General features: G+C 37.8%; 1 protein-coding gene and 1 non-coding gene across 3 annotated transcripts; both read right to left on the bottom strand.

Annotated features, from left to right (window-relative positions):
- Window positions 1-136,543: 136,543 nt before the first annotated feature.
- On the bottom strand, window positions 136,544-377,647 carry IQCJ (IQ motif containing J). 2 transcript variants are annotated; one of them, XM_047728966.1, is made up of 5 exons: window positions 377,504-377,647; window positions 194,307-194,371; window positions 187,812-187,892; window positions 175,503-175,638; window positions 136,544-136,633 (listed from the first exon to the last, which is right to left on the bottom strand). In XM_047728966.1, the coding sequence occupies exons 1-5, from the start codon at window positions 377,510-377,512 to the stop codon at window positions 136,631-136,633; spliced, it is 294 nt and encodes a 97-aa protein (XP_047584922.1). In that variant the 5' UTR covers window positions 377,513-377,647; the 3' UTR covers window positions 136,544-136,630. The 2 variants fall into 2 exon arrangements, with proteins under 2 accessions (XP_047584922.1, XP_047584913.1); XM_047728957.1 differs by lacking the exon at window positions 377,504-377,647 and adding an exon at window positions 206,687-206,721.
- On the bottom strand, window positions 167,342-167,488 carry LOC125089380 (U4 spliceosomal RNA). The gene has a single exon (XR_007123930.1). It is a non-coding gene; the product is annotated as a U4 spliceosomal RNA (small nuclear RNA).
- Window positions 377,648-576,716: the final 199,069 nt, after the last annotated feature.

Here is a 576,716-nt window from a genome sequence, read left to right as displayed (position 1 = left end):
GGCGCTCAGCCTCCCTGTACCCCGCCCCATCAATGCATTTCTGTAGCTACTTTAATGGACCCCACTGACCATCAGCTTCTGCTATGGAAGCATGCTATCTGCTCTGCTCTGTCTAGAGAGTGCTACTAGGAGCAATCTGGAGCCCCTTTCTCCCTTCAATCAAGTCATTTCAGACAGTCACCATGGCACAGGTTCTTTCCCACACACTGAGTGGCAGCTGGGCTGGTGGAAGCCATGGTGAAGGTAAAATAGCTTGTTCCTGTCCTGGTTCTGTCATTCAATTAGTTGGCCCAGGCAAGTCACTTCATCTAAGTCCTCCATCTAGAAGAATGTTACTAAGAAGATAAAATGAAATAGGAAATGTGAAAAGTCTTCTTATTCTGTCCCATCACCACCCAGCTCTCTGCACTGCAGCCATCAGCACACTCTATCCTATGAGCTAATGCACCACGCTGGCCTCCATCCTCCTGGTCTGTGCAGATGCTCTTCCCTCTGTGTGGCACACCCTTGCTTCCTCACCATCTCCTTAACTTCTGCTTGTTTTATTCTTACTCCCTTGAGAAGGCTTACTTGCCCCTCACGTGTGGCTTAAATGCTGTGCTCTGAACATCCTTAGCATCTCCCACACCTCTCGTCATAAGCTTCATCACAGGATATGAAAATTTCCTGTCCCGAATGGACTGTCAATTCATTATGGAAGTCTCCCTAACACTGATGGATTCCCAGCATCTGGCACCTGGTTGGTACTCAATAAAAAATATTGTGGAGTGTATAAATATTGAATCTCTACTAGAAGCAAGTCCTTGCAACAGGAAGTTTGGGGGTATAAAAAATTAACTGAGCCTTCAGGGAGAGAGCTCATGGTATGGTGGGTTGATTAGACTTATATGTATAAATTATAATACAAAATAAAATGTAAGAATTATTGGATTAAAGATAAGCATATAAAGTGCTATTGTGTTAAGCTGGCTTCCCAGACTTATTAGAGTTAGTTTTCTATTGGATGTTATTTCATTTTATTATAATTTCTGGTGCTGTAAGTTATTTTATATGTACTTTAACTTCTATTGATATTTTCAGCAACTTACCATGATGTGTTAAGATTACAGAAACTCTAATCCCACAGCAGGTAGGAATTGATTCTGGCTTCAAATGTGAGGTATACTATAGGAGAAGAATTTTGGCAAAGCAATTTCTGGTTAGCATTCTTGTTGAAGACTCCTTACGTTATTTCTTTATGACAGTTTTAATCTTTAGTAGAGAACTTCATGCTTCCTAAACATGATTTTAAAACAAAGAAAGTGACAATTTCATTCTTTTCATTGCCTGAATTTGGGCTCTTATTATGTTTTCCCCAGATTATTGCTATGTTTCTCTTTTTTCTCTCCTCTACCCATTGTCTTCTATGACCCTTCACTTAAGAGTTCCAAAACACAAATCTGAACAGTCAGTCCTTTCTTTAACTACTTGGAATGAATGGCTAGTGGCTAAAGGATCAAGTTTGAACTTTTAGTTCAGCATAGAAGGCCTTTCATTTTTTGCCAACTTATCTTTCCTTCCCTCTTTTCCACTTTGTATCATAATTATTCCCTTTTACAATTCTCTACCTATCTAGACTGAGTTCCTCAAAGGTAGAACCCTGTGTTATTCCTCATTTTACCTGTGATGCCTGGCACCTAATGGTTAGTCAGTAAATGTTAGATGAATTACTTTTATGCAACTCCTCAGGAAAGTTTCTCTAAATTCACAATGATTATTGGTGGCTACACTGAAAATGCCATGTGTCTTAATTAAATGTTGAAAAGTACAATTGGTGTTACTTGGCCAAAAGAAGCTAATTTGGTAAAATTCTCAACTTTTTATTTATTCATTTTTGGGGGAGAGCCATCCACTTACAGCCACTCACATGACTAAACAATCTGAACATCACATGGAAGTGCTGAGTTGTGGCTGAGCCAGTAGGACTGAGTCCAGGAGATCCCTTCAAGGCTTTCACAGTCACATTCCTGATGCAACGAAAGTGGTCACTGAAATCTTAGGATATTGCCAGAAGGATATGTACATGTACTAGAAAAATAACATCTGTAAAAGTTGAAGCCATGTGTCCTTCTATGGTTTGAAAGTCTTTATTATTATTCATCATGTATAGTAAAATCGATGAAAGGAAAACAAAAACTATTGTATGGATGCAAACTGGGGACAGGCCATAGTTTTATACTGCCTCCTCTATCTGGGACTTGGCCAAGGAAAAGAGAGCAAGCAAATAAAAAGTCTATGAGCTGTCAAAAAAGACATGTCACCATGCCTCCCAAATGAAGGGAGGGAGGTACTTCCACATAGCACTCAGCCTAGGGAGCCATCTGTGTGTAGGGGATACTTATTCACCTGTCCCCAAATTTTGATAAATGTCAGGAAGAAACACTTTACCTCCAATATCCCTCTGTGTTTCCCTGGAGCAACGGAACAGTCTATTCCTCAAGAAAGAAGAGTATGGGGGATCACTTCCAGTGTCTTCCCAGGGTATAAGTCACAACTTATCTGATTAGTGACTTTGGAGAAGGAGCCAGCCACACCCCCACTTAGCCCCTTTCAGACTGTCTTTCCTTATAGTCAGTCTTCCCTCTTCCACCTATAAGCCTGCAGAGGACAGTCTGCCCCTGTGTAGGGGAGCCTGTGGTTATCCAAATGCACCTGTACCTGGGCAAGTCATTCTGTCTAACTAAGAGGTAAATATTAGGCCATGTGGTCACACATTTAAGGTGCATGCACCTACTCAGACATTCTCAGTAATAAAACTGATTTTGATCATTTTGTGTCTGCCCTTTAGAGCTCAGTTGGTTAAAAATTTGGGAGGAAAATAGCGGATGTCACTTATTGTCCTTCATCCCACCCCTACTCCCAACACTACAATCACCTATTAGTCCCATCTATATGTAAACACCTTGACATACCCATTCTTCACACACCCTCAACACGCACACACACACACACAAACACACACACACACTCTCACACACACACACACACACTCTCACACACACAATAACATTATAAACCTATAGTCTATATCTCATCTATTTCCCCTCTCCCCAGAAGTAACCAGTATCACTGGGTTGATGTATCTCCAAGTCATGGAAGTTTGAGACCAGGTTAGTGGTTGGCTAGATTTCTTTATCCCTTTTGTAATTGCATGTTAACACCATTATTAACTTTATTTTCTTAAATTCACATCTACTGACTTTCTACAAACTGAAAATTTTCTTTACCAAGTTTGTTAGTGCAAATGACTCATGGAAGGGACAGTGACTTAACTTAGAGGTAATAATGGACTGCTGAAGTTTGAAAAGAAGGAGTTATCAGAAGACCTGAGTCAAAACTTGCTGTGTGACAATGAACAGATCAGACTCATTCAGTTTGATTTATAAAATGAGAAGCCCTTTGGTCATCATACTGTCTTATAGGATTTGTGTGAGAACCAAATAATCATGTGTATGGATTCCTTAAAAAAGTTTTTTTATTCATTTAGACAAGGAGAGAGAGAGAGAGAGAGAGAGAGAAAGAGTGAGCACCCACATGAATGGAGGGGGGTTGCAGAGGGAGAAGGAGAGAGGAAATCTTAGGCAGGCTCTATGCTCAGCACAGAGCTGGACCCGGGGCTTGATCTAACAACTCTAGTATCAGGACCTGAGCCGAAACCAAGAGTCGAACACCTAACCGACTGAGCCACCCAGATGCCCCTGAAATACTTTAAAAAACATAAAGTGACACAATGGTATGTCTAGTTTTTCAAATGAATTAATATATCAACTAGGAAAAAAAGAAAGCAGGTAGTATACTACTTGGGTTATAGATATGAACATTACATTTCAGAATTGCTGTATGTGAAATTGGATAAATAGCATAATTCTAGTAAAAAAAATGAAAAGTATTACTTCACTATACCATACTGTTTACTAGTGAAAGCTTCAGAAGTATACAGCATTTGTATATACTGTGAGTATACCACATAAGTAACTAATACATAAATGAAGTCCACAGTCTTCTGCTGTATCTCTGAGGCTGACATTGTTAACCTTATTATTTTAGTCAAGTGGGAATTAAGAAAGTTTCCACTGTGCTATTTATCAGCAACAAAATATGAATGTACTTTTTGGGAAAATGATAAGGTTTGAGCTGGCAGGGGTTCTAAAGTATGTGAATCTGTCCTAAATTAGTGAAGCTACAGAATTCCTTTAGTTTTCAAACTTTAAAATCATGCAACTATTTGTCATCCTATCTAGTTAGCTAGCTAGCTAGCTAGCTATCTTTAAAGATTTATTTATTTTAGAGAGAGAGAGAGCGAGTGAATGTGGTGGGGGTAGAGGTAGAGGAAAAGTGAAAATGAAAATCACAAGCTGACTCCCCACTCAGTGGGGAGCCCCACATAAGGCTCGCTTCATTTCATGACCCAGAGATCATGACCTGAGCTGAAATCAAGAGTCAGATGCTCAACTGACTGAGCCACCCAGGCGCCCCTACCATCCTTTTTAATAGATGAGGAAATAAAAGTCCCAATTGGGGGTCAGTAAGCTGTGAGAAGTCACAGCAATAGAACACAGCCCAAATCAGATGTCCTAGTCCATGAGTTTCTGATTTGAAAAATGAACAAACAACACAGCTTTCCCCCCAAAGTACAAAAAGTTACTTTGGGGGCACATGGGTGGCTCCGTCAGTTAAGCACGAATCCCACGTTGGGCTCCCTGCTACTTGGGGGTCTACTTCTCCCACTCTTCTCTCTCCCTCTGTCCTCCCTTCTCATGGGCGCTTTCTCTCAAATAAATAAATAAAATCTTTAAAACAAAACAAAACAAAAAGTTACTTGTCCTGGCCCCAGATTACTGAGATTTTCCAGGAAAATACTGAATTTATAGAATCTGTTTTTCTGAAAAATTCCAAACACTACAATAGATAACTACTTGTATACGTATATCTCTATCAGGAGCATCACTAGTAATTAACTGATTAAAACAAACATTAGAAAAATAAAGTTCTAATTTGTATTTAGAACCTGGGATAGCCTGGTTCCAAGTACCCAGCTTGGAATCTGTAAATTAAAATTCAACATATAAGTATATGATAGAATTATGAAAACTGTGATTTAAGGGAATCTAAATAGCATTTTGCTTTTTAGGTAAATATTCTACTGCTAAAAAGATACCAAGTGTTTTCAACATATTAGCCAACCCTGGAGTCAATAACACTTTTGGTCTTTTTTGTTTAGGGCATGAAATAATAACATTTATTTTCAAGATAACAACACTTTGATACAGTCAGTAAGCTAACTACTTAAGAAATGTCAACAATATGGATCTTATCTTAATACAAATGGGCACTGGAGAGAACAGTTTGACGTGCCCTGGCACATATCTGAGGTCCTTGAGTATTCTGGGGTGGGGGGAAAGGGTGGAGGATGGAAAAGTGTTTTTCCCTGGAACAAAAAACACGTTCTGAGAGTAACATTTTATGTATATCCTTTGATACTTGGAAATCAGAGCTTCCAAATTTAAGGGCTGTTGCTATGATGGAAATAGCCTCAGACTAGAAGCTTCAAGAGTTCAGAGTCTCTTATGGTTTGTTTCCCTGTTTTTACCTTACTTTATTTTTCTTCCCTTCCACTATGTTCATCTGTTTTGTTTCTTAAATTCCACATATGAGGAAATCATATGGTATTTGTCTTTCTCTGACTTATTTTGCTTAACCTAATACACTCTCATTCCATCCACATCACTGCAAACTTGTCCAGCCACTCTGGAAAATGGTATGAAGATTCCTCAAAGAGTTAAAAATAGAATTACCCTATGACCCAGTAATTGCACTACTAGGTATTTATCTAAAGGATATGAAAATAGTGATCCAAAGGGGCACATACACCCCAATATTTATAGCAGCAATGTTCATGATAGCCAAAATATGGAAAGGACCCAGATGTCCACTGACTGATGAATGGATAAAGAAGATGTCGTATATACATATAATGGAATATTACTCAGCCATTAAAAAGAATGAAATCTTGCCATTTGCAAATACATTTGAATTTTAACTTACATATGGATCCCTAATGATTTCTTAATGACTTAAAAAATATCCCAATATGATAGGGTTTTTGAAAGGAAAAGTAATTGTGAATGCAGAAGAAAGCCTGCCATACCCTAAATAATGGACTTAAGAGCAGTAGAAATTGCCAGATTCCTCAGAGTAGATCACAAAATTTTAAAAGCTGGCAGAATAGATGTGCCTGATTTATGCATTGTGATGGTCTATCATCAGCACTGAACATCTCTGTGGAAAACTTTCAAATTGCTTTGAAGATAAGCTTATTGATTATATGGTGTGAATAATTTAGGAGAGGAAACAAGAACTCCAACTTTAATCCTAGAGGAAATGCAGAGAGAACTGAGATACTTTTTCAGATACCTAGAAATTAAATGGTCAATTACAATGCTGTCAACAGGGTGGGGCTGAAATCAGGGCCCGAATTAGATAAGCCAAATGTCCCTCCTGAGTCACAGAAGCTGCCCGAAGTAACAGGACTCAGATGAAACTTCACCCTAGGAGAGTGGATAAAGAAGACTCCGACCTCAATTGTAAGAGTGTATAATTGTATGATAATTTGCAATGTTGATTAATCAAAAATATTTGGTAAACATATAATTTGCTGTGACTTTTCCACCCAAACAAATCTGTGAAGTTGTTCCTTGTAATCAAAGACATCTGAAAAGCAAAGAAATATGACATATATTTGCACCACAATTTATTTGGTCATAGTTTCCAACTGTTACTATCACAAAGAGAAATGCTGTGAGCACCAACTGATTATTTCCTTAGGCAAAGTGTGACTTGGTCTTGAGGAAAGGCTATTTTGGAAATATGTAGGTGGGAACAGAGCATTCATTGTCCCTTTTCCCCAAGGTTAAAAATGGACACTCCTGAATTTCTGCATAAAGAATCTGCCACATTGCAGACTCTTCTACCCAGCTCTGCGGGTTATTGCTTTAGGAAGGAGAAACCAGAGACCAATTCTACTTCCTTTTCTCTGACATTTATAGAGGTAAAATGATTAGATTATTTTAGTTAATCTTTCTAACCTTTTCTTTCTTTTGCAAACTGAAGCAATTTTCTCTCATAGTATAAGGAATTATTGGTTATTCTTCGTTTGCATCTTTTTCATATTCATGGATAGAATTGCTGCCCTTTGAATAAGACAATTATTCCCTAAAAGACAGAAATGAGTTTACTTCCCCATGGTTCTGAAGTAATCATATAAACAAAATTTTAGAATGCAAGTGAGAATAGCAAAATAGGAAGAACTGTTGGCAAAGTTAATTGGCTCATCTTCTTATGAAGATCTAATTTGGGATGTCAATTGAATTTTTGGAAATCATTGCTTATTTCCTTTGAGAATTATTTATTACTCTCTGTAATTTGAATGTATAATACATAGTTTGTTCACTTCTGTATTATAGCTTGATTGAGAAAAACTATTTCTATCAGGGAGAGATAAAAAAATATTTTTGAACCAGTTTTCTACATTTCCAGTACTGGTTTAGAGAAAATATACAGATGTAAAATGAGCACATAATGAATTGTTAAATTTATCATGGTTTCATTATTTCCTGACATTGGAGGGACAGTAGTGACATAGTGGGAAGAGTACTTCAAGCATGTGAGCTTTGTTCTGGGTTTTGCCGCTTGCTAGTTGTCACCCTGGTAAACTCAACTAATCTTTCCAGTCCTCAATTTTAAACACATGAAACAATGTAAATGATAACAGTGTTTTCTTCTTCCTTCCTTCTTTTTCTGTTCTCTCCCTCCTCCCTTCCTTCCACGCACCCCACCCTTTTATTGGTCTTTGTCTTCCTCTTCATCTTTTAGGGTACAGTACACTGCCTTCAAAATTAGACATGGTTTGCTTCTTAATTCTGCTACGTGATCACAGGGGCAGTTTGTCTAACCCCACTGGGCCTCAGTTTCCTCTGCTGTAACATGGTAATAATATGTACTTGCAGAGTGAGAGAGTCTATGTAAGCAGCTAGTATGACAGGCACATATTGGGCCCTCAATACAGAATAACTGTGGGTGTCAAGGACATGTGATACAACATTTACAAAAGCCCTTTCTCCATATAAAGAGTTGTATAAACTTGGAATGTGGAAGTTTTCCAGTTATCTTATAGACAAAAACCTCAAGGTTAATTCCCTTCACTCCTCTCTATGACACCCAAACCTTCCTCCTGTGGAGCTGGCAGTATAAATTTTAGAGTTCGTTTCCTCCCCATACACAACCTTCTATAACCACAAGTCTGGCAGACCTAAATAGAACATCAGTTAATTCTTACATTGATTATTTCCACAATGTTTATATATTTTTGTGTATGCACTTATATATTTATCTTAGCACTGATGAATTTAGGTACATAATAAATGTTGGTTGGATAAATGACTAAATGAAGCTGAATGAAATGGGTATGCATGTGTGTGTGTGTGAATGTGTGTGTGCTCATGTATGTGTGCTGCTTGGTAACATATGTAACTATAAGAACTCATTTAATACCTCTTACTTCTGTTTTATCTTCCTGATATTTCTCTCTTGCACATTAACTTGTGGTACTCATAAATGCTAGTTATTTTTTGAAACTAAAAATTGTGCATGCTATTCTATTTTTAAATTTGAGGAAGGTATAATCCAAGATGTTTTTAAAAATTACCCAACAAATATTTGAAAGCATTCTCATTGTAAAAGAATCAAATTATTAAAAAATTATCCCAACAAAATGCTGAAGACCCTCTTCATACTCAATCCTCTCACCCACACTGTGCTCCCCAGAAGTAGCTAGAATTGACAATCTGGTAACATCCTTCCAGTCTCCCTTCTCCAAAATTATACATATAAAATACAAATATATAGATTTTTCATATAAAGGAGATCATACCATATGCATCGTTCTACTATCACCGTGTTCATCAACATGTCTTGGTATTCTTTCTACTACCTCTGTACACACTGACCATCTTTTTTTTAAGATTTTATTTATTTACTTATTTATTTATTTATCTGAGAGAAAGAGAGAGAAAGTACACAAGGAAGCAGGGGGAGGAGATGAGGGGGGAAGGAGAGAGAGAGGGAAAAAGAGTCTCAGGCAGACTTTATGCTGAGCGCAGGGCCCCACAAGGGCCGTGATCCCACGACCCTGAGACCCTGACCTGAGCTGAAACCAGATTCAGATGTCCAACTGACTGAGCCACCCAGGTGCCCTATTGACTGTCTTTTTAAATGGTTATAGAATAATTGGAAATGTAGTTGTCTTGTAGTTTATTTGACCACTTTTCTTGGAATAGCATTTAGATTTTTCCCTACATTTTGCCTATCATAAGCCATACTGCAATACTGAAATTTACTATTGTACATATGTGCAAGCATTTCAATAGGACCATCCTTAGGCATGGATGCTGGTCAAAGAGCATACATGCTTAGAGTATCGATACATGACACCACAATGATTTCCCCAAAGCTTAGCCAATTATTTATACTCTCACCAACAATTTTAATGATCCCAGAGTAAGGCATTTCCACTGTGAAGAGGAAGATAGTTAATTATCTCCTCATTATAAATTATGACCAGATAAATTTAGTGATTGTATATATATGTGCGTAAGTGATGTGGTATGTTAGCACAGGACATTGGCCCCTTTATATCAGACTAATATTAAAAGTCTCCCTACAAAAATAAACATTTCTGAATCAGTGGTTACATCTAGTAGGACCACAAATTCACAGAGACAGCAGGAATGGACATGGGCAAACACTTACTATTCATCAAGATATGAATATCAGCACCTCATTCTTAAACAAGATTTTAAAGGAATATACTCTAAAAGTATTGCGTGATTAAAATAAAGGATGGAAAGGACTTTTATATTGTTTAATCAAAATGTAAATTTAATGAGTATTATGGCTTTCATTCTATCACTGCATACAGAGGAGCAAGAGCAATTAAAACATTACATTAGCTCAACACTTATGAATTTGGGCAATAAGCCTGTACTAAAAAAAGACCCTAGAGGAACATGTAAGCTTAGAATTATCTTTTTATTCAACATGTGCTCTGTTATCTTGGGAACTCCAGAATCAGTGGCAAAACTCTCACAGCTAGGATAACTACTTTAATAAGACCTGCTTTATTTAAAAATAAATCCAGAGCAGATGCCAGAACTGGACCTAGTGACAAATACTTATCTTCTCATGGTGGTTTTTTCCCCCCTGTGGTATTGCACAGTTGGTTCCCAATCTCCATTTTGATGGTACCACAGGGTAGCATAGTTCTTGCTAAATGCAGGCAAATAGAATGTCTATTTTCTATGGGGCTGCTCTGGACTTTTTCTGTGCCCTTTCCACAGATATCTAGATTTCCCTAATGGCTGTCAGTGCTTATCCCTAGAGAGCCATCTCCCTTGTCAATTCTGCCTTTCTCAGATGCTCCCCTCCTTCATTCCCACATCCCATCCTCTCCCTTAACTTGAGCCAACATTCACTGATGCCTCCTCTGTGCCCAGCTGGGCATGGGGTGGACCAGGCCTGGGATATAGGAAGAAAATCCAATTCTCACTCCCAGGAAAATTTTAACTTAGTGGAATTTTCTAGAGTTAATTTGATGAACTTATCTAAGATCAAGTGTTAGGAAAGATAAAGTCTAATCAATAAGTCACATGCTAGATAGCATTCATAATTTAATAGGGACCATATGAGGCTAAATAATTAAAAAACTTTAGCCACTGGGTCAAGTTCAGTGGGTCACCGTTTTTATTTTCTCTTGTGTGGAGGTCTACTTTCCAACCAAGAAGGTGGCTCTACCTCTTTGAGATCCCCTCTAGCAACAAGAGACACTTTTCTTATGTGGGCTTACATCACACAGACCTGCTACATATATTAACATTTATTTTTTGCATTTACAGTGCCAATCTCAGTTTTATATACTTGATTTATCATCCCTCCTCAGATAGAGAATTCATAGCAATACCTATGGCCTGTGTGAGTAAGGTCATGCTTATCTGAATCGGATTTATATTGCAGTCAAGTGTTCCCCTTTGCACACAGAAGAAAGAAGCTCTGACCATGAAATGCAGGGCTACTGCTGGTTGCCCTGCACGTGCTCGGCCTGGCGGGATTTCTATGAACTGCAAAAGAGAGCCCAGAGGTGTCCAGGACAGTATGGAGAATGTCCTCAAATTAACTTGGGAAGACAGACCTCCAGCCACGGACCATGGGCATGGAGGTGCTGACAGAAGTGTGTCAGTCTGGACACTTGAGGCAGTTGCAAACCTCAGAAAACCAAAATGATCAAAACAAACCAAACCAAACCGAACCAAAACAATCACCAGATATATGAATTCTTTGATCAGATGCACATTTGCATATTCCCATATCTTGTGAGTAAAATGATAAAACTAATAGTACCTTATTCCACGTTTGTAACAATGCTACACTATACACTTAAAAATTTGTTAAGAGGGTATATCTCATGTTATCTGTTCTTTTTTTTTTTTTAAGATTTTATTTATTTATTTGAGAGAGAAAGAGAGAGAGCACAAGCTAAGGGAGCAGCAGGCAGAGGGAGAAGGAGAAGCAGGCTCTCCACTGAGGAGGGAGCTCAATGCTGGGCTCCATCCCAGGACCCCAGGATCATGACCTGAGTAGAAGGCAGACACTTAACCGACTGAGCCACCCAGATGCCCCTCATGTTATCTGTTTTCTGTTCTTAACACATACACACACACACACACACACACACACACACACACAGAGAGAGAGAAGACAGTCTGAACCTTATAATTACAAGAACTCTCAGTGCAAAGTCATCTTCTGAAGCAACCTGAACAGACCTCTGCTCTGCTGGAGGTGCCTCCAGCTCATTCTCACGGGCACACCCATCAGGAGTCCACTCACTGTGGCAGACGGTGTTAGCCAAACAATATCTACTCTCTCCTCTTCCTTACAACCAGAATCCCAGTTTCATCTGGGGCAATTATACGTCCACTTAAACATTCCTCCAGACTCCCTTGCAGCTAGGGGGTGGCTCTGTGACCCAGCTCTGGCCTATGAAATATGAACAGAAGTTGCCACCCTATCCACTTTCTTCCTTCCTGGAATGTGTTTGCACAGTGGCCACGAAGACAAAAGCTACATACTGAGGAAGAAACAGCAGGTACACGGAGCAGCTCATGTCACTGACAGTGCTGCTGGGTGGCAGAACCTGCTCTGGATGGTTCTCTCCATGTCCTCTGTGGGACATCAAAACATCTTCCCCTGTTTAGTCTGGATTTCTGCTATTTGCTGCAGAAAGCAGATGACTGACTGGGCCAATTTCCCCAGGCAATGCCTTCTTTTGGCATTGTGTTTCTGGGACTTCAAAAGTAATCAGAACTTAAGTTCCAAAGTGGATGGTGCACATACCTAGCATTCCTGGGAAGCAGGAACTGTTAAAGGTTTCTTCAGACTGCTTATGGGTGTTGAGGGAAAGTATTTACTGACCCATCTTCCGGAAGAGCAAAAATAGTAATGAGGTTGGCAGCTCCTATCTGCATAGTGCTACATAGATTATACAATATTTCGCAAAACAATGTTCCTGCCATTTATCAAGTCCCTACTATGTATGAGGAACTTTGGAGAAATTAATTCTAAATTCACATGGTAACTCAGCAGTGGAGGGGTTTGGTACCTGTTTTACAAATAAGGAGACAGAGTAACTTGCTCAAGATCACAGAGCTAGTAAATGAAGGGCTGGGACTCAAGTCCTCCACTGGATGCCAAAACCCATGCTCTCTCAAGAATGTTTCCCATAAGTATATTACTTAATCTTCCCTCACAGCCAGTCCATTAGGATATTTCCCATGTTATATAGGAGAAAGTAAGTACTCAGAAATGATTAGTTACAGGCCTCAAATCTCACAACCAATAATTTTTAGGTTCCAAGAGCACAGCATTTTTTACTCCACCAAAATGTAGCCCTTCAGAGATTTCTGGAAAGTTCCCCCCACCCCCCAACTAAAATGTAGTAAGTGTTTACTAGGTGCCTGGTCCCTTTTACAGACGAGGAGACTGGTGCTCAGAGATGAGGTGATTATTCAGTCACCCAGAGGGGTAAGGGGGTGACTGGGAATCTGAACCCAGGGGCTTGGCTCCTCAGCGTGTCTCATTAGTGTCTCACCACCTCTCTGCCTCTCTGACACTATAATGCCATTCTGAGATAAGGGGCAAGTGGAGGAGGACTGCTGTCCAGGAATTGTGAGGGAGCAGGCAAGAAAGGATTTCCTGTAATTTCCTTGGAACCAAAGTCTGATTTTGAAATCTCTGCTTCTGTTTGGCTCGGAGGGAAGGCTGGGGCATGTTCCTCAAGGTCAAATATATAAGATACTGAAGACAGGGTTGTGAAATTACCATCTATGTCTTGGATGTAAAATGTCCATTTACTCTTTAAAAACAGAAAGGGAGAAGAAAACCCAACACATTGAAAAACTAACCATTATCATCCTTAATAACCCAGCTTGGAAATTAATGAGCTGTAGGAATCGAAAGAGTCATTTTGCTTTGGCTCAGGCAGAAAACACTGATGGAATTCTGTGCCGATGCATTGTAGAGCTTTGTAATTATTCCCCTAAATGGTCAATAGTTTTAATTCCTATATAATACGTGATTTTAATCAGCCTAGACAACTGTTCATGCAGGATTTTTTTTTTTTTAACAGAAGCTGCAACATGAGCGATACTTAAGTAATTCCTCTCATTTGATTTTTCAAAGAGAATAAAATGCTGTATTTAAGCAAACAAAAAAGTTTTCTTTGGGTTATATCAACAAAATATAGATGCGGTCCTTTCATACCATGCAATGACACTGAATTCTGATTGTGATTTAGAAAAACTTCTTGGCATCAACTGGCCATTGTCATTTTATACCACTGAGATTTTTGTCTGAATTTGGAAGACCCCAGCTACCATGAAAATTGAACTCTGGCCGTCATTACCTCTACCGCAGTAGGTTTAACTACATGGATTGCTTCTTTAACTTAATTTTCACTTTTCAGCCGATTTTAAATGATGTCATACTGATACAGCCTAAGGGTAAAAATGAGAACATACTTTTAATAAAAATCATAGCAAAATTTTAATTTGTATTAAACGTTTGATAAACGAGGCAAGTTGTTAGTTGAATGATGTGGTTTACCAGCTAACATATAACATGTAGGAATCATAATTGTCAACTAATCAGAACATAATATAAATCCCCGTGATTACGCTTATAATGTGATCAGTCATTGATTCGGTCCTTTTCCTACTCCCATTTTTAAAGAAAGGAGAAAGTGATGCCTCTTTGGAACTGTCTTAGTTCACAGTATGGTGTGTAGGTATAGTAGAAGTTTGACTCTTTTTGTTTCATTTTGTGGGCTTTTGAGGAACATTACAGGCCAGATGAAAATACTGTTTTTTTAATGTACTGCACAATAAAGTGGCCCCACATTTGGACTTTTTGACTCCAATTACCTCATAATGGTGTTCTGTTTTTTTTGCTTAGTAATAACAATAGTTATTATTTGTTGATCAATTGTAATGTGTCAGAACATTATAAACATTTATATAAAAAAGTACTTATACATATATAACATACATATATGTTTATATAATTATTTATGCTTATGTTTGTGCACTTATTTACATACATAAATCTATATACAGCCATGCATAGGCAGACATCAAGACTCATTTATATGGGAGGCAAGTATATATATTTGAAAAACTATCAATTTTATCACAAATTTTATTTCCAATTAATTCCAAATACCAGTGTATCTCTGCTTAGTAGAAACAGAGTGCAAGTTTAAAAAAATATATTTCATAACCTTTCTGGAAAACATTAGGTTGTTCTCACTTCTCCCACCACTTTCTGTGGATTAAACTGAATTATATTTGGACCCCATAAATAAAGGAGATCATTATGTCAAGCAATCCTTTGTCTTTCAGTTAGAAATCACAAAAACAGCATCTTTGATAGAGAAGGGGAAATGACAAGAACAATTTGGTACTTCATAAAAGTGACTCCTAAATTTGAATTAGTTTAGGAAAAAAAATCCCCCCAAACAGCTGTTTGGTTAATGGCTAGTGAAAAACTGTGGGAGCTATGTCAGCGATCCCCAATTGCAGCTACACTAATTGCTTGGGAGGCTGCTTTGAAGACAGATCCAATATATTGGCCAAATTTTATGGGAAGTTACAAATGATAGGAGTCCTCACCTGTTCCTTCTTCAAACACCATAAGGCAGTCCAGATAATGGAGGCTCCCTTCCCCTCTCTCCCTTTCTGTTACCCCACGGCCCGTGATCCACTGCCTGGGCATTTGCTCATTTGCCATGGAACAAAAATGTACTATTATTCACAATCAGGCACAACCAGAAGTGTGACTGCTTGCCCCTTCTCCACTGTCACTTAGCCTGCTCTGAGGTGGGGACTGAAGGGTAGAAGAGGCTGTTTGATCTTCATGTTGATCCATTCATGAATCACTCTCCTGTCTTAAATTCTCTTGCATTTCAGAGGTAGGAGATAGAGTGGGCATTTGGCTCTTTATGTATCTTTCTTTAATCCATAGCAGCAAAAACATACATATACTAGAAAAACAAATTCAAAATAAAACAATTTCTATTACCAGTTATGAAATATGTATTTATGTAAACTAGAAATAAGAAATACTTCTGCCATAATTTTCACACTGCTTTACATTTAGTACCTGCAGGTCAGTGTACTCAGTAGGATGATTAAATTCATGGGCCACATTCAGCTGAGTCTCTCTTGGTTCCTACTACATCTCACGGAATTATTCAAGGCTTCAGCAGCTTGTTGTTAGAAGATTCCCATGCAAGACATACTCAGAATTTAACTTTAAACTCTTTACAGTTGAGGATGGACTTTTTCTCTTTTAAAAAGGTATTCATGTCTTCTTGAAGGAAGGTCATGCCCCTAATATAGTTAGGTGCATTCTTTCATCGAAGTGAGCAAGACAGAGACAATGACTTCATGAAGAATTACAAGTAGGACAGGTGTATATGTGTGTAAGATTGACATTAGTGCTGAACTCCCTTGCCTCCAACATTCGTTTCTCAAAAAATGTTTTTGTAATGTCATTAAGATGAAATATAATTTATGTAAAGACTCATGCACAATGCCTGACAAGAGTAGGAACCCAATAAATACCAGTTTCCTAATTTTTTTTGGATCCCTCCCGCATGCCCCATCCAAGCATACACCTATGTGTACACACGTATACACACACACACACACACCAGGCTAAAAATTTAGCCCTAGCTCATTCAAGGCATGCTGGTTGTCAGTTAGTGCTTTTATAAGTCAGCTTCCCCAACCTCCAACTTATTTTGTCTCACTCTGACTGATTTTCTGAAATTCCCTCAAGGGACTAATGGGGAGGACACCTTGTGCTTTCCTAATAGGCTATTAGGTTAAAAGTAGGGAGAAAAGGCATTATCTTCTTCTGTGATACAAAATAAACAAGTAATGTTAAGTGTAGTAATTACTGTTTTCTCAAATCACAGCATGCAGCCAAATGCTTATAAAAGGCACAGGCATAAATTACATGGTTCTTTCCTCCCAGATTGACCTGCTGCAAAATCAAAACAAAGGAGGTCACCCAGTCCCACCAAACTGTAGCTACTCCTACCTCTCAGAGCTCAATTGCAGAAAAATGGGTTAGTGATAGGGTTGCCAGATTTGGCAAATAAAAATACAAAATGCCAGGTTAATGTTGAATTTCAGATAAACAACAATTTCTTAGACTAAGTACATCCCATACAATACTTGAGACAAACTTAGAAAAAATTTTTTGTTATTTATCTGAAATTTACATTTAATGGGAATGCTAACATTAATTATTGAATATGCAAGAATTAGATTATTAGGTTTATTCTTAGTGATCTTTTTAGAGCTCTGGTCTGTTTCACCTAAAAACAATAAAAAATAATTTATACGCAGATAGCTCTCACACCTAGGGTACCTAAGAATCATCTGCAGGGTTTTTCAAAACCATAGTTTTTTGGCTCCCCAACTCCAGGATTTCTGATGCAGCAGGTCTAGGGTAGAACCTGAGAATTTGCATTTCTAGTAAGATCCCAGATGATGCTGATGCTGCTGGTCATAATAGACATGGAGATGAGCTTTGTTTATCCAGCTCAACATGAGCCAATCTTACACCATGAAAGAGCCTGGTTTAGCCAAAGAGGAAGATGGAAAAAAGGAAGAGGGCAATGTTTGACGTGGATCTTGTTAAATTAGAGGAGGTGGTACTCGGTATTTTATACAGAAACAAGTTTAAATTTTCCAAAGCCATTATCCATCTAACCCCTTCTCAACAGGCCATGATTTATATTGAAGTCAGCCTAAAAGCAATAAGAAAATTCTCTCACCATGATTTGGTAAGGAAGGAACATGTAAAAAAATTAATGAGTACTCTTAACACCAAATACTACTAATGGCATCTTCTGAGGCAGGTGCAGTCTCTAGAAATTTGCAACAATAGTAGGTCAAAACAAAATTTATACATACAAATACTTACACTATACCAAACAGGGAATTTGTTCCATCCTTAATTCTTTCAGGATGGAGCATTTTTTATTCCCAACCTCAAAGAAAAATGGATTTTGCCATGATCCACCTAAGCAGCTACAAGTGGGACAGGTGGCTGAGTGTGCCATGTTCAAGGATACTAGTTACTGGAAGACACAAGCTTAGCCAATGGGGTCTATTGTTCTCTACGTTCAGAAAAGTAAGTAGGCTTCAGAGTCCACATGGTCTACGTGGGAATTCTGGGGTCTTGGCTAGTTATTAGCTGAGTGATCTTGAAAAATTCTCACACATCTCTGAGCCCAATAAGTTTCCCCAGTTCCAAAGCATGAATAGAAATAACATTTTTTTTTTTTAATACAACACGGTTGTGAGGTTTTAAGAGATGGTGTAGGGAAAGGAGCCCTGCAGAAAGCCTGAAACATTACAGATGCTTAATGAACTTTTGTTTCTATAGACCACAAAACCCAATTTTTCAGGGGCACTTGGAGTATATATCATAGATGCTTGTGAACCTTTTTATCTCCTACACACATATCCTCATAGTTGCTGAGTCTTCTCCTCCTTAACTGGTTCTCTGACCAAAAATACACACCTTTTTTTGCAGGCATTTGTTTTAAACAACAGAAAATGGCAAGTTATTTCAAGCAATCTTTAATGTATAGAGAAGCTAACTTTTAAATTATATTAATCATTTTTTGTCTGTCATCTTTTGCTCTATAGATCCTGTCAGCTGCCAAATCAGGATGACTGGAGTCTAGTCTTCCTTCTCTAACTAATCAGACTTTTGCCGAGAGCCAACTGACTAACTTCCTTGGGCCTCAGATTTCTCATCTGTGAAATGTGGGGGGAGTGTTGACCTAACATTCAGCAAAATCCTTCTTTTAAGATATGGCTAGTAAATCTGGCTTTTAAGATATGGCTTGTAAATATCCAGTGTTAAAATGTAATTTAATGAAATAAAAACAAACTATTCAGCTAGTTATCTACTATTATGAAAAATAAATGATTTGATTATTTAAAAGCTAAGCAACTTGTTTAACTGTATACAGATTCAATCTGACTATATGAAGGAAAGAAAAGGGGCAGCCTTCTTGGAATACTGCAAAATTTATGACATAAAGGCTATTCCACATTCTGAATATGGGATCCTGCTGTCTTAGCCTTCTTGTACATGCTCTACAACTATGCCAAATGGCACCTGGGAAAGTCAGCATTCCCAGAGGCAGATCTTAAATTTTGAATTTTATTTTTATCAAACATGTGAGGGGGCTGGTATTAGAAAACTAAAATATAAGAAAATTTAGAAAATAGAGAAAAATATAAAAGGAAAATAATCATTAATAATCCCTCTCTCTAGAGATAATCATTGTTAAAACTCTGACATTAAATTCTAATCAGTCTTCTCAATTTTTTTCTGTTAGCATAGTTTTGCTTTATTTTTGGTGGTATAGTCTATGCATCATAGTACATATAATAGCTTAAATAAAAATTAAAACCACTGGATCTGCTTTTGTAAAACCTTACTATACCCAGCTATTTAGAACCTGTGTCAACCAAAGGCAGCCATTCCCTCCCCAACCACAAATGAAAAGCCTTCTATAAGGGGATCTTCAGTTGAGGAATTTAAGACCTTATAGAAAAATATAGGGCTGGAGGATGGAGATTAAAGGCATTATAAATATTGACGACAATAAGCTCTACCCAGTACCTCAGGATCCTACCAATGGATGCTATATATTGTAAATTAATGCTAGTAGTACAGTACAGCCAGTTTGATTTATCATCCCTTGAATGCCTTGAAACATCTTGGATTCTCCTTGGAGTCTCATTAAAAAGACTGTAAAGTGATTTTGAATTGTCACAAATGGGCTGCCCACTGAGAGGTATAGTTGTTCTCCAACAGGCCCTTCAACCCAAGATGCTTTGATTTTTTCCAGCTCTGAGCTGTTCACTTCTAGAGGCTTCTATGTCCTATCCAGGCCCCAAATGGAAGCATTGAAGCACAGCCCCTCAGTCTCTGGCTTATACAGCTCAGCATCTGTCCTCCTGCAGACATAGAAGTGTAGATCCCTGCACTTCTGTAAACAAGTAAACAAGTAGTTTATTGTTCACAGCTTCCTTTATTTCTCCTAAGACTTCACTATAAAAGTTACAACTACTGCCATAACTTTGACCTTACTTCCTGTTTCTGTTCCCAGAGCTCTCAAATTCTTCTTTTCCAGGGTGCCTAGGTGACATAGTTGGTTAAGTGTCTGACTCTTCGTTTCAACTTAGGTCGTGATCTTAGGGTCATAGGATCAAGCCCCCTATTGGGCTCTGTGCTCAGCATGGAGTCTGCTTGAGATTCTCTCTCCCTCTCCTTTTGCTCCTCCTGCTCATCCTCTCTCTTTGTCAAGTAAATAAATAAATCTTTTAAAAAATTTCTTCTTTTCCTAATTACCTCCAACTGGAGTGACTCCAAGATAATGGAACAACATTTTTGAAGTTGCCAAAAGGAAATGCAGAAGTGAGACCACATTTATGAAAAATTTAAGAATAAGAAACTTAAAGGTGGATAGTGGGTTTGAGGGTTAAGTTCTATATTTGTCAGCATGAAGCTTTTAAAAGAAAGTAAAACCAGGGCACCTGAGTGGCTCAGTCGATCAAGGTCTGACTCTTGGTCTTAGCTCAGGTCATGATCTCAGGGTCCTGGGATGAAGCCCACTTTCAGGCTCCATGCGTCTGCTTGAGGATTTCTCTCCCTCTTTCTCTTCCTTTGCCCCTCCCCCCTAAAATGAATTAATAAATCTTTAAAAAAAAGAAAATAAAGTTAAACCGGTAAGGAAATAAGCCCATATTAATGCTTATTTTTATTGAGATGCAACTTAAATACTATAGAATTCTCTCTTTTAATGTATAAAATTCAGCAGTGTTTAATATAGTCACAGCATTGTGCGATCATTATTAATTCCAGAATATTTTCTTCACTTCCTCCACAAAATCCTGTACCCATTACCAATCATGCCCCATTCTTCTCTTTCCCCAGCTCCTAATAACCATTAATCCATTTACTAACTGCATGGATTTATGAACTGTGCATATTTCTATAAATGGAATCATACAATATGCAGCCTTCTGCACCTGATTTCTTTCAGTTAGCATAATGCTTTCAAGTTTCACATGTTATAGCAGTACTTCGTTTTCTGTTTTATGACTGAATAATTTCATTGTATTATACACCATATTTTATTTATCCATTTATCCATTGATGAGCATCTGGGTTGTTGCTGCATTTATAAAATGCTGCCATGAACAGTGTACAAGATTTTGTATGGGTGTATGTTTTCTATTCTGTTAGGTATATACTTAGGGATGAAATTGTTGGGTCATATGGTAGCTCTATGTTTAACTTTTCAAGGAACTGCCAAATTGTTTTCCAAAGAAGTTGTATCATTTTATATCCCATCAGCAATGTGTGAGGATTTCAATTTTTCTACATCCTTATCAACACTTGGTATTGTCCATCCTTTTTACTGTAGTCATCCTAGTGGGTATGAAATGGTATCTCGTTGTGGTCAAAGCTTAATCTTAAAAGTAAAAGTCAAAAGACATCCTAGGATGGGTATAGGACACATTCAATTTGATAATCTGTACTGGAGGTCTCTGATTAGTGTCCTCTGGGAGCTAGATTTGGCCAGTGGATGGGTTTTGTTTGATCATTAGCTGGGGCCTAAATTCTCCACTCCTTCACATGCCTTAGAGCTTTCGCCCACCTTAGCTAACATGTGTCTAGATTCACCCCTTCATGTTACCTGCCAGGCTCACAATTGTGGGCAGGAGTTTGGGACCTCATCTATACTTCCTGTATTTGGATGTCTTTATTCCATTACTGTTAAAACACTGTATCTGGATATAGCTTAGAAAATTTTTGAAATACTGAGTTTCGGAGATTAAGCTCTCTGAAATGGAAAACTTAAGTTAACCTACATACTTAATTTAGGATATACTATAGAATCATGTAGCATGTTTTGGCACATTATTTTGGGGATTGTAAAAGCCCACTGTCCAAAGACCACTGGGTACATACCTCGCAGTCACAGTCCACTTTCCCTAATTGTGTTGCTTTCAGAAATCTTGAGGTTTGCTAAAAGATTCATGGTCTGATAGATTCTATAAAATGGTCCAAAACAAGTCAAAGCTGAAATTACATTTTTTTAAAGATTATTTTATTTATTTATTTGACAGAGAGAGATTACAAGTAGACAGAGAGGCAGGCAGAGAGAAAGAGAGAGAGGGAAGCAGGCTCCCCGCTGAGCAGAGAGCCCGACGCGGGACTCGATTCCAGGACCCTGAGATCATGACCTGAGCCGAAGGCAGCGGCTTAACCCACTGAGCTACCCAGGCGCCCTGAAATTACATTTATAAAACCAAATCACTGAGGCATTAGGGATCCTTTAAAACTGGGGTTTTGGTTTTATATCCATAACAACAGGACTCTAGGACATCAAATAGATAGTGAGGACTAAAGATTACAAAAAAAAAAAAAAATGCTTCAAAGAAGATCAATACACTTACTAAGAGATAAGAAATAGCCTGTTTCAGAGTGAATCTGCATCCATCAGAAACAAGACACTTTTTATTTAGACACATTTTTGACCTGTATTTTGAAATAAGAGGCTATCCATACTGAAGACTGAAAGAAAACGGGGGTGGAAAAAAAGGGAGGGAATCAAATTATTCACAAAGAAGATAATCTTTTCACAATATGTTTTTGTAATCTACTTAGCACTTGAAATATTAGCCATACTAGTTTCTTCTTGATTTCAGTCAATATCTACTTGAAATTCAGTCTGTGGATACATCAAAAATAAAATGTCTACAAATTCTCTGTCCATTCAATTTTTAGATTTAGATTTCTTAATGAACTTTTAGATTTTAGACTTTTTTTTGTTTTTATCTTCATATTTAGAATTTTGTAGTCACATTTCATATAGTGTAGATCTCAGGGCATTAGAAACCTCTTTTTCTCAAATAGGTTTTTAGCAGCAGATACACTGCAACAATTGTGTAGGTTGTAACAAAATCTGCTATTAAGAATTAATAGGATTTCCCAAAGGACTTATTTTCCTGTCAAACCTAATCCTCATGATCAACAACTATAGCTCCAAGTAATTCTTTATGATTTCTTTTATTCACATTTTTTCTAAGCTTATTCTTACATACCCTCTAGGGTAAGTTTTATTACAAGAATTGCTGGCTTTTCTGCCAAAAAGAAACATGCTTTATATTTAGATGACAAAGTAAGAGAGTCAATGTTGTTTTTGTTCCTACTGCTATTTTTAAAAATATGGGCAATTTTTATAATTCTGATTTTTCCCCCAATTGCCACCTAAAGCATTAACAGCACATTGTCTCATCTTTTTCAATAACTGGCAATAAATTACACAACTTTTGTCAATAATGTTCTGGTGAACTTTAGTAAGTAATTTAGCCTATAGCTATATGTACAACTAATAAAACTGTTCCAAATGGACCTGGGGCAATATGTCTTTTATTGAGTTGAGAAAACAGAACCATATTCTATTTCCAGTATTTTTTCCATTTTTCTATATGATAAAAATAATGACCATGTACTGGGACTCATAATTCAAATTTCTTGCTACCTATTGTATAGATAGTTAAGCCCAGGCAAATCAGACAGGACCAAAGATTTGATTCAAGTGCATCTAAACCCACTATGTAATTCCACAGAATATACTTGGTTCTTCCCTGGAGTCTAACTGACTTCAAGGTATGGCCAGTCAAGAAACAGGATAGCCATTCTGTTCCCTCACACTCCATATGCTCATGAAGAGCACACACTGGCTTCCTAGCTGGTCAGTTTCTCTCAACCTTGTAGCCGGAGGGTAATTTCCTTTGGCTTTGTTTGGTGGTTGTGATTCCTTTATACTCTCTCATACCTTCCACCCCTTCTCATAAGGCCCTTAAATACCTTCTACCCAAACATTTATAAAAAGCATGTTTCATTAAGAATATTACAGAAAGATTGGAAAGGAGAAGTCATGGGTAGTATTATCACAAAGACAGCCAAACACAATTACATCCACTTGTGTGTTTCAGGGAGTATGGCACACTGAAGCAATACAGGATAACTGCTAACAGATTGTCTGAGTTTAAATACTGGCAACTGCACTTCAGAGTTTTGTGACTTTGGGAAAGTTACTTAACTTCTCTGTAGCACAAATTCTGAACTGACAAAAGGAAAGTCATGGACTTGTAAGGATTCAATGAGATAATGCCCAAAAAGATTTTAGAATACTGCCTGTGAGCTGTATAAGCATTTGCTGTGATCCCTACAGCAGTATTTGCTGTCTTTTTTTCTCTAGTAGATAATATGCACACAAGGTTGTGTTATGCTTGTTTCATTTAAGATCATAACAATTACTTCCCATGCTGTTTTATAGTTTGCATAATTAAAATTGTAATGACTGCATACTATTCTATCTAATACAAGGGTTAACATTTAAATTGATTTCCCTTTCTCATTATTATAAATAATGCTATAATAGATATATATTTTTTAAAGATTTTATTTATTTATCTGACAGAGAGAAATCACAAGTAGGCAGAGAGGCAGGCAGAGAGAGAGGAGGAAGCAGGCTCCCTGCTGAGCAGAGAGCCCGACGCGGGGCTCGATCCCAGGACCCTGAGACCATGACCTGAGCCGAAGGCAGCAGCTTAACCCACTGAGCCACCCAGGCGCCCCTATAATAGATATTTTTATGCAAATATTGTCTTCCTTTACTTAAAATGTTAATAAAGGCAAAAATGGCTAGAAGAGGGAATGTTTCTATATTTCTGAAGTGTCTTTCAGAATGGCATGTACAAATTTTTACCATCAAGGGCAATGAAATACCTCATGAAATTACTATATACATAACAAAATAGGATGCTCTGATCAAAATTATATGCATTTTTATATTTACCATATTAAAATATTTCCATAAATTTAGTTTGATGGTTATATTTAATTTTGTGGCTGATGTGATTAAGTATTTTGTCCAATTATCTACTGCACAGTTTAATACTTTCTTATTCATTACCTTGTACTGTAGGACAGCAAACATATGACCCTTTTTCTTATTTTCTGGGAATGAATACTTACTAGTTTTCTTTTTAATATTTTACTTATATGAGAATGTCTGTTCTAGACAGTTGGCTCTATTTTTGTCATTTATTTATAATATTTCTAAATTCAGAGTCTTGGCAAATGATTTTATTTTTTAAGATTTCATATTGATTATGCAAAAATCCATGTAAAACTCATTTTACATTACATGAGGTATAAATCTAAATTGAAAAGTATTCACCAGTTCATAGTCTACAATAATTTACTGAAAACTCTTGTCTCCATTAGTTTGCTGAGAACTTTTTAACATGTATTTAATTATCATGTAGAACGAAGTTGTGTTTGTATCTTCTCTACTAGTGATCTATCCTCCTGCAAATGAACCATTGCCTTAATTCTTTTGTTTTTCAATACATTTTGCTATCTTATAGGACTGGAAGCAAACAACTCCTTTTCAGGAGGGACTTTTTAAGGTTCATCTCTTTTTCTTTTAAGCATGTGTTTGTGTTTTGTTTTATTATTTATTTAGGTACACCTCACAGTGAAGTTCACCCTTTCTCTCTCTCTCTCTCTCTCTCTCTATATATATATATATATATATATATAGTACTATACAGTTGGACAAACTTAAATAGTTCTATAACCACCACCAGCCCAGAAAATTCTCTTGTGCCCTTTTGTAACTAGTTTCCTCTCCCTCCCTCAGGCAACCACTGGTTTGACATCTGAAACATACTCCAACAGGACAGAATTATCAAAACTAGTTTACTATGATAGAAATAAGAATTAAATTTAAAAAGTGACTTAGATTCTGACAAATAATCCAAATTTAGCAAAATCAACTAGTACAACAGGCCATGAAACCACATACTTTATAATAAACAGTCATACTTGGAAACACTGAGGTCACAGTAATGGGAAGCTTTTTGCATAAATATGACAAGACTTAACTGATGACTAAAAAAGTGAGTTATTCAGTACAGTGTGAGGAGAAATGAGAAGAGAGAACTGCATAAAGTGGATTAAATTATTACCAGCTCACAAGTTCTCTATGGAAGAGACTTAAAATGATCAGTTTGGCTCAACATTCCACAATAACTCATCAAAATGTCAGATAATTCTGCTAGAAAGACAACTGATTAAATTGTGTGCTCAGGTATTTTAATGAAAAAGTTTGGTTAGTTTAATTGGCAAGACTTCCTTTAACAAAACCAGTTTGATCATTTTTTCCTTTCCATATTTTTTTCTATTGTTAAGAGTTCACCTTATACAGAAGCACACATAACTACTTCTAATTGTGTATTCCCATTTTTAAAAATGTTAGTTTCAAACATTAATTTTAAAAGGGCAGCTGTTTTATTTATTATGAATGTTAATATTGGGGTTAGTTCTTCTTTAAAAGAAGTCTTTTAAAATGAAAATGTGGAGATTTTATGTGTCATTTCTGGCTTTAAATACCAAAGTTTTAAATATGCATATATTGCTTAATTCCTTTCCCACTTCTAAGAATTTTTCTTAATGGGATAATCATATAAGTGGGCCAAAAATGAATGTAAAAGGATGGTAACTGTTGCATTGTGGTACTTTTTAAGAGAAAAACTGGAAACAACTAAAATGTCCACAAAAGAGTTTATTAAATTGTTTTAATATTTATACAATCAAATGTGATAAGCTCATTTAGATATAATAAAGTTGCTTTTTAGATGGAAAGATATTTATGGCATATTAAAAATTTTTAATGTAAAGTATAATCTTATTTAGATCATATTAGATAAGCGTGTGTATGTGTGTGTGTGTGTGTGTGTGTGCATATGCATGCACATAATGAGAGAGGCAAACGGAAAGACAAAGAGATACAGAAAACTTTTGAAGTTTAACAGAGGGTTCTATGTTAACTAAAAAATGAGACTTTGGGTGATTTTCATTTGTCTTATTTTATTTTGTTTACTTATTACTTAAAGTTATTTTTCAGTTGAAATAAATAAAATAAAACAGGTAGAAGTGGTACCGACAAAGGAGACCAAGAAAAAATGGTTGAAAATGATTTTAAAACCTGGAGGAAATATTAACATGATAATTAATCAAGGAGAGAAAACTAAGGAGGATGTGTTCAGGGCCATGGCTGGGTAGATGACTGCTATTTTATTTGCAGCTGTAATGTTCATTACCTCTACTTTTATCTACCAACTAACAAAACCCTAGTCCTCTCTCAAACTCTAATTCAAATCCTACCCCTCCCTTGAAGAGCTGACTTATGATGCAACCCACTTGTAAAAGCTCTCTTTTCTGAAATGAAGACAAAAAAATGCTTCATTCCAAATCCAGTAATCGTGTACCTCCCTGAATCACCTCCATAAGAGTATTTTCATCTGTCACTTAAGTAATATATCATTAAAACAGCTTTTACTTTGGGAGGGCTCTCTTTTTGCTAGGTACCTTTTCAGGGCTTTATAGAGTTTTAATTTTTATTATGATCCTATGAGGCTGATTTTCTTGCCTCACTTTTATGGATTAGGAAACTAAGTCTCAGAAAATCTTTTTGGAGGTCACAGTGTCAGAGTTGGAATCCAAACTCATTAAGATTTCAGATCTCATGTTCTTAATGGCTGCAAAATATTGTATTTGCATGTATGTTCTGTTTTCCCCAATTAGATTATAATCTTGAAGGTATATCTCTATGTTGTTCATAGTCCCTAACCAAGTAACATTCAAAAAAAAAATTTTTTTTTACTTATTATGGTACAATTGTTTTTGAGAGGAAAACACTTATTTTCTAAAAAGTAAATTGTATAGAACAATGCATAATATGGAAATGCATGAGGGAAAATAATTAGCTCAATTATTTATTAGTGTCATACTTAAACTTTTGTGAAAGTTAATTATTTATTTTATTTAAGTCAGTAATGCCTGCTCATTGATCCATTTAAATAACTTGAGCTTTTCATAAATGAATTTTCTTCATCTTCTATTTCACAATGGGGACTTGAGCCAAGCCCAACTTTATGCCAACATCTACCATCAGATCTTGCTAAGCCTACAGTGATTACCCTTTACAGCATTAAACATAAAACAAAGATGCCTTAGAAGTAGCCTGAGAATTTTATTTCTCCTGTGGCATTGGATTATATTTAATCATTTATTATAACATAAAATCTTATTAAAGAGTACAGAAATATTTATTACAACTCAAAGGAAACATTGACCTTGGGTGGGCCTTAGCCAGTATTTATTCTCTTATTCTCCCTGGTAAATAAATTTCAGTATTTACTTGGCAGAAATCAAGATCTATTTACTGTAAGTCTAGGACATCTCACTTAATACTACATCATGTGGTCATACAGTATCCATTGACCAAAACTGTTAAAATGCTTTTTACCTCCAAAATCCTAATTATGGTTCAAAATTAATTCTCTCTTTCATACACACACACACACACACACACACACTCTCTCTCTCTCTCTCTCTCTTTCTCAAACACATCAAGCTGGTTGTTAAGAGAAAGGACAGTAAAATGTACATTTAATTATTTCTTTATTACACATTTTTTTTTTGTCCAGACTTCATTTTGATCTCTGGCCAAAAAAACAGGAATGTTTCTTTCCGGAGCAGGAGCACAATACTCAGCTTCCTGAGAGTGAGCAAAACTTTACACTGAGGCGAATCATCGTCTTGACAATACTCCTCTCCTTGTTTTTGGAGGGAGGAAGGCAGAATCCTTGGGCTGAGTCCTCTAGTTCCTGGGAGGGTGAGGGAGGGTGGCTGCCTTCATGCAAGGAGAGAGGCTGTAGTATCTTGCTTTAGGAAGCATTCTTTCTTTCTTTCTTTCTTTTTTTTTTTTTAAGATTTCATTTATTTATTTGACAGGCAGAGATCACAAGTAGACAGAGAGGCAGGCAGAGAGAGAGGGAAGCAGGCTCCCCGCCGGGCAGAGAGCCCAAGCAGAGAACCTGATGCGGGACTTGATCCCAGAACCCTGGGATCATGACCCAGGCTGAAGGCAGAGGCTTTAACCCACTGAGTCACCCGGGCGCCCTAGGAAGCATTCTTTCTGACATGAGTAAGAGATCCAGACTCTTACATCACCCATAGAAAACTATACTTCCAGCAAACATCCTGCAGTTCTTATACCACAGTTTCCATATGTATATTCTAGTATTAAATGCTTAAGGGAAAAAAGTAACACCATGGAGAAGTTTAGCTGTGCCCTATTCTCATGGACGAGCATGCAGCAAAGCAAACAGATGAGTTTGGATAAATGAAAATCAATACACCCGAAAGACTTCTTTCATTCAATTGATTCAAGCTCAATGGGTAATAGCACAGCAGAATATGAAATGGTGTTAACGTACCGCTGCCATAAATTCCATTTACAGGAAATACAGTAACTAAAGTGGATAAAAGTGTGAGGGGATTTAATGAACCATAATGAACTCTTTACCACGGACTTTTATAAATGTCTTTAATATGGTCTTATCACCATACCATTTGAACTTTCAATGAGGCAAGATAACCCTTTACAGCATATATATTATTTTTCAAAATCTAAGAGGTCAGAATGACAAAACATTATTCTTGTCTTCAGAGTTAAGAAACATGGAATGTAGCGCTGGAAGAATCTTATTTATAGAGAAGAAACGCAAGTCACCAGGGGCATCATTTATTGCTCAGGATCACAAAGCAACTTGGCGGTCAAGCATTCACCAGAACTCAGGCAATTCACAGCCCAGTTTGCGTTTCCTCTACAAGTCAATTTGGAGATGATGGAATGACATGTGTGCAGACAGTTCGCAATGCCTAGGAGGGTTGTGAAAGGGAAACAAAGCCGCGAGAGTCCAGACAGCTGGTTCCTAGATCAGATTCTCTCACTACAGCTAAAACTTTTTGAAATTCTGATATAGGAAAAGGAAAGGACCTATATATTTTTTTCAACTAGCAAGTCCATTTCTGGGAATACAAACTTGCAAAACAGTCTCACATGTATACAGACATAAATTTAGATGACGATGCTCATTTTGGCATTGTTTACAGTAGTAAAATTTATAAACAACATAAGTGACCATCCATGTTAAATGATAGCATATCCATACAATAAATTACAATAAAGATGTTGACAATGCATTTTTAGGTATGAACAGCCAGGTATATTAGTAAAGTAAGACATAGAATGATACTATTTATATAAGAAATAATAACTTTAATATGTGTTTCTGATATATCTCTCTTTTCTGATCTTCCCACCACATCATACTTCTGGATATGGGGTCAAGGGAAAGTTCTGGAGAGCAGAACAATTGAGTGTGACCTTGTAAGACTGGGAAAACATATTTTAGTGGCTGTACTCTTTTGGTAAAAATGGACACTTCATTATTATGTAACATAATACCTATGAATATGGTTTTTAGAAGTAGAAAGCCTGAAATTTGAATTCTATCTCTATTTCTTACTAGTGGTTTGACCCTGGGAATAAATCTTCAATCCCTAGCCCTCTTCCCTAGCCTTCAATCCCTAGTTTACTCCTCTATGAGGGTGATGATAACCATCCTTAAAGTTTGGTTGTAAAGACCAAATAAATTATTATTATTATTATTATTATCATTATCAGCATCATTTTGAGAGAAAAAGAGAGCCCGTGCATGTGTGTGTGTGTGTGTGTGTGTGGGAGGGGGGGATAGGCAGAGAGAAAGAGAGAGAGAGACTCTTAAGCAGGCTCCACACACTGAGATCTTGACCTGAGCCAAAATCAAGAGTCAGAGTTTTTAAACAACTGAGCCACCCAGGCGCCCCAGGAACAAATTATTAAATGCAAAACACCAAACATAGTAGTATTTGGCAAATAGCCCTCAATAAATGGTCACTTCTATAATTGTGGTTATATTTATAAAAATTCAAATTAAATAAAAAAGTACCAAGAACAAAGTAAAAATCAACTAAATTCAACCAACTAGAGTTTACCTCTGTTATTTGATTATGTGTTTCCAGAAAGATCCACAAATATACATGCTTTAAAAAAAAGTATTTATAAAGTATTATATAACCTACTCCTTTTTTAAAAAAAATTCTATTTATTTATTTGAGAGAGAGAGAGAGAGAGCATGAGAGGGCAGAAGGTCAGAGGGAGAAGCAGACGCCCCATGGAGCTGGCAGCCCAATGCGGGACTCAATCCCAGGACTCCAGGATCATGACCTGAGCAGAAGGTAGTCGTTCAACCAAGTGAGCCACCCAGGTGCCCTAACCTACTCTTTTGATTGACAATATTCTGTAGACTTTCCCTGTGTCCACATAATAAGCAGTATCTATATCATTTTAACATTTGTAACTGTAGTTCATTGGATACCTGCATTTCCATAATTTATTTAATCAATCTCTTATTGGTAGACATTTATGTTGGCTTTAAGTTTCCCTATTATAGACTCGATTACAACGAACACTCTTGTGCAAACATTTTCTTATATGTATGCTAGTGTCTGAAGGAGGGGAATTTTAATTAATGGAAATTAATTAAGTTAATGACAGTATTCCTGTCCTGTCAGAGAGAATGATATGAACTAGAGTTGAGGGGAAGAAAAGTTCCCAAGGGAACAATGAAAAGTTTAGTTTCAGTTCAAATGTTGGCCTCTCTTTCATAGGCCATGGGATGTCACTGAAGCTTTTTTGAACAAAGCACTAACATGATCAGAACTAGGTTTTAGAGCAGTTAAACTGGATGCTGTGGGGAAGTTGGGTGCAAGGAGGTAGAGAGGAAAAGAAATGACAGCCATTAGGAGGCTACTGCCACAGAACAAGGGTGAGTTAATAAGGGCTCAGCAAGGGTGATGGTGGTAGAAATGGAGGGACAGGTACCAGAGACCCTGAAGATGCATAAGTGACAGGAGGGCTTTCTTTGCAACATACTGGGGTCTTCCACAGCAGGGAAAGTGCTGAGGCAGGCTGGGGTAAGCTTCTAAGTGCAGTTTCTGTGTCTGCATCAGCACAGGGGCCAAGGGAGAGGCCTAGTAGGCTGTTCTCCAGACTGTGGTACCTCTGATGGTAAAATCTCAGGTGGTTTTCTTATTGTTCTTTATGTTTATCTGAAATTGAAAATTTGTATCGTAAAGATGTATATATTTGGAAAGTAGTTATATATGCTTATTCTATAAAAATCTGAACAATAGGGATATACATAAAGTGAAAAATAAAGAGATTCCCCTCACCCCCATTTCTTACCAGACATTTTTAAGATCATAACTGTTAAGAGTTTGGAACTTCTGGGCACTTTTCCTATATATTTTCATATATGTGAAAATACACATATATTGTTTTTATAAATACAAATCATTCTAAATATTCAGTGCTTGCCATTTTGTTTTTTCCGATCTCTTCTTTTCAGTGGTACAATGTGTACCATAGTGTGGGCCTGGGTGAGTGGGAGGATAGCAGCATTCTCAACAGATGTAAGGCAGTAGACAAAAGAGGTAATACTGGAGGGAAAGAGCAGTTAGTGGTAGATATTATAAGTTGGAAGCCCAAACTGCTATAATGGCAGTTCAAAATGAAGGTATGAAGTTAGAAAAAGAGATAGAGTTAGTTTTAGGAGATAGATATACACAGAGATAGTTGAAGGCAAAGAAGGAATTCAAGTTGTGAAGGGAAGCCTGATAGCCAAGACTCAAGTAGTATTTGTGGAGCTTCATAATGTGCTCAGCAGTGTGCTGACCTTTGACCCCAGGGAACAATGCCTTTTAGTCAGAAGGCTTGACCTGGAACTTTCTGCTGTTCCCAAATGCTATATATACCTCAAGTTCCATGAACTTTTTGAAATAGGTCAAGTGGCAAAATGTCCATAGAATTCGTATTATTTATCCAGAGTCCCTTTATGCTCCATAGAATAATGTCCTAAGACTTACTTTTTCCACAAGTATTTCAGAGGAACAATACAAATTTTCTCTCTAGTACAAAATTCTGTGCATAAAAGGTCCTTCCCAATTAGCTTCAACCAACCTTTCCAATCATATCTCCAGCCACTTTGCCCCATAAACGTTGCCCATAATTCTCCAAACATATAGTGACCAAACATTCCAGTTTGTCCAGGACTAAGGGTATCCTGGGATATGAGATTTCTATTTAAAATAAGATACAGTCCCAGGACAAACTACCTATTTCCCTAGGACGAAAGGGGTTCTCAGGATGTGTGACTTTCAGGGCTAAAAGCTGGAAGTTCCCAGCAAACTGGGACAAGTTGATCACCGTACCAAATACAAGAGGCCCTTTTGTGTCTTCTGTGCCCTCCCATATGCTATTTCCTTTGTCTGGATTGTCCTTTGAGTCCTTCGGTCAGATTAATCTCTATTAATTTTCCAAGACCCATCCCAATTGCCTGTGGGGTTACTTTTGCTCAGCTTCCCAAGGTAGACTTATTCGATTCCTTTCTTTGGATCTTTGTTGGTGATCTCCATAGTTGTGTGCCTCACCAACATGATTTGATGTTGATTTCCTTTGAGTACTTTACCTTCTGTGGTTTGGGTGGATGTGACCTCACCCATCTTCAAGGGTAGGTTCTGATTGGCTTAAGCCAATCCATGGATCACATTCCTCAAGCATGGCAACTGTTCAGGCAAAAGCATAGGAAAGAGTGAGAATCCTAAAATTTGTGGTGAGCTACCAAACATTTCCTTTTGTGGCACCTGGATGATATAGTTAAAAGCTCTGAAGTCTAGAATAGCTGATGGTATTTTTGTAGCCCCAAGGGTGGTGTCAGGAATTAATGGGAGCCACCACTAAGCTTCGGATGGTATCTTGTATTAGTTTGCTAGGGTTGCCATAGCAAAGTACCACAGCCTGGGTGGTTTAAGCAACAGAAATTTACTTTATTACAATTTGGAGGCCAGAAGTATGAGTTCAAGATGTCAGTAGGGTTGTTTCTTCTGGAGCCTCTCTCTTTGGTTTGTGGCTGGATGTCTTTCCTCTGTGTCTTCACAGGGTTTTCCTTCTATATATATATATATGTCTTAATCTCTTTTTTTTTTTTAAAGATTTTATTTATTTGTCAGAGAGAGAGGAGAGCGAGCGAGCACAGGCAGACAGAATGGCAGGCAGAGGCAGAGGGAGAAGCAGGCTCCCCGCCAAGCAAGGAGCCCGATGTGGGACTCCATCCCAGGATGCTGGGATCATGACCTGAGCCGAAGGCAGCTGCTTAACCAACTGAGCCACCCAGGCGTCCCGTCTTAATCTCTTTTTATAAGATACCAGTGAGACTGGATTAGGACTCACCCATATGACCTCATTTTAACTTAATCTCCTCATTAAAGCCCCTATCTCCAAGCACAGTCACATTGTAGGTCCTAACAAAAATGTTAGGTCATCAACATGTGAATTTTGAAACACAACTCAGCCCATAACATACTCATATTATAGAAGGCAGAGCAGAAAGATAAAGAAAAACCAGGACCTTTGTCTTACTTTTGAACGGTCTTGGATCAGAAATACCTGTTTTAGTTATGAAGTTAATAAATTAACTTTGCTGTTTGGGATACATTGAGTTTTAGTTTTACTTTGTGTCACTTGCATTGAAATATGACTATTTAATACAGCCTCATCACATTTTTTTGGTTATATAGCACTTTTCACATAAAACTATAATACTTTGTTCAGACATCAAGCTACTGCACTTGGTTGTTCTTCATGCAAGGACTCTGTTATTCATATCTCTTATCTCCAGGCCCTTAGGCAGACTCTGTGATGTTTTTCAAATGAATAAACACTGATTATCATTGTGATGGAGAAGCCTGGAAGAGTAAGACTAAGAAGCGCTCCTCTCAACTTTCATTTTATTCATTTTATTAACTTTTTGATTAAGATTTTCTGGGCCATAACCTTAAAATGGCTATAATTAAATCACTGAACTTTGATGCCGGAATTATAAAACCACCACTGGGTTCTGGAGACAAAGTACCTGGGATGGCAGCAATCAGGAGCATGGGAACTTCTAAAGTGGTAGAATAATGGGCAGGAAGAGCAAACATGATTGAGTACTATGTTTATAGAAATAGCAAATATGCCTTCCCTATATTTTGCATAATAAAAAAGGGAGAGAAAAGAAACTTACAATTATCTTTTTGAATTGTCAAATATGTATGTATGTAATTTCAGATGCCAAAGTTTAGAACAATGGTGAATAATATGCTCACAGAAATAGCATAAAGGTATTCAGTAAAAATGCAGAAGTACACCTGAAGATGTATGTTAAAGTGCATTTTTTAAAAAGGTCTTTTTTTTTTTTTTTTTTAATCAGAACACAATCTCAGGGAAGTGCTGCACTTCCCAGGGAAAATGTAGCTCCCCCATGATTATGTTTTTTTCATTCCAAAGCCAGATAAAAAATAATTTTACTCTTCTCTTTCCCACCTCCCTATCTCATATGGAATAGAGATTAATTCCTGAATGGCATTTCACCATCATTTATTGTGTTAAAATGTCATGAACTGTTCTTCAGTGTACAAGTTCTCTGAGCAATTACCTTCATGTGCTTTTCCACTGAAGTAAGTTCAGCTTTAATCCACGAAACTCTTTTACTACCTTTTACAAGGAGCTATTTCAACATCCCAAACCATTAACTTTAAAAAAAAAAAAAAGTCAGCTCATCTGTTATGAGGTTGAACTAAACGTATGACTTTTAAAAATCACTGATGCTGAGTCCAGTTACTCCTTTTTCCTTTGTTTTCAGGAGCCAGAGAAGGCCACTCTTGTGCCGTGAAAACCTTCTGATATCCAGTATGCCTCATGAGATTGCTCTTCTGGGCTATAGTCTTTTTGGCTACACGTGGGAGTGTACTTGGGGGCCAGAGGGAGGCCTGGGGAAAAGGTAGACCTTTTTTCAGGAGAGAGATGCATGTGGGGCAGATCTGGCCATCTGTTCCTGAGAAAGAACCACCACTGGTGAAGAAAGGAGAGGTGTCACTGGATCAATGCCACAGAATCATACAGATGGATACAGTTGCATAAAAATAACTCGTGATGATTTCATACTATTCTTTCTTTTAAGTTCTGGATGATTTCCTCAGAATTCTGCATTACTTTGAAAACATATACATGATAAAGTGCTTTAAATTCCCTACATCGAAGACATCTTCAAAAGTTTTATTAATTGCTAAGCCAATTTTTAGGTTTAATATATTTTTGCTAGCATTTTTTAAAAATATTTTTTCCGGGGCGCCTGGGTGGCTCAGTGGGTTAAGCTGCTGCCTTCGGCTCAGGTCATGCATGATCTCAGGGTCCTGGGATCGAGCCCCGCATTGGGCTCTCTGCTCAGCAGGGAGCCTGCTTCCTCCTCTCTCTCTGCCTGCCTCTCTGCCTGCTTGTGATCTCTCTCTGTCAAATAAATAAATAAAATCTTTAAAAAAATATTTTTTCCTTCGATATTTCATATTTTTTAATGATAAAATTTTGCTGAATCAACATTTGATATCTATATTTTAAATCAGATATTAATAAAAGTTAACATTTTCTTTACAGCCTCTTCCCTTCCTTTTATCAAAGGATCTCCCATTAAGATTTTCTTTTCCTTATTCAATCAACTTATACTTGCTCACTAGAAAAATTCTCCCAAAGCACAGCACCAACTTTGCAAGTTTCCTACCTCCAAAATGATATACATATTTAAAAAATGTAAATAACACAAACATAATAGAAAACAACAATTACTAAAAATGTGAAAGACAGATATTCACCATATTTCTACACCAGGATATCACTTCAAACATTTAACATGCATCATTAGCACAATTCATAAATACATTTTAATTTGTTTATAATGATCTTCAATTAGATAACCTATTATTCTTGGCAATCTCCTACATTTTAAAATCATCATTCCCTAATGAGAAAGTGGAGCTAATTAAAGGCATGGTTGTCAGTACCATGTCCAAAATTTCTCATCATCTCTTATTCTAAAAATATCAACTATATGTGTATATATCATATATATATTTATACAAAGGAAATAGTTGCATCTATAAGCTATTTAATTTATGGCAAAAATTCTTATTTTAAAAACAAACCCAAATCATAATTTGATTGAGGGTTTTATTTTGCTACTTAAATTCAGATTGATGAATATATACTGTGTGAAGACAATATCATTTTACTTTTAACAACCCTTCTGGTATTACTGTGCACTTCTGTGAAACCTTTTATTAAAAATCATGATCTTTAAAACTTTCTACTCACTTCTATGAGTATACACACTTATTCAAAATGGCTACAAGTGACTGTCTCACTCTTCGATACTTCGATACTACTGAGGCCAGGTCTGGATGACCAGCAGGTTTGGAATAGAAAAATTCCCATCAACATTTTAATGAATTATTTTATGAAGTGCAAGTCTGTTACCTATTAAACTCTAATCTCATACTGAATCCTATTAATGACTTCCTTAAAATTTCAAATTCTCTTCTGTGCCCTCTTCCCCACCCCCTGCCATGATCTAGACAGTTTATACAGGCATAGCCATATTGATTCAATTACCTATTACATGTGAAATGTTTATATAAATATAATATGTGAAAGCATTTCCACTTTCTTGCAAAAGGACCTTCTCAGTGTGAATATTTGAGTAGAGAAATTGTGTATGCTGCTCACTGAGAAGACTGTTTAGTAACAAATATAGAATGGGTTGGATAAGCAAGGAACTGAATGAAGGGCAACTCAACATTTCTGTTGAAATGATCCAGGTGAGTATTTGCCATGTGCTGGGTCCTCTGATGCTTTACATAAATTGACTAAATGTTCTTAACCACCCTATAGGTAATTCCCATTTTACAGATGAGAAAACAGAGGCAAAGGGAGGTTAAGTAACTTGCCCACAGACACACAGATGGTAAGTGGCAGAGTCAAATTTCAACTCAGATGGTCAGGCACCAGAGTCTGCACTGAAGAAATGTCCTGTTTTCACAAACACGTGGTTTATTTTTCTACATTAGAGCTTTTGTATTAATTAATGTATAAACATATCACTTTGTGAAAAATGATCACAGTCTTCACAGGCTGGAGAGAATGTGGCTTAGATTTCTTATAAGATCATTTTTCCACAGAGGAGACTTTTCTGGGACATAAGGCATTTAGTTGGTTATGAATTTGGGTTCATCTTTCCAATTCAAAGTATGAAAGCTCTTGGTATCCACACAAATGAAAAGATCAATTTATCTGATTTTCTCTAAAATGAAGTCCATTATTCTATCTTACCATTCTCTCAGTGTAGAGAAAAGGCACAGAAATACTTTTACTCTTTATGTTAAACAATTTATGTAAGTCCCACAATATTCATCCAAATTAAATAAAGAAACAAACCATACGGCAACATCATTCAAATCCTGCCACAAGCCAATCCAACAAGCTCTACTGAAGGGAAGATGAGGGAGCAGCGGAGGGAATGTGATCTCTCATCCCGAAACCATCTGATAAGAGTGAAAAATTCCATTAAGTTGTTTTATTAGGTCAAGTCTATATCTGAGTGGTCTTTTCAGAGACACTTAGTTCAGTTAGCTGAGCTGCTCAGGTGGCTAGATGCCCTTCAGTGCAAGTACAACCTGGGCATATAGACAAGACAGAAATGGTCATTAATAACGATACTTCTGCCTCATCAATTCAACTGAAGCCCCAGGCATCTGCCCTACTTCTGCCCCTTTTACTACCCAGGAACCCAGGAAACTACATACCAAGTTCGGCAACTAAGGCTTCCCAAACCTGCTTCTTAGGGCTGTTCTGCCAACTCTGGTCTCCTGGCCTCTCAACTCTGCCTACCATTCTTTGCCATATACTGTGTATGATAGTAAAATAGAGTCTAAATAGGAAATAAGAAACTTGGTAATAATAATTATTATTATTCTTGCGTCATCTTGACAAGTCACATGATCTTACTGAACTTGGTTTTGACACCTAAGAAATTATCTCCAAACCACAGGGCATTCATAAAGTATCTTTCTTTTTCTCTTAAAATAGCTTGAGTTGTTTCTACCTATTATGTGACCCTTGCTTGACTTGTATACTTTTCTAAGACATAGCTACAACAGTGCCTAAAAATGTTTTATAATCTGTCAAATACAATGCCAGGTATTATTTTTATTACTTTGTCTGTTTTCCTGTTTATCCAACTCCTCCAGGGAGATGGGTCTCCTGGTGGCTCACTTTTGGCCTGATACTCACCTATATGGAAATAGTTTATATCTACTGCAATCAGAGTGAGTCTTTATACCAATACACTACCTCTAGGTGAAAAATGAACCGAAGACCACTAACTGTACTCTCCCAGCAATCACAGAGCAAAGATCTTAGAAATACTCAGTAATTCCTCTCTAGCTAACTGAAAAAAAAAAAAAACCCCAAAAACCCCTAGATTCATTTTCTCTTCTGATATAACTGGCAAGCATCAGACTCTTATCTGCTAGGCTCCCACTTTTTTCTTTTAAAGATTTATTTACTTATTTATTTAAAGAGGGGTGGGCAGACAGAGAGAATCTCAAGCAGACTCCTTGTTGAATGCAAAGCCTGACACAGGGCTTGATCTCATGACCCTGAGATCATGCTGAGCCCAAACCAAGAGTTAGATGCTTAACCTACTGAGGTGTGTGCCCCACTTTTAATAAGGTGTCTTGATCTACAGTCTCAAAATGAAGAGTTTAAAAAGTATTTGCATCAGTCAGAAATTTTCTAAAAAACAATCTACTTTGAGAGTTTTCTGGTAGTTCTTGACTTGCCTTTAAATACTTCACATTATACACAAGGTATTTCCAGCCCCATTGGTGGAGTATGAGAGAAGACTTGAACCCTACTATTAACTCTGCCTCCAACTTGGACAAGCCATTGTCCTCTCTGGGTCCCAGTTTCCTTACATGTAAAATGAAAAGGTTGGCCTTTGATATTCTTGCCACCTTCATTTCTGATTCTTTATCAAAGTCTTTGGACATGAGAAGATCAAGTCTTCTTGGGCTCAGAGTGAGTCCAAACTTGTAGATATGCACAAATAAGAATAAGCTAAAAGCTGATTTTGGGGGTCCATAAAAATCCTGATCTTGCTCATTGTAAGGAACACTGTGTCTATTATCTTTAACTATCAGGGTCTTACCCTCTTATACAACCCAGGATGTGATAAAAACAATGCCTAAGCTAGAGCCCCAGATTTAGTCTTGCCACTACCATCCCTTTCTTTGGTGAGTTCTGCTACCTAAGACCTGCTCCGGACTATGGAACCATTTTGAGTCAGTCTCATTAGAACTTAGGACTGGGACTGTGAGCATTGAACACGTTTCTCACCTTTGTTGTAGATTTTGGCCACCGCACCCAATGCAGATGAAATGTACGTTGTCACCAAACCTCACTCCCATCTCAGTTTACAGTTTGGCTGGGAACAACCCCCTGTTCAGTGTTCTCAACCTTGGCTACATATAAGAATCACATGGATAGCTTTGAAAAATCCTAACACTCAAGCTATACTCCAGATCCATTATATCAAAATCTTTGAAGGGGGGGCCCAGGCATTCTTATTTTTTCAAGTTTCCCACATGGTTCCAATATGCAGCCATTGTTAAGAATCGCTGCCCGCTATGAACCTTCTAAGCATGAAGTGAGGTGAAAACAGCTGGGAATTTAGAAAGTCTAAGCAACAGAGAATTAAAGGCTCAGGGCAAAGAGGTTTTGAACTGTCAAGACTTGACAATATTGTGGCCTGTCTGGAGATCAAGATCAGGACCATGGCCTGAGTGGCTTGGTTTTGTAGCAGGATTCCTGAAATGAAAGGGAGGGTTGAGTGGAGCACTCCAGAGTAAGGGCAAGTGCTGTATCAGCCTCATTGGTCCCAGGGGACTAGGACCAATGAGGCAAGCAAGGCTTGAAGGATGACCAGAAGGCTTGAATGCTTAAAGGTCAGAGCATGTGACAAGCTACATCCAGGGAGATAGTCTGAGGAGCAAGGATCAGATACTCAGTCAAGGAGTCTAGGTTAGGAATGTAGGTTTGAAGCCTCTGTTTGGGCATAACAATGAATATTTATGGGATGATTTAAGTTTGTTAATTTCTTCCATATCCCTTTTTCTTATTTGATTATTATAGTGTATCTCTAAGATAGATAGGACTGGCATAATTCCAATACCCACTTTGTAGGTGAAGAAAATGAGGTTCAAAAGGGTCTAATGGCTTCTTTGAGGTCACACAGTTAAGAAGCAGAAGGAATAATAGTCTAGGTGACAAAGTAAGTGTTCTGCCTCACTAAGGAAAGTTTCTTGTTTGGGACAAAAACCATCTGCCAGTGGTGATGGTGCTGGCGCAGACATTCACTGATATTTAGGCAGCACCTTACAGTGTAAAGACCACACTCATGCAGCTTATCTCATTGGGAATGCACAGCAATCATGTGGTGTTGTCATGACATTGTACAGATGAGAAGACAGAGGCTCAGAAACAAGATGTTACTTATTCAGGGTCACACCACTGGTTGAAAGGAAGAGCCCTGAATCCAGTTCCAGGTGAGCACTCCCCTTTTGGTCCCATACTTGCCTCCACTTATGGCTGCCCTGGGTTCTGCAAGTAGAACTGGTTAGAAGTCCCTAGCTGAAATGAGCAAAAACATAAAGAGATAGCAGCTACTGACAGGGGGTTCTACAATGATAGGACTCAGGTTTTTTTTTAAATTTTATTTTTTATAAACATATAATATATTTTTATCCCCAGGGGTACAGGTCTGTGAATCGCCAGGTTTACACACTTCGCAGCACTCACCATAGCACATACCCTCCCCAATGTCCATAACCCCACCCTCCCTCTCCCAACCCCCCTCCCCACATCAACCCTCAGTTTGTTTTGTGAGATTAAGAGTCACTTATGGTTTGGATAGGACTCAGTTTTGACTTATGTCCACAATTCGATTCAGAGGCCAGCTCCATGTAGCAAGGTTTATGAAGTTAAATAAAAAAAAGTTTGGTTTTCTAAGAATTCTGAGCCAACTTAACTTCTGTCATCTAATGTTTTACTAACTTTCTTTCTGCATTTTTGTATTCTCTTTTGCTTTGATGGTAGAGAAAATCTGTTATAAGAGATGTTTCAAGGTTTTTTGGGGGGCACTTTATTGTTATCACTGAATGAAGTTAGGTAGCTATGTGAAATAATTGCACACAACAAGACCATTTAGCCCATGTGATTCACTTTCTTGAGCACTTCTTTGTGTAATCATCCTCATAGTAAGATTATGAAAGCTGATTTCCTTTTCAGGAAGGGGAAAAAGAAGTAAGTTTGGGGGTCAAAATCTAACCATTTTTTAAAAACAACTACCATAAATCCCACCCATTCCTTCAGCCTTCTCTGATCTCTGTCTTTTGACAGGCTCCAGTCAAACCCTCTTCTCAGCTCTCATAGCCCTTTATTCATGTACTCCTTGTAGTATGTTCTGCTTTACATCATGGGTCTCTATGTGCCTCTTATTCTCCCTTCTAGATTCTAAGCTCCCTAAAGGCAGACAGTCTTACTTATCTTTTCATCTTCCATGGTACCAGACAGATTATTCAGTCAATAAACATGTGTTGACTAAGTGCTTGAACAGTTGTGGATAGATTCATATGTCAACCAAAAATTCTTGGAAGTGAATTTTAAAGAAAATATTGATTTAGTCTTTTCAGATGCATACAACAGAAGTTGTATAATCTAATTTACAATGAAGGTCAGTTAAAGCATAGTTCATGCTTTTTCTAATTGTCTGGTTAAACCTAAAATGACAAAATAAATTTCATTATCAAATCTCCAGAGTGGAAAAGTATATTCTTAAAGAGGATACAGATGAATGGCTATGATTCTCATGTGGTTTATCCACCCCTCTCCCTGTTATTTTGACCATAGTCGCTTTATCCAATACTCTCTTGCCCATTAATATAATCAGATAAGTGTCATCAGGATTAAGAGGGAAATGTAAACAGTAACTTACAAATGACCACTCCCATAGACCATAATATTTATTCTCCAGATAGAGACTTCTGTTCCCAATTGTATGTAAGTATCAAAATCCCAGCTTATTTTAATGAATTATATGTATTATTATATAATGAGTTCATAGAATAATACAAAATCTCATAGCCACAATAAGAGTACTAATTGTGCAAAGTCAGGTATTTTGTACATCTTTAATGTAATGATTTTGTTCTAGTAGATGTTCTAAAATTTTGTTATGGGGTTATCTTGGGGAGGGCATCAGATTGAAGGGGAGAAAGCCAGTTGGCTTGAAGCTGCACTTGCAAAGCAAGCATCATGCTTCTGCTTTGATTATATATAAAATATGTTTGAGGAGCTTCTGGGACAAAGGCTGAAGGAGACTATAAAAAGACCTTTTACCACCATAGAAATCCAAAGCTCAAGCTCTGTAGCAGATATGTATCGGAACATGCTCTTTGTTCCAAAACTGAGTTGAATTTCAAAAGCCTTAGTTACCCTGAGTAATATCAGCAATACTAGTTATGAGTGGTGTTATTGCTTGTTGGAACTGTGTATTTAGAAGCATATAACTAAAGTTTTCTACCAACATAAGTGATTCCAAAGGCAACCTGGATTTAGAGACACTTTGTTGATGCTTAGATGTGGGCAATAGAATTCACTGATGAAATGCTGCTCATTTCATATGCCTCATAGAGTTACTTAATTGTAAGTTTATGGTATGAATCCCTTCCTGTGATTTACTGTCAATCAAAACCATGGTCATGTAGAACATGACTGAATGTCAGACAATATTTTAGCATAGGGAGGGTGAAAACACTTTTAAATTAAGTAGACCAATTCACTACACTTAAAACCTTAAAATTTCTTTATTAAAAATGAGTCTCCTCTTGCCAATAAGAAATATATTAAAAGCTTACTATTAAGAGACTTTGATCCCTTCAGGTTACTAAACATATACTCTTCCCTCTCTTTTCTTCTTTCTCCTCCCCTCCTTTTCTCTTCTCTTCTCTTCTCTTTCCTTCTTCCTCCCTCCCTCCCTTCCTCTCTTCCCTTCTTCCATCTCACTTAATTCACCATCTCTATGTCATAGATGACTCTATTCCGTAGCTTATTTTACAGGCTGGGAAACTGAAGTTCATCAAACATGATTCCCTGCAAAGAAAGTTCTCCTGGCTTCCTGGACACCCTTTAAACCAGTGTATTTTATGGTAAATCTTAAAATTATACAGCACATAATAGGCTCATCAGACATATATGTCTACATTAACCCTGTCCTCAGTTCCCTTGTGATTGATAAATGAGAGGAATAAGCAGAAGAATAATGTTAAAAGGCTTTTAGTTTGCCAAACCCTAATATAGCCATGAACTTACTTGATCCACATAATAACATCATCAGGTGGTCAAAGAAGAGATGATTACCTTCACTGGGAGCTGAGCAAACTGAGATTCAGAGGCTAAGTTACTCATCAGTCAGCAATGGAGCTAAGAATCAGTTTCCCAATTCCCTAAATAACTCTATTTCCCTGTCTACCCCTGCCTGGATCCCTAAACTCCTGGCTGCACAGGACATAATGAGACTCTGATTATCCTAGGGGAGGGTAACCTCATAGCCCCAAGACCCTAGTAATGCAGAATCAATACATATGTGAAAATGAGTGCAAAAGAAAATGGTTTAGGGCTTACAGTAGGGGGTGTCAAGAAACTGCAGATTTATACAATAAATACTATCTCCCCTCATTCATAAGCTAATGTATTTTTGCAAATATGTGCATGGCATACTTGTTATAACAGTCTTATTAAGACTTGGGAACAGGGTGGGAGAAAAATCAATATAGAATTAATGCTCATGACTTACTACATTGAGAAAGATTCTGAGGGCTCACCTAGGCTCAGTAAAAAATTGTGATTTGATTTGTTTGATAATGTCTGCTAATCATGTGGCATAGCAATAGGTAACCCAGAAAATAGTCTACAATGGTGGCTAGAAACCAGGTCTGGCTGACAGAATCTGGCCTGGAGAGATGTTTTGTTTGGAGTGCCCAGGGTTTCAATATTTTTTTTAATTTAAAGACCTGTATACTCTCCAGAACTCCCACAGTCTCCACCACTCCCTACTTTTTACCTTGACCACCTCAAACTTTTACTGACTCCCAAAGGCATTTTGGTTTATGATCTTGCTCTATATACCAGATTACTTGGTCTGGCAATGAAATCTTTCCGCAGCTTGAATCCTGCTACTTTCACAGCCTTGTTTTCCATTAATGCCTATAACATAACCCTCTTCTCTGGCTTGACTTCGTCACTGTCCAGTTTATTCATACAGAAGTCAGGCTCCTATTCCCTACTAAATAATATCTGAGTCATTCTTTAAAGCCAAGTTAAGCCCTCTGTCTGTGTACCCTTCTTCACCAATTCAGCTCAGACTGATCATTCCCACTTCTAAACAACTACAATATTCATTATCACAAACTTCATCCTTGTTCTTAATCCATACTCTCTGGCAGTATTACTTAACCTGCATAATTTATATGTGCATTATATACAAAGTATTATATACAGAGAATTTGACTTTACATATAGACTGTAAGATATTTCTAGAAATTTCAACTTCTCTGTCTTCCTCATAACTGACATTTATAGTATATGTTTAAAAAATGGTTGTAGAATGACCAGGTGGTGGGTATTAGAGAGGGCACGGATTGCATGGAGCACTGGGTGTGGTGCAAAAGCAATGCATACTGTTATGCTGAAAATTTTTAAAAAATGGTTGTAGAATGAATGATTAGATAAACAAAGGAGTAAGTATGTGGAATAACATATTGTGCTTTAGATGGGGTAAAGGGAAGAACTATATAGTATACTATTTCTCATAAGTTTTAGTCTTATGGTTCCAGTTAAGAATATATAGAGATATATATCCCTTTTTCTATAAGAACTACACCCAAAGTAAAGAGATACAGCTGACCTTTGACCAAAGTGAGTTTTAACTATGGAGGTCCACTTATGCCTTTTTTTTTTTTCCAATAAATACTACGGCACCATACATGTATTGTCTCTTCCTTATAGTTTTCTTAATAACATTTTATTTTCTCTCACTTATTTTATTGTAAGAATACAGTATATAACACATACAACACACAAAATATGTGTCAATTGTTTATGTTAGTAGTAAGGCTTCCAGTCAACAGTAGGCGATCAGTAAAGTTTTGGGGGAGTCAAAAGTTATACATGTATTTTTAACTATGCAGAAGTCAGCACCCCTAATCTGCATTGCTTAAGTGCAACTATACAAACTGTAATGTCCTAGGAATTTCCTTTATATAGACTATAGGTCAACCAAAGAGATATTCTCATCTCATCCAGAATTCTTTGGAACTTTGCTGTGAAGGACTTTTAAGATCTGCTCTTTAGGGCACCTAGTAATAAAATATCTACGATTTCTCATTTACTAAGCTTCTACCTAGGGTCAAAAATTTTAATAAATTGTATCATTCAGTCCTCACAATTACTCTGTAAGGCAGCTCTTATTATCTCTATTTTACAGATGAGCAAACTGAAACCAAGGTGAATAACCTAGTAAGATCAGAGAGTATTAAGTCTCTTTCTGCTTCCAGACTTAAAGGGGTCCAATGCATATTAATGAATGTTGGCCTAAGAGTCTAGATTCTTTCTTCTTTCTTTCTTCTATCCTTATATTAAAGAGAGTTTTTTCCCTAGTCCCAGAATACCTTATTATTTAGTTTCTTGCCTTCTTTGCCACATGCATAAGCAGTGTGGCAAATGGCCTTAACACCTATTTGCATGCACAGAAAATCCCTTAGCCATGGAGAACCACAGACAACTGGTGTCACCGCTCATGCTCTTAACATAGCCAATGTCAGATGTGATGCTCTCCTCTGTAAAACCTCGAAAAGGTTCTACATTGTCTTAAGATGATTAACAACCTTCTTTGATTTCTTGGTAAACTTCTAAATATTAAAATTGGGAAAGGGGCAGGTGCCTAACTGAAAGTATTGAGTGGATTACATCTACTGTCACTGACCTATTTACTTGCTTGCCTTTTGAATTTGAGGTGGTGTTTGAGGTCTCTCTATTGCCCTGTCTATGCTTGTTTATATACACACAAGGCAGCATGTTGCAATAAACATTGTTTTGTTTTCCTGTTCTACCTCTCTCTACTTGTCCTTTGTAAATTGTACCCTGCCCTACACTATGACACATGATCCATTAGCTGACTTAAAACATATCATCATAACAGTATGTATAGAGTGCTGGGTTTGTTTGAGTGTGTGTGTGTGTGTCTGCTGCAGCAAAAATAAAGTTCTCATTTTAATAAAACAAGTGGTAGCATAACTTTAAGGGCTGCTGGTGTCCCCATGTGCCTGACACACTATTTGCAAGGGCAAAGGTCAACAAACCTGAACTTGGTGTTTAAGATTCTTCACGATTTGGACCCAATAACTTTGTAATCTGGCTTCAACTGCTCACCTTCCTTCCCCAGTGTCAGGTTAGATTGACTTAAACCTTGATCTTTCCTTCCCATCCTCTGTATCTGTGATTCTGTGATTCTGTTTCTTTTCTTTCAAAGTGCTTATTTGTTATGTTAATGAGGTGACTTTGTAACATACCTTTTGGTTACCAGGAGAATCACCCCCCCAATTCTTTTTTGTTGTTGTTAAGATTTTATTTATTTATTCAAGAGAGACACAGAGAGATAGAGACAGAGGGAGAGGGAGAAGCAGGTTTCCTGATGAGCAGGGAGCCCGATGAGGGGCTCCATGTAGGGCTCTATCCAAGGACCCTGAGATCATGACCTGAGCTGAAGGCAGACACTTAACTACCTGAGCTACCCAGGTGAAATATAGCTATTCCATGGAATGTCTGCCCTCCTCATCTCCGCTTGTAAAAGCCAAGTGCTGCCTTCTCTAAGAAGGCATTCTTGAGTCTCTCTCCTCCCACCTCTCATTCTGTACCTGACTTGTTAGGTCTCTCAGCACTTTGTCTCTTGTATTAGATCTACTCGTAAATACATACTAACTCCTTTATTAAATTGTAAGTGGTTTAAAGTATGATCCATGGCTGAATAGCTACTCTGAGTGCCTCACTCAGAGAAGAAGTCAATCTACCTCATTTAACATAACGGCAAGTTCTTTAAGGACACTTACTGCTGTGAGTTATGCTCTGTTTTTTCTACACAGCAGTTAATTTTTCCCAGTTCATTTTGCATCACCTGCTGTTTGTGCCCTGCCCATATCCTCTGGGCCTACTCTAGAAGTTGCTTGTACAGAAGCAGACCGTTCTTATGCACACAAATGGCTTCTTGGGAGCATGCTTGCTCTGCACTGGAGTGGGGGCAGGCGGGAAGTACTAAAGATTTAGTGACCTTCAACAAGTGAGAAGTTGATGAATAAATGTCCCAGCTTCCTCTGCCCTCAGCCAGACAATTCTGAAGTGTGTCCCACATAGTCGTGTGAGAGTCCTTAGTGGGACTGAGCTTGCCTTGTCGATAGCTGTACTGCTTACAAATGGATCCTTTTTGTCTTTGTTCCTCTTCTACTCTCACTTCACTGGTGCTTCCTAAATAAAACTACTTGCTCTGAAATTCTTATCTCAGGGTCTGTAAGTGGGGGACCCAAACTAAGACAATTTCTACCATCTCCCTACTGTCCTCTGGTACTCAGATCTAGGATTAGAATATGGAACACAGTAAGCCTAACTGACTGACACAGAACTGGCCTCATTATTTTTGGCAGATCCTACAAAGAACTTGTCCAGAGAATACAAGAGATGTGGCAGGGCTGGTAGAGGAAGCTCACTGAAAACACGAGAGCTGGCTGGGTCTGTGACCAGAATGACCTCACCTTGAAACTGCTGTTTTCAGTATTTCGAAAAGTGATTGGCTATACTGAATGACTTGAAAAAAAATCACCTATTACCATTTGGATAGTAAAATAAAACCAGTTATCATATACTTAGGAGTTCTCAAATGTGCTTGCTTAATAACACTAAGAATTACAGAACCAGAATCTCAGCTCAAAATCAAATACCTGATCAGAAAGATTAATGTTCTCCACAGTAATGACATTTTTACCATTACAAAAAGAGCAATTTACGTTTCCAACTTCCTCTTCTTCCTATCCTAGCCTGTCAGAGAAAATTGCAGTCTCACACATGAAATATTTTCAAACTAGAGGTGGCAGGTTTATGGAAAATTACTCTGAATGTATTTGGGCTCAGACCAACTCTCCTAGCTCTATATTATTCATGATAAGCATGACTTCCAAGCCTTGGCTTTGTCAGATTTTCCTATTAATTGTTAATGTAACAGCTCAGTCTCCCTGGAGTGTGTGTTATTTTCTCATTTATAAAATCATAAGCCTTGGGATAATCCCTCATTAGACCAATAATATTCTCATCAAATGAATGTAACACTGCCCAAGTGAGGGATGTTCTAGGTAAGCATGGCAGTGGAGTGCTATTCCTCTTATTCTGGGAATCTGCCTCCTCACCTCCAGTCTGCACACCTACTCTGAAGGCAGTTGTTCTCACCTGGACCAAAGCAGCAGCCTCTTAGCCAGACCACTGGCCATCCTCTGAACTTTCTCAACAACACCCACCATGTTTCAGGGAGCACCCACTTCTTAGATGTAACCACGTGATTGCACTGCTCTGAAACCACGTGTAGTACCTACGGAGGAATTTGTTTTAATCTACCCTGTAACCATTCTCCTTCCCAGCAGATCTCTATTCTTTCTTTCTGGACAGTTACTCTTACCTTTGTGTGAAAAGCTGAAAGGGCCTCTGGATGTTCTTCCCACAGCCCTTTTCCTCAGGCCTAGGGAGGACAAGGGAACTAAGCTCACCAGCTGGGCTTTATCCTTTCAGATTCTGAATCATTGATGTGTACTGGAGGACAGAAACATGGTTGGAGCTCTCAAATCCTGACCAGATTACTCCTGCTACGATACTACTACTGGTATTTCTCTTTCCTGGCTCTGTGGAGCTGCCATTCTGCAAACAGTTCTGGTCAGTCCAGAAGGCTGCTTCCCCAGCCTCCCTGTAAGCTTTGTAAGCTCCTAGTGTGCTCCCCATGAGTTTACTTTAGCTAAACATAGAGTCTGTTTCTCTTGCTTGCAAGCAAGGAACACTGGCTGATGTAGTTCACCATTGCTTCAGGATAAATACTTTTAATCTCAGCTCTCGCCAGTTTTCCCATTGTCACACTACACTTTGGCCACACCAGCCTAATCACCACTCCCTGGACAGGACATAACACATAGCCACATAATTGTTAATGCAATTTCTTACTGGACTATCCTTCTCCTCTTTGAGAATTTTCTCCTACCATTCAAGGCCAACATCAAAGGTCTTTCTCTGTGAGGCTCTCAGGTAGCTCTCCCTGATCCCTGCCAGGCAGACTTGATCTTTCCCTGGCCCAGAGCCCTGCAGTTTATTATTCCACATAGCACTTACCCCACTCTTTATCAGACTGATATACTGGTGTGTACGAGAGTCCCAAAGGCAGAGTCTGTCACTTAGTATTTTTAATCTTCATCACCACACATAAGTTCTATCAGGTGGAGACATGTCATATGGTGGTTTAGCATACAGGCTTAGAGTCTCACATACCTGGGCTCAAATCCCAGCTCTTTCTCCAATGATTTGATTTCGTGTAAGTTATTTGAGCTTTCTACACTGACTCACTTATACAATGGAGATAGCTGTGCCCACTTTACAGGATTGTTGTGAAGGTAAATTAAAAGCTGGAGACAGGAGTCATCACCACTCAGTACTCAAAAAATGTTTGTTAAAAGAATAAATGAACAGGTTCAAGCTTTCCCTACCATTCTGATGAGAACAAATAATTCACAAATGAAACATGCAAGTTATTTATGGGTAACAGGAAGCACAAAGACCACAGGATTATAAACATGCACACATGTATGCACATGTGTGCCCACTGTTTCATGGCCTCTCTTTTGGTCAGAGTCTAGCAAAACAAACTAATGGGAAAGACTGGTTTTCAGTGACCACTCCACATGATCTCATATGTAACAAAAAAGCTAGAAAAGCCTACCCTACACCCATGGTGATTATGGTTCTCTGCATCCAGACATACAAAGATAATTCCCCTATTTCTTGAGAAAATAGCTGATGCACTTTGAAGTATGATACCTGGGAATAGGGTTGTGATTTAAGAAACAAAGATATATTATTTTCTCCACCAAAGTGGACTTCAATTACTAGCAAAGGAGCCATTGAGTTGAGTGAGGATGTTAACCTGTTCCAAACCATCTCTGCTGAGTCAACCAAGTGGGAAACAGGGACGATAGGAAAGGTTGGGTTGATCTGAGCATATGTCTATTTCTATAATAAGATTAAAACTTCTGATTTATTAAATGGTGTAGATGTACACAGTATGGTCATAGCTTACCTGTTTTGGGACAATGTGAGCACTCAAATAATAGCAAATTAGGATTAAAGATATGGTTGATGATGAATTAAGGGTAAGGAGATTCTTAAGATATTTGGGAAAAGGAAGTAAAAAACGAGTGAATTCCAGTTCTAATTTTACCAAAAGGGTCATGGAAAAATGCATAGTAAAATCACATCTTAATTTGTTGTCTTTTTTTTTTAGCCTCTAAGTTATAAATTTTGGAGTCTGCAGAAATACACTCTTATATTGGACAGAAGACAAAGAGGTACAGCCACATCATTTAGCAAAAATTTTGAGTGGCTACTCAGAAATCACTACAGAAGATGGAGTGGTACTCTGCAACCCTGCCTTAATTCTGAGTCCTATGGGGGCCACAAGGTGGAGGGAGAGAGACCTGGACTGAGAACCAGGTGACCTAGGCCCCAAACTACTATTCACCAGGAGGTTCCTGTGGGGGCTTGAACAATTCAGGCCAAGGCTGGGTCTCAATCCTCCTTCTAGAAAATGAGGCGGTTTGGAGTATTATCAGAGTTTCTCAACTGGGTTCTTATAGCCCTAGACTTCCAAAAAAAAAAAAAAAAAAAGAGTCCTTAGGAAAAGACAAGGATGAGCTCTGGGCTTCATCCCAGCTCCCTCTTCCCCCATCTCAACATAACAGCTCTGCATCTATATGTTTTGTAAATGGGCTTCCATGTGTGAAAGAAAAGATTATAGCTAAGTATTTAAGAAAATTCTGGCCTAGACAATTATGAATGAGAATAATCACTTACATAATGCTTACTACGGGCCCGGCTCTTTTCTAAGTATTTTATATACATCAAATAATTTCATCTTCACAACTTCTATGGAATAATATTATTATCTCCATTTTATAGCTGGAAAAACTGAGCTATTGAGCAATGTGCCCACGTTCATAAAACTTGTAGGTGGTAGAGCTGGGATATGAACCAAAACAATCTGGTTACCTGATTGGCATTCTCTCTCTCTCTCTTTTTTTAAAGTTTATTTATTTACTTATTTGAAAGAGAGAGAGAGCGAGCGAGCACACAAGCAGTGATTAAAGGGAGAAGCAGGCTCCCCACTAATCAGGGAGTGCAATGTGGGACTAGATCCCAGGACCCTGGGATCATTACCTGAGCTGAAGGCAGACTTTTAACCAACTGAGCCACCCAGGCACCCCATGATTGGCATTCTTAATGACTGTGCTATATTACTATTCACTAGCATCTTTCTCAAAAATTCCATGATTCCAATATCAAAACTTGGTTTCATCTTTAAATATAAACCTTGTCACATTGGAGCTTTCTTTGAGCAAGAATTCAGGCTTATTGCCCTTTAGTTAAAGGTGGGCAAGTAAATGATTGTGGATCCCCTTTGTAGGAAGTATACTTTTGAAAAACAATGGGGATTAATTTTCCTTCTTCACTCTTTCCTTCCTTGCTTTCACATTTACTGACAATCTGCCATAGGCTAGAACCAAATTAAGCAGTGGAGATGAGGGAACTGAAGTCACAGTTCCTGACTCTAAGGACCTCAGAGTCTACAGTGAAATGAAAATTTTTAATTCACAGAATAAGTCCTGAAGCAGCCACAGGCCAGGATGACACATCAATAAAGAAGACAGGAGAGAATCCTAGGAAGTATCTTTACATATTTGAGGGTCAGCACAGGAGGGTTTAGCCAGATCAACAAAGCAGAAAAGGGCAAAGCTGGCTAAAGGTAGAACAGAAAGGTGTGCAGATGAGAGATAAGACATTTCTTAGGGCCTTTGAAATAGCTGGTGTGATTAGAAGCTATCAGCTATCTGGAATATCAACGAAGATGACTCAAGAGAAGAGCCAGGACATGGTAAGGGAAGACCTCATATGCTAAGGAGCTTGGATTTTTGTCTATAAGAAAATAGGGGTCTCATTAATTTCAGTATGGACTTAGCAGAGGGCTAAGAAGCCAGGAGTAGAAAGGATGAGCAGTAGTTCTATTACCAATCTGTCAACAGTAATTGGGTACCTATAATTCAAGGTAAGAATTGTTAGGAGTTGGTCATGCTCACTAGGGCTCATTTTACATAGTAACTCCTTAGAACTGCCAGGAGGATAGATACAGGACTCTAGAGATGGATGGCCCCTTGAAAGACAGACTCATGGAACATGTCATATGCACTGACTAGGAAGAAAACTGACATCCAGTTTGAGAAACTTCATTCCATTGTACCTGGCACATAAGCCCTTACTGCTCACATAATAAGTGTGACACTTCCCCTTTTAGAATTTAATTCCCTTTGCAAATACCTTTCAAGTTATCTTGAGTCTCGATCATTCTTTATCTTTTATAATCTGGTCAAAATTTAAAGTCCAATAAAATAACTAGAGTGTTCATGAGTTTTTTCCCAAAATTAATTACATTAGCCATTAATATTTGGAAATAGAAAGAGAGCACAGCCAAGAAAATGTACAAATATCCTCTAGTCCTGGTGAAAAAGGAAGGGAAAGGAACTATTATTGACTATTACTGATCACTTAATATGGAGGCAGATTCTCTGTTAGAGTCTCACTAGAGATTATTTCCCTTAACCCTCAGGGCAAGCTGGTGAGGCAAGTATTCTTTTATTTTACAGTTGAAAAAACTGTGCTGCAAAGAAGTAAGTATCAATCTAAAAATAGGTACTAAAAATCCAAGCCCAGTTCTGCTTGACTGCAAAGCCTACATTAAAACTCTGTATACACAACTTATCTTAAAAGATTGGAAATTGTTAAAGAAATTATGTGCAAGGATGTGCATGGGTGTGTAGAAAATTCCACATGCTTACTTGGATACCAACACTGATTAAATCACTTATAATATTTCAGGGTTTCTTTAGGTGACCACACCTATAGAGCATTTTTAGCAGCTTTCTGTTCTCTATCATTTTCCAGCTGAAGCTTTCAGGTTGGGCTGTCAGATTCCATCAGTTAAGACACATGCTTAGAAGGTTCTTATCATGCAAACAGGACTAATCTGCTCTTCTTCTATTTGGCCTGGCTCAGTGTATCTCCTGCTGGGCGATATGATTCAATAAGCTCGGTTAGTAAAGAAATCGAGTTAGATTTCAGAAAATAATTATACTCCTACCTCTCCTCAAATACCTCCAAGGATCTGAGCCTGGTATAAGAGAACTTCATACCTGCTCAGTGTGAGGAGCAGCACATACTTTGTCTGGGGAGAAGACATCAAGGAAAGTGTGGCATTTCTATGAGCATAAATGAACATGAACACAGTCTTATTAGCATGTTTCAAATATTTAGTAAAATTAAGACTACATTTACATGCATACTGTCTGAACTAATATACCTTCTGTTATGAATGAACCTTGAAATTGTGAGGTGCCTAAGGCAAAGGTCTTCTCCTGCCTTTCTCAGTTTGTGTTTAATCATACTGAAGTTCCTCAGAAGTCCAAGAGGACACAAAAAAACAAGAGCTCATGTGCTAGCACATGTAGTCAGAAAACTGGCCACTATGATTACAATGAGCTCAAAGTTCTCCAGAAAAGCCAGCACTTGTCACTGTAGGTAGAGAACAAATATTCGGGTTTGTCTTGAGTGTTCTGCTGGTTTGGTATGGTTGTTTTCATAGCAGAGTTGTGTAAAGATATCTATTCATCAATAAAGATATCCATTCATCAGTGAACATTTAGGTTATTTCCATATTTTGGCTAACATAAATAGTGCTGCAATGAACATGGGGGTGCAGATACCTTTTTAAGATCCCGATTTCAATTCCAGAAGTGGTATTGCTGGATCACATGGTTGTTCTATTTTCTTTTTTTCTTTTGAGTAAACTTCATAGTTTTTTCCATAGTGGCTTAACCACTTTGCAGTCTCCCAAACAGTGTACAAAGATTCCTTTTCTCCATGACTTTGCCAACACTTTTTAAAAAAATAATAGCCATCCTAATAGGTATGAGGTGATGGCTTACAGGTTCTTTTGTTTTCATTTTTTAAAAATTTTGTTTAAAATCAGTTAATTAACATATAGTGTATTATTAGTTTCAGAAGTAGAGTTTAGTGACTTATTAGTTGCAGTGCTGATGCTCACTACATCATGTGCCCTCCTTAATGCCCATCTCCCAGTTACCCCATCCCTTCACCCCCTTTTCTACACAACTCTCAGTTTGTTTCCTATAGTTAAGATTCTCATGGTTTGTCTCCCTCTCTGATTTTGTCTTATGATATCTCATAGTTTTGATTTGCATTTTCCTGCTAATTAATGATGTTGAACATTTTTTCGTATACCTATTCATACCATTTGTATGTTTTCTTTGGAGAAATGTTTGTTTAAGTTCTTTGTTTAGTTTTTAATAAGGTTATTTGTTATTTGTTTTGTTTTGCTATTGAGTTGTAGGAGTTCCATCATCAGATGAATAAAGATACATACAAAGGAGTATTATTTATCCTCAAAAAAGAAGAAAACCTTGCCATTTGAGATAACATGGATGAACTTGGAGAACATGAGTAAGTGAAATAAGCCAACCACAGAAGGACAGATACTGCATGATTCCACTTATATGAGGTATCTAAAATAGTCACACTTGTAGAAACAGAGAGCATATTGGTGGTTGCCAGGGGCTAGGGGGAAATGAGGAGTTATTATTCAATGGATATAAAGTTTAGTTATGCTAGATGAGTAAGTTTTAGAGATCTGGTGTACAATATAGCACCTGCAGTCACCAATATTGTACTGAACACTTCAAAATTTGTTCAAAGGGTAGGTCTCATATTAAGTGTTCTTTTTTTTTTAAATTCATTTATTATTGATTTATTTGAGAGAGAGTGAGAGCAAGACAGAGAGCACAAGCAGGGGGTGGAGGGGAAAGGGAGAGGAGGAAGCAGACTCCCCAGTGAACAAGGAGCGTGATGCAGGGCTAGATCCCAGGATCCTGGGATTATGACCTGAGCCAAAGGCAGACGCTTAACTGACTGAGCTACCCAGGTGCCCCATATCAAGTGTTCTTATCACAGGGAGAAAAATAAAAGAGACATAAAGATAACTTTGGGAAGTGCTGGGTTTGTGCATTATCTTGTTTGTGGTAGTGGTATCATGGGTGTCAAACTGTACATATTAAATATGTGCAGTTCTGGTTATATCAATTATATCTCAATAAAGCCATTTTTTTTCTTCACAAAGAAGTCATAATAGCAATAGCTTACAAAGACATTCTAGCTCAAATCCTTCTTGAAAAAGCAGACTATAAATAAACAAAATGCAAATCATACTGAATATCTTATTAAACCCTCAAAACAACCTTGCTGGCTGTAATTATCTTTATTTAAATGATAAGAACTCTAAAGTTTGGAGAAGACATGTGACTTGCCAAAATCCAAGGTTAAGATTAGCACTTAGACCTTTTGACTCCAAATATTCCATTCTAATGTAGCAAAGTACACATAATGCCTGGCATATAGTAATTACACATAGAGGTATAACTGGTTGTGATCAGTCCTTTAAGTCTACGGTTATGGATTTACTGCTTTTAGAAAAGCAAACCTGGATGAACCCTTAAGGACCATCTACACTATCCCTTCATTTTACAGGTGAAGAGACAGGATGTTGTTAGGGTACAGAGTATCAAACAAGGCCTATCTCACTTTCTTCTCAAGGTTCAGGGAAAAGAGAAGAGCAGGGCTAATCAGAGAGCAGTAGACACTGTTGATTGACCACTGAAAAGTCATTCCCAAGCTCCCTCCTCTTCTTCTGTCATTTTTCCTCACAAAAGCTGCACAAACCTGAACCTTAATTCCCTAGCTTCCCTTGAAAGTAGGGATGCCATATGAGTCCATCTTGGACAATGATATTTAAGAGAAGATATGCTGGAGTGGTCTGGGGAAAGATACTCTCTCTGTGTGAAAAGGACAAAATAATGGAACTCCATTATACCTGCGTTTGAAGATAATGGTGTGAGGACACAATGCCTGGACCTTTGGCAGCCATCTTGCTACCTTGAGGGAAAGGCCAAGAGAAATACACTAACGTATCATCCAGACCTCATGAAACTAATGGATCATCCTCAAAACCACTGCCTTCAGACTTTTTGTTACTTGAACAATATGTACCCTTAAGTTTTAAGCCACTATTAACTGTGTTTCTTAATATCCATAGTCTAATGCTTGGTAATCAATGTGGAGCAGAAATCAGCAAACATTAAGTTCTCTCTTCCTTTCCTCCCTTATCAATTGTATTGGAGGGATCCAGGATTCTGGAAATAGCTCCACTAGATCATGAACTTCATTATAGCAAGGATGGTGTCTATCTTGGTCACTGCTGTATTCCTATACCCAGCAGAGTGCCTGGTACATAATAGTGCTTAGTAATAATTGCTAATTTTTAATTCATTCATTAATCTCTCCACAAATATTCATTGTGCACTCATCTTATACATGAGACACTAAGATAGATGCTGATGATAAAGAGATAAATAAGACAAACACTCTACCTTCAATATGTTGGTAGTTCAAGTAGGGGAGGCAGATTGGACATGCAATTATGATGCAATGTAAGAAGTGTGTTATAACTGTCATGGGAGCATGGGAAGTAGAGTAACTAATGCTATAATGAGAGGCAGGGTGAGGATGGAGTCACCTCTCCTCATAGATCCTGCTCTTAATTTTCAGTCTTGGTTTCAGTTTAGATAGTGAATATTTATTCAACACCTACTTTATACATGACAGCATTCTTGGCAATAATTAATAACCATTACAAAAAGAGCTAACCTTTATGGTGCTTATAATGCATCAGTCTCTGTTTTTTGTGGCTTACATATATTTATTTATTTCTTCCCCACAACAACATGATGAGATAGGCACTATTGTTTTTCCCATTTTACAGATGGGGAAACCGAAACAGAGAGAAATGAAACTAGTTTACACAGAGAGTAAGTGGCAGAGCCAGAACTCAATCCAGACCGTCTGGCTCCAGAGAGCAGGTATTAGCCAGTACTTGGAAGACATGTTCACTCTTCTGTAAATATTTCCAATCATTTGAGAAAAATGGAAATGGATGCTTTTATCACTGCCCTGGTTCCTGCATTTGATTTGGACACATATTTTGCTGGATTTTAAGTCTAGCCAAGAACATAGCACCAGCATGTTCTTTCCTCCTCAAGCAGTCACCCCTTTCTTACAGAGCATACAAATAACAAACCATGACTACATAAATTTCCATCCTTATTTTAAATGTGATGAACAAAGGATCAAGTCTGAGGCTGGGCTGAGAAAGTCTCTGTCCATGGAAAATGAGTTTAAAGACACTTTCCACTACGGACATTTTTTTCCTTACAAAATTCTCAAAATGTGAAGTCTAATTACTTGGCTGTGCCAGATATGCTTTTTCAGCTTCTGCTAGACTTAGCTCAACACTAACTGTGCTTACCCTTGCATACAAAATGAATCTCATTAATTCCTTCTTCCTTCTTTCCAAGCTCACAGAAGGAAAATGGAAACAAAACTAGTGGCAAATTCTCCTCTTTAAATGTGTCTGTTTTAGAAACCTCCCTTCAAATCTGGCTCTTTCCACTCATAAAAGGGCTGCCCTACAGTGACCGGCTAGACAAGTGAGGTAGGAATTTACAGAAATTCTGTGACTAATATGGTTGTTTCTCCTGTGACAAATCTCAAGAAAGAACACTCACTAAGGAGATCTGCAAATTAACAAAGTTACAAATAGAGCCAGGGATGCATCCACTTCCTTCCCTGTCCTCCATTGCATGATCAATATCAGCACTGTATTCTCTTAGATGCCACAGCAGATATAATTTGTTGATAGTATGCTCAGAAAGACATAGACTTTCTTAGGTATATATAGCAGAATAACATGACATGGTATATATATGTATATATACTTCATTATTTCACACCTAATGAATTTCAGATCATTTAATGATATCGACCATCTTCAATGTGAGATTCGCCAAACTTTTTACTTGTAACCAATTCAAGATCTAACTGCCAGTGATAGTTTAAAAAGATGTCCATAAATTCTTTGATACTTTTCTTTTCCAAACATAGAGCCCAATTCCCATCTCCTTAAGTTTAGAGACTCTTTAAGGACTCACTTCTAATGAACAGAACGTGGTAGACATGAAGGTGCGTGACTTGGAAGTCTAAAGGACTAAAAGATTTGTGACTCCCTCTTTTTTCTCTCTTGCTCTCCCTCTCTCTCTCTCTCCTGGATCATCTGCTAAGGAGAAGCCAGCTGCCATATTGTGGTGGGCACTCAACCAGCCTTCTTAAGAAGTACATGTGGAGTTCCTAAGTCGCCTGTCAACAACCAGCATTAAGTTACCAGGTGTGTGAGTGAGCTGTCTGGAGTGGGGTCCTCTAGACCTAGGCAAGCCTTCAGTCCCAGCCAACACATTGACTACTCTAACATCCAGACCCTGTGTCAGAACCACTCATCCAAGCACTCTTAGGTTCCTGATCCACAGAAACTATGTAAGATAGCAAATGCTTATTGTTTTAAGCTACTACCTTTTAGAATAATTTGCTACTCAAAAACAGATAATTAACATACCGACAGAATAGGAAGATAGATGACCTACAAAAGAATAACATCAGACTGACAGACTTCTCATCAGCAATAGTAATGCCTGAAGATAATAATGTCTTGAAATGCTAAAGGAAAAGTCACTGCTTTTACCTACGTCTTTTCAATGTTAACTCCTTCACCTACTTTTGAGTCCCATCTTTTCTGCCTCCTCCTGGTTTTTGATACTGTCATTTGTATTTCAATTTATCTTCCTCTGACTTCCTGCCTACAGATAAATATCTCTTTTATCCTAAAACGACAAAACAACTACCAACAGATTAAACTCTTTATTTGGTCTGGTTTCCCTTTAATTCTTTTGTCCATTTCCCTCACCTTCTCTTCCTCTTTCTCCTCATCTATCTCTACTCCCTCACAGCCCACTCCCTTTTGAACTCTACCACACTACTCTCCCAAGCATCACCAAAGACTTCCTAATTGTCAAATGCAAACCCAATGACCTCTCGGACTTTATTGTCCATGACCTTAGGAGGCACCAAAATTAGAAAACTGTAGCTTGGTCCTGGGGCCTTCTGCCCCTGCACATGCTATGCTCACAGTTCAGCCAGACTGGCTCTACCCATTCACTGGTCTACCCATTCTGGTCCTCTCATATCTCCTTTAGTGGTTCTCCTTTCTGGTGCTCTTTTGTTTTGTTTTGCCCTCCACTATTCCTCAAACTCATTAAAAGCCTCTCCATAGGAGACACTCAACGTATACTTCAAGTTAGTCTCAAGAGTCCTGGCCCTAAAGTAGATTTTTCTCTTTAGGACTTTGGCTTCAACTCCTACTTATCATTCTAGCTTGGAGTTCTCTCTTCATTTCTTGAATCTCAAGATACGCTTTGCTTGCCTGGAGCATTGTTCTGTATTTCTGTTAAATGTATTATTATTTGGGGTCATTTCTGTGTATTATAGTGGGACAGGGACAGGGACCCTCCTGAGTAGCTTCATTGCAGAGTTCTACTCTATTGCAAAAGATAATACCCTTAATGTCTTATAATCTAGACATATGTCTACTTGATTTATCCCAGCCACTCTATAGAAATTCCCTGAGGGCAGTGCTCTATTTTATCCTTTTTTGGTAGTTTTTGATCTGGGGCTTTCACCCTAGCAGTGCTCAGATGGATAGAAAAAAAAAAAATCAAATATTAAGCATCTTAATTTCTCTTTTGAACCAACTTATCAAGCCTAATAACTGTTTATTCCCCCCCCCCTTTTTCCTATTCAATACTCTAAGGAGCCTACAGTGCCCTCAATAAGCACAAAAAAGTCCTGGGAAACCAGAACAAGCTGCGTGCATAGAACCAGAGCAGAATGTAGCCTCAGGAAGAATTCTTTTTTGTCTGGTATAATCACTAGTTATGATGACTTTCCTGGCTTCTGGTTTTACAAATGTAGGTTGTATCTAAAATTAAAGTAGATTACTCCATTTTTATAAATCATAAATATGAAATGACAGAAAATTTCTACAGGCTTAGGCTTTCTTCCATTAAAAGGAAGGGAAAAATGAAGGTGGGGGGAACCAGAGAGGGAAACAAACTGAGGGTTTCAGAGGGGAGGAGGTGGAGGGATGTGTTAGCCTGGTGATGGGTATTAAGAAGGGCATGTGTTATAATGAGCACGGGGTGTTATACATAAACAATGAATCATGAAACACTACATCATAAACTAATGATGAACTGTATGGTGACTAACATAACATAATAAAATTTTTTAAAATGATAATTTAAACTGAACTTCAATAGCAGTTAATATTTGGATATAGACAATTAGAACTTACATGTAGTATTATTATTTTAAAAAATCATAACCAAATGCTCATTTCTAATCACACACACATGAAGGAACAGATATCACTTTGTTTTCTCCATATTTACAAGTTTCAGTGTCATTTCACCCATGCTCTTTTTTCTAACCAATTTCAAAATTTTCCTCTTTGAATTGGGAAACAAACAAACAAAGCCAGTGTAACCACCTTAACAGCCTGCCTTGGTCCCATGTTAGAAAACATTTAGTAATTTTTCCTTCTTAGGGTTCTTATAAGCTTTCCCAGGAGCAATCGCATCATTGATATTCATGAGCAACCACTGTGACAGTTTAGTAAACAAACCTGATGATAAATCCATCTTTCCTGTCATATGTGACAAAAAAACCTTCAGAGGCTTTATTTATGCAATTTAGATCTCCAGGCTTAAAGTATGTGGTAATTTTATTTCACAAAGGCCCCAGGCAGCAAAGTATTTATTTTACACTCCTGGACCTCATCAAGGGACTGGCATAACCTGTTCTTGTGTTTATCTTTTTGCAAATGGGCAGCATAATATGGAGATGCCACCTGCTTCGTGGTGGGGAGGGAGGGTGGGAGAACAGGAGGAGAAAGGTGGAGGATTAATTAGTTAATATCTATGAAGTACTTTGCAGATGGAGAGTGATATGCAACTGCGAATTTTAATTATGGTTCCCTGCCCTCCTTGGCAGATACAAATAGGATAATTTCTTAGAATGAGAAGCAATGGTCTAACTTATCACTCAGATGCTTTGATTTTGGGGAGTAAAGTTCTTTGTGGGTTTTTGTGGTGATAGGAATATTTATGCCTCACTCCATTCCTCTGAGGGGGAGAGGCGGGGAGAAAAGGAAAGTTGTTAAGGACATGTAATTGCAATCCTCATGACCCCACCCGGAAGTGGAGGTTCCTGTGGAAGCGGCTTTGTAGTCCTTTTATGAAATCATCAAGAGTTTAAGACTACCACTAGATTCTCTCACCATCATATGCTTTTTTCTCGATGATGCAAATGTATGTTTTCCTTTTCAGAGCATACAGAGTTCACTTAAAGAAAAGCATTAGAACCTGAAATTCCATTTCTAGGTATATAACTAACAAATGTCTAAACATTTCCGCAGTAAGTCCATGCACTAGAATGTTCACGGCAGCATTATTTGCAATAGCCTTACACTGGAAACTGTCCAAATTCCCACCAAAAGCTGTGGTATATTCACTCAATGGACTACTATACAGCAATGAGAATGAATGATCTATAACTAAATCCAATGAAAACATATATATCACCAACATAAAAAAATGAAAGACACCAACACAAAAGAATACATACTGTATGATTCTAGTGATTTTAAAGAACAACAAAAAAGAGAGAACAAAAATGCAGGATGAAATGCATGTTGTTACTAGTCAAGATAGTGATTAACCTTGAGGGATGATGACTAGTGATTTGATGAGATCACAAGAGGATACTTCTGAGCTTCTGACAGTGTTCTATTTCTGAACTTGGGTGTTAACACAGATGTGTTCAGGTTGTGAAAATTTATTGAGCTATAAGCTTATGTAAGCTTAAGCCCCTTTTAGATAACAATTCTCAATGCAATATTTTAAAAGAAGAGTACTAACTTATCTACTAATATTAAGCTAGTTGGATTCCAAGGTGTAAGATGTTCCTTATTTCTGGCCTATACCTTCTTAGCATAACAAAGCATTTGCTAGGTGTGTCTGGAAAAACTGATAAAAATTGGGAGGCTTTCTTTCTATTTTTTTGTAAAATTAGTAAGAATTTTCCCAAAAAAAACCTAAGTCAGAGGATAAGTAAGTAACATGTTCCTACTCTTTCCATTCCCTAGCTAGCAATTCAACAATGAAATTCAGCAAGGCAGCTTACATTTCTACTTGGCATATTACTATTTACACATGCTAAATTGAGATCCATACCAGATAAAATATCTATGGAATGTCTTCCCTTATGGAGAAGATGCTGAAAATGACCCTAGGGTTTAATCTCAGCAACTGAGTAACATATAATGCAACTTTCATCTAAATATATGGCATTATCTCTCAAAAGACAACTGGTATTGGAAAATTTTACCTTCATTTAACTTACTTTCCATCACAAGCCTCTCTCTGAAGTGTCATAGTGCTGATAAAATTGCACCATGGTTTACTAGTGCCCTTGAAGAGCTTGACAGAAACATGCAGTGGACTCATGGTGACTTTAGTTACTGGTAGTGGGCAGTGGTAAGTTAAGAATTCCTTGTAAGAGCTGAATCTACTAAATGAACTGGTATATCTAATTTGGTTATCTTGCAGGTATGTACAATCTCAATCCCAAACTCCAGTGGTTAAAAGCAATATACAGAGTCAATTTTTGTAACTGAGAGATAGAAGAGTATGTTCATGTCCTTTTCTATTGCTTCTTCTAAATCAAAAAGTCCTGACCTGGTATCAATAGACACTTCCAATGACACATTGTTATGCATGTGTCACATCTCAACCAATATTTTAAAAATAATTTAACTTTAATGGTTCTTCTTCTTTTTTTTTTAAGTATAAAAGTCATAGATTCATAGAATAAAGAAATAAGCCACAGAATCAGATGAGGAACTGATCCCAGGAGTGTGTGATAGAATGTAATGCCCCAGGATGTGTTGCTGATATCACTCATCCAGGTAATAGTTCTTCAGATAGTTAATGCTCTCAGACTTCAGGCATAGCTCTAGACCACCATGAAATGGTAACAAACAGAGCAGACTAAAATTTGTGCCCTCTTGAAGCATACATTCCATCAGGTAAGACATACAATGAACAATAAATTTAGCAAACAAGTAAATAGCATGTTAGAAGGTGATAAATTCTATAAGAGAAAAAAAAATCAAGGACAGACGTCTAAAATGTAGGGTAACTGTGGGAAGGGGACAGGTTGCAATATTCAATAGATTGGTCCAGATCTCAGGCCTCACTGAAAAGGTGAGGCTCGTCCTTGATGGACATTGGGGGACCTTAATGAGGTAAGACTCTTAGATTGATGGGTTCCCTTGTTCAGCATCAGGCAGGCTTGTCTAAAGAAATGGGCTGGATCTACATAAACAAATAATTGCTTGTACTTTAAAAGTTGTATACCATATGGCCAAGACAATGTGGCCTTGTATGATCTTCAAAGCAGGTGTTAGCAATTGCCCACCACAGCCACAGAAATGTCTCTGTAAAGCTTCTCAGTAACCAAATGAATAACTTATTCCTAGGGTTATCAAATTGAACAAAGTACATTTAAAGGACATCTGCCAAAAATAATGATCTCCATTTTTGAGTGGCTGATAATTATGCCATTGTTTCCAGTAATAGATTGCAGGACAAACTGTCTTCTGAGACCTCTTCTAGTTCTGAATAATCAGATCAAATCATCCATGAAGAAGAAATATCCCTCCTATTCTCAATGGCCTAAATGGCAATCATCCACAAGCATTCACATCATTAATTTATGAATTAAAATAGGGAGGGACCATGCAACTTTAAGGTCAGAATCTATCTTGTACCTAACTCTTTCACCTTTCTTTGCCACACTACTTCTTTATCCAGAACCTAATTGCCATTAATATTTTTCCATACCTTTTCATGTTTTTACACTACTCCTTTGTTCCAGCTATCCTCATGCCAGAAAGATTCCCCCTTCTTCCCAAGTCCTATCCTCATTTTTAAAGCATCATGATGATTTTCCTTTTTGTGAGGCGGTCTGAATCCTCACCCTTCCAGCCACTTTTTTTTTTTCTTCCTGAAGCATTTATATAGTATCTGCACTATTTCTTGGGATCAGCCACTCTTATACAGTTAATTAAATAAATGTTGTTTCCCTATTTCCCTAGTGATATTGTAAAACCCTTAGGCTTTTGCATTTCTCAGTCTTAGCTCTGATTCCTTTACCTGTTAGGTGCTTAATAAATGTTGGGTATAACTGATGGTAATGAAAATGTAGTAGAAATGATCAGTTTTCAGCTGATGAGTGGGAATCCTAATCGTTCTTCAAATGGCCCTTAAATGGTCGATGAACTGAGCCATTGAGAGGTTCTAGTTGTCCATTCATGTCATCAAGTTCCCCATGCACAGACAATGACAATTACACTGTGACCGCAGCCTGACTGACAGCATTTAAAAATATCATTGATATTAAGTCACAGAACATTTTCAGAGATATGAAAATGTGGAGAATATGTTCCTTAAATTATATAAAAAGCTTTAGGAGAAAAGAGTGAGGGAAAGTAACAACCATTCATTTATGGTCATGAAATTCACACAAATAAAATTACTAAGTACCACTATTAAGTGTCTACTGGGAGCCAGGTCCCACGCTAGGTGTTTCAACACACAGTACCTCTAATCCTCAGACCAGCCCTGCAACTCAGGTTCCATGTTTCCAATTTACAACAGAGAATAAAAGTACAGGGAGATAAACTGATACACTCAAGATCACTCAGCCACTAAGAGACATGTTGAGCCTTTCTACTCAGGTTTGTAGTATTCTCTCCACTTCCATAGTCTTCCTCAAGTCCATGGTACAAATTGCTCCCATCGTTACCTCATGTTTTTGTTTGTTCCCAGGCAGCAATACATATGAGGAGAGAACTAGATTTCACAAAACGTTGAATATATATTTCATCATCTTCTTGAAGAAGTTTCCTTGGTGAAGAAACTAAGGCCCAAAGATTTATTTATTTTTTTAAACTATTTTATTTATTTATTTGAGATAGAGCAACAGCAAGAGAGTAAGTGAGAGAAAGAATGAGCAGAGTATGGGGCGTGAGGAGAGGCAGAGGGAGAAGCAGGTTCTCCCCTGAGGAGGGAATCCAACGCGGGGCTTGATCCCAGAACCCCAGGATCATGACCTGAGCCAAAGGCAGACGTTTAACCAACTGAGCCAGGTAGGCATCTCAGAGGCCCACAGATTTATATAACATGCTCAAATACACAGAGTACATAAAGGAGAAAACCCTAACACAAACTGAATTTGGGTGAACTCTAAAACCCTTGTTCTCTCCATTACCTAATACCAAAGAGATGTGACTCTTATGAAGAGAGATTCAATGTTGGTGGCCATTGAGCCCTACCATCAACTTCCCCTAACTCTTCATGCTACCATTACATCTTAGAACTAAAGCCTTCTTAGGCTTCTGGCCCTTCATGGAAATTTTCCAGGTCAGACATGCTGAGCAAATGACATCTGACCTTGAGGACATAATTTCTTGCATTTATTTATTTACTTACTTACTTACTTATTTTCTTGCATTTAAAAATGATAAAAAAAAGAAAGAGAGAAAGAAAAGCTCTATACATCAAAACATAAATAACGATGGCAATAGTCAATATTTTGTATAATTTGAAGGCAAAACATTACAAGCCAGAGTTAATAAAATTTAGAAGTTAATAAATATCATATTCTTATAATATTCTTTCAAAAAGATGTATTACTCTAGAAGAGGCTGAAAGACATTCTCATCTTTAAAATAAAATCAAGAACTGGCAGAGATACATTAGAAACAAGGTTTTATGACAATCATCAGCAAAATTTAAAGTGCACTTGTCCTTTAGCCCAGTAATTCTACCTCTAGGAGTTTACTCTTTGGATCGAGGTATCAAGTATGCAAAATATCTGTCTGCATATGTTCTGTGTAGTGTTGTTTGACTAGTGGAAACCTGGAGCAATAAAAATGCCTATCTATAGAATGAATTGAATAAATTAGAGTAGTTATATACTATGGAATATTTTTCAGTAGTTAAAACAAAGGAGGTAAGTCCTTATGTTTCACTGTGGAAAGAGCTACAAGACATATAGATCAGTTACCTACCACCATAATAACATTCCTTAACTAATTATCACCAAATTCAGTGGCCATATAACAAGTTCATACCTAAGTGTCAGGTGGAGAGAGAAGAGATAGTCAGAAGACTTTATTGATTATGGCTGGGCCTACTTATATATCTAGTGGTTGCCAGGCTGTTGGCTGGTCTAAGCTAGGTTAGGATAGGGAGTCTAGGAAAACTCGACTCTCTCCATGCGTTTTTCATTGGCCAGTAGCCAAAGCAAATAACACAGATGAGTCTAGTGTCAGGAGATGGGGCAGGTAAACTACCCATGGCAGGAGGGCACAGTTACAGGAAGGAGTGAAGAACTGGGGCCATCACTGCAATCTACCACACTATATTACTTGAATTATTTCCACTGATTTATCCCATTACTATCCAACCATCTATCAACCTAAACATTAACATAGACAGATATATATTTATCTGTCTATAGAACATTTTTAGAAGGATGTCAAGAAAATTTATATTAGTGACTAACTTTGGGGGATATAGGCTCATGGAGGTGGGTGGGATAGATTTTTAAATCCCATTTTCCATCCTCCAAGAATATATAATTTATAAGCTTATCATAAAAAAATAATTTTCAAAATTTTTAAAATGTATATTTTACTGAGGTATCTAAGTTTGTGAGATTCAGAGCAACTCTTCACAACTGGATGACTTTGAACCCCAAATTCTTTCTGTCAAACCAGTCTCCCAAGATTTGAATGGTCCTCCAGATCCTTCTGCTATTGACTTGGGCCCCAGCTTGGAAAGAGCTACTCTGCTGGAGGGATAGCTCATTAGTGAGCACGATAAATGACCTCCAGATTTGTCTTGAACAAATCCTGCCAAATGAAGTGGACTAAAGGGATTGAAATATGACACATGTAATAGCCAGTGCTGGGGAAGCTCTTTTGGCCTGAAATCCAATATCCAACCTCTGTTCATTTTCAGCCACATCATAAATTGAAGTTGGCTAGAATCATCATGGAATTTATATTTCTTAGATATGACTGTGTCTGGCTGCATCTTTCTGTCAGAAACCCATAACAGTCCTATGCAAAACTAAAGACTGCTTTCCCTAGAGGAAGCAATAGCACTAATCATAAGTGAATAGATCATTTTGTCTGATGAAACCTCAGGTGTGTTATTAGTATTCTGTGATTGCTATATAATTTAAAGCCTTGCTCAGGAGCCCCATGTAGCCACACCATATGCATTTGTTGGATGCCAAGAAGTTGTACAATTAATAGCTTCTTATTTTCAGTGGACTCTTCTACAATAAACATATTAAATCAAGATTTTAAATGTGGAAATTGATCCAAATATAAAATTTATTCAGGTATGTTGATGAATTATCAACTGTTTGGGGACCAGAAATTGACACAAGTCCAATTAATGAATAAATAATACTTATGGATTTTCTTCTAGTAGAGTAAAACAATTCAAGAAGTTATAGGTAACAAAGTGAAACTTTGGTTACTCATTTATTCAACAAGCATTTAAAAGGTTGCTATGTGTTAGACACTGTTGTAGGCTCTAGGGATACCAGAATAGAAATAAAAAATTGCCTGCTTCACAGAGCTAACATTTTCCTGGGTAAAAAAAAATAATAACTAAATAAATAGATAACTGAAATAATTTCAGATAGTGATAATGCTTTGAATAAAATTAGTCACGATAAGAGGAGGGACAGTAATGGGTGGATTCAGGGACATGATCTGGAATGGGGTGGTCAGAGGAAGTCTTCCTGGAGAAATCACATTTGCTCTGAGACCCAAATAAATAATGAGAAACATATTGGCCATATGAAGATTTTGGGAAAGAGAGAATAGTTGATGCAAAGGTACTGGGTTAGAGAACTTGGGGGTCCAAAAATAGTAAATGAGGGATTCCATGGTAGGAAACAAGGCCAGAGAGAGAGGAAAGGCTGCATTACATGAAATCTAAAAGGCCATCAGTTTGACTGTTTGCCACTGGAATGGTTTTAGCCTGTTATAACCCTATGAGTATCTTGCACTAATGAGAATATACCTGAAAAGCAAAGCAAAAAAAAGTAGGCCCTTGTTATATGCATTGAAAATATCACTGTTGTTCTTTCTTTTTAGTAACTTTATAATTGAAGTGTGTTTTCTTATATTAATAATAAAGAAATTTATTTGGTACTTACTATGTGTGAGGTACTGTGATAGGGGTTTTTATATATTTTAATTTCAATATTTAATTTGCATACTTTCATTTACTCCTCAAAAATATCCTCCAGTGTGGGGAGCCTGGGCGGCTCAGTGGGTTAAAGCCTCTGCCTTCGGCTCAGGTCATGATCCCAGGGTCCTGGAATCGAGTCCCACATCGGGCTCTCTGCTCAGTGGGGAGCCTGCATCCTCCTCTCTCTGCCTACCTCTCTGCCTACTGTGATCTCTCTCTCTGTCAAATAAGTAAATAAAATCTTTTAAAAAAATTAAAAAAAAAATATCCTCCAGTGTACTATTTACAGAAACTCAGAGTTGGGAGTAACTCATCCAAAGTTATGATGCTTTTAAATGCCCAAACTGGTATTCAAATTTAGTCTCTGAATCAATAGACTCTGTTCATTTTTCTTTGCAATGCTCATTCCAAATCAAGTGTTCCTCATTCATTTAGCCTAGAACTTTGTCTGATCTAAAACAAATCAATCCTCGGGGCGCCTGGGTGCTCAGTGGGTTAAGCCTCTGCCTTCGGCTCAGGTCATGGTCTCAGAGTCCTGGGATCGAGCCCCACATCAGGCTCTCTGCTCAGCAGGGAGCCTGCTTCCCTTCCTCTCTCTCTCTGCCTGCCTCTCTGCTTACTTGTGATCTCTGTCTGTCAAATAAATAAATAAAATCTTAAAAAAAAATAAAAATAAAACAAATCAATCCTCATTCATATGACTTAACTGAATTCTACAGATGTAGGTATGACAATTCAAGGAGAACAGGTAGCAATATCTGACCATCTACATGTACTGGGCACTGTGCTATGCATTTATTTATATCTTCACAGCTGGGTGGCATACAGGTGGGAGGGCTGGGAAATACCCAACTGACACTGAAATCATAATGCATAGAGAGCTGGTAGCAGCTTGTGGCCTGAACCCAATTGGTCAGTTAACTGCTAATATGAAAACAACAATGTTCTCCATAGGATTTAAACAACAGAGTCTCAAACATAATGTCCAAAATATCTAGAACATAACCCAAAATTACTCAACACACACACACACACACACACACAAACCCCCAAAATTGTAATTCACATAGAAGACAATCAGTAGATGTCAATGACAACATAACACAGATGCCAAAATTATCTGACAAAGACTTTGAAGAAATTCTCTTTAATTAGGAGCACTTCTTTGTTATTTTTAATATGATAATACTATGCGGCTAAATGTGAAGAAACAAAAGTTAAAATTCTGAATATATAATTATTTTTGGAGTCTTTAAGCTGTATTAAACATGTGTGGAGAGCCCAGAAAGGTAAGCATGTGGAAAGGGTAGGATTCTAGACTCAAATGGCATCTCAACTCTGGTCCCTTCTTAGCTACTTAATCATGAATGGTTTACTGGCCCTTTCTCATCCCTAGTGTTCTCATCTTAAAATTCAAAGTAATAATGCTTACCAGATAGACGCCTTGTGAGCATTAGAGGTCAGATATGTAAGTCACTTCATAGTGCGGACATGTAGAAGGGGAACATTAATGTTCATTTTCTCTCTCCCTTCCTTACATTAGCTTGCTACATTAGCTTGCTAATTGCTGCCGTCCTGACCTTGACATGGTGACATGTTCTTCCTGGAAAAGGGTCGCCATCTTTGAAGCTTATTTCTCCATTTCAGATTCAAAAATAATAAGAAGGAAAATAAAATTTCTCCCTTAACTATGGCGTGATGCCACCAAATGGTTTCTCTGGGGTACTAGTTTACATAAGTCCCACAAAATACAGAGTAAGACTTTTCTGGGGTAGCTGGTAGTGGAAAGGTCTGTTGCATGTTGGGTGTATTACCATACCTCCTGATTAGCACCTCAGTTGATTTATGTGTTTGACCTTTTCATTTGCATTCAGCATATGGAAAAACATCAAATGTGTTGCTTTGAGATGGATTCAGATTTTTAATATTAAAAATGGAAAAGTTAAATAAAGAGAGGCATTGCCCTTCACACCAACCTGATGAAAATGACAACAGGGTCACAGGATTTTAGAGCTAGAAGAGGCCTGGGGAAGTATCCAGGTCAGTGCCCTCATTTTGCACTTGAGGGAACTGAGGAGAGGGAATATAATTTTCATGACTTAGCAATAATTGTTTATATAAATACCTTTTTTTAAGGGCCATTTTCCATAAAAGCACTTAGATACACTCAAGAATGAGGTCAGGGAATGTGTCCTGTTCACCACTATATCCCCAGCTCCTACAAGACTTTCTGGGACACTTCATGGGCTCTCAAAAAATATTTGTTGAAGGAATATAGTAATCTTAAGCTGCCAGAGATAAGTATGCTTTTGTGATGGTTTAAAAGTATATCTGTGTAGAAAATTTTAGAAAGTTCCTTTTTAGTTCATAAAAATAATTAATTCCCATAAAAAGATCAATGTCTGAAAGGAGTACACATAACTAACATTGAGGACACTCTAGCTTAGCCTTGCAGCCTTATTTTTCTCTGTCTCTCCCACTTTTCCACCAACCCTGATCTCTATGCCTCTACCTTTCTTGCCTCTGGTGCTGCTCTGACATCCTAGTCAGTCCAGCCTGGACCCATCCAGATGCTGCAGCTGTGCCTGTCTCCTGTTTAGCAGAACTGCTTTACTGCTGGACCAGGGGTGTTGGGAGCTGGCTTTGTAACTAGGTCCCAGCTTTTCATCGAAATACTTTCTTGCCTCTATGAAATTTTGTAGTTCAACCTTGCTCCACAAAGTCCCGAAGCACTATTTTGGACCCATAGAATTGATTGATCCCCTTCAAACCAGGAAAATAGACTTTCTCTAAGTGCACTAGAGGTCTGTTAACACACACACACACACACACATATATATATATGGGATAATGGTTACCCTGCAGGTGTTTGTGGTATACCATTTAAGCATGTACTCTCAATTGCAGTTACAAGCTGGTATTTGAATTCTTGCTATATATGTATCATGTCAGAATGTAGAGTGGAAATATATTTAATAGGCTGAGCATATATCTCTGTTTCCCTGGGACAGTCCTGGTAAATGCTCAACAAAAAAGACTGTACCCTTTTACTGTTAAATGTATTTTAGTCTGAGTGATAACTCTTCTGTTAAGAGATGTAGTCTGATCTCTAATAGGATATTAGCTGATAGGACATTAAACTTAGAATAAAGTCATGGATTGGTTAGTGGTTAAGAGCATGGACTTTGGGTTCAAAATCTGACTGTGTCGTGCACTAGTTAAATGATTTTAAAAGAAGTTGCATATCCTTTCTATACTTCAGTTTCTCAGCTATAATCAGGGGATTGGTAACAATAACTACCTTATTGGTTTGAGAGTTAAATAAGATAATATATTCAAAGCATTTAACACAATTCCAGGCCTATAATTATTCCATAATAATAATAATAATAGTAATATATTGATAGTTATATTAAGTGATAAGTGGTTTCATTTCTTGCCCTGATTTTCCTCTTCTCTTTCATTTCAACTCTGGGCTTTGCTCTATGACTACACTGCATTTTCCTTAAAATAAAATGTTCACGGTCTTGGTCTTCACGCCTCATGAATGGTGTCTGGTTCAATAATTGGAGCTTTACAAAGTGACTTTTAGGTCTAATGAACACAGGGCTTAATTCTAATTTCTGTCACAAGGTAAAATGAGAGCATATGATCTGTGTGACCCAGTGCCAAGCCACAAGGGTCCAAATAATGACCTGAGAACTGGATCAGGTTATTATTTGGACCCTTGTGGCTTGGCATTGGCCATGTAGGTGACAGGTCTAAACAGACATGGATAAATGACAGGAGACTTCATAGACTTAAGTTTAATAAGGAATTAAGGGCTTCTTATTAGCAGTTTTTAAAGGCTATTTTGTTTCTTAGAGGGAAGGAGGAAGAGTAGAAGGAGAGGGAGACAGAGGTCTTGGGCTCCATGCCCAGTACAGAGCCCAGCATGGGGCTCGATCTCACAGTCCTAAGACCATAACCTGAGCCAAAACCAACAGTCAGATGCTTAACCAACTGAGCCACCCAGGTGCCCAGGGATCACAATTTTAAATAGTGTGGTCTTAGTAAGGTCTCACTGAGAAGGAAAAATATGAGCAAAGCCTTAAAGGAGTTGGACATGCAGATTTGGGGAAAACATTTCAGGCAGAGAGAATAGCCACTGCAAAGATCTTTAGGCTAAAGTGTGCCTAAGTGCTGGGGCCACAAAGGTGAAGCCAGGGTGGTTGGAGTGGAATAGAGGGTAAGGGTAGGGGCTGGGGTATAAGGTTAGGGTGGGAACAAGTTCTCTGAGCTGTGCTGTAGCCTGATCATATTGTCCTCGATTGTTTGAATAACCCTTTACATGTCAAAATTGTAGACGGTGGATCTAACCATTTATAAGACATTTCCACCAGAATGCCCTAAAATACTCAAATTCAACATAAACCAAACCTCAAAGTATTACTCTGTGCACCGACACCTTCTCTAGTCAACCAAACCAGAAACTTGGGAGTCATCTTTGAATCTCTGGAACCCCCACTCCTCTTTTCACCAAATTAAATTATCAAGTCCTGGCTATCCTCTGCAAAATACCTCCCAAATCCTTTCATGTCTCTGCATATCTACTACCTCTGAGCTTGGATCACAAACACAGACCACCAGGGTCATTGCTGCTGCCTTTTAATTGTTCTCTCTGCATCTAGTCTTGCATCCACGCTACAACTCTGCTGCCACAATTACTCTCCTAAAGTTATTTTTTCAAAAGATCCAATTAGACGAGTCATTCTTCAACTTGAAACTCCTCTGTGACTAACCTACCAGAACCTTCATCCCAGCTCGCAAAGCCTTTGCTAACGTTGCAATCATAGAACACCTTGAGAACTGTTCTGGTAAGGACAATTGTCTTAAATTTCAGACATGTTTACCTGTCTTTATTAGGGTAGTACTTCAGACACTGATTGATCACATCGCCATAATCCTGCTTTGTTGAGGGCTCAGAAATGGCACTGCCTGCTCTGAACTGAAAGAGGTAACAGCTTATGATTAGCAGCCAAGGAGAAATATACTAGCTCTGAGGTGCTTCCAAAAGTATGGATACTTAAACAAACAAAACAAAACAATGAGAGGTCTTTTGACATCTCTCTTTTCCTCAAGAAGAGGAAAAGCCAAAAGCCCTAGCCAGGTTACCAGACTTGGTTTAACTTTTCCTAGTATTATAAGACTACACCTGAAAGGCAAGCTGGCACAATGAGGAAACTATGGCATTTAGAGTTTGAAGGACTGGATTTTCCATCTGGCTGTCAGGCCATCAACTTATGTGGCTGTGGACAACCACTTCAAAATTCTAGGCCTCAGTTACTCCATCTGTAAAATGTAGAATTTGGCTTTAATGGTGCAAAAAGTCCAGCTATGTTATTCTATAAATCCATGATTGTGGGGCAAATAAAAAAGGGATAGCAAAAGACAATTTATCTTTGTTTTCCCACTGATGGAATAGCATAATGGATGATGTTTTCTATGCGCTCATTTGTTTAATAAATATTTATCATGTATCTACTAGGAGCAAGATCAGAGGCTAGAACCTTTACCTAAGAACTGGACTTAAACAAAAGTGTACCAAGTAGCAGAAGTTGCTTTTCTACAGGTACACGTTGTATAGCTTAATTGCTTTCAGACAAATGCTCCACTGGGCTTAGATATCTAAAGGGTTTCCTTAGAGAATATATCATATTTTAAAACTGTAAATGTCCCCAGTATTATGTATTAAAGCCCTGCAATAAAGAAAAAGAGGCTCTGACCTGCCACCTTGAAATCTAACATTTGGACGAAAAAATTTTAATTCATGAATTCATCAGGATTGCTATCAAAATGATTGAAAGCAGCAAAAAAATTCTAGGAGAACTGGACCTTTAAGAACTGATTTTTTGTTGGCAGAGGAAACATGTCCACTATAATAGGACAATTTAAATGCATAACTGTTAAAACAAACTCTTTAAACTATTCCCTGCATGTCCCAACATTCATCATATTGACTAGCAAGACATCAATTTTTCATAAAATACTGTATAACCGAAAAGGAGACATTTAAAAGGGAGAAAAAATTGAATTCGCTGTTTCAGCTCAGGCTCTGATGATTTTGGCATTTTGTAAGATGATTAACTGATTGTATGGGGGGAAGAAGCAAGTGGTACTTCACAGAGCTATACAGATTGAATTCTCTCTTCTGTTTTACATTTTTTTCTTCCTTAACCACCTTGATTTTTTCCCTTCCCTTAGGCACTGCATATGTCACAAGAAGAATGAGTTGGCTTCACGACAAAGTCTATGCTATTGTGCCTTCACATCTGCCTCAACAAATACCAGTGTTGGCAGCCCACATGTGGCAAAACGGATTGGAACAGGACACAGCTCTATTTTGCTGAAAGTACCCACGATGCCTTTTACTTTGGCAAAGAGGAAAAAAAGGTTAGGGGTAAACATAGTTTTTTTTTTTTTTTTTTAATCTTTCAAGGACCATTCCTAATATTTTATCAAGGAAGCTAGTGGTTTTTTGTTTGTTTGTTTGTTTGTTGTTGTTGTTGTTGTTTAATGACTTCACTCCAATGCCTCAATTTTTTGGTGTCTAAAATCTCCTTCTCCTTTAGCATAAATTTCACATAAAGTCCCTTTTAAAGGGTCTTGGGGTGAGAGAATACAGAAACTCAAGTAAATGTTCTCTGGCTTACCTGGTTTTTGGGCACAACAGATAAGCCTCATCCTTATCTCAATACAGAGTTAAACAGTATCAACAAATAAACCTTATTCTTGCCCACAGCATAGTAATATTTATTTTGATTTTGAATAAAAACAGATGGTTAAGGCCACAGCAAAGACCACGAAATAAAGAACTTCTTGTCTCATAAAAAAGCAACTACGTCAATAGTATGCTGATGTATAATTTTCAGAAAGGTATAATCCTGACTCTCATGAAATATAAAATGACCACACATCAAAGGCTGTTTCCAACTCATAAATTAATAAGGGAATCCAGAACATGTAAAGGCCAAGTGAGAGCTTAAAGAACAAACATATATATAGGCAATCAGAAATGGTGAAATGAATGTGTTAATAGATGCAAAACTGGTTAATATTCCTTGAGGCTGTAAGATGTAATGTTTGAGGCTATCTTTTTCTATGGGGTAGAAATCAATTACATTTCTATGGGGCATAGTTCATTTGCATTCCTATGGACAAGAATTATTTCGATTAATGTTCATTATCTACAACTTAACTTCTTTCTTTTCAGAATTACAAAAACAGTCTAGTCAATAGAAATATAAGGTTCACACATAGAAGCATATAATCCATGGAGAATCCACTAGACATCTACACTCCATTAAAGACATCTACACTCCATTAAAGAATACCTAAGTAATCTCTTCTGTCCATTTCCTGCTCTTGAGCACTTTTTCCAAACAATTTTTTGAGCGGGGGAGTAGAGGGAGAGGGTGAAAGAGAATCCCATCCTAAGCAGGATCCATGCCTGGCGCAGAGCCCACCGAGGGGCTGGATCTCACAACCCTGAGATCATGACTTGAGCTGAAATCAAGAGTCGGATGCTTAACTGACTCAGTCATGCCGGCACCTCAACCAAACAATTTAAGGTAACAAAGCCATCACATTTCACTGCGTCACTCTTGGTTTGGTGGAGTAATACAACATTTATATCGTTCCAACTTCTTTTCTTGTGAGAAACATTTTACTGATTATCCGTATGCATGTATTTTAACACACATTTGCTAGTATTTATACAGAAGAGTTTCCCATTAGTACAATAACTAAGTAAAAATGTATGACCATTTTTTTAAGAAGTAACCAAAGAGCCAAACTGCCTTCCAAAGTACTTTGTTAATTTTATTCCTAATAAAAAGTATGTGGGGCGTGACCACATCCTCAAATTCTGCTAACATTTAACATATTTATTTAAAATTTTCACTCTGAAAGGAAAACAATGAGATATTTGACCTGAGTGTGTGTATATATAAAATATATGTGTGTATACACACACACACACACACACATATACATATATATGTACATAGTTATACGTATTTGTGTGTGTGTGTGTGTGTGTGTGTGTGTGTGTGTGTGTAAAATGTTCCTTCTTGGGTCCAGGATTTTATGATTTCCTAAAATGGCTATTTCCCAACTGAAGTATATAAAAATATTTTTCTAATTCTTTTATAAATTCTTATATATTTAGACTTGTAGTCCATCTGGAATTTTTTTCATATATGGTATGAGGAAAGGATGTAAACTTACATGTTTGTCTTCAGATGGATAAACGAATTATATCAAGATAATTTATCAAATAGTATATCTGGATTTTCAAATTTTCTTTTTCATTCCAGTATAGTTAACATACACTATTATATTAATTTCAGGTGAACAACATAGTGATTCAACAATTCTACGCATTATTCAGGACTCTACATAAATCTACCTTTGAAGTCTATATTATATAACAACACTGATCCACTGCTTATTTTTTGAAACTATACAACACGATTTTAATTACTGTAGCTTTATAGGAATTCTATTATTTGGAAAGGCAAATCCCCCTTAGTGTTCCTCTTTTTCACAATTTACTTAGTTCTGCCTTCACATATAACCTTCCCACTGAATTTTAAAATCACCTTGTCCAGTTCCACAAAAAGCCTACAGGGATTCTGAGTGTGTTTACATTGATTTTATAAATATACTTGGAAAAAATGGAAAATTTTAAGTTATTGAGTCTTTTATCCAGAAACCCAACCACTTAATTTATTTGGGTATTATTTTATGTCTTTTAGTAAAGTCTTGTGGTCCTATCACTTAGGTTTTATGAACTTCTTGTTAAGTTTACTCCTTGGCATTTCTAGTTTCTGACCCTTTTATGAATGAAATCTTTTACCCTTACATTTTATAATTATTATTGCTGGTATATATAAAAGTAATTTACGTTTTTAAATGTTTACCTCGTTGGTTTTCTAATTCTTCAAGTTTTTCAACTGATTCTCTTAAATATTCCAGGTAAAGGATCATCACACTTTTTTTTTTGAATTGTTATGTTAGTCACCATAGAGTACATCATTAGTTTTTGATGTAGTGCTCCATGATTCATTGTTTGTGTATAGCACCCAGTGCTCCATGCAATACATGCTCTCCTTAATACCCACTACCTGGCTAACCCATCCCCCCATTCCCCTTCCTCTAAAACCCACAGTTTGTTTCCTGGAGTTCATAGTCTCTCATAGTTCGTCTCCCCCTCCGATTTCCCCTGCTTCATTTTTCCCTTCCTTCTCCTAATATCCTCCATGCTATTCCTTATGTTCCACAAGGAACATAAGGAATAGCATGGAGGACCATCACACTTATAAATACTGATAGTTTGGTCTCCTTCTTTCAAATAACTATACCATATTTCTTTTGCTTTCTTATTCCATTGACTGGGATTCTCAAAACATCACTGAGTGATGGAAGTAATGCAGACATTCTTATCAGGTTCTTTAATGTTTTGCCATCTTATGTATTTTTTATGTGTTTTTATGTATTAAATAAAGTATTAAAATATTTTAATATATTTTGCCATTAATGCAGTTATTTCTTATATTATTTTAATATTATTACTATTATTTATTATTATATAATATATAATAGTATATACTATTATTTATTATTATATAATATATAATAGTATATACTATTATATATTATTTTAATATTATTATGATTATTATTAGTAATATTATTACTATTATTACTATTACTATTATTACTATTATTTTAATAGCTCTGCTTTTTTAGGAATGGATCTATTGGGGAAAAGCAGCAACTATTGGGATAATTGACTTTCTTGTCCACTCCTTTTAAAAGCTATATTCATGGTGCACCTGGGTGGCTCAGTTGGTTAAGCATCTGCCCTGTGCTCAGGCCATGATCTCAGGATCCTGGGATAGAGCCTCACATAGTTGGGGCTCCCTGCTGAGCAGGAAGTCTGCTTCTCCCTCTGCCTCTGCTATGCCCCCTGCTTGTGCTCTCTTTCTCTTGCTCAAATAAATAAATAAAATATTTTAAAAAATAAAATAAAATCTATATTCATATAACTTGGTATTATTTAGAGTAAGCACTGCTTACTCTAATTGTTGGTGAATTGCAGAGATCAGGAAACTATACATCAGAAAATTCCAAGTAAATAATTAACACTTTAGAGATTCTGAAGGATATTCCACAGACTCATTATTTTAGATTCGTTCTTCTTGGTTACTCTTTGAAACAGATTACCAGAATTCTCTATATCTCAATTATCTGTCTTCTCAATAAAATTGATTTTACAAAATTATAAATTAATTCCTTGGCATGTTCATCAAAGAGTGATATAAGAAATGCCGTAAGTAAAACAGCACATTTTTTTGGTAAAAGGTCCAAAATCCAAACCAGTTAGGACTGATGTGAGTAGAAGCTTTTCTGTCTTAATGAAGTGGTGTGATCTTTTATTAGGCAAAGAGAGCTATTTAAAACACTCATTTTTTGGCCTTCACTGCCAGGTGGCTTAGATCTAAGTTATGATATTATTAAGTATATTCACTTATATCTAGTTCTTCCCTATTTTTGATACACAAAAGAGTATAATTCCTTATTCCTTTGGAGGTAGGTGTGGCTGTATAACTTATTCTGTCCCCCTAAGAAGAGGTGACTAGAAGTTATATGAGTTACTTTTAGGCTAAAGCATTTAATTGCTAGAGGTCAACTCTCCAGCCCTCTTTCTTCAGCTGTATTAACCAAGAGTCTAGAAGATGGTAGATCCTGTTATCCTGGATCTAAAACTGATCAGTTAGAGGAGAAGGCAACTCTCAAACCATACTGGATGCATAACATGAATAAGAAATAAATTTGTAATATATTTGATCATGGAAACTTTGAGATTATTTGTTATTTCAGCATAATCTAGCATATTTTATATGATATCTAGATTATATTAAGTTGTTTAAAATATCATTTTAAAAAGTATATTTCTACCTCTATCCTCTGGTATTTAGTTTTCATCCTTTTTTTAAGTGTTTAATTACTTGGGCCTTTGAAAGTAATCTGCTCCTCATTTTTGTTATATTTTTAGTCTCTTTTGGAGGTAGAGTATAAGAAATATAAGCACAAATTTATGAATATTGGATCAACTTGGTCAAAGTGATTGCTCAACTACATAAAATGAAAGGATAAAAGCAAATCTGACTATAGGAACTATACATAAAGTCTATACTAGGGTTTGTCATGGCTCTTCGCTTTTATATTTTATAACTAGTTAGCTACAGAGAGTGGCCCTCTTATTGTTGTTTTTATTGATAATCTTTCAGGATAGATCTGTCACTAAATTTTTTGTTGAATCTCTTTACCTTTTGTATGCTTCTATGACTATGTCTTTGTTAAGGAGTATCTATAACATCTGCTGATACTGATACTGGTCCTTTCATGTTGCTGTTGCTTTGAAGAGCAGCTGCTACCACCAGCAATGAAAGGTATAACTGGTGGAAAACATAAAGGTCACTGTCTCTTGAACATCATTTAATCCCCAGAGAGCATGTGACCCTCCTTGCGCAGACCCAGGCCAGTCCTCAACATCCTAGAAAGAGCCAAAGTTTTATTATATCCCTCGAATGGCCATTTGTTTCAGAGACTAGGCAATGATGCCAAAGCCACCTCAGTCCAAAATGCTAGCCAAATGTCAACTTTGTCTACTATGAAATTATCTACTAACATAAACATAATGTTTATGAAATCTCTGCCAAATGTTAAAAGATAAGGTAGAACCATTATTTTTCTTTCCCTATACTGGTACCACACCTTTATTTATTCAACATTATGCAAATATTTATTGAATACCTACAATGTGCCAAGCCCTTTCCTCGTCCCATGAGGTAGGTCCATGAGTGAAACAAAGGTCACCACTACTCTTTGGCTGGCCTGCATTCCAGTGGCATAATCAGACAGTGGGCATAAGAAGCTGATAAGTGCTATATAAAAAAGTAGTAGAACAGGGTAAAGAGACAGATTGCAATATTAAATAATATGGAAGGTTAGCCTCACTGAGAAGGTGACATCCAAGCAAAAACTTGAAAGAAGTGAGGTAAGTGGCTAGGCAAATATTTGGGGAAACCTCCCAGGCAGATGAAGCAACCTGTATAATGTCCTGAGGGTAGAGTACGCCTGGGAACTAAGTAAAACAGCAAGGGATCCAGGAGGTTGATGTGGGGAGGAAGGAGTACAGTAGAAAAAGAGGTCAGAGAAGCAAGGAGAGGAAGAAGGTCCTGCAGGGTGTATAGGCTCTTGCCCTGAGAGAGATGGGCAGCCAGTGGAGGGTTAGAGCAGAGGAGGGACTTGCTGACTGAGGTTTTAAAAGGATCATTCTGGCTGTTGTATTGAGCACAGACCATGAGGATAAGGGTGAGGCAGGGAGACCAGTTAGGAAGTTATTACAGAAATCCAGGCAAGAAATGATGGTATCTCAGTCCAGGGTGTAGCTGCAGTGATGGAAGAAGTGTTCATGTTCTCAATGTGTCTGTAAGGTGAGACATCAGGGTTTCTGGATGGATTAGGTTTAGGATATAAGAAAAAGGAATCAAGGATGACTCCAATTTTTTTGGCCTAAACTAAATATGGTCAGGAAGAAAGTCAGAAAGTCAGGAAGAAAGCAAACCTATAGTAAATAAGGTTCAATTCAGATTTTTTAAAAGAAAATCTTTATATTCACTAGAAAGTTGGTCTTGTGAAATGAAAGCCAGTGATACCTGCATCAGGGTTACAAACAGAACCTTTAGGTTCAAGGGTCAGCTCTCTTAACCTCATAAATATGCTGGGTCTACCTTGTTCTGAGTTTGCTTGAAATTTTTCTGCTCGTATTTTTTTTTTTTAAGATTTTATTTATTTGACAGAGAGAGACAACCAGAAAGGGAACACAAGCAGTGGGAGTGGGAGAGGGAGAAGTAGGCTTCCTGCAGAGCATGGAGCCCGACATGGGGCTCCATCCCAGAACCCTGGGATCATGACTCTAACTGAAGGCAGATGCTTAATGACTGAGCCACCTAGGTTCCCCCTGTTCATATCTTTTAACCCATTCCTTGTGTAACTGTGAAAATAAACTGTCCTAAATGATTCACCTTACTCAAAAGCTCTCATAAACAAACCACAGTAAATTAGGCATCTTCCTGTAAAAGTAGTTCATGAGGTAGTTAAATTTTGCCCACATGAAAGTGACACTTATTTGGCACATTTATGGCATTTAACAGAGACTAAAATAGCAACCACTCCTTAAGCTCTATTATGAACTGTGGTAAGACTGTAATTATCCCATATATGACACATCTTTTACTAGACTGTGGTCCACTTTCTAAGAAAAAGATGCAACAGGATATGGTGAAAATTGCTTAGGTTTTGAATCAGCCCAGACTGTACTTGAATCCTAGCTTTGATAATTACTAGCTATGTAGCATTGAAAAATTTGCTAAACTTCTCTGAGCCTCACTCACTTTCCTTATCTATAACTTTGGAACAACAATTTCTGTCTTGCTTGGATGTTGTGAGGATTTAAAATAATACATGTAAACCCTGGAGCCTGAAAAGTGCTAAGCAAATAGAGATATTATCATAACATATGATACACATGTATTAATGACTACTATTATATATTGGCATATAAATTACTATATTTTAATAATGGTATTAATATATTAATTATTAATTAGGCCAAAGTATGAAAATATAATAATAGTAATAATATGACAATGACACCTAAGGCAGATTCAATGCATAATTAATTCTATATATTTTATTAGAAGAAATAAGAAAGTTGTATCAGACCATGTCATGTCTAGAGTTTGTTGGTCTATATAACACTAGTTGTTTGGATAAAAGAGAGATACACAATTGAAAATGTGTCACCTTAAACACAGCAACAACTGATAACAAACAAGGTGACCAAAAGTCCATTTCCTGATGTGATGTCGTGACTGCAAGAGCTGAAAGAGAGAAAAATTGCTCTACCCAAGGGCCACCTGCAAATAGGATTTGTGCTGTCACCCACTCCCTAGGATTTGAGGACTGCCTATCTCTTAGAGTCAAAGTGTTATTCAATGGCAAGACGTGGCAGATATTTCCAGAAACCTCTGACCCTCAAGGAAACTTGACTTAGCATTTCAAACTAGATACGTTTCTGCCATTTTTTCCCTCTAACATTGATTGGTTAGCTTGGAATTGGGTTCAAATTTTAAGTTATATCCATACCCAAAACATCAAACTAGGGTTCAGAAATGCAAAATTTCATTTGTGATTTCTTGCTAGAAAGCAAAAGGATGATATCTGGGGACTTCAAAGGGGCCACAGCATTCTTTCTCTTATTATTGGTATCATTAGCATTCTTGATTTTTTATGCAGCTTTCTTGGAAGAGATAAGGAAAAATCAGACCACTTTGTGGCACACACTGTGGATGAGTGAACAAATGAAGTCTTGATTTACTGAGCACCTCTTACTGAATCAACAACCATGCACAACACTGTCATAGACATTGTCTCACTGGTCTGAATAAGATAGATGTTAAAACTTGCATTTTACATATGAAGAAACTGAGAATGGGAGAGATTGGGTTACAAGCCAAAGTTCACACACCTGATATGTGGTACAGCCAGGACTAAAACACAGTCTCTTCTGCTTTCCCAGGGAAAACTCTCTCTCCCATTTCTTCTCACATTTCATTACTTCTTCCCATCTTTTCCCCATGAGATCAGGTGGCTTTTCTGTCATCTGGGATCAACACTACCACTATGGCAGCCACTCTCTGAGTTACAGGATTTTAATGTAACCCTCAGCGAAGGGTTGAGGAAGAAACCTTTGGAAGTTCCCAGCATGCACAGTGGTTTGTGTCGACTAATAGGGGACTATCAATGCATTATTTTGAAGCTGACTTGAATCTTCCAAATCAAATGAAAGCCCTAAATATCCACTGGGGGAATTAAAACTAGTTATTTCCAGTAATTACAAATTATATCACTCCATTTTATGCATAGATAGTTAAAAAACTACTACAGGCTATAAAATTATTGGCTAATGAAAAGAACATCCTAAGGTTTTGATTTATTGTCCCTGCTATCAGAGACGACCACAGCCACTGTTAGAAATGTATAAACAATCTCAATGAAGTTTTAATGTGTTTTTATCATGAGCTTCCATCGCCTGCTGCCTGTGAGACGAAGCTTTGTGCCTCTGTGCATTGTGTAATTAAAATCCTTTCACTCAAAAGAGAAGTAAAGACAGTTATCAACTAATTTATGAAAGAAACAGGAAGAATCTTACATTACCAGTAAGAGCAGTGGTAGGAATTTTTATTTAGGTGTGAATATTATTAATTGCCACTGAGACTTTGGAGGCAGACTTCTCAGATACAAAGCCTTCAAAAGAGGCTGTGTCTAGGTGATAATAGCAGATGATGGTGAACAGATTCAGCTTCCAGAGTTGTTTTCAATAACCTGCTTTCCTGCCTGAGAGAGCTCAGAGGCTTCCTGAGAATGCTGTACCCAGAATACAAAGAGTACAGTGTAAACCTGACATAAAGACTAGAATGCCCTCACAAGCCCCATGACATGACACCATCAGGGCAACCACACAACAGAAAAAGACACAAATTTACTACTGCGTTCTCCTTTGAGAGTGAGTCTGTCGGTAAGATTAGATGTGATCAGAGATGAGATTAACATCTCCCAAATATTCTGAGTTAAAAGCAAACAAACAATAGAAACAATCAGACTATGAGTCAATGATCTCTTTGATATTATACCTCCTGAAAATCAACACCATCACCACCCCAGGAAGAATTATTCTTTTTGCCCAAATAACTCTTTTGCCACCGTATTGTGGCTGGAACTGATGGGCTAATGGTGGCGAAGCTCAGCAAACCCCAGCAGTGCAGAGTGAATCACTGATGACACACAAATACTGAGATTAACCTTAAACATTATTTGGGCTTCTCCCCTAACCATTACAAATTAGGAAACAACAATGCAGACATGAGGGGCTGCTGAAGGCAGTTTTTTTTCTGCCAGAAGTCACCAAAGAAAATACTTATGCTTTTGAAGAGTTTTCATTGTTAGGGATGGATCCCGTTTTCAAAGGGAGAATGCCACAGTCACTGATTCTGCCTTTTTAAGCTCTTAATCATTCCTAAAATTTATCCCTATTCTCTGGCTCCATGTTTCACTCCACCTGACAGAACCTGGCAGCAAAGTGACCAAAGGCAGTACACAATTGAGAGGAACAAAAGATGCAGTACATATTCATTGTCCTTGAGATTAAATGGCACGATTACTCCTATTATTCCTCTCTTACACTGTCTTTGTGGTTCATACATCCCTTCCTTTGGTTTATAAATTCTAAATCCTAAGATTTCTCCTAGTATACTGACTTGTTAATAATATACTTTTTAAAAAGTGTTTAAATGCCACAGGCTAATGAAAGGCTAAAAACACAAAATTAATGTTGCATTATATAGTTCCAGATGAAAAAATAAAAATCCTCCAATATAAATGACTCATTATCCTTGCAAGAGGTATTAGCCTTCAATTACTTAAAAATCAGTCACTTCTTCCAGTTACTTGGCATCTCAAAAGACTACCAAAAAATAGATGACTGAGACAGCAGCTGACAGTCCAAGACAGAACAAAGCAATAATTTGTGGCCTATTCTTCCTACTTAACTTGATTTCCCCAGTGCTTATGGGATATAGGGCTGTAGACTATAACAAATCACCTGGGCGGGGGGAGGGGGAGATAATCCTGTGAATTCCAGAGTGTGACCATGAAGAAAGCACTTGGGAAAAAATACTTCAGCCATGTTGTTCTTTAGGAAACGAGGACCAGGATCGGATACTGGGCTTTTTGGAGACAGGCTAAAATTGTCCAGCTAGTCTTGATTGGAAATCAGGAAAATTAACTGGAGTGTATAGAAAATGGGTTATTTGTATCAACAGGAGTTCTTGGTTTTCAGAAATATTCATTCTACGTTCCACAATCCAGCCAAATAATTAGTTAACGCACCTCTAACTTCGAGCAATCAAGGCTACTTTTTGGTTCAAAAGAATTAAGGAACTGAAAAAGAATAAAGTAAAAACTGAGGAGTACTGCCATCTTTTAAAATTCAATGAATGGATAAAGAAGATGTGGTCCATATATACAATGGAATATTACATCTCCATCAGAAATGATGAATACCTAACTTTTGTATCAGCATGGATGGGACTAAAGGAGATTATGCTGAGTGAAATAAGTCAAGCAGAGAGAGTCAATTATCATATGGTTTCACTTACTTGTGGAACATAAGGAATAACATGGAGGACTTTAAGAGAAGAAAAGGAAAGTGAAGGGGGGAAAATCAGAGGGGGAGATGAACCATGAGAGACTGTGAACTCGAAAATAAACTGAGGATTTTAGAGGGGATGGGGGATGGGTGAGCCTGGTGGTGGGTATTAAGGAGGGCATGTATTGCATGGAGCACTGGGTGTTATACATAAACAATGAATCTTGGGACACTATATCAAAAACTAATGATGTATTATATGGTGGCTAACATAACACAATAAAAAAAAAGAAAAATCAACTTTGGTATAACAATGGAGTAGTTAGCATGTGAAGAGAAAGTCCAAGTTCTTAGATACCACATCTGAAAATTATAATATTAAGGGTCAAAAACAGCCTTTTCAATGGAAGCCAATGCATTATCAAATTCTTAAAGAGTGTGTTCTTCTCAGTGAGCATTTTTAATATGGAGTCTACAGTTGGGGCTATTGATGTAGAGACCGAGGGTATCCAGGTCCATCAACTGTGGTACACAGGCCCAGAGGTGGAACAAGACTAGAATCATGACATGTTCATCTGCAAAGAACAGGCACGGAGGAGAAGAAGGTCAAGCCAAGAATATGAAACGCAGCATTTAGACAAGACGAAAGACAGTGGCAGGTGCCCATTCAAAAGATGCTGAGGTTCAAGGATGTGCTTTTTCAAAGTTTTGTTACTAGATCTGGAATCCAAGGTCAGAACATATATGAAGTGATATTTAGTTAAGTAATATGCTAAATTAGGGGTCCTTAAAGTGTTCCTTACTTAGGAAACACTTGGCTGTGGGATGAGGGGTAGTGTTGAAGCTTTTGTTGGGGAACTAGCTGGTCACAGCTACTGGCAGAACAGGACTCTTCTAGCAGGAGCCAAGCAATGGTTATGCCAGGATGATCAGTTCCTGGTACAGAACTGACCATGAAACATGATTCCTTTACAAAGCCCTTCATGCTAAAATCATTTGTCTCTTTTTCATGAAAATTGCATAAAGCAATAATATAATATAATATAATATAAAAGTTGCAGTCTCCTACACAGTGGAATATTGCTTGCTTTTTGCATAAATAACTAGTGAATTACAACTGACCGAAGTAGCCTCTGTGTGAGTAACACATAAATCCTCTAGAAAACTATTTTCTGTTACTTAAGAGGGGTTTTGACTTTTCAGCACCTTTTTAAGCATTATCTATATTTTATACAATGCAACAATACTGTGGGCACTTCTCTTTTGTTTGACAGGCCATAAGTTAGTTGATTCATGGATCAAATGTGAAGGAACAATCAATATCATTCCTAGACTTCACATTAGGTTGTCTTGGAGAAGGTTCATTTGGTGTTTATAAATGCTTTTTCAACATTTGTCGAGGATGACACATTTTCAAACATGAGATCAGGTCCAAAATTTCCTTCACTCTTTCCTTAATGCCTGACTTTCAAAGCCCTTCATTAGTGGCCTGTGACTACCTCTCTAGTTTTGTCCCACAAACCCACTCTACTTTTAAATATACCGAACTATTAATAGTTTCTCAAACATACGCTATTTCAAACAGCTATGCTTTCACACATGCTGCATTCTCTACCTGGAATGTTCTGCCCTGACTAAAGGTTATCTCCTGTTCATCCTTGAGGATTCATCCAACACATCTTCTCTTGTTGCAGACTCCTCCTTCCTGGGCTCAACTGGGCATCTTGCATAGATGCTGCCAAAGCAGTCCATGTTTATGACTGTCATCTGCCATTATTTATTTATTTATTGGTTTGCCTAAAATGTGAGCTCTTTGTGGGCACTCATTCTCATTAATTTTAACAAAAATCTTTGTAACTCAGTATATCTAAAATATTATTTTCTCAACATGTTACCAACATAAATAAACTATGACTGAAACGTCTATATTCTTTTTTTTTTTTTTCATAGTAAGTCTTCACTCCAGTGGTTATTTTATACATGGGATACACAACAGTTGAGCCAGTCACAATTAAAGTGTTCAATATGTGGCTAGTGGTCACCATGTTGAACTATATGGTTCTATTTCATTGCTCTTATTGCAGTGTCTAGAACCCAAAAGGTATTTAATAAATGTTGCTGACAAATGAGTCTCAAGCACAAGCAGCATTAAGTATTGTATCTTTAATGCCATAAAGTTGAAATTTCCATGTAAGGTCATTATGATAGACAATTTTGGAATTAAATCTTTCTATAATCTCTGGATTTTTAATGATCCCTTAATGCACAGATTGATTTAGTTAGTCATGTCTCATCATAAGTAACAGCATGACTAATAATCTTACTGTACTTCAGTCTGCTCCTTCGTGAGGTATGGAGTTACTTAGGAAGAGAATGCTTTTCCTACAGCCAATATACTTTTTAGGGGTCACAGATTCTCACAGGGCTCAGAGATATGCCTCTTTTTACCCTAACTTGCTCAATTTTTTTCAATTACCTTCTGTCAAATCACTCACTTGGCCATCACTCTGTTCACCTCTCCTACCCTTTCTGCTTCTTTATGTTTGCTTTGTTCCCCAGCTCCTCTAACATCAAAGAGCTGGAGGCAAGAGTACAAACCTGGAGCCCTGCCTATACCATATGTCTAAATACTTAAATTTGTAAATTAAGTCAACAATCTGTTAAATAAAATATGTTCATTTCTTCCCTATTGACAAACGTATTGAGAATACCAAAATTCTCATAATCAAATCATAATCAAAATTCTCAAAATCAAATACCAAAAATGATTCATGCAAAGCTATATTTTGTTCTTGGGCCAGTGATACTTAGAAAAGTAATAAAATAAAAGTCTCCTTCATTCATCATTATTTATTTAAAATATAAATAAGTTGTTTATCTTAGAGATATACTATGTTATTATAATCAAGATGTCTTGATTTTATTTTTTCTATTGACAGAATGACCAAAAGCTGGAGCCAGGAAAATAGTAAATATTTTTAGCATTGTGGCCCTTAGGAGTTTATCTTCACTACTCAACTCTGCTGTTGTAATGTGAAAGCAGACATAAGCAACATGTAAACAAATGAATGTGTCTCTTTTCCAATAAACCTTTATTTGTGAACATTAAAATCAGAATTTCATGCAGTTTTATATGCCACTAATATTACTTTTTAAAATTTTGTCTATTTAAAATGTAAAAAAAGTTCTTAAAAAGCAGACTGTACAACAACAGGGACAGATTTGGTCTGCAGGGCCTAACCTGCTGACCACTGATCTAAATGACTGAAAGAAAAATGCAATTGATTTCAAAGTATACAAAGTCTGAGTATATTATAAAAAAATAAGTTAAAGTAAACATAAAAATACAAAAATAATTTCTCATTTTCTAAAAAGTCTTTTACCAAAATATTAAAAATTATTTACTAAAATAAAAAGACAATATACACATTTCAATCAATACCTATAAAAATTTAAAGTCAAACTTCCTTAAATATTTCAGAAATTCTCAAATTTTTATTTCACACTGCATAATTCTTAGCTCTTTTTTAATGCCAGTGTCAAGCATGGTCCGTTTTCACTTTTAATTTGAAATTGAAGGTCTTTATTTCAAGCCCCTTCTGTTCGCTTCCCGGTTCTAATTAACAATTTGTACACTTGAGAAATATAGCATGGCTTATTTTAAGACTAACTTTTTTCAGAGTGTCCTACTTAATTTGTAGTCAGCCTGAAAAATCAGAGATAACAGTATTTAATTACTGAAAAACAGGTTTAAAAAATGCTTAGGCATGCTCAACACTTCATATATTCTTTGACATATATTCTTTGACCAATATGAGTATCTCAATTTTGATTATTCCAGTAAAATTCAAAAGTGCATGTCTGTCTTTTGCCATAACGTATCATGGAATATTCTGTGATGCCAATGGGAAAAAGAAAAATCAACACACGTGAATAATGATAATTCATAGACTTTTTTATTGCACTAGTTTGCAAAGCACTTCCGTATACACTGTTTCCTTTCATTTTTAAAATTCCTGATATAGGGAATGCCCTTAAACTTGACCTTTTTCTCCTCTTAGTACTCTTGTCTTCATCCAACTGATAGAATGCCACACATCTCAGGCTAAAGATTCCCTCCTCTATGAACCTGTCTCAGTTTGTACAAGAGTTTGATGCTTCAACCTCCATATGACCAATACTTCTTGTATCTTATTAAACTTACCCAGCTTTTTGGCAAGAGTTGACTCACAACTGCATAATGTGACTTCCCTAAGGATTAGGATTGCAATTTTATTCACCTTTGGATTTCAGCAGCCAGCATGATGTATGGCAAGTTACATATGCTCAGGCAATCCATGATCGATCCATTTATTCATCCAACAAATATTTGTGAAATGAACTAAAAGTTCCAACTATTATTCTAGGTGCTGGAGATGCAACAGTGCACAAAAAAACAGACAAAAATCTCTGCTCCTGTGAAGCTTTCATTTTATGAGAAGAGTCAGACAATAAAAAAGATAAACCAGGAAAACTTATGGTGTGTTTGGTGATTACTAAGTGTCGTGGAGAGAAACGAAGCAGGGAAGAGTACGGGGAGTGTTGAGACAGGACTGCCTCATTAAGAATGGACATTTAAGTGAAAATTTAAGAAAGGAAGGAAGAAAACCACTTTGATAACTGAGGGAAAGCAGGAGGGAGTATGCTTTTCCTACTGGAGGTAGGTGTGCCTGGGATAGACTGAGCAAAGAAGAATCAGTAAGGAAGCCATATCTATAGCCTCAAAGACTACTACAAACACTGCAGTCTTTACTTTGACTAAAATCCAAACTTTTAGTTATAAAATAAATTAGTCATGGGGATGAAAGGTACAGCATAGGGAATATAGTTAATAATACTGTAATAATTTGTGTGATGACAGATGGTAACAACATTGATTATGGTAAGCACTGTGTTATATATATAATTATTGAATTACTATGTTGTATACCTGAAACTAAACATAATATTCTATGCCAGCTATACTTCAATTAAAATTTTTTTAATTAAAAAATCCATTTGGAGGATTTAGAGCAGAGTACTGACATACTCAATTTTGGTTTTATCAAGATCATCTTCATTAGAAGTATGTACATGTGGAGCAACTGATTAGAGAAAACATTTGCCTAAAGTCATACAGTTAGAATTTGGAAAATATAGGACCAGAACTCAAGCTTCTTAGTCCAAGTGATTCTTTTTCCAGCACTGTTCACTGAGAAAGAGTTCCCAGGAGTGTGACTATTGTTGAAAAGAATGATTTTGTTTTCCTTTCAATTGCTCATTGATTATGTCTAGGGGTTGCTGATTACTTGCAAAAAAAAAAAAGGAAAGAAAAAGAAATCAATCAATCCTGATATTTTAACTGGATAACCTCAACTTTCTAAATACGTTGCATATTTAAAATGTGCATACATTTGTCATTGTCCAGGCAATACAACTGGATGTTAGAATGAATTGTTCATTTTTTATTTGGCTGGCCATGGGTTATTTATGCACCCAACTGGTCTCTTCAGTTTTATTTATATTCATGACAAGTAACACTTGGGGTTAATTATTTATGAATTTGAATTATATAGCTCTATGGCAAAATTTTCTTTAAAAAATCCCATGTATTTGTACATAAATAATAGCAAACAAATTTATTTTATTCTCCCCACTCTCCAATATTTGAATCCTTAGCTACTGATGATTAACCTGATGTTTAGGTTATATAGACATAATATTGATCACTTATCTCCCTAAAATACTATCTCTATTCTTGAAATGAGAAATAATATCCACTTGAAAGCTGATAAGTGATAAGCATGAGCTATTATTATTATTACAATATTATTAATTGTCATTATTAAAATAAAATTTCTGAACAGCATATTTATATTATCATTTCACTGACAAAAAATTATCGGAGATAATGGTAAAATAAATTATTGAGGTAAATGAAAGTGATGCCAGACTAGGAGAAGAAGAGTAGCAAATATTTAATAGGTTTTCATTGAATAAAATGAACTAAAAAATAAAAATTAATTGCCATTCATATCATTAGGTTTTTTAATATCATTAGGTTTTTAAAATTTTCACCTTTATTAAGGTATAATTGACATATAAAATTATAAGGTATTTAAAATGTACATCACGGTGATTTGATATATGTATGCATTATGAAAGGATTTCTCCCATCTAGTTAATTAACACATCCATCACCTCACATATTTATCTTTTTTGTGCATGTGTGAGAACATTTAAGTTCTCACACAGCAAACTTCAACTATGTGATACAGTATTATCAGCTATAATCACCAAGTTTTATGTTAGATACTCAGACCTTCCTCTTATAGCTAAAAATTTGTACCCATTAACAACCTCTTCCTAATTTTCCCTAACCCCAGCCCCTAGGAACCACTTTAACTCTCTGTTGCTGAATTTTACTTGACTTTGTTTTGGGGAGTTTTTCTTGTTGTTGTTTCTTTGTTTGTTAGCTTCCACATATGAATGATACCATGCAGTATTTGTCTTTGTCTGGCTAATTTCACCTAACATAACGTCCTCAAGCTCAATCCATGTTGTCACAAATGGCAGGATTTCCTTATTTCTTATGACTAAACATTACTTCATTCTATACATATGTATATGTATGTGTGTGTGTGTATAACATATATAATATATATAACGTATATTATATATATATATAACATATATATAACATCTTTTTAAAATCCATTCATCTGCTGATGGACACTTGGATTGTTTCTATATATAGAATATATCCTAGCTATTGTGAATAATGCTGCAATGAACACAGGAGTATAGATGTCTCTTTGAGATCCTGTTTTCATTTCATTTGGATATACACCCAGAAGTGGTTTTGCTGGATCATTTGGTAGTTCTTTTTTAATTTTTTGAGAAACCTCGATACTGTTTTCCATAATGGCTGCACCAATGTATATTCCCACTAACAGTCCACAAGAATTCTCTTTTCTCCTCACTAACACTTGTTATTTCTTGCCTTTTTGATAATAGCCACTCAAACAGGTGTGAGGTGATACTTCATTGTGCATTTCCTTGATGATTAGTGATGTTTTGTATCCTTTTATGTACCTCTTAGCCATCTGTAGTCTCCTTTGGAAAATTTTCTATTCAGATCTTCTGTTCATTTTTTAATTGGATCGTTTGGGTTTGGTGGAGTTTTTTGTTTCTTTGCTTTGGTTCTTCTTTTTGGTACTGAGTTATAAGTTCTTTATATATTTTAGATATTAAACCCTTATCAGATAGATGATTCACAAATACTTTCTCCCATTTAGTAGTTTTCTTTTCATTTTATTAATGGCTTCCTATGCAGTAGCTTTTTTATTTAATATAGTCCTATTTGTTTATTTTTCCTTTTGTGTCATTGCTTTTGGTGTTAAATCCAAAAAAATCATTGCCAAGAGCAATGTCAAGGAGCTTATCCCCCATGTTTTCTTCTAGGAGTTTTATGGTTTCAGGTCTTATGTTCAAATTTTGAATCCATTTTGAGTTGATTTTTATTTATGGTGTAAAATAGGGGTCCAGTTTTCCTAGCACCATTTATTGAACAGACTCTCCTTCCCCTGTTGTCTATTCTTGGTTCCTTTGTTGTACATAATTGACCATATCTGCATGAATTCATTTCTGGATTCTCTATGTTCCATTAGTCTATATGTCTATTTTTATGCCAACATAACACTGTTTTGATTATTTTAGCTTTTTTTTTTTTGTTATGTTATGTTAGTTGCCATACAATACATCATTAGTTTTTGATGTAGTGTTCTATGATTCACTGTTGACGTATGACACCCAGTGGTCCATGCAATACGCAACCTCCTTAATACCCATCACCAGGCTAACCCATCCCCCCACCCACTCTTAAACCCTCAGTTTGCTTCCCGGAGTCCATAGTCTCTCATTGTTCATCTCCCCCTCTGATTTCCATCCCCCTTCATTTCTCCCTTCCTTCTCCTAATGTACTCCATGCTATTCCTTATGCCACTGGAATTTTGATAGAGATTGCACTGAAGCTGTACATTGCTTTGAGTAATACAAACATTTTAAAATATAAATTCTCCCAATCCAGAAGCATGGAGTATCTTTCCACTTACACATGTCTTCTTCAATCTCATTCATCAATATTGTGTAGCTTTCAGTATAAAGTTCTTTTACCTCTTCAGTTAAATTTATTCCTAAACATTTTATTCTTTTGATGTAATTGTAAGTGGGACTGTTTTCTTAATTTATCTCTCTTTTTTAAAATTATTATTATTTTTTAAATATTTTATTTATTTATTTGACACAGAGAGATCACAAGTAGGCAGAGAGGCAGGCAGAGGGGAGAGAGGGAAGCAGGCTCTCCACCGAGCAGAGAGCCCCATGCAAGGACCCTGAGACCATGACCCAAGCAAAAGGCAGAGGCCTAACCCACTGAGCTACCCAGGTGCCCCTTAATTTCTCTTTTCTGATAGTTCATTATTAGTTTGTAGAAATGCAATAGATTTTGTACATTAATTTAGTGTTTTCACAAAATTTACTGAATTTATTTATTAGTTCTACTTGTTTTTTGGTGAAGTCTTTAGAAGTTTCTATATATAACATCATGTCATTTGCAAATAGAAACAGTTTTACTCTTCTTTTCCAATTTGGATGATTTGTATCTCTTTTATATTGCCTAACTGTTCTTGCTAAGACTTCCAATACTATGTTGAACAAAAGTGGTGAGAGTATCTTAGTCTTTTTTCTGATTTTTTCACCATTGAGCTTTTCACCACTGAATATGATGTTAGCTGTCAACCTGTCATATATGGCCTTTATTATGTTGAGGTACATATCTTCTATATACATTTTTTGAGTTTTTATCATAGTGCATGTTGAGTTTTGTTAAATGTTTTTCCTGCATCTATTACTGAGATACTCATATAATGTTTATCCTTCATTTTGTTAATGTGGTATGTCACATTGATTGTTTTTCAGATGTTAAACATCCTTGGCATCCCTGAAATAAATCCCACTTAATCATGGTATATGACCCTCTTCATGTACTGCCGAATTTTGTTTGCTAATATTTTGCTGACAATTGCTGCATTGATGTTCATCAGGGATAATGACTTGTAACTTTTTCTTATAGTGTCCTTGTCCAATTTTGGCATCAGGGTAATATTGGCCTTATAAAATGAGTTTGGAAGTATTCCCTCCTCTTATTTTTTGGAAGAGTTTGAGAAGGATTGGCATAAATTCTTCTTAAATGTTTGGTAGAATTCCCCAGTGAGCCATCAGTCCTGGACTTACATTCATTGGGAGGTTTTGATTACTGATTAAATCTCCTTATTACTAATTGGTCTGTTCAGATTTTCTATTCTTCATGACTCAGTCTTGGTAGGTTGTATGTTTGTAGGAATTTATCCATTGCTTCTAAATTGTCCCATTTGTTGGTATATAACTGTTCATAGTAGATATCATTAATTTTTGAAGACCGGAAAAGGGGCCCCTACTTTTTCAGATACTAATATAAAATCCCAGAGAGGAGAAGCCCCCCAGTGGGTCAGCATCAGGGCATGACCTAGACCCTGATTCTGTAGTCATCTTCCATTCCTTGTCCAAAGGAATCAGGCACTCAATCAAAAGAGTAGGATGTAATCAGCTACAGAATGGTATTACTATTATTGACTTATATATATCAAGCTCAGAGGTTACAAAGTGCAGTCACATACATTATTTCATTTATTGATGTATCAATTTGGTTATACTAATAACTTACTGATTATTATAATTAGTAATTTGTATCTAGACATAGTTAGATACATAAATTAGGCTTAACTACTTGCTGACTCTCCAGACCCATCTTTCATAGGCCCCTCTGGAGTTAATGTTAAGGATCATTTAATAAGAGCTAAGCTACAGTGTCTCCCTGCCCACATCTACCAGCATGCCCACCAACCCAGGAATTATTGGAGGTATGACTTGCGTGGGTCAACAACATTTCAAAAGATATGTTTTGCTGTTAGTGTTAGGGACAAAGGTTGCCGAATTGTTATTTCATCAGGTAATGAAATTTTTTAAAGTATATATTTTTAGAATCACCATTTTACTCTGTGGTTATCACTGAATCAATGACTTGTTCAAAGTTAGCCAGTATGGCACTCTTTAGGACTTAAGCTTTGGTCTTCTGACTCTTAAGCCAGTGCTAAGAAGTAAAGTTTAATTCTTAAAACAAACAAAAGACAAACAAGATACTTAGGGCTGGTAACCAAAAATCACCATGTTTAGACATCAGAATGAGAGAATAAATGTGGTAGAAGGAAAAGCAAGGAGGTGGGTTTTAACAGGTGAATGAGAAATGTTTAGTCAAGAAATAACAGAGAGACAATGTCCTTATGGTAGCCTGAAACCAGCTGGGAAAGAATCTTAGGTAAGTCAATAATTGGGAGTCTGAGAAAAATTGGAAAGGATATAACCAACTTAAGGGGGTATTTGATGAAAATCATTGTATCCAGTGTAATAAGAAGTGGAAAGGCTTGACCAAAGCAGTTAGAAGGATTCAAGATAGTGAAAAAGAAAAGGTGCTGGAGGTGGTGATTAGAAAGACTCCTGCTTAGATCAGGAGTTAAATAAGAATCAGAAAATTGGAATGAAAATAGAGATAGCTGAAAAATGTAGTGAAGGCAGTAACATGCTCTTTTATGAGCAAGTTAACGTGGACATTCAAAGCACCAATGAACGTTCACTAATTCAGGGCTACTAAGGCATAGATTTTTCAGTGCCATTAATTTGGCAATTCATCATATGCTGTCTTGTGATTTTCCTTATATTGTTGTTTGAACAGTTATTATCTCTTCTGTTATTTAACTTTTTATCTCATTATTCTTTATCTCTTCAGGATGTTCTGGGGTGAGGGCAGTACAGGTGAAACAAGCTGGTGGAAGCAAAGACAAATTCTGTGTGAGAGACAAAAAATCTGGTTTGTGAACAAATTTTATGTGGAATATCCGAGGTAGCCTGTACATCCCAACTCTCTATGGATTATACAAACGGAGTGTCTAGGACATAGGTATTATCTGACTAACAGTGAAGAGATACTAAAGTGAACGAAGAAAAGTTATAAGCTACTACATATGGGCCGTAAGGTTTCACAGGAGATTAAAATTTCTGACAGAGAGTAGGAATGACCAATACAAAGAGTATTCAAAGGAGGCTATAGAAACCTCCCTGGAAGATTTTAAAGAGATAAGGTTGAGATCATTTAGGCATGGTAGAGAAGGATTTTCAAATGACAGAGTGGACCAGTGCTTGTCTCTACTAAATTTTTACATGTATCCAGTGAAATCAGAAAAATAAAACAAAGTCAGTATAACAGATAAATATATGGATTCATAAATGACACAGTACAGATATAGTTGCTAGATATTCTTTTCTGAGAAGGACTGTTTGTTCTGTATTCCAAGATTTTATCCTTTTTAGTTTTGGGGGGTGGTTAAAATATTTTTTAGTTAAATCATGCTGATAGTGGAAATTGGTATTTTTAACATGTTATTACATGTTAAAGAAAAATTAGCATCCTTATGATGTAAACTGTTTTTTCCCTCTCAAAAAATGTCTTTTTAGGGGCGCCTGGGTGGCTCAGTGGTTTAAGCCTCTGCGTTCGGCTCCGGTCATGATCCCAGGGTCCTTGGATCGAGCCCCGCATCCGGCTCTCTGCTCAGCAGGGAGCCTGCTTCCTCCTCTCTCTCTGCCTGCCTCTCTGCCTACTTTTGATTTCTCTCTGTCAAATAAATAAATAAAATCTTAAAAAAAAAAAGTCTTTTTAAATGTTGCTGTCTCATGAGCTACAGGCGGGCAACCCCCCGATTAGAGGGCATGGTGGAAGATGTGCAGTGAGGGGAGGACTATGCAGCTCAGCTTTTACCAGATGATTCTTAACTTTAAAGCCAGTGGGGTCTGTGAGAGATAAGTCTGGGGAGGCAGCAAATGGTTCAGTCAAATAGGTATGTCTAGAATTATTAGTAATATTAATAGGTAATCATTATTGAATGTTTATGATACTATTGAGGTAGATATTATCATTAACTCATTTTTTTACAGGTGTGGAACTAATTGCCAGGGAGATAAAGTTACTTGCCCAAAGGCACAAACTGGGAAGTGTTGACAGCAGCCTTTGAACCCAGGTTCACCTGAATTCCAAGTTCTTACTCACCATGCTATTTCAACTTTCATTAATGTTTAAGTAGTTGCTAAAAACTCTGAATACAGAAAATACTGTCAACAGGACCAATATGAAAGGATGAATTAAAAACAAGCGAGGGGTCCTTAGCAGAAGATATGAACAGACACTTCTCCAATGAAGACATACAAATGGCTAACAGACACCTGAAAAAACGTTCATCATCACTAGCCATCAGGGAAATTCAAATTAAAACCACATTGAGATACCACCTTACACCAGTTAGAATGGCCAAAATTAACAAAAGGAAACAACGTGTGTTGGAGAGGATGTGGAGAAAGGGGAACCCTCTTACACTGTTGGTGGGAATGCAAGTTTGTGCAGCCACTTTGGAGAACAGTGTGGAGATTCCTTAAGAAATTAAAAATAGAGATTCCCTATGACCCTGCACTACTGGGTATTTACCCCAAAGATACAGATGTAGTGAAAAGAAGAGCCATCTGTACCCCAATGTTTATAGCAGCAATGGCCATGGTCGCCAAACTGTGGAAAGAACCAAGATGCCCTTCAATGGACGAATAGATAAGGAAGATGTGGTCCATATACACTATGGAATATTATGCCTCCATCAGAAAGGATGAATACCCAACTCTTGTAGCAACATGGACGGGACTGGAAGAGATTATGCTGAGTGAAATTAGTCGAGCAGAGAGAGTCAATATCATATGGTTTCACTTATTTGTGGAGCATAATAAATAGCATGGAGGACAAGGGGAGATGTAGAGGAGAAGGGAGTTGAGGGAAATTGGAAGGGGAGATGAACCATGAGAGACTATGGACTCTGAAAAACAATCTGAGGGTTTTGAAGGGTGGGGGGTGGGAGGTTGGGGAGCCAGGTGGTGGGTATTAAGGACGGCACGTATTGCACAGAGCACTGGGTGTGGTGCAAAAACAATGAATTCTGTTACGCTGAAAAGAAATTTTTAAAAAATATATATAAAAAAAAGAGGGGTCCTTAGCCAAATGTAGTGGTGATAGCAAGACACAATGATAATTCACTCTGTCTGATGTGAGAAGTAGCTAAGCACAGCAGCTATTACTTTTGGCCAACCTGAGGTCACTAGAGACAAGGAAAATGAGCTATTTATGGAGTTGTTTGGATGGAAGACATACTGGAAAGAAGGTAGAGCTACTGATTCAACTAAACATCATCACTGAATTCCAGTGGATGACTCTAGATCATAGTAACCAGATAAATCAATTGAAGCAGTACAAAGAAAAGACATTAAAGCAAAGAGACCCATGCTCAGACTTAAGAGTATCACAGAGTATATCCCTGATCAATTCAACAAGTGTTTTAAGTGTTTATCATAAGTCAGATACTGTTCTAGACGCCAAAGAACAATGGTGAACAGCCAGACAAACTCCCTGTCCTTCTGAACCTTACACTCTAGTGTGAGGAAGGAACAATAAACAATAAATATATAATATGAGAAAGTGATCAAGACAAAGGGATAGGGAGAAACCGAGTGGATGCTATTTTAGACACTTAGTGGTGAAATCATACACATCATACACACCAGCCCTCAACTCCCACTCTCAAGAAATTTAGTACATCTCAACATACCACGCCATAACAGAGCAACATCAGGTAATATCTTGTGACAAACAGTTTCTGTTACAGAATATTCTAAAAGTGGAATATCTGTCTACAGAACAATATCAATACAGACAGACCAATATGATTATACTTCATATCAGAAGACAGTCCTGTTAAGTCTGCCATCTCTTGGGCACCTGCCCCAATCCTTCACCCTTTGGGGTGTGGAGACAGTAATGAATTCAGCACGATACAGGCATTGCTCCGCAGCATCACTGTCAGGCTCAATTCTTGCTATGAGACTAAATACCAAATTTAAGAGCTAGTGGAGGGGATGCCTTAACTCTAAGCCTCTTAGGTGCTTTGTTTTGCACTGAGATGGTTTTGAAACATTATCAACAAACCAAGACTATCCAAGGAAATGTGTGGACCCCCTCCCCTAATCCTATGCACACATATGCATTAACTAGAAAAGTATCTGATGACTATGAATTTGATAAACACTCAATCTCAATTCTATCTCACCCTAGGGGGGAAAGGGCCACATAAATCCCTGTAGGATATTGAGATTAATTAGTCAAATGGAGGATTTATGATGAACTCTGAACTCATGAGTCACTTCCACATTGCTCTGCCTAAGTCTTTGTACTGGTGGCATCCTTTATTTCCACTGCACAAATTGCAGAGGTGACATTCAATTTCTTTCCATGCCAAACCACAAAGTACTTTTAAATCTCCTATAGTAGAGTGGAGAAATACAGTCTCTCAGAAAGCCACACAGAGGATATTATAAACATTCACTGCTACAGGTTCATTTTTAGAAATGTTCATGGAGCACCTACTATGTGTTAGACTCAAAGTCTTAAAGACACAGACTTTTCCTTTGCAGTGCAAGGAATAGAAACCAAGATTCCTTTCTCTTTGAGTCTGGATTTTATTGCCATTGATCACTTATATGTTGTTCTAATTCCTATCCTGTTAGTTCTAAGAAAGCCATTTCTTTAAGGCCACAGAGTCTTTCATAACAAATCAGAAAGTATTTTTACTTGGTATCTAGTATGTACTCAACTTCTGAAAGTAATGTTCTCTTGTATTATATTTTATTAGTCTTTTAGAAGGCTGCATCAAACTCCAAATCCCTGTTTCTCAGCTTTGCTAATATGCAGTTCTTATCTTGAGCTTAATGGAAAGTAGGGTGATGATAGCAAGATATGCTGTAAACAGAAAACAGTACAAAGTGTTCTTCCCTTGGAAAGTTCCCAGATTTTGTATTAAACTATTACTGGAGCCAGGAACATGCAAAATAGGTATGCAGCACTGTGAGAAAAATTAAGAGTACATTTGGCTATTTTAGAATTAGCTTGTCCAAAGAAATTCATAGTTTTCATTACACAAAAGTTGAAGAGCTTCTATTTTCCTACTTGGCTTCAGGTATAGTCTGTTTTCCTTCTTTATTCTTCCCCAGGCATATAGTAAAAATAGAACTCATTATCAGTATCAAAAACTATAGTTTTATTTTTCTGACAGAATATGACCTTCCACAAAACAATGTCAATTTGCAATCCCAAACATCACCCTCGACATGAATTGGGATTGCCTGGCCAAACATTAGAGTTTATGGAACAGAGATTCCAGGTCATAATCCTGTTTCTATAAAAAATAGCTGTTTGGGTAGTGATTGGGCTAGTGGGTGTTTTATTAGGGGTCTCACAGAAATCCAGATAATTAAGCATGATAATTTTATCTACCAAAACCTGCCAGATGGCTATTTGCACAGATGTGAATCTGTCTGGTAGGGAGGGGCAAACTCTGCAGTATTTATTCAATATTTTATTATGGACAACTTTTGAGGGCCCATCATCCTTTGGGTTTATTACTATCACATCACTAGCTTTCAAACCAATGCAGCAGCTGTTGTGATCATTTATCATCTTTCTATCCATATTTCACCTTGCTCTTTATGAATGAGGAAATTTTGCCTACTATCTAAATACAAGGTCCTTGATTTTTTACTTTCTTATATACCACATAAAAATACTATTTATTCGAGTGATTTACTTACCTATTAGGCCATTTTTCTTCTTTGATCTTTTTATTCTACTCCTTTGGATTTAATTCTACTGTGGCTATTTATTTTCCTTGTGAACCTTCAGTCAGACAGATCTTAGTTATCACCAACTATATACACTTAAGAAGAGTAAGCATGAGTTTATTTTCAAAAGAGCTATATTTGGGAATTCTGGACATAGGAAACTGAGGTGGAGGAGAGTGAAACAGGGTAAGTAATGGGTGTTACAGAGGCTCCTTGAACACTGCTTTTGTTTGTGCAATTTTCCCCAGAAAAACCCACTCACCCTGGTTGCAGGAGAATGTGGGCAAAGGATTGGTCTGCTTTCTATTTGTAGTGGTGGCTACAACATTTCTGTATTTGTTAAAACTCATAGAACTATATGCCAGAAAAAGCGAATACCACTGCATGTAAATTTTTTTTTAAAGATTTTATTTATTTATTTGACAGAGAGAGAGATCACAAGTAGGCAGAGAGACAGGCAGTAGGGGGGAGCAGGCTCCCCGCCGAGCAGAGAGCCCGATGCGGGACTCGATCCCAGGACCCCGAGATCACGACCCCAGCCGAAGGCAGAGGCTCAAACCACTGAGCCACCCAGGCACCCCCACTGCATGTAAATTTTTTAAATGACATTCCCCATTTACAAGATACTGCTGATGCTCTGCTAAAATCTAAGCTGTAAGTCTACACACCCATAAATTTAAGAGAAAGTGGAAGCTTAATGGTCCCTGGGCTCCTTATGATGTTTGCACTGAGCATCTTTAGACAACCAGAGAGGGCTCCTCTGGGTCCAGATATTTACATTTGTCCAGTCATGCACTATTTGGCAGTGAAAAGTTCTGGATATGTGTTTGCTCTAAGGTGTCATTTATTAAAGCTTCCGTGGCCTGTCACTCCCACACTTGCGCTGTCAGCTAACAAACTAGAGACCTACACAAAAGTCACACCTATGGATCTTTGTTTTCACAACAGGCCTGCTGATCTAATAACTGTGTGAGACTAGATCTGCTTTTCCTTTTCAAGGCTTTACCTACTTATGAATTACGTGACTCATTCTTCTACAGAAGACCATTTTCTTGGAGTAGCATTTAGTCCTTGGATTACTGGTTTAAAGAATGAGCTTCTTTCTGATTTTTACTATCTCTATCCCACCATCACCTTGCATTTTTGTTTTACTCTAATCCCCAGTTCATAGGATGCATTATTTACATTCATGTAAACTCCTCTTTGGAAATTTTAAAGTTATGATATTAATTATTTTGATAATACCTTATCTTTAATATGTATCTTACAGTTTACCATATATTTTTACCTGTGTGGCATCTTTTAATTTTTATTGTAATCAATTAAGTTCACAGGCAGGAAGTATCATTTCTAGTTCAAAAATTAAGACAGAGACTCAAAGTGGTTAAATAACATTCTCAAGGTCACATAGCCTATCAGAGGCAGGACAGGGACTAGATTCCTGTTATGTGTGAGGGATCACTTAATTCTCATTTCTCTTACAAAAAAAAGGAATTATCATACCATTTGATGCCACTCTGAAAACTTTCAGCATATAATAATGTTCTTTCTAAACTTGTCCTTTAAAATATTGATAAATACTAAATTATATAGACAATTGACTCAAATATCCTATGAAATTCCATGTGCAATTCAACTTACAACACTGTGCTTGCATTATGTCCACTGCCAAGGGACACTCTCGTAAGTACACCTTAGTATCTCCTAGTCACCTATATATCACCTATTTTCTAAGTTGCCTTGTAGAATTTTTACAGATTGCATAATTTTAAGTCAACATGACATACCAACTATGGTTCCCTCCAGTTTTTAGGTGCCTGTTCCTGGCACATGTCTTTGACACACTGTAAAGTATTAGCTTGGGAAGTTTAAAAACCAAGCCAAGTTCTCACTGAAACAGTTTCATCAATAACAGAGTGACTCCTTTTGGAAAGTGTGGACTGTATTAGAGCCTTGGATGTCCCACTGGCCCCTTGGAGACCCTGCCATGCAGAAGGCAATCCTGTCACAGGCAGGTCTTCTAATAGGTAGGGCTGTGGTACTGCTCTTCAGGCCCATGTTCCAAATTCAAGCCACAACTGCTACTTGCCATTTCCTAATTATACTGCATTTTAGCCTTTGCACAGACTGTTCCCTCTGCCTGGATTACTTTTCTCTCACTTGTGCTAGGGACTTGCCAGACACTGTCATTTACTTTTATGGGGGTCTGCAGAGGTGGAAAGTACTACACCAGGTGCTATGTATAGTGACAGTGGACTACACAGGCATGTCCAACAAAAATTTCTAAACTGACTGCCCTTACCCCTCTTAACTCTCTCTCCCTGGGCCCTGTGTTTGCTGCCATGACAGCCATTTTTTGGATCCTGCTTTTGTACTAAATCAAGTCCCTTCTAACCCTGTTGTTTGGCTGTTATTCAGGCATGGACATTTCCCAGATACTAACTCTAATCCTTCAAAGTTGGGTTCAAATACCACCTCTCCCACCCTCCCACCCTAGCAAAAACCCCCTTTTGTATATCCCCCAGAGGGGAGCAGAATCAGTCGTTCTACCCTGTGTCCTGTGACCATCTGCACATGAGCCCTCATGGCACTCTTACCTCAGTCCTTAGTTCATTGTAGCTTGTAACCCTGCTGGAAGGTGAGGTTCTGAGGGTAGGAGCTATGTTGTTATTTGTCGGTGTTTTCACTACATATCCAGGACAGTATCTGCTGCTTAGTAAATTCTCAATAAATGTTTCTTACTTCAGTAAATAAATAAATATAATTTTATTGCTTCTTAAGAGGGTTTTATGCATATTGATATAATAGAGAGACAAACTGAAAACTAAAAACAAAAAACTCCAATGAAGTAAGAATGCTGACTCCAAAAACAGGATGAATGAAACAGTTTCATTCCAGAAAATTCTCTATCAGAATTCATTCCTAACCTTTGGCTAGATATTTGAGCCAACCTAGTCTACACAGTAATTTTCCTTTGAAACAATCTGGTTCAAAGGGCAATAGTTCCTGTCCTCTCATTGATAAAACCCACCAGAGTCTATCTTGATTGGTTATCCAGTTAGTTGTGTGTTTGTGTGTGTGTCAGTGTACGTGTGTGTGTGTGTGCATGCAGATATTGTGCCAAACTCATTATTTGAAAAATATACATTTCCCAAGAATTTCAATTATTATTGGCAATCTTGATACATGTAAGAAAAGAGAGCTTTATCCTCAGTCTATCCTATGTTTTTACATGTGAACATCCGATATTATCTTGGCAGGTTCTGTGGGGTCTCTCTCTTGGCATGTATTTTCTTAGCTTTATTTTAATAACGTAAAGCACCATTGCTAGACAGTGAAACATTAAAAATGCAAGTGATATTAATTATAGGAAAGCTGTCTCTCCATCCTGAAACAAGTGTCTCTCTTTCTCTCTCTTTTAAAAGCTCATTCAACAAATATGTGTTAAGGTGTTTTATCTTAAACTTGATCTAACCCAATTCGAATAAGGAGAAGGCAGTGAAATTATGGGAAAGAAACACATAAAACTAGGTTGGTTGTCCAGATTTATTTTCCTTTAGATATTCAGTTTGCTTTAAAAGAATTGAATTCGTTTGCCATTTTCTCTTTGGGAAGCATTGTGAGAAGTATAATTTAGAATTGCTCTTTTTTTTTTTTTTTGCATGATCTCTGCAAGACATAAAGGGTGATCACAATGCATGTTTCTACTATAATGAGGGCTCTGTTCTGTTTGCCTCTATGTGAATTGCTCCTTTAGATAGAAAGTTAAAAACTGTGAGTCAAAATGCTCCCAGGGCCTAAACTACTCCTAGGGAATAAATTGTGCATATTTGGATACTTAACTCTTTCAGACCCTAAGACACATTTTCTTTTAAAATTGCTAATCATTCAAGAAACTTGATTCTATTGTCAAAGTTGTCTAATTAGCTAATGAGGGGAAGGTAAGTTCATGATCTCTTCAGTCTAATTTTTTCCATATTAAAATGCCTAATTCAAACTCTAGCAAATCAAAAATTTTGTCTGGTTTCTCTGTCTACTACTCTCAAAATAGAAATAGCAACAGGGACTTGCTAATTAGCAACCACTACCCTCCAAAACAAAACAAAGAATCCCCACGGAAGCCTGAACATTGACCAACCAGTCTGATGGAATTAACTAAGGTTTCATTATAAAGGAGAAGGCAGGGTCGTCTGGGTGTCTCAGTCATTAAGAGTCTGCCTTTGGCTCAGGTCATGGTCCCAGGGTCCTGAGATCGAGCTCTGCATCAGGCTCCCTGCCCCGCCAGGAAGCCTGCTTCTCCCTCTCCCCCTCCCCCTGCTTGTGTTCCCTGTCTTGCTGTGTCTCTCTCTATGAAATAAATAAATAAAATCTTAAGAAAAGAGAGAGAGAGAGAGAGAGAAGGCAGACTGGCATGGCCAAGAAGAACACATGTTTCATGAGTATGTTGAGGTTCTTTCATTGCCTACAAAAATGTATTCCAGGGGTAGTATAGGACTAAACAATAAAGTACTCAACTCTAAAAGGAATTTGTTTGAAGAACAGACTGGCCTTCAAAGAATTCTGAATTAAACTACTCTCAGTTTCTAAAATAAGCAGTGAGAAAAAATGACTCGTGAAGCAGTAGTAAAAAGAGTAGTACTATCACAAGGTTTGTAATCTCCCTAAAGAAATTATAATTTAAATTGTCCAGGTCAAATTTATCCTCATCAGGAAAAATATAGTAAGGTGGGAAATGGCAGAGATTTGATGACACGGGAGGCTGGGGGAAAGGGTGTTGGTGGGTAGGTTGGAGGGTTGCACAGAAGAGGAGCCAGGAATTATTAAGAGTATGGGATGGAGAAATTATTTCTCCAAGAAACTACATATAATTTTGAATAGAGGATAAATACTGAGTACCAGAAGCACAATAGATGTTTATCAAGTTTCTATTTCATGCATCTGAGGAAATTGATTTTCAGATTTCTGAGCACACAGCTATCTGATCTTATACAACATCACTTTCTTGTGCACTAATGACTAAGACAGATGTCCCCAGCCCTGGCTGTTTTGATCTAGTCATTTCCTTGTTTTTGATCTGACACAGTAATGGTTTTGGGGGGTTCAATGCAAGGGAGACACTATATTGGAATGAGTGTCATTGATTTATGCCCTCTGACAGACTTCCAGGGAGTAAATTATGAGGTCCCTTTTCATCCTTTTCGAGGACTTGTTCAGTTTCTTTAAACACTTCCCCAGTAAATTCAGGGAGGTGTATGTGTGGGCTTGTATGCCTGTGTGTATGTATAAAAGCATCTAATCCATACTGTCTAGTCTGGATTCTTTCAATGTCTGCAGGGCAGGACAATTCCAGAGAGCTGATGGTGTGACCCAAAGCCTCCCTTAACCTGTAAGCTGGGCAAAATTGTAGCAGATTTAGTGAATTTGGCAAAGGTTTTATCAATAAACAGAGACAAAACCACAATCAGTCCTTAGGAAGCAATGGACTCAGTCTTGCCAATCTGTTTACAGTTAGCATGTTATCAGGACAGAAAAGGCAAGAAGTTCTTCCAATAGAATCCATTTCTTTCTGTGGTTCCTTTCTTTAAATATTGTCCTGAAGAATCAACAGTCTTTTTTTCCTGACTAACATAGTTCTAGTACTAGATGTGAAATAAATGCTGCAAGTTCATTTCTTATAAATAGGTATCGAGTTTAGCATGCATAAAGTTTTAAAATTCTAACCTTATAGTTCTTTTAGTATAGTTTTCCCCTTTTCTCCCACCAGACTTGAAAGCAAGGGTCACCCCGGCCTCAATATTATTTCTTCAATTTAATTTTAAATCATTATTATTTTCACATGTGCTCTTTCCTCAGGAGAACAATACTTTACATTCTTCAAACTTTTAAGAGAAAGAATGTTATAGAAGTCTAGTTAATAATATTTAAAGCATGAAATGGAGTTTTCTTCTTTTCTGAAATAGCCAGAGAAATTCCAGAAGCATTTTTCTGAAAGACAATATGCACTGCCTCTTTTCATAATATTCAGGGGAAAACTCCTACGAATTAATGCAGTGATAAGTACTGCAGATATAGCCTCTAGATATATAGTAGCATGATGTTTCTAATTAGATGCAAGATTCTGAAACACAAAATTATATTAAGAGCCAAAATTAGAATAACTTGTATTAAAGGTTATACTAACTGTAACATCAACCCATTGCCATTGTGTATTTTCAGTAACAGCTGACTAAATATTTTTTTAGAAAGTAATGAAATTATGGAGTGAGTCTAGTTGAAATAACAGATTTGTTTTTAGTGTTGTAAGTCAGTGAGTAGCAGAGTTTTTCATTCAATTTTGCTGTTGTTTAGAAGTTTGTGGGAAATGAAAACAAATAAAAATTTAAAATAACTTTAGTGCTAACAGTTCTCATAAAATGCAATTCACTCGAAAATGAAACAATTCGTAACTTTTAAATTCATTGTTAAACTAGTAAAAGTTATCCTAAATTAAATCAATGAGTATCCAACAAATATTTATTGAATACCTGCTTTGTGTACAGCAGAGTAGAAGGTGAGACTTAATGGAATTGATGTTGCATTTCTTCTGAATAAAAATTTACTTCAGATTCCCCATTTGGTTTTAGTTTACTAGACAGAAGATAAATAAAATAAATTCTGGATGGAGAAGCTATTCTCATTTACTACAAAGATTGCCTTGATGAAATAAATGCTAAAAGATCTGTACTTAAGATCTCTCCCTCTTTAACTTTGTATCAGTAAATTAAAATCTGTATATGCTCAGCTCTGTAGAGCTGTAAGTGCAGGAAGGTCTCAGGAACTGTTCACAGGGTTGGTTGGTTGGTTGGTTGGTTTGACAAGTATTTTCCCCATTTTGTCAACTCTGAATACCACTATCAAACTAATTATGAGCTATCATTTAATGATTACCTACTACATGTGGATGTCTGGGTGGCTGAGTCCATTAAGCAGCTGCCTTCGGCTCAGGCCATGATTCCAGGGTCCAAGGATTGAGTCCCACACGGGTCTCCCTGCTTAGTGGAGGCCCCACTTCTCCTTCTCCCTCTGCCTGCTGCTCCCCCTACTGTGTGCACTCTCTCTCTCTCTCTCTGTCAAATAAATAAATAAAATCTTAAAAATGATTACCTACTACATGGCTATCATTGTGCTACGCACATCCCATTACCTAGCAACCCTACTCCTAGGATTTACTTGATAGAAATTCATGTGTATGTGCAGCAAAAGACATATTACAGCAGCACTTTTTGTGACTACCCAAATACTATTGACAGTAGAATAGAGAAATCATACTAAGGTCACACTATACATAAAATTCGTAGGAGTTGTGCTTTATATGCTATTACTACTTAATAATCTTCAAAACTTTGCAAGTACTATCAATCTGTTTTAAATAAGCAAGTGGAAGTTCTGAAAGCTAAACTGATTTGTCTAAAAGTATTCACCTAGTAAGTATTGCATCCAAAAACAAACTCCTCAGGGACGCCTGGGTGGCTCAGTTGGTTAAGCAGCTGCCTTCAGCTCGGGTCATGATCCCGGTATCCTGGGATCGAGTCCCACATCGGGCTCCTTGCTTGGCAGGGAGCCTGCTTCTCCCTCTGCCTCTGCCTGCCACTCTGTCTGCCTGTGCTCACTCTCTCTCCTCTCTCTCTGACAAATAAATAAATAAAATCTTAAAAAAAAAACCACACCAAACTCCTCAGATTAATAGCTGCCATTCATTAAGCACTTTGTGCTTAACACATATATAATCACATTTAATATCATCTCATTTTAATCTCATAATAGCTCTACAAAGTTAGGAAATTGAAACTCAGAGAAACAAGAAAGTGGGAAAGTTAATATTAAAACCCAGCTCCTTCAATCTCAAAGCTCACAATCATTCTGCAATGACACAATATCTCATATAGTTTAAGCTACTTTTGTTTTTCTTTAAATAAATTTATGAATCTAACGATGAAAATATTTTATGTGTAAAATCAGAGATTGTATAGTAAAAAAAAAATTGATTGTGTTCTATTTATCCTAAAATGTAAAATTAGGTCTATTAAACTTGATAGTCTGTTTTGATTTTTTCACTTCACTTTTAATTTAAAATGGTGATATGAAAAAAAACCTAGAGAAAATTAGTATTTTTCTTATGATGAACTTAATATCTTAAATGTTTATTTTCAAAATAAGACTACCTAATGTTTTTATCTGAATTTCTTGGAAAAAGTTGATGAATATTTTCAAGGTTATTTTCATTTTATTTTTAAAAAAATCCATACACTGATTAAGAGAAAGTACCTTATACAAAGATATAAAAAATGTTAAAATACAGTGATAAAGAAGGGCCCCTGGGTGGCTCAGTTGGTTAAGTGTCTGCCCTCCATTCAAGTCATGATCCCCAGGTTCTGGGATAGAGCCCCACAATGGGCTCCAGGCTCAGTGGGGAGTCTGCTTCTCCTTCTCCCTCTGCTGCCCCACCTGCTCATGTGTACACACTTTCTCTCTCAAATAAATAAATAAACAATCTTTTAAAATAAATAAATAAATCACACATAATTGTATATGATAGTAAAGACATGTAGGTAAAAACTCAATGTTATTAAGAGCAAGAATATTTTAAATAGTACTACCTCACATTTTCTCAACCTTTATCCATGCCAGGCACTGGAGTGAGCACTTGACATACATCATCTCCCTTCATTTGTAGAGCAACCCCACTAACTGGCATTACTGTTACTACTTTTTTCGAGATGAGCAGAACGACTTTAGAGAACTTACCCAAGGTCACAAAATCAATAAAAAGCAGAGCCAAATTGATACCCAGTTCTGTCTGTCTGCAATGAGGGACTCCTGGCCATCTCTTAATGTAGAACAATACTTGCAGAGTTAGATTATTAAAGTACATATAAAACTCCCTATCTCTATCTTCACTTACACTTGAAAATATGAACATCTCTACAATATGGGTGAAAACACTGGTGAAAAATAAATGAGCTTCTGGAAATTTGGTTAGCACATCAATCATTGCCAATCCTGAAAAACACAGCACTGAGGATGAGTGTTATCTTTGCAGTAAAAAAGATGGCATTCATTTAAATAAAATAGAAGGTCCTTGCTCTATAATATCCCAATTCCACGACAGTCACCTGTCATTAACTCAGCACGTAACTCTTTCATTCAGGCTGAATAATGTTCTGGAAAAGGCAGCCAGACTACTTAAACATTCATACCTATATTGGGTAGGAATTCATTTTTTCAACCACTGAGCACTCATTCCTTATGGACAAAAAGAGCAAGATATGAATGAAATATGTATTGAGGAAGGAACTATTTCCCCAGGACAGTTCAAAATAGGTGGAAAGCACCATAGTAATTTCCTTGCAATTGCATAGTTCCTTTGCTTATTAAATTTTGAAGAGGTTATCAATTTGGAATATAACCTAAAGAGTTTATGTTTCATAATTTTACTTTATTGCTGAAATATTTATGCAAATATTCAGTGTAGGAAGATGCTGCCAGATGGAAATGCAATAGTTGTGGAATTCTTCCTGGCATTTCCGACAGAATATATAATACCGAATCGCTTTATGCTAATGTTTTGCAATGGAATACATATTTTATAGCTACTTTGAAATGCAAATTTAAAAGATCTGAACACTTTAGAAATCATGCCAATGCAAAGTAAACTAATATAAAAAGTAGGAGTTAGATAGATAAATTACAGCAGTGTCATATCAACTGCATTTTGGTAAAAGTAATGAGCCATGTCTTTACAGCCTTTGTGTAAATACACTTTAATATTTAGAAGTAAAACAGTGTTTTGGCAAGATTAATGTTAACTAACCTCAGGATATATGTGACACCTGTCAAATAGCTGACTTCTAATCTAAAAGGTACACTTAAATATACTTAACTTACCTACTCCTCCTTCTCACACTATTTTCATCATTGATAAATTCTGTGATGTGGGGTATGTGGTATCTTTGCTACATCCAAAATTCAATGGAAAATTTAAGGTGTTGGTCACAAATGAATTTGAGTAAAAAGAGGATTAAATTTTTATTATTATTGAAAGTCTTTGTCTCAAATTTGTTAAGTTTCTATTACTTGTCAGTCAATTTTATCTCACTATGTTATAACACCTTGCAAGAATCAATGCAGTATCTTAACCCTGTTGTTTCTTAAAATTGCAGTCAGATGCTCAGTGTTAAATACCAAAACATTCTTTAAAAGACACTAGAAAGAACAACCTTCTCATTGACTCTATTAAACAATTTCCTCTTTTCAAATTGGGATATATTTCATCACAGAATTTTAAATAAAATGACATCTTGTTTTGAAAGTTATGGTTGTTTTTGACAATGCATTCAATTTATATTCTCATTTTTAGAGCTATTTTGAATATGACTCAGGAACTGAACCTAGGCAAGAAAAAGGGAACTGTGAGTGTCTCATGAATGATTAAAATTATAAATGGTTAAAATAACTATTTAGGTTCATTTAAGATCCCAAAATACCTGGACCATTTTCTCTTTTGCTTCATTCCTCCTTAGTCTCACAGAGGATATTAAAAAACAAACACTATCAATGCCATGGGACTTTTTTTGCACAGTAGAATATTCAAATCCAAGAAAAGCAATTTTTGTTGAATTCACTATTAATAAATTATATTATGCTATTTGACCATTACAAATTGTCTTAAATGTCATTATTCCAATCATTCCTTACAATTATTATAGGAGGTAGGTATTATTATTTGTTTTCAGTGGGAAATAGACACCTAGAGATTAATTGGCTTACCCAAGTCACATCCAGGGAATGCTACTGCTGGTTTCTTCTGATACTTAAAATTTGATAATTTAGGCTTAACTTAAGTACATGCTGCAATTGCGAATTAGAATGCCTCAGTGTTAGTTTCATTCTGCCACTCTAACTGGGGAGAAATTCTTTTTTTTTTAATTTTTTTTATTAATTTTATTTTTTATAAACATATATTTTTATCCCCAGGGGTACAGCTCTGTGAATCACCAGGTTTACACACTTCACAGCACTCATCATAGCACATACCCTCCCCAGTGTCCATAATCCCACCCCCCTCCCAACCCCCCTCCCCCATCAACCCTCAGTTTGTTTTGTGAGATTAAGAGTCACTTATGGTTTGTCTCCCTCCAAATTCCATCTTGTTTCATTTACTCTTCTCCTACCCCCTTAACCCCCCATGTTGCATCTCCTATCCCTCATATCAGGGAGATCATATGATAGTTGTCTTTCTCCGATTGACTTATTTCGCTAAGCACGATACCCTCTAGTTCCATCCACGTCGTCGCAAATGGCAAGATTTCATTTCTTTTGATGGCTGCATAGTATTCCATTGTGTATATATACCACATCTTCTTTATCCATTCGTCTGTTGATGGACATCTAGGTTCTTTCCATAGTTTGGCTATTGTAGACATTGCTGCTATAAACATTCGGGTGCACGTGCCCCTTTGGATCACTACGTTTGTATCTTTAGGGTAAATACCCAGCAGTGCAATTGCTGAAATTCTTTGGAACAACTACTATCCTGTGGTCTACCTTGCTTTCTCTCAGTATAGTCTAAACAGGTAGAACTATACTTACTATGATCTAGTACAGTTTACTAAACACAGTACTATCATATGGTAATGTATATACGTACTACAGTAAGTAAATGTGGAACATGTGACATATTTGTATGTGTGGAGGACAGAGCTTGTAAGGAATTCAGATTTGGTCATGAAGCCAATGAGGTATAAGTCTTTGGAAAAAAGTAAGGGAGAACAGTATTATTTCTCCATCCTCCTTTACCTGAAGCCCTGTGAGGGGGAAACCCTGGCAACAGTATTTCTTAGCTCTGAGGCCTGGCACTCAAATGTGAGCCTGCATTTGCAAACTTAAATCTGATATTGCAGGGGTTGTATTTATTAACAAAAGCACTAGTACATGCATTGAAGTTTTACACAAAAATCTTACTCATGCCATTAGAATTTCCAGGTGAATATCTGTATGACACATTCACTAATGTCAATGACTATGCCCCTATACACCTAGTTACCTGACTTAGAAAGGGGTGCTGTGGGTGGTTATTTTTTATAATAAAATTGCTATTCTCTACAATGCACAAACCCAAGCTAATCAAAAATGAATCATGTAGCTCCCAACACATTTGAGGTAAATTAGGAATCACCATCTGGCAGAGAGCTTCTCTTCTTAAAATTGCTCTCTCCTTTTTTAATTAAAATGTGTTTTAATTAAAAATAGACATGTCAAGAAGCACTGTATATCAATTACATGACTGACAATATGCTTTCATTTTTTTTCTAAAACATATGAACCAGAAATGGGATGTCATCATTTCTCTCAAGAGAAACTATAAAATATAAGAGAGAGAGTTAGAGAGAGAGGGAGAGAGAGTTGCGACTAGAAGCCATTTCAGCTTTATCAAAATCCAATCAAATCTTTCCTTGAATGTTTTTTGCTTAAAGAAAACAATGAAATGTTGTTTATCCCTCATTTTTAATGCCACTAATAGTATTTTTCATTCTCTCTGAATCAGTGGTTTCAGGAAATTTCTCAAACGTTCTTAGCCAGCTTCCTCTTAAGTAACCTGGAATATTCTAAGACCGATCCTCACTGCCCAGGCCCTCCTTTATCCTTTTTCTGTCCATGCTCCTTTTCTGATTCGCTCAAAGAAATAGCAGACTTCTTTTGTGTAGCCAGAGGTACAAAGGGTGGGGGTGATGGATGAGGGTCTAGAAGGAAGCAAAAGGAAGACAGAACAAGAAACCACAGCAAGGATCAAATGTACCCCCTCCCCCCCACACACAGTGTAAAACTAAAAGAGAGTGAGTGAGAGAGAGAAAGGACAGAGACAGAGACAAAGAGAGAATGCTGTCAAATAAACTGGACCTTCAATCCTTAAGACTGGCATTTGAACCATTTGAACCATTGTCTTAGGCAGTCCTAGGTAATTCCTTCAGGATATCCAGCTCTAAACACGTAAAGGTAAAATATTAATGATCATAATGAGACATACTTAGCAATAGTCAAATGATTTTTAGTTTGGATTAGTTTTCTCAACTGCTACAATTATTTAGTATCACTGTAATTTTCTCTCTTTAAAATATCTGTTTCCAGTATTTGGCTTTGTCTTTTAATTTGTTTTTATTATTTTTCCTTACTTTATATCACTGCAATTTAATATTTTTCTTAAATAGACTTGCTTATTTTAGAATAGTTTATATTTGCAAAAAAATTATAAAAATAGTATGGAGTTCCCATATCTCACACCCAGTTTTCCTTACTATTAACATCTTACACTAGTATGGTATATTTGTCACATTAATAAATGAACATGGATACGTTATTATTAGCTACAATTTATATTTTATTCATATTTTCTTAGTTTTTACCTAATATACTTTTTTTCTGCCTCAGTATCTTATCCAGGATGCCACATTACAGCTAGCTGTCATTTCTCTTTAAGTTCCTTTTGGCTGTTGTGACAGTTTTTCAGACCTTCCTTATTTTTGATGATCTTGAGAGTTTTGAGAGGTACTGGTCAAGTATTTTGTTAAATGTCCCTCTACTGGAATGTTACTGATATTTATCTGTGGTTGTGTCTTTTGGGAGGAATAACACAGACATAAAATGCTACTTCAGCACATCATATCGAGAGTACATAATATCAATAAGACTTACTACTCTTGAGGTTAGTCTTGACCACCTGGTTGAGGTACTGCTTGCCAGGTTTCTCCACTGTAAAGTTACTGCTCTCTCTGTCCCCCCATCTTTTTCATAGTTTTCCCTTTATTGGAGAATGGCATTAGAAACCAAGACGAAACTCTCTCTCTATATATGTATATATATATGTGTGTGTGTTTAGATAACCCACCTTGCTTTAAAATAATTTTGAAGCACTGAGGCATCTGTGTGGCTTAATCAGTTAAGCAACTGCCTTTGGGTCAGGTCATGACTCCAGGGTCTTGGGATCAAGTCCCACATTAGGCTCCCTGATCTGTGGGAAGCCTGCTTCTCCTGCTCCCTCTGCCCCCCTCCCCCACTTGTGCTCTCTCTCTTGCTCTTTTGTTCTCTCAAATAAATAAATAAAATCTTGGGGTGCCTGGGTGGCTCAGTGGGTTAGGCCTCTGTCTTCAACTCAGGTCATGATCTCAGGGTCCTGGGATCAAGCCCCACATCAGCTCTCTGCTCAGCAGGGAGCCTGCTTCCCCCTCTCTCTCTGCCTGCTGCTCTGCCTACTTTTGATCTCTGTCTGTCAAATAAATAAATAAAATCTTAAAAAAATAAAATAAATAAATAACTAAATAAAATCTTTAAAAAATGAAATAATGTTAAAGGCTTATTAGAGTTATTTTCCAAATAGCAGCAGATCTTTTATTTAAAAATTAAAGAATTGATAAAAAAACATTTAAATTTTATCCATAAAAAATAATCTCCACTTGGTAATTTATTATATACTTCAATTTCCATTCTACATAGGACCTGTGATATATACACACCTTCACAGCACAAATTTGGCATGTGCAATGTTGATAATAACAAGGAAAGCATTCTATCCATAGCATTCCACAAATAGTATCTGATAGACTGAAATTGTTGTAGAAATATCTTCTTGAAATGGATTGTGGTCGCTGGGGTGGGGAAGGAGATGTGGTCAGAGACAGGGGCAAAAAACAGACTAACACACAGAGAAGTACATGGAGAAAATAAATCCCCATTGCAGTTAGCTGGGAAAACAAGAGGGGCTGAATTTCATGAGTTCTTGCAACCAATGGGGCTTAAGGTCTGGAGTTCTAAAGGTCAGCAGGCTTGGCTCAGGGAGAGCCCAGAAACATTGAGCCTACTCTTGGAGAGAAGGCAGGCAAGTGGCCCATGAACATACAGTGTAGAAACAGTGACCTGAAGAGCACCTGGGGCTCATGAGGGGGAGGTTATTTGCTCATCTCAGACCATGTCCCAGTTTAAAGGCAGCATTCACAGAGAAACCCCTCCTGGAAAAATGGGAATGGCAGGGGCCATTTCCCTCCCCAATCCCTTAGGATAAACACAGAGCCACCTGCAAGACTAGTACAGTGCTGACATTTACTACCTAACTTGCTTACACCAAGCCCTTCCCCCCACCCTCCTGTGGGACCACCCTTCCCAGTGAAGCTTGCCTTAGTCTCAGAACAGGGGGCCCTTCTCCCAGAAGACTGGACAAAATCCCTGCCCACAGCATGTTTTCCAATCTGAGAGTTGTGCAGGACCTGAGTTCTGGCAGCAGTGGTGACAGGTCTCATTTGATAAGCAGACCAGAGCATACCCAGTTAAAATTCGCTACTTTCAGGCCAGGAATCAAACACTGTCCACAACAGGCAATAAGAGTCTCTGCAGACAACTACCCTGAAGGATAAAGCAGCCAGGTCACAACAGCAGAGCATACACAGCACACTTTGGAGGGTCTCCAGGAAATGCCAGTCCCTGGAAAGCAGGGGACCCTACACTGCAGGACACTATAGACCTCTTCTCCATAAGGCCATTACCCTCAAGAACAGAAGTGGCTGACTTTTCTAACACCCAGAAACATGCACAAAGACTTAGAAAAAAAAATGAGAAGACTGAAGAATTTGTCCCAAATGAAAGAATAGGACAATGTCATGGCCAGAGATCTAAGTGAAATAGATAGAAGTAACATGCCTGATGGAGGATTTAAAGCACTGATCATAAGGATACTCAGTGGACTTGAGAAAAGAGTGGAGGAGATCAGTGAGATCCTTAACAGAGAGATAAGGAATAACTTGGCAGAAATAAAGGGCTCAATAAATGAAATGAGAAACATGCTTGATAGAATGAACAACATGCTGGAAGAAGCAGAGGAATGAATTAATGACCTAGAAGACAAAGTAATGGAGAGTAATCAACTGGAACAAGAGAGAAAAAAGAATTATGCAAAACAAGAATAGATTTAGGAAACTCAGTGACTCTCAAATGTAATAACATTCTCACTATAGAGTCACAGAAGAAAAAGAGAGGTAAAAGGGGGCAGAAAATTTATTTGAAGAGATAATATCTGAAAACTTCCCTAATCTGGGGAAGAAAACAGATATCCAAATCCAAAAGGAACAGAGAACCCCAACAAAATCAACAAAAGCAGATCCACACCAAGACATATAATAATTAAAATGGCAAAATACAGTGATAAAGAGGGGTGCCTGGGTGGCTCAGTTGGTTAAACATCTGTCTTCAACTAAGGTCATGATCCCAGGGTCCTGGGACAGAGCCCCACATTGGGCCCCCAGCTCAGTGGGGAGCCTACCTCACCCTTTCTTTCTACTGCTCCGCCTGCTTGTGCTTGCTCTCTTTCTCTTTCCCTCACATAAATTAAAATCATAAAAAAATACAGTGCTAATGAAAAAAATTTAAAACAGCAAGACAAAAGAAGACAGTTAAATACAAGAGAAATCCCATAAGTTTACCAGAGGATTTCTCAGTAGAAACTTTTCAAGGCAGAGGCAGGCGCATGATATATTCAAAGTGCTGGGTGAGAAAAATCTGCAGCTAAGAATGCTCAGTCCAGCAAGGCTATAATTCAGAATAGAAGGAGAGATAAAGAGTTTCCCATATAAACAAAAACTAAAGGAATTCATGACCACTAAACCAGCCCTGCAAGAGACATTAAAGGGGACTCTGAGTAGAAAGGAAAGACGAAAGGTGACAGTATGCAGGTAGGAAACACAAAAGCAGCAAAAATAAATATTTTTGTAAAATATCAGGCAAGTAACTCACAAAATTAAAGGATATAAAATATGACACCATATACCTTAAATGTGGGAAAGAGAGGGATAAAGAATGGGTTCAAATTTACATAACCAACAACTTAATATAGACTACAATATGCAGAAGGTGTTATATACAAACCTAATGGTAACCACAGATCAAAAACCACTAAAATATGCAAAGACTAAAGAGACAGACATCCAAATACATCATTAAAAAGAACTAGCAAGTCATGAAATAGAAAAAAACAAGAAAGGATCAGAGAAAATCTTCAGGAACAACCACAAAACAGGTAACAAAATGGCAATAAATACACATCTATCAATTCTTACTCTGAATGTAAATGGACTAAACACTCCAATGAAAAGTCATAGGGTGACAGGATGGATGGTAAAAAAAAGAACCCATCTATCTGCTGCTTATAAGAGACTCATTTTACCTTAAAGAAACTTGAAAATTGCAAATGAGGGGGATGGAGAAATATTTATCATGCAAATGTATGGTAAAAGAAAGCCCAAACAGAAGTATTTATACAAACAAAATAGACATTAAAACAAGGAATGTAACAAGAGACAAAGAAGGACACTACATTATAATAAAGGGGACGATCCAACAAAAAGAATCTAACAATTGTAGATATTTATGGACCCAAATGGGAGCACTCAAATACATAAAACAGTTAATAACGAACATAAAGGAACTAATCAATAATACAAAAATAGTGGACTTTATCTCCCAGTTACATCAATGGACAGATCATCTAAACAAAAAAATCAATAAGGAAACAATGACTTTGAATGACACACTGGAACAGACTGATTTAACAGATCTATTCAGTGATCCTGGGTTGCTTAGTTGGTTAAGTCTCTGCCTTCCGCTCAGGTCTTGATCCCAGAGTCTTGCGATTGAGTCCCTACATTGGGCTCTCTGCTCAGCTAGAAAGGAGTCTGCTTCTCCCTCTGCCTGCCATTCTGCCTGCTTGTCCTTTCTCTCTCATGCTCTCACTCTCAAAGAAATAAATGAATTATTTTTAAAAACCAGATATATTCAGAACATTTCATCCTGAAACATCAGAATACACATTCTTTTCAAGTGCACATAGAACATTCTCCAGAATGTATCACATATTAGCCCACAAAACAAGTCTCAACAAATTCAAAATGACCCAAGTCATACCATGCATCTTTTTGGAGCACAACATTATTTTTTTTTTAATTTTTTTAATTTTTTCAGCATAACAGTATTCATTATTTTTGCACCACACCCAGTGCTCCATGCAATCCGTGCCCTCTACAATACCCACCACCTGGTGCCCCCAACCTCCCACCCCCGACCCCTTCAAAATTCTCAGATCGTTTTTCAGAGTCCATAGTCTCTCATGGTTCACCTCCCCTTCCAATTTCCCTCAACTCCCTTCTCCTCTCCATCTCCCCTTGTCCTCCATGCTATTTGTTATTGGAGCACAACATTATGAAAGTAGAAGTTAAAAAGTGGAAAGACCACAAATACACAGAAACTAAATAATCTGCTACTAAACAATGAATGGGTCACCAAGAAATCAAAGAAGAAATAAAAAATCTCATGGAAACAAATGAAAATACAATGGTTCAAAACCCTTGGGACACAGCAAAAGTGGTTTTAAAAGGGAAGTTTATAGCAACACAGACCTATCCTAAGAAGCAAGAAAAATCTCAAATGAACAATCTAAACTTACACATAAAAGAGCTAGCAAAAGAACAAACAAAACTTAAAGTCAGCAGAAGGAAGGAAATAATAAATGATATGGAAACTAAAAAAACAATAGAAGATACTGATGAAACCAGGAACTGATTCTTTGAAAAAAAAAAAAATCAACAAAATCAATAAACCTTTAGACAAACTTACTAAAAAAAAAAAAAAAGAGGAAGGACTCAAATAAATAAAATCACAAATAGGAGGGGAGAAATGCAACAACACAGAAATACAGTGAGAGAGTATTACGAAAAACTACATACCACAAATTGAAGAACATAGAAAAAATGGAGAAATTCCTAGAAATGCAACCTACCAGAACTGGTTGAAATTAAACATTTGAACAGACCAATTACTAGCAAAGAAATTGAATCAATAATCAAAAAACTCCCAAAAAACAAAAGTCCAGGACCAAATGGCTTCACAGGCAAATTCTACCAAACAAAGAAGAGTTAATATCTATTCTTCTCAAGTTATTCTAAAAAAATAGAAAAGGAGGGGAAACTTCTAAATTTATGCTATGATGCCAGCATTACTTCAATATCAAAACGAGATAAATATACCACAAAAAAGAGGTCTATAGGCCAATATGTCTGACGAACATATATGCAAAGAAAAACCTCAACAAAATACTAACAAACAGAATCCAACAATACATTAAAAAAATCATTCGCCATGTTAAGTAGGATTTATTCCTGGGATGCAAGTGTGGTTTAATATTTATAAATCAATCAAGCATGATACATCATATCAATAAGATAAAGGATAAGAACCATATGATCATTTCAATAGATGCAGAAAAAGCATTTGACAAGATATAACAACGATTCATGATAAAAATCTATAACAAAGTAGGTTTAGAAGGAACATAAAGTTCCTAGATGAAATATCATAAAGTCCATATATTAAAAAAAAAAAAACCAACAACAAACACAGCTAGTTTTCATCCTTAATGGGGAAAATCTGAGAACTTCTTCCCTAAGGTAAGGAACAAGACAAGAATGTCCATTCTCACCACTTCTTTCATCATAGTACTGGAAGTCCTAGCCACAGCAATCAGACAAGAAAAAGAAATGAAAGGAATCCAAGTCCATAAGAAAGAAGGAAAATTTTCACTATTTGCAGATGACATGATACTACTTATAGAAAACCCAAAAGATCCCACCAAAAAACTTCTAGAACTGATAAACAAATTCAGTAAAGTTGCAGGATACAAAATCAAGGTACGGAAATCTACTGTATTTTTATACACCAATAATGAAGTTGCAGAAAGAGAAATCAAGGAATTGAATCCATTTATACATTTTGTACCAAATATAATATGATACGTAAGAATAAACCTAACCAAAGAGGTGAAAGACCTATACTCTGAGAATTATAAAATTCTGATGGAAGAAAATGAAGATGATACAAAGAAATAAAAGACATTCCACAGTCATGGATTGGAAGAATAAATATTGGAAGAATAAATAATTCCAAAAAATTGGAAAAAATAAATTGCTAAAATGTATATACTACCCAAAACAAACTACACATTTAATGCAATTCCTATCAAATAGCAACACCATTTTTCACAGAACTAGAACAATTCTAAAATTTGTATGGAAACACAAAAGACCCTGAGTGACCAAAGCAATCTTGAAAAAGAAAAGAGCAAAGCTAGAGGTATCACAATTCCAGAATTCGAGTTAAATCAGGAAGTTGTAGTAATCAAAAGAGTATGGTACTGGCATAAAAAGAGACACATAGATCAATAGAACAGAATAGAAAACCCAGAAATGAATGTACAACTAACTATATGCTCAATTAATCTTCCACAAAGCAGGAAAGAATATACAATGGAAAAAAGATAGTCTCTTCAGTGAATGGCATTGGGAAAACTGGACAGCAACATATAAAAGAATGAGACTGGACCACTTTCTTACACCATACACAAAAATAAATTCAAAATGGATTAAAAACATAAATATGAGACCCGAAACCATAAAAATCCTAGAAGAGAATAGAGGCAGTAACTTCTTGACATCAGCCATAGCAAATTTTTTCTAGATAGGTCCTCTAAAGCAAGGGAAACAAAAGTAAAAATAAACTATTGGGACTCCATCAAATAAAAAGCTTCTGGACAGCAAAGGAAACAATCAAGAAAACTAAAATGTAATCTACAGAATGGGAGAAGAAATTTTCAAATGACACACCCAATAAAGGGTTAGTATCCAAAATATATAAGGAACTTGTACAATTCAACAGCCAAAATTCAAATAATCCAATAAAAATGAACACAAGACAAGAACAGACAGTTCTCCAAAGAAGACATATGGATGGCAAACAGACACATGAAAAGATGCTCAACACCACTCATCACTAGGGAAATGCTAATAAAATCCACACTGAGATATCACCTTGTACCTGTTAGAATGGTTAAAATAAAAACCATAAGAAACAACAATTGTTTGCAAAGATTTAGAGAAAAGGGGACCCTCATGCACTGTTGGTGGGAATGTAAACTGGTGCAACTACTTCAGTGTAAGTGGAGAACAGTATAGAAGTTCCTCAAAAACCTAAAAATAGCAATATCGTATAACCCAGTAATTCCGTTACTAGATATTTACCCAAAGAAAATGAAAACACTAATTCAAAAAGATATATGCCTCCATATGTTTATTCTAGCATTATTTACAATTGCCAAAATATGGAAGCAACCCATGTGTCCATCCACAGAATCTAAGAAACAAAATCAATGAATTAAAAAAAGAGAGACAAGTCAAAACCAGACTTAACTATAGAGAAAAAACTGGTAGTTGCCAGAAGGGAGGTGGGCAGTGGGATGGGTGAAATAGGTGAAAAGGATTAAGAGTACTGAGCAATGTATAGAATTGTTGAATCATTGTATTGTACCTGAAACTAATATAATACTCTATATTAATTAAACTTGAACTTAAATAATTAATTAATTTTTTTAAAAAAAGACAGGACAGGATTTGCCGGCACTGGTCCTGGGGCAAGGCTGAAGGCCTAGCAGGTACCACATCAAACCCAATATACAGTTGTCTCTTTTAGATCCATGATCTTTACAGATTATCTTCACTTGCCTCTCCCCTGGACTATTGCAAAAACCGGTGAAACAGTCTCACCCACAACTTCTTCATACACTTCAGATGACCTGGAAGGCCAAATTAGAATGGGAAGATATTATCAAGCAATATTTCCACATGGAATATTTCAAGCTGATTCTTGAATGATATAATCTCTTACGGCTTTACAAGTTTAGGAGGTATGTAATACTGGATTTTTTCCTCCACAGAACATGATCTTCAGCAGTGTATTTGAGTAAGCTAGTGAGTGCATGTTTCAAAACTGGTAGGTATGTTTTTAATATTTGCTTTCTTTTATATTGATTATCTTTTCTGGTTCACTAGAAGGATGTCATTCATTCTAGGAATTCAGAATTAAGCATTTGGGTCATAAGCCCTGCCTATCACAACTCAAAACCTGTTAATTACTTTTTAAATTTCAACGTTTACTTGAGAAATCCCATGAATATTAGTACTTTCTGTACTTTCCAATTAAATATGATATAATTTTCTTACAGACAGAGTAGAAGGAAAAAGGATCCTATCACATGTTGATGATATCAGACTAGTATAAAAACTCAACTTAAAGGCTGAATTCAGATCAATACCTTTGAAGCAGGTATTATAAGGTCCATAAGTACAAGACTAATTTTAGTATCTTTTTTGAATCACTCCTATCTGCTGTGTTCTTTCAGGATTGAATTGTGAGTATTTGATAAATCAAAAATTTAATTTCAGTCTCTTGGGAAAAGTCAATTGGGAGTGTGTGTGTGTGTGTGTGTGTGTGTGTGTGTGTGTGTGTGTGTGTTCGTGCGTGTGTGTGTGTTAAAGAGAGGGTAACTGCTAATAGTTGAGCACTAACTAAAATCAGCATTGTAGAAGAACAAGTTTTCATTTGGTAATTGTCTTTTTGATAATAATATTAATGATAATTACAGCAAACATGCATCAATATTTATATAGTCCATGTACTATATTAATGTCTTACATTCATTTTCTCATTTAATTTTTCTCATAAATTCTCATACAATATTTGAATCTTCCAAGTGTTATATTTTGCACCAGAGGGCCAACCGACCCAGAGTTTAAATGGATGTAAAAAAATCATATATCTACAATTTTGGATTTATAGATAATTTAACGCCTTCTCTAAATAAGTAAGTTTGTATTTTAAGTTCCACAATATAAAGGCAAAAACAAAAAGAAAAAAATCCTCATGTAAGGCTGACCTGAATTTATCTTGGAAAATTATTTCCTTATAATTTCCAAGGTACATGCTTTATTTCAAAAGTAATGTTCTTTCAGTACCATCTCCTCTTTTGTTGCTTATTTATTTCTAAATCCAATGAGCACTCTGAATTTCCAGCATACTGAAACTGATGCTGACTGTCAAGCATGGACTGTGGTGTATAAGTAGCTCTTGCAAGATACTAGGATCCACAAACAGTGCAGTAAAAACCCAGAAACATATCCATTTAACTGCTTTGTAATTGATGGATAATCATTTCACTTCCACAATCAGTGATGTATGAAAATTTACTGCTTATATTTCCAAATCTCCTCACCCTGCCCACCCCCTAGGCCCTCACATATATCCTCTTGACTGTCAAACTGACTGATGCTTATTTAAATTCCACAAGCTCAGAGGCATCACAATTTAACCATGGATATTCATTTCCATGATCTAGCCCCCATACATAAAATAAAAGTTCCACTACAAAGTCACAGGCTACTCTCAGTGAACTCTATACCAAACCTTGCAGGATTGTATTCCTGGTAGCTGAATATTTCATTTCTAGAAGAAGCCAACTGTGAATACATTAATTTCCAGAAAAAAAATCTTTAAATTCATAGTTTTGTAAATTCATAGTTTTTTAAATTCTCAAATTGTGAAACAGAGAAAATGTTTAGTGTTTTGCAATGGTAAATATTAGGATGATTTAATGGAAAGAATATGGGCAGATTTGAGTTCAAATCCTGATTTGATAATTTTTTAGCTCTGTGATCTTGAGCAAGGTGTTTACTCTACCTGAGCTCAAAATCTTTATCTGTAAAGCAAAGATAATAATACAATCTCATAGGACCCCTTTGAGGAGAAAAGAAGATAATTTTGGCAAAATAATTAATTCAACAACTATTTATCGAGCATCTATTATGAGTAGGTACTGTGTTAGGTACTAGAGATTGAGACTAATAGAGAAACTCTGCTTTTGGGGCACTTAGAGCTGAGTTGAGGAGATGGACAAATAAGTAGTCAATAACACTAGTGTTAAGGGATGTGAGCAAGTACAGCCACTGCCAGGTGAGGAGTCAGGATAAGGCACCCACAGGAGGGGATACCTCACAGATGAACCAGGATTGGGCAGATTCTATGCAAAAGTCCTAAAACTGAAGCAGCTCAGGGTGGCCTGGGTGCATGGCGAGGTAGAAAAGTGATGTGGGATGAAAATGGCAATACCATGAACAGCCTCACAAGGGAATTTAAACCTCACCCTGGACATCCTTAATGATTTTAAGCAGAGAAAAGACATGGTCAGATGTATGTTTTGGAACTCCTCCTGGCTTACTGGTTCTTGAACTTTCATATCTGGAAGGAGAAAGGCTGGTAGAGGGTATGACCAGTAGAGAGACTGGTTAGAAAAGCAAAACGGGAAAATAATGAAGGTCTAAAATAATGTAACCAGTTTTGAGGGGGGTGGGGGAAAAGGACAGTTAGGATCTACTGAGGTAAAGTTGGTAAGATTCAGGCCCTGAAAAGGAAATGGTGGGATGGGTCTCTGTCTGGATCAAGGAGTAAACTGTAGCACATTCCTTAGGGTATGGAGAAAAAACAAGTTTGGGGAACCAAGTATGGATGCCAAGAGCTTGATGGATCTCTATGACATTTCCATGGAAAATGGCAGCCCCAGACACTGTGGTACACTGACCATAACCTCTTGGGCATGAACTTGTGACTTTTTACCTAAGTTTCCTCTCTTCCATGCGCATGGATATCCAAACCAACATGATGAAGAGTTAGTCTCTGAAGCTGTCTTCTGGCCATGACAAAGGCAGTTGAGGGATACATACCCCACCATGTCCCCTCCTCCCTCTGGGGGAGGATAAATCTAAGATGCCTTCTATACTATCTCCCAGAGTGCCCCATCAGGACTGAAGTCCAGTTGCACACAAGTTGTATTCTGCTTCATGATAAATCCTTGATTCCTATATCATTTTCTCATTCCTCTGTGGAGCTTTCTGGGATATCCTCCCAAATTAACTACTTTCATTCAAACTCCTCTCAGGGTCTGTTTATAATGAGAAATCCCATCCAAGTCATGCCTTGTGGGCACTGGGGCGTATGGATCTGTATAAAGAAAGAGATGTCTGAGTAGAAGATATAAATTTAGAAATGATCAGCATAAATAAAATTGTTCAAGCCAGAGGAAGAAATGAATTCATCTTGAGGAATGGAGGAGAGGTGAGATATTGGGACATAAGAGAAAAAAATTTAAAAACTCAAGCACAGTGTGTGAAACCAGAATTAATACATACCAGTTCATTTCCAAATAGTGATCTGTGGCAGAGAAGTTCTTAAACAAAGTTGCTGGAAATACTGGACTAATTATTTTATAGTTATGTAATCAATTTAATTTATAGTTCTTCTGCTGTACCTGGAAAATTAGGTATTTATTGGCTCTTTATGAGTTGTAACATTTTATGACTTGTCAGGGCATTGACTGATATGGTACACTGAAAAATAATCATGTAAGATTACCCTAAAATACGTATCAGTATCTGTCATTTTGACAGTGGAATTGCAATACTATAAATCTACAAAGATTAAAATTTTTAAGTGGACTGTTCTAAGTTGAGTATTTATTAAAATACCTCAACACACTGAAAGAAGAAACAGAAACAAATTACTAATTTGACTTGAAGAAAATTTAGGTCTGGGATTTTAGGTCCATATGTTTATGGACCTAGTTATCTGCCATTCTTACCACATTTCTCATGACAATTTCTAGACTAGTATGCAATCTTATGGGATACCATCTCTCCAATTACATATATAAACAATGACTAGAAATAGAAAAAGGCATTCTTGATAAATGCATGCTTTAGTAACAGTCTACCCCCACAATCAGGAGAAAAATATATAAAATTGAGGTCATCTTTCAACAATCTTAAAGAAAACATGGTGAACTGGTTTTATCTCTCCATCTCCCACAATAGTCCTGCTATGGGCCAGTGACTCCTGTCTGTTTACCTGCTAGTATTCATTTCAACTCCCCAAGGTTTTTGAAAGATTTTATGCATTAATGACACATTCTGAAAATTAATTTTCCAATGTATTGTTAATCAGTGGTAAACAAATCTAGTCAATCAGTCGAGACCTTTCAATCAATAGGACATATAACCACAGTCATCACCTCTGACTTGAGAGAACTCTAGCCAAAGGGTTTTTGAAAAAATTATTAAGGGTCCTTGTGCCCTCAATTTTTCTTCCACTGGTATGTGGGAATTGAGGGTCTTCAAATGGGAAACACTGCTATAGATTTACAACCAGGACTAAGGTCTAATGTATCGTCTAAATGCAATTTTCAGCAGTTAAGAGAAAACAGGAAATGTTGGAAAGAAAAAAACTGGAAGCGAGATGATGGCCATAGAAAGAAGTAGGGTTTGTCATAAAATTGGAATAGAGACGGTTTTTATATAAATAAATATGAAATCCAACTGACTCCACAGACCGTGTTCTGCATCACTTGTACTCCTCACACAGAATGCATCATGTCCTTCCTTCATACAACCTTCCAGTAAGGGCCCCCAGGAGAGTCTCTAGGGAAGTTTAGTAGGTGTTTTGCTTAAGACTTCATCTCTTTCTACCTCATAATTGTACCAAGGACCACCTTAATTTTCTTTCTTTTTGTCAACATGATCTTCTTGGCCCCATCAAGTTTCTGCTTTTAAGCTTGCCCAATCCCTCACTGAAAACTAATCCCCAACAAACACCCCCTCCCCCACACAGGTTATCTGATGCTAGAACCACCATGTAGCTTAGAATATCACCTTGGGTAGGAGAGATTGTGCTTGAGGGGTGGGTAATACCATAGTTACTTGTGTTCTTGTCCTACTCATCTGTACATTCCCACTCTCATTCAACATTAAGGGACATTAGTTAATTAAGATATCAATGTATCTCTGGAGGCCCAAATGGACATCAGTTGTTTTGTTTCCTTTGCAACAATAGGCCAAAAAAAGGATTTAAGATTTGTTAGACACGTATTATGTACCACGGACTATACTGACTGCTTTACCTGCATTATATTATTTCAGCCTCTTATTTCAGAGGTGGAAATAAGGCTCATTTTATAAATGAGGAAACTGAGACTCAGAAAATTAAATGACCTGGCCAAAGACACAGTGAAATGTGCAGCATTTAAAACACTGATGCTTTGACAACAAACTCTAAACTTTTCCCATTCCAATTCATATAAATCTGACCATATAATTCACTCTCCTGTTCAAAACCCTTCACTGTCTTTTCATTGCCCAAGAGACAAAGTCCCCAACCCATGGTGTAGTGACCAAATGCTCCCAGTCTGGACCCACCTACCTCCCTGAGCTCCATTCTGGCTGCACTCTTCAACCATACTAAACCATAAGCATTTTTCTGAACAGTCCACACTGCTTCACACTTCCTTCCTTCCTTCTATCTTCCTTTCTTTCTTTCTTTTTATGATTTTATTTATTTATTTGACAGAGAAAGAGAGAACACAAACAGGGGGAGTGGGATACAGAGAAGCAGGTTTCCCGCTGAGCAGGGAGCCAGATGTGGGGACCCTGGAATCACGACCTGCCTGAAGGCAGACACTTAATGACTGAGCCACCCAAGCGTCCCTGATTCACACTTTCTTGATTTGCTTATCTGCTTCCGCTTATAATGCTCTCCTCTACCTTTGACCACCTGGGAAAACCCACTCACCTTTATGACTTAGGTCATTTCTGTATCCACTCTGAAGTCTTTTCTGAAGAGCTGCTTTTCCTTCATCCTCTAATTTGGCCACCATCCTTTTTAAGCCTCCTTACCCTAGCCTCAACCCCCGCAAGAGTATGTTGACATACTTCTATCATAGCCCCATCACTTGAAATATGACTTGTGTAACTGAGGAACTGAATTTTTAATTAGTTAGATATTTAAGTAATTTAAATTCAAATAGGCACATGTGACTAATGGCTATCATACTGGATAATGCAGCTTTAGAGCTTATGAAGGTTCTAGGAAGTAGTAGGTTACCAGTAACTATTTGCTGAACTGTACAGCTATTCATTTTAGGTCACCCAAGGTTTCCACCTAACGAAGCCCAAGAGCCTTTGTTATATTTTCTAATTTTCTGGGCCATCCTTCACATTTCCCATACACTTTCCAGACCTAGCTGGAGGAGCACCCCTCTCTCTCTTGGAACTCTTTCTGACCACTGATTTGCTTCCCTTGCTGTTTTTTTTCTGCCTCTCATTTCTACAGAGGCTATAAAATAGGATTGTATTTCCACCAGAGTATCATTCCACAATGTGTAACCATAAAACACAGAAGCAGAGTTATTAAAGGCTCAAGGGAAAATGTGTATGAACAAAATATCAGCCTGATTCATTATGAACAGTTATTATAAACAGTGGGCTTGCTAACAAATGACAGGAAAACTAATTTGCATTTGCAACGAAATTACACCACACACATCTACCATGTTCCCATTCCCTCTCCTCTCCCCCACCCCAGTATTACTAGGACTCTTTAAAGAAGTACTGACAACTTAGAAAGCTTTATGGTCTGTGACTCATATTCATGAGGGCTTGACTTGAAATTTTTGCTAATAATCTCAATTTGCCTAGGTTTCCAGGTGGATAGATAGTCCACTAGATTCCCAAGAAGAGTACCTGAGCCTGCAATTTCAGCATGCTTACAACATTCTGGGCACTATGTTAAAAATTTCACCCTCCCTCAAGAACTTCTGAATTGGTATTAATATTTCCATTGAACCAGTGAAGAAGAGGAGGGTGAGAAAGGTCACTAATTCCCCTATGGTCATGAATGGCTAAGTTGGGAATATAGTTTGAGTTGCCCAACTCTGAAGCCCACGCACTCAAAACTACCTAAGTGTCTGTTGATGGATGAATGAATAAAAAACTATGGGGAATAGTGAAGATATATATATAGATAGATAGATATAGATAGATATCTATATCTATCTATCTATATATATATCCATATCTCTTCTATATACATAATGAAATGTTTTTCAGCCATAAAAAGGAAGAAAATCCTGACATTTGTAACAATATGGATAAAACTTGAAGTCATTATGCTAAGTGAGATAAGTCAGACAGAAAAAACCAAATAATATATGCTCTCACATGTATGTGGAGTCTAAAAGAGTGAAACTCATAAAAATAGTGTGTAATTTGGTGGTCGTCTACATGAAGGATGGGAAAAATAGGGATATGTTGGTCAAAGGGTAAAAACTCTGAATTATAAGATGAATAAGTCCTGGAGATCTAATGTGTACCATGGTGATGATAGTTAATGAAACTGTATTATATACTTAAAATTTGCTAAGAGAGTGTATCTCTTGTCCTGTCCTGAATCTAGGTTGAATTTTCAAGGTGTTAATTTCAAGTTCCAGAGACCTACTCTCTTATCAATACCCTCCTTGGCCTGGGAGCACTTAAAAATACGTTAATACCATGGACATGAATAGACAACTTACAGAGGAAGAAAAACATGATTTAACACATGAAAAAAAAATTCTCAACCTCATACAAATTAAGCTACAGTGAGACGCTATTTTTTTTAACCTATCAAACTGGCAAAGATGAAGAGTTTGGTAATGCACCCTGTCATATCCCCATAAGGCTATAAAGACTATAAATTCATGGAAACTTATATAAAGCAATCTGACAAAATATATATAAATTAAAAGGCATATATCTTTGATTTGGAAATTCCACTTTCAGGAGTTTATCATACAGATGCATTTGCATATGTATTAAGAGACTGAATATGCAAATAAACAATGGTTGCTCCGTATATAAAACTAGAATTCTGACCCACAACCTTAAGTGACTGCCCAGGAAACCAACTCCTTATCTGCAATAAATAGCCCAGGAAGCGAGCCTGCTATGTGTCAGACTTGAAAGAAGCTGGACTAGCTATTTCTAGTAATAACCTAGGAAGCTAACCAATAGCTTCTAAAATAATCAGTTCAAAATGTCTAGGATTTTATTAATAACTAATAGGTTCCCTAATTTTGGTTTCTACTTCCAACTTAAGACCAATCAGAAAAAGACAAACATGGTCCCCTAACCAATTACATAGGATGCCCTAGTTAATGCACCTCCAGCTTCCCCATGCCAACAGTCTCCAATCAGGGTACACCTGCAGCTTTCCCTTTTTTCTACCGGAAAGCTTTCCCACTCTTCTGTCTGCCTTTGAGTCTCTGCCAAAATGCAAGTGAAAATGGCTGCTCCTTAGCCATAGCAAGACTGAATAAATAGCCTTTGCTTTTCTCATTTGGTTGGTCTTTACTTCAACAGCATGCAAACATGTATGTAAAAGGATATTTATTCTAGCGTTGCTTTATGTAGCGAACACTGATGATAACTCGAATGTTCATCTATAAGAGAATGGCAAAACAAATTATGGTTCATCAATAGATAGAATACCGTACAAATATTAATGAGAGAGTTCAAGGTGGATATGTATGTGTGTGCAAGGACCAATCACTAAAAAAATCATAATTAAGGAAAAAGCTAGCATTGGAACCACATCTGTGATATTCTATGGTGTATAATCATTCCATGATGGCCTCTGCACATTTTTGAAAATGACAGGAATTAAAGAGTACTCTTTAAACAAAAAATGTACTTCACAAAGAGGAATGACCAAGATTACACTATTTCTAAAGAAAAACCAGGACTTACCATCATACGTCCAAAATAAATGGCCCCTGAGTACAAAATTCCAAGAGACTTGGCCTGCATCAGATTGATGGTCAGAGGTGAACTACTAGAACCAGGTTGCCAAGCAAACCCATGTCTCATTACCTGTGCCACAGGGGGATGCTATTACAGCGTCAACCGAGCAAACCTGTGACATGTTAAAACACTTAACTGGCCAACATTAAGTATTGCCTGACAGATTCAAATGAAGAGTAAACCATGATTATAAAAGGAGGAGGCAATGCATTTATCATTAATTACATTTGAAAACTAGAAACCAACACATGGACGGATGCTTTAAAAAAAAAAAAAGTAATAGATTTCAAAGCAAAATGAAAATGAGGCATTAATGTCAGAGAAGATACCTGCCTAAACAAGCGGATTTTACACATTAACATCACTGCCTAAGAAGTTGTCCCTACTGACACCTTAATAAAACCTTAACATATTCACTGGACAAATTGTCTGGCCCAGTTCTCAGACAAAATCCATCGGCATACAAGCACACCCTAAATAGATATGGAAATCTGCAAAGATATTCATAACAGGCATTTAGGTTACCTACAGGCAGGTAAGTTATTTTCAGGGGTTTTGAGGCGGTTTATCTATCTTATGGTTATCTCTCTCCACTCAAAACCAACAATTAAGGCTTTTCATGCTCCAAGTTTTGGAGCACTGATGAACTTAACCACTGCTTACAAGTCCAAATTTCAGCATGTAGAGAAAAATGAAACATTTTCTCCAAAGAAGTTTCCATATCACCACTGCTCATATTCAAATGTGAATCAAAGAGATCCTTCCATCAAGGCACCTGTTCTCCAGGGTGTATGGGAAATGATTTGAGCCTCAGGGAGCCCTCATGAGCCACAACTGGTCTTTGGGTTTTGTGTGGATGACAACCAATATTTGGATAAAAAAAGAATATAAATAATATTCTTGAGGAGAAAATAAATAACCATAGAATGTCATAGATGGAGGGAAAATATAGAAGCCATCTAACTCTATTACTCACTTTATAGTGACTCCAAAAAGAGTAAATGATTTGATGAAAGTTCTTCTTTGCATCATGCCTTTTTATGTCTCTCCTATTGGTACGTTTCATTTCTCACATGTTATAAGCTGAAGCCTTTTCTTTTATCTTACTACTCTACTTTACAAAACAACTCTATCCTTAGAAGTGGACTAGAGCTTATTCATTGGACAAAGTACATTTAAGCTTAACATAATTCCTTTTTCATCACTTTACTTCCAAGTACATTATAAAGACCTTTAGTTTACATGAATATTAATTGTTTTTAGTAGTTTCTCAAAAATTTGCATCCAGGCTATGATTTATAATAAAGAAATTGACGTAGAATGAATATGAATATAAACATTAATATGTATATAAAGATAATTTGTCACAATGTGATACTACTACCCATACACTGAATCAAAATGCCTAAATAAAAGCCTAATAATACCAAGTGTTGGGGGGCGCCTGGGTGGCTCAGCGGGTTAAAGCCTCTGCCTTCAGCTCAGGTCATGATCCCAGGGTCCTGGAATCGAGTCCCACATCGGGCTCTCTGCTCAGCGGGGAGCCTGCTTCCTCCTCTCTCTCTGCCTTCCTCTCTGCCTACTTGTGATCTCTGTCTGTCAAATAAATAAATAAAATCTTTTAAAAAAATACCAAGTGTTGGCAAGGATATGGAGCAACTATAACTCTCACAATCTTTATTTATTATTATGTTCAATTAGCCAACACATAGTAAGTCATTGGTTTTTGATGTAGTGTTCAATGATTCATTAATTGCATATAACACCCAGTGCTCATCAAAACATGTGCCCTCCTTAATACCCATTTCTGGTTACCCCATCTGTCTCCACTCTAAAACCAACAACTAAGGCTTCTCATGCTCCAACTTTTGGAGCACTGATGAACTTTACTACCTCCCTCCCCTCTAAAACCCTCAGTTTGTTTCCTGGAGTTGAGTCTCTCATGGTTTGTCTCCCTCTCTGATTTCTTCCCATTCAGTTTTCCCTCCCTTCCCCTATGGTCCTCTGTACTATTTCCTATGTTCTACATATGAATGAGACCATACGATAATTTTCTTTCTCTGTTTGACTTATTCCACTTAGCATAGTCCCCTCCAGTTCCATCCATGTTGATGGAAACATCCTTTCTGATGGCTGAGTAATAGTCCATTGTATATAAGAACCACATCTTCTTTATCCATTTGTCTGTTGAAGGACATCTCAGCTCCTTCCATAGTTTGGCTATTATACACATTGCTGCTGAACATGGGGATGCATGTACCCCCTCTTTTCACTACATCTGTATCTTTGGGGTAAACACCTAGTAGTGCAATTGCTGAGTCATAGGGTAGTTCTATTTTTAACATCTTTTGGAGCCTCCATACTGTTTTCCAGAGTGGCGGTATCAGCTTGCATTCCCACCACCAGTGTAAAGGGTTCCCCATCAAAATGCCATTGACATTTTTCACAGAGCTGGAACAAACAATCCTAAAATTTGCATGGAACCAGAAAAGACCCAGAATTACCAGGGGAATGTTGAAAAAGAAAACCAAAGCTGGGGGCATCACAATGCCTGACTTCAAGCTATATTACAAAGCTGTGATCATCAAGACTGCATGGTATTGGCATAAAAACAGACACATAAATCAATGGAACAGAATAGAGACCCCAGAAATGGACCCTCAACTCCATGGTCAACTAATCTTTGACAAATAAGGGAAGAATATCCAAAGGAAAACAGTATCTTTGATAAATGGTGCTGGGAAAATTGGAGAGGCATATGCAGAAGAATGAAACTGGACCATTCTCTTATACAATCTCAAAAAATTTTGGTGAGAGGCTAAATTGATACAGTCTTTTAAAAAAATATTTGGTTGTATCTATTTTTAAAGCTGAACATGCACATAGTTGATTACTGAGCAATTTCATTCTTAGAAATACACTGAAAAGAAATATGGACATATTCACCAAAAGACATGTATTAAAACATTTATAGCATCACTGTTCCTAAAACTAAGAACTGGTAACAATTTGAATAACAAGTAGAATGGATAGAGAGATGGTAGTATATTTTCATAAAAATCATATTTCACTTAAGTGGTGATAACAGTTATAAAACATCGGATCCAAGTAACTGAAAAACCAAGGATCAAATTGGGCTTAAACATTAAGGAAATTTATTATTGAACATAACTAGAACTCCATAGATAAGCTTGATTCCATAGGTAGTTAGAATAGCAGCTGAAAAATGCCAGTAAACAACTGGTTCTTTCCAGGTTCTTTTTGTTCTGCTGTCCTCAGTGTTGCCTTCCTTTTCTTACTAGAGACAAGATGGTGGTCAATCATGTTGTCAAGTCTCAGACAATACACCCAAAAACAGTTACATCCAGAGGTAAAAGAAGGTGAACTACCTTTTACTTACTTCTTGGATAAGAAGAACAGAAGTTTTCCTTAGGAGGACCATAGTACAGTTTCCCTCAAATTTCATTGGCCAAAAGTGTGTTGCATCCTATTTCAAAACCAATTACTGGCAGGGTAAATGAACTGATAGAATTTGACTAAGACTGATCTTCTTCAATGGACTGGATATTGGAGTACTGACTAACATGACAACTAATTAACAGTAACAGTTAATTTTAAGAGTATTTATTTAGGACTGCCTAGGTGGCTCAGTTGGTTAATTGTCTGTCTTTGGCTCAGGTCACAATCCCAGCGTCCTGAGATCAAGTCCTGAGTCAGGTTCTCTGCTCCATGGGGAGTCTATTTCTTCCTCTCCCTTGGCTTCTCTTCCCAGTTCCTTCTCTAAGTAAATAAATAAATATCTTTTTAAAAAAGAGTATTTATTTAAACCTCAAATACTGGATTTTTTAGTTTTTGCTGAGAGGTGGAAACAACAACACTCTCAAACTTACAACAAAAATGCTGAATAAACAGCATATTCACAAATTCTTTTACCTATCAGAGTGCTGAGGGTGCAGGGCAACCAACTACCTAGAATCTAGGGGAAAGCGGGTGTCTGTAGTGAGACATGAGACACAAACAGTGACCAAAGTATCTCCCCCAAAATATTTATTAATGAGAACATCAGTACCTTTATAGTAGAGAAACCTGACAGGTATCACCTACCCAAGTGATAAAAGAAAACATCACTAATGATAAGTCAGTTCGATACCATATGGCTCCCTATACGACACAATAAAGCAGTCACTTTACTTCTATGGCATTCTTCCCTAAATTCCATAACCTTAATTTAACCCTGAGAAAAACCCATGCAAATCAAAATTTCTGACTATTCTACTAAATACCCAAAAATATTCTTTGCAAAAGTTAAGGTGATGGAAGACATGGAAATAATGAGTAATCAACATAGATTAGAGGAGACTGAGACATGACAATAAAAGGCAACATAGGGTCCTGGATCAGATACCTATACAGAAAACGACATTAGTGGAAAAAATGATAAGATCTACATAAAGTCTAGGGTTTGGTTAACAGTATTATACAAAGTTAATTTCTCACTTTTGAAAATTGTACCATGGTTATGTTAGGTGTTAACATTAGGAGAAATTGGGTGGAGGGTATATAGGAATTCTCTATACCATGATTGCAATTCTTCTGTAAGTCTAAAATTATTTTGAAATAAAACATTTTTAAACTGTTTATTTGCTATTCCTTAATTTTTATTTCAGAATTCAAAGCCTTCAAAAAATATTGTCAGACTTTCACTTATTTTCCCAGTTCTCTACACTGGTAATGTTTGTGCCAACAAAATGAAGTGATATCTTTATGGTTCCTAGGCACTAAAGATAAAAACAAACAAATGTAAAGTGCCCAGTTTAGGGAGGCATAGAAAGATATAAGCCAGTTAACAATAATTTGAATGTCAAGAAACTAATAATTTTGCTTTTATACTATTTCCTTCTCTCCTATGTATCTTGGTTAAGAAGTGATTTTCTCAACTCCTTTAATGCTTATAAATCTTCCATAAGCCTTATAATCACTGATAAAGAAGCTTTTTCTCTTATTAACTCCATTATATACTTTAAAGAATAAGGACTGTAGAGGGTCTAACTTAGTAGCTGCATAGTTTCTAATCTGAACTACAAGAAAACAAACAGATTTAATATATTCTTAATATGATACAAATACTTGGGTAGTTTCTCAAGAGGAATAACAGTGAAAAAGAAAGAAGATGACATTTGTGATTGAAGTTAAAGAATAATGCAATGTTCTATAAAAGCAAAGGTAAGAAAAATGCCTTCTAGTTGATTATTATCTTTCCCTACAGAAAATGTTAACCATGATGTTTATCCCTATTCCACCATGGTCTACTGAATGTATGGAGAAGTGTGGTGGGGAGATGATAATTTGCCTTTCTAGTTCATGGGTCAGCAGGTTATAAGGAGCCATATCAGAAACTGATAAAGAGAACTGGGCACCTCCCAGAGATCACAGAATTTGAACTCCATGCAGAAACCATATGAGATTTCCTTAATCTGTGTAAAAGAGAAAGAGTGAAATGAGTACTTGGTAACCGGAATGGAGGAGAGGGATAGAGAATGCAGTGTGTTCACCAAACCCCATTTTCACTTCCTCCTAGTGGTCAGCCAGACCACATTCCCTAGTCTCTCGTGAAGCTAGGTGGGGTCATACGATTGAGTTTTGGCCATGGAATATAGGAGAAAGTGAGGTATATCATTTTTAGAATTGGCACACGACAAATGTTCAGTCCAACACACTCTCTTTCTTCTCCCATCTCTTGGCTGAGTGTTTTTATCCAAGGCTATCTTGCTTGTCCCAAGTTCAAGAGAAGGGTGCCTCTGTCTGCCTTTGATGCTGAACATGCCCATCAGTCACCATTGCCTCATCAATCTATACTGAAAAATAATGTGAGTGAAAAACATTTATTGTCTTATGCCACTAAGATTTTGGATTTATTACAGTGGTTAGCCTACCCTGACTAATATAGGATTCCTTATGATTTAATAAATAATGATATGAGAGATTATCAACTTTGAACCTGCTAAGTGATGTATATTCTGTCTAGATAGATCAAAGTTAGGCAGGCATTCCTGAATGGTTTTTACTACCCCTTCCTTCTAATTCCTTCTTTTTCCTATTATCTTATCTTGCCTAGTCTATGGTTTTATTGTACTGAGCATTGGGATAACTGGGGTGACTATATGCCCTAGCATTCCTGGGATAGGGCTAGTTTATGTCTATGCCTCAGTATGATGATTAATATTAACCCTCTCATGCTTGAAAGTTTAGGTGATAAATTATACAGGCACTCTAATGATAAAGCCACCTTATCTTCTTCTTGGGAATGAAAGAGACAAAATAAAAGAGTAAATAAAATAGATTTATCATGGAAAGCATTACATTTATGAGTATTTGCAGTTGCATTCCCCCTATTATTTTTAAGATAGCCAAAAATATGATGCTTTGTCTCCAGTGTATCGTACAACAACATCTCTTTACAAGTTTATCAATCATAATGATTAGATAAAGATTAAGTGGGAAGCCTCTAGGATATAATGCTGAAATTATTTCAGTGATTTAAACCAAACTATTTTGGTGTCTGTTACATGATATTATAACTTGTTGTGTAATAAATCCATTTATTACATACTAATAATTATAAGACTGTGGCCATAATAATTTGGATAAAGAGAATCTACATATAAACTTAGGATTCTCAGAAGAAATATAACAAGAAGAGAGATCTGGATCACATTCATACCTGGGTAGTTGAAATTTAAGTTTGCATTAAAGGCCATGTTTAAAAATTAATTCCATGTGAATTTTTTCCATTAAAAAGAATTTCAAACTGATAAAGGTATTGTTCATTGGCAATCTGGGGGTAATTCTTGATTTTCTGGATCATTAACTGCAAACAGACATTTCTTCACACTCCTTAGAGACAGTTTTAAGAAATGACTCAAGTTTAGACCATTTTCCACAACAGGTTTAAAGAAGGAACAACAAAATGGAAGCCCTAATGACTATGATTAAGTTAGGGTTAATTAGAAATTAAAATTAAAAATAGTTTCTTTTTAAGCAAATACAATGAAGTAACTTCTCTCTCAGAAAGGGAGCGTATGAAATGAGCTATAGTGAATGTGATCTTACAAAATCATAAAAACTATCACGTGAATGAAAAGGATTATGAACAGGCAAGTAGAAGATTCACCTTTGCTATACTTTCCACAATAATCCAAACCCTGGCCATTCTGAAGATAGATTATGTCTCTATTTTAATTCTGGCATGCAAATCTTATCAATTTTATTCAGGTTGCCACCTGAACCTACATTACTGAAATCTCCTTCACCTCAACTCTAATTTATTGTAAAAAATGTCATTAACCTTTCATGAGAATTAATCACAAAAGATGTTGAAATTTTTGTGTTATAGCCTGTACCTGCAAGCCTATTTGAAACGTGCTCTACTACATTGAGTTTCTGTCTGAAATATCTGATTTAAGCCCTTGATATAGTGGAGCTGGTACCCCATTCATTGTGTTATCATTTTATACAGTCTGTCCATAAAAACCCCAAGAGAAGAATGCACTGTCTGTCCATGAAAAATAACCCACTGTCTGTGGCTTATGGAAACAACGATAGAATTTTAAATACCTTGGAAAAACCAGGCATAGCCATTTACAGGATTTTGCCAGCACTCTTCTGGTTGAATGGCAATATTCAAATATAATGAACAAAGGAACACAATTAAATATGCACCCTAATGAGGAATGGAGAAGTGAGACTTTTGTCATTTTTCAAAAAGAAAAGCTCCCAAAATTTAAAATAATGAAGGAACATGGCTGCTCGAGAGAAGTAAGGGATGCATTATTAGACACAGCAGTAAATGTCAAATATAATATACTACAGCAATATTCTTCAGTTTGACTATGGCTCCTTTATTTCTTATTCCCATGTATCTCCTGCTGTTAACTGTTCATCTCCCATCAATTTTATTCTCATCAGTAGTTGCCCTGGTCAGGCAGAGAAACTGTCTTTAATTAAATGCCCCCACTAATAAGAATAAGCTAAGCAGACTTGGGCATGCCTAAAGTGCCACTCTCACATTTGAGCAGGTGGTGACAAGTCTTGCACTTACATTGAACACTCGGCTTTATTTCTGTTTAACTTGAAGATATGAAAACTAATCTTTTTAAAAATTTCTCTGAATCTTTTGGTCCTAAAATATGAAAGTAATTTATGCCAAGATAATTATTATTGATTTTTGTTACATGGAACACTATCATAATGACTTCGGATATATTATGCACCTAACAATTTTGCTTTGAGTATAACTGTAACCCAGATACTGTACTGTATATCTGGCAAGGTGTTTGACTAAATACAGTTTATTAAAACTAAAGTTTAGGTGTTGAAACATTCCGAGTTGTTTGTAGGTTGAGGGATAACGCACGCACATTTAATTCATCTTTACCAATTTCAACCTGATAAGAGGAAGATGAACAAGGAGGAAGAGAAGAGTAGTGTGTGATCTGATAACCTGGAAGGTTACACGATATCTTCCACACAGGATCAGGAATCCAAAGGACCAGGCTACAGCATTATCATTATCAGATGAGCATGACTCTATGTATATCTTTGTAGCATGAAAATGAGTCTAATTCTACATCTGGTGGAAATTGGGCAAGCAAGGGAATGGTAGTAGAGTCTCAGCAACCCATGAGGAGCCAGGAATGTTAGAAGCATCGGTCCTGTCTGTGAAGTCCCTGAGAGGAGTCTTAGAGCACGGATTGAGCCAATTCACTTGTTTGGACTGAAGGTGGTTGTCTAAACTGGAGATAGACGTAATTTGTAGGATATTGTAAAAGTGATTGTATTTTTCCATTGGTTGTTCTTTATTGCATATATGTTATAAAATTTAAAAATTGATTCACAATCCCCATATACATATCCAAAAGCATCAGTTGTTTTCCCTTGCCCATATTTCCTGCCAGTCCTTGCCGTATGTATGGGTAATAGATCAGTGTGCCAGGTGATGTCCTGGGCACTGTCCATATTTGCTCATTCAATCCTCACAATGACTCTGAGAATTATCCCCATTGCATATGGGTGACTGAGACTTAGGAAAGTTAAGCAACTTGCCCTACATTGTGTGGCAGATTGAAAGATCCTAGAATTGAGTTCTGGTGGGTCCAAAGCTAAAACCTCTACTTTTAGTCATTCTGTAGGATGGCCTGCTCTATTATGTGATCAAATCACAGGTGGACTTTGTATACGGCTTTATTTTTCCACTTTATGTTAAATGAATTTATCTTCTTTATTGGCTGCACAAAATTCATTTGAAGAAATGTATCATACTTTAACTGTTTCACTATTCATGGATTTTTAAAAAGATTTTATTTATTTATTTGACAGAGAGCGAGAGCACGCACAAGCAGAGAGAGGAGTGACAGGAGAGGGAGAAGCAGGCTCCCCGCTGAACAGAGAGCCAGATGTGGGACTCAGTCCCAGGACCGTGGAATCATGACCTGAGCTGAAGGCAGACACTTAACCAACTGAGTCACCCAGACACCCCTATTCTTGGATATTTATGTTTGTCTTAATTTTCTGCTTATACAGCGAGCACTGCAATGATCATTTCCTTGCCTAATGCTTTTTTTTTTTTTCCTTCCTCCTTTTGAATTGGTTCCTAAAGATAAATTCCCAGGGCTGGTGTTATTTGGCCAAGGGATATAAACATAAAATATTTAATTATTTTAAATACATCTACATACATTACAGACATTTTAGAAAACTTTTAATGAAGGGCTAAGAAATATTATATTCTTTCAATATTCCTTATGAGTTTTTGCTACATGCTGGGTACTGAGCTAAACATTAGAGATACAAAAACACCAGAAAATCAGATTCCTGTCTTCCTGGTACTTAAATCTACTGAGGTAGGAAATTACATATTTATTTTAAGTATATATTTTCTTCATAAGTTATATGATGACAAAATTTAAACCAGATCATTCTAAGTCATTAGAAATAAAAAAAAGCTCAAATAGTCACATATTTGTGTATTTTTTTCATAAAGAAAGACAGCATTTTTAGATGTCTTATATAATACCAGCCCCCATACTTAAATGGCATGTTCTTGGGCAATTTACTTAATCTTTCAGTTTCTACATGGAAATAATGTGTTGTAGGATTACTGAGATTATAACTCTGAGCCCTTAGAATGGTATGCAACACTTAGCAGGCTAAGTAATTAGTAACTGTTAGCTAATTCAGTAATGTGCTAGAACCTGCTCAGATATGCTTATGGTTGCTATATTTTTAGGAATTTTTTAAGATAATTATTAAACACAGACATTATTAAATACTTCTTATGGTGGAAGTATTTATGTCACAGACATTGGCAAACTACTAATCAACAACTTTTATCCAGAGAGCAGTAGTTAAGTGTTTGCCATCATACCACTGACTATTATTATTCATGTATGTATTACCCTTCCTCTGGAAGTAGTTGCTGCAGATGGTGATTAATACCCACACGTTTAGTGGGTAAAGAAACAAGCAGTCAGTGAGGGTTCTTTCTGTAATGCTTTAGATAATGTGTGTTCTATATTGGTTAAGAAGCTACTGATTGCATATTCAATGTGTAGATATGTTTTAAATAATTCCTGCACAGACAACTGACCAATAAACTATGCTGAAGTGGAATTTAAACAACTCATTTGTTTTTGATTAACAAATATGTTTGTGAAGGAAAAGCGAAGGGAACATGGAGTGGGCTAATGGAGGTAGCATTCATGGTTTTGTCACAGACCAAGCCAGTTTACTAATTTAAAACATTCGTTAACCTTTAAAAAGAGAATAAAAAAATCCAAATGGCAAAAAAAAAAAAAAAAAAAAAAAAAAAAAAAAAAAACATTCGTTAACCTAAGTCTTGGCTTTCTTATTTAAAAAAAAAAAGATAATAACACTTAACTCATAAAATTGTTATGAGAATTAGTTGAGATAATATGTTCTCCAGTGACCAACATACAGTAGGCACCTAATACAAATCTATCTTTCTTTCATGCTTAAAAAACAAACTGAAAGGGAGAAGGGTAGGGGGATGGGGTAACTGGCTGATGGGCATTAAAGAGAGCATGTGATATGATGGGCACTGGGTATTATATTGAACTAATGCATCAGTGAACATTATATAAAAAACCAATATTGTACTATACCTTGGTTATAAATTATATATAATTTATACTTAAATTATATATATATAAAACTTTATATATAAATTATATATATGTATGCATATATATATATATATATATATATATATATATATATATATACGCACACACACATATGTCCATATTGCAAGAAGGAGCCAGTAAAGATGAAAGAGAACTTATTATTGATGGGATATGATCTCAGAGGACTCTGAAATGGATAGTATCAGTGGAAGATGGAAGGATTAGCTTTGGACAGGAAGAGGAACAATCCTTTCTCTCAGAAAGAAAAGAGGAGTTAAATAAAAATGAATTTGCAGGTGTGGGATGGGAAGGTCAAGAAGTTCACATCTGAAAGCCTCTGTCTTCTCTGTACTGTTAAAGAAAAGTTGTTCAAGAGCTAGAAGCTGAGGGAGAGAGAAACCTGGAATGGCCCTGAAAGAGGCCCCAAGAACACAGTTTGGTGCAAGACCACATTTGTAAAGAGACCATCTTCGACCCAACCCTGGTGGGGCTTTGCACCAGATGTGGGAGTGGAGGAGACACCCAAATGGACTGATTCAAGAATCAGAATCAGCAGGGCAGGGTTGGTAGAAAGATGAGGCAGGAGAGGAGGATGCTGTAAGAGAGGATGAAGCTGGCTCAAAGTCTTGAAGAAAGGGGATGTGTCAAGGAACCAGAGACCTCAACAGAACTCAAAGAGCAACAGTCATGGAGGGATAGGAATAGGGAAGAGACATGGTAGGGCTGGGATAGGAAATGGGCTGTTTGCAGAAACTGTGAGGCAGAGGCAGGGATTTCTGAGCTTAACTCTTCTGGCTAGTAACAAGGGTTTGTGTGCAGCCCAGTGTTATTCAGAGCCAAGTCCTCTTTTAAAGGTTAGCTTATATTATTATGTCTTAGAAAGCTTACAATATGTCATATCTTAAAATGTAAAGCTATAAATAAGAATGAACCTATAGATAAGATATAAGACTAATTTTGGGGGGGCGGTAAGTCAGGCTCTTTCTGAAAGAATAACAAAGAAGGAAACAAATCTAAAAGTTTAAAGGAATTAAAAATGCCAGTGAAATAAGTAAATAGTTCTCAATTTTTTAATTTATTTTTATTTTTATTTTTATTTTTTGCTTTTTAAAGAAAACAACATGCACTTGGATATGTTACTTTTACTATGTGTATGCTTCAGTAAAAAATAAATCTTGTTTCTTCATAGCCTCATGGCAGCTAAAGAAAGACAACATAAAAAACCCCATATAAGAGCTAGTAAGACCATGGGAAAAAAATTTAAACAGAAGATGTCATTCTAGCTTCATTTATGAAAGGAAAACACTGGAAACTTGAATATCAACAAAGCATAGTGGTTAAGGGAACTGTGGAATATACCTCTGATAGAATATTATCTGGTTGTTAAAATGATGGTTATAAAGAACTATAGAACAACATGGGAAATAGTTATGATAATAAATTAAGTAAAATCAAGTGCAGGATTCAGATATATAGGTACACCACAATTCTGAGTGTTTAAGAAACAAACGTAAGACAAAGACCTAAAATTATACTGGGTTTTAATTTCTTTTTTTTCTGTTTCCCAGAATTTTATATGACTACGTAAAATTTAAAAATTACTGGGGTACCTGAGTGACTCAGTCAGTTAAGTTCAGGTCACGATATCAGGGTCTTGGGATGGAGCCCCATGTCTGGCTCCCTGCTCTGTGGGGAGTCTGCTTCTCCTCTATTTCTTTCTTTCCCTTCTTGTTCATGCTCACTCTCTCTCTTTCAAATAAATAAATAAAATCTTTAAAAAATATTAATATTCTATTTCAACTCCTTCTTACTCCTCAGAAATTCTCTTGGACATCTCCAGACTTCCTTAAACAGCCCAAGAAAGGGCTTACAAATCTTCACTCCCTGCTTCCAGCTTCAATCCCACCTCCTCACCTAATAGGTGACATTGCTTTTGACCAGAGACTAAATCTCTCATGGAAAGTCACTTTCTTTCTGTTTTCCTCTCTCTTTGCCTTTGCATTTAATTATCTGCAATATCAGACAAAGGGCCCCATCCTCTTTCCCAGGCTAATTCCTTCATGTCTCTGGAGAGAGAATGCTTGGCCTGTTCTTCACTCCAGACAGTGACTTGTGATTTCCTTTTTTTTTTTTTTAATGATGTTTTCGTCTCTTCTTCCTCTCTTTTTAAAAAAATTTTATTTTATTTCTTTTCAGCGTAACAGTATTCATTGTTTTTGCACCACACCCAGTGCTCCATGCAATACATGCCCTCCCCAATACCCACCACCTGGTTCCCCCAACCTCCCGTCCCTTGCCCCTTCAAAACCCTCAGGTTGTTTTTCAGTGTCCATAGTCTCTCATGGTTCACCTCCCCTTCCAATTTCCCTCAACTCCCTTCTCCTCTCCATCTCCCCATGTCCTCCATGTTATTTGTTATGCTCCACAAATAAGTGAGACCATATGATAATTGACTCTCTCTGCTTGACTTATTTCACTCAGCATAATCTCTCCCAGTCCTGTCCATGTTGCTACAAAAGTTGGGTATTCATCCTCTCTGATGGAGGCATAATACTCCATAGTATATATGGAATATTATGTATTATATGTATGTATGTATGGAGTATTATGTATTATATGTATATATGTAATATAGTGTATATTCCTTATCCATTCGTCCATTGAAGGGCATCTTGGTTCTTTCCACAGTTTGGCAATCGTGGCCATTGCTGCTATAAACATTGGGGTACAGATGGCCCTTCTTTTCAAGAAGATATTTGCAAATGACAGTATAGACAGAAGGCTGATATCCAGGATCTATAAAGAACTTTTCAAACTCAACACACACAAAACAGATAATCATATCAAAAAATGGGCAGAAGATATGAACAGACACTTCGTCCTAACTCTCTTAATCCTGCTCACTTTTTATTTAGAGTCAAAGTGTAGTCATCCACTCTTTTGGTGATGCTTTCCCCAGTGCTCCTGCCTCTATCAATCCCTCCCCTTGTAGGAATTTTCCATACAGGACTTAATGATAGAATGTGTTCTAAAACCAAACACCTGGATTTAAATTTTGGCTCCTCCACTAACTAGGTTATTTACCCTAGCCATGTCTCAGTTTATTGATCTTTAAAATGGGGATGATAGAATTTACCTTACATGCCCTCAATAAATGTAAGTTTTTATTATTTGTGTTCCTTGACTATTTGGCTGTTCAGTTTTTTTTTTTTTTTTCCTAGCCACATGAACATTTTTTGGAGGCTATTTTAGTCTTATTTTGTTTCCTCCATGTACAGTCATCAAATTTTCTGTGTTTGCCCAGGACTTGGGGGTTTCCCAAGACATGAGATTTTTGGTGCTAAAACTGGGAAAAATTCCAGGTAAATTGGGATGGTTGGTCACTCTGCCTTGATGCCTAAGATGATGTTTTACATGTTGTAGGTGCTTAAGGATTTCTTGTTGGATGTATTTATATGTAAAATACAAGAAAAATGATGATGAGCACACACAAATATTTTCTGTTAAACATAAATCTAAAAATCTGTATTCACAGTGGGACAATTTCTAAAATGGTGAGGTTTCTTTTCCTATGTTTATATGACACCTGATATATTTAAACAAATCCTTTTTTGGACAGATAATGTGTTCTGATATTATAGGCAGCTCTTCCCTTTTTATTTTACAATATTATTAGTCTTCTGTAATGATTTGTATCATCCTTTGGGGAGAAATAAACTTTTAAAACTCTTGTTCAAATTCTAAGTCTGTATCAATTGCCAGATTTCTGTTCACTCTTAAAAATGACTAGATTATAATTAATTGTTTCTGTGGTTTAAGTTATTTCTGCAGGTACCTTTCTAATTGCCTGGAGTTGAGGATTCCTGATCTCAGAAAAATTCTAGCCAATAGAACTTCAGTTGAAGCAACTTGTCACCTTGACATCACAAGCTTAACTCTCCTCACTACCCCTAGCAACCAATATGCAAGCATAGCAACGGCAGCTGGTGCACCGGAACAGCATTGTTTAAAATAAACACTTTCCCAGTTGGCATTTGCAAGTGATCTTTTTCTTTCCATCATTTAAAATATAAGTGTGAACATATCATAAGATAAAGTAAAACAAATGAAAATGAAAACTACTTGGAAAGGTAGGTAGGAGAACAAAAATCATAGGAAAATCTAACTGCCGAGAGGGATTTATGCTTTGACCTTTACCACCATTGGAAATTCCATTATCAGATATATCGGAGGGTTTTTTCATAGGGGTTCCCAAAATTTAGAATTCAAGGACCTCCTGAAAAAATTCTATTGTTCAAGCATCTGGAAAGTGCCTACCATGTACTAGGAGACACAGGTATGCAGAGATGGAAGAAAGAAAAAATCAGAAGATATTTACATAAATAACTATAAAATATAAGGTATATAGATAGGGCAGATTACACATTAATGGTTCAGAACATGGTATCTCAAGCCAAACTGACTAGGTTTGAACTATGGCCTAGCCATTTAGTAGTGGGAGACTTCATAAGTCACTTATCCTCTCTATGTTGCATTTCCTTATCAGTGAAATAAGGGGTAACAGTAGCACCTACTTCTGAAGGTAGATGGGAGGCTTAAGTGAGTTAATTTACATAAAATGCTTAGAATAGGGCTTGACACATAGCAAGTGCTATAAATGTGTGTGCTTTTAATTTTAAGATTGAATGTGACAGGTGACAAGACAGTTTCAGAAGACATGCAGTGGACATTTAAGAAAGAGCTTATCTCAGGACAGCAGGGCAAACTTTAAGGAGGAGGTGAACTGGATTTTAAGTAGGTGATAAGGACAATAAGAGAAGTATAAGCAAAGTACAAAAGTGACTGAGCAGAGGCAGAGATGAAGCTTTATAACTTGAGGAGGAAGAGGGCAGAGAGGGTGCAAGGGGACAGCAAGCTGGCATCATCTGACCAGATTTCTCCTCACTGGCTCTCTCAGACTATGCACAACTCTGTGAGACCTGAAGGTGAGAACATGCCATTACAGCCAGTGCTAAAGCTCTGAATTTGCATGTAACTCCATGCGTTTGGAAAACGTTAAGAGCTCAGTTTTGGCCAAAGGAAAATTGCATGGAGTTGAGTTGAGGGTTGGGTGAAGGGGTACAAGAGAAGAGCAGAAGAAGCTGAAGAAGGCCAGGGAGGCCAGGAAAGGGCGGGAAATCCACCAACGTCACACTAAGAAACTGGGCTTCATTAGGTAGACTGGCATTTCTCAAAGTATGTGTCTCCTCAGAGTCTTCACCTTATAATCTACTATAGTGGGTTAAAAATGCAGATTTCAGAATGGCCAAAATTAGCAAGATGTGGGATGTGGAGAAAGGGGAACCCTCTTACACTGTTGGTGGGAATGCAAGTTGGTGCAGCCACTTTGGAGAACAGTGTGGAGATTCCTCAAGAAATTAAAAATAGAGCTTCCCTATGACCTTGTAATTGCACTACTGGGTATTTACCCCAAAGATACAGATGTAGTGAAAAGAAGGGCCATCTGTACCCCAATGTTTATAGCAGCAATGGCCACGGTCGCCAAACTGTGGAAAGAACCAAGATGCCCTTCAACGGACGAATGGATAAGGAAGATGTGGTCCATATACACTATGGAGTATTATGCCTCCATCAGAAAGGATGAATATCCAACTTTTGTAGCAACATGGACGGGACTGGAAGAGATTATGCTGAGTGAAATAAGTCAAGCAGAGAGAGTCAATTATCATATGGTTTCACTTATTTGTGGAGCATAATAAATAGCATGGAGGACAAGGGGAGATGTAGAGGAGAAGGGAGTTGAGGGAAATTGGAAGGGGAGGTGAACCATGAGAGACTATGGACTCTGAAAAACAATCTGAGGGTTTTGAAGGGGCGGGGGGTGAGAGGTTGGGGGAACCAGGTGGTAGGTATTGGAGAGGGCACGGATTGCATGGAGCACTGGGTATGGTGCAAAAACAATGAATGCTGTTACGCTGAAAATAAATTAAAAACATTTTTAAAAAATGCATATTTCTTAGGAGAGGAGGTTATTAAGTGAAATGGTTGTAGAAAAATGAGGCAGCAAGTTGGCTTAAAGAAGGAGAAAATAGTCCCATAGTCATCTTCTGAAGTTCCTGCTTCTAACCCTCAGCTTCCCAAGATCTTCCTTCACTGTAAGGTACAAGAAGATTGGGTAGCTAGATCAATTATACTTCTCCTATCCTCCCTCATGGGTTTGTAACTATCACCTGAACTCCTGAACGTATGTTTAAACCTTCTTTGAGGTTGAACATATGAGAGCTCACTCCCCTAAAAGGGTAACCAAGGCCCCATCAGAGAAGAAACTATACTCTGGTAATTTGTGTGCATCAGAAACATTGTGCTATATCAGGAGTGGCCTGCAGACAATCAGGGATCACAGTGAGGATCTCTCACCTTATGGTGGGCTCCACTTAGATCGCCAGAAAGGGGTGACACTACACAGATCATACCATGCTATATGAAAATAATGCAATGGCAACAGCAATGCTAACAAAGATATCAAGGATATCAGCTGCAGAGCCAGGCAAGTGAAAAATACACATTTCTCTTAAGCTCTAGTAATCAATCTAAAGAACCTCCCTCTTTGGTGTAGTAAATGCCTATGGGAGGCTGTCACTGTAGTTTGATGGGTGTCTCTTCAAACTTTACTCTTTTGCCTTCATTTTTTGTTGTATTCAAAGAACTATCTGTATCCTTTTCTTAGTTTGAGATAACAGAGGCTGGGTCTGTTGTGAATTCTATTACTCAAAGCAGCACCTGTACAAGCTCCCTATTCATGTTTCTGTGGGTAAAAAGAAAAACAGTCCCATTGAAGCTCAGACTATCAGAGATAAAGGAGATCTGAAGGACCAAAACATAAGGGATATGTCTTCCTTTGGAAATAACTGGACAGTTCAGAGAGCAAAGTACACACAAAGTACACAAAGTACACACACTTGCGCATATGTGTGCACACACACACGTAAGCAGCCAAATAAATCTTGTTTGTAAAACCAATGAAGAATTCACTAAACTGTGCACTTTATAATTGATGATTTAATGCTGCCTCTGTTAGAAGGCTTGAAAATTTTCTGATTTGTAAATATTTTAGAATTTGTATCATGGAAAAGTAAATCCAGAACTTTCAAAAAAAGTTAAGTGGTAAGGACATTCATGCACTGAAAGTATGGGGGAAAAAAGGGAGAGAGAAGAGAGAAACTTTAGACCTCACAATGCCTGCCATGTTCCATTTACTGTCCTGAAGTCTTTTTATATGCATCACTTTATTTAGTTCTTAAAACAATCCCATAAAGGCAATAAAAGTTATTCCAAATAGTAGTTTCTTTTCCAAAAACTCTATAAACCAATATTTCTGATATCTAGTACCTGGAAACAGTATGAAGGTAATGATAATCATAAAAATAATTATGTCTACAAGCTGTTTGATTTCATTTAATTTTTTACTCACAGAAATGTTATGACAATGAAGGACAGAAACTGTGACCTCTGCCTTTCTAAATACAATAAATACAGCTCAGATAAGATAAGTGACTTTACCAATGAGGCCTAGTTGAATATAAATCCCAATTATTGAGATTTCCAGGCCCACATTCTTTTTCTCAAAGTCAATTCTCAGTAGAAACTGATGTTGAAGAAATCAGCACCACCCAAGCTGGGTGTAGGGTAATCCCCCACACTCTCCTTACCTTCTCTTCCAAAAGCTACCCTCTCTTCCAAAAGCTACCGTCTCAAAGACGTGTCTTCCTATCCCCTCCCCACACTACTTGGAAGGTATTACAGGCAGATCAAAAGCCTCTGCCCCCATCTTAGCACACAAATATAAATACTCATGATATAAAACAATACAGTGGTCTATTAAACAGAAAGATATATACACTTACTAAAATAGGTGTTTAAGATTAATTAAGTGAAAAAAAGCAAGTTACAAGATATGTGTCATCCTTTTAGGATTTAAGGCTACAACTTTTTATAGAGACATACATATACACTACATGTATATACACATATAGTAATGGAGCACATTCCAGACAAAAGCTAACAGCTTTTTTAAAGCAGTTCCTTTCAGGAGTTTGGGGAAGGCACCACTGGGTAATCATAGGGGCTATGCCATGGTGTTTGAGCACTCAACCTTTAGAGCCACACCATGTGGTTTTGAATCCTAGCTCATATAATAGCCATGTGACCTCAGGCAAGTTACTCTGTACCTCAGTGTCTTCATTTGTAACATGAAGATGATAATAGGGCTGATACTAGGGCTAAATGATGTAATAACATATAAAGCACTTAGTGTCTGGTACATAAAAAAAGCTTTCAATAAATGTGAGGTTTTTATAAGGAGAATATATTACTTATATATCTTTTTAAAAACTTAAGCAGAGGAAAATAAAGATGATCTGGCAGCAGTTAAAAAAAAAAAAAACTTAAGCAGAATTTGAGATAATGAGAAGATAGGTGATTTAGTTTCCTAAGACGTCCACAACAAAAGTACTGCAGGGTTAGTGGCTTAAACAAAAGAAATTTATTGTCTCCCCATTCTGGAGGCTGAAAATCTGAGGTCAAAGTGTCAGGAGGATGGGTTCTTTCTGGGGCTGTGATGGAGGATCTATTCCATGTCTCTCTCCCAGTTTCTGGTGCTTTGCTGGCAACCCATAGCATTCCTTTGGCTTGTAAATGCACCCTGATCTCTCCCTTCATCTTCACCTGGAGTTCTCCCTGTTGTGTTTGCCTCTGAGTCCAAATCCTTTTTATAAGGACATCAGTCATGTTGGATTAGGCCTGTCCTAATAAACTCATCTGAACTGGATCCTCCACAAAGACCTGATTTCCAAATAATTTCACATTCACAGGTACTGGGGGTTAGAACTTCAACATCTTTTGAGGGGACACAATTCAACCTGTAACAATGGGAGAAGACCAAATTAGAGGGCATTGCAGTAGTCCAGGTTTTTCCTTGAGTACTGGCCAAGTAGATTTTTTTAAATGAAAAGAAATAGTAAGACTTGGTGATTGGAAGTAATGTAGAAAAGCAGAGATACTGGAGTTTCTGGCTAAAGCATCTGGCAGATGCTGGTGGTGGCATTTACTGAAATGAAATGAGGGCTAGACAAACTGAGGGTAAATATTAAAAAGTCTCCAAAATTAGCTTTAACAAAATGCCCATTTAGCTTCATTCTAGAGAAGATGTGGAATAAGCCTACCAGGTTTATTTTAAAACATTGAAGCCTGATTTTTATATTTTATTTCCTATGCTTTTATTCTCCTTCATTGCTTCTGGTGCTTGCTTTTCAGTGTTATGGGTCTTTTACAATCACTTCCATGTTGTTCTCCATGGAGATTTCTGCAATCCCTTGCTTTGAGTATCATGTGTTCAAGTAGTTTCAGGTGCAGACCTGGTTCACAGAATTAGGACTGATCCACTTTGCAAGCAATGGTGGAGTGCCCATTCCTTTCATTGTTCTATCTCCACTTAATTTAAAGGGCCCTTAATAAATGCTCCCAGCATTTACAGCTCCCAACTAGAGTTGTAAAGTAAAGCTAAGCTACTGGAGTAGAAATGGGGAGAAATCTTGGCAATTAAAGTTTGTTTACTCTCTAGGGGCGCCTGGGTGGCTCAGTGGGTTAAAGCCACTGCCTTCGGCTCAGGTCATAATCCCAGGGTCCTGGGATCGAGCCCCGCATCGGGCTCTCTGCTCGGCAGGGAGCCTGCTTCCTCCTCTCTCTCTCTGCCTGCCTCTCTGCCTACTTGTGATCTCTGTCTGTCAAATAAAATAAATAAAATCTTAAAAAAAAAAGTTTGTTTACTCTCTAAAGGGTAGACAGTTTACTCTCTAAAGGGTAGACAGTACTGAAGATGATATTTTTTATGAGGCAACTCTTAGTTATTTTGAAATAAATATGAAATTGAATGAAAAGAATAATCTGAGGACAGCTGTAAACTTCCTTATTAGACACTCCTTTTAAAAAGCCCAACCTTGATTCTATATGAAGACTTCACAATGTTTTGATGGTGGACAGTTCAGTAGCAGAAAAAAATAACTCTAAATACTTTTTGGCAGGATTTGAGTAATTTTTCAACTTTCTGCAACATATGCAGACAATAACCAGATAAAATTATGAATTATGGTATGCCACTTGAGAGTATTGTTGAAAGAAAAAAATGTCATCTCAAATCTCAGCCAAAAGGTAGACTTACAAATAAGTACTTATAGGTTCTCAAGTTACAATTTTCGAAGTTGTTTCATGATACAAAGGAGGATATTTTAACAGCATCTCATTAGCATTTCCAGTTTATAAGAGCTCACTGAAAATCCCAAACTGAATTGATAGTACCAGTACTTGTCCCTTACTGTTTATTGATGCAGAGATGGAACTACATAGACATTCTGCTAGTAGTAAATAAAACTAATCCACATTTATCAAATGCTGTTAAAACAAATGTTTGTGGGTTTAGGAAGCATGCTGCTTGCCTAGTACATGAAGCCATCACAGTGTACTTCCCAAATATCTTAATGACCAACTAATCCAACCTCCTTATTGTATAAATGTGGAAACTGAGTCCAAGAGTGGATAAATAACTTGTCCACATTGTTCAGCACCACGGGATCTATTCCAGATGGATGATCACAATGCTCCAAAGACATGGCATCTGCAGAGTACTGTCTTTGTAGTTAGGATGAACCCAAGATCACTGCCTTGTAGCTTCTGACCTTATATCTAATTCTAATCTTTGTGCCCCTTAGTTCTTGGAAGTCGTTTCTCCCTCCATACCTCCTTTTCTCTGTTGTCTTGGATATCAAATTAACTGCTGAGCTTTTTTGAAAGCCTATTATTCTCAGGATATCATTCAGACAATTTGACTCAATATTATTGAATGGAAAATAATAATTTCTCTATCTCTATTACTCTGTGGGAGGGAGGGAGGTGAGAGGGAAATAGAACCTTCTTTCAGATGATTATTTTCTTTAGAGGAAAATTGAAGTAACACAGGGAGACTTTTTGGGGTACCGAGAACAGTCCCTGCCCCCCTCCCCAGCCCCAGGTCCTATCTCAGGAAAGATATTATTTATTATTGGAAATTGAGGGTTGGGACAATGAAACATAACTGTGCAACCCAGTATGAAAAGCAAACATTGATAATCCCTGAAGTTTCTACCCTTATCACATTTAACCATCATTTTATTTCATGTTTTTCCCCTATCATTGACATGTATGAGGACAATATTAATTATATATTAAGGAAGATATATTAACAAAGATTTTGTAGTGGGTGCTTTTTGAAGACTGGATGAGAACTGGAGGGGAACTCAACATCGGAGATTATGGTTATGGTGATGATTTGGTGACATATGATGGTGGTTTAGGCCAATGTGTTGGCAGTGTTAATGAAGAAAAGTTATATACTTAAGAGACACTTTTCTATTGTTTTTTAAAAAAATTAACTTATAATGTATTTTATGTTTCAGGGGTACAGGTCTGTGATTCAACATTTTTAGACAATTCACAGCACTCACCATAGCACATACCCTCCCCAATGTCTATCATCCAGCCACCCCATCCCTCCCATTCCCTTCCCCTCCAACAACCCTCAGTTTGTTTCTTGACATTAAGAGTCTCTTATGGTTTGTCTCCCTCTCTGGTTTCCTCTTGCTTCATTTTTCCCTCCCTTCCCCTATGCTCCTCGGTCTTGTTTCTCAAATTCCTCATATCAGTGAGATCATATGATAATTGTCTTTCTCTGATTGACTTATTTTGCTTAGCACAATACCCTCTAGTTCCATCCATGTTATTGCAAATGGCAAGATTTCAGGGGTTTTGATGACTGCATAGTATTCCATTGTATATATATACCACATCTTCTTTATCCATTCATCTGTTGATGGACATCTGGGTTCTTTCCATAGTTTGGCTATTGTGGACATTGCTGCTATAAATATTTGGGTGCACATGCCCCTTCAGATCAATACATTTGCATCTTTAGGGTAAATACCCAGTAGTAAAACACATGCTATTTTCAATCTACAGAGTCGTGATATTGGCATAACACTTCCAGAAGTATGATGTAATATATCGAGATCCTTAGAAAATCTTTTTTTTTAAGATTTTATTTATTTATTTGACAGAGAGAGATCACAAGTAGGCAGAGAGGCAGGCAGAGAGAGTGAGAGGGAAGCAGGCTCCCCGCTGAGCAGGGAGCCTGATGCGGAGCTCAATCCAAGGACCCTGAGATCGTGACCTGAGCCAAAGGCAGCGGCTTAACCCACTGAGCCACCCAGGCGCCCTGATCTTTAGAAAATCTTATAACAATTTCTATTCTACTTATAGTAATCTCTTGTAAGAAAACAGAAATGTAAAAATACATAAACACCCCCAATACTGATGCTGTTGATATCAACAGTGGCATGGTTCAATGAATTATAGCTCATATGTCTATATGATTTAATATTATACAAACATTCACCAGACTTTGAGGAATATTTCTTAAGGTCTACATATATATAAAATTTCTACTATATATGTATAACTCCAAGGAATTCACCAAAATATTAATAATGGTAGTTTCTATCTATTGGCTTAAGGGTGAGATATATTTTTTAAACTATCTAATTTTCTAAAATGAGCATAGATACACATTATAATTAGAAACAAATAAGCATTGTTATAAAATAAGCCAGAGAATTTTATAATGTAATTAAAAACATTGTAATTGAAAATATGAAAAACAAAAAAAGGTAACCTGCCATTATTGGTAGATTTCACTTAAGTAGAAGCCTCATTTCCTAAGTTTTAGATAAACTAGTTGTCACTGTTTTATTTTTTATTTATTTTTTAAGATTTTATTTATTTATTTGAGAGAGAGAGAGAAAGAGAGAGAGAGCACAAGGAAGGGGAGGGACAGAGGGAGAGGAGAAAGAGAATCCCTGTTGAGTGGGAACCCAAGGCATTGCTCTATTCCTGGACCTTGAGATAATGACCTGAGCCAAAGCCAAATGCTTAACTGACTGAGGCACCCAGGTGCCCCTGTACTTTGTTTTTTTTTTTTTTTAATTTTTTAAAAGATTTTATTTATTTATTTGACATAGAGAGAGAGAGATCACAAGTAGGCAGAGGCAGGCAGAGAGAGAGGGGGAAGCAGGCTCCCTGCTGAGCAGAGAGCATGATGTGGGACTTGATCCCAGGACACTGGGATCATGACCTGAGCCAAAGGCAGAGGTTTTAACCCAGTGAGCCACCCAGGTGCCCCTGTGCTTTGTTTTAAAGTCAAAGTAGCACCCTTCTTCCTACAAAGCTCAGATTTGTTGGTCTTTATAAAGATGCAAAACATATTTACAGGAGAGTAAGCAGGTTTGAAGCTGGACGTTTCAGCTTTTGTCACTGAACAATTTCTATTAACCTCTTTTACTTGAATATATAAATGGCATATTATTATCTTTAAAATATATATAAAAATGTCTTTTAGGTACATATATTTGAAAATGATTCTGGTCCAAAAAAGGGAAACCATTTAGAACCTTTCTGTATAATTATTATCACATGGCTTAAATTTCAGTGACATAAATAAATGCTAACTTGGATTCCAACAAGTTTTCCTGCCTTCCCCTTCCTTCCAAAATCATTAATAGAAGTTTCAAAACTACATACTTCTCCTCCCTATCTTCTAATTAGTCTACTTGGTTTAATTGGCAGAAGTGACACTTGCACCATGAATAGCTCTCTTTCAAAGAAGACTATTATGGGCATGATTTTTGAAGGTCTATAAAAGGTTCTGTGGCCTTCCGTAGGGCCCATCTGACCATTCAAATGGAGGCCAGCCAGCCACAAACAGTCTGTGTGTCAGACAGGGAGCTTCCTTAACACATGCATATATCCCATCCCTTTTCTACTGGCACAAGTCAGAGGTGCTGTTCCAAGTGTGAAATGTGGGTATGAGCAGCAATTTACAGAGTGTGCGCTGCTTTTTTTGTGTCTGTTGGTGGGACACTGGAAAATGGGTCTGGCACAGTTCATCCCTCACAAATGCTTAATGCCAGCCCTGGGGACAGAAATATCACAAGCCCAGAAAAACACAGCTTTTAGCTGCTTGGTACTGAAAATTTCAGGCAAGATTCCAAAAGCCCTCAAAGCTAATGTCGAATTGACAAAGTGCCAAAAACCTCTCTAGCATTAAGTTTCCACTCTTTATTTTCTCCCTTCAGGTGAACAGCTTGTGAAAATACTAATGTGATAATGCCACCCTGTGTTCCAAATATCTCAAAGCACCATCTTGTTAAGCCTCTTGGTGTCCCTTTGAGACTAATGGGAATTGAGCCTACTCATTCATTTTACAGATGAGAAAATCCCAGAGGAGGCAGGTCAAATATCTGGGTCCTGGCCATGAAGACTTATCACATATGTCCCAGGTCTGAATTTTGTTTTCAAAACAATGCCAGAGTATTGTAGGAAAGAACCTGAAAAGTTCAACTAACATCAAAAAGGGCTAGAGCAAGTTTCACGAAGAATACTAGGTGGGTTGAGGTAATAAACTTGTGAAAGTGATCAAAACACATCCCAGGAGGAATAACAATAAGGCACAGTCTAGGCGTGAAGCCAATTAGTAGCAGTAAGAATTGGTGAAGGCCATCAGTAGATCTAATGTAGCACTAGGGGCATCTTAAAACAGCAGGCATTGTAGATTTCTGTCCTTTATTTTTAGTACATCTGAGCACCCATCTCATAATTATAGAATCCACTGTTATGGAACTTACAGTGAGAAACAGGATTCTAACCTTCATGCGCCACCACCCCCGACCCCAACCTGCCGCACCAACTACAAAAGTAACTTTCCTTCCCTGAATCCTAGCAATCTGGCTTTGAATACATGATCTAAACCAGTCAAGGGGATGGCGCTATTAGGGCTCTGAAACTGGAGGAAATGTCCCAGAGAAGCAAGGGATGTTTTAGAGCTCCTATGACCACTGTATCCACATCCCATGAAGCTAATAGCACTTGAACAATGTCTTCCTGTAGGTGTGCCTTTGAAGTTCTGGTCAACCACATTCCCTTGGTGCCCCCTTCTCTACTGAGCATGATTCTCTAGCTTTCCTGTCAATCCAGTGAGATAGCTGATAATAAAATAATTTTTTCTAATAAATAAAATTTTATTATTCTAATAAATTAATTTTTAGCTGTAATTAACTAGGGTCAGGTTCGTAATTTGTAACCTGGAAGACTGAAGTAGGCAGTGGCCAAGGATGTAGAGAAGTTAACATCAAGCAAATCCAGCAGCATATGTCAAGCTTGTAGCAGCAGGAACTCTAGGTTTGGAGGAAGAATTCCTTCCAGGTGGAGGAAGTACAGGTGTGGTAGAAAGTACCACAGACTAAAATCCATTCTCTTGTTTTATTTTTATGTACCCTATAGGACTATGTTTTCCAGTCTTCCTTGCAGTTAAGTATGTCATCTGACTGAGTTCAGTAAAAAGAATGTGAGTTGAGTGATGTGTGTCTCAATCAAATCTGGCCCACTGAAACCTTCCACATGTGCTGCTCCATTTCCTTTTCCCTTTCTGGTTTGCTGGAATGTAGACGATTTTAGGGTGGCCTTGGAAGCCACTTGTTAAAGATGGCAGAGCCCCCAACATCTTGCATTTGCTAAATGACTCTATGAAGAAGGACTGCCCCACTGACCTACCCACCAGTCCAATATTGATACCTAACCAAGAAAGAAACTTCAGCTGTGTTTGAACTATTGTACTTTTGGAGATTGAACTATTGTACTTCTGGAGATTTATTTGTTATAAAATAGCCTAAATATACTACATATGGTAAAAATTTAATTGGTCAAGAAAAACGTTCAAATTCAGAGCAGGGCCAAAAGAAAGGCTGTTATTTTTATTTAACTATGAAATGAGAGGTAAATATTGAGTCTTTGAATTGGTGAAATTTCCCTCAATTAGTAAAAGAACAGATGACAGTTGAGATAGAAACTCTAACAGTAGATATGGCTATACAGGTTGAAAGGATGCATGCAAAAAAAAACTCATTAGAGATTTGACAATCCTGAACAGAATCGTAGAATTTATTAGAGATCAATAAACTTAAAATCTACCAGAGATAATGACAAGATAAATTCTAATTCTGATTCTACTTTTCCCCCTTTCACCTTGTTTTCCCTTCACAAATAGCTTCAAATGATGCATTTTACCCTCCCTCCTGGGTGATTTTTTTTTCCCCATCCTCTATCTTAATTAATTTCTCAATTTCTCCCTGTCTTACTTCCTCTCAAGTGAGTAGTTCCAAGGGGCTCAGTCAAATTTGGGTAATCATATTAGTTCTGAGATCATGCAATGCCTTGAGCATGTACCCCAAAAATGTTGGTTGAATGAAGAAATTATTCTCATTCTCATTTTTAGGGAGACAACATTGCACTAATGTCGACTCTCCATGTTCAAGTTGAAAGAGATCTTGGAGATCAGTTAGTCCAACTGCTAGACAAATAGACAGACACATACACACATACATTATAGAGTCTATCCAGTCTGTGCATGCATATTTCTGATGATGAGAAGCTCACTTCTTTATAAAAAAAAGCCTATATCACTGAAGCACAGCTCCAAAGCTTAAAAAGTTGTACTTATTTTAAATTTTAAAATTTTTTCATAAAACTTCCACTGATTACTTAGCATTGGGGTTCCTTGGAGACCACATTCCCCAGTAGAAATTCCCTTGCCTGGTAATCAAAAAACCTACTTTCTAGTTTCCACTTCAGCTGACTTACTATCTGACCTTTGACAAGTTGTTTCTCCTCTCCTGTGAATGAAATTTCCTCAACTATGAAATGAGAGGTAGGAAAAAAATATATTTAAGGTCATTGATTAAAAATAACAGAAACCCATTACATACCACTAGAGACTTATCTCCAGGCTAACTCTGATTAATTAGTTAATACTATTTTGATTAGTCTACTTAACCAGCAAAAATGAACCAGTTTGTATTATTATTTCATCCACAGTTTTTTAATCTTCTCAAAGATATCAGAAAAAATACTTCAATGTCATATTGAAGTCCAGATATAATGCCTTTATTAATATTTCTAGTAATTCCAATAAAACTTAAAATGGATAAATTTGTATGACTTCCTCTAAGGCACTGAAGTTTGAAATTCTTTTCTAACTACCCTCAAATTGTTGGGCTGAGTCTATCTTTGAACTGTTACTAAAACATATAGATAATATATCATGGATTGTCAACAGACCGGCTTAATATGCCAAAACTCTGACCTGCCCAGGACAGGTCCATCAGTTCCAATGCACCCACCATGAAACCCTAGGTGGAGAAATGTTTCTTTCCTGCCATTGTGCTGCACAGGGGTCAGAGATCAAGAACCAAAAGAGCATCTTGGAAAAATATGCTATTGATATCACTGCAGAATGTCGAATTCAAAATGGGTTTTCTATCAAGATGGGTCTTATTAATGATGTCAGGCACAGTGCAATGTAGTGTGTCAAGTGCAGAAGTGCCAATGAGATGGTGTCAAAGATCCAAGTAAGATGAAAATTAGGAGCACAAAACAAATTAGGCAAGATGTAAATGACCTCAGTTCATCTCAGTAACTGGCTACCTGGTTATGTGTTTGTGTTTTATATGCTCCAGCTTGAGTTTACTTATGGGAGGGAGCCAGATTCGTTTAGAGGTACTGAGATTTAAAAGACTAGTTAAAATGAGAAATGCATGGTATTCAGACTTATTCTCTTTAGAGGATATTTCTGTTCTTTCAGCTACTTGGACATTTTCCTTAGAAAGTCTCTAAGCCCTTTTCAGTTCTCTGAAATGGTTCCAGTTACTCCATATTTTCTAGTAATATTTAATATAAATTTCACATCAGTTAGGTCATATCTACCTAGGCCCAACACGTACTAAAAAGAATGTGTCTTGTGAGTAAAACTGGGAGAGGAAGGAACATTTAATGGTAAAATGTGACAACTAAAAACAAAAATGACTTGGTAGAAATCTCTGTGCAGAAGCCTCAATGCAGGGTGATATTCTAGAAAGCTGAAGAACTGCCCTTGGGCACCTGATTTCACCCAATCCATAACACTAGAACCTTACTGAAACCCAGAATCCATTTGGAACCAAACAGGGTCCTACTTCATTAAAATAATCTCAAGACTTCCTGTTTCCATCTAAGAAACTACCCTTTGGGATTTTCCTACAACATGTTCCACTTTTAGGCTCTTCCCTAATGAGACTGGTCCTGTTGGGACACTAGTTATAAGAGCTGCTTTCGATAGGAAGCTGTGATGGAGACTGTTGCAACAGAAATGAGTCTGTGAGTATCTGGGATGTAAAAACAATTTCCAAAAGCAACTTAACCTTTTTAGTGCCCAAAATGGGTTGAAAATAGCTGTAAGAATCTCACCTGTCAATCAGCTCCCTCTATATTCAGCCACCCTGCAAAGCATCCCAACTTGGGTGGTTTTCAACTAAGTAAATATGCCCTTAAATCCTTTGTAGTCAAAGGTTATCAAGCTTTTGCAAGGATGGGTGGACCATGAAAAAGAGATTCATGAGCATATTTTCACATTGGCAAGAAAAGCAAAATGTCACTCACCAAATTTAAGATTGTTCACACACATCTGCTACCACCAGAATGTTATAAACAGAAGAAAAAGAAGAAGAGGAGGAGGAGGAGGAGAAGGAAGAAAGGAAGGAAGGAGAAGGAAGAAATGTGAATGGTTCATAGTCTTGATAGCTCCACGTATATTTCTATTGTTCAGATGACTTATGCTATTTCAAAAATGATTGAAAGGCTATAAAAGCAGAAGCCAAACATGTTTGTAGTTTGTCATATAGGAATAATTTTTTGTTAAATAAATACACAGGCAGCCATATCTCAACTACAAAATGTATGTGCTAGAGAGCTGTTATTATAAATACATCACTAAAATGTGTGTAAAAAAGAAATATAAAATGTTACACTTCCCACAATCTCATAAGTGAATCACATCCTTGAGAGAGAGATACAGAGACAAAGATTGCCAGAGAATAAATGTCTGAATCGGGTAGATTTCTCCACATTTCAGGACATAAAGCAGATGCATTTTGTGACATGAGCCTCAAATACTCAAAATTAGGATGTTACAGTATAATCAACCAGAATGATTTGTCCAAAATCGACTACCAGCAGAAAATTAATGCAGTTTATCATAAAGAAACAAAGTTTTAAAGTCACAGAAGTGCACACAACAGTTATTTCCATAGTGTACGAAAGGCACTACTACACATCTGTAACAATCAAAGCAGGATTATAAAATTTGGGAAAATGAAACTAAAAGAACTAGAGTCATAACTCTACCTTTCACTCCTTTTAAAAACGATTTCTTTTATATATTGACACCAATTAAAGAAATCACCAGTGGATTTATTAAGCCAAGCAGTTAGAAATGTATGAAAAGACCTCCTTCATATAAAATTAAGTCTTATCCTCCAAAATCTTGCACTTCATACACTGTCAAAATGTAAATGTAATTTATCTAAAAATCAAATGCCAAATTACTTTGAGTTAAGGACTTAAGGAGTTAAGAGTTAAGGAGCAACACCAAATTCACTTAGAAATTATTTATAACAAAAAGAATTAGTTGCATTTGAATTAGGGGTTTAGCTAAGTAAATTACATTTACTACTGGTTTTTACATATGAGAAGAACTATTGAGGAAAATAAACTCCATATTGCAATAATATAAAAAGATCGCTTTATTAGACTTTAAAATAAACAGCTCATTGTAAAAAAAAAAAAAAAAAAGTTCCAAACCTCACTTAACTGACCTGAGAAGAGATAATTATTTGTTATAGTACTTTTTTATAACACTATGTTCTCTGAAACAAATTTGAATAGTTAATCAAAATATCAATTGGGGTCATTCTCAGCAGCAATTTGAAGTTTCTTTTCTTCCCTGGTTAAGTGGTATCATATCATAGAACTACACCTTTAACAATCTTAAGGAGGGTATTAAAAGACATTTTTTAATAAACCATTTCTTTAACTTCTGGCTTGAACAGTTAAATTGGACTATTTTGAAACTAATAAAATATTTTCAATGATGCCTAAAGGTATGTCTTAGTGGCCTATTATTAGTCATTTTATGAAAGGATTTGTCCTTTCCACTTAGTATAGGTTTTTACTGTATATATTTTATATCACTAAATTTAAAATTTTGATAAGTTATCCGATATCCCCAATGTGTCCCAACATTAGAATACTTAGACATGTGCTCTTTTTGGTAACCGAAAGTATAACTTGGAATTAAAAAATTTAAAACTGTCCTTCTAAACACAAATCAGAAACTACTTTTCAAAAATAGTTTTTACAAATGACTAACAAATCACATAGTTGGAATTTTTAAATTGTGTACATAAAAATGCTATTTCCAAAGCATTTGTTTTGTTCAACTGCCATGCAATCAATTTATGGCGAATTAAAACAAAAACTTAGATTCTAAAACTTCAAAGCACCAAATATTCACATATCAACTGTTGGAATGAGAAAGTAATTTTTCAAATTAATATATTAACACTTCCTAAAATAGTATCTTTAAGTGATTAATACTGAATTTGAAATGCAATGAAAGCCATCACTTTTTACAGCTAAATTTAGCATAGCTCAGTTAGACATCAGAGTTTCCTTTCTATGTATGCAAAAATATGATACACGTAAAAAACATAACAGACATTTGGAAAACTTACACTTTCAGATTGCTTGCTCTGGTCACAGTCCCAGGCCTTCGTCCCACACTGCCCAGATCTCTCCATGGTGCTGAAGAGCTACCCTTGCCCATTTGAGAAGAAAGTTATTTATTGAATCTGTAAGGAGTTGCCTGTGTTAGCAAGTAAAGTTATCTGAAGAATTTCTGTAACACATACTACAAAGGAGACGCTTTGCCCTTCAGTTATCGACCACGATGTTCAGGCGGCTCAAAGAAGATTTTGGAGCAGAAATCTTCAAGTATTGACAAAAAAGGGAGAGAGTTCCGTGGGAAATGAAGTTTGCTGATTTTCTTCAGTGTTCTTCAGATTGAAAATAAACACACACAGACACATACACATACACACAGAATACAAGACTATCCAGAGAACTGATGATTCCATAAAAGTTCTTGATCTTAATGCAGAAAACGAGCTCCCACTAGTCCAAAGCATCCAATTCACTTCATCTTATCATTGCATCTACTTTCTATTGAAAAAAAAAAAAAACAGTAAAATGAAATAAAGCTCAGAATTCAACAAGGCACTGCACACACTATGTAAACAGGTTTGCCTTACTGTAGCATTAGCCTCTGTCTGCTGAAGATTATCACAGCAGAAATCAGGCTCTTGCGGCTTTCACAGATTATCTCTTTCTGAAGCTGAAACGTATAAAGAGCCACATGACACCCAATGATGTCATCTCTAAAGCAGGTCACAGTTGCTGCGGTATGTAGATGAAGTCCTTCTAGTGAAGTGTTTGGCATAGTGATTTTCTTGGAAATCTACTTGCATTAAATAGCATGGTCTTCTATCAATATACTTAACCCTATCAAAATACTGCCATGAAGAGAAAATCAATTTATTCCTCATATGTGAAGCAGCTTGTCTGTTTAAGTTAAAATCAGCTTCTGGCGCTGCTTTGGAAATGAATAATTGTAATTAACTCAGAGTGAATATAGTGAAGGAATTGTTATGAGAACTAGAGGAATTGTAGAGACATATAATCCACTCCTAAAAAATCTTTCAGAATTTTTAGCAAGTTAAAAAAAAATTATTCTTTTTAAAATCAATCCACGAAAAATTGCAAAATAAAAATTAAGGCAACCATCTTCAACTTCTAACAACATTTTATGCAATGACATTTCTTTTTTAAGATTTTATTTATTTATTTGAGAGAGAGAGCAGGGTGAGTGAGAGAGAACACGAACACGAGGCAGGGGAGGGGGAGGGAGAAGCAGGTTCTCCACTGAGCAGGGAGCCTGATGGGGCTCAATCTCAGGACCCCAGGATCATGACCTGAGCCAAAGGCAGATGTCTAACAAACTGAGCCACCCAGGTGCCCCTATGCAATGAAATTTTTTTAAACGTTTCAAAGACATAGAAAAATCTTACTGAAAGGATCTGAGTGTGTTTTCAAATGTTGGTAAGAAATTTTAACTTATTACTTTTAGATTTTTTCAGCTCTGAATAAAGTAACAATTAAAATTTTAACTATAATTTTAACTATAATTGGTGATAGTAAACATAGATACTACTTTAAAGAATGTGTAATAATGAGAAATGCCCATTTCTATTCTGTGTAATGTATTTCTTTTCTCTTTCTGAACTATGTAGTCACACATCACACAAGAGGATTTTCAGTCATAGTTGACATTCCTGTCAGCTAATAGTTAAATAATCTAATCCCCTTTCATGCCAACTAAATAATCTTCACAACCAAAGTGAAGAATAACTTAAAACTAATCAGAGTTTATTGAATGTATCCCCCTTTAATAAAAACCAAACTGAATCAAACAACAGAAATCTTTCTTGAGGAACATAGAATATACTGTCACATTTTTGAGAAAGAACCATAAGTTCGAAGAAGAGAAAATGGAATTTGCAAACACAGTGCCACTGGGAAAATTCCAATAAACAATAGTGACTGTTTTGGTATCAAATCAGGAATATTTTGCTTCAGCACTTCCCCAATGTATATCTTTGCCATGCTAAAACTTTGAAATAAAAATTGGGAGAAATATATTGATCACCTGTGTGTTCTGTTCATGTAAGTTTACTAAATAAAAGTTATTACTTTTTTGTAATTCCTATAACATAGTAACTTTTATACTTTAATGATGATGAGGATTACATTTTTTAAAAATTTTCAATTAGCAATAATCGCGCCTCGGATAAACCTCATTGGCTACAATACTGCCACTGCGCAAAGCTACATTTTTAAAAAATTTTAAATAATACAGAATCTCAGGCCTCTTCTCAGATATTCTGATGTAATAGATCTGCTGTGGTTCTGAAATTTCTATATACTTTTTAAAGTTCCCAAAGGAATTTTTATTTGAAAAACGTTGCAATAATTAATATAGTACAGTATATACAATCTTATAAAAATCAAAACAGGTAAAAAAATCGATATTTATCATAATAAAAGGCCATGCTACATGAAGCGTCCAATGTTGGGGGCTCCCTTCTCGTGTCCTCAGGCCCTAAATACTCCCACACTTCAATCCTCTCCATGAAGGTGGAATAAGTGACCCTGATTGGAGGATTAGGTAAAGGGACTGGGAGCCCAGTATCATTCTCTCTCCATCTTTCTATGGGATCCACCTCCCTGCACAAGCTCTATGGGTGAGGCTGGCAGCTTTCAGTGCTCCCCACGACTGGTAGCTTTGCCTACAAAAGTCAATAGTAGGAAGCTCAGTGTTGTCACAAGTCAGTTATACCCTCAAATCCAGCTTTGACAGTAAATAAAGATGAGATTTTGATATAATTCTTCCTAAATCTCTTGCCTTTCAAAATAAGTTCCTAAATCAAGATGGGGAAAAGGAGTTATTTATTGGCTTCCTAAAACTACATCTCTGATACTGTTACATTGTTAACTAGGCTTGTCCTTTTTATTTAAACTCTACCAGCCAGTTACTGTAACAAGTTTTACATGTGAAGTAAGTTAATTATATTTGTATTTGCATAATATAGTTCTATATAAAAATCCTATAAAAAGGAATGTAAAAATTTCATTGGAAGTTTCAAAATGCATTCTTCAACTCCTATTAATTTTATTATTGAGTCACTGAGAAATTCCAGCTCTTTGAATTTTTATTCAACAAGTACTAATTCTAGAACACCATTTCCTGAAGTGTTCCATGGGTTAATAGTCTAAAAAGACTCTTATTGGGTTTCATGGTCAAAGAAGTTTGGAAAACATGAAAAACAGTACCTCCCCCCCCCCCACACACAAATTCAAAATATGTGTTAGGTTAGGAAGGCTCTAAGAGGTCCTGGTATAAATAATTTGGCTTATTTTACCCTTTCCACAATTAACATCCATCAATATCCAATGAAACTAATATTCTAGATACCATATTATGAGAAATTCTGCTCTAGGAGATATTTTAGCAGTCGGATTTTTATTAAAAATAATACCTAAAACCTTCTATACAATTAATCAATAAAATGTTATGATCTCCTATAAGTTACCAGTGCATCTGTGAGAAGAATTGCCAACCAGGACCAGGGAATTATGTAAATTTTGCAAGAGCAAAGGTTGAGTGTATTTGGGTGATTGTATTGCCAGTGCTTGGCAAGGGGCCAGCACACAGTAGGCACTCAGATATTTGTTGAATGAGTGAACAGACAATGCAGACCCAATCTAGGGATGTGAATAACTAACCCCCTCTCTATTGATGTCTTATTTACAAAAAAAAAAAAAAAAAAAAAGAAAGAAAGAAAGAAAGAAAAGAAAAGAAAGTCCAAAAGAGCCTTAGGCCAGTGAGCTTCCAGAATGAAAGGAATACAATAGCAGATCTTCCTCTAGTGTTACCACATCCACTCCTTGGATCCTAAAGCATCATTCTTACACACCTAGTGAGTGAATTACTGATTTGTAATACTGAAAATGAATTTTATAACAGAGGGTGCACTCTTGGTCTTAACAAGGGGATTTGACACTATAGCTCACCAAAGCTGCAGAATAAGGACGGGATCTACCTGAGGACAAAGACTGAGACAGGACTTGAGATAAAGTGGAAAGCAAACAAGTTCCTTCTCAACTCTCTTTATCAAAAGTGAGGTGCTTGATGCTTAGGTTTTTGCAACTATACTGAAACATCAATAACTTTGAGATTGCTAAGGAGGCTTGATTATATTATTATGGATGAGTGAATCTGTTATCAAACAATGAATTGTAAATTTTGCATACCATTCTTAACCCCAAGAATGATCGGTATTAGCAGTTCTCAAAAAAAAGTGTAATCCCCAAATTGAAACAATATACTAATTTTTAAACCTGTTGAGAAAAAGGTCTTCAAATCCTTAAGTTAAAAGGACAATTTGAGAAAATGAATCTGTAATATAAACCAATATTTAAAGATACAAAAAGGAGTGTTTTGGCATAAAGATAACAAATATTTTTATATATAAACATATTAATTCAAACTGTCATATAAGGTTATATATTATATAATGTAATTTCTAAAACTTTGGGAAAAATTTGTTCTCTAAGACCCTAGTTTGAAGAAAAGAGAATTCTATCTACTTTTATATAAACCCCAAGAAGTTTTCTCTTTTTACATATGATTACTATAGTCTCTGAACCAAAGTTTGGGGTTAGACTGACAATTTGTGCTATTTGTGGGTATGAGAGGCTGGATGAAACACAGAGTTTGGGTAACAACCATTAAAACTCCTGGGACCTAAGTTTATAACAATAGCTGGGCATAATATGTAACTTGTCCCTGACCTGGAAAATCTAGGTTATTAAATTATTAAGTAGCACAAGGCTTATTCTCTACAATTTCACAGCTTTCAAGACTATACTGGAAGAAGTCCCAGGAAATCTTTTAGGGTCTGAGTTCCCCCCCTACCTCGCCCCCAAAAAACAAGTGTGACTTTATAAGGAGCCTTTATCCTTTTAGTCCCCAAATTTTTCCTGATGTATTTAAAGCCAGAAGTTGTAAATTTCAAAATGGCCAATAAAACTTGAGGGTAATAAAGCAGTCTGAGTGCGGGTGTACATGCCATGTTTGGCAGACAGAAGCAGTACTGGCTTTTGGTAGCATACTTGGGAAGGTGTGGTGGATCACCTGGCTGCCTGTTGCTAACTATCCAGCAACTCTTGCTAAATGCGAGGGCAACCCAAGCAGCCCCAACCATATGAGGTCTCCATGGGCTTCTCTCCAGGACAACCAAAGTAATGGGGTCTTTAGCTGGCCCAGACCACTGATCTTTGAACCTGCTCAGAACTGTAATTTTTCCTGACCAGGAGTGAAGTAAGACCTTGTGGCTGGAGTTGTGCAGCTGCTGGAAGAGTACTATGGCATTGACCTGCCTGTGAGACGAAGCCACATAACTCTGTTCACCCCAACATGCTGCAGATCCCCCCATTTTTTCCCCCAAATCTGAAGGGAGCAGAGTGATCTAGGCTTGCTTTTACTATGTATATGGGTGTGGTCTCTCACAAGAGGCCTACTCACTGAAAAGCAAAAATACTTTCACCTGCTTTTACTTTTGGACCGTGAAAATTAGTCTTTACAAGAAGCAACACTAAAACAAATTCTTGATGTATTACTTTGTATTGTACAGTTCCAGTCTCAGAACATAATACATATTCTGGATATATATATTCTAAGATACAATTTGGTTCTCGTGGATTCATCAATCTGAAGCAGGCAGTGTGCACCTTAATAGGAACAGAGTTAAAAATTCCACTTTTGCTCTTCACAAGATTTGCAGTATTTTGAACACATGGAGTGTTTTCAAAAGCAGATACAGAATCCACTAATATTTATTGAGAGCCTTCAGGGTCTCACACTCTGTGCTACGTTTTACATATGTAGTGCTATTTAATCTTCACAGTGATATCAATCCATCTCTAAATGGGTGTTACTTCCAGTTTGCAGACAAAGAATGGTCTCTTAGGTGGTACACTTTAGACTCACAAAAATTGTGGCAGAGCTTCTATTAAGTCCTGTCCTGTTACTAAGCCAGGGCTTTGTTCCATGAACCACAGAGCCCCCTACAGTTCACACCATAATAATATGGGAACCCATGGGAATAAGTAGGTGTGGCTAGGAAGATACATCCAATTAGAGACAAATGGAATTGAAAAAGTCGCCAAACAATCCAAAGATTCTTCTGAAATCTGAGGGCTATCCTATTGATTTGTGAAAAGGTTACCAAGTCATTTAGAAAGTACCATTTCATAGTTTCTGTCCATGATCTTCTATTAGACAAATTATAGATTTTTCAGAGCTGGGAACTAAAAGTATAAGTACTTGGTCATATGAAATTGATTAATAACAAATACACAAATCACTTTCCACTATTGTCCTCTATGCAATAACTAATATTTTTATGATAAAAAAAGTTCTTTTTTTCTCACTTTGATACCCACAAGCTCCATTACACAATAACTTGCTATTCAAAATTGTTATCTCTAAAATAAATTTTTCTGTTATCTCATGATACATTGTGGTATAAGGACATTTAACATGCAAATTACTAACATAATTTCATATATATCTTCCCTCCTGTTGCTCTTTAATTTGGCACTGAGCAGCTGAGGTTTGAGGTTTAATCAAAGAGCATTGAATGAGGCAATTTATAAAATCAAATGAGGATTCTTTTTTCAATTATTTCATTCACTGTTTATACCTACAAAATTGTAGAATAGTCTTAGAAATGCATTGATGCACAGATTATTTCTTCCTCTGCTTGACCATGTCTAAATGCAGGCTTATTTTCAAGTGGTACAATATAGTAGAATAGTGAAGCATGACGGCTACAGCCCAATGAGTAACTCAAGGCAAGTTAGTTATCTATTTAGGTCTCATTTTCAACAACTGTAAACTGGAGATACACCTCCTTCATATGGTCAGTGAGGGGATTAAGTGAAATAATCCATGGAAAGCATTAGCAAGGTGCCTGTCACATCACAAGTGCTCAGCTCTTATTAAGATGATGACTTGGAGAGCTCATATTGAAACATTACTGTTCTTATATTTTTTAGAGCAGAAATACTCTCAGAACTATATTAACCATTATGCTTAGCCAAAAGAGAGCAAAAGCATGCAAGAGCATCATTCTCAACTTGGCACAGGGACTCACCCAGCTCAGGTTGCTGGCTTCCCATACAGCACATGCCTGGGGCAGACAGCTCCTATAGGCAGTAACTGCAGTTCCTATAGACATGGGGCAGGCAGAGCAGCTGGAAAGGCCCACGGGTTAGAGAAGGGCAGACTGGCCTCCAATCGAGGCTGTGTTAGAGGACAGTAGAAGGTTAGTAGTAGGGACAAGACAGGCAGCTGATCAAATTCAAGAAGACAGACAATAGTCTAGGCAACAACAGTGACAGATCAAGCCCAGAGAAAGAGGGCTGTGTTCAGCAAGCTGGAGATAAATGGTAGGAGTTAGGGTCCCAGAGAATCCCCCAGGGAGATACCTCATTGAGAACATTTGACCTGGACTGCAGGCTTTTACTCCTGAAGTTCCAAATGGACTCATTTTATTAGAGAAAACTCATCTCTTTATGACAGTCAAGGTGGGCCAGGGGTCATCATTATCCTCTCCATGACTTGAGGTCTATCAGTCAGAGAGTAGTAAGACCAAGTCTTCCTATTTGGAACTCCCTGAAAGTATGTATGAACCTGTGGTGTGGTAGGCTGATCAAAGTAGAGCAGAGTCACTTTCCTTTCATGGGGCTGTGACCACCAAAAGATGTAAGAATGAATCTTCTGAAAGAGGTCCCAAACAAAGTGATGATCATGAGAAATAAAACAACTTTAACTAGACATACCAGCTCCAAACAAAGAACCTTAAAGTTTTTAAAAATTGTGAAATGGGGGCACCTGGGTGGCTCAGTGGGTTAAGCCTCTGCCTTCGGCTCGGGTCATGGTCTCAGGGTCCTGGGATCGAGCCCCGAGTCGGGCTCTCTGCTCAGCGGGGAGCCTGCTTCCCTTCCTCTCTCTCTGCCTACTTGTGATCTCTGTCAAATAAATAAAATCTTTAAAAAAAAAATTGTGAAATGGATATTTTACCTGCCTGACAAACTAGAGACTTGGGGATGTTCCAGCCACTTATATTTTCATATTTTATTTTGCATATTTAGTGTCATGTTACTGCCGTCATCCATGCCAAAGTTGTTGTTATAATTAATAATCTCTACTAGAATTCTGGGCAGGGTCTGTTTGTTTTCTGAAGCTAATTCCAATAATGTTTTCTGAAAATGATTTGATTCTCACTGTTTATAAGCAATCGGGAGTGAGCCAGACTTCAGCACAATGAAGAGAGTTATCCTGGTCCCATGAGCTCAGAGATCAGGTATGATGATACAGTGGTGGAGCAGGGTGCCACTCCCAATTCATCCTGAGACACACAGAAGAAACCAGCCTGCTGAGGACATTGGAGGGAGGAAATCTGCTCTACTAAGAAACATCAGGGGACCTAGAGGCCAGGCTAAATTAAATAAGGTAGAACTGTTAGCAAAGCTGTACAAAAGATATTGCACATCACATTTATATGATGACCCATGGGGGAAGAACATGCATTGATGCACAAAGATACTTAAGGTGCTGGAATCTAAGTGGTATAGCAGGGTATATATAAAACAAATGTAGATTATCCCAGAATTTCAATAAAGTCAAAAGTTAATCACCCTAAAGCAACACTAAAGCCATCACATATCACTGGACCCAGCAATGGTTGATACTGTCAGGAACTGGGGCTTTGAGAAAATCGGAAGGCCATAAATCCAAACCTTTAACACACAGGCAGAATGATTTCTGATACTCAGTTTCCATCATTCAAATAAAATATTCAGTCATTTAATTCCTATTAAATTAATTCTATTGTCATTCACAGCAAAGGCACCCTAAACACTTAATTTTCACGTTATTTTTGACTTGCAAATCACGAGATAATTCATACTTACCTGCAACATTTTCCAATATGGCTCCTCAACGCCCTCTAGCGATCGTAAGACCAGTTCAAGTAAGTCATCCCCCCCTCAAAATTGTTTTAAAAAGGCACCAAGTCACTAAGTGTTCAATTTCTGCTGTCCGCTAAAAATAGATCTTCTGCCACTGTTATCTGTACTCAAGTTACTGCTCTTTAGAATCCATAACAGACAAAACCACTTATTAAGGAACATGAAATTCAATCATCTGAAAACATGTCAAAGCAACCTTTGCTTGATCTCATTGTGAATACATTATTTTGGCCATTGGGGAGCCTTTTAACCATGAATAAACATGATTACAAAGTAGTCAAGAAACATTAAAAAAAATACACTTGTATAGTTACTTCATTTCTCTTCCTAACTTCTTTCTATGTATTCCAGTGACTATTATACATGATTGCAAAGGCCATATTCACAACAATCTGTATTACAGTTGCCTGATCATTTATTTCCTACCACATTTGGTATGTTTGTTTGCTTGTTGTTGTTGTTTTTAAATAAAGACTTTCAACAGATGTTCCCATTCATTAACTGTGTACCAGGGTTCTTAAACAAGTGGCCTCTGGGATCATTGATCTGCAGGTATGGTCTAGTCACATTTTAAATTTTCTTACCAGTTGCCAACATTTAAACATCTGAATTTCTGGCATCCCTTAGGAGAAGAAATCACATTTGGCAGTGTCTGTCTATCCAACATCCCTGCTTAGCAACACATCCAGGATCTAAGCAGGACTCCCCCATTAGGTAAGGCCTGTGTTTTCCAGTAGCCAGTCACAGCTTAGCCCACATCAGCCACAAGGATTTCTTACCTGGCCTCTGCAGGCATCTGAGTTTCAACTCCTGAGTTTGTGACCCGTTTGAATTCTTCCTATAAAAGTTCTCTTTATAATCCTTATAACCAAACTAATCTCCTATCGTATTAGCACAACAAAACTCTACCAGAGGCACAGACTAAAGGGAACACACTATTATAAAGAAGAGGAAAAAGATATTCTTAGTGATAGACAAATGCAAACACACAAATGAGTAGTCTAGGTTGAGGTCAAGTGCAATCGATTCCCTCAAACTTGATGAAGTACACATTGTGCTTATGAATTAAGTCTTCATTCTCAGATGACAAACCCTCACCATGGATTCGAATATAGCAAGTGAGCAATGGTGATAGACTTAACAACAAGCTACCTGTTCACATCTCAACATTTCCTTCTTGGAACCAAAGACCTGGTGATCAAATGATTGGCCAGTCAGGCCATAAAGAGATAACATGGCACTCACAGGTGTGCTGCTGTCCGAGAAGGTGTTCATGCTGACAGAGCTGCTCAGCTTCTCTGAGGACACAGAGGGCGGGGATGGGCTCCTCTTCTCCAGAGGGTCCTGCCGCTGCAGGTACTCACGCCAGGCTCGCTGAATGCTGGAAAAACAAAACAAAATGGCATGTGCTCTGTCACTACTTGGTCACAGACTCAGAAAAGCACAAGAAGTCTGAAGAAATTGGCTTTGGAAACAGAAAATGTAACACACGGAATGTGACACAGGAAATCAGAAGACCTGTACTGTTTCTCTCTTTTACTGATTTGACAATCATGGACTAAGTTAAATCAGTCTACAAGAGTCATCTTAGTCAGAAAAAGTCATCAAAGTGAAACTAGTTTGCACATGTAAATATACTTTGATTTATGGGACACAAAACCTTTCAATTTTTCATTCTATGTTTCAAATGAGAATAATAAATAGGCTAGCATATCCCTTATTCGTGCACTAATATAGCCTTGTTGAGAGACTCTGAGACAAGGTCAGCCCTAGGCTCTGGCAGTGACTGCAGTGGAGCTCTAGAGGATGCCATTTGCACTGACCTCGAGGCGAAGAGAATCCCATGATGCTATGGCCCTGCTCTGGGGACAAGATAGTCAAGAGCCCTGTGGTCATGGATTTTTACATACTGTGGAAGGAAACAGGTAATATATGATAAGTAAATAAAGGAATGGACAGAGAAGACAGAATATCTTGAAGTATTATGAACTATCCAAAAAGCTGAAACAACACATGATTAGGTGGCTAGTGGAGATTTTACCCAAGGAAGATTTTTATTTCCTGTGATTATTATCAAAACAAAGTCTTCTGCTTCCTATAATAGAAAGCTCTTCTTTGTGAAAGAGAAGTAATTTTTTTTTCCACCTGAACTGGTTTCTAGTCTTTGAAATTAACATCTAGTTTTTCACAGGTGATCAGTGAATACAGTTCTCTTCTGGGAATTAACCAAACATGAAGACCAATTTTCAAGATTCAGCCTTTTAAAATAGTTTTAAATAGTTGCAGTAATTCCACTACTCTTTCTTCTAGACTCCTGGAAGTATCTGATCTTCTAAATTCTTCCCAAACACAATCAAGGCAATCAAAGTTGTCTCTGTATAAACAAACTGATTTATTTTTACTTGGCTGAATGGTTCAAAGAGCATCAATTCTCAATGGTCAGAGGTCAGAAAGGGCACCAAAAAACTACCATGTTACTAAATTTATATTTGTCCCTAATTTATTAAGGCTCTGAATTATAATGCTCAAGGTAAAGTCCAGAAGCCACAGTTAAATAATACCTTTGGATCAGGGGCCAATTTCCCCTGAAGCTATGAAACATAAGTTTCAGGGGCCCTTACAAGCCAGGATTTTCTTCTAAGACCCTAAGAGGGGCTCTCCATTGTATGTATACAACTGCAAAAGTAGATAACTTCTAGGATTTTTTTTAAGAGCGCTCCAAATTATATATACACTTCAGACCCTATTAAGGCAGGATATGGTCCTGCTTTGGATTATATGTGGTTACTGTTTAATTATACAATGCTTGCTCAAAATACATCCTTATTTATTTACTTTTCTTTGGCTTAGGTACTTTAAACAGAATCTCAAGGAAGGTTCTGTAAGAGTTTGGTAGTCCTGTTGCTTCTTCAGGGACCCATTTTATTAGGGAGTAGCAAAGTTTTGGAAACTGTTAATAATTTCTACATCATCTAACGTGCTTAGGGTCTCCCAAAGTCCTGATAACAAGTTCAGCCACTGGAGGGCACCTAATGTTTGTAAACCTGCCCATTAAGGGCTTAAAAAAAAAGTGGCATCGTAAAGGCTATTTTAAAAATATAAAACATTAACAAGGCATGGGACACCCATACATTTGGTGGTATTGAGGTGTTCTCTCTTTCTTGCTTATCGTCTTGATTATTCAGAAAATATGGAAAGAAAAAGTAGTAGCCAGTTGAGTTTTCATTTTAGTTTATTGAACACCAGGGGGCAGTGTGATGCCTTTAAAGAACCAAATAATGCTGGGCAAAACCAAAGTGAGATGGGCAAAGGTGAATTTGCACTTAAAGCATCCCCTTCCCCCTCTTAGTTCTGTGGTGCCTGGAAAGTGACATTAGCAGTTTTCCTTAAGCTAGAGACCAAGAAGACAGCATTCCTTTCTTCAGGTGGGTGGATATCCTCTTTTAGTTGACAGAGAAATGTGACAAAATTAAATACCTTTAAAATGTGTATTAAAATCACCTATAAGCCTCCTCACCTCTTTAATACAAAAGCTATTTTTAATTTTTGAATATTTACCTTACTATCCCTATCCACATATATGGAAACAATTTTACTTATTTGAAAGCGTATCATACTATATTTTATTCTTTTTTAACTCAGAAGTTAAAAATGAGAGGTCAGGCACATCACTATTATCTAAATTGCTACATTGGATATTTTTCAAATGGTAGATCATGCTATTATTACTCTCTGAATCATAGAGAACTATTTACATCACACACTGTTTACTCCCATTCGGCCGCTTTGTAGATTAAATTGTTCTGTTATTAGCTCTCTGAGTACAAACCCCAAATGCTATTTTACTGAAAGAGGGAATTAAAACAAAATGTAGAAGCACCTCATCCCTCAATCATGGAGAATCACTTTTCAGCCTTCTTATCCCAGCTGTACCACTATTCCTACTCACAAGTCTCCTTCAAGGCTGCAGAGTAAACCCTGAACACCAACTACCTTGACATTTTTATTTCTAAAACTAAGTCTTGCTATCAATACAATTCTTTAAAGGCTGGTTGCAGTAAAGGAGAACATCTTGTGTGTTCCTATATTTTGAATTATAAATATAGAGGCTTATTTCAAAGTACATGAGAAATATATTTTTCAATAATTTTTTTGCTTGTCCAACTCCTGTTTGTCTTCTATCATAGAGCTAGTGTCAGAGCCTGCCTGTGCCATCTCTCTGTATGTTCCTGTCCATCTCACAGTGCCAGTGGCTCCCTCCTGTGCTCATGGCCCTTGATGACTTACAGTTTGTGCAGTCCTGGTTGTCACTGGCTGTCCTTACATAGAAGATGCCCTTGCCTAGAAGACAGAGCTCTGTGAGCTGGGATGCTTAGAGAAGGTTTGAGGGAGTCCTGGTGCTTTAATTAGCCTCGAAGGGTAGAAGGGATTTAGACTAGTAAGAAGGATGAGGAAAGCCTAAGGGCAAAGCCTTGGAAATGAGGGTACCACGCAGAAGGTAGGAGGTTTCCAGAGGAAAGTAGTGGGGCATGAGGCTGTGAAGACAGAAGAAGGATCCCAGATGTCTCTGAGGGTGAGCCGGGGGGTAGATTGGGCAGTACCTGCCCCTTGGGAGGGGGAACCCCATCCTGGCACAGTTGATTATTGCCAGATCTTGCTACTTATCAAGAACAGTCAGAAATCTGAGTTCTTATATGAAAGTTACTATTTCCTAAATCTTACCAAATAATTTTTATGACTTCAAAATACATTATTACCCAAGTAGGCTAAATTTGGGGATGGGAAAAAAAAGGAAACCATCAAAGAGGACAGAAGTCTGAGCATATTAGGAGATAACATCTAATTACATATAACTCTTTTTATGTGTATTCTCCCATTCAATCCTTATCACAAGTGGAATGTGAGAGGGTGCTATTACCATCATAATGGTAGTTTTTACCTGCCTGACATTAATTTTTCCTTAATTTTGTTCCAGCATTCATTTTTCTTTGGGGACCCACCAATCCATGGGCACAATGTTGGGAGAGCCCACATAAGAATGAAGCTATAATGTCCAGAGCAGAGCTTACAGAAGAAGGAGGACAGAGATATCTGATGATGCTTGACTACCTGAGTCAAGATATGCTTGAGGTACGTGAGGCCCTGGATGTTTCTGTTAGGTGATTTAATATAATCTCTTTTTTTAATAAATAAGTTAGTTTGAGTTGAGTTTCTTTTACTTGCAACCAGGAGTCCTCGACAAGTTACAGGAAACAAGATGGGAGCTAACGGACAGACCTGACATTTGGAACAGATCCCCTGTCTTTCCATCACATTGTGTTCCCTCCTCATGGTTTGGCAAAAGGCAGAAAGGGAGAAGAAAGCAAGGTGATGGATTTGGCTTGTCACATACTGACTTTGAGTAGATAAGTAGAACCCCTATTTGTTTAAGCCTGTTAAATTTTCTATGTGCGACTAAAAGCTACCCTAACAGATAAGCCGTGATTTTATTATTTGGTGTCTGCCTCAACCCTGTATCCTGATACAAACCTGCCTAAACGCCACTGAAGGGCCACTGCATGCAACAGACAGGTTTCCCACAGCATTTGCCTGTATCTCTAGCCTGCTTCCACTCCATTCCAGTTTCTGCCTAGTTTGTAACTCCTGACTTCATTTGATTGTTGGTACTTCTTAAGCATCATGGACTTATGCCCTTATGCATCTTTCTTCAGGTTTCTTCACCTCGACAGTCCCCAACTCCTAACTCCATCACAAATGGCATTTGGGTAACTTGGGCCTTGGCTCTATAACACTCTTCTTTCTGAAGACTGAGAAAGCACTCTAGAAATAAGGCACCTAGAGACTACTGAGTCTGAAAGAGAACAGTGGCTCTCGGAGATATTAACCATGCAAAAAGAAGAGTGTCAGAGTGAAATAAGTCAAGCAGAGAGAGTCAATTATCATATGGTTTCATTTATTTGTGGAGCATAACAAATAACATGGAGGACATGGGGAGATGGAGAGGAGAAGGGAGTTGAGGGAAATTGGAAGGGGAGGTGAACCATGAGAGACTATGGCCTCTGAAAAACAACCTGAGGGTTTTGAAGGGGCGGGGGGTGGGAGGTTGGGGGAACCAGGTGGTGGGTATTAGGGAGGGCACGTATTGCATGGAGCACTGGGTGTGGTGCAAAAATAATGAATACGGTTACGCTGAAAAGAAATTAAAAAAAAAAAAAAGAAGAGTGTCAGATTAGGCTAATCCAGACAACTCTTTTCCAAGAAGTCTTCTGACTCCACTAGACTGTGACTCCCTTGAAGGCAGTGTCCATCATATTGTCACAGTTCTAAAAATATGGTAAGTAGGTGATCAACAAATACATTATCCTAACATTGTGCCCCAGAAATAACTCAATAAATCTTCAAACAAGAAAAAGTTTTCCCTAATGAGGAAGTGTGCTTAGAAGCTAAATGTGTTTATTATATTCAGCAGCTTTGTGACCTCTGTTTGGAACTTTCCTATATTTTCCACCTCTTCATGGAAGTTCTCACTGTGCTCATCCAATCTTCTCCCAAGTTCAGTGAGTACATTTATGAGCATTACTTTAAACTCTTTATTATACAAATTACTTATCTCTGTTTGATTAAGGCTTTCCCTCCCCCCTGAGGCTTTATCTTGTTCTTTCATTTGGAATATGTTCCTCTGTTTCTTCATTTTGCTTGACACTCCCTACTGGTTTCTAAGTGTTAGATGAAACAGCCGCCTCTCTGAGTCTTAAATGGTTGGCCTTGTGCAGCAGATGAACTCTGCCCTAGCTGTTGGCTATCTCTCAAACTTTGTGATTGTCCAAGCAGCCTGTTTTATTTTAATAGTTCCCAGTAGTGGAAGTTGTGCCAAGACCAGTCAGTATCCTAAAGAGGAGGATCATAATCAGAACCTAAATTCAGGCTGACTAGAAGCCAAACCCTTAGGCATCAGCTTTTAAAGTATGCAAACATATAAGTTCCTGTGGGGCTATAATTGTAAACTCTGCTGGCCTCCAGAAGCAGGTGATCTGGAGATGTTCCCTGGGTGACAGTAGCAAAATCTGGGGCTCTAGATGAGTATATTATCTCCTCTCTGGGAGATGTGGGTGAGCTGTAGTGAGGTACAGAGAAAGCACAAAGATGGCATCCCTGGGACCATCTCTGTAGCTTACAGATGTGTGCCAAATCTGAATTCGGCCCCTAAGCCCCACGCTCCAGGTCAAGCAAACAGACCTCTTTCACAGAGAGGCTAAGGGTGTGCTTCATCTGCTGCCTATTCAGGGCCCCAGAGTGGTAACCTGCCAAGAACTGTCTCTCCAATTGTTACTGTCCCCTAGGACCCAGGAATGTAATCTCCCCTGACCACCAGAGGCAAGCAATCAAGAGGTTTCCCCTGGGCAGCAGCCACAAAAACCAGGGCACTAGATGTAAAGACTGGGACACCAGACATGTATAAGGGCTCCCTTCCAAGACATGTTAGGACTCTGGAATGTGGCAGAAGGAGAGTTTAAAGATAGTGCCTGTCCTCTGAGGTCTTAGGAAAGGTTGACAGTCAGTCCTTCAATGTGCATTTAATTAAAAGTCTGCCCTTTGGGCTGCAGCTATGACGATAAGCTAACAGACCTCTTTCACATCGATACTGAGCTCCTGGGTCTGTTGCTCTTGCTGTGCCCTGGGGGTGGTAGCTCTTTAAGACTCCTTCTCTGTTGGTTACAGTCCTATGGGGACAGCTAGTACCACCAGAGCCAGTCAGTATAGAGATATTCCCTGGCAGCAGAAGCAAAAATCAGGGCCCTAAACAGAGGTATAAGCTCCTTTCTCCAAGATTCCAGTGTGCTGGAGCAAGGCAGAGGGACAGCACAAAGGTGGCATCCACTGGCCTCCATTCACTGAGGTCCCCACTGTACGCTCCCAGATAGGTTTAAAACCAGAAGCCTGTCACTCAGGCCAAAGCTCCTGGACCAGCAGCAAATAGACCTCTTTCTCAGAAAGGTGGGTATGTGTTTCAGTCAGCTGTCTGTGCAGTGTCCTGGGAGTGGTGGTCTGCCAGGAACTCTCTCTAACTGCCACAGTCCTATGGGATACGGGAATATCAAACCCCCTGGCCTCCAAAGCCAGGTGATCAAGAGGTATTCCCAGGTGATCAAGATCAAGAGATCTTGATGTATTCAAGAGGTATTCCCTCCAAAGCCAGGTCCACCAACACCAGGCCATCCAATCCAGGCCAGCTGTCCTCTGGGAGATACTGCTGTTCTGCAATGCAGAAGGAGAACACAAAGATGGTACTCACTGACTGAAGCAAGAAAGAGGGGGAGTGCAAAGATGGCACCTGCCGAAAACAGAAAAAAAAAAAAAGAGAGAAAGAAAGAAGGAAGGGGAGGAGAAGTCAAAGGAGGAGAGGGAGGAGAAGAGGGAGAGCGAGAACAAAAAGAGAGAGAGAAAAAAGTGAAGAAATAAAAAGAAAAAAAATTAAAAAGATGGTGCCCACTAGCTTTAGTAAAGCAGAGAGTAGGAAGAGGGCTCCCACCATTCTCTGACCCCAGAGAACACCCCAGCAGGCCTCTGGCTCTGAGACTCATACTTCAAAATTAGGACACCAGTTTTTTTCACATGAAGTCTGGGCACTTTTCAAAGGGCTACTTCTGCATGGGACCCTGGGACAGGTGTCTGGACACGGGCCCTTTAAGAGCTCTGCCTCACCCTCAGTTGGCCATAACCCTGCAGGTCTCATGAGCACTGGAACCCCTCTCATCTTCAAAGCCAAATGTTTTACAGACTTGTCTCTTGGGTGCTGGTCTTAGTAGTTAGGGTACCTGATGCAGAGTAAGATCCTTTATTCTTCAGGAAGAAGTTCTGTGTTTTAAGTTCCTTCCTGTTTGTGAGTCCCTGTATTGGGATTGGGATTTACAGCAAAATTATGTCCCAGCATTTCCTACCTATTTTGATGTGGTTTCCCTCTCATCTGCCTGACTTAAAGGGGTTGCTCTGCCAGTTTGGGTTTTGTTTTTTTTTTTTTTTTTTCAAGGGATATTGTTCCATAAATAGCTGTAAATTCAGTATGTCTATGGGTGAATTCAGAGTCTTCCTGCATTAGGCATCTTGAACTGGAAATCCCCAGAAAATAAGTGTGTTTAGAGACATATAGGTTTTGATCAGTTTACTTCTCATTAGTTGTGATCTTTGGGTAAAATACTAAAGTTATTGGCCTACATTGTGCTTACTCACAAAACAGGAATAACAATAACCTCTGTGAAATTCTTGAAAGGAGCTAAGGATAAGGTATCTAAGTCAGTCTCAAACTTGATAAATAGAGGTCTTAGAAGATCATCATAATTACTTAAAAAAACCAAACACTTTCAGAAATTTTAAGTAATATGTGCTAATCATATATATTAGTGTGATATGCTAGATTCCTAAGGATCCTTAAGGGCAATATTTCATTAGCCCAATTTGGCATAAAAACATGTTTGAAAACAGTATAACTCCATGGAAAAGATACATTAGGTCAATTTTTTTTTTAATTTTCTCATTGAAAGCTTACTACAATCCTTTTTGACAGGGTTAATGTTATTATTTTATAGAGGAATGCAACTGTGGCCGATAGGCAAGCAGTGTTCCCACGGTCACATAGTGGGTACAGAGCAGAGCTGGGATTTCTCCTATTTGCTCTAACCCCAGGGTCTATGCTCTCAACCATTCTTCTCTCGTTTCTTCTTTTAACTAAACTTCTGATCAAACTTGATGGGCATAACTCTCAAATGAATGATACTTAGCAAGGCTTTATTGAGAAATATCTTTGAAAGTCTTCTGGGAATTGTCTTTTTACTGTCTGTCTGTGTTCATCTCTCTCGCTCCCTCTCTTTTATAGAATCTAAATGTTATTTCATCACCAAATCATCAAATACATTAATAAAAAATGAGGGAAACTGGACACATTTAACAAGTAGATGTTCAAAAGATGACTTGTAGCCAATAGATGCCTATATTGTGCATAGCAAAATATTTATTTTGCTAGAACATCAGAGAGGGATTTCACACAGTTAGTGAACAACTGTTAAGTGATGGTTTGTATTCAGAAGATGCATTGTAGATCTTACTACAACAGGCAAGATGTGACCCCCATGTGAAGGGCAGCAGTTTTATGGGATTTGGAGAGTCCATTTCCTTCCTTTCAGTCAGGCCACTGTGCTGAAGTCTGTGCTCCTTGATGTATGCCTTCAACCCCAGGCCCTCAGTCAGCCTTGCCTCTTAAGAAGACATTTGTCTTTACTCTTAGACTTGTGCTGAGGGACTTTGCTGTGGTACTTTCACTATTACTTTTGCTTTCACTGAATTTTCTGACTTGTGAGGCTTGCCTTTGCTTGATCTTCAGAAAACCCGCTTTTCACCTCCCTCAAATGACTTTTTTGTTAATAGCTGTGCAACCTTGATTGCTTTTTCCCTTTTGACACAGTCCTTTGATCCTTCAAGTCTAAAACTCAAAATTACTCGTGAACGGTTGCATTCATGAACCAGGCAATGTACCCTTCCCGACATTTCCTCTAAATTCCACCCCACACTCACATGTGTTCTTTCCTGGCAGGTCTTTACTTCTTTCACTGACACTTTGCACTCCACAAAGAGGTTGAGACTTTCTTATAAAATTCTTTTCTTTTCAGTTGGGCTGCATGTGAGGAAACAACTGAGAGTCTTTCCTGCCCCACCCAACCCCCACCTCAAGTTCTCACTAGTGCAGGTGTATGATGGAGGCAGCCCACACTTGAGAACAGTCTCATTCTCCTTATTTTCTTTTATGCTCACAGATTGGCCCGCCAAGGTGCATCCCACCTCAGGGCTTGCAGAGGTTGGAGTGTCCAGAAAACCTTCATTGGAACCTTCTAACCCTCTCCGCCTCGTCAGGGAAGGGAGAGGAGAGTTTCCAGGAAACCAAGCAGATCTTATAATGTAGTAATCCTAGCTTCATTCACTTCTCTCTACCCACTAGAGGAAGATAGATATTCAGCAGGTTCCCACCAACAAATGCTAGAAGACCCTGAGAGAAAACCTATGAAGTCTGACAGTGACTCTGGAACCTGGCACAAGGCCCCATCTTTCATATCCAGTGCTCTGCAGGACTAAAGAAAATCCTTTGGGAAGTGGGAATGAAGGTTTGCCAAGATCCACCCTGTTGTGAGGATGCCAAGGTCAGTCTGAGGGAGACAGTCCCAGCAGAGCAAGGGGCACAATGAGAGGCACAGCCTGCATCATTGGTAGGGACTCAAGGGAGACCAAATGACCCTTCTCCCAGGGCCCCAACACTTAGAGCTATTTTTAAGGAAACAACTGACAAGGAGCTAAGTGTTACCATTAGTGGGAATCCTGGGGCAGTTGGGTGTTTAGCACATGAGGGATGGGAGAGGTAATATCAAGGAGAAGGGGCAACTAGAAAGAGGAGAGAATACAGAGGAGAACAAGCTGCACAATTGTAGGAAAGATCTAATGTGTGTAGAGGGGAGATGTTCAACCTGTCTTGAGAGTTAAGAATTTAATAACCAGATTAGGAAAGAGTCACTGAACTGGACTAAATTCTCTGATGGGACTCAAATTCCATTATTGGACAAGATTAAGCTTTCTCTTCCTCACCCCCCTCCAGTGAGTGGAAATGGGGTTCAGTGTTATTAGAAGAGATAAAACCATTCTGTTTGCACCTCACTGAGCTGAGACTCCTCTATCAAGCCAACCACAGGGAAAGTCCCAGACTCTCTGAGCTGGCTGGAATCTCAGACAGAGAGATTATTTTTTTTCTTGCCTGCTCCTCTTCCTGGCACCTGCCCCTCTGCCTACATATTAGGGATGCTGAAAACCAAAAAAGACAAGACAGGTTTCTTAGCTTCATTTCAGCATTCAAATCAAACACTCCTATTTTTCACACAACTTTCCATTCTAGCACTTTTTCATTTAAGAGGATGTTATCTTAATGAGAAAATTCCTAAGAATAAAGCAACCTCTGTTTGAAAACTCACATCCTGTGTAGTGAGGCTGACACATTGCTTACATAAAATTTGGTAGCCTGATTTATTATTCACTTAGTAAGCATGATACAGAGCTTCCTAGGAAGGGACCCAACAGGTTCAGAAGCCATGTTTGAACTTTATCTTGAAGGTATCTCTATGTTTTCACTCAGAGACAAGCTTTTTATTGATAACCAGGGTTAATGTAAATTGGCAGTGGTTTATGTTAATATTTGCTTTTATCCAGCAGGATAGTATATATATGTGCACCATTTCTGTTCCTAAATCCGTGGCTTATTGTTCTTCAAAGTTGTACACTTCAAGGCTCCCTTCTTGAGGGTGACTTATTTTCTAAAGGATTCCTCTTTGGGCTTTCCTGCAAATGATCAGTTATCCTAGCCAACCTCAGACATGTTTAAATTCTCAGATACATACCTCTCAGAGTATTAAGCTGTGTGTATGCACACACGCGCGCGCACATGTATGTGTGTGTGAGAGAGAGAGAGAAAGAGAGAGAAAGATTACATAGGCTCTCACTGAAAATTCTTATATGCACTCCTGAGGGAAAATCAGAATGGGAAAGGATCACAGAAAGCGAGCATAGTTTAAAATTGCTACTGAGGTGATTATACATCCCTTCTCTACTTAAATATGGTTTTAGAAAGTTGCTGTTTTGTTCTAGAATGTAGCCTGTCTCACTCTGGAAGTTACCAGTTTCATTTTTGTTAATATTGAAGTGTTCTTAGAATCATCTCTTTTTTAAAAAAAAAAAAGATGTATTTATTTATTTGAAAGAAAGAGAGAGGCTGTGAGAAAGGAAAGGGGCAGAAGGAGAGGGAGAAAGGGAATCACACTCCGTGGAGGAAAGCAGACTCAGTGAGGGGCTCCTGACATGGGGGCCCCAACCCAGAGGTTAAAGCAGAGCTTGATCTCAAGACCCTGAGATCATGACCTGAGCTGAGATTAGGAGTCAGATGCTTAACCAACTGAGCCACCTGGGCGCCCATTCTTAGCACTATCTTTATATAACAGCCATTTGTAGTTGGGACGGGGATTCACATTTGGCCTTATTAAGAGAGAATAAAAAGGAAAATGACAGGAAGTGAAGAGGAAAAGAAGAGATTTTTTCCAAAATATATGGATGAGAGGTGGAATGGAAATAAGAGGAAGAGGATTAAAAGTGTTTAGGTGTTTAATAAAGAAATGGCCCAATGTAAAAATAGCCAAGTTGTTCCATGGTGAAATTAACCAAGTTACTAAGATGAAAGACAGCGGCAAATGTTAGTGGATGCTGAAGAGGTGCATTCTGCCTTAAAAAGGGAAAAACCAAGAAATGAGGACGTGATGACAATAAAATAGTCCCCCATATTATCCAGTAGATGGCGCTGTTTTCCCAAAACAGTTTTGTTGCCTCTCAGAACAGAGGAAATTATCGTTAACATATAGATGTGAAGTATATAAATGCTTAATTCTTGTATCCCCAAATTCCAGAGTAGTCTAGAAGTTCAAAAAACAAGAACTGTAAAATTACTGCTTTAATGTAAACTTTGAAATAACTTACATTTTCACCTTTGATTCCAGGGGCTGCAGATTGAGGGGATACTTTTCAATATTATTCTCCATATCCATGGTCAGCTGGTGACTAGAAACAGAAATAATGCCTCAATATAGCTGAATCTAGACAACTTACATAGCAATAAAACTGCTAATTTATATTTATTTGAAAAAGCAGATATACATCCAATTTTGTTCATTTTAATTAATTCAAAGAGGCCTAAAGGTTGCTATTGATGGATAATGGATAAATAACCATATCATAAAAGGAAAATATTGTTTTACCTTTTACCTTTTCTGTTCCTTTGATTTTTTCCTCTTAGTTCAATATTCATATTTAAGGCATGAGAGTCATTTCTTTTAAGCAAAGAGGAAAACAAAATATTGGACCGTTTAGGTGGGGCGGGGAGAATATAAGGAGAGTGTTACAAATCCCATGGCATTGTCCAAGTTGTAAAGGAGATTTCATTCATTCTCACTCCAATAGCACCACTATCATTGAACCTTTCCTCCTTTCATTCTGTCAGCTTTGCAGAGCTCTCACTATGAGAAAAGCATGAATCTCTGCCTGGGAAAACTCCTGGCAGGGGTCTATAGATATAGGATCAGTGCTCCTCTGGGCTTATTAGGCAATCACTGGATGCTACAATGATCAAGGAAGATTTCATGGAGATGGTGGTAGTTGATGTGGGTTTTGAAGAATGGACAAGAATTAAGTAAGTTGAGATGTGAAAGGTAATACATATGAGAGAGATATTAAAACAAAGGATTAGGGGTGATAAAATTCAGGCTATTTTTAGACAATAAAGAGCAATTTGGTGAAAGTGGAGGATAAAAGTAGGAAATAAGTTTGGCTAAGCAGAAAACCAATAATCACTGGCCACAAATTACATATAAAACACTATCATAGATATTATACATGTATTATCTTAATTCTCACGGTAGCCTCTACCAATTATTTTCCCCACTGTACAGCTGAGAAATCAGAAGCTCAAAGAGATTATGTTCTTGTCACTATACAGCAGAAGCCACATTGAAACTCAAGTCTCACAACCACAAAATACGGCTTGAAGGATTTTAATAACATATTTACTAAACTTAATCGTACTGACTGGTTTTCATAGGTCAAATATTTGGCATCCCGATCCATTACATGCATGTGCTAAGGGTGTTTGTGTGTGTGTGTGTGTGTGTGTGTGTGTGTGCGTGCGCACGTGCATGCATGTGTGTTTAAATGGAAACAAAAATTTCAGGGTACATTATTTCCTCAACCACATGTAATGTATGCTGATATCTTTTATTATATTTTAGATTTTAAAAATTATATTTCAGTAGTGACCCATCAAATTGATTTAACAAACCATCAGTGGATTGCTATCTACAGTGTGAAAAATTGCTGCAAGGGTGCCTGGGTAGCTCAGTGGGTTAAGCCTCTGTCTTCAGCTCAGGTCATGATCTCAAGGTTTTAGGATTGAGCCCTGCATTGGGCTCTGAGCTCAGCGGGGAGCCTGCTTCCCCCTCTTTCTCTGCCTGCCTGTCTGCCTACTTGTGATCTCTATCTGTGCCAAATAAATAAATAAAATCTTTTTTAAAAATTGCTGCAGGGAAATCTAAAGCTTTTGGGGTAGGGAAATTTGAATGGGATGTTTAAGGATATTGTGGGAGTAAGAAAGGAGAATGATGAAAAATATTTAGGAAGGTATTCAAATTGGTCTGATAATAAAGAGCAGGACTATGGTTTTAGAAAAGAAAAGAAAAAGATTAAAAGCAATGTGCTGAAGTTATCTAGGATTTTCTCCTCTTTCTTCTTTCAAAAGGAATAACCAAGAGATGGGGAAACACATAGTGGACTAGATAAATTCCTATGTGGCCTATGTAGATGGTGCCATCAGCACAATATAGCTTTGTGGTTGCCCAACTGGGATGTCCAGAGGTAAGGGAAAAAAATACTCTTGTTTGCTCTGCATCATTCATATTCTGGGTCCCTTATTAATTCATCCTTATTCACTCATTTGTAAATGTATTGTATGTCTTCTGTATGTTTCAGAAATGATGCAAAACACGAATGATATAATGGTGAAAACACTAGACATGGTCCCTGTTCTATGGTCTTACAATCTAGGAGACGATAGATATTAAACAAATAATTACAAGTGTGATGGATGCTATTATAGGGGAAACACAGAGGGACCTAATCCAGGGTTGATGGGCATGGAAAGTCTTGTTTTTACAAGTCTATGATCTTGTAGGGACAACAACCTTATAGTAAAGATACTTTAAGTTTTTGTTAATTAGGGGTGCCTGGGTGGCTCAGTGGGTTAAAGCCTCTGCCTTCAGCTCAGGTCATGGTCTCAGGGTCCTGGGATTGAGCCCTGCATCAGGCTCTCTGCTCAGCAGGGAGTCTGCTTCCTCCTCTCTTTCTGCCGGCCTCTTGGCCTACTTGTGTTCTCTCTCTGCCTATAAATAAATAAAATCTTAAAAAAGAAAGATTTTGTTAATTAAAACCCGTAATAGCATATTAGCAAACTGGGCAACAGAGACACATGTAAGGTGTTGTGGGTCCTGTAGTTATGCAGCAACCAAAGCCAAAGCTCAAGTTTTCATAAAAAAGAAAAAAATTACAACATTAATAAATTTGCTAATTTGGGGTTATAATTTATATAACCTCAACAAACTCTAAATTATGAATACCTGTAGGTTTAATTGGATAGCTTTAGCTCATTCCATCAATAATTACCTGTGGGTAATAAAATGATGATATGTGAGGTGAATGTGTGACCAACAATCACACATTTCCCACCAGAAAGCCAGCCTGATTCAGTATTTACAACAAATAGCAATCACCCTGAGGTCTTATTTAAGTTAATAAATGATTATCAAAAACAATACAGTCATAAGCAGGCTTTTAATTAATGGTCTTACTAATTACTCTTCTGTCTATGGGCACACAGGAAGCTTTACTGAGTATGTGTATGTATGTGCACAGAATGCACAGGTTTGGCCCTACATACAGTCTCCAGTAGAACAGAGCTGCGGCTTACCCTCCCTTCACACTGACTGTCTACCACAAAACCCTGTTGAGCATTCAGAATAAATGTAATGTTCCAAGGGGGAATAACTGATCAACAGCTATGACACCACTATCACTTAACTTATGGTCATTTCAAGTAGCTGAGATGATTTACATCAGCACCTAAGTCAGCTACAGCTATAATGAAATGCCGAACTGCTCACTCAAAGTATACCAATTTTTCAATCAAGTCTGACAGCTTTCAAGGACACAGCCTCACCCCAAAGCCAACCAGGAAAAATCTCTAGAATTCCAGGCAAATGGGTATAGGTTGTTAAGGCTGGGAGCCACTGTTTTCTCTCTGTCCTGGACAAACATGAAAGGGAAGCTTACCCCACATGCCTGTGTGCTTTGAGGGGAGACTTTAATTCCCATCTCTGGAATTCCTCAATCATGATAAGGAAAAATAAGCATGCAAAGCTGATTGGCCATTTCCAGGGGCTTTTAGCTTCTCCCTGCTTCTGGGTAACAAGGAAAGAATAGGGGAGGAAGGAGGAGGCAGAAGCCCACATATCTGCCATTTATCTTCACAAATCTTCCTGAGAGCAGAGAGCTGGGAAAGATACATGCTGGCACTAGTGAAAAGCTGAATACAGAGTTGTGGGTCAATTAGCAAGGAAAAAACTTCTGGAGTTCACTTCTTACATTAAAATCAACAATGAGATACCAACATAACCAAATTTAATAGATAAAAGTGATAAGGAGAACAAAGGCAAGAGAAATGTAGATAAAATTAAATTTCCTTACAACTTGCAGTCTATTGACAAATACCTAAGATATGCAGAGTATAATATTCCTCAGGGAACTCCTGGCTGCCTTAATAATGTTGATGTTTTGCTAGAGACTAAAATCAACTTTAATTTGAGAACAGCTAGACCTCCAGGATCCTGTAAGTCTTCTTTAGCATATGGAATTCCATGTAGAGACTTTATCTCTACCCTCTCCCCACAACCTAAAAGTATATAATCAAAAGCTCCTCAAGATCACAGTGCAACCCTTTCTACTCACTGGCCCTGTTTCCATGCTTTAATAAAAACACATTTTTGCACCGAAAATGTCTCAAGAATTCTTTTATTGACCGTTGGCTCAGTGGCCCCATGTCAAAAGGGCTGAAAGTCACAGAGAAAGTGTGTCCTAAGAGAATTAAGTTACATGAAATTATTGAATAACCAAAAGGAATCTAAAATGTACCAAGACCACTGGTTCTCATCCCCAGCTCCTCATTTGAGTCACATGAAGTCAGCTTTTAAGAAATACTAATTTAAGGACTTCAACCCCAGTGATTCAGATTCAATTTGTCTAGGGTGGAGGTTATGCCAAAGCTTATTTCATTTTTTATTAACTCCCAGGTGATTCTAAGGGCATCCAGGATGAAGAACCACTGATCTAATGTCATTACCACAGTAATCTCTGTAAAGGAAAACCTTTCTAGTTACACAGCCAAAAACTTTTTAATTATTATTGTTTACATATTGCTAGTGGTGATGAGGGGGGTGGGAACTGAACTAATTTATTCTTAGTTATTCATATTAATAAGAGTAGACATGATAAGTATAAATTAAATCTGAAGATAACCCAGAAACTTCATTTAATCAAAGGGCTGAAACTGTCCTTCAAGTGATAACATGGCACATTCTTAGAATCATGGAGACAGAATGAATCTGAAAGTGTCTAGTCCAAACAACCACAGGGCTGGAAAGAGAAGCTGACATGGAAGGCATGGTGCTATTGTGCACTTCCTATTTAATGCTCTCACTAAGACTGTCAAGTCAGTGGTACTATCTTCATTTTTAAAGATGAGGAAGCTGGGTTCAGGGGAGTTAAATAATTTGTCCAGACTCACAAAGCTAGGATAAAATCAGAAAGAGGAATCACATCTAAGATTTCCCATTTTCAGGAATGCTTTCAATAGCACTTCAGATGGATGGGCATTTCACTCTTGGAAACCCCTAGTATCTGTCATCTCACTTCTTAACACAAAAGTCCATTCTGTTGGGCAGGCAGCATTTTTATAAAAGTTATTCTTTTTCTGAGTCACAAAGCTGTCTCTCTATAAGTGCTGCTCACTGATTCTTGTTATGCTCTCTAGAGCAAGAAGGGCAATTTAGCCCCTTTTTAATAGGAAAATTCCTTCAAATGTTTGAGGAAAGCCATTATGTTCCCTCTGAGATTTCTTTTCTCCAAGTACACATACTCAGCTCTTTGTAATAGTTTCACATTATTCCAGAATCCCCATAATTTTAATTAACCTCCTCTGATGCTTTTGGGAAGGTTTATATGGTTTTTATTTTATTTTATTTTATTTCATTTTATTTTACAAAGAGAGAGAGAGAGCACATGAGTAGGGAGAGCAAGGGAGGAGGAGAGAGAGAATATTAAGCAGGCCCCACGCCCAGAGTGGAGCCTGAGGAGGGACTTGATCTCACAAATCCTGAGTTCAAGACCTGAGCCAAAATCAAGAGTTGGACGCTTAACTGACGGAGCCACCCAGGTGCCCCTGTATGTGCTTTTTATACGTGATGACCAGAGCCACTGCTGACACCCACATGGGCTTTGCACCTGGGACTTATCTAGTGGTTGAGAGCACTGGTGGCATCCAAATATTCACCCTCGCTACTCTGAGCTAAATATACTTAGATAAGTGCTGACAGCTCTCTGAGTCTCTTTCCCTGTCGATAAAATGGAAATAGTACCTATCTCAAAGGCTGTAATCAGAATTCTATGCGGAAACATCTGTAAGCATTCACGAATATGGAGGATATTGCAAATGCTCAGTAAATGATAGTTATTTCTTTCTTTTATCTTGACAATGCGTGGCTATTGATCAGTCTTATGTTGTGGTAATATTTTTAGAAGCCATATAAAATCATGGTCTCGTGTTAGTAGCAGATAAGACCTCAAAGCATCTATTCACAAACTGAAATCAGAATATATCCCTCACGTGCTCTAATTGCACAATCTAAAACTCTAAATGAAAAATTCACTTGTATCCCTGTTAAATTTCACCTCTTTCTCGCTTTTTTTTTTTCTAGCACGGTTTTGTTCCATTCTGTAATATTATTTTAAATGTCCATTCTATCGGTCTTACTGTTGTTACTTTGTCCTTTTTGAAAATTTTATGACTGCCTTCCATACACGTCATTGATTAAAAGCCAAAAACGGGGCAGGATTGTCAAGTTTTAAGCCTCAGACATAGCACCACATCTCCATGCATCATATTCTTCTGCTAATCAGTATGGCTTGTGTTTCATAGCTCAACTAGCCATACATCTATCTACTGTATCTCAAAAAAGCCATATTTCTGAGTCCTGATTACAACGATATCATAAGAAACTGTGGAATTTACTTACTCATTTTTGTCTTGCCAGGTATTTTTTTTTCTTGCAAGCTTTTTAACCTCAAACAAAATAATTTCTTGTATTTTTTACTTACTTTTCAAGTAAATATTTTCCATCATTAACTTGTTCTAAAGGATTCTGCAATCTTTTCATTTCTTCCTGTGAAAAAGAAAAGAAGTATAAATTGACCCCATGTACTTGTGGGTAATAATATTTGAGTACAAATGTTTGCAAATTGAGATAACACACTGCTGAGAGTTCTGGACTTTACAATGGATACGTGCTTAAACATACAATAAAATTTGATCCTTGATCAAATTAGAATACAATACTGCCAAATTGTGTGATTTTTTTTTATGCCACTAAAGATAATGCTTCCTGTTATTTTCCCAGAGTGGGGATGTGTTTATATGGATCCACTCACACTCTTCCCAAATTTATTCTGTCATCAGTGTTATGTTTGCTGGTTGCTGGGTGAAGGGCTCTAATTAGTGTGTGCTGGGTTTGGCCATTCAGCAATCATCCCCTCCTGTCTCTTGGTAACTCTAGGTAAACTTGTCCCTGAGTCACCGTGCGCAGAAATGCACCACACACACACATACACACACACACACACACACACACACACACACACACACACACACACATCCCTTCTCTGCATTTTAGGCAGCCATAGTCTCTGTAATCCCATTCTTCAGGCCACAGTGATTAGTTCAGGGATATAACAGAAGCCACTACTTGCCTCTTCACAAAAACTATTAACGTGCCAAGAGGAAGCCCCAATTACACACATTTGCCCCTACAAGACCATCAGGACGAGTCTCAACATGCTTCTAAGCTACCAGAACTCCAAGTCTCCTAGGTCAGCCCCCATTACTCATTTTTTTTTACTTTTTACTGCATTGTGTATCCCAGAATTTGACCCTGTCACCCACCTCTCTCCAATTCCTCCGAGCTTTCCACTGAGCCTCTTGAAATTCATAGTCTGTCATTAGCAAAATCCTCTATCCTCTCTTTGAACATTCTCTTTAACTTATTCGGACTGTACCCTGCCTCACTGCTCTGGGAAAAGCTAAGTTTTTGTTAAAGCAAGAAGATCAAAGAACCATTTAGAAAAGAGTTTTAGGATATAGAGGACTTTGCTGATGACACATTTGGCTGAGTCTCTGAACACACCATCTCTCCTGCAGTCCGCTTAAGAGGCGGTCATTTCTATCCCACATGCTATACCCAGCACAGTCTAAAGGAGGTATGGGACCCCTTCTTCCCCTCATTGATTCATCCAAATCCTCCTCACTCCTATGAAATCTTAGCTCCTCTGAAAGTATGCCAGGAGTTTATCCTAAGCATCTGTCCTCTTCCCTATCAATCCTCACTCCTTAGGAGGTCTTATCCAGTCCTATAGCTTTAAATTTATATTTGTACCTGACCTCTCCTCTGAACTCCTCCCTTCTACACTACTTTCTTACTTGACAGCTCCAGATGCATGTCCAATGGGCATCTCAAGTTCAAACCAAAGTCTTGATTTCCTTGCCTTCACCCTCCCACCCCAAACTCCTTCTTCACCACTTTTTCCTCATTTTAGCAAATGGCATCACTATTCACCTAGATATGCAGAGATAAAACCTAGGAATCAGGCTTTATGCCTTTGTTTCTCTCACAACACACAATCAGCTAATCTTGTTGATTCAATTTCAAAATATATCCAGAACTGACCTCTGCTTCTCAGTGTGGTCTAAGCGAACTCTGAGTCTCTTATCTCTGTTGCCCGTATTAAGTCAATTCTCCTTACATCAGCCAGCTTCACCTTTTAGTACCTAGCCTTTTACTTTTTAGTGCATGAAATGCACATACCATAAACATACTTTTGACAAATGCATACACTGGCAGAACCACCCAAAAATGAAATAAAGAACATTTCTCTCTCTAGAAAGTTTCTTTCCAATTCTTCTCTTTTAATTCCCCTCTCCTGTTCTGATTTCAATCATCATAGATTAATTTGGCTTATTCTAGAACTTCATATAAAATTATCTATTCTTTTGTGTCTGGCTTAATTCACTAAACATTATATTTTGTAATTCGTTGCTCAACCAATATTTATTGTTTAAACTGCACATTTGTTACCTAGAGAAGAATTTCTATTTTTTTTTCCCTCTGAATTCTAGAGTATAAGGATTTTGAAGTGTGAAGAACCCTGGAACAAATGCAAATATTTGCTATGGTAAGAGCTACTAACTGGAAGAAAAAGATAACATAGCAGAAAGGATGAAAGCCAAGGAAAACAGCTAAGGAACCAATGCTCTAGTGATGCTGTGAACATCTTGGTCAAACTAGAGTTGGAAACCAGCATACTGATAGATTGTCAGCTTTATGAGCCAATTCTCTCATTTGCTTAAGGCACTTTTGGTTAAGATTTCTATTATCTTTCAGTTGAAAGAATCCAAACTCAGAAGTGACAGTATGAGCCATAACCTAGGGCTTCTATATACAAAACCCTAACTTAGATGAGGCATGGAACTATAAAAGTTCAGAACCGGGCAGTTCTTGTTTATTTTGTTTTGTTTTGTCAGTGTCTTAAAACACGAGTTATTCAGAAGAATAATGGATAAAGCAGGTCATGGTCTTCAATTCCTTTTTGTCAAATACTCCTGCTTTTATATCCAATACTGGTATAACAAACCTCACATGAAGAATAATTCTGCATCTTCTGCAAAACTGCTCTATAAGACACTGTATGTTTTGTTACAGTTTCTCTCGTATAAAAGAATAAAATTTTAGGATTTACTAGGAGGTGATATTTTCCCCTTCTGATACAATATTTCACTTGTCTTCATCAACAATAACAATTTATAAGTCTTACAGAGGTTGTTTATTTTGCCTTGAAGCTTAAGCTAAATTAAATACTCCATTGTCAGAACTACTTTTTCCATGCTGTTAGTACAATTATACCCTGTTCTTACACTATATGGTGTGTGAAATTCCTTATTTTTACTTTAACTCTTTTACATGTGCGCTTTTCATAGTAAGTGGAAGCCAGCAGGATAGCGGCAGAGTACATATATGATAAATGGGTAAGAAAGAGAAAGATGATTGATAGGTAGGTAAGTAGGTAAACATAACATCTTTTTCACTTCTATACGTGGCTTTTTATTTTCAAGGTAAAACTAACTCTTCAGTACTATAGACACTGGTTTCTTACTCTAAGAACAAGTCTCCATATTTATCCTCTATTTTCCCTCAAAACTCCAACTCTCCCATCTAATCTTTCATCATATCCCATCCCACCTCTAGTGACATAGCAATAGATGAAGCAGCTGTTATACAGAAAGGAAACAGATGGAATAAGAATCCATGAAATCCTGAAAACCAAAGGGGGATTTTTAGGTCATAAACTTGTTCTTTTTTTACCCCCTGGATTATGATTAGGAAAGAGACTGAGCTGTTAGTAGTCCCAGGACTTTCTTCTCTAAGATGTGCCTGTGGCGTGCTTTCCTCTTTTCCTTTTCCCTGGGGATTTGGGGAGCAGGAAATAAAGGGCTTTTGCACTCTGTGCCAGCCACTCTCCTTTCCTTGGTTCTTTCATTGCAGAGATCTTGCTGTGTGGGGAGGGCTTTGATGCAGCACTTTATTCAATCTGACTATCCACGTTCTAGGAAATCATATTAAACATAAGGTCAATGACTAACAAGAGCTTTCTGAACAGCTGTTCTGCTGACAATTTAAAGGATTGATTTCATCATTTGGTTATTTAAGCTAACTATACAAAAACACTTCAATTCAATTGGCCTGGAATTTCCAAACCATGTCCTCATTTTCTTGGAAATGGATAAGAAAGGTGCTTGCTCAACAGATCTTCACTTGGAATTTAACTTTTTGAAAGTTTTGTTTCAATTTACCATTAAAAACATACAAATTGGTCTTTCCCATCACTGGTTTCTCCCACTAGTCCTTTTTGTCTCTGATTTCATATCTGGAAATGTCATTTCCCTACTAGAAACCAACAGTAGCTCCCTAGTGCTTTGAGGACAGAATCCAAATTCCACAGTCAAGGTATGGTGCAACAGGGCCCAGCTGTCTCTCCCCACTCTACCTCATATGCCCTGCCCCACACACTTCGTCCCTAAGTCTGGTCATATGAAAACTTCACATAATCCTGGAACTCACATCCTCTCTTACTGGACATTCAATAACAGTGTACCCCCAATTATTCTACTCGCCCACTCCCACTCTTCCTTCAGGAAGCCCCAACATTATTCTTTCCCAAAGAAGCTTTTGGAACTCAACAGGAAGGTCAGATACCATACCTTGCTTCCTTAGCAAACTATGGTGATCCCTATTTTAGCATTATCTCTCTACCTGATGCATCCTGCCACCCCACCACTAAGATCTTTGAAGTTAGGGATGGTGACTTGCTCGCAATGAGATAGATGCCTATTCCCCAATAAGCCATTCAATAAATATCTGTTGAATAAATGAATAATAAATGAATTGAACGCATTGTTCTAACTGAAGTGAAAAGAAATCTTAGTAGCTTAATGCCCCTAAAAATCCCAAGAAATTGTATGTCTTCTGCTGACTCTTCTCTACCTTTCCCAATAAGCTTTTTTTTTAAACCATTCAGTAACTTTCTTTTTTATTTAACATTATATTTTTCTAGCTTTACTGAGGTATAACTGACAATTTAAAATTATATATGTTTAAGGTGTACTATTTGATGATTTGATATATGCAAACATTGTGAAATAATCGCCATAATCAAGCTAATTAACATATCCATCACGTTACAGTTACCCTTCCCTCCTTCCTTCCATCCTTCCTTCTTTCTTCTTCCCTCCCTCATTCCCTCCCTCCCTCCCACCCTTCCTTCCTTTTTTCCCTTCTCTTTTCTTTCTTTCTTTTTTTTTTTTTTTTTGGCTTTTGGTGGGGTAAAAACACTTAAGATCTACCCTCTTAGCATATTTCAAGTATACACTACAGTATTGTTTTTTTTTTAAGATTTTATTTATTTATTTGTCAGAGAGAGAGAGAGAGAGAGAGCGAGCACAGGCAGACAGAGTGGCAGGCAGAGGCAGAGGGAGAAGCAGGCTCCCCATAGAACAAGGAGCCTGATGTGGGACTCGATCCCAGGACGCTGGGATCATGACCTGAGCCGAAGGCAGCGGCTTAACCAACTGAGCCACCCAGGCGTCCCTACACTACAGTATTGTTAACTGTACACTGCTATTCATTGGATGTCTAAAGCTTACTTATCTTGCATAACTGAAACTTTGTTCTGCTTGACCAACATCTCCTATTCATACTCTTGACTCATCCCCACTCTCCTTTGAGTTCTGGGAGGCTCAAAATTTTGGGTTATATGAACCTGGCCCCTTTGTCCTGTGGCCTTGGATAGGATTTGAGCAGTGGGCGGCACTGCATAAAATCAGAAGTTAGCAGAAGAGAGAAGTTGGATTACTCACTCTCTTTTCTCCAGTCTCTTATGAAAGCACAGACTGGTGTTACTAGAGGCTACAGCTCACATGGAGTAGCCTCTCCCACAAGGTGGTTCTTGTCCATAACTGCTCCCATTTCTTGCCCATTCAAGGCCTTTCTTTTGTTTTCTTCTTTCCCTTCCTTATTATTGCCCTTTCTAGCTATTGACAGACCCAGATGCATCACCATCCCTTGTGATTTTCCATACACTCTGCCCATATCCATGTAGCCACTCCATTAACTCTTTCAATCACTCTTTTAAATGAGTCATATGTCTTCTTACTGGACTCTGGCTGACATGCCTCAAGGATCTTAACTTTGCTTCTGCTTGAATTATTCAAGCATAACCAAGACGTACAGTATTCCATATCCTTAATCCTATTTTCCCAAATAAAACTTGTGTTACAGGAGGCTGTGAAATGGAGGCTGTATAGTTAGGGGGCATAATTGATTAATTATTTGCCAAAGCCTATGCTTCGCAATATCATAAGAGTTCTTTTGAAGTAACTTGGATGTAAACTGCTAGACTAAATGACAGATGCTAGATTTTGTTCTTTTGTGTCTGGCTGTCCCTCCTACCTTACTCCTGTTGGTTTTTCTCCTGTCATAGACAGGAGAATATAGCTAAAAGGTTAGGTCAGCTCATCTTTGTGGCTACTTGGTCAGTACCTTAATCTGCCCAATAATAAAATATTGTTCTTTTATTATTTTTTCTGTCCTTGCCACTTCTATTGTCTAAACAAGCAGGATATGTCCTTTGAACAAGTTTAAAATAAGAAATTCATTCAAAATTATTTTTTCTCTAAAGCGCACTTATATTTTTTTTTCTTTTATTTTTTTTTAATTTTTAAAATTTTTTATAAACATATATTCTTATCCCCAGGGGTACAGGTCTGTGAATCGCCAGGTTTACACACTTCACAGCACTCACCATATAAAGCACACTTATATTTAGACACCAAACTTTAACCTTTCTGACTTATACCTTGGCCATTTTATTCCCAGCGTATCCCAGAGCATTTAAAGTAACTTAAAACATGGAAACAATCTGCAATTTACTTCATTGTGTAGCTATGGGTGACAAGGCCTGTGCCACTTACATACATCATTTTTTTGTGTGTTGGAAATAATTTCATGTTAACCTAAAGGTAACTATTTAACAAAAGTTAAGAGCCAAAATTACTTTTGACTATTCTATCATTCAATTAAATATCACCAATCTTCCTTACTGCCCCCTTCCATTGGCCTTTTTTAAATGGAAATGTAATAAAGGCACTAGAAAAGGGGTTACTAATGTTTGCATAATTTGGAAAAGTAGAAGACACAAAATCTATACTAATTTTAGCTCTGCATCATTAAACATGAAATATTGATTATTGCTCTTTACAACAGAATTTATGAAGCTAGCTAGGCTGCTGTGTCCACATAAAGTGATTCTGATGCTTTGCCCTCAGATCTCAGTGGCTGTAAATGGTGCTCCTCGGTGACAGCTGGGAGGCTGGCATTCTGATCCACAGCCTTAAGAGATACATTTCCCAGATTAGACCAGGAATGACCCAGCTGCACAGCCCAACTTCAGAAAATTAAATTGGAGGGAGTCCAACCTCTGTTGAAATAACTGTGAATTACAATGTTTCCATGGGCCTTGTTATAATGTAAATGCACTTTACAATTTACTGTCATTTCCCTTCTACTCCTGCTGTGAATATGGGCATTAATAGTCATCTCATATATTTAAAGGCAAAATGGCATAAAAAAATGCAAGATTCATGTTTTCTCCCTTGGAAAGCAGAGACTAAATTCCTTTCTTTTTTGTTTTTGCCATTTTTTTTAAAAGGGCATACTTTTTGTTTATGTATTATGCATTAATGGTTTTTATGGCTGAGAGACCTGTAAATTTCACACAGGAAGTTATCTTGCAGCTGAACATGAATTTCTTTGGGAGGAAAAAGTGGACATTAATAGGACATTAACAACTCAATTAAAGGATTCATTCAGGTAAGTTATGGGCATATGAGGTAGAAGACTTAAAAAGAGATTTGCTTGTTTCTAGCACTTTAAGGACATTTTGAATGTCCAACAAGATGCAGAGGGGCTGTGATTTTATGGTGACAATCACTGAGTGAGGTAGTTCCAGGCCTCACTATGCCAGTTCTCAGTGGCACTTTTATTTGCTACCTCATACACAGTAAAACTTACAAACTTATCTGCATAAGATATGACGATGTGAATTGTTGTGATAGCTCATTTTTTATTCTTATTTGACCAATCAGGCTATGTTCATAGGCATTAGGACATAAAAACACCTTTGACTGCCAATTCTGAGAATGCCAAATACCTGAACTTACTTGAACAGATGCCAAAGAGAAACATATTAAGTAAAAACCCAGTTATGACTGTATATGTCATTGGTCACCTTGGATCTGAGCTGATTTCAGACTTTGATTCTCATGGAGTAGAAGTGAGGAAGGAAACTCATCTGGAAGAGTATACCTACCACCACACCATCCACATCAGCCCCTTGCCCCTGATGTGAATAATTACCTACAACTTCATGCAGATGCACCGGAAGGCCCCAGTGGATCTAGGATTGTCAGACAGGTATTTATTTTGAAAAATACCACTTAAGCTTAAACATCCCCTTTCTTCTTTCCCTAAGATTATGCATGGTCTCAAGAACTTTTGCTAATTTTAGATCACAGACATTCTAAAATTATCATTATAAAATAAAAAGCTCAGGGGTGCCTGGATGGCTCAATGTGTTAAAGCCTCTGCCTTAGGCTTGGGTCATGATCCCGGAATCCTGGGATCAAGCCCTGCATAGGGCTCTCTGCTCAGCGGGGACCTGCTTCTCTCTCTCTGCATGCCTCTCTGCCTGCTTGTGAGCTCTCTCTGTCAAATAAATAAATAAAATCTTTAAAATAAAATAAAATAAAATACTCAGCTCATTACAAAAAGTCTAACCACTCCTACTCAATCTAGGATGTGAAAAATTAAAATACTATTAGTAATAATTTTAAAGTAATCACTCTACTCAAAGTTAATTCAGCTTAACAGCTAGACAACCATGAAAACTCAACTGAGACTGAAATACTAAGTACAATCACTGGGGTATAGATATTTTTACATCTTATATATTTCTATATTCTGGAGGAAAAGTCCTAGATACCATGCATTAAGTGAAAAATTCACATGCACGCAAGCATAAATGTGTACATGCCATCAAATAAACAGCTCTTAGAATGCAGACAATAACAAAGATGGATTAGTGAATCCATACACCAACTCCAGATTTCCTGTGCCAAAGGACAACAACAAAGTACAGGTAATCAGAACACCATATAACACCCAAATCATTTATATCTGATTCTAAAATGTATTTCATTATAGTGTAGCAAATGCTGTTCAGATTAGATTTTTTCCTAGTCCAAGTGGAAAATTAATTTGCAGTTCTTATTTTTTACCAAGTGATATTATGGGGAAACAACCCAAATTCATGCTGGGAAGAGCTCTCCTAACATGCTGTGCAGTACCACAGACTTGTCCTCTTTCTGTTCCTTCCACTATCACCCATGGTTGGGACCGTAGGGTTCTCATCAGAACCATTACATTGGGTTACCTAATTGTTTTTCTTTAGGTACATTTCCAATAATTTAATTCTCCTACTCATAAACTCTAAACAAAAATAATATCCAGGGGTAAAAATATTTTTAATCCCACAACTGCAGTACTGCTCCTTATATACCTTCTGAAATCCCTTAAAGTTCACTTCAAATGCAATTTTATAAATTTTAATATTTCCTTCCATATTTAATGTCATGTCATTTCTTTGAACTACTGTTGTCACTACTAACATTTATTGAATTTTACTAGGTTCCAGGCTCTTTGTATAAATTCTTTTAAAAATTATGTCTGAAGCCCCATAAAAATAGCAAAAGATGCAATTATTATTCTCATTACTTAGATAAGAAAACAGACTCAGAAAGATGACAAAACTTGACCAAGGTCTTACAGGAAACATGGCATGTCAACCTAAGCAGTCTCATTGCAGAATCTAAACTCTATCCTCTCCACTCTTTTCCCATGAATGACATAGGACATGCAACAATGTGAGCAGTGGCAGTAATTCACCAATGAGGCCTATAAACAAGAAGTTGTAGTGTTCTGCAAAGTATTCAGATTTCTTATCTGATCCAGACTTGTCATCTACTTGCTGTGTCATCTTAGATAACACTCTTTCTAGGTCTCAGTTTCAACATTTGTAAAATGATAACGACAATGCCTACTCCACAGTGTTATGTGAGGATCAACTAAAGTAACGGATTTAAAAGGATTCTTTGTACAATAAAGTACTGGCCACCCATAAGGAGATTCCTTAAGTGCCTGTCTTACTAAGGACAGCAGTCATGTCTCACTTGTTATTCCTGTGGTACCCACCTCTGCGTCATTCTTGCTGTGTGATCTTGGGCTAGGAAAGCCCTTTGAGCCCCAGTTTCATAATCTTTTTTTTTTCCATTTTTAAAAATTTTTTGTTGCTGTTGTTTTTTTATTTATTTCTTTTCAGCGTAACAGAATTTATTGTTTATGCACCACACCCAGTGCTCCATGCAATACGTGCCCTCCATAATACCCACCACCTGGCTCCCCTAACCTCCCACCCCCTGCCCCTTCAAAACCCTCAGGTTGTTTTTCAGAGTCCATAGTCTCTCATGGTTCATACCTCCCCTTCCAATTTCCCTCAACTCCCTTCTCAGTTTCATTATCTTTAAGATGGAGACACTAATTATACCAAATTCCAAGGATTGCCATGCTACTTGATTAAAACTTCACGTAAAGCATTCAGTCGTGCACTGGGCACATAGTAGATGCTCAATAATGTTATTTTCATTATTATTAAATTTTTATTATTTCTCTCTAGCCCATTCAAAACATGGATGTACATCTAAACAACTTCTCCTGGCTCAGTCCAAACTCATTTCCAGTAGTCACTCAGTTCTGTCAATTCCATTTTCTAATTGTCTCCAGAGCATACCCTCCCTATTTGCAATGTCCTTAGTTAAGGATTTATTGCCTGCCAGAATGCCAACTTTATCATTAGTTCAGTCACTTGTTTGAAACACTTCTTGCTTCCCTTCACCTAGCTGATAGAGCCTAAGTCTCCAGGTGGGACCTCATATGATGGTTCTGTGTAACCTGCCCCATCTGTCCCTCCCGTTCCTTTCCTAAGAGACCCACCCTCACTACACTTAATCCTCTTAGAACATCAACATGTCATTAAAACCCCAAGTTAAAATCAGGTGCTCAAAAACTTGGAATGATTTGGTCCATGTGTTGAAATAAAACAATGATAAAGAGAAGTTTTTTGAAACAGAAACACATGAGTAACAATACATTATGGTGTACCTGTCATGATTAAATAATAAACACAGCATTACTTCAATTATCAGGACAGTGGTCTCTCAGAAAACTCTATACATTGGAACATGTCTCCATACCCAGATAATTGGTTTTCTGCAACCCAAACACCTCTCTCACAGCACCACTCACCTGTTTTACCTGAAATTCTTCACTTAGAGACTTCTTTAGAAAGCAATTATTAAGCAAGCCTAATTTTGTTTCCTGACTTGTAGCAAATAAAATAATTCATTAAAGACAAGATTATAAAAAGATGTGAAGGAGGTGACACAGACTAGGTGTGGAAGGAGGAAATAGAAAACTAAAAAGTAGATCCTAATCTATATTTTCATTGAACACATAAAGGAAGATCCTTAACTGCCTGGAATGTTGCTTTCTCTTGAAAACTTCCTGGAAGTTCCTCCCTTTTGAAGTAAATTTTGCTTCTCTGAAATCTTACAACTGTATATGTCTATGCTGAGAACAGCCCTTAAGTTGACCATATAAGTTGTATTTTATTTTCCTCAATATAGCCTAGGTGTTTAGGGGTAGAATTCTATTTTCATTAAGCTTAAGTGACTTATCAAACTCACACACCCTATTTCTGGACTTCACAAATGGGGGTGTGCCAGCAGTAGGCTAGGGGTATGTGAAGCTTTAGATCAGGGCAAATACACCCAAGATGTCAGTTTTATTCCATGAATAGCAAATTCATGGTTTTAAAATGGAGTTCAAAGTTTGCACTAATTTTATATTGAAAACAGGAGATGTCAAAGAGTTTTAGGTTTGCATATTGCTATTTCTTCCCATATGCCTCTAACAATAATACTCATGCGATTCTCTGCCTTCAAAACTACTGGGTGGAGAATTGATAAGCACCCCTCTGGTCAGGATGAAAGGTAATATCAGGTATTTTTAAAGTTAAGATTGCTGAGAAATATGTAACGGTATTATTTCTACCAACACTCCATAAAGCAAAAAACATATTATAAGATAAGGGTAAAATTTTTTTTTCAATGTCATAGGACTTTATTTCTACTTTCTTTATGGAACTCAGTGGTTGTGGAGGGAGAAGGTAGAATCCATATATCTCTGTCCATATAATAGCAAATAAAGTAGACACTACTATACTTAGGGAAGGGAAAACTCACTTCTTTTTTAATTAAGTTTTTTCTTTTAATTCAAGAATAGTTAATATAGAGTATTATATTAGTTTCGGGTGTACAAAATAGTGATTTGACAATTGTATACATCATTACTCAGTACTCATCATGATAAGTTTACTCTTAATCCCTTTCACCTATTTCACCCATCCCCCCACGCACTTCCCCTCTGATGTGCTTTATTTTAAACAAGTACTCTCAGTTAAAGTTTTTTTTTTTCAACAAGAACATTATTTACTTGAAGTATACTTCAGAATACATGGTTCTAAAAGATATATATAAAACTTTCCATCCAAGAAAAACAGAGTACACATATTCTTCAAGTACACACAGAAGAATCCCCCAGTTAAATCACATAAAGAGACATATCAAATATTACAAAGAAGACTGAAATCATACCGCATATATTTTCCAAATACAATCATACAAAACCAGGAATACTCACTTCTATATCTGATTGCATACCAGACTCAGTGGCTGCTGAGCTTTCTGAGCTTGGATTATGATCTCACAGGCACATCAAGCATGATACATTTTAGCATCCAGCATAATTCTGAGCAGACAGCAATAAGTTGGGTGTTAAGAGGGATATTCAGTAAAATTCATTAATGGAAGAAAGAGACACTTAGGAGGTTGAATGGAGGGGCGCCTAGGTGGCTCAGTCAGTTAAGAGTCTGCCTTTGGTTTAGGTCATGGTTTCAGGGTCCTGGGATCAAGTACTGCATCAGGTTTGCTGCTCAGCGAGAAGTCTGGTTCTCCCTCTCACTCTGCCCCTCCCCTCTGCTCATGCTTGCTCTCTCTCTCTCCCTCTCTCTCTCATGCTCTCTCTCAAATAAATAAATAAAATCTTTATAAAAAAAGAGGTTGAATGGAATCTACAACACAGAATAAATAGACTTGAGAGCAGAACTTGAGAGAGAACAAGAAAAAAAAAGCATTGCAAGTCAGCAAACTTTCCTCTCATCATTATTCATTGTTCCATTCATTCCTTAACAAAAATATAGTCACATATGTTAGGTACTGTGCTAGGCATGAGGATATAATGGGGACAGGGGAAAAGACAAGCAGGCACAGCTCTGTCCTCCAGCAGCTTGAAAAGTTCAATACAAGCAAAGAAGGAAAGATGATGGGTTTTTGTTTTTGTTTTTAAGATTTTATTTATTTATTTGAGAGAGCTAGAGCAAGTAGGGACAAAGGGGGAGGGAGAAAGAATCTGAAGTAGACTGCACTTAGTGTGGAGCCCACGACCGGGCTTGATCCCTTGACTGGGAGACCATGACCTGAGCCAAAACCAAGAGTCAGACGCTTAACTGACTCAGCCACCCAGGTGCCCCAAAGAGTTATCAATGACTTCTTAATTTAAAAAAAAAAAATGGTTTAAACATTTTGCCATTCAGGACAGAATGCAGATTAGTCAAATAAGCCTGACTTGAGTGTGTGTGTGTGTGTGTGTGTGTGTGTGTGTGTGTGGCAACAGAGTTTGAAAGATGATATTCTAGAGAGGGCCAAAAAAAGATTTGTCAACCTGTGTGCTTCTGGTGGGACAACTGTTAGAATTGTTCAGAATGGTGTGCCCGTGTACAGAATGTGAAAATGGTGATGGAAATGCCATGAAAGTTGAAATGCAAAATTCTGGAGTATGGATTAGAGGCTTATTCAGTAAGAATGGTATTTATCGAGGAAGAAGACACAAAGCAGGCAGACAGATGAGAACAAAAGTAAGTGTGTCCACATCTGCTTTGTCATGTGATGAGCCATGACATCATTACAAATAAGAATGCCTATTTACACCCTGCATATTATAATCTATTAAAGATCGAGTATCACATGTGTTTAGTAACATCAAAGGCAGATCATGCAGAAGAATAAGTCTTTCTCCTATAGATTTATCTATTCTAAACCAAGGGTTAATTTTCATGAATAGAGAAACCCATACAGAAGGGAAAATATTAGGTTTATATAAACAGAGCATCATTTTTCTAAACCAACAAGAAATTCCCATTGAGTTGACTTTATTCTGCCTATATGTGAAATTCCCCATTAGATTTGTATCATTAGATTTCATGATTTTAGTGATTGCCCAAATTGCTTCATAACAAGTAGCTGAACAATCTTGATAAGAAGTACTTTACTCTAAATCAAGGCATGTTAAAATTGATATTGTTCCCTCAGACAGACATGGCAGAATATTCAGAAAGAACACTGAAGTGCCAAAGAGGAAATTAAACCTCAGTTGAGCTCTCTGTTATTAAAACAACCATTGTATCTTTTAGATATGTGATCTCTATGTACTCAAGACACAGTGTCACAACTATTATCGAAAAACCAAGTGGAGATATATAGCGGGGGGAAATAGCTGGTTTTCCATAGGTAGATGATGAGGAGAGGGAGAAAGGGGAGAATAACAAATGATTGGGAAAAAAACAGAATGGCATTCTCTAGTACTCAGGATTGCTAAATTCATGAGTGCTACTAACTCCCCTGTGCTCAATTCATTGAAGTTCCGTCCCCAGTCTGGTGACTAGACTACTAAACTACTCTTCTCTTTTCTCACTATTCACATCAAATTGCCCTAGTAACTACACTTAGCCTTATATTCAACATGAAATTGTCACTCTCAATATCTGTAAAATCTTCAAATTGGGATTTCATCCTGAATTCTCCAATGACTGTGTTCTTAAACTCTGTTCTTACACCTGCTCTGTAACATCCATGTTCTCACCTATATTGATTGGAAAGCTCTTCTGAAAATGCATTCCTTCTTTGATAAAACATTTACACCATAATCACTGGGTAAATGTTTCTCCTTTGCTATGTGGAAATCTTGAAGAATGCTCTTTGAATAATGCTACGGGAAATATCTTCAAGATAATCTTCGAGAAAATAATCTTTGAGAGAAACCTGATGCACACCATAGGCTCCATTCAGCTGGCATTTATTTAGAGTCCACTCTGAACCTGGCCATTTTCTGCCACCAGGAACTGTTAAGTGCCAAAGTGGGGAGACAGCCATCAAATCCACAATGCCACATTTAAAGGTCATTGTAATATATCCCAGCATTTACCCAGGTGCAAGTTGAGCAAGAAGACCAAATGCATTCTGGGACATTTCCTTAAAGAAAAGAGTCCTGATATTTCATCCTACCAGCAGCCCACACACAAAATAATAAAGATGCTCACTTTATGTAAGAGATCTTGAAAATATCAATATAAGTGGTTATAAGCCTTAATAGACCTTGGAATCCAATTAGCTACAATTTTGTGGCGGCTTAATAATTTATGATAATGGCAAATTCATTAGATTATAATTCCCCACAGCCAAACCTATGGATTTCCTGGTATCTTTAAAAGTATGCATTCTCAAGGTGAAGCATGGTGTTGTCTATGTTCATTGCTACCAAAATACTCTAATTTTAACAATTCAGAATGCATTCCATTACTTAAACCTGGATCATTTGGAGATTTTCCCTGTTAATGCAAAGACATAAACCTAAGGGCATTGCACCAGTTCATTAAGCCTCCCAATTTCAGCAGCTGTCTAGTATTAGCTGAAAGCAATCTACTGTGTGTGCTTACATGGCCCCTATTCACCTTTTCCTCTGCTCCACAAACAAAAGCAGATCTAGAGAAAGTATACATACATGTACGTACACAACATATAACACTTGCACAAAAAAATGCATAGTTTGGTTAATTATTATAAGGTAAGTTCCTATAACCATTTCCTAAATCAAGAAATAGAACTTCACATGTCAGAAGCCCCTTCACATATGCCGTCCTGATTATAACTCTCTCCCTTCCTCTCTCCAGAACTAACCACTACTATTACAACTTATGTAGTAATCACTCCCTTATACTTCACTGTAGTATTCTCACCCAAATGTGTATTCTTAACTACGACCTTCCCAATTTTTTAAAACAAATTTATTTATTTATTTATTTATGGACAGAAAGATGGAGAGAGAGAAAGAGCAGTGAGGAAGGGCAGAGGGAGAAGCAAACTCCCTGCTGAGCAGGGAGTCCAATGGGAGATTCAATACTAAGACCCTGGGATCATGACCTTAGCTAAAGGCAGACACTTAACCGAATGAGTTACTCAGGCACCCCAGCCTTGCCCATATTTAAACTTTTTTTCTGAAATAATTATAGATTCACAGAAAGTTGTGAAAAATGCACAGGATGGTCCCACTCACTCATCACTCCTCGTCTCCCAATATTAGCAATTTGCATAACTATCGTACACTATGAGCTTCATGGAATTGCAATTGTCACAGAGCTTATTGAAATTTCACCAATTATATATTCAGTTATTTGTGTGTGTACGTGTTTATAGTGCTATGTAATTCTATCACATGTGTACCTTTGTGTAACCATCACCACAATCAAGACACAGAACTGTTATAATACTATAAGATTCCCCTGTTACCTCTTTAATAGCCACAACCATCTCTTCTTCTCCCAAATCCCAATGCTTTTTTAAACAAAAATTGTTAAATTTTAACAAAATTGTTAAACTATTTTCCAGAGTGACTATACCATTTTACATTCCCACCTGCAGTACATGAGTTAGCCTGTTTCTCTGCACCCTTACTACTATTTTATGTTTCCCATTTTTCACAATTTTGATAAATTTCTTTTAATTTACATATCCCCCCTCCATCTTCTTCTTTTTCTTAAAGTATGCTTGTTGAAAAACCCAGACAAGTTAAACTAAAGAGTTTCCCAGCCTGGATTTTACTGGATTTTACTACCACCACTCATGGTGAAGTTCATACTCAAGTTCTCTAGCTGGATCCAAAAATCTCGATCAGATTTTACTTTGACTCCTTTGGCATGGCCTTAGGCAGAGGCATGTTCTTTCCTCAGGAGACTCATAATGGTCTGGTGGTCTATGTATCTCTGATGATAGAACCACTGAAGTTCAGTGCTTACATTCATTAATGGGGGGGTGGTTGCAAAATGGTTATGTGCTAATTATACAATTTTATTGCATTTATTCTATAAATGCAATAATTTATATAATTTATATAAATAATTTTGTAAAGAAAATGTATTTACTATCGGCTTACCCACTAGTACATTCATCTAAAAGAGGCAGGATAAATCTTGATTATTTTCTTTGAGCAGTTTACTAGATCTGTTTACATGACAACATCTCAGCCATGTCACAAAGGTGGCCAAGTTTCTTTTAACATCACTAAAGTATTTATGAATATAAACAAATTTGATTTTTTCTTATTATTAAATATTAAGTATTTTTAATTATGATTTTTCTTATTATTAAAACTCTACCCCATTTGGGGGCAACAAGAGCCTCTTCAAGTTGACTCCTGAGTCTTTTTGATATAATCCTAGTAGGCTCTGATAACTTCCTGGCTATTTGGTGTGACAAAATGATCCAAACTTACATATTTTCTAGCAGAAACTAGGAATCAGCCATTATTTTATGAAACCCTGGTTTCTTTTAGTGGGCAATGGTATTTTAATATTATAATCTGGTTAATAGGAATGCTCATTATCACTGCATTGGTCATTGTTTCTAAGACTTCTCAGTGACAGAGTTAGGATATAAAATAAACTACCTCATGGGCTCTTACTGAGATTTCCAATTCAATTTCAGGACTGCAGAGTTTTAACTTGACCTCCTTTATAATATGTCTATATTGCCATTTCCACACTAAAGTCCTAGTTCTCAAGGACATAGGAGATAACAGAATTAGAATATTGCATAATTTTTCACTCCATAGCTACATTATATACATAAGAACACATATGTAGCATTACTAATACTATTACCATCCATTGTGATTGCTCAAAGTAGTTAAACTTTTTATATACACTATCCTCACTTTTTATCCCTCACTTCTATTTTTTTTAGAGTAGGAAAATTTATTTGTGATCTGTATAATCAAAGTTATAAATCAAATCCAGCATATAATTTAATACCTTACTTCTTTTAATAATTTTATTACATCTACATTGTTGCATATGGCCATTATATGCTATATTATCTCTCTTTGACCCTTATTTAATCTTAATTTTTCAGTAAGTATATATTTAATGCCTACCACCACTCTATCAGCTCATGTGTCTCTAGTCAGTTTGGTTGTCTGAAGCTTATTCTCTAGTTAATTCCTCTTAGAAGTAAAATTCCCTAAGTTCTTATATGTCTATAAGAGTTTGTATTCAAAGAGTTCAGGTCATGCCACCCCAAAATATGCTGCTTTGGTATACTTATTCTTTTGAGCTGAAGACACTTGAAAAGTAGCAAATGCTGGGATAGGCCTTCTCTGAACTCCTCTTATCTACAGATATTCCAAAGGGAACCCATAAATCCCCTCCCCTGGGAGTTTATTCAACCAAGGAAGGTAGATTTGTACTATAGGAGAGAAGACTAGAACTCCATACCACACCCAAACTTTGTCATAAACTATTATATCTTCCATCTATTATTCTACTGGCTCTTTCATCTTCCCTAAAAATCATTTGCTCTCCCATAAGTTGCCTACATCTTCTCTCTCCCTTCCCTGTTATAATGATATATAAACTCTCAAATCTCACAGACTTCTTGGCTATTCATTTCCCCTCTATAATGCCTCTGTACATGTAATATAAAAATTTGGTAAATTTTTATTTATTATATTAATTTCTCATTTACCTCCCTGTTGTCAGTTTATTTCATAACCCCGGTATCAAACCTAGGAAGGTAAAGTCTTTTCTCCCTACAGTTCTCTTTGTACTTGGAAGTTTTGCTTTCAAGTATATTACATCTTTGGTATACATTTTTTTCCTTAAGAATTTTAAGTACTTAAGTTACTCCATTTTCTTTGTGTCTAATGAAAAATCTGAAGATAATATAACTTTCTGCCCTTACAAATTACATGTTCTTCTTGCCTGGATATCGAATGGCTGTTTCTCTTTTTCCTTTCAGTTGAGAAAGTTACTAGAATGTGTCTTGGAATTTGTCATTCTGGGTTGATTAGTCTTGGGTATATGCGGTCCTCTTTCAATATGTAGTTTCAAATCATAAGGATTTCCTGATGAATTATAATTATATTATCTGGTCCCTTGCTTTCATCTACTTCTTTAGGGATTGAATGTGTTGAATCTTCCTGGCATATCTATAGTATTTGTCATATTTCCTTCTCAAATCTCTTTTTTCTATTCCTTCATTTCTTTTTTATTTTAAGCATCTTCCTCCTTTTCACCTTTTACTTCTCTTAAGGCACTGTGTGCCTACTCACTCTTGTGTGTCTTGTCATTTAGTGTTCAATTCTAAAATTCTTTCTTTCTTTCATTCTTAATTCTTTCCTGGCTTCTGTCACCTCCCCAGCAGAGAGGCTGGCTTGAAGTTAAGCCTACCAGATTGGAAGAGTGAATGGAGCTGAAACTCCTTTTAAAACTAGTTTGCTCTGGCTTAAGTGACTGAGACAGCAGGGGCTTTAGGTACTTGGAAGAATTTGGACTAAGCAAAAAGCTGCCAGGCATTCTGTATTCAATCCCATGAAATCTTTGAGATGTTGAGCAGGACATTATGTCCTTTTAAAGCCACAGTGTTGCCTCTACTTAGAGACAATTGTCGTAATTTATAATGACTTCATTCTCTGCAGGAAAACACTCAGGGACAATCACCTTCAGGCCCTTTCCTCCAGAATTCTAGGACTGCAGCAGAGACCATTTTAAGAACAACTTTTCAGAAAAGCATTACTTAACCCTTGAAGATCTCTTGTTCACCATCTGTGGTATTAGGGAAGGGGCCTAGAAATGATAGAGCACCTACTCTGCACCAGGGACCTTACATTTATCATACAATTAAATTCTCCCGCACAAGCCTATGAGACTATTTTAATCATCACCATTTTAAAGAGGAAGAAATGAAAAACTGAGAGTTTAAGTACTTGTCCAGTATTACACAGAAGAGCAGGCATTTGAATACAGCCTTGTTCTCACTCCAGGACCATAAATAATGTTACCTTCTGTTTGAAACTTGAAAAAGAAGCAAAAACAAAACCAAGTTTTGCCCACCCCCTCCCCCCTGGACTTCTTAATTTATCTGCTCTCTGCTGTTTTATTCTAAGTTATCTTTCAAATGCTGGCAACCTGAATTATTCTCTCCATAACAGATTTTCCCTTCATATCTTTAGGCTTCTCAGATTCTGAATTTGAAGGGTAGCAGGCTATGCCATCTAAAAAAATATGCTGCTTTGGTATATGCTGATTATTTGAGTTGAAGGCAGTTGAAATGAAGCGGATTTAAGAAAAATTCTCTGTCCTTCCCATATTTGCCTAAAAGCAAGACATGAATTTACAAAGGTGCATCCTCCCCTCCCTTCTCTACCAGAAAGGACAGAAATTAACCCTCAGAGACAATTCTAGACCTTTATCACTCCAGTGACTGCCAGAGGAATCTACTTAACCCATCTTACTAAAACTAGGCCTTATCTACCATTAGTTTCCCCATATATTTACCTTCCCCTAATTTGCTGCCCTAGAAACTCAACGTTCTTTTCCACTGTCTTATCACTTCTATAAAAATGTATTGCTCTTTTGTTAAGATGTTATATAAGCCCAAGTTCTAACTACTCTCTTGAGTTACTCATCACTGACTACTCCCATGTGTACATACAATGCACATGTTAGTCAACTTCTGTTTGTTTTTCTCTTGTTAATCTTTCTTTTGTCAGGCTAATATATAGGGCCCCAGGCTGAGAACCTGAGATGAATAGGAGCAAAATATTTTCTCCCTCCCCTACAAACAAAACATGTATTTGACAACTGGTATATAGACAGCATGGCACAGTAATGGAGGCTTTAGTTTAGGGGCCAGAAGACCTTGGTCAAATCATCTTGAACTGTCAACATTGTTTTCTAGTATATAAGATGAAAATAACAACAATCATAGTCAGCACCCAGGATATGCAGCCCCCAAATCTTAGTGTTCTAAAACTATAAAGTTAATGTTTGCTCATGTTCCATGTTCATCACAGGTCCACAGCTGGGGTGCTGTATCTTTATTGTGCTGATGTGGGGCCTTTGGCCAATGAAGCAGCCACCATCTGAAGTGTTTCTAATCCCCATGACTAGAAAGAAGAGATTGTATTGGTTTCCAAGACCTGCCATAATGAAATACCACAGACTGGGTAGCTTAACCAACAAACATTTCTGGAGACTAGATCAAGGTATTGGAAGAACTGGTTTCTCCTGAAATTTCTCCCCTTGCCCCACAGAGGACTGCATTCTTGCTGTGTCCCCACCTGGCCTTTCCACTGTGTACATACCTCCTTGGTGTCTGATTCTTCTTATTAAGGACACTAATCTTATTGGATTAGGCACTCCCCCCATGATGTCTTTTAACCTCAATCACCTTTTAAAAGTCCTATCTCCAAATGCAGTCACATTGAGCATTAGGGCTTCAATATATGAATTTTTTTTGGAGGGGGCAAATTCAATAACCTTACTTCCATTTTTAGGCTGCTGCAGAGACTGTTATTTAGAGGCTGACAATGGGAGAATGAAAAAGGAATTATCAAGAAGTACATGTCATGGAAACCTGAGATCAAAGAAGAATAAAAACACACTCATTGTAGACTCAGTCCTTGTCCATTGGGTTTTATTCATCCCTCAACAGAGAAAAATTTCAAAAACATAAAGAGCAAAGCAAACTTCTCCAGAGACACTGTTGAGTGCAGAGGAAAGTATCCTATTTAACTAGGCTTTCTTTTTCATTCAGCAAGGGCCTCATCTGGTGGGATAGACAACAGGAGAATATTGCAGACTTCAACATGAAGTGGAAATTATCAAGAAGTCTTTTTAGGGGCGCCTGGGTGGCTCAGTGGGTTAAGCCACTGCCTTCGGCTCAGGTCATGATCCCAGGTCCTGGGTTCAAGCCCCGCATCGGGCTTTTTGCTCGGCAGGGAGCCTGCTTCCTCCTCTCTCTCTGCCTGCCTCTCTGCCTACTTGTGATTTCTCTCTGTCAAATAAATAAATAAAATCTTTAAAAAAAAAAAAAAAGAAGTCTTTTTAGACTGGACCAGAGTCATTTCTCAAATACAGATGAATGAGGCAGGCAGTTTATATGTATCTCCTGGTGAGACCAGCCCCTCCATATTAAGGCATGGACACAAGTCAATACATTTAAAAGGAAAGCATTAAAATCTCTAGCAAAGGAAAGATCTTTCATGTTTTACTGGGAAAATATTATGATCTTTTTGAAAGATCTGGAATTGGCATTTTTTTTCAAATAACCTTTTTGAAGTTTGCAAATTTATGACTACAAAATTTACCTTCATCTCTTGTGCCAAGCATCAAATGGTCATGTGTCTCTGGAGTATGAAGAGGTCATCCTTCCTTCTGACCACAGAACACTGCGGTAGGGGAGCGGGTGGGGTTCCTACCCTACACTCATGTATGAAAGAAAGCCAGTCATTTTAATATGTACAGAACTGAGATGTGGTCATTCCAAGTTTCTGGGTGAAGAAGACTCCCCTCCATCCCTCCTACAACTAAATTCTAATAAAGAGCAGTTTCCTTTTAAATTATAAGATTGAGGGGCGCCTGGGTGGCTCAGTGGGTTAAAGCCTCTGCCTTCGGCTCGGGTCATGGTCCCAGGGTCCTGGGATCGAGCCCCACGTCGGGCTCTCTGCTCGGCAGGGAGCCTGCTTCCTCCTCTCTCTCTCTGCCTGCCTCTCTGCCTACTTGTGATCTCTGTCTGTAAAATGAATAAATAAACTCTTTAAAAAATAAAAAATAAAAAAAATAAATTATAAGATTGAAAGAAAAATTCTGAATCTTTGGTTTTATTTTCTACACTATTTTCAACGAGATGTAACATATAGGGTGGTGTCCTTTGGCTAGACATGCTTTTCTTAGAGATTGTTAATGATTATAATAGACAGAATAATGCCTCCTGCCTCCAATGATGAAATCCATGTATATTTTCCCTTACATGGCAAAAGTGACATTGTAAATGTGATTAAGTTAAGGATCTTGAGATGGGGAGATTATTTTAGATTATCCAGGTGGGTTTAATGTAATTACAAGGGTCCTTATAAGAGGGAGACAGGACAGTCAGATTAAGAGATCTGATGACTCTTAGCATCATAGCAGCAGATATGCAGCTGACTTTGAAGATGGAATAAAGGGTCAGGAGCCAAGGAATGCAAGTAGCCTCTAGAAGTTGGAAGTATATTCTCCCCTAAAGTTTTCAGAAGGAATGCAACCTTTCATACACTTAATTTCAGCTCACTGAAATTCTTTTCAGACTTCTGATCATTAGGTCTGTAAGATAATAAATTTGTGTTGTTTTAAACCATTAAATTTATAATCTATTATAGTAGCAATGGAAAATTAATAGAAAGGTTCAATCTATGTAGCCTCCAAATAGGGTTTTAAACAGAGAATTCTTTTTTTTAACGGCTGAGTAATGAATGAAATCTTGCCATATGCAACGAAATGGATGGTGCTAGATATTAATAGGCTAAGCAGAATAAGTCAGGCAGAGAAATACAAACACCATATGAATTCACTCAAATATGGAATTTAAGAAGCAAAACAAATGAAAATGGGTGGGGCAGGAAGAGAGGCAAACCAGGAAACAGACTCTTAACCATAGAGAACAAACGGATAGTTCAGTTACTCAATGGGAGCTGGGGGTGATGGGTGAAATCGGTGATGGGGACTAAGGAGGGCACTTGTGATGAGCACCAGGTGTTGTATATAAGTGCTGAACCACTAACTAATTCTATACCTGAAACTAGTATTATACTGCATGTTAACTAACTGGAATTTAAATAAAAGCTTAAAAAATAAAAATAAAATAGCAAATTCTGCCTGCTGTTTATTTACCCCACTGATAATATAAACCATTCTGAAACTTACTAATTCTCAAATTCTTTTTCTCCTGCCAGGTCACCTAGGGAGTTTCAAATGGTCCAATTAAACCAAGGTAGATTATGACACTTCTTTTTGCTCTCTTCTTCTTATATAAAAGACAAACTGTTTCAAAAAGCTCTGATACAGTACTATAGTTTTATGTTTCTGACTTGACCCCTGGGCCCATCCCAGACATGTCACTGACTGACTTGTCATAATCTTGCATCTTTCTTGTGTGTTTGAATTTTTGACAAAATTTTCTGTGTGTGTGTGTGTGTGTGTGTTTGAGAGAGAGAGACAGAGACAGAGACTACAGAGTCTCTCTCTCTCTGCACCCAAACCCCCCAACACAAACAAATTTCTCTTTTGGGAACATAGGTTTATCACTGTCTCAATCTTTCAGTATAACAACTTAGGGCACACCTAATTGGGAGCTACACTCACCATGCCCCTCGGCCCCTGTGACTCTGTAGTCACTCACACAGACTTGTTCATCCAGTATATTTATTGAACTCAGACTTTGGAGCCAGACTGTCCAGGATCAAATCCTACCAACTTTTCTTCTTAAGTGGTGTGAATTTGAATATTCAAGTTAATTACCTTTTTTATTTTGTCTCATTTCATCATGTTTAAATGGGAATAATAGCAGTAACTGTCAGGAAAGGCTGTTCAGGAGGCTTATATGGAGAGATGATACAAAGTAGTTGAAACAGCAACTGCCACCAATGCTCTAGTAATGAAGACAACACAGCCCCTGTTGTCAAAGAGCTTTCTAGTGGGAGAGTTGGGTAAGAAAAGAGGCCAGTGTGACTCAGGGTGGATGCTTCAATGGACAGGCTCTGGGAGTACACAGGGGGATGCAGAACCCCAGGGGTGGGGGTGCAGGTAGGTAAGGCCACTGAAGGAAGGTAATTCCTCAACTGAGACTGGAGTTGGCCAGGTAAATGAAGAATTAGGCCAAACAAAGAGTTGGCCAGGTAAAGGAAGAATTAGGGGAAGATACTGTGATGTGGAACAGCCATAAAAGGGAAAAGAACAAGAGGAGGTTCTGAGCAGTGGGAATTAAGTAGAAAGATGCTCCCTACGGGATGGACAGTATGTGCAGGAAGGATAGTATCTTGCGTTAGATACTTGATTTACTGTAACACTGCAAACTGAAGCCTGTTTTCAGTACAAAATGCAAATTTAAGATTACTCTTTCCATGTAATAGAGATTGAATGAGAATCCATGCTTCTGATTCCTACATAACAAGAATTATACATACTCACAAACTCTTAGGTTACCATGATTAAATCTAGCCAAGCATGTCATACACGCTCAGCTAATACAAAAGATATCATTTTATTTTTCTGAAGAAAAATGTCTTGATGGACCACCTTGAAATCTAAATGACAAATCAGTCAATCAATAATAAGAAAATCACAACTTAATGTTATTTGTAAGAATTCTATAGAGATAAAAAGCTAGAGGTTTTCAACCCTGGTTAGACATTAGAATTACCTAGGGAAATTCTGGAAAATTACCTTTTCCTAGGCCTTGTCTCAAACCAATTGAAACAGAATTATCTAAGGATGGGACCAGTTCATTGGCAGGTTTTAAAACTTTCCTAAGTGATGGTAATGTGCAGCCAGGGATAAAAATTACTAACTTAGCACTATCTGTAAGATTTTAAAGAGTTTTGAAATATTCTAAATTTTTCTATTAAGTGATATACTCCAATTTAGATTACAGTTTCAAACCCAAATTTGTTGGACAAAAAGGGTATAGGTGACCGAGCTCTTAAATTGGTAAAACGGGAGCTATTATTTTAACGATTAAATTGATTTTATGGTTTGGATTGTCTCTACTTTCATCTATACTCATAGCAGTCAAGTTATTGACTTCTATTTTTTATCACTTTATTTTGTTTTTAAAGATAACATTAGGGATTGTTTTGATAATACCCCCTGACATTTTACTGTATTGCCAAACTGAACACACCATTAAATGGGAAATGGACTGTGTGCATTTATGTACTCATTTATTTTGAAGAAAAAAATATTTGCATGTCAGTCAAGAAAAAAGTCAAAGGCGGCAGAAAAAAAAATGTCCTGCTGAATAGAAAATTAGGCAATGGGCAGGAAACAAAGGGCACCAAAATGGAAATCTTTCAAGCTTGAATTAGGTTACTGACTAATGAGGATCCTGCAGGGAACAGTGATAAGAGGGCTGGATGTTTATTAAAGAACTATTCATGTAAATTACCTGACTGATGGTGTTGCTGGCAAGGCCCTTAAGATCCCCCGATAAGGCAGGACCTAAGGGACAGCAGCCATTAAGCAATTTAGATACAGAAGCATCTGAAAAGAAAATTAAGAATTTTATTTACATGTACTCCAGAAGAAGAGCTGGCATTATTTATCAAAAGAAAGATACTTTAGCAAATATGCCTTAAGAAATTAGACCAGCAGAGAGAGTCAATTATCATATGGTTTCACTTATTTGTGGAGCATAACAAATAGCATGGAGGACATGGGGAGTTAGGGAAAGGGAGTTGGGGGATATTGGAAGGGGAGGTGAACCATCAGAGACTATGGACTCTGAAAAACAATCTGAAGGGTTTGAAGAGGTGGGGGGTGGGAGGTTGGGGGACCAGGTGGTGGGTATTAGAGAGGGCACGGATTGCATGGAGCACTGGGTGTGGTACAAAAACAATGAATACTGTTATGCTGAAAATAAATTTAAAAAAATGATAAAAAAAATATGTTAAGTAAAAAAAATCTGTATACTTTTCTACTTGATTTAAAATCTGGGACGCCTGGGTGGCTCAGTGGGTTAAGCCGCTGCCTTCGGCTCAGGTCATGATCCCAGCGTCCTGGGATCGAGTCCCACATCGGGCTCCTTGTTCTGTAGGGAGCCTGCTTCTCCCTCTGCCTCTGCCTGCCACTCTGTCTGCCTGTGCTCTCTCTCTCTCTCTCTCTGACAAATAAATAAATAAAATCTTTAAAAAAAATAAAATAAAATAAAATAAAATAAAATAAAATAAAATCTGCCAACACTTTACCAGAAAGACATTAAATAGGTATACACTGGGTATAGATAAACATATACAATATATGAATATCAATAAACGTATTTATTAATTAAAAAAAAAGAAAGAAATTAGACCAAATGACAAACAATTTAAAAAGAAGGATCTTTTATTTGGAGTTTACCTACAACAGTGTTATGCATCAATGATGCAGTGACACTGTGCAATTAGTAGCAAGTCTAGCCAATGCCTGGAGTTATCAGGAGAAAAGTGGAGGACAAAAGCATCTCAGTTCTTCTTCTGAGTCGTGTGTGTGTGTGCGCGCGCGCGCGTGCGCGCATGTTTATGTATATACATATACACATATTTTTTTTTACATACTTTCTTTCTTTCCCCCAAATTCTCCCTCTTTAAGCGGGGGAGGGAAATCCTCCAATTTCTACAGGGGCACTTAGCTTTCATTCATTCCATCTGCAGTTAGAGATTTCCAAGTAAAATAAATTGTTCTAAGCACTGGGTATGTCGCAATGGTTTGAACATAACCCCTATTCCTGAGAAAAACTTGAAATAGACATGAAACGAATAATTACAGCATAGTATAGGAGGAAATTGTGCTTCCGTGGAAAACTGTGCAGTATCTAAATCTAGTATATCCTCCACATTATCAGGTCTAGCTATTTATTGCCTTCCAGCTATTTTACAACTCTGTAAATTGTAGATAACAGGTAACAATGCAAAAATAATCCTTGCATACAGACAGTTAAACTCTGTCCTGTCCAAGGGAAGTTCAATTGACTTCTTTCTCTTCACTAGGTAAGGGGTTAGTTTTACCTTCGTTTGTACCTTCCTTTCAATATTCCTGATCTATAAATGCATATGGCTTTCAATTTCTTGTTTGATTTGGTATAACATCTTTGCTGGTTATCTCATTAATAAGTTAAATAAAATCCTTAACATGTCTATTTGTAGCTCTATATGAGAGTTGTGATTTTATATTCCTTTGAAATTATTATTTAACAATAGACTTCCCTTCAGTGTGGCAGACTGAGAGTGGATAGCAATATCCCCTCTGTCTCCAAACACATGGACTTGCTGGATCAAATTTTAAAAACAATTGTAGATACAGAGCCAAGCTTAAAATTAAGAAAGGAAAATCTCCAGCTGCCAGAAACAAAGAAGCCACCAACAGCCACAGCTATGAGCCAGAGCTCAAATCCTGCAGCTCACAGACACACTGGGTTAGTGCATACCTCATGGGTAGGTTTTTATGTTTGTGCATGCCCAGTATCTGGTGGTAAGGTAGAAAGGGTCTTTTCTATAGCACTGGAACCCAGAAAGAAGTGTGATATATGTACATGGGTGGGGAGAAATCATTGCCAGCAGCCTGCCCTTGGCCACATGGAAAAATTGAATCATCATTAACAGGTAGGGACCTAACGCTTATGCTAGTAGATGAGAGGTCTGAATTTGAAGCATTTATTTGTTTAGAAACCTCAAGCCAAGAAACGAAGCTTAAAAACCATACAGAACCAGTGAATTTGGTGAGGACCCTAATGGAAAGATTTGGGAATAGTTCAAGCAAGATTGTTGAAAGTTGAACTTGGGCAATTGCAGTGAGATCTAGAGAAGATAGGATGGAGCCAAGAGATCTTTAGAAGGCCAAACAACTAGGGCTAGCACTTGATAGAATCAGGGAAAGAGGGAGAGTTGTCTGTAATAATTCCTAAGGTTTTGGCTCCTGGAACAGAGATCATTAATAAGAATGGATAGAGAAAGAGAGTGAAAAAACAGGGTTTGGGTGGGGACAGAGGAGATTATTGTTAGGTCTGTGGTCAAAGGAACGAGACTGATACAAAGCAAAGGTCAAGCAAAGCTTTATTTCGTGCCAAGCATTGAGAATCAAACCGACCGTTCAGGGCCTCCTCTTACAGAGAGGATGACCCCCCCCCCGCCCAGCCTCACAGACTAACTTTTATAGAGCAAAGGCCATGTGGTTGAGCCTGGTCACACACAGATGGCCAATGAGATTGCAACACACAGAGGAAGCGGCACAATCATGCTAGGTCACACACGGGTGGGCAATTGAATTACAATTCACCCCATAGTAGCTATTTGAACTAGCCTATCACCTTGGTCAGAATTGGCACCCAAAAGTCGAGGCCCACACTCTTGGTAGCTGGGGAGACAGTATGTGCGCTCCACTGATTGGATGTCTCCACCTGGCCCGACTCATCCCAGCATTCAGGCTCGTTGTCTCCACCTGACCTGACCCGCCCTTATATTTGGGCTCTGTTATCAGGGACTGGTAGACCACATTCTACTGGTTTCCTGGACTTGCTTTTAAGTAAGTTCCCCTGGTGGGAGGGCAGGCAGGGTCAGTTTAAGTTTTACTGCATAAACAACAAAATGGCTGTTCAACAGAGATGGACCCGCTCTGGCTAAATAGGCCCTTACAATTAAAGGTCCAGTTCTGTGTTTGTTACATTTAAGGTCCATGGATATGTCCAGAATACAAGTCTGCAACTCAGGTGATGGTCCAGGATAGAGAACGAAATTTGGGTATCAACAGGTAGTAATAGAAAAAATGGGATTTCCTAGGGAAAGTGTGTCAGGTAAGAATAAATGAGAAATAAAGATAGCTCTAATGGACATGAACATTTAAGGGATGAGCTGATGAAAGGAAGTCCACAGAGTAGATTGAAAATCAGCAGCCAGTGAAGTAGGAAGAGGAAATAGGGTCATAAAAGTTAGGAGTTTCCAATAAGAGGGCACCAAAGACTAAAAAGATTATAATTGAAAGCTATCTACTGGTCATGACAAGTAGGAGATTCTTTGTGGTGGCAGTAAGTTTCACTTCTGTGGTTTAGTCAAGCCAGATTTCCAGGGGAAAAGCCAGATTTTCAGGGGAAAAGCCAGATTTCCATGGTTAAGGAGTAAATTCCTCTTTCCAGAGCCCTCAGCTACTAAAGTTGGCTTAGTTTCTCCCTAACAGTATCATCCCTTTGAAAGACTGAGATCTGGAGAAGTGAATTGCCTGCACTTGTTCACTTGTTCATTTGTCCATCCAGTAAATATTTATCAAGCACTCACTATTTTTTTTTAAAGATTTTACAGACAGAGAGAGAGAGAGAGAAATTATAAACAAGGGAAGCTGCAGGCAAAGAGAAAGGAGGAAATAGGCTCCCTGCTGAGCAGGGAGCCGGATGCAGATTTGATCCCAGGACTCTGCATCCCAGGACCTTGGGATCATGACCTGAGCTTAAGACACAGGCTTAACTCACCGAAGCACCCAGGTGCCCCAAGCACACACTACTATGAAGAACTCTGTTAGACAGTGGAATGTCGGAATCTATAATACCCAAATCTTTAACAGTAGGAGTTTGAAACGAGTAGGCAAATAAATAGTTATAGTACAGGACAGGCTGTGCATAGGGCCTTATGAGAGGATGCCCTATGGTAGCCTAGAACTAGAATCAGGAAGTACTCCCAACAGGAGATTATTTCATGAACTGAGTTTTAAATAATAGTTAATTTATGAAGCACTTATTAGGAGCCGGCTTCCATTGCAGATACTAAATATTTAACTCATTTCATCTTCACACCACTAACTCCCATTTTCCAGATAAGAAGGAAGTCCAGAGATTGATTTGCCTAGGAACACACAGCTAGAAAGTGATAATGCTGGGATTTGAACCCAGGATCTGCTCTTGCAATATTAGTGCTTAAAACCACTGTTCTACACTGCCTTAGAGAAGACAGCATGGAATTTGTTCATTGGTTAAGAAGGGAATGATTGCTCCTAATCCAAAAAGGGCATGCACTAAGACAAAGAAAAGTGGAGGACCATGCACAGTTATGTTAGGTTTCATATACAACTACCCTGGGAATAAAAATTCTCTCCTGGTTTATGTCATCCTGATCTTACCTGCTATCTAACTCAGATTATACCTTTTATTTTAAATTTGGTTTGTAGATTTATTTTTTGCATAGTCAGACACTCTTCTACTGAACTTCAGCTGCCTTTACCTATGTGATCCATCATAAGAACATCTTTGTCTCCTTTATCACCTTCCATTTTCTCCCCTTCCATTCTACCTGACTTGACTCCAGTTCTGGCAATTTTCAAATTTCACTTTAAAACTTCTCTTCTGTCTAGATTGTGTGTCATCACTATGGCATCCTTCCAAAGAAATAGAAATTGAATGATGCACACCAGTGCTTCTGAAAGTCTCACCAATGAAAAGAGTTGGAATTTATTCCCATTTAAATGGACTCATAATCTCCCTTCATTATTCACTGGTTATTCAATATTTATAACTCACAATTGATAGTAAAGCTGTCAATTGCCATTCTTTTTTAAAATTATGGTAATTTTAAAGTTTATTTTATTATTATTATTTAGTAATCGCTACACCCAGCATGGGATTCAAATTCACAACCCAGAGATCAAGAGCCTCACACTCTTCTAAGTCAGCCAGTTACCCCAATTGCCACTCTTATTAATAGATGGTTCTTAATGTCCATTTATTTAGAAGTACAAACAATACTTCCAATTCTACACTTAGTTTTGTATGAGCACAACTTGCCCCTCCTCTAAGGGATAACAAATAGGAACAGACTGGAGAGTGGAAAGAAGCTATGATGCTGGGTAACAGGCTTAAACTAGAGGTGTCCTACACAAACCAGGACATATGGCCATCTTAATTATTTACATAACTTCCTTCTTTGTAAAATATTTGTTAAAATAATGTTCAAATTAACCAGGATAATTTTAAGCAACAGATTTAAATTTGGAGAAATGACTTGAGTTGCCTGGGTGGCTGAGTGGGTTAAAAGCCTCTGCCTTTGGCTCAGTTCATGATCTCATGGTCCTGGGACTGAGCCCCGCATCGGGCTCTCTCCTCAGCAGGGAGCCTGCTTCCCCCTCTCTCTCTGCCTGCCTCTCTGTCTACTTGTGATCTCTCTCTCTCTCTCTCTCTGTCAAATGAAATCTCAAATAAAATAAAATAAAATAAAATAAAAAAATTTGGAGGAATGACTTAAAACTCACCATTCCTCAAATTCTACATCTGCCCTTTCTCATTCACACAATGATGAAATCCACCCCTCTGATACCGAAGGCATCATTTTCAACATCTTACCAATACAATAAAATTTATTTTCAGAAATAACCATTTGATAATGAGTAATAACCATATTTTCTGGATTTACTCTTTGGCCTTTAAACAACAATTTTTAAATAATTCATTTCAATTTTAAAGATATTCAAATTCAGTAAAATATTTTATATATGAAATACAATTTGCACTTATCAAACAAAAGTAATATAATTTCACTGTTTTAAACTCAATCACAAATAAAAATTCAAAGTAGTTGCATAGAGTAACAGAACTGAAATAACTCAAGCTGTTCCTTAGTTTTTAGAATCCATGTGTTATCATTGCTTCTTATGAATTTACTACTTACACACAAGAGTATGTAGTCAAGTGTTGGAGACACAAACTGTGCCCACGGCAACCTCAAATAATTCCTCCTTGTATGCACTGACTCTCAAAACAAGTACATGCATGTCAGGGGTCAACTGCATAACTTGAATTAACTTCAATGTAAAATGCAGTGTTTATTAAAGGTTAAATAATAAAAATGTGCTACTTTGAAACATACATATATAATATTAAGATCAATATTGCAGCAATTGTTTAAAACTTATACCAATGAGGGGCACCTGGGTGACTCAGTCGGTTAAGCATCTGCCTTTGGCTTGGGTCATAATTCCAGGGTCCGGTCTCTCTCCCTCTGCTGCTCCCCCTGCTTGTGCTCTCTCTCTGTCTAATAAATAAAGTCTTAAAGAAAAAAAAAAACATACCAGTGAACAATTTGTGGGTAGCAGCAGCACTGTCTCAATGATGTAATTTCTTCTTTTTTATTTTTTTTTTGTTTTTTATTTATTTATTTATTTTCAGCATAACAGTATTCATTGTTTTCACACCACACCCAGTGCTCCATGCAATCCATGCCCTCTCCAATACCCACCACCTGGTTCCCCCAACCTCCCACCCCCTGCCCCTTCAAAACCCTCAGATTGTTTTTCAGAGTCCATAGTCTCTCATGGTTCACCTCCCCTTCCAATTTCCCCCAACTCCCTTCTCCTCTCTAACTCCCCTTGTCCTCCATGTTATTTGTTATGCTCCACAAATAAGTGAAACCATATGATAATTGACTTTCTCTGCTTGATTTATTTCACTCAGCATAATCTCTTCCAGTCCCGTCCATGTTGCTACAAAAGTTGGGTATTCATCCTTTCTGATGGTGGCATAATACTCCATAGTGTATATGGACCACATCTTCCTTATCCATTCGTCTGTTGAAGAGCATTTAGGTTCTTTCCACAGTTTGGCGACCGTGGCCATTGCTGCTATAAACATTGGGGTACAGATGGCCCTTCTTTTCACTACATCTGTATCTTTGGGGTAAATACCCAGTAGTGCAATGGCAGGGTCATAGGGAAGCTCTATTTTTAATTTCTTAAGGAATCTCCACACTGTTCTCCAAAGTGGCTGCACCAATGTGCATTCCCACCAACAGTATAAGAGGGTTCCCCTTTCTCCACATCAATGATGTAATTTCTAATTGTTGGACCATAGTGATAATAAAAAGCAGACTGACTTTTAGTTGGTTTTATATTTTTTTTTAGTTCCATATAGACTATGTACTCATTGCCTGCACTGGACAGACTGTTCCTGCTGGCCCACTCTTGATCAGACACTACTTCCATAAGAACATGAAGTCCCTGCAGTCCATTCAGCTGCTCCTTCCTCTGAACTCTGGCCCATTTTTCCTTAGGTTTGTAAGTTTATTTTGCTGTGCCTTGTGTCTGTCTTTATAGTTAAGATAACTCACAGTATAATAACATGGCATTAAGAAAAAAAGTGTGCTTAGATCTTGTGCTGAAAACTAGAACATAAACTCCCTAAGGAGGAGGCAGATTCATCCCTTTCAACCTCAAAGTGGGAATTCACTAGTCTTTCCTTGTTTAATTTGTTTTATCCTCACCACTAAGGCCCACTCCAGCTATTACTGTATAAATCCAAGTTAGTATTGAACAGCTTGATCCAAGCCCATCCCTGGCTGAAGCAGACAATGTATTAGTTTCCTAGGGCTGCTATATGAATAATCACAAATTTGGTGGCTTAAAACAACAGAAATTTATTCTTTCAGAGTTCTGGAGGTCATGAATTTGAAATCGAGGTGCCAGCAGTGCCATACTCCCTCCATATGCTCTAGTGGAGATCCTTGCCTGCTTCTTCGAGCTTCTGATGGCTCCAGGCATTCTCTGGTTTGTATCTCCTAATTCTAGTCTCTTTCTCTGTCTACACATGACCTTCTTTCTGTGTTCCTCTTCCTCATGGCTGTGTCTTTTCTTATAAGGACCTCCATCTTTGGATTTAGGGCACTCCCTAATCCAGGATGACCTCATCTCGAGAGATCTCCAGATCCTTAATTACATCTATAAAGAATCCTCTTCCAAAGAAGGTTACATTCATAGGTTCTCAGGGCTAGGATATGAACAAAATCTTTGGGGGGCCACTATTCAACCTACTACAGGCAGTGACAGTGTTGGCAAGGTAAGAATCTCCCACAAATATGAAGTTGGACAAAAGAGAAATCTTCTTTGTAAAATGAGGACAGTTAAAAATTGAGTTAACTTTAGTCCATTGGCCAGGAATTCTGCCCTGGAGCCAAGTGCCTTGGAAAGAGACTGAAAAGTACCCAGAACTCAAGAGGCCAAGAAAAGAGGCTTAGCTTTTTGTTTGGTGTCCCTACAGGGGAGAGTAATAGGAGCTACAGGTATCACAGAGAATACCATGTGTGGGTAGAGTGTAGACAAGACAATTTGTGGCCCTTGCTGGTACATGCAGGAGCAGGTGACTGATGACCTGGTCCCTCTTATGAGGGAATTGGGTAGAGTGGGATGGAAACTATAAGGTATTCAGTATGAGTAGCTGGGCAAGGTAAAGTTGGGAACAAAGGCTGAACATGGCATGGTTATTCTGGGGATGGCTTTTCCTTGAAGAATAGTCTGGGCCCTTTTCTGTCATCTGTCAAGAGCTCCATAGAAGCACTAACAAAGAACTCTTTCACACTGAAAGTTCTCTGGACTTGATGGTCCATGAACACTCAATGAGCTCATTTTTCCTTCCTTCTAAGTTACTCCACTCCCACAATAGCAAATGCACATTCATTATCTTGTCACAACTGTGCTAACGGGTAAATTTTTAAATAATGCTGTTCTGTACCACAGCCCTAATTGCCTCCAAACTACTGTATGCTTGCTTTCTTAGAACATGTACAAATGAAGTCAGAAGATCTGGCTGCATTTGTTTTTCGACTTGTTCAGCTGGGGATGCAAACTGGAAAAATCAGTGCAATTGCAAGTGCCCCAAAGGTTCAAGATGAAGTTAGTTATTACCCCTCCCAACACCAACCAGATGGAACTATATTTCTAATAACTTCTACAAATTTCCCAAAAAGATACATATTTTCAAAAACAACTTCCTGGCCTACTTGCTATATTCCCCAAACACGGAACTTCCTTTCTTATCAACTTTTGATGAATGATCAGAAATCTTATTTACAACTTCTATGAGTGAGAATATGACTCTTTTAGGGCTGCTTATTTCCAGGACACCAGAACAGTAATAGTTCTGAAACCCATCAATGCAAAGTGGTTTTCAAAGTCATCTTTTTATTTATTTTTCAAAAATAGTATACTGGACATTTATTTTTCTCTTTGATCATTTTATAATATCTTGAATTTCCCCACAGCTCTTCATTTTGAAATGCCACAGCTTTTAACTTCCATATTTTATTAATAAGGAAAAAAGTTGATGGAAAATAAAACAATTTTACTTTACTGTTTACCTTTTACTGTTTTTCATGACAATGCTTAGTTGAATGCTATAACCACTTGGGTTTTGAAGTAAGGTTCTGAAATACAAAGAAAATTACAGAAAACTAACTATGAACTTAACTGTTTAGGTTGATGGCATGAAAGCGAAAGGAGTTACAAAATAGGGCATGTAAACAGACTCTGTGCCTAAACATGTCTTCTAGTATTGCATGGAGAACACAGCTGCTGGGCTCAAAGGATTTGTACAGCAATTATACTTATAAAAGTCTATTATGATGTTGACCATTAAGTTATAATATCTTGGGATCTTATAAGAGAGCAAGATAGAGAAACTAAATTATTAGGGTTCAAGATTTGAGAGGGGAGTAGATAGTGAAATAGCAAATACAGATGTCTCAAGAAATTTGTGAGTGATAGAACTATATAGACTTTTTTTTAAAAAGGATTTTTATTTACTTATTTATTTGAGAGAGAGAGAGAGATAGAGAGAGAACACAAGCAGAGGGAGGGAGCAGGACAGGCAGACTTGGAGTTGAGTGCAGAGCCTGATGCAGGGACTTGATCTAACCACCCTGAGATCATGACTTGCGCCAAAATCAAGAGCCAGGTGCTTAACCAGCTGAGTATGGGACTTGTGATGAGTTATATAATCTTTCTGAATTTAAACTTACTTAAATTAGCATTATGTTATATACCACAAACTAATGTAACACTATGTCAACTATACTCACATTTTTAAAAATTTAAAACACATAAATTTACTTAAATTAGTTAAACTAGAAAGTTTGTTCAGTACATATTAGCTTTCCTCCTCCCCTGTACTTTACAAGATTAATGGAAAATCAAAATGTGCCATCAGGATTCTTTGGTTTCTAGTGGCAAAACTGACAGGCTAACTTAGGGGAAAAGGAATAATTTATCAAAAGTTTAACAGAATTAAAAGAAAAGCTGAGGAACTAGGTCTTAGGAAAATACATAAACCAATGCAAGGCTAGAGGATGCAGGTAGCAGAATCCCAGGGTCTGCATGTTCCATCAGTCTCAGGAATAAACATATGCTAACCACTTTCAACCTTGTAGCACTCAGATAAGATTCCTGTTCCAGGGGAGAGCGCCTGAGTTACTGGCCAGGATCACACAACTCTTTAGCAAGAACAGGGAACATATTTTGATTGATAATCCTAGTGGATTGCTAGCCCATGTTGGAGAAGACACTACTCTGCAAAACTTGGGTGTTATTGCTTGACAAAAAGGAAATAGCTAGCTAGGTACACAAAAACAACAGATCCCACCATGATATGCAACAGTATTTGGTAAACTACACAGCACCACATATATGCAAGTTGGAATCATTACAACTCCACTACTGGAGAGAATTAGGGAAAAAAAAAAAAAGAAAAGGAGGAAATAGCTTAAACTGAAAGTTTAAACTGTAAGTTACCAAAATAGAGAAAATGGTGGCTAGGAGGAATTGGTGGGTTTAAGCATACCACTGAAGAAGGAGAAACTGACACTGAAAACAGGTAATAACTGAGGACTGAGAATAGAGGAGTAGGTAGGGGATAGATTCTCAAGGGTTGAGGGAGAGGCCCAGGCCAATTCTCAATTAGGAAGCAGGGAACAAAGAAAAGGGAAGAAGGAAAATCTTCTGGCAGAGATAAGCTGAGACCCTGCCCACCCAGGTCATTCATTTCCTTAATGTTTCTAACAAATTAAAAATAGGGGTTGCAGAGACCACTGGGGAAAGAAAGAAAAGAAAACCCCAAATGTTTCACAATTTTGAAGCAGAAAACATTACAGTTGCCAGAATTTACATACTACAAGAGTAACATGTTATATCCTAAATCCTAAATATCATTCAATATTTCTCTGATGTATTCTCAGAGTATTCTGTAGGTAAGAGGTAACCATCCACACTGCTGGCTATCTTCTCTATATGAAATTGCATAGTAAAGAATTTAACCTTACTGAAAAAGATGTCTAGCCTTTTCTCTCAGCTCCTATATGACAAGCTTTGGTTGAACTAGCCAAATTACTAACAATATGAAAAAGAGTGGGGGCTGGCCATTCCAGAAAGACCATCAGTGCGATTTAGGGTGGGACTTTGGATCATATACTATTAGTTGACTTAGAGACTAAGATTAACCACATAGAAAACTAATCAATTATACTAACATAACAGAGTCCCAACAAAAACTCTGATCACCAAGGTTTAGATGAGTGTTCTTAGTTGACAATATTTTCTGTGTATTGTCACGCATTGGTGATGGGAACATAACATGGCCTGAACAACATGGGAAGAAAACAATAGAAGCTCTGTATTTGATACTTCCTTGTCTCTGCCCTATGTGCATCTTCCTTTGGTTGATTTTTAACCTGTATGCTTTCCCTGTAATAAAACACAACACTGAGTATAAGAGGTTTCAGTGAGTTCCGTGAGTCCTTCTAGCAAACTATTGAAACTGGGGGTTGGTGAAACTCCTCACAGAGGCACATTGCATGTTGTTAAAGTACTTCCTGTTTATCAACCTGGAAACAAACATTTGAGACCAGGGAGAAAGACCAGAGTGGAAGCTAAAGGAGGCCTGATACCTGGTGATTCTCAGTTTGAGATCCACAGCAGGACCTGCCTGGCAAACCACCCTTTACGACAACAGTTTACCACCCAAGGGTTCCAGAGGTGACAGGTACAGCCTATAATGTGCAGACTGCAGAGGCATGGCATTCATTCAGTCCTTTTCAGAAACCTCCTCATTCTATTAGACTCTCCTCCCTCCACCACGCTCCTTTGGTCACTTATGTCTGGAGTCCACCCAACAGAAATCACCTTTCCACACACACACACAAAGATCCTGACCTCCACATACCCAAAGACCAAGCCCTGTTACACACACAGACACTCATCCATCATTACAGCAGATGCAGATGTAACGACATGGCCATAAATTTTCTGACACTTCTCCCAATGAAAGATGGAATGTTCCATCCCTTTGAATCTGGGCATGCTGTATGACTGCTTTAATCAAAAGAACATGGCAAAAGTGACACTGTCATTGTGGGGCTCAGGCCTTGAGAAACACAGCTTCAACTTCTTATCTTTTAGAGCACTAGCTCAAGAAGCTTGAGCTATCCACTTGGAAAGATTACTGGGCAGCCTCAGCTGTTCTAGCTAGCTGAGCCTAGGTGCCAAACATGAGCATGAAGTCCTCTGGAACATTCCAGCATCAGCAGATGCAATGTAAAGAAACAACAAAACTGAGATGCAGACATATGATCTTGTAAAGCCATTCTATCATCTAGTCACTTGAGCCATCCCAGATGAGGCCACAGTCATGCAGGAGAGATGAACTATCCCTGAAATGTCCTGTGAAGATTTCTGACCCACAAATCTGTGATATATAATAAAAGGATCATTGTTTTATGACATTAAGTTTTAGGAAGTTTGTTATACAATAATAGATAACAACACTCCTTTGTAAATGAGGCCCAGTCTTTCATGGATGGGTCTCTGCCTTCTCATTCCTAATGGACCCTGGTTCTCTCTCATATGCAGAGCTGTGACCATCTCACAGTCACAGAGAACCAACCCTGTTATATATACAAGAATTCAATCCTCTCCCACCTGGGGTACCTATCCTCACACCACAGAGGGACAAAACTCTTTCATACATCGGGATGCAACCTTCTTACACCCACAAAAAACCATAATTTACACACACTAAGGATTGAATCCTCTCCCATCTGGGGGCTGAGCTCTCACACACCTAGAAGAAGATCACCCTCTTAGGCCCACTTGGAGTGTGGTGCTCAATTTGATGGCCTGCTTTCCATGATCAGAGATACCTCTTTCTCTCTCTCAAACAAGGTTATTCAGTTTTTCCCTCCCTCCCTCGATCCCTCCACCCACCCCTACCTCATGCACACACACACACAAGGATCCAGCACCCTCTTGTACACTGTCTTTCTCTCTTCAGCTACAACTAGCACTTAACAGTGGCCTGCAGAGACCACGATGTGACCTTTGGAGTCCAATATATAAGTCATTTCTAATGACAGACATTCAGGAACCTTAGGAGGAAAGATGAGTTAGATTGTTGGGCAAATGAATCAGGGTTGAGGGTGATATGTGGAGCCATATTGTAACAAATGGAACATACACTGAACCAGAAAACTCAGGACCTAGGATGTCCATTCTTTGTTCCAGTGAATTTGACAAGTGGCCTTAATCTCACAGAGGTGTACTTTCTTTATAACTAAATTGGGCAAAATCACTCCACAGACTGTACCCCCCATAACTGTTGTTGACATGCTAAATCTAGTGTCTCATGTACCTTCAGTAAGAAAATTATACTAAATGACCAATGAAAAGGAAGCAGAATAGCCTCTTCAACTCAGTGGTGCTGGGAGTTTACATCCTGAACAAAGGAGGGAAAGTCTTCATAAGTTATTTAATTTCTGAGTAAGAACAAACAGCCAACAGAAAGGGATCTATTTAATGATATATTTCCTAGAATCCTAGACCAACTAACCATATCAGGTAGGGTCAAAAAGCAGTTAGAAATGTGAGAGTCAATTAAAAACCCATTGTACCTTATCAAAAAGAATCTATGTTACTTGTCTGTGAGCTCAGCTGTGATTATTGAGCTAAAAAGAAAGCTGACTGAGGCAGCTCCCTCCTTCTCCAAATGGCACACACAGCAATCTGCACAATTATGCTCTACTGCTGCTTAGACAGCCCCAGAACAAGCGTGGTGATTGGGCATTTACAATTTGCTTAGCTTGCCGCCATACAGCCTTCCTATGCTTTGGCAGTTGGGGTGCACACTGGGGAAAGCCAACAGGATTTAAAAAAAAAAAAAAATGAAAGAACAGCAACTGCTTTATCCTTATCGATTTCAAGAGAAAGTCAAGTTGGACCTGTCAGAAAGACTGTGAGGGGATCTGCAAGAGGCAACCAGGGAATAAAGTCAAGTGAATGGAAATATCTCAGGGAACACAAACTGAGAAACCTGCTGCTAAATCAAATCTTTATATTTCGATTTTGCTTCTGTTTTGATAAACCATCTGGCCCTAGTTTTCATGTTTAGAAAATGAGGTTGATCCTTCAAATGATGTTATCTTCCCTTCTAGTTCTCAGACTGGGAACTATTCTTGGTTTGAAACATTCTAAAAGGAAAACTAGGGTTTATAGATAAGAGAGTAAGTTTTAACCAATAGAAACTTAAAGGGTCTTTCAAGTTGCAGATGGATCTCTGAGAAACTAAAGAAGCTACAGACATTCTCCCCCAGAAAATATGAACATGAACTTACACACAAATTTTATATACAATTTCAGGAAACCTACAAGTGAATAGGAAATCTTAGAAGTGAAGTAACTTTCCGAAGGTCACACACTAGCTAAAAGGAACTGGTTTATTTGCTCCAGCTCTTTGAAAAATACCGGTGGAATTTTGATCGGAATGGTATTAAAAGTATAGATTGCTCTAGGCAGTATAGACATTTTAACAATGTTTATTCTTCCAATCCAAGAGCATGGAATGGTCTTCCATCTTTTTGTGTCTTCTTCAATTTCTTTCTTGAGTGTTCTGTAGTTCCTCAAGTACAGATCCTTTACCTCTTTGGTTAGGTTTATTCCCAGGTATCTTATGGTTCTTGGTGCTATAGTAAATGGAATCGATTCTCTAATTTGCCTTTCTGTATTTTTATTGTTAGTTTGTATGGAACCAAAAGAGACCCCGAATCACTAAGGAAATGCTGAAAAACAAAAATAAAACTGGGGGCATCATGTTACCTGATTTCAAGCTTTACTACAAAGCTGTGATCACCAAGACAGCATGGCACTGGCATAAAAACAGACACATAGACCAGTGGAACAGAGTAGAGAGCCCAGATATGGACCCTCAACTCTATGGTCAAATAATCTTCGACAAAACAGGAAATAATATACAGTGGAAAAAAGACAGTCTCTTCAATAAATGGTGCTGGGAAAACTGGACTGCTATATGTAGAAGAATGAAACTCGACTATTCTCTTACACCATACACAAAGATAAACTCAAAATGGATAAAAGACCTCAACATGAGACAGGAATCCATCAGAATCCTAGAGGAGAACATAGGCAGCAATCTCTTTGATATCAGCCACAGCAACTAGTTTCAAGATATGTCTCCAAAGGCAAAGGAAACAAAAGTGAAAATAAACTTTTGGGACTTCATCAAAATCAAAAGCTTCTGCACAGCAAAGGAAACAGTCAAGAAAACAAAGAGGCAACCCACAGAATGGAAGAAGATATTTGCAAATGACACTACAGACAAAAGGTTGATATCCAGGATCTATAAAGAACTCCTCAAACTCAACACACACAAAACAGACAATTATATCAAAAAATGGGCAGAAGATATGAACAGACACTTCTCCAATGAAGACATACAAATGGCTATCAGACACATGAAAAAATGTTCATCATCACTAGCCATCAGGGAGATTCAAATTAAAACCACATTGAGATACCACCTTACACCAGTTAGAATGGCCAAAATTAGCAAGACAGGAAACAACATGTGTTGGAGGGGATGTGGAGAAAGGGGAACCCTCTTACACTGTTGGTGGGAATGCAAGTTTGTGCAGCCACTTTGGAGAACAGTGTGGAGATTCCTCAAGAAATTAAAAATAGAGCTTCCCTATGACCCTGCCATTGCACTACTGGGTATTTACCCCAAAGATACAGATGTATTGAAAAGAAGGGCCATCTGTACCCCAATGTTTATAGCAGCAATGGCCACGGTCGCCAAACTGTGGAAAGAACCCAGATGCCCTTCAACGGACGAATGGATAAGGAAGATGTGGTCCATATACGCTATGGAGTATTATGCCTCCATCAGAAAGATGAATACCCAACTTTTGTAGCAACATGGACGGGACTGGAAGAGATTATGCTGAGTGAAATAAGTCAAGCAGAGAGAGTCAATTTTCATATGGTTTCACTTATTTGTGGAGCATAACAAATAGCATGGAGGACAAGGGGAGTTAGAGAGGAGAAGGGAGTTGGGGGAAATTGGAAGGGGAGGTGAACCATGAGAGACTATGGACTCTGAGAAACAATCTGAGGGTTTTGAAGGGGCGGGGGTTGGGAGGTTGGGGGAACCAGGTGTTGGGTATTGGGGAGGGCAAGTATTGCATGGAGCACTGGGTGTGGTACAAAAACAATGAATACTCTTATGCTGAAAATAAACAAAAATAAATAAAATTTAAAAAAAAGAACTGGTATAGAACCCACATTTCCCAGCTTCTAGAGCAGTATATTTCAGCTCTTACATTCTATGCATTGGAGGAACAATCTTCCAGCTGAGTCAACCAAACTTTAAGCCCCATAAGGGCAAGGACCATAGAGGTTCTACTTTCCAGCCTAGACCATAATTGACTCATTCACTTACTGATGAAGAAGATTTTTTTAAATATCAGATTTAGAACCACTGTCAACAGTTTTGTCTTTAAAAATAGCATTTGATACTTACAACTCTTGGCACATTTGGGATCTTTTTGACTTGTTCCAAAATATATGATTTTTCACATACACATATACATCCATAAAGAACTATCCAGGCATGCTTACATAAATGCATTGGCATTAAATATATCATAGAATCATATTTTAATGATGTTTAATCTAGATCTCATCCCCCACATTGGCATGCTTAATTATTCACAAAATACTTTTGGTTCGGATTTTCTAGTTCCTACTACTATATAAAATCCAAAGCTTCTCTTTTCAAAAGAATAACAGAGGGGCACCTAGGTGGCTCAGTGGGTTAAAGACTCTGCCTTCAGCTCAGGTCATGATCCCAGGGTGCTGGGATCGAGCCCCGCATTGGGCTCTCTGCTCAGTGGGGAGCCTTCTTCCTCCTCTCTCTCTGCCTGCCTTTCTGTCTACTTGTGATCTCTGTCAAATAAGTAAATAAAGAAAAATCTTAAAAAAAAAAAACAGAGTGGTCTCTGTGGAATTACTAAATCAGATTATAATTAATTTTAACTTGTATGTGTATATATACATAATAAGCACAGGTCCTCATATAATTATGAAATGTAATCAGCCAATTACTCTTCAGTTTCTATACTAATGCCTTCTCTTCTTGCAAAAACATATATGCTCTGCCTCCTTTATTTCCTAATGATCCAACCAGGCTTTTTTCAAGAACTCCTTATGATTTACTGAAGAATTTCTCTTAACTTTCATTTTATTTCCTTCTTCACCTCTTACACTTACTTTTCTCTTCACTCTTAGATTCCACATTGCTATTAAACCGTGGTAGCTCCTTGCTTCTTTAACCATCTTTCCCATAGCTAATTCTATATCACCCAAATTAGCCTAGATAGGATCCTCTCCTCTAGCTTTCTCATCTGTCCATGAGTCTTTTTAGAAGTCAGCAAAGATGTGTAGTCCTATATGCAATCTTTATATGATGGAGAGACCAGATGTTAGATCCTTTTCCTCTTTGTTACAGGGAGAATAGCACATATAGCTAGAGCTTAATGAATTAGATGTTCTCTTCCAGGACTTCGAACCTTGACCAAGAGACACAAGGACAAAAGAACAAGACTCATTTAGTGATCCCACCTTAACCTGGGCTTTCCTGCTAGAGGTTCACGGCTGGGCTCCTGCTTCTGGGGTCTCCAGCTTTCCCAACAATCCTGAGAGCACCCCAATCACAACCAATCCTGCCAATCAGCTCCCTTTCACTTAAGTCAGACAAGCAGTTTCTGTGGTTGCAACCAAAGAACCTTAATTGACTCATAAAGAAATCCAGGGAGTAGGCTAAACCAGACCACTTCACTTCTCCAATGCCACAGCCACATCATACCACCAGAAGCTGGTTAACGTTTCTCTTCTACCACCTATTTCAGAAGGTCACTCTGTCTAATGGGGAAAAAAAAAATCCCTGAACCAGGAGGCCAAAACATCTGGAATACTGACCCTGACTGTCCAGTGACCAACTATGAGTCTCAATGATATTTATTCATGCTCTAGGTAGCAAGTAGTAGTGCTTACACTCACTGAGCACTTATTGTGTGCCAGGCATTGCTCTAAGTGCTTTAGATATATGACCATTTACTCCTCACAATAATCTTATGAAAATACTATAGTTATCCCCTCTTTCAGGTGGAAAACTAAGTCAGGGAAAGGTTAAATATCTTGCTCAAAGTCATACAGATATGAAATAAGTTGAACCTAGAAGATATGAAGGATATACATCTTAGCTACTATACTGTGCTGTCTTTTGGGGTCTTGGTATCTTTTTTCCTAAGTTGTAATTGGACTACTTTGAGCATACTTGATTTCTGCTTGCAAGAGATACATACTCTAGTTGTAGACCATTGTGAGCTGGTATTATGGACCCAGGTCTGTTCCACATGTAAGTGTTTTAAACTTTAGTCCCACCTGAAAGACTTTGGTTACTCCCTTCAGCTCTCAATGAATGAAATGAGTGAGTCCTCAGAGCCTATTTAATCAAGACAGATGGCCCTAGTTATAATCCTCACCTTAATTGTCTGTTCCCATTGCTGCTGTAACAAATTGCCACAAACTTAGTGGCTTAAAACAACATGCATTTATCATCTTACAGTTTCAGAGATCCGAAGTGTGACACAAGTCTCACTAGGCTAAAGACAAGGTGTTGCAGGATTGTGTTCCTTCTGGAGGTGCTGGAAGTGATCTGTTTCCTTGCCTTTTCCAGCTTATAGAGGCTTCCTGCATTTCTTGGCTCATGACCCCTTCCTCCAACTTCAAAGATAACAGTAAGGAATCTTCAAATCTTTCTCTGAATATGATGCTTTGCTTTGGTTATCATATCTTCTCTGACTCTTTTAAGGACCCTTATTATATTTAAGGCCAACCTGGATAATCTCCTGATCCCAAGGTTTTTAATCACATCTTTAAAGTCCCTTTTGCCATATAAAATATCATACTCACAGATTCCAGAGACTAAGATGTGGAAAACTTTGGGGGCCATTATTATGGCCCCCACACAGTCTGAATAAAACCTACTACAACAATGGAAAATACTGTAGATACCTAAGCCCAGAAATAATGGGAATTCTGTATTTCTTGGAATTTTTAAAATATATATTTATTAAAGAGACTAATTCTTCCACTGCTTGTGGCAGAAACATGGAGGCAGGAAACCCTGAAGAAGGGGAAATCACGAGTTGCGACTCCCTCTGATTAATCACAAAAACTGTATGCATTTTTATTGTTCAATGCATTCTTTAGTCTATCTTTTATTGCTTAAATTCAGAAGCAGTTGGCTTTTCAAGCCCACTAAAGCCCTAAATTTCTGGTTTCTCCATATTCGCTTCCATTTTTAATCTCAAACTAGCCAATTTTTACTTAAATATCTTATCTAATGAAGCAAGAAAAACCATTACCAAATGTTCTGCCACTGGGTTTCCAACTTCTCAGCCTGAAATATCTATTTCCTTACTGCCTGACTGCAAATTGAGAACCACATGTTTTAGGTTTTTATATAGCAGTACTCACTTCATGATATCAATTTCTATATTATAATATAAATTGTTGTAATACAAATTGTTGTAACAAATAGATGTCAAAGGGTATGAGGTTAATTAAACGCAATTAAAGTTAATTTCTTGCTGACATAGACCAGTGTGAAGGTTCCAGGTTGGTAAGTGGTTTTCTGTCATGGGATAATTCAGTGACCTGGGTTCTTTTTCATCTTGTGGCCTGCCATCATTTCCTGGTTGCCATCAATTTATATCTATTTCACAGAACAGCCAGCAGGGGGCATATCTTTAAGTTTTTTGGCCCAGAAACAGTATATTCCTCTTCAGCTCAAATTCTATTGGTTAAAACCTAGTCATATTGCCATACAGATCTGTAAGAGAGGCTAGGGAATATAGTTTACTTCTGTTTTCAGAAAGATGAGAATATTCATTTTGGTTGGCTTATTGGCTCACCAAAGTGAGAGTGAGTACTGGGGCAACTGCCCTATTTGCTCTAGTCTATATTAGAAGGTAGTAGAAAATACCTGGGAGCTACGTCTCTTTTCATAGATTAAGATCCTATGATTTTCCACTTATGATATTCTTCAGATCACTGATTTCAGAACAGTACCACCCAACTTTAAGATTGCTTCTATTCAAAGTGGAGAAATGGTGGAGTTCAATGGAAGGAACACAGATTTTAGCACTAAATAGAGTTGTGTTTGAACCTTGCGTTTATCCCCTTACTGGCTACTTAATCTCTGGTGAGTTACCTTTTTTCTTTGAACTACTCCCCCCGCCCCCCCCTTTTTAAGATTTTACTTATTTGTCAGAGACAGAGAGAGACACACACACAGAGAGAGAGAACGCATAAGCAGGGGAGCAGCAGGCAGAGGGAGAAGCAGGCTCCCTGCTGAGCAAGGAACCTGATGTGGGACTTGATCCCAGGACCCTGGGATTATGACCTGAGCCAAAGGCAGAGGCTCAGCCACCGACTGAGCCACCCAGGCATCCTGAAACCCCTTTTTAAAGAAAGAAAGAAAGAAAGAAAGAAAGAAAGAAAGAAAGAAAGAAAGAAAGAAAGAAAGAAAAGAAAGAAAGAAAATAAATTTTACCCATGATTATCTTTCTCATGTATCTCACAGTCTAGCCACTGATATCTTATTGACAAATATAATAGCTTTTCATCATTGTTTTAACACCATCATGTCAACTATTACTTAGAATATGCACAGGAGAAGCAAGGGTTCATCCAGCTATATTTCTAAGGTTATATGGAGAATTGATACCATAGTTATTTTACCTAGCAGAATACTTTGTATATTGTAGATGCTCAGTAATGTCAGATTCCATTTTTTTTCTTTCCATTTTCCATTTGCTTAGAATCAAGGAAACACGTTTCTGTGAGGAAATGTTGGTGCAGTGAACTATGCACGCTTTTCTACTTGATTAAAATTTCACAGTCCATCTAGTTACCCTATAACCATTGAGGAGATGTCTCCATTTCTGCCACACATTCTTTGTTTAATAGGATAAAGCTCATTTCAGAGATTGCTGGAAAGCACTTTTCATTAGGATTTACAGGACCTACTTTTAAAACTCAAGGCCTTAGGGTATTTACAATTCAACCAGAGATTCAGAGTACATGGAGGAGAAAACAACTTTCCTTAGACCACTAGTTGCAAACTAGAGGCCACAGAACACATCAGCCACCCATGGGCATGGTTTGTTTCTCTGTACTATGGTAGTAAAAATTTTATTTGGTTTCCAACATCAAAAAGACAGGACATATCAGCATATTAAATTTGAATTTCTGGCTTATGGAGATAACTGGGAAAAATCTGGCCACACCAAGCCCACCCTACCCCAGGTAAAGATGTGCTTAGTTCAGAGAAACCCCTCCCTTTGTACAAGGCAGAATCTCTTGTTTGCCTCAGCTCCCCACCTTTAATGCCTTTAATGAAGAAAAACAGTACAAGAGAATGGGCAATGTTAGTTCTCTTCTTTGAAGGGCAGGGCATGGGAGAAGGCTGGAGGTGGGGAATGATAAAGAGTTTAGTTTGGCAGGTAAGATTCAAACAATGGATAGAGATGCCTAGTAATATAATAGTCAATCACATGGACTCTAGAACCAGAATGCCTGGGTTTGGATCCTAGCTGTACTACTTCCTACCTGTGTGACATTGGATAATTAAGTTACTTAACCTCTCAATTCCTTGATTTCTTCTTTAAAAAATGGGAATTAACAAGCATGCCTACTTCATAATGATAGTACAGGAGTGAATCTGGAACCTTAGACACATTGAGCCATTACAGGCATGGACAATGAATGTGCTTCCTTGGGATTATAATGGAGAGGGAAGAAGAGCAAATGCAGAGCCCTGCGGGAGGAAGAGAGGCAGACAAAACCCTAGGACAGCAGTTCTCAAGTGTGACTGCATACTGTAATACCTGGAGTACTTCCAAAAAAATACTGTTGGTGGTCTTACCACGAGAGATGCGGATTGAATTGTTCTGGCATGTGGCCTGAGTGATGGGAGTTTTAATATTTTTACCCAGGTGATACTGATGTCCAGCTAATTTTAAGAACCACATTCCTATAGGAAGACACAAAAAATGTAGGATTTCTCATTTTAAAATGGACCGCATCCATCAAAATGTAGATTTAATGTAAATTGCAACAATTCCTTTCTTATAACATTACTATATATCCATGACTTGTAAAGATATAATAAAAATAATAGCTAACATTTACTAGCAATTAGAGTAAAACACTGTACTGATTGTGAGCATGAGCTCTGAAATTAGACCTTGATTCAAATCACAGCTTTACCATTCACATAGCTGTGTGAATATAAGAAAGATACTTATCTTTTCATGTTTTAATTCCACATCTGTAAAATAAGTAAATTAAGGTCACATAGAGTTATTTGTGGAATGAACGCATTATTATGTGAAGAGAACTTAGAGCAGTGCCTGGCACAGAGTAAGCATTTAATAAAAGTTTGCTATTGTTATTCTTATTGTCATTATATAGTGCTAATAATCTGCTAGGGACTGTACTGTGAACTTTGTAAGTAACAGGGTGAATTACAGAGACTTTAGTTGGTGTCTTGTCTTTCTAGCCCTGAGGGCCTGGTCAACAAAAAATAAAGATTAATTTTCTCTTTTCTTCCTGAGACATAATCTGATAGACCTTTGAGTTATGAGTCTTGTGCTTATTTTCAGTGTGGGAGTGACAACTTTTGTGTCTCAGGCCCAACTAGGAAGCTTCATACCAGGTATGCTGGATGTTGTAGTCCATTCCCGGGATGTTCTTTTAGGACCAAAACACTCATTCCCCCGATGTTGGAAGTGCTGGCTCTTCTGGCAAGAGGAATCCACTTGGCAAGAGGAACTGCCTTCACCAAGATCACACATCCTTTGGGGGGGCATCCACATCCAATGACTGACCAAGGTAGGGATACAGAGGCCTAATTCTTTTGCATCAATTTAAGATACCTCTGATGGTACATCAGCACTCCAGACTTCTCAGTGGGATCAACTGAAGCCTCTTTGCCATTTTTTGCCTATTCCCCTCTCCCTTCTTTCCATGATTCCTTCATGGGCATTGTCCCTGAAAACATATCCAGATACATTTTCTGTACAAGAACCTCCATCTCAGAGATGTTTCCCAAGGAATCTGAGCTAAGACAGTGAAAAGAAAGACCAAGGGTGATTGACTACTAATTTAAGGAGAAGTATAAAATCCAGCGGGCCAAGGCATCTGGGTGGCTCAGTAAATTAAGAGTCCCACTCTTGATTTTGGTTCAGGTCATTATCTTAGGATAGTGGGATCTAGCCCTGGGTCAGGCTCTGTGGTCAGCAGGGAGTTTGCTTCTCTCTCTCTCTCCTCTGCCCTCCCTCCTTTATCTCTCTCTCTTAAATAATTTAAAAATCTTGAACAAAATTTCAGAAGCCTTCCTAGGCAAAAAAATAATTTTCCTCTCCAAGGTGGTTGGGAGTGGGAAGGAGGAGGGAAGTCAGAATAAGCTGAGGCAGGCTGGGGACTTAATCACTGTGGTAGCAGAGTTCCAGAGAAGGCTGAACTCACTAACTGAGCAAGCCTGCTAAGAAAGTTCAAGGCCCTGTTTGAGGAGGAATGGGACCCTGAGACTTGGGCTAGGGTCATCTGGTTTGACATTCTTAAAAATCTTGAAAACCCTGATCCCACTGAACCATTTGGGCTTACGGAAGAGGCCCACCTCTCTCTGTTGAAAGCTACCACTTCCTGGTCACCGAGTGATAATACTACAAAGAACTTTGACTTGAAAGACAACATGTGCTTCTTCAGAGTCTACCCATATAATCCCTACTCGCCACCTGACCAGTAACTAGGATATAAGTTAAAACCTAACCAGCTGAGTGAAGAAAGGCACTATATCCTGAAGAAGACAAAGTATCTAGCAATATATACCAGCAAGATCCAGGAGAGGATGCACAAGACTGGATCTTAAGGATGCTAGCTCAAGGAGCAGAAAATAAAACTGGATAAGGAAGAGTTTAAAACCTGCCAAATACTTTCAGAGATGGTGCTAGTATGACGATAGAAAGGCTTAAGGAAGCTTGCTTGGCTCATATTAAGTCGTGTCATAATTGTTATGTCAGAAGATGGAAGGAAAGGTCAAAGTGCTCAGAATAGTGGCATGCTAGAATGGGTATACTATATAAACCTAGAAAATCCTTCAGTCAACTCTGTTCAGTGGACTCAGAGAGCTCAAATGGCACTTTGAGGGTCAAAAATGACAAGGAATATGCTGCTGATAGGGATATCAGCATCACTGAGAAGCTCAGAAGTGAGCATCCTTTGTAGTCCAGAGCTATTCGCAGGAGATGTTGTTATAGAATTGGGCTCCTTTATAGCAACAGACTTAACAGGTTCCCAAAGTAATGGAGAACAGGTGGTGACACTTAACCATCAGAAACAAAGTAGGTACAGTTATTCCAGTAAATCGAAAGTCAGAGCAGCTTCCAGAGGCACTTAACCCACAGAGACTACGGAAATACTTAACAGGATATACCATCTCTGGGACAAAATAGATGCAGAGCCCACCAGGGTATTGCATAGGTATATAATCAAATTAAGGATGGATTATCAGGAGGTCCAGGGTAATCAGTAAATTTTTATAATTCTTCACATGACTTTCATATCTGAGAAAGTCTTCAGCCCTACAGCCCAGTGGCTGTAGGAGAGGCTGGTTTATCAGGAGAAAAGATCGTGAAACACCACGGCAATTGCATATGATAATATTTCTTCAGTCCTCCATAATGGATTCTATGAACATTTACTTAAGTATCCAAACACTGAGGAATGAGAAAAATCAATACATCTTGAAAACTCTCTACATTGATAACCTTTCACAACTAAGTAGACAGAATGACTTAGGCACTTGATGACAACCAGCCTCTGTCACTGGCCATGCCAATTTGGGCACAATGACCATATGAACAAAGTAGCCATGATGGCAGGAATGGAAGTTATACATGGACCTGACAGCATGGGATCCTTCACATCAAGTCTTACCTAACTTTCATGGCTGACAAATGTCCCATCTTCCAGCAAAAAAAAGACCAATGACCTCCATATGGCACCATTTACTACTGAGAAGATCAAGTATATACTTGGTAGCAAGTTGATTACATTAAATCCCTTCTGCTTAAGAGGATAATGATTTATCTTGACTGGAATTGACATGTATTCTGGATATGGATTTGCTTTGTCTATCCACAGGGTCTCAGTCTGCATTACTACCCAAGGGTTTACAAAATGCCTGATCCACAAATATATATCACACTGAATCAAGGAACACATTCTAGAGCAAAGAAGGTAGAATGGTGAGCATATGAATATTGCATCCAGCTCTCTTAATCACATGCTGTACAACTCACAAGCTTCCATACTCAGCTGACATCTGGGCAGCTCACTGAGCTATCAGTTTGGAGATGACACTCTTCAATGGCAGTATGCTACCAATAGTTAAAAATGCATGGATATGGAACACAGGATTGGAAGCAGGAATGGCCTCACTGTCATTACTCCTAGTAACCTACCTGGGGAAGTTGTATCTCCCATCTTCACAGCTCTAGGCTATTTAGGTCTATAGATCCTGGCTTGCAAAGAGGTAATACTTCCCTCTGACCAGGTACCTAACGGGGCATCTCTTGATATTCTCCTGCCCAATTTTGAAAGTCAAGTGTAGCAGTCACAGACATAGACAGGCTTGGTACCTAGGGATTCAGACCCTTCAGGGAAGAGGGTCTGAGTTGCTTCACAACAGAAGCTACTTTGATTGCTAGAGTTTTGAGGGTGTGTGATAGGTAGTAGAGAAGGGAAATGAGATTATTGGTTGGGACCCTGAGACCAACTGCAGTATAGGGGCTGAGGCTTATCTTCTAACCTTCCTCTTAAAAGTTTTCCCTGGAAAGAGGCTAGCCAGAATTCTTGAGAACCTGTTCCCAAATGGAGTGAACCTAGTATCTGAAGACAGTGGATTTGAGCATGGAAGAGGTGAACAACAGCAGATGCTGTGGTGTACTGCCCAGGTTGCCCTTCAGAAACAAGACATACATTCCTCTAGATGCAAAGAGTATTGGCCGGTGATGGTGCAGAGCAGAATTCCTCCCAGGAATTACTCTTGGCTTAGAGGGCTTCCTTGCTCAAAGTTACACTGCCTCCCACAGGCAGTCCATATCCAATGGCTGGTCAATGCAAGGATATAAAAGCCAGACGCTTTGACCTCAACTCTGGACAACTCTGATGAGCTATTTTAGTTCCCAAGTTCCCAGTGGTACTGGCTGAGACCTTGTTGCAATTGCTTCACAGTTCAACTTCTCCCTGTGCCCAATCTTCCTTCCTTTACTCCCTCATATGAGTGATTCATGACAGTACTCTCCTATAAATGTCTGACATGCAACTATCCATCTCAGAGTCTGAGGAGTGGATCTATAGCACCAGAATAAAGCTTTTGTACTTAATTAATTACAGAGAAACTCTCTGCACCCCAAATTTTCCCTTGATGAGAATGGCAATGTCAGGATTCTAAAGGATGTCTGTTTATCTCCAAAGCATGTAATTATTATAAGTAAAAATAAAATAGGTATTCCAGAGAGAATATGCCTTTAGGAGCCAAAATTCTAATTTTCCCAAACAAGATCATCTACCAAGATACATTAAACAGCAGAGTCCTCCTAATGCTTTCAGCATAAATTTACAAATGAACTTAGTAAGTGGAAAGATTTTGCTCTCACCCCTCTAGACTCATAGGAGAGTGTCACTCCTCTAGGAGAAAATTTTAACTTCTTAAGGGAAATAATTTTCTCCTAAAATATCTGAAAGCATTTCAATGGCACAATTGGTTTCTTGTATGAAGAAATATACTAGAGATACGGCAAGAAAATCATCATAATGATAAAATATAGACCTCTATATAGTCCCTAATGGGAAGAATGGAAAACAGAGCTTGTGTCCAACTGCTACTTTTTTCTGAACAGAATTTTTAACCTTGGCCAGAGTGTTTTCAGAACAGCTTTATACCAACTTGTAATAGAGATAAAATCTCCCTGTTAAAATAGCTATAATATTAGTCACCTCAGGGGGATGCTGTCAGGCTTTGTAAAGTGCTTTGTAGCTCCTCAGATAAAAGCAGAGATAAAGCTGCAGTGTTATTATTTTTAAACTTGGAGTGCTATTTGGCTAAACCCCTGCATGAACTCACTCTAATAAACCAACTCAAAAGCCCTTTATATGCTATAAATTCCAACACCCACTTCATTTCGGTGATGACAAGGGAAAATAAGATGACCACTTGCTCCCTAAGCCTCAGGAAATGTCAGACTCTCACCTAGGGGAATATGAGAAGCTGAGTAATGAATTTCAGATGCATGATGGGGGTGTCATTGCTGCTCCCTCCAAACCATGATGTATTTGGACAAAATCTTGATCCTCAATCTAGAGCCATGATACTCAATGATCAGACCCCAACCTCCTCCTCCTCCTCTTCTTCATCATCTTTCTAACCAACAGAGGCAGGAATAGCTAACTGTGTACCAAAACCCATGCTCCTCTTCCTGGGCATAGAATTGTTCTGTGAAGCAGCTGCCACTCAGGTAAGGCCATGGGACCTGTTCTCACTAACTTATATGTGTTGTCTTCAGGCCTGAGTAAAGGTTAAGAAGAGTTGTGTTTTTCCCACCTCCACAGGCTGACTAAATGCCATGGGCTCTGAGATCTCAAAGGATGGTGAAGTCACTGAATTGAAGAACCCCTGAGAATAGGAGCATCCTCATAGGACCGTTACATGAGTGAAAAATAGACCTCTGTTAAGAACTGAAATTTGTAGGTTTATCTGATACAATGTCTAGTGATACCTTAACTGTATAAGAATACTTTTTGGTCCATTGCTGTGTGTCATAAACTTCCAAGAATATATCCTAGATATCTCTTTTAATCCTGACATCAAGCTTATAAATTAGCTACTACTATTATCCTCATTTTTACAGATAAGAAAATGAGGCACAGAAAAGTTAACAAAATGTCCAAGGTTATATTGCTGGTAAACAGTGAAACCAAACCTGGGACCCAGGGCTGTCAGTGCTGGATCCCTACCAGCCCCAAGATTTTGCTGATAATTCTCCCACTTTATTTCCTTTTTGAGCTTCTCAGGCTATAGCCTCACCAGGTCATACACTTCATGACAAGTTTTTGTGATGGAAATGATTTTCTTTTTCTCCATCTTCTCCTGTCTAATCCAATAAGGCACTGCTAAACTTCCAGATGCTTCTGAAGCAGCCCTTCCCAGTCAGGATTCACCCCTCATTTCCCAGCTTCACTCTGTCCTCCACTTCTCCTTCTGTAGCCAGAGAAGAATGAACTCCCTAATGGGCCTCCTTGGCAAAATGACTTGTTCCTAGGTAGGTATCCCAGATGAGACCATAAGCCTGGGAATTCATGCTACCTTTCCTAGCTCAGAGATTCACACATCACCTGGAAGAAGCAGGTGCTAGGAAATGCTTATTGAAGTAAGCACATGTACCTGAAATACAGAGCAGTAAGACAAGTGACTATTTTCTTCAATAATATGCTGAAAGAAATAGAAAAGTCTCACTTGGGAAAGGACAGGCTTTCTCCAAGTCACTGCAGCTGAGTAGGGTACTAATCCTGACCTCCCTTCTTGGCTCTGGTCATATACAAGGTGGGATTTGGGTACTTAAGTCTACATTTCAGGAGCACTGATATAGGAGGGATCCTACCTAAAACTGTATCCACCCTCCACACCCTAACCATACTGTATGATGTCTGAAATTCTACTACTAGAGGTTCATCTCTTAACAAGGTTCAAGCATTTGCAGATATTCATATCCTGATATAAATGGGCTTGTTAGGCCTTCTCCTAACAGTGGGTTTTGAAAGGAAAATGAGAGTGTGAAAACCTTAGCATAAAGGCACTACAGCTTGAAGAAGGAGGGATCAGAAGTAGCAATGAGGAAAGAGCTGGAAGAAGAACAACTGGGACATGGAACACCATTTTTTTCCTACTTCACAGGGTGCTCATTGTTGGTCTGAGCCAGAAATTGGCCCCCTATAATATTCTGTACCTGTTTACAGAAGAGGGAAGCCACTGACAGCCTCTCTGACTTACCCCAACCTGAGTCTTCTTGTAAGAGACTCCTACCCTTCACCAGGACTAAGCAATAACTGCCCTAGGTAATCAAATTCCACACAATTCATTTTTAGATCTTCACTCAGGTTCTTCGTTAGTTTTAGGAATTGCCTGTCACTATCTCCTTCTAGTGCCAGAGGATGAATATGAGCAACATAAAATGATGAAAAGAGCCATAATTTGCTAGGACCATCCTAGACTTAGATTTCCCAGAGCTACATGTATAGTTGGCTTCTAGTAAACTTGTGAAGGGCTAAACATTAACTTGTAAATTAGAGATAGATAAATCAGGCTTAAGAAATTATCAATATTTTTCCCCAGCCTCAGGGTCTATGAAAGATGTATAAACAAACAAAGAATCACCACTTATCATCTGTAAGAGCCCCTTTCCAAATTTACCTTTTCTTAGACAGGATAAGGCAAGTGGCCTGTAGTAGCTGGTATTTCTTTAATAATTTTCCCTCCCAAACATCCCACACAGTTGCTATCTTCTGAATACTATCGTCTTATTATGTCAAAGTTCTGCCCATGACATGAGACTTCACATAAGCTTGTCTCTATAGTATGAATTCAGATGTGCCATGAAATCCCCAATGGCTAAAAAACCTCACTTCCAATCCCATCACCACTGCTGCCCCCAACTGAACCTGTGATTTCATGCTTAGAGCATCATCTACTCTGATTTAAATTAAATTCCAGTTTAAGATGCAAATCCCCCTAGAGGGAAAATTTCTAAAGCCATAAAAGGAACTGGGACTATAAAAGTCAGCTTTTCCTAATTCAACTATCCAACAAGTAATTTCTTCAACTCCTACTATGAGCTGGACACATTGATCAAGCTCATCTTGATCACATCTTGTAACTTAATCAAGGTAACACTTGATTTAAGTTACAAGATGAAGGAGCAGGATACCAAGGAAAGTCTAAGAAACAGCAAGAGCCAAGAGGAGCCTAAGAAGATGTAACAGCTACCTGTAATGTTGTATCCAGAATGGGATTCAGGAATAGAAGAAGGACATTAGATGAAAATAAGAAAATCTGAATAAAATATGAGCCTTACTTAATAATAATGTATCAAATAGAGATTTATTACCATCTAATTTAAGGTGTTAATAATAAGGGAAACTTGGTGTGCATGCAATATATTGGGAACCTTCTGTGCTAGCTTATAATTTTTCTGTAAGTCTAAAACTGTTCTAAAAAAAATAAAGTCTATTTTAAAAAAGAAATTAGAAGAAGGCTGAGAACGCAAAAGACAACACCATGGCAAAGGCATGCATAGCCTCTCCTTTTCATCTCAGTGCCTGAATTTTCTTTAAAAAATCACCTGTCGCTTAACCTCAGTGGGTAGCTTGGGTGGGACTGATCCCATTCCAGCTTCAGTGAAGAGTTCTGACTAGTTTTAAGCCAGTTAGCATATCCCACCCACCATGACAAGTTCAAAAAATAGGCTTGTAAACCAATCAGAGCAGTAGGATTCCAGGAGGTGCTTGCTGAGGCCTTTGGAAATAAAAGCTTTTACTCTTCCTCCGGATCAGGGTGTGAGAATATGATGCTTCTGAAGCTGCAGCTATCTTGTACCATGAAGAGAATGAAACCAAGGGATGCTGTGAGGTAGCTCATATCCAAAGGAAGCAAAGCTGAGAAACTTGGCCTGGTGCCATTATTTGAGCTCCCTTATGACTTCTCCTAAGGACAACACAATTGTTTGGGTTTCTGCCTTTTGCAATATGAAAAATTCTATCTAAACTTATGGATGTATACAGTTCACGGTGTTCATGGTGGCCACCTGACTAAGCAGAAGAGGGTACTCCCCTTCTCCCTAGAAGTTCCTTCCATGCTGAAGTCACTGGGCCTGTGGCAGAGCCAAGTTCATCTGAAGGGGGATACTCAGTCAACTTTATAGTGTTTGCTGAGTTTGAGTCTAGCTAGAGGTTTCTAACCATGTGGGCTCTCCATAGAGCTCCTTGAATTGTCCTTATAACATGATTGCTAGTTTCCCTCAGATCAAGTGTTGCAAAAAATCCATCACAATCAAGTTATCCTCCATTTCTGGGCAAGACGAAGAAAAGCTCAAAAAGCAATACCTTTTTTGAGTTTGATACTGAGTTTTCAATCAGGAATAAAAAGCTGGACCTTAACGTCTATGGAGGCAGATTATATTTTTCTCTTATTTACCCTGTATCCCCAGGGCTTAGCACACCAGCAAGAGTCTAATAAGAGCTCCTTAAATATACGCTGAATAAAATATATTGCTGAAAATTGTTTTTACTTAACTTTGGAAGAATTTCTTTAGATTAAAAAAAATACTGTTAAAACAGCATGTCTAATCCAGTGACTTCAGAACAGAAACTTTGAGACATGTCCCAAGACTTGCTCAATATCCACATTAAAGGGAAGCTCAATGGTTTCTCAGAACTCTTTACCCAAGCAGCAGAATCCTGTCACCCCAAGGCTTGCTTTTCACTCGCCAGAAAACTAGCCATGTGCTTCACAAAAACCTTTCAAAGAAGTCCAATCTGATGACATTCTGTTTTTTCTCACCAGCTCTCTCAAAAGTGCTATGCTGGTTTAGACCTGCTAGTTCAGATTGATGAGTGAGAAATTTGCTGCTCTGCCATTAACTGCATCTTGCTAGACAGGAAGTAACTTTTCAAAAATAGCAAGTGATTCAAGCTGGTGAAAAAGGAAAGTAAGATAGAACAGTAACAGTCACCTTTCATCCCATATGAATTTGCTGAATCTAGAGGGTGAGAACATTTTCTGCTTCTCAAAAGCCATGGCTATCTCCTAATAATATCTAGAGCATGTGGGGCTTTAACTTGCTCTCGACTATAGGTTCTATTTGCTGGTTACAAATCCTCAACAACATATGCATGAGAGTTTCAAGTTGGCTTTCCACAATATTTGAGTTTTGTGAAGTGTTTTGAAATGAGTGGTCTTATTGTTAAAGAAGTAATTCAGAACCAGATACAACCAGATTGGTCACTGAATCACCATAGTTGAAGGATTCATTAATTACAGTTTGGGATCCAAAAAGTTGACAGTTATTCATCCAGCCATCATCTATCCAGATTCAATCAGTCTTTCCATCCTTTATCAATTCAATGTTCATAGTGCTTACCAAGTATTGCAGTGTTTACATGTACAAGGTGTTAGAGATACATAATTACTTAGGCTGATCTAGATCTCTGAGATCTATTCTAGACCCCAAATGTTTAGCCCACTGAATCAACATTTACTACAGAATGATTCCCATTCTAACAATCCCCCTGCTCTGTGAACCCTTGATGGGTAAAGGTAACTGTGGTGGTTTTTATATATTTCCACAAATTCTGTTACTTTTCTCTTCAAAGGTAGAACCTAATTCCCTTCCTCTTAAGAATGGACTGGACTTAGGAATTTTACTGATGTCATAAAATGCTTGAGTTACAATGCTAAATGAAAAACAACATCATATAAAGATGTACATAGAATTTTATGACAAAATTAGGCAAAAAAGATCCATATATCTAAGAAAAAAGACTGGAAGAGAATTCATTCAAATGTCACAATATGTTAATGTGGCTATATCAGACTGGGAGCTTATGGGTGTTTTTTATTTACTTCTTTTGCCATTTTTATATCATCCATGTTTTCTCCCAAATTTTAATGGAAAATATGAAACAAAAAAGAGTTATAGTATAAGGAACACTCACATACGCTTCACTTGGAACCCATATGCACTGTTTTTTAAAATTTAATTTTATTTTTCCAGTGCTCCAAGATTCACTGCTTATGCAGCACACCCAGTTCTCCACGCAATAGGTGCCCTTCTTAATACCCACCACCAGGCTCACTATCCCCCCATCCTCCTCCCCTCCAAAACCCTCAGTTTGTTTCTCAGAGTCCACAGTCTCTCATGCTTCATCTCTCCATCCGATTTCCCCCATTCACTTTTCTTTTCCTTCTCCTAATGTCCTCTGTGTTATTCCTTATGCTCCACAAGTAAGTGAAACCATATGATAATTGACTTTCTCTGCTTGACTTATTTCACTCAGTATAATCTCCTCCAGTCCCATCCATGTGGATACAAAAGTTGGGTATTCATCCTTTCTGATGGAGGCATAATACTCCATAGTGTATATGGACCACATCTTCTTTATCCATTCGTCTGTTGAAGGGGATCTCGGTTCTTTCCACAGTTTGGCGACCGTGGCCATTGCTGCTATAAACATTGGGGTACAGATGGCCCTTCTTTTCCATACATCTGTATCTTTGCGGTAGATACCCAGCAGAGCAATCGCAGGGTCATAGGGAAGCTCTATTTTTAATTTCTTAAGGAACCTCCACACTGTTTTCCAAAGTGGCTGTACCAACTTGCATTCCCACCAGCAATGTAAGAGGGTTCCCCTTTCTCCACATCCTCTTCAACACTTGTTGTTTACTGTCTTATTGATTTTGGCCATTCTAACTGGTGTAAAGGTGGCATCTCAATGCGGTTTTGATGTGAATCTCTCTGATGGCTAATGATGATGAACATTTTTTCATGTGTCTGTTAGCCATTTGTATGTCTTCTTTGGAGAAGTGTCTGTTCATGGCTTCTGCCCATTTTTTGACGTGATAATCTGTTTTTTGTGTGTTGAGTTTGAGGAGTTCTTTATAGATCTTGGATATCAGCCCTTTGTCTGTAGTGTCATTTGTGAATATCTTCTCCCATTCTGTGTGTTGCCTCTTTGTTTTGTTGACTGTTTCCCTTTATTGTCCAGAAGCTTTTGATCTTGATGAAGTCTCCTTATGTACTAATTATTAATGTGTTTTACATGTTTATTCTCTCTCTTTTTCTATATCTCTGTCTCTGTCTCTCTCTCTCTTTCCTTCCCTGTCTCCCTCCACCCATTTTTCTATCAATCCATTCATACATACATCCATACACTGTACTTTATTCTTCCTTAAGAAAGGTCCATATATAATATATGTATTATATATACATATATACACTCTTTTTTATTGAATCATTCTTAAGTGGCAAACATCATGTTCTTTTGTCTTCAAATATTCCTCCTGAGAATAAGGGAATTTTGAAGAGGATAATTTTTTAAATCATACTAATTATACTACATGTATATGTATGCACAAATCACTAGGGTTATCTGTGTGTATGTGCGTGTGTGTGTGCATGTATTTGACAGAAAGTCAGAGAGAGAGCACATGTGAGAGTGCTAGCTGTCAGTTTTGACCCATGGGTGAAAAGGATTTCAAATAAAACTCCAGGATGCAGAATTTCCAGGTTTTGTTCTCTGCTGATAATACAGAATCAACATTTCTATTTAAGCATATGTATCATCTACAGATTAGCATCCCATATGCCAAAATAGTCCCACCTTTCCTTCCAAGCCCACCTCAGAGGCAACATCCTCCATGAAGCCTCTTCTGCTTATAGCCTATGTAAGAGTTATGCTTCTTAACAAATCGCAAGACACATTTGCTCATTCTCTTCTTATAGATCCCATCATATCTGCCATGAATTGTTAATTCTCCGCTTGCTTAGTCTTTTCTCAGGATTCCATGTACATTTGAATCTACCTGAGTACAAGGGCTGTGTCTTGCTCACAAAATCACAGCAAAGGTAAATCTGGATTGGAATTCTGGCTCTCCCATTTTTTAGTTGAGCATACTATTTAATCTCTAAGTCTCTGTCCCTCATTCAAAATGTCCTCATAAGCTTGTTGTGAAAGTAAAGGAAATAACATATTAAAGCTATATCTTTACTAAATACTTACTAGGAAGTAGTTATTTTTATAGTAATTTCATAGTCTCTTTTCATAGAAATGTAAACTAAATACTTGCTTGATTAATACCAACTTATTGGTAGCTAACACTGGCTGAATATCTCACATCTTTTCTCCCACACCTGCAACAGATACTTTAAGCCAAGAAGAAAAAATGTGAGAATTTAACAGATATATATTCCAGTGGCATGATAGGCCTACAAGAGCCTTTTCATTTTCCCTCAGATAACTGCATCATGGTAACTATCACTTACACTGGTTAAAATCAATATTACTACAAGCCTACCAACTGGTTACCAGTTTCATAGATCCTTTGAAAGGTATTTGAAAGCAGGAAAAATCAGAGTGGACATAAAACTTCCAGGTCACAGCTGCCAGAAGTAGAGACTTTATGTAGGAAACTTGGACCATATCAAAATAGTTCAGGGGCTCCTTGGTGGTGCATTTGGTTGTGTCTGACTCTTGGCTTCAGCTCAGGTTATGATCTCAGGGTCGTAGGATCTAACATTGCATCAGCTCTACACTCAGCATGGAGTCTGCTTAAGATTCTCTCTCCCTCTGCCCCTCAACCCAATACAGACTCTTAAATGCAGATCAGGCAACTGCCACATTGCTGCTCTTTGTTCCATGTCTTATTCCATCTGAACTGTATACTAACAAATCGACTGACACAAAGGCAATTGGTATACAGTATTTGGATCAAAGAAGGAAACAGACATCATTCTTTCATTTAACACTGGTTCGGTATAACTCTTATTCATGGGCATTGTGCTAGAGATGATTTGGGCATGAGGGATCCATACCCTGTACTCAGAATATCATTTAAAGTGAAACAAAACTATATCACCACTCATAGCTTCTTAGACCAAAAGCTAGCACAGTTAGTAACAAGGTATCATGATAGAGTTGAAAGTGCACTGGACAAGGGATCAGAAGGTTCAAAACTGAGAATGGATTCCATCCTAAACTTGTTGGGCAACTTGAGCAACTTACAACCTCTCTATAGACTCTTGTTCCTTCCTGACTGAAATAATAATATCACCTTTATTTACCATACAGCACTGTTTTGAGGATTAAAAAAAAAAAAGTGCTCTACTTGATCCCAACACTAGACAAAGATCCTACCAAAAAGGATAATTAGAGACCAATATCCCTGATGAATATGGTTGTAAAAATTCTCAACAAGATATTAGCCAATAGGATCCAACACTACAGTAAAAGGATTATTCACATTGACCAGGTGGGATTATTTCCTGGGCTGTAAGGGTGGTTCAATATCCACGAATCAATCAACATGTATACATCACATTAATAAAAGAAAGGACAAGAACCCTATGATCCTCTCAATTGATACAGAAAAAATATTTGAAAAAAAAAAAAAAAAACATTGGGGCACCTGAGTGGCTCAGTGTGTTAAGCCTCTGCTTTCTGCTAGGGTCATGATCTCAAAGAGTTCTGGGATCAAGCCCCACATCGGGCTCTCTGCTCAGTGGGGAGCCTGCTTCCCCCTCTCTGCCTACTTGCAATCTCTGTCTGTCAAATAAATAAATAAGATATCCAGGATCTATAAAGAACTCCTGGAACTCAACACACACAAAACAGACAATCATATCAAAAAATGGGCAGAAGATATGAACAGACACTTCTCCAATGAAGACATACAAATGGCTATCAGACACATGAAAAAATGTTCATCATCACTAGCCATCAGGGAGATTCAAATTAAAACCACATTGAGATACCACCTTACACCAGTTAGAATGGCCAAAATTAGCAAGACAGGAAACAACATGTGTTGGAGGGGATGTGGAGAAAGGGGAACCCTCTTACACTGTTGGTGGGAATGCAAGTTGGTGCAGCCACTTTGGAGAACAGTGTGGAGATTCCTCAAGAAATTAAAAATAGAGCTTCCCTATGACCCTGCCATTGCACTACTGGGTATTTACCCCAAAGATACAGATGTAGTGAAAAGAAGGGCCATCTGTACCCCAATGTTTATAGCAGCAATGGCCACGGTCGCCAAACTGTGGAAAGAACCTAGATGCTCTTCAATGGACGAATGGATAAGGAAGATGTGGTCCATATACACTATGGAGTATTATGCCTCCATCAGAAAGGATGAATACCCAACTTTTGTAGCAACATGGACAGGACTGGAAGAGATTATGCTGAGTGAAATAAGTCAAGCAGAGAGAGTCAATTTTCATATGGTTTCACTTATTTGTGGAGCATAACAAATAGCAGGGAGGACAAGGGGAGATGGAGAGGAGAAGGGAGTTGAGGGAAATTGGAAGGGGAGGTGAACCATGAGAGACTATGGACTCTGAAAAACAATCTGTGGGTTTTGAAGGGGCAGGAGGTGGGAGGTTGGGGGATCCAGGTGGTGGGTATTTGAGAGGGCACATATTGCATGGAGCGCTGGGTGTGGTGCAAAAACAATGAATACTGTTAGGCTGAAAATAAATTTTAAAAAAATAATAATTTTAAAAAATCTTAAAAAAACCCCACATCATCCTTTCTTGATTAAAACTCTCCACAGCGTAGGGATAGAGGGAATATACCTCAACATCATAAAAGCCATCTAGGAAAGACCCACAGCAAATATCACCCTCAACAAGGAAAAACTGAGAGCTTTTCCCCTAAGATCAGCAACAAGACAGGGATGTCCACTCTCACTACTATTAGTCAACATAGTACTAGAAGTCCTAGCCTTACCAATCAGACAACAAAAAGAAATAAAGTGTATCCAAATTGGCAAAGAATCAAGAGCTGGAACAAACAATTCTAAAATTTGGATGGAATCAGAAAAGACCCCAAACAGCCAGAGGAATGTTGAAAAAGAAAACCAAAGATAGTGGCATCACAATTCCAGACTACTGGGTATTTACCCAAAGGATATAAAACTGTGATCCAATAGGGAACCTGTACCCTGATGTTGACAATAGCAATGTCTACAATAGCCAAAATATGGAAAGATCCCAGATGTCCATCAATAGATGAATGGATAAAGAAGAGGTGGTGTACAGTAGCCAAACTATGGAAAGACCCTGGACATCCATCAACCGATGAATGGATAAAGAAGATGTGGTAAATATATACAATGGAATACTATGCATCCATCAAAAAACCCGAAATATTGCCATTTGGATGGATCTAGACGGTATTGTGCTAAGCAAAATAAGTCACTCAGAGAAAGACAATTATCATATGATCTCTCTGTTATGAGGAATTTGAGAGGCAGGGCAGGAGGTCATGGAGGGAAAGCAGGGAACGATGCAATAAGATGGGACGGGAAGAGAGACAAACCATAAGAGACTCTTAATCTCTGGAAACAAAGTGAGGGTTGCTGGACAGGGGCGAAGGATAGGGAAGCTGGGTCATGGACATTGGAGAGGGTGTATGTGATGGTGAGTGCTGTGAATTGTGTAAGACTGATGATTCACAGACCTGTACCACTGAAACAAATAATACATTATATATTAATGAAAAAAATGCTATGAATGAAAAAAAGGTGGGGTGTGTGTGTGTGTGTGTGTGTGTATTACTCAACAACCAAAAAGGATGAAGTCTGACCATTTATAAGGATGTGGCTGGAACTAGAGGATACTATTGCTAAACAAAGTAAGTCAATTAGAGAAAGACAACTATCATATGGTTTCACTCATATGTGGAATTTAATAAATAAAACAGAGGACCATGGGGAAGGGAAGGAAAAATAAAATTAGACAAAACAGAGAGGGAGGAAAACCATAAGAGACTCTTAACCATAGGAAACAAAATGAGGGCTTCGGGTGGCGGGGGGAGGTCAGTGAGAGGATGGGGAAACTGTGATGGGCATTAAGGAGGGCATATGATGTAATGAGCACTGGATGTTATATGCAACTTATGATTAACTGAACTCTACATCTGAAACTAATGATACACTATATGTTAACTAACTGAATTTAAATAAAATAAGACATAAAAAATTAAAATGCTCCATAGTCATGAAGCACTATGCAAATATAGAACTTATTTTCTACCTGGATGTCCCACAGGTCTACTCCCTTCAGAGAAGAACACTATGAAAAGATGAGACAGCATACAACCCAGGGGCAGAACATAAGAAGCAGATAAAGAAAAAAGCTATTGGTATAAAGCACATAGGGGTATAACCTTAAGACACCCAGAAGGTGTGGCACTGTGAGATAATGTTTTGGTCACTCTCTGAATATTCAGTTGTGCCAAGACTCCTGCTTCATTCTCATCAGAAATGGACCTTATTGGGCTGATTGCAGGATTGCAATGGCTTCCATCATCAGTGAGTGGTTTCATTACTAGGTAACAAGTCATTCACCCAAGATTAAGCAGCTGCCAGTCAAGTTGGGTCTTGTACAGAATCATCAGTGCTAGAGATGTATGATACATCTTAGCACACTCTTTCCCATGATGGGCCTTTTCCTATTACTTAGGGCACTCTTATACTTAATATCACCTACTTCACAGTGAATTCACTCCAAGGGTACTCACATCCCAAACATGAGAAGGAATAGAAATGAATACATATTTCAAAAGCTGTTACTGCCTAGTGTCCCTTCTGAACAGCTTCTTCGGTTTGCTTTAAAGATTTACTTATTTGAGACAGACAGAGAGAGAGAGAGTACGCACAAGTGAGCACAAGTAGGAGCAGAGGGAGGGGAAGAGGGAGAAGAGAGAAGCAAACTTCCCACTGAGTGCAGAGCCCCCATGATGTGACCTCCAAATGGGGCTGGAAGGGTGGGAGGAGGCTCAATGGAAGCTCCATCTCACAATGCTGAGTTCATAACCTTAGCTGAAATCAGGAGTTGGACCCTTAACTGACTGAGCTACCCAGGTGCCCCTTTTTGGGTTTGCTTTAAAGAAAACATGCTTAAAACTGTATTTACTTAGCTTTAGAAAATAAATTATAAAGATGTTAATTATATGCCTGAATATGTCATTAAAAACAAAAAAGTACATTGTTTCCTAAAGTCAGCAACTGTCTTACTATCTATTCATGGACCAAGAACAGTATCTGACACAAGTTAGGCAATCAATATGCATTTATTGAGTTGAATTATGCCAAAGCAATATTGGTTTCCAGGTCAAATCCCATTACTTTGCATGAACTGGTGTTGTATCATATTTATACTCTATTACCTTTGTCCCTCCTTTGGTCCTAGCATTTAATAGTAACCCAAAACATTCGTTTAGTAATATCTACAGTAAAGGTCAATCATTTTCATGCATGGCTCTATGAGTCTGGCAAATGCATACAATTATGCAACTATTAATGCAATCAAGATAAAGAAATGTTTCATCACCTCAAAAAATTTTCTTGAGTTTTTCATAATCATTGCTTTCCTACGTCTCTAATTCCTGGAAATCCTTGATTTGTACACACTTGAATTTTCATTCACTTCAGTAAATACCTCAGAGTAGGACTTCTGGGTCAGGTGGTAATAAAGATATGTTTAATTTTATAAGAAAGTGTTTTCCAACAATAGTGCAGGAGTTTCAGTTGCTCCATGTCCCTTCTAGCACTTGGCATATTTAATTGTTATCTTTCACCAGGCATTCTAATAGGCAAGCAGTGACCTAGAAAATTGCTATATGTGGATTGCTGAACAGGGGGAGGAAAGAAGAGCACATAACCAGATTCTAATATAGTGTGGGAATTTTGTGATAAACCAATGAAAACCATTCAGAAGGAGCCCCATTGATATGGGTCATTGAATAGTAATACTGAAAAACTATTTATTCCTTTGCCTGCAGAAAGAAACTTGGGTGTGCAGTTCTAACAAAAAGCCTCCCTACTGTTTTTCATTTAAGATGAAAGTATTCTCGTCACTAACAGGATTTCTGAGACCTACATCCACTTTCCAGGGTGTAATAAACAAATAGAGCTTTAATAAACTACCCAATGGTGTTTCCAGGAAATCTTCAAAGCTGAAATTATTTTTTTATATTCCCCTGGCTATCCAGTTGAATCTCATATATTTTGTCAACACTTTGTATAGCATTGTGTATACTATAGGAGATTATTAAATTGGAATAAATTTTGCCTTTCCTCTAAAATATGTCCTGGCCAATAAATATGACTCACTACTAGTTATATGTGCCCAATGAGTGCTTAAAATGTGGCTTGTGCCACATTTGAAGAAGTGTATGAAAGAATCTAAAATATCTCATTACTTTTCATAGTGATTATATGTTGAAATGATAACATTATGGGATATATTTCAGTTAAATAAAATATATAATAAAATTAGTTTCACCTTTTTCTTTTTTATTATGTTCAGTTAGCCAATATATTATCATTAGTTTTTGATGTAGTGTTCAATGATCCATTAGTTGCATATGATACCCAGTGCTCATCAAAACATGTGCCCTCCTTAATACCCATCACCCCATTACTCCATCCCCCATCCCTGCTCCCTTCTGTAACTGTCAGTTTGTTTCCCGGAGTCCAGAGTCTCTCATGGTTTGTCTCCCTCTCTGATTTCTTCCTATTCAGTTTTCCCTCCCTTCCCCTGTGGTCCTCTGTGCTATTCCTTATGTTCCAAGGAAATAGAGACAATTGTTAGAACTTACTACAAGCAGCTATATGCCAACAAACTATGCAATCTGAAAGAAATGGATGTCTATGTTGCCCAGAAACTTATAAACTACCAAGACTGAAACAGGAGGAAATAGATAATCTGAACAGATTAATAACCAGCAAGGAAATTGAAACAGTAATCAAAAAACTCCCAAGACACAAGAGTCCAGGGCCAGATGGCTTCCCAGGGGAATTCTACCGAACATTTAAAAAAGAAATAATACCTATTCTTCTGAAGCTGTTTCAAAAAACAGAAATAGATTATTTGCTCCAGCTCTTTGAAGAATACTGGTGGAATTTTGATCAGAATGGCATTAAAAGTATAGACTGCTCTAGGCAGTATAGACATTTCAACAATGTTTATTCTTCCGATCCAAGAACATGGAATGGTCTTCCATCTTTTTGTGTCTTCTTCAACTTCTTTCATGAGTGTTCTGTACTTCCTCGAGTACAGATCCTTTACCTCTTTGGTTAGGTTTATTCCCAGGTATCTTATGGTTCTTGGTGCTATAGTAAATGGAATCTAATTTCCCTTTCTGTATTTTCATTGTTAGTGTATAATTTGTATGGCATCAGAAGAGACCCCGAATTGCTAAGGAAATGTTGAAAAACAATTTTGTAGCAACATGGACAGGACTGGAAGAGATTATGCTGAGTGAAATAAGTCAAGCAGAGAGAGTCAATTATCATATGGTTTCACTTATTTGTGGAGCATAACAAATAGCATGGAGGACAAGGGGAGATGGAGAGGAGAAGGGAGTTAAGGGAAATTGGAAGGGGAAGTGAACCATGAGAGACTATGGACTCTGAAAAACAATCTGAGGGTTTTGAAGGGGTGGGGGGTGGGAGGTTGGGGGAACCAGGTGGTGGGTATTAGAGAGGGCATGGATTGCATGGAGCACTGGGTATGGTGCAAAAATAATGAATACTGCTACAAAAGTTGGGTATTCATCCTTTCTGATGGAATACTCCATAGTGTATATGGACCACATCTTCCTTATCCATTCGTCCGTTGAAGGGCATCTAGGTTCTTTCCACAGTTTGGCGACCGTGGCCATTGCTGCTATAAACATTGGGGTACAGATGGCCCTTCTTTTCACTACATCTGTATCTTTGGGGTAAATACCCAGTAGTGCAATGGCAGGGTCATAGGGAAGCTCTATTTTTAATTTCTTGAGGAATCTCCACACTGTTCTCCAAAGTGGCTGCACCAACGTGCATTCCCACCAACAGTGTAAGAGGGTTCCCCTTTCTCCACATCCCCTCCAACACATGTTGTTTCCTGTCTTGCTAATTTTGGCCATTCTAACTGGTGTAAGGTGGTATCTCAATGTGGTTTTAATTTGAATCTCCCTGATGGCTAGTGATGATGAACATTTTTTCATGTGTCTGATAGCCATTTGTATGTCTTCATTGGAGAAGTGTCTGTTCATATCTTCTGCCCATTTTTTGATATGATTGTCTGTTTTGTGTGTGTTGAGTTCCAGGAGTTCTTTATAGATTCTGGATATCAACCTTTTGTCTGTACTGTCATTTGCAAATATCTTCTCCCATTCTGTGGGTTGCCTCTTTGTTTTCTTGACTGTTTCCTTTGCTGTGCAGAAGCTTTTGATCTTGATGAAGTCCCAAATGTTCATCTCTGCTTTTGTTTCCTTTGCCTTTGGAGACATATCTTGAAAGAAGTTGCTGTGGCTGATATCGAAGAGGTTACTGCCTATGTTCTCCTCTAGGATTCTGATGAATTCCTGTCTCACGTTGAGATCTTTTATCCATTTTGAGTTTATCCTTGTGTACGGTGTAAGAGAATGGTCGAGTTTCATTCTTCTGCATATAGCTGTCCAGTTTTCCCAGCACCATTTATTGAAGAGACTGTCTTTTTTCCACTGTTTATTTTTTCCTGTTTTGTCAAAGATTAATCAACCATAGGGTTGAGGGTCCATATCTGGGCTCTCTACTCTGTTCCACTGGTCTATGTGTCTGTTTTTATGCCAGTACCATGCTGTCTTGGTGATCATGGCTTTATAGTAAAGCTTGAAATCAGGTAACGTGATGCCCCCAGTTTTATTTTTGTTTTCAACATTTCCTTAGCGATTCGGGGTCTCTTCTGATTCCCCAACTTTTGTAGGAACATGGACAGGACTAGAAGAGATTATGCTGAGTGAAATAAGTCAAGCAGAGAAAGTCAATTATCATATGGTTTCACTTATTTGTGGAGCATAACAAATAGCAGGGAGGACAAGGGGAGATGGAGAGGAGAAGGGAGTTGAGGGAAATTGGAAGGGGAGGTGAACCATGAGAGACTATGGACTCTGAAAAACAATCTGTGGGTTTTGAAGGGGTGGGGGGTGGGAGGTTGGGAGATCCAGGTGGTGTGGGTATTGGAGAGGGCACGGATTGCATGGAGCACTGGGTGTGGTGCAAAAATAATGAATACTGTTACACTGAAAAAATAAAAAAAAATTTAAAAAAGGAATATAAAAAAATAATGAATACTGTTATGCTGAAAAATAAGTTAAAAAAAAAAAAACAGAAATAGAAGGAAAATGTCCAAACTTAATCTATGGGACCAGCATTACCCAGATCCCAAAACAAGATAAAGACTCCATCAAAAAGGAGAATTATAGACAAATATCCCTGAAGAACATGGATGCCAAAATACTCAACAAGATCCTATCAATAGGATACAACAGTACATTAAAAGGATTATTCACCACGACCAGATGGGATTTATTCCTGGGATGCAGGGCTGGTTCAACATTCACAAATCAATCAATGCGGTAGATCACATTAGCAAAAGAGACAAGAACCGTATTATCCTCTCAATTGATGCAGGAAAAGTACTTGAAAAAAGACAGCATCCTTTCTTGATTAAAACTCTTGAAAGTATAGGAACAGAGAGAACATACCTCAAAATCATAAAAGCCATCTATGAAAAGCCCACAGCAAGTATCATTCTCAAAGGGAAAAACTGAGAGCTCTTCCCTTAAGATCAAGAACACAACATGGATGCCCACTCTTACCACTATTGTTTAAATAGTACCAGAAGTCCTAGCCTCAGCAATCAAACAAAAAGAAATAAAAGGTATCCAAATTGCCAAGGAAGTCAAACTCTCTCTCTTCACAGACGACATAATACTTTATGTGGACAAACCAAAACACTCCATCTCCAAATTATGAGAACTCATACAGCAATTCAGCAATGTGGCAGGATACAAAAATCAATGCACAGAAATCAGTTGCATTTCTATACACTAACAATGTGACTGAAGAAAGAAAAATTAAGGAATTGATTCCATTTACAATTGCACCAAAAACCTTAAGATACCTAAGAATGAACCTAACCAAGGAGGTAAAGTATCTGTACTCTGAAAACTACAGAACACTTATGAAAGAAATTGAGGAAGACACAAAGAGATGGAAAAATATCCCATGCTCATGGATTGGAAGAATAAACATTATGAAAATGTCTATGTTGCCCCAAACAATTTACACTTTCAATGCAATCCCCAACAAAATACTACTGACATTTTTCACAGAGCAGGAACAAACAATCCCAAAATTTGTATGGAAACAGATAAGATCCCGAATCTCTAGGGGAATGTTGAAAAAGAAAACCAAAGATCAGGTGGTATCAGAATGCCTGACTTCAAGCTATATTACAAAGCTGTGATCATCAAGACAGTATGGTACTGGCACAAAAACAGACACATAGATCCATGGAACAGAATAGAGAGCCCAGAAATGGACCCTCTACTCTATGGTTAAATAATCTTCAATGAAGCAGGAAAGAATATCCAATGGAAAAAAAGTCTCTTCAACAAATGGTGCTGGGGAAATTGGATAGCCACAAGCAAAAGAATGAAACTGGACCATTTCCTTACACCATACACAAAGAGAAACTCAAAATTGATGAAAGACCTCAATGTGAGATGGGATCCAACAAAATCCTAGAGAACACAGGCAGCAACATCTTTGACCTTGGGCGCAGCAACTTCTTGCAAGACACATCTCTAAAGGCAAGGGAAACAAAACAAAAATGAACTATTGGGACTTCATTAAGATAAAAAGCTTCTGTGTAACAAAGAAATACTCAACAAAACTAAGAGGCAACCAATGGAATGGGAGAAAATATTTGCAAATGACATTACAGATAAAGGGCTGGTATCCAAGATCTATACAGAACTTCTTAAACTCAACACCCCAAAAACGAATAATCCAGTTAAGAAATGGGCAGAAGGCATGAACAGACATTTCTCCAGAGAAGACATGGAAATGACCAACAGACACATGAAAAAATGTTAAAGATCACCAGCCCATCAGGGAAATAGAAATCAAAACCACAAGGAGATACCACCTTACAGAGGTTAGAATGACAAAAATTAACAAGATAGGAAACAACAAATGTTGGTGGGGATGTGGAGAAAGAGGAACCCTCTGACACAGTTGGTGGGAATGCAAGCTGGTACAGCCACTCTGGAAAACAGTATGGAGGTTTCTCAAGATGTTAAAAATAGAGCTACCCTATGACCCAACAATTGTTCTATTAAGTATTTACCCCAAAGATACATATGTGAAAAGAAGGGGCACATGCACCTCACTGTTCATAGCAGCAATGTCCACAATAGCCAAACTGTGGAAGGAGCCCAGATGTCTTTCAACAGATGAATGGATAGAAAAGATGTGGTTCATATATACAATGGAATATTACTCAGCCATCGGAAAGGATGAATACCTACCATTTGCATTGACATGGATGGAACTGGAGAGAATTATGCTAAATGAAATAAGCAGAGAAAGAAAATTATGGTATGGTTTCACTCAAAGGTGGGTCACCTTTTTCTTTTAATTTGTTAAGTAGTTACTTGGAAAGTTTAAATTATGTATATAATTACATATGTGGTTTGCCTTACATTTCTGTTGGGCAATACTGCTACAGAATGCAGAACTATTGCTATTGTTAAAGAAAGTTAAAATTTAGTTACATTTTCAACAAGAATAAGGCATTTCAATATCTTGTGTTACTTTTATATAGATATATATGCAACTATTAAGTGTAGTAAAGTAAGTTAGGTATTTACTAATTAAATATTAAAATTTAAAAACTCATTAATTCTATTGGTATTCTTCTAAAATGCATATATCAATGTCAAATTTTTAAAGAAAAAGTATTTTTAAAACTGAAACAGATAATAAAAACCAAAACATTAAAAATAAAATAAAAAATTAAAAATAGAAAAATTTCTGAGGCACCTGGGTGGCTCAGTCATTAAGCGACTGCCTTTGGCTCCAGTCATGATCCCAGAGTCCTGGGATCGAGATTTGAGTTCTTTAAAAGGCATTAAGCGACTGCCTTTGGCTCCAGTCATGATCCCAGAGTCCTGGGATCGAGATTTGAGTTCTTTAAAAGGCATTTTAAGAAAATAAAAGGGCAATCCAAGGACATTCATGGAAAGGGACTCCAAGGAAAATATTTGAAAAATATATATCTTACTGAAGAATTTTGTTCAGTATACATAAAAAAGTCCTATGATGGAATATTAAGAAGACAATTTGTTTCAGAACAGGCAAAAAATTTGAACAAAAACTTTACTGAACAGGCTACATGAATGGAAAGTGAGCACATGAAAAATGCTCTACATCATTAGTCATTAGGGCAATGCACACACCCAGTTAAATGATTAACATTAAGAGTGACAATTTCAAGTGTTGGCAAAGAAGTAGAGCAACGGGAACTCTAATGTATAAAGTTCCTATGAAGTAGGAATCCAACATGGTGCAGCCGCTTTGGAAAAACAGTTTACCAGCTTCTTACACAGTTAAAAATATACTTACCATACAACTCAGAAATTCTAGTCCTGAGTATTTACGTAATCTACACAAAAGCTCATAGATGAATATCACCTCTATTCATAATAGCTCCAAACAGGAACCAACCTATATTACCAACAATCTTCCATCAATACGTAGATTATCTATATAGAATACTACTCAACAATAAAAAGAAACAAACTACTGATACATGCAACAACATGGATGACTCTCAAATACACATTATGTTAAGAAAAATTCTAGGAAAAAAGAAAACTAGTGAATGAAATCAGACAAGTGCTTGCTAGAGACTATGGGTGGGAAAGGGGAGTGGTCCAAAGGGGCAAGAAATAACTTTTTGGGTGATGGAAATGTCTCGATCCTAATTATAGTAGGGCATATATTTCTGTTAAAACTCAGTATTGCGGGGCACCTGAGTGGTTCAGTGGGTTAAAGCCTCTGCCTTCGGCTCAGGTCATGATCCCAGGGTCCTAGGATCGAGCCCCACATCGGGCTCTCTGCTCAGCGGGGAAGCCTGCTTCCCCCTCTCTCTCTCTGCCTGCCTCTCTGCCTACTTGTGATCTCCATCTGTCAAATAAATAAATAAAATCTTAAAAAAAAAAAAAACCTCAGTATTGCATGGAGCACTGAGTGTGATGCATAAACAATGAGTCTTGGAACACTGAAAATAATAAAATTAAATTTTAAAAATCTCAGTGAAAATAAAGCTGATTTTTAGAAACAAAATCACCAAAAATTATCAATCACAATATGGAGAAATGGGAATTCTGATATATTGCTGGTGAAGGGGAGTATAGATCAGTACAAGAACTTAGGTAACAATTTCATACTATCTAGTAAAGTTGAAAATGAACTCAACTTATGACCCATGTATTCCACTTTATATACCTTCTACTGAGAAATTCCTGAACAAGTACACAGTGAGATATGTACATAAATGTGTGCTCCATATGCACCAATATAGATCTAAAAAATATGGCTAAGATGAGTTGAGGGAAATTGAAGGGGAGATGAACCATGAGAGCTATGGACTCTGAAAAACGATCTGAGAATTTTGAAGGGGTGGGGGGTGGGAGGTTGGGGGCACCAGGTGGTGGGTATTGTAGAGGGCACGGATTGCATGAAGCACTGGGTGTGGTGCAAAAATAATGAATACTGTTATGCTGAAAAAAATAAAAAAAAATTAAAAAAAAAATGGCTAAGATGAAGAAAAGATATTGCAAAATAGCACAATAAACTATTTTTATAAATTTTGAGAAATATCAAATATTAAATATTATGGAAACATTATTGTGTAATATATTTGAACAAATTTGTATAAGTAACATAATTCACATTTTAGGACAGAAGTTAGCCTTTATAATGCAATAGAAGTAACCTGATGATAAAAATGTATTTTAAGCATACTTACATATAAATTTTAAGTATCTATAAATGCTTATTACTCTTAAAATAATCTGAAGTATTTATAACAAAATTTCAGCATTTTTTTATTCCTGGAGGTGTAAATATGGGTGTTTATACTAATCTCTCCTTATGTGTATATTGGAAAAATTTGTTCTTTTATGTAAAGAATAATTTTGAAATCTATCTTTAACACAAAACATAGGTTAAAACTATAACCAAAGGAGATTTTATACTCAAGGAAAGAGAAATACTTGAATAATCAGAAAATTTTGTTGTTTAAAATCTTTAAATAAATCAGAGGACAGCATCCGTAAAGCACAAATAGGAGCTTATACAACAAAAATAAAAAATAGAAAACTCAAACAGGAAGATACAAAAAAAAGCAATTAAAAATTTTATAAATGAAAAATGAAGTCATTGAAATTTTTAAAACTCAGTAGATGAGGGAGACGGTGGTGGGATTATGGACATTGGGGAGGGTATGTGCTATGGTGAGTGCTGTGAAGTGTGTAAACCTGGCAATTCACAGACCTGTACCCCTGGGGCTAATAATACATTATATGTTTATAAAAAACTTTTTAAAAATTATTAGAAGAAAAAGAGAGAAATAAAAACTCAGTAGATGAGTGGATTAAAAAAGAAGTACAAAGAGATTCAATGAACTAGAAGTTAGAACAGAGGAAATCCCAGATAATACAGCAGAGAAATACAAAGGGATGAAAATTATGAGAGAGAATTAAGAGATCTGGAGGATTCACTGAAAAGTTTTAAGATACGTCTAAGAGAATTTTCAGAAGGAGGTAATTGCTAAGAATCTTCCAGAACTGGAGAAAAACATGAGTTGTCTGATGGAAAGGATCACATAATACATAAGCAGAATACATACAGTTTAAATTCACATCCAGACATAGTGTAGTAAACTGGCAAGATATCAAGGAAAAAGAGCATGGACAGAAAAAAATGTTGCCCAGAAGAAATGACAATCACTTGGCAGCAAACTCATCAGCAACAAAAGAGGCAAAAGACAATGGAGAGTATCTCCAAAGTGTGCTAAGAAAATTTAAAATTCTTTATCCTAACTAATTAGAGACTGGAAATAAAGATATTTTCATGTGCATAAGAATTACCACCCACAGATATCTGAAAGAAGGGATGTATTTGAACAAGAAGAGAAATTATCCTGGAATGTTAGCATGAAATAAAAGGGTCAATGGTCAGCAAAAAAACTGGTAAAATTTGTTTACAAATTGAGATATGTTTCTATTATAAATAATAATATGATAATATTAATAATATCTTCCAAAATGCAGAAAACCCTTGGGTTAAAGATATAAAAATCACCCTGTATTCCAAGGACACTTCACTTCTGAACACTGTTAATGTCAATAGCTTAGAAAAGAAACTATAAAAAAAAAGTATAATTAAAATCTTAGCATCAAGAAATTAAAGACTAAACATGGAATATAGTAATTTTTGCCAATTTGAGTTCTATGTGCCATCCTAAGGGCTATCCACAGTCTAGTCCTAAAGACTGTAGGTTTGTTTCTGGCAGGTGATCTAGTCTTAATAAGGTCTGCAAAGCAAGATTACCCCAAGACATGTACATCTGTCATAGGATTTTATGTGTTATACATTGTCTTATACAGTGACTTAGAAAAATAACTCTCAACTCCTCTGGTGAACCAGCACAGTACCAAAGAGTATAATTGGAGTTTCTTACAAATCCTTTAGAGATTTCAGGCATAATGATTAGAGATGAGTTTCATTTGAATGCCTTATCAATTATCATAAAAAAGAAACATCAACATGCCCCCTGCCTCTTTCTTTGGCTGCTCTCTGCCTAATAGGAACCTTTAAGCTTTCTGTGTCACCTCTGAGGTAATTAACATCACTCAGAGAATTTCTGAACAGAAGCTGTAGGAGACAGAGCATGTGCTGTCACTTAGGAGAGGTTGCAATTAGGATCTGCAGGCAAATGCGAAATTCTTAGAAATTTTCCTTCAAACCAAGATAAAACCACATTATCATGAAGAAAAGTGGTAATGAGTAACTTGATGCCAAATATAAAAATGTATATATGTATAATGCAGTTATAACTATAGTTATAAAATTGATAAACACAGTCATAGAGAATTTGGAAATGAAGGAAAGAAAAAAAATCCCATCATCTTGATATGACATTTACTGTTTTAGTTTATGTCCTTCTGATATTTTCTTCCTATGTGTACTTTTTCATGGCTGTAATCATAAGCATTTATACATTTTTATGAGGATTTAAATCACGACAATTTTCCATGTTGCCAACTTTCACAGCTATCATTTTTAATGACTATTCCATGGGAATGCACCAATCACCTACTTTTAGACATTTTTAGCTATATAATATTCTGACCATTATAAAAAGCAGTCCTGTGAACATCAAGCTTATAGCCATTTTCCATACCTAGTCTATTTTCTTAGGATAGATTCCCCAAAGTGGAATTACTAGACCAACACAGATGGAGGTGTTTATGATTCTTAATATATACTGCTACAATACATTCCAAAAATGTTTTAATTTTCAGTGACACTAGTGGAAGTGTTATGGTTCAGTCAGCTAGCACAGATCACAAGAGTCTAAACTTTGAAGCAATGTCTCTTAATGGATGGTCTGTGAACTAGCAACATCAGCATCACCCAGGAAGTTGTTAGAAATGCAGGTTCCCTAGTCAGCCACAGACTTACTGAATCAGAAACTCTGGGAGTGGGACCCAGCAATCTGCTTCAAAAAGCCCTCCAGGCAAATCTGATGCACACCCAACTTTGAGAACCACTGGATTACAAGCATTGGCCCATACCTTTAGCTGCACATAGGAATCACCTGTGGAGTTCTAATACCTACTGAAAGCTTGGACACATTCCCAGAAGTTCTGATTTATTTGTCTGGTGTACACACGTACATACATACATACATACATACATATCATCAGACCCTACCCCAGAGTCCTTGGGATGGGGTCCAGGAATCTGTATTTAATAAGCCCTCTAAATGATCCTGATAGATCTTAAAGTTTGAGAACCACTTGTCTAATGCTCTGTTTCGAAAAGAACAGTGTCCAGTGGTTCTGGGACACAAATGCCTATACAACTATCTGTACATGTGCAAATATATGTTCATGGTTGGAATCAGAGCATATATACATTTCTATTTGGATTTAAATCATGATCATTTTCCATCTTTCCACTTTTCACAACTATCATTTTTAATGACTATTCCATTATGAGGATGTACCATTAATTTATTAAATCAATCACCTGCTCCTAGAGATATATAAATATATGCATATATATTACATATACATACACATTTTATATACATATACACATACATAGGTAAATTCGTGTATGTAATCAAACTGGGAAGTATATAAATACAAGGGTATGCACAGAGACTAAGATAGAGATAGAAGGCTAGATTCCTGAAACCAATATTACACTATATGTTAACTAACTAGAATTTAAGCAAAAACATCAGACAGAGGAGTTAAGATGGAGTAATAATAGGGGTATCTTGAGCTTGCCCCATCCCTCAAACACAACTAGATCACTTTCCTCATCTCTCAAACACAGCTAGATTAACAGGCAACTATTTTGAACAACTAAGAATATGATCTGAAGATTAAGAAAACAATCTACACAGTTAGAGGGAGAGAATGTGGCAGATGTGAGGTTCAGAGCCATGAATTGGGGGAGATGAAAGCCATGGACCTCAAAGGGGAGGGAACCCCTTTTGTGAAGCAAAGTCAGGGAGAGGGAATGAGTGGGAGAGAGCACAGTGGGTAGGGATCACACAAGCCACAATGAGGAGATTCTCTGGGTCACACTGGGAGAGATGGCTCTCCTTCCCAGAGTACATTTGGAAGAGTGTATTTTGCCTTTCCAAGGACAAAAGACCAGCTGGGGGCCTTTGAGTGGTGCTCAACAGCAGGCACAGAGGTGTACACAGAGGGCAGATAACCTTGTACAGCTTTTCGTTGTGAGCCACAATACACTTAAACCATCGTGTGCATGCCAAGCAACTGCTTTTCTGGGACAGAACTGAGCACAGAGCAGACATGGGCAGAATGCAGATAACCTGGCCACTGCTTTTCACTTTCTGCCACAATAGATTCAAGCCTCTGTGTGACTGATCTTCTGGGACAGCATGGAGTAGGGAATTGAATTGCACACAGCAGATAATCTAGTTGCAGATTTTCGCTGTGTATCACAATAAACTCTAGCATCCTGGTGCACACTGTGCGACTGCTTTTCTGGGATAGGACCATGCTGGGCAGGCCGCAAGCCTCTCCTCCAGAGGAGGAAAGTGGGTACACACCTTGCTAGGCCATTTAAAATTTGGAGTTTTGAATCCCAACCAGGAGCCAGAGATAAAATATAGCACATCTGTAGCGCTGGGTGTGTCAAGGGGTAGGAAACAAACAGGTTAAAGGCAGAGAACCGAAGAAAGCCTGGAACAGAGGAGATTGTTCACTTTTCTGAGAAGGTCTCCTGAACAGCAATAGCCAGGAATTCCCCTGCTCAGAGACAAGAGGGTGGGGTGACACCATATTCTCCCTCTACCACCACCCCTTCCTCCCTCCCCACATCAGAAAGTTTGGACTTCAGAGAGAAACACAGTGGCTCCAGTGGAGGTTGGAGGCCCCTACACTAAATCCAACCTCCTGCACCTGGCTGGGGCATCTTTATCAGGCAAGTTGCTTGTGAGCTAGCCCAGTAGGCCTTTCTCTCAGAAGACCAACAAAGAACCCCCCACAAGAACCAACTCTATTGATTAAAGAGTGCTCCAAAACATCAGCTTCTGAGGATTGGAAGATAGAACCAGGATTGCTTCTTTTTTGTTTTAATTTTTAAAATTTTAAAAACTTTTATGTTTCCATTTATTTTTCATCTTATATGTATACTGTTTTGTTATGTATAATCTATAATATATATTACATATATTTATTGTTATACATAATATATGTGTGTGTTTTGTGTATATATACATATATTCTTTTTCTGTTTTGTTTGGTATCAGGCTTATAATCTTTTTTGTTTATTTGTTGGTTTGTTTCCTTCTCTTCTTTTTCATATCATGTTTCTTATCCTTTTATCTTTTCTTCTTTACTTACTTCTTTTTCCTTCTTTCTTTCTTATTCTTTGGATTCAGGCTTATAGTTTTTTGTTTGCATTTTTGTTCCTTTTTCTTTTCTCTTGTCTTGGGTCAGGCTCCCCCCACCTTTTCCAGGCTTATCTTAACAAATCAAAGTCCACCTAGTTAAATGTCCAAACAGGAGCACATGTGTGGCTCAGTCATTAAGCATCCACCTTCAGTTCAGGTTATGATCCCAAGGTCCTGGGATTGAGCCCCACATCAAGCTCCCTGCTCAGCAGGAAGCCTGCTTCTCCCTCTCCCGCTCCCCCTGCTTGTGTTCCCTCTCTTGCTGTCTCTCTCTGTATCAAATATATAAAATTTTTTAAAATAAAAAAAAAAGGTCCAAATACTCCCCACTATGAGCAAGGAAGAACTCTGTAGAGGATGGACAAGTGGGAAAGAACAGCCAAAACACAACAGCAGAGTGTACATAGCATACACCAGAAACATTTCCTGAAGTTTTAGTTGTTGTTATTGTTATCTTTTTTTCTTTTTTCTTTTCTTTTCAGGACAAATGATGAGATGGAGAAATTCAATCCAAAAGAAAGAAAAGGAAGTAGTACTCAACCAGGGATTTAATCAAGAGGATATAAATAAGATGTCTAAAGTAAAATTTAAAATGATTATAAAGTTACTAGCTACACTTAAAAAAAGCATAGAAAACATCAAAGAATCCCTTACTGTAGGGATAAAAGAACTAAAATCTATCCAGTCTGAAATTAAAAATGATATAACTGAGATGGAATCCACATGGAGGCCATTAAAAACAAGGATGAATGAGATAGAAAAGTGATTCAGTGATATAAAAGATAAAATGTGAAAAATAATGAAGCTGAAAAGAAGAAGGAAGGAAAATTATTAGATCACAAAGGCAGACTTAAGGAAATTTAGTGATTCCATAAAACAAAATAGTATCTATATTATAGGCATCCCAGAAGAAAGGGGGCAGAACAAATTTGTTTATAATTTGCTTATTTGAACAAATTATAGCTGAGAACTTCCATAATCTGGGAAAGGAAACAGACATTCAAGTCCAAGAGACACAAAGAACTACCCTCAGAATCAACAAAAGTAAGTCAACACTCTGACACATTATAGTGACACTCACAGATTGCAAAGATAAAGAGAAAAAAGCAGCTAGGGACAAGAGGTCCTTAACCCACAAGGGTAGACACATAAGGCTGGAGCAGACATATCCACAGAGACTGGGCAGACCAGAAAGAACTCACATGATATATTCAGTGTGCTAAATGGAAAAAATATCCAGCCAAGAATACTTTATCCAGAAAGGCTACCATTCAGAATAGAAAGAAAGATAAAGAGTTCCCAGGACAAACAAAAACTAAAGGATTCTGTGAACACTAAATCAGCCCTGCAAGAAATATTAACAGGGACGCTTTGAGCAGAGAGTGAGAGACCAAAACTAACAAATACCAGAAAGGAACAGAGAGTCTATAGCAACAGCAACTTTACAGGTAATATAATGGAACTAAATTCATATCTTTCAAAAATTACTCTGAATGTAAATGGACTAAATGCTCCAATCAAAAGACATGAGGTATCCAAATGGGTAACAAAACAAGATCCATCAATATGCTGCCTACAAGAGACTCAGTTTAGACCTAGAGACACCTCCAGATTGAAAGTGTGGGTATGGAGAACTATTTGTCATGCTAATGGATGTTAAATTAGTCAGAGTACCCATAATTATATCGGACAAACTAGATTTTAAATCAAATACTGTAATAACAAAAGAAGGACATTATATCATAATAAAGGGGTCTATCCAACAAGAAGATTTAACAATTGTAAATATTTATGTCCCTAACTTGGGAGCAGCCAAATATGTAAATCAATTAATAAAAAAATTAAAAAGAAACTCATTGATAATAATAAAATAATAGTAGGGCATGTATTGCATGAAGCACTGGATGTGGTGCATAAACAATGAATTCTGTTACACTGAAAGGAAATTTAAAAAAATTAAAAAATAAATAATAAATAATAGTAGGGGACTTTAACACCTCACTCATAGCAATGGACACAACATCTAAGCAGATCAAAAAGGAAAAAATGGCTCTGAGTGACATACTGAATCTAGATGGACTGAACAGATATATCCATACATATCCAGAGCATTTCACCCTAAAGCAGCAGAATACATTCTTTTTGAGGGTACATGGGACATTCTCCAGAAAAGATCACATACTGGGTCACAAATCAGGGCTCAACCAATATAAAGACAGATCATACCATGCACATTTTCAAATAACAAAGCAATGAAACTTGAATCAATGACAAGAAAAAAATTTGGAAGAACAATGAATAATACATGGAGGTTAAAGAACATTCTACTAAAGGAAATTAAAGAATAATTTAAAAATGCATGGAAGCAAATGAAAATGAAAACACAAAAGTTCAGAACATTTGGAGGCAGCAAACACGGTCCTAAAAGGGAAGTATATAGCAATATGGGCCTTCCTCAAGAAGCAAGGAAAGTCTCACATACACAAACTAACCTTACACCTAAAGAAGCTGGAAAAGAGAACAGCAAATGAAGCCTAAATCCAGCAGGAAAATATAAATAATAAAGATTAGAGCTGAAATCAATGATAGAGAAATTTTTAAAAACCCAGTAGAACAGATCAATGAAACTAGGAGCTGGTCCTTGGAAAGAATTAACAAGACTGATAAATATTTAGCAAAAGAAAGTTATCAGAAAGAAAAAAAAAAGACCCAAATAAAATCATGAATGAAAGAGAAGATATCACAACAAACACTTAAGAAATACAAACAATTATCAGAGAATATTGTGAGCAATTATATGCCAACAAATTAGGCAATCTCCAAGAAATGGAAAAACTCCTAGAAACATATAAACTATCAAAACTGAAACAGAAAGAAATAGAAAACCTGAACAGACCCATAACAGCAAAGAAATTGAAAAAGTAATAAAAAATCTCCCCACAAACAAGATTCTAGGGTCAGATAGCTTTGCAAGAGAATTCTACCAAACTTTTAATGAAGAATTAATACATATTCCTCTGAAATTGACCCAAAAATGGAAATGGAAGGAAAACTTCCAAACTCATTCTATGAGGCCAGCGTTACCTTGATCCCCAAAACAGACAAATAACCCACTAAAATGGAGAATTATAGGCCAATATCCCTAATGAACATGGATGCAAAACTCTCAACAAGATACTAGCTAATAGGATCCAACACTAGTAAAAGTATTATTCACCTTGTCCAACTGGGATTTATTCCTGGGCTAAACCATGGAGGTTCAACATCCATGAATCAATCAATGTAATACACCACATTAATAAAAGAAAGGACAAGAACCATATGACCTTCTCAATAGATTCAGAAAAAAATTTGAGAAAATACATCTCTTCTTGATAAAAACCCTTCACACTGTAGGAATAGAGGGAACATAGGTCAACATCATAAAAGCCACCTAGGAAAGACCCACAGCAAATATCACCCTCAACAAGGAAAAACTGAGAGCTCTTCCCCCTAAGATCAGCAACAAGACAGGGATGTCCACTCTCACTGCTATTAGTCAACATAGTACTAGAAGTCCTAGCTTCACCAATCAGACAACAAAAGGAAACAAAAGGTATCAAATTGGCAAAGAAGTCAAACTCTCTTTCTTCACAGATAACATGATACTTTATGTGGAAAAACCCAAAAGACTCCACCAAAAAAATTGCTAGATCTCATACAGGAATTCAGCAAAGTTGCAGGATATAAAATCAATGCACGGAAATAAATTGCACTTCTATACATTAACAATGAGACAGAAGAAAGAGAAATTAAGGAATCAATCCCACTCACAATTGCACCAAAACCATAAAATACCTTGGAATACACCTAACCAAAGAGGTAAAAGGCCTGTATTCTGAAAACTACAGGACATTTATGAAAGAAATTGAGGAAGACACAAAGAAATTGAAAAATATTGCATGCTCATGGATTGGAAGAACAAAAAAATGTCTATACTATCCAAATCAACCTACACATTCAAAGCAATCTCTATTAAAATACCACCAGCATTTTTCATAGAGCTGGAACAAACAATTTTAAAATTTGGATGAAATCAGAAAAGACCCCAAACAGCCAGAGGAATGTTGAAAAAGAAAACCAAAGATAGTGGCATCATAATTCTGGACTTGAAGCTGTATTACAAAACTATAATCATTAAGACAGTGTGGAAATGGCACAAAAACAGACACATAGATCCATGGAACATAATAGAGAACCCATAAATGAACCCTCAACTCCATGGTCAACTAATCTTGGACAAAGCCGGAAGGAATATCCAAAGGAAAAAAGTCTCTTCAAAACAAATGGTGTTGGGAAGAGTGGACAGCCGCATGCAGAAGAATGAAACTGGACCATTTCCTTACACCATACACAAAGATAAACTCAAAATGGATGAAAGACCTCAATGTGAGACAGGAATCCATCAAAATCCTAGAGAACACAGGCAGCAACCTCTTTGACCTTGGCCACAGCAACTTCTTGCAAGACACATCTCTAAAGGCAAGGGAAACAAAAGCAAAAATGTATGTTTGGGACTTCATCAGGATAAAAAACTTTAGCAGAGCAAAGAAAACAATCAACAAAACTAAAGGGCAACCTTTGGAATGGGAGAATAAATTTGCAAATTTCTTATCAGATAATGGACTAGTATCCAAAATCTATAAAGAACTTATCAAACACCACACCCCAAAACCAAAAAATCCAGTCAAGAAATGGGCAGAAGACATGAACAGACATTTCCTCAAAGAAGACACGGAAATGGCCAACAGATATATGATAAAATGCTCAACACCACTTGGCATCAGCCAAACCACAATGAGATATCACCTAAAACCAGTCAGAATGGCTAAAATGAACAAGTCAGGAAACAACAGATGTTGATGAGGATGCAGAGAAAGGTGAGAATGCAAACTGGTACAGCCACTCTGGAAAACATGGCGGTTCCTCAAAAAGCTAAAAATAGAACTACCCTATGACCCAGCAACTTCACTACTAAGTATTTAACCAAAGGATACAGAAATAGTGATTTGAAGAGGCACATGCACCCCAGTGGAATATTTCTCAGCCATCAAAAAGGATGAGGTCTTGCCATTTGCAATTATGGGGATAAAACTAGTAGGTTATTAAAATAGGTGAAATGATTCAGTCAGAGAAAAACAAGTATTACATGATTTCACTCATATGTGGAATTTAAGAAATAAAACAGATGAACATAGCAGAAAGGAAGGTGAGTGGGGGCAAGGGTAACTGGGTGATGGGCATTAAGGCCATTTGAGGTAATGAGCACTGAGTTTTATATGCAACTGATGAATCACTAAATTCTACCCCTAAAACTAATAATACACTATCTTACACTGTTGGTGGAGATGCAAGTTGGTGCAGTCACTTTGGAAAACAGTGTGGAGATTCTTCAAAAAATTAAAAATAGAGCTTCTCTATGACCCTGCAATTACATTACTGGGTATTTACCCCAAAGATACAGATGTCATGAAAAGAAGGGTCGTGTGTACCACAATGTTCATAGCAACAATGGCCACAATAGCCAAAATGTGAAAGAGCCAAGATACCCTTCAACAGACAAAAGGATAAAGAAGATATGGTACATATATACAGTGAAATATTACTCAGCCATCAGAAAGGATGAATACCCAACTTTTGTATCAACATGAGTAGGACTGGAAGAGATTATGTTAAGTGAAATAAGTCAAGCAGAGAAAGTCAATCATCACATGGTTTCACTTACTTGTGGAGCATGAGGAATAACATGGAGGACATTAGGAGAAGGAAAGGAAAAAGGGAACTGGGGGAAATTGGAAGGGGAGATGAAGTATGAGAGACTGGACTCTTGAGAAACAAACTGAAGGTTCTGGAGGGGAGAGGAGTAGAAGGATAGGTGAGCCTGGTGGTGAGTATTAAGGAGGGCATGTATGCCATTGAGTACTGGGTGTGCTGCATAAACAATGAATCTTGGAACACTGAAAAAATAAAATTAAATTTAAAAAAAAACCTAATAATACACTATATGTTAACTAAACTGAATTTAATTGACATTTTTTAAAAACTTGGAAAAAAAAATAAAAAAAAAAAGTAGTGTTGGCTAATTTCATGATGTGGGGAGATGTTGAATGGTATCTTATTCCTGGTTTTATCCTGTTTCTTTAGTGAGACTAATCATGGTTCATATTTGTTCACCTACTGATTCTTACAAAAAATGACTTTACATATAAAGTTGGGATGTTTTGATCAATACAATTTTTTTTTTAAAGAATTGCTGATTACTGTGGTACCTGGGTGGCTCAGTTGGTTAGGTGTCCAACTCTTGATATCAGCTCATATCTTGATCTCAGGTTCATGAGTTCAAGCCCTGCACTGGAGGGCCTACTTAAAAAAAAATAAAAATTGGCTGATTACTAAATGACTAACTTATAAAGAAAAAGGAGACAAAACTTTCCACAAGCGTAAGGAGAGATCAGAAATGTTATTTAAATACAATCATGCCTAAGAGAATGAGGAAAACATAGCACCTTAACTGAGAATGGAAAGGTAAAGTTAGATTATACTAAAATGACAGATGAGTTTATTTTCACTGCTCTTTTTTTACACTTGGGCTTTAAGAGAAGGCTTATGGGGAACCCACAGGTAAGGTTTTCGGGCCAAGCAGTCACCATGCACAGGACATCCAAGGTTAACTCCCTCTGTTGTCCATGATGGCAAGAAGGGTCATAGCACCTTATCCCAGCTGGGATGATCTCTGACTCAAACCACCACAGTCAAGTTAAAACAGGAAAGGAAAGAGAAAGGGAAGAAATGGGAAAGAAAGAGTAAAATTACATCAGGCTAGGAGTCAGGAGGGATGCCTAGCCTTTAGTTTTCTGAAGATTTTCTTGTTACTTACTAAATTTTGTTTAATCCATTAAAACACATAAAGGGCTCATTGGCTATAGTCTCATTTCAAAATAGTAAATTGGTCAAAATTGTTCATGGTCCCTCCTGGTCATTAGAACTACCCCAGTTAAACTAATACTCAAAAGTTATTTGCATAAGTGACCACTTCAGTTGGAGGAAAAAAAAATGAGTATTTTTTGAGTACTCATGGCCCCTCCCTTCCCTCTTTCCTTTCTTCTTTCCTTTCCTTTCCTCCTTCCTTCCCTCTTTTCCTTCCTTCTTTCCTTCCACCCTTCCTCCATCCCTTCGTTTCTTCCTTTTTTTCTAACTTACCTAGTAATCTTCAAAAATATACTGAAAAAATTTCATCTTTGATACTGAACATACATACCTGAAGATTTTTTCTTAACTCAGGTTCCTTGACCTCTTGTGGAAGTGTGAACAGGCTGTACAGAGTCTCTGAATGTCCTAAGATCATAAATAATGAGTTGTGTGCAAGCATGTTATGGATCATTTTCTGTGGTGAGAGATTACAGGGTATATCAGGTGATCAAAGATATCTGGCCACCAAGAAAGGTTGCTAACCACTTGCTGACATAAAGCAAACTTCCTTCCAGAACTGAGTCTCCAAAGTATATTCAGGAGGTCAGTTCTAAAAGTAGTGGCAAACAATTTACTTGTAAGTATTGAACCAGAAGGTAAGTTGTTGAGGTGTGGTGGTCTGACATTGGATGGTTTCAAAAAGGTCAGAATTTTTACATCTCATCCTCCCTAAACCACTCAGGAAGGACCTTTGAAGATGGCTAAACACCTCAGGGCTATTCCCTCCCTCTCTCAGTACTGCCTCTATATATCCCCAAACTCTGACCCCCCAAATTACCCTCAAGTTCAAGGAGTACAATTGGGCCCAAGTAATCTAAGCTAGAGTCAGGACCCTGAAAGGGGATGGGACAACAAACCAAAGCTCCCAATGCTTTTCTTTATTCCTGTTTATTCTGGCAACTTGCTAGAGCTGTGAGATGATAAAAACATGGGCTTTAGGGCCATTTAAATGCATGTTCAACATTTATTTCTAAATGATATGTTCTTTAATACGTGACAACAAGTTTTTTTTTTTTTTTTTTTTTTTTTTGCCATCTAAGCCTTGGTTCCTCAACTATAAGACAGGAATACCAAATGTATCTCTGCTATAGAGCCAAAATAATAAATTAATGAAGTAACACACGAAAAGAGATCAGTACGGTGCCAGAGTATTCTTGAGATATGTTATATGAGTACTCATATATTATACCATCACGTTACCATCACGATCATTGTGAGAGCTTGGCCAGCCTGGCACTGAGAATAATCCCCATTCAAGGGTAACCTCAGTTGTTTGGATCCATTAACTCCTTTAAACTAAAATTTGGGGGGCAGGGGTGGGGGTGGGTAGTATTTGGTCTTTGTTCTTTTGCGTTCAAAATACTTTAAGAGTAGTAACCAACAGGAATAAAGGCTGTGGAGTATTCCCCGAAGAAAAGTCAAACTAATAGTTCAATCAGTACCTGTCTTCAATGTTAAAAATAAATTCTTTCATGCAACAATGAGAGAGAGATGTACAGAGTGCTCTATTACTAATCTCAAGGATGAAATAACAAATGCACTTACAGGCTATGAAAAAAGTCAGTCATTTATATGCCTTCTCAAAACTTGGTGATTTTGTATAACTAATGTATAGTCAGCTATGACCAATGAAACCATTTTTAAGATCACTTTGTTCTGATGATTATGGTAGATGGGGAACCACAATTCTATTTCACTGAGTTTTTATTATAAAAACTTACAAGTATAACTGACAAAAGGTTTCAAAACCATTGATCACTAGTAATTTTGTAAATCACTTGCAAGTTACATAGTATGTATACTATAGGAAGATTAAACTGTAGGAGTCTCTGCTCTTTACTGGTTCATGTTTTAGTAGGACTTCCTTCAAGAAGCTTCTTCACGTTCCTTCTCATTCTAGTCTCCCTCTCTGAAGCCTCTACACTCAAGCTCACAGTATGCGATGAAAGGAGATGAGTAAGGAAGGAAGGATCCAAAACAGTAGGTCTCTTCTACAGATGAGCCTCAAGCAGGACTGGTTGGTCCTACAGCCTGTTCCCTCAACAAAATCAACATCCTTTCTCTGTGCACTGCATCCTCTTTTCTAAGGCCATGCACATTACCAGAATGAAAAAAAATAAATTAAATTAAATTATAAATTAAAATATAATAAAACACTATTTTCTCTGCCCAAGGATTTTACTGATAGCATCTACTAGTTTCCTCATCCTTTTTGATTGCTCCAAGCCAACCAGGATATGCAAAACTTCTCTGATAAGAATAATGACCCCCAAATAGTTTGGAACCCTGTGCAATAAAGTTTTATCTCTTGGGCTTTCTCCTCTTCTTCTCTCTCATGATCAAGATCCAATAATCTTACCCAGGCCCTCACATCAGAGGTAGCTTTGGATAAAGACAAAATATATTAATTTTATGAATACAAATGAGCTGCCTGGTGTACAAGATACATGACAGTAGGGATCATGACTGTTTTATTTCCTATTGTAATACCGGGGACAGTCACATGGTAGAAACTCAGGTAATAACGACTTATTCATTAGTTCAATTCTTCTTCTTGAAAATACCATCCTCTATCTTCTAAAGAATTCACAACACCTGAAATTCTCACCTTTATTGGCTTTTTTAAAGCATGGCATTATATTCAAGATTGAGAATCAAATGTTCCTTGTAAAGAAAAATGCTTTAAGAGGACCAAGAACATTTAACTCAATTTTTAAAAATAAGCTTTAATGTATTAATCTAACATATTTATTTCAATGTATTGATTAATCAAACGCTTAACAGAGCTCACTGAAGGAGACAGAAGACAGAAAACTTGTGAATTCAACTCTGGCAAAACTGAGCATGGGGAATTCTAGGTTCCAATTCAAGTTCCACCAAGTAGACGACCTATTTTCCTTATTGGAAAATGTAAAGAAAGTATCCTGCCTTGCCTTGCCTTGTTGATAGGATTGCTGTGGGAAGTAAATGATGTAAGGAATGTTAAAACTCATTTTATAAAAATGTATGTATCTTGCATGTGTACGTGTATGTGTGTGTGTATGTATACACACACAAACACAAACACAAAAACACAAGAATTCTCACTAGCCGAATCCAGTGGACTCTTATGTTTAGATGGCAAGAGACACCTGTGCCAAGATTTTAGGTAACTAGAATGTTCTCACCTGACACAGCAGAGGAGATAAATAGGAGTCAAAGACAAACGCTGCCACTTCCCAGTTTGATCAAAGGCAGCCTGTATGTGCAAGATCACCAACCGGACTAGGAAATAACTGGTTGCCTCCTACAGAACTTAATTATATGGTATGGTCAAGAGTAAGTTTCCATCATTTCCGCTTGTACTAGACACATGCCCCTTGGCACCAGGCTCTGCCCCAGCTTTCTAGAGGTGACTCCCTATGACCTCTAGAAAGCCAAGCCAGGGGAGCGTATCTTGAATACCAAAATTTTTTCCATCTTTCCTTAAGGAAGAATTCTAGACCTCTGTGGTTCTTAAAATCAACTACAAACTGGTTAGGTGAAGTCACTCAGCTCTCTTTGCTTAATGTGTTCCTGGAACTCTATGAAACTATCCAACTGCCATCACACAGCAGGAGAACTAAAAAATATATATAAATGCCCTCAATTACGTTGTTGCACTTGGTGCTGAGAGGAGTAGTATTTCCAAATTACTGAACTAATTCTCTCATATCAGATCACTTGATTTATTTTGGGAAGTGAGAGAGCTAGCATTAAAGTTTAACTACAATCCAGTGCCAGCAAAGAATCCACTTTTCAGAAGTACCCAAGACTTGTTCTAACATAATTTTAACTCAAAGAACATAAAAAATGGATTACAAGAATCCTTGTACCCATGGATGTCAGACTGGAAAAGCCGTAAGTGAGGAATTCTAACTATATTTTCTATGTTCCATGGTTAGCTTGACCTAGGTCTAAAACTACACCTTTGAAGATTGTGGCTTTGTTGCTGAAAGTTACAAGGATAGGAAACAGAAAAGGATGATGTAATTTTTATAAGCTGTGTGAGTTCATTCAAAGTTGGATGGAGAGTTGTCTAATTTTTCACATGTTGCAGACATTTAAAAGGAAGGTTCATTTGGATTTTTTTTTTAAACACTGAAAATGGTTGCTTAACAACTCCTTCCTGCATTGCATGATGCTGTTATGATTTCCACCTGCTGGAGTAAAACATCAATAAAATTATTTCTTTGCAATTCAGAAAAGTGGGAAAATGAGCCATTGACTCAAATGTATGCACGAAGTACTTGGAAGATTCCAAAGACTTTTGAAGACACATATGCATTTACTTTTAAAAAATAGCAATTATATTTTGGGGTGCCTGGGTGGCTCAGTGGATTAAAGCCTCAGCCTTTAACTCAGGTCATGATTCCAGGGTCCTGGGATGGAGCCCCATATCAGGCTCTCTGCTCAGCAGGGAGCCTGCTACCCTTCCTCTCTCTGCCTGCCTCTCTGCCTATTTGTGATCTCTGTCAAATAAATAAAATCTTAAAAAAATTAAAAAAAAATAGATGTTTTGTTTTACAAAATGTACTTGAACAAAATTTAACACTCTTCCCAAAATGAGGTTGTTTCAGTATGGTTGCTGTTGTAACTTAAAATACAGAAGCAGCTTTATGCTCAGATGTAAATAACCCAAAAAGTCCTGCCATCCCAAAACGTCCCATTGAAACACAGTACCTAGAGTTACCACCCTTGAAGGCAGTCTCCGAGTTGAAAGTTCATATTTAGAAGACCCTGTCAACACAATGTGCTATCTGGAGGGGCCAACACCTTAACACCCTGTGATATGTACTATAGTCACACAATATCCAGAAGATTTATTTTCTGCATAAGACAACTGAGTTTAGGGTATGCTGCCCTAGTGATGTTTCAATCATAATGAAAGCATTCAAGCAGAATGTATGGCAAAGGCTGCTACTTACATGCTTGTATCCATTTTCCCCTTCTTCCATGACTGTAGAACTCTTTATTTTTAGTTTGGTACATTTCTCAGTCTCTCCTGTCTAGAAGTTAACTTGAGCCTAATTTTGCCCTAAAAGATGTAGGCTTTTGCACCAGGTTTTTGTGGCAATAGACGTCATTTAAAAGTTCAAGGGCCAAATGCAAGGATAGTGGAACCAAAATCTGGAAAACACCTAATTATAGTGCACATTCCAAAACCACTTTGGAAAAATAGGTCTCTATTGTATTTAGCACACAATTATTTTGAGTTTTCTGTCTCATGCAGCTGAATCTAAGCCTAATTATAGTAGACTGATATAATAAGGTAAAGCGTGACTGAGAGGGTACAAGCATACTTTCCCCTCATACTTTTATTTTATTTTTTTTTTAAGATTTTATTTATTTGACAGAGAGAGATCACAAGTAGACAGAGAGGCAGGCAAAGAGAGAGAGAGAGAGGGAAGCAGGCTCCCTGCTGAGCAGAGAGCCCGATGCGGGACTCGATCCCAGGACCCTGAGATCATGACCTGAGCCGAAGGCAGCGGCTTAACCCACTGAGCCACCCAGGTGCCCCTCCCCTCATACTTTTAAAACAATAATACAAAGTAATGTTCCTGAACTTCAGTAGCAAAGAATAACTGGAACTCCCTACTTTACAAACATCTGATTTATACAAGTCCAATACTGTGAAAGACAGGTCAGTGAGGAAGCAAGAAGTCTAACTAGAGACTGAGGCTTCTTTCTTATTGTAGTAAAAAAGCCAGTAGTGATCAAGGCTCTCATAGAGCAATCAGGGACAGGCTTTTGCTGTGACTCAGTTACTTTAAAGTTTAATGGGACCTTGCAAGTTATACAGATTAAAGTTCAAAGAGGTTCAAAGGGTGAATCTAACTTGCCAACTAATTCATTGACAAACACAGTTTAGTCACCCCTTGAATTTATTTCCAGATTTCCTTTTTCTAAATCACCTTGAATATTTATCATAGATTTAGAGTCTTCTGGGTCCAACAACTAACTACTCCCTTACTTATACTCAGGTTGGCTTCCAAGCTTGTGTAAGTTCAGACAGTTAATTACTATGAAGTCTTAGTAAGAGAAAATGCTCTCTTTCTGGTACACATATTCAGAGTATGGATCCCAAAGATGCTTGTATCTCAAGCATAGTATATGCAGTATTCAGGATGTGGGAACTATAGCCACAGCACCCAACTTCAATATGGCTCTGTCACTGATATGTGACCTTGGGCAGGTTATATGCACACCATGCCTAGGTTTCCTTACCTGTAAAATGATGATATCAACTACATCTACATCATAGAATGGCTATGAGAAGCAGGTGAGATAATGCATAAAAAATGTATACAATTGTGTTGGACATGTGGTAAGGATTCAATAACCACAGCATTATGAATATCTTCTACACTTAGCAGAAGGTCAGGTAGAGCAGGTTAAAGCAGGTGAACATATGGGTGTTTGTGGTGGGACCAAGGCAGAATCTCTTGTAATAACTTGTTCCAGTCCCAAGTTTAGGTAAACTTAACTCCACAAGAAAGAAAAATAGAATATGCAGGACAACTAGTAGGGTAAGAAATCAAATCTCTCTTTAGAGCTTAATGTCTTTGAGCTGTGGACCATTTGACATCTGGTGAAGACCATGGTCTCCTCAGAACAGTGTTCATAAACACAGGAAGCAGAGTACAGAGAGTTACAAATGGAGCTGATTAGAATGAAATACAATTATTGAGATATTTTTAAAAGCACAACTGTGAATATGTATTACCTGTGCTTCATTATCAATACATTAAATAATTAATTAAATAATTAAATAATTAATAATTAATTAATCAATACATTAAATAATAAATATCTACCTGTATTAAGTAGAATTATTTTCTGTGTTTTTGATGCTCTGGTCTTTGGGGCCTTGATCCTGGAGAGATGACCCCTTCCAGAGCTGGGTAATTCCTAGATATAGCAAAGGACTCCCTTTGCACATTTTGATATACAAACCAAAAAATCCAGAGCCCACACCCTCAACCATCTCCTTTATTAGGGAGCCATTACACACTGAGCCACTATTCCCCCTATCCCAAATCACCCCAGGTCAGGTACAAGACAACGAGAGACTGTCTCTATAACCCAGAGCCTGCTAAATTATTCAAACTATCCAATCCTAAATTTGCTCAGCATACCTAGCTCTGCTTCACCCATTCCTTCCCTTGAAAACCCCAATAAAGACTTGGGTCATGCTCTTCCTTCTCTTCCTTATGCCTCCTAACTAACCCAGGTGTTCCCCCATGTGGTGCTGCACAGTGTAGCAAGCCTTCTATTTCTAGAGATTAGTGAGTTCCTTTATTCCTTAATGACTGCTATTTCCATGCCCACGTGTCTTACCATACTGAATTAAAATACGTCTTGGATACAAATTTTAGAACACTGGCAGAGGATCTAATTAACTTTATCATTTTGATATAATGATGAATGTAAATGATGTTTTGGAATATCTGCAAAGGTTATAATGTGATATAGATATAACTATGATTTCTTTCAGTGACAAAGTCACAGGTACTGCCAATTCTCTTATGGCTTTGCCTAAATTCACAATTAAAGAAACTGTTTAATTTCAGACAGAGGTTAGTAAAAATAAAAATCTATATTTGCCATTTAAGTTCACAGAGTCCTAAATTCTATGATCTATGGATTCTAAAGAACTCCTGTAAATAAATGTAACTATCTTTTTTTACTTATTATCAGTATAAAACTCAGGTCAGATTTTGGTTCTGAGAGTTCCTAAAACTTCTCTTGTAGACAACCACCAAGGAAAGAAGGCTGGTGACATAACTAGGAAGTTTCACTACTCTGAACACACAAGACTTCTTTAAAGTGTTTAGATCAGAAATACACACAGAAACCTAGTAACCGTGGTTATCTGCATGTGGGGCCACAGGGATCATGTCAGTGGTAGGAAAGGACAGGAGAGAATTGTTCCCTTTTACCTTTATACATACTTACACCTACATAAATACCCATAGACATATATTTAAACTAAGATTATATGGAGGTAACACCTATTTAAAAAAATATTTCAGAGAATGTCTCCATGATTTTACCTCAAACCTACCAATAGGCTAGAATGAGCTCATTATTCATAATGTATAAAGATAAATATTTGCTTAAACAGTAATATTGCCAAAGGATTCCTTTGACCAGAAACATTATTAAATGTCTGTTTTTACTGAAAAAAATAAAAACAATCACTAGAAATAAGCATATAGGACAGGGGTGAGAGACATAAAACTTGTATTCATGAATTTTGAAGGGAACCACTTATAAACATATTGATTTTGAATCAACTTGTAAAACAACTCTGGTCAGTTAACCATACCACAGTTGATTGTAATTACTTGTGAGAGGACAGTCCACAGTGCAAATGATGTGTGACAAATTCCAAATCCTGAACCAGTTTCCCTGAACAATAACCCTTCTCCATTCATTTCTTCTCCTCAATCTCCTTCCCCTCCCTCCAACTGTCCAGCCATTGTGTGCTCTGGGAATACAAATTAAGTTCAACATTGGACTAAGCAAAACACAATTAGGAAGGTAAATCTGTCCCTGCAAAGATCCAGCAGCACAGTACAAAGCCATATTTTAACTGACTTTTGAATTATTTGCTAGTTTGAAACACTCAGTCCATTGGTAAAAATTACCCATTAGTTTAAACAAAAATTGTTGTTTAAACTTAAGAAAATGGAAAATAGCCACTCGCTTGCTTCTATTTGGTAGCCAAGTTGGGCAGTGAGTCTTTATAGGTTACCAGAGCCTAAATGGGCTGAAAATTCTTTAACGTCTTTTCATTGACTGTGGCACTGGCTTTTGCACATTTACTTTAGTAGTGGAACCCTTCAGTGTCTTCTAAGCCCATCCCAGGGCCCTGATCAATGCCCACTTCTTTCAAGAAATCTTCCCAGTTGTCTCTTCTTTACACTTCTGGGATACTCACTTGAACTGGCCATTTTATTCATCTCTTATATACACATTCCATCTTCCCAATAAAATCAGAAGCTCCTCCAAAACAGAATCCAGTTTTGCCTTAGATTTCTCTCATTTCCAAGATCTAGCACATAGCAGGGCTTAAGAAATATTTGATGAAAACATGTAGGGAATTAGATAAAATCAGGAGGCTCTTAAAATGCAGAGTGCTAAATATGTGTATATATTTAGAAGTAAGATGGCATGTGTTCAGTGTCTCTGGCATTCCTTTCAGGTATATGTTATGGCTACAGTTCAATTTTTAAAATACATTGGGTAATTTTAACACCAGCCAGAGAAGCCAAATTTACTATCTCAGAGATGATCTACAATCACTTAGTAGATGATCGCTGGGTACCAGTCTGGTCTCTGTACAGTTGTTAGTTTGGTGAAATGAGTAATTACTTCAAAAAACCATAAGTTAGGGTGGTTGGGTTATGGACATTGGGTATGTGCTATGGTGAGTGTGTGAAGTGTCTAAACCTGGCGATTCACAGACCTGTACCTCTGGGGCTAATAATAGATTATATGTTTAAAAAAAATTAAAAAATTAAATAAAACCACAAGTTAGTGATTATTTTATTTTACCTAAAATATTAGCTGTTTTATAGAATTTTAAATAATTTGTATATTTCGGGCGCCTGGGTGGTTCAGTGGGTTAGGCCGCTGCCTTCGGCTCAGGTCATGATCTCAGGGTTCTGGGATCGAGTCCCGCATCGGGCTCTTTGCTCAGCAGGGAGCCTGCTTCCCTCCTTCTCTCTCTCTGCCTGCCTCTCCATCTACTTGTGATCTCTCTCTGTCAGATAAATAAATTTAAAAAAAAATCTTTAAAAAAATAATAATTTGTTTATTTCAAGGCCTTATGATATATAGTTTCACAATAACCCTTTATAAAGTCAAATTAAAATTACCACAACAAAATTAGCCTGAGTGACTAGAAATTCATCAAGAATATTTATTTTCTCATGTCAAAAGTTGAGATAGGGGCACCTGGGTGGCTCAGTGGGTTAAGCCTCTGCCTTTGGCTCAGGTCATGATCTCAGGGTCCTGGGATCAAACCCTGCATAGGCTCTCTGCTCAGCGGGGAGTCTGCTTCCCCCTCTTTCTCTCTGCCTGCCTCTATGCCTACTTGTGATCTCTCTCTCTGTCACATAAATAAATAAAATCTTTTTTTAAAAAGTTGAAATAAAAACTATTTATTTAAAATCTTTTCTTTTGTAATAACATAAAAAAACTACATGAAAACTGTTACTATTTGAGGAATACATGTGGTCTTCTGTAAAGTTCTTGGGGTTGGGAGGTGGGATCTATATTACCTAAATGTTTGGCAAGAGGAAATGACAGATCAGCTGTTGCTCTTCATGGAAGACCAGTCAGAGGCATCATTTAGCAAAGATTGCCATAGAAACTTCACCTTTATCTTCAATGAGGGGAATTTCTGCTACATTTCTTACCAGGACTTCAGCTGCACTGGCCTAGAAGAGGGAAGTGTAGAAACAAGGAGGGGAAGGGCTGGAAAGGCTGAAAAGAGGGTTAGGGAGACAAATATGAAGAAGAAAGTAGAATGAAAGAGAGGGAGATAAAGGAAACAGAGGGGAGAGAGAAAGAGAGGAAAAGAAAGAACAGGAGGAAATGATGTGAGGAAATAGGAAATCTATGTATGTATTAGAGGACAGTGAATGTTGAACAAGGCCACTGGCTCCAGCTATGACACCAGACAACTGTGACTACAGTGCTGAATGACACCCTGACTAAAGATTACCTGAACTCACAATAGCTTTAGAGAGATTTTCAACCAAAGGAGCTACCAGAGGTAAGTCCTGAAACAGCATCTTGAAGTTTAAGGAAGCCTTGCTAAAAGAGGTAGGCCAAACCCTTCAACTGCCTGAGAGGCAGAGGCTCTAAGAGGCACTGGTGGGGTATGAGGAGGAGGTTCCTCCTTGAGAATGAGCTGGAATAAATATAGTAACCAGGACTCTTGACAAGCATACAATTCTAATGGTTGTAGCAGACATGCATAGCCCTTATATCCTGAACCTTCACTGTGCTGTGGGCATCTGTCAGATTATTTTACAGAGGGAGTAGACAGTTTCAGTTATTTGGGGAGTTGATTAAGAAAAGTTAATGAAGAGGTCTTCTACAGAAAATTTTCTTACTGTCATTAAGGTACTCATTGTAAGGATGCAAAGTAATATTTTTATTTTCTTTTCCTTAAAGTTTATATCTAATTTCACAAAGTTTTAACAACTGTAAAATCATTTTTGTATCTGACCTACACAATAGTCCTAAGAAAAAGGAAGAATACACATCCTATTTTACATCTGATGTGGCTCATTATGAGTAAATGACTTGCAATACTTACAAGCCTAAAAACTAGCAGAGCCAAAACTAGCTCCCAGACCTGTGTGTTCCTAGTTTGCCATTCCTTCTACCTCACTACTTACCTTTGTGCCTTTGCAGAAAATGGCCCTCACAGCTTTCCAAAAGTGAGTAACACCCAACATACTGCCTTAGCTCACTTCTTTGCAGTAGATTCTTTTCTACCAGACTATGATGTAATTATTTGTTTCTATTTCAATCTTTCTTACTAGAATGGAAATTGGGGTGGAGAACAGATTATGCCTATTTTTCCTTTGCATTCCCCCCGCCAAGCTTAACACAATAATTGGGCCTTAGTAAGTACTCAAAAATTGTTTATAGAATCCGTTCTTATATAATACTGAAAAGTGGGTATTATCCCCATGTTATAGGTGAGGAATTCAAGGTTCAAAAAGGTGAGAATCACACATTTTGTCAATGGGTAAGAGAGTATTTGACCCAAAGTCTTTTTTGTCTGCCTTTATAACCTGTGGTCTTCCCTCATCTAGACACATAGAAACATATTAGAAGGTCCTAAAGGGTCACCTACAACTTTCCTCATACCACAGCAGTCTGCCACAAGAACCAGATTGTGGAAGTTAGGATCTTCAGAGAAGGGGGGACCAGAGCTTCAAGTAGTCAGATTTTGCAGTCTTTTTCAGCATTTACTTCCCATCACAAGGCTCCACTAATGTCAATTGTGGCCTGATTTCACAGACATCATGACCAAACAAACTCCAGGATTAGTTCTTCACTTTCCTTTGCCAGCAGGACCAGTTGATGACCATTTCTCTAACCAGATGGTGGGTCCTAGAGACAGGAATCATTTTACTCACCCCTCTACCCAGCTTAGGGCTTTGTACCATTCAGAGCTCACAGAAGTGAGCACAGGTTGCTAACCTAGAAATTAGACATCTGTGGCAGGGATGGGTAGTGGGAAAAAGCTTAGGTCATAGAATTTGAATCTGAGGCTTAGAAGGAGACTTAAAAATAACTTAGTCTTGGGGCACCTGGGTGGCTCAGTCGGTTAAGCATCTGCCTTTGGCTCAGGTCATGATTCCAGGGTCCTAGGATCGAGCCCCACATTGGGCTCTCTGCTCGGCGGGGAGCCTGCTTCCTCCTCTCTCTCTGCCTGTCTCTCTGCCTACTTGTGATTTCTGTCTATCAAATAAATAAATAAATAAATCTTAAAAAAAAAATAACTTAGTCTGACCCCCTTTGTTTCTTATTTGTCTGTAAGGGGCTGGACCAAGTTCACTCAGGGCCATGGCCACAAGACAGGCAGCACCACAGAAAGCAGACTACAGAGAAAGGAGGTGGGTGGTATAACAGTCAGAACAGAAGGTGGAAGATGAAGAGACAAAGATAGGCTGGACAACACAGTGGGGAAAGTGCTCTGAGAAAACACAAGTCCGTGGCTATAACAATTCTTCAGATAGAGCTAAGCCAGTCAGACCAAACTAGAAGGCACAGGCCAAGTAGGCTAGATCCAGGACTCAGCAGGAGGCCCTCAACCCAAAACACAAGGTAGACTGGCATTCAAGGAGGACATATACAGATGACAGGTGTGGGCTTCCCATACCACTAGGCTGAAAGATTATTGTTTTCAGGAAAGGGGCCTCTATTCTTGCCCAGGATTTAAGCAGACTTCCTGGTGGAAGAGAAGTTCTGCTTCTTAAAAAAAGCAGGGCTCTGGGAGTGTCTGTCACCCAATTTTGTTGTGTTAGAGGAGGAAAGTGGAAGACAACACAGGAACTAAAACCGATTCCACACTCCACCACCTTCCCATAGAGCCACTTCCCCCATCACCACTTTACTACCTCACTTGAAAAGGCCTAACAGAGTGAGCACATCTCAGAGTAGGGATGGAACTGGCCACGATACTCCTCTAAAAGTAGAAGCATAGAGGCACGTGGGTGGCTCAGTCGGTTAAGCATCTGCCTTCAGCTCAGGTCATGATCTCAGGGTCCTGGGATAGAGCCCCGCATTGGGCTCTCTGCTCGCCGGGGAGCCTGCTTCCCCCTCTCTCTCTGCCTGCCTCTCTGCCTACTTGTGATCTTTGCCTGACAAGTAAATAAATAAAATCTTAAAAAAAATTTTTTTTAATTAAAAAAAATTAAATTAAATTAAAAAAATTAAAGTAGAAGCATAAAAGCACCAGGGTAGTCATTTGACATATGGAGTGACTCTCTGAACCATGAGAAGGAAGGAAGGAGACCAAGGTGCCTTAATGATTGGTAGAGTGTGCTTATGAGGAGGCATCAAAACCCAAAACTCAGGGTGGGTCTGCCTAATAGGGCCATTTGATCATTCCACACTCAATTCTTCAACATATATTCACTCTACAGTGATAATGTCACAGGCAGACAGAGACACAGGTTGCCCACTGAGCGAGGGCCCTGATGCAGGGCTTGATCCCAGGACCCTGGGATCATGACCTGAGCCAAAGGCAAAAGCTTAACCAACTGAGCCACCCAGTCGTCCCAAGACTAAGTTATTTTTAAGGCTCTTTCTAAGCCTCAGATTCACAGCACTCAAGAGTTACTGTGTGCTGAGCATTATGCTAAGATACAGAGGGCATGGAGAGGAATATGAAGCAGTCCCTTACCCTCAAATTACAGAAGTACGGCACCTGTGTGTGTGTGTGTGTGTGTGTGCACGTGCGTGTGCGTGCGTGTGTGTGTGCGTGTGTGTGTGTGTGTGTGTGTGTGTGTGTGTCTGGCAGTAGTAGGGACAATGCAATAGATGCTCTGGTGCCAGACACAAATGCCCTTGGTTCTCATTACTCTGGTACTTATCCTTGCATTCTACCAAATGCATCTGCAATTCTCCACCAGCCTTCTTTTCACAGCCTTGCACAGGTCAGAATCGACAAAAACTCAGTACCTCTAGGAGCAGTCCTCAACCAATGACATATGGGAACTAGAGGATATAATTCAACTCACTTCTTCCTGCGTGATCTAATTTTGCAATGGCTCCCAGATTCCCCTAGCAGGTTCCAGCATCGGTTGCCCACAGTAAACTGCTTATAATATACCTTCCACTGGCTTCCTTCACTCTTTCTCACCCACTTTCCTACCAGTACTTCTTGGAATCACGTCCCAAAATACTACTAGCATTCAAATTGTTGGCTCAGAGTTTATTTCTGGGGAAATTCTCTACTCCAGGCAATCAATAACCAGTTCTGAGGAGGGGATGAGCACTAACTTAAGTTTAAAGGATGAGGAAATAGGTAAGGGAGAGAATGGAGGTGTCAACGAGTAAGACATGCTGGCATTTTAGGCAAATATAGCAAGTGCAAAGAAAAGACACAAAAAGAACCTCCTTGACAGATGGAGAACTTGGCAGACTTTGGAATGGCTGGGGTATTAAGTGAAGGGGAGGGGAGAGGTGACTTAGGAGAAGTTAGGAGGAGCTGCATCTCCCTGCCCTGTGAGGCCTCCAGAAAGAGCCTTGTTTTTCTCCTTGAGGGTAAACACAGACTCAAAGCTTAATGTCAAATGGGGCATTAGAACAATAGGATCAGCAAAATAAATCCCTATAATCCAATTTACTTAAGATTGCAGTGAATGAGAATAAATGTTAACTCTACTCCCCTCAACAATGTTTACAATAGAACCATGCTAGGATTTTCAAAAGCCCAGTCCAGTTTCTTAGGAATATCATATTCTCATTATAGTTCTGTTTTCTCCTGTTTTACCTGGTGAAGTCTTAGAATTATGCCCCAAACAGCCTCTTAGTGTTTAATGTTTTGCTAATACAACCCCACCCGGAAGCACTCAAGAGCAATCTGGTATAGAAAAAAAAAAGTTCTATTTTTAAAACGCCAGCAAAAACGATATTGCCTGTGAAACTGTACCATAGAAACTGTTCACATCCAATATCTGAAAGAGCTACTGTTGGTATGAATAATTCAAAAACAGCTCCAGACAAATGATCCTGGGATTATATGGAAATTGAAAAAAACCTCCGGAGTCTGCCGCTCCTTTTATTAAAGCCTGGTTCACATTGAACACTGTTTTCTCTGGGGTTATTTCTACTACAAATGAGCAGTCAATAAGGCAGAATCTCTCCACCATCACGGCAACATGGGAGCCGGAAGGGAAGTCATTTTGATCTTCTATTCATTTTTACCTTGTAAATTATTAACTAATGTGGATTGGGTAAAAATTAAAAGTAAGCAAATTAGTCTTCATTTGTTTTATTTTAATTATTTAGTGGGCTCACAAGCTTCATTACAACATATGCAGAAGGATGAATCTTCCCCTAAATATATGTTGTTTGGTGCACAGATCTGACACAATTAAGAACTGCTGGAGGTATCATCCATAAGTTAAATAAAACAGGGCCTTGGTGACCCAGATCATATGGCTGACATCAGGCTCTGTTCTGATTTTGTTAATTTTAGCATTGTTGCCGAAAGTATCAGAGCCATCCAAAGAAGTGGGTACTGTGTGTTTGAATGTCCCTAAAAGTTGACATTTTACAAAACCTTTGACATTACCCATCTTAGAGCACTTGTAAGAAAAATCCTTCTTTTACAACCAAATTTTGGCTCTCAATGGGTTAATAAAGCCATTAGGTAGAGGTGATTTTGCAATGTCAAAAAGAATGACTTTGATGGCAAGAGAATCCTTGATGAAAAATTGCACTACCATTAGGAAAAGACAGTATGTCTAAGAGGTAAATAGGACTTCAGTTTCAATGTGTTTAAGTTAATGGATCACTTTGTACTAGAAAGATGTCAGTATGTGGGAGCTATCAGATAAAATGAGTCTGAATACTTAAGTGTATGTCTTACAGATTCTCTCAAGAATATCCCAAATGAAGTTTTTAGTTTGTACATAAACACACTGAAATTGACACCATGGAATTGTATCAGGTCAATTGACTCAGGTTAATTAACAAGTTTGCTTATTTAATACATGATCTTTCAAAAATTTCAACACGTAATATAATTGTGTGGGGTAACTGGGGCAAGGGACAGTAAGGTTAGAAAATGAAAAGAGAACTAAGAAGGAGGCCATGGGATCTTGTACAAGGCCTCAAATTTGGCTCTAAACTTCTAGCAGGCAAAAGTAAAGAGGAAACATAGTTTTGAGAGGAAACCTTTAATTTTTTTTTAAGATTTTATTTATTTATTTGAGAGAGAGAGAGCACACACACAGAGAAAGAGGGAGTGGGAGAAGCAGGTTCCCCGCTGAACAGGGAGTCTGATGTGTGACTCAATTCCAGACTCTGGGATCATGACCTGAGCTGATCGTGAGCCAAAAGCAGACACTTAATGGAATGAGCCACCCAGGCGCCCGAGGAAACATTAGTTTTAAGAGGAAATACTAGTTTTAAGATTAGTTATAAGAGTCAAAGAACCCATGGGGAAGAAGAACAGGAAGTGAAGAATAAAGTAACTATAGTAATACAGCCAAGTAATCTAACCTTCCCAAAGTCAGATGCTATTCAACTTAGTTCAACAAATGAACATACCAGAATATGGAGATGCCATAACTTAGTGGTTCTCAAACTGCAGATTGTAGGTATCTGAATCACCTGGAAAGCTTAAAGAAGCAGAGCTTCAGGTTCGACCTCCTGGAAATTCTGATTCAGTAGGTTTGGTGTGGAGCCCAAGAATGTGCATTTTAAACAAGTTCCCAGGTGCTGTTGATACTGCTGGCTCAGGGCACACACTTTGAGAACCACTGGTATAAATGGATTTTGTAAGTTTATAGTTCTCTCACTATAGTTAGCATCCTTAGAGACTATGTAATGCCCTTTCTTATAAGTTTCAGAGAGATTCAGATGTAAAAATTATGTAGGCAAGAATTCATATATTGGTTATATTGGAATAAACTCAAACAGTTGATAAAAAAAATCAATCACAGTGATTATTTAATAACATTAATTCTTACTGCTTCCCTCTCCTTAATCCCCCACCCCCTAGTCTAACCCTCACCAAAAAAGTTGTTGAAGGATAGACTGAGATTTGTATTTCAGGACCTAGGTCAAATTCAGTCCCGTAACAAGGGTATAAACTTCTAAGAAAGAGAACAGATAAAGTCAATGAAATTGATACTTGTACTTCAGAGGTCTTGGACTTTCTGCCCTAAAATGAAAATATAATCTATTATTCTGTCTCGAGATACTGTGAAGAAGGGGAGGGCCAAAGGTAGTAACTGTAAAGTTAAGTACAAGGCTTCAGCTGAGCACATGCTTTACAACATGCTGCAAATGATAGCCTTTATGCCATGTTGAATATTTTAGGCAAAGTCCAATTCCAGGAGCAAATGAATAAATAATGCTCCTTTCCACTAAACAAGTGCTCTGTCCATTCTCCCATCCTTAAATTAAAGGGGCTCAAATGGAATAGCAGTTTGTTATGAATGCTTGACTCCAGTAAAAATTAGCATAAATTCTACACTGACATATTAAAGAGAAATTATACAACTTGAAAAATGAATAGAATTTTCTCAAGGCTAAATCCTGGCACTGAATGAGGAATGTTACTTAATTCATAGATGCTAAAAAACTCAGTGTGAAAAACAGATACAACCCTTATTCATTTATTTTAATAACTGACATTTATTTTAATTATTTATGATAATTCTTAAGAGTGTATTTTTAATAATAATGAAGTCTTAGGAAGCTGAGCCCACCTGACAGCCCTTGACTATTTAATCTTGGCTGAAAGAGGTGGTGGAATCACAAAGTTCTTAGTGAGCATTACACAGCTTATGAATTAATGAAGTAAGAATTAACATATTTCCTTTCTGTCTGAGGCTTTCACTTATACAGTTGAAAATGTATTTTAAACCACTATAGCCCTTTCTGATTCAATATTATGCTCTTATGAACTACTTGGCTGAGAGGCTGTTTTGTCCTGACATATAAGAAGTCCCAGGAAGTTAAATGACTTGTCCAAGGTTAAACACAGTGTAACTATCAGAGCCAGCCTCAAAATAAGTATGTATTTACCCTCACTCCTCACTGTCTATGGCACCAATCCTGTGCGGAAGCACAGTTAAGGGAAAGTTGTATTATGAAGAGCAGAACTTACTTCTCTTCATTCTTTCATATGACTGAAATCTAAACCTTCAAAATTTCACTGCAGAGGAGAAGGCCCAGAAAATAGAGTCTGGGTGTGAAAGGAGTGACTGTACCCTGCTTGGTATTATATTCTATCGCATTTACACTGCCTCCTTCTTTTTTTTTTTTTCACTCTGATTTTGAGCAGCTACAAATATTTATTTCCAAAGCCTTCCCAACATCACCTACACCCAAGCCCAGATATCAAGCTGCCATATCTTCAAGTTATGTCAAATTGAGCTCCTTCAAAGGCCAATAATGTGAGTGAAAAGTGAAAAGCATTTCTCTTTTTGTTGTTATTTTTTTCCAGCTTTATTGAGATAAAATTGATATGTAACTGTTACTGGGTTTTTTTTCCATTTTATTTTATTTCTTCTCAGTGTTCCAAAATTCGTTGTTTATGCACCACACCCAGTGCTCCATGCAATACGTGCCCTCTATATACCGACCACCAGGCTCACCCAACCCTCCACCCTCCCTGCCCTCTGAAACCCTCAGTTTGTTCAAATGGCATCAATCTCTAAGGCTGAAAGAAGGCAAAGTAATCAACTCTTTTTAATCACAATTATACACATTTCCCTCACGTTTTTCTTCCCTCTATCCCACCTCCATGCACCCATCAAGGTCCTTCCTGTTCTTATTTTTCTCCCAAATATCTCCTTCAGGCAGAAAAATCTCAATAGCTCTGATGATGACACACTTCATTGCAGTGATTCTGGGTCTAAACTATCCACCCCATCCCAGTTTATAATCACTTTGAAGACAGATTTTACCCAGCTGTGCATCCCACATCAACCTGCATGTTCATTGTGCATAGTTAATGCCTAATAAATATATGTTGAATTTATTAATATTTATTAAACATTAATATATCTGGAAACTGGTAAAAAATTGATAAAGATTTGTTGAATGAAAAATGGTTAGAAAGTTGGAGAAATGAATAAATGCATACAAATGGATTGATTCATCTACTTTTTCTCCAGATAAGTCTTTCTCCTATCATTTCAAAAAACATCTTTAATAAAGCATAACCTTGAGAACTATTTCAAGAATCAAATGTTTCCTGTCACAAAAATCTCTTTTACAATGTATATTAACTATTCCTGTTCCTAGAGAAAAAAAATATCTGGGGATTTTTAAAGCTACCTTAGATGTATTTTTCCACCCATATAACAAAAACACTTTACTGCTTCTTCTCAATGCAAATTGGCTATTTGTGATCACTGTGGATGAATTAACAGTAAACTTAAAAGAAGACATGACTCTATCCATGAGTAGAAGAACCATAAGTGCCCTCCTCAGTCCTGTATGCCTTTTCCTCAGTCTGACCAGCTTCTCCATCACTCTCTTCAATACATTATTTTCCCTTCTTCACTTTCTGTCTATATTGGTAGAGAATAACCATAGCAACAATCTGAAATAAATCAATTCAGCTACTATTTTCTGGATGTTACAGCCTTGTTCAGAGGTCAGATTTCAAAGAAAGCAAAAGACTGAAGATCTTGACAGATGAAGGAGGCAGACTTTTCTACTAACTTGAATAACACCAATGAAAGGAAACAGAAGGTGATCTCATTGCTAAGCTTGGAGTAAGACAGCTAGAAAGAAATAGAGAAAAAGAGAGAGGGAGGGAGGGAGGGAGAGAGTAGGGAAGGGAAGGAGGAAGTAAGGAAGAAAAAAATGAAAGAAAAGAATATGATCACTCAGAATTCCTTCTGCAGAGACTTTTGATCATCTGTAAGCAATGATGTAAGAAAAGGTGGAAACAATTTAAGAAAATTGAGAGGATGAAGATTTTCCTTATTAGATACGAGACCATTTATTTCTTCATATCCAATTTCTTAAGGATAAACACATTTCCTTTAATGATAAGAGTAGTTGATTTATTTCCTCTTATAGCTAGTAAGGCTATCTCTTCTGCCTGAAGAAGATACCAAAATCCTGCAAAATTCTACCGACTGTACGATAGGAATTATGTATGTGTGTATGTCTATACACAGAATTTATTTATTTTTTAAAAGATTTTATTTAGTTATCAGAAAGAGAGAGAGAGAGCACAAGCAGGGGGAGCGGCAGACAGAGGGAGAAGCAGATTTCCCGCTGAGCAAGGAGCCTGATTTGGGACTTGATCCCAGGATCCTAGGATCATGTCCTGAACCGAAGGCAGGCGCCCAACTGACTGAACCATCCAGGTGTCCCTATACATAGAATTTAGCAGAAAGCCTGAAAATAGACCAGAAGTCAATAGCCCTAGGAATTACCTGTGGCTCAATCACTTACCCAACAATGTGACCAGGAAGAAGTCATTTAGCATCTGATTCCCACTATTGCATCAGTGAATAAGATTAAAACTATCTGTCAGTTTACAGGATTGTTGTGAGGACTGGTGAGATAATGTGTATGGAAGGATTCATCCACTATAACACTGTTCTACCTATAGCCAATATCAGAGATCCTTATGATTCCTTAATCACACCTAAGGTCTGCTGATTATTCTATATTTGCATACATAAAACCTTCAATTCTAGAATGCTTGCACATCACTGAAAACTCCAGACAACTAGTCTGCATGATCAAAATAAAAGTGAAGTATCAAGGGGCTTGAGTTCTAGTCTTGGATCTGCAAGTGAACAAATGCACAAGACTGTGGGCCACCTCACCCATGACAGCATCAATTTCTTCCCTGATGTCTAGTATACTTCCTGGCTCCACTATTCCTAAAGAGCACAGTAAGAATTGGTTAGAATTTTGAAGAAAATGCTTTTTTTTTTTTTGCTTATTTTAGAGAAAATTATTTACACATAGAGTTTCACACCCTTCTTTTCTTCCCCCAAACTGTAAAACTCACTTAGGCAACTACTGTTGAGCTTCCCTTCCCCAACCTTTACCCGTTTCTCTGAGGACAGAAAGTGTCTGTGGAGTGTTTGTGGCATGTGTGATATGAAGTATCATACAGAAGGTGCAATGAAAAGAAGTGAATGATAAAAACAAAAGTCAGCATAGATGAGACAGAAAATTCTTCTGGGTTGGGGGGGTAACATCAAATGCTACTGGAAGGTTCAGGCTTCTGAATAGTAGAAATAACAGTAAGAATCTTTGTGGAGTCTTTAAGCAGGAGAAATAAAAATAAAGAACACATTTAGGCCCTGATTATTTAAATGTAACTCCGCTCTTGACCACCTGAACCACAGATTTATAACCATTGCATACCAAATGCCTTGAGTGACTTCTCAAACCTCCCCATTGGCTATGTGACATTGAGATGTGACTTTAGTGTTTTGTTCCAAAAACGTAAATTTCCTTTCTCAAGAGCTGGTGTGTGGGTATGCAGCATAAGTCTATCCAAAACAGTTGTCCAAATGTCATTGCATCTTGTATTTTCATGGAAGTCATTTTGGGCAGAATGATGACAAACACATTGATGACAAACTACCAAAACCTAATATATATCAATTATAGAAATATATATCAAAGCCTTATATATAACAACTGTAGTACCCCCTGATGCTATGTATCTATAACTTAAGAAATCAGTTGTAATAATCAAATTATTAAGACTATAAAAAGATTCAGTGGAATGAGAGCAAGTCAGTATCACAGGTTTGGGGCCATCATTTGGTACTACATACCAAAAATAAAACAAAATATAACTCCTTTCCCCTCAGTGCCTGGCCTCTAGTTGACAGCTCCCTGCTTAGCATTTACCATCATTAATATCTAAACAATACAGCTTTCTCACTGATTGCCCCTGGGGCCTTTCATACCTACTGTGAAGAACACAAGATCTCCTGGTGTGCCAACAACAAGCAATTGTCACCTCTGAACAATCCTTAGGAACCTCTAGGAAATAGACTAAACCATGATCAGTTCAATTGAAAGTCATAGGTTTTTAACTAGGACTACAAATTAAAAAACAAAATTGAATGAAATCTTTATCCTCTATTTCAAGGACCTGAGACAACCAGTTGTTCAAATGGAGGAAACAGTAATAACATAGTCAGGCTCTACAGAGGCAGGACTGGTAAGGATTCTGCAAAATGCAAGATAAGTGATTACTCCGTACCTCAAGTTACTCAAACCAACTGAAGAACACTCTAAAGGAGGACACTAATCCCTTATTTTTTAAAGCAATAACAAAGAGGTACAACTAGAACTGATTAAATTGTATACACTCAGAGTAATCAAAGGACAATGGGACATGTTCTAATATGTCATAATAAGTAATTTATTCCATAAAAGTAGTTACATTCATAACTTAATATAATTAAAGCCTAAGTATATGGGATATCTTTAAGGACTTCTATCAGGGTTTATCAAACGGGAGAAATGTCAAGAATTGCCAGTAAACCACAAGAAACTGGGAAGAGAAAGGAAAGATTCTCTCTTAGAGGTTTGAAATGGGGCATAGCCCTACCAACACCTTGAATATAGACTTGTAGCCTCCAGAACTATGAGATAATAAATTTCTGTTGTTTTAAGCCTTCCAGTTTGTGGTATTTTGTTATTAATCCTGGGGAACTGATAGATATAAGCATTGTAATTCTCATTTTACAGATGAGAAAACTGAGGTCCAGGGCAGAAGACAACATGCCTAATGTTTCACAGTTAATGTACGGCAGAGTCAAGAGACAAAAATCAAGTACTTTCATTCCAGAGTCTGAACTTGAAACCCCTATATATTATTTCCCCTCTGTTGAACTCTTTCTTTCACATTTCATGCTTTGCTTTTAGGCATCTCTATGGAAACTATCTAATAATTTAGCATTATGGACATGGGCCAAAATTTTAAAAGTACAGTATTACTCAAAAACTAAAGATGCTTGAGATTTGTAACAAGCCCAGCGTGTAACCCACAGACCTTTGTAATAATCTCTGTGGAAGTCCAGACACAACTGTCCATCTCCAGACCTTCCCCTTCCTACTCCTGGGATTGCTGGTCAATGGGAGAGTCACTAGAATGGGAGTTAGAATATATTTTTTGTTGCCCTTTTAAAAAATTTGTGAAACTATTCTGTGTAATACCATAAAAAGGGATGCATGTCATAGTACATTTGTCAAAAGCTATAGAATGTATAACACCAATTATGAACTCTAACGTAAACCATGTACTCTGAGGGTTTATACTCTGAAGTATAGCTTCATCAATTGTAACAAAGCACCACTGGGGGTGTTCATAAAGAATGAGTCTGTATGTGTGTAGGCAGAGGCAGAGGAAACTATACTCTATATTCAATTTTGTTTTGAACCTAAAACTGCCTAAAGCTTATTCATAAAATGTTTAATTTAATTCTACCATTTCCAAAAAACATGACTTTTGGGTGCTCCTCAGAAGACCTGGGTTTGTATCTTAGCCCTGCTCATCACTGGATATGAAACTTTAGGCAACATGTCTCTGATATGATGTGATGTGATATGATATGATATGATATGATATGATATGATATATGATATGATATATCTTCATTAGTAAGATGGCCATAATACAGCATGCTAAATCTAATCCTCAAATGATCTGTGATAAAGTTACAGAAAAGCACTGACTGCAAGACCAAGTAGAGACTGTAAGTTCTGAATAAATATTTGTTCAAGGCCTGCCTCATTAGTGGTTGCTTCAGGTAGAGGTAAGTGTGTGAGGAGGATTGTTCTATTGAGTTGTCCCCCAGTAAGGGTCCCTGCCCACTGTTGCTGTGCTCCTGGGCTCCTTAGCAAGTCCATCAGGCATTTCCCCTGCTGGTCTCCACAACAATTGCTTCAAGAGTTGCCAACCTGTTATCCCCAGCTACTGAGCAGGACCAGCCAGCCAAGCAGGACTTTGGTAAGTAGACTTCAGTCTTCAGGGAAGAATGGTGGGAACCAGACCTCATGGAAGGGGATCATTTATCAGTCTGACAAAAAAGGTATGTGTAAATAATACCAGGAAAAAAGAAACTTCCCATGATACAGTTGTGAGAATTTAGGGTGTATCCAAGTCACAGTCTCACAGTAAAAGGGCTAACAATATAGGATGACATAAAATGCATTTTTCCAAATAAACTATTTTGAAATATAGTTCTAAAAAAGGAAATAAACAGAAAAAAGAGCTAACTGATTTTTTAAAAATTTTGTTACCTCATCAAGATCAAAAGCTTCTGCACAGCAAAGGAAAACAGTCAACAAAACAAAGAAGCAACTCACTGACTGGGAGAAGATATTCACAAATGACACTACAGATAAAGGGCTGATATCCAAGATCTATAAAGAACTCCTCAAACTCAACACACACAAAACAGATAATCATGTCAAAAAATGGGCAGAAGACATGAACAGACACTTCCCCAAAGAACACATACAAATGGCCAACAGACACATGAAAAAATGCTCATCATCATTAGCCATCAGGGAGATTCAAATCAAAACCGCATTGAGATGCCACCTTTACACAAGTTAGAATGGCCAAAATCAACAAGACAGTAAACAACATGTGTTGGAGAGGATGTGGAAAAAGGGGAACCCTCTTACACTGCTAGTGGGAATGCAAGTTGGTACAGCCAGTTTGGAAAACAGTGTGGACATTCCTTAAGAAATTAAAAATAGAGCTACCCTACGACCCTGCAATTGTCCTACTGGGTATTTACCCAAAGATACAGTTGTAGTGAAAAGAAGGGCCATCTCTACCCCAATGTTAATAGCAGCAATGGCCACAATCGCCAAACTGCGGAAAGAGCCAAGATGTCCTTCAATGGACAAATGAATGAGGAAGATATGGTCCATATATAAAATGGAGTATTATGCCTTCATCAGAAAGGATGAATACCCAACTTTTGTATCAACATGGACGGGACTGGAGGAGATTATGCTGCGTGAAATAAGTCAAGCAGAAAGAGTCAATTATCATATGGTTTCACTTACTTGTGGAGCATAAGGAATAACATAGAGGACATCGGGAGAAGGAGACAAGGGAGCTGGGGGAAATCGGAGTGGGAGACAAACTATGAGAGACTGTGGACTCTGAGAAACAAACTGAGGGTTTTGGAGGGGAAAGGGGTAGGAGTTCAATAAGCCTGGTGTTGGGTATTAAGGAGGGCACTAAATTGCATGGAGCACTGGTTGTGCTGCATAAACAATGAATCTTGAAACACTGAAAAAATAAAATAAAGTTTAAAAAATAATTTTGTTACTTCAGGGCCAAAGTGTTGACAGAACTCAGGACTCGCTTTTTCAATATGTCAATGCCAGTGCACAGATAAAAATAAAAATGTTAAATAAAAATCCAACATGCTTACTAAGCAGAGCTCAAGAAAGAAAAAATGTCCCTTTATTTCATATCCTTTCCTTATTCAGGAAAACCCATTTTATAAAAATATGAATGCAAATGTATAGACTTACTTAAATGTTAATTTGGCTTCTTAAGGAAAGAAAGGCATTATTTCAAGGTATTGGAGAAGAGATAATTGTTTGATTTTAAGCCAAGTAATTGGGATTATTGCCCTTATAGATGAGGTCTGAGAGAGCTCCTTTGCCCCTTCTACCATGAAAAGACACAGAAGAAAGATAGCCATCAATAAAGAATCAGGTCCCTTCCAGACACAGAATCTGCCAGCACCATGATTTTGGATTTCCTAGCCTCCAGAAGTGTAAGTAATAAATGTCTGTTGTTAGTAAGCTATGGTATTTTTTTTAAGATTTTATTTATTTGAGAGGGAGAGACACAATGAGAGAGGGAACACAAATAGGGCAAGTGGGAGAGGGAGAAGCAGGCTTCCTGCTGAGCAGGGAGCCTGATGTGGGGCTCGATCCCAGGACTTTGGAATCATGACCTGAGCCAGAGGCAGATGCTTGATGACTGAGCCACCCAGATGCTCATAAGCAGTGGTATTTTATTATAGAAGCCTGAATGGACTAAGACAGTCATTGAGTCAAAAAAAGAGCAGCTAAAATTATAGAATTATTGGGGGAGCCAGGTGGTGGGTATTAAGGAGGGCACATATTGCATGGAGCACTGGGTGTGGTGCAAAAACAATGAATTCTGTTACGCTGAAAAGAAATTTTAAAAATGTACTTAAAATGAAAAATTAGAGATACATCCCAAATTTTTTGTTTTATATTTTTAAAGGCATTATTTTCCTATTATTTTATATTTTTAAAGGCATTATTTCCCTATATTTCCTATCTTCCTATTTATATTTTTAAAGGCATTAAATTTCCTATTTTCCTATGGTAAATTTGATAAAAATCTGATAATTCAAGGAAAAATGTTTAAAAGAAAAATCCTTAGACTCATAGATTGCTATATGAAGATCACTGGCTGTGGAATATTCTTTAATACTCTTTATAACCTTCACTCATAGGACAGTACAAAGATCGTTACCGATAGATTTATGCATTATTTTTCAACAACAAGTAAACTTGAATCATGCATAGGATTTTCTAAAGCTTACTGCAGTCCTGCAGAAACATGGTTTCTGGTATCACCTGACAGAGAAACATTCTTGATATTTGTACTCTTAATTCCCACCATGCTGAAGACCTCATGACAGTTTGAAGGTAACAACATCTGAAGTTAATTCATACTCCCGCACTTGCCCTGTCCTTCATGAATCAAGTGAGTCTTTTACTTCAGATGAAATATTTTTTTTTTTTTTTTTTTTTATAATTTTTTTATTTTTTCAGCATAACAGCACCCAGTGCTCCATGCAATCTGTGCCCTCCACAATACCCACCACCTGGTGCCCCAACCTCCCACCCCCCACCCCTTCAAAATTCCCAGATCGTTTTTCAGAGTCCATAGTCTCTCATGGTTCACCTCCCCTTCCAATTTCCCTCAACTCCCCTCTCCATCTCCCCTTGTCCTCCATGCTATTTGTTATGCTCCACAAATAAGTGAAACCATATGATAATTGACTCTCTCTGCTTGACTTATTCAGATTTTTGCCTATAAAAGTAGCACCAAAAGACTATTTTGTGCTTTAGTTTTCCCAACCACATTTATATGAGGATTATAACAGGACCTACTTCATAAGGTTTTATAAGAATTAAATGAGTTATTATTTTAAAAATACTTAGAGCAGTATCTGAAACAAACCACGTTCTGCATAAATGTTCCATAAATAAACCATTAGTTACTGTCCTTTTCCTCAAAGGTGCTGTCTACTAAGTTTCACAACATGCCTATGGGCATAGGTTCATAGCTGCCATAACTATCCATGTGACAGAAACTGCTAGCTAAATATCCTCTTCTTCCTGGCCACAAAGATGACATTTCCAGATTCTCTTGCATTGTGTGTAGCCAGTGAAAGTGAGAAGTGATTGGCACTACTGCAATCTTGGCCCAGAAATCCTTCTATGCCCAACTTCCCATAATCCTCCCTTTCCACAGCTTAATGCAGATAAACACAGTAACGGAAGAAGGTGTGTTAAAGATGGTAGAGCCACAAAATGGAAGGTGCCTAAGTCCCAGCAGCACTGTATTTATGGGAGAGTTGCCTGACCAGGAAACTGCATTATCTTGTTGTGTCCATAAGAAATAAATTCTTATTGTATTATGCTCCTAAGATTTTATTTCCGTAAATAGCAGTGCTATTCTAATCACACAGTCCAGTATTTCCTGCATGGACTGTATATTGGGGTAAAGTCTTTATAACCTTCAGTGCCTAGAGGGGATGGCTGGGTCAAAAAGGGGTTTGGCTGAGATCAGATGCCAAGCATGGATGACACAAAAAACCTTATCTAGAAAGGAAAATAGAGTTATGGGGAGACCAGAGACAGATACCATATAAAACTTGCCACAAATGTCAAATGCAAAGGATAATCACAAAAATCTAGGAGAAAGTATGAGCTAAGTATGGTTGCAGTCAGCAAAGCTGCCAAAGGAATAAGAACAAGTTTCAGATAATTCCTTACAAGACAGTCATCTCTCTTGTCCTCCTCTCCCCTTTCCTCCCCTTCCCTCTCTTCTCCTTTTCTTTTTTCTCTTTTCCTGTCCCTTCCATTTTCACTTTCCTCTTTTTTCTTTCTCTTTTTCTTTTTTTTTCAGAGTTCCTGTTCCCATGAGCACAAGCCAACTGTCCTAGAAGTGCAGTTTTCTAGCCCTACATTTATCATAATGTGCCCAAATATATTCCCAGGTGGGTTTGCCTCAGTGACTAAAATCCTCATAATTCTTACAACCCTAGACTGACAGTGTTGCCCCCTATTAGCATGAAAACACAATCTGTGTTGGATAACAAATGAAGTCATTATCAACTCTGAATACTTGAGTATTGTAGCTTTATAAGAACAGTTTCCCAATTGCTCATAGGGACCTAAGGGAATGGAATGAGGTATAGGTAATTTTTGCTGATGGGAAGGGAGCTCATCTTCTGCATGGACTGCTACCGAGAAATGCAAGTTTGGATATGCTACTTTGGGGGAAAATATTAACCATTTGGGTAGCAAGCCCTCTGCAAGGGCTCCAGGAAGGAGGGAAAAGGTCACACCTGAGAGGGGTATGTATAAACTTTTTGTAGAAGTGTAGTTCTGGTCACTCTTGAATTTGCTCTATGACTCTCTCCACAAATAGAACTGTTCTAAATGCCAAATCAAAAGGCTGAACCAATTCATGCAGATGAACAGATTCTTAGTATTATTTGTTATTGGAGAACCTCTAAGTGGCTGCCCTCTGATCCCCCACCTCCTTTTTTTTAATTGAAGTATAGTTGGCACACAATGTTACATTAATTTCAGGTGTACAACATAGTGAATCAACAACTCTATATATTATGCTACGCTCACCATAAGTGTAGCTACCATCTGTCACCATTCAATGCTATTACAACTCCACTAACTATATTCCCTATGCTATAACTTTAATACCTGTAACTTACTCATTCCATAACTGGAAGCCTGTAGAAGGTATTCACACTTTTGTGTAAGCATCTCCCCTTGAGTGTAGAAGGTAATTATGACTTGCTTCTAATGACAAAGGCAATGGGATGCCATTCTCATAATTACATTATGGTATATAAGACTGTCACGCTATCATATCAGACTTGCTCTAGAGACTCTCCTTTTTGACTTTAATGAAGTAAACAGCTGTTTGAGAAAACCAGCATGGCAAGGAACAGCAGGCAATCTCTAGGAATGGTGGGCAGTCTCCAGCTGACACCTAGCAAGAAGATGGGCCCTCTATCCTGTCCAACCACAAGAAAATGGATTCTACCAACAAGCTGAATGAGCTGAGAAGCAGATTTTATCCCAGGCAAGACTCCAGATGAGAATATAACCTGGTTGACACTTTGACTGCAACATGCAAGAAGCTAAAAAGAGAACCATTCAAATGATGCCTTGAGTCTTGACTCGCAAAAATCGTGAGATAATTAATGTGTTCTTTTAAGGTGCTAACTGTGTGGCAATTTATTATTAAACAGAAGAGATAACTTATACAGTCTGTTAAGAGAAAGAGTGACCACAGCTCCCTTCTACTCTGCTAATGTTACCTTAAGCAGGGCACTACTAGAGAATCCCATTCTAACAAACTATAAAGTGTTTCTCCCACTTGTTATCCCCTAGTCACATTTTAAGTCTCTTAAAGGTCCCATGTATTCTGATACTCTTGGAAGCTACAGCCCACATGATATAAATATAACACACCCAAATCACACATTAAAAGTAATTTTCTCAGCAGGAAAATGAAAATAAACATGAACATTTTTAATTTGCAATTTTACCTTGAAAATTATTTAGCTCAAAAAGTCACTTAGATTGTCAATGATTTCTTGCCAATTATCATGCATACTTGGGAACTTGTGAAAGGAGAACATCTCCCCTTCAAATGTTTTACAATATAATGAAATTTTTATACATACTAAATTGAGCACTTAATGAAGTTGACAATTTTATTTTAGAAGCTGTTTAATTAAATATTTATTATTTTCATTTTTGTAGGGTTCTCTAAGAATTTTAGAGTCAATTATGTCTTGTTCAGGCCTCAATCTGTTTCATTGTTCCCTGAGAACCATCACCTGGACCTTGTTCCAGTAATACCTGATGAATAGAAGTGCTTTGCTTACATACTTTCTTTTTTATTAGATTTATAAATTTCCACACAAGCAAATCCCATGGGTACATCAAAAAAAATGTTATTAAAAGAAAATAATGAAAGAATACACACACAGAAATGCCAGAAAAATTGGAACTAAAAAAATCATAGTTCTTAGAGGTTGTTAAAGAAAAAAAACAAAGAAAGCAAGCATGCACACAGAAGCACACACACACAATACAGATGTGCATCGGGATTTTCTTCTTAATTTAATAGTGTCAATATTCTCAAATTTCTGTTTCTCATTCTAAAAGAGTCAGTGGAAATGGGAACACTACTCTATAGTCAAGGTCCTGAGGTCAACAGCAACACTTAGATTACACTTTTGAATTCATGATCCCTAAAAAACTAGAATGATGTTTTTCCAAATGAGCAAGGCAGTTCCTAACTTTAAGCCTCAGTAGCCTTATCTGGAACATGAATTAGACCCTGAACACTGGCAGTGATATTATTTGTCTCTGTCATGCAACTTCATTATTTGTGAATCTTTCTCATCTTAGAAATAATATAATTTAAAAAAATAACTTGCAAATACCAAAAGATATTTGTAAAATTAATTGTGCTCACTCAATTATTTAGAGAAAGAAGAAAAATCTAACCAGAAATCTTCAAATGGCATTATCTTAACCCATGCTTAGATATCATGAGGGAAGTAGTAGAGTATTTTTTTTAATTTCTTTTCAGTGTTCCAGAATTCATTGTTTAAGCACCACACCCAGTGTTCCATGCAATGTGTGCCCTCCATAATACCCACCACCAGACTCACCCAACCTCCTACCCTTCTCCCCTCCAAAACCCTCAGTTTGTTTCTCACAGTCCATAGTCTCTCATAGTCTCCCTCCAATTTCCCCCAACTCACTTCTCCACTCAGTCTCCCAATATCCTCTGTGAAGTGTTAGAGTTTTTAAGAATTTTCTTCTCCAAACCATATTCCTTAATTACCTAGAGCTTGAAAGGACTGTGTACCCATCTGCCATTAGTGTTGTTGAGATGGTGTATAGAAGGGAAGCAGATGGAGAAGACCCCCAGGAAGCTTCCAATTCTAAGCCTAAATCTTTAAAGCAACAACGAAATTTTCTCAATCAAAATGCAGACTATAAAACTCCAGTAGAAGCTAGGTTAACTAGCACATGATTTTCAGCACTTAGTACAAGAAAAATAATAGTTTACTAACTAGGATGGGGATGAGAGTCTAGGAATTCACTGGAAGGGCTTGCAGAAGAGAACACATGAAAGTGTAATCTGTATGAAAAATCAGGTTTTGGGGTACCTGGGTAGTTGGTTAAGTGTCTGACTCTTGATATCTGCTCAGGTCAGGATCTCAGGGTTATGAGATCGAACCCCACATTCAGGCTTCATGCCCAGGAGGTATCTACTTAAGATTCTCTCTCTCCCTCTTCCTCTACCTCTCCCTGTCTCCCTCAAATAACAAATAAATAAATCTTTAAAAAAATAAAAAAGAAAAATCAGGTTCATTTTATGTGGTTAGTGTAAAAAAGTAGATTTGATGTAAGCCATGAGAAGTAGAAAGAAGTTACTCTCTACACAAAAATGAAGCAAAACAATGTAGACAGATGAGAGTCCAAGAGCCCATGTTTATTATGTGCTAGATCCAAGGCTAAATAATGTTCATTTACACTTAAATTTAATCCCTTCCCACATATACAGGTTGGGATTTCAACAGGAAGAGTAATTAGCACAGCTGATTCAAAGGAACAGACCTTAATGAAGGGTACAGAGATACAGATGGGGTTCACAGAACCAATAATGGGTGGCAAGGTATCCAGAGACTAACAACACTAGGAAGTCATTACCACCCCCCAGGAAAAGATAGTGTTCCTGAAGCAAAGAGGAACTGGAACTGTTGGAGAGGGACTGTCCAGGGTGCTGAGTCCAAGGAGGGATATAATCCTTGCCGGAGACGAGGCACTGAACCTGAAGGCAGCAAAGAATTACACAGCCTCTCTTTCTTATCATCATCTGATCTGCCAGTGCCTCCCACTAGCCAACCTGAACTGGTAGCCAAATGGCAAGTGAGTCTGTATGATTCATTTACAGTTATCAGATGTTTAGGGCACTGAGAAAAGCAGAGAAAAGATTGGGACAGTGAGGAAGAGGGCATGGAGAGTAACCAGACACAACCGTAAGAAAGACATACATACATAATGGCATTCCTATTTGACATGTTAGGAAACTGAGACTCAAAGTAGTTAAGTTACTTGTTCTAAGTTACACAACCAGCACAAGAAGGCAGGGCTGGGGTTTGGACACAAAACCATCTGGTTCTAAGTATGTGCGCATTCCTTTTTGCTACTCTCAGTATACGTAAGCCTTTAATGATTACCAATTCTTTTTACATATTTTATTACCATATCTATTCCCTAAAATAAACCTGAGGGGTAAGAAAGTTAGATTTTAGGATATTCTATAGATGAAGGAGCTAAGGATCAAAGAAACAATTAACACTTTCCTTCTAAAAAGTAGGTGATAATTAATGTCTTTGATTGAAGAAAAGAAGGGAATAAGCAATAGTCTGGGGGCTTCCTGGTACATAAGTTAGCAAAACAGAAAAGATGAAGCATTGACAGATAATATGTGAAATTTAAAATGAGAAAGGCATTAACAGGTATTTGTTATGATAATTCTTATTAAGTTTCTATATGTCTTTCATCAGTGCTCTAAATTTTATTTTTCCCTAAGAATTCATAAACAGAGATAAGAATTAACATCTAGCTAACTGAGTGCTGCTATTTGAATGGCATACCTTCTAAAAAAAGATCACCCAGTAAAGCTCTAGACTACATAATGTTAAAGGTGTATACAAAACTATTTCTAATTCTCTAACATCTTACAAGCAAGGTATTGCAATCTTTGTCAATTAACAACATGGAAAGAATTGTCAAATGGTAACAAGGGAAGGATATTTTAATTTACAAAAAAAAGAAACCTTAACCAAGAGAAGTATGACTCTACTTAAAACCTCTACTTTTGTAGAAAAGTAGATCAAACTAGATTATGCTCTAGCCCTGCTTCCATATGTCATCTGAAAACACATTCCTGTTAACTAAAAGTGGATATTCTATAAAAGTCCATCTAGCCTTGCTCACCATTTTCTCTGACCCTGGCATTTCTAGCATATAGCAGATGTTCTATAATACCCAAGGAGCTATTATGTTTCAAACCCTATGTGCCAGAAAAGGCATGCAATGTATATATTTTATGCTCATCCCAACCCTATGAGGTTGACGTATTTATCACCCCCACTGAGGAAACTGATCTTACACAGCTAGTTCTATGATCAAAATGCACTCTGTCAAATACTGCCTAATGTGATACCATCTATGCCCTTCTTGCCCCTCAAAGACCTAGGTACGAGGGTCTCAAAGATCCACCAGATCCGTGGTCTATGAAACTCAAAGCTCTCCCTAAAACTTCTGCCAGTTCCCAGGAATTTGCTTTCCACCACATACTGGCTCTGCATGGCCTCAGCTATAAAGGCAACAGTGGGAGCACAGACTGTCTTTAAGATGACATAAGGAAAAAGGAGGAGATGCTTACATAACAAAACTTCCCACCAAACAACTGAAAAAGTACTATTAAAAGTTTCTGTTTACTATATGATTACACTTATATAACACTCTTGAAATAAATAACAATTACAGAGCTGAAAGACAAGTTAGTGGTTTCCAGAGGTTAGCGAGGGGCAGGGAAGGGAGGCAGCTATGGCTATAGAAAGGCAACACCAGGGATCTTTATGATGGAATTCTTCTAGGTCTTGACTATGGCAGAGGTCACACTAATATATATATATATATATATATATATATATATATATATATATATATGTGTGTGTGTGTGTGTGTGTGTGTGTGTGTGTGAGAGAGAGAGAGAGAACATTGCAGAAAACTAATTACATACATGTGCATACACACAGAATGCACATAATCATGCAGATACACACAGTCAAATGAAGACATATAAAATCCAAATAACATCAGTGGGTTGTAGCAACACCAATTTCCTGGTTGTAGTATTGAACTACAACTATGTGAGATGTTACCATTGGGGGAAACTGTGGGAAGAAAACGCAGGATCTCTTATTATTTTTAGATTTGCATGAGACTCTATTATTATCTCAAATTTTAAAATGGAAATATTAATAACTATATCATAGACTTTATTGTAATTTTTCTTCTCTATTTTCCAAAATTTGTATAACATTGTTTTAGTGATTTTTTTAATTAAAGTTAAAAAAGTATTGTTAAATGTGTCATGATAAAAATCTAAAAAATAAAAAATAAAAAAATAAAAAGGGGTGCCTGGGTGGCTCAGTGGGTTAAGCCGCTGCCTTCGGCTCGGGTCATGATCTCAGGGTCCTGGGATCGAGCCCCGCATCGGGCTCTCTGCTCAGCAGGGAGCCTGCTTCCTCCTCTCTCTCTACCTGCCTCTCTGCCTGCTTGTGATCTCTCTCTGTCAAATAAATAAATAAAAATCTAAAAAAAAAAGTGTGTCATGAGTTGGCACTTCCAGTTATTTTTACCATAGGATAGGACATTAGCAGATGAAGACAGGGATAAGTAAGACAGTGTTTCAGGACTGATGGACCAGAAGGAAAAAAGGCACAATGGCAAGAAAACAAAGAACACATATGTTTAGGAAACAAGGTAAACCCCATTTTAATACAACACAGAGGAATATGTAAGATTTGTGTGAGAGGTAGGAGAAAATTGTGAGTCAGTCTGTATCATGAAGAGGAAGAAATCCACTCTTAAGTCATTGTGGGAAGAAGTGTTCTGTGTATTTAGAGACAGAAAGGAGGGTGACATGTTCAGAGTAGAGTTTTGGGGAACCTAATTTGACCACAGAGATGGACTAAAATGTCCGTGGACTAGAAGATGAGAATGACAGTGAAAGATCTCTCCTGCCAGAGTCTAGGCAAGACATAAGGAGGGAGGTAAGTCTAGAAACAAGGGACCAATGTGCCAACACAGCAAAGAATGTGGAATGAAACTCACATTTAAGAAGGGAAATTCCAATAGACATGACTAGAAAAATATATGTGAACTCTCAGCATGTGTATTCTCATACAACAAAAAGAAAAAACATACTTCTAACATCCATTCCGTTATCACATAGATAAGAAAGAATATTCTTTTCTGTACAAGATGAAATGACATTGGCAGTCTGAAATTAATTCCTGATGTCTAGACTTCTACTCATTCCTCTGGCTCCTATATAATATAGCCACAACCAATTCTAATCTCAGTTACTACTAATTTTCAGCCCTAGAATGTACTTCAAATTCACAGATTCCACAATTTTTCTTATGAATATATTCTCTGGTAGTCTTAACTTATTGTCCCATAAATTTTAACATGTACCTTTGTCTGATAATAAAACAGAACCATCCCACTAGAATATGGTTTACTCAGCCAGAATGAAATGAAAAAAAAAAAAAATCTGAGTTGCTTTACAGCTTTATGAAGATGGTAACCAGGAAGCAATGATTTCCAATATTTTCCTCTACAGCCTTTCAAATACAGTATAATAAAAGTGACCGAGGTCTCTTTTTAAATAGACAGCAGTAATAACTTATGAGAGATCAATGATAACCATTTATCACATAAATAAGCACTGTGGAATTACAGAACTCCCAGATTAAATGAAAAGCATTTATTATACTTCTGCATTGCAGCAAAATCTTTGGTACATAGTGTACAGAAAACCCAAAGGCAACCCCCCACTGGTTTTTAATTAAGTGTCATTCCCACTGAGTTAATAAGCATGCTATCAATAATGTGACTTTCCTTTAAAGTTTTGATAATAATAGTTCAAGCTATATTTTGTAATTACTGATAATAGATTTGATAAAATTCTCTAATTGCCACCCTCTCTCAACTAACACAACTAGATTTATTATGCCTTCTATGTCCAAGAATAATCAGTCTATCCATTTCTAGAGCCTTAATAAATGCAAACCATGTGAAATTGATGTTTACTCTGAGAATAACACACAACTGGGAAGTTCAATCTTGAAACACAGATTACGTTATGATTAAAGTAATAAATATTTTCAAAACTTTAAACAACCACAGTTTCCTAAGTGCCTCTTCTGTACCAGGCACTGTACAAAACCTTTATAGGAACCTTTATAACCATTGTCATGAGGGCTTATGCAAATAAAAATCAATATAATATACAGAGGCATAAACAGTCAGAGAGATTAGCTATCTGGTCCAAGTTCCCACAGCTGATTAGTGGAACCAGAATCCCAAAGCCTGTGCCCTTACCACAGCCCACCAACTCCTTCTGTAAGGTAGAAACTTTGTCTATTTACTACATGAAGAATGCAGTAATTGGTTCCAGATGAACCATGGCTTGGGTAATATCACATCTACTTGTCTATGATGATACTCTGCCAACAACAGGCACTCAAAACATGCTTACCAACTACATGGAATACCTTGTTACCAAATTAACGAAGCACATCAGCATCATGCCCATTTGCCTCACTTCAGTGCCCCCAATCTATGGTATAGAGTGGCCAAAAACATAGCACCAGTGCCCAGAGTGGCTAGTGGCCAAGTAAATCTGCCCAGGGCTTCCAGCAAGGGGTCATCAACAACTAGCTGACCCCCATGTGTTAATCACTGATATCTGGCTTTCTTTAGTTTTCTGTCCTCCAAGTGGCCCAGGCTGAAACAATGCAGTGGCAAGCTGATTTCTGTTAACTTAGAAGCATTTTATTAACAGTTGATGATCAAAGTCCTTTGTCAAACACTGAAAATAAGTGTCAGTATGTCGGCTAAGACAACCTCTACCTAGGTTGAAAGAAAGCCTGAGGCAGCTTCCAGAGGTGATCAGGTAGGCTTGTCAACTATAATCTAATTCCCTAACATTAATAATCACTTGAAAAACACCCAGACTTCTCAATCAGTTTAATTCAGTTCAATTCAGTTTAGTTAAATTGATCATTTGTTCAGAACCTACACTTCTCTGTTTCAGGCATTGGAAATACAAAGATAAATTAAACATGATTCTGGCTGAGAGTTAAGATGGCAGAGTAGTAGGAGGACCCTATATGCTTGTCTCCTAGTTAGATAAATTTCAATTCTTAACATCCAAGAAATCCATCTGCGGATTGACAGAACAAACTGTACAACTAGAGGGAGAGAAGAGGTTACATTGTAGAAAGTAGGAGGTTCAGAAACATGATTTGGGGGTGAAGAGGATCACAGTTGCTGCAGAGGGGAGGGATCCCTGACGAAGAGATACGGGGGTGGAGGGAGCGAGAAAGAAAGTAGCACACAGGGAACTGCACAAGAAAAATCCTTTCCCAAAACCACTGGCTGGGAAAATGAGAGGAGCTGATTATTGTGAGTTTTTACAACGAGTGGAGCTCAAAGAATGAAGTTTTAGAAGTATGCACTGTGGCTGGTATTGAGCCTGGCAGATGCTGCAATGCTCCTGTGGAGAAGAGGGCAAAAGCCCAAGAATGGATGACATGATCTGGGGATCTCCTGGGATTCACTGGGAAAGACAATTCCCCCTTCTTGGAGTGCATCTGGGAGAGGTGGAATTGCCTCTCAGGGGACAAAAGAGCTGGTAGGTGCCATTACTCTCCCCTGTGCCTTAAGCATAGGGACACAGACATCTGCCAAAGGCAGCTAACCTGGACCCAGGCTATTGCTGCACTTTACTCTAGACTCCAAACTCCTACACGCTGGTGAAACTACCCTTCTGGGACAAAATGGCACCAGCCCCAGCACAGGAGACTCTTCCCAGAGGACCAGCATGGGTCCATGCCACACCAGATGTCTTAAGTATGGAATTTTGAAACTCAACTAGCATGTCTAAGATAAAACACAGATGTACTGTGCTGCTGGGCAAGCAAAAAGCCCAAATACAGACCAGGTGAAGGGAAGTGATCTGAGGGATCCCAGGCACACAAGGGACACTGTTTGCTCTTCTGTGAGGGCTTTCCAGAGAGCAGCAGACATGAACTCCCCTCTCTGGGGACGAGAGAGAGAGCTGGTAACATTTTTCTTGCCTGCCCATCAGCCAGAATGACATCAGTAAGCAGCACAGTGGCAATAGTGGAGGCCTGAGCAAGTTACATCAAGCCCTGCCTCCTGCACTCTGTAGGTGCTTCTTTACTAGGGCAAGAGTTCCTGAGAACCAGAGCAACAGGTCCTTCCCCAAGAAGGCCAGCACATACATCCCACACACGACACGTCTACTGACCATAGAGTGTTGCAAAGCTTCAGCTCTAGTGGAAATAACATTGGGCCTCTTTTAACAATCAAACCAGAGCACACCTAGTTAAAACTCACCATTTTCTGGACAAGGTTCAAACACTCCCTGTGGCGGGCAAGGAGAAAAACTGCAGATGACTGACCTGAGGGAAAGAGCAGCCAAAACACAGCAGCAGAGTACACACAGCATAGAAACATTTCCTGAAGAACCAGACCTTGTACAGTATAGGACCTCTTCTTCATAAAGCTATTAGTCTCAGGAGCAGGAAACATAGCAGGCTTTCCTAACACACTGAAGAAGACAGAGAATTAGACAAAATGCCAAGATGAAGAAATTCATCCCAAAACAAAGAACAAGAAGGTCCCAGACAGGGTTCTAATCAAAACAGATATTAAGTAATATGCCTGATCCAGAATTTAAAACAACAATCATGAGGATACTAGCTGGGTTTGAGAAAAGCATAGAAGATACCAAGGAGTCCCTTACTGCAGACATAAAAGACCTGAAAATAGTCAGACCAAAATAAAATAGGCTATAACTGAAATGCAAAACTGACCAGATGTAATGACCACAGGATGGAAGAAGCAGAGGAACAAATATATAAGATATATAAGGTGATATATAAGATAACATTATGGAAAATAATGAAGCAGAAAAGAAGACAGAAATAAAAATATAGGATCTCAAATGTAGACTTAGGGAACTCAACGGCTCCATAAAGAATAATACGTTCCTATCATAGGAATCTCAGAAGAAGAAGTGAGGGAAAAGGGGGTTGAAGGTTTATCTTAACAAATTATACCTGATAGCTTCCTTAATCTGGGAAAGGAAACATACATCCAAATCCAGGAGGCACAGTGAACTCACAACAAAATAAAAAAAGCCTGCCAACACCAAGTTGGTAAATTGTTAAATTTTACCATAGTAAAATTTATAAAATACACATATAAGGAAAGAATCCTGAAAGCACCAAGATAAAAAAAAAAAAAAAAGTCCTTAACCTACAAGGTAAGACAAATAAGGTTCATGGCATATCATATTCTCCACAGAAACCTGGCAGGCCAGAAAGACTCACATGATATATTGAATGTGCTAAATGGAAAAAATATCCAGCGAAGAATACTTCATATACCAAGGCTATCATTCAGAATAGAAGGAAAGATAGAGTTCCCAGGACAAACAAAAACTGAAGGAGTTTGTGAACACTAAACCAGCTCTGCAAGAAATATTAAAGGGGACCCTTTGAGCAGAGAGAGAGAGAGAGAGACAAAACTAACAAAGACCAGAAAAGAACAGAGACAATCTATAGGAATAGCAACTTTACAGGTAACACAATGGCACTAAATTCATATCTTTCAATAATTACTCTGAATGTAAATGTAAAAAAAAAATGAATGTAAAAGCTCCAATCAAAAGACATAGGGTATTTGAATGGATAAAAAGAAAAAGACCCATTTATACGCTGCCTACAAGAGACTCAGTTTAGGCCTAAAGACACCTACAGATTGAAAGTGAGGAGGTGAAAAACCATTTATCATGCTAATGGACATCAAAAGAAAGCCAGAGTAGCCATATTTATATCAAACTAGATTTTAAATGAAAGACTATAAGAGATGAAGAAGGATACTATGTCTTAACAAAGGAGTCTATCCATCATGAAGATCTAACAATTGTAAATATTTATGCCCCTAACTTGGGAGCACACAAATATAGAAAACAATTAAATAACAAATGTGAAGAAATTCACTGATAATATTACAATAACAGTAGGGGACTTTAACACCCTACTTACAACAATGGGTAAATCATTTATACAGAAAATCAACAAGGAAACAATGGCTTTTAATTACACACTAGACCAGATGGACTTAACAGATATATTCAGAGCGTTTCATTCTAAACCAGCAGAATACACATTCTTTTTGAGAGTATGTGGGACATTCTCCAGAAGAGATCACAAACTAGGTCACAAATCAGGCCTCAACAAGTACAAAAAGACCGAGATCACACCATGCATATTTTCAAACCACAATACTATGAAACTTAAAGTCAACCACAAGAAAAAATTTGAAAAGACCACAAATACATGGATGTTAAAGAATATCTTACTGGACAATGAATGGGTTAATCAGGAAAATAAAGAAGAAATTTTAAAAATACATGGAAACAAATGAAACTGAAAACACAATGGTACAAAACCTCTGGGATACAGCAAAAGCAGTCAGAGGATGGAAGTATAGCAATACAGGCCTTCCTCAAGAACAAGAAAAATTTCAAATACACAACTTAATCTTATACCTAAAGGATCTAGAAAAAGAAGAGCAAATAAAGCCGAAATCCAGGAGAAGGTAAGTAATAAAGATTAGAGTAGAAAGAAATGATATAGAAACAACAATAACAACAACAAAACAGTAGAACAGATCAATGAAACTAGGAGCTGGTTCTTAGAAAGAATTAATAAAATCGATAAACCCCTATCCAGACTTATGAAAAAGAAAAGAGAAAGGACTTGAATAAATAAAATCACAAATGAGAGAGGAGAGAGCACAGCCAATACCACAGAAATACAAATAATTATAAGAGAATATTATGAAAAATTATATGGCAATAATTGGGGTAATTGGGAAGAAATGGATAAATTCTAGAAACATATAAACTACCAAAACTGAAACAGGAAGAAATAGAAATTTGAACAGATTGATAGCCAACAAAGAAATTGAATCAGTAATCAAAAATCTCCCAAAAAACAGAAGTCCAGGATCATATGTCTTCCCAGGGGAATTCTACCAAACATTTAAAGAAGAGTTAACACCTATTTTAAAACAAAACAAAACAAAAAACAGAAATGGAAGGAAAACTTTTTAAACTCATTGTATGAGGTCAGCATTACCTTGATCCCAAAACCAGACAAAGACCCCACTAAAAAGGAGAATTACAGGCCAATATATTTGATGAACATAGATGCAAAATTTCTCAACAAAATACTAACAAATTGAATCTAAGATTACATTAAAAAAAATCATGGGATTTATTCCTGGGATGCCAGGTATTCACAAATCAATCAATATCATATGCCACATTACTAAAAGAAAAGGCAAAAACCATATGATCCTATCAGTAGATGCATAAAAAGCATTTGACAAAGTATAGCATCCATTCTTGATAAAAATCCTCATGAATGTAGGGATAGAGGGAACATACTTCAACATCGTAAGGGCAATATATGAAAGACCCACAGCAAATATCATCCTCAATGAGGAAACACAGAGCTTTTCCTCTACAGTCAGGAACAAGACAGGGATATTCATTCTCACCATTGTTATTTAACATAGTACTGGAAGTTCTAGCCTATGGCAATCAGACAACAAAAAGAAATAAAAGCATCCAAATTGGCAAGGCAGAAGTCAAACTTTCACTACTCACAGATGACATGATATTCTGTGTAGGAAACTCATAGACTCCACCAAAAAATTGCTAGAATACATGAATTTAGCAAATTTTCAGGATACAAAAATCAATGTAGAGAAATGTGTTGCATTTCTATACACCAACAATGAAGAAGCCAAAAGTGAAATCAAGGAATCAATCCCATTTACAACTGTACTAAAACCTGTAAGTTACCCAGGAATAAACCTAACCAAGGAGGTAAAAGATCTGTACTCTGAAAACTTTATTTTGAGAACCTACTATATGTCAGGCACTGTCCTAACCCTAAGGTTACAATGAGCAAAAACAAATACTTGGGGCGCCTGGGTGGCTCAGTGGGTTAAGGCCTCTGCCTTCGGCTCGGGTCATGGTCCCAGGGTTCTGGGATCGAGCCCCATATGGGGCTCTCTGCTCCGCGGGGAGCCTGCTTCCTCCTCTCTCTCTGCCTGCCTCTCTGCCTACTTGTGATTTCTATCTGTCAAATAAATAAATAAAATCTTAAAAAAAAAAAAAACAAATACAGCCCTGACCTAGAGAATGTAGTGCAATCTAGCAAGAGAGATAGATTAATGAAGTAATCACACAAATGGATATATACTTCCAAATAATGACAAGTACAATGATGAAAAGTCATGTGGTGCTATGAGGACATATTCCAGGGTAAACTACTTATTTCTTCTCTGAAGTGACAGTTGAGCAGGCAACTGAAAGACGGAGCCCTGGGGTACACATGACCAAGGAAACAACTGTGAGTAGGGTATAGAGAATGAAGAGGAGAGTAGTATGATGGGAGTCTGAACAGGTAGGCAGAGCCAGAACAGATGGAGCCTGTGGACCACACTCTGGATATTTATCCGTAGCAGCCTCTGCAGATTTTCAAGCAAAGAGTGACCTGATTCAATATCAAATATCAAAGAGATTACTCTAGCCACAGAGTGGAGCCAGGATTGGATGAGGTCAGCGTAGATGTGGGGAGGCCAAGCTTCTGCAGTAATCCACATAATAATGATGACAACTCATACCAGACAGATGGTTACAAAGAAATGAGAAGCAGGACTCCAGAGTGGGACACAGACTGGGAATGAGAATAAGGGAATCAGAACTATGAAGCATGACACTACTTTACTGTCTTGGAAGGCGGTGATATTTAGGGAAAGTGACACACTGAAACAAGACAGGTATGAAACACAGAGTATGTGAAAGGATGATGCAAGGATGTAGAAGAAATTAAGGGCCAGGTGGAATAAGGACCCTGAAAACCCCCTGAAAGAGTCTGGACATTGTACATTAGAACAGAGAACAGATAGAAATATCTTAGGCAGGCCTGCCCCTAACATTTTCATGGCCCAGGGAAAGAGTCTAGATGGAGTTCCTAATTCTATCTGTCCTAAAATTCTCCCTCATCACAACTCAAAAAGAGGCAACCTCTAACCCCAAGGGTCTCTAATCCCTCACCCTTAACTGCACTTTTTTTATGTCCTTTAAAAGAACCTGAGACTGGAAGGTTAAAATTTAGACTTCCAAGACTCCCTGGAGTTTAGTTCTTGAATGTAGAGATGTGGGGAACGTCAGCCCTTAGCTCCTGGTCCCTAGCCCCTGGCCTGTCTGCCCCTTTGTTTCCACCCTCTAAACTATCCTATGCTATGAAAGACCTCAAGCGTAAGTCTATGGATAATCCAGCCCACTCATTCAAGTTTTAAATCATTTCCCTTTACAACCTCCAGGAAAAGCAGCTGTCCCTTGGCCACCCCCACACAGATTCCAGAAGCCACTTGGGCAGGAGTATCCAGGGTCCTGGACATCTACAGTGAGGTCTATAACAGGGACATATATCCATGTGGGTGCTGTGAACTCTTCTCCCACTTGATGCTTGTTTTATGTCAGTTACAGTCTCCATTAACATCAATACACTATTAATAGTACTGCTTTGAGCATAACTTACTTACTGCCTGTCACATTTAAAATTTACTATCTTGAAATAATGGAAAAATGTAATGCCCCTACCTTTCCAAACTCAATGACTGACTGAGATAAATGCTGCTTCCCTCTTAAAGTCCAAATAAAAGAAAAGCCATCATAATAATAAACATCATCACCATTCATCTTGGTGGTAATTACCCATTCATGCCAACCCCCCTCAAGATTTAAACACTAGTTAAAATGCAGAAAAGATGAACAGATTGAAGAATGTAGCTTATTTATTTACATCCAAAGTGAAAGTGCAATTCCTCACTCCAAAGACTTTAAGACAAATCTGACAGCCTAAATTACTCCCCACTAAAAGAAATGGTTTTGATAGAATAAGACATTAATAAACAATCTGGATTTTCCTCATTTAGTTTTACTTTAGTTTTCATTTCTACTTTATATTTCAAAAGGCAGTTTATGATAAAAATCCATACACAACAACAGATAGCTAAAAGTGAAGTTAAGAAAAAGGTATCTGAATCTATTTAGAGAAAAATGGGAATAATTTTATCAGGAATCTGAAATAAGATATTATTCATGAGTACTAAATTAGCTCTGAGTTTCCTAGCAGCCAATGTAAGGAAACACACACACACAACGAAAAACTGAAGAGGCTTATATATCTCTCAGAGCTTGAAAGGAGCACATTCTCTGTTCTTTAAAAGAGACACACCTCCCCTCTGCCACCAAAGTCGTATCAAACAGTGCCTCCAAGTAGCAATGTTAAGGGCCACAAAATTTCTTCATTTCATTATTAGTGCTACATATTACCTAAATGTATGCCAAGAAGACATGTGTATGGAGAATAATCTACTCGAGCACATGCTTCCTAAAGAACAGGATTGTTGCAGGGATCAACATTAGAGAACCCAGAATATAGAGATCTGGTGTGTCCCTGTTGCTCTCTGTCACACATCAATTGCCCCAGGAGCATTTGTAACCAATACAACAGTGAGCTTTAAATGCTTGTGCTCCCATTAACTAGAAAATGTGTTTCAAAAGGTTTATATTATAGTTAGCTAAAAGGAAATGCACATGTAAAGAATTCCAACCTCAAAGGAAATATGGCTTAACTTATAATGCCATTTATAAGTGATCTCAGCAGACAAACTGAACCCAGACAAAAAACTGTAAAAGCCTAAGTTATGCCTTGGTATATGCTCAGCTTGGTAGTATACCAGCCTCCTTTCACCATGATAGACTTATACAGAAACTGAGATTTTTGAATTACCAAATGGCTGTAGATAGTAGTTTTTCTCTTTTTTCTAAGTAATAGAACCCCTAATTTGTCCAGGTTAGCAATATACCCAGCTTAAAATAATCATTTTCCATTCTCTTGCAGCAAAGGCTGGATATGCTGGTCTTGGGACACAGTTATGGCCAAGGAGAAATGAGCAAATTCTACCAGAAGGGCCTGTAGGGAACTTGCTAAATAGGACAAACTCAACTCACACTTGCGCTTTTTTTTTTTCCCTCTCTATCCTTCATCTTGTTAGAAAACAAACAAGATATCTGGAGAAAGACCAGCCATCTGGGGACAACGAGTATAAAAACCAGAGATGAGAACACTGAAAAGGGAGCTGGAAAGAGCTTGGGTACTTGACAACTCCCTCAAGCAACTCCACCAGCTCCGGACTGCCTACCCCCGCAATTCTTCTGACATGAAAAAAATAAAATCTTTTTTAGTTAGCCACTGTAGATGGGTTTTTGTTAGACTCAGCAGAATGTAATCCCTAACTGAAAAATAGGCACATACCCCCCTCTCTAAATGCCTCATTCAACAAACTGAAAGTAAAATTGAGACTTCATGTCCAGGGAGAATGGGCAGAAGAGAATAAATCTCCTCTTCAGGATAGCATTCATTCTGGTGCCAGAAGCGTTGCAGGTGTTCACCAAACCCTGTTTTCCTCATGGTCCCACTGCTGAGCACATTTCACAGCTTTCTGCAGATGTGGCCATGCATCTGAGTTCTGCCCAGTGAAACAGGGGAGGGAGTAATGTCCCTGCCATTTGCAGATTTGGTGCATTAAAACTTTCCTTTGCAATTTACCATGCTAGCTTTATTCCCACACTCCAGGTGAATGTAAAAGAGGAAGGGCTCCTGGAAAATGACAGAGCAAAACAAAGAGGCCCAGGTCCTGGACCCAGAGGGCAGAACCCTGCACTTGCAAAAAAGCTGGGCAAGGACACACAAAAAGAAACACTGATTATGGGGGCGCCTGGGTGGCTCAGTGGATTAAAGCCTCTGCCTCGGCTCAGGTCATGATCCCAGGGTTCTGGGATCGAGCCCTGCATCAGGCTCTCTGCTCAGCCATGAGCCTGCTTCTCCCTCTCTCTCTCTCTCTCTCTCTGCCTGCCTCTCTGCCTGCTTGTGATCTCTGTCTGTCAAATAAATAAATAAAATCTTAAAAAAAAAAAAAGAAACACTGATTATGTTAAGTCACTAAGATTTTGAGGTTGCTGTTACAGAAGTCAGTCTACTATGAATATAACTTGAGGAATGGTCTCCAAAATGGATGGCAAACACTCTAGGGGGTACGCAAGATGATCTTCTGAGGTATAGGGTAAAAATATTCAACTACATTTTTAATTAACCAATTAATTAACCAATTAAATGTGCATAATATGTTAGTAAAGCGCTATATAAGTATACTTATATTGAAAGTATGCTCCAAAAAGCTTTTTACTAAGTGGGATGCACAATTCTAAAAAATCATGAATGTCATTGTTCTAGACAATTGGTTTTAAAGCAATTTTAAGACACAAAACTCACTCTTCAAAAGAGAACTTCCACATGAAGCCATTAGAGAAAACAGGTGATGGCATTTCTGAGGGTTGAAAACCCAAACCCAGTCCCTTAGCCCCACCTCAGAAGAAATGATGCTACATCAACAAAGAAGTAGAAGTCTCAGTATTGAGGTTTTATACAAGACTTTGATTAGAAAGAGGATGACATTGTTTACTTTTTTAAAGCAATCATGCTATATAGAATCTATGAAACATTCTAAAAAATCCCTAGATTTGACATATATTTCTTGGTTTAAATTGGTTTGAATTGGTCACTTACATACTGGCTCTTACTACAAGGTGAAGGGTTAGGGAGACCTGGCCACTTAGCTTTGCTTGGTTCTGTTGTGAAATTTCTTCATCTTCATCTAAACTGTAGGAATAGAGCAGGAGGATGGGAAAAAGAGAGGAAATGGCAAAGCTAAGAAAAGGTGATAGTGTTTCTCAGGCTCCTTGAAAAAAACAGCAGCTGCTTTAACATCTTCGGCTTCTACTTGCAGATGTACAAACAGGCCAAGCAGAGGCCAAGTCCCATATCCCAGTTCCTCTTTCATTAGGTTGAGGGTGCAAAAGAGCTCAGAATTTAGCCCAAAAAAACTATCTAAAACCATTCAGAAACAAGAAGTCTTGCATGAAATTAAACCTATGTTATGGATAAGTGTGAAACATAAAACAATTATTCACACAACAAAGAACCCCAGAAAATACCGTATACTGTTTCTATGGCAAAATTATCCAGAAACCCAAATGCACTCAGGGAACATGGAGCCTGTTTCTTTCTTTCTTCCTTTTTTAATCTACCTATCTACCCACCTACCTACCTATTTCATTAGGTATTTCATTACGTATTTGAGTATGAGCTGAGGGTGGGGGCTCAGGGAGGCAAAGAGGGAGAAGGAGGAACAGATTCCTTGCTGAGCAGGGAGCCCAATGTGGGACTCGATCCCAGGACCCTGATCATGACCTGAGCTGAAAGCAGGTGCTTAACTGATTGAACCACCAAAGCTCCCTGGAGCCTATTTCAATCATTCTCTAATCCATAAAAATGAGGTCAGCAAATTAGCAAGTGTCAGTTTGAAGCATACAAACCTCTGACTAATTTCTCCTTTTTCTTTAGGGTGGAGAGGAGGAAAAGGAGATAATAACAAAATTACCCTTGGCAGTCAAGTATGAACTGAAAGGAATAATCAACTAGAACTGTTATTTGACTTCCTATTGCCTCTAGCAAGCTTATGTTGTCAAATATTTGCATCTGTTTTTAAGCTATCACCGTCTCTTAATTTTTTAATGTTTTTCGACTTTTCCCCTATTACGGCACTATCCATCTTGTATACTACTTCAGGCTCCATCAAGTCCATACAATTTATATTGTCAGAGATCATAGAGTAAGCAGTAGTTAATTAGAGTTGCAGGTCTTCGATCCCTAAGTGCTTTCCCCAGCCAGTGCCCCCAGTTGGGTGCCCAGCTTCTGACAGGTACTGATGATGTAATTACTATCTCAGCCTACTGTATCAAGGTGCCAAGGATATTCATATCATCAGTATTGTAAGGGCAGAGCTATCTTTGAACTCAGTGTTGCTTATTAAGTGAACACAAAAGGACAATAAAAAGCAATTCTTTAAATGGAATGTCCCTGTAAGAATATTCATTTGCTTCTCTGTGACAGATGCTGTCACAAGGGTTATTCGTAACTTCTCTTTCTTTTCCTCCCCTTGAATATGTTTGCTGTCCTGATGATAAATCTACAGTCTATCCTGAGCTGAAGAAAAATAGCTGGGGCTTTTCTGTATGCCAAGGCTGTGGGCCACATCTATCATCCTCTTGCTTTGTTTCCTTTTTAATTATCTCACTTCAGTCAGAAACTTGACTTCAAATCATAAGCCTAAGGAGAAACTAGATTTTAATTTACAGAAGCACAGCCAAATATTTTTGTTCTAAGACTGTATTTCATAATAAAGATGGGAGCCCCAGGGCTCCTTAAACCAAATGGCAACTATAAACATTTTTCTTCATGGCATGTTTTTTTGTTTCAGAAAACAAACCTGACTTCACCTGTAGCCCATCAACCAAAAAGTTATTATAAGATCACATTCACCTGGGACGCCTGGGTGGCTCAGTTGGTTAAGCGGCTGCCTTCGGCTCAGGTCATGATCCCAGCGTCCTGGGATCGAGTCCCACATCGGGCTCCTTGCTTGGCAGGGAGCCTGCTTCTCCCTCTGCCTCTACCTGCCACTCTGTCTGCCTGTGCTCGCTCTTGCTTCTCTCTCTATGTCAAATAAAAAAAAAAAAAAAAGATCACATTCACCTTTTCCAGTCTGCCACCCAGCACACAATACCGTGAATTAATCACACATTAGAGATGAATTTTCTTAAATGGGTCATTTCTTCAGGAACTTTGAAGGTTGATTTAGACTCTAGCTGGGGCTAGGTGACCTCTTTGGAGGAGGGCCCACTCTGCTCCACCTACTCCATTGGGAAAGCACTCCCTCTTTCTCCTTATTTTTCCTCCAGCTTTTCAGGTCCCACCCACAAACAAGCTGGGTCTGCTTTAAGACTGCTCAAACAAGCTCACCCATTCATTAAGTGCAAGGTCTGTCCAAAGCACCAGAAGTGTACTGCCCAAATAGCTGAGTTCTTCTAGGTCCCCCAAAGCCCCGACATAACAGTGAGCAGGACTATGGATCAAGTCCTATGTATCTCATAGTTCTAGAGAGATTTCACACCAATTAAGAGAACTGATGGCCTCAGGATCAGAGGGAGGGGAGGGAACAGTTAACATTGCCCAGCGTTCTGCCCAGCAGCCTTTGTCAGAGATATTAAAGTCTTTCAAAGGCGATATATTGGTTCTATGTGTCCAGAGCTCTGGGTTAAGTGCTTTCCTCTTATATTTGTTTTCTTTCAAGAAAAAAAAAAAAAGACTTTACAACTTTCAATAAGAAAGGTAAGTTCCCGTTTCAAGAAAACTGAATGAACTCAAACATGTCAGTATTGTCAGTGGTGTAAAAGAAGGTTAAAAAAAAAATCCAATTTTATAGGTCAGGTTGGGTGATAGGGTGGAAAAGTAAACAAATGGCAGAAATCGGTGGGGTAGGCTCAAATTTTAGAGATAGAAGGAGCTAAAAGATCCTTAAATCCAAGCACCAACTCAGTTAGATAAGGAAACAGAGTCTGCAACTTGCTCGCAAAAGCAGGTGGTAGAATGAGGGCTCTCCTCGGGTAATCAGGGGCTATTGAGCACCTATGGCACGCAGTATTTAATAAGGGGCTCTTCGGGTACTGACGAACTCTTCCCAAAAAATCAGAAGTAGGACCCATTATAGCATTTCTCAAAATGGACTAATTATATGGTTTGCTTTGAAAGAACTCAAAGAAGGGGGAAAAAAACCTCAAGACACAATACTGCATTACACTAGAAAATTAAAATGTTATTTAAATATGTAAAATGAGGGCACCTGAGTGGTTCAGTGGGTTAAAGCCTCTGCCTTCGGCTCAGGTCATGATCCCAGGGTCCTGGGATTGAGCCCCGCATCAGGCTCTCTGCTTGACAGGGAACCTGCTTCCCCTCCTCTCTCTGCCTGCCTCTTTGCCTATTGTGATCCCTGTCTGTCAAATAAATAAATAAAATCTTTTAAAAAAATAAAAAAATAAATATGTATAAATGTAAAACTAAATCCCTTATGCTTGTTGTTCGTTTAAGCAACTACCAAACCAGAACAAATTTGAAAATTAAGTGCGAATAAAACTACAAAACCAATACAACCCAATTCATAGCATTATTTTAATGTGATAAATTTATGTGCTTTTGCTAAAACCAAATCACCTTTGGTGCTTACTGCTAAGGCACAAGTTCACTTGTCCTAGCAAGCCCATTTCACCATGTATAAGGGATCTCATTTGGACAGCTTCTGGCCTTCTTCCCGAGCCATAGGAAGTTGGGATCATCTGGCACCAACACTAGCATATATGCAAGTCCAGTGTTCAGTTACAGGATGGTCCAGAAGATGCTTAGTCTAATTTTTAGACTATTATCAAAACAAAAGCTCTATTTTTAAAGATTGTCATAGAACATGCACTATAGCCTCAAGAATGTAGTCTCAGACCACTCTGAAAGATATTGATCAATTTATTATTTGAAGTTATTTTTTCATTGTTTTCTACTTAAAATCCTAGAGTAGAAAGCTCAAAGAGGAATATTTTTAATATGATGTGATTAAGACAGAAGAGTTTTTATTAGTTTTATATAATTTCAAGTGAGAACATCATTTTAATACTTGAACTCTACCCACTACCATGAATGCACTTCATCAATTTTCTGGTAATAGACTATAGAACGCTCTCTATATTCACAAAGTTTTGTCTTAGAGCTTAGTGGAAATATGAAAATCTTAAATGTAAATCAAAACTACGCAGCAGTTACATATAAGTCCCTAGTGAAGCTAAACCACAAGGTGGGAATACTAGCAACATAGAGGACTATAGCAAGAGCAGTAAGACCCAGGGTAAGTATTTAAACCTATGATTTGCAAAACCACATCAATAAGCTTCTTCTATTATCATAAAGGACCTAGTCATCTTCTTATGCATGTCATTTTCTTTTAAGCTTCATTGTATACAATGCTGCACTAAAATTCCTTTAACCGTAATTTCAGATTGGATACTATTGAGTACGAAAACAGATTTCAACTTGATGCAACAGATAGAAAGAAGACTATTTATTCTCAGATTCACAGTCCTTAAAACTCTTTTATACCAGTGTAGCGCAGCCGCTACCTGTTAGAAATTCAACTGAGGAATCATCCATGGGGTGCCCATTGTCTGACAGGTACTACTCTGGATGCTGGGAATACACAATGAATAAGAGGGAACAGTTTCTTGTAATGGTCACAGTCTAGACAAGGAGAGGACGTTGACTCAGTCAATAACCATCGTGGGAGGGCATGTAATGTGACAGCAGAATCAAGCACAAGGTGAAGAAGGAGCACTGGAGGGGAACATATCGTTGTGCCTAGGCTGGAGGTAAGGAAAGCCTTCCCAGAAGAAATGACTTTCTAGCCAGGCTTTGAAGAAATAAAAAAGAGTTCATTAGAAAGAAGAACAAATGGGAGAAGATGCAGAGGAAACACAGATGCAAAGACACATAAAGATAAAACAGTGTGATGTGATAATAATGATGATAATCATAGAGCTAGCCTTCACTGAGTGGCTCTGTGCATCAGGCACTATTTAGACACTTTAGGTGCACTATTTCATTTAATCTTCATAACAGATTTATTTCTATTCTACTGATGAAAATTTGAGCATTAGAGAGATTCATCTGCCAAAGATCTTACAGCTAGTAAGTGGCAAAGTTCAGGTCAAACCCAGAACAAGGTTTTCATAGTCTACATTTTCCACCTCTCTGCTCCATAGTTCAGAAAGCTATAAATAGTCTGATATTGTTAAAGCATGAATTAGAAGGCAGAGAGAAAAAAACGTATCTGATTGCTAGAATACTACATTTCTATCAACATTGATATGTATGAGCATAAAATTTTGTAAATCCCTCTCAAATGTTGTTGCAAAACATAGGAGTGATGCTTCATATACAAACTATTATTAGTGTTTATATGTATTAGAGATCTTAGTTATATAATTTCTAATATCACTCTTCTCAGGAAATGGATATGTGGATATGATAAACATCTTCATAAGTTAGTCATGTGTAAATAAATCATAAATAAGATAAAATCCTTTATTAGTACACATGTCCCAATTCCATGTTTGAAAATCAACACACATACACACCAGCTAAACCAAATATAGAACCTGAGGCTGTCTCTAGAAGCCAATAAAATAACAGGGAATATGATTATTTGTTACTGAAATCGTAGAGCTTTTAATTGGCGAACAACACAAAATTACAAGAACTGGCATGTTTTTCAGCTAATACAATTAAAAAGTCTATGGCACTATGTGCTCTCAGCCTTTGAGAATTTTTACTTGCTGTTTTTTTTTTTTTTTAATTTGGCTATTTGAGAGTTAAAGTGCAGTTTTCTCTACAGTTGAGAGTAAGTAAATATCATTAACATAGGCTCCTTAGTAAACCAAGAGTTAACAGTTGTGGGTTGTATGATCATTTCCTTAAATGTTCTGCTCTCCTCAAGTGAACCTGACAGAAAGGGTGGATTTATGTATTTAAATTACCACAGTTAGAGAAAGGCCTTGTAGGGGAGCTAATCCTTCTACCCAACAAAAGGGGAAAATCATAACAAAAACAGCAGGCATGAAAACAATTTTCCAGCAACCTACTCAGTAAATGCCAGGTGCTAGATTCATTTTACCTGGTTTCTACCCAGCTCAAGGCTGCCTTAAGACTAGAGATAGGCAGAAATGCCCACGTATAAAGATTTCTGCTTGAGCTCAGTGCCTGTCATTGATAAATCAAGATCAATTTATCCATCTCACAGGGCTGTTGGGAGGCTTAAATTAGATAATGTGTTCATAGGGTCTAGCAGTCCTGGGACCCAGGAGCCATCCAATATAGGTTGATCCCATCCCCCCTCCCACACAAATTCCCTTCTCTCCCTATAATTTCGTGGGGACCTTCAAATACTACCATTTTTCCTTATAGTAGCTTCTTAGAAATCTGAAGACAAAACTAAAAAACAATAAAACACAAGGAGTAGGGGAACCTGGGTGGCTCACTGCGTTAAGACTCTGCCTTCAGCTCAGGTCATGATCTCAGGGTCCTGGGATAGAGCCCTGCATTGGGCTCTCTGTTCGGCGGGGAGCCTGCTTCCGCCTCTCTATCTGTCTGCCTCTCTGCCTACTTGGGATCTCTGTCTGTCAAATAAATAAATAAATAATCTTAAAAAAAAAAAAAAAAACAAAGAGTTTATAACATAATTATTTGAGGTTTTTTTTTTTTTTTTTTTTTTTTTTTAAAGATTTTATTTATTTATTTGACAGAGAGAAATCACAAGTAGGCAGAGAGGCAGGCAGAGAGAGAGGAGGAAGCAGGCTCCCTGCCGAGCAGAAAGCCCGATGTGGGGCTCGAACCCAGGACCTGGGATCATGACCTGAGCCGAAGGCAGCAGCTTAACCCACTGAGCCACCCAGGCGCCCCTATTTGAGGTTTTTGTAACTTCAAATAGTTGCTTCTGTGACTAAGTGGTAGGCATGAAAGGGTATCAAGATGATGGGAATTTACTGCTGAGCCCCATCTTGGAGCATGAAATTCACCAATAAATTACTGCAGCACAGTTTCACAGCTAATACAGCTATGTAAATCACTGTTTGAGAGTTTTTTTTTTTTTTTTGGAAAGACTCAATATAAGTAATCAAAGAGAATATAAGGCATTTTTGCAAACAAATCTCCTGCTCCAAAAAACCCTCTTCATTGTTTTCTTTCTTCATCACCTATTTTATGCAGGGGAGAATGCATTCCTCTTTGATCCCCAAAATTAAACAACTAAAAGGCCAAAGAATTGTGTTTACTTTTGAGTCAAGGAACACTATTATAAATTTAAGTTCCTATCTCTCCTAATCTTGTTGCCATCTTTAATTTTTTTTTATTTTATTCTACAAGATGAGAAAATATCAGGTCTGTAGGCAATGAGTGATTAACAAAATGCATGCAAATCAAGTAATTAATTTTACCAGATCGTCAGTGTCCTTATTGCTGACAGAAAAGGGGAGCTGGGAAATTTAATCTCAATTTGTGAATATTTATAATCTCTAAATAAAACAGCAATCACAATGGCATCTTCTCAGGGCTCCTGGCAGACACTTATATTATGCACGTTTTCGATTCACTTACTTGAACTAGAGATTAATGTCATCTTCACCAACCCAATATTAAAGTTCTTTCGCACCCATAAAGTTGTTTACCAAAAATTTTTTTTAATTTTAAAATTTAAAATTTTATTTTAAACTTTTATTTTAAAATTAAAAAAAACACAAATGCAACATGCACATGCTCAGTTCACACAGCTATTTTGGGACAATCTGGGTAAGCAGGAGTTGGGGATGACAGAGAGTTCTTAGGGTATAGATACATTTATATCTGTCACAAGTGTCAGAACCTAGAGAGCACCCAATGAAAGAATGAATACATGAACACAATCTGTTTTGATGGTTAGAAAGGTTAGGCTTTGGGTCTTAGTACCTCCACTTACTAAATGCCTGACCTTTGGCTACTTGCTTACCCCTCTCTGTGCCTCTCTTTCCATAAAAAAGAGTAATACATATACTTAACATTGTTGTGAGAATTTTTAAAAAGTAAATGAATGGAAAGCACTTAGGATAATGCCTGGCATATGGTAAATGCTCAATAAATTATTATTAGTATTACTTTTGGCCTTATTACTATTATTACTTATTACTTTTCAGCTTATTAATATTACTATCAGACTCAATAGCATCGTCCTTAAACAAGTTGGACAGAAGCTTCATTAGCTGGTAGATGGTCATTTTTCAGAAGTTAAGTATAAAGACTTTAAGGATTTCAAGCAGTTAGGTAGATCAGGTAAAGTAATGAGTTTTACTTGAGAAAGGAAAAAGACATCTCTATATGAATCCATTAGAAAAATTGGGGGTGTGTGATAATTTGCAGTATAACAGAAGAACTGACTTCACAAAAGGTGTCCCTTCCATAAAGTCATCTTGGTAATAGGATCCTTTGGGGCCTAAAGCAAAACTTGATTTATAAAAATATAAACAACAAACAAAGAGCATGTACGTTAGCTTTTCAGCCAGGGAAAGTGGGTCTTGGGAAAGTCATTCATGAGTCTGGTTTTTGCCAATTCCAGCGATCAGTGTCCTTTCAAATACCTATCACATAGCTGACCATTCTTCTTCCTGAACATTTTCTCTACTTTCTCTGTCTTCCCTTCTACCTCAATGGCTACTCTTTCTCAGTCTGTTTTGCTGGGCACTCTTCATCCTAACTTCCAAATGTTAGGTACTCTGGAGCTACAATCCTTCACCTTTTTCTCCTTCTTTACTCCCTGGAGCCTGGCTTTAAAACTATCTATACACAGATTGCTCTCATGTTTGTATCTCAAGGCCTAAAGTTTCCTCCAGCTCTTGGTTGTTTCTCTACTTGATTAGGACCCTAGATGTCTAGTAGACATCTCAAATAAAGCATGTCTAAGACAGAGCTTGATTTCCACTTGAAGTCCGCTCCATCCTAAGTCTTTCCCATCTCAGTCAGTGGCTCCATCATTCCCTATGGTCAGCCCACTTTGGTTCTTTAATTTCCCTCACATCCATCACACAATCACACAATTACACAATTCCTCCATATACACATTCAATAAATTACCAAATCTTATTTGCAGTATTTTGAAATGTATTTCAGATCTGACCACTACTTACCATTCCTACAGCTACCAACTTGGACTATGGTAATATCCTCCTAACTGCTACCTCACCTTTCAATTTTTTTGTCCCTATAATCACTCAAAGTGATCTTTTTAAAATGTTAAGTCAGATCACATAACTCCCTAGCTTAAAACCTTATACTGGCTTCCTGACATACAATACCCTCATCATGGCCTATAAGACCTTGTGAAGTATCACCTGCCTAACCATCTGCTATAGTTTGAATGTTTGTGTCCTTTCCCTGCCCAAATTCATATGGTGAAATCCTAACCCCTAAAGTGATATAAAGAAACGAAACCTTCAAGGCAGTTATAGGGCTTTACCTTCATGAATGTAATTTGTGTCCTTATAAAAGAGGCCTAAAAGTGTTCTCTTGCTTATTCATGTGAAGATAAAATCAGAAGTTGGCAGTTGGCAAGCCAAAAGAGGGTCCTTACCACAACCCAACAATGCTGGCACCCTGAACTTGATTTCCAGCATCCACAACTGTGAGCAACAAATTTCTGCTGTCTATAAGTCTCCCAGTCTATGGTATTTTGTTATAGCAGCCTGAATGGACTAAGACACCATGTACCTCATTTCCACTTGTTCACCAAGCTGCAACCCCATGGGCCTCCTACTTGCTTCTCAAACCACCAAGGCTATTCTCCCTTCTCAGCTTTCAAACCTCCTCTTCCTTCTGCCTGGAACATTTTTGGCCTGGATTTTTCTCTGAATAGACTCTTCTCATTCTCATTTATTCAAATATCTTGACTAATGATTTTAAATTATCTACAACCACCACAAGTCTTTCTCAAGCTCCTTAATACCACCTGAAACTATATGCTGACTTATTCATTGTCTCTCCCATGAGAATATAAACTTGAATGCAATAGAGATTTTGCTTGTTACCTCTACACTGTATTCTCAGCACCTTAGTGCCTGGCATATAGTAGGAACTCAATAGAGATGTCTTGATGAATTAATCTACTATCTTCCTCTTCAGTCTATAGCTCCAAAGAATGGATTAGGTATCTGCAGTTAGGAGAGGATTCAATGTAACAAAATCATCAGTAATAAAAAGTCACAGACTAGTCCCCAAAGGCTTCTGAATCTAAAATACCACCACACACAGTCAAAGATGTATGGATTTGAATCTCATCCCCATGTTTCATCTGAATATAACTTTAACAATTTAATCTTCCTGAGCTTCAGTTTCCAATAAAATGGGGATACTATTATTAACTGGCTGTGTCATTAGGAGAACTATGAGTTCTTGGATTCAGCAGTCATGTCTTGATTTCATTCATGCATTTGTCCACTCAAGCAACATCTTTATAGAGTATCTAACATGTTCTAGACAATGAATTAGTTACTGAGAAATTAATCATCCAACAGTGAGCACAGAAGACATGATTGAGAGCCTTGGGAACTTATTGGCTAGTAAAGCATTATAATAAAGTGCTATTTTCGCTTCAGTAAGGGAAATGCAATCAACATGGAATGGGAGCCTAAGCATACTCTGGAGAGGAAATCAGGAAAGACTTTTTTTTTTAAGATTTTATTTATTTATTTGACAGAGAGAGACAGAGTGAGAGAGGGAACACAAGCAGAGGGAGTGGGAGCGGGACAAGCAGGCTTCCTGCTGAGCAGGGAGCCCCATGCAGGGCTAGATCCCCTGACCCTGGGATCATGACCTGAGCCAAAAGCAGACACTTAATGACTGAGCAACCCAGGCACCCCCAGGAAAGACTTCTTGAATTAAATTACATTGAAGGAGAAATATAAAAAATGTGTAATTATAGGTGTTGTGTAGGTGGTGAGTATGGAGGCCAAACAGGAATGCAAAGACTTTTGATACTTTAGAGGGATGTAAAGAAGACAATATGGCTAAACTTCAGGATATGGAGAAATTTCAGGATATGGAGAAATGATGGAAGGCCACTGCAGTGAGCAGGAGCTCTAGAAAAATAGAAAAGTAAAATATGGTAAATTTATAACATAAAAATCTATGCAGAATTAGAAGCAGTAAGCTAGCTGTATGCATATGAATAGATATGCAAAATGTATTGAGGAGGGAAAGGTAAGAAAGAAGGAGAGCTATAACACAATAACACTTGTACAAATTTAAATACACACCAAGACTGCATATTTTAAAAGGAATCACACATCAAACACACACATTTGACTTAATGTCTTGGAAAGGGAGAATGAGTGTGGTAATCAGAGACTAAGAGGAAAATAAATTCATAAAACAAGAAAGGGACCTTGCATGATCTGCTGATGAAAGTGTCCGATGAACTGAGAAATGGGATTAACACAATTCTGAATCTAAGTCCAAAGGGAAGGAACAAAAGGAAGGGGTAAAAGAAGGCCAGAAACTAGATCACCAGGAGACCAAGGGGAGAACACTTAAGGCATGTTTGGGGAAGAGCAAATGGTCCTGTGTGGCTTGACGTCCCCCAGAGATCACAGATATTTGCTTTGCTCATTTCCAAACTGTCAATTCCCCACTAACTAGCCCTGCTGAGGTCTTGGGCCAAGAAGCACAGACACTGGACAGAGGTTTTCTCTGCCTCACTAGCTTGTCCTTGAAATGAAACAAAGAAACCCATGTAGGTGTATGCAAATTTAATATTCGTGAAATTAAATCACTGCAGGGTTTCCATTTCAAAAATGGGAAACTAAAACTACACAGAATTATTCCTTTTCAAAAAAAAAATTATTCCGTATTTCAGCCTCACTAGTTACTAGGAATTTAAAATGTCTCTGTCTGATGTAAAGAGAAATGAGGGATACATCTGTCCCAGGAAATCACTAACTTAGATATAAATATAGCAGACAAGTAGGTGATTAAATGTCAGCTCTGGGAAGATCCCTCACAGACTTCTATAAGAAATACCAGCATTACAGAATTTTAGATTTAGCGCAAAAAAAAAAAAAAGAAAAAAGAAAAAAGAAAAGAAAACACAAAACATGTTTCATTAATATTTTAACTTAAAATTGCATGTTTTAGTTTGGGCTTTTTGCCCTAAATTACTCTATAAAACATATTTGCTCCTCTTTTTCATTTTTTTTTTTATTCAAACAGTATTACATTAGTTTCAGGGGACAATATAATGATTCACAAGTTCTAAACATTTCCCAGGGCTCATCAAGATAAGTGTACTTTTTTTTTTTAATAAAGATTTTTTTTTTTATTTGACAGAGATCACAGGTAGGCAGCGAGGCAGGCAGAGAGAGAGACGAGGAAGCGGGCTCCCTGCCGAGCAGAGAGCCCGATGCGGGGCTCGATCCCAGGACCCTGGAATCATGACCTGAGCTGAAGGCAGAGGCTTTAATCCACTGAGCCACCCAGGCGCCCCAAGATAAGTGTACTTTTAATCCTCTTACCTATTTCACACCCCACCTTGCCTACCTCCCAGCTGATTGTTGCCAGATCCAATTAGTTTGTATTTAAGAGTCTGGTTTTTTGTCTTTTTTATTTTATTTATTTATTTATTTTGTTCTTGTTTCAAGTTCTTATTTAAATTTTAGTTAGTTAACATAGAGTGTTGTATGAGTTTCAGGTGTAGAATTTAGTGATTCATCACTTCCATATTACACCCAGTGCTTATCACAACTGCCCTCCTAAATACCCATCACCCATTTACATTTAGTCCATCCACCTGCTCATCTCCCCTCCAACAACCCTCAATGTGTTTTCTATAGTTAAGAGTCTTCTATAGTTTGCTGCCTCCTCTTTTTTTTCTTCTTTTACCTATGTTCATCTGTTTTGTTTCTTAAATTCTACAGATGACCTATTTCACTTACATTATACCCTCTGAGTCCATCCATGTTGTTGCAAATGGCAAGATTTCATTCTTCTTTTATGGCTGAGTAATACTCCAGTGTGTGTGTGTGTGTGTGTGTGTGCGCGCGCGCACGCGCGCACGTGCGTGCGTGCACGTGTGTACATCTTTCTCCATCATCTATTGAAGGACATTTGGGATGCTTCCATAATTTCACTCTTGTAAATAATGTTGCAATAAATACAGGGGTGCATATACCTTTTGGAATTAGTGTTTTTGTTTTCTTTGGATAAACAGTCAGTAGTAGAATTTCTGGATCATATGGCAATCCTATTTTTAATTTTTTGAAACAACTCCATATTGTTTTCCACAGTGGCTATACTAGTTTGTACACCCACCAACAATACATGAGGGTTCCTTCATTTCCACACATTCACCAACACTTGTTATTTATTGTGTTTTTGATTTTAGCCATCATCACAAGTGTATAGTGATATCTCATTATTGTTTTTTTTTAAAGATTTTATTTATTTATTTGACAGACAGATCACAAGTAGGCAGAGAGGCAGAGAGGCAGGCAGAGAGAGAGGAAGGGAAGCAGGCTCCCTGCTGAGCAGAGAGCCCGATGCGGGACTTGATCCCAGGACCCTGAGATCATGACCTGAGCCGAAGGCAGCGGCTTAACCCACTGAGCCACCCAGGCGCCCTCACTGTTGTTTTAATTTGCACCATGACTGAGCATCTTTTCAAGTTTTGTTGGCCATCTGTCTGTCTTCCTTAAAAAAAAAACTCTATTCATGTCTTCTGCCCATTTTTTAATTGGGTTGTTTGTTTTTCTGGTGTTGAGTAGTTTAAGTTCTTTATGTATTTTGGGTATTAACCCCTCACTGAATATCTCATTTGCAAATATCTTCTCCCATTCAGTAGGTAATCTTTTTGTTTTGTTGATGATTTGTTTTGTTGATGATTGTTGATGATTTGTTTCGTTGATGATTTCCTAGATAGGTCTGCTGAGGCAAAATTAAACTATTGGGACTACACCAAAATAGTTTCCTATTTTAGTTTGGGCTTTTTGCCCTAAATTACTCTATAAAACATATTTGCAAATAGTTTCCTATTTTGGTGTAGTCCCAATAGTTTAATTTTGCCTCAGCAGACCTATCTAGGAAAACGGTTCTGTGGCTGATGTCAAAGAAATTACTGCCTAATTTTCCTTCTAAAAACTTTATGGTTTCAGGTTTTACATTAAGGTCTTTAATGCTTTTTGAGTTTATCTTAGTGTATGATGTAAGAAAGTGGTCCAGTTTCACTCCTTTGCATATATCTGTCCAGTTTTCCCAATGCCGTTTGTTGAAAACACTATCTTATTACATAGGAAGAGAAATGATCATCCCGAACTTTAGGGGAGAAGAGTCAAGATGGCGGAGAAGTAGCAGGCTGAGACTACTTCAGATAGCGGGAGATCAGCTAGATAGCTTATCTAAAGATTGCAAACACCTACAAATCCAACGGGAGATCGAAGAGAAGAACTGCAATTCTAGAAACAGAAAATCAACCACTTTCTGAAAGGTAAGACTGGCGGAGAAGTGACTCCAAAGCGACGGGAAGATAGACCGCAGGGGGAGGGGCCAGCTCCTGGCAAGCGGTGGAGCAATGGAGCACAAAATCGGGACTTTTAAAAGTCTGTTCTGCTGAGGGACATCGCTCCAGAAGCTTAACCGGGGTGAAGACCGCATGGGGTCAGCGTGGCCTCAGGTCCCGCAGGGTCACAGAAGGATCGGGGGTGTCTGAGTGTTGCAGAGCTTACAGGTATTAGAACGGGGAAGCCGGCTACAGAGAAGAGCCGAGGAGTGAACTCTAAACTCGGGGTTACCTTGAACCTGCCGCAGGCTCGGTCAGCTTGGAGCGCAGCCGGAGGCAGCGTGATGGGAGTAATTGGGCGCTATTCTCTGAGGGCACACTGAGAAGTAGGGCCCCGGGCTCTTGGCTCCTCCAGGCCGGAGAATGGGAGGCCACCATGGTCCTGTCCTCGGGAACTCTAGGGAAAGCGTTCAGGGATCAAAAGCTCCCGAAAGCAACCCGAGAGGATTACTCAGCCGGCCCCTGGTAAGGGAGGTGCAACTCTGCCTGGGGCAAAGACACTTGCGAATCACTACAACAGGCACCTCCCCCAGAAGAGCAACAAGAAATCCAGCCAGGACCAAGTTCACCTACCAAGGAGTGCAGTTTCAATACCAAGCAGAGCAGCGGAATACCAGAGGAGGAGAAAGCAAAGCACGGAACTCATGGCTTTATCCCCATGATTATTTAGCCTTGCAGTTAATTTTTTTTTCTTGTTCAATTTTTTCCTCTTCTTCTGCTAAATTTTTTGAACTTTTACCCTTTTCCTTCTTATATTTTTTCTTTATTCATTTTCTTCTTTTAATTGTTTCATTTTTTTTTTCTTGCTGAGCCTCTTTTTATCCCCTTTCTCCCCACTCACGAATTGGGATCTCTTCTGATTTGGTTAAAGCATATTTTCCTGGGGTTGTTGCCACCATTCTAGTATTTTACTTGCTCCTTCATATACTCTTATCTGGACAAAATGACAAGGCGGAAAAATTCACCACAAAAAAAAGAACAAGAGGCAGTACCAAAGGCTAAGGACCTAATCAATACAGACATTGGTAATATGTCAGATCTACAGTTCAGAATGACGATTCTCAAGGTTCTAGCCGGGCTCGAAAAAGCCATGGAAGATATTAGAGAAACCCTCTCAGGAGACATAAAAGCCCTTTCTGAAGAAATAAAAGAACTAAAATCTAACCAAGTTGAAATAAAAAAAGCTATTAATGAGTGCAATCAAAAATAGAGGCTCTCACTGCTAGGATAAATGAGGCAGAAGAAAGAATTAGCGATATAGAAGACCAAATGACAGAGAATAAAGAAGCTGAGCAAAAGAGGGACAAACAGCTACTGGACCACGAGGGGAGAATTCAAGAGATAAGTGACACCATAAGACGAAACAACATTAGAATAATTGGGATTCCAGAAGAAGAGGAAACAGAGAGGGGAGCAGAAGGTATACTGGAGAGAATTATTGGAGAGAATTTCCCCAATATGGCAAAGGGAACAAGCATCAAAATCCAGGAGGTTCAGAGAACCCCCCTCAAAATCAATAAGAATAGGTCCAACCCTGTCACCTAATAGTAAAATTTACAAGTCTTAGTGACAAAGAGAAAATCCTGAAAGCAGCCCGGGAAAAGAAGTCTGTAACATACAATGGTAAAAATATTAGATTGGCAGCAGGCTTATCCACAGAGACCTGGCAGGCCAGAAAGAGCTGGCATGATATATTCAGAGCACTAAATGAGAAAAACATGCAGCCAAGAATACTATATCCAGCTAGGCTATCATTGAAAATAGAAGGAGAGATTAAAAGCTTCCAGGACAAACAAAAACTGAAAGAATTTGCAAAGACCAAACCAGCTCTACAGGAAATATTGAAAGGGGTCGTCTAAGCAAAGAGAGACCCTAAAAGTAGTAGATCAGAAAGGAACAGAGACAATATACAATAACAGTTACCTTACAGGCAATACAATGGCACTAAATTCATGTCTCTCAATACTTACCCTGAATGTTAATGGGCTAAACGCCCCAATCAAAAGACACAGGGTATCAGAATGGATTAAAAAAACAAAACCCATCTATATGTTGCCTACAAGAATCGCATTTTAAACCCGAAGACACCTCGAGATTTAACGTGAGGGGGTGGAAAAGAATTTACCATGCTAATGGACATCAGAAGAAAGCAGGAGTGGCAATCCTTATATCAGATCAATTAGATTTTAAGCCAAAGACTATAATAAGAGATGAGGAAGGACACTATATCATACTCAAAGGATCTGTCCAACAAGAAGATCTAACAATTTTAAATATCTATGCCCCTAACGTGGGAGCAGCCAACTATATATACCAGTTAATTACAAAATCAAAGAAACACATCAACAATAATACAATAATCGTAGGGGACTTTAACATTCCCCTCACTGAAATGGACAGATCATCCAAGCAAACGATCAACAAGGAAATAAAGGCCTTAAATGACACACTGGACAAGATGGACATCACAGATATATTCAGAACATTTCATCCCAAAGCAACAGAATACACATTCTTCTCTAGTGCACATGGAACATTCTCCAGAATAGATCACATCCTCCGTCCTAAGTCAGGTCTCAACCGGTATCAAAAGATTGGGATCTTTCCCTGCATATTTTCAGACCACAATGCTCTGAAGCTAGAACTCAATCACAAGAGGAAATTTGGAAAGAACCCAAATACATGGAGACTAAACAGCATCCTTCTAAAGAATGAATGGGTCAACTAGGAAATTAAAGAAGAATTGAAAAAATTCATGGAAACAAATGATAATGAAAACACAACCGTTCAAAATCTGTGGGACACAGCAAAGTCAGTCCTGAGAGGAAAATATATAGCAGTACAAGCCTTTCTCAAGAAACAAGAAAGGTCTCAGGTACACAACCTAACCCTACACCTAAAGGAGCTGGAGAAAGAACAAGAAAGAAAGCCTAAACCCAGCAGGAGAAGAGAAATCGTAAAGATCAGAACAGAAATCAATGAAATAGAAACCAAAAAAACAATAGAACAAATCAACGAAACTAGGAGCTGGTTCTTTGAAAGAATTAATAAGATCAATAAACCCCTGGCCAGACTTATCAAAAAGAAAAGAGAAAGGACCCAAAAAGTAAAATCATGAACGAAAGAGGAGAGATCACAACGAACACCAAGAAATACAGACAATTATAAGAACATACTATGAGCAACTCTATGCCAACAAATTTGACAATCTGGAAGAAATGGATGCATTCCTAGAGACATATAAACTACCACAACTGAACCAGGAAGAAATAGAAAGCCTGAATCAGACCCATAACCAGTAAGGAGATTGAAACAGTCATCAAAAATCTCCAAACAAACAAAAGCACAGGGCCAGACGGCTTCCCGGGGGAATTCTACCAAACATTTAAAGAAGAACTAATTCCTATTCTCCTGAAAATGTTCCAAAAAATAGAAATGGAAGGAAAACTTCCAAACTCATTTTATGAGGCCAGCATCACCTTGATCCCAAAACCAGACAAGGATCCCATCAAAAAAGAGAACTACAGACCAATATCCTTGATGAACACAGATGCAAAAATTCTCACCAAAATACTAGCCAATAGGATTCAACAGTACATTAAAAGGATTATTCACCACGAATAAGTGGGATTTATTCCAGAGCTGCAAGATTGGTTCAACATCCACAAATCAATCAATGTGATACAACACATTAATAAAAGAAAGAACAAGAACCATATGATACTCTCCATAGATGCTGAAAAAGCATTTGACAAAGTACAGCATCCCTTCCTGATCAAAACTCTTCAAAGTGTAGGGATAGAGGGCACATACCTCAATATTATCAAAGCCATCTATGAAAAACCCACTGCAAATATCATTCTCAATGGAGAAAAACTGAAAGCTTTTCCACTAAGGTCAGGAACACGGCAGGGATGTCCATTATCACCACTGCTATTCAACATAGTACTAGAAGTCCTAGCCTCAGCAATCAGACAACAAAAGGAAATTAAAGGCATCCAAATCGGCAAAGAAGTGGTCAAACTATCACTCTTTGCAGATGATATGATACTGTATGTGGAAAACCCAAAAGACTCCACTCCAAAACTGCTAGAACTTGTACAGGAATTCAGTAAAGTGTCAGGATATAAAATCAATGCACAGAAATCAGTTGCATTTCTCTACACCAACAACAAGACAGAAGAAAGAGAAATTAAGGAGTCCATCCCATTTACAATTGCACCCAAAACTATAAGATACCTAGGAATAAACCTAACCAAAGAGACTAAGAATCTATACACAGAAAACTATAAAGTACTCATGAAAGAAATTGAGGAAGACATAAAGAAATGGAAAAATGTTCCATGCTCCTGGATTGGAAGAATAAATATTGTGAAAATGTCTATGCTACCTAAAGCAATCTACACATTTAATGCAATTCCTATCAAAGTACCATCCATTTTTTTTCAAAGAAATGGAACAAATAATCCTAAAATTTATATGGAACCAGAAAAGACCTCGAATAGCCAAAGGAATACTGAAAAAGAAAGCCAAAGTTGGTGGCATCACAACTCTGGACTTCAAGCTCTATTACAAAGCTGTCATCATCAAGACAGCATGGTAGTGGCACAAAAACAGACACATAGATCAATGGAACAGAATAGAGAGCCCAGAAATGGACCCTCAATTCTATGGTCAACTCATCTTCGACAAAGCAGGAAAGAATGTCCAATGGAAAAAAGACAGCCTTTTCAATAAATGGTGTTGGGAAAATTGGACAGCCACATGCAGAAAAATGAAATTGGATCATTTCCTTACACCACACATGAAAATAGACTCAAAATGGATGAAGGACCTCAATGTGAGAAAGGAATCCATCAAAGTCCTTGAGGAGAACACAGGCAGCAACCTCTTCGACCTCAGCCACAGCAACATCTTCCTAGGAACATCGCCAAAGGCAAGGGAAGCAAGGGCAAAAATGAACTTTTGGGATTTTATCAAGATCAAAAGCTTTTGCACAGCAAAGGAAACAGTGAACAAAACCAAAAGACAACTGACAGAATGGGAGAAGATATTTGCAAATGACATATCAGATAAAGGGCTAGTGTCCAAAATCTATAAAGAACTTAGCAAACTCAACACCCAAAGAACAAATAATCCAATCAAGAAATGGGCAGAGGACATGAACAGACATTTCTGCAAAGAAGACGTCCAGATGGCCAACAGACACATGAAAAAGTGCTCCACATCACTCGGCATCAAGGAAATACAAATCAAAACCACAATGAGATATCACCTCACACCAGTCAGAATGGCTAAAATTAACAAGTCAGGAAATGACAGATACTGGCGAGGATGCGGAGAAAGGGGAACCCTCCTACACTGTTGGTGGGAATGCAAGCTGGTGCAACCACTCTGGAAAACAGCATGGAGATTCCTCAAAATGTTGAAAATAGAACTACCCTATGACCCAGCAATTGCACTACTGAATATTTATCCTAAAGATACAAACGTAGTGATCCGAAGGAGCACGTGCACCTGAATGTTTATAGCAGCAATGTCTACAATAGCCAAACTATGGAAAGAACCTAGATGTCCATCAACAGATGAATGGATAAAGAAGAGGTGGTATATATACACAATGGAATACTATGCAGCCATCAAAAGAAATGAAATCTTGCCATTTGCGATGATATGGATGGAACTAGAGGGTATCATGCTTAGCGAAATAAGTCAATCGGAGAAAGTCAACTATCATATGATCTCCCTGATATGAGGGAGAGAAGATGCAACATGGTGGGTTCAGGGGGTAGGAGAAGAGTAAATGAAACAAGATGGGTTTGTGAGGGAGACAAACCATAAGTGACTCTTAATCTCACAAAACAAACTGAGGGTTGATGGGGGGAGGGGGTTGAGAGAGGGGGGTGGGGTTATGGACATTGGGGAGGGTTGTGCTATGGTGAGTGCTGTGAAATGTGTAAACCTGGCGATTCGCAGACCTGTACCCCTGGGGATAAAAATATATTATAGTTTTAAAAAAAATAAAATTTAAATTAAAAAAAAAGAAGTGATCATCCCCAACCTCATAAAGAATATCTTATAAAAAAAAATCTAAAACTAATGTCATAATTAATGGTAAAAGATTGAATGCTTTTCTTCTAAGATTAGGAACAAGGCAAGAATTTTGGCTCTCATTATTATTCAACATGGAAAGGTCTAGCCACTGTAATAAGTCACTTGAAAGCAATAAAAGGGATATTGATTGAAAATGAAAAAATAAAACCCCATTTCCAAATTTAAAAAAAAAGATTACTTTCTTCATTGCATATTCTTGCCTCCCTTTTGAAGATCAATTGACTTTAAAAGCATGGATTTATTTCTGGACTCACTATTCTGTTTTATTGATCTATTTTTTCTGCCAGTACCATACTGTTTTGATTACTACAGCTTTGTAGTACATGCTAAAATCTGGGACTTTCAGCTTTTTTTTTTCTTTTTTCTGAAGATTACTTTGGCTATTTGGGGTCTTTTGTGGTTCCATACAAATTTTAGGGTTATTTGTTTTGCTTCTGTGAAAAATGTTTTTGATATTTAATAGGGATTGCATTAAATTTATAGATTGCTTCAGGTTGTATCAACATTTTAACAATATTGTTTCTTCTAATCTATATGATCATGGAGTATCTTTCCATTTGTTTGTGTCATCTTTAATTTCTTTCATCAATGTTTTATAGTTTTTGGAGTACAGACCTTTCGCCTCATGGTTAAGTTTATTAAGTTAGATATTAGATATTTTATTGGTTTTGGTGCAATTGTCAATGGGATAGTTTTCTTAGTTTTTCTTTCTGCTACCTCATTATTAGCACATAATAGTTTTGTATATTAATGTATATTAATTTTGTGTTTTGTGATTTTATTGAATTCATTTATCAGTTCTGGTAGTTTTTAATGCAGTCTTTAGGGTTTTCTTTATATAGTATCATGTGATCTGCAAATAGGTTTACCTCTTCTTTGACAATCTGGATATGTTTTATTTATTTTTCTTGTCTGATTGCTGTGGGTTAGGGCTTCCTGTACTATGTTGAATAAAAGCTGAGAGAGTAGACATCCTTGTCTTGTTCCTGATTTTAGAGGAAAAGCTCTCAGTTTTTCACCATTGAGTATGATGTTAGCTGTGGGTTTTCCACATATGGCCTTTCTTATGTTGAGATATGTTTACACTAAGCCTGCTTTGTCGACATTTCTTATCATGAATGCATGTTGTACATTGTCTAATATGTTTTCCACACCCATTGAAATGATCATATGGTTGTTATTCTTTTCTTGTTGATGTGATGTATCATGCTGATTGACTGGCAAATATTCCTGGGACTTGCATCCCAGGAATAAATCCCATTTGATTATGCATTTAATGTATTGTTGGATTCAGTTTGCTAATATTTTATTGAGAATTTTGTTTCTATGTTAATCAGACTTACCAGTCTGTAGTTCTTCTTCTTTTTTTTTTTTTTAATAGTGTCTTTTCTGGTTTTGTATCGTGGTGATGCTGGCCTTGTAGAATGAATTTAAAGACTTTTCTTCCTCTTCTATTTTCTGGAATAGCTTGAGAAGAATAGGTATTAACTTCTTTAAATGTTTGGTAGAATTCACCTGTGAAGACTTCTGGTCCTGGACATTTGTTTGTTGTTGGGAGTTTTTTGATCACTTTATTTGCTAGTATTTGGTCTGTTCAAATTTTCTTTATCTTGATTCATTTTGGAAGGTTGATATGTTTCCAGAAATTTATCCATTTCTTCTATGTTGTCGAATTTGTTGGCAAATACTTTTTCTTAATGTTCTCTTACAATTCTTTGTATTTCTGTAATATAGGTTGCTACTTCTCCTCTCATTTATTTGAGTCTTATTTATTTGAGTCTTCTCTCTTCTTTTTTTGATGAGTCTGACTAAGGATTTATTAAATTTTTTTGATCTTTTCAAAGAACCACCTCCTCTCTTCATCAATCTGTTGTACTGATTTTTTTTTTTTAGTCTCTATTTCATTTATTTCTGCTCTAATCTTTATTATTTCCTTTCTTCTCATTTTGGGCTTTGTTTCTTCTTCTTTTCTAGCTCCTTTAGGTGTAAGTTTAGGTTGTTTGAGGTATGCCTATACTGTTATAATCTTCTCTCGTAGAACAGTTTTTGCTGTATCACAAAGATTTTGTGCCATTGTGCTTTCATTCTCATTTGTCCCTCTGTATTTTTTAATTTCCTCTTTGATTTCTTTGTTGACTGATTCAAATTTTAGTGGCGTGTTATTTAGTTAGCTTCCATGTATTTGTGTTCTTTCCAGATTTTTTCTTGTGATTGATTTCTAGTTTCATACAATCGTGGTTAGAAAAAATGTATGATAAATTTCAATCTAATTAAATTTATTGAGCTTGTTTTGTGGCTTAACATGTGATCTACTACACATTCCTTATGTATACTTCAAAAGAAAATGTATTCTGCTCTTTGGTGATGGAACGTTCTGAATGTATATGTTAGGTCCACTTGTCCATGTGTCATTCAAAGCTATTGCTTCATTGTTGATTTTCTGTCTGGGTTATCTAGCCATTGATGTAAGCGGAGCATTGAAGTACCCTACTATTATTGTATTACTGTCAATTTCTTCCTTAATGTCTGATAATAGCTGCTTTATGGGTTTGCTCCTTAGCCAAAGAGAATGTAGACCTTAAAACACCCTTAAATCAGGGGCACCTGGGTGGCTCAGTGTGTTAAAGCCTCTGCCTTTGGCTCAGGTCATGATCCCAGAGTCCTGGGATCCAGCCCCTGCATCAGGCTCTCTGCTCAGCAGGGAGCCTGCTTCCCTTCCTCTCTCTCTGCCTGCCTCTCTGCCTACTTGTGATCTCTGTCAAATAAATAAATAAAATCTTTAAAAACAACAACAACAAAAACAACCTTAAATCAATCCATAAGCTATTATTACTCTATTTTTCTTTAACTGAGTCACCAAGCACCTCAATGGCATATTTCAGGAAGCTTAAAAAATGTCTGTCAAATCATAGGTCAGTGCCTAACAGTGGAGTGCCTAACATGTTAGTCAAGTCAATACACCTACAAAAGAAGTAATTCTCCAGGTTTTAAAAATATGAAATGGACACTATAAATTTTCTGCAAATTCATAATTTTTTACACATTTTGCAACTGAGAGAACATTTAGTAATATTAAACATTAAGTTTATACTAACTTATGTGTAACTTTCATATAAACATTATGAACAAAAGTAGATATTTTCTCAGTGTTCTGAACCACAGACATATCTGAAATATACCACTAATACAAAATAGCTGAAACTTTGTTATGAAAATAAATGAAAAACCTAGCGTTAGATGTAAGATACATCAATGTATAGAAATGGACTTTGATTAGAAACAAAAAAAATAGAGAAAAACTTATAGAAATGGCAAATCATTTTATGCAGCTTTTATAAAAGTGAAGTTGGATCAATACAGGATGATCATATCAGGAATAGAGAACTAAACTTTACTATTTGTGAAAGAGAAAGAAAGAGAGAGAGATGCTCTCACTCAAAGCAAAAATGTCAGAAGTCACCAGGAATTTTAATTGCTCCCATACAAAATCAAGAAAAGAAAGCACAATATCTACACCAACTAAAGAGTACCAGCTAATGTTCTTAGCAGAACCAATTCACTAGTTATTGCTCTGTTTACACATCCCCTGACAAAGCTAATCATTTGTATATTTTTTAAAATGGTGTTAGCAACTTTAAAGCCATCAGAACCAATAAAGGGTAATATATTAGGGATGCCACAGGTGAGGACTGGTGTTTAGTTCAGTACTCTGGACTCAGTTTATCTAGCATCTGCCTGTGTGAATACATATGATCAGTATAGGGCATTTCAACTGGAAAATTACTATCTTTCCCAGTTAGAATCTAGACGCTAATTCGTAAATTAATGATTGTTCTTCCGCTAAGAATATTAGTTACTATTATTTCTAAGCTTTTAAATACCTGCCCTCCCTCTGCAACTATTTTTCCCTGAAATTTTTAATAGATTTGTCTTATCAGTCTTCCTCCTAGATACTTAGAGGAATAAATGCTATTATCAAAGTGTACTGCAAAAGTAAAAACATTTTAATAGGATTACGATAACAGAATCTTTATCCAGTGACTGTTGCAAAGAAAAGAGAAAAGGAGACTGCTTTTAAGATTAGAATATAGACTTTGAAAAGAAAAGAGGATTATCTTATTAGCTTGGCAACTGATGTACAGCACTCAAAATCCTGTTTCTTGTTTAGGAAAGAATCATTTCAGGTAAACATGCTTTTAACTGGCTATGAGTGTGACATTCATCATAGCAAAAGAGCTAGGAAAAATATAGTCAAAGATAGCCATTCTGCAGATTCATGCCAGCTGTGAGTACTTTTTTCTGAATCTGAAAGGCAATCTAACATCCCAGTAACTAAATATGTGCAGCTGCTATGTATAAATAGTAGATAAATGAAACTGTATACAGAAACATACTCTCATGGAGATTTGGACAGAAATATTTTCACTTGAACTGTAAAATAAGTTAATGAGTTTAGTTTTTCTGACACCTTAAAAAAAAATGTTTAATTGAACACGAGCTAGGGACAGAGTTACTGGCATTAAGAAGGTATTGATCCCAGAAAGATTTGAGCTGTATCTGGTGAAACCACAAGAAAAAAAAGAGTCCAGTTCTGGAAGACATTAAATGGGTTCAAGACCATGGCCCGAGAGAAACTCACTATCAGGAGTTATGTGAACACAGATGGAATCAAGAGAAAATCAATTAACTGGAGGCTGCCTTTAAAGCAAAACACATTGATAAGACAGCTGATATCCACCGACCAGCTCTCTCTTCCACATGGAACAGACTCGTTCCCTGCAGGATGATCTACCAACATGCATGGACTATCTCCAGTCTGCAAGGTACATTGTGCTTGGTTCTGACTTAATTCTCCTCTTGACTGATGTTCTCTATACTTCAAAAAGAGATATCTTCTCTATCAAGCATTCAGTAGTATTATCTATATACATTTAATTTTACTATTTTAACTAGAAAACTACTAAGACTGTGAGTTTTCTCTTTTCCACTTAATGTCATGATTTTGAAATAGTTTTAAAATTTCTCCCAGTTCTAAACGGTGAAAATATTTTAGAGGAATAATTAAATGACTGATTGGCATGAAATTAAAAACTAAAATTAGTATAAAAAGGAAGATATTCAAAATATATAACCACCATTTTCCTTGTTTTGCCAAACATTAATCTTTTTGTTGATGAATTTTGGAGGTGGGAACAACAGAACCAGTTTCAGAGAAGGTGCCAGGAGAGTAGAGATGAAGGATCTCACAGAGCAATGGTTATTACCAAGTGATGTGGAAGTATGTCAATATTGTAACAATACTGGCCCTGCTGTACAGGTGTTTACTAGATAAATACCAACCTGGTTATGACAAAAATGATTTATGTCAACAAATAGTTGATAATAAAGAAAATGTCTTTAAGATACCATTCATGATTTGATCCATCCAAGATCAAATCCTATCTCCTAAAACTCAATTCCATAAACTTAAAACTGGATAACTACCAGATATCTTTTAGCAGCATTAATTTCATCCTCTTATTCTAAGAGTTCACAAGAGGCTCCTCTGTCACTCTTTGCTCCTCCACGAACCCATCCAGTGGTGACACATTTGGCTCTCTCCATTTTACAGCTGTGCAAAGAAAGCAACAGTGAAGGAAGTGGTAGTGTGAGTTGTGGTATGGTATCTGTTCTTTTGACACTTCTCCAGGCCTGTGCTTGATTCCAGAATTAGTCATCAGAAACGCATGTTTAGCCACAATTCCCAGTAGTGAATAGAAACACCCATTGTTCAAAGGAATAGCAGGTTCTCTCTAGGAAACACCAGAGAATAATACGAAAATAAGATCCTAAAGGCCACAGAGGTGACTTTCTCTACTAAGTAACTTTCTCTACCCTTCTTTTTTATAATACCCAATCTATATCTAATATCTAATTTCTATATGGAATATCTAATGTCTAGTTCTTTTCATCACATAATAGCATTTTGAAGCCAGAGACAATAAAGTATTTGTCTTTGTCCTCAATGTCCAGTCTTGGCCTGGACATACAGCCTATTCTCAGTCAACAAATGTGACAGAAGGAAATACCATTGCAGGATTGGCTAGGAGCACAGGATTGGGAAATTGCTGAGACGTGTGTAAAGAAGTCACACTCAGGGTACCAGGTGGCTCAGACCCCATTCCTATCACTCACCCATGAATTACCTGTGTGGCACAGCTCATTTCTAGCCTCCATCTCCCTGTCATGAAAAGAAGGAGGGTGGCCCCCTCAGAAAAATAAATAAAATATTTTTTTTAAAAAGGAAGTATGAGATGCCATTAACTGTGGCTTCCATTTTATGGAAAATGGGGGAAACAAATCTTGATTTTGGAAAAAATATAAAATTTTCATATGTATCTTTTATTATCAAATAATTAGTTAAACAAAATCATTAGAAGTGACTTTTCTGAACCATTAGAACTTGACTTTTCTCTCCATGCTTATTCTCTAGAAAGCTAATGAGTTAGATTCATTTTCAAGCAAAGGCTAGCTGGAAACAAGAAAAAGATATAAATGCTTTTTGCAAAATCATTATAGGAATCTAATAAAATGGTAAGGATCATGCAGGCTTATCATGCCAATGTACACCAGCTGACCAAGATGCGGGAAAAGGATTTTAAAGGACACAGAAGGTTAATACAAATCCAGGCATTTGTTTCATCATTGCTGAGAAGGTATGAAGGTGAAAAGAAACCAAAAAGCTGATGAAATGGGAGACAGAGTTCGAGCTACCATAGAGAGATTTTTAAATTAACTGTCGTAACTTTGAGAAAAGTCCAAATGAATAACCAATAAGGATCCAAACAAATTGCATCAGATTTAAGTCCATAAAAAAATTTAATCATTTGAAAATAGATCTTGATATGTATGATATGATACTAAAGATTATGACACTTCAACCCTAATACTTCATCTATATCTTCTAAGAATAAGAATATTCTCTTACATGACCTGAATACAATATTCCAAGAAAAATCACATTAATTCAATATTATCTTATATTCAGTCCATGTTTAAATTTCTCTTGTTTTCTCTAAAATGTTTTCGATAGCCTTTGCACAAAGTGGGAGTGGGAGATACAGCATAGAAGCAGCAGCCTGAAAAATGCCGGGATATACAAGAAGGAGATTTGTTTACTTATCTCAGAGTATGTGCTGGAGAAGCAGGGATCTTTGGGAGACTTCTCCAGGAACAAATAAGCTGGTGGAGCAACTTCCCTCCTGCACCACCCAACCTAGACAACTGCAAGAAATAGCAGAGCACCAACAATGCTACCTAACATGTTAACAGTGAGCCCCGCCCTCTGTTCTGCTGACACACCCACTCCAGCCAGACCTTATTTCCAGGTCCCTTGCCACTGCAGACATTCACAAACTTTGCTAACACCTTGCCCTATCCCAATGTACTTCTGCAGATCCACCCCTTCCAACACAGCCTGCCTCAGACACTAGGTACAGGTCCCCTCCTGCAGCAGAGCAGTGCAGACTTTGTTGGCACAACACACCCCATCCCCTGTTCTCTTGAAGACCTGTCCCCCAGTTGTGCCCTTGGCCAGAGCCCATCCAAAGTGGTGCCACAAGCCTGGCAATATGCAAGTAGCAAACACAGGGGCCAGTACCATACCAAAGTAACTCCTGCTGCAGGTAGGAAGGTCCCTACACACCCATTCAACTGTGGCCTCAGCAGTAGGCTGGGGGCAGACATCTAGATTGAATGCAAGCCCCGCCCACCAACAAAAGCTTCTCAGGGGAAAACACAGGGAAAGTACCCTGCAGTTTGGTGCTACTGCAACTCTGGCAAATTCCTGGTCTGATGACTTAAGCTCAAGGCAGACCCAGACTGGCCCACTAACAATAAAGGAAGAAAACCATGCCTACAACAGGCAAAGATAGCCACTGCACATGATTGGACTAAAGGCAAAAGTGGCTCAGCCACATTAGGGCATACACAACACACAAAGGAAATGCCTCTTAAGCGTCAAGTTCTGGTGAACAGGGGACATCAATGAATAGATCATCCAATCAGAAAATCAACAAGAAAACAGTGTCTTTGAATGACACATTGGACCAGATGGATCTAACAGATATATTCAGAACATTCCATACTAAAACAATGGAATACATGCTCTCTTAAAGTACACATGGAACAGGGCTGCCTGGCTTAGTTGGTTAAGCATCTGCCTTCAGCTTGGGTCATGATCCCCAGATCCTGGGAACGAGTCCTGCATTGAGCTCCTTGCTCCACCACAAGCCTGCTTCTCTCTCTCTGCCTGCCTCTCTCCCTGCTTGTGCATTTTTTCTCTCTCTCTCTCTGACAAATAAATAAATAAAATCTTTTTTTTAAGTACACATGGAGAAGTGTCTGTTCATATCTTCTGCCCTTTTTTTGATATGACTATCTGTTTTGTGTGTGTTGAGTTTGAGGAGTTCTTTATAGATCCTGGATATCAGCCTTTTGTCTGTACTGTCATTTGCAAATATCTTCTCCCATTCCGTGGGTTGCCTCTTTGTTTTCTTGACTGTTTCCTTTGCTGTGCAGAAGCTTTTGATCTTGATGAAGTCCCAAAAGTTCATTTTCGCTTTTGTTTCCTTTGCCTTTGGAGACATATCTTGAAAGAAGTTGCTGTGGCTGATACAAATGGCTATCAGACACATGAAAAAATGTTCATCATCACTAGCCATCACGGATATTCAAATTAAAACCACATTGAGATACCACCTTACACCACTTAGAATGGCCAAAATTAGCAAGACAGGAAACAACATGTGTTGGAGAGGATGTGGTGGGAATGCACGTTGGTGCAGCCACATTGGAGAACAGTGTGGAGATTCCTCAAGAAATTAAAAATAGAGCTTCCCTATGACCCTGCCATTGCACTACTGGGTATTTACCCCAAAGATACAGATGTAGTGAAAAGAAGGGCCATCTGTACCCCAATGTTCATAGCAGCCATGGCCACGGTCGCCAAACTGTGGAAAGAACCCAGATGTCCTTCAACGGACGAATGGATAAGGAAGATGTGGTCCATATACACTATGGAGTATTATGCCTCCATCAGAAAGGATGAATACCCAACTTTTGTAGCAACATGGACGGGACTGGAAGAGATTATGCTGAGTGAAATAGGTCAAGCAGAGAGAGTCAATTATCATATGGTTTCACTTATTTGTGGAGCATAACAAATAGCATGGAGGACAAGGGGCGATGGAGAGGAGAAGGGAGTTGAGGGAAATTGGAAGGGGAGGTGAACCATGAGAGACTATGGACTCTGAAAATCAACCTGAGGGTTTTGAAGGGGTGGGGGGGGTTGGGGGAACCAGGTGGTGGGTATTGGGGAGGGTACGTATTGCATGGAGCACTGGGTGTGGTGCAAAAAACAATGAATACTGTTACTGTGAAAAGAAATTTAAAAAATAATAATAATTTAAAAATAAATAAATAAAGTACACATGGAACAATCTCCAGATTGATCACATATTAGGCCACAAAATAAGTCTCAACAAATTCAAAAAGACTAAAATCATATCATGCATCTTGTTCAACCCAACACTAAGAAAACTAGAAATCAATCACAAGAAAAAATCTGGAAAGAACACAAATGCATGGAGGGTAGATAACAAACTACTAAACAATGAGTGTGTCAACCAAGAAACCAAAGAGGAAATAAACATATACATGGAGGCAAATGAAAGTGAAAGCACAACAGTCCAAAATCTCTGGGATGGAGCAAAAGCTGTTCTACAAGGGAAGATTATAGCAATATAGGCCTACCTCCAAGGAAAAAAAAAGTTTCAAATAAAGAAGCTCACCTTATACCTAGTGGAGCTAGAAACAAACAAACAAACAAGACCTAAAACCAGTATACAAGATGAAATAATAAAGATTAAAGCAGAATTAAACAAAATAGAAACTGAAAAAAAAAAACAATAGAACAGATCAAAAAACCAGGAGCTGGTTATTTGAAAAAAATCAACAAAATTGATAAACCTTTAGCCATAAAATATAGGGAACTCAAATAAACAAAATCAGAAATGAATGAAGAGAAATGACTGACACCACAGAAATACACAGGATTGTAAGAGAATACTATAAAAATTACATGCCAACAAACTGGGCAACCTAGAAGAAATGGACAAATTCCTAGAAATATAATCTCCCATGATAGAATCAGGAAGAAATAGAAAATGTGAACAGAACAATTACCATCAAGGATACTGAATCAATAATCAAAAACTTCCAGCAAACAAAAGTCCAAGACCAGAGACTTCACAGATGAATCCAACCAAACATTTAAAGAGTTACCACCTATTTTTCTCAAACTATTCCAAAAAATAGAAGAGGAAGGAAAGCTTCCAAATTTATTCTATGAGGCCAACATTACCCTGACACCAAAACCAGATAAACACACTACAAAAATAGAGACGTACAGACCAGTATCTTTAACAAATATAAATGTAAATATCCTCAAATAAAATATTAGCAAGCTGAGTCCAACAATACATTAAAAAATTATTTAGCATGATCAAGTGATATTTATTCCTGGGATGCAAGGATGATTCCATATTCACACATTAACTTATGTGATACATCACATCAATAAGAGAAAGAATAAAAACCATATGATCATTTCAATAGGTAAAGAAAACACATTTGACAAAGTACAACATCCATTCATGATTTAAAAAAAAATCCCCATCAAAGTTTACAGGGAACATTCCTCAACATAATAAAGGCCATATATGAAAAAAACACATATTCGATGGTGAAAAACTGAGAGCTTTTCCCCCAGATCAGGAACAAGACAAGGAGGTCCATTCGCACAACTTTTATTCAACATGGTACTAAAAGTCCTAGCCACAACAATGAGGTAAGAAAAAAGAAATAAAATGCATACAAATTGGTGAGGAAGAAGTGAGATTTTATCATTTTTTGTAGAGGGCATGATACCAAATATAGAAAACCCTAAAGACTCCACCAAAAAACAACTGGAACTGATAAATGAATTCACAAAGAGTGCAGAACACAAAATAAGTATATAAATCCACTGCACTTCTCTACACTAAGAATGAGGTAGCAGAAAGAGAAATTAAGAAAATAATCCCACTGACAATTGCTCCAAAAATAATAAAATATCTAGGAATATACTTAACCAAGAAGGTGAAAGACCTATACTCTAAAAACTATAAAACACTGATGAAACGAACTGATGACACAAACTAGTGGAAAAGTGTTCCAGCTCATAGATTGGGAGAATAAATATTGTTAAAATGTCCTACACTACCCAAAGCAATCTAAAGATTTAATGCAATCCCAATCAAAATACCAACATCATTTTTCATAGAACTCAAACAAACAACGCTAAAATTTGTATGGAATCACAAAAGACCCCAAATAGACAAATTTTGAAAAAGAATAACACTGGAGGTATAAAAATCCCAGATTTTAAGATATACTACAAAGCTATAGTAATTAAAATAGTATGGTACTGGCACAGAAATAGACACAGAGATCAGTAGAACAGAATAGAAAGTCCACATATAAACCCGCAATTGCATAGTCAATTAATTTTCAACAAAGAAGGCAAGAATATGTAATGGGAAAAAGTCTCTTCAACAAATAGTGTTGAGAAAATTGGACAGCTATATGAAAAGAATAAAACTAGACCACTTTCTTTTACCATACACAAAAATAAACTCAAAACGGATTAAGGACCTAAATGTGTGAGACCTGAAACCCTAAAAATCCTAGAAGAGACCACAGTTAGTAATTTCTGTAATATCAGTCATAGTAACATTTTTGTAGATGTCTCCTGAAGCAAAAGGGAAACAAAAGCAAAAATAAACTATTGGAAATATATCAAAATAAAAGGCTTCTACACAGCAAAGGGAACAACAAAACTAAAAGACAACCTACTAAATAGAAGGTATCTGCAAATGACACATCTGATAAAGAGTTAGTATCCAAAATATATAAAGAACTTATATGACTCAACACCAAAAAACCCCAAATAATCCAATTAACAAGTGGGCATAAGACATGAACAGACATTTCTACAAAGAAGACATCCAGATGGCAAACGGTTACATGGAAAGATGCTCAACCTCACTGATCATCAGGGAAATGCAAATCAAAGTCCCAATGAGATATCATCTCACACCTGTAAAAATGGCAAAAATAAAAACACAAGAAACAGCAAGTGCTGGAGAGGATTGGAGAAAAAGAACCCTCATGCACTGTTGGTGGAAATGCAAACTGGTACAGCCATTATGGAAAACAGTATGGAGGTTCCTCAAATATTAGAAACATAACTATCATGTGACCCAGTTATTACACTACTAGGTATTTACCCAAACAATACAAAAACACTTATCAGAAAGGATATATGCACCTCTATGTTTATTGCATCATTACTTACAATAGCCAAATTATGGAAGCAGCCCAACTGTCCACTGTTAGATGAATGGATAAAGAAGATGTGATATACAGAATACAATGGTATTCTACTCATTCATAAGACATAATGAAATCTTGCCATTTGCAGCAACATAGATGGACATAGAGAGATCATGCTAAGCAAAATAGGTCGGTCAGAGAAAGACAAATACCATATGATTTCACTCATATGGGCAATTGAAGAAATAAAACATCCAAAAAAAAAAAAAGGAGAGAGAGAGAGAAAAGTCAAAAAACAAACTCTTAATTATAGTGAACAAACATGGTGACAAGAGCAGAGGTGGATGGGACAGGGTGATGAAATAGTCAAAAGGAATTAGTGGTATACCTATCTTGATGACCACCCAGTAATGTAGAGAATTGCTGAATCCCTTTATTGTACACCTGAAACTAATATAACACTGTATGTTAACTATACTGGATTTTTTAAAATGATACCAGCCACTTGTCTTATAAAATGGATTCTGGACTTGTCACATTATTCTATGATTACATACTGATTTAACATTTTTATCAAGAGTACTATATAGGTGATACTGTATTCTTCTTACACATGAAGAAATAGTTAATGTCAGCTGGTCCCACTTTCAGCAATGCTAATTTGTGTAAGGTGGTGTCCTCTGAATCTCTTCACTATAAAAGCACATTTCCCCCTTGGTAATAATTTAAGTCATATGAGGGGTGATATGTTAAGATTCTGAAAATGCCCTGAATCCTCAAATGACTTTCACATCCACTGATAATCTACTTTATCAGAAATTTAGAACAGTTGTCTAATTCTATCATTTCCTTTGCACTGATTAGCTGACATTTTATGAAGAACAGGTTTCCTCACTCTTTCATCCTTTCTCTTTCTTTTTAGTATCACTGTTAACCGATGGACATCTGAAAATTTTATTTAATGTTGTAACCTTTTAATGTTATTATTATTTTGATGTTCAAATGGTCCTGAAATTTGCCAAAGGGAGCTCCTTCATGTCATTGCGTGTGTGTGTGTGTGTGTGTGTTTAATGACACTTTGAGGTTTTCAAAATTCCTTTGTTTCTTTTTTCCAGCTTTATTGGAATATAATTGGCAAACAAAATTATAACATATTTTGCTCATTTGATATATGCATACATTGTAAAATGATTCCCACAATCAAGTAATCAAGTTAACATACCCATCACCTCACACATTTACTTTTTTGTGTGAGAATGTTAACATCTTCTCTCGGCAAATTTCAAACATACAATACAGTATTATTAATTATAGAAACCATGTTGTCCATTAGCTCCTCAGAACTTATTCATCATGTAACTAATAATGTGTGCCCTTTGATCAATCTCCTTTCATTTTACCTCCCCCCTGCCACATCCCCAGTCCCTGGCAACCACCATACTGCTCTTCATTTCTGTGTTTGTATTTGTCCTGTGTCTAATTTACTATATCCTACTGGCTCATCCATATTGTCATAAATGGAAGAATTTCTTTCTTTTTAAAGACTGAATAATATTCCATTGTGTGTGTGTGTGCACGCGCGCACACACACATTTCCTTTATCCATTCATCAATCAATAGTCACTTAGGTTGTTTCTGTATCTTGACTACTATGAACAATCCTGATTGAAACATGGAAGACACAGGTAACTCTTTGAGATAGCAATTTTGTTCCCTTTAGACACAAACCTAATAGTGGGATTGCCAGATCATATAGTTCTATTTTATATTTTTTTAAAGAATTTGCATACTGTTTTTCATAAAGACTGTACCAATTTACATTCTTACCAACAGTATACAAAGGTCCCCTGTTCCATATACCCTCATCTATGTTAATCTCTTGTCTTTTTGATAATAGACATTGAAACAGGCATGAAGTAATATCTCACTGTGGTTTTGATTTGCATTTCCCTGGTTATTAGTGATGTTGAGCAATCTCTCATCTACCTATTGGCCATTTGTATGTCTTCTTCGGAAAAACTTCTAGTCAGGTCCTTTGCCCATTTTTCAGTTGAGTTATTTGGTATTTTTGCCGTGGAGTTGTATGAGTTCCATATATATAATAGAATAAAGTAGAAAGGAATAAAATAATGATATTATTATATAATTTTATATGAATATTAACCCTTTGTTGGCTATCAGTTTCCAAATATTTCCTCCCAATACACAAATTGCCTTTTCATTTTGTTGTTTCTTTTGTTGTGCTGATTTAATTTGATGTAGTCCCATGTGCTTATTTTTGCTTTTTTGACTTTGTTTTTGGTGTCAATGTCAAATCCAAAAAAAACATTGCCAAGACCAATGTCAAGGAGCTTTTTACTGTTTTCTTCTAGGAGTTTCATACGTTTAAGTCTTACATTTATGTCTTTAATCCACTTTAAATAGATTTTCATGTATACTGTAAGATAGGGGTTCAATTTCATTCTTTTGCATATAGATATCTAGTTTTCCCAATACCACTTATGGAAGAGATTACCCTTTCCCCATTGTGAATTCTTGGTATCTTTGTCAAAAATTAATTGATCTTAAATGCCTGGGTTTATTTCTGAGCTCTCTATTCTATTCAACTGATCTATATGTCTGTTTTTACACCAAAATCATACAGTTTTCATTACTATAACTTTGTAATACGGTTTGAAATCAGGAGGAGAACTGCCTTGATTTCTGGCACTACAGACTCACCTATATTTCTCAGCTCTACACCTATAATGAATGACCCATTTATCCTAGGGGTATTTTTTTTAAGCAATGTTATTGTAGTAAAAACTGAAAAACTGATGAACTAGAAAAACAAATGTGCTGAAGTACTCAGAAATACACACACACACACAAAAATCAAATTAGGGTTACTGTGTGTAAACATTAATCATTAATATAATTTTGAAAAGTTCCTCAATTGGTTCTTTTCAGTATACTGCAGGGATTTAGTTTGTTGTTTTTTTTTTTTTAGCTATATCTTCAGGAATTAAGATACAAATCAACACGTGAAATCAGTACTCAAGAAACTAAAAGCTAGATGGGTGAAGGGTATTAAAGAGGGCTTCTGTTTTGATGAAATCTGGGTGTTGTATGTAAGTGATAAATCACTGAATTCTACTTCAGAAACCAATACTGCACTGTATGGTAACTAAGTAAAATTTAAATTAAAAAAAAAATAAATGAAAAAAAAAAAAAGACATTCCTTTTTCCTAAAAGCTGGTGAGGCTTCTTTATGTTATGCCCACATGAAACCAGACAACTGATCAATTTGACTGATTCTTTCCAGTTGGCCAGTTTAATAAAAAGAAAATGTAGGAAGCCTAAGACTAAGTCAGATAAATGGGTTTACATTGGACTCAGCTCTGCTTCTTCAAGGGAGGGGCCCTGACTATCTCAGATCTTGTAGAAAGGAAGGCCACTGCAGGCGGTCTGTAAGCCCTGGACAGCTCCAGAATCATCTCATTTCATCCACTTGCACATTGGTGTCCTCATACCTGACATGTACTTCATCTCATTTCTTTCTTCCTAGTTCTTCCATTATGATACAACCACTGCATGCTTCCCAGTTTTCAGTGTGGGCCAAGTCTCCTGATCACTGCTCTTACTTCCCTCCCTTGGCCCTTGGTCCACTGACTCTAGTAAGAAACTCAGTAGCAGCCCCACCCACAAGCTCTATGGACCACATGCTTAAAGAACCAACCTGCCTATCTACCAACCTCGTGCACACAAAGTCTCCATTCCCCCTTGGTAATACACTGAAAGACAGTATTAGAATAAAATCTCATTAAAGCTCAGGACACAAAACTGGGTGAAATGAAGTTACCATCTTTGTCACTTTCATGAGTTTCTCTTTTCCTGCCAAGACTGGCAATGACTGCTTTTACCAAGGGCTCTTCTCTACTGCTGGAGACAGTGTAACCTCTGAGGTCACACAGACTAGTTCCTCTTGTTACCAGCTCTGTGAACCTGGCAAAGTTACTTAATGCTTTTAAGCCTTAATTTCCTCATCTGGAATTGGATATATTAATAGTAGGTATATTATGGGTCCAAAGGAGTGCTCAGTATCTGGCACTTAGTAATTCATCAATTATATTAGCTCCTATTATTATTATTATGGCTTTATTCTCACTCCCAGGGAATTTCACCAAAGACATCCTTACCACTTTCATGCAAACAACTTCCAGATTTATTAACTCCCTTCATCCCTAACATGGTCTTTAAACTCAAGAACTGTCCTAGAAGGATCCTATGAGGCTTCTTTAGCTCCCTAAACTCAACATTTCCAAACAAATCTTCTCTAGTACACTCAATTTTTTCCTCACAATATTTTTCACTTTTTATTTTTAGACAATTATGGATTTGCATGCAGTTGTTAGAGATGATACATGAAGATCTTATATACCCTTTACCTAGTTCTTTGCTAGAGAAATGTGATAGAAATTGGAAGGTTTTGATAGATAGACTATACTGAAAGAATGACATGCTCATTTGCAGATGGTAGTAAAACTCCAGAAAAGCAACAATAAACATTTCTCCCATTGAAGAACCTCACAGCATACACACAATTAAGAAAAAAAAAAATCCCCAAATCTCCCCCAAAGAGTCTTGGTAGCATTTTCAGTTGGTTCCTCCTGCCACCTTGCCCTGGTTTCAGGGTTCGCTCTTTCCAGCCCTGATCCTATATTTGATTGGCCTAAGCCATTCTCCATGCCAGTGTTTGGTTTAGGAAGGGGCCCATGACACAGCTCTGAGACATGAGGCACAAGAGAGAATCTACTGGGCAGTTTGTCTTGCCCTTAAAAAAAAAAAAAAAAAAACAAGGGCAGGAGAAGGAGCCATCTCATTTTTCTGTCTCTGAACATTGTTTTATAAAGATGTATTCAGAGCTCCTGAAATCACCACACAACTATAAAAGGCAAATATGAGCCAGCACTGAACACAGCAGAGCAGTAAGATGGAAAGAAGGTAGGTCCCTAATGAAATCACTAAGCCTCTGAAAATACCCAAAACCCCTCTGTCTCAGGATATCTTGTTAAGCAAGATCATGGGTGTTCTGTTTGGCGCCTACAAGAGTATCCCAAATAAAACAGCAATTATAAGTGGATCCAGTCTCCAAGCCTGCCTGACATGCTGATTTTTAAGAGAGAACCTATAGTCCAGTTGGTTAACAGTGTGTTCATACTTAAAATGAATATTCTAGAAGAGAAACAGTCAGCTCTGCTGTATAACTGGTAAGAAAGAGCAGTATAAAAAGCACAGGCTCCAGAAGCAGGGAACCCAGGTTCAAATCCCACCTTTGCAGCTCACTAGCTGTGTGGCCTTAAGTAAGACAATTTATTTAAGTTGTTCATTATGCCCATGGTAATACCTCCCTCATAGGTTTATAGGGAGTATTAAGTGCAATCATGTAATAATAAAGGGCCCAAATAAATGTTAGTTTCTTTTCCCCTAATTAATCCTTTGCCAAAATGAAACACTAACTCAGTTTATTAGGCCATAAATTCAGACACTTTCTTTCCAGCAGGAGTTACTCTGACAGCAGAGTTGGTGTCATCAAGAGTAATTTCTACTGAAAAGGTTCCAATCTTAACATTTCCACTGTGAAACCTAGTGTGGTGCAGAAAGGATCAGGCAGGTTTACTTTCAACTCCAGAGAAAATTGATGTGACGATAACCACAGTGGAAGGGTTTATATGTCCTTGATTGTTTTATTCTCACACCTTAAAGGTATGTGAGTGGAATTAATGGGCTGCAGTGAAAGTGTGCTTGTAGCAACTTTTCCTCCAACTTATTTCCAAATTTCGTTACATTTCATCAAAAAATAATCACATTATACTGATATCATTACCAAACTCCCCAGAAAATTCAACACACTATTTTATGGATATATTGTGTTTGAAGTATGAAAACAAAAATAGAAGTTGGCATTAAAAAAAATACACTTTATTCTTGACATAGCAATACAGGCTATTATAAAAGTATTCACTTTTTATAATAAATGAATACAAGTTTTATTTACTTAAATAGTCAATGATCTAGTTATACTTGTGCACTAATAATAATTAGGATAAAATTGGTAAAATTTACCTGGAAGACAATTTGACACCAAAATCTTTAAAAATACCTTTATACTTTGACCTAGAAATTCCACTACTAGGAATTTATTTTAAAGAAAGAATCAAGGATGTGTACAATGATTTTTTTCAAGAAAAATTTTTCTTGCAGGAAGAAAACAACCTAAACATTCAACATTAGACGATTAGTTAATCTTCTTTGGATGGAAATGCCCAACCAACGGAATACTACACAATCATTAAAATGAAGTTCTAGAAAAGCATTTATTGGCATGGAAAGGTGCGCATGATATATTGCTAGGATTTCAAAGGCCATACACTATTTACAGACTGCTTTACAGTTTTGTTTTTTAAAATATATTTATTTATAAAAGTATCAAAAATGCATACCAGAATAAATGCAAATGATGTTTCTTTCTAAGAATTTTTATTTCTTCTGTTTGATTCTATGCATTTAATTCAGTATGCAAAAATTAATTTTATAGTAAAGAAAATTAAGTTTTAAAAAGCTCAAAAGAATTAGTAAGTTTACTTTGAAGCTAAATAGCAAATAAATCCCCTCACTATTCATTACATGGATTCTGAGCTCTGGTTTCTCAGATTTCCCCCAAAATCTGATTTAAGAAGTTAAAATTTAAGAGACTTACCTACCTCATCTTACTGTTGATCACAAACTGGAAAACTGCTGAGTTCTATTTCTGGCTGGAGGTGGTCTCTTAAATCAAAGATTCCCATGCTCCTGCAATGAGGCACAGTGAAGTTTTAAACACTACCTGTTTAGTTAGCTCTTTATGGTTCCAGGGTAGCTTTCTCTAAAAAGCAAGAAACTGGCTGGGGTCCACCCTGGGATGCTGCTCTTGGATGTCATCTCCAAGTGCACAAAAGCTCTGGTCTCTACTGGAGTCATGCCTATTGTATCCACCTGGACTCTTATTTATTTATAATATTAATAATTATTATTGTAGCTGGTGTTTATTGACCCTTGCTCTAATGTTCCATACATTCTATCAAGCACTGTTCATACATTATTTTGTTTAAGCTCTTAAAAGCATCCCAGGAAGATTAATGCTATCCTTATTCCCATTTTATAGATGAGAAAACAATTTGCCCAAGATTACATAGCTAGTAAGGAGTAGAGTCAAAATGGGAACCTGGATCTACCTCAATTTTATTAGATGTCCCTTAGCCATTTAAATGAGTGTGTTTATAATTAATATTAGAGAGAAAGTTCAATTGGTCATGCCTGGGTCTTCTTAAACCAGAACAAAAATGATTTCAATAAAATATTAGATCAATAGTACAACCAAAGAAATGACTCTGCTACACAGCCATGACCTTGGCTACCAGTGGCAAGGACAGCCAAGACATAACCAGGATAACCAAGAGCCCTTGTGAGTTCAGCTCCACACTGACTTGCTTAAGCTTGTCACTTAACCTCTCTAAACCTCAGGTCCTTATGTGGAAAATGAGCTTTATTATACTTAAATACCTCATTTGTGAGTATCAAATGAGACAACGTATGTGTAAGCACTTTTAAAAGCACAAAGGGCAAAAATCTTGATTAACCTCTCCCTGAAAATTACTTCTGCCCTCAAAACCCAAAAGCAATGTAACTTTTATATTGCATTTTACAAAAGACTGAGTGACTGAGGGTCTTTAGAAATACAGAGAAACAATGTTGGGGGTTAAAAATCCCATGTGTAATGTTTTCCCATGTTTAGCATTCAATTAAGTAAGTCCTGAGGAAAAGTCACTGAATAGATGTGACCTTCTCCCATCTGAGGCTGTTTGACTTAATGTTTCCTCCCCAAGTGCATGAACTTTTGAACAACAGGAATTTTTGCCACAGGACTTAAGACTCTCCTGTGACTTGATGTCAGGAAATCTCCTTAGTCATTTTGGTTTCTGCTCTCTGGGAGCAAAGTGGAGGCTTTGGCTCTGAGTTGCTACACATTCTGTTTTAACTTAGGATAACATTTGGCTCAATAATTCAAAAATATTACACCAAGGCTTAAGATTATATTTGCATGATGGAATAATCTTTTAAAAAACTAGTATCTGGGGAATAGGGGAAATGAAGGGATATTTCTTGACCATTTTTTAAATTGTAAGAGCACGGGGCGCTTGGGTGGCTCAGTGGGTTAAGCCGCTGCCTTCGGCTCAGGTCATGATCTCAGGGTCCTGGGATGGAGTCCCGCATCCGGCTCTCAGCTCAGCAGGGAGTCTGCTTCCCTCCCTCTCTCTCTGCCTGCCTCTCTGTCTACTTGTGATCTCTCTCTGTCAAATAAATAAAATCTTAAAAAAAAAATTGTAAGAGCACTACATGCCCATGTTAAACAATTCAAATAGCACATGTACAGTGGAGGTAAAAGTGCCCACTCAATGCACATTTCCACTTCTCCTTAATAAACACTACTGACAGTTTCTCGTATATATTTGGAGAGTTTTTCTATGCTTAAATAAGCAAATGGATATAAATATATCTTTTTTTTTTAAGATTTTACTTATTTACTTGACAGACAGATATCACAAGTAGGCAGAGAGGCAGGCAGAGAGAGAGGAGGGGAAGCAGGCTCCCCGCGGAGCAGAAAGCCCGACGTGGGGCTCAATCCCAGGATCCTAGGATCATGACCTGAGCTGAAGGCAGAGGCTTTAACCCACTGAGCCACCCAGGTGCCCCTAAATATATCTATTTTTTAACAAAAACAGTATCACTTATTCTATACAGACTGCTCTAAAAAAATGCTTTTTTTTCCTCCTAAAAGTACACTTGTATAGTTTCTCATATCCACTGCTATGGATTTAACAGTTTTAAAATCTCCTCTGCAGTATTCTATTGCATGGCTCTACCATAAATTATTTAAATATTTTTTTCTGTCTATATATTTAGTTGTTAATATATTTCTAGCATCACAAATAAGTTTGCAAGCAACAATTTCACCACATCTTTACTCAATTATGTATTTTACTTAGAAGTAAAATGGATAGGTCACAAGAGATGTGCATTTAAAATGGTGTCATTCATCATCACTAGCCATCAGGGAGATTCAAATTAAAACCACATTGAGATAACACCTTACACCACTTAGAACGGCCAAAATTAGCAAGACAGGAAACAACATGTGTTGGAAAGGATGTGGAGAAAGGGGAACCCTCTTACACTGTTGGTAGGAATGCAAGTTGGTGCAGCGACTTTGGAGAACAGTGTGGAGATTCCTCAAGAAATTAAAAATAGAGCTTCCCTATGACCCTGCCATTGCACTATTGGGTATTTACCCCAAAGATACAGATGTAGTGAAAAGAAGGGCCATCTGTACCCCAATGTTTATAGCAGCAATGGCCACGGTCGCCAAACTGTGGAAAGGACCAAGATGCCCTTCAACGGACGAATGGATAAGGAAGATGTGGTCCATATACACTATGGAGTATTATGCCTCCATCAGAAAGGATGAATACCCAACTTTTGTAGCAACATTGACGGGACTGGAAGAGATTATGCTGAGTGAAATAGGTCAAGCAGAGAGAGTCAATTATCATATGGTTTCACTTATTTGTGGAGCATAACAAATAGCATGGAGGACAAGGGGAGATGGAGAGGAGAAGGGAGTTGAGGGAAATTGGAAGGGGAGGTGAACCATGAGAGACTATGGACTCTGAAAATCAACCTGAGGGTTTTGAAGGGGTGGGGGGTGGGAGGTTGGGGGAACCAGGTGGTGGGTATTGGGGAGGGCACGTATTGCATGGAGCACTGGGTGTGGTGCAAAAACAATGAATACTGTTACGCTGAAAAGAAATAAAAAATAAATAAATAAAATAAAATGGTGTCAGATATACTAACAGCATTTTTCACAGAACTCGAACAAACAATCCTAAACTTTATATGGAATCAAAAAAGACCCCAAATAGCCAAAGCAATATTGAAAAAGAAAAACAAAACTGGAATTCTCACAATCACAGATTTCAAGATATACTACAAAACTAGAGTAATCAAACAGTATGGTACTGGCACAGAAACAGACACAGAGATCAGTAGAACAGAATAGAAAATCCACATATAAACAATTACACAGTCAATCTTCAACAAAAGAGGCAAGAATATGCAATGGAAAAAAGTCTCTTCAACAAATGGTGCTTGGAAAACTGGAGAGTAACATGCAAAAGAATAAACTGGACCGCTTTCTTTCACCATATACAAAAATAAACTCAAAATGGACTAAGGACCTGAATGTGAAACCTGAAATCATAAAAATGCTACAAGAGAGCACATGCATCGATCATAGCAACATTTTTCCAGATACGTCACTTATATGTGGAATTTAGGAAATTAAACAAATGAAAGGAAAAAAAGAGAAATATTGAAAAGATTCTTAACTATGGAGAACAAACTGATAGCTGCCAGAGGGGATTTGGGTGGGGGATGGGTGAAATAGATAAAAGGATTAAGATTGCATTTATCTTGAGCACTGATTAATATACAGAATTGTCAAATTACTATATTATACACCTAAAACTGTACATGTAACACTGTATTTTTAACTATACTGGAAATTAAAATAAAAATACTAAAATAGTGATAGATATTCCAAACTGCCATTTAAAGGTTGTTGTACCAATTTAATCTTTCCTTACAACTGGTACGCAAGAGCCTAACTTTCACCAACAACAGTATAGACTGTACAAGAATCTGTTAGACTGAGGTATATATAATATCAATGACTCGGTGGACACTGGATACCAAGAAACTGTAAATTCCTGCCTTTAAGTATACTGTGAATTATCAGTCTTCTCATTCTGAAAAGAAACAAGATTGCAGTGAACCCAGCCTCATCAAGAGAGGCTTAACACTTAACATGCTTACCCTGTGCCAGGCACTATTTCTAGTGCTTTTCTTGCATTAAGTCACATGTTCCCCCCGCCAATCCTAAATGGAAGGTACTTTCATCATTCCCATTTTACATGTGAGAAAACTAAGCACAAAGAAGTTAAGTAAATTTCCAACATCACGCAGGTGAAAAGTAACAGAGTTCAGATTTGAACCTAAGAAGTTTGAGCCCAGAGTCAAGTGCTTTTACCAATGACGCATCTATCTGACTCTGCACTTAATGATGTGCCAAACATATTTATTAAATGCCTGTTCAATGCATGGACCATCTTATCCTCACAACAATGTGAGTACTATCCCTATTTCTCAGAGATATTAAAGCGGCTTGCCAAAGTGACAGAGGGAGAATTAGTATGCAGGCATGTCTAATTCTGAAGTTTCTATTTATTCTACTGCACCATACTTCTTTAGAGAAGCTAGTTGTCATAATATCCATTTTACAGTTAGGGAAATCAAGTCTTCAGAATGAGGTGTATAAGGAGGCTAAACAGGAGTTGTCTCTGTCAACAAACAGAGCTTACGAGGGGCTGTATCATACCTAATTCTTCCTTTATCAGAGTTATGTAAAGTTCGGTTGTTTATGTAAAGGTGTGTAAAGAATGAAAAAGATATAAGAAAATATGACGTGCAAATAGAATTTCACAACTGATTAAAAGAAGGAGGTGAGGACAAGAGTAATCAGAGGGGACTTAACACAAGTTTGAATTGGGTAACAGGAGGCTGATATATAGGAATCAGAAAGGTTCAAAGTCTGGGCTCCAGAGTCTGGGTTCAAATCTCAGCTCAGGCACTTCTGACTTTGTATAAGTTATACTTTAAATGTATAAGTTATACTTTAAATAAGTTATAGAATTCTCAGTACCTCAGTTTCTTCATTTGTAGTATGAGGATTTTAATAGTAAGTGAGGACTATACAAGATAATGCATTGAAAATATTTAGCTCTGTGCCTGGCCCATAGTAAATATTCATGAAAGGTTATGTTATTGAATAGACACTGAAATGCTATTTATAGAGGTTATTGATTATGATAAAATAGAAGAAATGCTCACTTTCACAAAATCTTCCACAGGATATGATAGAGCTAATGATGATTAATTTAATCTTCAAATTATTCTACCTTCAAATATCTCAAACTCAACCCTGTGGTTTTTTTTTTTTCAATTTCACTTCCTATCACTCCCAATATGGTGCCTCTTCTCTATGCAACGCTATCACCTTGTTGTCTCCTGCTAACATCTTTCCTTTCCCTTCACCCCAAATCCCTATTCCTCCCATTTCCATCAGTTCCTGGTAATAATGTCCTCCAAACTCACCTTCTCCAGAGCTTCCTTGACCAGCCTGCCTGCTCTAACCACCCCAGCTGTGATCATTCCATTCTATGGGCAAACCCTAGAATGGTATCATTTTGAAACTAAGAACAAATTATATATACATATATATATATATATATATATATATATATATATATATATTCGTTTGTTTATATATATACACACACACATACACACACACACACACAACACACCATGCAGACAGATACATGTATATCTATATCTATATGGTTCTCAAGCTATGTTGAAAGTGTGTGTGCCTCCATAAATAATTGTTAATGATGAAATAGGAATAGCATCTCCTGTCTAAAGAGACAGATAAGAACCCTCCTGCTCCATTCACTCTTTTGCCCAAGGATAGAAGATGGCTTGGCAAAGCTATGCTCAATAAATGCTTACTTTAAGAATGAATGTTTTCAGTTATAGGTGCATGGTCAGTCTACAAATTATATTTCTAAATCCTCTTTCTATATTTCAGCCTTAAGAAATGAAATATTTCATAAAATAATCTCAGTCATATAATGGGGAAACTAATGTATAGAAGAAGTGTTCTACAATCATTTCAGGTATTATAGATAATACAAATGTGTTTTATACAATAAAGGCCTGGTCTACCATACATCTAAAAGGCAGTAGGAAATCATAATTAGAAACAGAAACAAGGCATTTTTCCTTTCACTATTTAGTATATGCAATATTCCCTACAAAATGGCACTGAATGTTTTCCTGCTGCTACATGGTGCCATATAGGCTCAGAAAAATAAGACTTCTTTTTATGCCTATGAAACTGACTTCAGATAAAATAACCAACTTCAAAGGTTGGTTGAATGCAAAGAATGTTTTTAACACAGCCCAATATTTGTATATATCCATTAATGCATATTGCAATACATATTTAAAAAGTGCTACTAAATTTCCAACCATCCTCTACATTCAATTTGAAACCCTCATCAAGATATTCACATTCAAAGACAAGGTTCCTACATCAAATAGGTCACAATCTTAGGTGCATTTAAATATTGGAAATGAATGGTACCTAAAATAAAAATCCTTTATACATAGAGCAATACATGAGTATAACATTAATAGCCCACACAGGTTTTTAATGGCTCCTAATATACTATGCCCTTTCAAGGAACCATTCATACATATTGAAATGCATTTTTACTATGCTACTTGGAGTAATTACAAATTGGACAAGGTTGATAAAAATCAACCTTAAAAGTTAGGTCATTTTCTTAAAATATACACAATATTCTGTAAGTTCACAGCTCTCTAAGTGATAAAATATTAGATCCTGAATGCTAAAAAGTAAAAGTAGCTTTCAAAATGATTTTTAAGACTATACATTTTTATTGTTACAATTCAGTAAACTATTTTACCTAAAGTTTACAGTCATCTCCAACTCAAAGCCAATAAAAAATCAATTGTTTGTTTTATAATCAATATCACAAAGCAAAAGCAATTAATAGCCAATGTAAAATAACCTATTTACTGCCTCATTTTAAATGTAGTGAGGAACTTAACAAGAATGCATTAATATTATCCTAGTCTGTTCCACTTAACAAGTTTACATTTAAGATGTTTCCATTTTCAAATATCAAACCCACTGTACATTTAGAAAACATACTTGGGAAAATCTATTATTATTTAATTTCTCAAAAAACTCCACTGCAACCTACTTTTCTTTGAATCTGAGTTGCTACATTATTCTCATCTTTACAACAATAATTATTGATCTCTCAGGAGCAAGAACATCATGTAAAGTGAAAGAATTACTATAATATGAAGATAAGAAAGTGAATAATAATCAAGTTGTATATCTTAAACATAGAGCACATTATAGTCATAATTGGCTTACCACCAGTTAGAAATATACATACACATTTTTCAAAATAAGTCTTTTAAATAAAGTAATACAAGCATCTTTCTAGCCTAAAGACTTGAAATAGCAATTAAGTCTGAACCTTAAATCATTCATCTCTATAACTAGAAGAGCAAGTCCCAAGGATGTAAATCTCACCCAATGAGACAAGGGATGTTGAATGTATTATTAATTGCTAAGTAATTTCTTAATTTTAGAATCTACCACCCAACACTGGCAAATAAATAATGTGATTTATAAGCCCAGACTCTCATGGTGCTTTACTAGAGTTCAATAAACGCATGCACATCCTAAACGTACAGTGTAATTGTGATTTCTACAAGCCAGGAAACATAGCAGGACTCGCAATAGCAAATCTACCCCATCTACTTATTATTCAAGCAGTAGTATTTAGAATACCTAAAATGCCTGCTGAACACTGCAGCTCAACGTCCCCCTGGGGTTACTTCTAAGCAGAACCACATCTCTTCTCCTCAGTGATTAGTGAGTTTTAAGAAGGCAGGTAACATGGGGTAGAAATTCTTATGCAGCAGGAAGATAACTCTTCTCGCCAAATTTTCAAAAACCAACACCCTCACACCCCAAATACACACACACACACACAAACAAACACACACACACACACACACACACACACACACACAATCACCTTTTTTTTTTTTTAAAGAAAGAAAGGAGGGTTTTTCAAATAGGTACCTAAAACATGCCATTTGCAAGGGGATGAAAAATGTATTTTTCCTCTACTTGCTGCTGTGTAAGATATTTACAGATCTGATTAGAAAACCTGTATGTACGTGAAAAGTAGTGCTTTCAGGGAGATTTCTTTAGTGAAATCTGCCTGTGCATAATGTTATGCAAACATGCCTACATTAACAAGGACACACACACGCACACCTAGACCAATAATTAAGCTTACACTGTCCTACAAGCCCCCTTTGACATTTTTTAGCATGCATATTATTCAGAAGACAGATTTTTAAAAAAATAATAAGCAGCTGCATATAATGCATGCCAAAGTGGCATGTTTAGAGAAGCAAATACATTACCAGACGCATTTTGAAGTTTCTGGAACACCTGCAGGTAAAAGGAGACTGTGAATCGGAAGCTGGCTACACGGTATTCCTCAGAATCACAGAGCTCGGTGTGACTGTGGGGGAATGTAAGGCGAGTATGAGGCTGGAAACCTTTGAGTTGAGCTCACTCTAAGCATCAGAAAGCCTCAAAGAGGGGAAAGAAAAAGGCAGCCCACAGACAGCTAGATGAGAAACTTCTGGCACCTCTCCAGCTCAGGAATGAATTCTCTGTAATTTGGAGACGTATAGTGATGGAAATGAAGAGAAACTTGGATTTACGGGTGAATTTGCTCAGCCATGCAGAAATGGGCAGGTAACAGTCTCTCAGCTCATTTTAAAACAGTCATTCAAGAACAAGACTGAATCAAAAAATTAACGGGCATCCTTTTTTGAAAAAATAAAAAGGCTACTCCAGCCAGTTTCCCAAGATGCCTTTACAAACTTCAAATGGATCATTCCATCAGCTATTTGTTGCACATTTTATTAATCCCAGTGCAGAGGTAAACTGGAAAATCTAATTCCTTTTATGTAGAAAACTGGATTTACTGCTTCTTTTTATAATGCACTTTAGTCATATAAATACACAGATTTACTTACAGAGTTCTCGTTTCTTGTGTAAAACCACTACTGTTTGGTCCAGATAAAATGTTAAAAGGCTTATTTGCAGCTTTTCAAGGAAGTAAAGAAAGAATGTTTTAATACTCAGAAGGTAAGCTGAGTACAGATATTTAAATGTTGAATTTGAAGCAAAGAGAGTATAAAGGAAGAGCCCTGAGCCATTAAGTGGTACATAAGAGATATGGTACATGAGCATTGAGCAGGCAGGTAGCTCAAGTCTATAAATATATACATAATTAAGGATAGGAAGAAAAGAGCTTTGGCAAATTAACTTCTTAGAGACAATAGCTGTGATTTTGTTTAGGCTTACAAATAAGTCAATAATGTCTGGGGAACACATGTGGACCTCACTTTGTCTGAAAAATTCCACAGCTCACGAATAAAGAGTAAGGTTGGAAGCATCACACACTGGCAATCTATATTCAAATGTAATGAGAAGGACAATATTACCATGAAGAATGTTGTCATATTACATTGTGCCTATGTGGCTTAACTACTCATCCAACCTTGCAAATAGCCATTTGCTTGGACTCACTAGCAAATGTGCTATCGATGGGAGGGTGGAGGTGGGAGGCAGATTTTATTTGTTTTACTACACATGCACCTTTGGGAGTCTCAAGGATAAAATGCATGGGATGAATGTAGGAGTGATTCTCTTTTCAAGGCCACATTTATGTATAATAAATTCAAAGTGGAATTAATAATGACCAATTAAGCTATTTATTATTTTAACTCTTGAGGTCAAGGGCAAAACAGTGTTTATGTTTATTGATAGAAGGTCGATGGCAAGACAGCTGAAGATGGCTGGGCTCACCTTTAATCACACTCAGTAAACATGTATTGACTGAGCAGCCTCTAGGCTTCCTCACATTTCAGTGCCCAGTCTTTTTTGTCTAGGATATTTTTTCTTATCTCTCCACTGCCATCTGCTTCATCCATTTATTCAGCAAATATCTAGTGAATTAGACACTCCACTTTGTGGGGAACACAGAGACACTTAAGATCATCCCTCAAGGAGCTTACCATTGTCAGGTAACCACAATAGGTCCCAGTAAGGGATCGCACATCAGAATTACTTACAAATACCGGTGCTAACTGCCATCTCTTCTTCTATTTTGGATTCATTTTTGGTGGCGGGAGGCAAGCAGAGTTTGTACACATGTTCTGAAAATCTCCCCAGATGATTCTGATTTAAATCCCCTCTTCCACACCATGAGACTAACAGCAATTCAAGATGATTATCAGCCCTCTAGTAACTGAGAGGAGGATATCCCATCCACCGCTGCATATATACTCAAACTCCACAACTACTCAAGTTAACCTGTACTCCTGTGTCTTTCTTTGCTCATTTCTCTACCATGGGGAAGGCCCATATGTAATCAATGTGACACAGAGCCTGAGAATGCAAGGTTCTAAAGGGATTTGGAAGCCAAAGCTGAAGGGAAAAAAAAAAAAAAAAAGCCCAAATCTTTTGGTTCATTCATATAACTTCTTCAGGTCTGTTTCCTTATCTATAATTTCTTTACCAAAATGTATGAGCACCTTCTTTGAGAAACCCAGTTCTATGCCATGCTGACACATACATAAGAGCACATCTGAGGTTAAAATTTAGAATTCCCAGGGTGCCTGGGTGGCTCAGTGGGTTAAGCCTCTGCCTTTGGCTCAGGTCATGATCCCAGTGTCCTGGGATCAAGCCCCGCATCGGGCATCGGGCTCTCCGCTTGACGGGGAGTGCTTGGCAGGGAGCCTGCTTCCCGACACCCTCTCTCTCTGCCTGCCTCTCTGCCTGCTTGTGATCTCTGTCTGACAAATAAATAAATAAATAAATAATCTTAAAAGATAACCACCAAGTAAAGTACTGATTGGGACCTTTGTTTAAAAAATAAATAAATAAAAATAAAAATAAATAAAAATAAAAATAAAATAAAATTTAGAATTCCCAACTTCTACTATCTTACTGCTTAATGTACCTAGTCAGCAAATCAAATCTCATGATGATGAAACTTCAGCCTGAAGATCTAGGGCCTCAGCACCATAGGCTTCTCCTTCTCCATTTTCCCATGGTGGGGAACCATGGAGGAATTCAGAGCATGAAAACAAGCATATTATCTGCCAACTCCACCCTCTGCTTCAGCAGCTACCTCAGATCTGGAGGAACCTCTGGTAAATGACATCCTGGAACCGTCAAGCAGAAAGGTCTCACAGCTAGAAAACAGGCTACCACCTGACCCCCTTCTCCCATGGCCATCCCATTCAAATAAGAAGGTGGGTTTGGGCCCTTATGAGAACAGCTCCTCCAGGCTCTACTTCTAATCTGTGGTGGTGAAGGAGTATCCCATGCCACTCTCAGAGGTATAAGAACGGAATATGGCCACGACATCCTCAGAGGCCAGTCTGCCTGCCCTTTTGGCTTTCATCACAGTTCACTCTATGTCCCATAAGCCCACCCAATGTGACCATAAAAACAGCTCAAAGAGGAGGGCTCATTCAGCCTCCTTCCCCCACTGATTGTCCTGTGCTCAACATCACCTTCATTCACTCAAGAAGAAACCAACCTCAGCAGATATTTTTAAGATAAAGCTCATGTGATCAACTAAAATATAAACCTCTTCAAATAGCAATTCTATGAAAAAGTGAATGTTTGCTATATCCTCTAGTTCTCAGCTAAGAAAAATCAGAAAAGCCTGACCTTCAAACACTAAGAGAAGGAAAAGCACAAATTCCCAAATATGGTAGCACTGCAGAGACATTAAAGACAAAAAGACCTGAGTTTGAAGATAGGATTCTCTACCTAGAGGCTATGTGTCTTTGGGTAAGCTGTTTAAATTCCCTCATCCTGCTTCCTCTGCTGTAAAAGAAAAAAATACCCTCCTTATCAAGTTATGTTGAGAGTTAAAGTATGAAAAGTTCCTGAGGCATCATAAGTTAACTACAAAATAGCAACTCATGTCTTAATGATCAAAAGTATCCTATTGTCTTCAATATGCCATTACCCTATAAAGAAAGGGACTATGTTTTAGTTATTTTCATATTCTTCCTACTAGTATGTCATGTACATCCACACCCATTCCATAAGTTTTTTTGAGCACCTGTCATTCCCACATTTCACCTAAGGTGCCAGGGACACAGCATTGGGCAAGACAGTGGTAGTTCCTGCCCTCATGTTGTTCACAGTGCATCGAGGGAGACAAAAGTTAAATAAATGCCATGAATAACTAAAATATATGTCTTAGTCTACTCAGGCTGCCATAACAAATACCATAGAGGGGGTGGCCTAAACAATAGACATTTATTTCTCACAGTTTTGGAGGCTGGGAAGTCTGATGTCAAAGTGCCAGCAGATTTGGTTCCTGGTAAGACACTTCTTCCTGACATGCAGACAGCCATTTTCTCACTATATCCTCACATGGCAGAGAGGAAGTTCTGGTGTTTCTTCCTTTTCTTACAAGGACACTAATCTCATCCTGGCGGATTCAACCTCATGACCTCATCTAAACCTAATCACCTCTCAAAGGTCCCACCTCCCAATAACCATCACGCTAAATGTTAGGGCTTCAATGTATGAATTTTAAAGGGACAGAAACATTCAGTCCATAACACTATATAAATGAATTAATGAATTAGTTAATGATAATCCTTTTAGTTGTTTTATTTATAACAGCCCAGACTATGTCAAGGGCACAAATCGGAGAAAATTTGGGACTGCTTCCAATAATTATCTTCAAGCTTAGAGACTCAGGCTGATGGGGTGGGCCTCATTAAGTGGCAGGTTTACCCCCCAGGAGCCATCCCCTGAGACCCATCAGGCTAGCTAGCCAAGCAGCACTTTGATCTGTCCTCAAGGTCCCTTCCATCCCACTGGCAAAACGTTCTGGTTCCTGGACTTACTGTTTTACATCCAAGCTGTCTGAAATGCAATAACATTTTTTTAAAGAGCAACCGGGATTTTAATTAAAGTACCAGGGATCCAGCCAAAGACATTTTTCTAAAAGAGAAGAAATATCTGTTTTTGGAGACAGAACATTTCATAATAGAGATCTCATATATTTTGATGAATGATAATTAGCGACATGGACTGTACCCTCACAAGAACCCAACCGCAGGGTTTATGTGTGTACTCATATGCATGTATGCACACATGTGTGTGTTTAATGCTCATCCTGCCTAATGAACACTGAGTCAGGGAGACAAATGTGCTCTAGTTACTTACACCATTCAGATATTCAAGGCAAACACAGTTAATGGAACAATGTAAGGGCCTGTCTCTTAAGGGCAAAAGATTACCTTTTGTTCTCCCTGATTTCCTTTGATTTAAAAGGCTTTGCCTCCAAGACTCCTTGCAAACAGCACTAAATAAGAATTCTACTTCTGCAAGTGCTGGTTGGCAGAAGTTTACCATATACCTAATGCTGAGGGAAACCATGGGGGATACTGGAATTCCATGCCACTCATACTCATAGGTAAAGGAATTTAAAATAAAACAAGGCCCCAGTATCATAAGTGACAGTCTGGCAAAATTATTCTACCTCTGGGATCTATTTTTATAAATTCATGCTTACTGCTTGGAAAATCCCTGACAATTCCCCACACATTAAGTCAGTCACACCAGTCAGAAGCTAAAGAAAGCAAGCTTCGAAAACCATCCAGCTGCCTCCATGGACCTGAAAGCCTATACACATACCAGTGCAGGCAACAGTGCACCCATGTCCATTTTGGGGCCATCTGGGGGTCCATAGATACCCAAAATTGAGGCATTAGTGGAAGACTTGTAGGAGCTGGCAGACCATCTCAGGCAGAAGGGCTGGAGGCTTAGAAGCCTCTGGTGCCTACCCATCCCCAGAGGCATGGCACTGCCATGAGGCCAGTAACACAGATGGTGCCCTGCACAGACAGCTGAGAGGCAGACAGCCATGGCTCTGTGTGAAACGTCAGCCAAGTTGCTGGCTGGCTGCCATTACTGGGCCTGTGGACCTGGAACAGGAAGGTGGGGTGGGGATATTAGCCCCTTTTCCCTGACATTATGGGTGTTATTTCTCTGGATCTAAATGGTGAAGGATGAGGAAGTGATTTTATGAGAAGATAAAAGATGTTGCCACGCTAGACAGACATCTCAACCCTAAAAACTAATTTACCTGAGGGAAAATTGATATGATCCCCCCCCTCTGGTAAAGCAACAATCATTAGGCTAAAACACCCTGAACCAAGCTTTTTACATTGATTCCATCTGGTGATAGCAGATACAAAATCACAAGATACTATAATACACACACATACAAGTCTATATTTATTGTTATGTATTTTGCTATAAAACAAATATAGTGTATTCTTTAAGTGACAAGAGCAAGTGACAATCTTTCAAGCCCTGAAAGGCCAACCAGTGGAAGAAAATGAGAACAGTATGCAAACACCACCCACAGAAATCCAAAGTACGGAAAGCAAGTGACTAGGAGTCTATTGCCAACTGCAGATTAAAGAAGTGACATCTACACACTGATTCTCAAAGCGTACAGAGCATGCAGCACTTCATGGCAAACACAACTGATCCTCACTTCAAAGGAGACGGGCCCACATGCCATGTGCTACAGGGGACAAGCACTGGACCAGGAGTCCAAAGATCCAGGGTCTCACTTGCTTCTCCATCACCTAGCACTGTGACCTTACCTCAGATTGCCCATCACTGTGGTGGGATGTCTGCCCGGACCACATTATAGTGCTGCTGTATGGAAAACAACAACATGTATACCGATTTGTCTATCAATCCAAACGCAGCATATAAATGTATTGTGGTCTTATTGCCCTACCTCAGCCCAAGGCATCAGAGTATCACTAGTAAATCACTACTATTCTAGCCACATAATGTCTTAGCAAAGGGATAGTGTCTATAAAAACCCTAAGAAGGAGTCAGTGTATGGAGGATTAAACCATAAGAAAGAGAGAGACAAGAAAATCAAACTCCCACCCCACCATGCCTAACAATCCGGCCCAGTCAGGGGTAATGCACTTCAATTAAGTGCTGGGCTTCCAGAGAGCCTTGTAGATTGACTATCAAAATTCTTGCTCAACTGAACTGAAACCTTACAAAGTGGCCACCACTAAGACTCACCAAGGAATTCCTCACATAAACAGTAGTCGATGTCAATTAACCTTTGTGAACATGAAAAATAAATGGAAAGGTTGAGGAATTAACAGGGAGACAAACACAGATGCCATACACAAGCATGATGTTACAGTAAGTGCTATAATCACATGGTAGTTAATTTTAGTATAGTAGGAATGGCTCTCATGATAAAAGATCTTTTCTAAAAGTGGAAGTGCATTACAAATGGGGGCTGAGTCTAAACTATATTTTCCCCTATCGTACTCTGATTAGCCCCACATCTGCACTGAGTACAAATATTTATTGAAGATACCATATTGATGTCTTCCAAATGTCTGAAGAATCAGTAAATATAACTGCATTCAGCTGTGTATCTTCCAACTTCCTTAATTGATGATTCGAACAAAATTTTTAATTAAGTTCCTGAATTATGAAGAAAGCTTTTCTCTTAAAGGGAAAAATGGATAGAACTTTTGGAGTATAGAACTGAGTGAAGACTTAACTCAAATCCAATACCAGCCTGGGGTAATAATGCAGTTGGAACCTACCAACCCCCCACACCTTGGCCTAGCCCCTTTCTCTTCACATCCCCACCTCCATCGAGCAATATGTGGGGCCTCACAGACATGTGAGTGGGCAACCCAGACAAGTACAAGCTCTATTCACATCACTGCCAACCCACGGCCATGAACACCCCCATTGCACATCCCTTGGGCTTAGATATGTACACATTAATTATGCAGTCCTGCCCTCAAGATTTTAGACCAGAGAAAGAGGGCTTCAAGGGTTCTGGAAATGACTTTGGGGTGTTTAAGTAGGAACTTCTGAAGTCTAATTTATGAGACCATGCTCTAAAATGGGGGCCAGAGACTCCAGGTGAGCAGGTTCCTGGGTTCCTTAATCCTTGACCTAATAGGAAAGGGCGTGACTAGAGAAAGACACAAGCCTGGGTCCCAAAGATGCAGGTCTCAGCACAGGAACTTTCAGTACCCAAGTTTCAGGAGGTAATTTTTTTTTTTAAAGATTTTATTTATTCATCTGACTGAAAGAGAGAGATCACAAGAGCAGCAGGCAGAGAGAGAAGTGGGGAAGCAGGCTCCCCGCTGAGCAGAGAGCCCAATGCGGGGCTAGATCCCAGGACCCTGAGATCATGACCTGAGCTGAAAGCAGAGGCTTAACCCACTGAGTCACTCAGGCACCCCTCAGGAGGTAATTCTTGAACCCATGTCTAAATGCATGTCTAAACTGTCCTATTTCTGTGATTCCCTAATGGTAACTTTGATGAATAAATGATCTGTATCCATGGTTCATTTTTTTAATCAGTCTTTTTTTGTTAGCCTTTGATTTTGCTACTTGTCACATTATAACTTGTGTCCTCACTACCTAGTATAATTATTTTCTCTAGGAACACTCAGAATTTTCTTCTTACCAAATTAAATTGCCCTTGGTATTTCTCCCCCCCTTCCCACTTTTAACTGTTAAGATCATTCTTCACCTTGACCCTATGTAGCCTTGCTCTTTGTGCCACTTTAATGCTACTTTCATCTTCTTCTTCAGCTACTACTTTAAATTTCCTTCATTCTATATCCATTCATTGAATGTAAGTACTGCTCTGGACCAAGTGTCCTTCTAACTCTGCACATAGATGTTCATCTACTACCATGTATATGCCCAAAGGTACTTGTTCGATTTTCTTTGACCCAGAATGCATCTATACCTTTTTTGTTTTTAAACACTTAAAGACAAACTTTTCAAAATACTTCCACACTAACTCCACTCAGTCCTAATCACTCTAGATAGTATAAAATAATGCCAAAGTTAGGGAGGCCTCACTGATAAGATCACATTAAGGCTGAACTGAGGAGTGAGGGTGCAAGCACTGTGAGTTTCTGAGAAGAGTTTTTAGGCAGAGGAAACAGCAAGTACAGAAGTCCCAAATGTTCTATGTGTTTGGGGAAAAGCAAGGAAGCCAGTATAGCAAATTCCTTCATTTTATAAAAGAGAAAGTTGAGGCCTTGAAATATAACTTTGGCAGACCCAAGTATATCAACTAAGTTAATTTTAGCTGTTGTAACAAAATAAACTCAAACTAGAGAATCATTATGTCTTGCTTACAATACCAGTGTCCCAGAGTAGCAGGCACTCTTCCAGGGACCCAAGCTCCTTCCATATTGTATCTCTGCCATCTTCAAAACAAGGCTTCTGGGTTCACTTCAAATGTCAGATCTCCAGTGTCTGATAGGGAAAGATTATGGAGGACCATATATAAGAGGTTTATAACAGGCCAAGCCTGGAAGTGAATTCTGCTCACACTCACTATCACTTAATCTCTTGACTACCACCTACCACAAAGGAGAATACAAAATGTAGTCCAGCAGGAATATGAGGACAAGGGATTTGGTGAGCACCTAGCTAGGCTCTATCAGGCCAAGGAACCTTCGTCCTAGTCCTATGCTTTCTTCCTTTGTATATGCATGCATGAAAATAATGCTCTCTATATAGTGGTTTTTATCTTAGTCAAAGCTGGCACTAATAATAAGACAGGAGATAGAAGAATTCCTAGTTATCTGCTGCCAGCTAAAACACATTCTACTGTCAAGTAGTTTCATCTTACTGAGATGGGAACACAAGAGAAAGAAAGGTATCTATAATGGATTGAAGGATCAAGTAGAGATATGTTGTAATGAGGAAGGAAGATTGAACAGACAGAAAACCATATCATAACCCCACTTCATCTACCGCCACTGGTTCATGAGATCCATCTGTAAGTCAGCAACCAGCTGCTCTCTAACTTTTCTCACTCCAGCTCGTACCAGCAGGACTTTTGTGAGGATCACATGGAGATTATATAAGCAAGAATATAATTTAGATATTGCTGTTATTAAATGCAATTAGATAACTAGATAGAGGTCTTTTTAATGTACTTTGGGTAGATATTTAGAACATAATGCTATTAATTTATTGATGTTAATTATTTAAGTTGGACACATTGTTGGTACACATATCTGTCAGGGCTTTATCTAGTAGTATAATCCATAGCAGTTATGATAAACTAAATTACTTATGTTACCTTCCTCTACATCCACATGCTTGTCATGGTCTCTCTCTCTCTCTCTTTTTTTTTAATAAAATGCAATTACAAGTAATGGAAAGAAAATATCAGTGTTGGAGAGGCAAAAAATTAGAGTCACACAGTAAAATTGGATTAACCTGTAGAAAGTCTTTCTCGATACCAAAAACAGTCCAATTAAAACTTCCAAAAGTAATACCCATCTAAGGAAATCATGATTACCAGAGAATAAGTCAGTATGTAAACAATTACTAATGAACAAAATCCAAGGTGTGAAAACTCTACACTTTGTCTTGAAATAACAAGGCAAAAACTTTTTAAAAAATAGTCTTCTGCAGTTTTAAATTTCTAACAATAGAGCTAAAACTACACAATTAAAGTCAAATGAACCCATCCCATACAGGTATCCCATACACTATCAATGGTATGGATAAACAACATGGATAACATCTCAAGGTCTGGGAGGAATGAAAGTGGTCCTTCGACTTAAGATGATATTAGGCTGGATTATATTAAATATACATTAATGACCGAAAACACTGTATAAATTAAATCCACCATGGATTGTTAATTGAGAACTGCACATAACGACTGAAAAATCCACCCACAGTAAATACTAAATGAAAGTTATGAAAAGATTAAAATAATACACAGCAAACATTTAAGAAAGTGTCTATCAACCTGAAAAAATAAGAGCTGACTCATATCAATATATTTTAATAAATATTTGCTGAGCATTCACCATGAGTACTTTATGCTGAACACCTCCTGCAAATAAACCTATTAACCCCAGATTCTGAAAATAGTCATAATTTCTCCATATCTAGGAATATATTTTACAACTTTACTTGCATCTAGTACTTAAGACTTTTCTTTTACCAGGGTAAATTAATGATGACATGAGGATTACTGTGGCTTTGGGGCATTCTTGATGTAGTTGATTAAATGGTAATGGGTAATATATGGGCCTGGAGTACACACAATACAAAGATAATTATCCTATCTCAGAACTCATTATATTTACTTCCTGTTCCATTGATTTGTCAAATAATCATTGATCATGTGCTCCCTGTGACATTTCTTGTCTTGTCAATCTGTATTAAAACATTATTCTTACACTCTTTACACTAGTTCAATTTCTTTATCTTGCCACTCTGAGAACAGAAACATACATGTTTTGACTTTTTTGAAAGCACTTTGCACATTTTTGCAGGTGCCAAATTATAATATCTGTTGAAGTAACGAATGAATTCAGAATCTTTGAATCTTTTTTTTTAAAAGATTTTATTTATTCATTTGACAGACAGAGATCACAAGTAGGCAGAGAGGCAGGCAGAGAGAGAGGACAAAGTAGGTTCCCCACTGAGCAGAGAGCCCGATGTGGGGCTCTATCCCAGGACCCTGAGATCATGACCTGAGCCGAAGGCAGAGGCTTAACCCACTGAGCCACCCAGGCACCCTTCTTTGAATCTTGTTTAGACTGGGCAAGAACAAAATAAAGTAAATCCATGATGGAATATAGTCTTCTCTCTGTAACTGAGGATTTGAAGCCTCTACTTTAAGTGTTGAGGTTGATTTGTATCAGTAATTACAGGAAATGCTTTGAATAGAAGGAAATACAGGGATGTTGTCAAAAGAATGGACCAGGGAAGAGAAGGGAACACAGTGTACTGAAAAGCACATCACAACTGAACTTCATAAAATCCACCTACCAAAGAGTTGACTAATATCTCTGTAAACTTCACATCCAAATACATATAGCAGATTAAGACTGAATGGTCAGTTGGTAAAGACTTTTAATGATACCATCCTAATTATAAAAAAAACAAAGATTTACCAATGAATTTAAACCCATAAAATACATGTCTCCAGGAAATGTTAATCTACATAGTGAAGTATTTTTTATTTTAAAATGAATTTAATTGATAATCACCTTATAATAGATTCATATTTTGCCCAGTATATTTTTATTTTTAAAAGTCTAAAGAGATGGGCTCCTGGGTGGCTCAGGTGGTTAAGCATCTGCAATAGGCTCAGGTCATGATCTCTTGGTCCTGGGATCTGAGCCCTGTGTCAGGCTCCCTGCTCACTGGGAAGTCTGCTTCTCCCTCTCCTTCTGCTCCTTCCCCTCCTCTGCTCCTCCCCTCAGACTCTTGTGCTCTCTCAAATAAATAAAATCCTTTTTTTTTTAAAGTATTAAGAGATAACTTTGAAGAAAAGACTGCAGTAGGCAGAATAATGAATGGTCTCCCAAAGATGTCTGCATCCTTGAAACTGTAACTAAATGACAAAAGGGTTTTAAGGCTGCAGATGCAATTAAATTTGCTAGTCAATTGACCTCAAGAGATGAAGAGTTTCCTGGAGTATCCAAGTGGGTCCAATGTAATCAAGAGTGGAAGATGCATGAGGAAGAATTAGTGTCTACAAGATACAACGTGAGAAAGACTCTGCCAGCCACTGCTGGCTTTGAAGATGGAGAAGGAGGGCTATGAGCCAATGAATGCAGACAGTCTTTAGGAGCTATAAAAAGCAAGGAAATGGATTCTTCTCTACAGCTTCAAAAGGAAATTCAGCTCTGCTGACATCTTGATTTTAGTCAGTGAGACCTGTGTCAGACTTCTGACCTCCAGAAATATAAGATAATAAATTTGTGTTGTTTGAACATATTAAGATTGTGGTAACTTTTTGTAGCAGCAATATACCAATATACAAAGGCCAAAGATTTAAAAAGCTTACAGACTACTATTTATTTGATATTAATCTCAAATTCACTAAAAAAGAAGTAAAGAAAATGTTTGTTCTTAAAAATTAGTTGCAGCATCAATAAAACAAATGAACCCAAACCAAGAATAATAAAGGTAACAATAACAAGAAGACCCAAATAGGATAATATTTTCACAGAGAAAAAAAACCCCTAAAACTCAAAAACATTTATGTAATTTTAAACATGCCCTCTTTGGACAGCTTAGTAGCTCATTTTCTTTCACAGTGAGGTGTAAAGTGTAAAATATATTAAGAAAAATGTGATGAGGGACGCCTGGGTGGCTCAGTTGGTTAAGCAGCTGCCTTCGGCTCAGGTCATGATCCCAGCGTCCTGGGATCGAGTCCCACATCGGGCTCCTTGCTCATCAGGGAGCCTGCTTCTCCCTCTGCCTCTGCCTGCCATTCTGTCTGCCTGTGCTTGCTCTCTCTCCCTCTCTCTCTCTGACAAATAAATAAATAAAATCTTAAAAAAAAAAAAAAGAAAAATGTGATGAAATGTGTCTTAGAAAAAATTATGTGCCTTAGCACCCCTCCCCCCAAGTGTATTGCTTTGGTGTAGTCCAAAGCCCTACTTTAGCTTGAATTTTAAGAGCATAATATAATACTTACTTCAAGTTCTCTGGTGAGAAGAAGTTCTATACTAAGAATAGAGAATAGGTAGACTGTGACAAGCTCAAAGTAAACTGTTCCCAAGGTAATAGCAAAACTCCAGCTGTTCATCACTTCATCATAGGCAATGTAGTGGAGTAGCAGGGCAGAGAAGATCTTGCTGGGGTTGAATTTAATTCAGTCTCTCAATTTTGAGACACTCCAAAATTCAAATTCCACACATACTGTGTTTAACTATAAATAAGTATATACAAATAAGCAAGCATATATATAAATGGAATATAAATCTTATTAAAGAAGGCAGGAAAGCAATGATCACTTCATTACTTAAAGCATCAAACGTAACTAGTTATAAGAGAGTTCAGATGGGTCATGCCCTAAGTTGACAGGCTACCTCTAAAAAGCATCCCGATTCTGTGTTTTTTTTTAATTGCAGAGAAAGGGAGCAGGGAAAAGATCTCTGATCAGGAGATCCAGGTTCCAATGTCGACTTGCCCAATAATTTATCTTTGTGAATCTAGGTTTTCTAATTTGAAAACTAAGGATGTGCAATTAAGTTAATATGACCCAAAGTTTGGGATCTATATTAATGGAAGTAGTAAATGAGCTTATTAAAAGTATTAAATAATGTTGAATCTCTAAGTAAGAAAGTTATTTCCTTTTCAATTCTCTTTGTAACCTTTATAAGAAGGTTAAGGAGAAAGTCTCAGCTTGGTGCTAGTGTAGCTTTTACACCTCCCTAATACCAGAAAATCTCCTTTTTTAACACAGGGCACACCTTAAACTTAGAGTCTTCCAAGGGCAAAGTCTTTAGCTACAATTAAAATGTTGTTTTACCTTTATTGTATCAAATTATATATTCTTCTATTTATGGCATATAAAATTGATTTCACTTACAGTATAATGTAAGTTATTTAAATAAAAACAGGAAGGTGATTTAAGAAAAATATTAATTAGATAATATATAGGTGATAATTATATAGAATTGAGAATGGTAGATTAAATTATTTCCCATTCTTTCTATTCTTTCTCATTCTAACTATAATCCAATGATCAGAAACCTGGTCTCCACTAACAAGGAAAATGTTGAAACACTCTCTATTCCATTTAGTTGCTAAGATAACTCTTGTAATTGTTCTATTATCATTATTTTTTTAGAGAGGGGGAGGGGCAAAAGGACAGGGAGAGAAAGAATCCTAAACAGGCTCCTCGACCAGCACAGAGCCCCATGTGGGCCTCAATCTCAGAACCCTGAGATCATGACCTGAACCACAATCAAGAATCAGACACTTAACTGACTGAGCCACCCAGGCACCCTGGAGTAGTTCTATTATTGAATTAATGTATACATTTCTTGTTTCCCCAAAAGATATAATATAACCAGGAAAAGAAACATATGTATCCCATTAATGTATATCAAATGAATAATGGATTCTTTCTTCTCTTACATAAGGATATTTCTGGACCTAAAGAGAACCTTCAATTTAAAACCACACTTAAACCAGCATAACTATATTATTTCCCTATTAATAGTTTATATACTCTTGGGAATGTTAGAAACATAAATCATTTCAATCACTGTCTCAGATCTAAAGTTCCTCCAAAACCATGCACTCCAATACTATTTGAAAGCTCAAACCTGTATCTCAAAATAATATTACTGGCATGCATTGTCTATCTTTGTCCAATAGAGAAGGTACAAGAAAGTGGATGTGCATATTTCTAATCTGCCAACCCAGTTCTTGTGGTACAAAATCAGGAGAAAGGAAAAAGGGATGGGGCCATCCAAAAGCCAGGCCAGACAAGGAAAGTCATGAAAATACAGGAACTACACACACCTGTGGGCCTTGGAGAGTAATGGCTTGTTACATGTGTAGGGGTGGGGAGTAGGAAGAGAGTTGAAGCAGACAAAATTAAGGGGTTCAAAATGGAGGCACTGTCTTTCTGAACAGAAAAAAAGTAATTCATGTGTCAGTCTTCCTGGGTCAGCTACTTGCTAACTGTGTGACACTGGGCAAGTTGCTTAACCTCTTTTGCTCCAGTTTCCTCAGCTGTAAAATGGGGTTAATAATAGTACCTAACTCACTGTGTTTCATTGGGGATTATATTAACATGAATAAGTGTAAGTGCCTGTAGTAATCCCTTCAGCATAATACATGTCCTATATTGTCTATCATCTGTAGCACTGCTCTACTGGATTATCTTCATCTATCTGCATGTCTTGCCCTGAGACTCACTGTTCCTTTAAAAGGCAGGGACTGTGCATTATTCACTCTTATTTCCAGAAACTTGAACAGTCCATAATACAGTCAGACCTTAATTAACTGTCTTTGAATGAATTCATTAACAGGCCAATGCTACTACAATGATAATCATCAATATACAACCCAACTACTTTAAAGGATACACTAACACACGTGGTCATTAAAATTAGAAGAAGAAGGAAAATAACTCACCTCAATACAGTTTGGATATTATTTTTATGCAACTGAAGGAAACTTCAAAACACATAATGTGCATCGAGAAAAAAAAATGATAAAGAGTGGGAGGTTGCACAGAACATTATTGGTTTGTGCCAAGAATTTTAAAGCCCAATCTGGTCTTTCATACACACACTGTAGAAGATAAATAATTTCTTCAATAATCCTTTATTTTTCCCAACATTACTAATTAACCTGAGGATAGGGACTCAGCCAGTCTGGCTAGGACATTACAGAATTTAGATAAGGACTTGATATGGGACATTTTCCAACAGCTAGCTAAGACGTTCTCTATCGACACGTGTAATTGTCTCTTCAGCCTTCATAATACCTCCACCTCAGACTCACACAACTCGTTTCCCAAAATACAGTGCAACTTGAACTTACCCCCAATTGAAAATATTTTGAAAGCCCACAGCAGACTTTTAAAAGAAAATACATTATTTAACCTTTTGATTCTGAAAATGAGATGATGACTGTAAGAAGATGCTATAATAAACACAATATTTTTAAAGTAAATTTTGTAAACCAAAGTTAGCTTATCTTCTATGTAACATTCTCCGTTTCTGCTGGGGGCGGGGGGGGGCTGGCTAACTTTGCTGGTTCACTTTGCTTAAAGCTGAACCTAGAAGAACAACAAAAACTCTCATACACCTCCTGGGAGCTAATTAGTAGAGAACTTGCATGCTAAAGAAGTCATCTCCAAACACCACATGTACTTCATTTAAATCTGTAATTCACCTCTCACATTTAAATTAACAGAGAGTTTGAAAAATCTGCCAATTTGAGGTTGTTGGAAACTAATATGGCTTAATATTTCCTGAACTTAGCTTTAAAATTTAGTTTGCAGAAATTTCAGCCACTTATTAATGTGATGGCACTAGAAAATGGCTGTTTTCTCTTTGCTTGCTACTATTTCCTTCTAGAAAACAAGGATGCAAAGACTTCACACCATCAAACAGATCTACTGTCATTTGGAACATGTAATCTCTCTTCACATTGTTTCTGCTTTATCAATTAATCAGTCTCTTTATTAAACAATACTGGATAACAAGGAGTAATGATGTCCACAGACCTAACTTAGACACACTAACATAGCCTTAACAGATTCAACTGCAACCTTGTTGATAGTTTTACTGTTAAATTTGACTTGATCTTTAAAATGTGGTAGTATTAAGGTAACAAACTTAAGTAAATTGCAAGTAGCCTTGAGTCTATTAATACAAAGTACATGTGACTACTATATTATGTAATTTGCTAATAAGATTAACAATTGAGTTCGTTGGTTCCCCAGAAATTCCTTAACTGGCTCACTTTCAAAGTGTGAAGTTTCGGATATATAAATAGCCCTTGTGAGAATAGCATTTGTTGATTGTGATTAATTCACTTCTAGGCACCTAAGTGTCACAAAATAAAAGAACATTTGATGAGTCCCAGAGTTTCATGCATTGATATATTAGTTGGCATAAATGGGAAAAAAAAATCTCAAAAATTTTTTTCAATAAAATTTAGGTATTTCTAAAAAGCATTCCCATAAAATGAATATCATGGTATAAGTAATAACAAGCATAACTAGAAGGGAAAACCACTTCTTTTTTTCTAATTAACTTCATAACCAAGACTGATGTCTTTCCCTAGGATATCTGACTCCCTTTGTTTTGCTTCTAATATCTATTGCTTCAAATATGTAACTTTTTCACCTAGCAGGAGATGATTTCAATTGCATTTCAAAATATGAATCTCCCTTTCCTGGGTTCTAAACCCTAGAGCATTTCTCATTTTTGCATTTTTCAAAGGGAGTGTTTGGAAAATGCCAAATGTGTCCCTCCATGTCGAAACTCATAGTCTCATATATTTGCTAGAAAGATGGCTGGAAATAATTAAAATCCTCAAAACCATTTTGCTGGGTACTCAGAGTTCTGCCACTCAAACTTTTAATTATACACTGACATCTAATAAGGCAGAATGTCAGAGAGCTACTGCAACCACACTCACTTTGCAGTTTTATTGTGGACATTACTATAGCAAAAGCCTGCCTTGCCGATCATTTTTAATTAAATAAAAGGCAAGCCCTCCCAGAGCAAGAATTACAATGAAAGTCAGCTTTTCAGTGGAGCAGCTGTGTAAACGGGTTCTAAAATTAGTCTAGTCATTTCCAAGCTGTGTTTTACAGCTTCAATGTGTCTTCTGCAGTCCATGTCAGGATGAGAAAATGAATTTTCTCAAGAACATCCCAGTCATTTTGGGTTCATTCCATTTTAATGGTGTCAGAGCTAACTCAAAGCTCTCAGTCCTAAGCAGTCTGGGCATAGGGAGACATGATCAAAAAGTGCCATTTGAGAAGAGTGTTTGCTTTAATTTAGATGGTGTTGACAGACCGATAGGTACTGTAATAAAACCACCTGGCCTCTTGCCCAGGGGATGTATAATCTAAACAAGACAAACAAGAATATAATGAACAACTTAGACTGACAGGCAGTAGCCAGCTTCAGATTTCAAGCTTCCTGTCCTTTACTAGGACAGTAAGAAGGAACTTTTCTAATTCCTATGTCTAATACTTGTTTTTGCAAGGAAGCACTGGGGGTGATCATAGAAAAAAAATTATGTAAGACAGGATAGCTATTATCCATCACCTCACCACAAAAAATAAATAAAAAACTGAAATAGGTTTTCACCCTTTCTTAACCCAAATTCCTGCGCTGGCTATCTTAGAAGATTAAGAGGTAGTGGGGAGAAAACCAGTAAGGGAGGAGAAGAGGAAAAGAATGAGAATGGAGTTGGCACCACATAGTAGGAGAACTTTAGTAAGAATATAATTTATATCTCTGAGAGCATTCAAATCTATACAGGACTACAAATAAGTGAGTACCTGCCTTTCTTATCCTTCATTAGTGATAATTTAATGTTTCTAATGTGTATGGCACTATGAGATCCCTTGCAGAATATTTTCTTTACAAAGCAGGTATTCTAAGGCTGGAAACTCAAGATTATTAAGTTATATCTGAGCTAGGAGAGAGCAACAGGGAGAGGGAGATGGGGGGTGATGTCAAAATAATACACTGACAAGTGCTGAACCCATACCAAAAACTTTGAACCAGTAGCTCAACCCATTCACAGAAAGTCACCCCACCACCTGCCCAGGCAGGAACTGTTCCAGAGAATCTAAATGGTGCCTTACTGGGATCGGGCAACTATAAAGTGGCCACTCTGACATGTCTGTGCCCATCCTTGAACATGTATTTTAAAATGCTGTTTTATCTTATCAAGTAGTAAGCCCACAAACATTCTAGGTGTTCAACTTATTTTCTAAGTGTCCTAAAAATGGTGAGCAAAGACAGACCTACCATGAAACTAATGCAGAGCTCTGGTTTGCACCACCCCTGTGAAATCCTGAACTTGTAGAATGTTCAAAGTAGGGAGGGAAGCCAAGTTGAAACCAAGGGTTTATGGTAAATTTCCCAACTAGATCTCAGAAGAAAGAGATGTAAACCCCCAAGATTCCACTAATTTATTGTGATCTCTTTCTCATAAAAAAAATTCATTTTGATGGGACGCCTGGGTGGCTCAGTTGGTTAAGCAGCTGCCTTCGGCTCAGGTCATGATCCCAGCGTCCTGGGATCGAGTCCCACATCGGGCTCCTTGTTTGGCGGGGAGCCTGCTTCTCCCTCTGCCTCTGCCTGCCATTCTGTCTGCCTGTGCTCGCTCACTCTCCTCTCTCTCTGACAAATAAATAAAATCTTTAAAAAAAAATTCATTTTGATATCTAATGTATTCATAGCTACCATGTTCTTTTTCTGAAGGAGAGCCCTCAAAATTCATAACATCCAGGCCCCAGAAAATTTGAATCTGCCCCTCATGGTGATATTGAGAGCTTTCAATATGTTTTTAGCCTATCTCTTAAGAAGCAGTATAGCTGTGGTGCTGTCTAGGAGTACTTATTATTAGTGCCTTCTTTCACTCTCAAAAGCATCTTGGTTTGAATGGTAAATCATGTAGTCACTCTAAGTATAGCATAATAGATAAAACACAAACTCTGAATCAAACTAGTTAAAACCAATCACTTTCATTTATAACCTGGGGAATTTAACTTGTGTCTCAGTTTCTTCACCTGTAAAATGGGGATAACAGTACATACCTTATAGGTGATCATAAAGATTAAATGAATCCATACATATAAAGTACTTAGAGCACTGCCTGGCACAGAGGAAACACTATGTGCTAAATGTTTGTTGTTATTGTTGTTGTTATTGTCATTATTATTAACTCTTAACTAGTTGTTTAAAAAAATAAACCAGTTATTTATTGATGAAAAAGTACTGTGCTTGTAAACAGATAACAATCTACTGGTGGCTATTATTATGTTGTAACACTGATTTAAAGTCTATTGACTTCTGATCTTTTTTATCTACTGATATCGAAATATAATTCACTTAGCGTAATGCCCTCAAAGTCCAACCATGTTGTTGCAAACAACAATATATGCTATATTCCATTGTGTATATATACCATACTTTCTTTATCCATTCACCCTCTGATGGACACTTAGGTTATGGCAATGTCTTGGCTATTGTAGATAATGCTGATATGAACATTGGAATACAGGTATCTCTTCATTTCCTTTGGATATAAACCCAGAAGTAGAATTGCTGGGTCATATGGTAGTTCTATTTTTAATTCTTTGAGGAAGCTCCATACTGTTTTCTACAGTGGTTGCAGCACCAATTTACATTTCCAATAGCAGTGCACAAGAAAGGATTCCCTTTTCTCCACCTCCTTTCCAACACTTGTTAACTCCTGTCTTTTTGATAATGATATAAGATTTGCAAATATTTTCTCCCATCTGGTAGGTTGTTGAGGGTTTCTTTTGCTATTCACAAAATTTTAAATTTATTGTAGTCCCACTTATTTTAGCTTTTGTTGTCTTTGCTTTGGATATAAACTCAAAAAAAGAAAAATCACCTAATTTGTTCTTGAGTCCAATACCCTCAGTGAATACTTGAAAAATCATTCCTTTTTGTGAAACTTATTTTTAATCACTATTAAGAACAGTGAATATGCCTACAGAATATTATTTTATACAAAATCACTTTGAGAGTTACCTAATCACATGCAATTGCTCCAAGAGAATAAACTAAAATTAGTGGCTCATTTAGAGATAGAATTAAACTCAAAATAATAAGATCTTCCTTTCCCAAACACTGTCCAATTTTAAGACAGGGCTGGCTTGTGAGGTGAGCTCCCAAACACTGATGGTATTCAAGAAGTAACTGGCTGACTAACTACCTGGAGATGTGGTACCTGGATTCTCCATTAGATAGATGATTTCACTTGATGACTTCTGAAGTCATGTCCAATATTAAGAATCAATGTTTCTATCATTTTTAAGCAGAACATCTTATTGTCAGTTAATTTCCTTCCCCTTATCACATATTCAGCTCTCCTCACTGCTGCATTTAGCACATTAGGTAACATTCTCTACCCTAAGGTATTCTTGGTCTGTTAATTCGCCTTTGTCTTTGCAGAGGAAAAACTTCACAAGGGGAGATTCAAAATTGACAATAAATGCACAAAAATAACAAGATTCTCTACATTACAAATAATAGAGAAAAGTGAAAATGTTCAAGGGGTTTGAAAACTTTGTAAGGAAAAGTTTTAAATATTTAATGTGCCTGCCAAGGTCTTTTTTGGAGAGATTAATATTCAAATGCAGTTTGTTTGTATTAAAGTATTTAAATGCTATGCATTTAATATAAAATACATATTCTCACTTCTTCCCTGATGCAAAATCACATTGGGAATTATGTGATCATGTGTAATTTGTTAAATGCAAACCACATTTTAAATATTCATATACCATATTTGCATTTTTTAAATCCAAATTTTCAAAAGTGGAAGGGGAAGCAGAGGAGGAACAAAATTTAAAATACATTCTATGGAGGACACCAAAGAAAAAAAATAATATGCATGGTGGACAGATAGATGCCCACAGCTACTGATAAGACAACCAGAGAAATCTGCACAAATTTGAAATGTAAAGTCCACACCAAGCGGTGGATCAGTATCATGAACCCAAATGGGATCTTGGGGGCAGCTGGCCCTACTTCTTCATTTCATGAATGAAGAAACAGAGATTGAAAGAAAAGAAGTAACCTGAATTTTGTTAGACAAAGAGGAAACAGATCTGGTTAGGTTCTATGATGAATGTTCAAACAACTGGGACATCCTCTTACTCCACATCTCGTCACTATTCATTTGGCCTCGCCCTTTCTGAAGACTCATTAAGTAGACTCCATGGACACTAACAGCTGAAAATTAAAAATCAGTAAGAACACTAATTGCCTAACAGATAAATGATAATGTCCAAAGCTATCCAGAGTGCTCTGAAATACATTCCTACATTGCGGGCAGCAGTTAGAATTGGTATAACCTTTTGGAAAGCAATTTGACAATCTTTACCAGAAGTGTTAAGAGTGTTAATGTCGTTATTTCCAGTAATTCCAAATCTAAGTATCTAAGTGCAAAGAAATAATGCTAAAGATGTCTAGGCATACCAAGTTTTATTACAATATTATATATTATAGCCAAAAGTTAGAATTGGCTTGAATGTACAACGTAAGAAAATAATTTATTTCCCTTATTAAAATATCATATTGTAATTAAAAATGACAGTTATATGAAAATTATAACACTTAATAATGTATCAAGCAATGTTTTTAACAGATGACTAAATCCATAACCTGAAATGAGAACTATATAATATCTACTCCATATTAATTCAAGCACAGATAGAACAACCAAGAGCACTCAGGAGTCTGACATCAACATCTAATTTCTTCTTGCTAAAAAACTGGTGGGAAGACAGGCCAGTTCTAAAACTTCACTGTAAGCAACCTGTCATTCCAAAAGTTTGTCAAAAACTCAGATCCTGATTGGTGGGGTCTGGACAGGATTCAGGAATGGACATTCTGCAATTCTTAGTCCCCAAGGATCAAGAGAAAGATTGTTCTCTGCTCCCTTCTGGGTCGTCTTCTGCCAGGCTTCATGGATTCTCTCATACATTTGCCCCAGCAGACTGATCTATGATCAGGGGAATCATTGTTTTAGGGTCTATTAACTCACCTCTATCTGTGTTTTCTGGGTGTCTTAGCTCAGTGAAGGAGGCAGAGTTGCAGTGGTTTTCCCCAAATTTTCTGTTATATTTTACTGCTTTGATGAATTTAAAAATATACTTTCAAAAAGAATTTAGAAAATGGATGTTTTTATAGAGCCATGACCAGATGTAACACCAAAAAAGTTTACTTAAAAAACTACACAAAGGGTGCCTGGGTCATTCAGTGGGTTAAAGTCTCTGCCGTCAGCTCAGGTCATGATCCCAGGGTCGTGGAATCGAGCCCTGCATCGGGCTCTCTGCTCAGTAGGAAGCCTGCTTCCCCCTCTCTCTGTCTGCCTCTCTGCCTACTTGTGATCTCTCTCTCTGTCAAATAAATCAATCTTTAAAAAAAAAGAAACTATACAGAAACTATAATTTAAATTGTAGTTAATTTTAAATTACATATTTTATATTTATATATTATAATTATTAGCATCCTGGAGGAATGCTGGAAGAGAGAAACAAATCACGTTATCAGCTGATTTTGTGGGGTTTCTTTTGAAGACAAACATTAGGTCTTTTTCTGTTAATAGAAAAGATCATATCTTTGCCCTCTGAGTTTTACTTACTTAAAGTACTACACACAGGAGAAATTATTTGCTTTGGAGAAAAGTGAGTGATCAATGATCCTGACATCCACTTCTAGGAGTATGATGGACCAGAGCTAGATACTCTGAAGAAAAATAACAAAAACACAGATTAACTTAAATATATTTTCAAAAGCATTTTGAGGTTTAGGAGATATTCTCAAGAACCAAGAGGAAAGAAAGAAAGATGAAGAGCTGAATCTTGCACAATGCCACTCAACTAACACTGATGAAGAAGCAAAGTCATAGGATTTTCCTGGAGCCAATGATGGTAAGATAGCAGGAACCTTGCCTTTCGCAATGTGAAAGAGCTGAACATGAATTCCCACATTAAACAAGGACTCTTAAAAGAAGCTAAAGCTTTCCAAGTTGGCAATACCCCCTAGATATCAGCGGATGCAACTGGAAATCTTTTTTGCAGAAAAACAACTAAAATTTAGTCCCTCAAAATTTCCCCAGGGTAAGTTCAATAATACATGAGTTCACAATCAAAACCCACCAAACACACAAGGAAATAAGCCGTCAACAGTAAGAATCAAGAGATTAAAAAAAAAAATAGGCCTTCAAGAACATCTGAAGTTGAACTTATTAGATACCATATATAAAATAAATAGCGGAGTACAAATGCTTTCAATTTTAGAATTAAAAATAAGCACAAAATAAGAGACTACCAACATAACCAAGGAAATCTGAAAAACACAAAACCAAAAAACTTTTAGAATAAATACTTTTGAAATTAAAAACTCAATAGATGGGTTATATAGTAGATAAAATACAGGTGAGAGAATTGCAACTGATCAGTAATCAGCACAGAATACAGCTTGACTATATAATGGTCAAAAATATAAATGACATATCAACAGATCAAAGTCATGTAAGATATGTTTAATTGAAGGCCCAAAGAAAGAGAATGCAGAGAATGTAAAATAAGTTTTTAAAGAAATAATGGTTGAGTATTACCATAACTGATTAAAAATACTGTATAAGTTAGCTATTGCTATAAAAAAATGATCTGAGTAGGAAAGTCTAAGTTACAAGAAGGAATGGTAAGTGAAGAAAATGGAAACAGAAATGATACAACATGATAGTATCAACAGATATGATAGTAACAGAAACATATGAAGGTAAAGTCCAATTTTAACAGCAAAAAATTAAAAACAATATAATAGACAATGTTAGTATGTGAACCAGTCAGAGATAAATGACCTGATGGCATCTTTGTGCATGTGTGGTTTCTTATTTTGAGAGGGGGCCTGACATACAAATGAACTTTAGACTTTGTTGGATTTTTAAGTATGCATGGTAAGATTTCCAAAAAAAAAAAAAACAGAAAAACCACTAAAGAATATAGTACAGAAATTCAAACCTGTGGAGGGGGAAAATTTATAAAAGGAAAAAATAAAACACAAAAAAGAGGCAGGAACAGACAAACAGCATAGACAAAGTAAAAATTGCACATATACAAACTAAGTAATGATGACTGAAACAGTTTCAGATATCATCAGTAATAAAATAATGTGAATAAAGTTAATCTGGCAGTTACAAGAAGTTGTCTAATTGTAAAAAAAAAAAAAGAAAAGAAAACTATATCCTGTATTTACAAGATACATACATAAAAGAGAAGGCTACAGAAAGGTCAAAATAAAAGGACAGTAGTCCTCCTCTTATCCCATTTCATTTTTGAGGTTTCAGTTATCCCTGGTCAACTACGGTCTAGAAGCAGATGATTCTCCTTCTGATATGTCATCAGAGGGCCAACAGTAGCCTAATGTTATGTCACAATGCTTAGGTCATTCACTTTGCTTCATCTCATCACTTAAGCATTTTATAATCTCATGTCATCACAAGAGGGTGCATATAATACAAGATATTCTAAGAGACCACATTCACATAAACTTTATCACAATATCACAATATATTGTTATAATTTTTATTATTAGTTATTAATATCTTACTTGCTTAATTTATAAGTTAAACTTTATCATAGGTATATATACATAAGAAAATAGACATATATATATATATATATATATATATATATATACACAAAAACATAATACATATAGGGTTCAATTCTTTCCATGGTTTCAGCATCCAGTGGGGTTCTTAAAATATATCCCTTGTGGATAGGAGGAATACATATATAGGGGTGCCTGGATGGCTCAGTCAGTTGAGCATCCAATTCTTAGTTTCAGCTCAGGTCGTGACCTCAGGGGTGTTAGGATTGAGCCCCTCATAGAACTCTGTATCAAGCACTTCATGGGGCTCTGTGCTCAGCAGGGAGTCTGCTTGAGGATTCTCTCCCTCTGCCTCTCACCCCACTCTCACACATAAATACACTCTCTCTCCCACTGTGTCTAAAGTAAATAAATAAGTTTTCAAAAAAAAATAAAGAAAACAAAATGAGGAATACTGTATAGAATAAGATATATTGTGCAAATACTAACCAAGAGAAAACTAAGGTAGCTATATTAACATCAGTTTTTTTAAGAGTGATTTTTAAGACAAAAGGTATTGTATAGCAAATTCTCTTTTAGAAAGACAGAGCCTCACCCAAGAAAAAACTTGGTGGAAATTAAGAAAAAAAAAAGTTGAGCAAGGCAGGACCCTGAAGGCCATGGAAAAAGAAATTTCAAATACTATATAGTGAGGAAGAGTCCAGAGGAAGCAGAACTCAAGTAATACTGAACAGCAAAAATACTACATATAAAGGTAAGAGCACTTCTTTTGAAGACGAGGTCTTTAAAGCTGTAAGAAAAACAGAGCTAGGGGCAGAAAACCCTCCTGAACCAGATTCTGTTCTGAAATACCTATGCAGAAAAAGCCATACTTAAGTTTCTTATAGTAACAATAGAAAAGAAAGCCTTTAAGCTATAAAATTCTGAAAGCTACTTTGGACAATCTCCACATCACTCTGAAACCTTGTCCTTATAGCCCAAGAAAACTCATCTCACTGAAATATGAAAGGAATATACTTTCTAATTCCATACTAAACAATTGCAAAAAAAAAAAAAAAAAAAAAAAAAACCAGAAAAAAAATGAACTATAAAATATCCCAACAATGACAACAAACCAGAAAAACTCAGACTCAGATGAGAACTATAATCTTAATACATCCAAATGAGCTAAATCAAGAACACACAGTTTATAAAAATATACCACATATCAGAAATAAAATGGCTAAAAAAGAAGAGAAAAAAAATGTGAAAATCATCAGAAATCAGAACAGAAATACGCAGGAAACAAAACCAATACACAAAAATCTGCTGCTTTTCTATACACTAATAACAACTATCAGAAAGAGAAATTAAGGGGCACCTGGGTGGCTCAATCATGTGAACAACTGACTTCAACTCAGGTTATGATCTTGGAATCCTAGTATTGAGCACCACTTGGGGCTCCATGCTCAGCAGGGAGTCTGCTTGTCCCTCTGTACCTCCCCCAACTAGTGCTTTTTCTTTCTATCTCTCTCAAATACATAAAAAAATATATATTTTAAAAAAGGAAAGAGAAATTAAGAAAACATTTCCATTTATAATTGCATCAAAATACAGGCACCTGGGTGGTTCAGTCGGTTAAGGAATGGACTCTTGGTTTCCACTCAAGATCATGATCTCAGGGTTGTGAGATCAAGCCCCAATTTGGGTTCTGAGCTCAGCATGGAGACTGTTGGAGATTCTCTCCCTCTTCTCCCCCTTCCCCATTCTGCTCTTCCATGTTGCTTGCACACACTCTCTCTCAAATAAATAAACAAAATCTAAAAATAACAAAACAATTGCATCAAAAATAAAAAATACCTAGGAATAAATTTACCCAAGCAGATGAAAGACCTATATGCTAAAAACTACAAGACATTAAGGAAAAAAAAAATTGAAGAAGACAAAAAAAATGGAAAGATATTCTATGCTCATGGGCTGGAAGAATTAATATTATTAAAATGTCCAATACCCAAAGCAATCTATAGATTGAATGTAACCCCTATCGAAATTCCAATGGCATTTCTCATGTGTGGAGTTGGTTTGATTCATTGTTGATTCTCCAGTTCTTTAAGGTGTAGAAACAGCTGCTGTGTTCTGGATTTTTCAATTTTTTTGAGGGAGGCTTGGATGGCTATGTATTTCCCCCTTAGGACCACCTTTGCTGTATCCCATAGGTTTTGGACCCAAGTGTCTTCATTCTCATTGGTTTCCATAAATTGTTTCAGTTCTTCTTTGATCTCCTGGTTGATCCAAGCATTCTTAAGCAAAGTGGTCTTTAGCTTCCAGGTGTTTGAGTTCCTTCCGAACTTTTCCTTGTGATTGAGCTCCAGTTTCAAAGCATTGTGATCTGAGAATATGCTGGGAATAATCTCGGTCTTTTGGTATCAGTTGAGTCCTGATTTGTGACCCAGTATGTGGTCTATTCTTGAGAAGCTTTCTCACAGAAGTATAACCAGCAATCCTAAAATTTGTATGGAACCACAAAAGACCCCAAATAGCCAAAGCAATCTTGACAAAGAAGAAAAAAGCCAGATGAATCATGTTCTGTGAGTTGAAGCTCAATTACAAAGCTAGAGTAATTAAAACAGTATGGCATTGGCAAAAAAATAGATACACGGATCAATGTAACAGAATAGACAGTCTAAAGACAAACCTACACATATATGATCAATTAATTTATGACACTTAAGACAAGAATACACAACAGGAAAAGGATAGTCTCTTTAATAAGTGATATTGGGAAAACTGGACAGCCACATACTAAAGAATGAAACTGGATCATATCTTATATCACAAGCAAGTATCAACTCAAAATGGATTAAAAACTTGAACATAAGACCTGAAACCATAAAATTCCTAGAAGAAAACATAGATGGTGAGCTCCCTGACATACATCTTGGCAAAAAATTTTTGAATCTAACAGCAAGAGTAAAAGTAACAAAAGAAAAATAAACAAGTGGAACTGTAACTAAAAAGCTTCGCCACAGCAAAGGAAACCACTGACAAAATGAATAGTCAACCTATTGCATGGGAGGAAATATTTGCAAATCATGTATCTGATAGAGTTATTATCCAAAATGTATGAAGACCTCACAACTCAATAGCAAAAACACAAACAATCCCATTAAAAAATGGGCAGAAGCTCTGAATATTTTTCCAAAGAAGATATGCAGGTGGCGAACAGTACACGAAAAGATGCTCAACATCATTAATCATCGGGAAAATGTAAATCAAAACCATAATTAAATACCAATTCATACCTATCAAAGTGGTTAGCATCTAAAAGATAAGAAATAAAAAGTGTTGGCAAGTATGTGGAGAAAAGGGAACCCTATACACTGCGGGTAGGAATGCAAAAGTGGTTCCATCACTATGGAAAACCTCTAGCATGGAGGTTCCTCAAAAACTTAAAAACAGAACTACCATATGACCCAGCAATTCCACTTCTGGGAATTAACAAAAACAAAAACACTAACTCAAAAAGATAACTGCACCCCTTTGAGCATGTTTTACAGAGACAAGATATGGAAACAAGTGTCCATTGATGCATGAAGAGATAAACTGTGGTACATATATACAGTGGAATACTATTCAGCCATAAAAAAGAATGAAATTTAAAAAAAAAAAAAGGAATGAAATCTTGAATTTGTGACAACATGGATGGACCTCAACAGCATTGTGCTAAGTGAAATAAGTGAGATAGAGACAATCATATAATCTCTTATATGTGGAATTGAAAAAAATATATATATTTATATACACACACATACACATAGAGAGAGATCTCAAAACTAAGCTTACAGATACAGAACAAAATTCGTGGTTGTTATAGGAAAGGAGTAGAAGTGAGAGAAATAATGGGTGAAGGGGGTCGTCAAAAGGTTAAAAAAAAAATAGACTGGGAATATCCTGGGCTTTTTTTCTCTTACTTTGGAAAGAAATAGTTTGGCAAATTTTATACAGTATCACAGACATAAGCCACAATTTCCTGGCTGAATTACCCAGATTCTTTCTGGATTCCATTTTGGACCCAAGGTCTTAGGGGTAGAGAAAACAAAACAAAACAAAAGAAGATGAAGAAGAAGGAGAGGGGAGGAGAAGTGGAAAGGGAAGAAGAAGGAGGAGAAGGAAAAGAAGACTGAAGGAGAAGAAGAAAAAGAAGACTCTCTCTAGCATAGCTTAACAAAGGCGATGTAAAAATTAAATTTTCACTGGTCACCTCACCTTTGCCTTGTCTACCGATGCTGCAAACAGAATAGATAATCCAATAAAATTTTTCCTAATTTGTTACTTACATGAAAAAATACAAAAAATAAAAAATCAAATTACATTTTGTTGTATAACTGACAATTGTCTTTATTGGAGACAATAACATTATGTAAAAAGAAATACAAAATTCAAGAATATTTGTTATTAGGAATGTAAAAAAAAAACATAGAATTAGGAAAAAATGATCAAAAGGAACACAAGAGGAGACAGACCTCTGTTCTATATGAATAGATATTTCAGTGATTTATCCTGCAGAACTGACCACCTGAACTTGCACATACACAAGCAAGCTAGGAAATGCTGTCTGTTAGACTCATGCTATGGAAATAGCCTTGGGAGCCTGGTTATTTAAAATACATTATCTGGCCTCCAGGTCAGAACTGGCCCTTCTGTTCTGGGCACCGAGAGCTACAAATCTTTTCTCACATCCCCTCCTGCTCCAGGCTAGTCTGGCCCCCTGGAATGGAATCTGGGAGGAAAGGCAGACACACATAGCCCAGGCTCTTTGAAAATATAAAAACATGGTAACAAATGCAGCTTGCTCCAAACTGCACATAAGCAAATAAATGTTTAATTTCAAACCCTGTTATTTGTCCAATAATTATGGCCCTAATGGAGATGATCAATTGAAAGACTCACCTGAAGGGAGGAACCCTGCTCTGGCTGTTTCTACAGGGCTTCCCCAGCTAATTAGGGTAGATGTTTTAAGTATCCAATTTGATGTAACTTTGACTTATTCTCATTTATTGCATACTATTACCTTCATCTATGTGTAGATTCCTTTCCCCTTGTTTCTACTAGGTCTCTATAATAATAATAAAGTTTTCTTTCCTTTTCAAAACTGAAACATGGCTGTTATGAATCTTTTGTTCAGAACAACCCCATGGAAATTTGGGGAGCTAAATATACAACAAAAAGGAAAACATAAAATCACATGAAAATATGGATAAAAATATGGAAAGCAATAATAAATATCCAAGAGAAAGAAATGATAGGCAAAAAAAAAATGCTCAAATATGCATATAAATTGAGTCCCCAAAAGGAAAACTAAAGCAAATAAAACAAAAAAATTTTTTCAAATAATTTAAGAAAAGATGCCTGAAATAAAAAAGACTTAAATCTTTTTTTTTTTTAATTTACTTGACAGAGAGAGATTACAAGTAGACGGAGAGGCAGGCAGAGAGAGAGAGAGAGAGAGAGGGAAGCAGGCTCCCTGCTGAGCAGAGAGCCCGATGTGGGACTCGATCCCAGGACCCTGAGATCATGACCTGAGCCAAAGGCAGTGGCCTAACCCACTGAGCCACCCAGGCGCCCCAAGACTTAAATCTTTATTCAAAAAAAGACATCACATGTATCCAAGGGAATTATCCCATAATAGTTAATACCAAGATATAATCTAGTAAAAGTACTAGACTTTAAAGAAAAGGAAAAAATTACTAGGGCATCCAAACAAAAGACCAGGTTACATATGAGGAACAGAAAATAAAACTGACATCAGACTTCTCAAAAGCAAAATTTTCTGGTGAGAATAATGGAACAACATTTTAAGAGATCTCTTGAGAAAGAAACTATAAGCCAATGATTTTATTTTTTTTAATTTATTTTTTAATTATTTTTTATAAACATATATTTTTATCCCCGGTGGTACAGGTCTGTGAATCGCCAGGTTTACACACTTCACAAGCCAATGATTTTATATACATCTTTAAAAATGAATGCTTCAACCAAACAATTATGAATATGTAAGTACTCAAAGATATTGATTCCATAAGTTTTTCCTGAGTAATCTACTAGAAAATGAGTTTCAAATAAATTATTGAGTAAGCTTCAGCATATAAAAAACAGATTGAGCATTGAACATACTTAACTATACAATTAAGGTTAAAAGATGATGATAGGGCAGGGGTGCCTAGGTGGCTCAGCTGGTTGAGTGACTGACTCTCAGTTTTGGGTCAGGTCATGATCTCAGGGTCATGCCTGGGGCGCTCTACTCAGTAGGAGGTCTGCTTGGGATTTTCCCCCTCTCCCTTTGCCCCTCTCCTAACCTGCATGCATGCTCGCTTATTCTCTCTCTCTCTCTCTCAAATAAATAAATAAACCTTTGGAAAAAATAAAAAAGACCATGATAGGGCAGAAAAATAGCATGAAACTGCTATATGCTCTGACAATGTAAAGATGGCACAGCTAGCAAAAAAAGATGGAAAGGGGGAAGAATATGTGGAAACATCAATAGCATTGATGAAGTTCCCCTTCTTAAACAGGGAGTGGGTCCATGCATGTTCACTTTATTATTGTGCTTTAAATGTAAGTATGTGATACATATTTTTAAACTTTTTTAAAAGAGTTTTTGAGGTGTTAAGATATCTCTTCACTCCAGATGTAAATAAATACTGCCATATCCAGTAAATTTTATAAAATGGAATAATCCTTATCATGATCAGCCTTCAGAAAAGGGTCACAAAGATAAGCTTGGGGACTTTTTTTTTTAAACCAACATAAAGATTCCAAAAGAAAATATGCACTGATTAAAATCAGTAAGCAGCCACTGCTTGGGGATATGTACTACGGGGTTGAGGGGTGGAGGAGGATAATTCCTAAAGAAATTAAAATTCTTTAATCTCTTGTGGAATAAAAAAAAATCCATTTATTTTTTTAATTAAAGTGGGCCTGACATTTGGAAAACCAAGCCAATTGCTAGAGTATCTGACTTTAAACCATGCTTTAAACCCTGTTGGAAATGGAAGGAAGTCTAAAGCAGTAGAAGTTCTCACTTCTGGGTTAAGACAAGTACCAACGCTCTCCAAGTATGTCTTAGTAATTAGTGGTTGGCATGGCTTCCTTTAAGTCTGTTGCTTACCATCTGTGATGTCTTTTGTTAGCCAATCTCTAACTCCTTATTAAGCAAGAAGACTATTCAACCAAATGATATTTTGAGCTATTGATTACTGAGTCAAACACCAGTGCTACATATGGAGGCCAAATGTCTTGATCCTTGTCTTCTGTGAAGAAAGGGGCTAAAGAGGTGTATGAAAGAAAGTTGGTCCACCTGGTAGTGAACAAATAAATACAAGCGTGTCTTGTCTCTTACTCATGCAACTTCTGGAAGAAAAATGCATTTGTAGATAACATATAGGCCCCCACAAAACTGCCTTCATATGCATATTTTCATACCTCAACTGAGTAGTAAATATTTAAATCTATCATACTATGGAACCGCCTGCTTGCAACCACTTTCATTTTGGCAGTCACCATCTTTGTATAGCAATTCAAGCAATTACGTGAATATTTTATGGCATTTTGTCTTTTTTGGTTTATAAAATGAATGGAAATGAAGTGCTGATATTAGTGATAGGAAGTACAATTCTCATAAAGTTAAGATGATTGGTACAAACTTGGAAATCACTAGGTGTGCTGAAAACAGTGAATCTTTAGACTCAATTGGAAGCTCACTGGACTCAAGCCAGTTGCCTGTGTCCTCAACTGTGAAGGCAAATAAGAAAATTAAAGAACATGCATGAAATGCTGGCACTGTATAATCAAAGATAATGTCTACAAGGAAAGTGAAATGAGAGATTTTATATATTTTAGCTCTATAAAAACAGTGGCAGTAGTAGTGGTTGAAATAGTACCTACCATTACTATGTGCCAAGCTCTGGAATAAGTACTTTATTTACCTCTTCGGCTGAGTGCTCTCAGTTTTATTCTCTTTTGCTTGACCTCTAAATTGCTGGAGCTCAGATCTCAGCCCTTTTTTCCTCTTCTTCTATACCCACTTTCTGCAAGATCACATCCATTCCTGAGGCTGTGTTACCTGCATACCACTGACTCCCAAATATTTATTATATCTTTGCTGAGTGCCAAATCCTATAACCAACTGCCAACGTGACATTTCCACATAGATGTTTAATGTTTAATGTCTAAAGCAGAACTCTTTATTTTCATGCACTGTACCTATATTTTCATCCCCCCCCAAAATCTTGTTTTCTCTATATTAACTAGCACCCAGCCAGTTGTTGCTCAAGCCAAAATGTTAGAGTTTTCATTGATCCCTCTTCTCTATCTTCTCCCATATTCAATCTATGAACAACCCTGTGGACCCACATCCAAAATATATCCAAACTGCTCTACTTCATTCCATCTCCACCTCACCACTCTGATGCAAGACACCCTCTTCTCTTATCTTAGACTATTACATGGGGTTTTAACTGGTATCCCTGCTTCTACTCTTATTCATCCCTAATCCATTTACGATACAGTAGCCAGAGTGGTCTTTTAAAAAACCCAAATCAAATTACAACTGTTCCTTGCTTAAACTCTCCAGGAATTTTTTTTTTTCTGCATGCATGCATCCATTTAGGAATTTTTTATTGCATTTAGAATAAGATCCAAATTCCCTAACCTAGCCTACAAGGCCATATCCAAGCTCTCTCCACCTGCTTCTCCAGCTACTCTCTCCCCTTTCACTGTGATCCAGTTCCACTCCATCCTTTTTTCTTTCTCAAATATGACATGCTCATTCACAACCTCTACACTCGCTGTGGTTTTCCATTTAATATGCATCTGTGCATAGCTGCCCGTTTTTCGTTATTCAGACCTTAACATTCTGAGGAGCCACTACCTACCTACCTACCTGAATCCAGGTACTCTGACTCTATAGCTCACATCTAAACCCTTCCTAGTCTGACTCTTTAGAGTAGATTACTATGGGGCACCTGGGTAGTGCAATTGGTTAAGCGTCTGCCTTCAGCTCAGGTCATGATCTCAGGGTGCTGGGATTGAGTCCCACATCAGGCTCCCTGCTCAGCAGAGTCTGCTTCTCCCTCGCCCTCTGCCCCTCACCCCTGTTCATGTTCTCTGTCTTCTCTAATAAATAAAATCTTTTTAAAAATGTATTAACAAATAGAGTAAGACTACTATGACTATTATCCAAGGTGTCATCACAACTCTCACGAGTTTTCTAGAACAAGAATATATATACTTGACCATAAAGAGCAATACTTGAGGTGCTCGTGTTCCATAATAAAGCAATAAGAGTGCTGAGGAGGCCGAATAGTCCCTTCTCTTTTCTCTCACACGCAGTGTTCCCAGCTGTTTGACCTTTTTGAGATATTCATTTTGCCCCTCCAGATTAATTTGGTTTTAATATGATCTCACTAAAATAATGAGTGGAAGGGGGATAATATTAAGTAGGGATGTATTCTGAATTTTCCTGACCCGTCTATCAAGCCAAGGACAGCCATAAAGTTGAACTGTCCCCAAAATGTCCAATGATGAGGGCCAGAAAAGAGTCATATCCATCCAGATACCATAAGATAAAACTTGGAACCAAAAGAATGCTAAAGCACCCTTCTATAAACAGGATAAATCCCTTTAGCTAAAGAGCAAGAAAGTCATCTCAGATCACTATGACAGAAATATCCCCACCATTTCCACATCCCAGTGATTCTGATGGATGTGGATAAAAACATTGCAAGTCAGTCATGATCAGTAGTGCTGAGCCATTACAACACTGAGTAGCTGAGCACAGGGGACTGAGGCATTGGAGAGTTCATGGGGCTACTCTATAATCAAAAAGAAAAGGGGCTTGGTGCCTAAGAAGAAACAGGGAGCCAAGAGCATGAAGAGGGTGGCAGCATCATCAGAGATGGGAGCCAGGGATGAGGCCTGACTGGAAAGAGGGGCAGCCCATGGTCAGCTACTGGCCAGCTCCACTCTTAGCCTCTCTCCTCTTTATGAAACATTTTCCTTCCAGACTGCCCTTGCAAAAGACCCAGTTTTCCCTCACTTCTTCCCTATCAAAACCTGTTACCTGGCTATTCTGCAGGAGAGAATCCAAAGAGGCTACTTTATAGTAATAACCTGATATTGACGTTCTCCAGACACAATTCATTCAATTGAAAGAAGGACAATTCATTGCAGTGATATCAGGCATCAAAGAATTAAAGGCAAACAAACTTCACTGCTGAAGAAACCCCTTAGACTCTCTAAACATAAACCCCTCCTGCCTCTGCCTTCCGGCTAGAAGTGACTGAGCAGGGGAAGTAGGGATGAAAACAGAACCTATAGTATGGACATCTTAAAGAAGTGAAACTGTAAAGTAGTCAACCAGGGAGTACATGGAAACTTGGTATTTTTTTATATTATTTTTTTATTTGATAACCTTAAATCTAGAAATGTGTGTCCTCTCTCTTTTTCCTTTGTTACTCTGGCTAGAGGCTTATTGATTTTATTACTCTTTTCAAAGAGCCGGTTTTTAGTTTCATTGATTTTTTTGTATTAATTTCCTGTTTTCAATTCAATTGGTTTTAGCTCTTTTTGGTCTTTCTTTTGCTTAGTTTGGTTTTTGGTTTTTGTTTTAATTTTTATTTAAATCCCTGTTAGTTAACATACAGTATAATATTAGTTTCAGGTATACAATACAGTGATTCAACATTTCCATACAATACCCAGTGCACATCACAATACTCTTTAATCCCCATCACCTATTTAACCTATCCCCTTCCTAACTTCCCTCTGGTGACCCAGTTTGATCTCTACAGTTAAGAGTCTGTTTATTGGTTTGCCTCTTTCCTTCTCTTATTTTTTCCCCTTTGTTTATTTTGTTTCTTAAATTCCACATGAGTGAAATCACATGGTATTTGTCCTTCTCTAACTGACTTATTTTGCTTAGTATAATGTTATCTAGCTCCAAACACATCATGGCAAATGGTAAGATTTCATTCTTTTTTATGCCTGAGTTTTATTCCATTGCATATATACCATGGTATATATATTCCATTGTATATATACCACCATTATATATATACCATTGTATATATACCACCATTTTGTGTGTGTGTGTGTATATATATATATACTACTTCTTTATCCATTCATCAGTCGATGGACACTTGGGATGTTTCCATAATTTAGCTATTGTAGATAAAGCAGCATGTATCCCTTTGATTTAGTATTTTTTTATTCTTTGAGTAAATACCTAGTAGTGCAATTGCTGGATCATAGGGTAGTTCTATTTTTAGCTTTCTGAGGAGCCTCCATATTCGTTTCCACAGAGGCTGCATCAGTTTGCATTCCCATCAACAAGCAAGAGAGCTCCCCTTTCTATATATCCTCATCAACACCTATTGTTTCTTGTGTTGTTGATTTTAGCCATTCCGACATTGATTATAGTTTTGATTTCTATTTCTCTGATGATAGTGATGTTGAGTATTTTTTCACATGTCTGTTGGCTATGCATATGTCTTCTTTATAAAAAAATGTTTATTCATGTCTTCTGCCCATTCTAATTGGATTATTTGATTTTGGAGTATTGAGTATGATAAGTTCTTTATATATTTTAGATACTAACCCTTATCAGATATGTCATTTGCAAATATTTTCTCCCATTCTCTAGGTTGCCTTTTAGTTTTGTCAATTGTTTCCTCTGCTATTTTTTACTTACTTTGGGTTTAATTTACTCTGCTTTTTGTACTTTCCCAAGATTTCTAGGTAAACTTAGATTATTGAATTTGGAACTTCTTTTCTAATATATGCACTGAATGCTATAAATTTCCCTTTATGCTCAGCTTTTACTGCATCCCACACATTTTGTTGAATTGTTTTCATTTCTAGTTAGTTCAAAATGTTATTTTTTAATTTTTCTTGAAATTTCTTCTCTGACCCACGTGTTATTTAAAAATGTGTTATTTAATCTCCACCTATGTGGGGCATTTTCCAGTTATCTTTCTGTTACAGTTTCTAGTATAATTCCATTGTGATCTGAGAGCAGACATTGTATTATTTCTGTTCTTTTGTGAAACAGGTGTGTTTTATGGCCCATATGTGGCCTATCTTGGTGAATGTTCCATGTGAAATTGAGAAGATTGTGTATTCTGTCATTGCTGAATGAAGTAGTCCATTAATGTCAATTATATCCAGTTGATTGATGTTGCTATTAAGTTCAACTATGTCCTTACTGATCATCTGGATCAGTTGTGATGGATCTTTCCATTTCTAGTAGAGGGCTGTTGAATTCTCCAACTATGATAGTAGATTCATCTATGTCTCCATGTAGTACTATCAGTTTTTGCCTCATGTAGTTTGGTGCTGTTGGGTACATACATATTAAGGATTGTTAGAATTCTCAGAGAATCAACCCCTTTACCATTATGTAATGTCCATGTTTATTCCTGATAACTTTCCTTGCTTTGAGGTCTGCTTTGTCTGACACTAATACAGCCACTCCTGGTTTCTTTAGAGTTTGCATGGTATATGTATGCATTTACTTTTAATCTATATGTGTCTTATATTTAAAGTGGGATTTGGGGGCACCTGGGTGGCTGAGTGGGTTAAAGTCTCTGCCTTCAGCTCAGGTCATGATCCCTGGGTCCTGGGATTGAGCCCCAAATTGGGCTGTCTGCTCAGCAGGGAGCCTGCTTCCCCCACCCCCTCTCTGCCTGCCTCTCTGCCTACTTGTGACCTCTGTCAAATAAATAAATAAAATCTTTTTTAAAGTGGGGTTTTGTAGACAACATATAGCTGGGTCTCATTTTTTGATCCACTCTGACAATCTCTTTTAATTGATATGTTAAGACCATTGATGTTCCAAGTGATTACTGAGTAGGTGGATTGATATCTACTATGTTTGTTACTTTTTTCAATTGATTTTCTTTGCTCTTTGTTTCTATTTTTGTCTTCTACTGTTTTTCTTCTATTTGTGGTTTTACTTATTTTTTTTTATTTTTAAAAGATAAACATGAAGGTGCCATTTATTTGTTCTTATGAAAATAATTCAGTTGGTAGCTGGTGTTTCTATTTTTGTTTTGTTTTGTTTTGTGGAGAGGGACATCAAGCCAAGCCTAGGCTGTCTAGGACTTCCCTGGTACTATAGGACTTCCCTGGTACTAGGGCATAAGCTATCAGCTCCTGGTCAGGTTAGAGGATGATGTCTATATAGAAACATGTGTTCTCCCTTTTTCATCTTTCCTTAGGGTGGGGCGTTTTATATATAAGAACAAACAAGAAGAATTATTTCTTTTCTTAGCTCATTTCTGCATAGTTGCAGTAGTTTGTTTTTTAATTTTTTAAATGAGAATTTTTTCTTCAGTTTCAGAGGAATAATTTAGTGATTCATCAGTTGCATATAACACCAAGTGTTCATTACATCAAGTGCCCTCTTTAATGCCTATCATCCAATTACCCTATCCCTTCACCCACCTCCCCTCCAGCAACTCTTAAATCTCTTATGGTTTGTCTCTCCGAGAATTTTATACGATTTCATTTTCTCTCCTTTTTTTTTTTAAACATATCAGTTATACTTCTTTTAATTTCTTTTTATTTAGTGGTTGTCCTAGAGTTTGCAATATACATTTATAACTAGTCCAAGTCCAAGTAACACTGTACCACTTCACAGGTAGTATACATTATAATAAAAAAAAATAGTCTTAATTCCTCCATCCCTTTGTCTCATCACTGCCATTCATTTAACTTACATATAAGCATACATATGCATTTATAGACACATAAGATATATACATAAGAATACATAATCAAATACATTGTTGTTGTTATTATTCTCAACTGTTACCTTGTTATCTGTTAGATAAATTAAGAATAAGAAAAATACTTTTTTTTTTTACCTTCAGTTATTCCTTCTTTAATGTTCCTTCTTTCTTCATGTAGATCAGAGTTTCTAACCTTTATCATTTTCCTTCCCTGTGAAGAATTTCTTTTAATATTTCTTACAATGCAGGTCTACTGGCAACAAATATCCTAAATATCCTCAATTATTGTTTGTCTAACAGAGTTCTAGACTGGTGATTTTTTTTTTCTCTTAACATTTAAAATATTTCACGCATTCTCTTCTTGCTTACATGTCTTCTGAGAAGTTGGATATAATTCTTATCTTTTTTCCTCTATAGGTAAGGGATTTTTTTCCCCTTTCTGCCTTCTTTCAGGATTTTTTATCTTTTAAATTTTCTAATGTTTGAAAATGATATGCTTAGGTATAGTTTTTTGGTACAGTTTTAGGAAATTATACTGCTTGGTGTTTTGGAGCTTCCTGAATCTGTGGTTTGATGTCTGACATTTATTTAGAGACATTCTCAGTCATTATTATTTCAAATATTTCTTCTATTCCTTTATCTCTTTCTCTTCCTTTTGATATTCCCATTATGCATGTGTTAATATATTAAATCTTTTGTAGTTGTCCCACAGTCCTTGAATATTCTGTTCCAGTGGGGGTTTTTTATTTTATTGTTTTATTTTGTTTTGTTGTTGTTGCTGTCATTGTTTTTGCCTTTTAGTTTTGGAGGTTTCTACTGATGTATTCTCAAGCTCAGAGATTTTTTTTTCCTCAACTGTATCAGTTGACTAATAATTCCATCAAAGGCATTTTTCATTTCTGTTGCAGTGTTTTTTTATTGATAGCATTTCTTTTTGGTTCTTCCCTAGGATTTACATCTCTCCGCTTATATTGCCCTCTGTTCTTATATGTTCCATTTGAGCTCTAGCATATTAATCATAGTTGTTTGAAATTCCCAGTCTGATAATCCAAATTTCCCTACCATCTCTGGTTCTGATGCTTGTTATGTCTCTTCAAACTGTGTCTTCTGCCTTTTGTTATGCCTTGTAATTCTTTTCTTAATAGCTAGACAAGAGGTACTGGGCAAAAGGAACCACTATTAGATTTTAGTAATGTAGTGGTGAGGTATTAGGGGAGAAGTTTTCTACAGCCGTATGATTAGGTCTCAGTCTCCTAGTGAGCTTATACCTCTGGACTGTGAACTTCACAAATGTTCTTCAGATTTTTTTGTTCCCCCTTAGGTGGAACAGGATGACTGTAATGGGCTAAAGTTCAGTATTTCCCTACTCCCAGATCATTTAGGCTCTGATAACAATCCAGAAAGTTAGGCCCCAGTAAAATAGTTTCTCTTAAGGTCAGGTCTTATTAAGAATAGGATGCTCTGAAATATTTCAAAATAGTTCCTCTTCTCCTTCCCCTTCCTAGAAGCAAAAGGGGATTCTTCTCTGATATTCACAATAAGAACCCAATGGAGCTGGAGATAAAACTCAGACTATTGTGGCCCCTTCTGGAGTTTATAGCTCTGAGTTGTCCACACCGAGCATCAAACAATTTGTCAACTACAGTTTAAGTTTTTCTACCCAGCACTGGACCCACTGCAATCTCCACTCATGAGTGTCTGCTCTGAAAAATCATGATTTCTTGTGTTCCTCTGTCCATTTCCTCAATCTCATGGCAACAGTTTACCCTCTGACCTCATTTCTCTTACAGATCCTGTAAGAGTTATTTTTCAGTCTGTTCAGCTTCTTATATAGTGTTAGGATGGAGTGGCAACTTCTAAGCTTCTTACATGCAAAACTAGAAACAACAATATCCCTAAATTTACATAGCCACAATTAATCTATGGTGATAAAACATCAGAATAGCAATTACTTTGTGGGGAGACTTCTGGGGTGCCAAAAATGTTCTATATCTTGATCTGAGTGTGGTTACACATGTACATGCATATGTATAAATTGTCAGCTATACATATAAGATTTGTGTCCTTTGCTATATGTAAGTTATACCTAAATTAAAAAGTAAATTATTAAAAAGTGTTTAACAAATATTAGCCAGTAAAGTTCATCATTGTATGGGAAAGACTACTCTATGGTGAAACTATATGCTAAACCTTGTATGTGATGAAGAAATCAAAGTCTTGGGCTTAGCTTACAAAAATTAGCATGTCTTCCTAAGGCTAAATATAACTTAGAAAATGGCTAAAAGTAATTCAGAATCTCTAGATGGGAAAACTTAGGCTCAAAACAAGAGTGTCATTACATGAATAAGGTATGTTATTTTAATTTCACTTTTAAAAGTATATTTAATGTAGTGCTAAAGAGCTCCCTTGAAAGTTAGCCAGATGTGTTTAACAGATAGGTGTTCAAGAGCATAAACCATCTCTCCAAACTTCTAGCTTTGAAAATCTACAACCTAGAACTGGAGATTTGGGCATTAGCATACTCTTCAATGTCATTGTCAGCATAAGCAACTTTTGGTATCTAATAATGCTTGAATTCAATGCTGCCTTACAATCTCATCCTTTTCAATGAGATTTTAATTCACAACTAAATGTAGGAATTTTACTCAAAAATCAGCAGACTGTGGTGCTATCAGGTCCCAGAGCTCAGCTGAGGTCATAAATGGTTGACAATATTCTGCCCAGGCTGTATCCACATATGCCCAAGGCCTTAACAAGTTTTCCAAATCCGTTACTCCACCTGAATGCTGGCAGGCATCCTTGAGAGCCATTATAAGATATCTCCTGAAATATCTAAGTGTTGAAGAGGAAGGGGGGAAAAGTGGGTCTTAGAATGAAAGGAATGAGTGTAATGACCACACCAGCTGTCTCAGTCTCAATACACTCCCATCAGTCTTCTGTTCATCACATCCCTGAACTTTCTCAGCAAAATCACCAAGGACTTCCGTGCAGCTAATCAAATGAAGGTATTTCTAAGCTAGAATGCTTGATGGCCCAGCAGCCCTTGACCCTTTGCTGACCCCTCCTAGTACTCTCTTCCATTGGTTTCCATGACCTTATGCTTTCCTGATGTACCCCTCCTAGGTTTCCTTTTGTGACTTTCTCTGCTCTACTTATCTCAGTTATTGCCAGTCTTTAGAGGTCCAGCCTACTTTTCTCAGTATCACTCTTGACCTTGGTGATCTCATCCTGCTCCCTTATAGAAGTTGGGGAAATCTACTTGTCATGTAATGAAAGAGAAACCCAGGTATTTTGACTTTTTGATAATCTATCACAACAGGCCCTTTGTTTAGAAAAGGAAAAAGAAATACAGCAGCTCTTGACCCTCTGAACCTCTCTGTTCCCATTCCTCAACTCTCACCTCCCCCCCAGTAGCCTCTACCCTGTCACTTTGATATATTGAAAGGATAAGGACTGATCATTCTCTTCTTTTAGATGTCGAACTACTAACTTTGAGATTAGGTATGTGAATTTCAGCACAGAAGATGATTAGGAGGAAGGAAGTTAATATGAAAAGGAGAGGAAAAAGGAGAAGGAAAATGAAGTGAAAAGTTTGGGCTAAACAGGAAGAAAATGAAATATGATTAATGAATAAAAGATGTTGAATTTGAGAGAAGACCTCTTTAACCTACTTGAGCCACATGGGTGAGCCATACCACATCACCTAAAATCCTTTCCAAGGAACTAGTCTAGTCCTATTTCCAAAATGAATAGTATATTAAGTGATGCCCAACAGATATCATTTTGATTTACTAGAAAATGTTCATAAGTAAAGACTATTGAGTATTCTAAATACTGATAACATAAAGAATTAACTAACCTCCAGATGATGAACATTTTAGTTCTTGTTCACCAATATGATTAGGTCCACTGCCTTTAATATGAAAAAAATCTTTGTTTATCAATAGTTTAGCAAGTTCATACAAATTAAATTCCTCCATCTAACTTTTTTTGAGGGGTGAGTAGAGATCATTAGGAATTCTTAGAGGAGTGAGGAACAAGACTGAAATGATCAGCACTCAGTTAGTGCTTTTGTATACAGAACCAATGACTATTTCAACATAATAGTTATTAATGCTTCACTATTGTCTTTTCTTGAGTTCTAATGTCTCTCAGAAGAAACACAAGATAAAGATTGGGAAGATCTCTTAACACAACATCAATAACATGATGGAGTAACACTCAGCTGTCAAAGCCAGAATAACTTAATCTTCTAGAAGGAAGATTGAGGAAGAGTAGTTCAAAAGAGTAGAAGGTTACAGTTTTAAAGCCAAGTGCATCATCCTACTCAAGCTCCTGAAATAGAGAAAAGTATGCAGAAGCCAAGAAATAAAAACTTGAAGATTAATCTTACAACCAAACCTTGTTCCAGCACTCTGCCTACCATAACAGCAGTACCACCCACAGTTACCACTACCAGGACTACATTGACCACTCACACCTCAAGAGCTTCCATCAGTGCCCACAATTATTCCACTTCCTCCTTCATTTAGTCTCCAGTGAATAATCATAAAAGATGGCAAGTGCAGGAGCCAGCAGATTTTATAACTGTCAAAGTCTTTCCTTAGGTAAATACATTTATATAATTTTTGGTGCTGTTGTCAATCAACAGCAGGAGTAACCAAATTAGCCTAAGCCTGAGTCTCAGAAGAATATGTGCGCCACATTTACTATGTTATATAAATGAGCTTAAGATTGTCTCTGTGCTTTGGCTATTAGGCTGTTTATTTCTTCCCTGCAGGCTGAGATCCATTAGCTCAAAAGTCCACCAGTGCCAAACTCAAATTTTAATACTTCCAATTATTTTAAAATTAATCCAAACTACTATAAAGAAGTTATCAAACTCAACACCCAAATAATCCAATCAAGAAATGGGCAGAGGACATGAACAGACATTTCTGCAAAGAAGACATCCAGATGGCCAACAGACATATGAAAAAGTGCTCCAGATCACTCAGCATCAGGGAAATACAAGTCAAAACCACAATGAGATACCACCTCACGCCAGTCAGAATAGCTAAAATTAATAAGTCAGGAAATGAAAGATGCTGGCAAGGATGTGGAGAAAGGGGAACCCTCCTATACTGTTGGTGGGAATGCAAGCTGGTGCAACCACTCTGGAAAACAGCATAGAGGTTCCTCAAAAAGTTGAAAATAGAGCTATGACCCAGCAATTGCACTACTGGATATTTACCCTAAAGATACAAACGTAGTGATCCAAAGGGGCACGTGCACCCGAATGTTTATAGCAGCAATGTCCATAAGAGCCAAACTATGGAAAGAACCTAGATGTCCATCAACAGATGAATGGATAAAGAAGAGGTGGTATATATATATATTATGGAATACTATGCAGCCATCAAAAGAAACGAAATCTTGCCATTTACGACAATGTGGCTGGAACTAGAGGGTATTATGCTAAGTGAAATAAGTCAATCAGAGAAAGACAATTATCATATGATCTCCCTGATATGTGGAAGTTGAGAGGCAAAGTGAGGGGTCTGGGGGATAGGGAAGGAAAAAATGAAACAAAATGGGATCGGGAGGGAGACAAACCATAAGAGACTCTCAATGTCACAAAACAAACAGGGTTGCCGGGGGTCTGGGGGTTGGGAGAGGATGGTTGGGTTATGGACATTGAGGAAGGTATGTGCTATGGTGAGTGCTGTGAAGTGTGTAAACCTGGTGATTAACAGACCTGTACCCCTGGGGCTAATAATACATTATATGTTTATTAAAAAATTAAAAATTTTTTAAAATTAGCCCAAATTAGAAAATTTTTAGCCATTCAGAGCCTGTCTGCTTAGCATACCCCACGACACCTCATCCAGTAGATAATTCCTAGTAATAGGACAGGGCCTTGTAGCTACAAGTCACAAACAATTGCTCTCTGGTCTAAAAAGCTCTCTGACCCAAAGATGCCCCAAACTGTGCTGCTGATGGACATCATATAGATGTTCAAGCCCTTTTTCTAATTCCCCTCTCCCTTAGAATTCACTCATCCTCCTCCCCTTCTAGATGCCCTCCTTCTCTTCCCCTCACCATAAATCTCTGGATATGAGGACTTCCCTTCTCCTATAATCCTGTCCAAGCACCAATAAAACTTGCATCCTATCTTTTCCTAGATCAGCCCCTAAATTCCTTCTGTGGTCATATCTTTTTCCTAGATTAGCCCTTATATCCCTCAAGTTACCAAGCAACTATTATTTCATTTAATAATTTAATTTAGGTAGTCAGTTGGCCACTAGATCTTATTAGTAAGGCAGCATGTTAAGCAAGGTACAAGGTAAAGTTCCTATCTTCAAACTTCATACTCTCGGGGCGCCTGGGTGGCTCAGTGAGTTAAAGCCTCTGCCTTCGGCTCAGGTCATGATCCCAGGGTCCTGGGATCGAACCCCGAATCAGGCTCTCTCCTCAGCAGGGAGCCTGATTCTCCTCTTCCCCTCTCTCTGCCTGCCTCTCTGCCTACTTGTGATCTCTGTCTGTCAAATAAATAAATAAAATCTTTAAAAAAAAAACAAAAACAAAAACAAAAAAAACTTCATACTCTCTAACTGAGGGAGTTAGGAAATTCACCTACAAGAATAACAAATGGGTACATAGGCTCTGAAAAGTAATAGTGGAATTTCATTTCCACTACTTACCAGCAAGGTGACATTTCTTTACTTTGGCTAGCCCTTGGCTCCTCTTCTGATAAATGGTAACATTATCACATGCATAAGGCTATTGGTGGGTTGGAACGAGATAGTAAGTGCCCTGTGTCTATCTTCTTCCTCTAAAGATAGTATCAAATAAGCCAAATGAGTAAGATCTTCTTACATCTAGTTTTTCTCCCTTTCAGTTATAAAAATAATAATTAAGTAATTAATTGTATAATTATTTTTTTAGAGTCCATCTTTCCTACTAGAAAATAAGTTCCATTATAGAAATAAAACTAGCATTTGTCTTGTTCCCGAGATACAAAAGACTCAAAATATTTGTGGAATGAACGAATGAGTGAATAAAGTAGTAAAGACAACAGATGTTTTTGGATCTAAGAGGAGGAAGCATGAATAGAGAAAGGTTTATGAAGGATCAGGACTTCTGGGGTTAATCGGGAATTACGTCCATCAAGGAGAAGGAGAAGGTATGGGGAAAGCTGTGAAGGTGGGAAAGACTGACTAACTTTCTGTTGCTAGAGGGAAGTCAGCCTGGCTGAACAAATCCTTCCATTGGAAATAATGAACAATAAGGTTGGGAAAGAAGGTGAGGACTAGATCTCATTAGTAATTTTTTAAAGATTCCCTCACCAACAAGGCAAGTGGAATCCAGTCAAATTCATGGATATCCCCAGGCCTAAAATCACACTTCCCAAGCCCTCGGCAAATCCACCTCATCCCCCAAATTCACATTGTGAAATAAGAAACAGTTCAGTTCATATCCTCAGACCAAGTCACAATATACCAAATTAATTATACTAATTGAACACCCAGGATGGAAATTAATCATAATTACTGTATGCTTTAAATGGAGTTTTCTAAATATATATAGGTATAGGCTTTAATTTCAGGGTTTTAAACTTGCTGTGGCTGGCAGAGCCAAACCTGACAACAAAGATGCAAACCTCAAGCACCTTTCCATGTTTCTAAGCTAATTACAAAGGTGTTTATTCTCCAAATTAGATGCCATCTGATGTCGTAAAAGGAGCAGTTAGCCTAAAATGTAAAATACCCAGGTCTCCTTTGAGACTTAAATGATCTGGTATCCTTTTAAGTAGTAACCTAATCACTGATTCTCCCCAAGTGAGGCCTGAAACAGACCCCTAAACTCTGCAGGAGGCCCAGATACATAGGACATTCTTTTTTAACAGGGAAAGAACTGCCCAGGTTTATTTGCATTCACTGATGTTTAGGTAAGCTGTCCTTCAAAACTGGTGGCTGTTTTGAAAAATAGAAACTGCATTTTAACAACACCTTTTTGTTTTTTTTTTAAATTTAGGGTCAACTCTACTAAGGCAGAAAATTTTATTAGGGTAGGGAAAATACTACTAAGAGGGAACATGTGTGTGAAGATGTATAGAGAAGGGGACTAAGGCATAGTTTTACGAGACATCACTGTGTGTCTCATAAAAGATGTCCCAAAAAAGATACCTGATTTTTATAGGTGACACCCACCTGGGCCTGTCTGGGTCATGTCATGAGACTTCAGGAAATGACATGAACATGAAGCTCATGCTTCTTGTCGTGCCATGAGTAATTAAGTCCTTTGCTTCTGATCTGGGCTACTTGTGTCTTTAGGCAACATCCATGAAGCTGCAGTAGGCGAACTTATTAGCTTAAAAATAGGATCAAATGTCAGACCCTTTCTAGATCCTAACAAAGAGCAAGATGTAATTTCCATTCCCCCATTTTGTGTATGAATCTTCATGCAAATGTTCCAGTCCTGTTGTGACTACTGAACATGTGTTATCAGGATTTTGTGTTTTCATTTTAACTAAGCTTCACTGAGGCAGCTTTCACGTGATATTGCTCTTTTCTGAAGGCCCTGTGGGGCTTCCATGTGCTCTTCCAATCCATCTCAAACCAGTCACTTGGAGAGCTAGTGACCTAATAATGCGGTGGTGGCCACATTATTTTCTCTTTGTAAATACTATGTGTATTATGTGGCATAAGGCAAGGATTATTTATTAAGCAATAGATAAAGAATAGATTCTTTTTTAAGACTTTATTTATTTGTGACAGAGAGAGGTAGCAAGGGGGGAACACAAGCACAGGAGAGCTGGAGAGGGAAAAGTAGGCGCCCGCTGAGCTTGATCCCAGGATCCCAGATCATGACCTGAGCCGAAGGCAGATGCTTAACAACTGAGCCACTCAGTCACCCCAAGATAAGTATTTTTAATTAAGCACCCTTCCCTAACTAAACAGAGGATTCCATTTTCGCATTTTTTAAAAAAAAGACAAACATTTTTAAAAAGCATAAAAAGGATATACACAACATTTTAACAGTAGTTATTTCTGGATGGAAGGATTATGAATGCTCATTTTCTAATATGAACTCGAATTACACTGTGTAATGTTTAAAAATCTACCATAGCTTCTCACCTAGCAGGATAATACCCGATTCATGGCTTCCCATAGCTTTTATGCCCCACTGCCAATATGTAAATAATCCTGCCAGTAGTCTCCTTACTGGGGGTATGGATAATGCAACCTTCAAATTACTGAATTTTCAAGTGATATTTGGTTATTCAAATTAGCTTAGCCAACATAACCTTTACAGAACTCTTATTAAAATGTACAAGAAGAGTTTTATCAATCCTGAACACAAATACGAGATCTAATTTAAAACATCTTGTGTTTCAGCTGAAGCCAAAGCACTGACAACCCCTGTAAATTCCCTAAGGTAAGACCAGAAATGCACTGAGTGATATATAATAGCTATCTCCCAAGAAAAGAATAAGAAGCCATTTATGAAATCTTACCATGTAGGAAGACTAATGTGTCTATTAAAAGCAAAAATGTGAACTCCAGGTCCTCTCATCGGGGACTGATTTAAATGCAGTTTTGCTAAATTAGCTATAGAAGAAATCTGAAGGAGAAGGCTAACAATGAAGTCACATGAAACGGCACATCCTTGGTAGAAATAATTTATATGGTACTATTCCAATACAGCACAAGTGAGTAAATAGGTTAAACAATAGATTTTTTTTTCTCTTTAAAGAGTTAGTACATTGTATACAGGAAGAATGCCTTTTTCATGAAATCCACATCAAATTAGTGAGAAACTGTTTCCAATATTCACATTATTGTTAAGAACAATAACCCATTTTTTAAAAGTTAAGCATTCATAAAAATTAACGATACTTTATAAATAAAATGTTTTTCCAAACTAAAGCTTCATTTACTCTAGAAAGCCAATACTATAGGCCAACATAAGAAAAGCAGTCAGTGCTGCATGACTTTTAATTCTATCAAACTCATTGGAGAGTTTGTGGAGAAGCAGTTTACAATATAAGCATTTTCTTTTTCCTAATCTGTTCTCTTATTTGCCCAATGTTTAGGACTTATTTCAAACTTCAGGGAGCAGCATGGGTCAAATACTTAGCCACTTTGGGATAAATTTAAGTTCATTTGTGTCTGCTACACAAACTTGAGAATTTATAAGAAGCATGAAGAAATGTGTTTATGGTATCTTTAGAAGCCAGGAAGTCTTTTCTTTAGAAAAGATTTCAAATGTTCCACTGTCCATCCCCACTGCCCCATCCCCACTGCCTCTACTCCCCTCAACACATACACTTTCGATTTTAAAACATAACTAAGCAAGATATTTAAAAGTATGAAAATGGCCTTTATTGAACAAGGAAGTCATTAATTCTCCTCTATACAGCAAAACAAAAACATCTGTTATTCCAATTCCTCTTTTGGCTCTTGCAATAAGAAAGCTCAGAGGTCCTGTAGATAACAACAAAAAACACACACCCAAAGGCACAAAGAAAGAAAAAAGCAACCACCAAACAGGCAGCAGTTAACAGCAGGCAGGGAAGGTACCCTGGGTACTGTGCTCGAAGCCACTAGGAGCCTTGAGTGTTTTGCAAGACATCAGGCTTAGTTAGGGCAGATGTTTCTCATTCACCAGAGAGGCCTGGGTACCACGCATGCCTGCCTGCCTACTGAAGGAAACATTATTAGATTGAGGAGTTCGTACACTCTGTTCAAGTCTCTTGTTCTCTTTCTTTTTATAGTTGTGGAAAATTTAAAATAAAGGCAAAGAGGGTGAAGCAAGTTAAGAAGAAGATGCTCTATTCTGAACTGTCGTGCAAGAACATGGCTTCTGCTCTGGGCCTTGCAGCAGAAATGGCAATAATATGACAAGCCAATTTGCTCTTGACAGCAGGGAGAAGAACAGTACCTGGTAACAGCCTGGGACACTGCAAGGCAGAGGTTTCTAATGGATAATGAACTAGAGGGAGTCCATGTCACTTGAATGAGCTACAAACAATAAATTATTTTTCATTCATTTAACCAAAAAACATTTATTAAAAGCCTACTATTTGCTGGTGCTATTCTAGGTGCTGAAGATACAACCTTGAATAATGTGAAGATGGTCCTGGCCCTCACAAGTCTCATAGTAGAAGAAAGAGACAGATAATAAAGCTACAAATAAATAAATTCAGGTAGCATTAAGTGATGGAAATAAAATAAGGTAGGATAAAAGAATGGAGAAAGTCCACTGATGGGTTGAGTGGGTTGGGTGGGATGAAGGAGGGTAGGTTGATGGAGGTGGTTGGGAGGAAGAGAAGCTGGTAGCTACCTTAGACAGCAGTTCAGGATGGACCTAACAATGAATGAATCTCCAAACAAGGATTCCAGTAAGGTCCACCCTTACACTACCTGCTAAATGTGATTTAAGATGTGCTGCCTGAATAGGACCCATTCATTTATTCAAACAAATATATACTGTAATATTCAACTGTGTACCAGACACTGTGGTGGGCATTAGGCAAGCCAAAGACACATGCTGTCTGACCTCATGAGGCTTACTATCTATGGAGGTAGGCATTAATCAAGTACATAGTAGCCACAAAAACAGAGGATTACAGTTGGTGACCATGGCAAAAACTGCAATGACGGAAAGTGAAAAAGTTATATGTTACTGCTATCAGGAGTCTTCCACACTCAGATGCTTTCTGGCTTCTACAGTCAACTGAGATCAGGTGGGAAGGGAAGGGACAGGGAACATAAACTATGGAGGTAGAAAGGCAGGAGTCTGGGGAGGCTCCAAGCCTAAAATTACTGAATGTCTGGAAAGATAAGATGGCATCTAAGAGGGTGGAGAAAGTCATAGAAAGGGGAAGTGAGCATGTGCCTAGATCCAGAGGTTCTTATGGTTAGAAGGCACCTTAAATTCATCAAAATCCATGCCCACTTCTCAGATGAGGTAACTGAAGGCCACAGGGATTAAGTGGCTTGATCAAGATCACAGAACCAGATAATGGGAAATTCACAAACAGAATCTCCAGCTATTTGCCAATGAAGTGCTTACTTTAAAATGTGTGTGTGTGTGTGTTCCTATACATTTAAACTTCTATTTTAACTCAGGGTGAAAGGAGAGGTGCTTTTCCTCTATTTCCAGAATTTAATTAAAAATAAGAAAAAAAGAGAAGGAATAAGGAATCAGAATTTGCCACCAGACTCAGAAATATCATGCACATCATATCTCTAAGCCCTCCTTAAAATGAATCAGAATTTTATTTTAAAACAAAATTGACCTCTAGACACAGCAGACATGAACTTTTTCTGTTAAGAAAGGGATTTTCTGGGGCTCATTAATTCCAAGCCAGGGATGTTTTCCGCCCAGCGTTCTTCAGTGTGTATTTTCATTTTTTGTGCTTATACTTTTTTTGGGCACTGAGCCCAGCTCTCAAAGACTCAAGGGTACAGCATTTGGAGAGCAGCTGCTGTTGGGCCTGCGTGCCAGTACCATCCCACAGCAGAAAAAAAAATGAAGATAAACCACCATTTACTTCTAAATGTAAACCTTTTAGTTACTCAGAATGGTGATGCCTAAATAGCTGGAATGTTCTAAGTGGTGACTTATCTTCATTCCCCTGACACAGAGCAATGTCAGTGCAGCCTGCTGGGGTGGGGAGCAGTCTTGGCTAAGGGCAGCTGTCCTCAGGACAAACTGAAGCTAAGAAAAGGGATTAATAGTCCAAATGTTTTGGAATCACTACTGTACACCCCATCCCACCCCATTCCAAATGATAAAGGAAAGTACTTTACTCATAGGTCTTTGATAATCCTTTTTTTTTTTAATTTTTAATTTTTTTAAATAAACATATAATGTATTATTAGCCCCAGGGGTATAGGTCTGTGAATTGCCAGGTTTACACACTTCACAGCACTCACCATAACACATACCCTCCCCAATGTCTATAACCCCACCACCCTCTTCCTGATAATCCTTTTAATTATAGGTAAAGGGCCTTGGCAGTCCCTAAAAAGGATTAGTTGCTGTTTTTTCTAAAATTTCACATCAGTAGGCAGTTACCCAAGTTCAGCTTCATTGCCACAGGGCACAATGCTTTTAGATAACAATAATAGCACCAAACCCTGTTTGTTTTTACTAAGGAATTCTTTAAAACACAAAAACAAAATTTCAGTTCTTTTTGCTCTGCTGGAACCGTGTAGAATCTGAATATGTGCTATTACGTAATGTGTCCTCACCCAGGTGCATAAGAGCATAGCCCACAGGAGAGCTCTCTAGATCCTACCTGGGGTGCGGAAACAGGGCACCCTTTCACCTCAGTGTTAAACTCCCTTACAGAATGTTCCAATTCCCATTTGCAAAAATCAGGAAAGGGGAACACCGAGATATCTTTTATTCCACTGACTTCCTTCCCTTCTCTCTTCTTCCCTAAATCTCCCAGCATATAAAATGGTCAGGCTTTCTCTGATTTCCCTTGCTCCTTCTACCATTAAAGATAGGGGGGAAAGCCCTATCACTTTGCTGTGATAGGCGGGAGGATAATCTCTGGTTGCTTCCTGTGTCAAAGGAGAGAAATAATGATATTTGCAAAATCCTCTTCAGACAATTGCCTGAATTTCCAGGCTATCACCTTGCTGTATGATCCTACTTTGCATGTCAGAAAACTGATTATTTTCTCTTCCCAGGCTGATGAGCTTCTCAGACTAACTGCAGATGCTCATGGGCTCAAAAATAAGAAAGAGAAAAACACAGTAATAATGTTCTAAATACTACCCTTTTACTCAGATGGATGGACATTTACATGCTTCTTTCTTTTGCTATTACAGATAATGCTGCAACGAACATGTTTTTCCTGCATGTGCTAGTTTGTCAATAACATAAAGTCCTAGAAAAGGAATTGCTAAAAATTTGATATTTATGAAAAACATTTGCAAAACTTAAAAGTCAAAATGGAAGGGTAGCAGAGGAGGAGTGAGAAAAAAACTCTTTGAAACTGTGTGGGAGAAGAGAACTCAAAAACATTACTCAAACAACTTATCCAGACACTACTCACATTTCTCAAGCCAAATTGGAAACTTCTTGAGAGAAACAGATGAAGTACCTGCTTTTTCACTTCAACCGGTCAAGTTTGTCATTTGATTTCCAATTCAGTTCATAGTTCCAGCCTATTCTGGAGTGTGTTCATTTGCACTTCAGGTTTTCTTTTTTAAGATGACTAAAAAACTGCTAATTGGATACAACAATTAGACTCCAGGTTACTACCTAGAGGTAACTAGGCCCATAGCAATGTTTCCAATAAAAAATAAATAAGTAACTAGACTATCACTCTGATGACTTATTCTCCTCTAGCTGATTTCCTTCTCAAGTCCATTCCTTTTTCATCCCTTTTTGTCAAATTAATGTTTTTAATTACAAATACTGAATTGCAATTTTCATTATATTATAATCAGAAGGTGTTTTCCCCTTATGTTTCAGGCTAAAGCTGCTCATATTAACCTCTCCTCATTTTTACTCTGCTCCCTAACAGTCTTTTCCTTATTCACCTATGCCTTTATGTTACTTTTCTCCCTTATCCAGGTCTGTCCACTGGGATTCATTCTGTTAACCCAGCACACATTCATAAATAGTCTCTCTTCTAGTCACAATTCATTGAATGCCTGAATTGCAAACCCCCTTACATTCTTCAAACCTTCTCCTATCACTATACTCATCTTTTATTTATTTATTTATTTATTTATTTATTTATTTATTTATTTGAGAGAGAGAGAGCACAAGCAGGGGGAGCAGCAGGCAGAGGGAGAAGCAGGCTCCCCACTGAGGAAGTAGCCCAATTTGGAACTTGATCCCAGGACCCTGGGATCACGACCTGAGCCGAAGGTAGACCCTTAACCAAGTGAGCCACCCAGGAGTCCCTCATCCATAATTTCTTTAATGAGCATCTTATCTATGGTCAATATTTACCAGTTTGCATTTCTGCTATGTTCTAGTAAAATTTTCTACAGGAATTAACTGTAGAAGGGAAGGAACAACAAAAACAAAAGAAATCTACCTTAGCTCTACTTTAAGTTAAGCAAGAAAAATACTATATTCGATTGTTTTTGTGAACATCCTTTTACAGGTTCCATTGCTCTAGTCCTTTAATCAAAAGTAAAGATCAAATCAAAATATTTTCAGAAATTGTGAGATGACTCAGTTAGCTAAGGAGGATATCACTGCTGATGTATAGATAATGGAATTATCTCAAGACAAGGACATAAACCCCTGGACCAGATGGCCTTGCAATTGAATTTCTCAAGAAATTCAGAAACATATTACAGGAACCACCCTGCACTCCCAGGGACTATACTTTTTTTTTTTTTTTTTAACCAGAGCATAATATCTCAGAAATGTCTAAGTGATTGAGTTTTATGCAAATCAAATCACCACAGACCAAGGCCTCTGTATCCCCATTTCCTAAGATAACAATGTAAAACCTCCTAGAAGGAGAGAAGGATAATGGGATTTTTTAATAAGGCATGGTCTACACATGTTTTTGAATACTTCTGAATGTAGGCACACAAAATTCTGGGAGGGGCACAGAGGGTCGGGTGGCATGGGATTACCCAGAAAGCAAAGATAAGAAAGAATGAAAAAAAAAAAAAATCCTTCCAAGATTCAAGGACTCAATTTAGACGTGGTTCAGATGAAGCAATAGCAATTCTTGTCTCTCTCCGCCACCTCTTCCTTACCCCACCCCATATGGACACGGTTCCAATCCCATTCCTCTGTCTTATGAGGCTGTGAGTATGTGCATGTTTTGATTTTAAAGGAATTTTTCCTCCCTGGCTCTCTGGCCAGGCCATCCTTGTGCTGAAGGTTAACGTTAACAGAGAGAGAACAGCCATATGTTGACCCCCATGGTCAGAAAATGAGGCTAAAATGGTTAATCATCATAACACTTAAATAACCGCACACTCACTTTTGGCCTTGGAGTGTCATTCACAGCAACATAAAGAGAATATACTCAAACCAGAAGTGCAAGGATTTCAAGTTTGGGACTTAGTATTTATAAAGCTTGAGTGTGATGAAAAACTTTGATCTACAATATGCCTTTTTAGATTTCTTGCTGATTCCTGGAATATTTTTCTTTCACATAAGCCAGGACTACGTTAGTCCAGGGCTAGCTGGCTTCCCTACCTGGCAGCAGCCACAGCTCTGACACTAGCTAACTCAGAGGGGCTCTGCAGTGAGGGGGTCTGCAAATAATGAGTGATACATGTCATCTCAACCTAACTAATTAACACTTTCTTATCTTCTCTTTCACCTCTGGAAAAGAGATTTGAGGCAGGCCATGCAGCTTTTCTCACAGAGGTTCAAGACTAGAAACTGCTGAAAATTGGCTGCATTTGTTTTTCCACCATTATCCAGCAAATGCAAAGCCCTCAACATCTGTTTAAAGATGAGTAAATTATCCAAATAAGCAAAAACATTTCCACTGTTGACAAAAGAACTGACACCGTCTGCTTCTTGTGCCAACTGCCCATCAGTACCAACCTACTATGAGGACAAAATAGACAAAGGGTAATATTTCAATAATATTAGTTATGATGTTATTGTTATTACTATGAATTATTATATAAATAACAGTAATTCATGTAAATTAAAATGAATGCACTTAAAACAACTGCATTTTTAAGAAGATATACAAACAAAAACCTATACATTAAATAGGCTGAAATGGTTATCCATAAATAAGGAGAAGAAAGAAATCATAGGGCATGGGGATAAAAGAAAATTATCCACTAAGTTATCCAAGTTATTAATTATCCACTAATTTAGTAAATAATTAGTAATTAATACTTAAGTAACAAATCAAGCTAAATATTCAAGGAAATCATATATGAAAAATTAAATCCTTTAACTAAAGAATTGAATGGAGAGTCTTGGGGAAACAAGACACATGGCCAATGGTAAGAAAAACCATTGCACACTGACCACCCCCAGACATGGTCTATAGTGGACAGAAGGGAGGAAATAATAGATAAGGCAACACCTGGAAGCTCCTCTGCACTGCATGGTTGGTGTACAGTTGCATAGCAATGTCTATAGAGAGCACATAGGGGTTCATAGCTTCTGAGCAAGACTGAAGGAACAGAAAGAAGACCTTTGCCTCTTGTAGCCAAGAGCCAGGAAGATATGGCCAGGAAGATATGGCACCTTATTGTAAGAACAAGAAGGACACCAGAGCAGATACCAAAAGAGGATGATTACCAGAAGCCAGCTGGGAGCTCAGACATCTCAGCAGATGCTGGCAGAAAGTGATGATGTTCAGGGACCAGATGAGCCAACATACTATTCAGCAGATGCCAGCCTAGACAAATGAAACCCACAGACCTAATGCTTCCCCCACTTGCCCTAGATGCCCAAATTCTGAAAAGTCTCTGGGAAATCTCAGAATTTAGAAATAGCCTTCATGAGAAAGATGATGTTGTAAGAAAATCTTGAATTTAATGACAAAACAAAGGAATATATTATCCTGATTGATGAGCTTTCCCATTAGAAAACATCTGTCAACATGGACTATAAATTCAAAATTAAGTAATTCATCTGATAGATTAAGAATTCATTCATTCTACAATAATGACCAAATTTGTCCTATGAATTACATGGCTCAATTTCTTCATGTGAGACACCTTTGAAGGCTCTCACAAGTGATTTTGTTCAGATCAGTAATGACTCCTGAAAACTCTGAAGAAAAGTAAATTCTATACCAAAAGAGATGAGAGGAGATGTAGCAACTGAGGGAAAGGGAACACAATCTGTAGTTAGCAGGCTTGGGTTAGAGCCAACTCTTCTCAAGTAACCTTGAACAAGTTGCTTAAACTCTCCCTGTCTTTATTTCCTCACCTATAATGTAAAAATGATAACAATAATACCCATTTCACAAATCTTCTATGAGGATAAAATGAGATAATATATGCAAAGGTGCTTTATAAACTATACTATATAAACTAATATATTCTATATAAACTAACACATAACTGTTAGTCATCATTTTTATCATCATCTATGAATAATAAGCAGCCTTACAGAATGTATTTGTATAGATCCTGAACATCTAATATATTCATAGGAAAGCACTTATGCACAGGAAAAATCTGACTTATCTCTTCTGTTTTGGTCTCCTTGGAAGAATAATGCTATCCAAAATCAATTATTAAATGGATGAGCAAAATGAATGTTCAATGACTAAATAAGTTAAAGAAAAGATTAAAAATTTAGTCTAGCTATAGAATGATGGAGTCACATATTTTGTTTTCTTTATGATCAACAGCTCTTGCCAGCTTTTAAAATGGTGAAATATTTACTCGATATCAAAATCTTTCTAGAATATTAAAAGCGATCATTTGAAGATGTAGGTAATGTATACTAATCTTCTTGCTGAAATTCTAAATATCATGTATGAATGTTTCATAGTCAAACAAATTATAAAAATTGACAGTGAAAAAATGAACTGAAAATTAGTTTTTTAAAATTCTGTATTGTCTAAGCATCACCTAGGAACAAAAATGACATTGAAAGTCAAAGTTCGGTGACTTTTTTTTTAAATTTTTTATAAATATATAATATATTTTTATCCCCAGGGGTACAGGTCTGTGAATCGCCAGGTTTACACACTTCACAGCACTCACCTTAGCACATACCCTCCACAATGTCCATAATCCCACCCCCCCTCCCAACCCCCTCCCCCCATCAAACCTCAGTTTGTTTTGTGAGATTAAGAGTCACTTATGGTTTGTCTCCCTCCCAATCTCATCTTGTTTCATTTATTCTTCTCCTACCCCCTTAACCCACCATGTTGCATCTCCACTTCCTCATATCAGGGAGATCATATGATAGTTGTCTTTCTCTGATTGACTTATTTCGCTAAGCATGATACCCTCTAGTTCCATCCACGTTGTCGCAAATGGCAAGATTTCATTTCTTTTGATGGCTGCATAGTATTCCATTGTGTATATATACCACCTCTTCTTTATCCATTCATCTGTTGATGGACATCTAGGTTCTTTCCATAGTTTGGCTATTGTAGACATTGCTGCTATAAACATTCGGGTGCACGTGCCCCTTCGGATCACTACATTTGTATCTTTAGGGTAAATACCCAGTAGTGCAATTGCTGGATCATAGGGTAGCTCTATTTTCAACATTTTGAGGAACCTCCATGCTATTATCCAAAGTGGTTGCACCAGCTTGCATTCCCACCAACAGTGTAGGAGGGTTCCTCTTTCTCCACATCCTTGCCAGCATCTGTCATTTCCTGACTTGTTAATTTTAGCCATTCTGACTGGTGTGAGGTGATATCTCATTGTGATTTTGATTTGTATATCCATGATGCCGAGTGCTATGGAGCACCTTTTCATGTGTCTGTTGGCCATCTGGATGTCTTCTTTGCAGAAATGTCTGTTCATGTCTTCTGCCCATTTCTTGATTGGATTATTTGTTCTTTGGGTGTTGAGTTTGCTAAGTTCTTTATAGATTTTGGACACTAGCCCTATATCTGATAGGTCGTTTGCAACTATCTTCTCCCATTCTGTCAGTTGTCTTTTGGTTTTTGTTAACTGTTTCCCTTGCTGTGCAAAAGGTTTTGATCTTGATGAAATCCCAATAGTTCATTTTTGCTCTTGCTTCCCTTGCCTTTCGCAATGTTCCTGGGAAGATGTTGCTGCGGCTGGGGTCGAAGAGGTTGCTGCCTGTGTTCTCCTCAAGGATTTTGATGGATTCCTTTCTCACATTGAGGTCCTTCATCCATTTTGAGTCTATTTTCATGTGTGGTGTAAGGAAATGATCCAATTTCATTTTTCTGCATGTGGCTGCCCAATTTTCCCAACACCATTTATTGAAGAGGCTGTCTTTTTTCCATTGGACATTCTTTCCTGCTTTGTCAAAGATTAGTTGACCATAGAGTTGAGGGTCTATTTCTCGGCTCTCTATTCTGTTCCATTGATCTATGTGTCTGTTTTTGTGCCACTACCATGCTGTCTTGATGATGACAGCTTTCTAATAGAGCTTGAAGTCCGGAATTGTGATGCCACCAACTTTGGCTTTCTTTTTCAATATTGCTTTGGCTATTCGAGGTCTTTTCTGGTTCCATATAAATTTTAGGATTATTTGTTCCATTTCTTTGAAAAAAGTGGATGGTATTTTGATAGGAATTGCATTAAATGTGTACATTGCTTTACGTAGCATAGACATTTTCATAATATTTATTCTTCCAATCCAGGAGCATGGAACATTTTTCCATTTCTTTGTGTCTTCCTCAATTTCTTCCATAAGTACTTTATAGTTTTCTGAGTATAGATTCTTAGTCTCTTTGGTTAGGTTTATTCCTAGGTATCTTATAGTTTTGGGTGCAATTATAAATGGGATTGACTCCTTAAATTCTCTTTCTTCTGTCTTGTTGTTGGTGTAGAGAAATGCAACTGATGTCTGTACATTGATTTTATATCTTGACACTTTACTGAGTTCCTGTACAAGTTCTAACAGTTTTGGAGTGGAGTCTTTTGGGTTTTTCACATATAGTATCATATCATCTGCGAAGAGTGAGAGTTTGACTTCTTCTTCTTTGCCAATTTGGATGCCTTTAATTGCCTTTTTTTGTCTGATTGCTGAGGCTAGGACTTCTAGTACTATGTTGAATAGCAGTGGTGATAACGGACATCCCTGCCGTGTTCTTGACCTTAGCGGAAAAGCTTTCAGTTCTTCTCCATTGAGAATGATATTTGCAGTGGGTTTTTCATAGATGGCTTTGATAATATTGAGGTATGTGCCCTCTATCCCTACACTTTGAAGAGTTTTGATCAGGAAGGGATGCTGTACTTTGTCAAATGCTTTTTTCAGCATCTATTGAGAGTATCATATGGTTCTTGTTCTTTCTTTTATTAATGTGTTGTTTCACATTGATTGATTTGCGGATGTTGAACCAACCTTGCAGCCCTGGAATAAATCCCACTTGGTCGTGGTGAATAATCCTTTTAATGTACTGTTCAATTCTATTGGCTAGATTTTGGTGAAAATTTTTGCATCTGTGTTCATCAAGGATATTGGTCTGTAGTTCTCTTTTTTGATGGGATCCTTGTCTGGTTTTGGGATCAAGGTGATGCTGGCCTCATAAAATGAGTTTGGAAGTTTTCCTTCCATTTCTATTTTTTGGAACAGTTTCAGGAGAATAGGAATTAGTTCTTCTTTAAATGTTTGGTAGAATTCCCCCGGGAAGCCGTCTGGCCCTGGGATTTTGTTTGTTTGGAGATTTTTGATGACTGTTTCAATCTCCTTAGACGTTATGGGTCTGTTCAGGTTTTCTATTTCTTCCTGGTTCAGTTGTGGTAGTTTATATGTCTCTAGGAATGCATCCATTTCTTCCAGATTGTCAAATTTGTTGGCGTAGAGTTGCTCATAGTATGTTCTTATAATTGTCTGTATTTCTTTGGTGTTAGTTGTGATCTCTCCTCTTTCATTCATGATTTTATTTATTTGGGTCCTTTCTCTTTTCTTTTTGATAAGTCTGGCCAGGGGTTTATCGATCTTATTAATTCTTTCAAAGAACCAGCTCCTAGTTTCATTGATTTGTTCTATTGTTTTTTTTTTGTTGTTGTTGTTTCTATTTCATTGATTTCTGTTCTGATCTTTATGATTTCTCTTCTTCTGCTGGTTTTAGGGTTTCTTTCTTGTTCTTTCTCCAGCTCCTTTAGGTGTAGGGTTAGGTTGTGTACCTGAGACCTTTCTTGTTTCTTGAGAAAGGCTTGTACCGCTATATATTTTCCTCTCAGGACTGCCTTTGTTGTGTCCCACAGATTCTGAACCGTTGTGTTTTCATTATCATTTGTTTCCATAAATTTTTTCAATTCTTCTTTAATTTCCCGGTTGACCCATTCATTCTTTAGAAGGATGCTATTTAGTCTCCATGTATTTGGGTTCTTTTCAAATTTCCTCTTGTGATTGAGTTCTAGCTTCAGAGCATTATGGTCTGAAAATATGCAGGGGATGTTCCCAGTCTTTTGATACCGGTTGAGACCTGATTTAGGACGGAGGATGTGATCTATTCTGGAGAATGTTCCATGTGCACTAGAGAAGAATGTGTATTCTGTTGCTTTGGGATGAAATGTTCTGAATATATCTGTGATGTCCACCTGGTCCAGTGTGTCATTTAAGGCCTTTATTTCCTTGTTGATCTTTTGCTTGGATGATCTGTCCATTTCAGTGAAGGGAGTGTTAAAGTCCCTTACTATTACTGTATTATCGTTGATATGTTTCTTTGATTTTGGTATTAATTGGTTTATATAATTGGCTGCTCCCACATTAGGGGCATAGATATTTAAAATTGTTAGATCTTCTTGTTGGACTGATCCTTTGAATATGATTTAGTGTCCTATATCACTATATCATATTGGAATATGATATAGTGTCCTTCCTCATCTCTTATTATAGTCTTTGGCTTAAAATCTAATTGATCTGATATAAGGATGCCACCCCTACTTTCTTCTGATGTCCATTAGCATGGTAAATTGTTTTCCACCCCTCACTTTAAATCTGGAGGTGTCTTCGGGTCTAAAATGAGTTTCTTGTAGGCAACATATTTATGAGTTTTGTTTTTTTTAATCCTTTCTGATACCCTGTGTCTTTTGACTGGGGCATTTAGCCCATTAACATTCAGGGTAACTATTGAGATATATGAATTTAGTACCATTGTATTGCCTGTAAGTTGACTGTTATTGTATATTGTCTCTGTTCCTTTCTGATCTACTACTTTTAGGGTCTCTCTTTGCTTAGAGGACCCCTTTCAATATTTCCTGTAGAGCTTGTTTGGTCTTTGCAAATTCTTTCAGTTTTTGTTTGTCCTGGAAGCTTTTTATCTCTCCTTCTATTTTCAATGATAGCCTAGCTGGATATAGTATTCTTGGCTGCATGTTTTTCTTGTTTAGTGCTCTGAATATATCATGCCAGCTCTTTCTGGCCTGCCAGGTCTCTGTGGATAACTCTGCTGCCAATCTAATATTTTCACCATTGTATGTTACAGACTTCTTTTCCCAGGCTGCTTTCAAGATTTTCTCTTTGTCACTAAGACTTGTAAATTTTACTATTAGTTGACACGGTGTGGGCCTTGTTGATTTTGAGGGGGGGTTCTCTGAACCTCCTGGATTTTGATGCTTGTTCCCTTTGCCATATTGGGGAAATTCTCTCCAATAATTCTCTCCAATATACCTTCTGCTCCCCTCTCTCTTTCTTCTTCTTCTGGAATCCCAATTATTCTAATGTTGTTTCGTCTTATGGTGTCACTTATCTCTCGAATTCTCCCCTCGTGGTCCAGTAGCTGTTTGTCCCTCTTTTGCTCAGCTTCTTTATTCTCTGTCATTTGGTCTTCTATATCACTAATTCTTTCTTCTGCCTCATTTATCCTAGCAGTAAGAGCCTCCATTTTTGATTGCACCTCATTAATAGCTTTTTTTATTTCAGCCTGGTTAGATTTTAGTTATTTTATTTCTCCAGAGAGGGCCTTTATATCTCCTGAGAGGGTTTCTCTAATATCTTCCATGCCTTTTTCAAGCCCAGCTAGAACCTTGAGAATCGTCATTCTGAACTCTAGATATGACATATTACCAATGTCTGTATTGATTTGGTTCCTAGCCTTCAGTACTGCCTCTTGTTCTTTTTTTTGTGGTGAATTTTTCCGCCTTGTCATTTTGTCCAGATAAGAGTATATGAAGGAGCAAGTAAAATACCAGAAGGGTGGCAAAGACCCCAGGAAAATATGCTTTAACCAAATCAGAAGAGATCCTAAATCGTGGGGGGAGAAAGGGGATAAAAAGAGGTTCAGAAAAAAAAATTTAAAAAGAAAACAAATAAAGGAAAAATATAAAAAAGAAAAAAGATATATATATAGATATAGATATAGATATAGATATAGATATATTAGATAAACTAGTTTAAAAAAACGTTAAAAAAGAAAAGGGTAAAAGTTTAAAAAATTTAGCAGAAGAAGGAAAAAAAATTGAAAAAGAGAAAAGAAAAAAAAATTAAATTAACTTCAAGACTAAAGAATCATGGGGAGAAAGCCATGAGTTCTGTGCTTTGCTTTCTCTTCCTCTGCTATTCTGCCACTCTCCTTGGTATTGAACCTGCACTCCTTGGTAGGTGAACTTGGTCCTGGCTGGGTTTCTTGTTGATCTTCTGGGGGAGGGGCCTGTAGTAGTGATTCTCAAGTGTCTTTGCCCCAGCCAGAATTGCACTGCCCTTACCAGGGGCTGGGCTGAGTAATCAGCTTGGGTTTGCTTTCAGGAGCTTTTGTTCTGTGAATGCTTTTCGTAGAGTTCCAGAGGATGGGAATGAAAATGGCGGCCTCCCAATCTCCAGCCCGTTGGAGCCGAGAGCTCAGGGCCCCATTCCTCAGTGCACCCTCAGAGAATAGCGCCCAATAACTCCCGTCTCCCTGGCCTCCGGCCGCGCTCCGAGCTCACCGAGCCTGCGACTGGTTCAAGGTAACCCCGAGCTGAGAGCTCACTCCTCAGCTCTGTCTCTGTAGCCGGCTTCCCCGTTCTAATACCTGTAAGCTCTGCAACACTCAGACACCCCCGATCCTTCTGTGACCCTGCAGGACCTGAGGCCATGCTGCCCCCGCATGGGCTTCACCCTGGTTTAGCCTCTGGAGCGATGTCCCTCAGCGGAACAGACTTTTAAAAGTCCTGATTTTGTGCTCCATTGCTCCGCTACTTGCCGGCAGCCGGCCCCTCCCCCCGCAGTTTATCTTCCTGTCACTTTGGATTCACTTCTCCACCAGTGCTACCTTTCAGAAAGTGGTTGATTTTTTGTTTCTAGAATTGCTGTTCTTCTTCTCTTCAATCTCCCATTGGATTTGTGGGTGTTTGCAATCTTTAGATAAGCTGTCTAGCTGATCTCCTGCTACCTGAAGTAGTTTCAGCCTGCTACTTCTCCACCATCTTGACTCTAGTTTCCTTTGGTGACTTTTTTAAAGAAAATAAATTCAATCAGAATTTGATGAAAAGGTGAATTATTATATTTTTTGATCAAATAAAATTCACACATTTTTAAATACACAGACTGGCCAGAATAAGATTATGACAAACCTGCAAGACATCTAGGAAAAGATGTTCAGTCTAGATATAAAAACTGGGTTCTCACCTTCCTAATAAATCATCCACATATGGACATTTATTGATATCCTGGATGATAAATCTAGTGGAGGTTTTGTGGGGAACATCTTTAGTGAGTAGGTATCAAAACTTCACACTTAATGCAGCAGAGTTCTTTCTGCTCTATTAGCCCTTGGTGTTCCCTATTACATTGTTTTCTAATTATGTTCGCTAGTCTCTTACCCCAACTTGATTATGAGGATGTGCAAGGCAAAGCTTCTCCTGCCTCTGAGCCTCAATGAATGTTGGATACGTCCATGTAAATATGTGTTTCTAAGCCATATTAAAGATGCTTGCAAGATGTGCAAATGAAACGGCAACCCTCAGAATGGCAAAAAATATTTTCAAATCATATCTGTAAGGGATTCATATCTAGAATAAATAAAACACTTCTAAACTCAACGACAAAAAAGCAAACAATCTGATTTAAAAATGAAAAAATTACTTGAATAGATGTTTCTCCAAAGAAAATATACAAATGGCCAATAAGCACATGAAAAGATGTTCAATATCACTAATCATTTGGAAAATACATACCAAAACCAAAATAAGATACCACTGCACACAAATTAAGATGATCATTATTAAAAATAATGAAAAATAAAAATAATAACAGGAAATGCTGGGAAGGAGAAATTAGAAACCCTGTGCATTGCTGATGGGGATATAAAATGACACAGCCACTATGAAAAACAGTATGGTGGTTACGCAAAAAATTAAACACAGAATTTCCATATGATCTAGCAATTCCACTTCTGGGTATTAATCCAAAAAAATAAAAAGGGCCCCAAACAGATATTTGAAAACCCATGTTCACAGCAATATTATTTACAGTAGCCAAAAGAGGGAAGCAACTAAATGTCTAGCTATAGATGAATGAATAAATAAAATGTATATACATACAATGAAAGTTATCCAGCTCTAAAAAGAAAGGAAATTCTGACACATGTTATAGCATGAATGAATGAACCTTGAAGACATTATATGCTAAGTAAAATAAGCCAGTCACAAAGAGACAAATATTATATGATCCCATTTATATGAAGTACCTAGATACTTTATTCAGCTCAGGCTACCATAACAAAAAACAGACTATAAAAACCAAATATTTATTTTTCACTGCTGTGAAGGCTGGAAAATCCAAGATCAACATACTAGCAGATCTGGTATCTGGTGGGTTCCCACTTCCTGGTTCATAGACAGCTGTCTTTTTATCATGCCTTCATAGGACTCCTTCTCTGGAGTCTCTTTTATAAGGGCACTAATCCCACTCATGAAGGCTCCACCTTCTTGATCTAATTCACCTTCCAAAGACCCCACTTTCCGATACCATCACATTGGAGACTAGGCTTCAATATATAAACTTGGGGAGATAAAAACTTTAGCCTATAGCATGAGGATAGTCAAATTCATAAAAACAAAAAGTAGCATGATACTTGCCAGGAGTTGGAGGGAGGGAAGAATGGGAGGATTTTGTTTAAAGAATATGAAATTTATTTGGGAAGATGAAAAAGTTCTAGAGATGGAAGATGGTCATGATCGTCATGGTGGTCAACAATGACAACGTACTTGATGCTACTGAACTGTACACTGAAAATGGTTAAAATGATAATTTTTATGTAATGTATATTTTCACACAGTAAAAAATAATAATAAAAGGACACACAAGAATGTCCTTAAAAGTAGTTTTAAACATTCCCTCACAATTATATACAGGTTATTTTTTTCTTACATAATCCTTTCTTTATAGTTTAAGCAAAGCTAAAAGTCTACATAGTCTTCTTAAGGGATTTCTTATGGACCACCTGTAGACTGAAGTGTTTTAGAGTTCAGAATGTAATTTCTCCACCATAAAAGACTCCCTCCTGGCAATAAGACTTGTTTCAGGGTATCTGGATGGCTCAGTTGTTAAGCAGCTACCTTCAGCTCAGGTCATGATCCCAGGGTCCTGAGACTGAGGCCCACATCAGGCTCCTTGCTCAGTGGGAAGCCTGCTTCTTCCTCTCCCACTCCCCCTGCTTATGTTCCTGCTCTGGCTATCTCTCTCTCTTCAAATAAATAAAGATAAAACATTAAAAAAAAAAAGACTTGTTCCATATTCATCTAACTCATACACACTTTTACTTTACCTTTAAAAATTGCAAGTCACCTTAAAAATTCTAAGTTAGGAAGCTATACACCTGGCAATTACACAGTAAATACTTAGAAAGAATGAACCAATTACAGGATTGTTAATCTTCTCCTAATTCCCTCTAGTAGCACTGAATTTATTAAATGAAACAGTGCTTAATAACTATGTGCTAAATGAATGACCCTTATTTTTCTCATATATGGAATTAGGAATCCTTTTTTAAATTAAAGCATAATTAACATACACTGTTATATTAGTTTCAGGTGTATAAGATAAATGATTCGACAATTCTATACATTTTGTCTGGTCCAAAGTGGTAATGTAGGAAGACTCGGAACTCACTCCCTTTATGGAACACACCAAATTACACCTATATATAGAACAATACCCCCTGAAGAAGAACTGAGGGCTTACTGAACAGCTTCTGTTCATTCTGGCAAAAGAAAACAGCAAGAAAGACAAAGACTGGCAAAAGAAAGACTGGCAAAAGAAAACAGCAAGAAAGACAAAGATATGGTAACAAAGGGAACGCCCACCCCTCAATGCTGGAAACTACAGTGGGGAAGGAGAATACTAAGGGACCAGAAACAGATTCTTCTGTCCTTGGGTACAGAAAAAGAGCCACAGTTTAAAAAGCAACTAGCATATAAAAGAAACCACACTCGAATTCCATATAACAGTGGCAGAAAGAACAGTGGAACCTTCTCCAGGTCAGAGGGACTGGAGAGCCCAGTTTACATTCCCCTACATCTTAAAAGCCCAGACTGGAGCAGGGTTTGGACATCATAACTGGCTTGATGCCTCAGCAAACCCTGGGTCCAGAGCCCATACCAGCCGTGGTAGCACTGAGGCACAGAAAGATGAGGCTTAAAAGGGGCAAAGAGCTACAGGAATGCACTTTGGGCCAGAGGCATTAAAGATTGTCATGGAGGGCTCCTGGATGGCTCAGCTGGTTAAGCATCTGACGCCTGATTTCAGTTCAGATCATAATCTTAGGGTCATGGGATCCAGCCCCACATCTGGCTCCACACTCAGAAGGGAATCTGCTTGAGATTCTCTCTCTCCCTTTCCATCTGTCCTCCCACACCCCCCTGCCTCTCTCTCTCTCTCCCCCTTTCTCTCAAAGAAATAAACAAACCTTAAAAAAAAAGTGACATGGTTTCCTCTATACCTTAAAAGCACAGACAGGAGCAGGACTGGCTCCCTATAACCATCTTGCTCCTTAGGAAGGCCAGGGTTCCCAAGGCCCACACCTGCCCTAGTCACTCTAGGGCACAGAAAATAAGCCTTGGAGGTGTTATTTTTTTTTTCTTTTCTCTTCTTTCTTTCTTCCTTTTCTTCTATCTTCTTCTTTTTCATTTTTTTCTTTCTCTTTTTTTTCTTCAAAAATCTGCAGTTTAAAAGAGCAACTGGCATATAAAAGAACCCTAGAACCCCACTAAACAGTAAGGGGAGCTGCTGGAACACCTTCAAGGTGGTAGGGGCTGACAGACATGATCTCAACTCCCCCTCAACTTTGAAAGCACAGACCAATGTACATTCTGGGTGCCTTTACTGGCCTGCTGCCATAGTGAGCCCTGCGCCCCAGCCCATACCAGGGTTTCCCCTGTGTAGAGTATCCCAAGGACCCCAGGCCCATGCCTACATCAGTTTCAGACATAACAGGAGGGCACCACCAGTGTGGAACATTCCAGAACATCCCATGAGCACTGGCCTGGGCTCTAGTCATCCGGCCAGGAAAACTCCTGTACTGAACACTTTGGGACCTCCCAGAGCTTGCATCCAGTTCAGCTTCAGCTGTCCCACAAGCTATTCTCCCTGCGGAGAAACCCAGGACAACCCAGCTTACAAGCACTTCAGCTTCAGCTGTCCTGTCAGGCAGGTTCCTACTGAGAACACCCCAAGACCTCCAACCCTTAAATCCCACCTCAAGGCCACCTACCCCTTCAGGGCACCCTCTATGTGGAGAGTCCTGAAGTACCTTTATATACACTTCAATTTCAGCTATTCTGTTAAGGTGGTCTGTGTGTGTAGAGCCCCAGTATCCACTGGCATTGGCACACTTTACGTTCAGCCATCTGCCAGACCACCCTCTGCACATAAAGCTCAGGGACCTCCCAGCCCACACACCACATCAGCTCCAGCTTCCCCACCAAGGTCCCCTTGCACAGAGTGCCTTAATACACTCCAACTTGCATCTATTTCAGCTTTAGCTCAGTGCATAGAACCCAGGACACTCCAGCCTGCACCCACTTCAGCTTTAGTTGTCCTGATAAGGAATCACCTACATTGAAAGCCCCAAGACCTCCATCCCATATCAGCCACAGCTCCAGCCAGCCAGCAAAAGTCACCAACCACATAGTCTACATAGGGAATGACCATACACAAGACCATCTCTACGAAGTTAGAAGAAGTAGCTGTTCTGCCTAAGCCACACAAACACAAAAAGTCAAGAAAAATGGGAAGACAGAGGTATATACTCCAAAAGAAATGAAAAAAAAAACTCAGAAAAAATTAATTGAAATGGAAATAAGCAATATGTCTGATAAAGAATTTAAAGCAATGATCATAAAGATACTCATCAGGCTGCAGAGAAGAGTAGAAGAACTCAGTGAAACCTTCAAAGAAAAGGAAGACATTAAAAAAATAATAATAATAAAGAATAAATAACAGAAATAAAGAGCACACTAGAGGAAATCAACAGTAGAAGAGAGGATGCAGAAGAACAAATCAGTGATCTGGAAGACAGGGTAATGGAAATCATCCAAGCTGAACAATAAAAAAAAAAGAATTTTTAAAATAAGGATAGATTAAGGGATCTCATAGACAATAACAAACAAACATTTGAATTATAGGGATCCCATAAGAAGAAGAAAGAAAAGAGTAGAATATGTATTTAAGAAATAATAGCTGAAAACTTCCTTAACTGAGGGATGGAAATAGACACCCATGTCCAAGAAACACAGAGAGTTCCAAACAAGATGAACCCAAGGAGGTCCACATAAATACACATAATAATTAAAATGTCAAAGATTAAAGATAAAAAGAGAATTTAAAGAGCAGCAAGAGAGAAGCAAAAGTTACCACAAGGGGAAAACTATAAGGCTATCAGCTGATTTCTCAGCAGAACCTCTGCAGGACAGAGGAGAGTGGCATGATATGTTCACAGTGCTGAAAGGATAAAACATACAATCAAGACTATTCTACTCACCAAAGCTATCATTCAGATTTGAAAGAGAGATAAAGAGTTTCCCAGACATACAAAAGATAAAGGAATTTATCACCACGAAGCCAGCTTTACAAGTAGTGTTAAAGAAGTGGCCAGAAATAGACATAAGAAAATTATGAAATAAAAAGATGTAAAATATGACAACATTCACATTAAACACGGATGAGGGAGTAAAAAAGAAGAACTTAAATAACTTATTTTTAACTTTTTTCTCTTTAGAATGTGTGAACTTAAATGGCCATCAAATTAATATAGACTGCTATTTTATTTAGAATGTTATATGTGAAACTCATGGCAACCACAAACACAAAACCTGTAATAAATACACAAAAAAATAAAGAGAAAGAAAGTCAAACATAACACAATAGAAACCCATTACAAAGAAAGAGTAAGAGAATGAAGGAGAAGAAAAGAATCACAAAACAACCAGAAAAAAAATGACAATAAGTAATAGTAAGGGACTTTAACACCCCACTTACATCAATGAATAGACCATGCAGGCAGAAAATCAACAGTCTCTTTAAACACTGTGTCTTTGAATGACACACTGAACCAGATGGGTCTAACACATATACAGAACATTCCATCCAAAAACAACCGGATACACATTATTTTCAAGCGCACATGGAACATTCTCCAGAAAAATCACATTAGATCACAAAACAAGCCTCAATAAATTTAAGAATACTGAAATTTACCAGGCATCCTTTCTGATTACAATGGTCTAAAACTAAAAATAAGTCATAAGAAAAAAACTGGAAAAAACACAAACATATGGAGGCCAAACAAATGATACTAAACAACCACTCAATCAATGAAGCAATCAAAATGAAATAAAAAAGTACATGGAGACAAAAGAAAATGAAAACACAACGGTCCACAATGTTTGGGAAGCAGCAAAAGCAGTTCTAGAGGGAAATATGTAGCAATATAGGCTTACCCCAAGAAACAATAAAAAGCTCAGATAAATACTCTAACCTTACACCTAAATGAACTAGAAAAAGAAAAACATACAAAGCTCAAGATGAGTATAAAGAAGGAATAATAAGGTCCAGAGGAGAAATAAATGACAGAGACCAAAAACAAAACAAAACAAACAAGACACACACACACACACACACACACACACACACACACACACACACACGAAAGATCAATGACACCAAAAGCTCATTCTTTGAGAAGATAAACTAAATTTCTAAATCTGTAACTGGATCATCAAGAAAAAAAAAAAAGGAAAAAACTCAAGTAAATAAAATCATAAATGAGAGAGAAATAACAACTGACACCACAGAAATACAAAAGGAGTATAAGATAAGATGATGAAAAATTATATGCCAGGGAGGAGTCAAGATGGCGAAGAAGTAGCAGGCTGAGAATACTTCAGGTAGCAGAAGAACAGCTAGATAGCTTATCTAAAGATTGCAAACACCTACAAATCCAATGGGAGATTGAAGAGAAGAAGAACAGCAATTCTAGAAACAGAAAATCAACCACTTTCTGAAAGGTAGGACTGGCAGAGAAGTGAATCCAAAGCGATGGGAAAATAGACCGCGGGGGGAGGGGCCAGCTCCCGACAAGCGGCGGAGCAACGGAGCACAAAATCAGGACTTTTAAAAGTCTGTTCACTGAGGGACATCACTCCAGAGGCCTAACCGGGGTGAAGCCCATGCAGGGTCAGCGTGGCCTCGGGTCCCGCAGGGTCACAGAAGGATCAGGGGTGTCTGAGTGTCGCAGAGCTTACAGGTATTAGAACGGGGAAGCTGGCTACATAGACAGAGCCGAGGAGTGAGCTCTCAGCTCGGGGTTACCTTGAACCGGTCGCAGGTTCGGTCAGCTCGGAGCGCAGCCGGAGGCAGGGTGACGGGACTAATTGGGCGCTGTTCTCTGACGGCACACTGAGGAGTGGGGCTCCGGGCTCTCCGCTCCTCCGGGCCGGAGACTGGGAGGCCGCCATCTTCATTCCCGTCCTCCAGAACTCTACGGAAAATGCTCAGGGAAGAAAAGCTCCCGAAAGCAAACCCGAGCAGATTACTCAGCCCAGCCCCTGGTAAGGGCGGTGCAACTCCACCTGGGGCAAAGAAACTTGAGAATCACTACAACAGGACCCTCCCCCAGAAGATCAACAAGAAACCCAGCCAGGACCAAGTTCACCTACCAAGGAGTGCAGTTTCAATACCAAGGAGAACAGCGGAATTCCAGAGGAGGAGAAAGCAAAGCACGGAACTCATGGCTTTCTCCCCATGATTTTTTAGCCTTGCAGTTAATTTAATTTTTTTTCTTTTTCAATTTTTTTTCTCTTCCTCTGCTAAATTTTTTTAACTTTTACCCTTTTCTTTTTTAACGTTTTTTAACTAGTTTATCTAATATATATATATATTTTTTCCTTTTTATATTTTTTCTTTATTGGTTTTCTTTTTCTAATTGTTTCCTTTTTTTTCTTTTTTTCTTTCTGAACCTTTTTATCCCCCTTTTCCCCCCTCACGATTTAGGATCTCTTCTGATTTGGCTAAAGCATATTTTCCTGGGGTTGTTGCCACCCTTTTAGTATTTTACTTGCTCCTTCATATACTCTTATCTGGACAAAATGACAAGGCGGAAAAATTCACCACAAAAAAAAGAACAAGAGGCAATACCAAAGGCTAGGGACCTAATCAATACGGACATTGGTAATATGTCAGATCTAGAGTTCAGAATGACCATTCTCAAGGTTCTAGCTGGGCTCGAAAAAGGCATGGAAGATATTAGAGAAACCCTCTCAGGAGACATAAAAGCCCTCTCTGGAGAAATAAAATAACTAAAATCTAACCAGGTTGAAATAAAAAAAGCTATTAATGAGGTGCAATCAAAATGGAGGCTCTCACTGCTAGGATAAATGAGGCAGAAGAAAGAATTATTGATATAGAAGACCAAATGACAGAGAATAAAGAAGCTGAGCAAAAGAGGGACAAACAGCTTCTGGACCATGATGGGAGAATTCGAGAGATAAGTGACACCACAAGACGAAACAACATTAGAATAATTGGGATTCCAGAAGAAGAGGAAACAGAGAGGGGAGCAGAAGGTATACTGGAGAGAATTATTGGAGAGAATTTCCCCAATATGGCAAAGAGAACCAGCATCAAAATCCAGAAGTTCAGAGAACCTCCCTCAAGATCAGTAAGAATAGGTCCACACCCCGTCACCTAATAGTAAAATTTACAAGTCTTAGTGACAAAGAGAAAATCCTGAAAGCTGCCTGGAAAAAGAAGTCTGTAACATACAATGGTAAAATTATTACATTGGCAGCAGACTTATCCACAGAGACCTGGCAGGCCAGAAAGAGCTGGCATGATATATTCAGAGCACTAAACGAGAAAAACATGCAGCCAAGAATACTATATCCAGCTAGGCTATCATTGAAAATAGAAGGAGAGGGGCGCCTGGGTGGCTCAATGGGTTAAGCCGCTGCCTTCGGCTCAGGTCATGATCCCAGGTCCTGGGCTCGAGCCCCGCGTTGGGCTTTCTGCTCAGCAGGGAGCCTGCTTCTTCCTCTCTCTCTGCCTGCCTCTCTGCTTACTTGTGATTTCTCTCTGTCAAATAAATAAATAAAATCTTTAAAAAAAAAAAAAAAAGAAAGAAAATAGAAGGAGAGATTAAAAGCTTCCAGGACAAACAAAAACTGAAAGAATTTGCAAACACCAAACCAGCTCTACAGGAAATACTGAAAGGGGTCCTCTAAGCAAAGAGAGACCCTAAAAGTAGTAGATCAGAAAGGAATAGAGACAGTATACAATAACAGTCACCTTACAGGCAATACAATGGCACTAAATTCATATCTCTCAATAGTTACCCTGAATGTTAATGGGCTAAATGCCCCAATCTAAAGACACAGGGTATCAGAATGGATAAAAAAAAAACCATCATATGTTGCCTACAAGAATCGCATTTTAGACCCAAAGACACAGCCAGATTTAAAGTGAGGGGGTGGAAAAGAATTTACCATGCTAATGGACATCAGAAGAAAGCAGGAGTGGCAATCCTTATATCAGATCAATTAGATTTTAAGCCAAAGACTATAATAAGATATGAGGAAGGACACTATATCATACTCAAAGGATCTGTCCAACAAGAAGATCTAACAATTTTACATATCTATGCCCCTAACGTGGGAGCAGCCAACTATATATACCAGTTAATTACAAAATCAAAGAAACACATCAACAATAATACAATAATCGTATGGGACTTTAACATTCCCCTCACTGAAATGGACAGATCATCCAAGCAAACGATCAACAAGGAAATAAAGGCCTTAAATGACACACTGGACCAGATGGACATCACAGATATATTCAGAACATTTCATCCCAAAACAACAGAATACACATTCTTCTCTAGTGCACATGGAACATTCTCCAGAATAGATCACATCCTCGGTCCTAAATCAGGTTTCAACTGGTATCAAAAGATTGGGATCATTCCCTGCATATTTTCAGACCACAATGCTCTGAAGCTAGAACTCAATAACAAGAGGAAATTTGAAAAGAACCCAAATACATGGAGACTAAACAGCATCCTTCTAAAGAATGAATGGGTCAACCAGGAAATTAAAGAAGAATTGAAAAAATTCATGGAAACAAATGATAATGAAAACACAACCGTTCAAAATCTGTGGGACACAGCAAAGTCAGTCCTGAGAGGAAAATATATAGCGGTACAAGCCTTTCTCAAGAAACAAGAGAGGTCTCAGGTACACAACCTAACCCCACACCTAAAGGAGCTGGAGAAAGAACAAGAAAGAAAGCCTAAACCCAGCAGGAGAAGAGAAATCGTAAAGATCAGAGCAGAAATCAATGAAATAGAAACCAAAAAAAAAAACAATAGAACAAATCAACAAAACTAGGAGCTGGTTCTTTGAAAGAATTAATAAGATTGATAAACCCCTGGCCAGACTTATCAAAAAGAAAAGAGAAAGGACCCAAAAAGTAAAATCATGAATGAAAGAGGAGAGATCACAACGAACACCAAGAAATACAGACAATTATAAGAACATACTATGAGCAACTCTACGCCAACATAATAATAATAATAAATATAACGTAGGATATAAAATCAATGCACAGACATCAGTTGCATTTCTCTACACCAACAACAATACAGAAAGAAAGAGAAATTAAGGAGTCAATCCCATTTACAATTGCACCCAAACTATAAGATACCTAGGAATAAACCTAACCAAAGAGACTAAGAATCTATACTCAGAAAACTATAAAGTACTCATGAAAGAAATTGAGGAAGACACAAAGAAATGGAAAAATGTTCCATGCTCCTGGATTGGAAGAATAAATATTGTGAAAATGTCTATGCTACCTAAAACAATCTACACATTTAATGCAATTCCTATCAGAGTACCATCCACTTTTTTCAAGGAAATGGAATAAATAATCCTAAAATTTATATGGAACCAGAAAAGACCTCAAATAGCCAAAGTAATATTGAAAAAGAAAGCCAAAGTCAGTGGCATCATAATTCTGGACTTCAAGCTCTAATATAAAGCTGTCATCATCAAGAAAGCATGGTACTGGCACAAAAACAGACACATAGATCAATGGAACAGAATAGAGAGCCCAGAAATAGACCCTCAATTCAATGGTCAACTAATCTTCGACAAAGCAGGAAAGAATGTCCAATGGAAAAAAATGTTCAATGGAAAAAAGACAGCCTCTTCAATAAATGGTGTTGGGAAAATTGGACAGCCACATGCAGAAAAATGAAATTGGACCACTTCCTTACATCACACACGAAAATAGACTCAAAATGGATGAAGGACCACAATGTGAGAAAGGAATCCATCAAAATCCTTGAGGAGAACACAGGCAGCAACCTCTTTGACCTCAGCCGCAGCAACATCTTCCTAGGAACATCACCAAAGGCAAGGGAAGCAAGGGCAAAAATGAACTATTGGGATTTTATCAAGATCAAAAGCAGAAGACATGAACAGACATTTCTGCAAAGAAGACATCCAGATGGCCAACAGACACATGAAAAAGTGCTCCACATCACTCGGCATCAGGGAAATACAAATCAAAACCACAATGAGATATCACCTCACACCAGTCAGAATGGCTAAAATGAACAAGTCAGGAAATGACAGATGCTGGCGAGGATGCGGAGAAAGGGGAACCCTCCTACACTGTTGGTGGGAATGCAAGCTGGTGCAACCACTCTGGAAAACAGCATGGAGGTTCCTCAAAATGTTGAAAATAGAACTACCCTATGACCCAGCAATTGCACTACTGGGTATCTACCCTAAAGATACCAACGTAGTGATCCGAAGGGGCACGTGCACCCGAATGTTTATAGCAGCAATGTCTACAATAGCCAAACTATGGAAAGAACCTAGATGTCCATCAACAGACGAATGGATAAAGAAGAGGTGGTATATATACACAATGGAATACTATGCAGCCATCAAAAGAAATGAAATCTTGCCATTTGCGATGACATGGATGGAACTAGAGGGTATCATGCTTAGCGAAATAAGTCAATCGGAGAAAGTCAACTATCATATGATCTCCCTGATATGAGGGAGAGGAGATGCAACATGGGGGGTTGAGGGGGTAGGAGAAGAATAAATGAAACAAGATGGGATTGGGAGGGAGAGAAACCATAAGTGACTCTTAATCTCACAAAACAAACTGAGGGTTGATGGGGGGAGGGGGGTTGGGAGAGGGGGGGTTGGTTTATGGATATTGGGGAGGGTATGTGCTATGGTGAGTGCTGTGAAGTGTGTAAACCTGGCGATTCGCAGACCTGTACCCCTGGGGATAAAAATATATGTTTATAAAATAAAAAAATAAAAAATAAAACAAATGAGCAGAGGACCTGAATAGGTATTTTTCCAGAGAAGACATATAGATGGCCAACAGACGTGAAAAAGATGCTCAACATTACTCATCATCAGGGTAGTGCAAATAAATAATAATCCTTTTAAGGTACTGTTGGATCCTAGGTTAGTATCTTGGTGGGTATTTTGGCATCCATGTTTATCAGGAACTTTGGTTTGTAAGTCTCCCTTTTGATGGAGTCTTTGTCTGGTTTTGGGATCAAGGTAATTCTGGCCTCATAGACTGAGTTTGGAAGTTTTCCTTCCATTTCTATTTTTTGAAACATCTTCAATAAAATAGGGATTATTTCTTCCTTAAATGTTTGGTAGATTTCCCCCAGGAAGCCATCTGGCCCTTAAATTTTGTTTTTTTGGGAGGTTTTTAGTGGGATTTATTCCTGGAATGCAAGGGTAGCTCAAAATTCACAAATCAATCAACATGATAGGTCACATTAACAAAAGAAAAGACAAGAACCATATGATCCTCTCAACTGATGCAGAAAAAGCATTTGACAAAACACAGCATCTTTTCCTGAGTAAAACGCTTTAAAGTATAGGGATTGAAGGAATAAACCTCAATATCACAAAAGCCATCTAGGAAAAGCCCACAGTGAATATCATTCTCAATGGGGAAAAACTGAGAGCTTTTCTCTTAAGGTCAGGAATATGACAAGGATGCCCACTCTCACCACCATTGTTCAACATAATACTATAAGTCCTAGTCTCAGCAATCAGATAACAAGAAAAAATAAATAAAAGGCATTGGAATCAACAAAGAAGAAGTCAAACTCTCAGTCTTCACAGATGACATGACTTTATGTGGAAAACCCTAAAGACTCCACCCCCAAATTGCTAGAACTTATATAGCAATTTGGCAACCTGGCAGCATATAAAATCAATGCACAGAAATCAGTTGCATTTCTATACACTAACAATGTGACTGAAGAAGGAGAAATTAACAAATTGATCCCATTTACAATTGCACCATAAACTGTAAGATACCTATAAATAAACCTAACCAAAGAGGTAAAGGATCTGTACTCTAGAAACCACAGAACACTTAAATGAAAGAAACTGAGAAAGACACAAAGAGATGGAAAAAACATACCATGCTCATGGATTAGGAGAATAAACATTGTGAAAAATGTCTATTCTGCCCAGAGCAATCTACACTTTCAAAGCAATCCTTGTCAAAATACCATCGACATTTATCACAGAGCTGGGCCAAATAATCCTAAATTTGTATGGAACCAGAAAAGACTCCAAATTCCCAGGGGAATGTTGAAAATGAAAACCAAAGGTGGGGGCATCACAATGCCTGACTTAAAGCTATATTACAAAGCTGTGATCATCGAGACAAAACGGTGCTGGCACAAAAACAGACATGTAGATCAATGGAACAGACTAAAGAGCCCAGAAATGACCCTCTACTCTACGGTCAAATAATCTTCAATGAAGCAGAAAAGAATATCCAATGGAAAAAAGAGAGTCTCTTCAATAAATTGTCCTGGGAAAATTGGACAGCCACATGCAGAAGAATTAAACTGGACCATTTCCTTACACCATACACAAAGATGAACTCAAAATGGATGAAAGACCTCAATGAGCAATAGGAATCCATTAAATCCTAGAGGAGAACACAAGCAGCAACCTCTTCAACCTCAGCCACAACACCTTCTTACAAGACACATCTCTAAAGGCAAGGGAAACAAAAGCAAAAATGAACTATTGGGACTTCATCAAGATAAAAAGCTTCTGTATAACAAAGGAATACTCAACAAAACTAAGAAGCAACCAATGAAATGGGAGAAAATATTTGCAAATGACATTACAGATAAAAAGCTGGTATCCAAGATCTATACATAACTTTAATTTCTTTTCAGCGTAACAGAATTCATTGTTTTTGCACCACACCCAGTGCTCCATGCAATAAATGTCCTCCTTAATACCCACCACCTGTCTCCCCCAACCTCCCACCCCTTACCCCTTCAAAACCCTCAGATTGTTCTTCAGAGTCCATAGTTTCTCATGGTTCATCTCCCCTTCCAATTTCCCTCAACTCCCTTCTCCACTCCATCTCCCTATGTCCTCTATGTTATTTGTTATGCTCCACAAATAAGTGAAACCATATGATAATTGACTCTCTGCTTCACTTATTTCACTCAACATAATCTCTTCCAGTCCCATCCATGTTGCTACAAAAGTTGGGTATTCATCCTTTCTGGTGGAGGCATAATATTCCATAGTGTATATGGACCACATCTTCCTTATCCATTCATCCACTGAAGGGCATCTTGGTTCTTTCCACAGTTTGGTGACTGTGGCCATTGGTGCTATAAACATTGGGGCACAGATGACCCTTCTTTTTACTACATCTGTATCTTTGGGGTAAATACCCAGTAGTGCAATTGTAGGGTCATAGGGAAGCTCTATTTTGAATTTCTTGAGGAATCTCCACTCTGCTCTCCAAAGTGGCTGCACCAACTTGCATTCCCACCAACAGTGGAAGAGGGTTCCTCTTTCTCCACATCCTCTCCAACATACATTGTTTCGGGTCTTGCTAATTTTAGCCATTCTAACTGGTGTTAGATGGTATTTCAATGTGACTTTAATTTGAATCTCCCTGATGGCTAATGATGATGAACATTTTTTCAGGTGTCTGATAGTCATTTTTATGTCTTCATTGGAGAAGTGTCTGTTCATATCTTCTGCCCATTTTTTGATGTGATTATCTGTTTTGTGTGTGTTGAGTTTGAGAAGTTCTTTATAGATCCTGGATATCAACCTTTTGTCTGTACTGTCATTTGCAAATATCTTCTCCCATTCGATGGGTTGCCTCTTTGTTTTGTTGATTGTTTCCTTTGCTGTGCAGAAGCTTTTGATCTTGATGAAGTCCCAAAAGTTCATTTTCGCTTTTGTTTCCTTTGCCTTTGGAGACATATCTTGAAAGAAGTTTCTGTGGCTGATATTGAAGAGGTTACTGCCTATGTTCTCCTCTAGGATTCTGATGGATTCCTGTCTCACGTTGAGGTCTTTTATCCATTTCGAGTTTATCTTTGTGTACGGTGTAAGAGAATGGTTGAGTTTCATTCTTCTACGTATAGCTGTCCAATTTTCTCAGCACCATTTATTGAAGAGACTGTCTTTTTTTCCACTGTATATTTTTTCCTGTTTTGTCGAAGATTAACTGACCATAGAGTTGAGGGTCCATATCTGGGCTCTCTACTCTGTTCCACTGGTCTATGTGTCTGTTTTTATGCCAGTACCATGCTGTCTTGGTGATCACAGCTTTGTAGTAAAGCTTGAAATCAGGTAACGTGATGCCCCCAGTTTTATTTTTGTTTTTCAACATTTCCTTAGCAATTCGGGGTCTCTTCTGATTCCATACAAATTTTAGGATTATTTGCTCCAGCTCTTTGAAAAATACCAGTGGAATTTTGATTGGAATGGCATTAAAAATATAGATTGCTCTAGGCAGTATAGACATTTTAACAATGTTTACTCTTCCAATCCAAGAGCATGGGATGGTCTTCCATCTTTTTGTGTCTTCTTCAATTTCTTTCATGAGTGTTCTGTAGTTCCTCAAGTACAGATCCTTTACCTCTTTGGTTAGGTTTATTCCCAGGTATCTTATGGTTCTTGGTGCTATAGTAAATGGAATCGATTCTCTAATTTCCCTTTCTGTATTTTCATTGTTAGTGTATAAGAAAGCCACTGATTTCTGTACATTGACTTTGTATCCTGCCACGTTACTGAATTGCTGTATGAGTTCTAGTAGTTTGGGGGTGGAGTCTTTGGGTTATCCATATAAAGAATCATGTCATCTGCGAAGAGAGAGAGTTTGACTTCTTCATTGCCAATCTGGATACCTTTTATTTATCTTTATTGTCTGATTGCCGTTGCTAGGACGTCGAATACTATGTTGAACCAGAGTGGTGAGAGTGGGCATCCTTGTCGTGTTCCTGATCTCAACAGGAAGGCTGCAAGCTTTTTCCCATTGAGGATGGTATTTGCTGTGGGTCTTTCATAGATAGATTTTATGAAGTTCAGGAATGTTCCCTCTATCCCTATACTTTGAAGTGTTTTAATCAGGAACGAATGCTGGATTTTGTCAAATGCTTTTTCTGCATCAATTGAGATGACCATGTGGCTCTCCTCTCTTATTGACTTGTTCTATCACATTGATTGATTTGTGAATGTTGAACCATCCTTGTAACCCAGGGATGAATCCCACCTGGTCATGGTGGATAATCTTTTTAATGTGCTGTTGGATCCTGTTTGCTAGGATCTTGTTGAGAATCTTAGCATCCATATTCATCAGTGATATTGGTCTGAAATTCTCCTTTTTGGTAGGGTCTTTGCCTGGTTTGGGGATCAGGGTTATGCTGGCTTCATAGAAAGAGTCTGGAAGTTTTCCTTCTGCTTCAATTTTTTGAAACAGCTTCAGAATAGGTGTTATTTCTTCTTTGAAATTTGGTAGAATTCCCCAGGGAATCCATCAGGTCCTGGGCTCTTGTTTTTTGGGAGGTTTTTGATCACTGCTTCAATCTCATTACTAGATATCAGTCTATTCAAGTTGTCAATTTCTTCCTGGTTCAATTTTGGGAGTTTATAGTTTTCCAGGAATGCATCCATTTCATCTAGGCTGCTTAGCTTATTGGCATATAACTGTTGATAATAACTTCTGATGATTGTTTCTACTTCCTTGGTGTTAGTTGTGATCTCCCCCTTTTCATTCATAATTTTATTAATTTGGGCTTTCTCTCTTTTCTTTTGGATTAGTGAGGCTGCTGGTTTGTCGATCTTATTGATTCTTTCAAAAAACCAGCTTCTAGTTTCATTGATATGTTCTACTGTATCTCTGGTTTCTACCTCATTGATCTCAGCTCTAATCTTGATTATTTCCCTTCTTATGTGTGGAGTTGGTTTGATTTGTTGTTGATTCTCCAGTTCTTTAAGGTTTAGAGACAGCTGGTGTGTTCTGGATTTCTCAATTTCTTTAAGGGAGGCTTGGATAGCTATGTATTTCCCCCTTAGGACCACCTTTGCTGTATCCCATAGGTTTTGGACCCAAGTGTCTTCATTCATTCATTGGTTTCCATGAATTGTTTCAGTTCTCCTTTGATCTCCTGGTTGATCCAAGCATTCTTAAGCAAGGTGGTCTTTAGCTTCCAGGTGTTTGAGTTCCTTCCAAACTTTTCCTTGTGATTGAGCTCCAGTTTCAAAGCACTGTGATCTGAGAATATGCAGGTAATCATCTCAGTCTTTTGGTATCGGTTGAGTCCTGATTTGTGACCCAGTAGGTGGTCTATTCTTGAGAAGGTTCCATTTGCACTTGAGAAGAATGAGTATTCTGTTGTTTTAGGGTGGAATGTTCTGTACATATCTATGAAGTCCACCTGGTCCAATGTGTCATTCAATGCTCTTGTTTCTTTATTGATTTTCTGCTTGGATGATCTATTTCTGAGGCATGTTAAGATCTCCTACTATTAATGTATTCATATCAATATGACTCCTTATCTTGTTTAATAGTTTTCTTATGTAATTGGCTGCTCCCATATTGGGGGCATAGATATTTACAATTGTTAGATCATCTTGGTGGATAGTCCCTTTAACAATTATGTAGTGTCCTTCTGTATCTCTGACTACAGTCTTTAGTTTAAAATCTAATTTATCTGATATGAGAATCGCTACCCCGGCCTTCTTTTGAGGCCCATTGGCATGAAAGATGCTTCTCCATCCCTTCACTTTCAGTCTGGGTGTACCCTTAGGTTCAAAATGGGTCTCCTGTAGACAACATATGGATGGGTCCTGTCGTTTTATCCGATTTGCAACCCTGTGTCATTTTATGGGCACATTTAGGCCATTCACATTGAGAGTGATTATTGATAGATACGTTTTGATTGACATCATGTTACCTTTGAAGTCTTTCTTTCTGTAGATTGTCTCTATATTTCTGTTCAATGCTATTCTTAGGATTTTTCCTCTTTTATAGAACCCCCCTTAATATTTCCTGCAGTGTCGGCTTGGTGGTTGCATAGTCTTTTAAGCCTTGCCGGTCTTGGAAACTCTTTATCTCTCCATCCATTTTGAATGTCAGTCTTGCTGGATAAAGTATTCTTGGCTGCATGTTCTTCTCATTTAGTGCCCTGAATATATCTTGCCAGCCCTTTCTGGCTTGCCAGGTTTCTGTGGACAGGTCTTATGTTATTCTGATGGGCTTTCCTCTGTACGTAAGTAGCTTCTTTGTCCTAGCTGCCTTCAATAGGGTCTGCTTAATTATAATTCTTCATTCTTACTATTAGGTGTCTCGAGGACTTTCAAGAATCTATAATCTTGGGGGGAGACCGTTCTGCCTCTAGTACATGAACACTGGTTCCATTCGCGAGATTGGGAAAATTTTCATGGAGAACTTGTTCCACTATATCTTCTAGACTTCTTTCTTTCTCCTCCCCTTCAGGGATTCCAATAATTCTGATGTTGGAATGTTTCATGGCATCATTTATTTCCCTGATTCTGTTTTTGTGGCTTCTAAGCTGTTTGTTCCAGGCTTCCTCCTGATCCTTTCTATCTGTTTGTCCTCCAGATCACTAATTCTATTTTCTGTCTCAGTTATCTAGCTTTTAGAGAATTTAGATTAGACTGGAACTCATTGAGAGCATTGTGAACATCATCCCTGGTGGCTTTTAGTTCTTCCCTAACATTGTGAACATCATCCCTGATGGCTTTCAGTTCTGCCCTAATCAATTCCGTTTGGTCATCTATGGCTTTCTCCAACCTAGCTATTGCCTGGATAATTGTTAGCCTGAATTCCCTTTCGACATATTGGCTATGTCAATAGCCATTAGCTCTGTTGCAGAAGGCCCATCCTCTGAATTTTTCTTCTGTTGGGCATTCCTCCTTCTAGTCATTTTGGTGAGAGATGGCTGAATGGATGTAGGTGGATGTATCGACCATGATGCAGTCAAGGTGCACCCTGGAACGCTTCTGAGCAATCAGGAGTCCCCACCCAAATGAAATAAAAAAGAAAGAGAGAAAAAAGAAAAGAGAGAGAGAGAGAGACAGGAAAAAAAAAGAAAGATAAAATAGAAGGCTCAGCCCAAATGGGCCCCAAGGTAAGATTTATGAAGTATACAAACAAAAACAGACAAAAAGACCAATAAAAGTATATGACAAGAGAAAAAAAAAATATATATATATATAAGCCAAAAAAAAAAAAAAAAAAGAACCTCGTCAAAAAGAACCCCAAGTATAAGATTTATATATTATCAGGATAAACAGAAATACACAGAAACACTGGCAGAAGAAAAGGATGGGAGAGTGGTTATAAATTCTCAGTGTGGGCAAGGAAGGTTATTTTGATTCTTCCTGGATGTATCTTGATATCTTTGTTAAAGGACTCAACTTTCCTAAGATAAAGGGGGATTAAAAATTGGTTTACCTATAGGGGTGGCGTTGGTTGGGGAAAGGGGATTACCTTGAAGTTTGACTCTATATGAATATTAAAAAAATAAAAATAAGAAAAAGAAGGGGCGCCTGGGTGGCTCAGTGGGTTAAAGCCTCTGCCTTCGGCTCAGGTCATGATACAAGGGTCCTGGGATCGAGCCCCACATCGGGCTCTCTGCTCAGCGGGGAGCCTGCTTCCTCCTCTCTCTGACTGCCTCTCTGCCTACCTGTAATCTCTGTCTGTCAAATAAATAAATAAAATCTTAAAAAAAAATAAGAAAAAATAAACTAAATTAAACTAAACTAAAATTTTTTAAAAAATTAAAAAATAGAAAAGCAAAAGAAAAACATGGGTATATGTATCAAAAAGTTCAGGTTAGAAGGTTATTATGGAATTTGATGTACTGGACATCTCACTGTGATGGTAAATAGGTTAAAAAATTATCTATATAAAAAAATGAACCAAAATAGTGGGAACGAATTAAAAATAAAAGTTGTATGTATGAAGTAGTTGTGGTTGTTCTCTTGTCATCTTTTTTTTCCTTTTTTTTTTTTTTTTTCCTGGTTGGCTTTCTAGGGGAGGGGCCTGCCACATGGGTTTTCAGGCAATGTTCCCTGAGTTAAGTCCTCCCGCCCCCCCTCAAGGGGGTGGGCTCTGAGGAAACCAGTTTTTCAGGCCTTTGTTCTCTGGAGGTTTTTATGTTTGTTTGTTCATTTTTTTTTCCCTCTTGCCTTGACAGCTTTTGATGGTTTTTGGAGGTTTAGAGGAAAGCAAACTGCATCCCGACCTCCCTCTCAGAGAGAAGCCTCCATCTGTTCTCCTCTGGGTGCTGCAGAGCACGTAAGTTCCCTCTTGGCCGCTGGCAGAGCACGTTCTGAGTCGTGGTCCCTGGGGATACAGGAACTCCTGCTTGTACCCAAAACCATGACAGTGGCGGCTGTCTGGGCAGCTCCGGATCACCAGAGAGGTTCCAAGCAGCGATCACACACTGAGATTTTCCCACTGGCCCAGGCTAGGAGTGCCTGGTCTTTCCAGATCTGAGAGCGCTGGGCTGGTGCCTGTGCACACCTCTCTCAGGAGAGGGCGCAGGCACGGGCATGATTCAGGCTCTGATAGCACAGCACGGTGCTCATGTGGGGACTACAAAAAGGCTGTTTCTGCCGGCTGGCAAGGCTCCCAGCCCCTCACAGGAGCTGGACCCCAAGCACTGTCAAGCACACTGGCAGCTCAGGGACCAAGACCTGGTTTCTCCACCTCACTCTCTCTGGCTCAGTGCCAGGGGTGGCTGTCCTGGGTCTGGGGACTTAAGCACCTGTCCCTAACCTCCCCGATTCCCATAATTTCCCCCCATGATCCTTTGCTCTTTGAGTGCTTTCAACCAGACTCCAAGTTAATGCTGGTCCCCAGACACAGGGCACTCTCGTATTGGGGTATTACTTTCCAATGGGTCACCTCTGGTGGCTCCCTCCCCCTTTTGTTTATCTTCCGATATCAGTCCAACATTCCCACTCCACTTTACCTGCCCACTGGCATCTTCTGCCCCCGTAGAGATCCAGATGTGTATAATTCTGATCTCAGGCTGATTTCATGGGTGATCGGCGTTCTTTGGTAGGTAATCATCTCACTTTAGGGTACAGGTTGAAACGGCGCCTCCTCCTACTTCCCCGCCATCTTGTCTCCCCCTATACAGAACTTCTTAAACTCAACACCCCAAAAATGAATAATCCAGTCAAGAAATGGGCAGAAGCCATGAACAGATATTTCTCCAGAGAAGACATGGAAATGGCCAACAGACACATGAAAAAATGCTCCACATCACTTGTCATCAGGGAAGTACAAATCAAAACCACAATGGGATACCACCTTACACCAGTAAGAATGGCTAAATTTAACAAGACAGGAAAGAATAAATGTTGGTGAGGATGTTCAGAAAGGGGAACCCTCTGACACAGTTGGTGGGAATGCAAGCTGGTACAGCCAATCTGGAAAACAGTATGGAGGCTCTTCAAGATGTTAAAAATAAAGCTACCCTACCCTAAGCAATATCACTACTGGGTATTTACTCCAAAGATACAGATACAGTGAAAAGAAGGAGCACATGCACCCCAGTGTTCATAGCAGCAATGTCCACAATAGCCAAACTGTGGAAGGAGTAGAGATGTTCTTCAACAGATGGATGGATTTAGAAGACGTGGTTCATATATACAATGGAATATTACTCAGACATCAGAAAGGATGAATACCTACCATTTACAATGACATGGATGGAACTGGAGGGTATTTTGCCAAGTGAAATAAATCAATCAGAGAAAAACAATTATCATATGGTTTCATGCATATGTGTAATATAAGAAATAACACAGGGGATAAGGGAGGGAAGGGAAAACTGAAGGGGGAAAAAATCAGAGAAGGAGCCACACCACGACAGACTCTTAACCCTGGGAAACAAACTGAGTGTTGTGGAAGAGGAGATGGGTGGGAGGATGGGGTAACTGGGTGATGGACATTAAGGAGAGCACGTGATGTGATGAGCACTGGATGTTATATGCAACCAACGAATCATTGAAGACCACATCAGAAACTACTGATGTTGGCTAATTTATATTAAATTAAAATTTAATATAAATTAAAAAAAAATAAAATCTCTGGCTCAATTCCAAAACAAAACAAAACAAAATACCACAATGAGATATCACCTTTGGTCATATGGCTAAAATAAAAAATACAGGAAATAACAAGTTTTGGTGAGGATGTTAGAGAAAGTAACACTCATGCTCTGTTGGTAGAGAAAGGAACCCTCATGCTCTATTGGTGGCAACGTAAATTGGCAAAGCTGCTGTGAAAACGGTATGGAGGTTCCTCAAAAAATTAAAAATAGGGCACCTGGGTGGCTCAGTTGGTTAAGCAACTGCCTTCAGTTCAGATCATGATCCCGAAGTCCTGAGACCAAGTCCCACATCAGGCTCCCACCTCCACAGGGGGTCTGCTTCTCTCTCTGACCTTCTCCTCTCTCATGCTCTCTCTCACTCTCTCTCTCAAATAAATAAAATCTTTTTAAAAATTAAAAATAGAACTATAATATGATCCAGTAATTTCACTGTCAGGTATTTACCCAAGGAAAACAAAGACACTAATTCAATTGATGTTTTGACTAAATTGACCAACTGAAGGATGGTCTTATTAATTGTGATACTGTGCTGTTATCAGATGAATATTTAAATCACAATATTTTCACTGGTCTATTGAAATTATTTCCCAAGAAATATCAGGCCTACCATTCTCTTAGACTGAAAGTTCCATTTAGTTAAACAACTAGAAAAGGAATTTTTTCCTCCTCTGAACTCATCAAATGTGCCACTGTTTCACCAGAACTGGATCCTACATGGAAACATCCACTTTGGAGTACATGCCTGAGGTGTTATGTGAGAGACTCAGAAGCAGTTCAGCATCATGAAGTTAGAAACGGGAAACATGAAGTTGTCAGATCACAAAACTGGGATCAGAAACACTGAAGAGCAGAATCTGCAATGAAGAAAGAAAAAGAGCAGCATAGATTCAACCAGGCCCCAAACTGACATAGTCTCTTTCCCCCTTTTCCCTCCTCCGTCTCTTCCCCCTTTAGAGTAATTACTTATATGAGAAGTTTACAACATGTATACCTTTGACTGCTTTGTAGCTTTTCTTTTAAAGATTTATTTATTCATTTGCAAGAGAGCACACACAAGTTGTGGGGGGCAGAGGGAGAGATAAACTCAAGTATACTCCCCGCTAAGAGTGGAGCCCAATGCAGGGCTGGATCCCAGGATCCAGCAATCATGACCCCAGCCAAAACCAAGAGTCTGACACTCAAACAACCGCATCACGCAGGCAGTCCTGAAAGTTTTGTATCTTAAGTACATTTAGTCTCAGCTTCAACAATTGCTTATGTGTTTAAATGTCTAGGTTTTAATTTTGTCAATAATGAAAAAAAGACTTCTTTTTTAAAAATAATTTTTCTGATTACTTTGTTTTTCTCTTTTTCATGGTAACTCTAACCATTTAGAAGTTAGAATTTGCAACATGGACGGGACTGGAAGAGATTATGCTGAGTGAAATAAGTCAAGCAGAGAAAGTCAATTATCATATGGTTTCACTTATTTGTGGAGCATAACAAATAGCATGGAGGACAAGGGGAGATGGAGAGGAGAAGGGAGTTGAGGGAAATTGGAAGGGGAGGTGAACCATGAGAGACTATGGACTCTGAAAAACGATCTGAGAATTTTGAAGGGGTGGGGGGTGGGAGGTTGGGGGCACCAGGTGGTGGGTATTGTAGAGGGCACGGATTGCATGGAGCACTGGGTGTGGTGCAAAAATAATGAATACTGTTATGCTGAAAAAATAAAAAAAAAATTTAAAAAAATACTTTGCAAAAAAAAAAAAAAGAAGTTAGAATTTGCTTCACTTAAAACTTGATCCCAGTGTGGTATATTTTATAAAGAATGGGGTGAGAAATATTTAGGCTGCAAATCTCAAACCAGCAGTTCCTACTTTTAACATGCTGGTAAAATTATCGAAGAACTGTATGAAAGGAATTAACAATTCAGGTCGTCTACATCTAAAAGGTTAGAATAGTTAATATCTATTATCTAATCTAAGATCTAATATCTAGAATTAATAATATCTATTGAATCCTAACAATATGCCAGACCCTGTTCTAAGGTCTTTACTGGCATTCACTTATTTAATCCTCATGCAACACTAGGAGAAAGGTTCTCATCTTACTCCATCTTACACTTGAGGCAAAGTAACTTGCCTCAAGGTCACCCAGCTCATTCAGTGCAGGCAGGTGTTTGACCAGAGCCCACTTTATTAATACTACACTTATGAATGTAAAAGATTCTGTCACAGAAAAATTCTGTAGTTTTATTTTCAGTGAAATTTCCTCACTGTAAAGGTAAACTTTGCTTCATATCTTTAAAAACAATAACTAGTTGCCTTTCCTTATAAAAATCAGTGAAGACTTGGGGTGCCTGGGTGGCTCAGTGGGTTAAGCCACAGCCTTCGGCTCAGGTCATGATCTCAGGGTCCTGAGATAGAGTCCCACATTGGGCTCTCTGCTCAGCAGGGAGCTTGCTTCTCTCTCTCTCTCTCTCTCTCTCTCTCTCTCTGCCTGCCTGTCTACTTGTGATCTCTCTCTGTCAAATAAATAAATCTTAAAAAAAAAATCAGTGAAGACTCTTGCTCCTAACTTAAAATAATGAAATACATGATGAACTGTGCATATGACAATATACAGCTCATTGACAAAAATGGCAATTTGGATACAAGAAGAAGCAAAATACACTGCCCCCAAATATGCCACTTTGACACATTGGTCACTTTGAATTAGAATTACTTAAAGAGCTGGTGCAAGAAAGACACTCTGGCCTTCCTTTCCCTCCCCAAAGCAGGAAATAAATACCCTATGCAAAGGGTACTCTCCCTGTACCTGGAGGATAGAAGGCATCCTTATTGCTAAAGATAGGGAATTCAGAGTGGAGAAGGCTGCATAAACAAATCTTTTACTTCTTCATTAATTTGCAACTCCAAGTCCAAATCTCTTTGTCAAGTCTTCACAGATAATTGTTTCTTTAAAGGTACAAAAGTTGCCTTCTCTGGCCACTTATTTGAGTCTTATTTTTGTGAACTCTTATACATTCAAAATTAAATTTTTCTCCTGTTTATCCGTCTCATGCCAACTTAATTATTAGATTAGCCAAAGAACCTAGCAGGCAGCAAAAATTTTTCCTTCCCTATAGATATTAAAGTAGAAGTTTATAATAGAAATAGTTAAGAGCTTCAGTCTATGTGGCACTAATAAGAAACAATATTAGTCCTATTAAGCAAATTCTCTCATGATTCCTAAATCAGGTCAAATAAAGGATGTTACTCCTGAGAACTGGATTTTTTTTTTTTTACTTCCTAGACTGATTGGTTGATAAAGTAAATGAGAAAGAAGTAAATCCAATTCTCAACCTCTCTTGGCTATTTATTAGAATCTAAAAACTTCAAATTTCACTTTTAAACAGGAGATTTTAACATACCTTCTGCTGTGGACAATTTGAAGTTTTATCTTCTAGCAGCTATTTCTTCTTTTTCTGGTAAGAATATTCTGATTTTCCTTTGGGGAACCACTCCCTTCCCTTATCTCTTTTCATATGGTTCAGGTGAAATTTACCCTACCTTCAATACTCAGGTTTGGGTACATAGGCAAGACCTGGCCAATTAGCACAGTCCACCTGAATGTTCACAGTAACTGATTCAAGAATGGAGTAGGACTTAAGACAGGCCAGTCAGTGCTAACAGACATTAGCACAAGACCTGCTAAAATTCCAGAGAAATTGGTAGTCTCCTTCCACTGATTTTGCTGATCCAGAAGAATAAAGTTAAGAAAATATTTGCCATCTCTTAAGGAGACTCTAAAGGAGAAAAACAACCGAGAAGAAAGCAGGGCTGAGTAAAACAGATTGTTAACAGCGTTTGAGTATGTCACTCTAGTCATACTTGAACTCAGATATTCCTGGACTTCTCAAGTATATGACATTTAAACATGCATGTACACACAACATATTTGTGCAATCATACTTTTTTTCTGCATATGTTAGGTCAGGTTGGCTTTCTCTCTCTTCCAATAAAAATCTGCTTTTTAAAGTACATGAGTTAAAAATCATTAAAATTAAAGAGGCACCTGGGTGACTCAGTCAGTTAAGCATCTGCCTTAGGCTCAGGTCATGATCCTGGAGTCCTGGAACTGAGTCCCTCATCAGGCTCCCTGATCAGTGGGGAGTCTGCTTTGCCCTCTGCCCCTCCCGCTGGTTCTCTCTCTCTCTCAAATAAATAAATATTAAAATTATGGCATGAAAAGCAGAACATGGAGTTTCAGGGGAGGGAAAAAAGCCGCATCTTAGGTTCTCCAGCTGGGGCCCTGTAAGTTAGGACCTACATTAACAAGAAGAAAAGGAACAGAAGTCTATTAGCACATGCATTGTGCATATACACAGGAGGACTCAGTGACAAGTAACTCAAAGGGGTAGCTCAAACTTGGACTTACAAAGCATCTTAGAAAAAAAGACAGTTATTTTTTAGAGAAGTGACAAGGGAAATAAAACTTTGAGCCTCTGGATCAGCAAGTTATGGAAAGGCAAATACATGGGGAAACTGGTGGAAGATAAGAGCCAGTTAGTAAAGTTTATGTTGATTCTTTTTTATGTCATTTCCAGTGATAAGGCTATTATGCCCTTTCTGGTATGGGGAGTGGGGGTGGAGCAGACACCTTCACAAGAGGAATTTATGTTCTGCTTTAAGGCAGATGGGGGAGGGCAGAGAGTTCATCCTGGGTGGCTTTTTCTCGACCTTCAGCTCAAAATAATCTTATGTCAGAGTGGCATATTTTGGGTTTACATACTCTGAACTCCTTCAGGGTAGAGGGGATATAGAGTGAAGGACCCAAACCAACATTCAGTATGGAACCCAAGCAAATCATGCAGCCCACTGCTTCTACTCCCTTTCATCAGATGTTTATACAAATAACATATCTTTACAAGGGACAGCAAGGCAGCCTTGCAGGGGGGGAAAAATCTTTCAAGGACAGGCTAAGCAGCGTATCAGTATTGGTGGGTGCAGGCAGAGCCTCATGTGATTTGCCTTGAAGAGAGCGGGGGATGGGAAGAGTAAGAGTTCAATGTATAAGACCATGATTTCAGGACAACTCAAATATTGGCTAGCAGAACCACCTCCATTTTTGCTAGGCTGTCTCCTTGGTTTAAAGCACTAGAAGGGTACTGCCCCCTGTTTCCCTCTACACTAACCCTAATGTGGGTGGGTTCTTCTCTAGACAGGTATTTCTGAAATAAGTAGACCACACAGGTTCAAATGGACTTACCTCCTGAAGACACCACGCTACTGCTGACTCCACTGCTGCTTTTAGTAGTTAGAATTAGTCACCCACTACCCACAATAAATAGCAAAAGGAAGGATCCCGATATGATTCTACCCCACCAAAAGCAGAACTTATGGAATTGGTACAATGCTACTAAAATTTACACATCTACAAACAAGCTCTATAGTAAGTAATGGAAATGATAGATAGCTGGGGGTGGATATCAAAAATATCTTTTATTTTGAAATTTAAAGGAGCAAATTCCTCCTGTGAACTCAGTAAAACTCACTTCCAGAGGGCCCAAAAATACTTCCTTAGATCCACAGAAAACCATACCCTTTGTAAATGGCAGTATTTTATTAAGAAATTGAGTCAACCTCAGAATTCTAGATATAAAACAAAGCCCATAAGTGAAGTTAAACCCAACTTCCTCCTTCTCTGGCACTTTCATAGAGAGTCTAACATCCCTCTGGCTCCTGCTCTCCACCTCCCTCCTAAATCAACTATAAGGGAATTACCACAACTTTTTCTACTTTCCCTTCTTCCAATCCATTTCTTACTTGATATTTCTTAATTTTGACTTGTTTTCCAGGTCATCACTTCAATTTTTAAGTGATTTACAATCTTCAGAACTCTCATTTAGAAAGTGGTTTTGTCTATTAATCACTACTTCTCCATCTTCACTTTATCTTTGCTTCATGCAACCTTGAAAGGGAGCTGGTTAACTTTATATTCATTACACTTACTTTAACCTTTTACTAATATCTCAACATGTCTGGCTAGGAGAAGATGAGAAATAATAGCCAGAGTCTTTATAGCATGATACAAATTTACAACTTTTCTTGAGGTGTGGTCTTTCCTCATGAATCAGAATCATTCAAAAACTTTGGGTTTTGGTTTGTTATTTTGTTTGGTTTGTTTTAAAAAGCAGATTCCTAGAATTCACAGGAGACATACCAGGTCTAATCTCTGAATGTAAGGCCCAGGAATCTGTAAATCAAACAAATAAGATGTGATTCTGATTCATTCTGAAGCCCGAGAACCAAGGTCCTATGAGCTGAAAAAGGATTAAAAACTAATGAAACAATCCTTTAGTTGAAAAATCAAACAATGGACATGTATCAGTCAGAATAATTATGCTATGGTAACAACTGACATTTATATCCTAGAAACTTGAGACAAAACTATGTTTTTTGCTCACATTATATGTTTAGCTTGCACTGATGGTGGTACAGGTGAAGATGGGAAGGAAACTCTGTTACATAGCTTCTCACTAGTACTCAGGCTTATGAAAGCTCCATCTGGAACATTCCTGGTAGCAACCCAGGCAAAAGAATGAGGAGGTCTTCCACTAGCAATGCAATGCTCTGGTTGGAAATGACACACATTACTTCTACCTATGACTCATTGGTCAATATTGGTTTCATGGTCCTACTGAACTACAAAACAAGCTGGGGAAATACAAACACCTTCATACTCCCAAAAGGTGAAAAGAACTAGATATGGATGAGCTGAGAACTGGAAATATCTCCCACAAGAAAGCACCTAATTTTGAAAGATGAGAAGGGAGTAACAGAGAAGTTAAGATACTTTCACAAATCGATACTAAAATCAATATTGGGAACTCACCTCCCTAAATTCTCTCCATCAGTTTTAAGGAGATTAACACACTTACAACCCTTCCTATTTCAGCAGAGTTTTGCTAAAGTGCCAGTTATCACAAAGGACAGACAGTACTGGAATTTAAATGTCATACTTCCTGAAGCAGATTGCCTACTGTATAAATAGAGAAAAGAAACCAGTTTGCAGCCTTTTCCCTGAATTAGTCATCAAAGAAACATATTACATGTATGTGTCCTGCTCAGTTGTACTGTCTAAGGATTTCAATCAAACTGTTACTTGAGCACCAAAATGACGTTAAAGCACCAAAAATGTGCCTAAAAGGATGTGAGGCACCTTCTAATTGTATCAATAAAGGTCTATCTGCCCACAGGTCAACTCACCCAGTCCTTTGGGGGAAAAAAGGTGTTCCTGCTTCTCTTACTATTCATTCCCCCTTGCCACTTTGATGGGCCCTTGTCTGGATGTCTGCTCTCAGACACAGCTATCTGTATACATACCTACCATACCACCATGTAACCACACAACCACTTCCCAGCTCTTTGGCAAGTATCAGCCAGAATTGAGTGTCTCCAGTTTCAGGAGAGCTGTGTGGGGCCAGAATTGGGAACATACTTGCTCAGCACAAAAAGAAGGACTCATGGGGTGTATTTGTGACCTTCTGCCATGTCAGCACTCTTTCCATATGCATTCTGGGATAGATGAGAGACTTAGGCAGATAAAAGCTTTGATAAGGAGACAAACTACAAGTGGCTAACTTCTAGTTCCATATAGGATAGAAAAAGTCAAGAGATAATTATTGCAGGTTGCAAAGGGCAACAAATCAGATATGGCTCCTTCATATCTACATATATTTTTTAAAGATTTAAAATATTATTAATTTTTTCAATGATTACAAGTAAAGGAGTTCTTAATCTAATTATAGCTATTATCCTTTTCTTTGAGGACAAACACATCCCTCCTTTTCAGAAATGGTTTGCTCATTCAATCTGAGCTCATTCCTTACCCTGCAAGACCTCATGCTTTCTATTATTATATCAAACAGATTTTGATGGAAAAGTCCACATTAAGCGCCACTCTAGTAATATCAGTGGTATCAAAATTACCAATATATGATTTCATATCAGGTTAATGATTCTATCTATAACCTCTAAAGCTGCTATCCTGATAGTCATTTCTAAGTGTATGATTTGAGCATTGTTCCATTATGTTTGCCATCATGATATTATTTCTTTTTTTTTATTTATTATTTATTTGACAGAGAGAGATCACAAGTAGACAGAGAGGCAGGCAGAGAGAGAGAGAGAGAGAGAGAGAGAGAAGCAGGCTTCCTGTTGAGCAGAGAGCCCGATGTGGGACTCGATCCCAGGACCCTGAGATCATGACCTGAGCCGAAGGCAGCGGCTTAACCCACTGAGCCACCCAGGTGCCCCCATGATATTATTTCTTGCTATCAATGTAAGTTTCTGTGATTTGGATCCTAGCACAATTCACACAAAAGTCAAGCCTTGCTATTGTACTTCCTTAAAAGGCATGATAAGCAATAGTGATTTAGCTATGGTGTTCTCAAGATTTCCTCAAAGAATCCCCTTGCAGTAAAGCCTTATATGCAAATCCTCATGCCTTCATACAGGACTCTTGTAACAAGGCTCCAGTAAATTTAAACTAAGCAGCATGCAACATGTGCTGCACTTCCCATTACTTCTGAGACCATTTGTCTTATTTCCTTTCTAATATGCTTTGTGCCTGCTTTTCATTGTATTACAGACTACTGCTTAAGAGAAAATAGAGAAAAAATAAACCAAAGCATTTGTATTGATTTCTTTTGATCTGGGTCCTCAATCAAACTGCAGGTCTAATGTTTGCTTTTCATTATGCTTTTTCATTCCTGTTTTTTCTCCTGTATACCTGCTCTATGAATCCGGCATCCTTACTTTCCTTTTCCATTTAAAAGGCTATTACCTAGTCTGTGTATTTTGCAAACTGAGGAGTCAGCAATAGCTCTCAAGATAGTTTCATTTACCTTTCAATTAAATTTAGACATGAGATAAACCTTATTATGACTTTGACCCGAAACCACCATGGGACCTGGAAACAAACTTTTAAATTTCTTTTTGCTCTGATATCTATACTGACTCCACTTGAAAGGGATAAATTTAATTTTTCTCAAGGAAACAAAAATTTTTTTACCAAGTTTTATTCTTAAAGCCCTTGAAAGTTTTTAATAGATTTATGGGGGGGGGGGGGGATGGGGAAGAAGAGTGGTTAATTGCTAAAAACAACAGAAAATTAAGTGCTTAAAATTATATATACCTTTTCCCCTACTACCCATCTCTAATGGAGGAAAGGAAATTTGCAGCAAAATCACTGAATATTAAAGCTCAATAAGATATTTGGGACTATCCAGACAAGTCTCATTTGGCAGATGAGGAAACAAGTTCATAATAGATTTGCACTTTAATAGTAATAAAAGGCAAAGAAACAAAGTTAATATTGAACACTTATTAGCTAAACACTTTGCCTGCATTATTTCACTAAGGTTCACAATAGCCATTAGAGGTAGATCCTATTAAGAACTCCATTTTAAAGACGGAAAAACTGAGGCATAAATAGCCTTTCCAAGCTTGCACAGCTAGTTAGTAAAGTGGTAGAACTGGTCTCTAATTGTAGAACCATGGTCCTACTTCCAGCCCCTGCCACTGCCTGCCAGCTTTCTTCACTTAAAATTACCTTAAGGAGTATGTTTCTAGCCTTCATCACAGGGGTCTGTAAGGTCAAAACTATTTTTTAATCAACACTAAGATGTTATTTGTCTTTTGTATTCACAGTCTCTCACAAGTGTACAGTAGAGCTTTCTAGAGCCAACTTAATGTGTGAGATTGCAGTCTGAGTTTAGAAGCCAATCTGAGAATCCAGCTGCCTTTTATTAAGCCAGACATTAAAGAGATTTGAAAAAAAAAATGCTACTCATGTGGTTTTGAAAAATATGATTATTTTGGTTAAAATTTTATTTATATAATAAGTAATGAATTTATTTGTGTTAAGTGAATTAATAAATATTTTAATTTCTAAGATGATAAATCTAAATAGGTACAACACATAAACAAAAGCTCCTTGGGGCCCTCAATAATTTTTAAGAGTATAAATGGGTCCTAAAGAATAAAGAGTTTGAGAACCACTGTTTCAGAAGATGTGCTACTAACTTTAGCTCCCCTGGAGTCTGAGGTCTCTCTCTTTCTCTCCCCCTTCTAGCACCAGCCTAGACCAATAAGTCAGGTCTTCAACAATACTGATACCAAAGGACAAGGAAAAGTGCAAGGAGCACAAAGAAATCCAGGTGGGAATCGCCAAACTATGGAAAGAACCTAGATGTCCATCAACAGATGAATGGATAAAGATGATGTGGTATATATACTCAATGGAATACTATGCAGCCATCAAAAGAAATGAAATTTTGCCATTTGCAAGACATGGAAGGAACTAGAGGGTATTATGCTGAGCAAAATAAGTCAATCAGAGAAAGACAATTATCGTATGATCTCTCTGATATATTTGAGAGGCAGGGCAGAGGGTTGTGGGGGTTAAGGAAGGAAAAAATGATACAAGATGGGATCAGGAGGGAGACAAACCCTAAGAGACTCTTAATCTCACAAAACAAACTGAGGGTTGCTGGGAGGTGAGGGTGTAGGGATAGGGTGGCTGGGTTATGGGCATTGGGGAAGGTATGAGCTATGGTGAGTGCTATGAAATGTGTAAGCCTGACCTGTACTCCTGGGGCAAACAATACATTATATATTAATTTAAAAAATTACCAAAAAAAAAAAAAAAAAGAAAGAAAGAAAGAAAGAAAGAAAGAAAAGAAATCCAGGTGGGTATGAATAGTATCACAACCTTCCCACATACACAGGTAGTTCATTCCATCTGTGTGTGCTTGTGTATGTGTGTGGGGCAGGAGGGAGGGAGAAAAAGAGAGAAGGAAAGAGAGAGAGATGTTCTCACTTCTGGAACCCCTGAAAACCTCCAAACATTAGTGATAAGATCCACAAGAAAAGGGATCCATGATTTTTTCCTTTGTATTTTCTCCTATACTGGTGATTAATAAACACTCTTCATAGGGTTGAGTCTTGAAGATGCTTAATGATTTCACCATCCTAATATTGACATAGAGTACCTAGCCTAATTTGTCCCCTCTTTCTCTTCACCCTTAAACTCCCCCGCCAATACATATCTATATATCACTTTCCTCAACTGGGATGTTGACTTCTGATTTACAAAGAAAGAGGGTAATTATAGCTAAGGGGGACTTCCCCCTTTCCTATGTGCTGAGCTCTGTACTATCAAGGGCAGAAACTGAGTTCCCTGATACAGGCCAGAGTAAATAAAAATATGCACCTGGAACTCCTGTCTGTAACTTGAAAAGAAGAATTATAATTAGCCAACTAGCTCCTATATACATTCAGTTTAGGCTTCTTACATCCTTATGCTTACTTGGAGAGTTCTATTTGCATATACCACCATTATGAGGATAAAGTCACCAATTCTGTAGTCCCCCCATAATTCTTTTCCTAATCTCTTTTATAATGCATCCTTTCACTTTTTGTTAAAATAATCGTGGGCAGGTATCTGCAGAAGGTGAATAATGATAGCAACAATATTAAGTGATTATGCCAAGCCCCGTGCCAGGTGCTTTACATGAATTATCTCATCTACTCATATTAATTCTATGAGGCAGCTATGATTATTATGGAAACAGAAGCTTAGAGATTAAATCAACTTATCTAAGTTCATCTACCTGGCTAGTGACAGAGCTAGAGGGATCTAACTCATTAATTAATAAGCACCCACAACGAGCAGATTCTAATGCATGTTTTCAGTGGAGTACCACTGCAAAAGACAGAATTAAGACAGCATCAACCTTGAAAAGCAACTCTACATAGTAATGACCATGATTCTTGGAAACTTTGTTAAATGCATCACTGATAAATTTCTGGTTGCATTTTCTCCTTAGTGGGTTTTTGTGCATTTCCGCCCATTTTTCATTAGCACTGCTATATACTTCCTGATTAGAACAGCCCCAGAGGGGCGCCTGGGTGGCTCAGTGGGTTAAAGCCTCTGCCTTCAGCTCAGGTCATGATCCCAGGGTCCTGGGATCGAGCCCCACATCGGGCTCTCTGCTCAGCAGGGAGCCTGCTTCCTCCTCTCTCTGACTGTCTCTCTGCCTGCTTGTAATCTCTGTCAAATAAATAAATAAAATCTTTAAAAAAAAAAAAAAAAAAGAACAGCCCCAGATACTGTAATATCACTTTAAGGACCACTCTATGCTCCCTCCTTGGCCTTAATTCAATGCAAGAATGATTTACTAGCACATGAAGCATGTGCTCCTGTATATCAATGCCATCCTCACAAGTTCCCAAAAAAGATTTAGTAGATACTATATATTAGAATAGTAATTATCACATAATGTCAGAACATTAAGCATTTTACACTTTCCAATGATACATGAATAATTTGAGCCCTGTGTGTACATAGCCCTTATAAATCAAATATTTAATTTTCAAACAGTTTTGAAAGCTATAAAGGCATCTCTTCTTAACTTTAAAATAGCCCATGGGCTTTCCTTCCATGCCTTGATTTATTCCTCCATGTTAACACTAATTCTTGATTCACAAACAACTGTGCAAGCAACCTAAATTTTTAATAAATTAGATTTATTTTAAATCACACCCTAAAACCAGAAGCACCAAACATTATTAAAACACAGAAATTATTTATGAACACAAAAAAATTAATCAGCTTTCCCAGGCAAACAGAAGAGGTGCTGGGATGGTTTGTAGTCAAGTGCATAAAAATGGATAATGACAACTGGTAATCAACTTCATTTCATGGACATTGTTCCTCCAGTTAAAATGTAATTAAAATAAAATGAAACAAACAAAACATGATCCTTATTAGTGTCAAAAAAGAAACGGATGATTAAATTTGTGCTTTTTAATACCAAGAAAGCCATGTGGGTTAGAGTTTTTAATTTTTCCACTTATTCTGATAATCAGAAGCTCCTCTTCAGGTGTCTGGCTTACAATTAGTGTTGATGCTACTATGGTCATTAATCCTTCTCCAAATGACACATAAGTCCAGACAGGAACCCATTAAAAATTTTTAAAAAGAGAGAGAGAGGTTTATTCTGATGGCTTCGATCTTGTAACTAGAAGTCAGATTAATCAACATGTTTGTTTGACCAAAAAGAAAGTAAAAGATATCATGGAAATCTCTACTGTCCAAGCCTTGTCACCTGAGACTAACATTCAGGTGAACAAAGCTAAGAATCAGGTAGGACTTACCTGTTCAGCAACTCCATTAACTATATGAAAGCCTAAGAGAAACTGAAGAAACCAAACTTTGAAATTTCAGCATAGGAAAGCAATATTATGGAGAAGTTAAACTCTGACAAAATGGAAGCTTTGAGTTGCTTGGGTGAAAAGATGAAAACCAGTCACAAAGTTCAACAAAGTAATTTCCACTTTACCATAAAATGCTGAAGCGTAAATAATCACGTTGTCTTAAAAGAAGACCACTAAATACAACTGTAAAGAGTTTTTTCTCTAAATCTTTAAGATCACATAAGGACAATGTCACAAATGTCAAAATAAAAATCATTCCACATCCACTTAAATAGTCCACATTGAAATAGCTTTTTTTGCTTAAATAAGTTCACATTTCACAACTTAAGTACGTTATGTGCCTAAGACAAGCTACTTTCAAAACTAACCTGAACAAATAAAGCATGGGACTTGAGTACCAAGGAGTCCATCAACCAGAATTGCCTCAACTTGAAGGGAAAACTACTTCAAATTTTCAAATATTGGTTTAAAGGATTTCAACAGACGCATACTGTGACCTCCCAAACTAACCCTGGGGTAAGCATCCTATAATTGTGTCACATCCACCATCAGCTCATAATTAATGACAGCTCAGGAGGAAAACATCTCCATCCCCATGAGCAACCAATTGTTGTCCTGGCCATTCAGGAAAGATTTGAATTCCGTATCTGTTATCCTTGATTGCCAAATTCACAATAAAATTTGATAAACTGGAGCACCTGGGTGGCTCAATGGGTTAAGCCTCTGCCTTCGGCTCAGGTCATGATCCCAGAGTGCTGGGATCGAGTCCCACATCTGGCTCTCTGCTCAGCAGGGAGCCTGCTTCCCCCACCCCCTTCTGCCTGCCTCTCTGCCTACTTGTGATTTCTGTCAAATAAATAAATAAAATCTTTAAAAAAAATTTTTTGATAAACTATTTGTTACACACTTACTCCAAGAACTGTAAGTACAAAACACCATATAAAATGTCATGTAAAACATAAAGAAGCATGGTCTCTAGTCAAAATTTGTTTAAAATATACAGTGGAGAAGCAAGAACAATATGGGAAAATAATAATTAAAAATATAAGCAACAGGGGCGCCTGGGTGGCTCAGTCGGTTAAACATCTGCCTTCAACTCAGATCATGATTTCAGGGTCCTGGGATAGAGCACTGTATTGGGGTCCACACTCAGTGGGGAGTCTGCTTCTCCCCTTCCCTTTGCCCCTCCCCCCATGCTCACTCTATCTCTAAAATAAATAAATAAATCTTTTGCAAAAATGTAAGGAACAGCTCAAGGACTATAGAGTATGTCACAAAACAGGAAATAATTATCAAATCATGACTATGTATGGTATACCATTCAGGGTCCAGTTAGATACACAGTGAACACTCTAGGTATTTCAACAGAGAGAATTTAATATAAGATTGGTGTTGGAAGATGGTTTAAAACAACAAGTGAGGGGGCGCCTGGGTGGCTCGGTGGGTTAAGCCTCTGCCTTTGGCCCAGGTCATGATCCTGGGGTCCTGGGATCGAGCTCCGCGTCTGGCTCTCTGTTCAGTAGGGAGCCTGCTCCCCTTCCTCTCTCTCTGCCTGCCTCTCTGCCTACTTGTGATTTCTGTCAAATAAATGAATAAAATGAATAAAATCTTAAAAAAAAAAAACAAGTGAGGGGTGTCTGGGTGGCTCAGTGGGTTAAGCCTCTGCCTTCGGCTCAGGTCATGATCTCTGGGTCCTGGGATCAAGCCCGGCATCAGGCTCTCTGCTCAGCACGGAGCCTGCTTTCTCCTCTCTCTCTGCCTGCCTCTCTGCCTCCTTGTGATCTCTCTCCATCAAATAAATAAATAAAATATTTTTTTTAAAAAAAACAAGTGAATGCTGATGCAACACAGCTAGAAACTGCAGGAAGCAGCAACCATCCCTAGGACTGAGGAACAAAAGGAAGCAGCTGGGATATCAGATATCAGACCTAGAAACTTGGAGGAGAGGACCTATGGATCTGAGACCCAGACCTCCGGAGAGGATGGTGAGGCTGTCTGCCAATACTGATAATAGGAATTCAGAGGGATAGCCTGGTGGAGCTAGGATACAGATTCCCAAGGAGAAGACACAGTCCAAATGGAACTGGTCCTCTGAGGAGCCAGGTATTGGTACCTGAGCTGAAAACTAGAACTAGTTACTGCTGTCAGGGTGAACAACCATTGCTGAGAACCCGGCAGGTTGGACCAAGCAAACAGAAAGAAGCAAGTCTATACCATCCCACTCTTATCTTCCAGTCTCCCTTTATTGTGTCCTATTGGTTTAACCTGATAGGAAGATCACCTATAAAGAGAAATCTAGTTTGTGGGATGCCAGTCTCAATATCACAGAGCAGGATATAGAATGGTAGGTTTAGAACTGAGAGAAAATATGTTCATAATCACCACAAATGGCTAGAGATAATGGATAGAACATAGCAGGCTGAATTAACTAAAGAAGACCTCATGGAGGAGAAAGCTATAATACGAGTCTTGAAGGAAGAAAGGCAGGAAGTAATGAGAACAGGCACAGTAAGGACAAAACACAAAACATATTTGGGCAACTAAGTAAACTATTTGGCTAAAACTAGTTTCCATTTAAGATATAAATGGGTATTTTTTTTCCTAAAACTTCAACTATCAATTTATTTGGGGATGCTCTAATCAGCATATCAACATTAATTAGTAAGTGTTTATTATGGGATTGTTGGCCTCTATAGAAAACAAGAAAGAAGAGGGTATAAGAAGATGTATTAAACTGTCAATGACAGAAAATACAGGAGACAAATGGACACTATCAAAAATGGCATATACCTGGTAGACTGTATTTCCAAAACGACTGTAACAATATATCCCATCCCACATGCAAGTCTTTTACAATATGACCTTAACATGTCCTCATCAAGAGATGGAATCTATTTCTCCACATCCCTAGATCTGGTTGGGTCTGGTGACTACTTTGACCAACAGAAAACGGCAGAAATGATACTATGCCCATTCCAAGCATAACCCTTAACTTCCTGGCATCTTTTACTTCCTACCTCTTAGAAGTCAGTCACCATGTAAGAATAGCAATCACCACAAAACCACCCTTCTGTGAAACCCAAGCTGTATTGGAGAGACCTGAGAGGATGAGATGCCATGGAGAAAGAAAAAGAAGCTGAGAAGTACCAGACATGTGGGTAAAGAAGCTGTCTTCGAAGTAGATCTTTCCCCAATCATGAGATGAAATGCCCAGTTAAGCCCTTCCAAAATTCCATGATACCCACAAAATCATGAACTAAATAAAACCAATGTTTTAAGCCTCTTAAGTTTGGTGTTATTTCACAGCAAAAGAAAGCTGAACAATGACCAAGTTATAAATGGTAGAAACTGTAAATTATTTCTTATGTCTGCAAAATAGAATTACTAATTTGTAACAGACAAAAAAATTAATGAAAAGATTCTTCCTTTTCAAAAGCAGCCTTTACAAAAACTGAACTATTGTATCCAGGATTATAATAGTTGACAAAGAATTATTCAGTTTAAATAAAGAAATGATACAACTGTAAATTCAAAGTAATAGGAAAAGGCACTAATCGGGGCAACTATGTGGTTTTCTTCTCTTTCCACTTTCATCACAATATACAGGAAATAGCCAGGGAGCCAAGAAAAACCCAGGAGGAACCCAGTGGTCAGGACCAGGCAGGAAAAATCCATGTTTTCCTTTTCTTCTCTCAGTCTAAGCAAGGTGAACAGACCATTTGTAGCATTTGTACCCATCACAGGAAGAAACTGTGCCTGAGGCATCCCCTTGGAAGGACTTGAGCAACAAGCTGGCCTAAGTCTGGATTAGGAAGCAAGCCCCTAAGAGGCTGACTCCAAAAAAAATTCAGCAGAAAATATCTTTTGTTGGTGTATCAGAAAACTACAGGGTTATAGTGACTGAAATGTGATAATAATTAAGGATAATACACTGCCTAATTATATCTAGGTGTTTCTTAAATATTCCCTAAATTATAGCTTTTTAAAAGACACCATGCTTGTGATTAAGATCACAGTTCCAGAACCTAGGGGCCCAGATTCAAATTCCAGGTCTGCCACTTGCTAACTCAAGACTGGGCATATTAGTTCTAAAGCTCTATTGGCCAATACGGTAACCAACAGGTACCTGTGGCTACTGAGCCCTAGAAATGTGGTTATTCTGAGTGGAGATGTTCTGTAAAGATGAAATACATACTGGGTTTCAGAGATTTAATACAAAAAAATGTTAAGTATCCTACTAATATTTTTACATTGATTATATGTTAAAATTACACATATTTTTAGATATATTAAGTTAAATAAAATATACTATAAAACTAATTTTACCTGGATTTTTTTTACCTCTTTTAATGCAGCTACCATAAAATTTTAAATTCATTCATGGTTCACATTATATTTCTGTTGGGCAGTGCCTGTTTTACAGAGATAATAACTTCTAGGATTACTGTAAGGATTAAGTGAAATTATCACCTAGAACAGTGATTGACATGTAGAAAATTACCCATTCATTCATTCATTCATCCATTCATCTATTATTCTTTCAACAAACATCTATTGAGCAACTACTGTATGTCAAGCATTTTCTAGGTATTTAGATTATAGCATTAAGAACAGACCAAAAAAAAAAGCATTTATCTCAATGGTAGTGGTAACTGCTTATTTAAATTCAATGATTATTCATAGAAGCTAGTATATATGTTCAGTGATTCTAATAAAAGTCATTCTAATGCCTATTGTTCTTGGGTATCATTTAGGGGAAATGGATGCTGATATCGTTTGCTGTTAACTTTCCATGTGGAGAATCCAGCTGTTGGAAACATAAGATCATAAGAAGGTGTATTCAACTGGGGACAGCAGGAGGTCCAACCACAGTAAAGATGCTAAACTCTGACCTTGCAAAGCCCAAACTAGAAAGAGGTCACAAAACTCCTAAAAGGAGTACAGAGGAGTGCTAGGAAAAGAAATCAAGAAAGAGATGGACTTAACATTAGGTCCTACAGGATGCCTAGGACTAACATGGAACTGAGATAGGAGCTGTATTTCAGGCATTCTAAGATTTATAACAGAAAAGTGTCCAGGATGGGCTCAGTATTTCCAGGTTCTATCTGTGGGTCATACACATATGTGTTTGGAAAACTGATTTTTTTCCTGTCAGATGCTAGCTAGCACCTGGAAGACAGCCTGCAGCATGATGGGGAAGACAAATACCCAAGCCTTATAAAAGTGATTCATGCCAGCAGAGGCATCCACTTTATTAACTTGGACCTCTCCAATTTGCTCACTTGAGTCTTTGTCTATACTGGTGCTCCCCAATCCCTTCAGGCTTCTTCCCTTTTTTTTTTTTTTAAGATTTTATTTATTTATTTGACAGAGAGAGATCACAAGCAGGCAGAGAGCCAGGCAGAGAGAGAGGAGGAAGCAGGCTCCCTGCTGAGCAGAGAGCCCGATGCGGGGCTCGATCCCAGGACCCTGAGATCATGACCTGATCCGAAGGCAGCGGCTTAACCCACTGAGCCACCCAGGCGCCCCTGGCTTCTTCCCTTTTATTTCCCAAACTGCAGCCACAGTAACAGAAATCTGGTCATGTTAGCCCCCAAATCACAATCTTTTAATCATTTCCTATTGCTCTTAAAATTAAGACCAAAATCCTTCTTGAGACTTATAGGGCTCTTGCCTACCTCACGGCATTCCCCCTTGCTATCTTCCAGCCACTTTGATCTTTCATTTTCTCAACCTCCCCCTTGCTTCCTCCCATCACAGGACATTAGCTCGTGCTCATCCCTCTGGCATCTCACTCCTTCATCTCAACCAAGGCACTCCTTTCACCTTCCCCTACAGTTATTACTTCCCCATAAAAGCAATTCCCCTTTAGCATACATTTGTATGGCACCATGTCCATCCCTACATGGATTCTATCTCAGTGTAATTTACACTCATTGGTGGGATTATCTGAGCAATGTCACTTCCCTCTTTACATTGTGGGCTCTGAAGGTAGAAACTTTATCCTTTCGGCTCACCATTTGGTTTGCCAGCATGTAGCACGGGACCTGGAACATGGTACACACTTAATAAGTTTTTGTTCATTTCATTTATTCCACAAACATTTTGTGTGAAGATAACATAAGTATGTGTAGAGAGAGCTTATAAGAAGGCATTGCACATAGTAAGTGCTATGCAAGTGATTTTTCGTATTATTTCAAGAGTTAGCTGAGCTAGACATGCTTTTTCATCCATAACTATGACTATGGATTTTGTTCTACTTAACTCTTGAGCTTTCTTGGTGTGACGTTCCAATTACAGGCCTTTAATACCATCCTTGTATCCAATGGAATCTGACTTTTAAACACTCTGCTTCCAGAGGAATTCACAGGATATTCTCCATTTCACTCTCATTAATGCTTCAGGTTGGAGAGGGTCAATCTCAGATATCAGAGTTGGCAGGAATCAAGTAATTCTATTCATCGGGATGTAGCACAGAACATGATTTGATATTAAATACTAGTGCTTACTTTTATAACAGTGGTAGAATAGGAAAAAAATATCAAAACCTCAGAACAAAAGAGATGAAGAAACAGAGGTTCAGAAATATTGCGAGTGATGACAATAATTAGAATCATCAATCAGCATTATAACCTTCTCTTACAGATGAGGCTTAAGAAGAACCAAACAGTAAAACTAAAAAACCAGAAGGAAGGTATATAAGTGACCAATAAACAGATGAAAAGATATGTGATCTCATTAGTCATTAGGGAAATGCTAATCAAAACCACAATGACAGTTTGGAAAATGGAAGAGCAGACGGTTTCTGAGCTTACCTCATCCCAAGAACATACCAGCCAACAGCTACATCTATACAACAAACTCTGAAAACTGATTTGAAGACTGGCACAACAGATCATCCACAGCTATTTATAGGGAGAAGGCCACATATAGAAGGGCAGGGGGGCCAAAAATGCAGTTGGGAACCAAGCCCTTGGCATGGCTAACTATAAATGGGACAGGCGTCACAAACACAAAGAAGCAAGACTCAGACCCCATACCAGGCACCCCATCACAAGGAAACAATGCTGGGAAGATGAGTCCCCAAGGTGTCTGGCTTTGAAAACCAGCAGGGCTTAATTCCAGGAGAGCTGGAGGGCCATAAAAAAACCAAGCCCCTGTGCTTAAAGTGCCAGCATTTTTAACATTTGGCCCAAGATATGGCACAGAAGCAGCAGTCTGGAAAGCACTTGAGGAATATGTGAAGGAGATTTACTGATTAATCTTAGAACATGTGCTAGAGGAAGAGTGATCTGCAGGAGACTTCTCCAGAAACAAAAGTGCTGACAGGTGTAATTTTTCTTCCCTTTCCTCAGCCTAGATAGCCTGACACTTGAGGGAGCCTGTTCTAACACTCTCCATCTACCTTTCTAGCACTGCATGCCCCACCCAGACATTCCCCTTTAGACCTACCAAACTGAATTCAAGGCTTCAGCAGGCATCCTGACAAAGCATCTTCTGCCGCATCACACCTAGTAAGCAACCCTAGCCAGGAATGGCACCATTCCAAAGTGACTCCTGCTTTGGTGACTACGGGAAATAACCCACACACCAGTGCACCGCAGTTACTGCAGCTGGGCCTCTCGGCTGACTACATAGGGAGCAAGTCCTGCCCTTCAGTGTGTCTGCAGCTAAGGCAAAGAGGCTACTTACAGACAGCAAGACTGAGTACTAGCCTCACCTACCACCAAGCCCAGGAGCTGCAACTAAACTTCTCAACAACATGAAAGCAAACCCTGCCCAGTGCACCATAGAAGGCAAAGTGGGTCATTGCCACCAGCTGAGCTGAAGGCCATCCCAACCCACTGGTGTGCCCAAGGCAATAGCAGCTCAGCCACAACAGGAGAAGACAGAGACCACAGTAGTGATATCCCAGAACACCTGGTTCTGGTGACCTGGGGAGATGGTACTATAGGGCACCAAAGGATTTCTTCTCACAAGGCCAACACTTTCAAGACCAGGAGACATACCTGACCTATCTAATACATAAAAACAAACATAAAAAGTTAGACAAAATGAGGAGACAGAGGAATATGTCCAAAATGAAAGAACAAGACAAAATCAGAGTGAAAGAACTAAATGAAACAAATAAGCAATATGCCTTACAAAGAGTTCAAAGTAACAGTCATAAAAATACTTATGAGACTTGAGAAAGAGTGGATGAACTCAGGGAGAACTCCAACAAAGAAATGGAAAACATAAAAAAGAAATAGAGCTCAAGAATTCAATAACTGAAAGTTATTGAAATGAAAAATATACCAGAGAGAATTAACAGTAGATTAAAGAATGTAGAAGAATGGATAAGCAATCTGGAAAACAGGGTAATGGAAAGCAGCCAAGCTGAACAGCAAAAATAATAAAGAATAATAAAAAATGAGAATAGGTTTAGGGAACTAAGCTACATCATCAAGTGTAATAACATTTGCATTGCAGGGATCACAGAAAGAGAAAAGAAAGAGAAAAGGGCAAAAAACTTATTTGAAGAAATAACAGCTGAAAAAAAAGGGAGAAGAAATAATAGCTGAAACCTCCTTAATCTGGGAAGGAAACAGATATCCAGGTCTAAGAAGTACAGAAAGTCCTAACAAAATGAACCCAAAGAGGTCTGTGCCAAGATAGAATAATTAAAATGGCAAAATAAGTAATTCCAAAGGAAGAGTTTTAAAAGCAGCAAGAAGGAAAAAAAAAAAAAAAAGTTATATACAAGAGAAATGCCATAAGGCTATCAGCTGATGTTTCAGCAGGAACTTTGCAGGCCAGAAGGCAGTGGTATGGTATATTCAAAATGCTGAAAGGGAAAAGCCTACAACCAAGAATACTCTATCCTACAAGGTTATCATTCAGAAGAGAAAAGAGATAAAGGCTTTCCCAGGCAAACAAAAGTTAAAGAAGTTCATCAGCACTAAACCAGTCTTACAAAAAGTGTTAGAGGGAATCCTTTAAGTGGAAAGAAAAGGTCATAACTAGAAGTAAGAAAATTCTGAAAGGAAAAAAATTCATAGGTAAAAGTAAATATATAATAAAGGTAATAGGTTAATCACTTATAAAGCCAGTGTGGAGATTAAACACACGAAAATAACAGAATCAATTATATCTACAAAAATTAGTCAAGGAATACACAAAGTAAAAAGATGAAAATATGACATCATATATATAAAATGTGCAGGGGAGAGTAAAAATTTAGTGCTTTTAAGATGTCTTCAAACTTAAGTGACCATCAACTTAATATAGACTGCTATACACAGAGGATGCTCTATATGAACACAACAGTAACCATAAATCAAAAGCCTATAAGAGATACACAAAATATAAAGAAAGAAGAATCCCAGTACAATACTAAAGAAAGCCATTAAACCACAAAAAAAGAGAACAAGAAAAGAAGAAAGGAACAAAGAAGAACTACAAAACAACATGAAAACTATGAACATGCAAGAAGTACACACCCATCAATAATTAGATGTAAATGAACTAAACACTCCAATGGTGAGTGAGTGGATGAAAAAAAAAAAACCCATCTATATGCTGCCTACAAGAGATTCAGTTCAGTTCTAAAGACACACATAGACTAAAAGTTAAGGGATGGAAAAACATGGAATTCAAATGGAAACAGAAAAAAAAAAAGCCAGGGTAGCAATACTTATATTAATCAAAATCCAAAGACCATACCAAGAAAAAGAATGGCCCAATTAAGAAAGCATCCAACACATGAGCACCTAAATGCTTAAAGCAAATATTAACAGACATAAAAAAAGAAATCAACAGTAAAACAATAATAGTAGGGAAATGTAGGACTCCTACTTACATCAGTGGTAGAGTATCCAGACAGAAAGTCAATAAGGAAACAGTGACTCTGAAGGAAACATTGGACTAGAAGGATACATAGAGAACAGATACATACAGTCCATTCAAAAAAAGAACACACATTCTTTTCTAGTGAACATGGAACATTTTTAAGGTCACGTTAGGTCACAAAACACGTTAGGTCACAAAACAAGTGTCAGTGAATTTAAGAAGATTGAAATCATCAATTATCTTTCTCAACCACAATTATATGAAATTAGAAATCAATTACAAGGGAGAAGATGGGAAAAAACACAAACACATGGAGGCTAAACAGCATGCTACTAAAAATCCAATTATTTGATTTCCAAAGAAATCAAAAGGAAATTATCAAAAATACATGGAGACAAATGAAAATGAAAACACAATGGCCAAATCTTTGGAAAACAACAAAAAGAGTTCTAGGAGGCAAGTTTTTTAGTGATACAGGTCCATCTCAAGGAACCAGAAAAATCTCAAACAACCTCACCTTATACCTAAGGAGCTAGAAAAAGAATAAACAAAACCCAAAGCTAGTAGAGGGAAGGAAATAATAAAGATTACAGTGGAAATAAATGAAACAGAGACCAAAGAAAAAGAAAGAAAAAAAAAAGATCAATGAAACCAAGACCTGCTCTTCGAAAAGATAAGATGTTCTAAGGAACAAGATAAGGATGTCCACTATCAACTCCATATTCAACATAGTACTATAAGTTCTAGCTGGACTATATAACTGGACCACTTTTTCACACCATACACAAAAATAAACTCAAAATGGATTAAAGACCTAAATGTCAGACCTGAAAACTCCTAAAAAAAACACAGGCAGTAACGTCTTGGACATCAGCCTTAATAACATATAGGCCTTAGACATATTTATGGATATATCTCCTCAGGGAAGAGAAACAAAAGCAAAAATAAACTATTGGGATTACCCCAAAACAAAAAGCTTTTGTACAGGGAAGGAAACCACCAACAAAACAAAAAGGGAAGCTACTGAATGAGAGAAGATATTTGCAAATGATATATCCAGTAAGGGATTAATGCCCAAAATAATATATAAAGACCTTACACAACTCGACACCAAGAAAACAATAATAGTTTAAAAATGGGCAGAAGAGGGACGCCTGGGTGGCTCAGTTGGTTGGACGACTGCCTTCGGTTCAGGTCATGATCCTGGAGTCCCGGGATCGAGTCCCGCATCGGGCTCCCAGCTCCACGGGGAGTCTGCTTCTCTCTCTGACCTTCTCCTAGCTCATGCTCTCTCTCACTGTCTCTCTCTCAAATAAAGAAATAAAATCTTTTAAAAAAATGGGCAGAAGACATGAGCAGACAATTTTCTAAAGAAGACATACAGATGGACAACAGATACATGAAAAGATGTACAACAATTTGAAAAAGTACAGCATCCTTTCCTGATCAAAACTCTGCAAAGTGTAGGGATAGACGGCACATACCTCAATATTATCAAAGCCATCTATGAAAAACCCACCGCAAATATCATTCTCAATGGAGAAAAACTGAAAGCTTTTCCGCTAAGGTCAGGAACACGGCAGGGATGTCCGTTATCACCACTGCTATTCAACATAGTACTAGAAGTCCTAGCATCAGCAATCAGACAACAAAAGGAAATTAAAGGCATCCAAATTGACAAAGAAGAAGTCAAACTATCACTCTTTGCAGATGATATGATACTATATGTGGAAAACCCAAAAGACTCCACTCCAAAACTGCTAGAACTTGTACAGGAATTCAGTAAAGTGTCAGGATATAAAATCAATGCACAGACATCAGTTGCATTTCTCTACACCAACAACAATACAGAAGAAAGAGAAATTAAGGAGTCAATCCCATTTACAATTGCACCCAAAACTATAAGATACCTAGGAATAAACCTAACCAAAGAGACTAAGAATCTATACTCAGAAAACTATAAAGTACTCATGAAAGAAATTGAGGAAGACACAAAGAAATGGAAAAATGTTCCATGCTCCTGGATTGGAAGAATAAATATTGTGAAAATGTCTATGCTACCTAAAGCAATCTACACATTTAATGCAATTCCTATCAAAGTAACATCCATTTTTTTCAAAGAAATGGAACAAATAATCCTAAAATTTATATGGAACCAGAAAAGACCTCGAATAGCCAAAGCAATATTGAAAAAGAAAGCCAAAGTTGGTGGCATCACAATTCCGGACTTCAAGCTCTATTACAAAGCTGTCATCATCAAGACAGCATGGTACTGGCACAAAAACAGACACCTAGATCAATGGAACAGAATAGAGAGCCCAGAAATAGACCCTCAACTCTATGGTCAACTCATCTTCGACAAAGCAGGAAAGAATGTCCAATGGAAAAAAGACAGCCTCTTCAATAAATGGTGTTGGGAAAATTGGACAGCCACATGCAGAAAAATGAAATTGGATCATTTCCTTACACCACACATGAAAATAGACTCAAAATGGATGAAGGATCTCAATGTGAGAAAGGAATCCATCAAAATCCTTGAGGAGAACACAGGCAGCAACCTCTTCGACCCCAGCCGCAGCAACATCTTCCTAGGAACATCCCCAAAGGCAAGGGAAGCAAGGGCAAAAATGAACTTTTGGGATTTTATCAAGATCAAAAGCTTTTGCACAGCAAAGGAAACAGTCAACAAAACCAAAAGACAACTGACAGAATGGGAGAAGATATTTGCAAATGACCTATCAGATAAAGGGCTAGTGTCCAAAATCTATAAAGAACTTAGCAAACTCAACACCCAAAGAACAAATAATCCAATCAAGAAATGGGCAGAAGACATGAACAGACATTTCTGCAAAGAAGACATCCAGATGGCCAACAGACACATGAAAAAGTGCTCCACATCACTCAGCATCAGGGAAATACAAATCAAAACCACAATGAGATATCACCTCACACCAGTCAGAATGGCTAAAATGAACAAGTCAGGAAATGACAGATGCTGGCGAGGATGCGGAGAAAGGGGAACCCTCCTACACTGTTGGTGGGAATGCAAGCTGGTGCAACCACTCTGGAAAACAGCATGGAGGTTCCTCAAAATGTTGAAAATAGAACTACCCTATGACCCAGCAATTGCACTACTGGGTATCTACCCTAAAGATACCAACGTAGTGATCCGAAGGGGCACGTGCACCCGAATGTTTATAGCAGCAATGTCTACAATAGCCAAACTATGGAAAGAACCTAGATGTCCATCAACAGACGAATGGATAAAGAAGAGGTGGTATATATACACAATGGAATACTATGCAGCCATCAAAAGAAATGAAATCTTGCCATTTGCGATGACATGGATGGAACTAGAGGGTATCATGCTTAGCGAAATAAGTCAATCGGAGAAAGACAACTATCATATGATCTCCCTGATATGAGGGAGAGGAGATGCAACATGGGGGGTTGAGGGGGTAGGAGAAGAATAAATGAAACAAGATGGGATTGGGAGGGAGAGAAACCATAAGTGACTCTTAATCTCACAAAACAAACTGAGGGTTGATGGGAGGAGGGGGGTTGGGAGAGGGGGGGTGGGGTTATGGATATTGGGGAGGGTATGTGCTATGGTGAGTGCTGTGAAGTGTGTAAACCTGGCGATTCGCAGACCTGTACCCCTGGGGATAAAAATATATTATATGTTTATAAAAAATAAAATTAAAATAAATTAAAAAAAAGATACACTGCATGAAAATGAAAAAAAAAAGATGTACAACATCACTAATCATCAGGGAAATGCAAATCAAAACCACAATGAGATAGCGCCTCACACCTGTCAGAAGACTAAAATAAGAAACACAAGAACCACGTGTTAACAAAGATGGAAAGAAAAGGGAATGCTTGTGCACTCTTAGTGGGAATGCAAACTAGTGCAGGCACTGTGGGAAACAGTATGGAGATTCCTCAAAAAAGTTAAAAACAGAACAACAATATGATCCAACAATTCTACTACTGTTTATTTACCCAGTGAAAAAGAGAACACTAATTCTAAAAGTATGCACCTCTATGTTTACTGCAGCATTATTTACAATAGTTATGATATGGAAGCAGACCAAGTATTCGTTGATAAATGAATGGAGAAAGAAGATGTGGTATGTATGTGCATTATAATATTACTTAGCCAGTCATAAAAGAGATCTTGCATTTGTGATAACATGAATGGACCTAGTGAGTATTATGCTATGTGAAATAAGTCAGAGAAAGACAAATACCATATGATTTAATTTGTATGTGGAATTAAAAAATAATAATAAACAAACAAACAAAAAAACATACTCGTAAATACAGAGAACAAACCAATGGTTGCCAGGGAAGAAGTGGGTGGGAAGATGGGTGAAATAGATAAAAGAGATTAAGTATGAACTTCCAGTCTTAAAATTAGTAAATCAGAGAGATGAAAAGCAGCATAGGGAATATAGTCAATAATATCATAATAATGTTACATCAGAACAGATGATGACTATACTTACGGTGAGCAAGGAGTAATATATAGAACTGTCAAATCAATATGTTGTACACATGAAACTAATGTAACACTGTACATCAATGATACTTCAATAATAAATAACAGTGTTTTTATTTTTTTTTAAGATTTTATTTATTTGACAGACAGAGGACCCAAGTAGACATAGAGGCAGGCAGAGAGAGAGAGACAGAGAGGAAGAAGCAGGCTCCCCACTGAGCAGAGAGCCTGATGAAGGGCATGATCCCAGGACCCCGAGATCATGACCCAAGCCGAAGGCAGAGGCTTTAACCCACTGAGCCACCCAGGCGCCCCAAACAGTGTTTTTAAAAAAAGAAAAAAAGAGAGAGAGAGAAAACCACAATGAGAGACCATTACACATCCACTTAGAAGGCTATAATAAAAAATAATTTACTGGAAATTAAGTTTTGGCAAGGATGTACAGAAATCAGAATCCTCATATACTGCTGGTGGGAATGAAAAAACAGTGCAGCCATTCTAGAAAATAGTATGGCAATTCCTCAAATGATTAAACATAGAGTTACCATATGAGTTACCAGCAACTCTATTCTTAGGTATATATCTAAGATAAATGGAAACATATATTACACATAAAGTTGCACAAGGAATGTTTTTAGGAATGTTACTCATAATAGCCAGAAGATTAAAACAACCGAAATATCCATCAACTGATGATAAATAGAAAAACAAATGCAGTGTCCAAATGTATACTATCTGGAACACTAGGCAGCCATAAAAATGAATGAAGTATTGATAACATGCTATAACACAGATAAACCCTGAAAATTGTATACTAAGTGAAAGAAGCCAACACAAAAGACCATATATTATATAATTTCAGTCATATGAAATATCTAACACAAAGAAAATCTAGAAAGACAGAAAGTAGCTTAGTGGTTACTTGCTCTGGGGAAAAGATAGGCAGATAAGGGGATAATTAAACTAAAGTGTACAGAGTTTCTGTTTGAGGTCATGAAAATACTCTAAAGCTGATTCATATGATGTGATTCATATGTACATTAAAGTTAGAGGGCGCCTGGGTGGCTCAGGTGGTTAAGCATCTGTCTTCAGCTCAGGTCATGATCCTGGAGTCCCAGGATCAGAGTCCCACAATGAGGCACATCAGGCTCCCTACTCAGAGGAAAGTTCGCTTCTCCATCTGACCCCTTCCCCTCCCATGCTTTCTCTTTGGGAAGGAAGGAAGGAAGGGAGTAAGGGAGGGAGGAAGGAAGGAAGGGAGGGAAGAAGAAGAGGGGAAAAGAGCAAGGAAGAGAGGAAAGAAGAAAGAAAGTTAGAGAAAATCTGGTCTTTCTACAAATCACTATATTAAAGAAAATGGGAACCAGTACAAAATAAAGAGATTTATGACAAAGAGCATCCAACTGCAGTGTGTGACCTTTGTCTGGATAGATTTAAACAAACAAATCATAGAAAGGCATTTTTTATATAATCAGGGAAATTTGAAAATGAATTGAATATTAATTGATAAATAGAATTATTAATTTTGTTGGGTGTGACATGCCATAGTGGTATGCAAAAACAAAAAAGTTATTGGATGTTTAGAGCAGCAATGGCCATGGTCGCCAAACTGTGGAAAGAACCAAGATGCCCTTCAACAGACAAATGGATAAGGAAGATGTGGTCCATATACACTATGGAGTATTATACCTCCATCAGAAAGCATGAATACCCAACTTTTGTAGCAACATGGACAGGACTGGAAGAGATTATGCTGAGTGAAATAAGTCGAGCAGAGAGAGTCAATTATCATATGGTTTCACTTATTTGTGGAGCATGACAAATAATGTGGAGGGCATAGGGAGATGGAGAGGAGAAGGGAGTTGAGGGAAATTGGAAGGGGAGATGAACCATGAGAGACTATGGACTATGAAAAACAATCTGAGGGTTTTGAAGGGGTGGAGGGTGGGAGGTTGGGGGATCCAGGTGGTGGGTATTAATGGAGGGCATGTATTGCATGGAGCACTGGGTGTGGTGCATAAACAATGAATTCTGTCACACTGAAAATAAATAAATAAATAAATAAATAAATAAATAAATAAATAAATATTTTTTAAAAAGATATTGGAGATGCATACTTAAATATTTACTCATGAAATAACCTGATGGCTGAATTTACTTTAAATATATTGGAGAGGGGCACCTGGGTGGCTCAGAGGGTTAAGCCTCTGCCTTCGGCTCAGGTCATGATCTCGGGGTCTTGGGATCAAGCTCCGCATCAGGCTCTCTGCTCAGTAGGGAGCCTGCTTCCCCCTCTCTCTCTGCCTGCCTCTCTGCCTACTTGTGATCTCTCTCTCTCTCTCTCTCTCTAATAAATAAATAAAATCTTTAAAAATTATATATAGGAGAAAAACTTTTACAGAGACCTGGATGAAATGAAAAATATTGATAATTGGAGGAATCAGATGATGGGTGCATAGAGGGTCATTCCTCAATTCTACCCATTTTTGTCGATAAATTCTCTCTACTTAAAATTCTCTTAAATAAATAACATTTCTTTTTAAAAAATCGCCTGGAATATTTAAAAATCCGGTTTCTGGGCTCCCCCACTCAAAATTACTGAATCCAAATCTCAAGTATGAGTCCAGGCATGCCAGATTTTAAGATGCTAGGACTCTAGGTAGCAGTACCTTCCTATCCTGTTCAGGAAGAAATCCACGCAGTCTATGAACCTTGGCTTCCCAAGCCCAAAACCATCATTAATTTACAAGAATTAAAAATCAGGCCTCCATTTACTCAGTTTGATGAATGTTATTCCGAAGTGGAGGAGGGCAGAAAAAAAAAGAAGGAAAAGAAAGGAAGGGAAGTAAAAGAAAAAAAGAAACAGCAATAACTCTTTCTTTACCCCTAGACTTCATATCCACCACCATCCCTGATAGCCATTAGCCAATTACTTTTCTGCATCCTAAGGGTGATAGCATCAGCCTTCTAATCACTGAGAAAAAAATATCAGCAGGTGAGGGTAGGCTGGGGAGAAGTTTAGAAGTTAATACAATGGGAGTGGATGGATTTCTGCCCTTAAAAACAGAGTCCAGAGGCATCTCTCACCTCACCCTGATTCAAATGTCCAGGTAAATGAAATTTCAAGCCAAATTCTAAATGCCCTCCAAGCATATGATTTGCAACTTTAATGTAATGCCTACTGCTTTTAAATAGATGAGATGTCCTTTTTGAAATCAGTTACAGACACTTGCCATTTTCAAAATACCCTCAGGTAACTTCCAACATTTGTGCCCTTCAAGTGAGCAGTTAATTTTCACTCTCAACATACATAATTCACCCAGGCTATCGCTGGCTGTACCTACCATCAGAAGAGATTTACAGAAGTTTCACCACAGTAAATATACCAGGTCAGCACTGCAAGGCTCCAGGACAGTTTCAAGACAAAAATTGTGTAAAGTGGAGACCTGAAAGGATTAATAGGCCCCCAGGTGATATCCAAAAAAAAGAGGAAAACTTGAAGGTTTATATGTCTTTCCTGGTAAATTTTAATCTTTTTGGCTTTACTTCTAAATGGATTACTTAAATCTTAACATTCCTTTTGGATTTAAACTTACTCTTTTGATCACCATGAACAGTGATAACTACTTACTTCACTTTTATGATTTATTATTTGACAGACAACAAGAAGAAAACAAAGGAAAAAGTGAAGGCAACTCCTCATTTTCTAGGAAAGTGAGTGAACAAACATAGAAGGGGTTCATCATTCTGGGAGCATTAGGCTTCGTCACTTGTTGTCCATCAATCTATTTTCATTCATCACCTGAGTCTAAGCCAGAAAGATAAGAAATGCCGATTAGACCTTCCTTTTCCCTAGAAGGCCTCCATGAATCTGAAGACTCTGTCTTCCCCAACAACTATAATTTATCTTCCTTTCTTTTTTTCAGCTCTCTGTTGATATAGAAGTATTGATTAACTAGATAAGATGGGAAGAATGAGAGGAGGCAGAGACTTTCCTGCTAAACATGTGGTTCATTTACTGGATGACAGCTGCTCACTAGCTTCTCAGGGTGAGATCAAGTTGGCAGGACGACCCCATATTTATTGTGAGGCTGAGGAATGCTATTAACATCTAGACTGATTTAGAGGGAGGGTAAGAAGAGGTGCCTTTGTGAGTTTCAGGTAATAGTTTCCCATTGCGGGGAAGGTCAAGACCTAACTCTTTAGCATATCTTACACAGCTGATCATAATCTGGTTCCCTCCTCACTTCCCTGCCTTAGTGTCCACCATTCCCCTACCAAATATACCCCAATCTGCCCCCAATTTTTTTCCTCTGTGGCTCCATGCACTCCTTTTTCCCACCTGAAATTCTCCCTCAGATATCCCACACATCTTCCAAGGCCCAGTTCCAACAACATTTCCTCAGAGAAAACTGCACTCACCTCCCTTTCCCTCCTCTTTGTACTTCTAGACTTTCTATATTCCTCTATTGAAGCTCATGAGGCTACTGATGTGGGTGTAAATATTAACATGCTAACATGTTTTAATATGTAAATGTAATGTTATTTTCTTCCCCTCTTTTGCTGCAATAGTAGAAAAAAGGAAATATATCCCTTCACTATCCGGGGGCATTAGAAGATTTTATTCCTGGCCTCCAGAAACATTGGGAAATTTCCTTCCAGTAAGTTCTATTATGAGAGAAGAGAATGGAGGAAACTTTATGCAGAATACAGAGGGAAACATGGGACTCAAGAGGACTAAGGAAAAAGGGAAGCGAGTGCAGGGAAGGAGATGGAAAATAATAGAGTTCCTGAGGCCTGAGAACCAAGGGAAGCCATGTTTAAAGTGAGTCCTTGCCCATGGACAATTCAGCTTTCATCTTCATGGAGAGCCTCCCATCCTCTACATCCACGGTCTATGCCATCTGATCCTTCTTCTGTACCAAAGAGGATGCCCCTTTTCCCTACCCTCCTTCCCTCACCTCTCCTCTGAGTGTACTCATTCTCAACTGCCAATACACCCCAGAGCAGCAGATATTACTTGGTTCTTATCCTATCAAACCTCCCCACACTTCAGGAAATCCATAAAACCACAGGGGAAGGAGGTCCTGAACACTCAGTGATGGGGGAAATCCACATTTATCCTAAGGAGTGGGGAAAGTGCCTTTACTGCACAAACTATAGCCCATAAATGAGATCATAGTTGGTGATAGCCCTGCAATTATGTCTATCCCTAACCTGACTATAAGCTTAAGGCCCATGTCCCACCTGTCATGGATTTCCCAGGAATATATGTAATGTAATAAATTTATATTTCAATGAATACCTAAAAGAAAACTGTTTGCTTTTCCCCTAAAAACATGCCTTGTGTATCTGTATTAGGTAAAAGTTTTTAAAAGTTTTCTCCGTTGGGGCGCCTGGGTGGCTCAGTGGGTTAAGGCCTCTGCTTTCAGCTCAGGTCATGATCCCAGGGTCCTGGAATCGAGCCCTGCATTGGGCTCTCTGCTCAGTGGGGAGCCTGCTTCCTCCTCTCTCTCTGCCTGCTTCTCTGCCTACTTTTGATCTCTGTCTGTCAAATAAATAAATAAAATCTTTAAAAAAAAGTTTTCTCCGTTATTAGTTTTTTTTAAGTAAGCATTTATTTGTTAAGCACCTACTATGTCCAAGTTACTGACACAGGTAGAGAAGAGAGAAGAGGTGTTATAGGAATGGGCAAATTGAAAAATTACATTTAATGTGAGGTGCTTCAAAATATGAAAGTTATCATTTTTATAGATGCCAACATTCATAGCCAAAATGTTAACATGTTAACATAATTTAATTTCAGTCATTAGTACACTTCATCACTTTATAATGGGCACTAAAAAATTGAGTTTTCAACAGATATCCCATAACCCCATAAATCCTGCCAATAGTATTCTAGGCTATGTGTTGTAGAAAAAGACTTTGACAGCCATCAACTCTGGGCTTGTAAACACTGAGGGAAGAAGTGTTCAACATCAGGGTATTATGCATGAGTAAAATACTCTTATCTGTAATCTGTGCTGGATTGCATAATTCATGATTGGAATTTAAGTTCCAGAAGAAGAATTACATACACTCTACTGATTTTCTTCAAGCACAGGATTGAACTTTGTTATCTGGCAATTCAAAACAACTAACACATCAAGCTGTGATATTAGGAGTGATGAAATAGATCAAATGTATAGGTAAGTAATGAGCCTATGGCTGAAATTTAAAAACAAGGTTCAAAGATTTATACTGAAGGTATATACTGATTTAAGGTATATACTGATATATACTAAGGTATATACTGAAGGTATATACTGATTTAAGCTGAAGGTCTTGAGTTTATTTCACAGCAACACTACTCAGGCCACCTCAAAAGGCTCATCTCCTCCCTGCTTTCTTTCACCCTCAATTCTCTACTCTGTCTCCTTTATACCAACCTCCTTTCATCTTTACTCTTCTAACTTCACATATTCTCCTCACTTACAAGATGAGCTGTGAACTGAATTCATGCTCCAAGAAGAAAATGCATCTGCACATTCCTACATAGGCAAAATTCTTTTATTCTTTCCTTTCACTTTATGCCTTGATGTGGTACTGGAAGCATATTAATATTTATGTACTTTCTCTGGTTAATTTTCCCTCATCAGTCCATACAGATACAGAGGCTCCTCCCAGATTCGGGAAGGCTTCACTAAGTGACCATGAACATGTGCTACATGTTCTTCTGGACAAGGTTTTCCTAAAGCAACTGTAAAGAGGCAATGGACTTAGGTACACACCTTTGCAGTAGGCTAAATCTTAACTTGTTTATATCAGAACTACCAGCCAATTGTCACAAACAAACAAAAAACAACCTAAAGAAATTCAGTTATTCAAATGAAAAATTCAGTTAACCTACTATGTTGGTGTCAGATGCATAAAACAGCTGGTTGAATTTTAAATTCTTTCATTTTCCAATAGTAACTTTGCAGGACAGTCATTGCAAGTACAGTGTATCATTTATTGAAAAAACTCTTAAGTACCAGGTAGGTGGCAATGCAAAGCATTTAAGCAGGAAAAACTTATCATTTGGGAAGTGGACTAAAGTAGAATTAACCTTCTCTCTGTAATGGTTGAAACTTCACCTCAAAAGCTATCAGTCTTTAGTCAGGACATAAAAAAAGTAAACTTAATTCACTGCATAAGAGATTATGAAGTAAATTCCAGCACTGCCAAAATAATAAAGGAGTCAAACTCAACTACGTTACAGCACTGACATTTTAGTCTTAACCAACCTCTTGAAATCCAGGGCCCACACAAATTGGTGGGGCATCATTCACTCTTATCTGTAAAAGCCGTATACTTAATTGTGACCTATAATTCTCCTATAACCAATGTTGGACAAAAAAAATGAAAGAAAGAAAGAAACTTCTTTTATGCCATATTTCTTTTCTCTAAAAAAGAATATATATCTATATAATTTATCTACATATAGATATATATAATTTCTGATTCTACATAGAGAGATTTGAAGTACTGAAAAATACTAAATTTGCCCATCCCCTCCCTTAGAGATTTGGATTCAGCAAGTCTGAAATGAAGTTCAAAGAACTGGCTTTCTTTCTCTTTCTTCCTCTTTTTTACTTTTCTTTTTTTTTTTAATTTATTTTCAGCGTAACAGTATTCATTGTTTTTGCACCACACCCAGTGCTCCATGCAATCCGTGCCCTCTCCAATACCTACCACCTGGATCCCCCAACCTCCCACCCCCCACCCCTTCAAAACCCTCAGATTGTTTCTCAGAGTCCATAGTCTCTCATGGTTCACCTCCCCTTCCAATTTCCCTCAACTCCCTTCTCCTCTCCATCTCCCCTTGTCCTCCATGCTATTTGTTATGCTCCACAAATAAGTGAAACCATGTGATAATTGACTTTCTCTGCTTGACTTAGTTCACTCAGCATAATCTCTTCCAGTCCTGTTCATGTTGCTACAAAAGTTGGGTATTCATCCTTTCTGATGGAGGCATAATACTCCATAGTGTATATGGACCACATCTTCCTTATCCATTTGTCTATTGAAGGGCATCTTGGTTCTTTCCACAGTTTGGGGACTGTGGCCATTACTGCTATAAACATTGGGGTACAGATGGCCCTTCTTTTCACTACATCTGTATCTTTGGGATAAGTACCCAGTAGTGCAATGGCAGGGTCATAGGGAAGCTCTTTCATTTTTAAATAATTTTAGACTTACTGAAAAGTTGTAAAAATAATACATCCATCTTATGAGCATCTTAGATAATCATAGTACAACCATCAAAACCAGAATATTAACATTTACACAATGCTCTTAATTAATTGAAGTGGGTTAAGTTGTGGCCCCAAAAAGGAATTTCCAAGTCTGAAGCCTCAGCATATGTGAATGTAAACTTATTTGTTTTTTAAAGTGGTCTTTCCACCTATAATTAAGGATCTCAAGATGAGATCTTTTTAGATTAGCAAGGTAGACTCTAAATTCAATGGCAAGCATTCTACAAGAAAAGATGACATAGAGGGGCACCTGGATGGCTAAGTCAGTTATACATCTGCTTTGGCTCATGTCATGATCTTGGGGTCCACGTGGGGCTCCCTGCTCAGCAGAGAAGCTTGTTTCTCCCTCTCCCTCTGCTGCTCCCACTGCTTATGCGCTTGTGCACTTGCTAGCTCGCTCTCTCCCTCTGTCAACTAAATAAATAAAATCTTTTTTAAAAGATGACACAGGGGGCGCCTGGGTGGCTCAGTGGGTTAAAGCCTCTGCCTTCGGCTCAGGTCATGATCCCAGGGTCCTGGGATCGAGCCCCACATTGGGCTCTCTGCTCAGTGGGGAGCCTGCTTCCTCCTCTCTCTGTCTGCCTCTGTGTCTACTTGTGATTTCTGTCTGTTATATAAATAAAATCTTAAAAAAAAATTTTTAAAAATATAAAAAAAATAAAAAGATGACACAGGCAGACAGAGAAACAAGGGAGAAACCATATACAGAGGAAGAGATCTGAATTTCATTGACACGAGCCAAGGAACACCTGAATGAATCAGAAGCAGGAAGAGGAAAGGAAGGATCCTCCCCTACAGTCTTTAGGAAGGAACCAACTCTGTCAACACCCTGATTTAGTACTTCTGGCCTCCAAAACTGTGAAAGAATCAATTTCTGTAGTTTTAAGAGATTTGGGTTTCTGGTGCTCTGTTATAGTAACCCCAAGAAACTAATACATACAGGTAATAATAGTAAATAAATATTGTCTATCATTTCTGAGTACAGTCACCTCTGCTTACTCTCAGTTTGGTTATTGATTAATTGCTGACTCTCAATTTGGTTACTGGTTAACTGATCAATTTGGCAACTGGTTAACTACAAAATTATCTTTTACCTTGGCTTATATCCTACAACTACACTCTCTTCCCCTCTGTTCTAACTTTATTATTTCTTAAATGGCCTTTCAGAAATCTGAAATTTCTAAAGGAGGTTTTCAAAAATAATTAGTTGATCAAGGAGCACTCTGTATTCTTCATAAATAATTTATTGAATATATGCACCAAATTTTGTGATTATTAAGCTCTGACATAGAAACTAAAGCTCAACATTGCCAAGGAACTAGGAAAAGCTTTTTTACATAAATAGTGACACAGATGGATTTTCATATGTTAAATACTTTAAGACATTTTAAATGTGCATGGCATTTTCAACTGGATATCCAGTTAATTTTTTCAGATCCAGTAATATTTTTAACAATGATTTAAGTTTTACATTACATAAATAATAGATGAAGAGTAGATCTTAAGCTTGATACTTTTTTGAACAATGTGTTTTGATGTATAACCCATACATGGGAAACTTGGACTATATTAAATGATCAAAAATATGTTGACACGGGAATTTCTGTTAACTAGTACCCAATTCTGACATTTCAGGGTATGACTAGCAATGTGTTTCAATGTCATTTGATACAGTTTATCAATTAAATAATTGAAGTTACACATTCTTTTATTTTAATTTTTTTTTTAATTTCTTTTCAGTGTTCCAGAATTCATTGTTTATGCACCACACCCAGGGCTCCAGGCAATATGTGCCCTCCATAATACCCACCACCAGACTCACCCAACCTCCCACAACCCCGCCCCTCCAAAACCCTCTGATTGTTTTTCAGAGTCCACAGTCTCTCATGGTTCACCTCCCCCTCCAATTTCCCCCAACTCCCTTCTCCTCTCCATTTCCCCACGTCCTCTGTGTTTTTCCTTATGCTCCACAAATAAGCAAAACCGTATGATAATTGACTCTCTCTGCTTAACTTATTTCATTCAGCATAATCTCTTCCACAATTCTTAAGATATCCCTTGAATCTACCACTTTGTCTGCAACTGCAAATATGGGTTTTGCTCAAGAAAAATCCATGCTCAGTGGGGAGTCTGCTTAAAGTTTCTCTCCCCCTGCCCCTCCCCCACCTTTTATCTCTCAAATAAATAAATAAATATTTTTTTAAAAACTGTAATGGAAAGAGATTTGGATTAGGGGAAGAGAGTACTGGAGAACTTCTATAAGCGAGTAGAATAAGTTGAGGCTTAGAGGGTCAGTAGATTAGCTGGGCGAAAAGGAGCAATAAGAGCATTGCAGGCAGAGGGAAACTGCAAAAGCCTCAAGGTGGCCAGGAGACCTGCAGCATGGAGAGCGGGTGATAGATGGTAGTTGCAAGTCTAGAGAATTAAGCAGGACCAGGTGATTTGGAGCATTGTAGGCAAAATAAAGGACCTAAGGTGTTTTTCTAACAAATTTTTCCAGCTTTGTTGAGGCAAAATTGGCATATAACATTATTTAAGGTCTATAACATCATGGTTTGATACATGAATACATTACAAAATTACTACAATAAGGTTAGTTAACATATCCATAATTATCTTGTGTGTGTGTGTGGTGAGAACATTTAAACTCTACTCTCTTAGCAACTTTTAAGTATATAATATAGTATTTTTAACTATAGTTACAATGTTAACCATTAGAGACCTAGAACTTATTTGTCTTATGTCTGGAATTCTATATACTTTGACCAGCATCTCCCCATTTTCTCCACACCCCAGACCCTGGTAACCACCATCCTACTCTCTGTTTCTATGAGTTTGACTTTTTTAGACTCTGTGTGTAAATGAGATCATAAAATGTTTGTCTTTCTCTGACTTATTTCCTTAGTGTAATGCCCTGATGGTCCATCCATGCTGTCACAGATGGCAGGATTTCCTTCTTTTTTTATGTTTTGATTTGAATCTCCCTGATATCTAATGATGATGAACATTTTTTCATGTGTCTGTTAGCCATTTGTTTGTCTTCTTTGGAGAAATGTCTGTTCATATCTTCTGCCCATTTTTTGACGTGATTATCTATTTTGTGTGTGTTGAGTTTGAGGAGTTCTTTATAGATCTTGGATATCAGCCCTCTGTCTGTAATGTCATTTGCAAATATCTTCTCCCATTCCGTGGGTTGCCTCTTTGTTTTGTTGATTGTTTCCTTTGCTGTGCAGAAGCTTATGATCTTGATGAAGTCCCAAAGGTTCATTTTCACTTTTGTTTCTTTTGCCTTTGGAGACATATCTTGAAAGAAGTTGCTGCAGCTGATGTCGAAGAGGTTACTGCCTATGTTCTCCTCTAGGATTTTGATAGATTCCTGCCTCATGTTGAGGTCTTTTATCCATTTCAAGTTTATCTTTGTGTATGGTATAAGAAAATGCTCCAGTTTCATTCTTCTATACATAGCTGTCCAATTTTCCCAGCACCATTTATTGAAGAGACTGTCTTTCTTCCACTGATACTTTTTCCTGCTTTGTCAAAGATTATTTGACCATAGAGTTTCAGGTCCATATCTGGGCTCTCTACTCTGTTCCACGGGCCTATATGTCTTTTTTCGTGCCAGTACCATGCTGCCTTGGTGATCATAGCTTAGTAGTAAAGCTTGAAATCAGGCAATGTGATACCCCCAGTTTTGTTTTTCTTTTTCAACATTTCCTTAGCAATTCGGGGTCTCTGACAGATAGAATACTTAAAGTAATAGTCATAAAGAACAGGACTTGAGGAAAGAATGGAGGACCTCAGTGAAACCCTTAATAAAGATAGAGAAAACATAAAAAAGACATAGGGTGATGAAATGGATTAAAAAGCAAGACCCATCTATATGCTGCCTATAAGAGACTCATATCAGAACTAGAGACACATGCAGACTGACAATGAAGGGAAAGGAAAGCATTTATCATGCAAATGAAAGTACAAAGAAAGCCAGAATAGCAATACCTATATCAGACAAAATGATTTTAAAACAAAGACTGTAACAACAGACAAAGAAGGTTACTATATAATCATCAAGGGAATAATTCAACAAGAAGACATAACAATTGTAAATATTTATGTACTCAACATGAGAGCACCCAAATACATAAAGCAACTAATAACAAACATAAAGGAAGTAATCAATAGTAATACAGTAATAGGAAAAGTTTTCAACACCCAACTTACATCAATGGATAGATCATCCAAACAGTAAATCAGCAATGTAACAGTGGCTTTGAAGGATACACTGGACCAGATTGAACTAACAGATATATTCAGAACATTCCATCCTAAAACAGCAGAATACACATTCTTTTCAAGTGCAAATGGAACATTCTCCAGAACAGATCACATATTAGGACACAAAGCAAGTTTCAACAAATTAAAAAAGACCAAAATAATACAGTGTGTCATTTCCAACCACAACACTATGAAACTAGAAATCAACCACAAGAAAAAAAATCTGGAAAGAACACAAATTCATGGAGTGTAAATAATATACTACTAAACAATAAGTGTGACAACAAAGAAATCAAACAGGTAATCAAATACATGAAGACAAATGAAAATGAAAACACAACAGTCCAAAATCTTGGGGATGTAGCAAAAACTACAGCTATACAGCTATGTATAGAAGAATGAAACTTGAGCATTTTCTTATACCATACACAAAGATAAACTTGTATTCAGCATTACAGACCTACCTTAAGAAGCAAGAAAAATCTCAAATAACCTCACCTTACACCTCAAGGAGCTAAAGAAAGAAGAACAAACAAAACCCCAAAATAAGAGAAGGAAGGAAGTAATAAAGATTAAAACAGAAATAAATGAAATAGAAACAAAAAAAAAAGTAAAAACAGATCAATGAAAATAAGAGCTGGCTTTTTTTAAAAGATTAACAAAGTTGACAAACTTTTAGCAAGACTCATTAAAAAAAACAGAGAGAGGAAAAAAATCTCAAAATGAGAAAGAGCAGAAATTACAGCCAACATCACAGAAATACAATGGATTGTAAGAGAATATTATGAAAAACTGTATGTCAACAAGTTACACAACTAGAAGAAATAGATAAATTCCTAGAAACATAACATCCCAAAATTCAATCAGAAAGAATTAGAAAATTTGAACAGACTGGATACCAGCAATGGATTAAATCAGTAATCAAAAACTCTCAACAAAGAGAACTCCAGGACCAGATGGTTTCACAGATGAACTCAACCAAACATTTAAAGAAAAGTTAATACTTATTATTCTCAAACATTTCCAAAAAATAGAAGAGGAAAGAAAACTTCCAAATTTACTCTATGAGGCCAGCATTACCCTGATACCAAAACCAGATAAAGATATCACTAAAAAAATAGAGCTAAAGGCTAATATCTCTGATGAATATAGACACAAAAAATCTTTAACAAAGTATTAGCAAACTGAATCTAAGAATACATTTATTTTTTTTTCTAAGAATACATTTAAAGAAGCATTTACCACAATCAATTGGGACTTATTCCTGGGGTGCAAGGGTGATTCAATATTTACAAATCAACCAATGTGATATATCACACCAAAAAGAGAAAGGATAAAAACCATACGACCATTTCAAAAGATACATAAAAAGCATCTGACAAAGCACAATATCCATTCATGAAAAAAACCCTCAAAAAAGTAGGTTTAGAGGAAACATGCCTCAACATAATAAAGGCCAAATATGGAAAATCCACAGCTAACATTATATTTAATGGGGAAAAACTGAGAACTTCTCTAAAATCAGGAACAAGACAAGGATGTCCACTCTCACTGCTTTTATTCAACATTGTACTGGGAAGTCCTAGCCACAGCAATTAGACAACAAAAACAAATAAAAGGCATTCAAATTGATAAAGAAAAAATAAAACTTTCACTGTTTGCAGATGACATGATACTATATACAGAAAATCTAAAGACACCACCAAAAACTACTGGAACTGGTAAATGAATTCAGTGTGGTCACTGGATATAAAATCAAGAAACAAAAATCCATTACATTTCTATGCATTAATAAAGATATAGCAGAAAGAGAAGTTAAGAAAATAACCCCATTTATAATTGCATCAAAAATAATAAAGTATCTAGGAGTAAATTTAATCAAGTAAATGAAAGACCTATACTCTGAAAACTACAAAACATTTATGAAAGAAATTGAAGATAACACAAACAAATGGAAAGATATTCCATTCTCATGGACTGGAAGAAATAGTATTGTTAAAATGTCCATATTACCCAAAGCAATATATAGATTTAATGTAATCCCTATCAAAATATCAACAGCATTTTTCATAGAAGTAGAATAAACAATTCTAAAATTTGTATGGAACTACTAAAGAACCTGAATAGCCAAAAAAAAAAAAAAAAAAAAAAAGGCAATCCTAAAAATGTAAAGCAAAACTGGAGGCTCACAAACCCACATTTCAATATATACTACTACAAAACTGTGATAATCAAAACAGTGTGATACTAGCACAAAAATTGACACATATATTAATAGAACAAAATACAAAACCGAGAAATAAACCCACAATTATATGGTCAATTAACTATTATTATTAATTATATGTCAATTATATGGTCAATTCAACAAAGGAAGAATGAATATGCAATAGGAAATAGTCTCTTCAACAAATGATGTTGGGGAAATGGGACAGCTACATGCAAAGGAATGAAAATGGGTCACTTTCTTATACCATACACAAAAATAAATTTGAAATGAATTAAAGGTCTAAATGTGAGACCTGAAACCATAAAAATCCTAGAAGAGAGCACAGGCCACAATTTCTGACACTGACAATAGCAAAACTTTCTCAATATGTCTCCTGAGGTAAGGGAAACAAGAGCAAAAATAACCTATTGGGACTATACCAAAATAAAAGTCTCTACACAGAAAAGAAAACAATCAACAAAACTAAGAGACAATCCATTGAATAGGAGAAGATATTTTCAAATGACATATCCAATAAAGGATTAGTATCCAAAATATACAAAGAACTTCTACAACTCAACACACACACCAAATATAATAATAATAATCCAATTGAAAAATGGGCAGAACCCATGAACAGACATTTAACCAAAAAAGTTATACAGCTGGCCAATGATCACATGAAAAGACTCTCAATATCACTCATCATCAGGGAAATGCAAATCAAAACCACAATGAGGTATCACCTCACACCTGTCAGAACAGCTAAAATCAAAAACACAAGAAACAACAAGTGTTGTTGAGCATGTGTAGAAAACCAAATCTTTGTGTACTATTGTTGGGAATGCAAACTGATACAGCTGCTGTGGAAAGCAGTATGGAGGTTCCTCAAAATGTTAAAAATAGAATTAGCATGATTTAGTAATTCTACTACTTGGTATTTACCCCAAAAATACTAATTTGAAAAGATACATGCACCCCTGTGGTTATTGTAGCATTTTTACAATAGCCAAATTATGGAAGCAGCCCAAGTGTTCACTGATAATGAACAGATGAAGATACACACACACACACATACACACACACACACACACACACACAGTGGAATATTAGTCATGAAAATGAGTGAAATCTTGTTTTTTGCAACAACATGGATGTATCTAGAGAGTATAATGCTAAGCAAAATAAGTCAGAGAAAGACAAATACCATACAATTTCACTCATATGTGGAATTTAAAAAACAAATGAACAAAGAAAAAAAGAGACAAACCAAAATCAGACCCTTCACTACAAAAAGCAAATTGATGGTTACCAGAAGGGAGGTGGATATAGGGTGGTGAAACAGGTAATGGGGATTAAGAGTACACTTATCTATACCCTCCTTTTAATGGCTGTTAGACTGTTTTAATGACTCCAGTGTGATTTACCCATAAACAGTATTTCTCTCCTAAGGTTATGCAAAGCCCCCCTCCTCCTTTTATCAGAAACAGTAAGTTAAGCCCCCCCTTTTTTTTTTTAAGATTTTATTTATTTGTCAGAGAGAGAGAGAGAGAGCACGAGCACAGGCAGACAGAGTGGCAGGCAGAGGCAGAGGGAGAAGCAGGCTCCCCACAGAACAAGGAGCCTGATGTGGGACTCGATCCCAGGACGCTGGGATCATGACCCGAGCCGAAGGCAGCGGCTTAACCAACTGAGCCACCCAGGAGTCCCAAGCCCCCACTTTTTTATTCGCAATTGCTTATACCTCCCGCCTATATCTTAACAACAGGGCTGACAATGAATTTAATGAACTCATTGTTTTTTGTTTTTTGTTTTTGTTTTTTTTTGCAAAATTATTTTATTTTTTATAAACATATATTTTAATCCCCAGAGGAACAGGTCTGTGAATCGCCAGGTTTACACACTTCACAGCACTCACCATAGCACATACCCTCCCCAATATCTATAACCCCACCCCCCCTCTCCCAACCCCGCTCCCCCCAACAACCCTCAGTTTGTTTTGTGAGATTAAGAGTCACTTATGGTTTCTCTCCCTCCCAATCCCATCTTGTTTCATTTATTCTTCTCCTACCCCCTCAACCCCCCATGTTGCATCTCCTCTCCCTCATATCAGGGAGATCATATGATAGTTGTCTTTCTCCGATTGACTTATTTCGCTAAGCATGATACCCTCTAGTTCCATCGACGTCGTCGCAAATGGCAAGATTTCATTTCTTTTGATGGCTGCATAGTATTCCATTGTGTATATATACCACCTCTTCTTTATCCATTCATCTGTTGATGGACATCTAGGTTCTTTCCATAGTTTGGCTATTGTAGACATTGCTGCTATAAACATTCGGGTGCACGTGCCCCTTTGGATCACTACGTTGGTATCTTTAGGGTAGATACCCAGTAGTGCAATTGCTGGGTCATAGGGTAGTTCTATTTTCAACATTTTGAGGAACCTCCAAGCTATTATCCAAAGTGGGTGCACCAGCTTGCATTCCCACCAACAGTGTAGGAGGGTTCCCCTTTCTCCGCATCCTTGCCAGCATGTGTCATTTCCAGACTTCTTTATTTTAGCCATTCTGACTAGTGTGAGGTGATATCTCATTGTGGTTTTGATTTGTATTTCCCTGATGCCAAGTGATATGGAGCACTTTTTCATGTGTCTGTTGGCCACCTGGATGTCTTCTTTGCAGAAATGTCTGTTCATGTCTTCAGCCCATTTCTTGATTGGATTATTTGTTCTTAGGGTGTTGAGTTTGCTAAGTTCTTTATAGATTTTGGACACTAGCCCTTTATCTGATAGGTCGTTTGCAAATATCTTCTCCCATTCTGTCAGTTGTCTTTTGGTTTTGTTAACTGTTTCCTTTGCTGTGCAAAACCTTTTGATCTTGATGAAGTCCCAATAGTTCATTTTTGCCCTTGCTTCCCTTGCCTTTGGCGATGTTCCCAAGAAGATGCTGCTGCGGCTGAGGTTGAAGAGGTTGCTGCCAGTGTTCTCCTCAAGGATTTTGATGGATTCCTTTCTCACATTGAGGTCCTTCATCCATTTTGAGTCTATTTTCTTGTGTGGTGTAAGGAAATGATCCAATTTCATTTTTCTGCATGTGGCTGTCCAATTTTCCCAACACCATTTATTGAAGAGGCTGTCTTTTTTCCATTGGACATTCTTTCCTGCTTTGTCGAAGATGAGTTGACCATAGAGTTGAGGGTCTATTTCTGGGCTCTCTATTCTGTTCCATTGACCTAGGTGTCTGTTTTTGTGCCAGTACCATGCTGTCTTGATGATGACAGCTTTGTAATAGAGCTTGAAGTCCGGAATTGTGATGCCACCAACTTTGGCTTTCTTTTTCAATATTGCTTTGGCTATTCGAGGTCTTTTCTGGTTCCATATAAATTTTAGGATTATTTGTTCCATTTCCTTGAAAAAAGTGGACGGTACTTTGATAGGAATTGCATTAAATGTGTAGATTGCTTTAGGTAGCATAGACATTTTCACAATATTTTTTCTTCCAATCCAAAAGCATGGAACATTTTTCCATTTCTTTGTGTCTTCCTCAATTTCTTTCATGAGTACTTTATAGTTTTCTGAGTATAGATTCTTAGTCTCTTTGGTTAGGTTTATTCCTAGGTATCTTATAGTTTTGGGTGCAATTGTAAATGGGATTGACTCCTTAATTTCTCTTTCTTCTGTATTGTTGTTGGTGTAGAGAAATGCAACTGATGTCTGTGCATTGATTTTATATCCTGACACTTTACTGAATTCCTGTACAAGTTCTAGCAGTTTTGGAGTGGAGTCTTTTGGATTTTCCACATATAGTATCATATCATCTGCAAAGAGTGATAGTTTGACTTCTTCTTTGCCAATTTGGATGCCTTTAATTTCCTTTTGTTGTCTGATTGCTGAGGCTAGGACTTCTGGTACTATGTTGAATAACAGTGGTGATAACGGACATCCCTGCCGTGTTCCTGACCTTAGCGGAAAAGCTTTCAGTTCTTCTCCATTGAGAATGATATTTGCAGTGGGTTTTTCATAGATGGCTTTGATAATATTGAGGTATGTGCCCTCTATCCCTACACTTTGAAGAGTTTTGATCAGGAAGGGATGCTGTACTTTGTCAAATGCTTTTTCAGCATCTATGGAGAGTATCATATGGTTCTTGTTCTTTCTTTTATTAATGTGTTGTATCACATTGATTGATTTGCGGATGTTAAACCAATCTTGCAGCCCTGGAATAAGTCCCACTTGGTCGTGGTGAATAATCCTTTTAATGTACTGTTGAATCCTATTGGCTAGTATTTTGGCGAGAATTTTTGCATCTGTGTTCATCAAGGATATTGGTCTGTAGTTCTCTTTTTTGATGGGATCCTTGTCTGGTTTTGGGATCAAGGTGATGCTGGCCTCATAAAATGAGTTTAGAAGTTTTCCTTCCATTTCTATTTTTTGGAACAGTTTCAGGAGAATAGGAATTAGTTCTTCTTTAAATGTTTGGGAGAATTCCCCCGGGAAGCCGTCTGGCCCTGGAATTTTGTTTGTTTGGAGATTTTTGATGACTGTTTCAATCTCCTTACTGGTTATGGGTCTGTTCAGGCTTTCTATTTCTTCCTGGTTCAGTTGTGGTAGTTTATATGTCTCTAGGAATGCATCCATTTCTTCCAGATTGTCAAATTTGTTGGCATAGAGTTCCTCATAGTATGTTCTTATAATTGTCTGTATTTCTTTGGTGTTCATTGTGATCTCTCCTCTTTCATTCATGATTTTATTTATTTGGGTCCTTTCTCTTTTCTTTTTGATAAGTCTGGCCAGGGGTTTATCGATCTTATTAATTCTTTCAAAGAACCAGCTCCTAGTTTTGTTGATTTGTTCTATTGTTTTTTTGGTTTCTATTTCATTGATTTCTGCTCTGATCTTTACGATTTCTCTTCTCCTGCTGGGTTTAGGCTTTCTTTCTTGTTCTTTCTCCAGCTCCTTTAGGTGTGGGGTTAGGTTGTGTACCTGAGACTTCTCTTGTTTCTTGAGAAAGGCTTGTACCGCTATATATTTTCCTCTCAGGACTGACTTTGCTGTGTCCCACAGATTTTGAATGGTTGTGTTTTCATTATCATTTGTTTCCATGAATTTTTTCAATTCTTCTTTAATTTCCTGGTTGACCCATTCATTCTTTAGAAGGATGCTGTTTAGTCTCCATGTATTTGGGTTCTTTCCAAATTTCCTCTTGTGATTGAGTTCTAGCTTCAGAGCATTGTGGTCTGAAAATATGCAGGGAATGATCCCAATATTTTGATACCAGTTGGGACCTGATTTAGGACTGAGGATCTGATCTATTCTGGAGAATGTTCCATGTGCACTACAGAAGAATGTGTATTCTGTTGCTTTGGGATGAAATGTTCTGAATATATCTGTGATGTCCATCTGGTCCAGTGTGTCATTTAAGGCCTTTATTTCCTTGTTGATCTTTTGCTTGGATGATCCGTCCATTTCAGTGAGGGGAGTGTTAAAGTCCCCTACGATTATTGTATTATTGTTGATGTGTTTCTTTGATTTTGTTATTAATTGGTTTATATAATTGGCTGCTCCCAAGTTAGGGGCATAGATATTTAAAATTGTTTGATCTTCTTGTTGGACAGATCCTTTGAGTATGATATACTGTCCTTCCTCATCTCTTATTATAGTGTTTGGCTTAAAATCTAATTGATCTGATATAAGGATTGCCACTCCTGCTTTCTTCTGATGTCCATTAGCATGGTAAATTCTTTTCCACCCCCTCACTTTATATCTGGAGGTGTCTTCGGGTCTAAAATGAGTTTCTTGTAGGCAACATATAGATGAGTTTTGTTTTTTTATCCATTCTGATACCCTGTGTCTTTTGATTGGGGCATTTAGCCCATTAACATCAGGGTAACTATTGAGATATATGAATTTAGTGCCATTGTATTGCCTGTAAGGTGACTATTATTGTATATTGTCTCTGTTCCTTTCTGATCTACTACTTTTAGGGTCTCTCTTTGCTTAGAGGACCCCTTTCAATATTTCCTGTAGAGCTGGTTTGGTGTTTGCAAATTCTTTCAGTTTTTATTTGTCCTGGAAGCTTTTAATCTCTCCTTCTATTTTCAATGATAGCCTAGCTGGATATAGTATTCTTGGCTGCATGTTTTTCTCGTTTAGTGCTCTAAATATATCATGCCAGCTCTTTCTGGCCTGCCAGGTCTCTGTGGATAAGTCTGTTGCCAATCTAATATTTTTACCATTGTATGTACAGACTTCTTTTCCCGGGCTGCTTTCAGGATTTTTCTCTTTGTCACTAAGACTTGTAAATTTTTCTATTAGGTGATGGGTTGTGGACCTATTCTTATTGATCTTGAGGGGGGTTCTCTGAACCTCCTGGATTTTGATGCTTGTTCCCTTTGCCATATTGGGGAAATTCTCTCCAATAATTCTCTCCAATATACCTTCTGCTCCCCTCTCTCTTTCTTCCTCTTCTGGAATCCCAATTATTCTAATGTTGTTTCATCTTATGGTGTCACTTATCTCTCGGATTCTCCCCTCGTGGTCCAGTAGCTGTTTGTCCCTCTCTTGCTCAGCTTCTTTATACTCTGTCATTTGGTCTTCTATATTGCTAATTCTTTCTTCTGCCTCATTTATCCTAGCAGTCAGAGCCTCCATTTTTGATTGCACCTTATTAATAGCTTTTTTGATTTCAACCTGGTTAGATTTTAGTTCTTTTATTTCTCCAGAAGGGGCTTTTATATCTCCCGAGAGGGTTTCTCTAATATCTTCCATGCCTTTTTCAAGCCCAGCTAGAACCTTGAGAATCATCATTCTGAACTCTAGATCTGACATATTACCAATGTCTGTATTGATTAGGTCCCTAGCCTTTGGTACTGCTTCTTGTTCTTTTTTTGTGGTGAATTTTTCTGTCTTGTCATTTTGTCCAGATACGAGTATATGAAGGAGCAAGTAAAATACTAAAAGGGTGGCAACAACGCCAGGAAAATATGCTTTAACCAAATCAGAAGAGATCCCAAATCGTGAGGGGGGAGAAAGGGGATAAAAAGAGGTTCAGAAAGAAAAAAAAAAAAAAGAAATAATTAAAAAAAGAAAACAAATAAAGAAAAAATTTTAAAAAGAAATATATATATATATATATATATATATATATATATATATATGATAAACTAGTTAAAAAAGGGTAAAAGTTTAAAAAAATTTGGCAGAAGAAGAGAAAAAAAATTGAAAAAGAAAAAAAATTAAATTAACTGCAAGGCTAAATAATCATGGGGAGAAAGCCATGAGTTCCGTGCTTTGCTTTCTCCTCCTCTTGAATTCTGCTGTTCTCCTTGGTATTGTAACTGCACTCATTGGTAGGTGAACTTGGTCCCCCCTGGATTTCTTGTTGACCTTCTTGGGGAGGGGCCTGTTGTAGTGATTCTCAAGTGTCTTTGCCCCAGGCAGAATTGCACTGCCCTTACCAGGGGCTGGGCTGAGTAATCCGCTAGGGTTTGCTTTCAGGACCTTTTGTTCCCTGAGCGCTTTCCATAGAGTTCCAGAGGATGGGAATGAAGATGGCATCCTCCCAGTCTCTGGCCCGGAGGAGCCGAGAGCCCGGGGCCCCACTCCTCAGTGCGCCCTCAGAGAACAGTGCCCAATGACTCCCGTCACCCTGGCCTCCGGCCGTGCTCCGAGCTGACCGAGCCTGAGACCGGTTCAAGGTAACCCTGAGCTGAGAGTCTCTCCTCGGCTCTGTCTCTGTAGCCGGCTTCCCCATTCTAATACCTGTAAGCTCTGCGACACTCAGACACCCCCGATCCTTCTGTGACCCTGCGGGACCTGAGGCCACGCTGACCCCACGTGGGCTTCACCCCAGTTAAGCCTCTGGAGTGATGTCCCTCAGCGGAACAGACTTTTATGAGTCCTGATTTTGTGCTCCGTTGCTCCGCCACTTGCCAGGAGCCGGCCCCTCCCCCCATGGCCTATCTTCCCATCACTCTGGATTCACTTCTCTGCCTGTCCTACCTTTCAGAAAGTGGTTGATTTTCTGTTTCTAGAATTGCTGTTGTTCTTCTCTTTGATCTCCCTCCCGTTGGATTTGTAGGTGTTTGCAATCTTTAGATAAGCTATCTAGCTGATCTCCTACTACCTGAAGTAGTCTCAGCCTGCTACTTCTCCACCATCTTGACTCCTCCCTGAACTCATTGTTTTTTTTTTTTTTTTTAGTCAGAGTGACAGTCAGAGAGAGGGGAGGAAGCAGGTTCCCCGCTGAGCAGAGAGCCCATGCGGGGCTCGATTCCAGAACCCTGACACCATGACCTGAGCCGAAGGCAGAGGCCTCAACTCACCGAGCCACCCAGGCACCCCGAACTCATTGTTTTTTGAGTCTTAGTTTTAGTTCATGATCGGCGGGGTCCATTGGCAGCGGCATCCACCTCTGGGGGGCATTCTCATCCTCGGCTCATTTGACATGACCTGTGTGAATCCAGGCCCTGATGCCTTCTACTTTTATTGCCGTGGCCAGGCCAGACTGTATGGCCTTTGCCCTTAAAAGCTAGACTGTGAAACAGAGAAGGGTTGCCCTCTCTTGTAAGAGGTGCGGCCCCAACTGTTTGGTTAGATTCTTGATGCCTGGCGTGAAATAAAGCTTTGCTTGACCTTCAAAAAAAAAAAAAAAGAGTACACTTATCATGATGAGCACTGAGTAATGTATAGAACTGTTGAATCACTATGTAGCACACCTGAAACTAATATAATACTTTTTGTTTACTATACTGGAATTAAAATAAAATTTAAAAACCATATATTGTTTGGTCTAATTTCAAACTGAGAATCGCTATCCATTATCAGTGTAGTCTCACTGTGTTCAATGAGAACTTCATTCTGAGGTTATTGAGATATATGGCTTTCTAAAGATGTCCCTTTCAATGAACTAAGCAACTGATAAGATGCAAATTCTAATCTTGGTGGGCTTAAGTGGTGAAAAAAGATAAATTTTCCTCTCTATAATGAGGGGAAAGCAAAGAGAACTCCTCATGGGGAGCAGGTGAAAATAAATTCATATACATGGAATGTAAAACAAATATAATGCAGCATAAGCTAGTTTCACTCTCCATCTGCAGGTCAGAAATGATAAAACATAAGATAGGAAATTGCAAGGGGGAAAGGGTTGTGCATAAGCAACTAAGTCCCCCTAGAAGCTGCAAGTGGTTTTCACCAAAGCTGCTTCTTGGTAGTTGTTTTAGCTGATGTTAATGAAACTCCTTTCTGGCTAATAGGCCATCTGCTTCATGGAGAGGGAGCACATATATTCTCCCTGAATTTTGTCTCTGCTAGCTCCAGGAAGACAAAGGCTCTTCTGGAGCTGACAATTTAAGCAGAGCTTCTGGCTCCAACATTTTTCTGCTTGTCTCTGAGAGAAGCACACTGAGGTGGTAAAGGAGTTGTTGAGAGGTCACTGCTTCATCTAGAAAGATCACTCAAGGGGCACAAGGAGCTCCACAGTGAAGTCGGCCATCTTTCCAAAGTTAGGGGCCAACATGGGCAGGCACAGTGACATGCAAGGTAGCAAGGTGCCTGTTCTTGGAAGAAGGCTGTTCTGGAGGTGGTAATTTACAGGGGTGGTTTGGGTGGTAGTAAAAAGTCAGAAACTGGCTGCAGCAAAAAGTTGAGTATATCTGATACCATACTTCTAATGTTTTCCAAAATGAGTTTCACCAAGAGATGTTATATTTTAAAAAGACAGAGATGCCATAGGAGGTGATGGGGATTGGGGGAGGAAGGAGAGAAAGAGAAGTCTTTATGGTTAAAAAAATTTGAGGGGTGCCTGGGGTGGCTCACTCAGTCTAGCCTCTGACTCTCAGTTTCAACTCAGGTCATGATCTCAAGGCTTTAAGATCAGGTCCCATGTCAGGCTCTGCACTGGGTGTGTAGCCTGCTTAAGATTATCTATCTTCCTCTCCCTCTGCCCCATGCTTGCTCATACTCTCTCTGTAAAAAGAAAAAAAAAATTAGGAAACACTGGGGTTAACAGAACTTCTTTAAAGCCTTGGAGTTGCTTTTATGAACTATAATGCTTTAAAAGAAATAGTAGTATTCAACATTTCCCTAATCTATTTAACCACTTTTTATATAACTTCTGCAGAAGTTGGAATGCTATTGGTTATGAATGGCAATACTAGCAAACAATGTCTTAAACAATACAACCATTTTAAAAAGCTCACATATCATGATGTGCAGAGGAATGTTTTCCTTATTTGGTCCAGGGTCTCAGGGAGGTCACAGTGCTGGGTGTGAAGCTCTGTGATTCTGTTGGCCTTTCCCTCATGGTGGCAGAAAACTAGAGCAGCATCAAGCATCACAGAGCAACATTCCAAGAGCAGAAAAACAAAACAAAACAAAAAACTCTTCCCACTGGCTTCTCTCTCCTTTTCCCAGAGACCATCCCAGAGACCCAGACATCCCCATACATGCCATTAGCCAGAACTAGATCACACAGATATCCTTAACTGCAAGGGAAGCTGAGAATTTGGATATCTGATTTTCCCAGCCTCTAGTGGGAAGTGGGCAAGAAAAGGGGGATTGGGAGTAACTGTTGGGCATGCAACCAATAGCCACAGCCTTTCTTGGGGTTACTGTTCTAAGTGTTATGGAGGTATGTTTCACCATTTTGGCAAGTCAGGAGAAAGAGAAGCTGGTTTAAGTTCTTTTATGGGTTGAATTGTGTCCCCCCAGAATTCATAATGTTAAAGCCCTAGGATTACATGTTTCGAATATGAGAGAGAATGGAATGGAACGGAATAGAACAGAGCAAAATGGAATGGAATAAATGGGAAACAGAAGAGAAGAGATCAGAGTTTATAAAAAGTAGATATTTTATCAACTTTTATTTCATTTAGACATGCATTTATACTAGATAGTGAGATAAAGTATGTATTTTCTGTAAGTTGCATTCAAAATAATTTGAAAGCCATTCCATTAGACTCTAGATTCTAGGGCAAGGGTCAGCAAACTATTGTTGAAAGACTAAATCTGGCCTATCTTTGTAAATAAATGTTATTGAAAGACAGCCACACTCATTTATTTATGTGTTGTCTATGGCTGCTTCTACCACACACAGACAGAGTTGAATACTGCAACAGAAACCATACAACCCACCATACAACCCACAAAGCCAAAACTGTTATCTGGCCCTCTACAGATCAAGTTTGCTGAACCCTGTTCCAGCAATGTGGACCAACTGTTGAAGGAGACAACTGGTTACTTAAAGGAAAATGGAGATGCAATTATGAGAATAAGAATACATGAACGGGGGAAACAAAAACAAATTTCTTTAGTAACCCCTAAAGAAGAAGCCAAAAGCAAATATAAAGAAACAGAGCACAGAGTCAAAGATACAGCCTGGAGGGGTACAATGCAAGCATCAAAGTGGCCTGGAGCTTGGCATGGCAACCTGTGAGTCAAAGCGGATACAGACTGAAATGTCATCCATTCCTGGTCCTGTCCTTCTCAGTCTTCAAAAACAGACCCAGTCCTCAGTCACCTTGCAGTTTTGTCCATTTGTACCCTTTGCTCCCTCTACAACCATATCTTAGACCTGAGCCTAGGGTTCCCCCATGTTTCTGACAGTGCTGTTCTGGAGAAGCACCCTCAGTATAGACCAAGTCCTACTTGAATACCAGTCAGGGGAAGCACTCCTCTGCTACCTGGGACATGCCAGGGACAGCTGTACCATTCTCTGTATTTGAACCAGGATCACATGGCCCAAGTTCCCATTTCTCTCCTTCAAGGACCTCTTAGATCACGTATTCTCAGCCCTTGCACATGGAGACCCCCACATGCTCCAAAAAGCTCCAGAGTTCCAGTTGTTTTGGAGAAGCTCCCAGTTTACAGGGAATGATATGGCCAGAGGAGTGTTTCTTCATGGGATAAGACTGGCCTGTGAAAAGTGCTAACACACAGATTTGGAGAGATTCTCATTTATGTTGGACACATCACCTATGATGGGTCATAGCAAGCCTGTGAGCCTGAGCTGTATGTGAGGGCCTCTGTTACAGTTGTTGCTTGTGTTCTGACCACAGTGTTACCTCCCATCTATGGCAGTAGGGGTCTTCTATCCTGTGCAACCCCCACTGCAGATAAGCAGGGTAGCCACCCCATTCCCCCACCCCAGCTCCACAGTTTCTGTACCACCTCCATCTCCAAGAGCTTTCAAGACATCTACTCTGCAAGGCTAATGGGCCCTTCTGATCCATGTCCTCACTTGACCCCACTAAGATAGTGGCTTGATGCTAAGCTGTGCCAGATGAGGAATGGGTATTCCTTGCTCACATGGGCCCCTCTTCTCACTCTGCCCTTAAGCCCTTCCCTTATCCTCTCCACTGAGAGGATAGAGACAGATTATGATGAACCATGGCAGTATGAACAATAATTGCATCATTACCTTTTCCTGACTGTGGGAGATATGAAATTAGCCAGGAAAAGTATATTTGACAATAAAGAACACAAAGAGATGGTTTCCAGATGTGAATAGGAAGAGATGGTACGTGGACACTACAAAGGGTCTTCACTGGTACAGACTAGACAATATATCATTGCCTAAGTCAATACTGCCTCTTTATACATTATTCTAAATCTTCACTGATAAGCCACTTAGCTTACACAAGCCCATGACTTCTGTGAGACACTTTTAACTAGACTTGTTTATATAGTAAGGGCCCTGCAAAACATATGTGCCCAGGGTTTCATACACCTGGCATGGCCCTACCCTCTGCAGAATGGCTGTCAAAGCAGTAGATTTGGGGGCACGTGCGTGGGGCAGCTGGTTAAGTGTCTGACTCTTGGTTTTGACTCAGATCATGATCATCTCAGGGTCATGAGATCGAGCCCCACACTGGGCTCCACACTCACCATCGAGTCTGCTGAAGACTCTCCCTTTCCAGGATGCCTGGGTGGCTCAGTTGATAAGCATCTGCCTTTGGCTCAGATCATGACCCCAGGGTCCTATGATCCAGCCCCACATTAGGCTTCCTGCTTGGCGGGGCCTGCTTCTCCCTCTTGTGTTCCCCTGCTTGTGTTTCCTGTCTCACTGTGTCTCTGTCAAATAAATAAATAAAATCTTAAAAAAAAAAAAAAAAGACCCTCTCCCTCTGCCCCTCCCCACTGCATGCATACTCTTGCTTTCTCTAATATAAATAAATAAATAAATATTTTTTAAAAAGCTGGTGGGGGGGGATAGCAGATCTGATGTCTCTGCCTTTCAGAGGCCAGGAGGCCCTACCATTCTGAAATAAAGCTCACCCACTAAGAACCTTACTGAGTCACATATTCATCCAAAGATCCAATTTTTAAGGCCTATTGTCCTTGGCAGCCCTGAAGTGGGAAAGGTTTCCATTATCACCTCATTACCTGTATCTTGAGCCATCCTATTACTTGGGTCTTTGAAAACACTCCTATGCTAAAACGAATTCATGGTTCATCTTCAGTCAGATTACAAAAGATTTGAAAATGCTGAATCCATTCTAAGGAGGAGCCTGCTTTATATATATGCTGGATGTTGAAGCAGACAGAGTATATCACTTAAACTGTATTTTTATATCAACTCATAAATGTTTTTTCATTATACAAAAATAACCTCTCCCCTTTTATTCTGTCAAAATGTCTCTTTATTAGGTTATGGTTAATGGTTTAAGAAGTAATTTGCAGTGAAACATGTCAGTGCATTTTATAGCTATCAAAGAGAAGCACAACGACACCATTTTCAGGGCGTGGATGTCATTATTCTGGGGCCTGACTTCCTTGTGGAACTGATAGGTGCAAAAGTAAGTAATTAAGTATCCCTTTTTCCTTTTGGTATTGTAGCCAAGCTCTCAACTTCCCAGATGTCAGATGGGAGCTTCTGGCTTTTAAATAAGAGAAACAGTTTACAAGTAACCAGGCACAAAGGAAGGTGACTCCACTTAGCACTTAATAATGAAGCTCTCCTTGTCCTTTTGTGTAACTCTCAGAAGTAAAACTCTGACTAGCTTCAGAAGAGTGGCCAAATTGAGTTCATGTTTATTAATTAGCTCATTATATTTGTTAGGCAGGAAACAAGCTTGTTAAGAAAAAAAAAAAAGATTTAGTCATTTTATAGCCCAGAATTAACCTTTCTTGAAGTCAATTTTTATGGAGATTAGGTAAACAGTATTTCCATCAGACCACCAGAATTATGAAGGTGTTTTGTAAATCCATTTGTGAAGGAAACTTTAAGATCAGAAGTACAAACTATATACAGTATTCATCTCTATTTCTAAATTGTTCATGGAATTCGCTTTGAATCTGAGATGACTCAAGACTACAGAGCTCTTCTGCATTGCTGCACAAGCCACAGCAGAATTAGAACATTGCCTCCAATATACATCATGTTGTTGCTCTTGTATTATGTTTGCCTGGAGCCATCAGAGGAGTTCATATCACAGCACATAGACTCTCACATAGCTACGTCAGTGTACAAGTTTCCCAGGAAGTTCTTCCCCCTGCACACACTCAGACACATCTGATAAATTTGCAAATAAATGAAAGAACTTGAGATGTGGGACACCCCAGCCATGTTCTCTGTGGTGTGATCCCTTGCACATCTAAAGCACATACTCTCTGAGAGCCCACCTAAGTTTAGAACTGGAGGGAACACTCTAAGTGGAGTCAGAAAGTCCCAAGTTCAAATCCTTCACTACTTATGAAGACAGATAGCCTGGACAGGTTACATAAACTACCAGTTAAATGGGAATAAAAATATCTACCTTCCAGGGCAGTCATGAGGACTGAATGACATATTTGTATGTGAAACGCATAAAACTTGGTAGGCAGTTAATAAATAAAAAGTGCCCTTAAGATGCAAACTCTTCTTCTTTTGTGACTATTAATCATCAGAAAATGAGAGGAAAGGAGTCGTCTCTTGTATCCTTGAATTTGGCTGCCCTGAGATTTATAGCATCTGTGGAAGCAATAAACCACCAGCTCTAAAATGGGCCAGGTTATAATAGTACCTATTCCTCCCTCCCTCTCTTTTTCCTTAAGTCTTTGGCTCTTTACTCAATAACACTGTATGAAGCATTTTTATGTGCCAAGTATTGAAACATATATAATTTAGTAAGAAATGTATATTATATTATTGTTAAAATAATAGCACTTTTGGTTACTGTTTACTATGCACGAGGCAAAGCTTTGTTTTTATTATCTCATTATGATGATGAGATAATAATGGGATAACAATAATTTCATCATAAAGTTACTATTTTTATTCCAGATTTTACAGCTAAAAAAACCTGATACTCAGGAAGACCATGTAATTGGAGAAAATTTTATAAAAGACAAAAAAAAAACAGTTGAAAAGCCTCCAAGCTTTACAGCTGTGTGTTATTTTGGCTTCCCAAGAAGTTGCCACGCCAGGATGAAAGGGTGGAAAACTTCAATAACCACAGAAATGTAAATTAAAACAACAATGAGTCTCATTTTATACATATTCGAAAAGCTGGGTAATCCAAGCATTGGCAGGGATGTGATCTATTGAAGGCTTGTAAACTGCAGGGGGAGCACACCGTGGTGCAGCCACACTGGACAGCAGTCTGTTGCTACTTGCTGACATAAAGAATACACACACACTGTGTCCCAGCAAGCCCACTCCTGGGAATCTGTCCTAAGAAATCTTCCCATGTGTCCACAAGGCAGTTTTTCAACCTCAGAACTACTGAATTTAGGACTGAACAATACCTTGTTTAGAAGACTGTCCTGTGCAATACAAGATGTTCAGACCCCTAACCTGTACCCCCCAGATGCCAGTAGCATCTTCTCTGGTAGTGACAACCAAACATGTCTCTAGACATTGCCAAATGTCCTGGGAAGTACAAAATCATTCCCAGTTGAGAACCACTACCATAAGGGGACATGCTTGAGGATGTTCATTGCAGTCCCATTTATGAAAGCAGGAGTTGGAGCCACCATGATGTCTATCATCAGGAAAATGCATAAATAAAATTCCATGACCAGCATGGAATAATAGGCAGCTATTAAATTAAATAAATCAGATGTAAACCATAGCAACATGAATGGAGCTTTAAATTTCAGTCCCAAGAAAAAGGAAAGTGAGAACACAATATCATTTGTACGAATTTAAAATACTGTATACATTCACAGAACAATAGACATTTTGCAAGAATACACTTGAACAAAAAGATGTACCTGAATCACATTGGAGTGGTTGCTCAACCAGTAGGAACAAGGCATGGAGAGGTAGACGATTAAAAGGAATAAAACAATCTGAGGGGTTTGAAGCGGCGAGGGGTGGGAGGTTGGGGGAACCAGGTGGTGGGTATTAGAGAGGGCACGGATTGCATGGAGCACTGGGTGTGGTGCAAAAAACAAGGAATACTGTTATGCTGAAAAAAAAAAATATATATATATATAAAAGGAATAAAACAAGAGAATGTCTTGCTTAAACCAATAATATCAGGTGTGAGGAATAAGATAAACTCTGCTTGCTCTTGAAGATAAAGCAAAGCCAAAAGAAATAGGCATAATGAGTCAAATACAGATAATACTCCAGAGATTGAGGTAGGAACCACTTCAGGTGGGAGTGGTCAGAGAAAAGGTGGCAATTTCAGCGGAGTCATGAAGGATGAATAGACTTAACAGATATAAACAAGTATGTGTATGTGTTGAGGGGGGCTGATATTTCAGAATGTTCAATGGCAGTGACCACCCACTGATCACATTTACAAATCTATCTCACTTGATTTTGAGGGATATTTTGATTTCCTCATTGTACATTCTGAAGTTCAGAGGTTAAGTAACATCTCTCACACCAAAGGCCATTCTGTTTACACATAAGAGTTGTTCTCTTTAGGTCACAGATTTTCGGGACTGGGCTTCTTACTTTTAAAAAAAGAACCCAAAACACCTCAGGCAGGCAAGGACTTCACATCCCCATCCAAAAGCCACCAAGCCCTAGTGTTTGATTTTCTCTAGAATCTATCATCTCCTTTCATCTCCCACCACCATTACCCTGGTCTAAGCCAACAGGACCTCTTGACAAACAGCAGCTTCTCATAGACATCCCTGATTCACCCTTGCACATCCATTTAGATCCATCTTGAACACTCATTTGATCACAGTGATCTCCTCTTAAAACCACAGTGACTCCCAAGTGCCCTCAGATTAGAATCTAAATTTCCGAATAGGACCATCCAGGACTTTCATGATCTGGCCCAAGGCCCTGGTTCTTTCCCAAAAAAAATGCAATTTGGATAGCTGAGCTTTCATGTCATACCCAGCACTGAACATTCTATTATTCTTTGTCTAAAAGACTTCACAATTTAAAAATTATTGGTTGGGCTCATTAGCTTTAAAGAATTATCTAAGTCAAGGGGTACCTGAGTGGCATGGTCAGTTAAGCACCTGATTCTCAGTTTTGGCTCAGGTCGGATCTCAGGGCTGTGATCTCAGGGTCTCAGGGTCGTGAGATCAAACCCTGATTCAGGCTCTGTGCTCCATGCAGAGTCTGCTTAAGACCTCTTTCTTCCTCTGTCTCATCACCCACCCCCTCAAGTAAATAAATCTTAAAAAAAAAAAAAAAAAAAAAAAAAAGAATTATCCAAGTCGGGCACCTGGGTGGCTCAGTGGGTTAAAGCCTCTGCCTTTGGCTCAGGTCATGATCCTGGGGTCCTGGGATCGAGCCCCGCATTGGACTCTCTACTCGGCGGGGAACCTACTTCCCTTCCTCTCTCTCTGCCTGCCTCTCTGCCTACTTGTGATCTCTGTCTGTCAAATAAATAAATAAAATCTTTAAAAAAAATAAAAAAGAATTATCCAAGTCTTATTTAATAATTGCAGGGAACAAAACCAGATAAAGCATTATATATAGGATAAAGGATAGGATATATATATAGGATAAATAGGATAAAGCATTAGAGCAGGGTGTCACTCACAGATAAATGGTAGTAGCATTTGTGGCTTCTGAAGCCATGAGCAGAAAGCATTATATTTAATCAATCAGTAAACAAACATTACTAGGTGTTTACTATATGCCACATGCTGTGATGCATAGCGGTGAAAGGGAAGCATTGCTTAGTTCCTGACTTCAGGGAGCTCACAGTCCAGGGGTAGACAGGTAACTGTAATGAGTAAGTAGGTTAACTCCTACAATAGAGAGGAGTACAAAGCATGATGGGAGTATACGGAAAGACCACAAATCAAGGAATGCTTCTCAAAGAAGTGAAAGTTTTGCTGAGATCAAAAGTTGAACACGAAGTAGAATTGTTAAGTTTAGGGGTATTGTGGGTTGGGAGGAGCCAAGGAAAGCCACTACAGAGGGAATACCCAGTAAGAAGACCTGGGATAAGGAAGCAGGACATTCAGGAAATGAAGCAATTCAGAATAGCTTAAAATACTCACATGGCTTTTAAAACATTTAAAACAGAGTATTGTTATGCCCTATTAACATAAATCAACTGTATCTGAGAAATCCTTGCGATGCAGAAGGAACACTACACAGAGTGGAAAACCTTTCCTTAAAGTCCCAACTCTGCCAGAAACCAACTATCTGATAGTGAGAATCTCATTTAACCAATCCGAGCCCCTCTTTCTTCATCTGAAATGGGAAAAAAAGGGGGGCTTCATAAGATTGCAGGGAGAATAGAATAAGCTAGCATATATGAGGGCACTTTAAATGAAACTAAAACTCCAGACAAATTTTGGTACTTTTGATTACTGTTCTAAAAATATTCACTTCCCACTGATAATGGACTGAGCCATGTGACTGGCTTGGCCAATGAATTGTTAGTGGATGTGACACAAGTATAGGCCTTAGATGTATTTGTATGTTTGGTTTGGTTCTTGAGTACCAGTGAGTCACCATAAGAAGCTCCTCCCCCGGGGCGCCTGGGTGGCTCAGTGGGTTAAGCCGCTGCCTTCGGCTCAGGTCATGATCCCAGGTCCTGGGTTCAAGCCCCACATCGGGCTTTCTGCTCAGCGGGGAGCCTGCTTCCTCCTCTCTCTCTGCCTGCCTCTCTGCCTACTTGTGATTTCTCTCTGTCAAATAAATAAATAAAATCTTTAAAAAAAAAAAAAAAAGAAGCTCCTCCCCTTCAGCCTATGCCCTTGGACAAACATATGTGGAGATTTCAACACAAGACCACATTAGCCATGCCATAGCTCACCTGAAGACTTATTAGCATGAGAATAAATGCTTATCATTATAAACTTACATTTAATTGTGGGGTGGCTATACAGCATTAGTTCATCAATTGCTGACTACGCTGCATAAAGTTAGTATCTAAAAAAACATATATTTATTATCTCAGTTTCTGTGGATCAGAAATCTAAACATGACTTAGATGGGTTCTCAGCAGAGCTACTTCCAAAGTTCCTCAGCTTGTTCACAAAATTTACATCCTTATAGCTATAGGATTCATTGTAGCTTACTTCTCCAAAGCTAGCAAAAGGAAGAGAAACACTCTAGAACAAGTTGGCTAACAGGATCTAATTTTACAACAGAAGGCTTAGAAACCATTTAAGTATTTTAGAGGAACCTGGGTGGCTCAGTCAGTTAAGCATCTGACTCTTGATCGCAGCTCAGCACCTAACCTCAGGTTGTCAATTCAAGCCCTACATTGGCTCCATGCAAGATATGGAGCCTGCTTAAATAAATAAAGAAATAAAGAAATAAAAAGCTATTTGAGTATTTTAATTAACATCATCACAGGAGTGGCATCCCATCATCTTTCCATACTCTGCTGGTTAGAAGCAAGTCATATTTACAGAGAGAAGATTATGCAAGGGTATGAAGACCAAAAAACAGAGATCAAGAGGGTCAACTTACCATTATCTGTAATAGACCACTGTAAGGCATTCTTATGCTTCTTTCTCCCTGGGCAATGACTATACCACAACTTAGTGAATAATGCAAGCTATTAGGAGCCATGTATCTATAAGTCCCACCTCATATTTATAAAGCCATTTCTTTGACCCAAAGGAAAAGAGGGTAGGAGTGGGAAAACACATATTCACATATATGTTTATGGAAGGTCCATCAGAGGGAACTGTCAGAGTTGGAAAGAACTTCAAAAGTTATTCAATCCACATTACTGTTTATGGACGAGGAGATGAAGGCTGAGAAAATCGGTTGTTGCAAGGCCCAGAGCAAAGAGTCAGTAGCAGACATTCAGATATCCAGGCCAATGCTGCTTCCACTCTCTCTGCTCCTTCTCAAGGGTCTCCCAGTAGTCTCTAAGTTAGTTTGATCACAAAGATCAGAAAAAGTTCCTGTTAAAAACACACATTTCTGAAACTTGCTATCAGAATTTCCAGGGTGCAAAAGCCCAAGGTTTGTATTTCAACCAAGCTTCTAAATGTGATTCCGATTAAGCAAGTTTGGGAAACTGTTCTCACTTCATTCCTTTAGTTGACAATTTATTTATTAAGCACATCCACTGTGTCAAGTTTTAGGAAAGATGTTGGGAATACAGCAGATGGGTGTAGACACCATACCTACCCTTATGAAGGTTGCCACCCAACAAGGAAAAGAGACATTGACCAAGAAACTCCAAGTGTAAGAGTACTAGATAAAGTACAAAATACTGTGAGAAGTGGACGAGAAAGACAGCTAACCTCAGGATCTGGGGAACCTGAGGAAATTACATTAAGCTGAGCCCTATTAAAGGGCAAGCAAGCGGGGGATAGGGAGAACAGGATAAGAGCATTCCAGGGAAGACACAGCAGATTCAAAGGACCTAAGGCAAGAACACAGACCCCACCTTAAGACCCCACAAGGATGTAGGCAGCGAGTTGAAAGAAGATAAGACAAGAGACAGATAAGCCAAACATGAGCTTCCATAAAGGCCTCAGGAACAGTGCTAGGAATCCATAAAATGTATAGAATCAGTATAAAGAAGTCTGCACCCTAGTATGTGGGCAGTCCCTAACAAGTGTCAGCCATGGTTTGTAAACCTCGCCAGTGCACTGATTTACAGCCAGCATCAACACCATGACGGATGCTGTTTTTATTTCAGATGTTCCTGGTGCTCTATTTGACACGGCCTTGGGAGCTTAGCAAAGAAAAGCATTTGCTAAGACATTTTGACAGAGAGGACACTGTCAAACAAACGGAAAAAAAAAAAAAAAAAAAGGAAAGAAAGAAAGGAAGAAAAAGAAATGGCCGTAAGAGCAGCTGTAGCTTAACCAAATGAATGACAGTGGGGAAAGGCAATTTCTGTGTGGTCAGGAGAGGGCAACAAAGACTTAAGGGATTTCCTTATATGATGCTCTGAGTTCATAACCACTAAACTCCAGACCTACTCACAGAGATGATTTCCTGCAAGTGAGATACAAGTGGTCTTTCAAGTGTGTCAGAGGAAGCAATTATATTTTCTGGTCAAACTGGGTGAAGAAATTCTATGGCTGTCACTATACTGACTTCATATTCTTCAGGAAGAGACTTTTTTTTTCCTTCTCCAAACTCTGTAGAGCTTTGTTCACAGAAAGACAAATTACTGTACAAAGAAGCTTGGTGAGAAAAATCCCCATTATCTGCAGAAGTTACCTGGAATAGGAAGAAAGGAAGGGAAGAAAAAGTTTTGCTTTTTATCTTACATACTCATCATTGCTTAAATTGTACGAAAATACCATGTTCTATAACTAAGTTTTTTAAATTTAAAAAAATGCAAACACACTAAAATCCAATCCAATCAATTTGCTCATTCAATATTTACTCACTTTTAAAAGATAAGTGTAATTAACTTAAATCTTCATGTCCCCCACCATACTGAGCCTAGCTACATTGGGACAGGAAACCTAGTCCCAAAAGCCTTGAAAAATTAATGAAATTCTGAAAGTTGGACAGAAGCATGAAAGTGGGAAATGTGAAGATGTACAAGTCTCTTTGCCATATCTCTCCTCAGAGCCCCATTGTCAGAGAAGGGGTTAGAAGCTCCCATCTCCACACTCTCCTTTCAAACCTCCCACCTGCACTGACTCACTGCCTCATTTCTTCATAATCTGCCCCCTTTCTTCCAGGTCTCTGGTTGTTTCCATATTTCCAGAGGTAGCTGAAGTTGATCTGCTCTCCCAACACTGTTATTCTGCACCTCCTACCCACTACCACATCCACACCACAAAGGCCAGGAGCCACAGCAGCAAGCACAGAGAACTCCACACTAAGTAGGATCTGGAGGGAAAGACTGACTCTGATACTTCAGTGTTTTCTTGTTTTTTCTCCCTGTCACACATGACCCTGGGCATTTGGGAAACCCTAAAATAAACAAAACATGTTTATTCTCTTCTGACTAACAAAACATGGCACCTGCTTTCAGAATCCCTCTAATTTGAATGGGGAGATGAGGCACAAACATAATCATTTTAAGGCAACATGGTATGTGAAAAAATACCACAAGAGAGAAACAAATGAAGAGATAGGAAATCAGATGGATTTTTGTTTGAGTAGTCTTACACATTTAAATGGATGTCCAGCACAATGTCTGAGATCTCTAAACCCAAGGAGCAAAATAGTTGCAAGGGTTATCATGAGTTTCAATCTGCAGCTAATGGATTTTACCCTACCCTTCTACTTGCTGAGAGAAGTGTAGGGCAGAAAGAGACCCTATTTCCAAAGATGCTGTCAAATGTTTTCACATAGACATCAATGCTTAACACCTAATATAACTGACTGCAATGGCTGATCTGAGGTTAGGATTTAGTAGGACTGTGAGGGTTGTTAGCAGGAATTTTAATGTGGTTCTGGCATATAACACCAGACAGGATCAACAAGCCCCTTGAATGTTAGATCAAAGCCATAGACCTTCTGCTAATAACAATAAATACACAGACCAATAAAATTTTGCCTATAATTTTAGGGATAGTTGGGGCGCCTGGTTGGCTCACTGGGTTAAAGCCTCTGTCTTCGGCTCAGGTCATGATCCCAGGGTCCTGAGATCAAGCCCCAAATTGGGCTCTCTGCTCAGCAGGGAGCCTGCTTCCCTACCTCTCTCTCTCTGCCTACCTCTCTGTCTACTTGTGATCTCTGTCAAATAAATAAATAGAATCTTAAAAAAACAATTTAGGGATAGTGAACCCAAGCCCATCTCTTAAGTTCCAGGCATCCATGAGCTCCCAGACAAAACACAGGTTTTGGAACCAGACATATATCTAAATCTTGGCCCTCCCATCTTTGGCATAGGGTCTTGGAATTCACCTTTCTGATTCTGGGAAGTCTCTTCTACAAACCTAGGGTGGTGACAGACTGCAGAGTCATTGTTAGGCCTAAATTAAAATAAAACTAGTATGTAAAACACTGACACATACATAGTAAGTTATCAACAAATACAAATTGCTATTAACGACTATTCCTTTGAGAAACGTATTCTTGAATTTTAAGCAACTGGCTTAAAAATCTCATTTATAGGGGCTCCTGGGTGGCTCAGTGGGTTAAGCCTCTGCCTTCGGCTCAGGTCATGATCTCAGGGTCCTGGGATCGAGCCCCGCATCGGGCTCTCTGCTCGGCAGGGAGCCTGCTTCCTCCTCTCTCTCTGCCTGCCTCTCTGCCTACTTGTGATCGCTCTCTGCCAAATAAATAAATAAAATCTTTAATTTAAAAAAAATCTTATTTATAAATCATAAAAACAAAAAAGAAATTCCATTAGCACTAAGTTTTAAACTTCCATCCTAAATGCGCATCTTAAATGTGCACACCACTTGAATCATGGGCAAAGTACAAAGTAAATCCAGTACAGGGGAATGTATTTTATGTAAGGGATAAATTACTGAAGACCTTGCATAAATGAAAAGCTGCATAATCACAACTGATTTCCCATTGGAATAAATACAGAGTATGAATATGCTGGCACATTAATCTACAATCATTGTAGCAATATTTTGTTATATAGCAGTCTTTTATTTCCTCAGCACTGTCTATATCATTTCATAAAGTACTCTCTTTGACATGAAGAGCACAGTGTCCTGAAGCATGTGTTTGTCTCAATAGTATTTTATCACATCTACATTCCTTTCTGGTTATTGGTTTTCAGGAATAGTTTTAGAACTAGCAGCAACACCAGTACCACCCTTAATGAAAACATGTATGACATTATTTTATAATTACAAAAAAAACTCAATTATTCTAATAGCGAATATTCAAATAAAGGCACACTAGCAACCAATATCACCTGTAGAAATTCCTTTTCTGACAAACCATGGTGGATTTGTCCATTTACAGGCCTGAAGTAAATGGGGTCCCTGTGAAGCAAAAGTTAAACACAGCTACCATTTCACTCAAGCTGCTTTGAAATTACACAATTCTTGATAATTTTTCTTTGAAATACTTGCATTATTTCATTTGTGCACAGGGTGAAATTTTGTTAGTATTTAATAGACACATTTTCATATGCACATAAAATATGACTATACAAACTGAAGAACAAAGGAAAAGTAACTTTACCATCTGACTCACAGCTTTAATTAGTGAATCTGATGAGCCTTAGACTTTTTAAGGCTGCCAGCTCTGATACTCCGGGTGTTATCTGCATTGGTATTAAAGAGTATAAGTCAACAGATGGCCACAGTTTCATAGCAGAAGAAACACTCTCTGACCTTATCTCACAGGGACTCTGAAAAACATTAGTGCTTAGAATTCTGAGAATCTAGAACTCAGGGCAAAGACAAACTGGAATACTGCCAGCCAGGCAGGCTAACTGGTAGACACAGCTCAGCTGAAAAAGAGGAAAAGCAGAGCAGGGTGTTGATCAAAGAAAGAAATGTCCTTGAAAATGAAAAACTAGACCTTCCCAGGAGCAATGTCTACAACAGCTATCTGGCCAAAGGAAACTAAAAAACTAAAAATAGGCACTGAAGGGTTGTATCAGTGTCAATTTCCTGATTATGACATTGTCCCACAGGTATGCAATATGTTATCTGACTACGGAGGGATATTGGTGCAGGGTATGCCGGATCTCCCTGTATTATTTTTTTTGCAATTGCATGAAAATCAACCCAAAAATAATCTCAAAGAAAGGGGAAAAGAAAACTGGTATTTAAGTGGAGAAGGCTAATCAGTTATTTGAGCAAGGACTTAGCTACAGGGAAGTTCCTCACAATGCTCCTTATATCATCAAAATACTGCACAAACTATCTAAATGTCTAAAGGCAAGGGATTATTAGCTCATTATAAAAAAGAACTGTGGCATGTACATATAAAAATACTATGCAGCCACTAAAAAGGTTTTATAGGAAAATATATACAACTTGGAAAAATGTTCACAATATATTTTCACAAAGCAGACTGTAAAACAAAATGATCACAGTTTTATAAACTGTAGTATACTTTATAATTTAACCTACAGAAAGGACTGAAAGGATAGGTGAGATAAGGTTAGGGATGATTTTTCTTTTTTTGCGATTTGTATTTGCTACAATTTCTACCATGAAAACTAATTCACTCATGTACAGATAAATATTAAGTCCCTGTGGCATTGGAGACACTGTAGGGTACCAGGCAAGGAAGAGAGATCCAGGTCCTTCTCTTTTCAGAGCTTCCTGGCTATGATGACAGCAGGACACAATTGAGCTAGCAATAAACAAATGCTAGTAAATGCTGAGCTTCCCTGAAATAGTATCCTTAGATCTGAGAAGCCTTATTCTGGATCCAGTGTCTTTCAGAAACCAGATTTCAGTCCACATAGTGCAATCTCTCAGTGACCAAACCATCATCTTTGACTTTCAACTCTTCGGCTCCAAGCTCATGTAGCATGGTTTCTGATACACATAGTGGCCCTGTTCTTAAAAGGGGGAAATGGGAACTGGGCCTTTATAAAGTATCTGCCAAGTGCTAGGCTCTGCCAAGTGCTAGGCACTGTCATGGGCTTTTTATAGGGTATTATGGAGCCCTACCACAGCCATAGGAAGGAGGGGGTTTTTGTCAAAATTTTACAGAAGAGGAAAACAGAAGCACAGAGTGATTAAATGATTTTCCTACACATGTACAAACCTTCAAACCCAGGCCTGACTCTGAAGTTCATGGTCTTTCCATACATACCAGGCTGCTCTCCCCATATATCTGTCAGGACATCTTCTAACAGAGCTGCTTCTTTAGATTTCTATCTACTGCCCTTGCCCCTTGTATCTGGCCACATTGATAACCTCTGGGATGTCAGACTTCAGACCTAAGATTTCAACCTCTCTGGGAAGAACTGCTGAGCATGGAGATAGAATACAGGGAAAATGGGTTTAAACTGATCAGCTACCAGCATAGCTGGAGATATGGAGGAGAGGGATTCACACCCAAGGTCAGGGAGCAGCCCTCTTTTCTCCAGCTGCTCCCAAAGTTACATGCACCACATGGCATTATGAACAGTCTGTGAATCCCTTCTCTGCTAAAGAAAAAAGCTGCAAATATTTGTTCCCCTAACACTGCTCAAGTTTCCTTTTTACCTCTTGAAACTCAAGAGGTCCTTGCTGGAGTACATTTTGCAAGCCTGTCTGGGAAGAAATGTGCTTTTCTGTTCCTGATATTTTGCTCTCCTATACTCACTGCCAGTCTTGATAAATAAAAACCCTCAGAAAAACCCTCACTTTTATGAAAGTCTAGAAGCCAGTAAGTCAAGCAATATTGAACCCACAAAAATCAATTCAGTATATAAAAGTAAAATGCAGCGCAGTATATAGAGTATACTCCTATCTGTAGTTAAAAATAAAATATTTTTGTGTATTTATAAACATTTTTGTCTTTTAAAACACATTATAAATTAAAACTACAATAAAAACATATTATTATGAAAAGTATCAAACATCATAAAAATACACTGAACCCTCCCTGCCCCACTACCATCTATCACCTAGCATTAGACCTCAAGCAATGCTCAGATGAACTAATCAGTGGGTTTAGGTGTTGTCAGCCTGATCTATATATCATGAAGCTCTACACCTGCCTTTCACTCAATGTTTTTATCACACATTGATACACATGGCCTAAATCCATTTTTTTATGATTGTATAATTCCTTGTCATTTTAGCTGAAATTCTTCTATAAGGAACTATCCCTCCTTAGCATGTGGTTAACTTCAAATACAGGGAAGGCAGAATATATATTTGATAACTTCAAATATAAGGAAGGCAGAATAAATGTTGGATTCTTTTTCCTTATCATTTTATTGTTTTCAGAATAATGAGTTGGTGCCCTAGCAACCTTCCATAGTGACCAATGAGTTTTATTTCATTTTTAGTGTCACTGTGAGCTCACAGATTTGTTTATATTTTGTGTATTTATTGAACCACAGTCTTACGGTCATTCTTTCTATGATATACACGTGCAAAAAATATAGAAGTAAATAGGGTGTAAAAAAAGATCCCACCCTAGTCCCTCTCCCCAGAGGTGATCCTACAAAATCCTTATAATAAAGTTCTCATCACTAAGTATGAGCAGATCTGTTTCTTGCAACTTAGGAAGCAGGCAGGATCACTCTGAAAGCAATGGCTTAAGAGAGGTTTTACTTCAGTTTCTTGCAAGCAGGAACTTTGAAAAGAAGGATGAATTATTGGGAAAACTGGACAGCTACATGCAAAAGAATGAAGCTGTACCACCATCTTATACACAAAAGTAAACTCAAAGTGGATTAAAGACCTACATGTGAGACCTGAAACTATAAAATTCCTAGAAGAAAACAGGCAACAATCTCTTTGACATAAGCTGTGGAAACATTTTTCTAGACATGTTTCCTTAGATAAGGGAAACAAAAGCAAAATTAAACTATACCAAAACTACACTACCATTTTGGGACTACACCAAAATAAAAAGCTTTTGTGTGGTGAAGGAAGACACTAACAAAATAAAACAAAAGACAGCTTACCAAATGGGAAAAGATATTTGCAAATAAAATTCTGACTTTTGATACCATAGTAAATTCTGTCTGCCTGAGTCCAAATCTGTATAGAGACTTAGATTCTTAAAGTTTGATAGACATCAGAGCTCAATAGGGCAATATGTTAGAATGCACAGAAATCCCTTATGCAGGTACCTAGCTTGTCCTTGAATATCCCAAAGGAATGGAGGGCTTACTCTCTCCAAAGTTTGCCAGTTTTGTGGTAGATGGTTCTACTTGTGCAAATATCTTTATAACACTGAATGCCAAATCTGCAACCTAATAACTTCCAACATTGATATTTGTTCTTTGATCTGGAGCAGCAAGGATCAAATTTCTTTCTTTTCCCCATAGAACCATGCAAAGAAAAATTTCCTTATTTTCTCTTTTTCAAGCCAAACAATATAAAATGAGTGAAAATCTCCAAACCATATGTGAAAATAAATATCACTACTTTATTTTACAGCATCAGCTTCAGATGCCCTACAATCTTGGTTCTTCTCCTATAAATGTTCTTGATTTTGTCAGTGTCTCCCTTAAAATACACTTCTCAAAACAGATAATATGATCAATGTCATAGTGACAAAGTAAAATGGGAAGGCTTCTGAAAACATAAACAATATAAATTGAATGTGATCGTAATAGGTAACTCGATAACTAAACAATTCTCACTAAAGGATCATGATTAACAACTGTTATTAAAATGCTGAGGATGTTTTTTATGGCCCACCAAAGACCTTAATCCTGCACCCTGTCCTAGACAGTGTATTTTCTAGGCTTGGCAGATGATGTGGAAGTTATACTCAACAAAGTAGCTGATGACAGATGCTGGAAAGGATGACAAATGTTTGGGTAAGAAAAACAGAAATTTCAAAAAGACATTAATTATGTTAGAGTAATAAGCAAGAACTAAATGATTAATTTTAGTTGGTATAAATGTAAGGCCCTTGTATATTCCTATCTCCTTTGTCACAGATTAATTGACCATATAATGGTGGGTTTATTTCTGGGAACTTTATTCTGCTCTATTGACTTGTGTGTCTATTTTTGTGCCAATATCATATTGTCTTGAGTACAACTTTGTAGTCTACCTTGAAATCTGGGATTGTGATTCCTACAGCCCTATTTTTTCTTAAGATTGCTTTGGCTATGTGGGGTCTTTTGCACAGTGAAGGAAATCATCAATGAAACAAAAAGGAAGGAAACCTACTGAGTGAAAGAATATATTTGCAAATGATATTTCTGATAATGGGCTTATATTCAAAATATAAAAAGAATTTATACAACTCAACACCAAAACAACAACAACAACAACAAACCCCCAAAAACAAATGCTCTAACTGAAAAATGGGTAGAGGGCCCAAATAGACATTTTCCCAAAGAAAACATACAGATGGCCAACAGACACACGAAAAGATGCTCAACATCACTGGTCATCAAAGAAATGCAAATCAAGACCAAATGAGTTTATCTTTGTGTATGGCCCATATATACAATGCAGTATTATGCCTCCATCGGAAAGGATAAATACCCAACTTTTGTATCAACATGGATGGGACTGGAAGAGATTATGCTGAGTGAAATAAGTCAAGCAGAGAGAATCAGTTATCATATGGTTTCACTTACTTGTGGAGCATAAGGAATAACATCGAGGACATTGGGAGATGGAGAGGAGTGAGTTGGAGGAAACTTGAGAGGGAGACAAAGCATGAGAGACTGGACTCAGAAACAAACTGAGGGTTTTGGAGGGGAGGGAGTGGGGGGTGGGGTGAGGCTGGTGGTGGGTATTATGGAGGGCACATATTGCATGGAGCACTGAGTGTGGTGCATAAACAATGAATTCTGGAACACTGAAAAGAAATAAAATAAAATTTTTTAAAAAAAGGATGAATTATATAATTAGACACAAGGGAAAGTGACAAATTAGGGGTTAAGAAATTAATCACACAAGGTTAAGGGAAAATGTTACAAACAGGAGTTTTCTTTTTTTTTTTAAGATTTTATTTATTTATTTGACAGATAGAGATCACAGGTAGGCAGCGAGGCAGGCAGAGAGAGAGAGAGGAGGAAGCGGGTTCCCCGCTGAGCGGAGAGCCCGACTTGGAGCTTGATCCCAGGACCCTGGGATCATGACCCGAGCCGAAGGCAGAGGCTTTAACCCACTGAGCCACCCAGGTGCCCCCAGGAGTTTTCTTTTTAAGGAAGAAATGTAGATCATGAAATAAAACTTCAGGGAATCTTAACTATTTTCCCACAGAAAGACGACCAACAAAAGCTGTCATGTTAAGCCAGTGAGGTGACAAGAAGCATTACGACTTTAGAATCTGCAATTCTGTGCAGTAGCAATATCAGTGCTACAATAGAACCAAGATGTGCTCTAAACCAAATTCCCACACTTCTGGTACTGCCCTGCTTTCCCCAAGATCTTCCCCATCCCAGTTAAATGCCATTCCATCTCTCCAGTAGCTCAGGTCAGAAACCTGCCATTATCCTTGACTCTTCTTTTACTCTCAGACACCCATACTCAGCAAATCTTGTTTACTCTCTACCCCTAAAATATATTGAGAATCTGATCATTTCTCACAACCTCTGCTTCTGCCACCCTGATCCAAGCCATTTCTATCACTCACTTGGAATATGGCAACAGCTTCCTAAGGGGTCTTCTTGCTTCATTTTTGTTCCTGTAGAGTGTAGCTTCCATCTACCACCAGGGTGATCTTTTTGAAATTAAGTCGTCTCTCCTACCTCAGCTCAAAAGTCAACAGTGGCTCCTTGCCTCACTCAGAGGAAAAGCAAGCTCCTTGCTGTGACCTCCCATGCTCCCTCATGCCCCTTGCTACTGCCCTGACCTCATCCTATCATGCATTCCCTGTGCTTTCCATGCTACCCTCACTGGTTGGTGATTCTGCAGATACTTCAAATATGTTCCTGCCTGGGTCTGGGCCTTTACATTTCCTGTTTCATGTGAACCTTTTGATCTCAGATACCTGAATGGTTCATCCCTTTTTTCCCTTCAGGTCTGTGCTCAGATGTCACCACTACCCCGCCCATCACCACTCCAAACACAATAATGCTTTATTTTTCCCCATAGCAATTACAACATTTATGGTACGATATAGTTAATTTATGTTAACTACTTACTTTGCTTATTTTTGTCTCTTCCACTAAAATGTATGCTCCACAGGGCAGGGGTTCAGATTTTTTTTTTTTTTTTCAGTGCTAGAAACAGGACCTGGCACATCATTGACCCTCAATAAGTACCTACTGAATGAATATAAAATACCCTAATAACCAGCACTGTGTGTCCCCCAACCCCTGTCCCCAAATATACAGGCATTACTTTTTTTTAAATCATTTTTTAAATTTATTTTCAGCATAACAGTATTCATTGTTTTTGTACCACACCCAGGGCTCCATGCAATCCGTGCCCTCTCTAATACCCACCACCTGGTTCCCCCAACCTCCCACCCCCCCACCTCTTCAAACCCTTCAGATTGCATTACTTTTTATCCTCAGCTCTACAGCCCCATGGCCAATGAAAGATAAAATATCAGATTTTATTATGTCAATTTGCTTATCAACAGGCATTTACATGTCGTTTAAGAACAATTTTTAGTAAACTGTTCCATCTCTTAATTGATACAGTGAACAATAAATGCAAAGTGTCATAACATATCAGAATTTTATTTGCATTGTAAAATTGAACTGGCAACTGTATAATAATAAAAAGTTAAGATTATGAGCTGCACAAGAACAAATAAAGCCTGATCACTCAGGTTTAGAATTCTCTTGCCTTTCATACTGGCTGCCATTTCTGCCTTGATTAATAGTTCTTCCAGATTGTGGTCTGGGAGTCAGAAATATCAACACCCTTAGTCACCTTGCAGTGCCTCATTAAAGAAGCATCTATCATAATCTGCAATGGCTTTGGTTTTAGACTACTTTGCCTTTCTCTTATCCTAGCCCAATAATTCTTTACCACAGATGAAATATCAGAGTTGGCTGAGAAGCTTGTTCACTATACCCATTCGCCCCATCCCAAGAGATTGTGATCCATAGGTCTGTAGGTGAATTGGGGGAGGATGGATATCCGACAACTGTACTTTAGGAAAACTCCCCAATGATTCCGAGACGCTCCTCTGGTTCAGAACCACTGCTTTAATTGTTATGTACACTAAATATAATTACTATGTGAGTCATTTTAATTGAAGAGGGGGAGGACCTGGGGAAAACTCTCAGTATTCAAGGACAAACAAGTCACAAGTTTTCCAACAACCAACATCTCCCAGTTGAGGAAAGGACACAGTGGCTATCTGACCCCAACTAGAATAATCCCCTGATCCTTAATGGAAGGGTCCTTGAGGTAAGTGATGGAAGGGAAGGGATTATCAAATGTTGCCATGAGGAATAGGATTTCTGCAATTTATTTAAGCCTTGTCCACAATGTACATTTTAAGATCATGTATGAAATGTCTGTTCCTTCTCTCCTAAGACTCTTTCACCACACTTTGAGAAAATAAAATCTCCCAGGCTTCTGTGATCCAAATTGGTCTTTTTCTTCTCTAAGCTGCTGAAAGGGGGGATCTGGCATGAAAGGTGAGAATAAAAAATATTCAACAAGAGCAGTGCACAGCAAAAGGAATCAGACAGCCAAACAGTGCAGAGGGCTCAGGAAGAGCTTCCTTAAGGAAGTAGATGGATATGTAGGAGTTATCCAGGAAATGAAGAGGAAATCCAGAAATGGAGAATGGAGAAAGGACTGTCACAGGCATAGGAAGTGGCATGTGCAAAGACACAAATGCAAAGGCAGCTTGCCATGTAGAAGGATAAAAACAAGCCCAATGTGGCTGGGGCAGAGAGTTCAAGGACAGTAGTGGACTAGAATACCCTAAAGAGAAAGGCTAGGGCCAAGGGCCTAAAATCCATGCTAAAGAACTTGGACTCTATTTTAATGTTGAAGAGGAGCTACCAGAGGGTTTTTAAGTAAGGGGGTGACTTGTTTAGCTTTGCATTTTAGGAAAAAGCACTCTGGCTGTCCTAGGGCAAACAATTACAGGAAGAAGGCTGGACACAGGGAGACCATGTAGGAGGATACTATATATTCATTCAGGTGAGGAGCTTTGATCTCCTTCTTCTTCTGCTTCCCCCCACCAAACAGTATCCTGATGATCTAAAAGGTCTTTCTTAAGTCATCCAGCAATCTTTTTTATTTTCTTTCATTATGTTATGTTAGTCACCATACTATATATCATTAATATTTGATGTAGTGTTCCATGATTCCATGTTCCATGATTATACTGATTACATGTTGAAATATTTTGAATATGTTGGGTTAAGGAAAATATATTATTAAAGTTAGTTCCACCAGTTCATTTTCAGTTTTTTAAAATGTGGGTACCTAAAAATGTTAAATGACATATGTGGCTCACAACTGTAGGTTGAATCATATTTCTATTGGACAGAGCCATTCTTGGCACTATGCTTAGCACCAAGATACAGCATAGTACAAAACAAAGCCCCTGCTCTCATGAGACCTTGCATTCCCCTGGAATGCAATCCCAAATCAATATCAATCAAAAATCCAAAATAAATATATACTCTGAGAGCTGTATAATCAATCTCTGTATCACCAAGAAGTGCCATACAACATCAGTATCCAAGCTTGGTTTTGTGATCACTTTAGCACCAGGGAGTTGTGCACAGACCAACATAACATCCTGTACCCAGTGTAGGCCAAAGGATATAAAGGCCCCTATACAAAAAAAAAAAAGGCTTGGTGTATGTTCCTCTAACCCTACATGGCAGGATGATCGATAAGTGACACATGAAGAAGAGGTCACAATGTCCAAAAAGTCTGTACTGTCAACGCCACATACATGCAGTAAGTTGTGGCTGTTTCAGCAAAATAGCATCTATCACATTAAACCAGTGCCACTAATTGGAATATTATTGCTACTATAATTTTATTTCTACTTGGTTTTACTAAATTGTTTTGGTTTTATAGCTATATAACTAAAAAATGTAAAGAAGACATAACTAGTTTTCAGTTTAAACATATTCAAGTAATACCATATTATGGTAAATTTCACTTAACACTAGAAATAAGCTGTAATATTTTTCTCTGAAAAGAAATTCTTATGTTACTTAAGTTTTAGAAATCCTGCCCTGGGTCATGGTACCTATCCTATTCACTATACCTCCTTTGCCTTCTGCCCATTCCCTCCTGGTAATCCAGGGGTGTTCCAGTGGCCTACAGTTTGCTACTTGTCAGCAGCAACTGAACAGCCCCATTAAATAACTGGCTCTCTCCTCCTGGCTTAAGAAGATGGTCCATGACCATTCAGAGGCCTGTCACCAAGGCAGCTATACCTCTCCAGGGGAGGTACATACAGCCAAGAGCAATATTCAAAACACTCAGTGACAGATATACCATGGCATTCCCCAGTCAGAATGATACTGTCTGAAAGGAGAAATTTCAGCCTTACCTGTGGATGGCAACCTGCAAGCCCCGACCACCACCTCATCTGCCCCCAGCCCTGGTTCGTCAGGTGACGAAAGGCTCCTAAGAGATCCCTGTTGCTTTGACTGCCACCAGACTCCACAATTCTATTCTGAAGTATCTTATCTCTGTGTCACCCCCATTTATGATTCCTAGACCAGCATAATAGAAGGGGGGAGCATAAATCTCAATAGATTGGGAGACAGCAGAGCATAAATGATAAATTCTGCAGCCAGGCAACCTGGGTTGAATCTTAGTCCCCACAACTAGTTGGGGTGGCCATGGGCAAGTTCTCTGTGTCTCCATTTCCTTTTCTGTAATATGAGGATAATAAACTCTCAGTAGGATTTATGAGGCTTAATTATCACATACAAAGCAAGTGTTTAGCACTCATTAATAGTTACTATTACTGGGAAAACCAAGAGTATCTTTCTCTCCCAAGGCAGAAATAAGATGTGGACGTAAAAGTCTCAAACCTTGCAGAAACCCCATTCTTCCTGACTATAGAGATTAACAACCCTGGCTGCCTTTGGTTTGAGGAGACTGCCATCCCTGGCTGGTCCACACAGGTCCCTTCCCACCTACAGCCACCACTGGTCCTTGACAGAAAAACAGACTTGGGAACTGCCACAACCAGAGATACATTTAGCAGGGAAATGAGAGAAATGCTTTGGCACAAGGCAATTTATGGCCTGCAAATCCACACATCTGCAGTCTTATTAATGGAACTCCACGATTCCATAGCTAAACTTCAAAGAAAAGGGTACATGACGTGTTCCTAGGCATGAAGTTTTTGAGGCCCCTGCTGATTTTAGTCACGCTCATGGAATGCAGGGAGTAAAGTATCACACCTAAAGCAGTGCACAATAGAATTCCTCCTAGTTTATCATGTCCAGAATCAACCTGAAACTGCTAACACAGCTTAATGCTCTAAAGCAGTGGTTCTCACACTTTGGTGGGTTTTAGAATCAAGTGGGAAACTTAATAAAAATACAAAAAGCCCAGGCCCTATTCCAATGAGCCCAGGCCTTTGTGTTCTTTACTAGTTCTTCAGGTGTTTCTCTATAGCCACCACAATGTGAGAACCATGGCTCTAAAGAAAAGATAGCTACAAAAGCATCAGCAGCCCACTCCCATGCTATAATCCAACACTATAAGAACGCCTTAACTGAATATCTCTAATCACAGGTTCACTCTTTTAATACTTTAATTAATAAAATGAATAAAGACATAAAAGTACTAATCATGTTTAAGTAATGCAGTCTACACATACAGTGGCATTTTGAAAAGTTATTTGCATAAGTTTATTTTAGACTTGGGGATTCTTAGAGCTTTCACCCTGCCTCACTATTACTAAAAGAATACTTTAAAATTATGATGTGAAGACATTTAATTAACTTTTAATTGAAATGGCTCCAGGAAGAAAATTATAAATAGCATACTTGTCTTCACTGTGTTTTCACTACAAGACACAGAAAGTAATCGATGGACAAGAAAGCACAGTGGAGCTCAGGGCACAGAGCTTATGGTCTCCGAAAGCAGAAACACAAGACTCCAGGATAATGATGTAGTCATTCCCAACAAGTGAGTCCAGAGTTCTAGAAATGAACTACATGGATTCTAATAAGCATCTTGTAAATATCAGAAATGACTAATATTACATATTCTCAGACACTATAACTGATTTGAGCTAGGAAGTCCCCAACTTAATAGTAGGCAATATTCTAAATTTTGTTCTTTTCTTTAGAGCACAGCATTCTGCCACAACACAGTGTTATAGATGGCTGTGTGGTTGCCAGGAAGCAAGGTCATGCAGTAGGGAGCATGACCCCGCAGTTCAGAAGACTTGGTTCTGAATACTGGCCCCACCATGAATTTGAAACCCCATTCTTCTAGCTGTTCAGCCACCAAATCTGGAGGTTACCCTACATTTTCATTTTCTGATATACCACAACCAGTCCAACAACAACAAATCACATTAGTTAGCTATTCCTTTAAGGTATATCCAGGATCCAACAATTTTTCCACTTTACTACCATCAAGGCTCATGCTACCATCATCTCTCATGTGGATTATTACACAACAGCCTCCAAATAATTATCCCTACAAGTTAGATCATGCCATACCTCTGCTAATGGAGCTTATTTCACTCAGAATAAAATCACAAGTCTCTTCCATGACCTAAAAAGCCAACTACATTCTCCAGCCCATCCCACTCCAGCCCCATGACCTATTTCCTGATTCTTCAAAAACACCAAGCACGCTCTAATCCCAGGACTCTGATTATGCTGGTGTCTTCAATCGGCACTCTCCTCCAAACACCCGCAGATAACTATGTGACTCCCTTCCTCTCCTCCTTCAATGGCACTTCAAATATCTGGCTCTCGATGGTGCCTGTAGAATTTGTACCTACTACACTTATATATACATAGAAAATGTCCAGAAGATACATAAACTGTAAACAGCAGAAAATTCCATTAAGTGGGAATGGTTTGGGAGCATGGTGAAGTAAAGGGCTTACTTTATACTCTTTCATATACTTTTTTATATTTTTATTAAAAAAATCAGCAGTAGCTAATAATATGATAATGCTGAGTATAGATACCCAGGTCAGTTCACAGAAACCCAGGTAGCCTTACTAGTTCTAAAATATTATAGTTCATATGTTTTATGTGCTTGATGGGATTTTTAATCAAGATATAATTGACATATAGCATCATATTAGTTTCAGGTATACATAATAAGGATTTGATATTTGTATATATTGAAAAATGATCACATTAACTCTAATTAATATTTACCACCACACATAATTTACAAATTTGTGTGTGTGATGAGTACCTTTAAGATCTACTCTCTTAGCAACTTTCAAATATACAATACAGTCTTGTTAATTATAGTTACCATGCTATATATAGATCCCTAGGGCTTATTTATTTTATAATTGGAAGTTTATACTTTTTGAGCACCTTTACTCATTTCCTCCACCCACTCAAAACATAATAATCATAACATTGCAATTTTTTGCAATGCAGGTCTGCTAATGAAATGACTGAAATTCTTTTGAGAGGATAACATTTTGTTTAACTGGCATTCAAAGTTAGTCTCTTGTATTATCACGACAGCCTAAAATGAATGATCAAGGCAAAGTATGCTCTAAGGTACCGAAACAGAGCTGGAGGGGACTTTATAGAGTAATTGTTTCAGCTCTTACAGATGAAGTGAAGCCCAGATTCCTGTTAACATCTGCTCCCATCTCATAGCTACATAGTGAAGAGAATCCAGTCTCATGACATGTGGTTCCACTGGGCCTCTTCTTAGAATACTTGCATTTCCTCTGGGAGAGCTGACCCAGGGGCATATTCATTGTCTGGAATGTAGTAGGTACCTTTTAGCATTAAAAAGTCACATCTAGAAGAGCCTTTTAAGAGGCCATATTCTGTTTGTTAACGAACAGTGGAAGTGACGGCACAAGACTTTGTCCATGAAGGCATCACTGTGCATTATTGCTATGTGGTTGTTTTTATTGAAGAATAGTTGACATATAATGTTATATTAGTTTTAGGTATACAACACAGTGATTCAACAACTCTATATATTACTCTGCTTACCACTATATAGTATAGTTACCATAAGATGTTATTATATTTTTGACTATATTCCTAAGCTGTACTCTTCTACCCCAGGAGTTATTTATTTTATACCTGGAAGTTTGTACCTCTTAATCCGCTTCACCTAATTTCATCCATCTCCCACCCCCTCCCCTCTAACAACCACCAGTTTGTTCACTGTATTTATGAGTTTGTTCCTGTTTTTGTTTTTGTTCATTTGTTTTGTTTTTTAGATTCTACATATAAGTGAAATCATAAAGTATTTGTTTTTCTCTGTCTGACCTATTTCACTTAACATAATCCCTTCTAGGTCCATCTATGTTGTCACAAATGGCAAAATCTCATTCTATTTTATGGCTGAGTAATAGTCCTGTGTGTGTGTATCACATATTTTTTACCAATTCTTCTAACAAAGATAAGAAATAACAAGTGTTGGTGAAGATGTGGAGAAAATGGAACCCTTGTGCACTGTTAGTGGGAACGTAAATTGGTACTTCCACTACAGAAAACAGTATGGAAGCTCCTCAAAAAATTGAAAATAGAAATACCATACAATCCAGTAATTCCACTACTGGATATTTACCCAAAGAAAATGAAAACACTAGTTCGAAAACACATATACATCCCTATGTTTACTGCAGCATTATTTACAATATCCAAGATATGGAAGCAACCCATATGCCCATTGCCATGTTGTTATTCATGCACATGACTCTCATCAATGGATTGTAAGCATCTTGAGGACAAGGGGAGTCTTATTAACCTTTCTGTCATTTACACCTGGCACATAGGGAAATTCTTAAATGCTTATTTATTTAATTAATCAACTAGTAAGTAATTAATGCCTCTTCTTTTGCAAAAATTCTTTTCTACTCCTTCACTTTCAATGAAGTGTTGGTCACATCAATGCTTCCTGCTTCCTGCTTAAAACTCTCTTAAAACTCTCTAATGGCTCACACTGTACTTAGAATAAAATCCACAAGGCCCTTTCTAATGTGTCCCCTATCTACCTCTCTGATCTTATCTGTTTCTACACCTTCCCACTCTCATCACACTGACCTTTTTTTTTTTCCATTCACCAGATGGGCCAAATTTATTCAGGCTCTAGAGCTTTTTTAAGGGCTGCTCCCTTCACTTTTAACTCTCTTGTCCCCAATCTTCACATGTTTCATCTTGCATTCCTTATCCCTCCCCCAACCATTTATCACTACTCATATTTTCTCATTTGTTTATATGTTTCCTTATTTATACATATTGGAGCTCCACGAGAGAAGAAGTCTTTCCTATCTTGTTCACTACCACCATGCCTAGTCCCACAGTCGATGTCTGACACATAGTGGGTACTCAATAAATGTTTGTTGAATAAAGGAATTAATTCCTCTAGGACTCCTTAGTCTTCTTCTCAACTATCTTATTTAATACAATAAATATTTGTTGAAAAAATGAGTCAAAACTGAATGTCATCCTTTTGGCTCCAAGGTAGGATCTTGGCTTAGATGAAATGTCATTGGCTAGAAATATGCATGCAACGAAAAAAATCAGGAAGAACCAGAAAAAACTGATGGAACTATTGTGTACACATAAAGTTGTTTAATTCTCCAATTTATTTTCATTTTAGTGTATGTCTATTTAAATCAATGCCCCAAAAATTACAGCCTCTGACTAGCTGGCACATAAATTTCTGACTTTAAAACCACTTTATTTCAAGCTTGATAAATAGCTTTTGTCACTAGGTAGAGTAATTAAGGAGCAGTATTGGCCACAGCTAGGCTGAGCTGACATTACTTTCTTTTCAGTGTTTTGTTACCTGCCTGTCGGATTTGGCAGAGCTCACAGAAAGGCTGAGTTATGTACATTCTCTTCTGGCAGGAGCTTTGTCAGGAAGATATATCTCCCCCATCTCCTGGGCAGCATCTGTTTTCCAGGACCCATGGCCGGTATGCCTGGCATACACTGCCAAGCCCCCTCTCATCGTCTCTAGTGGTCGCTGTCACTGGCAGAGAAAAGGACGGGCTATTCCGTATTTGAGATCTCCATGCTTTTTGGCCTCTCCACTGTGCTCTAGCCTTACTCTCTACAAATGGTATTTTATTAATAATTCAATATAAATTCCAAAACAAATGCTTCACAGTGCCAGAAGTGTTATCTTGTAGAAAGCATAGAACAAAGAAACATAACACACCTTGCCAAAGAACAATCTCCATGGTTTATCCAAGAAATAGAGAATTGATGCAAATTATAGGCTATTACAGATAAACATTAACTTAAAAATTCAACCACATCATTTTATGGATGATGAAGGTGAGTTCCAGAGATGAATTAACTTTGTTACTTCACAAGGCTCACCACTGGTAGAATAATTATGTATATACTTGTTTGTTCACCTGAATGTTAAGAAGACTAAGGTTTAGAAATTTGTATTGAGCGAGAAGTCACTGATTGAGTCCCACACCTAGGACTATTTCCATTTCTCTGTTTGGTCCATAGATTCAAATCATTCCTTAGGTTCTACCTAATTGCATCATGGCTCAGGACAGGAACAGCAGCAGCAAAATAAACTGTACTGACAATTATCTTTAGGGGGCAGGTCTTTCTTTGTGCAGTTGAGCTTTATATCTAGCATCTCTTTTAAGAACTCTTAAAAAGACAAAAAAAGGGATCTTTTAAGCTCAACAGGGCTTTTACCAATATGAGAATATCCCAGCAGAAAGATACTAAGTGAGTCATCTTGCTGGAAATCAGTCAAGAAGATGCTACCTACATCAGGATTCTGTGCATCTCAGAGGTCCCTGAATGATGGGGAGGGGAGTATGCATGTGCATGAGCATCTGCATGAGAGAGGGCACCAACAGCCAGATTACTACCCCAACTGATGACAGACTCCACCCTTTGTCTTTCATTCTTCACTGGACTGTGGAAAGGACAGGAAAATTAGAGTGACCAGAAGGATAAAAAATGAAAGAGTAAGCACATGCTCTTCTCCACTGCAGGTCTCTCAGTCTATGTCTGTAGCAGGGAAAGGGGAAGAAGCTTGACAGTGGATGAAACCATAAAATTTGGGTTTATACTGGCCTGGACTTGTTCACATCTGAATGTAATATTGTTCTAATGACTAAAAGTGACTGTAAGGCAATGGGTGCTGTCTGAGTGGCTGCCAAGAAATATGAGAAAGCCCATATTGGTTAAAAATTTTTAATTAAGGAGGCACCTGGGTGGCTCAGTGGGTTAGAGCCTCTGTCTTCAGCTCGGGTCATGATCCCAGGGTCCTGGGATCGAGCCCTATATTGGGCTCTCTGCTCTGCAGGGAGCCTGCTTCCTCCTCTCTTTCTCTCTGCCTGCCTCTCTGCCTACTTGTGGTCTCTGTCTGTAAAAACAAAATTTTTTTAGTTAAGTATAGGTAGAATTCAGGGATGGAGGGATGGAGAAGCTAAATAGTTCAACATAGGTAAGGGCAGGCACTTATGAAGAAAGCACTCCACTTTGTGAAGAGTTTGGACTTCACCCCATGTATGCCCAAGAAGAGTCAAATCATCTTACTTAAATGAATGACATCAGATTTACGTACATTCAGTAAATATTTATTATAAACCAATGAAGCATCAGGCTCTGTTCTAGGATCTTGGGATGCATCAGTGAACAAAGCGAATAACAAACTCTGACCTTGGGCAGCTTACACTTCTGTGGGAGAGATGTGACAGATACTAAACAAAAATGAGTATATGTTTAATATCTAATACGTTAGAAGCTGGTAAGTGTTACAGGTGGGAGGAAAAAGGATTAGTATAAGACAGATCGGAAATACTGAAGCAGAGAAGATGATAGGATTAGATTTCATTGTTTTCACTGAAGGACCAGGCAGGCAAGGAGGCAACACTGAGAAGGTGACATTTCACTAAAACTCAAATAAGGTGAGGTTAAGTATGAAACAATCTGAAGAAAGAGTATTCAAGGCAGAGGAGATGATTAGTTCAAAGGCTGTAAGGCAGAACCCTACTGTTGTGTTTAAATAAAATCATGAAAGCCACTGTGGCTGGAACAGAATGAGAAGAGAAGAGTAGAAGGAGATAGGGTCAAAAGAGGCTATGACCAGGTAGAGTCTCAAATGCCTTTGATTAACTTTGACTTTCATCCGGGAGACACAGAAGGCTATCTTGATCTCAATTATGTTTTAAAAGGATCATTCTGTAATGAAGTAGCAGAAAGATAAATTAAGAAAACAATCCCACTTACAAATGCACCACAAAATAATAAAATATCTAGGAATAAACTTAACCAAGAGTGAGAACTCTCACTATTATAAAACACTGATAAAAGTTATTAAAATTATAAAACATTGATGAAAGAAACTGAAGACACAAATGGAAAGATACACAATTCTCACAGGTTAGAAGAAAAAATATTGTTAAAATGTCCATACTACCCAAAGCAATCTATAGATTTAGTGCAATCCCTATCAAAATATCAACACCATTTTTCACAGAACTAGAAAATTTAACCATAAATTTGTGTGGAACCACAAAAGCCAAAGAAATAATCTTAAGAACAAAAGTGGAGGTATTAAAATCCAAGATTTCAAAATACACTACAAAGCTATAGTAATCAAAACAGTATGGTACTGGCACAAATACAGACGATAGATCAACAGAATAGAATAGACAGTCCACACATAAACCCACAATTATGTGGTCAATTAATTTTCAACAAGAGAGGCAAGAATACTCAGTGGGAAAAAAACATTCACAAATGGTGCTGGGGAAACTGAACAACTATGTTCAAAAGAATGAAATTGGAGCACTTTCTCACATCATACACAAAAATAAACTCAGAATAAATTAAATATCTAAATGTGAGATCTGAAACCATTAAGATCCTAGAACACAGCACTGACAGTAATTTCTATGACATCAACCATAGCAACACTTCTCTAGATGTGCCTCCTGAGGCAAGGGAAACAAAAGCAAACAAAACAAAACAAACAAAACAAAAACAAAAATAAACTTCTGCACAGCCAAGAAAACAATCAACAAAACAAAAAGATAACCTATTAAATGGGAGAAGATATTTGCAAACAACATATCCAATAAAGGGTTATTATCCAAATTATATAAAGAACTTACACAACTCAACACACACAAAAACAAATAATCCAATTAAAAATGGGAAGAAAAGATGAACAGACCTTTCTTAAAAAGGTCTGTGGTGGCTTTTTTAAGCACCTGGGTGGCTCAGTGGGTTAAGCCTCTGCCTTCAGCTCAGGTCATGATCTCAGGGTCCTGGGATCGCATCCCACATCGGGCTCTCTGCTCCGTAGGGAGCCTGCTTCCTCCTCTCTCTTTCTCTGCTTGCCTCTCTGATAAATAAAATCTTTAAAAAAAAATAAAAATAAAAAAGAAGACCTACAGATGGCCAACAGAAGTATGAAATGATTCTCAACATCACTCATCATCAGTGAAAGGCAAATCAAAACCACAGCAAGATATACGTCACAGCTGTCAAAGCAAAATCAAAATCAAAAACACAAGAAACAGTAAGTATTGTTGAGCATATGGAGAAAACCAAATCCTTGTGTATTATTGTTGGGAATGCAAATTGGTGCAATGACTATGAAAAACAGTACAGAGGTTCCTTAAAAAATTAAAAATAGAATTACCACGTGATTCAGTAATTCCACTATTAGGTATTTACCCAAAGAATATGAAAAACCTAATTTAAAAAGACATATGCACACCCCTATGTCCATTTCAGCATTATCTACAATAGCCAAAATATGGAAGCAGCCCAAGTGTTCACTGACAGATGAATGGATAAGGAAGATGTGGTATATATGTATAACGGAATATTATTCAGCCATTAAAAAGTATGAAATCTCGGGGCGCCTGGGTGGCTCAGTGGGTTAAGCCGCTGCCTTCGGCTCAGGTCATGATCTCGGGGTCCTGGGATCGAGTCCCGAATCGGGCTCTCTGCTCAGCAGGGAGCCTGCTTCCCTCTCTCTCTCTCTCTCTCTCTCTCTGCCTGCCTCTCCATCTACTTGTGATCTCTCTGTCAAATAAATAAATAAAATCTTTAAAGAAAAAAAAAAGAATATTTAAAAAGTATGAAATCTTGCCATTTGCAAAATGGATAGAGCTAAAGAGTACAATATTAAGCTAAAAAAGTCAGTCAGAGGAAGAAAAATGCTATATTATTTCACTCATATGTGGAACGTTAGAAACAAACAGAAAGAGACAAACCAAAAAACAGACTCCTGACTATAGAGAACAAACTGATGGTTACCAGATAGGAACTGAGTGTGGGGATGGGTGAAACAGGTGAAGGGGATTAAGAGTACACTTATCATGATGAGCACTGAGTAACATACTGAATTGTTGAATCACTACATTGTACACCCGAAACTAATATAATACTATATGTTAACTATACTGGATTTTAAAATTTTTTTTAAAAAATACTAAGTGGAGGGGTGCCCGGGTGGCTCAGTCGTTAAGCATCTGCCTTCAGCTTGGGTCATGATCCCAAGGCCCTGTGATGGAGCCCCACTTCAGGCTCCCTGCTGGGTGGGACGCCTGCTTCTCCCTCTCCCACTTCCCTTGATTATGTTCTCTCACTCAGTGTGTCTTTCTCTGTCAAATAAATAAATAAAATCTTTTTAAAAAATATTAAGTGGATAAAAATGAATTTTGCATATTTGGAAAAAAAATAAGCCTACCATTTTACTTTGTGGTACTTAATAGATATGTTCTTATAATTTGCATGTGTGCACACACTCAATTTTCTGTGAATTATATTTAATTTGTTATTAAACAGAGAATTTTGCCTTAAAGAAATGGAAATAACTCAAGTGTCCATCAATGGATGAATGGATAAAGAAGATGTAGTATGTGTGGTGTGGTGTGTGTGTGTGTGTGTGATGAAATCTTGCCATTTGCAACAAACAACATGGATGCATCTAGACAGTATAATGCTAAGTAAAACAAGTCCATCAAAGAAAGACAAATAACATATGATTTCAGTCATATGTGGAATTTAAGAAACAAAACAAATAAATAGAGAAACAAAAAAACAGACTCTTAACTATAGAGAACTGGTAATTACCAGAAGGGAGCTGGGAGGGTGAGGATGGGTAAACTAAGTGAAGGGATTAAAGTATACTTCTCATGATGATCTAATGTACAGAATTATTGAGTTACGATATTGTATACCTGAAACTAATATAATACTGTATATTAATTATACTGGAATTAATTTTAATAAATTAAAATAAATTTAAAAATAAGAAAAGAAACATTCTGGCTGCTGGTTTGAAACAGAATGTGGTGGGAGGTGAGGGGCAAGGTGGAATTAGTAGGTGTTTGTAATTATCCATAAGATTACATATTTTAAAAATCACTATGACTACAGGGAGACAGGAGCAGAAAAGAGTGAGGCTGAAAAGACCAAAGTCAGTCAGGACTCCAGTATTGCCATACTGTAATAATCCAGCCATGAAATGACTAAGACTTTCAATAGTTCTGACCTGCATCCACAGTCATTTATACTAAAACAATCAATTTTACAGAAAGAATGAACAAATTGAAAGTACCAAAAACTGAGGCCTGGGGAACAGGTAATAAACACATAACATACCAGAGGGTATGTCTCAAGTTGGCATGCATTCAAAAACAATTATGAGGGGCGCCTGGGTGGCTCAGCGGGTTAAGCCGCTGCCTTCGGCTCAGGTCATGATCTCAGGGTCCTGGGTTCGAGCCCCGCATCGGGCTCTCTGCTCAGCGGAGAACCTGCTTCCTCCTCTCTCTCTGCCTGCCTCTCTGCCTGCTTGTGATCTCTCTCTGTCAAATAAATAAATAAAAAATCTTTAAAAAAAAAAAAACAATTATGAGTGTATTTATTAATCTGTGACTCTAACTCAGTGCCCTATATATAAAAGATGCTCAAAAGTCTCTTTTTGGACTTTTATTTATGCATAAAGCATTAATTGCTAGAATAAACAATAAGAAACCTGGAGAAAATATTAAAAATAACTTTTCAGGTACTAGGCAATAGGCAGCTCAAACCTGTGATCTTTCAGAAAAGAGAAATGGTGAGATAAGTGCTGTGACTGCCTGGAGACATTTTCTGGCTGTAGCTCAGAGAGCAGGAACTCAAAGAAAATCTGGAAGACTCATTTAGTTGAAGAGACAAAGATCAGACTTTAAATCACTAATGGTAAATAGAATTTGTACATCAGAATATGGAAGGGAGCTAAAGAGAAAGAGAGATCTAGATATCTTCAAAGAGGTCCCATCAAGTCTATAGCCAAATACTGATGTGCACATGCCTGGGATAACACTCCATGAGGCTGGGGGGAAAACTACCTGAAAGCAGTGAGCTAAAAATGTCCCTGAAATCATAAAGCAATAGAAATAGTTCACATTCCCTTCACTCAGAGTAGATAAACTTCCTAACATTCAGAACATTAGGTAGAATATTCAAAAGAGACATGCCTTAGTAGGAGGGGATAAATTAGGCCTGGAGTAAAGAGTGCCCTGGACCTACCACAAGAAAACTTAAAAATAAGTTTCAAAGGGATCAAACTAATCTGCAAGTGCCAGAACAAAGTCCAATACTCTTTAAAGGAATAAAACAAAATCTGGCATTAAAGAAAAAAACTCAGTGCCAGGAATCCAATCAAAAATTACCAGGCATGTGGCAAAGAAAAAAACTATGACCTATAACCACAAGATTCTACTAATACAATCAGAAATGACAGAGATGATTAAATTTGCAGAAAAATACACTAAAGTAGCTGTTACAAATCTCATGAATATGTTGAGTGATATTTTAAAAAAAGAAAAGAAAAATATGAGCACAATTAGCAGAAAAGCAAATGATATAAAAATTCTCAAATGGAAATTCTGGATAAAAAATACAAAATATGAAATGAAAAATGCATTGAAGATTTGTACCCAATGAGACACTGCATAAAAAAATATTAGTGACACAGTGAAAATATCAGAGTCAAAGCAATAGAAACTATTCAACATAAAGCAAACAGATCAAAAAGGACTATAAAACAAAAAAGAACAGACTTCCTGTTTCAGGAAAATACACTAGTTTACAGATTCAAGAGACTCAGAGAACTTCAACTAGAATAAACTCAAGAAATCATGCCCAGATACCTCATAATCAAACTATACCAAGGGGTGGGGGTGTGGGGAATGATACATCATATACAGGGGAACAATTATTTGAATGACTACAATTTTTTCATAAGAAGCCATGAAAGCCAAAAGGGAACAAACAACATCATTAAGGTGCTGAAAGAATACTGCTAACCCAAACTTCTATCAGAAATATCCTTCAGAAATAAAGGCAAAATAAAATCATTCTAAGAGGGAGGAAAATTAAGAGAATTTGTTGCCAGCACACCTGCTAAAAAACAAATGCTTAAGAAATTTCTTCAGTGTGAAGAAAAAAATAATACCAAAGGAAAATATGTAACTTCAAGAATGAAAGAGCAACAAAAACGGTAAGTATGTGGGCACCTGAAACCGACAATTTTTATTCTTTAAGCTTTTAAAAATATGTGTGTTGAAAATAAAAATTATGTGGAAAATACTAAAGAATCTGCAATAAGCTTCTGGAATTAATAAGTGAGTTTAACAGTGCTAAAGGAGTCAAGATCATTATACAAAAGTCAAATGTTTTTCTACATACTATAAGTGAAAAACAAGATTATAATTTTAAAAGACTCATTTACAATAGAATAGCATCAAGAAACATGAAATACTTAGAAATACATTTAACAAACTATGTGTATAATCTGTACAGAGAAAACTATAAAACATTACTGAATCAATTATGACTTCAATAAACAGAGACATATGTCATGTTCATGATTTCCTAAGATAGCAAATCTTTCCAAATTGATCTATAGATTCAATACAATCTTTATCAAAATGCAAGGAGGAATTTTAATTAACAAGCTGATTCTAAAATTCATATGAAACAAAGTACATACAATAGCAAAACAAATTTGAAAAAGAAAAACAAAGTTCAAGGATACACATAGCCTGACTGCAAATTTACATATAGGTCAGTAGAAGAAAGTAGAAAGGCTGGGAATACATGTACATATAGATGGTCAATTCGCTTCAACAACACTACCAAGGTAATTCAAAGGAGAAAAGAGAGTTTTCAACAAATGGTACTAGAACAGCAGGACATGCATATGGAAAGATATAAACATTAAATCCCATCTCATACCATAAATAAAATCAACTCACAATGGTTCATAGCCATAATGTTAATAATTAAATTATAAAATATATAGAAGATATTTGAAACTTTTGATTAGGCAAAGATTTCTTAGATAAAGAACAAAAAGGGAAAACCTTAAAAGAAAAAAAGTATAAGTTGAGCTTCTTCAAATTTTAAAACTTTTGCTCTTTGTAATATACTGTTAAGGGAATTAAAAGGCAAGTCAGACTGGGAGAAAATATTTGCAAAACATATATCTGATAAAGGCTTGTATCCAGCATACGTAAAGAACTCTCAAAAGTCAATAATAACAGATCCAATGAAACCAATGGAAGAGACACTTCACCAAAAATATATCTGAATGACAGAGGAATATATGCAGAATTTCTCAAAATCATTATTCTATTTTGAAAACGCAAAATAAGACTATAATTAGGTGCTCCTACACACCCAGTACTTTAAAACTTAGTTGATTAAAACAAAAACCGCATAAGTCTGTTTCGTGTTTTTGTGGGTAATAAATTCAGGCAAGGCTTAAATAGTTCTTCTGCTTTATGCTACACTGAGGTCAGTCACTGGTACTCAGTTGACAACTGGGCTGGACTTGAGACATCAAGATAGTTCACTCACTACACAACTGTTTCAGGGAAGAGAATAAAGTCAGGAGAAAGAGAATAGAAAATAAGTTAGTATAACCTCTATAGCAAAACATCATAAGAATATTTCAAAAAGGGGAAAACTATAATCTCTGTCATGAAAATACACATGAGTAAAACAAGAATATAGATACAGACATTAATGGATAATACACAATTACTAAACAAAATGTATCCAAAGAATTCAAGACTAGTTTTACATTTGAAATGAAAATATAACTTAAAAAGTATAATTTACCACATTAACTAATAAGAAAAATCATATGACCATCTTAATAGATGCAGAAAAAAAAGCAGTTGGTAAAAGTCAATGCTCATCAACAATTTAAAAATAACTTAGTGAACTAGGAATACTGGGATCATGTTTAATCTCCCTAAAGTTACCTACACAAAATCCTATAGCTACTATCATACATAAATGTAACATTTAAATGACTTCTTGAAGAGATAAATATGTTTACAGTAACCACTTATATTCAGCCTTACACTGGAAGTCCTAGCCACTACAATAAAGAAAATGAATAAATGCTATGAGGTTGGAAAGCAAGATAAAGAACTCTATAGTTGGCACATGGCATTATTTATATTCAGAAACTTCAAAAAAGCCTCAAAATATTATAATGAATTAATTTAGTAAAATCACTGTACAGAATGTAAACATATAAAAGCAATTTCAATTTTAAACACAAGTGACAAACAACTATGGACTCTGAAAAACAATCTGAAGGGTTTGAAGATGTCGGGGGGTGGGAGGTTGGGGGAACCAGGTGGTAGGTATTAGAGAGGGCACCGACTGCATGGAGCACTGGGTGTGGTACAAAAACAATGAATACTGTTATCCTGAAAATAAATTTTTAAAAATGATTAAAAAAATAGAGTTAAATTAAAAAAATAAATAAATTTTTAAAAATACTCTTTATAGGGGAAGGTGGAAGATGGTGGCAGAATAGGAGGATTCTAGGCTCACCTCATTCCATGAATGCAACCAGATAACTATCAAATAATCCTAAATACCCCCAGAAATTGACCTGAAGACTAGCGGAACAAACTCCACAACTAAAGGTAGAGAAGTAGCCACATCAAAGAAGGTAGAAAGTGTAGAGAAGCAGTTTGGGAGGCAAATGGATCATGGCCACTGCAGTAGAAAGGGAGCCATGATAGTGGAGAAGGGCAAAAGACAAACTAGCACAGTGGGGTTGCATGGGGAAAATGAATCCCATAGCAATTGGCTTGGAAAGCAAGATGGCCAAATTTCATGATTTCTTGAAACCAGCGGGGCTTAAAGCTGGAGTTTTAAAGGTCAGTGGTCTTGGATGGGACAGAGCTCCAAGGGCATTGTACTGTTCTTGGAGAGAGGCAGACAAACAACCTACAGACAAACTGCATGGAAATAGCAATCTGAAGAATACCTGGGCACACAGTGAGGAGGTTATCTGTCAAACAGACAGCATTCAGAGAGAGACCTCTCCTGAAACAAACTAACTGGCCAGCGCCATTTCCAACCCCTGCTTATCAGTATAAGCACAGGACCATCTTCAGGAACCAGCATAGCACGGACAATCCCTACCTAACTTGCCTAGACCAAGCCCTGCTCCTCTGTGTTCTGATGGGACTGTCCCTCCCAGTCATGTTTGCCTGAGTCCCTCTCCCCGAGATGACCAGCCCAAAACCTTGCTCATACTGCATCATCTGATGTGGGAGTTTTGCAGAGCATTGGTTCCCACAGTAGTGGCAACAGGTCTCATTTCACAAATAGACCAGAGCATATCTAGTTGAAAAGTTCCACATTCAGGCTAAGGACCAAACATTGCCCACAATAGGCAAGAAAGCCTCTGCAGACAAATGGCCTGAAGGATAAAGTGGGCAGCACAAAACAGCAGAGCACATTTAGCATATATTGGAGACACTACTGGAAGCGCCAGGCCTAGGAAACAGGGGACATTACACTGCATAGCACTCCAAGACCTCTTCTTCAGAAGGCCATTATCTTCAAGAACAAGAGATGTAGCTAACTTTCCTAACACAGACCTAGGCAAATGAGAAGACAGAGAAATGGATTCCAAATGAAAGAATAGAACAAGGCAACAGCCAGAGAGCTAAGTGAAACAGATATAAGTAACATGCCTGATGGATAATTTAAAGTAATGATCATAAGGATACTTATTGGACTTGAAAAAAGACTGGAAGACATGAGTGAGACCCTTAACACAGAGATAAATAACATAGCAGAGATAAATGACTCACTAAATGAAATGAAAAATATGCTTGACAGAATAAACAGCAAACTGGAAGAAGCAGAGGAACAAATTAGTGAGCTAGAAAACAGAATAATGGAAAGTAATCAAAGTGAATCAAAGAGAAAAAACAATTATGCAAAAAAGAAGAAATACTTAACAGAACTCTAACTCTATCAAATGTAATAACATTCATATTATAGGAGTCCTAGCCAAAGACAGAAAGGGGGGAGGAAATTTACTTAAAGAAATACAAGCTGAGGAAAACCCATGAAATCAGCCTGAGATGTAAGAAGATATATCTGGATCTCTACAAACAGAACATCTCTGGCAGTTGGTCTCGAGGTATGAACCAGGGAATCGTAATTCTGCGGGCAGATATGGGAAGATAAATGGAAGGGGGTAGGGAGCCTCTGGGATCTTGTGCCAGAACACAAAAACCTTCTACACCGAGGACCAGGCACAGACTCAAAAACCGGTAGCAGTAGGGAAAGGACTTAAGGGCAGCCCCCCAAACTGAAACAGGAAGCTGTGGGGGCACGCATGCCAACTGGGGGCAGCTTGAGGTTTTAGAAGCACAAAGGGCAGAGACATACCCAGCCCTGGGCTGGGAGTGCTGCTGTGGGGCACACAACCCAGGACACTGTGGTTTTTAGCAGCCTGGACAGAAACCAAGATAATGTGGTCTGGAGAGCTCAGTGAAGAGCAGACAGTGATCTCTCTGTTCTGAGACAGAGGTTTGGATATGGTCATTTCTGCTCTGACTCAGAAGAGTTGCAGAAAGCCACTAGGGAAAGCCACCAGAGAACAAAAGCCCCAAAACACTGGTTTTCACTGAGCCCATTTCCCCCCCCAAACACAGGGGGGCAGGGCAACTCTGCCCGAATAGGGTTGCCTGAGTAACAGCAGCAGGACCCTCCCCCAGAAGACAGGCTGGAAGAACAAGAGGCCAACAGCCCTAAGGTCCCTATAAAACAGCAGCATCTTGCTTGGGTTGTGGACTCTGTACATTCCCTCAATCACCCCCCAACAGAATGACTAAGAGGAGGAATCCCCAGCAAAGGAAAGACCCAGAGAATGTGGCCTCTGCCACAGAACTAATGGATATGGATATAACCAAGGTGTCAGAAATATACTTCAGAGTAACAATTATCAAGGCGATATCTAGGCTTGAGAAAAATATTAACAATATAGAATCTTTAAGGGCAGAAATGAGATCTAATCAAGCTGAACTTTAAAATGCTATGAATGAAATGCAGTCTAAACTGGATTCTCTGACTGTAAGGGTAAAGACAGAAGAACAAATTAGTGAGCTAGAGGATAAGATGATAGAAAAGCAGGAAACCAGGTGGCATGGGAGAAACAAATTAAAACCCAAGGAATCAAACTGAGAGAGATTAGTGACTCAATGAAACATTCCAATATCAGAATTATTGGGATCCCTGAGGGGGTGAAGAGAAAGAGAAATCTAGAAGATATATTTGAGGGGCGCCTGCGTGGCTCAGTGGGTTAAGCCTCTGCCTTCGGCTCAGGTCACGATCTCAGGGTCCTGGGATTGAGCCCCACACTGGGCTCTGTGCTCAGCAGGGAGCCTTCCTCCCCCTCTCTCTCTGCCTGCCTATCTGTCTACTTGTGATCTCTCTCTCGTCAAATATATAAATAAAATCTTTAAAAGAAGAAGAAGAAGAAGAAGAAGAAGAAGAAGAAGAAGAAGAAGAAGAAGAAGAAGAAGAAGAAGAAGAAGAAGAAGAAGAAGAAGAAGAAATATCTGAGCAAATTATAGCTGAGAACTTCCCTAATCTGGAGAAGGAAACAAACATTTGTGTCCAAGTGGCAAAGATGACCCCCTCCCCAAGATCAATGAGAACAGACCAACACCAAGACATATAATAGTACAATCTGCAAATCTCAGATCCAAGGAAACAATCTTGAAAGCAGCAAGGGGAAAGAGATTCCTTACACACAGAGGGAGGAACACCAGAATAATGTCAGACCTGTCCACAGAGACCTGGCAAGCTGGAAAGGGCTGAAAAGATATATTCAGGGCACTAAATGAGAAGAACATACAGCCAAGGATATTTACCCAGAAAGGCTGTCATTCAGAATGGATGGAGAGACAAGGAGATTCCAAGACCAGCAGAAACTGAAAGAATATGTGACCACCAAGCCAGCCTTACAAGAAATATTAAGATGGGAGGGAGTTTCTATTAAAGAGAAAGACCCCAGGAGTGATCTAGTATAGAAATTTACAGAGACAATCCATAGAAACAAGGACAAGGCCATCACAGGCAACATGATGATGATAAAATCATATCTTTTAATAATCACTCTTCATGTGAGTGGCCCATGTAAAAAGCACAGGGTTGCAGACTGGATAAAAAGACATGACCCATCCATGTGCTCTCTACAAGACATATTTTGAACCTAAATATGCATCCAGACTTAAAGTGAAGGGATAGAAAACCATTTTTCATACCAACACACCTCAAAAGAAAGCTGGGGTAATAATTCTCATATCACACAAATTAAATTTTAAGCTAAGGATTCTAGTCAGAGATACAGAAGGACACTGTATCATTCTGAAAGGGTCTATCCAACAAAAGAATCTAACAATTGTAAATATCTATGCTCCCTACACGGAAGCAGCCAACTTCATAAGCCAAATGTTAACCAAAATAGAGATATATTGATAATAATACATTAATAGTAGAAAACCTCAACACTCCACTCTCAACAATAGATAAATTCTCTAACCAGAAAATCAACAAAGAAACAAGAACTTTGAACGACACACTGGACAAGATGGACCTCACAGATACAGACAGAACATTCCACCCTAAAACAACAGATTATTCATTCCTCTTGAACGCACATTGAACTTTCTCCAGAATAAACAAAATACTGGGTCACAAATCAGGTCTCAACTGACACCAAAACACTGAGATTATTCCCTGCATGTTCTCAGACCATAATGTTTTGAAACTGGAACTCAATCATAAGAAAAATTTTGGAAGAAATTCAAACACTTAGAAGCTAAAGATCATCCTGCTTAAGAATGTTTGGGTCAACTATGAAATCAAAGAAGAACTTAAACAATTCATGGAAACCAATGAGAGTGAAAACACATCGGTCCAAAACCTATGGGATACTGCAAAGGCAGTCCTAAGGAGGAAATACATAGTCATCCAAGCCTCACTCAAAAAAAATTTAAAAATCCCGAATACACAAATTACCTTTATACCTTAAAGAACTGGAGAAAGAACAACAAACAAAGCCTAAGCCACACTGGATAAGAGAAATAATTACGATTAGGGCAGAGATCAATGAATTAGAAACCAGAAATACTAAAATCTTTAAAAAAAAAAAAAGAAAGAAAGAAACCAGAAATACAGTAGAACACATCAATGAAACTAGAAGCTGATTCTTTGAAAGAATTAATAAGATCAATAAACCACTGGCCAGACTTATCCAAAACAAAAGAGAAAGAACCCAGATAGATAAAATTATGAATGAAAGTGGAGACATCACAACCAACACCAAGGAAATAGAAACAATTATCAGAAACTGTATCAACAACTATATGCCAATAAATTAAGCAACTTGGAAGAAATAGATGCCTTCCTGGAAAACTATACACTACCACGACTGAAACCAGAACAAAGTGACAACCTGAATAGACCAATAACCAGTAATGAGATTGAAACAGTGATCAAAACCCCACAAAAGAGAGTGTCCAGGGCCAGATGAATTCCTTGGGGAATTCTACCAAACATTCAAAGAAGAAATGATACCTATTCTCCTGAGGCTGTTTCAAAAAATAGAAACAGAAGAAAAACTTCCAGACTCATTCGATGAGGCCAGCATTACCTTGATCCCAAAACCAGTCAAAGACCCCACCAAAAAGGAGAAATTCAGACCAATATTCCTGATGACCATGGATGCCAAAATTCTCAACAAGATTGGAGCAAACAGGATCCAACAGGGGGGACAAGATGGCAGGGAAGTAGGAGGAGGTGCCTTTTCAACCTGTACCCTAAAGTGAGCTGATTACCTACAAAGAACTCCGATCACCCATGAAATCAGCCTGAGATCAGAATTATACACATCTGGATCTCTACAGGGGCAGAAGACGCCAGTGGGCAGGTAAAGCAGAGTGGGAAAGGCGGACTGATATCGAAGATAAACAAAAGGGGGAGGGAGCCACCAGAGGTGACCAGTTGGAAAGTAATACCCCTAATACGAGCGAGAGTGCCCTGCGTCTGGGGACCAGCATTAAGTTGGAGACTGGTTGAAAGCACTCCAAAAGAGCAAAAGATCGCGGGGGGGAAATTGTGGGAATCGGGGCAGCTAGGGACAGGGGCTTAAGTCCCCCATCCCAGGACAGCCTCCCCTGGCGCTGAGCCAGAGAGAGTGCGGTGGAGAAACTAGGTCTTGGTCCCTGAGCCACCAGCGCGCCCGAGATTGCGTGGGTTCTGGCCCCTGTGAGGGGATGGGAGCCACGCCAGATGGCAGAACGCTTGAGCCCTGCTACAGAGCCTGAGATGCGTGTGCCCCTCATCCTCCCCTGAGAGAGGTACAAAGGCCCAACCGGAGCTCTTTGACATGCGCCATTGTTTCAGAGCCTAAGACATGCGCCCCAAACTCTCCCCTGAGAGAGGTGCACGAAGGCCCAGCCTGGTGCTTTCCAACCTGCACCCCGTTCTCAGAGCCTGAGACGTGCGCGCGACCCACAGCCTCCCCTGAAAGAGGTGCGCGCAAGCCGAGCGCTCTTAGACCCAGAAAGACCAGGCACTCCCAGCCCGGGCCAGCAGGAAAATCTCAGTGTGCGATCACTGCTTGGAACCTCTCTGATGGTCTGGAGCTGCCCAAACAGCTGCCGCTGCTTTGGTTTTGGGTACAAGCAGAAGATCCTGCGTCCCCAGGGACCACGTCTCGGAACCTGCTCTGCCAGTGGCCAAGGGGGAATTTATATGGGCTCTGCAACACCCACAGAAGAACAGACTGAGGCTTCTCTCTGAGAGGGAGGTCAGGGTGCAGTTTGCTTTCCTCTAAACCTACAAAAGCGGTCAAGGCAAGAGGAAAAAAAAATAAATAAAAGGTGAACAAACATAAAAACCTCCAGAGAACAAAAGCCTGAAAACTGGTTTCCTCAGAGCCCACCCCCTTGAGGGGGACTGGAGGACTTAACTCAGGGAACATCACTGACTGAAAACCCACGTGGCAGGCCCCTCCCCCAGAAAACCAACCAGGAAAGGAAAAAAAAAAAAGAATACAAGAGAACCACCACCACTACTTCATAGGACAACTTTTATTTTTAACTTGTTCCCACTATTCTGGCTCATTTATTTTATAGATAATTTTTTAACCTATTTACCATCACAGCGAGCTGTCCAGTACCTCAAATTCCATAATAACCTTCTAACCTGAACTTTTTGATACATACACCTGTGTTTTTCTTTTGCATTTCTATTTTTTGAATTTTTTAAAATTTTTCGTTTAGTTTAGTCGTTTATTCCTTTTTTATTTTTATTTTCTAATATTCATATAGAGTTAAACTTCAAAGTAATCCCTTTTCCCCAATCAATACTACCCCTAAAGGTAAACCAATTTTTAATCCCCCTTTAGCGTAGGAAAGTTGAGTCCTTTAACAAAGATATCAAGATACATCCAGGAAGAATCAAAACTCCTTCCTCGCCCACACTGAGAATTTATAACCACTCTCCCATCTTTTTCTTCCACCAGTGTTTCTGTGTTTTTGTGTTTGTCCTGATAGTATATAAATCTTACACTTGGAGTTCTTTTTGACAAGGTTCTTCCTTTATTTGCATATATATAATTTTTTTTCTCCTGTTATATACTTTTATCAGTATTTTTGTTTCTTTTTGTTTGTATACCTCATAAATCTTACCTTGGGGTCCATTTGGGCTGAACCTTCTTTTTCATCTTCCCTTTCATTCCTGTCTCTCTCTCTCTCTTTTTTTTTTTTCTTTTTCCTTTCTTTTTTCTCTCATTTGGGTGGGGAATCCTGATTGCTCAGAAGTGTTCCAGGGCGCACCCAGACTGCACCACGGTCGATACAACCAGCTACATCTGTTCAGTCATCTCTCACCAAAATGACTAGGAGGAGGAATGCCCAACAGAAGAAAAATACAGAGGATGGACCTTCTGCAACAGAGCTAACGGCTATCAACATAGACAATATGTCGGAAAGAGAATTCAGGCTAACAATTATCCAGGCAATAGCTAGGTTGGAGAAAGCCATGGATGACCAAACAGAATTGATTAGGACTGAGCTGAAAGCAACCAGACAGGATGTTCACAATGTTAGGGCAGAGCTAAAAGCTACCAGGGCTGAGGTTCACAATGCTCTCAATGAGTTCCAATCTACTCTAAATTCTCTCAATGCTAGGGTAACTGAGACAGAAGACAGAATTAGTGATCTGGAGGACAAACAGATAGAGAGAAAGGATCAAGAGGAAACCTGGAACAAACAGCTTAGAAACCTGAAAACAGAATCAGAGAAATAAATGACGCCATGAAACGTTCCAACATCAGAATTATTGGAAGCCCTGAAGGGGAGGAGAAAGAAAGAAGTCTAGAAGATATAGTGGAACAAGTTCTTCATGAAAATTTTCCCAATCTCACGAATGGAACCAGTGTTCACATACTAGAGGCCGAACAGTCTCCACCCAAGATTATAGATTCCAGAAAAACATCAAGGCACCTGATAGTCAAATTGAGGAATCATAATTATAGGTATAATCTCTTGAAAGCCGCTAGGACAAAGAGGCTCCTTACTTACAGAGGAAAGCCCATAAGAATAACGTCAGACCTGTCTACAGAGACCTGGCAAGCCAGAAAGGGCTGGCAAGATATATTCAGGGCACTAAATGAGAAGAACATGCAGCCAAGAATACTGTATCCAGCAAGACTGACATTCAAAATGGATGGAGAGATAAAGAGTTTCCAAGACTGGCAAGGCTTAAAAGACTATGCAACCACCAAGCCGACACTGCAGGAAATATTAAGGGGAGTTCTATAAAAGAGGAAAAATCCTAAGAATAGCATTGAACAGAAATATAGAGACAATCTACAGAAAGAAAGACTTCAAAGGTAACACGATGTCAATCAAAACATATCTATCAATAATCACTCTCAATGTGAATGGCCTAAATGCGCCCATAAAGTGACACAGGGTTGCAGATTGGATAAAACGACAGGACCCATCCATATGTTGTCTACAAGAGACCCATTTTGAACCTAAAGATACACACAGACTGAAAGTGAAGGGATGGAGAAGCATCTTTCATGCCAATGGGCCTCAAAAGAAGGCTGGGGTAGCGATTCTCATATCAGATAAATTAGATTTTAAACTAAAGACTGTAGTCAGAGATACAGAAGGACACTACATAATTATTAAAGGGACTATCCACCAAGATGATCTAACAATTGTAAATATCTATGCCCCCAATATGGGAGCAGCCAATTACATAAGAAAACTGTTAATCAAGATAAAGAGTCATATTGATATGAATACATTAATAGTAGGAGATCTTAACATGCCTCTCTCAGAAATAGACAGATCATCAAAGCAGAAAATCAATAAAGAAACAAGAGCACTGAATGACACATTGGACCAGATGGACCTCATAGATATGTACAGAACATTCCACTCTAAAACAACAGAATACTCATTCTTTTCAAGTGCACATGGAACCTTCTCAAGAATAGATCACATACTGGGTCACAAATCAGGACCCAACCGATACCAAAAGACTGAGATTATTCCCTGCATATTCTCAGATCATAATGCTTTGAAACTGGAGCTCAATCACAAGGAAAAGTTTGGAAGGAACTCAAACACCTGGAAGCTAAAGACCACCTTGCTTAAGAATGCTTGGATCAACCAGGAGATCAAAGAAGAACTGAAACAATTCATGGAAACCAATGAGAATGAAGACACTTGGGTCCAAAACCTATGGGATACAGCAAAGGCGGTCCTAAGGGGGAAATACATAGCCATCCAAGCCTTTTTCAAAAAAATTGAGAAATCCGGAACACACTAGCTGTCTCTAAACCTTAAAGAACTGGAGAATCAACAACAAATCAAACCAACTCCACACATAAGAAGGGAAATAATCAAGATTAGAGCTGAGATCAATGAGGTAGAAACCAGAGATACAGCAGAACATATCAATGAAACTGGAAGCTGGTTTTTTGAAAGAATCAATAAGATCAATAAACCAGCAGCCACACAAATCCAAAAGAAAAGAGAGAAAGCCCAAATTAATAAAATTATAAATGAAAAGGGAGAGATCACAACTAACACCAAGGAAGTAGAAACAATCATCAGAAGTTATTATCAACAGTTATATGCCAATAAGCTAAGCAAACTAGATGAAGTGGATGCATTCCTGGAAAACTATAAACTCCTAAAATTGAACCAGGAAGAAATCGACAACCTAAATAGACCGATATCTAGTAACGAGATTGAAGCAGTGATCAAAAACCTCCCAAAAAACAAGAGCCCAGGATCTGATGGATTCCCTGGGGAATTCTACCAAATTTCAAAGAAGAAATAACACCTATTCTCCTGAAGCTGTTTCAAAAAATTGAAGCAGAAGGAAAACTTCCAGACTCTTTCTATGAAGCCAGCATAACCCTGATCCCCAAACCAGGCAAAGACCCTACCAAAAAGGAGAATTTCAGACCAATATCACTGATGAATATGGAAGCTAAGATTCTCAACAAAATCCTAGCAAACAGGATCCAACGGCACATTAAAAAGATTATCCACCATGACCAGGTGGGATTCATTCCTGGGCTAAAAGGATGGTTCAACATTCACAAACCAATCAATGTGATAGAACAAATTAATAAGAAAAGAGAGAAGAACTACATGGTCCTCTCAATTGATGCAGAAAAAACATTTGACAAAATCCAGCATCCGTTCCTGATTAAAACGCTTCAAAGTATAGGGATAGAGGGAACATTCCTGAACTTCATAAAATCTATCTATGAAAATAGATATCATCAAATATCATCCTCAATGGGAAAAAGCTTGCAGCCTTCCCATTGAGATCAGGAACACGACAAGGATGCCCACTCTCACCACTCTTGTTCAACATAGTATTAGAAGTCCTAGCAACAGCAATCAGACAACAAAGAGAAATAAAAGGTATCCAAATTGGCAATGAAGAAGTCAAACTCTCTCTCTTCACAGATGACATGATTCTTTATATGGAAAACCCAAAAGACTCCACCCCCAAACTACTAGAACTCATACAGCAATTCAGTAACATGGCAGGATACAAAGTCAATGTACAGAAATCAGTGGCTTTCTTATACACTAACAATGAAAATACAGAAAGGGAAATTAGAGAATCGATTCCATTTACTATAGCACCAAGAACCATAAGATACCTGGGAATAAACCTAACCAAAGAGGTAAAGGATCTATACTCGAGGAACTACAGTACACTCATGAAAGAAACTGAAGAAGACACAAAAAGATGGAAGACCATTTCATGCTCTTGGATTGGAAGAATAAACATTGTTAAAATGTCTATACTGCCTAGAGCAATCTATATTTTTAATGCCATTCCAATCAAAATTCCACTGGTATTCTTCAAAGAGCTGGAGCAAATAATCCAAAAATTTGTATGGAACCAGAAGAGACCCCGAATCGCTAAGGAAATGTTGAAAAACAAAAATAAAACTGGGGGCATCACGTTACCTGATTTCAAACTTTACTACAAAGCTGTGATCACCAAGACAGCATGGTACTGGCATAAAAACAGACACATAGACCAGTGGAACAGAGTAGAGAGCCCAGATATGGACCCTCAACTCTATGGTCAGTTAATCGTCGACAAAACAGGAAAAAATATACAGTGGAAAAAAGACAGTCTCTTCAATAAATGGTGCTGGGAAAACTGGGCAGCCATATGTAGAAGAATGAAACTCGACCATTCTCTTATACCGTACACAAAGATAAACTCAAAATGGATAAAAGACCTCAATGTGAGACAGGAATCCATCAGAATCCTAGAGGAGAACATAGGCAGTAATCTCTTCGATATCAGCCACAGCAACTTCTTTCAAGATATGTCTCCAAAGGCAAAGGAAACAAAAGCCAAAATAAACTCTTGGGACTTCATCAAAATCAAAAGCTTCTGCACAGCAAAGGAAACAGTCAACAAAACAAAGAGGCAACCCACAGAATGGGAGAAGATATGTGCAAATAACAGTACAGACAAAAGGTTGATATCTAGGATCTATAAAGAACTCCTCAAACTCAACACACACAAAACAGATAATCATATCAAAAAATGGGCAGAAGATATGAACAGACACTTCTCCAATGAAGACATACAAATGGCTATCAGACACATGAAAAAATGTTCATCATCACTAGCCATCAGGGAGATTCAAATTAAAACCACATTGAGATATCACCTTACACCAGTTAGAATGGCCAAAATTAGCAAGACAGGAAACAACATGTGTTGGAGGGGATGTGGAGAAAGGGGAACCCTCTTACACTGTTGGTGGGAATGCAAGTTGGTGCAGCCTCTTTGGAGAACAGTGTGGAGATTCCTCAAGAGATTAAAAATAGAGCTTCCCTATGACCCTGCAATTGCACTACTGGGTATTTACTCCAAATATACAGATGTAGTGAAAAGAAGGGCCATCTGTACCCCAATGTTTATAGCACCAATGGCCACGGTCGCCAAACTGTGGAAAGAACCCAGATGCCCTTCAACGGACGAATGGATAAGGAAGATGTGGTCCATATACACTATGGAGTATTATGCCTCCATCAGAAAGGATGAATACCCAACTTTTGTAGCAACATGGACGGGACTGGAAGAGATTATGCTGAGTGAAATAAGTCAAGCAGAGAGAGTCAATTATCATATGGTTTTGCTTATTTGTGGAGCATAACAAATAGCATGGAGGACATGGGGTGTTAGGAGAAGGGAGTTGGGGGAAATTGGAAGGGGAGGTGAACAATGAGAGACTATGGACTCTGAAAAACAATCTGAAGGTTTGAAGAGGTGGGGGGTGGGAGTTTGGGGGAACCAGATGGTGGGTATTAGAGAGGGCACAGAATGCATGGAGCACTGGGTGTGGTACAAAAACAATGAATACTGTTATGCTGAAAATAAATTTAAAAAATGATTAAAAATATTAAAAAAAGAAAAAGCAGGATCCAACAGCACATTAAAAGGATTATCCACCAATATCGGGTGGGATTTATCCCTGTGATGTACGAGAGATTCAACATCCACAAATTAATCAGTGTGATAGAACGCACTGCTAAGCAGAGAGACAAGAACCATATGGTCCTCTCAATCGATGCAGAAAAAGCATTTGACAACATACAACATCCTTTCCTAATTAAAACTCTTCAGAGTGTAAGGATAGAGGGAACATTCCTCAATTTCATAAAAACCATCTATGAAAAGCCCACAGAGAATATCATTCTCAATGGAGAAAAGCTGAGAGCCTTTCCCTTAAGAATAGGAACACAGCACAGATGCCCACCCTCACCACTATTGTTAAACACAGTACTAGAAGTCCTAGCAACACCAATCAGAAAACAAAAAGAAATAAAAGGTATTCAAACCGGCAAAGAAGTTGTCAAACTCTCACTCTTCACAGATGACATGATACTTTATGTGGAAAACCCAAAATACTCCACCCTCAAATTACTAAAACTCATACAACAGTTCAGTAATTGGCAGGATACAAAATCAATGCACAGTAATCAGTTGCTTTACTATACACTAACAATGTAACTGTAGAAAGAGAAATTAGGGAATCAATTCCATTTAAAAGAGCACCAACAACCATAAGATACCTTGGAATAAACCTAACCAAAGAGAAAAAGGATCTATACTTTACAGAACACTCATAAAAGAAATTGAAGAAGACACAAAAAGGTGGAAAAACATTCCATGCTCATGGATTAGAAGAATAAACATTGTTAAAATGTCTATGCTGCCCAGAGCAATCTATACTTTCAATGCCATGCTGATCAAAATTCCAATGGCATTTTTCAAAGTGCTGGAACAAACAATCCTAAAATTTGTAAGGAGCCAGAAAAGACCCCAAATCACCAAGGAAATGTTGAAAAAGAAAAACAAAGCTGAGGGCATCATGTTGCCTGATTTCAAGCTATATTACAAAGCTGTGATCATCAAGACAGCATGGTACTGGCACAAAAACAGACACACAGACCAACAGAACAGAATAGAGACTCCAGAAATGGACCCTCAATTCTATGGTCAACTAACCTTCGACAAAGCAGAAAAAAATACCCAATGGAAAAATGATAGTCTCTTCAATAAATGGTGCTGGGAAAATTGGACAGCTCTATGCAGAAGAATGAAACTTGGCCATTCCCTTACACCACACACAAAGATAAACTCAAAACGGATGAAAGGCCTCAATGTGAGGAATCCATAAAAAACCTAGAGCAGAACATAGGCAGTAACCTCTTCAACAGCAACCACAGGGACTTCTTTCAAGACATGTCTCCAAAGGCAAGGGAAACAAAAGTGAAAGTGAACTTTTATGACTTCATCAAGATCAAAAGCTTCTGCACAGCAAAGGAAACAGTCAATAAAACTAAGAGGCAGCACATGGAATTGGAGAAGATATTTTCAAATGACACTACAGATAAAGGACTGTTCCAAGATCTATAAAGAACTTCTCAAACTCAACACCCAAAAAACAAGTAAGTCAAAAAATGGGCAGAGGACATGAACAGACACTTCTCTAAAGAAAACATACAAATGGCTGAGACACACAAGAAAAAACATCATCAACATCATTAGCCATCAGAGAAATTCAAATCAAAACCACACTAAGAGGGCTCCTGGGTGGCTCAGTGGGTTAAGCCGCTGCCTTCAGCTCAGGTCATGATCTCAGGGTCCTGGGATCAAGTCGTGCATCGGGCTCTCTGCTCAGCAGGGAGCCTGCTTCCTTCTTTCTCTCTCTGTCTACTTGTGATCTCTCTCTATCAAATAAATAAATAAATCTTTAAAAATAAAAAAACACACTAAGATACCACCTTACACCAGTTAGAATGGCAAAAATCGACAAAGCAAGAAACAACAAATATTGGAAAGGATGTTGAGAAAGGGGAACCCTCACACTGTAGGTGGGAATGCAGGTTGGTATAGCCACCTTGAAAAACAGTGTGGAGGTTCCACAAAAGGTTAAAAATAGAGCTACCCTAAGACCCTGCAATTGCACTACTGGGCATTTACCCCAAAGATACATATGTAGTGAAAAGAAGGGGCACATGCACCTCAATGTTCATAGCAACGACGTCCATGATAGTCAAACTGTGTAAGGAGCCAAGATGGCCTTTAACAGACAAATAGATAAAAAAGATGTACCATATATACAATGGAATATTACTCAGCCATTAGAAAGGATGAATACCCAACTTCTGGATCAACATGGATGGAACTGGAGGAGATTATGGTAAGTGAAATAAGTCAATCAGAGAAAGACAATTATCATATGGTTTCACTTATTTGTGGAACATAAGGAATAGCATAGAGGATATTAGGAGAAGGAAGGGAAAAATGAAAGGGGGGGGGAATCAGAGGGGGAAACGACCCATGACAGACTATGGACTCTGGGAAACAAACTGAGGATTTTAGAGGGGAGGAGCATGGGGGTATGGGTGGGCCCAGTGATGGGTATTAAGGAGGACACATATTGCCATGGAGCCCTGGTATTACATGCTAACAATCAATCATGGAACACTACATCAAAAACTAATGATGTGCTGTATGGTGACTAATATAACATAATAAAAAATGTATTATAAAGAAGAAAACAAAATGCATCTCCTCTAATCTTTGGTTAGGAATGGAAAATGAAATCTAATACTAATAATAAAGATCTAAAAAAATTTTTAAAAGAACAAAATATATACAGCCTGAAAACTTCCTTATTCTAGGGAAAGAAATAGATATACCATTCCAGGAGGCATATAGAAATCCCAACAAAATCAACAAAAGCAGATCCATACCAAGATATATTGTAATTAAATTTTCAAAAGTACAGAGGCACCTGGGTGGCTCAGTGGGTTAAAGCCTCTGCCTTCGGCTCAGGTCATGATCCCAGGGTCCTGGGATCGAGCCCCACATCAGGCTTTCTGCTCAGTGGGGAGCCTGCTTCCTCCTCTCTCTCTCTCTGCCTGCCTCTCTGCCTACTTGTGATCTCTGTCTGTCAAATAAATAAATAAAATCTTTTAAAAAATTTGCAAAAGTACAGTGATAAAGAAAAAATTGTAAAAGCAGCATGACAAAAGAAAACAATAACTTATAAGGGAAAACCCATAAGGCTGGCAAGAGATTTTTCAGCAGAAACTTTGCAAGCCAGAAGGGAGTGTGCAATATATTTGAAGTGCTGAATGAGAAAAATCTTCAACAAAGAACACTCTATCCAGCAAGGCTATCATTCAAAATAGAAGGAGAGAAAAAGAGTTTCCCAGACAAACAAACACTAAAGGAGTTCATAACCACTAAACCAGCCCTGAAAGAAATATTAAAGGGGACTCTTTGAGTGGAAAGGAAAGACCAAAAGTGACAGACCAAAAGTGACAGTGTAAAGGTAGGAAACACAAAAGTAGTAAAAATGAATATTTCTGTAAAAAAGCAGTCAAGGAATTCACAAGATAAAAGGATTTAAAATATAACAACATATACCTAAAACACAGAAAAGAGTAAGGAATGAGTTCAACTTAAATGACCATCAACTTAATATAGACTACTATATGCGGAACAGGTTATATACAAACCAAATGGTGCCATATATCAAAAATTACTAATAAATATGAAAAGAATAAAGAGAAAAGAAATCCAAATATATCACTAGAGAAAATCAGCACACCATGAAAGAGAGAAAGGAAGGAAGGAATAGAGAAAATTTTCACAAATAACCACAAAACAAATAATGACATAAACACATATCTATCAATAATTACTTTGATATAAACAGAGTAAATGCTCCATCCCAGGGCCATAGGTTGATGGAATGGAAAAGAAAATAAGATCTATCCATATACTGCATTCAAGAGGCTCATTTTAGACATAGAGACACCTGCATACTGAAAATGAGAGGATGAAGAAACATCTATCATACAAGTGGATGTCCAAAAAAAAGTAATTGATAAGTAATTGATGTAATACAATAATAATAGACTTTAACACCACACATATATCAATGGATAAATCAGCAAAACAGAAATCACAAAGAAACAATGGCTTTGAATGATACACTGGAACAGATGGGTTTAACATATATATTTAGAACATTCCATCCTAAAACAGCAGAATATACATTCCTTTTGAGTGCACATGGAATATTCTCTAAAATAGATCATATACTAGCTCACAAAACAAGGCTCAACAAATTCAAAAAGACTGAAGTCATACCATGCATCTTTTCTGACCACAATGCTATAAAAGTAGAAGTCAACCACAAGAAAAGTCTGGAAAGACCACAGATACATGGAGGTTAAATAACCTGCTACTAAACAATGAATAGGTCAAACAGGAAATCAAAAAAGAAATTAAAAAGTACATGCAAACAAATGAAAATGAAAACACAATGGTCCAAAACCTAGGAGATGCACCAAATGTGGTAAAAAGGAAATTTACAGCAATACAGGCTGACCTCAAGAAGCAAGAAAATATCTCATAAAACAATCTAACCTTATACCTAAAGGATCTAAGAAAAACAACAAAGAAAACCTAAAAGCAGAAGGAAGAAAATAATAAAGACTAAAGCAGAAATAATTGATAAAGAAACTAAAACAATAAGAAAAAAACAATAGAACAGATCAATGAAACTAGGAGCTAATTCTCTGAAAAAAATCAATAAAATCAATAAACCTCTAGCTAGAATAATCAAGAAAAAAAAAAGAGAAAGGACTTAAATAAATAAAATCACAAATGAGTGAGGCAAAATAACAACCAATACCACAGAATTACACATGACTAGAACAGAATATTATGAAAAACTATATGCCAACAAACTGGACAACATGAATGAAATGGATAAACTCCTAGAAATGTACTAACTATCAAAACTGAAACAGAAAGAAATAGAAAATTTGAACAGAGGCATCAAGACAGTTTCACTCACTATGCAAATTGTTTCAGAGAAGAGAATAAAATCAAGAGAAAGAGAAAAGAGGTTAGTATATAGTAATGAAAACAAAACACTCTTGGTTCAAGGTTTAAGCAAATAATACAGACTAGAAAGTCTAGTCACTGACCCACATACACCCAACCTTACCATCAATATAAAGTGGAAAAGCACAGTCTTTTCAATAAATGGTGCTGGATCAATGATATCCGTAAGGGATAAAACAACTGTGACTTCTATTTCATAGGCATATGAATCAATTCTAAATGGAGCATGGAGCATAAGCTTAAATGTAAAAGGTAAAAACAAATCTTCTAGAAGATAACATATGATAATATCTTCATGACCTTGAGGCAAGCAAAGATTTCTTCAATAAGGTATAAAAAGCTCTCACCATAAAGGAAAAGTCAGATAAACTGATTTGATTAAAATTAAGAACTTACATTCATCACAATATACCATTAAGAGATAGAAAACAAACTACAGCCTTGGAAATTTTTTTTTTTAAGATTTTATTTATTTTTGTGAGAGAGAGAGAGAGAGTACAAGCAGGAGCACCGGCAGGTAGAGGGAGAAGAAGGCTCCCTGCTGAGCAAGGAGCTGGATGTAGAACTCTATCCCAGGACCCTGGGATCATGATCTGAGCCAAAGGCAAATGCTTAACCAACTGAGCCACCCAGGTGTCCCAGCCAGGGAGATTTTAAACTGTGTATATCTGACAAGAATTCTACCTAGAGTATGTAAATTACCATTATAAATTAATAATAAAATGATAACTGAATCCAATTAAATAAAGGGCAAAAGACTTAAAAATCAATACACAAAAGATGACATCCAAATAGGAAATTAACATATAAAACGTGCTTAACATCACCAGCAATTAGGAAAAGGCAAATTAAAACCTCAATATATTCACCTAAAGGCTAATTTTTTCCCTAAATATTCAAGTATAAGCCAAGATATAGAGCAACTGAAACTCTTATATGCTACTGGTATGAGTGTAAACTGTGTAACCACTTTGGAAAACAGAGTATCTGCTAATACTACATAAATACATACCCTATGACCTAACAGTTCTACTCATAAGCATATAACTAACATAGCCACATATGTGTGTGTATCCAAAGACATGCACAAAAACATCCACAAAGTATTATTCATAATTGCAAAAACTGGAAGTAGTTCAAATATCTATCACCAATAACATGGAAAAATAATTAGACACAGTCATAGAATGGAATACCATGTAGCAAAAAGAATGAACTGCAACTATGTGCCATAACGTGGATGAAACTCACAGTCATAAGGCTGGGTGGCGGGGGGAGGGGGGGGAGGTTGTAAGCTAGACACAAAATACTAATACGTATCAAATTCAAAAAACAAGTGAGGGGCGCCTGGGTGGCTCAGTGGGTTAAGCCGCTGCCTTCGGCTCAGGTCATGATCCCAGGGTCCTGGGATCGAGTCCCGCATCGGGCTCGCTGCTCAGCAGGGAGCCTGCTTCCCTTCCTCTCTCTCTGCCTGCCTCTCTGCCTACTTGTGATCTCTCTCTGTCAAATAAATAAATAAAATCTTAAAAAAAAAAAAGTGAAGTTAATCTACGCTGTTAGATGTCACAATAGAAATTATTCTAGAGGGATAATAACTAGAAAAGGCATAATGAAGCCTTCTTGGTTGCTGGTAACATTCTATTTCTTGATCTGAGTGGTAGTTACATGATTTTGTTCACTCTGGAAAAACTCACTGCATTATAATTTATGGACTTTTCTGTATATATGTTAAATCTCAATAAAAAGTTTACAAAAAGAATACCTTGGTGGCTTAGTCAGTTACGTCTGCCTTTGGCTCAGGTCATGATCCCAGAGTCCTGAGACTGAGTCCCATATCGAGCTCCTTGCTCAGCGGAGAGCCTGCTTTTCTCTCTGTCTGCCACTCCCCCTGCTTTTACTTAGACAAATAAAGAAATCTTAAAAGGAAAAAAAAAAAAAAAAGGATGAGAATTATGCTATGTATATGCAACATTTACCAAAAGAAAAGGCTCAGACTAGAATGGATTATATTTGGCCATGCATAAAGCTGTGGGCAGAACAGTTCTGAGCACAGGTACTCTGTTGAATAATGTCCCCCAAAAGTCATGCCAACCTAGAACTTCGGAATGGGACCTCATTTGGAAATAGGGCCTTTATAGATGTAATCAAGTTGGGCCCTAATCCAATGATAGCAGGATTTACAAGAGAAATTTGTACAGAGCCACAGAGAGAACACCATGTAAAAACAGATCCACAAGGAGAATGCCATATGATGACAGGGGCAGAAATTGGAGTGATACGTCTACAATACAGGAAACCCCCAGAGTTGCTGACAACTAACAGAAGTCTAGAAGAGGCAAGGAAAGATTCTTCCTTAGAGCCTTGTCAAAGAGCATATCGCTGCCAGCACCTTGAGCTTGGGTACTTTTTTAAAACAAAGAGCTTGGTCTCGTACACCTGTAAATTAAAGATAAAGTATTTTGCCTATAAATTACCATTCTGCCATGAAGAGACAAATGTTTTTACATATTAAAAGTAACAGCTGTGTTATTTAACTCAACAGAGGAAATACATGCAAAAAACACCATCTCAGGTAACCCTAAGAAAGATGGCTATGAATTGTAAACTTGTGATAGCAAGAACATAGTAATCAGGTTAATTCACTGAATAGTATTTGGGGGGGGGGGGTGGAATGACTGTGTCATATAAGCACTCCCCCAGAAATGTCCAATCCTGACAATCATAAATGATAAAAGGATAGACCTGACTCTTAACTCTACAGCATCCAACACTTATTGTACTTACTAAAAGGGGATCAAAGGGGAAGGCTGAAGGGAATGAAGGGTCTATGAGAAACAGTATTTCTTATATCAATATCTTACTTTCACAACGGTTGCCTTCTTCAACATAATAA

Source organism: Lutra lutra, chromosome 1 (assembly GCF_902655055.1).
Source record: "Lutra lutra chromosome 1, mLutLut1.2, whole genome shotgun sequence".
In the NCBI taxonomy this organism is placed as follows: Eukaryota; Metazoa; Chordata; class Mammalia; order Carnivora; family Mustelidae; genus Lutra; species Lutra lutra.
This window is presented reverse-complemented; position numbering and strand designations above follow the sequence as displayed.

Bases quoted from the DNA above. Each gene is read 5' to 3' on its own strand.
- IQCJ (XM_047728957.1), bottom strand. The intron at 187,893-194,306 runs GTAAGTAAAAAA...TTCTGTTTCTAG, and splicing joins GGAAAATATTTACTTGAAAA to TCACCAGCTGACCATGGATA. The intron at 175,639-187,811 runs GTAAGTTATTTC...TTGTTTTTCCAG, and splicing joins CTGGAATCAAAGGTGAAAAT to CATTCAGCGAGCCTGGCGTG.